This window comes from Martes martes (genome assembly GCF_963455335.1).
Source record: "Martes martes genome assembly, chromosome: 5".
Classification (NCBI taxonomy): Eukaryota; Metazoa; Chordata; class Mammalia; order Carnivora; family Mustelidae; genus Martes; species Martes martes.
This window is the reverse complement of record NC_137892.1, coordinates 72,263,413-72,840,128: the sequence shown is the minus strand read 5'-3', so window position 1 is coordinate 72,840,128 and position 576,716 is coordinate 72,263,413. Positions and strand designations below refer to the sequence as shown.

Genomic DNA, 576,716 nt, shown 5'->3' with positions numbered 1-576,716 from the left:
GGACTTGCAGGATTTTTTTTGAGACTTTATGTAATACTATAGATTTTCTCTTTGTGAGAAAGCTTATTTAACTTCACATCATTAATACACTAGGAAACAATCATATATGAACAAAATAAGACCTATGCATTATACCGGCATCACTCAGTCTGTTAATTTACTCATGTGTCTTTTCATCACAGAAACACATGTTGTAGCTAAATAAATGCTATTTAATTAAGTTTTATTCATTTTGTTACTCTGACATTTTCTGCTTTTATACCTGGAAAAGTGATTGTATTTACTGTTTGTCATGTTTTTGAAACTGAAACTCTTTTCCTAGACATTAAGAAGCAAGTCACATAGGGGTGCCTAGGTGGCTCAGTGGGTTAAAGCCTCTGCTTTTGGCTCAGGTCATGATCCCAGGGTTCTGGGATCGAGCCCCACATCAGGCTCTCCTCGGAGCAGAGAGCCTGCTTCCTCCTCTCTCTCCCTGCCTGCCTCTCTTGCCTACTTGTAACCTCTGTCGTCAAATAAATAAATAAAATCTTTTTAAAAAAAAAAGAAGAAGAAGAAGCAGCAAGTCATATAAAGGATTGGAAACAAAATATAAATGCCAACTTAGAAGTCAGTTGAATAAATGGGTAAAAGCCAGGGGGAGCAGATTTGAGTTCAATGTATAGAAAAAAGGTCTTCTGAACAACGATGCAATAAAACTGAATCTCCCATTACTGAAGATACTAAAGCATACACTTCACAGCTTCTGAGCAACAATGTTGTAGGCAGAGGAAAAAAAAAAGTAACTAACATGAGCACTTTTTCAGGGTATACAGTAACTATGTGAGGCATATTCATATTTGTATCTCACTTAATCATCACTAAAATCTCGGAAAATGTGAGAAACATTAGGTTCAGAAAGATTTAGCAATTTGCTTCAATCCTAACCAAACCTGGATTTGAATCAGCTCTATATGATATTAATGCCCCAAATATCTCTACACAACCTAATTACTTTCCTATTTCTCTTAAACGTACCACAATTAGATAAAGTTACTAGCCAATAAGAAAACATTTACTTGTATTCTAATGTAATATAAAATCTCACTCAATGTTCATAATGCTCTCTTATCCTATACCTATATTTTAAAGGAAGATATCTCCAAATTAAGACTATGATGTACTAATTCATAACATATACACTCATTATATGAGCTTAGACATCAACTTATATATTATTATTATTGGAAGTTTTGAATGTAACAATATCTTGTATTTGGATTTTTAAAAGATACTGTCAACATACTCCTCAAAAATACTCCATGGTCTTCCAAGAAACAAGACATTTCAAATATTCCTCCTTATTTAAAATTTTAATATTCATTCCCAGACTTCTAGTCTATCTGATTTTTCGAATGAATGACACTATTTGCAAACATTAACAATAAAAAATAGCAAATATAAGTAACAATAAAAATACATATAAGGTTTGTAGTTTTAAAGTAATTATCTAAAGTAAAACAATGTATCCGATATTCAGAAAACAAGTTTGTAAAAAACTGAACTAGGTCCTTGTTGATCAAAATAGAATAACTGATTATTTTACACTCAAAAAGCTTTTCAAAATAATAAAAGAAATTGGAATTAACTTTTCCAATGTTTTCATAACTATATGTTTTCATAATTATAGTTCTTAAAAGATACTTAAAAATGGGATGAAGAGCCCTTTGATTTCCTTGGGAAAATTGAAATTAGCAGTTTACCCAAGTGGGAAAGAGATATCATAAAATTACCAAACCATTTTATAATTATTTTATCATTAAGGAAGTAAAACAGTATACAAAGAGAAAACAGGTTCTTTAATGCTAGATTTTTTAAAAAATTAACATATAATGTCCTATTTGCTCCAGGGATATAGGTCTGTGAATAACCAGGCTTACACACTTCACAGCACTCACCATAGCACGTACCCTCCCCAATGTCCATAACCCAACCACCCTCTCCCTAAACCACCCCCCAACCCTCGGCAACCCTCAGCAAGATGGTTTTTGTTTGTTTAATTTTTTTTTAAACAAATGTAAGGATCATAGAAGAGATATACACACACTTTCTGCCCTTTGGAAACTCTAAACCTTATGCCATCTTGGGTCTTTGGTTCTGAATATGAAACATTTTCTTTGTCCTCATTACCCTATCAGTAACATCTTTTAACAGCTGTTTGCAATAAAGGATCCTGACAGCCAAGGGGGAGAGCAGAGTCTGAAGGGGTCAGAAAGGAGCATCACTGATTAGAAAGGTTACTTATCATGGTATCACACAAAGGAAAACTGAAAACCAACATATGGTGACCCCGTGGCCTGGCTCCAGGTGTTTAGTAGCCATCTGAAGAAAGAGAATAATGTACCCTTATTTTAGCTTTAAACAGGTTAATCCTGTTACATGGGTAATTTAAATACAAGAGATCCTAGAAAGATATATTTTTGTTATATATATGCATACAAATTTATATACATACATACATATGTGTAAAAAAGAATGAATCTAGGAATGCAAGTCAAATAATTATCAATTTGAAGAGGTTAAAAAATGATTAAATGGTTTTTGAAAAATATCTCTAAGAAGCAAACCCAAACTAAAAACAGGTGATATTTAAGAATGCAAGTAATTATGGACCTAACATTGGAGGTTGAAATTCAAGAAAAATGAAAACAAATCAACTTCTTGTTCAGTATATGCCTAATATATATAAATGTCTGGACTCCAAAAGAATATTACAGTGCTAAAATAATTCCATGAATATTATTTCCATATCAAACCACACTGTAGAATATTTACACCACCTTACAGTCTGCAAGGAAAGTGTTTCTACAATCTCCCTCAGTGCAACATTCCAGTATTTAATAACTTGAAATGCTCCCTACTACCTAATCTACAACCTTCCAGCTGTAAAAATTAAGACAACTGTGTTTTTTTATGCTCTTGGTAGGGAAGGAGAACAATTTGTTACCAGTAACCAAACTATAATAAATGTTCCAAAACTTGAAGACAGTTTTAAGGCCAATATTTAGCCTTCTTTTTTATAGGCTACTCAAACTCTATTTCTTTAAACTTCCCTTATATGTACTTCTAAATATTTCACTATCATCCTTTCCAAGTCCATCCAAGTTATTTGCGTCTTTTAAAAAAAAAATTAGGTAGGTAGCCAACAATTCCCCAAAAAGACTAATAAAGTCCTTTTATTAAAATGATTCTCAAGTAGAAAGCAATAATGACTTGAATCTTAACTAACTGGTGATGATAAAATAATAAACAAAAGGGAGTAAGCGTGAAAACATTAAAAACTTGATTCTGAGAGACAAAATATGTCAGGCTTTATTAAGTACTCTCCAGAAAGAGGATACCCTGATTAGACAACTCAACTATCTTATCTTCAGCTCATTACTCTGTCTACAAATAGCTATACTCCGGGCAGATATAGCATGATGGTATTCTTATTAGAGTTAAGATGTTAATAAAAATAATTTATACCATCCTATATCTTAACTTCATGCTCACCAAACAACCTTTTGATAACAAATTGGCCTACTGGGTAGATTTCCTTAGGTGACTAAATGTGTACATTTCAGTAGAGTTGACTGAATATCAATCATATTTGGTTACTATAAATTAATAAATTCAGTTTTATATATAAACCTATATATTTATTGTGATCTTCCATTTCTAATATTAGATACTAAAAATCTGTCATCACATAGTGTGGAAAAAATATGGCATACTAACCACTTATAGATGATCTGTAAGTAAAATACAGTATGTGACACAAACACATTTCCCCTGGAAAGATTCAAAATTAATGAGAAGGCTTAAAATTCCCAAAGTTATGTCACATTTTCTTTTTGTATGTTTTGTTTCCACCACAATACCCATGATTCTGCAAGCTTTATATCAAAATTATGGAATTTATATACATAAACACTTTCATTCATTTCATCTCAGAGTTATGGTGCAGTACCTTTCGGCATGAAAAGAATAAATTTACATTTACAAAGAAAAGAAAGGGCATTGCTACAAGGGCATATCAACTGTGGCAGGGCTGCTTTGGTACTCTGTGTAGAATGTGTTTGGAGGGGAAGAGAAAAGGAGAGGGAGAAGGACATAGACCACTTTGTATTAAGTCTTCAATTTTCCCATATGGTTTCCCAGGATTACAGAATTGTGTTGGTTTCCTAAGACATAATACGTCATAGAAATTCTGTGATTTTCTGCACTCCATTATCCTTCTTTGTCTCATTCATTAAAACACCTTGAATACTTACCCATTGCCTTTAAGATAAAAACCTAGAATTCTTAACACAGTCTATTAAGTGTACACAGATTTGGCTCTTAACCTCTTTTTCTGTCTCATTTATATGGTACTTGATTTGAGAGCTACAGCAACACTAGCCTTCTGTCACAATACACAAATACACAAAAATGCCACAAAGGTCTTCTCTCCACTACCTCTTCACCATATAATTCTTCTCACTCATTTATTCAACAAATATTTTTTTGAGCTCATACTGTAAGGCAAGCATCATGTCACTCACTATACAAACAGCCATGAACAAGGCAAGTGGGATTCCTACTCTCACAGAACTTATGTTCTATTATAATTATCAGTTCATTCTTCCAACAAATATTCATTGAGCACCTATCATGTGCCAGGCTCTGTTCTGTGTGTTATGGAAAGAACAGGGAATGAAATAGGCAAAATCTCTGCGCCAAGGAAAAAATCTATTCTAGTGAGAAAAGCAGACAAAAACAAGATGAATTAGCAAAATATATAGATGTTTAAAAGTAATAAATGTTAAGGAGAAAAATAAAGGAAGGGAAATGACAGGGAGTCATTTTGCATAGACATATGTGTATGTGCACACACGGAATTTTAGATAAAATTGTTAGGGAAAGCCTTACCTAGAGCATCACATTTAAGTAATTAATGAGTAATCAAATAAGCAGAAAGATTGTGGCTTGAAATGACTGCTCTGAAGGAAATAAAAGCATAATGTGAAAGAGAAAAATGGGGAGAAGTCTTTGTCTATAGATTGAGCAGATAGAGGCCTGTCTGAAAATGCATTTCAGCTGGGACTGAAGGATGTGAATGTGTTAAAATGTGGCCCTTGGATTACCTTCATACGCTCCTCAATTACAGATGACTTAGATTCCCCTACAGCACTACCAGCATATCAACTATAGAGGAATGGTATAATGGATGACATAGATATTCCTGGAAGGAAGGGAAAAGTTACTGAATGTCTGCCAGGTGCCAGGTAAAGAAAAAAAAACACCTTGCATGCCTATCATACCTTTTGCCATCTGAAGTTTATAAGAAGAAGTTGACTGTTTTTCACCTGAAATAGTGTCTGAGTAAAATCTATCAATCAATTCGAAGTCCTAGGTAATAGTTAGTAGTGAGCAAAATTTTATTTAAAATATTCTGTTTCATAGTGAAACTATGTATTAGATCATGTGTTACCATCTGGGATTCAAAATACATGACCCATTGATAAAACATTGCTCAGTTTTACATTAAAGGAAGTAATAACAATGTAGAACACACTATAATGCATTTATGTGCTAATTTGTAAGTCTATCTGAACAGTGACAAACTTCATGGATAATAAATTTCCCATAAATTACACAAAGCTATGGTATCTATTAATTTTTTTTATATTATCCTGGGCCTTAAGTCTACCTTTTCATGAGCAATCACCTCTCTCTCTCTCTCTCTCTCTCTCTCACAAACCATTTTATTAAGGTATAATTGACACACAAAAAGCTCTACACAGTTAATGCACACAACTTCATGAATTTGGAGATAAGTATACATCCATGAAATTGTCACCATACTATGCCCTAAACATATCTACCTCCATAAGCTTCCTCCCATCCTCTGAATTATTATTATAGTGTGTGTGTGTGTGTGTGTGTGTGTGTGTGATAAGAACACTTAACGTAAGTTTTACCCTCTTTGCAAATGTTTAAGTACACCATTGAGTATTGTTTACTATAGGTACTATGCTGTAGAGAAGATATCTAGGACTTACTCATCTTAGGTAATTGAACTTTGTATCCTTCAACAAGTACCTCCTCATTTTCAATTTTCCCCCAGGTTTTCCCATTTTACTCTCTGCTTCTATAAGTTTGACTATTTCAGATTCTGCATGTAAATGGTATCTTGTAGTATTTGTACTTCCTTGTTTTTGTACTTTCCTTATTTCACTCAGCAGTTTCTTTCATGTTGTCACAAATGTCAGAATCTCCATCTCTGAAGGCCTGGATAATATGCCATTGTAAGTTCTTAACATTTTCTTTACCCATTTATTTAGCTTGCTTCCATGTCTGAGCTATTGTGAATATTGGAATGCATTTGAGAGTATACATATCTCTTTGAGACACTGATTCCATATCTTAGCTCCTATGAATATATCTCTTCAAGATGCTGATTTTAATAATAATGGGTATACACCCAGAAGTGGGTCTATTGGATCATATGGTATTTCTATCTATCTATCTATCTATGTATTTATTTATTTATATTTTTTGAAATATTTGATTAACTGAGAGAGAGAGCAGGAGCAAAGGTGCAGAAGGAAAGGGAGAAGCAGTTTCCACTGAGCCTGAAGCCCGATTCGGGACTTGATCCCAGGAACCCAGATCATGACCTGAGCCAAAGGCAGCTGTTTAATGAACTGAGCCACCCAGGCACACCTCTTTTTTTTTTTATTTTTTTGAGAAATCTCTATACTGTTTTCCATAGTGGCTGCACCACTTTACATTTCCACCATCAGTGCACAAATGTTCCCTTTCCTCCACATTCTTGTCAACGTTTGTTTTCTTTTGTATTTGCTTTTATTTATTTATATTGTAACCATCCTAAGAGGTGTGAGGTAATAGCTCATCATGGTTACAATATGCATTTTCCTGATGATTGGTGATGTTGAGCACCTTGTAACATTCCTATTGGCCATTTATAAGTCTTCTTTTAAGAAATGTCTAATCAGTTCTTTGCCCATTTATTTTTTAATCAGGTTATTTGAGGGTTTTGTTTGTTTTTGTGGGTTTTTTTGTGGGTGTTTTTTGGTTTTTGTTTTTTGCTATTAAGTTGTATGAGTTCCCTATATATTTTGGACATAAATCTTTTATCAGATACACGATTTGCAACTATTTTCTTCTTTTCCATAAGTTGCCTTTTCATTTTGTTGACTGTCTCCTTTTCTGTACAGAAGATTTTTAGTTTGATGTAGTCCCAATTGTCTGTTTTTGCTTTTGTTGGCCATACTTTTGGTGTCACATCTAAGAAATCATTGCCAAAATCAAGAAGCTTTTTCCCTATGTTTTTTTCCCAGGAGTTTTATAGTTTGAGGTCTTATATTTAAATCTTTAATCCATTTTCAATTAATTTTTGTGTATGGTATAAGGACCTAGCTTCATTCTTCTGCCTGTGGCTGTCCAATTTTCCAATACTATTTATTGAAGAGATTATCCTTTCCCCCATTATGTATTGTTGGCACCCTGGGCCAAGATCCATTGAACATATATGCATGGCTTTATTTCTAGTCCCTCTTCCATTCCATTGGTCTATATGTTTGTTTTTATGCCAGTACCATACTATTTTGATTACTGCAGCTATGTAATCAGGTTTTGAAATCAGGAAGTATGATGCTACCAGCTTTGGTGTTCTTGCTCAAAATTACTTTGGCTATTCAAAGTCTTTAATGGTTCCATGTGAATTTTAGGGTTTTTTTTTTTTCTTCCATTTCTGTTAAAAAGTGTCACGGTAGCAATCACCATTTGACAGTTATCAGTAAATTATGTAGAGGTATTACTGACCTACAGTGAAACATTAAGTATATACGAAAACAATGTTTAGGATATGATTTATAGCAATAGGATAAAGAAATACAGAGTTATGTTTGGGACTGAGTCTTGATTTAATCTGTGCTTTTTAGAGAACAGGCAAAAGATCACCCATATCCCCTACAATACATAGGCTCATTAGTGAGTTCTTTCCTAAGTTTAAACTTATTATTATTTCTGTAAAATGTTTTTGTTAATCCACTTTTAATAATTCTTTTCTCCTAAAGAAAGAGGAGATAAATGGAAATGGAATAGGAGTGAGACAACAGATTCTACAGAACTTTATAGGGAGAAATTTTTCTCTAAATAGGCCCCCCCCCAATTTTTTTTTGGACATACTTAATACTGTTTTATTTGTAATGCAGTTTCATCCAGAACACATCAAAGGCACCCTTAGAACTTGATGATACAGCTAGCAGATTTTTTAGATGATCTAGTAGGATTTTATTTTGTATGCTGCTCATCGGTATTTGTACTTGCCTTGAAGAGGTCCTAACTATTTACATAGGGCAAAAAGATATAAAACTCAAATCCAACACTGAGGGTCTCATACACTTGAGAATTTAAAACCCTGAAAATAAATTTAGGGAAACTCTCTAGATCCCTCTCTTTCAAAAAAGACTGGGATAAGACAGATAGGTTTTTGTTTTGTTTTAAAAAGATATTTAGAAACAGACATCATTTGGTGAACACTGATAAAAAGTATCTCTTGGGAGCGCCTGGGTGGCTCAGTGGGTTAAAGCCTCTGCCTTCGGCCCAGGTCGTGATCCCAGGGTCCTGGGATCGAGTCCCGCATCAGACTCTCTGCTCAGCGGGGAGCCTGCCTCCTCCTCTCTCTCTGCCTGCCTCTCTACCTACTTGTGATCTGTCTGTCAAATAAATAAAAATAAAATCTTAAAAAAAAAAAAAGGTATCTCCTGAAATGAAATATATATTTATTTTATTAAGATATTTAACACATCTAATACAAAATGGAAGTGAATTAAACCTTTTTAAATTTTCATTTTTACCTTGGGGTAGGTAAATCACATTCTGTATTTTACCTATTAATATTTTATAGATGAATAAAATATTAATAGGTAATTACAATTTTTATCAAAATAGTCTGAAGTATCTCAGAAAAAGGCACTACATAAATACCACAAACCATATATCATTTATAAATTACTGTATTATACAACTATATTACTCTGTATACTGTTTTGTTCTTTGTATTTATAATCATTATCAACTTTTCACTACTTCTATTCGAATTTAAGAATACCTAGAAAACATAATAGATGATACACAAGGATAATTGTAGAAAATGCTGCTTGAAGTTGAATAAAAAATAAAAATTTTCACATAATTTCATTTAAATTCCCTAATATAACTGGGGAATGAACCTACTCAGAAAGAATTCAATGAACCTACTCAGAAAAAATTCCAGCAAGATTTTTTTGTAACTGCAGATTTAATCATTGGAAACCCCATCAATGACCACATGATAACCAAAGTGGAAGAGATGGAAAGCTGATCACTGCTTCAGTAATGTGTCATCTTGTAGTTGTTTAAAATCTTCCCTGGTATCACTAGAGACGTGCTAGTTGAAAGAGGGATCACTTCCTGATGCTCCAACACAGAATATCCCCTCACTAAAAGGCTATAATGCTCTTCTCAGCCTCCAGTGTTTGTGTTCAGTGTTCATCTCAGGATGCTACACTTTGACAGCTAGCTCTTACAGGACTTATTTGTTTTCCCTTCAGCTACTATCTCGAGTATGACCTATTTACCTCATCAGACTCCTACTTTCAAAGCCACTACTGTTTTCTAAAGTAGTATTTAGAATCATTTAAAACCTTAGCAATTCACCAGATAAAACAAGAAGTGTCCTTGCATGCTATCAATTGTGTAAACCCGATTTTTCCGGTACAAGCTTAAGAGGTGAAAGTGACTCTAAAGAATCTATTATGGAGAAAAAAAGAGAGAGAGAGAATCTGTTTTGACTCAAGAAACTTTTTTTTTTTTAAGATTTTATTTATTTATTTGACACAGAGAGAGAGATCACAAGTTGGCAGGCAGAGACAGAGATAGGGGGAAGCAGGCTCCCTGCTGAGCAGAGAGCCCAATGCGGGGCTCGATCCCTGAGATCATGACCTGAGCTGAAGGCAGAGGCTTAATCCACTGAGCCACCCAGGTGCCCCAAGAAACTTTGATAGTAATGTACAGCACTTTATAAAAAGGTAGCATAAGCTTTTCATACAGTACATGAATCTAAGAAAACCATTTTGCTGCAAATCAAAGTGAAAAGATTAATGATAAAATATGTGAAATTGTATAGGATTATAAGATGGTAATGTCTTTCCTCAAGTTTTCCAAATTTATTTTATATCTATTATAAAAGCTTTAATAAACATAGCACAAAAAGAAATAGAATCTAAACGACAGATGTAAGAGGGCACCTGGGTGCCTCAATCAGTTAAATATCTGACTACAGCTCAGGTCATGATTCCAGGGCCTGGGATTGAGCCCCAGGCATCAGGCTCCCTGCTCAGCGGGAAGCCTGCTTCTCCCTCTCCCACTCCCCCTGTTTGTGTTCCTTCTCTCACTGTGCCTCTCTCTGTCAAATAAATAAATAAAATCCTTAAAAAAAATAAAAATAAGAAAGCTAAATAGACAATTTTGCAATTACTATCTATCTAACTTCACTTCAGATCAACTAGTCTGAAATCAATGAGATACACAGGTAGAGAGATAGGATAATCAGGTGAAAATTTTTACTAATTATTGAAGAAAGAAAAGATACATCCTAAGATCTTACAAAACTGATAATATAAACTATCTAATATGAAAATATATAGATGCAGTTAAAACTCAATTTCCAATAAAAAAACTAAAATATAGATTAACTTTCACTTTCTAATAAAGAAATGAGATCATAGAAAAGAATAATAGGAAATCTATAATCATATTTGATATTGAATTTCAATCTACTAAGCTACAGGTATATGAAAAGACCATGATTGAAATTTGACCAACATTTTCTGTAGGAAAAAGGAACCCAAGGAAAAAAGAAACCAAAATCATACAGAAATAATAACAGCAGACTCTGTACAGAGGAACTGGAAAGACAAGTTTCATTCAAGACTTTAGATATTTAGATTGTTGCACACGATCTTTAAATCTGTTGCACAAAATGTGCTGCCAAAGTCTACCATGAATAATAATATGTTTGTCACCCAAGAGATACTTTAAAAAATCATTTTCCAGGGCACCTGGATGGTTCAGTGGGTTAAAGCCTCTGCCTTCGGCTCAGGTCATGATCCCAGGGTCCTGGGATTGAGCCCCACATCGGGCTCTCTGCTCAGCAGGGAGCCTGCTTCCTCCTCTCTCTCTGTCTGCCTCTCTGCCTACTTGTGATCTCTCTGTCAAACAAATAAATAAAATATTAAAAAAAATCATTTTCCTTTGTACTGTACCCAAGAGTAATAAATGATACTATACAATGTATATTGTTTAGTATTATCTACCTTAAGACTGAATTCCTTTTTTTGTTATTATTTTTAAATAGGGATTTTATTTTTTAAAAGATTTGTTTCATTTTCAGTTATTTATTTATTTGTCAGAGAGCACAAGCAGGCAGAGTGGCAGGCAGAGGCAGAGAGAGAAGCAGGCTTCCCTCTGAGCAAGGAGCTCAAAGCGGGACTTGATCTCAGGACCCAGGGATCATGACCCAAGTCAAAGGCAGTGGCCCAACCAACTGAGCCACCCAGGTGTCCCTTAAATAGGGATTTTAAACATTATTTGCATAAAAACAAAAACCAAACCTTTAAACTTTTGTTTTAAACCTGAATTTTTCTTACAGCTTGTCATTTAAAAATCCTATTTTCATTCAGCATGTTTACACTGTGTACCTACTATGAACATGTCTCTATACTAAACACTGACATCTTTTTCAATAAAACTTTTAATTATTTATATACATAATATTATTTATTTGATTTTAATTTATACCTTCTAGTACTGAGTCATTTCAAGTTGCTTCATCCACTGTCCACTTTTTTAGGCAGACACAAAGAGTAGTAATGAAACCTACATTTTTTTTCCACAGTAATTTTCCTTGTTTTTCTATTTGGGTTAATGTCATCTTGTCCCCACTCAGTTGTGTTAGAATGTGGGCAGTGAATGAAGCAACTTGAAATGACTCAGTACTAAAAAGTATAAATTAAAATAAAGGCTCCTAGCCAATGTGAAAATTCCCTTAAACCCAACCAATATTAGAGAACCAGAAAAGGCTGAGAAGGGGTAGTTTTCAAAACCATAACATTTCAAAAGACAAACTAAAGTTGGCATCATAAACTCAGGACTTAAAAAAGAAATAAGTTAGAAATTATTAAAATCCTACTTATATCTCTCAACAAGACATTTGAAACTTGTTTCAGGTTACTCAAATATTTAGAAATAGATATTAGAAAATTGGTATCAGGGAAAAAAAAAAAGCGGTGTGCCAAAGGCCATATTTAAATTAATGATGTTATCTGAAGTAAACTACACTCAATAAAAATCTAACTTAATATTTGTGTCATGAAAGAACACATATAAATGACCAAACATAAGAATTAAGACTTCTTACCCCATATTTACATTGGCGGGATGTTGCTCCATATTGGAAACGGCATTGCTCATCAGCATCATACACCTGACCTGGGGCCACAGCTGGATAAAGAAAGTCACGCTTGGGAGGCTCATTATCAAGGCAAGTACCACGGCCTGAACTGTTCAACATAAAGGATCAAAGGAAATTAGGTACACTATGGACTATTTCCATCACAATTATGAATCCATGCGTTGAACTCTTTGTTTTAATAACTTGATGCATGAAAAGCAATACATACTACCAACAAATAGTCATATAGCAAAACAGAATAATTTTACTGAAATGTGAGTAAGAGCTCCAGTTGTTTTTTCCAGAACCAAGACACAATAAAAGTATCTCAGACAACAATCTGAAACTGTCATGTTGGCCTTAAAACACTGATTTAAACTAATTTCTGAAGGAATCAAAATGGAATTTCATATTACTCTAAGCTTCTTGTTTGTTTTCCATGAAAATATAACCACATCTGGTAGTAGAATTAAAAACATAAAATGTGGAAAATTTAAAAAAAAAACAACCACCACTATGGTTGTAATTCTTTAAAGACCTAATCTATATACTCCTCTAACTTGGGCAGAACAATAGATGCTGTAATAAGACATGTCCAAAGGTTCTTGAAATATTTCAATAATAAATGGGCAGAATGACAGATGAGGCCAAGATCCAAAGTTCTCTCAAGTAAATTAGAAGTGTTTAGTCTCTCAAAAATTTCATATTTCATCTAGGGTCATCAGAGTTGGAAAAGAGAATGTTCTCCTCTCTGCAATTTCTGCTTTTCAAAGTATGCTTGCACTCAAACATAATATTTTAATTCAGTGGAACAAATAACATAAAGATCGCCAAAAGCCAGACAGAATACCTTAGTTTAAAGAGCTTTATACTTTGCTAAATATAATTGTTCACTTTTTTAGTCAGTGTGCACAAAATAGGACAGATGCTTTTTTACTTTCATTTCACATGTGAGTAACTTAGAATTTTTAAAGAATTCCTATGCCAACATTTAAAAATTTTTTCCAACATTCCTGTCAATTGTGCCAGCACTTGTGTTTTTTTTCCCGAATCTTTTCCATCCACTTTGCCAAAGGAAAATAATTTCACAAGTAGAAGTTCCTCAACTATTATTTAGGACAGTACAAATTTTCATTTATAGATAAGTAAGAAAGAGCCATGCATAATAATGAGTTTCATATTCACTTACTATTTTGTCATATTTCTTAAAATGTAAAAGTTAATTTACTATATAAAAATGTGTATTTGCATAGCAGCAAATTAATACATTTTAAAAATTGAACCATACTACTCATAAGGTGATAGATTCAAAAACTCGCAGCACACAACACTGTCTTCTCTATACACTTTCCTTTACGCCCCTCTTGATTGGTTTTTCATCAATAAAAATATTTAGATGGAATAATAAATATGATACTAGTATAGATGGGTTTATTATTGGCTATTATAATCAATTCACTTGTCACTGTTCAAGATATTTAACAGAAAACACCTTTTTTCACCCAGCTATCCAGTTTTCATGACCGAATGCTTTTTACTTCTATTTATTTTATTTTTAGAAATTGACATGCACCTCAGTAAGAGAAAGTCTTTCTAGATGAATTTTTAAAATAGCAAGCTCTTTTTATTTTATTATGTAAAATATCTTTACTCTACATAGATATACAAACTTTGGGCAAATGTGATTCCATCAGTAAATTCAAAATTTTATATTAAGATTAATGATAAAGAGGTCAATATGAAAAGTATACTGAAAGAAGACAGGCTATTTTGATAAAATGTAATATTCATGAAATAAACCAATTTAGCAGTTTAATCCCATAATTTTTCTTCTATTATATCAGTTTTATCTCCATCTACGGCAAAATTATAAAACTCTTTAGGAAGGATTGAAATAATTAAGAAAAAAAAGAGTTAAGTACTACTATCAATAAATGGGAAAAATTTAAGTATAGAAGTATTTAAGTACAGGGTCTCATAGGCAGAAATGTTTGCCAATAATATAACAAAGCAAGTATATGATATATTCACCTAAATAGCATTAGCTTAAAAATCTACTAAAAATTGGGGCGCCTGGGTGGCTCAGTGGGTTAAGCCTCTGCCTTCGGCTCAGGTCATGATCCCAGCGTCCTGGGATCGAGCCCCGCATCGGGCTCTCTGCTCAGCGGGGAGCCTGCTTCCCCCTCTCTCTCTGCCTGCCTCTCTGCCTACTTGTGATCTCTCTCTGTCAAATAAATAAATAAAATCTTTAAAAAAATCTACTAAAAATTATTATATGTAATTACTTGTAGATATAGAATATTAACCTAAAACGTACAGGAAGAACCATATGGATCCCCCCCCCCCAAAGAGTTTAAGAATAGCTACTCTGGGAAAAAATTATTTTCTGATAGCAAACTGAAATTTGGCTTAATCCTGAAGGAAGAAAGAATAATTACTTCATCTAAAGTTCTTGTTCCCAGGTATTAATGATGTTCTAATCATGGTTCATGTTCTGTAAAAAACACCAAATCTGACAACCATTGGGAGGGCCTTCAGACAATAAAGAAGGCATGCACTGTGGTGGACAAAGTCTTCTGATAAAGTTTATTCCAAAAGTGGACTTTCTTTCAGTTTTTTATAAGTATTTACAGCTTTGTATTAATATGGTCTAAGTAAATATCTAGACAAGCCTTATTCTCCTTTTCTGTATATTTTTGCAGAATTAAACACTGTATGAAATAAAAAAGCATAGATCTTTATTAAAATGAATGCATATTTAGGAATATGACATCAACAAAGGCCTTTTGAAATCGGTTTGGCTATAGTATTGTACAAACCACTAACACTTGCATGTCAAATGTTTTACCGATTATCAGCTCTGGGAAAACAAGGGCAGGGATATCTCCAAGATTTATTTAAATTGTTCCTACATTTTAGGTAGAAAATGAACAATATATTTTTCTTCTACTAACCATATTGGATATATATAGTAAAACCTGGATTAAACTATTTGGGGGTGGGGGAGTTTTCATATTTTAATTAACTGGAGGTTAAATGACAAAAATATTTTTTGCATAATATTATTAAAATTTGCTGCTTTTCTGATCCTTTCAAGTAAATTAAATATCTAGATCATAATTATTTTAATTAACTCTTAGAAAATAATAATTCTGGATATTTCTATGCCTCCGAGTCATCAACTGCCATTATGAAATTCCACAGATACAAGTATAGAAGGTAGAGGACATGGATCTGAGAGATGTATATTTAACCCTAGAAGTGGTTTTTTTTTTCTGTCCTCTTAGAAAATTCCCAAAAGCTCAACCCTAATCACACCCTTCACTCTCTCCAGAAGTAACTAATATTCTGACTTTTAATACAATTATTTCCATGCCTTTTTTTTTTTAGTAATTATTCATCTCTCAATTATTAATCTGCTTATTTTTGGAAAAAGGAGTCATAGTGTAGGTTTTCTTTTGTGACTATATTCTTTGGTTTAATATTATGAATGTAAGAAACATCCATGTTGATATATATAGCTGTAGCCTGTTCATTAATATTGTTCTTTAATATTCCATTTAAGAGCATGGCACATTTATTTATCCATTCTTCTATTAACAAACACTTGTATTATTCCTAATTTCTGAAAATTGCAAAGTATGCTAATATGAACATTTTTGTACAGGTCTTCTGGTACAGATGTTTTTTCCTATCTCAACAATACTAGATGAGTTATTTTCTTATATTTTGTAATTGCATCTACTTAATAAAATGGAGATATGAGTAATTGTTATTAAATCTAGGGTTCTAGCTAATTACGATAACCATACAATTCTTATGATGCTAAATCTAGTGTTATTTATGCTACTCTTTTCAAAATAATAATAGTAGTGGTGTTATATATAAAACTTCTTGAATTTTCTCATCAAATGTCACTTTTAAGCATAGATAATCTGTCCTTTGGTCATATGTAAATTTTTCCACTCAGAAAACAGAAACCTTACTCGTTAATAAATTAAGTGAAGAGCACTGTTAGTTTCCACCTATGAGATACTATTATAAGTTATTGTTATTAAGCAGCGATATATTTGTCCCGAGAAAACCATATACATAAAAAGTAGAACTCTACTTCCCTAGCAGCATACATTTCACTACTAAAAGCCCAATATTTATTAATACCTACAGCAATAAAGATGATAATAGACTCTACTTTTGTTTATGCATCTAAGACAAGACAGAAAAAATGTGTATTAGCTTGAGAACATGTTTTTTTCCTAGATTGAAATTCTGAGTAAATCAAAGTATATTTACATTTCCAGAAATCTTTGCAGCATGATAACAAAATCATATTTCATGTATTCTATCTCTAATTTAGAGAAGTCTTATTTACATAGTTTGAAAATGAGCCTTGAAATGGGATCATAAGCCAGAGTTGAATCTTCAGCTAAAACGTATAGATCCCTATGTAAAATATGCATCCTTGGCTTTGTTTCCAGGACATATGGGCACATTCTCCTAATTGCAATTTTAGATTTATTTTTTACTTTAACAATTATACTATAAAGTATAGACCTTCAACCTACAACACTATATAACCCTACACCTATACCTATCTTAACGGTCTTTTAACAACAACAAAAAGTTAACATTTAATGCCGACTCCTATTTTTTAACCACAAAATTGTGCTCATACACCTAAATTAAACAAAAATTAATTAGACTGTATTATCAATGGCAAGTCTTACATACTATGTTATTGTAAACTGCTTTATCAGTCTTCACAAAACAAACAATAACTACCTTCTAAAATGAGTAACTAAGTCAGACCTTTCTCTCTTGCCCTCTATATGACTGGGATGCTTGAACAGAACTGAATTTGAGGCTTCCAACAAACACTGTACCGCTAATGATTTACTTGGTTATGCCCCTCTTCTCCATATGTAATTATGACTTATCAAAGATTTTTATGGGTTAGGGTGAAGTCCCCAAAACATGCCTGATAAATGGAAGGAGGAGAAACCGGTTTTGCTGTTTCTTAGGCTCCATATAAAAAGAGGGTCCCATCTATGAAATTGATTCCCATTTTAAGATTATTGATACTGACCTTCAAAGGTAATTGCTATAGAGGAAATGTGAGTGTCTTAGTCATCCTGTTCATCTTATATCACTTTCCTTGTAGCTCTTCCTTTCTAGTTCACCTTCTACCATAATTCTGCCTTTCTTTTATTCAGCTTCCATCCTTTCTGTGAAAATGGCTAGTCTGTATTTAATTTGGAGCTGTAGGAAATTTTGCTATGGATCTCTGACAGTTCAAACAATTTAACAGACTTTAATTTAAATAGAGCAAGAATTGATTCACAGAGGCTCTGGAATTTTTGAAAACTATATGAAATTACTCTGTACTACCACTAAGTGGTGGAAAATGTATGAAAAACTGGCCTAAACTACTTCTGGCTGCCTTCCACTGCCTGGTAAATTAGCCCATAGTCATCAATGAGTGTGAGCCATAATACCAGGTTCATCTTTCTCTATTTTCTAAATAAATAAGTAAATAAGTCCCGCAGGCAGATAGGAAGGACACTACCTGCAAAGCCGTCGTCGAAAACATCAGAAGCTGGCATAACACGTCCATTTTAACGGAAATGGGTTCTTTATTATTTAATCAGGACGGCTTCTGGGCGATTCATGAACCACTTATTGAATCACCGAGTTTAAGAAATCTGAAAAAAAATATTGGGAGTTGGTAAACACCATCTCCTGATTGATCAATAGCACCTAGTGTTTCAGAAAGACACAAGAGACTTTACTCTATTGGCATTTAAAAGCCATGGAATTGTTTTCAGTTGAACATAGTGAATAGTGAATCTCTATAAATCATATAAAGCTCATTGTTAGAATCTACCATCATCTTGAGCCTTTACAGTAACTAAGTAAAGAAAGGTATGCATTTTGTTGGCTGGGCTGCAGTTCCTAAACAATTCATCTTTCAAGATTTCTTTTTCTTGAGAAGAGAAACTAAAATAAAATGTTATGAGTCTTTTTGAGCCAACTATAAAACATAAATGTAACCTCAATCCCTGATCAAAATATCATTGGATTTTTAAAAATATCACACATAGCTGTTAAAGCAATTAAGCCAACTGCATTAATAAAAAGGAACAAAGAAATTCAAGAAAGTTACTATTATGTCTTTGTGCTCCAGTGAACTGACCTGTTTAAAGGGCCCTGTGTTTTAAAAAACCTTATTGCTTGGTCAGATTATAATCAGAGTTGTTTAGTTTATTATTAAAAAGGGGGGAAAAGCCAACTTTCCCCAAATCTCTACCCATTGTCTTTCATAGCTATCTTTTGCTAATGGTTTTAACTGTGTGAGCATTCCCATGAGGATGCACAACAGAAATGTTTTTATAAAATACAGGACAAATAAGCCCTTTAGAACCCTGTCAACACTAATCATGCTTACATATAAAATGCAAAGAGGCAATAAGGTTTAAATAATGCTTTTGGGATTAATTCTTTTAATTTATTCAATGGAACACTTTATTGCAACCAGTAATAATTTTATATCTCCCACCAAATCTGTAGTGATTTCTTAACAATACTTTACTAGTAATTTAGGGATTCCCTTTCCAAGTATTTTAACAACCTTAATATAGTTTATCAAGGCAGGGTCTGGCAAGACCTCAAAACTGGTCCTTGTATTAGATATACAAAGATGGTCCTAGCAAATAGGCTGTGCAAAATAAACAGGATAGGGGAGAAAGAAAATTGGTACTTGGGAAAAAAAAACAAAAACGAACCCAAAAAAATGAGAAGAGAAGGCTTCAAAAATGCACAAGAATACTCAGCATGTTATACAGTTTGTCTTTCTGGTGATAGACACTAAGATTCCATTATAAAAACATGAGCCAAGTCAAAGGAGAAATTCCAGATCTGGCTTGATTTCTGGGGAAAAAAGATCTTCAACAATGTTTAAAATTTAGGTAATATGATCTCATTAAAAACATCTTGGAAAATGATAATGCTAGTGCTTTGTGTTAAAAACCACCAAAAGATGTCAAACAAATTTTCTGTGGTCTATTTTTATAGCCTTCAACCCAGCTTTGGCACTAGGCAAGTACAGTGTTATAATTACCTATTGCTAACATTAAAAAAATTTTTAGGTTATAGCATAATTATTCTGAGGAACTACTGTCTGATATGAATTTCTAATTCTATTTCATTATTACATTAATTAATTCAAAAAAGCCATTTTAAACATTTATCTTTTGATCTCTGATTGATGAAACCATTGTGCTAAGTAATTTAAAATCTCTTGTTTGAGTTTTAAAAAATACATAATTTTAAGTTTTCAGAAGTTTTAGCTAATAGATATGAACCAAAACTTAAATAAATAATATTACCTTATATAACTTATCTGAATTTTTAAAGTTTTAGGCCCTAGTCATATAAATGTGAACTACGAATACAGTTTTTAAAAAGAATTTCTGTAGTTCATGTGTGCTTTTTCTATGATTCACTTTTTCACAGAGTATTTACTCTCTCCTCCCCAAGAAAACAATGGCACAAAACAGTTGAAAGTAATGATAGAGCAACAAGGCTTAAAGCCTCTATATTATTTAAAATAATATTTACCATTTAATGTTTGTCTACTGTGTTTCATATACATTATAACATTGTACATAATCTCATATATATATGTGTGTGTGTGTATATATATATATACACACACACACACACACATATAAAACAACCTGAAGATGTATGTATTATTACCTAACTCATTTAACAAGTGAGGTCACTGAAGATTATGAAAGGTTAAGTAACATTCCCATGGTCACACAGTTAGAAAGTGAGACCTAAGTCTATGAGTTTCTAAAGTCCAAACCTAAAGTCCTATGCAGGTGAGATGTGAAAGAATATCTGCTTTCATAATAGTTATACCTCAGCTAATTTATTTATTTCACGTTTAAGTAACCAGACTTTTAGATTATACATTAAAAGATCAGCAAAGAAGTTCTCAAACTGCAGAAAAGATGAGTCACATAATAAATATTCAAAACAAATTTTCATTTTCTCATTTTCATTTACTGGGTGTTTGGTTTTTTGTTGTTGTTGTTTGTTACTGTTAGATACTCTAGCATTCCTAAAAAAAAAAAAACAACTCAATTTTTTCAACAACAAAATGAAATATATCATCACTAAATTAAAGTTTGGCCTATGCTCTATTAAACTGTGTAAATCTAAATTCTTTCTGACATTGTTTCCCATTTATTGAACATTTCTGACACTCACATCACCAACCCCACTTACTGCCTTGCTCCAATTTCTTTAATCGACCAAGTTCTGTTTGAGCATGAAGGAAAAAATTTGCCACAACGATATATTAAAGTATTTTGGGAACAGCCTGAAATATCACCCTATAAAAGTTACTCATTATGCAGTTTGAAGCACTACATATTAGGCTTCTACCAATGGCTTACTTCTGGAGCAATTCATCATCACTCTCAAGAGATTACTTACTCTAGAAAGCTGGTGATATAGTCTCGACTGCAGGCAGACCAGGAAAAAGGATTGGTATTTGCAGTAATGTGAGCTGCCATAAGTTTTGCTGCTTCATGACCTTTCGTCCCACAAGAATTTCCAATTCCATCATGGTTCATACCAAAACTGTTTTAACAAGGAAGAAACATAAAAAACATAAAAGAAAGAAATAGAAAAAAATTTTAAAAATGAACCCCCAATATATCCTTATTTCCTTATTTCATCATTTGTTAGCCTTATCAACATATACCTTCTATCAATATCCTCTAAGGAAATACAGGATTCAAGTTAAGGAGACTACTGAATAATTCTCTGATACAACTTATTTTTAAATCTCTTTAACCGATCATATACTTCCAAAAATGTTAACTTACATGATATGATCTTTCCTTGAACAGATAGGGAATATATATTGATTCTCACTTTATAGGTACGAAAAACTGAGATTTAGCAAATACAAATGACCTATTAAAGATCATACAGTTAGTAAGTGTTAGCAGAACCTGCCTTTTAACATCCTAGAGTTCACGCTACCTCACTATGCTGAATCTAAAAGAGAATTATAAAAAAATAGTTATAATCCACTGAGTTCTAAGTTAAAGGTCAAATGCAAAAATCATTTTTCTTATTAATATAGTGAAGGAGAATTCAAGACATATGCAATTTATGTTTGTATGTATTTGTGTTTTCAAAACACCTTTTGAAAAATCTTATTATATTTAAGGATTATGATTATAGAGTTTTTCTTAACCTCAGTTTCCCTTCATTAGTCAAAGTTGTCTTTGCCATTTTCCCCCCGTTTCTTATAGCCATGCCTAATGCTATTATCAATGTAATATAAAAACATATCTCAATGATAAATCATAAATTTTTCCTATTAAGGATATGAATAGAATAAATTTTAGTCTTTCTCCACAGATAGCTAAAAGCTCTCACTATTAGTGAAAAAATAAAGTTATGTATCCATTGTAACATCCTAAAAAATATACCATGATATGTGTCCAAGGAAATAAGTAATTTGTGTGACAAGAATATAAAATAGATGAGGACAGTTGCTAGAGAAAAAACTGGAAAGGTAGTTGAGAACAGAGAATTACAATAAATTAAAGTATTTAAATATTAATTTTGGCAGTGCAGAGACATTGAAGATTTCTGAGCAAGAGCAACTTAGGGTTTCAAAGTAGGAGAATATGGAATTGATCTGTATTTTAGACAGGTCGTCATAGTAATTCTATGGTGGAGACATTGGAATGGGAAGAGAATGCAGGCAGGGAAAGCAGATGGAAGATCATTACCAAGTGAGAAATGATATAGGTCTGAATAGAGCACTGGAGAGGTGGGATTAGATTTGAGACATGTTTAGGAAGCTGAATGAACTGATCTCCATAAATATAATATAAAAGAGCCATAATAAAGCATATCATATGTGGGGCAAGGAGAAGAAACTAGTAATTCACATGGAGGAACGAACATAAGCAAAGGAAGAGAAATACCAAAGAGTGTATATCCAGAGCCCTAAATTAAAACACCAAGTAACCTGCCAAAATAACCAAAAACTAAATACACCAGTATTTAGTCTTCTTGTTTGACATCAACACACTGCAATCAGTCTCTTTGGATGATATTCTAGAAGCAGAATGGTGGAGTTTACAGTTTATAGAAGTAGATAGAATTCTGTCAAAACAATCAACTGCAGCGTTACATAAAAAAGCTCCATAATGTAAATTTATAATTCAACAAACAATATTCTATACTTCTCTCAAAGGTTGATGTTATCTTGTGAATACTACTTTTCAAATAATGATAGCTTAAAAAAATTATTTCTTTTTCGCAGCAGCCTTATACATATTCCTGAATCTTTTGAAGATAGGTATAGGCAGACACAGATGGCTTTAAGAAAATTATTGTCGGGCACCTGGGTGGCTCAGTTGGTTAAGCGACTACCTTCAGCTCAGGTCATGATCCTGGAGTCCCGGGATCAAGTCCCACATCAGGCTCCCTGCTCTGCTGGGAGTCTGCTTCTCCTGCTGACTTCTCTCCTCTCGTGAAATGGGCTCTCTCTCTTTTTCTCTCTCTCTCTCTCTCAAATAAATAAGTAAAATCTTTTTAAAAATGTCCTTATTGGGACGCCTGGGTGTCTCAATTGGTTGAGCGGCTGCCTTTGGCTCAGGTCATGGTCCCAGCATCCTGGGATCGAGTCCCACATCGGGCTCCTTGCTCCGCAGGGAGCCTGCTTCTCCCTCTGCCACTCTGTCTGCCTGTGCACACTCTCTCTCTCTCTCTCTGACAAATAAATAAATAAAATCTTTTAAAAAAAAAAAGTCCCTATTAAAAGAAAATTATTTTCAAGATTTTCAATTTCCTTATGTATTCTTTTCTAAAAAAAAAAAAAAAGCCAAGTTTCTCCTTTGTATATCTTATTTCTCCTATAAAAGAAAAACTTATTCTTTACCCATCTATAATTTTACAATAGTTCATTGCCTTGGGGTCTAAAAATGTGGGTGTCAAGAGGGACAATCAGAACCATTTTTTATCATTGTTGAGAAAGAGTGATTTTAATGATTGAATAACATGTAGTTTCTTGTTTTCATCAAGTTTACAAGAGGATATAAGCAAATTAACAGTTGACAGGTTGTTAAAATTTTTTTTGATGCTAGATCACCATTGGTTATGTTCTGACAAATAATTCAAAAGATTCAAAGAACTGAGTGATATTTCTACAGTAAACTCTTTTCCTCTATTTATGTGAACAAATTTTCTCAGCATTCAAATCTATAAAAACAAATTCAAAGAGTCAAATTGATGCTGAAATTTTGCCTCATCCTAGCAAGAGAGACAAATACAGCAATTGAAAATATATAACTAAAGGCACATTTTCTATAAAATTTTACTTTTAAATTTTACTATTTATTTAAATATATAATATGCATATGTTTCTCTGATCAATAATGGGCTAACAATGGTTGTAATGTAATGAATGTACAATCCAGAGAAAATTTTTCCTTCTATTACCACAGGAAATTTTGTGAATTAATTGCAACTTATATACATTTTTGTGATAAAGAGGTAATTAAAATACTTTTAAGTATAAAATTATTTTTAAAATATATCAAGAAATACTGAAATGTACATCAGGATAGTATTCTGGTTGGGAAAGAACAAGCGGATATATTGAGTTAAAAGAGTTAAAAAATGATGTAAATTTTGACTATAAAACAAGAACCCAGGGGCGCCTGGGTGGCCTCTGCCTTCAGCTCAGGTCATGATCTCAGGGTCCTGGGATCAAGCCCCACATCGGGCTCTCTGCTCAGCAGGGAGCCTGCTTCCCCCCGCCCCCCACCGAGGAAAGTCTATCTCAGTGAAGAGTTGGTAAAAAGTGAAAATCATTAGTGATCAGAAAGAATAAACAAGAGTCCACTTTAAAACCACCATACTGGCAAATATTAGAATGTTACCAAGAACTAAAAATTGACTTAGTGGTATAAAGAAACTGGTATAGAGAAATTGGGACCTTAGTGCACAATGTTTGTAATATGGTTAGGTCAGCTGTTCTGGAGAGCAATTCAGCAGGTCTTTATCAAATTAAATAGGCAGATATTTTATGACCCAACAATTCAATTCTTGGATATGTATCCCAGGAATATTCCCAAAGGGAACACGTATAAGGATGTTCATGACAGAGTTATTTATGACAGCAAGTTATTAAAGATAATCTAGGTGTCTGTCACTGGGGAATGGATAAGTAAATGCTGGCATATATATATTATGGGATACTAAGCAGAAATCGGAAGCAGCAAAACAAGATAGATGTCTACATATAAATATGGGTGGATCTTAAAAACACTGAAAAAATTAAGAAAGAAAAAGGTCTATAGTATTATATCATATCAGTATATAAGCTAAAATTACATACATGCTCAGATAACAAAGAAAGGCCAAGGAATTGTTCCAGATTAAAGACAAAATAAAAATAACTAAATGCAATAGAAACTAGATTGTGGGGGAGAGTACAAAAAACACCGCTGGAACAACTGAAATTTGAATACAGACTACATATTTGATAGTAGTATATCAATGTTAAATTTTCTAGTTTAATAATTATAGTGTGCTATAGAAGACATTATTTTTTCACAAATACTGAAATATTTAGGGATAAGGCACATGTCTACAACTTGCTGACAAATAGCTGAGAAAATATATATATATATATACAGAAAGAGAGATGTAAAGCAAATGTTGCAAAATATGAACGATATTTGAATCTGAGTAAAGGGTACATGGGTAATCCTACCTCTACATCAATTTTTCTGTAAACTTGGAATTATTTCAAACTGAAAATTTGTATTCATTAAAAAATAAATACATACATATACAAACAATCTGTTATTTTACAAGGACACATATGGATTCAAATATACATATTAAATTAAAAAAAAGAAAAGAAAGTTGAGTGGGAAATGGGATTATAGAAACAAATACATTATTCACATATATTAAGTAAGAAGGGCCTTTAGTGGGACTGATAATGATGTTGCACTAAGAACTAAGGATACATTGATAAGTGCCAGATAGATAGGTAGAAAGGAATAGATTGATTAATGTAAAATAAACTCAACTCTCTGCTCTTGAGTTTCACAAATGATAATTTAAAAAAGAATGAGAGCAAGAATAAAAGAGTTTGGTGACATGGGGCACACCCCCATGAGTGAACAATGATAACAAGACAACACCTCCATGGTCGGTTTTATGTGTTCAATAAAACAGTTCAGATTACATAAAGGTAAATATTTTCTTGTGAGGAGGGTTTTATGAACAGAGATTGAGAGAGAGATAGAGGCAGAGACACAGAGAGAGACTGATAGATTGGGAAACAGTCTCCCTTGGGCCTCTTGTGATTCTCCGCATATTGCTGGGTATTTCAAGTCTGCAAACCTTATGCTTTAACCAGGCCATTTCACAGGATAACTTTTGAGAAATGAGGCAACATTCCCCCTGGACAAAAAGCAGGTTTACTTACTACTTGCTCTAAAATTGGTAGATTTCCCCAAGCTCAATGTTTCTCAGTTATGATGCAAACCCACTGTGTATGAAGCATTCATCTAGGCCATAGTGTGTTGCCCCTGTAGGATTAGGGGCCAAAAGAAACCAAATAAATATGCTGATGCTTATGCTGTTTACTGTGCTGTAAGTAATAAAATCCTTTGTCTCTGACCCAGGAATTTCATGTCTTGCTAGCATCCAGTTGACAGTCGTAGGCCAACTTACCAGCTTGTAAGTAGGGTAAAATTAAATCTCAAATCCAATGAGAGAGAAGATTGTAGTTGATGAGGATAACATACTCAATTATCAAAAGCTAAGTAATTCTGAAAGCAAATTACTTCAAATTAGTATTAGTTTTTTTAAAAACTGGGGTGCCTGGGTGGCTCAGTCAGTTGGATATCTGCCTTTGGCTCAGGTCAGGATCACAGGGTCCTGGGATTGAGCCTTGCATTGGGATCCCTGCTCAGTGAGAGCCTATTTCTCTCTATCCTGCTCCCTCTGCTTATGCTCTTTCTATCAAATAAATAAATAAAATCTTTAAAAAAAATTTTTTAAAGCTGAAGCCCAAATTCTCAATAATCTCTATTAAAACAAAGTAGGATTTTTCTTTTGTTTTCTTCATAGGAGGTAAATTGAATTTTAAAGATTTCATCTAAATCTCCCAGTAGATATAAGAAAAATACCAGAAATTTCCTTTCTCATGTCTTATTATTTCTGTTCCTATCCCAAAAGTTTAAAGGACACATCTTATTTTTCACTGTTAAGTAAAGTTTTCTCCCTTTTTCTCTAAGATACCACCTAAAAGCAGTAAGGAAAATAAGAAAAAGAAATAAAAATTCTGCTTTTAATGAAATGTAGAAAACCTCTAAAACCATAACCCACAACATTAAAATGAGTGTGGAAGGATGACTGAATTCAGAAAAATCAAAGATGAATGTAGCAATACACAGAGAGGATAACAATACCTGAAGATCTCAGCAAAAAGTAGCAAAGCATATTTCTCCAAAGTTATGTGCAACAATCTAGGGAATAAAATCAACAATACCTTCTTGTGAACAACTGGAGTAAGGGTGCAAACTGTTGGGATATACACCCTTGTTCTAGTTGTCAGAAGAAGAGGGGTCTGGCCTAATGTATGTTGGGGCCACACAAATCATATTTGCAGAAAGTAATCTGTCAGTAAGGAAAGGTAAAAAAGATTCTATCTTGTTAATAGTTTTATAAAGGAATACAGTGTTAAAGAACTTGAATCTCATACACTACTCTACATTACTAATAAATTCCTGATGAGAAAATAGCTCTGGCCCCTACCCATCATAAACCTTCTACAAATAGTTCATCCAGAAAACTCTAACCCATTCAAAGATGTGAATCAAAAGGAACAAGAAGTATATCTACAAACATATTAAATAAATAAATAAATGATCAGAACAGAAAAACACAGAAGGATACTTAGCAGAGAAAAATGTTGGTACAGGGAAGATAAAAACTAGACACATATTAATTCAAACAAACTTAATGATGTCATCATTTTATAAAAACAAGAATTTAATTAGGAGATACAAGCAATCAGGGAAGATAAGGCCACACAGGGGATGAAAAGATGAACAATCTGAAGAAATAAGTGGGGGGAGGAAATAAAACTATCACAGGAAAAAGGCCATGCTGAAGTAGCAAGAAATAAAATTAGGCAACTGTTAAAAGTATTTCTGAGGAGTGACAAAGCAAGCAAAATGAAAACTTACAAAGTTTAAAAGGGTTAAAATGAAGAAATCCAACATATATATCATTGTTCCCCCCCCCAAAAAAGAGCCAAAATATTAAAACAGAAATAAAAGTGATTATTAAAAATTCAAGAAAACTTTTGAGAAAAAAAATGTCTAAAATCTAATCAAAAGTGAACTATTTAATGTCTTAGGAAAAACTGACACAGAATGAGTTCACACAGAGTCACAGTTTAGTTACCTTATTGGACTTCAAAATTAAGATATATTTTGGGCAACTGGAGCAAAAGAACAAATTGCCTATAATGGTAAAACAATCAGATTACCCTCAGATTTCACCATGGTGACATTTAACACCACCTCACCACAGAGTAATGACTACCAAGAATCTTGGACTCAGCCAAACTGAGTATAAAAATCATTTTGAACAAAAACTCAAAGAATAGAGGTCTCATGAATCATTCTTAAAAAACTGCTACAAGATAAACCTCTGCTTCGTTTAAAAATAACATAAAAATTTAATGGCTTATTGACACTATTTGAGTATTGACACTCTTTGGGCAATGCATCCAACACAAATGGAATTTGTAATGAGTCTAATTAACTCTCTTGTCATACTTTCTAATGATATTTTTATTTGTTATTTTGTTCTGTGAGTTTAATTTCAGCCTCACATACATATGATATGATATATTATATCATACATACTTAGGAATCAAATGTATTAACATTTTAAAAAATAAATATAAAGAAACATCCACATTATCCTTACTAAATTTAAGAAGTAAAATGTTTTAGAATAAAAATTTGCTTCTTGGGTTCACCTTCATAATCATGTCCTTCTTTTTCCTCTAAGAGATATCCATTATCCTGACTACTGTGATAATCATTCCCTATAACACCTCTAAACAATGTATGTTAATTTTGCCTGGTTTTCAAATCTATAGAACTGAAATCACACTGTAGATATCCTTTTATAACTTGGTTCTTTCATCAACAATGTCTTTAGAGAATGTCATTTCTGCTGAGCTGTCTAACTGTACGTCATTCATTTTCATTTACAGGTTTCCATTGTAAAAGTACTATTTAATTATCCATTCTATGATGATAATTTAGGATGGTTCCCATTATGGACAATGCTGCTATGAGCATTCCTGAATACATCCCCTGGTCATGTGTGTAGTGTATCTTCAGAATAGTTTTTAAACTTTTGGTCTGAGGATCTTTTACATTCTTAAAGATATTAGAGACCCCAAAGATCTTTTGTTTCTGATGTTAAATGGAGTGATACTTATCATTGTCAAAATTAAAAATGAGAACATAAATAACTATTTTACTTAAAAATATCTTACTAAACAAGAATTTCAATGAAAACCATAGTGTTGTTTAATTACATTTTCGTTAATCTCTTTAGAGTCTGGGTTACTCAAAAATAGCTGGGTTCTAGGGAGGAATCAAGGTGGCAGAGGAGTAGCAGACTGAGATGACAGCAGGTCACAGGAGTTCAGCTAGATAGTAATCAAACCATTCCAAACACCTACAAACCCAACAGGAGACCAAAGAGAAGAGGAGCAGCAATTCTAGAAACAGAAAATCAACCACTTTCTGTAAGGTAGGATGTGCGGAGAAGTGAATCTGAAGCGAAGGGAAGATAGACCACGGGGGGAGGGGCCTGATCCCGGAGAGTGGTGGAGCAGCAGAACACAAAATCCGAACTTTTAGAAGTCTGCTCCACTGAGGCATATCACTCCAGAGGCTAAGCGGGAGTGGAGCCTTCGTGGGGACAGTGTGGTCTCCAGTCCTGCAATGTCACAGAAGGATTGGGGGTGTCTGAGTGTAGCAAAGCCCACAGGTATTGGAGCAGGGAAGCCAGCTACAGAGACAGAGCCGAGGAGTGAGCTCTCAGCTCAGGGTTACCTTAAACTGTGATCTGCAGCACATTCAGACCACTGCTCTTTGAGCAGGGACCCCACAAGTGGCAGACCCGGGGAGACCCACCTCCCTTCGCCAAAGAGCAGAGTGGCAGAAATCTGCTGGGTTTGGAGACTCCAAATGGGGCTGTGTACCAGAGACAGAAATGCTTGGTCACAGGCTGGATGAGCTCAGAGCACGGCTGGAGACCAGAGAGACAGGAGTGATTGACTGCTTTTCTTCAAGGGCACACTGAGGAGTGTGGCCCTGAGGTCTCGGCTCCACGGGCCAGAGATTGGGAGGCCGCCATTTTCATTCCTGTCCTCCAGAGCTCTACAAAAAGCATTCAGGGAACAAAATCTCCCAAGAGTGAATGTGAGCAGATTACTTAGTCCAGCCCCTGGCAAGGGGAGCGCAATTCTGCCTTGGGCAAAAACATTTGAGAATCACTACAACAGGCCCCTCCCCCAGAAGATCAGCAAGAACATCCAGCCAGACCAACCTCACTGATCAAGGAGAACAGCAGAATTCCAGAAGAGGGGAAAGCAAAGCATGTAATTCATGGCTGTCTCCCCGTGATTCTTTAGTCTTGCAAAGTTAATTAAATTTTTTTAATTTTATTTTTTCTTATTCTATTTTTTTAAACTTTTCCTTCTTCCTCTTTTAATGTTTTTTAACTAGTTTACCTTAACAATACCATTCTTTAAAAATATATATCTTTTTAAACCTTCATTATTATAGTCACATTTTATTCCTCACTGCACCTAACTTTATTTTTTGTATATATGGGATTTTTTCTTCTAAAAAATTTTGGAATACAATTTCTTCTAATAGATCAAAATATACCCTAAATCTAGCACAGGGCTTTGTTCTAGTCTCCAGCCTGAGCAAATTCTCTCTTCTTTTTCTTTCTTTTTCCAACCAACTTATCGAATACAATTCCTTTTTCATAATTTCTTTAAAATTTTCATCTTTACAGTTATACTCCATCCCTTCATCGTGTTTACCCTTATTTTTTGGTATATATATATATATTTTTTTTTTTCTTTCCTTAAAATTTTGGGAGGTAGTTTCTTCTAAGAGACCAAACTACACCCAAAATCAAGTGGGTGGCTCTGTTCTATTCACCAGTCTAATACATATATATACATTTTTTTAATATAAAAAATTTTTTTTAAATTTCTTTTTACCCCCTTTTTTCTCCCCCTGATTTGGGGTCTCTTCTGATTTGGTTAGTGTACATATCAGTGGGGTCCTTGCCAACCATTTAGTATTTTATTCTCTCATTCATACATTCTTATATGGATAAAATGACAAGGCGGAAAAACTCACCACAAAAAAAAAGAACAAGAGGCAGTACCGAAGGCTAGGGACCTATTCAATACGGACATTGGTAATATGTCAAATCTAGAGTTCAGAATGATGATTCTAAAGGTGCTAGCTGGGCTGAAAAATGGCATGGAAGATATTAGAGAAACCCTATCTGGAGAAATAAAAGCCCTTTCTGGAGAAATAAAAGAACTAAAATCTAACCAAAATGAAATAAAAAAAAAGCTATTAATGAGGAGCAATAAAAAATGGAGGCTCTTACTGCTACAATAAATGAGGCAGAAGAGAGAATTAGTGATATAGAAGACCAAATGACAGAGAATAAAGTAGCTGAGCCAAAGAGACAAACAGCTACTGGACCATGAGGGGAGAATTTGAGAGATAAGTGACACCATAAGATGAAAAAACATTACAATAATTGGGATTCCAGAAGAAGAAGAAAGAGAGAGGGGAGCAGAAGGTATATTGGAGAGAATTATTGGAGAGAATTTCCCTAATATGGCAAAGGGAGCAAGCATCAAAATCCAAAAGGTGCAGAGAACCCCCCTCAAAATCAACAAGAATAGGTCCACACCGTGTCACCTAATAGTAAAATTTACAAGGCTTAGTGGCAAAGAGAAAATCCTGAAAGCAGCCCGGGACAAGAAGTCTGTAACATACAATGGTAAAAATATTAGATTGGCAGCGGACTTATCCACAGAGACCTGGCAGGCCAGAAAGAACTGGGATGATATATTCAGAGCACTAAACAAGAAAAACATGCAGCCAAGAATTCTATATCCAGCCAGGCTATCATTGAAAATAGAAGGAGAGATAAAAAGCTTCCAGGACAAACAAAAACTGAAAGAATTTGCAAACACCAAACCAGCTCTACAGGAAATATTGAAAGGGGTCCTCTAAGCAAAGAGAGAGCCTAAAAGTAGTAGATCAGAAAGGAACAGAGACAATATGCAGTAACACTCACCTTACAGGCAATACAATGGCACTAAATTCATACCTCTCAATAGTTACCTTGAATGTTAATGGGCTAAATGCCCCAATCAAAAGACACAGGGTATCAGAATGGATAAAAAAACAAAACCCATCAATATGTTGCCTACAAGAAACTCATTTTAGACCCGAAGACACCTCCAGATTTAAAGTGAGGGGGTAGAAAACAATTTACCATGCTAATGGACACCAGAAGAAAGCTGGGGTGGCAATCCTTATATCAGATTGATTAGATTTTAAGCCAAAGACTATAATAAGAGATGAGGAAGGACACTATATCATACTCAAAGGGTCTATCCAACAAGAAGATCTAACAATTTTAAATATCGATGCCCCTAATGTGGGAGCAGCCAACTATATAAACCAATTAATAACAAAATCAAAGAAACACATCAACAATAATATAATAGTAGGGGACTTTAACACTCCCCTCACTGAAATGGACAGATCATCCAGGAAAAAGATCAACAAGCAAATAAAGGCCTTAAATGACACACTGGACCAGATGGACATCACAGATATATTCAGAACATTTCATCCCAAAGGAACAGAATACACATTCTTCTCTAGTGCACATGGAACATTCTCCAGAATAGATCACATCCTAGGTCATACATCAGGTCTCAACCGGTATCAAAAGATTGGGATCATCCCTGCATATATTCAGACCACAATGCTCTGAAGCTAGAACTCAATCACAAGAGGAAATTTCAAAAGAACCCAAATACATGGAGACTAAACAGCACCCTTCTAAAGAATGAATGAGTCAACCAGGAAATTAAAGAAGAAGTGAAAAAATTCATGGAAACAAATGATAATGAAAACACAACGATTCAAAATCTGTGGGACACAGCAAAGGCAGTCCTGAGAGGAAAATATATAGCAGTACAAGCCTTTCTCAAGAAACAAGAAAGGTCTCAAATACACAACCTAACCCTACACGTAAAGGAGCTGGAGAAAGAACAACAAAGAAAGCCTACACCCAGCAGAAGAGAAATCATAAAGATCAGAGCAGAAATCAATGAAATAAAAACCAAAAAAACAATAGGACAAATCAACGAAACTAGGAGCTGGTTCATTGAAAGAATTAATAAGATTGATAAACCCTTGGCCAGACTTATCAAAAAGAAAAGATAAAGGACCCAAATAAATAAAATCATGAATGAAAGAGGAGAGATCACAACTAACACCAAAGAAATACAAATAATTATAAAACATACTATGAGCAACTCTATGCCAACAAATATGACAATCTGGAAGAAATGGATGCATTCCTAGAGACATATATACTACCACAACTGAACCAGGAAGAAATAGAAAACCTGAACAGACCCATAACCAGTAAGGAGATTGAAACAGTCATCAAAAATCTCCAAACAAACTAAAGTCCAGGGCCAGACGGCTTCCCAGGGGAATTCTACCAAACATTTAAAGAAGAACTAATTCCTATTCTCCTGAAACTGTTCCAAAAAATAGAAATGGAAGGAAAACTTCCAAACTTATTTTATGAGGCCAGCATCACCTTGATCCCAAAACCAGACAAGGATCCCATCAAAAAAGAGAATTACAGACCAATATCCTTGATGAACACAGATGCGAAAATTCTCACCAAAATACTAGCCAATAGGATTCAACAATACATTAAAAGGATTATTCACCATGACCAAGTGGGATTTATTCCAGGGCTACAAGGCTGGTTCAACGTCCATAAATCAATCAATGTGATACAACACATTAATAAAAGAAAGAACAAGAACCATATGATACCCTCAATAGATGCTGAAAAAGCATTTGACAAAGTATAGCATTCCTTCCTGATCAAAACTCTTCAAAGTGAAGGGATAGAGGGCATATACCTCAATATTATCAAAGCCATCTATGAAAACCCCACCACAAATATCATTCTCAGTGGAGAAAAACTGAAAGCTTTTCCGCTAAGGTCAGGAACACGGCAGGGATGTCCATTATCACCACTGCTATTCAACATAGTACTAGAAGTCCTAGCCTCAGCAATCAGACAACAAAAAGAAATATAAGGCATCCAAATAGGTAAAGAAGAAGTCAAACTATCACTCTTTGCAGATGGTATGATACTATATGTCGAAAACCCAGGGCGCCTGGGTGGCTCAGTGGGTTAAGCTGCTGCCTTCGGCTCGGGTCATGATCTCAGGGTCCTGGGATCGAGCCCCACGTCGGGCTCTCTGCTCAGCGGGGAGCCTGCTTCCTCCTCTCTCTCTGCCTGCCTCTCTGTCTACTTGTGATCTCTCTCTGTCAAATAAATAAATAAAATCTTTAAAAAAAAAAAAAAAAAAAAAAAAAAAAAGAAAACCCAAAAGACTCCACTCCAAATCTGCTAGAACTTGTACAGGAATTTAGTAAAGTGTCAGGATATAAAATCAATGCATGGAAATCAGTTGCATTTCTCTACACCGACAACAAGACAGAAGAAAGAGAAATTAAGGAGTCAATCCCATTTACAATTGCATCCAAAACTATAAGATACCTAGGAATAAACCTAACCAAAGAGGCAAAGAATCTATACTCAGGAAACTATAAAGTACTCCTGAAAGAAATGGAGGAAGACACAAAGAAATGGAAAAATGTTCCATGCTCCTGGATTGGAAGAACAAATATTGTGAAAATGTCTATGCTACCTAAAGCAATCTACACATTTAATGCAATCCCTATCAATATACCATCAGTTTTTTTTTTTTTTTTCAAAGAAATGGAACAAATAATCCTAAAATTTATATGGAACCTCGAATAGCCAAAGGAATATTGAAAAAGAAAGCCAAAGTTGGTGGCATCACAATTCCAGACTTCAAGCTCTATTACAAAGCTGTCATCATCAAGATAGCATGGTACTGGCACAAAAACAGACACATAGATCAACGGAACAGAATAGAGAGCCCAGAAATAGACCCTCAACTCTATAGTCAACTAATTTTCGACAAAGTAGGAAGGAATGTCCAATGGAAAAAAGACAGCCTCTTCAATAAATGGTGTTGGGAAAATTGGACGGCCACATGCAGAAAAATGAAAGTGGACCATTTCCTTACACCACACACGAAAATAGACTCAAAATGGATGAAGGACCTCAATGTGAGAAAGGAATCCATCAAAATCCTTGAGGAGAACACAGGCAGCAACCTCTTCGACCTCAGCTGCAGCAACTTCTTCCTAGGAACATCGCCAAAGGCAACGGAAGCAAGGGCAAAAATGAACTATTGGGATTTCATCAAGATCAAAAGCTTTTGCACAGCAAAGTTAACAGTTAACAAAACCAAACGACAACTGACAGAATGGGAGAAGATATTTGCAAACGACATATCAGATAAAGGGCTAGTGTCCAAAATCTATAAAGAACTTAGCAAACTCAACACCCAAAGAACAAATAATCTAATCAAGAAATGGGAAGAAGACATGAACAGACATTTCTGCAAAGAAGACATCCAGATGGCCAACAGACACATGAAAAAGTGCTCCACATCACTCGGCATCAGGGAAATACAAATCAAAACCACAATGAGATATCACCTCACACCAGTCAGAATGGCTAAAATTAACAAGTCCAGAAATGACAGATGCTGGCGAGGATGCGGAGAGAGGGGAACCCTCCTACACTGTTGGTAGGAATGCAAGCTGGTGCAGCCACTCTGGAAAACAGCATGGAGGTTCCTCAAAAAGTTGAAAATAGAGCTACCCTATGACCCAGCAATTGCACTACTGGGTATTTACCCTAAAGATACAAACGTAGTGATCCAAAGGGGCACATGCACCCAAATGTTTATAGCAGCAATGTCTACAATAGCAAAACTATGGAAAGAACCTAGATGTCCATCAACAGATGAATGGATAAAGAAGATGTGGTATAGATACACAATGGAATACTATGCAGCCATCAAAAGAAATGAAATCTTGCCATTTGCCATGACGTGGATGGAACTAGAGGGTATCATGCTTAGTGAAATAAGTCAATTGGAGAAAGACAACTGTCAAAGGATCTCCCCGATATGAGGAAGTGGAGATGCAACATGGGGGGTTAGGAGGGTAGGAGAAGAATAAATGAAACAAGATGGGATCGGGAGGGAGACAAACCATAAGTGACTCTTAATCTCACAAAACAAACTGAGGGTTGCTGGGAGAGGGGGATCGGGAGAGGGGAGTGGGGTTATGGACATTGGGGAGGGTATGTGCTATGGTGAGTGCTGTGAAGTGTGTAAACCTGGCGATTCACAGACCTGTACCCCTGGGGCTAATAATACATTATATGTTTATAAAGAAATATTAATTAATTAATTATTAAAATGTGAAAAAAAAGATCAAAAGCTTTTGCACAGCAAAGGAAACAGTTAACAAAACCAAAAGACAACTGACAGAATGGGAGAAGATATTTGCAAACAACACACCAGATAAAGGCCTAGTATTCAAAATCTATAAAGAACTTATCAAACTCAACACCCAAAGAACAAATAATCCAATCAAGAAATGGGTAGAAGACATGAACAGACATTTCAGCAAGGAAGACATCCAAATGGCCAATGGACACATGAGAAAGTGCTCCATATCACTAGGCATCAGGGAAAGACAAATCAAAACCACAGTGAGATACCACCTCACACCAGTCAGAATGGCTAAAATTAACAAGTCAGGAAATGACAGATGCTGGCAAGGATGTGGAGAAAGGGGAACCCTCCTACACTACTGGTGGGAATGTGAGCTGGTGCAGCCACTCTGGAAAACAGCATGGAGGTTCCTGAAAAAGTTGTAAATAGAACTACCCTACGACCCAGCAATCGCACTACTGGGTATTTGCCCTAAAGATACAAATGTAGTGATCCAAAGGGGCACATGCACCCAAATGTTTATAGCAGCAATGTCCACAATAGCCAAACTATGGAAAGAAGGTAGATATTCATGAACAGAGGAATGGATAAGGATAATGGATAAGGAAGATGTGGTTTATATATACAACAGAATACTATGCAGCCATCAAAACCCCCTGAAATCTTGCCATTTGCAACGACATAGATGGAACTAGAGGGTATTATGCTGAGTGAAATAAGTCAATCAGAGAAATATGATCTCCCTTATATGAGGAATATGAGAGGCAAAGTGGGGTGTAGGGAAGGAAAAAATGAAACAAGATGGGATTGGGAGGGAGACAAACCATAAGAGACTCTTAATCTCACAAAACAAACTGAGGGTTTCCGGGGGACGGGGGGTATGGAGTGGGTGGTTGGGTTCTGGACATTAGGGAGGGTATGTGCTATGGTGAGTGCTGTGAAGTGTGTAAGCCTGATGATTCATAAACCTGTATCCCTGGGGCAAAGAATACATTATATGTTAATAAAAAAAAATAGCTGGGTTCTCATATCTGCTTCTTCATTTAGTCTGTTGTGGTATTTTGTTTTGTTTAAAGTAGATGATGAAAATCTGACCTCACACTAATATGTAGGTGGGAAAGGAAGAGTACTTTCGCAGCCCTTTCAGATAACTGTAGGGGTTTTTCTTTTGATACTATATTAAAACTTGACAAATAATTTTTAAAAGGTTAGTTGAAATATTGATTCTGAAACCATATCAAGGATCTTTTAAAATCTGGTTTTATTAGTATCACCCAATCTCATCAGAAAGTCCAAAAGAAAGAAAAAAAGAAAAGGATTTAAATATTAGGAAGATGTCAAGTTTTTATTTTTTTTAAGATTTTATTTATTTGACAGTGAGAGAGAGAACACAAGCAGGAGGAGTGGGAGAGGAAGACTAAGGCTTTCTGCTGAGCAGAGAGCCCAATGTGGGGCTCGATCCCAGGACCTGGATATCATGACTCCAGCAGAAGGCAGATGCTTAATGACAGAGCCACCCAGGGGCCCCTGGAGGCTGTCAAGTTTTAATGACAAATATAGCTTTTCCTAAGTTCTTATTTTTGCTCAAAAGTTCAAATTTTAGGGGTGCCTGGTTGGCTCAGTGGGTTAAGCCTCTGCCTTTGGCTCAGGTCATGATCTTGGGGTCTTGGGATTGAGCCCAGTATGGGGCTTTCTGCTCAGCAGGGAGCCTGCTTCCCCCTCTCTCTGTGCCTGCCTCTCTGCCTACTTGCGATCTCTGTCTGTCAAACAAACAAATAAAATATTTTTTAAAAAGTTCAAATTATATTATTAGTAATAAACAGTATAAGTTGTTTTCCTTGTATAATAAGCTCATTTGTTTATTTTTTTTAAAAGAGCTTTTCTTTTTTATTTTTAAAGATTTTATTTTTTTATTTGACAGACAGAGATCACAAGTAGGCAGAGAGGCAGGCAGAGAGAGAGGAAGGCAAGCAGGCTCCCCGCTGAGCGGAGAGCCCGATGTGGGGCTCGATCCCAAGACCCTGGGATCATGACCTGAGCTGAAGGCAGAGGCTTTAACCCACTGAGCCACTCAGGAGCCCCTCATTTGTTTATTTTTAAAGTGAACTTCTGCCAACTACCCATAGTTTCTCATTTCTTCTTTCAAATAAAAATTGTGTTCCGGAAAAAAAAAAAAGCAGCTAGTTCATCTCAAACAATGGCACAAATTATTTTCTTTGTGACAACCATTAGACTGATATGGAGCAAAATGTGGTTTACATACTTCCCATTTTGTGACAGAGAATACTTTAAAAAAGATACATATGTAAGAATCGTGCCTTAATAAAATCCATAATTTTTTCATCTACATCAAGTACATTCTGAAGTAAAACTGACATGGCAGTAACAAATACAATGACTAACAGTATGGTTGCCTTGACTTATGCTGGGGTGCCAGCCCTTATACCCATACTGATTTTTGCACAATCACCGTAAATATCAACACAGTTTCAAGGGGAGGGGAAAAAGCACATTAGGTCTTAGTGTTAAGAAAATAATTCTGATCCAAAAGTGCTTCAGAAATCCCAGGGATCGATGGACCATAATTTGAGAATCACTGCTTTAGAATATATGTGGGAAATAAATTGTTTGGTCATGACTTAGGTAAAATTTCAACTTTACTAGATAATGCTAAATACCTTTTCAAAGTGGTTACACCAAATTACATTCCTAGTTCACATAATAATAAGCTCACATAAGTTTATTTCATCTATTTTATGGACTAAACCTGTGTCTCTGAAATGCAAAATAGTATATAACAACACTAATTGAATTGACAACTAAAGAAAATGGGATACATTTTGAATTTCTCTATAGAATTGATGGTACTGAAAGAAAAGCACATTTGCTAAAGAAAAAGATAAGTGAAAGTTACTGAATAGCTTATGAAAGGGACTTAGAAGTACTACCAAAAAGGTCTACAAGTAAATGGTTATGAATCTATTATGTCTAAATCTAAAAATTGTGGGGTTTTTTCCTTTTATAAAGATATACCCTGAACCAGGGCCTATATAACCCCAGCCTAGCGGTTTTGTTTTTATTTTGGCTCATGAAGGAGCGTGAATTAGATGTTCTTGAGGCGTCTGGTTGGCTCAGTTGGTTAAGCGGCTACCTTTGGCTCAGGTCATGATCTTGTGGTCCTGGGTGAAGCCCCACAGTGGGCTTGCTGCTCAATGGGAGATCTGCTCCTCCCTCTCCTCCTGTCCTCCCACCCCCCACTCATGCTCTCTCCTCTCTCTCTCAAATAAATAATATAATCTTAAAAAAAAAAAAAAGAAGATATTCTTGAAGTAGCTGATCAAGAGTTGGAGAAGAAAAAAAAAGTAAATAAAAAGGCTGTGTTTCATTGGGGTAGGAACTTCTCTTTCATCATCACTATATCCACAATACAATCTATGTTAGGTGAATATATTGGGTATTTGAGAAGTATCATTTGGATATACCTCCCTTAATGGTGAATAATGTAATAAAAATATATAATATCAAACAATAAGCAATAAAAGAAGAAAAGGTAAGAGCTTAGGTCAAAACAGGTGACATCACAAGTCAGAGACAAGGCAGTTGCTATACAGAGACCAGAGACTGTGCAATGAAAGTTATTCATTAACTAAAGCATCTGTAACTCAGAGAATCTATCATATGTATCAATCTCTAGACACACATGTTTTCTTAACTATTTTTCTACAGTAAATTAAATAGTTTTCTATGCAAATGAGTTTCTCCTTTAAAGCTATATTTAACAAAACTATTTCCTTATGTATGGCAAATATTCATATATTTGCATGGTGATATACAAGAAGAGAGTTTGTGTCTTTTTATTTTTTAGGATATATAAGAAGTAGCTTATTTGTGATTACATTGTACATCATTTCACCATATATTATATTACTAAACATTGTGACAGTAATATGGTTTGAACCACAAGATAGCAGCTTACTCTTGATTTTGGTACACAATCCTTATTGGTTCTTTGGAAGATTTGTAATAATAGAGAAAAATAAGCATGGACTACAAGAATAAATGTGAACATTGCTATATACAGGTGTATAAAGAGTCTAGGTCTTAGGTTCTGCTAGGACCTCCATCATTACAATACATCATGTCTGGCTTTAAATAAAAAAATGGGAAGTCATGCTGATATACAGTTAAAAGAGACAAAACAAGGATCAAAACTAGGTTCAGAAAAGACACAAATTTTGTAATTAAGAAACAGGGAATTTAAAGTAATTATAATTAATATGTTAGGGGTTCTCATGAAAAAGTAGACAATATGGAAGAGCAGATAGGTCCTGCTGGCTGAAAGATGAAAATTTCTGTGTAAGAATGAAAAGGAAATACCATAAATAAAAAACACTGTCATAGAAATGTCAAATGCCTTTGATGGTCTCATCCTTAGACTGGTCAACAAGGAAAGAATTAATGAGCTTGATGATAGGTCAACATAAGCTTCTCAATCTAAAATGCAGAAAGAAAGAAGAATTAAAACACACACACACACACACACACACACACACACACACACACACCAACAACAGAACATCCAGAAAATTTGGGACAATATCTGAAGGTGTAACATACATGTAATTTGAATTTCAAAAGTAGAATAAAGAATAGAGTAAACTAAGAATTAGAATAACGTCCACGTATTTTCCAAAATTAATGACAAATACCAAACCAAAGACCCAGGAAGTTTAAATACCAAACAGGTCAGTACAAAAAAATCTACATGTATGCATATCATATTCAAACTACAATGATAAAAGACACAAGACAATCTTAAAAGAAGTTGGGGGGAGGGCAGGGAATCTACCTTACCTCTAGAGGAACAAGAGTAGAAATAGCAACAATTTCTTATCAGACACTATGTAAATTTTAAATCAAGTGAAGTTATTCTTCAAAAGTGAAAAAGAAGGGGCACCTGGGTGGCTTAGTTGTTTGAGCATCGGAATCCTGGTTTGGCTCAAGTGTCAAATTTGGTGTCAGGTTGGAACCCCCACATTGGGTTCCATGCTCAGGGGGTCATGCACTCTCTCTCTCTTTCAAATAAATAAATAAATAATCTTTTTTTAAAAGTGAAAAATAAATAATACTTTTTCAAACTAACCAAAGCTGAGGAAGTATATTATCATCAGACCTATACTACAAGAAATGAAAAGAAGCTCTTTAGGAAGAAAGAAAATTATATCAGTCAGAAACTTGGATCTACATTAAAAAAGGAAAAAAGAAGGACATCAGAAAAGGAATAAATAAAACAAACATAAACTCTGTCTTTCTTAATAATACAAAGGATAAGTTAACGCTAAAAATAGGAAAAATATTGGTAATTATATTAAATTGCTAAATGAAATGAAGAACAGCAATGTTATAAGAGACAGAAATAAGGAATTAAAAGTATGCTGCTGTTTTCATTCTAAGTAAACTCTATCCCTGATGTGGAGCTTGAACTCATGACCCCAAGGATCAAGACTCCCATGCTCTAATGGCTGAGCCATCTGGGCACCCCTAAAAGTCTGCTGTTATAGGTACCTGTACTACATATGAGGCAGGATTCTATTAATGGAAGGTAGACTTCAACTAGTTATAACATACAAAACAATTTATTAATATACTAAATACATATACATATGCATATATTATTAAATACATTTTCTATAAAATTCATATTAAACTCAAGGTCAAACACTAACATCTTTTAAAATAACTATAATTGATAAGCTATGAGAAGAGATAGGATAAAATCATATAAAATATTTAATTAAAACTAGTGAAGGTAGAAAAAAGAGGGAAAAGAAACAGGGCAAAAGAGGAAAACTGTTAAAAACATAGTAGATATTAATTCAATACATCAATAATCATTTTAAATATGAATAGTGGAAACATATCAGCTAAAAGAAATTGTCAGAGTGAATAAAAACACAAGACTGAACTATATGTTCAAAAAAGAAATTAACAACAACAAAAAAAAGAAATTAACCATAACTATAAAGATCCTGTTAAGTTAAAAGTAAGGGCTGCATGGAAAAAGATATGCTGTGATAACATGAATCAAAAGAAAGTTGGAGTAGTTCTATTAATTTCAGACTTTAGGCACACTTAAGAAAAGAAATTCTCAGCAATCAAGAATGGCATTTCTTAAAAATAAAGTGGCCAATTCTCCAAGACAAAAATCTTTAGTGTATACACATTTAACAACAATGTGCTCAAATATTTGAGCCAATAACTGATAGAAATGCATGGAAAAATGCAAAATTTACTATTATAATTGGAGAGTTCCCCAACCCTTTTTTAGTAATTGATATGTCAAGCAGGGGGAAAAAAACAGTGAGGATATATTTGACCTGAAAATATGACTTGTCAATCAACTCAATCCAAATGACATTTATAGAATACTCTATCCAACAACTGCATAGTATACATTTTCTCAGCCTTGCATGGAATAATCACCAAGAAAGACCATATTCTAGGCCATAAAACACACTTTAACTAACTTAAGCGAATAAAAATCATACAAATATATTCTTACACCTAAAGAGAATTTAACTAGAAATTATAACCAAAAAAAGCTGGAAAATCTTGAAATATTTGGAGATTAAACAACACATTTATAAATGACATGTGTCAAGGAAGTTTCAGGAGAAATTTAAAAACCTTTTGAGGTTAATGAAAATGAAAATACAACTTATCAACATTTGTGGGATGCAGCAAAAGCAGTGCTTAAAAGGAAATTTATAGCATTGAATGCACATATTAGAAGGAGAAAGATCTAAAATCAAACAACTAAGCTTTTACCCTAGAAAACAAAAGAAAGACTATTTAAGTCTAAAACATGTAGAAGAAAAGAAATAAAATGTAGATATGAAATTGAAAATAGGAAAACAAAGAAAAACTAAAGCTGATTTTTTAAAAAGATTTTATTTATTCATTTGACAGAGAGAGAGAGAGAGACAGTGAGAGGGGGAACACAAGCAGGGGGAGTGGGAGAGGGAGAAGCAGGCTTCCTAGGGAGCAGGGAGCCTGTTACGGGGCTCCATCCCAGGACCCCATCCATCACGAACTCCAACTCCCATTCATGATAAAAACTATGAAAACAAGCAAAAAATAAAAGGCAACTTCCTTAACTTGATAAATGATATCTACAAAATAACCCTCTAATTGCCACACTTAATGATGAGAAACTGGACACTTTCATTCCTAAGACTAAGTACTTTCAAGGAAACTTTGTCCTCTCACCATTTCTATTCAACACCATATTAGAAATCTTAGCTAGTGCAGTAAGACATAAGAAAATAAATACATGAATGAATGAATGAATGAACAAAAAGATATAGAGATTGGAGAGAAAGATATAAAATTGCCTTTGTTCACAGATAGGTTGTCTATGTCCAAAATTCCAAATAGGAAAAAAAATCTCCTGGAATGAATCTGAAAGTATAGCAAAGGCACAGAATGTGAGATTGAATGTACAAAAGTCAACTGTTTCTCAATATACTATCAAAGAACAATTATAAACTTCTTTATCTTAAGGATTTTATTTATTTTGAGAGAGAACAAGCAAGTGGGGTGGGGAGAGGCAATGGGAGAGGGGTAGAGAGACTCTCAAGTAGACTTCAGGCTGAGCCTGGAGCATGATATGGGGCTCAATCTCACAACTATGAGATCACAACCTAAGCTGAAAGCAATAGTTGGACACCTAACCAACTGAACCACCTAGGCATCCTTAGCAAAGAACAATTGTAATTGAAAGCTTAAAATACAATTATCATTTATAATAGTACCAAAAATAAATAAATAAATAAATAAATAAATAAATAAAGCCTAGCTATGTATCTAAGAAAATATGTATAGGATCCATATGCAGAAAACCACAAGATTTGATGAGAGAAAGCAAAGATCCAAATATATGGAGAGAGATTCTGTGTTCATGGAATGAAAGACTCAACATTGTTGATTCTGAATATTTTTTTTGTTGTTGATTCTGAATATGGATACTGAATACTGAAGATGTCAATTCTTCCCAACTTTATTTCTAGATTCATTAAATCTCATTCAAAATCCCAACAAGCTGTTTTTCATATATAGGCATACCTCAGATATATTCCCTGTTCCATTCCAAACCACCACATTAAAGAGAATGTGTATTATTATATTTAAAACTAAACACATAAATATGTATTACATACTTATAGAGTAAGTACAAGAATTATTATACTATGTTTTAATGCTTAACACAAATATCAAACAAAAACTGAAACAATCTACTCAAGTATTGAAAGTACTAAGTTAAGAAGTAATTATAGTGTTTCCCCAACTGCAGACATTACATAACCTACTAGTCTATTCCAGATATACCTAGATACACACTCAAACACTGTGTTCAAAATTTGATTTTAAAATTAAAGTAGGCACTTCTAAAGTTATTAGACTTAACATTTGATGTCACACAAAAAGGAATATTGCTATAAAAATTAAAGAATTCAATAACTAGTTTATCAATTTCCCAAGTGTTTAAAAATGATTATATATGTTTTATTACATTAATGTAATACATGTTTAAGATGTTTTCTGTATTAGGTCAGAATTCAATATTCACAGTAGCATCAAAAGTTACGTATGATGTTAAATACATAGAACAAACTGGTAGTTGCTAAAGTAGAGGAAGAAGGGGGTAGAGGGGCAAAATGAGTGAAAGGGGGTGGGAGATAAAGGTCTCCAGTAATGGAATAGATAAGTCATAAGGATCAAAGGTATAGCATAGGATGAGGTTCCTGAGTGGCTCAGTTGGTTAAGCATCTGCTTTCGGCTCAGGTCACAATCCCAGGGTCCTGAGATCGAGCCCCACATCAGGCTTCCTGCTCAGCAAGGAATCTGCTTCTCCTTCTCCCTCTCCTGCTTGCTGTTCCCCCTACTTGTGTTCACACTCTCTCTCAATCTCTCTCTGTCAAATAAATAAATAAAATCTCAAAAAAAAAAAAAAAGTACAGCATAGGAAATATAATCAATGGCATAGTGATAGCATTGTATGGTGACAGATAGTAGCTACCCTTGTGGTGAGCATAGCATAATGTACAGACTTGTCAAACCACTCTGTTGTGCCCCTGAAACTAAAGTAACATTGTATCAACTATATTTCAGTGAAAAAAGATGCCAATGAAATGTAAACACATATATATATACAAAAAAGTTAAGTACAATATTAGTTCAAAAGGCTAAGCATGCACATAAATTGTGAGGTTTCCATTCCTTTTGGATTTAGTATTTAAAGAGCTATTCTTTGGGCACCTGGGTGGCTCAGTGGGTTAAAGCCTCTGCCTTCAGCTCAGGTCATGATCCTGGGATCCTGGGATCGAGCCCCGCATCAGGCTCTCTGCTCAGCGGGGAGCCTGCTTCCCTTCCTCTCTTTCTGTCTGCCTCTCTGCCTACTTGTGATCTCTCTCTGTCAAATAAATAAATAAAATATTTTTTAAAAATAAATAAAGAGCTGTTCTTCCACAGGTAAAGACCAAGTATATAGTAGACACGGGAGGCACAAAAATGAGTAAGTAATCGTCCTTACCTTCAAGGGGACAGGTGTTAAGATAGGTAGAGGATTCCTAACTGTCTTAAATATATTTACATTTTCATCCTGAAAGCTTCTTAATATAACAATTTCATAAGTTTAACTATTATGAAAAAAGCTAAATATAATTTATTTGTCCTAAAATTGTATCTTTTTAGAGTACAAAAGTTCAAGTGTCATATCTAAATACATCTTGATTCAATTAGCTATATTATGTGCCCAATGCCTTAGTGATAGTTATTATATAATAACAAACAGGTTATAAAAAACACTACTTGAGACATAAGGTAATTTAAATAGCACTATGAAAGCTTAAACTTCAAATGATTACTAGGTATTATTTATGCAGCTCTGATCCTTCTGCTCTTTTCACTTTATGCCAGTTCTCTAGGACCTTACCTTTATGGATGAAACCCAAATTTATATATTTAGACCATACCTATCTCATTAGTTTTAGACTTGAACATCCAATTGTCTTCTGTACGTTTCCATCTGAACGTCCTACAGTCTTAACCTAATGTAAAAATAATTCATTACTCCTTCAATTAAACTGGTTCCATGTTTATTTCAGCAGGTGGTACTGATGTGTCTCAATCACTAAGGATGAAAAATGAGAGTAATCCTTAATTTTTCCTCCCTCATCACTCCTATTCAATCAAGCATTGAACCCTGCTAATTTTATCTCTTTAATATATATTTAATCTATCCAAATGACATCATCCTATTTCCAATCCTCATTATCTCTAACCTGTACATCAGGAATGTTTAGAAGCCATCCTAGAGCCAGAGGGTTTGCCTTCAACCCAAGGTTAACCATTTAATCTTTTTGTTTCATTTAATTCATCTGCATAGTGGGGAAAATACTTATTTTGTGCATTCACTGTGCTTAACATACTTCTTGACCACAACAATGACCCTCTAAAATAATATAGTAGTATTAATTTAGACAACTACAGCAGCATGTTCTCCTCTGTGAAAGTCAGATTTCACGTGGTATCTATAGTGACCTAATCTACAATGAAAATCTGCCCATACCATCTCTATTAAAAATTACTCAGCAACTTTCTACTGTCCTAAGAGATAATGCACAAGCTCTTTATTACATATATAAGGCCCTGTATCATCTGTTTCTTATTTAGCTCACCAGTTTCATCTCACAACTTCTTTTTTTAGGCATTTCCCATCCAGCATCATTAACTCCATGTAGTCATCATGATGCATCATGTTCCTTTATATTGCTCAAAAAAGTTGCCAATGGAGAATTTTAACCCAGTGAAAATATCCTTTAAAAGTGAAAGTAAAATAAAAAATTTTCAAATATATAGAAGCTCAGAGAATAAGTTGCCAGGAAAACTACATTATAAGAAATGCTAATGGAAGGTTTTCGGGCAGAAGGAACATAATAGATGAAAATAGGATTTCCATGAAAGGATGAAAAAAGAACCAGAACTGGTAAAAAATATGTATGCAAGCATAAAACATATTGTTTCTAATTTTTTTAATTTTTCTAAAAAAAACTGTCAAAAGCAAAAATAATAACAAGGACTTATAGGATTTATAATACATGAAGAACCAAAATATGTGACAATAACCAAAGAACGGAAGGAGAAAAATGAACTATATCTTATGTGACAAATGAAGTGCAACAATTTTATTTGAATATAAACTGATAAATTAAAGATCCATATTGTAAACCATAAAGCAACCACAACAGATAGATAGGTAAATAAACAGATAAAGAAGGTATAGTTAATAAGCCAATAATGAAGATAAAATGACATAATTAATTAAGAAAAAATAGAAACAAAACAGATAAGAAAAACTAGACAACAGTGCTAGATTTAATGACTAAAACCCACTAATTACACTAAATGTAAATGAACATAAAATACAATTAAAAAATAGAAATAGTTAAACTGGATTAAAAGCAAAACCCAACTACAAATTATTAAAAAAAAAATCCTCTTTAAATATAAAGAATGAGGTAAACTCATAGTTAAAGAATCCAAAAAAAAAAAAAAAAAAGACAGACCATGCAAACAATAAGATGAAAGCTAGAATCACTATATTAATGACACAAAATAGATTTCAGAAAAGCAATGTTAACAAGGATAAAAAGAGATGTTTTATAATGGTAAAGAATCAATTAATCAAGAAGATATATTCTAATTGTGAATGCATGTAATTATAAAATTTCAAAATGTATGAAGTAAAACTGAGTAATGAAAGGAGAAATGGAAAATCTATACACTGGTTAAGATTTCAAAGTTCTCTATTAAAAATGGATAGATCAACTATAAAGAAAAACTGTAAGAATACAGGAGACTTAAACAACACTATCAAACAAATGGATCTAATTGAGAATGCTAGAACATTCCACCCAACAATAACAAATAACAGTTTCTTTCAAGGATGCAAGATATATTCATCAAGATAGATAATATAGGGGCACCTGGGTGGCTCAATGGGTTAAACCTCTGCCTTTGGCTCAGGTCATGATCCCAGGGTCCTGGGATCAAGCCTTGCATCAGGCTCTCTGCTCTACGGGGAGCCTGCTACCCCCCTCTCTCTGCCTGCCTTTCTGCCTACTTGCGATCTCTGTCAAATAAATAAATAAAAATCTTTTAAAAAATCTTTAAAGATAGATAATATAATGGACCATAAAGCAAATTTCTATTAGAAGGATCAAAATAATGTAATATATTATTTGACCACAATCCAAGAAGAAATCACACAAAAAAAATACAGTCTAAACTAAATGAAAATGGAAATACACAATAATGAAATGTCATATGCTGCTAAAAAAGAGCCTAAAAAGAAATTCATTACTTTAGGTCTTATGAAAGATGGGAGATGTAAAATCAATGAACCAAGCTTCTACTTTAAAAGGATTTTTTTTAAAAGGAGGAAATTAATCCCAAAGTAAACATAAAAAAGGGAAAAAAAATAAAGAGCAGAACAATAAAATTTTTAAGTGAGCATGCAATAGAGAAAATCAATGAAATCAAAATGTTTTTTGAAAGAAAACAATAGAATTTAAAAAGCTAAAGCTATATTGATCAAGAAGAAAAGGAATGGCATTGGAAAGATGGCAAAGTAGGTAATTCCCAACTTTAGTCCCCTTTATAGAAAAAACAACTAGCAAATATCCATAGGTAAGACACTTTTGTGAGGATCTCAGAACTCAGGGATGAGGAAAATGCATCCCCTTAAACAACAAAAAAATAAAAAATAAAAAAAATATATGAAAAACTACATTCCAGTGGTAAGAGGAACAGTTTTACTTTGACTACATCGTCCTTCTTTCAGACCCACACAGCACTGCACCAAGAGGATCCCCCTGAGCCTATATTTCTCCAATGGAAAAAAGAGAACCCAACATGGCCATCAGTTCCCCCAGCATTCCAGATAATTTACCAGGAGGACCACTTCGTTGTGTCATAGGGATCACTAGGGGACCCAGCTAAGGACAGAGAGAGAAAGGACACAAGCTTACAGCAATTAGCACTTCACAGTCCTGCTAGATAGAGGTGACTCCTTAGTAGAGATCCCAACCAGTGGCTCAAGGCAAGTGCACATCTGAACCAGTGGCTTCTTTTGGTCAGGCAACTTGATCAATAGTTCTGTTAGGTTTGGCCATGGACACATTCTAGAGACTCCCACACACAAATAAGCAAGTCACTGGATCTCACTACTGCTGAGCACAGCCTCCAGCACCACTTGACCAGGAAGGCTGGGCAGTGATGCCAGCCAGCCATGGAACACATATGACAGCCAGCCTGGCAAGAAAGCACATCAGTAGCCCCACAACATGGTTGTCTATGAAAGAATAGAGAAATAAATGGCTTCCTCAACTCACTGATACCAATGCAAAGATATAAAGATCACAAGGAATCCAGTACATTTCTACAATCTAAGGACACTAATAAGCTCTAATAACTAATTCCAAAGAAATAGAGATCTCTGAACTGTATGACAAAAAGCTCAAAATATTTTCTTAAAGAAATTCAGTGAGCTGTAGGAAAACACAGATAGATAACTAAATGAAACTAAAATTAGAAAACTAATTCATGAACAAAATGAGAAGTTCAACAACAGAGACAATTTAAAAACAAACAAACAAAAAACACAGAAATCCTGGAGCTAAAGAACACAATGACTGAAGAATTCAATAGAGAACTTCAATAGCAGACTCAACAAAGCAGAAGAAAGAACCAGTGAATTCAAAGAAAAGTCCACTGAAATCTCATCAGAGAAGGAAAAAAAAAAAAAAAGAATGAAAAGGAGTGAAGAAAGCCTATCTGAATAACAGGATGCTATCAAAAGAAATTATCTATACATTATTAGAGTCCCAAAAGGAGATGACTGAGAGAAAAGGGCAGAAAGCTTATTTATAGACTTTATCGCTGAGAACTTCCCAAATCTGGGGAGAGTAAGAAGGGGTGCCTGGGTTGCTCAGTTGGTGGAGTGTCTGACTTGTGATTTTGGCTCAGGTCATGATTGTATGGGTTGTAGATTGAGCCCTGCATCAGGCTCTGCTCAGTGTGGAGTCTGCTCCTGATTCTCTGCCTCTCTCTCTCCCTCTGTCCCCTCCCTGGTTTGCACTCCCTCTCCCTCTCTCTAAAATAAATATATAAAATAAATTCATTTTAAAAAAGCACTAAGAAAAGAATTCCTCACATACAAGGGAACCCCCATAGATTATCAGCAGATTTCTGAGGAAAAACCTTGTGACTACGAGAGACTGGAATATACTTAAAATACTGAAAGAAAAAAAAAAAAAAACTGCCCACTAAGAACACTTAAACTGGCAAAGCTGTCCTTCAAAAATGGAGTAATAAAAACTTTGCAGGCCTAAAAAAAGATGAAATTGTTCGTCATCATTAGACTTGTTTTTCAAGAAATGCTTAAAGGAGTTCTTCAAACTGAAATGAGAGGATGCTGATAAATAACATGAGAACACAAGGAAAATATAAAATATACTGGTAAAGTATATAGACAAATTCAGAATATCATAATATTATAATATGATGGTATGTTAACTCTAGTATAAAGGTTAAAGAATAAAATATAAGTATAAAAAATAACAATAGCTACAATAATTTAATTGATATGCCATACAAAAATGTAAATTGTGACATAAAATGTAAAATATGGTGGGGAAATTATTAAAGGAGAGTTTTTGTCAGGAATGGAAGTTAAGTTGTTATCACCTTTCAACAGACTATTAAATCTATAATATGGTTTATATAAAGGTAATGGTAATCACAAAGATACACAAAAGATAAATAAAAGGGAATCAAAACAAACCACCACAAAAAAAGTATCCATTCACAAAGACAGTAAGAGAAAAAGAAAAGAACAAAGGGATTACAAAAGAGCCAGTAAACAAATAATAAGATGGCATTACTAAGTCCTTAGATAGCAATAATTACTTTAAATGTAAATGGATTAAATTCTCTAATCAAAAAACTTGGGAGTGACAAAATGGATAAAAAAAATAAGACTGACCTATTCACTGCCTATATGAGACTCACCTCAGCTTTAAGGAAAAAATAGGTGCAAAGTGAAGAGATGGAGAAAGATATTCCATGCAAATGTAAACCAAAAGAGAAGAGAGCTAGCTAAACTTTTACCAGACAAAACAGACTTTAACTCAAAAGCTGTAATAGGAGACAAAGTAGGTCATATATAATCAAAAAGGGGTCAATCTATAAGGAGGATATAAAAATTGTAAATACGTACATACCCAACATTGGATTCCCAAAATATGTAAAACAAACACTAACAGAATTAAAACAAGAAATAAACACAATATAATAACTGCTGGGGATTCGAGTCCACAATAGCTAAACTGTAGAAGGAGATGAGATGTCCTTTAACAGATGAATGGATAAAGAAGATGTGTAACATATATACATGGAATATTATTCAGCCATCAAAAAGGATGAATACCCACCATATGCACTGACACGGATGCAACTGGAGGGGATTATGCTAAGTGAAGTAAGTCAGGCAGAGAAAGATAATTATCATATGGTTTCACTCATCTGTGGAACATAAGCAATAGCACAGAGGACCATAGGGGAAGGGAGAGAAATCTGTAGGGGGAGAAATCAGAGATGGAGACGAACCCAGGAAACAAACTGAAGGTTTCAGAAAGGGTGGGGGGTAACAGGGCAATGGGTATTAAGGAGCGCATGTGTTGTGATGAGCACTGGGTGTTACACGTAACTAATGAATCATTGAACACTACATCAAAAACTAATGACGTACTATACAGTGGCTAACTGAAGATAATAAAATAATAAATTAATTTTGAAAAATTGTTGGGGATTCTAATACCCCATTTTCAACAATGCATCACTTAGAAATGAAGAAACATCTGAGTGGAACTACACTTTAGACACTATACAGATCTTTCTATCCAATATTAGCAGAATACACATTCTTCTCAAGCACCCACATAACATTTACCAGGATACATCACACAATAGGTCACTACAAAAGTCTTAACAAATTTAAAAATATTGAATTTACAATAGCCAAATTATGGAAGCTCTCCAAGTGCCCGTTGACAGGTGAATGGATAAATATATGATATATAAATAATATTCCATTGTGTGTGTGTGTACACATACACACAATCAACTATTATTTAGCCATAAAAAAGAACGAAATTTTGCCATTTGCAACAACATGGATGGAGCTAGAGTATAATGCTAAGGGAAGTAAATCAGTCAGAGAAAGACAAATACCATATGATTTCACGCATATGTGAAATAAACAAGCAAAGGGAAAAGAGAGAGAGAGAGAGAAACCAAAAAACAGACTCTTAACTATAGAGAACAAATGATGGTTACAAGGGAAGAGGTGGATGGGGGATGGATGAAGTACGTGAAGGGGATTAAAGTGTACACTTATCATGATGAGCATTGACTAATGTACAGAATTGCTGAATCACTATATTGTACACCTGAAATTAATATAACACTGTGTGTTAACTATACTGGAATTAAAATTAAAAACTTAATAAAAAGAATAATTCATATATAGTACCTATGCATATTATCCATTAACAAAAAAACCATAATGGATGGAATAGAAAAATTTGAATTTCAGTTATGATGGGATTGCTGGGTGTTGATACTTTTGACTTCTACACTTGGCACAATAATAAACATCTGCTAAAAGGAGTATAGATTATATTTGTAATAATAATTGTATGCCCTAAAAATTTTTTTAATACTGAAATTATTTCAAGACTCTGTTATTAGACAGTAGTATGATAGTAAGAATCAATAGGAAAAAAAATAGAAAAATTCACAAAAACATGGAAATTCACAAAAACAACACACTGCTGAACAATCAATGGGTCAAAGAAGGAATCAAAAGTGTAATAAAAAACTACTTAAAACAAAAAAACTACTTAGACAAATGTAAGTGGAAAAACAACATACCAAACTTACAGTACTAGCAAAAGCAATTCTAAGAGGGATGAGTATAGTGATAAATGCTGATATTATTTTAAAAAGGGGGGGGAGGGATCTCATCTCAAATAAACAACCTAATTTTGTGCCTCAAGGAACTAGAAAAAAAAGAAACAAAATAAGGCCAAATTTTGTAGGAAAAAATAACGAAGATCAGAAAAGAAATAAATGAGTGAGAGACTAGAAAATCAATAGAAAAGATCAGTGAAATCAAGAGGTGATTTTTCTGTAAAGACAAGCCAAACTGACAAAACTTAAACTAGAGTAACTAGAAAAAAAATTAAATAAATATAGTCAGAAATGAAAGAAAAGACATTACAATTGATACCACAAAAATACAAAAATGAAAAGGGACAATTACAAACAATGATACATCAACAAATTAAATAAGAAGAAAAGGAAAAATTCCCAAAACCATAACCCACTAAGACTGAATGAAGAACAGACCAATAACAAGTAAGGAGACAGATTAATAACCAAAAACCTCCCAAAAAAGAAAAACCCGGGGACCAATAAATTCATTGGTGAATTCACATTTAAAGAATTATTGCTAATCCTTCTTAAACTCTTCTAAAAAACTGAAAAGAAACAAATCCCCCAAAGTCTTCTACAAGGAACCAGCATTTCCCTATGGCCAAGCCAGAATACAGTCAACAGAAGAAAACTATAGGCCAATGTCCCTGATGAATATAGATATATAAATTTTCAACAAAATTTCCAACAAAATTTTCAACAAAATCAGGAAAATGAGTTTAACAATACAAAGATGATCTCACCCATGATCAAGTAAGATTCATCCTTGAGATGCAAGGATGACTCAATACATGTAAATCAGTGTGATACATCACATTAATAGAATGAAAAATAAAAATCATATGAGGATCTCAGAAGATAAAGAAAAAGGATTAACAAAATTCAATGTCCCTTCATTTTAAAAACTCTCAACAATGTGGGTATATAGAAGCAACAAACCTTGACATCATAAAAGCCATATATGACCAGCCCATAAGTATATTATAATCAATAGTGAACTTTAAAAGCTTTTCCTCTAAGATCAGGAAGAATATCTAACCAAGAGTATCCTCTATACACCCACCACTCCTATTCAACATAGTAAGTCCTAGGCAGACCAATCAGGCAACAAAAAGAAATGAAAGGCAAACTATCTCTGCTCTGAGATGACATGATCTTACATAGAGAAAATTCAAAAGACTCTACCAAAAAATGGTAATAAACAAATTCAGTAAAATGCAAACTACAAAGTCAACATACAAAAATCAGTTGTGTCTATACACTAGAACAATGAACAATCTGAAAAAGAAATAAAATGATACCATATACAGTAGTATCCAAAACTATGAGATCATTAGAAATAAACTTAATCAGGAGCACTGATTTATTTGAGAGAGGGCAAAAGAGCATAAGCAGGGAGAGTGTAAGAGGGAGAAGGAGAAGCAGGCTCCCCACTGAGCAGGGAGCCTGCTGTGGGGCTCCATCCCAGGACACTGGGATCATGACCTGAGCCAAAGGCAGACTCTTAACTGACTGAGCCACCCAGGCACCCCTAATTAAATTTTTTTAACCTAGTTAAATTTTTTAAAAAAGAACTACATTTAATCAAAGAGGTAAAAGACCTGTATACTGAAGACAATAAGCAACTGATAAAAAAAATTGAAGAAAACAGAAATATATTGAAAATATCTCTTGTTAATGGATAGGAAGAGTTATTGTTAAAATGTTCAAGCTCCCCAAAACCATCTATAGATGTGTGTGTAATGTATATTTATACACCACATTCAGTCATAAAAAGGACTATATGATATTTATATATCATATTCAGTCATAAAAAGGACGAAAACCCTGCTATTTGTTTCCATGAGGATGAACCTTGAGGGCATGAATTGAAATAAATAAGATCAAAGACCAAATACTGTGTGATTTCACTTACATGTAATTTTAAAAAGCTGAACTCCTAGAAACCGTGAGTAAACTAGTGGTTGTCAGGGACTAGGGTGTGAAGGAAATGGGGAGATATTCAAAGTGTGTAAACTTCCAGTTATACAGTGAATAAGTTCTGAAGGTCTAACGTAGAGTATTGTGACTATAGTTAACAATACTGTATTGTATTCTTGAACATTGCTAAGGGAGTAGATCTTGAATGTTCTCACCACACACACACACAAAAAGATAATTATATGATGTGATGCATGTGTTAACTAACTTTATCATGGCAATCATTTTGCAATAAATACATGTATGAAATCATCACTTTGTACACCTTAAAATTATACAATAATATATGTCAATTATATCTCAATAAAGCTGGGAAAAAAAGAAAAAAGGAGAAAACACAAATTACAAATATCAAGAATGAATGGTGGAATAACACTATATGACAGACATTAAAAAAGACAATAAGAGAATACCATAATAAATTTGACAATTTAGTTGAAATAGTCTAAATACTTTGAAAGACATAATTAACAAAAAAATTTCAGAAAATTTAGATAATAACCTATCGTATATTTAATTAATAAACTAAATTATTAATCAACAATCTTCCCATTAAAAAAAATCCAGGCTTGGGGAACCTGGGTGGCTCACTGGGTTAAAGCCTCTGCCTTCGGCTCAGGTCATGATCTCAGGGTCCTGGGATCAAGCCCCACATCCGGCTCTCTGCTCAGCAGTGAGCCTGCTTCCCCCCTCTCTCTCTGCCTACTTGTGTTCTCTGTCTGTCAAATAAATAAATAAAATCTTAAAAAAAAAAAATCCAGGCTCAGATGGATTCATTGGGGAATTCTATCAAACATTTAAGGAAAAAATACCATCAGCCTTATCTATACAAACTCTTCCAGAAAATAAAACAATTCCTAATTCAATTTATACGGCTATATTCTGATACCAAATCTCAAGAAATACATTAGAGGTGCTTGAATGGCTCAGTCAGTTGAGCATACGATTCTTGATTTTTGCTCAGATCATGATCTCAGGGTCGTAAGATTGAGCCCCACATGGGGGCTGGACTAGGCATGGAGCCTGATTTAGATTCTCTCCCTCCACCTCCCTCTACCCCCTTCCCCCACCTCACCCATGCTTTCTTGCTGTCTTTGAAAAACTAAAAGTTTTTAAAAAGCGAAAACTACAACCAATTGTTTTAACAAATCATACTAAAATGACTAGACACTTGTGACAAAGAACCTCAACCTTTACTTCATACTATACTTCATACTATACAAAAAAATAACCTCAGAATAGATCATAGGTTTTCATATAAAAGCTAAAAGTATAAAACTTTTAGACAAAAATATAGAAGAAAATTTTCACAATTTTGAAGTAGGCAAAGACATTTTAAGACACAAAAAACCCACAAATCATATAAGAAAAATTTTAAATTACATTTCATCAAAATTTTTTTAAAAATTTTTTCAAAAAACCATTAAAAATGAATGGCAAAACCATTAAAAAATGAATGGCAAACAACAGAGTTGGAGAAAATATTCACATTGTGTATATATGACAAGGACTTTTTTTACCAGGATATACTGAAATCTGCAACTCAATAAAAAGAGACATTTCAGTTTGGGGGGGAAAAAAAAAAAACTGTGGGAAAGGATTTGAATAAGCATTCAAAGGAGATAATGAATGACAAATAAACATATGAAAAGATGCTGATCATCACTAACATCATTATCAGAAAATAGATGATTAATTAAAATTACAATGAGATGCCACTAAAATGTATAATAATGGCTAAAATAAAAAAGACACAAACAAATGTTGGCAAGGATCTTGAAGTAATCAGAACTCTCATAGATTGCTAGTGGGAATGCAGAAAGGTATATAGCCACTTTGAGAAATAGTTCATGGTAAAGTGAACCAACATGTACCATACTACCAGCAGTACCATCCAAGAGAAATGAAAGTATATGTCCAAACAAATACTTGTACATGGATGTTGATAGCAGTCCTATTCATCATAATAGCCCCAAACTAGGGAAAAAAAAAATGTGGTATCTGCTATTGCTATTGATAAGTAATACTATTCAGAAAAGAAACCAAAAAAGCTACTGATATACATAACAACATGGGTGAATCTCAAAATCATTTGTGCTAAGGGAAAAAACTAGATACAAAGGGTACCCTTTATATAAGTTGACTTAATTGAAACTATACAAAAGACAAGTCTAATCTATAGTGATAGAAAGTATATCTGTGGCTGTCGGAGCCCAAGGAAAAGGTGAGGAGAGTGGAGATTGTAAAAGGGAACAAGGGGACTTTTTCAGGTAATGAAAATGTTGATATCTTAATTGTGGTCGTTAAATGGTTATATACATTTGCCATAACTCATTGAACTACACACAAAAGTATCTTTAGTGTATGTAAATTATACTTAAATGATATTTTAAAATGTAAAATGTAAAATGTAAAAGGGATGCAAACTCTTCCAGAACACACAGAATACGTCTTAGACTAACATTATTTTGATACCAAAACTAGACAAAGGCATTCAAGTCCCAAATACAGTCTCAAATACTGGTTCCAAATCCTAAAATTCCCTTAGTGTATTAGTTATTAGCCTTCTATTATGAAATATAGCCCTGATCGAGCATTTAGAGACACCTAGGTATTTGTAGCAAGAAAAAGGAAATTCAGATTAAAGAAAATGGTAATAAGAGCTTCCTAACACAAGTAACTAATTTACAATTTTATCCTGAAGCCTGTCACATACCTCCTTTAAAAGAAAAAAAAAAAAAAATCTCCTAACCAGTCTTTTGTATCCCTATTGGCAAGACCAAACATTGATACTGATTTCCAAAAGAAAGACCAATATATATGTGCAGCTTTCACTAAAACATTTAACATTTCCATAAATTTTGTCAAAATCAGTTACAGTTCACTAAATCAGGATTAAATATTAAATGAGCTAAGTCAACTAAAAGATTTATGATTGTAGGACCTATTCTTTTTTGCAAAGAAATATCAGTCATATACAATAGTAGAGAGAGTAGTATAATGAACTCCCATCCATACATTATCAAGATAATAAAATTCAAGATGTTACTATTCTTGCTTTCTCTCTCTCTCTCTTTTTTTTTTCCAAAGGTTTTATTTATTTAACAGAGAGAGACACAGCAAGAGAGGGAACACAAGCAGGGAAAGTGGGAGAGGGAGAAGCGTGCCTGGCGCAGAGCAGGGAGTCCGATGCAGGGCTCCATCCCAGGACCCTGGAATCATGACCTGAGCCAAAGGCAGACACTAAATGACTGAGCCACCCACACACCCCATCTTTTTTTTTTCCACTTTCTTTTAAAAGCAAATATCAAACATCCTGTCATTTCAGTCATGCATACTTCAATATGCATCCCTAAAAATTATGAATAATTTTAAGATCTCTTTTTAAGATTATTTATTTTGGGGGGTACCTAGGTGGCTCAGTTGTTAAGCTTCTGCCTTTAGCTCTGATCATGATCCCAGGGTCCTGGGATAGAGCCCTGCATTGGGCTCCCTGGTCAGGGGGAAGCCTGCTTCTCCCTCTCCCACTCCCCCTGCTTATGTTCCCTCTCTTTCTCTCTCTCTCTCTCTGTCAAATAAATAAATAAAATATTCTAAAAACATATTTTTTATTATTTTACAGTTTGGAAACATTAGTTTTCTCAGTATATAAGAAGTCAGGCTGAATTCTTCAACATCATACTTTTTTCCATTGATGAAACCTATAGCAACTACATAGTTAATTAAAAAATCTTTCAATGAGCATTCTTCTCTGTAAGGTTTCATTAATTACCTTTGGCTTATAGCTACATTAAAGCTAGACCTGTTATTTAAATATAGCATAAACCCTCAATCTTTTATTTTACAAAAAATATTAATTTCTTGTTTTCACAAAGGCAGAGAGAAATAAAACTGTTGCTAATTTGATCCCCATACAGGTCACCAAAAAAAAAAGAAAGAAAGAAAGAAAGAGAGAGAAGAAAAAAAAGAAATGGTCACTAAGGCCTAGCAAAAGAAAAAAGAAAAAAGTTATCCCATAGCTGTTCAAACTAGATAGTATACCCATCCCTACACAAGTATACAGTGGGTGCAAAACCATATTTTAAACACTGTAAAGAATACTAGAAAATCTTCCACTGGTCTAGTGATTTAGTGGGGGCACTTCTCAGTAACTCATATCAAATATTCTTCATTGTGGGGGTGCCTGGGTGGCTCAGTGGGTTAAAGCCTCTGCCTTCAGCTCAAGTCATGATCCCAGGGTCCTGGGATGGAGCCCTGCATCAGGCTCTCTGCTCAGCGGGGAGCCTGCTTCCCCTACCTCTCTCTGCCTACTTGTGATCTCTCTCTCTGTCAAATAAATAAATAAAATCTTTAAAAAAAAAATTCTTCATTGTGATAAATCTGCAGGTATCATCACATCACTTAACATCCATCCTACTAAACGATACAAGTTATAAAACTTCATAAACTTAAACTGAAAATTATACTTGACATATTTACCATGGCTGTTGCTTTGTCTCAGGAAGAATTAGGGAACACAGTACTTTAGGGATGCCATGAGTTGTGCCAGAGTTGACTTTTTAAGTTTCCTAAAGCTAAACGCTAAGATCTTAAAAACAAGTAAAGGTATCTTCATTCATAAAAGAGACTTTCCCTAACTGAGCAAATAATAATTTGATATATTGAAAAATATATGTTAAACATACCCTGCCCAGGTTGTCTGGGGAAAAGGGAATGGAAGATACGGACATATTAATCAACTGGACATAGAAGGATAGCTGATTTTTTGCTTGTCAAATAACATTTTTGAGTGGGAGCATTTCTTCTGGCTCTCAATATAAAGCATTTTGTATATTCCCCCTCCTCATTTAGCAGTCACATTATCAAACAAGAATTAGCTGTGAAATAAAGTTACTTCAAAGCATATAAATCCTAAAAGGTTAATTCATATTCTACTTCTCTTTCATAATCCCCTACATAAGGCACATGCCATTCATCTTAGGAAGAATTAAAAGGAATTCCTCAAGCGGCCAATAACAGTAACAAAAATCTAGGAAGGCTGAGAGCTGGTCAGTTAGAATCTTCATCACAATAAAAGATACAAAGAGAGATAAACCCTTACCTCAGCTATTTAAGTACATACAAGAAGGAGACATAGGTTGACAATGCATATGTTGACATTGACTAACTTGTGACTGCATGAGGTAACAGTGCTCTCATACACACATTATTCATCTGCTATATGTTACTTGCCCTAACCTTTCAATTTAATTGAATCTAGCAGAACCTATTAAATTCAGTCTGGTTGCATAAGATTATGACAGTCATTAATGAGCCAGACTTTTAAGTGCATTCAAGATAAACTGACTGGTTAGGAGGGCCTTCCCTTTTCTTTTCCTTGGCTGTTTACTGCAATGAAAACTAGAATACCAATATTTTTGGGCCTTCGTTAAAAGTGTAATACTGACTTTTCCTCATGTCTGAATCAAGTTAGGTTTAAACTTGCTAGTTACTCACCTTTATACATAAATCAACACTAATTTGGTAAAATTTAAATCACAATCTTCAAAATAATGCAACAGACTGACTCAATTTCACTCTTCAATTTGGAAAAAAAAAAAAAAACTGAACTACAGATTTATCTCAGGAATGACCTCTGAGGCAAGTGTATACTAAACATTCATTTTCATTTGTTCTTTTTTCCACATCCATTTCTCTACCAAAAAGCAGACTGTAAAACTTAAATCATACAAATGTCAGGAGTTCTTGCAAGTAGGCTGCTTGTTTTAGTTGAAAATGTTTGACTATTCTTTTATTAAAGTTTTCAAATTTCTCTTCTTCCACCTGAGCAGGCTTTTACATTTACTACTGCCTATTGTTTGAAAAAAAGAAAGTAAGGATTTTATTGCTATGTGTGTGCGGGGGCGGGAGGGGGGGGATAGCCAAAGGACAGTTTTTGGCACAGAATTATTTAAAACAAATATTAAGAACTCCAGTTCCTCCTAAAATGTGATGAGAATGATATCTCACAACTTTTTGTAACATCAGTTTGGACTGGTTTTTTTGTTTGTTTGTTTGTTTGTTTGTTTTATTTCAATAACATATTGCACCTGAAAATATAAGTTACATAGGACTGATTGCACAAACTTTATGTCTGGAAAAGGTATGTTCACAGCTGTATGAAGAGTGAAAAGTCAAAGTAGATTTTATGGTAGTGGTATCAATGATGATTTTAAAATATATAGGTACTCTCATTTGAGGAAAAGAAAGGTCATTTAAACAATTTAACTTCGAGGAACTGGGTGATAAGCAGACCATGCTAAAGGTAAATTATTTTAAATATATATAACAAAACTTAAGTGTGGTTCATTCACCACTCTAAAAATATGGGTCATTGAATCAGAAAGATTATTTAACAAGTCTCCAGTTCTTAAGATGATTTATCCCAATACCCCAAATGATAACATTCTCTACTGAAATCAGACAAAAAGGCAGTAAAGCATGTTTGGGCACAGGCGCTCTACACAGTAGTTATGAGTTGCTCAAAAGAGTGGAGTTCTAAAATTTATTTTGATTTTCTTAAACTCACTCACTTGTGACCAATCTCATGTGCAATGGTAAAAGCTGAACCCAGGCCAATGTCTTCATTAATGCTGCAGCTCCTTTCAGGCTCACACATTCCAGCCACAGAGGCCAAGCCTGAATAAACAGAAGGAGACACAAAGGGTCAAGCCAAGGTGTTTCAGTCTTAAAAAGCCCATACTTATAAATGCCTGGATTCTTTTTAATAACCTCCATGCACAGAAGGAGCAGTTGGCAAAAGGTTAACTTTCTAGTCATTTGCAAAATCACTGGGGGGAGTTTCACTTTGCCGGCTAGACATTAATATTTTTTGAACTGCAGTCAGTGCTGGAAAATGTCTAGACTAGGGGTTAGATTTATAAATTTTACTTCTGGTAACTTGGGACCACCTAGTAACTTGAGCCAGAAAAGGGAATTCAAGAAAGCATTTCTATTTTAACATTCTTCAGGCTGTAGAAAGCAAAATATATCCACATTATTTTTCTAAAGAGATCTGTTTAAGTTTAGTGGGTTCATAAAAATATACAAGCAACTTTTTAGTTACCAAAAAAAGGGAATCCCAAATGTTTTTTTAAATGACATTTTTTAATAAAAGCAAAAATGAATGATTCAAAAGAGAAAAATGAGAACTGTTAAAAATAGAAGGTTTTGCATTTTTTTTAATCTTCTGAAATAAGTCCTGATAGTGATGCAATAATTTATTTAGGTATTTTAATGGAAAGAAAGACATTTGCACAGTAAGTGGTTATCCCCTTTCCCATCCCCCTTCAACACATTAGATTTACTAATAAACCAAAACTACAGTGTTAATTCACTGATTCTAGTGAAATGTTATGTTCCCAAGGTATTCCTCCCTTGGGAATTTTAGCTTGTAAAAGCTTTCATATTTACTTGCAAATGAATATCACGCCCTGTGAATTAGTACATAACTTAAAAATAGTACTCAGAAAAAAGAATTTTTGTGTGAAAAATGTCATGTGTTATAAGGAAACAGATGCCAAATTATACATAACACATATAGGAGCAAAAGTTATTTAAAAGAAATTGAAGAAAAAGTAGGAAAAACATTTTATATGTTACTAGTCTACTATCATTATCCAGATAATAATTATCTAACCACAAAAAATGATTTGTTATCTAATTCAATGAATATTTACTGACTGCAGTAAGCAATGTTCCATGCTATGTATAATTTCCCAGTGACACTAACTTGGAACAGTAAAAGCTATTCAATTAATATTTTTACTGACAAGAAAGCTCCAGAAATTGTTTTTCTGTACCTTGTAATGTAAAATATGAACATAATAGCCACACTGGAACAGAGTTGAGGTCAGTGCTAGATTTGCTAATAGACTGTTTGCTTTTCCTACTGTTTTATGTGGAAGGAGCAGGAGCTGGGGAAAGGGTTGATTTCTGCCTCTGAGTTATTGTAAATACTAGTGTTATCCTTGCTGTGCCCTTCTATCTACTTAGAAGTCTTGGGACCTAAAGAAGAGGAAGTAAAAAGAGGGACTAGCTGGGGCAAAGTGATTTAAATTTTTGGTTAATTAAAAATATTTAATAAATGTTAGTTCTAAATTCCACTGAGAGAAAGAAAGTTGGGAGAGAAAGAATACCAAAAAAGTTTTTAGTAGATTATCTGGCTAAGCTATTGAGTTCAATATCATCCATGATATGGGAAGAACAAAGCCACAGTGTTTGAATACTGTTTCTGTTCTGAGCTTTATGAAATTTGGTTAAAAAAGAATTACTGAGAGTAATTATTGTTAAATTAACATTTCTTATATGTCCCAAAATATATTATTCCATGGGTTAAATTTTTGTTTGTTGTTATTGTGACTGTTTGGTATATACCATATGGTAATATTTTTAACAGAGAATTCTCAATGACTCCCCAAGGTGTATTTGCAAGCACAGATTTACATCTCTATCTGATATAAAATTAACTTAGTTGTTCTACTTAAAGAACAACTTCAGGAAGAACATATTTGGAAAATAACTATTAGTTAAAAATACAGAGCTAAATGTTAACTGAAATAAAATAATTAAGACGCTAATCTATTTTCACAACCCCTACAACTTTCTGTATTCCTATAAAATTGAGGCTGTCAAAGTTCTTACGTGTGATTGTGTTAATAGGGATTTGATTACTATTTGGGTCATTTAGATTTCCTCAGTTTGATGGCCACAGTTTGCACCCTTAAATCTACTTAGCCATGTTACAATTGGTCATCAAAGGTACTAAGCAAGATAATAAGCAAGTATTAGCATAAAAACCAACATGAAAGTTGCCAGAATGACCATCCAAAAAGAAAAAACCTGACCAATTCTGTACTGATGATATATTTTTCACATATGAAGGTCAACACATGTATCTACACACATTCAGTTTTCACCATGAGATAGTATAAAAGATAATCTATAATGGTTTATAATTTGAAAAATAATTTATACTGAGCTTGAAAATGCATTGACATGTATCAAAGTATTAATGTATTGATTTTGGAAATTAATAAGCTATAAAAATTGGAAAATATATTTGGGAAAGAAAGAGATGTAGGGTAGAAGCATATCTTGAGTCTACTTTGGTAAAAATAACAACATAAGTACAGGCAGTGTTATTACTAATGTCCTAATGAAGAATACATCTCAGTGCAAACAATCTACATTCAAAAAGCAAGATAGAACGGGTAGATATATACATATGTATTTCCTTAGAATATATATATATAGGAAAAATACAAACTCTAGCTTATACCTCCTTTGAAGCTTAGTGTCTATCGTATTTAAAGTTGATCAAACACTTAGCAAATGCTTACAGATATCGAAAAATAACAGAGAGGTTAAGTTAAACAGTATAATTTCCACAACAAATAATAATACCAGTACATTTTTAAAGTACTTCTTTATTAAACATCTTCGTATTTTTTTTCCTTTAAGTGATTTTTACAGTGTCCCTGTCACATAAGGGGAGATATTGCTACTACTTCATAGATAAGGAATTGAGGAACAAAGACCTAAATATAGTGGGAAAGATAATGCACCGAAAATGTCAAAGCCAGTTGTTAGCTTCCAGTTTCCACTTCAGGGTCCTTTCCAATGGATGGTATTTCTCTTGTTAACCTAAAAAACTAAATCTTTTTTATTTGAAATCTCTCAGCAGAGAAAGCTCTTTCTACATTATACTTTTTAACCAGCAAACTTCTCTACCCTAAATACTGATCATTGGCTAATTGGGATTTCTTCTTTAGACTTAAACCCTGAGGGAAATGGAATAGAAGAAGACTGGAAAGGCAGATAAAAATCAAGAGAAATTTTAATCTCTAAAGAGAGGACTTTTTGAATTTCCCCAGGAAATTGGGTAACACCTTTTCTCCCACCTCTACTTAAATTTGATCTTCCCAAAATTCTTATGAGGGGCAGAGGAATAGATTTCAGAATTGTTCCTTTACAGACAAGAAAACTGAGACTTGTCATAGAGAAACTAGAAAATTCATCTTCAGGTGCTTAACTTTTGAGTCTGTAGCAAGTCTCTATGACATTAAAAAAATTACCTTAGGGAAAAAAAACTCCCATTCTTAAAAATAATTCCAGTTGCTTAACAATTTAGTCTACTTGAAAGCTATCATTTTCCCCCATTTGAATTTGCAGTTAACTTTTAACCAGAATGAAGTTATGCTCTACAACAAAATGTGATGTTTTAAATTCTAGAATACTGCAGAAATGCTTTTTAAAAAACAAATATTTGGGAAGCACAAGAAAGATAATCCTGTCCTATCTCTCTACTGCTGGCTGTAATATTTTACAATTTTTTTTTATTGTTGCTCAGGTACTGTAAATTGACAATATCTTCATTTATAGGAATATACTTGCTCCAGAAAATTGTACCAACGTATATTAAGAACACAATGTCTCCCTTTTAAGTATACCCCCAATTTTCCCCCTTTCCTTTCCTAGCCTGATATTTGAAGACGTTGCATGCTTTCATTTGCTCTCAAATTCCTTGGGATTTTTGGAAAATACATTATAGACTGGTAATTTTTGATTCATCATTATTGCTTGAAGATTTTAGAATCATCTTCTAAGTTGTTTTTAGTCATCATTCTACTTGTTTCCTAGTAAGTGACATACCCACATGGGTCAGGCTTAACAATTTATAGGAGTAATTTCAGATGTGCCAGAAAGGAAAATGACCAAATTAATGATAAAAACTAAAGCCACTGGACGAAAAAGACAATCTGAACTGTCCTCCCTTTATAAAAAACTTACCCAATGTTCCACAGGGCTTATTTTTATAAGTGCAGATATCATATCTATAGAGGAGAAAAAAGAGAGATGAAATTTGTAATCTGATCAGATTTGTAAAGTATTTTCGTATATTCATCACATTTCTTTCTTAGAGCTCTGGGTTGTCAGACCACAATCAGTGCAATTATGAGCAGCCAGCTGGAGTGTGGGCATTTTCAGCACTCTGGGGGACACACTGGCTGCACTACACTCACAGCCTCTGGCTGCAAGCCAATGGGACACCTGCCAGTAAGAAAGAAAGGTTAAAGTGGATTTCTGTAATTGCAAGTTCCATAAAACCACCTACCATACTGTTTTGAAGCTAGAATAGCTTGTCTACAGATTGCTACTGCTTCTACAAAAAAGCAAGTGGGTAGTTTTTTATCCCCAATCTCTGAACTTGATGGAATATTTTTTTTATTATATCACAGACTGTGTTTTACACTTCTGAGCTATAAGCACTATCTGGTGTTCCTTCAACTTAACACAGGTTCTTGTTTAAAAAAATTAGCACAATACAGGAATGGGAATAAAATTGGTATCACATTGTATACCAGAAATTTAGCAGAGCTAAAATACAAATATTTTTATAGAATTTGCAAACAGCTAAACAATTAGCTCAATAGCAGCTTTCCTAATGTTGGCTGAACTTATGTTATATTGCATTATAACTCAATACAAAAGATGAAGTCCACAAGTAATGTTGCATATTTAGAGTATATTCCATTTAGAATGCTAAATCAATATTGATGTGAACACCTATTTTAAGCATTTTTATAATATTCTTGTAAACTAATCTTTAAAATAAAAAAAATTACTTTTCTAAAGTGAGAATAAAAAATAAATTTAAGGGGCGCCTGGGTGGCTCAGTGGGTTAAAGCCTCTGCCTTTGGCTCAGGTCATGATCCCAGGGTTCTGGGATCGAGCCCCGCATCGGGCTCTTTGCTCAGCAGGGAGCCTGCTTCCCCCCCTCTCTCTGCCTGCCTCTCTGCCTACTTGTGATCTCTGTCTGTCAAATAAATAAATAAAATCTTAAAAATAAATAAATAAATAAATAAATTTAAAAAGACTGACCATTTTTATTTGGCTATGTTTTATGCTAGAAGTGAAACACTTCTCAGGTAAAATATGAAATTTCACATGCTACAGGAAAATCCAAATTGTAAGTTCGTTGATTGTATATAAATAATGGTTAGTCCACACTACTTGGGGAAGGGATTAATAATTAATCCCATTCTTGTTCACCAGATCAAAATGTATTTTCAAAAAACAAATATCACATCCAGCATACCACTGCACTGTTGAACTCATTAAAATCCCTGAAGATATCTTTTGCCTATTTTTAGAGTTTCAAACTCTTCATCTTTTACACTTTAAATTTAGGGAAAGGGATTTCTCCTCTTGCATAGCTTTCTCTTCTGATCATTCACATACTCATTTCCCTCTTGGCGTGTAATTGGTAAACCATAGAATAGCAACACCTGGTACATTCTTGAATGTAAGAGATAGAAAAGGTACTTGGTATATTTACCAAACCACCAGAAAATATATTCTGGGTGTCACAAAACCAATTTATCTTGTACTCATACTGTATAATGCCAATGATGTTAAGAAGACACTATCCATCTCAGGAAAATGTAAACAGACTTTTCATGGGTAATGCAGATATAAATGTCTAAATGGAATCTATATCCAAATTCTCAAATTCCATATATGCTTTTTCCTAAAACTGATCTGCCTGAGAATGCAAGCACTTGCAAGCCACCAGCTTCCCTTTCCTCTTTTGCTTTTCACAACTGCCCTCTTTCTACTTTACAAAAAAGAAAGCTTATTTCTCACCCATCCCAAACATCATTATAGTGCACTGCCTCCTGGGTATAAAAGTCTCCAGAATGCAAGCAAAGAGATAATTCAAGAATGCATTGATCCTGGGGTCAATCCTTTTGAACAAAGCAAGAAAAATGAAAGAGGATGATGCTTATTTTATCCTGGCAAAACAGTCTTTCTGTCAGTCCTTCTGACTGCTTACAAATCAATCTATACAGCTATCTCACAATTAGAATTCAGAAGTGAGATGGTTTTCATGGAGTGTATTAATATGTTTATTTGACCTAAAAAATGAAGTCAGTTTTGTTATTGATTGTCAAGTCTGACGTGGCTAAGTAGTTTGGCAATAAGTGTTGATTTAGCCCACGGATTATATGGTGAACATTTTTCATGATTCAAGGAAATAGACAACTCCAAAGTTTTGAGAAAACGTATTTAAAACACACATACAATGTATATTTTTAACTATAATCTCTGTAGCTATTTAAATTTATTTTAAAAAGTGTTTTTGATAGCAACTTTAAAATGTGAAAGTTGTGTGTCAATTTTCCAAATTATTTTAGGAGGTAAACGAGGCAAAAATTTTGAAGATCACAGGCAAATACAACTTATATTTCCCCCTCATAGAAGTCCTTTCTCATCGCTTTCATTTTACATACACCTTTTATGTTATACTCATGATGAACATTATTTCATACTGTCATGACTTCTCAAAATATTTATATAAAAGCTGAAGTCATCAACAAATAATGCAAGCTAAAGCATCTTAGACTAAGATCATTGCATTTGCTTTTTCTTCAGCTTTTCCTAATCCTCTAACATATCTATAGAATTCTCTGTAAGATACTAAATAGGACAAAGACATGTTGGTTCCTTGTGGCTTTTGCATTCAATTCACACTGTATCCTTCCCTAGTCTGTATTCACCAAGAGTAATTATGATTTATGTATTTCCATTAATACCAAGTAGATTTTAAATATTTAGCCAGATGAAAAAGAAAAGTAAAGGCATTCTAGGTAAAGAATGGAATAATCAAAGGAAGAGAATCTGGAAAGAGCATGGCATATACAGGGAACTATAAGAAGTCCAGAGAGGCTGAAACATTGTATGTATAGGATAAAACATTGAAAAATGAGTGTAGAGAGTTCTTGTTGGGAGGATAGATTATTATGTTTCTTGAATACCAAACCAGATTTTTTTTTCTGTAGAAAAAAAAAATAGTTTGCATACTAGGACAGTCTTTTTTTTTTTTAAATATTTATATAAGGGCATATACAGATTGATTTTCTATATAGATGAAAATCTGGGAGGGTAACAGTGAGTATCTAAAGAAACAATGGGAGAGTAGGGAGATTATAGTGATTTTTACTCTGTTAGAGGTGCCTGGGTGGCTTGGTCAGTTAAGCATTCAACTCTGGATTTCTGCTCAGGTCATGATAGCAGTATCCTGTGATTGAGCCCACACCAGGCTCCACACATGGCAGGGAGTCTGCTTGAGATTCTCTCTCTCTCCTTCTCCCTCTGCTCCCCCACTTCTCTCTCTTTTAGGAATAAATAAATCTTTTTTTTAAATAATGATTTTTACTCTGTTATAGACAATTCTGTACAACTAACATTTAATCAGAAGGTGTTTCAGCTTTGCCTGTCTCTAATGAGCAACACAAGAGATAATTGAAAATAAATTTCATGAATATTATTTAAATGTTGAAAAAGACATTTTTCAATGAAGAAAAAAGATTAGTGGTGTTTCAAATCCGTAGATTGGTCAAAATATTTCAGAAACACTACCTCGTCTTCACAAACACATACAAGAATGCAACAAACTTTTTAAGTTATACACTTAAATAAAGCATCTTAAATTGGTGTTGTGTGTGCACTCATTGGTTTGAAGGATTATGGTGCCAGATGACAAATATAAAGGTAGTAGAATTCTTGTCCCTAAAATATGTTTGTTTGTTTGTTTGTTTTTTAAAGATTTTATTTGTTTATTTGACACACAAAGATCACAAGTAGGCAGAGAGGCAGGCACAGAGAGAGGAGAAAGCAGGCTCTCCACGGAGCAGAGAGCCCGACGCAGGGCTCGATCCCCGGACCCTGGGATCACGACCTGAGCCGAAGGCAGAGGCTTTAACCCACTGAGCCACCCAGGTGCCCCCCTAAAATATGTTTATATTTTATATATAAGCACATTTTTATATTTCATATTTTATATATGAGTGCATTTTTGTATTTTACATATGAATGCATTTTTCATGCAAAGTGCTATCAAAGCATCCTAAATAACACCTGAAATGTAATGAAGCTTATAAAACAGAAGTATCAACTATTTTGTAACTCCTTGTTTGTTTAATAAGTATTCGTATGCTTAGTGGTATTTGATCTAAAACTTCCCTTCGTTATAACTGATAACAACACTCTCTCACCAAACCCAAAGTTTGCCTGACCATATTAACTTAGGTCAAGTTTGATAGAAACCCTGACTGATGAAGGGAAGAGGTGATATAGTAATAAGAAAAATAACTTATATGTTGTTATATCTACCATGATACATACTTTTTAAAGATTTCTCTTCTTTAGGTTATTAATATAATTATGAGCAGAAGGAAGACTTCAGCCATGGATTAAAAACGGTACACAGTTTTAGCCACAAATTATATAATATAGAATCAAATTGTTTTTATATCAAAATCAGGAATGATAAATCTAAAAGACTTAAGTTTCTGGGGCACCTGGGTGGCTCAGTTGGTTAAGCGTGTACCTTCTGCTCAGGTCATGATCCCAGCATCCTGGGATCCAGCCCACATCAGGCTTCTTGCTCAGCGAGAAGCCTGCTTCTCCCTCTCTCATTCCCCCTGCTTGTGTTCCCTCTCTCGCTGTGTCTCTCTCTGTCAAATAAATAAATAAAATCTCTAAAAAAAATAAAATAAAATAAAAGACCTAAGTTTCTGAGGTGCACCTGGGTGGCTCAGTTGGTTAAGCATCTGACTTTTTATTTCATCTCAGGTCATGATCTCATGGGTGGTGAGATAGAACACTGTATCAGGCTCTTTGCTCAGCACAGAATCTGCTTCTCCCTCACCTTCCCCTTCTGCTCCTCCCCCACTACCCAGCTCACTTGCATGTGCTCTCTCAAAAAAATAAATGAATAAAATCTTAGAAAATAATAAAAAAATAAAATAAAAGACCTAAGTTTCCACTCAAGGTAAAACTCCTTAACTACATTGAATTTCCATTTCTATGTAGAATTGATTAATATAAATCTTTTCTATACCTTGATGTATGTGTTTGCTCTACATTGTGTTACCTGTTCATAACAAAATGTTTAGCATAAGTTCAAGTTAATCATTTGAGATGTTAAAAAGAAAGCTGAAAATTGCATTATTTTTGTTACTTTCATATTTTCATAAACTTATGATTCTTCTACATGTTACCTTTTAAAATTTCTTTTGTGTGTGTTATTTCTTATTCTACCCATTCACTCTTTTTCCTTCTTTTTCATGTATAAATTTCTGATTCTTTCCCTTCCTACAACCTACTCTGCTATCAGTCTCACATTTCTATAGATGAAAAGAATCTTGGAAAGTTATCTAATCCAAGCTATACTATACTTAAACTATGATTTTTTAAATTGGGCCAAGTATGAACCAGCTTATTTCATTCTCCTCAAATCTTATCTTTAAACATCATTTCCAACACTATGTAATGGTAATTCCTCACAAACTTTTCCCTCAACCCCTTTCTTTCTCCTGAATGTCTCATTTTTATCTTGTATCACATTAACTCTGTATCTTATCAACTCTTCTCTGACATGCTATGGTTTTGCCTTATTTTCCTCCAAACTTGAGTCACCTCAGGAAAAACTACAAAGACAAACAATGCAAGGAATCTGTTTTATCACAAAGATGTAACTGGAGTGCTTTTTAAGACAGCTTGCCATACAAAATGAAGAAATGAGGGGCTGAGGAAAAGAAAAGGAGTTCCTAATTGCCCACTCTCAGCTCTCAGCACCCTTTAAACAAATCAATCTTTACCAAATCTTGACCAACAAAGTTACAGCAGGAGCCCCTAAACTTACAGGCGAGTCTAAGAGTTACAGTGGAGTTCTAAAAAGGGACTAGAAAGCCAAAATATAGTTAGAAAATGTTCTCCAGATTCTGAATTCAGATAGAAAAATATCATTGGGCACTTGTTTCCTTCTCATGAAAGAATAATAAAGTTCTCAGGGAAGATGAAAAAGAACTAAAAAACTTGATTTTAGGGGGGGTCTACAAAAAGCCAGGTACCTGAAGGAAAGCAAGGTTCTGCTTTTACATGAGGAATTGAATGCATACATTGTCATTTCCATAACCTATGTTCATAAGGGAGGACTGATTGAGCGAGACCAACACCACAGAGGTTGGCTAAATATCTGTTACTGTAACACTGGTATACTTTTCTGCTGCGGATACTTTCAACTCTTCAATTTCCTAATAACTTTTGACCAGGCATGGCTATCAGAAGAAACTGACAAAAACATATGGCTAAGTTCCATTTTAAGGCCTGCAAAGTATAGCACTACCTTACAGTGATGAAATACCTGGATGAGTTCTTAAAACCTTTTTCCAAAAACTACATTCCATTCTTATGTAAGAGAAACACTCCTTGCAAAGAAGCATTCCTTTCAATGATTTAGTTTTGAAAATGGAATGAATTAAAATCTAAACTCTGAGACTCATTTGTTTAACACAGAGCCATGGACTTATTTCCAAATAAAATGTCCTATGTACTGTGATGTTTCATTTAGTTCTAAGTATAGCGGCCGAGGCCAAGTGATAACAACACAGCACTACACTGCTTTCTTTATATGCACTGACGGACTAGCATTATAAAACTGACTGCAGTTACAAAGACAACTGTAATAAAATAATGAGGAGAAAACATGATTTTAACTCAATATAGGCAAGAATGTATAACACTTTTTATGATAAATGAAAAAGATTTTAAGACTACTCGTCCTAGTTTGGGCTGCTATTACAGAATACCATGGACTAGATGGCTTAAATGACAGACACTTATTTCTCACAGTTCTTAAGTCTGGGAAGTCTAAGATCAAGGTGCCAGCAGTTTTGGTGTTTCGTGAGACCCCGTTTCCTAGCTTGTAGAGAGTAGACCCTATCCTTGGTGCTCATAAGGCCGCTCACTGGTGTTTGCTTATGAAGACAAAAAGAGCTCTGGTGTCTCTTCCTCTTCTAATAAGGGCACTAATTCCATCATGAGGGGCTTACCCTTATAACTTCATCTCAACCCAATTACCTCCGAAAGTCTCCACTCCAAACTGGGGATTAAGACATTAACACCGGAATTTAGCAGGAGGGAAAACATTCAGTTCATAACATTTTATCCCTACCACACCCTATAAATTCATGACTTCCTCACATAAAAAAATACATTCATTTCATCTCAACAGGCCCAAAGTCTTAACTCATTTCACATTAACTCTAAAGTCCAGAGTTTCATCTATCATCTAAATCAGATATGGGTGAGAGACTAGATACACTTCATTCCGAGGCAAAACTCCTTTTCAGCTATGAATCTGTGAAATCAGAAAAGCTACGTGTTGCCAAAACATAATGGTGGGATAGTTATAGGAATGATGTTCCCATTTCAAAAGGAAGAAATCAGAAGAAAGAAAGAGGTGATGGGTCCCACGTAAGACTCCAAGTAGAGTTCCAAAACTTACCATAGAAAGTAGCATTAGACTTAAGGCTTGAGAATAATTAAGCCTTGAGATCTGCTCTCTGGCCCCAGTGGGGTGGTGGCAGCATCCCTGGTTTCACATCTATGGCCCCACCCCTTCAGCTTAGCAGAGTGCTGCTCACAAGTCTCTCTGTAAGAGCACCACCCACTTTGCTCTCCATGAAGGCCTTCCTATGCAGCTCTGCAGGTAAATGCTCCTGAATTTTGAAACCAAGATGGAAGCAGTCTTGCCACCCAGGCTATGCTGTGGTACGAGCACCAGCCCAGATGATCTCTGAAATGTCTTTGGGGTCCTTCTGCCCTTTTCTTGAAGAATAAATAATAAATGTTCACAGCTTTCTTTTGTTCCATCATGTTTTCTCAGTTTCCTTTAGTCTCAGCTGGCAGTGTTTTTCCTGGTGTAATTGCATCTCTATTGCTATCTCTGTTGAGATGGATGATTACTCTGTTGAGATACATGATCACTCACAGCCACACTAACCTCCTTATCAAATGGTCAGTAAGCCATACCTTAGTGTTTTCTTCTCAACATGCTTACTCAATTTGTGCCTTAGGCATAGGCTGAAAAAAAATCTTTAGGTCCCAGGTCCTTTTTGCTTAGCAAGTCCTTCTTTAATTCACTTTTCTTTTTGCATTTTACTATAAACATTTAGGAAGAACAAACCTACTCTTTGAATACTCTGCTCAGACACCTCCTCAGCTAAATACCCAATGTCATCACCCACAAGTCCCACCTTTCACAAAACACTAGAACATGAACATAATTCAGCTAAGTTCTTTACTACTTGATAACAAGGATCACCTTTTTTCCATTATCTAATAACATATGCCTCATTTCTGACCCAGACATCACCAAAATGGCCTTCATCATTCACATTTCTACCAACAGTCTGCTCATAATTATTTGTGTATTCTCGAGGATGAAAGCTCCCTTTACAACTCTCTTCACTCCTTCCAGAATTCTCACCAGAACTGCCTTTAAAAGTCCCTTTATGGCAATCTTGGTTTCTTTTATCATGCACCACAACTACTCATTACCTAACTCTAAAGCTTCCACATTTTTAGGTATTTGTTACAGCAGCACCCCATTTCTCGGTACCAATTACTAAATTAGTTACCTTGGGCTGCTAAAACAAAACAGCATAGACTAGATGGCTTAGACAGCAAGTGTTTATTTCTCATAGTTCTGGAAGCTGGCAGATGTGGTGCCTGGTGAGAACTCTCTTCCTAACTTTCAGACAGCTACTTTCTTGCCATATCCTCACCTGGTGGAGAAAGAGAGGTCTCTGGTATTACCCTCTTCTTTTTTTTTTTCCTTAAGATTTTATTTATTTGACAGACAGAGATCACAAGTAGGCAGACAGGCAGGCAGAGAGACAGAGGAGGAAGCAGGCTCCCTGCTGAACAGAGAGCCCAGATCCCAGGACCCTGGGATCATGACCTGAGCCGAAGGCAGAGGCTTTAACCCACTGAGCCACCCAGGCGCCCAGGTCTTACCCTCTTTTTATAAGCACTCTAATCTCACCATGTGGGTTACACTCTCATGATCTCATTTAAATCTAATTCCCGGGACGCCTGGGTGGCTCAGTTGGTTAAGCGGCTGCCTTCGGCTCAGGTCATAATCCCAGCGTCCTGGGATCGAGTCCCACATCAGGCTCCTTGCTCGGCGGGGAGCCTGCTTCTCCCTCTGCCTCTGCCTGCCACTCTGTCTGCCTGTGCTCGCTCGCTCTCTCTCTCTAACAAATAAATAAATTTAAAAAAAATAAATAAAAAATAAATCTAATTCCCTAGTAAAGGCCCACCTCCTAAAAACATCACATTGAGGGTTAAGGTTTCAGCACATGAATTTTAGTGGAACACAAACATTCAGCCCATACTACCACTAAATTTTTATTTTTGTTTTTGTTTTTAAGTATGCTCTACACACAGCGTGGGGCTTGATCACACAATCCCAAGAGTTTGTGGGGCTTGAAGACACAATCCCAAGAGTTGCATGCTCTATGGATTGAGCCAGCCAGGTGCTCCCATAACACCACTTTAAATAAACAGATAATTTGGTTTATGTACCTCGTTTCACAGGTTATATCTTTGATAATATTTATCTCTTTATCTAAATGACATGAAATATCTCAAGAAAGTTACTTGCTGATATTTCTGAATGCCTAAAACCTAAGACCAGTAATATGTATACTATTTGATTAAGTGACACATTTATTGTTATTATTTTTATGTGAACATCTTACACAGTAGTTCTCAAAGATGTGCCAGGGTTATTTGTCTAATAAATATTAGGTAATTTTAGCTACTAACTTTTATGATAAGTCAGAGGATAACACCGTTTTTGCTCATGGAACAATTAAAGATTTACCATTAGTTTAAGAAAATGTCTCTGGCTATTTACATTAGAATATGAGTTTTCCATTCATTCTAGTAGAGTGTTTCAATGGGGAAGCACAGAGATAATTAACTGTGAATGCCTTTTGCTTTTGCAAAATTGTCCCCAAAACATTGCAAAATGTTGATCTAGCTGACAAGATTGAGATTTTCATATCTGAATTATTAAAACCTACCAGGACAGGATTCTCACTCCTTTGTAATCATGTATAGTCTCAATTCAGCGGATTATCCTAATTGTCCTCTGGGCCTTTTCTCATTACTATCTCAATACTATTCCATTTTTGGTTAACTAACTTTCTCTCTTTGATTGTCTTGTCACTAAATCATGATATATTTATTTATGATGAATAAATTGTTATTATATTTTTACACATTCACAAAAGTGGCATATTACATTTTTGGAATCCTGCCTTTTAATTACCAATATATTTTGAACACCATTCCAGATGCAGTAAAGGATGTAAAAGTTATTTGTATAAACTGGCCTTATATTGTACATAATATAAAATGGACTAATCAATCAATTAATTCCAGAGTAAACTAAATTTACCTCATTAATAAATACCACCCTGAAAGATAATTGTCTTTTCTAGGGAGTAAATAACAAGAATCCCAATATTTCTTTGTAGCTGCAAGAAGAAACACAGCATATATTTTTAATACTAAAATGTTTGCAACCATTACAGCACCTAGAACAAAATGGATAAAATTTTTGCATAAAAATAGTTGGCTTTCTAAAAAATAAAGTAACAGGGTGCTCTTTTTTAAAAACATATAATGTATTATTAGCCCCAGGGGTACAGGTCTGTGAATCGCCAGGTTTACACACTTCACAACACTCACCACAGCACATACCCTCCCCAATGTCCATAACCCCACCACTCTCTCCTGACTCCCTTCTCCCCAGCAACCCTCAGTTTGTTTTGTGAGATTAAGAGTCTCTTGTGGTTTGTCTCCCTCCCGATCCCATCTTGTTTCATTTATTCTTCTCCTACCCCCCTAACCCCCCACATTGCATCTCCACTTCCTCATATCAGGGAGATCATATGATCATTGTCTTTCTCCGATTGACTTATTTCGATCAGCATAATATCCTCTAGTTCCATCCACGTCATTGCAAATGGCAAGATCTCAGGGGGTTTTGATGGCTGCATAGTATTCTGTTGTATATATAAACCACATCTTCCTTATCCATTATCCTTATCCATTTCTCTGTTCATGAATATCTACCTTCTTTCCATAGTTTGGCTATTGTGGACATTGCTGCTATAAACATTTGGGTGCACGTGCCCCTTTGGATCACTACATTTGTATCTTTAGGGTAAATACCCAGTAGTGCGATTGCTGGGTCGTAGGGTAGTTCTATTTTCAACTTTTTCAGGAACCTCCATGCTGTTTTCCAGAGTGGCTGCACCAGCTCACATTCCCACCAGTAGTGTAGGAGGGTTCCCCTTTCTCCACATCCTTGCCAGCATCTGTCATTTCCTGACTTGTTAATTTTAGCCATTCTGGTGGCTGGTGACTGGTGTGAGGTGGTATCTCACTGTGGTTTTGATTTGTATTTCCCTGATGCCTAGTGATATGGAGCACTTTCTCATGTGTCCATTGGCCATTTGGATGTCTTCTTTGCTGAAATGTCTGTTCATGTCTTCTACCCATTTCTTGATTGGATTGTTTGTTCTTTGGGTGTTGAGTATGATAAGTTCTTTATAGATTTTGAATACTAGACCTTTATCTGATGTGTTGTTTGCAAATATCTTCTCCCATTCTGTCAGTTGTCTTTTGGTTTTGTTAACTGTTTCCTTTGCTGTGCAAAAGCTTTTGATCTTTTTTTTTCCACTTTTTAATAATTAATTAATTAATATTTCTTTATAAACATATAATGTATTATTAGCCCCAGGGGTACAGGTCTGTGAATCGCCAGGTTTACACACTTCACAGCACTCACCATAGCACATACCCTCCCCAATGTCCATAACCCCACACCCCTCTCCCGATCCCCCTCTCCCAGCAACCCTCAGTTTGTTTTGTGAGATTAAGAGTCACTTATGGTTTGTCTCCCTCCCGATTCCATCTTGTTTCATTTATTCTTCTCCTACCTTCCTAACCCCCCATGTTGCATCTCCACTTCCTCATATCGGGGAGATCCTTTGATAGTTGTCTTTCTCTGACTGACTTATTTCACTAAGCATGATACCCTCTAGTTCCATCCACGTCGTCTCAAATGGCAAGATTTCATTTCTTTTGGTGGCTGCATAGTATTCCATTGTGTATCTATACCACATCTTCTTTATCCATTCATCTGTTGATGGACATCTAGGTTCTTTCCATAGTTTTGCTATTGTAGACATTGCTGCTATAAACATTTGGGTGCACATGCCCCTTCGGATCACTATGTTTGTATCTTTAGGGTAAATACCCAGTAGTGCAATTGCTGGGTCATAGGGTAGCTCTATTTTCAAGTTTTTGAGGAACCTCCATGCTGTTTTCCAGAGTGGTTGCACCAGCTTGCATTAACAGGGTGCTCTTTGTTTAGAAAACTAAATACCTCCTTATAAAAAATACAAGTTCCTCTAGTTTTGAGAAAAAATTATATTTGATATCAACATAAAAAATACAAATTATTCTAGTATTAAAAAATTATATTTGACACCAACATATAATGGAAATGCTTTATAAACAATGAAAAATTATCAGTCCATTTTATAATATTTAAAAGGCAAGGCCAGTTTATACAAATAATGTTACACCCTTTACTACATCTAAATTTATTTTCTTTCTAAATTTTTTACTACAGCATCTTTTTAGTTTTACAGAACATGGTAGACCACAACAGCTCCTTGCCTCAAAATAAAGTACACAGCTTATTTTGTCTCCTTCCTCAAAAACCTCAAAACCAAAGAACTATTTAAAGCAAAAAAGGAAAAGCATAATACACATGCAAAACATTGCTCAATAGGAAGAAAAATGTTTCTATTGTGAGTATATGTGTCTTTTAATTCAGCCACAAGCAACCAATAGTCTAGTTCTGTTAGGCAGTACTTTGGTTGTCAATTTGCAGGGATAAATAATTTTTATTTATGGTTAGGCACAGTATTTAACAACACTGATTTTGAAAGCTTGACTACATTTTAAAAATGCATATGAAAGGGTTGCTCCTAGAAAAAACACCACCACAGTACTTTATCTTCTGTATATGTGTATATAAGTTAAAATCTAAAATAAATATATATTTAAAACTTCAATATGATCACTTCTCTTTTTTTATTTTTACCATCAAACCAATTAATAAACAAAAGCTGTCCTCTATCTTCTAACGCATGGTACAGTAACAAGAAAGTAGGGAAAGAGGCCATATTGACTATCCTTCTGATTTAATGAAACACCAAACTACAGTCTTATTAACAGAACTGAGTATAACTCAAATTACATTACTTCTGTCAAGTCAACTAGACACATTTACCATAAGGGTTGATCATAAAGTCAGAATTTCTTGATGAACTGTTGATTTTCCTTAGTTAGGAAAAAAAAATGAAAGAAATTCAGGTTTACCTAATGAGCTATTAGAACAATAGATACTTTAAATGCCCTGTGAGCAGTCTGATGTCATCAGTAAGGATCTACAGTGTAACAAAAAATTTCACATGTCCCATAGTCACTTATTCTAACGTTCTAAATGTAAAGTTCAGTTCATATTTAATCCAAATCCTTCATTCTGCAGGTTAAATTGATTTCTTTTTGTTTGACCTTCAGTGAAGATTGAGAACATCTGGTCTCCATCCTTCATGCATAAGTTAAATACCTCTAAATCTTCTCTTCTCTGGAATAATAATAATCCCTGCTACTTAAAAATTTTTCTTTTCGGTTTCTCTTTCAACCCTTTAATCATCTTTGTGGTCCTCCCCTGAACTTTCTCCAAGTTCTCCACGTCCTTCCTTAGTGGTAGAGCCCAAAACTAGAAACAATGCTCTCATGAGGGCCTAACCAGTGGCAAGTACTATGGAATAATAACCTCAAGTTTCCTGCATTCTTCATTCTTATTTATGTGACCTTGTATTCTGTTTGCTTTCATCACAACACTACATTGTTAACTCATGCTAATCTTGTTATTCCTTTACTACTAAGGGGGTTTCCGACTTTACTTAAACACTGTTATCCACCCTCTGGATTTTATGCTATTTTTCCCCTCCAACCATAATGCTTTATATTTGTCCCCAGTTACATTTCATTATCCTAGTTTCTATTCAATATTCTAATTTGCTAAGTTTAGTCTAACACTACTATCTACAATGATATAAGGCATTGATGCCTCTTATCCCATTTCTAATTTCAACTGCCACTAATTTACTAAGAATATTACAACATCTAATCATTACCTGTCTATAAGAGGGGTTTAAGTGTTCAAAAACCTTGAGTTCCAGAATTCATCATCCTCTGACAAAACTATGCTTGTGTAGACCTTGTTACATTTGTTCCCTCACCTTTAGGTCCCAGCCCAATACTAACTGTCTCAGGGACTAGAGGATAGAAGGTGTGTAAAACAAAAATGCTTCCGTGACTTCATTAAGTCTCAGAGACTTGAAAAATTTTTTAAGATTTTATTTATTTATTTGAGAGAAAGAGAGCATGAGCAAGGGGAGGGGCAAAGGGACATAGGCAGACTCCCTGTTGAGCCCAGAGTCTGATACGGGCTTGATTCCAGGACCCTGAGATCATGACCTGAGCCAAAATCAGATGCTTAACCGAGTATGCCACTCAGGCACCCCGAGACTTTAAAATTTAAAATTTCCCAATATACTGATGAGTTTCTTTTACAGAAGACAATGACAAGCTTGGAGGAACAAAACATATTATAACTATTTGGGTTACCTTGCCATGTGAGACCTTCTATTCTGTCATTACCTGAACAAGACTTATTTGAATATGTTTACTGATAAATATTTTTTAAAGGCACTTTTGTAATGACCTTATCGCATGTGGAGCTATGCCAGATAAAATAACAACAACAACAAAAAAATTAAACTGACCTGGGTTTCTACTGCATAGGAGCTAGGTATTATAAAAACTTACTAACATGGAAGCAAAGATAGCCAGATAAAATCCATCAAGTCATCTATTGCTATCACACAGACATGAATTACATAGAAAAAGTACACTTAAGAGATGGAAGACAAGGATCACTACTTAATTGACATGAAGAAGAAAAGTAATCATGGTGTTCTATGCTCCATCTGAACAAAGCTGTTCCAAACTTATAAAAATAGCTTGTGAGCACTAACACTGTCCCCTACAAAGTATACAACAAAAGACATTTATAAGTGCTAAAACAAGAAACAAAGGTTAATTTACTGTTTAAAGTTAAAATGGTAAACAAAAGAAGAATTAAAAATGACTAAATATATTAGGAAGATAGGTGTCCAGTCAGTGGTTTAAGTCAGTAAAATTGGGACACCTGGGTGGCTCATTGAGTTAAGCATCTGCCTTCAGCTCAGGTCATGATCACAGTGTCCTGGGATGGAGCCCCACATCAGACTTCTTGCTCAGCGGGAAGCCTGCTTCTCACTCTGCCTGCCGATCCCCCTGCTTGTGCTCTCTCTCTCTCACTCAATCTTTCTCTCTCTGACAAATAAATAGAATCTTAAAAAAAAACACAGTAAAATTATTATCTATAAGAGAAACAAATAAAAGAAAATGTCTAAAATTGACAAATCAAAAAGTTGTGGTAAAATCATATTATTTAGAAACAGAGCACTAACTCCCAGAAGTAACAGCTGGGAAGAGGTGGTCCAAGAGCCTGTGGCTTATTATTATAATAATACATTACTTCAGTGTTAGAAAAATTAACAAAAAAAATCGTGTTCTATATACTTATGATGAGCACTGAGTAATGTATAGAATTGTTGAATCACTATATAGTATGCCTGGAACTAATATAACACTATATGTTAACTATACCAGAATTTTAAAACTTAATTTAAAAAGTCCTTTTTCTTTTCTTTTTTTTTTTTTTTAAGATTTTTATTTATTTGACAGAGATCACAAGCAGGCAGAGAGGCAGGCAGAGAGAAAGGAAGGGAAGCAGGCTCCCCGCTGAGCAGAGAGCCCGATTCGGGGCTCGATCCCAGGACTCCGAGACCATGACCTGAGCTGAAGGCAGAGGCTTAACCCACTGAGCCACCCAGGTGCCCCAAAAAAGTCCTTTTTCTACTTAAGATTGATTAAAACACAATCCATGGCCAAAAAAAAATTCAGAATAGATTAGACAACAAAAATACAAATAAATTTTAATATGACAAAGTATTCAATAATCATAGGGAGCCATTAATGTAGGTTTTTTTTAGCCTAAAATATGTGCAAGAAACCTCCAGGCATATATATAATTGCCATTCTCTCATAATCCACTCCTGCATATATGAAACTTAAGATCTCTTATCTTGATTCTTCTTCTAGTTAAAAAGTAGAGTAACACTGTCATCCTTAACTGAAGAATGTCATATTTTAAATAAGCATAATGATGATATTGTACTCACAAAAAATCCAAACTACTCATCATTCCCTATATGGCTCTAAATGATCAGCTCTTGCCTCTCAGTACTACATTCCTTCTCACTCACTATGAACTAACGGCACACACCAACCTATATTCTTCTCCAAATATGCAAGGCTTATTTCTACCATACCATTCTTCCCTATATCTTTACATGACTAAATGAAACTTACCATACTAGTATATCCCTGCATTTCATAATCAGTTCCATAATAATAGCAAGTTTAACATTATGTTGTTACCCACAAGGTATGTGTTAGCTTAAAACATCGTTAGTAGTAAAGAAATGACTCAAAATATATGTCATTTGTGCAAACTGTTAATAATTCCCATAGAAATTTTCTCTATACACTTCACAACAACCTGCACAGTGTAGAAAGTGAAAAAGGTATTATTTTCATTCACTGATTAAGCAAACAGATTTACAGAAGTCAAATAATTTATCAAAGACTATATGGCTAGTAAGCAGTGACACAGGGTGAGAGTTTAACTCACCCATTTTGAAATATAGTCCAGTCCCCTTATCATTTGTTAAAAATGACACACTGAAAACTTTTACTTTTGAAAGGCAGAAAATTTGAAGATTCTTGTCTCCAGTACTGAATAACTATGAAGTAATGGGTAAACATGAACTCTCACTATTCTGTAATTCCTAAACAAAAATGACTATAATATTCCAGTGATTTCCAATGATTCACAATTGGAAAATGCTTAAATACCTTCAGATTAAAAACTGTCATGTTACAAATTCTTCATATTTGTATATTCATTCATTTATTCAACAGATAATTAATGAGAACCTCCCCCATGTTAGGCACTGTACTAAGTTCTGTGAATATAGCAATGAATAAGACTCAGAAGCTTTCTATTAATTTGGAAAATAGAAGGAAATTACTGTCCCTACAACAAATTTGGGTAGTGTGAATTTTAGTGAATATTGATATTATAGCACAAATGTTCTATAATAAAACAAATGTGCCATAATAAAACCCAAACTTCTCTATAGAAGACCATGTAAACCTTTCCTTCCAATAGATTATTAAATTCTAAAAGTAGTAAGTATCTAAATAATGCTAATTTGCTTCTCTTTATGAAAAACCTAATAGAAAAAATTAAGCCACTAAATATTTCATTTTATCCAACTAACACTTACAAATTATTTAAGATTTCTTATGTATGTTAGACATTCTACCAAAATTCTTTTTTTTTTTTTTTAAGATTTTATTTATTTATTTGACAGACAGAGATCACAAGTAGGCAGAGAGGCAGGCAGAGAGAGAGGAAGGGAAGCAGGGTCCCTGCAGAGCAGAGAGCCCGATACGGGGCTTGATCCCAGGATCTTGGGATCATGACCCGAGCTGAAGGCAGAGGCTTTAACCCACTGAGCCACCCAGGGGCCCCTCTACCAAAATTCTTTTGAGCATGTACAATATACCAGGAACCATTTAAGGATTCTAAACTTTGATGAAAACATTTTACCTCTATTTGTGAGACAATTAAGAAACAGTATGTCACTTATGACTAATATATACAAAATCATTGTTCTTTTTGGACTGGTCTTAAATGCAATATTCATGGCTTCTTCCATACATGTTCTAATTTTATTTCCCCTTATCTATTCTACCATTTTGTATACACATAAGACATATCCAAGACTTACCTTATCCAGGAAGTATTTTCTGATGACTCTCCTGTCAATCTCACTTTTTGAGCTTCACCTGCACATAAATTATTATCTATATATTGCTCCATATTTTTATATGTACATCTACTTGTATAACTTGTTTTCTTATCTATAAAATGGAAAAAATAATAATAACTATAGCTCCTAGTTGCTTTGTGGATAAACTTGCATATATATACTGTACATATTAGCATGATAACAGCTTAATAAATCTTACTGATATTTTCATTGTTGTTGCTTTTGTTAGCAGGAATAAATAAGTGTAAACTAATTGATTAGGTCAGTCTCATTCAGTGGTTAATGAAAACTGGTCTTTTGCAATTATGTTTGATAATACTAGTAACTTCATTTTCTTTTATCTCTTTATTATAACTTAATCACAAATTCCAAATTTTCTATCAGTAAACTGAATAATTTAAAAATGAAAGTAACTCTTTTACTAAATATTATAAATTAATAATATCCTACTTCTTGTAGATTCTCACTTAATTAAATTCACAAAATAGACACCAAATGTGATATGTGTAGTTTTATATTGTAGCTAAAACCAAACTGGGAACTACCTTGCAATTTATTCTGAATCCTCAATAAGGTTTCCTTGGAGGTTGCCAACCTAAAAACTCACTAACCCTAACATATTTAAAATAAATGAAGAGTCAGGAAAGATTTTGTAGCAAGTATGAAGGCCTATTTGGCTGGTAAATTTTTTCCATCTGCCAATTTACAGAATCTCAAACTTTCTTCCAAAAAAACACCATTCTTTTGGTTTCCTGAGCACAAACCATAAATCAAATTAGAAATCCCGAGTGTTCTTATTGTTTGTTGGCCAAATCAAGTATATCTCCTAATTTAGTCATCTTTTTCCTTGCCACTTACATTATTTCCAAGACTAAAAAAATTTTTGAGCAAAAGTCCTGATGGCCCCTCTTGTGGATTTCTCATAATAAAAAAGTGCGTAGTAATATGATGTGGGGATGTTCGTGCTCGCTTCGGCAGCACATATAATATGATGTGGGGATGTTCTGTCACAAAATCATCATAATGACATAAACATCAATATGAATATACTATGAAAATGAATGACTACATGATGAGTTAAAAAACATGATTATCATTGATATACTTAAACTGTACAAAGGCAAGGCAGTAATCCAAAGTAGAGGTATTTTTAGACACAAAGAACAAGACTGTCAAATTCAGAATGACCCTCCAAATAACAAAATAGTTAAAAAAATTTGTCTTCATCTACAGTTTCAACTTCCATTATCAACTTACTCAGTTCCTATGGTACATACGACATAATTCTACTCTCACCAAGGAATTGTTATGGCAGAAGGGAATTTGAACTATGACACAAACATTTGGCATTACTGAACCAAGAAAAAAAAAAAAACTGGCTAAAGTAAAGATTGCCTCTCCCACTCAAATCACATACTTCCCTAAATCCACTTTAGCCTGTCATGGCACTTGGCCACTTAGATTTAAAAATTGTGACCACTTAAGAGATAAGACATAAAGCTATCTTGGACAAAGAGAATTACATTTACTCTGCCCATGAGAAATAGTAAAACAAAGAAAGAGTAAACAAGGGAATTCAAATACTTTCTCTAAAGCATGGCAAAGATGCTGTTTTAATTTCATTAACATGATCAATTTCATTTTAATTTAATTTTGGAGTTTGTATCAGAGTTATAATAGGACTAGGAACATGTATAATAAAACTAATAATACACACAATTCAAGTATGAGATTATTTCAGAAAATATGTCTATAACCAAAATTGCTGTCATAAACTTGGATTATATATTTTAATTCTGTTTATTTTACAAAGTGCTTCCTTCATCTCCTAATTTCATGTGTCCATTCCTAGCTCCTAGCTCAAAAACAAATATGCACATATTCATAATAAAGTGAGGTTAAGAAACCATTCATGTCAGGAGGAGTTTTTTCCTTAATACTATGGCACTTACCTTTAATAGACATATTTTTAGCTTAAATTTAAAAGAGTAAAAACTCACATGATTTTGGGCTTGCTTCAGCAGCACATACATTTTAAAAAATTATTTCAAAGTTTTGTCAATTTATTTCATACATCCAACTCATTAAAATTATATTTTACAGGCTTCACCACCAGAAAAATACAAGGTATCAAAAGACACACACAAATGGAGAACAAGACACAGACATTGCTAACAATAATCCAGTGAAATAGTCTCTGTTGGTGCAAAGAGGAGCATGATGGTGGAGAAGTAGGAGACCTAAATATAATCAGGTCTCAGGAGTTCAGCTAGATAGTTATCAAACCATTCTGAACACCTACAAACTCAACAGGAGAGAGAAGAAAAGAGCAGCAATTCTGGAACAGAAAATTCACTACTTTCTGGAAGGTAGGACATGCAGAGAAGTGAAGCCTAGGCAACATATGAGAAGATAGAGGCAACATACCAGAAGATAGACCGCCTGGGGAGCAGCCAGCTCCTGGCAAGTGAGACAGCAGTGGAGCACAAAATCAGAACTTTCAGAAGTCTGCTCCACTGAAGGACATCACTTCAGAGGCTAAGTGGGAGGAGGAACCCTGATGGTGACAGTGTGGTCGAAGGACCCTTGGGGTCACAGAAAGACCGGGGATGCCTGAGTGTGGCAGAGCTCCCAGGTATCGGAGCAGGGAAGCCGGCTGCAGAGATGGAGCCAGGAGTGCGCTCTCAGCTGGGGGTTACCTTAAACTGTGAAGCCACTGCTCTTCCAGCATGGACTCCACAAAGAGAAGATCCAGAGAGATCCACTCCTTCCTCTGGGAGAAGCAGCACAGAGGCATGCTGTAGGAATCTGCTGGATTTGGAGACTCCAAATGGGGCCATGCACCAGAGATAGAAATGCTGGGTCACAGGCTGGGCGAGCTCAGAGTGCAGCAAGAGACCAGGGAGATGGGAGGGATTTACTGCTTTTTTCTGAAGGTACATCGAGGAGTGGAGCCCTAAGCTCTCAGCTCCTATAGGGCCAGAGGTTGGGAGGCCGCCAGGTTCATTCCCGTCCTCCAAAGCTATACAGAAAGCTTTCATAGAACAAAAGATACCGAGCAAAACCAGATTGCTTAGCCTGGCCCTTGGCAAGTGTGGTGCAATTCCAACTCAGGCAAAGACATTTGAGAATCACTGCAACAGGCCCCTCCCCCAGAAGATCAGCAAGAATGTCCAGCTAAGACCAAGCTCACCAATCAATGAGAACTACAGAACTCCAGAGCTTGGGAAGAATAACACATAGAATTCAGGGCTTTTTTCCCATAATCTTTTAGTCTTTCAAAGTTAAATTTTTTAAATTTTGTTTTTTTCTTATTCTATTTTTAAAATTTTTCCTCTGTCCTATTTTAACATTAACTATTTTATGTTATCAATACCTTTAAAAAATTTTTTTTCATTTTTATTGTTATAATCATATTTTATCCCTTCATTGTATTTAACCTATTTTTTGTATACATAAAGGTTGTTTTTCTTTAAAATTTTGGGATATAGTTTCTTTTAATAGATCAAAATAAATCCGAAATCTAGCACATGGCTTTGTTCTAGTCTCCAGTTTGATCACATTCTTTCCTCTTTTTTTAATTCATTTTTCAACCAACTTCTTATCCATTCCTTTTCTAGAATCTTTTTAAATTTTTATCTTTACAGTAATATTCCATCCCTTCATTGTGTTTATCCTTATTTTTGAATATATATGTTTTTCTTTCTTTAAAATTTTGGGAGGTAGTTTTTTCTAGCAAACAAAAATACACCTAAAATCAAGTGTGTGGCTCTGTTCTATTCGCCAGTCTAATATATATATATATATATATATATATATATATATATATATATATTCATATATATATATATATTCTTTTTTTCCCCCTTACTTCTCCCCCCAGTTTCAGGTCTCTACTGATTTGGTTAGTATATATTTTTCTGGGGTCACTGCTGCTCTTTTATATATTGTTCTCTCATTCACTTATTCTTATCTGGATAAAATGACAAGGCAGAACCACTCACCTCAAAAAAAAAAAAAAAAAAAGAACAAGAGGCAGTACCAACAGCTAGGGACCTCATCAATATGGACATTAGTAAGATGACAGAACTAGAGTTCAGAATGATTATCAAGGTGCTAGCTGGGCTCAAACAAAAGCATGGAAGATACTAGAGAATCCCTTTCTGGAGAAATAAAAGCCCTTCCTGGAGAAATAAAAGAACTAAAATCTAACCAAGTTGAAATTTAAAAAGCTATTAATGAGGTGTAATTAAAAAAATGGAGGCTCCTACTTCTAGGATAAGTGAGGCAGAAGAGAGAATTAATGATATAGAAGACCAAATGATGGAGAATAAAAATGCTGAGCAAAAGAGAGACAAACAACTACTGGACCATGAGGGGAGAATTCAAAAGATAAGTGATACCATAGACAAAACAATATTAGAATAATTAGGATCCCAGGAAAAGAAAGGGGGAGGGAAAGGTATATTGGCGCAAATTATAGCAGAGAATTTCACTAATTGGGCAAAGGGAACAAGCATCAAAATCCAGGAGACACAGAGAACCCCCCCTAAATCAATAAAAATAGGTCCACACCCTGTCATCTAATAGCAAAACTTGTAAGTTTCAGTGACAATGAGAAAATCCTGAAAGGAGCTAGGACAAGAGGTCTGTAACATATAACAGTAGAAATATTAGATTCGCAGCAGACCTATTCACAGAGACTTGGCAGGTCAGAAAGGACTGGCATGATATATTCAGAGCATTAAATGAGAAAAATATGCAGCCAAGAATACTATATCCAGCTAGGCTGTCATTGAAAATAGGAGAGATAATAAGCTTCCAGGACAAACAAAAATTAAAAGAATTTGTAAACACCAAACCAGCCCTACAGGAAATAGTGAAAGGGGTCCTCTAAGCAAAGAGAGAGCCTAAAAGTAACAGATCAGAAAGGAACAGAGACAATATACAGTAACAGTCCCCTTACAGGCAATACAATGACACTAAATTCATATCTTTCAAAAGTTACCCTGAATGTAAATAGGCTAAACGCCCCAATCGAAAGACACAGGGTATCAGAATGGATAAAAAAAAAACAAGACCATCGATATGCTGTCTATAAGAAATTCATTTTAGACCCAATGGAACTCAAAAGAAGGCTGGGGTGGCAATTCTCATATCAGATAAATTAGATTTAAAGCCAAAGACTATAATAAGAGATGAGGAAGAACACTATATCATACTCAACGGGTCTGTGCAACAAGAAGATCTAACAATTGTAAATATCTATGCCCCTAACATGGGAGCAGCCAATTATATAAACCAATTAATAACAAAATCAAAGAAACACATCGACAATAATAAAATAATAATAGGGGACTTTAACACCCCCCCCTCACTGAAATGGACAGATCATCTAAACAAAAAATCAACAAGAAAATAAAGGCTTTAAATGACACACTGGACATCACAGATATATTTAGAACATTCCATCCCCAAAATACAGAATACACTTTCTTCTCTAGTGCACATGGAACATTCTCCAGAATAGATCACATCCTGAGTCACAAATCAGGTCTCAAACAGTACCACAAGATTGGAATCATTCCCTGCATATTTTCAGACCACAATGCTCTGAAGCTAGAACTCAATCACAAGAGGAAATTTGGAAAGAACCCAAATACATGGAGACTAAACAGCATCCAACTAAAGAATGAATGGGTCAACCAGGAAATTAAAGAAGAATGTAAAAAAAATCATGGAAACAGATGAAAATGAAAATACAACTGTTCAAAATCTTTGGGACACAGAATAGGCGGACCTGAGAGGAAAGTATATAGCAGTACAAGCCTTTCTCAAGAAACAGGAAAGGTCTCAAGTACACAACCTAACTCTACACCTAAAGGACCTGGAGCAAGAACAGCAAAGAAAGCCTGAATCCAGCAGGATAAGAGAAATAATAAACATCAGAGCAGAAATCAATGAAATAGAAACCAAATAAACAGGAGAATAGATCAAGGAAACTAGGAGCTGATTCTTCGAAAGAATTAAGAAGACTGATAAACCCCTAGCCAGAATTATCAAAAAGAAAGGAGAAATGACCCAAATTAATAAAATCAAAGAAAGAGGAGAGATCATAACCAACACCAAAGAAATACAAACAATTATAAGAACATATTATGAGCAACTCTACGCCAACAAATATGACAATCTGGAAGAAATGGATGCATTCCTAGAGACATATAAACTACCAAAACTGAACCGGGAAGAAATAGAAAACCTAAACAGACCCATAACCAGTAAGGAAACTGAAGCAGTCATCAAAAACATCCCAACAAACAAGAGCCCAGGGCCGGATGGCTTCCCAGAGGAACTTAAAGAAGAATTAATACCTATTCTCCTGAAACTGTTCCAAAAAATAGAAATGGAAGGAAAACTTCCAAACTCGTTTTATGAGGCCAACATTACCTTGATCCTAAAACCAGACAAAGACCCCATCAGAAAGAATTATAGACCAATATCCTTGATGAACACAGATGCGAAAATTCTCACCAAAATACTAGCCAATAGGATCCAACAGAACATTAAAAGGATTATTCACCACGACCAAGTGGGATTTATTCCTGGGCTGCAAGGTTGGTTCAACATCTCCAAATCAATCAATGTGATACAGTACACATTAGTAAAAGAAAGAACAAGAACCAGATGATACTCTCAATAGATGCAGAAAAAGCCTTTGATAAAGTATAGCATCCTTTCTGGATCACAACTCTTCAATGTGTAGGCATAGAGAGTGCATACCTCAATATCATCAAAGCCATCTATGAAAAACCCACAGAAAATATCATTCTCAAATGGAGAAAAACTGAGAGATTTCCCCTAAGGTCAGGAACAGCAGGGATGTCCACTATCACCACTGCCATTCAACATAGTACTAGAGGTCCTAGTCTCAGCAATTAGACAACAAAAGGAAATAAAAGGCATCCGAATAGGCAAAGAAGAAGTCAAACTTTCACTCTTTGCAGATGATATGATACTTTATGTGGACAACCCAAAGACTCCACTCCAAAACTGCTAGAACTCATACGGGAATTCAGTAAAGTCTCAGGATATAAAATCAATGCACAGAAACACCAAGACAGAAGAAAGAGATATTAAGGAGTCGATCCCATTTACAATTGCACCCAAAACCATAACATACCTAGGAATAAACCTAACCAAAGAGGCAAAGAATCTGTACTCAGAAAACTATAAATTACTCATGAAAGAAACTAAGGAAGACACAAAGAAATGGGAAAAGGTTCGATGTGCATGGATTGGAAGAACAAATATTATGAAAATGTCTATGCTACCTAAAGCAATCTACACATTTAATGCAATCACTATCAAAATACCATTTTTTTTTCAAAGAAATGGAACAAATAATCTCAAAATTTATATGAAACCGGAAAAGACCCCAAATAGCCAGAGGAATGTTGAAAAAGATAAACAAAGCTGACAGCATCACAATTCCAGACTTCAAGCTCTATTACAAAGCTGTAATCATCAAGAGAGTATGGTACTGGCACAAAAACAGACGCACGGGTCAATGGAACAAAATAGAGAGCCCAGAAATGGAACCTCAACTCTATAGTCAACTAATCTTCGACAAAGCAGGAAAGAATGTCCAGTGGAAAGAAAAACAGTCTCTTCAACAAATGGTGTTTGAAAAATTGGACAGCCACATGCAGAAGAATGAAACTGGACCATTCGCTTACACCACACACAAAAGTAGACTCAAGATGGATGAAAGACCTCAGTGTGAGACAGGAGTCCATCAAAATCCTTGAGATCACAGGCAGCAATGTCTTTGACCTCAGTCGCAGCAACTTCTTCCTAGAAACAATGCTAAAGGCAAGGGAAGCAAGGACAAAAACGAACTATTGGGACTTCATCAATATCAAAAGCTTTTGCACAGCAAAGGAAACAGTCAACAAAACCAAAAGAAAACTGACAAAGATATTCGCAAACGACATTATCAGATAAAGGGCTAGTATCCAAAATATATAAAGAACTTATCAAACTCAAACCCAAAGAACAAATAATCAATCAAGAAATAGGCAGAAGACATGAACAGACATTTCGGCAAAGAAGACATCCAAATGACCAACAGACACATGAGAAAGCGCTCCATATCACTGGGCATCAGGGAAATACAAATTGAAACCACGGTGAGATACCACCTCACACCAGTGAGAATGGCTAAAATTAACAAGTCAGGAAAACGGCAGATGTTGGCAAGGATGTGGAGAAGGAGAGCCCTTCTACACTGGTTGGTGCAGCCACTTTGGAAAACAGTATGGAGGTTCCTCAAAAAGTTGAAAATAGAGCTACCCTATGACCCATCAGTCACACTACTGGGGTGTTTACCCTAACGATACAAATGTAGGATGGCACCTGGGTGGCTCAGTCGGTTAAGCGCCTGCCTTTGGGTCAGGTCATGATCCCAGGGTCCTGGGATCGAGTCTCCACATCGGGCTCCCTGCTCAGTGAGGAGCCTACTTCTAACCAGCCTGCTAACTAGTTATCCTCAAAAGAGCACTGATCTCAGCAAGTAGGAGAACTGCATTCTGTTCTTGGTTGTGACGTGTCATCAAACCTCTCTACAATTATGTCAAATGAGGACTGCTATTCTTTTCCCTTTGTTTATTTCAAAAGCATGTTTCATAAGAATGGGAGGCATGCAATATGAAAAAGACAAGTAAACAATAGGTCCCCACTTCCCAGACCCAGTGGGCAGGTGGCTAGCCCTAAAGACCCATGTTTTTCAGTTCTTTTCGTAGGGACAATATTTCATACCTTTCTTGTTTAGCATTTAGTATCTTTTATTTATATGCATTTTTATCACTTTCAAGGACCCCCTCTTCCAATTAATTCAAGCCAATGACACCATAATAACATTTATCACTTGCTCAACTTCTATCTTGCTGGGAAATTGCAATTTATTAGGGATTTTAAGTTCCAACCAAATATTGATGCAGCTGCTCCCTGAAGTTTTAGGATATGTTAAAATTGTGTGCTTTGGAGAATCAACATTGAAGGTGTTCAGCCTTTTTATAGCTGCTTTCCTTCCATGTCTCAATGCACTTTTATTTAGCTTTACACTTTTTTAAGTAAGCTCTATACCCACCATGGGGCTTGAACTCACAAACCGGAGATCAAGAGCCACATGATCTACTCGCTGAGTCAGCCAGATGTCCCAATTTAGCTTTATACTTTATTTTTAATTTATTTTTTTTAAAGATCTTATTGACTTATTTGAAACAAAGAGAATGAGAGGGAGGAGGGGCAGTGGGAGAAGGAGAAACAGACTCCCATGTTGAGCAGAGAGTCAGACGTGGGCTCATTCCCAGGATAGTGAGATCATGACCTGAGCTGAAGGCAAACACCCAACTGAGCCACCCAGGCACTCCTATTTTATTTATTTAAAGATTTTGTTTATTCATTTGAGAGAGAGAGAGAGCATGCACAAGCAGTGGGAGACAGAAAAGCAGACCCCCTGTTCAGCAGGGAGTCCAAAATTGGGCTTGTGGTGCTCCATCCCTGGATGTTGACTGAGGTTACGACCTGAGCCAAAGGCAGATGCTTAAAGGACTGAGCCACCCAGGCACCCTAGCTTTATATTTTAAATGAAGATATCACATACTCTTCAGGAGTACTAAGATTTCTAATGAGATAGCTTCTACTGCAGATTAGGACTCACTAAGTAGGTTTGGCATAGAGTTTGCTAAGGGGTGCAGTAGGGGTGAAGGTAAAAGAGGAGAATGTTAAATAAATAATAAAGGCATAATTAATAGAATTTACTGCATTCAAAATTTTCTATAAAACTACTCTGTGTCATAATTACTTGAACAAAAATTAGACAAGATGACTTTGTAAAAAATTAATGAAATTGCAGATTTTAAGGCAATATTATATTTGTAAGTCAGAAGCAGTTTCCTTATTTTATTCATACAGTGAGAGTTTACCATTACAAAGCACTGTGATGTAGTTCTTTAACCCAGAGACCTAAGAAAATAGTGAATGTTGTTAGAGTTCAGAGCAGGAAGAGAATATGACCTTGAAACAATTCCAAATTTACTTATTTCATATATTAAAGTTGCTAAAAATATACCCTTAATGATGTATCTTTTTTCTAAGACATTGTGTATTTTTTAATTATTTACTTTTGCTCATCTAATACCCCTTTAAAGTGAGCTTTTGTTGCGTGTCATTATCTCCTCTACCATGTAAGCCCTTCTAAGAACTTAGTGAATTCTGTTGATCCTCAGTGATGATTTGCAGATAAAGATTATAATGTATTCAACCAAATAGAGTGGCATCAACTCTTTTGGGACAATCTAGAAGTGATTCAGTTGGCCTATGAATATAAATTTCTTAATGAAAGAGGGGAACTTGGTCTTAAAAACAAAGACTACAGGCTAGAGGGAAAAAAATTTAGTAAGAACAAGATGGCTTAAAATAGTTTATACAAACATGAAATGAGTTTTGTTTGGATTCTAAATTTGCAGTGACTTTACAACCCATTCTACTCCAAAATTCCTCTTTATAAGATGTACAATTATGCTGAATGTCTCAGTATTCCAAAGACACTCAAATAGCTACTATCATCCACCTTAAAAAAATTGTTTTAAATATATACATAAATTTGGTACTCAAAGTTCAGTACCAATACCACTTCATAGAACCAGGCACCTCAGTTTCAACCTACAACTCCCAAATTGTTTCCGTTTCTACACCACTGCAACTAACAATCCTGCCAGACTGCACAAAACCATTCAGTGGTTTTGTCTGATGTGGAAAAAAGTCCATGAGGGACTAGGAGGTGCCACCAAATTCATGCCAGGATAAAGATCTAAGTTAGTTGGGCTAGAAATTGGTGCCTTAACCCAATGTATCACCTTATTTCCATTCTCTATCTTTTTGAGTAAAAATTATTTTTACCATGGTAATTTTGTATTTATCAATCATACCAAAAACTGCTTTGTATGAAGGAATGCTAGTGTACCTGAAGGAATCATTCTGGTAGGTTTTTGGAAGAGTTCATTTTTCTAACGTTAAAACTTAGGTTGCATAGTGATCAACAGGGGACTGTGGTTGGCTGAGGAGAACAGGAAGTTAGCCTGTGAGGACATCTGAGTTCTAGTTCTGCTGCCACCAGTAACTAATTATAATCTCTTTGGCAAGTCCTCACACTGCCATAATTTTCCCACACTGGCTCCCAATTTCACAGCATTGCCAGGAAAGCCAAACGAAATATTCCAAATGAACAGAAAAGTACTTGATGAACTTAATAAATTAATAACTTAATTTCATTGTTTTTTTTTAACCCAGAGAGAATTCTATCAGTAAATATTATCTGTCATCCAAAAAAAAAAAATTATCCAAGGCTAAGTACTACTCTGAGACTGTTTCCTTAAAAACCAAATTATAAATCTAGAAAAGTAAACACGGCTCAAAATCATATTCTATAAATACTTATTATATTAATTCAATGATGAAAAATAGAGCTTGAAGAGTACTCCCTCTGTTTCAGATGACAGTTGCCATAACAGCAGGAATTACTAGGCTCAATTCTTCCAATCACAATTTCTCCTCTCTTGGTAACCTTTTACTGACTTCAGAAGAGATTTTTGTCTTCAGTGCCGGGGGGTGAGGTGGGGGGAGACAAAGAGAACTCAGTCTACAATTTTCACTCCAGGAGAGAAGTCTCTTATGAATGTGATTTTAAAACCAAATAACGCTATCCTATTTCAGTAGAGAAGTTTTTTTAAAAGGGAAGTTTTAAATTACGCTGAATAAAAATAATTTTTTTCTGAAAATTTGGCATCAAAGAATGTAGAAGGAATACATAATAAACCCCAGTTTGTTCAAAACTCAAAAGGTAAAATTAAAACAACCAGCATCTTTCCATGGTATTTCATAAAGATGTACCCAAGTCAAGGCAGGAGCCTGCCAGAATTTCTGATTCATCATGTATTAAATTATATTCAAAGTAATTTTCATGTTAAGTACTAATTGTAGTCTAGCTCTGTAAATGCATACTAAATTATGGATAAAAATATTATAAATTCTCATGTAAATGAAATCCCTAATTCTCCATCTTTTTGGAGAAAAATAGAGATTAATATGTTACTAATAGAAACATACACGGCCTCAAAAGCTGGTATGCCTATTTTTCTATATTTAAGTCAATATAAAACACTAAAATGGTTTGATCTATGGGAAACAGGTTGTAGTATGAGCTCCAAATTCTTTTTTTTTTTTTCAATTCTTAAATTTTAATTCCAGTATAGTTAGTATAAAGTGTTATGTTAGTTTCAGGTATTTAATATAGTGATTCAATAGTTCTACATATTACTCAGTGCTCATCATAACAAACTCTTTCATGCTTGGAAAGTTACATATCCCTTATGCCTACGCTGCAAATGTTATTCTGGCAAATTTTAAAGTTAGCACTAGCAAAGTAAAAGAAAATTTTAGCACTAATATGAATTTTTTAAATCCTCATCTTTTCCCCCCAAAGTGATACATTCAGGTAAAAAAATGCAAAGTATATTCTTATTTCATTTCAGACTGATACTTCTTCTTCTTTTTGGCAGTGAGTGTTTCAACATCTTGAAAATGCATTTGAGCTTCTTTTATTATTGACTCCTTTCATCAAATCTAAAAGGGGGTTAAACATAATGCACAAAATGCAAATAATTTTTGGAAGCATTTCTTAGTGGACTTCTATGCTGTAACATATTCAATTAAGGATAAGAGACTTTTAAGTAATCTTTAGGGAAAGCGACCTGCCAAACAATACAATGTTCATGGTAAGAAAATTATCTTTGGGATTTGTAATTTCAAATCAAAATAAATCATCAACTTCAAAAAGAATGATTTCTGTGTCAAATAGAAATGTTAACATTGTGAAAAGCTTGTACCTATGAATCATTTAAAAATCATCCCAGGATATTTTAACTTGATCTAAGCCATAACTGGAAATTTTCAGAGCCAATTGTGAGCTACCTTTATGGTCTATTTTGAATTTAGAAAAACTGAAGTGCAAAAATCACATAAAGATATGATAAGGAGTCTGGTGTTCTGAGCTCCTGTCACCTTGCCAAACACAGTTCACCATCTAAGAAGCCAACCTTTCTGTGTTTGTTAAGGGGCATTGATATCCTCCATTTGACTGCAGGACATGGTTCTTTCTCTCTCTTCAAATATTGATGTCAAAGGCTTTTGGCTAAGTATAAGGACAATTTTTCCCTGGAGAAACTACAGCTGTGAAAGTTGACCTCAGTCTTTTAAGACCAAAAGATTCTGTCTGGGAAAATGACTTACTGATTATCACAGTTAGCCAGAATAAAAGGCCTCAGTCTTCAGAGATTCTTCACTGAATAACTGCTCTCTTTTAGTATTCTTAATATATCATAAAGCACCGCCATATTGCACAACTCCAGAGGATAACATTCATAGAGAGTACAATGAGGGTATGCTCTCTGGCATTTTGAAATTTAGCCTTGGTAATGCCATCATCAGTAAAGCTTTCTTGCTTCCTTGTTAATTTCCTACTTATGAAAACTGGACTTATTTAATGATATAGTCTGCTTATCATATATATGCTCCCTAGATCAGATCACCTTACCAGTTTATAGTTCTTGCCAGCCTGATAAAGATCTATACTCTTATATATAACCTATAACACCTATTCCTCCCTTTCAAAAAGGGATTTTCCTTGCTCAAGGCAGAGACAGAGAAAAATTCTGCTTAACTTCTACTGAAATAAAAAAACTGATCATCTACAGTAAATACTATGATGTCATAGAAAGATCACTCACAGGAGTGAGGAGATCTACCATTTGTTACTTGTATGCCTCAGATCACTCGTCTATAAGTTAGGGTAAATAATATAACTGTCTTAACCATTTCACAGAACTACTATAATAATTACCAGAAAATATGCCAAAGTGCTCTAAAAGTTGAAACCCAGTATGTAAACATTATTTTGCAAATAGGTAAACTTTTAATGGAAAATTCTTCTCCATATCAACTGAACACAGCAATATTAAATTATTTGGAACAGAATTTCTACGGGTTCCTTTATTTAAAGGACCATATTTAGGGTGTCTTTTTTCAGATGAATTTTTTTTTTTTAAATATAAAATTAGCTCTGGGATGCCTGGGTGGCTCAGTTGGCTAAGCCTGTGGCTTTGGCTCAGGTCATGTTACTGAAGTCCTGGGAAGGAGCCCCACATCAGGCTCCCTATTCAGTGAGGGGTCTGCTTTTCCCACTCCCACTGCCCCTTCTCCCTGGCTTGTGCTTGCTCTCTCACTCTCTCAAATAAATTTTAAAAAATCATTTTAAAAAATTAGCTTAATTATGAATTAGAGAAGCATGTGATGTAATTTCTGTCTACAAGGTAAAATAAAAGTTATTAGACTATAATACACAACAGTGTCTTTGCCTGCTAATTTTTTCACTTAGGTACAGACTCTTTAACAGTTCAGAGATTTCATACAATACCTGTATAGTTTCAGGGAATGAGCGTTCCTATATAATTAATTGTTAGCAGATACAATTCTGGTTCTGTTTTTGAATTTTATGGTCATCAGATAAAACCCAAGCATCACTTTTGATGGCACATCATAGTTGATGCATGGAGTGATCAACTAAACTTAAAAAAAATCCATTTGTTCCAGTTTTAAACCCAATCATTTTATCAGATGTCAGATAAACTTGCTTCTAAAACTAACCTGCAAAAAACACAGCTAACCTGGTAAATGCAATCTCCCCAGAGACAAAGGGATCCAAAACATTTAGTGTTACATAAAGGTAGAAGTGAGAATTATTATTCTAAGAACACTACATCAATTAACTTACCAATGGTAATGTTAAAAAGTTTGGCAGGCTATACAAGTACCATTTATATCTTTTCATTCTGATTATGTCTTAAAATAGTTAAAAGGAAGGAGGAAAAAGTGAAAGAGAGAAGAAAACACTTAATATAAAAATTCTACCAAATCTACCAATGATCCAGGCCAAGAGTATATGAACCAAGAAGTTAGTCACAACACCTTAGTCAGCTGAGTAAAATGTGTTGTCAACCACTATTGATTTTTTTTGGCCTTGTGGATTTATACTCCAAAAACTATAACTCTGTTATATAAGATATGAGATTACCTGCTATATAGGATATGTGAGACTCTTATATAACTAGTATGTCCACTATAGTCTACTTTCATCAAAATCCATGCTCCTAAATCTATTCTCCTAATGATCCCATATTCTCACAAATTGGGCATAGATTTAAAATGTAGATTATTCTAGGTGTTAAATCAGTAAAGTCTAAATTCATTACATCTTACTACTGTTCTTACAGTTAATACAAGTTCCAGAGTTGTCCTCTGATCCCCTACCATGTCCAGCCATATAGTTGCTCTATTCTATAAATATTGTTGTTTCTGATAACTTTGAGAGGAAAAAAATGAAAGAAAATAAATTGCAGAAGTTTATCCAAAGGGCATGGAAAACAACCAAGACAGACTCTCTCCTTTCTATGCTTCCATTCCAAGAGAAAGTAGTGGGAGTATGGGGAGACTCTTTTAACATAGGCCAATTAACAGGGCACCTGGCTGGCTCAGTCAGAGGAACATGCAACTCTTGATTTCGGGGTTGGGAGTTCAAGTCCCATGTTACGTGTAGACATAACTTAAAATAAATAAATAATTAATTAATTAAATAGAGGCCAACTAATATATGAGCCAGGACAAGGGGACAGAGAATAATGTGTGACATCAGACTCCTTCAAATATTACAAAGATAATCACAGAAGTGAGACATTAGTACTAACAAATGAATGTAGTAAAGTTATAGGATAAAAAATATACAGAAATTGGGTGTTTTTCTACACAATGAAGTAGCAGAAAGAGAAATTAAGAAAATAATCCCATTTACATCTGCACCCAAAAAAATAAAATAAAACACCTAGGAATAAATTTAACCAAGGAGGTGAAAGACCTGTACTCTGAAAACTATAAGACAACGATGAGAGAAACTGAAGAAACAGAAACAAATGGAAAGATACATCAATATATCGTGCTTATAGATTGAAATAAATAACATTGTTAAAATGTCCATACTACCCACAGCCATCTACAGATTCAATGCAATTCCTATCAAAACACCAATAGTGTTTTTCATGGAATCAGAATAAGTAACACTAATTTGTATGGAACCACAAAAGACCTTGAATAGCTAAAGCAATCTTGTAAAAGAAGAACAAAGCTAGAGGCATCACAGTCCCAGATTTTAAGATACACAACAAAGCTAACGTAATGAAAACAGTGTGAAACTGGCACCAAAATAGACACAAAGATCAATGAAAACAGGAGAGAGCACTCAGAAATAAACTCACATTAATAGGGTCAATTAACCTATGACAAAGGAGGCAAGAATATGAAGTAGGGAAAATCTCTTCAATAAATCGTGTTGGTAGAACTGGACAGCTATGTTTAAAAGAATGAAACTGGACAACTGTCTTACACCAAACACAAAAATAAACTCAAAAGAGATTCAAGAATTAAATGTGAGACCTGAGACCATAAAACTCCTGAAAGAAAACATAGACAGTAATCTCTTGGTCATCATCCTTAGCAACATATTTGCAGATACGTCTCCTAGGCAAGGCAAAAACAAAAATAAACTATTAGGACTACATCCAACTGAAAAGTTTTTGTGCAGAAAAGGAAAACATTGACAAATAAAAAAAGCAACCTGAATGGAAAAAAATAGTTGCAAATGAAATACCTGATAAGAGGTTAATATCCAAAATATATAAAGAACTTATACAATTCAATACCCAAACAACAAATAATCTAATTTAAACATGGGCAGAGGACCTGAATAGACATTTTTCCAAAGAGGACAGATTGCCAACAGACCTGTAAAAGATGCTTAATACCACTAATCACAAGGAAATGCAAATCAAAACCACAGTGAGATACCACCTCACACCAACCAGAATAGCTAGTGTCGAAAAGACAAAAAACAAGTGTTAGGATGTAGAGAAAAAGTAATCCTTACGAACCTCTGGTAGGAATGTAAATTGGTGCAATAATTGTGAAAAGCAGTACTGAGGTTCCTCAAGAAAATAAAAATACACATGCCAGTGGCACCTGGGTGGCTCAGTGGGCTAAGCCTCTGCATTTGGCTCAGGTCATGATGCCTGGGTCCTGGGATCGAGCCCCGCATCAGGCTCTCTGCTCAGCAGGAAGCCTGCTTCCCCACCCCCCTCCACCTCCTCCCTCTCTGCCTACTTGTGATCTCTGTCAAATAAATAAATAAAATCTTTTTAAAAATAGATATGCCATATGATCTAGTAATTCCACCACTGGGTATTTACTCAAAACAAAAACACTAGTTCAAAAAGGTATATGTACCCCTATATTTTTTGCAGCATTATTTACAATAGCCACGATATGGAAGCCATCAATATATGAATGGCTAAAGAAGATATGGTATATATATGCAATGGAATATTAGTCATAAAAAAAGAATTGGACCTTGTCATTTTCAACAACATGGATGGACCATAATAGGGTATTATATTAACTGAAATAAGTTAGACACAGAAAGATAAATACCATATGAGTCACTTACATGTGGGATCTAAAAAACAAATGAACAAAAATAAAAGCAAAGAGAGACGGGATCAGAAATAGACAGGACAAACTGGTGGTTGCCAGAAGAGAGGATTTGGGAGGATGGGTGAAATAAGTGAAGGAAATTAAGAGGTGCAAATGTCCAGTTATAAAATAAAAAAATCACAGGAATGAAAAGTACAGCATAGGGAATAAAAATAATAATACTGTAATAATGTTGTATGGTAATAGAGAGTAACAACACTTTATCTTGAATTGGAATAAGTCATCTTTAACAGCCCAGCTCCAGATCCTTAAATGAGAACACTTATCAGTAGATATTGCATTCACTGTAGGTAATATTTCTAAAAGCTATAAGGTAATATGAAAATTTATAAGTTAAATCTGATTTTTCTCACAGTCACAACAGCGAACTGAAGGTCTGAAAAATTTATTCCCCCACTGCTGTCAGTCCTCTCTGGGAATTACTCTGTTGTATAGATCAATTTGCCCAAGATCACACCCCTTGTGCGGACAGCTGTCATCAAATGACCAGTGAGTGAAGGAGTACAAAGATCTAGCCTCCTTACCATAAACTGGAACAGCTCAAATAGCCTCCTCATGGATTGGCTGAGGCCTGTGTTCAGACTGCATCAAAGCCCTATTTCTCCTTTGGCCCAATCCTGATTCATTTCCTCCCACCATACACATAAAATTCCACAAGTTCTCACTAGCAAACATCTTTCATATTAATCCTGCTTCCTGGAACACCAGCATACCAACCTGCAACTATTATAGATAAATCAAACAAGATTACATATATTAATCAAGCAAGACTCAATATATAACCAGTCACAAAAATTTCTATTTATGATCATACCATATCATATGCTACTGCACAAAATTCTCTTTCTCAATTGAGGATTTCTACTTCTGGGCACCTGGATGGCTCAGATGGTTGAGTTTCCACTCTTGTTTTCTGCTCAGGTCATGTTCTCAGAATCATGAGATCAAGCGCTGAGGAGGGCTCTCAGCTAAGGCAGAGTCTGCTGGAGATTCTTTCTCTCCCTCTGCTTGTCCCTGAGCTTACATGCTCTCTCTCTTTCTTACTCTCTCAATAAATAAATAAATAAATCCCCCCCCCCCATTTTTTTTAAACCAAAAGATAAACACCTACCTTCATTAAGGTCATGAAATTCAGAATGTTTAGAGGGCTATATTATTTATTTGTTTGTTTGTTTGTTTGTTTGTTTTAGATTTTATTTATTTATTTGACAGACAGATCACAAGTAGGCAGAGAGGCAGGCAGAGAGAGAGGAGGAAGCAGGCTCCCTGCTGAACAAAGAGCCCAATGTGGGGTTTGATCCCAGGACCCTGAGATCATGACCTGAACTGAAGGCAGAGGCTTAACCCACTGAGCTACCCAGGCAGCCCTAGAGGGCTATTTTTAAAGGAGATTTTTTTTTTTCAAGATTTATTCATTTATCTCAGTGGCAGAGAGAGTGTGTGTGCACACAAGTGGGAGGGGCGAAGGGAAAGGGAAAGAGAGTTTCAAGCAGAAACTGAGCATGGAGCCTGACCTGGGGCTCAATCTCATGACATTGAGATCATGACCTCAGTGGAAACCAAAAGTTGGATGCTCAACCAACTGAGCCACCATGTGCCCAGAAAGGAAAGATTTAATAAAGTCGTAAAGTCTTAACTTTTTAGAGTTGGTCCTAGTATGTCTGTTTTGCCTCCTTCTTCTAGCTTCACATTTTGTATAGAAAATACGATTATCAGATATCAATTTGTTTGTCTTATGTTTAAAAAGAGAAACTCCTTTTGCTTATTTACCCTAGCATTTCACCAATAACTGGATTTCTTCTATTTTTCTGTTTGATCTCTACTTTCTTTTTATTTTCTTACATAAACTATTTTTTCTTTTTTTTTTTAATTTATATTTTAGGTAGCTGCAATATTGGTTGCTTTGGGGTAGAATTCAGGGATTCATCACTTCCACACAACACTCAGTGCTCATCACAAGTGCCCTCCTTAAACCCATCACCCATCTAGCCCATCCCCTACCTACTTCCCCCCCATCAACCTTCAGTTTGTTCTCTATCATTTAGAATCTCCTATGGCTTGTTTCCCTCTCTCCTTTTCCTTTTCCCCTTCCCATATGTTCATCTGTTTCCTTTCTTAAATTCCACATATGAGTGAGATCATATGGTATTTGTCTTTCTCTGACTGACTTATTCCACTTAGCATAATACACTCTAGCTCTAACCATGTCATTGCAGATGGCAAGATTTCAGTTTTTGATGGCTGAGTAATATTCCATGGGTTATACATACCACATCTTCTTTATCCATTCATCAGTCAATGGACATTTGGGCTCTCTCCATAATTTGGCTTTTGTTGATAAAGCTGCTATAAACATCATGGTGCATATATCCCTTCAAATCTCTATTTTTGTATCCTTTGGGTAAATACCTATTAGTGTAATTGCAGGATCATAGGGTAGTTCTATTTTGAGGAACCTCCATACTATTCTACAGACTGGCTGCCCCAGTTTGTATTCCCACCAACAGTGCAAGAGGGTTCCTCTTTCTCCACATCTTTGCCAATACCTGTTACTTCTTGTATTGTTATTTTTAGCCATTTTGACAGGTGTGAGATGGTACCTCATTGTAATTTTGATTTTTATTTCCTTGACGATGACTGATGTTGAGCATCTTTTCATGTGTCTCCTAACAATCTGGATGTCTTTTTTGGAAGAGTGTCAATTCATGTCTCCTGCCCATTTCTTAATTGGGTTATTTGTTTTTTGGGAGTTGAGTTTGGTAAGTTCTTTGGAGATTCTGGATACTAACACTTTATCAGAAATGTCATTTACAAACATCTTCTCCTGGATTTCTTTTGGATCCTGATGTTAATCAAAACACAACTGGTTTTGGAATGCAAAGTCAAGGCAATTGGCCTAGAATTTATTAGTCTTGAATGATTTATCATTTGTTTTTTCAGTGTCACTCAAAACCCATTTCAATGCCTCTTACACTTGCTTTCCTCTACTATAGTGATTAGAAAACTAAAATACTCTGAGGCATGTAATACAATTCTAGACAATGAGACACAGCAAAATGTCCCTCATGCAAAACTTCCTTTTTTTGTAGGTAGCAGAAGAAAGCCCAACAAAAATGAGGCTTTTAATTCTTCTTCTTCCCTGGAAAGTAAATGTAATGCCTGGAAATGTAGCAGCCATACTGGGTATGAAGTAACAAGAAAGAGAATGAAAGAATCATGCTAAGCATAGCACAGCTGAAATATAGAAGACACTACACCTGCCCTTGGACTGGCTACCTCCAAACTTCTCGTTACATAAGAAAAATAATGAGGGGCACCTGGGTGGCTCAGTGGGTTAAGCCTCTGCCTTCGGCTCAGGTCATGATCTCAGCGTCCTGGGATGGAGCCCCGTATCAGGCTCTCTGCTCAGCAGGGAACCTGCTCCCCAACCCCCCGCCCCGCTCTGCCTGCCTCTCTGCCTACTGTGATCTCGATCTCTCTGTCAAATAAATAAATAAAATCTTTAAAAAGAAAAGAAAAGAAAGATAATGATCTAAATGAGCAAAGAACTTATTTATTTTTAGTTTTCCGTTATACTTATTATTTAGTAGCAGTAAACATGTCTGTGTGCTAAGAGAAACAAACTTCTTTTAACAAATCAGGTACAGAATTTATCATCAAGTTTTTACATAGGTACGCAGAATAATGTTTTCTTGGCATGTCTCTGGATGTCTCCCTGTGTTAGATTGTGTTAAGACAGGTCAGGAACTGAATCATTTTCATCAAGTCCTAGTATAATAATATATGAAAGGAAGAAAGAAGGGATTGGAGGGAGGAAAGAAAATTGAGCTAGGAATAAAATGAAATGAAACACATAGCTATAAACTGGGTCTTTGAAAGCTGTATTACTTTGGAGACAAGTTGACACGGCTTGGATAAGTCAAACTGCTACTAGGTTTTAAGTGCCCACTGCATGTACTATTTGGTGTTGTAGTCTGATGATGTCTCAAGGTAGCTAGTACAGGTCCAACTAGTAGGGAAGACGGGCATGGCTCTCACTTACACAATTGAGCAGGTTCAGGGTAAGCATTGTATTGATCACAGGTTCCCATGGACTAGATTGATATATTGCATCTAAAAATTAATAGTACTTTTAGCAATCTGCTGCAACACAATGGAGTGTTTAATCGATTCTACCATGCTATTTGTTGTTTCTTTGAGAGTTTCAGTTTTCTTGCTCTGTTCATATTTGCAGTTTTGAAGTTTGTCATCAAAAAGCATTAAATGTTCTATCAAGATTTGTAGGTAAGTATGAGCCCCTGTAAGTTTCTTAGCAAAGTTTTGGACACTAGGAACAAATCCTGAATCCGAACCCCCCCCCCCCAAAAGGCAGTGGAAAGGAGGCAGGGAGAGAGCGACACTGGTGCCCATACCTCAGCCCAGGCAGGAAAGGTGGCAGGGACCCTAAGGACACAGGAGTGAGGGTCTACCCCTTTTCCAAACCCTTGGGGTCTACTCACTTTGCAAGTGGCCAGCAAGAAAGCCATTTCCCAAGACTCCACCACCCCCCTCAGCTACACTGTGCCTCCAGGGGTGGGAGCTAGGTGCCCCTGCCAAGCACCCCTTTTTCCCTCCCATGTGCCAAATGTCCCACACTGCAGTGAACTTAATAGAACCAGGTTCACTGGTCTCCAGGGACCGTAACCTAATTAGATATAAGATAAAGGCTATCCTAGAAGGATGAATGGTTAACATAGCCTTTCAGATAACCATTTCTAAAACTCCAAGAGAGGCATTGCTAAGAAATGCAATTTGTGCAGGTGTTCTGTGTTGCAGACAAAATAAAAATCTATGTTACAAATACTAGGAAAAGTCGATGTTTTCATATGAAAATTCAAGTCTGATGTAGTCTTATCTAGTTGAAAAACCACCCACTTATGCAGTGATAAACCGTAGAAGTTCTTTTTTTTTTTTTAAAATAACAGAGTTCAGCAGGTTGTGTGACTTTTTATTTTATTTATTTACTTGAGAGAGTGCACACTTGGGAGAGAGCACAAGCAGGAGGAGGGGCAGAGGGAGAGGGAGAAGCTCAATCCCAGGACCCCTTGGTCATGACCTGAGCTGAAGGCAGACGCTTAACCAACTGAGCCACCCAAGTGCCCCAAACTAAACAAGTTCTTATAGGAAAAGAAAGAGTTCCCCCTTAGAAAGCAGTTTTGTATCTGTTCAAATAAAGTGAATTTAATTTATTTCCAGGATGTTGATTTATTTAATAGTCTAATTTCATAATGAGGCTAATAATACTTTGATTTTCTACCTTCTTTTGTTTCTCATAACTAAACAAATATCTGCTTAAGGAGTAAGAGGTGACCTTTTTTTCCCCCAAGTTTATTTATTTATGTAGTTTCTACACCCAATGTGGGGCTTGATCTCATGACCCTGAGATCAGCAGTTGCATGTTCCTCAGACTGAGCTAGTCAGGCACCCCAAGGTGACTTTTATGCATACAGAATACTACTGTCATCAGCTATGGTACAGTCATTTCATAATCTTTTTTCTTTAAAGATTTTATTTATTTATTTGACAGACAGAGATCACAAGTAGGCAGAGAGGCAGGCAGAGAGAGAGGTGGAAGCAGGCTCCCTGCTTGAGCAGAGAGCCTGATGCGGGGCTCGATCCCAGGACCCTGGGATCGTGACCTGAGCTGAAGGCAGAGGCTTTAACCCACTGAGCCACCCAGGCGCCCCTCATTTCATAATCTTAATTGACCTTAAACTATAAGATAAATTAAGCACTGGATTTAAAAATAAGTTACCTTGGGACACCTGGGTGGGCAGTCAGTTAAGCATCCCACTCTTGGTTTCAGCTCAGGTCATGATCTCATGATTATGAGATTGAGCCCAATTTTGGGCTCCATACTGAGCCTAGTTAAAAATAAAAATAAAAAAAAATTAGGGGCACCTGGTTGACTCAATCAGTTAAACATCTGCTTTCTGCTCAGCTCATGATCCTGGGGTCCTGAGATGGAGCCCCACGTCATTGGGCTCCCTGCTCAGTGGGAGACTGCTTCTGCTTCTCCCTCTCCCTCTGCCCCTCCCCCATTTGTGCTTACTCTCTCACTCTTTCTCTCCCAAATAAGTAAAATCTTTTTAAAATGTAAATTGAAAATAATTTAATTAATTTCAGAAATTTTTTAATGATATGCTACCTTTCATGGAACCTGGCTGGCTCAGTTGGTGGAACATGTGACTCTTGATCTAGGGTTTCTGAGTTCCAGCCCCACATGGGTATAGAGATTACTTAAAAGTAAAATCTTTGAAAAGAAAAAAACCTACCTTTCAAATATGAAAATCCATTCTAATTATGCCAAAAGACGTATAAATGGGATAAACTATTATTTTATCGCTCATATCTTATAGTCTTACATAGAAAATCTATTATTTTAAACTAATTAATAAGTTGAACCATAAGAAATTGTCTCTTTAACCCACACAAATGATAATTTCATATGGTTCAATCTATGAAGTACAGAAATTCAGAAAGAAACTTTTTTTCTAAGCAAAATCTTCCTTATGTTCTTAACCAGATAAGGCATTAATCACTTTTTTGCTTCATTACAAAGATAAAATAAAATAAACACTAGACTCCAAATAAGGCAAATGTGAACTGGGATTACAGCCAACTGAGATTTTTTAGAAAACAACTAATGCATCAAGAAATTTTAAGCACCCACTTAAAAAGCCTTACATCTTATTAACAGTGAATATTAAAATCTTTGGGCATTTTAATCAAATTAGTAAGGATATTAAATTAAATATTAATTTAGGTATATTATTAACAAACTACACAAATTTGAGTTCTCTGGCTCCTTTTCAGCCTACAATTGTCTACACTGACACATTTTCTTTTGCTATGATTAATTCTGCCACAAGATACCAATTCTAGAAATCATCTGAACCAGCAGAAATGTGGAGTCACTCAGATTTCACAAATGATAAAAGAACTAACTTTTTAGGGAAATGAGGACTGCTCTTTACCAACATGTTCAAGGGAGAGTTTTTCATGGGAACCAAATGGACAGTGTATACTCTTCTGGGAAAAGGAACTTGTTCAAAGGTCAGTGAGCCTCAAAGTCTATATTTCACTTAAAAAGAATGAAAAATTGTGGCTTGGGCAGTACAAGTGCCAAAAATTATATGTTCACACGTACTTAAGACAGTTTTACTTTCCAAATTATGAAAAATATTTGGTAGTCTAATTGATTCCCAAAACTTATAAGGCAATAAATAAATAAATAAATAAATAAATAAGAGGTATTTCCCCGTGAAAAACTTACATATACCAATATATCAGAAACCAAGCCAGGAAGAAAAGCAGATTAAGGAGAAAGGAAACAGTGTTCAAAATGAGATACAACCTTGATGTCATTTCAATAATTAAAATGCTGAGTTTGTCATTGGAAACAAAAGCATTCATACAAGTCCTTACTCATGACCTCTACAGAGAAAGTGACAGGGACAAACATTTACTACTCTTCCTTTTTAAAAATTTCCTTTTATTATAGCAGATCCTCAAGGCATTTGAGCATATGCTCTGAGACCTATGCTTGCTTTGCTTACTTTGTGATCCCAGTATTCTTCCTAATCCATATGGCTGAGTTGCCACTTCATTCTGACATCCGATATTCTTTAAAAGGTAGGCAATGGAATTTTAGATAACCAGATAAGCTGAAAAGATATATTACTATCTTTAACTATTCCCAAAAGTTTATGCAGAGCACACACTCGAAAGAGCTAACACTGCACAATCTAATGAACTTATTTGGCATGTATGAAAATACCATTTCGAAATGATGATGATAGAGAATAAATATCACTAATAACTACACAGATATGAAAAAAATTTAATGAACTATTCTCTCCACTTTTGACTGCATATACCGATTTACATTTCATATTTGTAAATTTTTCCAAAAAAGAAAGTTGAGGGAAGGGACTGGTTAAAAAGAAAAATCAGGGTGTCTGGGTGGCTCAGTCAATTAAGCATCTGCTTTCGGCTCAGATCATGATCCCAGGGCCTGGGATGGAGTCCCGCACGGGGCTCCCTGCTCAGCGGCAAGCCCGCTTCTCTCTCTGCCTCTGCCCCTCTTCCCTGCTCGCTCATGGTTTCTCTCTCTCTCTCTTTCTCAAAAATAAATTAATAAAATCTTAAAGAAAAAACAAAGAAAACTCAAAGAACGGTATCAGCATCTGTATTAGCTTCTGTGGCTGCCATAACAAAGTACCACAAACTCGGTGGCTTAATTTATTGCCTCCCATTTTGAAGGGTAGAACTTTGAAGTTAAGATGTAGGAAGGCCATGCTTCCTATGAAACCTGTAGAGGAGAATCCTTCCCTGCCTTTTCTTGCCTCTGTTATTTGCTAACAATCTTTGGGAGTTCTTGGGTTGTACATGCATCACTCCAGTATCAGACTTCATCATCACATGGACACTTTCTCTCTGTGTGTCCCTGACTCAGTGTCTTCTCTTCTTATAATGACACCAGTCATATTGGATTAAAGGCCTATGCTACTCCAGTATGACCTCTTCTTAGCTACATTTGCAATTCCACCATTTCCAAATATGGTCATCTCTGAGGTGCTGGGGATTAGGACTTCTTTGGGGAATTCAATCCAACCCACACAGCATCAGACAGACATTTCCAATTAGATGTAGAATTACTGTATCAAATATAAAATGCATTAATTTCTCCTACAAATTTTTCTGTGATATCATTATACTCCCAGCCCTCCAGGATAATTTTTGACTCATTCTTCTTTACCTTTTCCTTATATTCAGAATCAACATCACCTTTCTTTCAGGATGGCACTAATTCAATTTAGTCCCTCAGAGTCTGATTTGTTCCAACTGTTTCTGAATTGGTCTCCCTACTCCCAAGGTCTCCTCATTTAAGCAGCCCACTCTATATTTACAGTTTTCTTTCCTTCTCCCCAGTATGTGAATCCCCTTTAAAAACTCCAGTTTCATTCTCACCTCTTACCAGGCTTAGGACATTACACTCACCTGAAAGGATTTTCACTTACCTAAAAAGCAAACTTCAAAGCTAATCCCAAACTATCTCTTCCAAATAACCTTTCTTAAATTAAGAATACTCTGATTTCTTTTTCCTCTTAACTCTCATAGCCCTATACTACACACTGTAGTCCTTGGTTATATACCATTTGCTTCTATCATTCACTGCTATTCCATATAAGTTAAGCTGATCTCTCTAAATATATTATAAGCTCTTTGAAAACAAGGTTATTTTCCTGCTTTATTTATTCTCCAAAGCAAGAAAGAAGTACATTGTGATGAACTTGTACATATAATGATTAACAGTAAGACAACCACAGATTTTAAAAAGGGATCTCAAAAGAATAAAATAAAAAGCTTCTGCACAGCAAAGAAAACAATCAACAAAACTAAAAGGCAACATTCAGAATGGGAGAAGAATTTGCAAATGATGTCATTTATCAGATAAGTATCTGATAAAGGGTTAGTATCCAAAATCTATAAAGAATTTAGCAAACTCAACACCCAAAAAACAAATAATACAGTTAAGAAATGGACAGAAGACATGAATAGAAACTTTTCCAAAAAAGACATTCAGATGGCCAACAGACACATGAAAAGATGCTCAACATCACTCATCATCAGGGAACTACAAATCAAAAGTACAGTGAGACATCACCTCACACCTGTCAAAATGGCTAAAATTAACAACACAGGAAACAACATAGGTTGGCAAGGATGCAGAGAAAGGGGAATCCTCTTACAGTGTTGGTGGGAATGCAAACTGGTGCAGCCACTCTGGAAAATAGTGTGAAGGCTCCTCAAAAAGTCAAAAATAGAATTACCCTATGATCCAGCAATTGCACTAGTAGGTATTCACCCAAAGGATAAAAAAAATACAGATTCAAATGGGTATATGCACCCTGATGTTTATAGCAGCATTATCAACAACAGCCAAATTATGGAGAGAGCCCAAATGTCCATCAACTAATGAATGGATGAAGAAAATGTAGTATACACACACACACACACACACACACACACGCACAGAGGAATATATTGCTCATCCATAAAAAGAATGGAATCTTGCCATTTGCAATAACGTGCATAGAGCTAGAGAGTATTATGCTAAGTCAAATAACTCAGTCAGAGAAAGACAAATGCCATATGATTTCACTCATATGTGGAATTTAAGAAACAAAACAAATGAACATGTTGGGGGGAAAGAAAGAGGAAAAACATAAAACAGACTCTTAACTACAGAGAATAAACTGAGGGTTGCTGGGAGGAGGTGGTTGGGAGGATAGATTAAATGGGTGATGGGTATTCAGGAGGGCCCTTGTGATGAGCACTGGGTGTTGTATGGAAGTGATGAATCACTAAATTCTACACCTGAAACTAATATTACACTGCATGTTAACTAACCAGAATTTAAATTAAAAACTGAAACTACAAAAAAAAAATCAAAAGAACAAAATATAGTAAAGTGATCTTACTGTAAAATCAAGTCCCCAATATCTGTTTTTTCTTTTTTTTTTTTTTAAGATTTTTATTTATTTACTTGACAGACAGAGATCACAAGTAGGCAGAGAGACAGGCAGAGAGAGAGGAAGGGAAGCAGGCTTCCCGTCGAGCAGAGAGCCCGATGCGGGGCTCGATCCCAGGACCCTGGGATCATGACCTGAGCCGAAGGCAGAGGCTTTAACCCACTGAGCCACCCAGATGCCCTCCCAATATCTGTTTTTTAATGACATTTTCTCTGATTATAAGATATACATGTTCATTAAGTATATTTAGAAAATACAGGCAATAATTAAAAAATAAAGCCAATTCACCAAATAGTCACTATAGATATCTCCTTTAGTCCTCATTTCAACCTGTATAATGGTAAATAAAAATTATTTTCTTCACTTATAAAGGGTAAAGTAACTATATTCTCCTCCCCATTCAGTAGAGTATTTCCTTGAAAACACAGTAAATCTAAATCCTTATTCTAATCTTTGGGATACAGATAGATCTCTCTAGGGATTGCACCCTGTCTTTAGTCCCATTTTTACAACAGTGAAGTATATGCATGGTTGCAGGCCAAATAACTGCTAGATATGTAAACATGTACCAAAAGAATCAGCTCAGGGCTCTCAAGAGATATACAGAGACAATCTCGAGGTGATTAGAGAAATTACTGTTCTTTCCTCCTCTTTGCTACTTAAATTGTGTGAAACTTCGTCCTAACTATGTAGTCTCCAGCAGGTTAGATACATCCATATATTGTACTATGCTTACCTAATAACAAACCAGTTTTATTTCTTTTCTAAATTCTTGTGGAATAAAATGATGAATATCGAAAAGTTTCTCAAAACTAATTCTGATTCCTAATTAATTTTAAGAGCACAAGGACACAAGTTTGCTTGTTCTTGCAATTTACTATGTCATGATATTGTATCAAATCACTGAGCATTTTATAATGAATGGGACAAAAACAGTCAATTTTGTAACACCTAAGAAGAAGTGGTTGTAGGCACTTTAAAATTACCAAAAGGAATAATGTACTATGTGAAATATCTCAGCATATAAGCTGCTCAAATGTAAGGTACAGTATGGTCACTACAATTTACCATTACCTGTTTGGGCTGAACATGGAGAAAAGACAAAGAATTATAGGGCAGTGTCATATTCACTATAAAAAAACAATTTAATTTCAACAATGGTTTTTGCCTTCATAGTAATGGTGATGTAACTTTCATTGGTTTTGTACTTTTCTTGTGATTAAATTTATAATTTATTTTGGTTTTACGACTCCATTGGGTCTATAAGCCTAAGGAACTTAAACTTTGTTTTATATTTGTACCTATTTAAATAACAATGATAAAAATAATTTAATATTGGATGGGTCTGAGACAATATTTTTTCTTTATTTTTTTCTAAAGATCTTATTTATTTGTCTGAGAGAGAGAGCATGAGTGAGGGGTAGGGGGCAGAAGAAGATGGAGAAGCAGACTCCCCTCACTGAGCACGGAGCTCCACACAGGGCTTGATCCTAGGTTCCTGAGATCATGACCGAGCCAAAGGCAGACGCTTAACCAACTGAGCCACCCAGGTGCCCCTAATATTTTTTTCTTTAAAAGGAGTCTGCACATTTCCTTTTTTGGAACTGAGATATTGGGGGGCCTATGTGGCTCAGTCGGTAGGCGTCTGCCTTCGGCTTAGGTCATGATCCTAGGGTCTTGGGATCAAGCATCATGTCAGGCTCCCTGCTCAGCGGGAAGCCTGCTTCTCCCTCTCCCAATCCCCTTACTTGCATTCCCTCTCTCTATTTCTGTCAAATAAATAAAAAAATCTTTAAAAAAAAAAAAAACCTCAGAAATTGTATACACAGGGTTTAGCCTAAGAAAGTTCTTAGTAAAATTAAGTACCTATCACTGTCCCCATGCACATTTATTATTGTGTAGGTATCCGGCATCTGGTTAGGTTTGTTTGTTTTTTGAAGTCCATAGTAATAGTCTGGGGTGAGGAAGGGGCGGTCTGATGGGAATGATTGATTTCAGTTTTCATGCTTTATACAGAAGAAGCTAATCAATGGGTATAGACTGACAGATCTGGCAATCACTTCTGTGGTGTCATTCGAGTGAAAAAAGAGTCACCTTTAACGGCCATTTTTGGAATTCTATCACTAGAAATATATTCCTTTGGTAATAAAGAAATAAGATTTAAGGTGTTCAAGAGAAGTCTCAAGGCTTGGAATCCTAAAGGTACTTAGAAGCAGAAGTAATTAGAGCCTAATAGAATACTAGGAATTCTAGCCCTCTTAAGCAATTCTGAAAGTAGAAGTAGGAAGTCATTGAAAATAGTTTTATTCATTTACTTACAACCTGTCTCTTTCCATAAAGAATTTGATACATGCATAATAATATAAACAAAACCACAGAAAGATGACAGTTTCATCATAGAGAAGGTCTGCTCCAGGGAGAGAGAACACATGGTGTTGTGACTTGTTTAGTTAAGCATTTTTATTTGTATTTACTAATGTTTCTGTTTTCATAATTCTTTTTCTTTTTTAGAATTTTGAAATTTGAGAATAGGTGACACACAATGTTACATTAGTTTCAGGTATACAACATAGTGATTCACCATCTCTATACATTATGTTATGCTCACCACAAGTGTAGTTACCATCTGTCACCATAAAACACTATTACAATATCATTGACTATATTCCCTATGCTGTGCCTTTCATTCCCATAGTCAAACATTTTTAAACTGTTTCAACTGGTCAAAATTCCTCCTGACTAAGAGGAGCTATGACTGGGTCAAAGACAGGAGAAAATAAATAAGGAAGGCATTGATAGGACAGCTGCCAGAGACTTCAGTAAGCTGGTGAAAACTGGGATAGATTTAGAGGATTAATGAATCTACAGAGCTCAGGACAGAAGCAAAGGGAGCTCACAAAGCAAGACATAAACAAAGGAATGGAATAGTTAATGTACTACCAGAGGTCAGGCAACTGTTTTCTTGAGTAACAGTAAAAGTTCATAATCACACAAGTCATTGAAAATGTGTATACTGTTTCTTCTCTAATTCAAAATATTCTGAAACTAAGGATAATAGTTTGGCTCCTTTTTATTTAGGCACCTGAATATCCCTAAAAAATAGAAACAATAAGTTAGGACATTATCAATAAACTCATTGCTACTTTTGTTCTGTCTTTACTACAACAACTTTTCCTCATAGCTGTGGTTATACCAGTTGCCAAAATCACAGAGAAAAGGAATCATAGACATGAGAGATAATTACTTCATGTTTTTCACTTTGATGCCTTCATCGTAAGTCTCCTTCACGTCTCTATAAGGACTCAGTACTTTATGGATTCATCAATTACTAGTTTTTCAAAGTAGTCAATCTCCTCAATCTCCTACTAGTTTATTAAATACTGAAATTATGTCTTGGGAAGTTTTTGTTTTGCCATTTTTTAAAATTCTAATAGCAAGTGTTAGAATTAAAGGTGTCTTCAGTTCCCTTTAAATAAAAAAATTCTTATTTGAAATTTTCAAATTTGCACAAAGTTAAAAATACAAAAATAGCATAAAGAACTCTCTTATACCTTTTACCTAAATTCACCTACTATTAACATTTTACCCTGTTTGCTTTATTATTTGTACCTGTGCTCTCTACGCACAGATTTTTTTTCCTGACTCATTGGACACTAGGTTACATACATTGTGGCCCTTTACCCATAAAATTTCAGTGTGTAGTTCCCAAGAAATCCACTCAGAGATATTCTCTTGCATAACAACAGAGAGTATCAGCTGTATAATTTATACAATTTATATGTAAAAAATAGATATAATATTTTTATCTAATCTACTCTCTTCATATTCTAATGTTGTCATTTGAACTAATAATGTCCTTTACAAGATATATATTTTTCTCCCCTGGTACAGGAAAGAGTCTAGGGTCAGGTGTACTTAGGTGTCATGCCTGTTCAGTATTTTTAATGTGTTATCTCTACGACCTTTCTTCATCTTTTATGACATTGACATCTTTAAAAGACATAGTCCTCCCTCCTTTCCCTTAATAAAACACTGCTCATTTTGCACTTATCTGATTTGGTCAGGATGAAGTCAGGTATTCTTGACCAGAATATCACATCTGGAGACATACAGGTCTATCGGTCCTTTCATTCTGTAAAACTTTTATTACCTAGCGAAGCTGTTACCTGATTTCTCCACTGCATGATTACTGGGATTTTTTTTTCCTCTCTTACCACTTGATAAGTAGACAAACATTTGAAGTCAATCAAATATCCTTCTCCTCATCAAAATTGCCCCTAGATTTAGTATCAACACATGATCTTTGCCTGATTTAATCTTCATCATGATGATTTTCCAACTATAGGTCTCCCTCAGATTTACCAATCAGCCCTTAGCTATCCACTATAAGCAAGAGTCTCTTTCCTTACTACTTACAAACTTGTCGATTACTAGTTTTTCAATAATTTATAATTTATTACTGTACTTAATTATTTTGGTGCTCAGTTAGTCTCTGGTTGCCAGTGTGAACCCATTCAATCAGATTCCTGGGTTCTTGTTACATCAATTTTTTGAGCACTGGCCCTAACCTACTCTTGAAATCAGCCATTTCACTGAGAAAACTAGGTTCTCCTTTTCTTTGCAAAGATAGAGTATTTGTAATTCTTAGAATTTAAAGATGCCTCTTCGCAGGTTCTAACATACTAGAGAAGCCAACATTATGAAACTGCTTGGTGGGGCACCTGGGTGGATTAGTTGGTTAAGTGTCTGCCTTTGGTTGAGGTCATGATCCCAGGGTCTTGGGATCAAGCCCCATAGTGGACTCCCTGCTGCTCCCCCGGCTTGTGCCCTCTTTCTTCGTCAAATAAATAAATAAATAAAATCTTTGGGGAAAAAACCCTGCTTGGAGACTTAAAATTAAAAAAAAAAAAAAAAACCAACCTTCCAATTGCTTAAAAGTTTAAATATCTTAATTATCAGATAATTTTGAGATACCCAAGAGATGATTATCATGAAATTTTAAAATATTACATATTTCTTTATACCTTACCTAGAATCTCAAGATGCAAGTAATGTACTCGAAATATCCTCTGCGAATTTTTTTCAACATTTCAAGTTGGCAATGTTTTTATTTTTCCTGTTAAAAATGGAAAAATTTTTTTCTGATTTTCAAAATGTGCTGCTTTATCTACCATTTTATAGTCACTCATTAAAGCCAATCTTGAAAATTAATTCAAACATTAAAGCCAAAAAGTATTTAATAAATCATTCCTTCTCCAGAGGACAAATAGGTAGTGAGATAAAAAGAATGTCTTCTTTATTACTCTCTTGGCTTAAAATACTCCATTTATTAAACATATGGATAGCTGATACTTTGCAAGATTGCTTGAAGAAGTTTATAGGAAAAATGTAATTTCAAACTCTGTTTGAGTATCCCTCATGAATATAGATGTAAAAACTCTCTTAAGTAGGCAGAAGAACTAAATAGACATTTTTCCATAGAGGACACCCAAATGACGAGCAGGCATACAAAAATATGCTCTATGTTGCTAATCATCAGAGAAATGCAAAACAAACCCACAATGAGATATCACCTCACACCTGTTAGAATAACTATTATCAAAAAGACAAGAGATTACTAATGCTGGGAAGGATGTAGAGAAAAGGGAACTCTTGTGCACTGCTGGTGGGAATTCAAAATGAGACAGCCATTGTGGAAGGTTCCACAAAAAAGCAAAAATAGAACTACCATATGATCCAGTAATCCTAATTCTAGGTATGTATCTGAAGGAAATGAAATCACTATATCGAAGAGTTATCTGCACCTTATGTTTATTAAAGCATTACTTATAATAGCCAAGAAAGACATGGATACAACCTAAATATCCAATGACTAATGAATAGATAAAGAAAATATAAATACATACATACATATATATACCCACAGAGTGGAATACTATTTAAGAAGACAATCTTGCATTTTCAACAGCATGGATAAAATTTGAGGACATTATGCAAGTGAAATAAATCACACAGAGATATTACATGATTTTACTTACATGTGAAGCCTAAAAAAAAACCCCAAACTCATAGGAACAGAGAGTAGATTGGTGGTTGCAAGGGGAGAAGAGGTGGGGGGTGGAAAATTCAGGGAGGGAAATGAAAGCTGTCAAAGAATACAAATTTCCAGTTATAAGATGAATAAGTTCTGGGATCTAATGTAGAGCATGAGTGACTATAGTCAACAACATTGATTGTAAACTTGAGAGTTGCTAAGAAAATAGATCTTAAAAGTTTTCTCCACCAAAAAAAGAAAGAAAAGAAAGAAAAAAAGGGTAACTCAGTGAGGTGATGGATGTGTTAACCTTACTGTGATAATCATTTTAGAATATATACATATATTGAAATATCACACTATAGAACCTAAACTTACACAATGTTACATGTTAATTATATCTCAACTAATCTGGGGTAAAAAAGAAACAAAAGAGAAAAGGAACAATCTCCATTTAATATGGGTAAGTTACCTAATTAATTAACACCTAAATTATTAGGAGGAGTTTCAAAACCAAAACTGTGCCACTAACTAATATTCCTTAATAATGAATAACTCACTACCTACAGGATATAAGGGGATGTTGACATATCAGGATGCCCATCTCCATTCCAGAAGCCAACTCTGTTATCTCCCTGAACATATAGATTATTTTCTCAAAGAATATTAGCCATCAAAGGCTCTAATGACTAAACAAATATTTATCAAGCACCTATGGTTGTGATCAATCAGCAACAAATTCTATCCAAAAAGAGAGGACAATATGTTAGGAAGATGACATGCATATAACTATAATATAGAGAAAATGCAATAAACTTGATAAGAAAAGTGTACAAAAAAGTGTTGTAAGAAATAAGAATGAACATGCTCACCATGTGTCAGAGTAGAAATTGTTTTCCAAACAAGAGTTTCTGGAGTTTAAGGCAAGTCAGTGGCAATGCATTCTTTTAATATGTGCTTTCCAAACCAATACTTAGTAACACATCTTTTGGTAAGTATGACTCCAAGGAAAATAGTGTTTTTTTGTTCCTTTTGTGTATTGAATAATCTTTCCAAAATGAGGTTGATTCCATATTTAAGAGAGCATAAGAAGTGTAGTCCTATTAATTTTAGTTAGTTTTATTTCTTCCTTGTTCATAAGTAGCAGGGAAATTATGTAGTTACAAAAGAAAAAAGATAGTAAGTCATTTCATATTGTGGTACTAGAGAAGTAACGTTAAAGGGATGGAGAAATATGTGAAATATGTGAAATGACAGGATTAATCATCATTCATGTCACAGACTATTTTCTTTCCAAAGATGGTCCTGATAATATCTCCCATCCACCTGTGACTTTGACATACCTCTCATCAAGAGGTGGGATCCAAGTTTTTCCCTCTTGAATCTTAGGAGCCTTATGACCTGAGAGGTGAAGTCATAAAAGGCATTACACCTTTTGCTTCTTTCTTTCAAGACGTTGGGTTTTGGAACTTCCATGTGAGCAGGCTGGGTTCCCTATGGCCAGCATGCTCTAAGAAAGCCCAAACTAAACCACATGCAGAAACCACATAAAGAGAGAGAGATGCCCAGTCAGCCCACAGCTGCTTCAGCCCCTTTATCAGCTCTGGCCACAGTCTAGTTTCAGCCACATTCGAGACCAACTCAGGACTACTCATCTGAGCCCTTCCCAAATTCTTAACCCAGGGAATCTGTGAGCAATAATAAAAATGACTGTTGTTTTAAAACCACTAAGATTGAGGGTGATTTGTTATGCAGCAACAGATAACTGAAACATGTCAGCATTTCAGATAGTGAATATCAAATAATTTCATGGACCGGGTTGAAAGGGTAAGTCAAGTAAGGAACTAAAAGTAGTGAAAGTCGTACTGAGTGTTTACTGTAATCTCACTCAAGTTTCCACAGCGCTCTCCTTTTTTCTTCAAGTTTCATTCAATAACATCAATCTAACATGAACTCCAAAACAAAAAAATCATGGAGCACATGTGGTAAAGCTAACTTTGGTCTGTTGAATTAGTAGCAGTATTAACAGAGCTACAATTCCAATAATTGGGCCTATCTACAAAGTTCCAGACTCCTAGCTTCTGATTTACCTCTCTAATAAGATTATATCCAATAAGATTGTGTGTAAGTATATCACTTAATAATTTATGAAGTGCTTCATGTACATAATATCATTTGATCTTATAAATAATAATACGACATAGCAAAGCCTCACAGAAAGAAAATTGAAACTCAGAAAAATTGCACAAATTGCACAGAATTGAAAAGCTGGGGGGAAAAGACATTTAATCCAGGCAAGCAGAAGACTAGGCTTACTATCCTGACCTGGGAGCCAAGACCTAAGTATGTACATGAAATACACATGATACATTAGACTCTAATTGTCACTGACCATGTGGTGTGCACTATTAAGTGTGTCACGCTTCAAGGAACGAAGACTCAGGTGTATATTAAATACTATGCTCTTAAAGTGTTACACTCTTTTGCTTTTAAAATACCCTCCTCTAAAAAACTTTCATTTTTATTATTCTCCAGGTAATAACTAAAGGCTATTCCCAGGACTAGTCTCGGGAGCCCTGTAATTTTTTAAATGTTAAACAAAGTAGGTGCTATTTCAAAGTCCAAAGTTTTGATTTAATGAATGCCAAGCATCTCAAATCCACAGGAAATTTTTTTAACACAACATTGCTGGATATCCTCTGAAGAGGAAAGTTAACATATGCGCCAAATGGAATTCTGATTGAGCTCCCAATACTGCTTGCCTATCAGAATAGAAGAGATTTGTTATTGTTATTATTATTGTGCAGTGTACCCAAACACTGAATATTTATAGGAAAGCAAGCTTTTTAAATTCTTTGCCCTGTTTTTTGCCACTAACCACCCCTCCCCAATTATTGGAATAGTTCCATCTCCTTTTAACAACTTCCCATTAAATCTCATGAACCATATCCTGTACTTAATGGGCTGTTAATATTTTAAAGCTTCTGTAGTTCTACTGTAAATCCCTGTTCCCTTTTGAAACATTGAAAAGATACACCAAAAATTCTTCCAAACTGATGGTACAAAAAATCCCCACACAACTTACATTCTAATAAAAAATACCTTTAAGTATTACAATAGATACAATCTTAACAGTATCCCAGGCACAATAATTATAACTGTATAGCTAAAAACAACTAAGTATGGTTGGGAACATAGGGTATTTTACTGGCTTCAAGCCACATACTTGTCACATTAGCCCACCATACGCTATAATGCACTTCCTTAATCATTAGAATGGTGCTTCGGTGCTTAAAAAAAAAAAATACAATTGAGGTAATATGTCAAGAGAATTTACGCTGATTATTTATTTCCCTCTAGAAAATGAATAGAGACAAAAAATAGTAAGGTAAATTAGTTATCTCAGGAAAGCAAACTAGAACTTTAAAAACATTTTTCCCTTCCCCCCCTTTTTTGAAAAATGATTAAAAGGTCCAGATGATGTCATCTCTAGTTTCTATTACCCTGTTTTTACACATATAAACAGCCTATTTAATAATTCTTGCCAAGAACTGGAATGAGATAACAGTCTTTAAGTAAAACATCTAAGTTCAGATAAAGAAACATTATGACAAAGCTTATAGGGCTTAAAATGTCTTGGTTGATCATGAGATTTAAAAAAAGGAAGCTATACTATCTGATTAGAACAGACATTTCCTACCTACCTGTCCCTCCTCTCCTCACCTACCTCATCCATGCTACCAACATCACCCCTCCACCCCTTCTAATTCTCCACTCTTCTCTTAAATAATGAGAGATTTCACAGCAAAACATTGTGCAACCAGAAGAAAACTTCCAGATGTACCTGCACCAAATATGACGAACTATATTCTGATGCATATATTCTCCCTTCCCTCCTGTTATAATGAGTAAATTCTCCAGGATCCTTCCTATCCAAGGACTGCCTCGTATTGAGTTTTGGATCCCATCTCTTGAAGTCTTCTCAAAGGCATTATATTGCAATTTTTACCTTTTATTATTCTCACTATCATATAATGTATACATACGCACACACATGTAATATTTCTCCATTCTAGAAAGCAAAACAAGTTAAAAAACGAAGCCTCCATGGTCTCCATGACCCTTCCAGCTAATGCCTGATTTCTCTCATCTGACTATAGCAAAACTCACTGAGAAAAACTTTTGTATACCCACCATCTCCATTTCTTCTCTTTTCATTCTTTTTTTCATAAACTCATTTCGACAAGGTTTTCATCACATCCTTCCTTGAAACCACTCTTTTCAAGATTGCCAGTAGCCTCATTTTAATGTATCAGGAGCACCTGATGCAGGTGACAATGTTCTCCTCATTGAAACACTTTCTTCACTTGTCTTCCTGAACATCATACTCTCTTGTTCTCCTATCTTAATGGTTGCTTTTTCTCAGTCTCCTTTCTTGATTTTTCTGTTTCTTGACCTCTAAATGTTAAAGTAATCTACACTCAATCTTTGGACCACTTCTTTTCTCTACAAGCACTTACTTTCCGGACAGATTAATCCATATCAATGGCTTTCAACACAATCTATAAACTGATGTTTGTTTTTTTTTTTACTACAGTGCTATCCTCCCTACTGAAAGCCAGACTCATGTATCCAGTTGTCTACTTCACATTGCCTCTTGGTTGTCTAATAAGCAAGTTAAATTTTACAAGACTAAGAACTCTTGATCTTAACAAACCTATTCCTCTAGCATGCTTGCTCTTTTCCTGTAAAAAGCAACTCCATTCAACTGGTTAGTCAGCCTAAAATTTTGCGGAGTTTTCATTTACTAGTCTCTTTCTCTTATATCCCCTTTCAGTACATTGGTAAAAATCTGTTGACTCTGCCTTCTAAGTATATATTTATAATGTGACTCCATTGCCACCGCATTGCTCTAAGCTGCCATCATGTCTGACTGGAAATGCTGTATAACTTTTTTTTTTTTTTAATTTCTTTTCAGCGTAACAGAATTCATTGTTTATGCACCACACCCAGTGCTCCATGCAATATGTGCCCTCCATAATACCCACCACCTGGCTCCCCCAACCTCCTACCCCCCGCCCCTTCAAAACCCTCAGATTGTTTTTCAGAGTACATAGTCTCTCATGGTTCATCTCCCCTTCCAATTTCCCTCAACTCCCTTCTCCTCTCCCTCTCCCTATGTCCTCCATGTTATTTGTTATGCTCCACAAATAAGTGAAACCATATGATAATTGACTTTCTCTGCTTGACTTATTTCACTCAGCATAATCTCTTCCAGTCCCATCCATGTTGATACAAAAGTTGGTTATTCATCCTTTCTGATGGAGGCATAATACTCCATAGTGTATATGGACCACATCTTCCTTATCCATTCATCCGTTGAAGGGCATCTTGTAACTCTGCTTTCACTCTTTCTTTTCTACCACATGTTATATATGTAGAAACCAAGATAATCTTGTAATGCTTTTCTTTCTCAGAATACAATATTGTCTTTACTATGGTCTCTAAGGTCATCGATAGTCTGATCCTTGAAACTCTCTGATCTTATGTTCTCCTTCTCTCCCAACTATTTACTCAGCAACTTCTGAACTGGCCCCTTGGTTTTTCTTTGCATATGTTATCTTGCTTCTGCCTCAAGGCCTTTATTCATCCTGTTTCCTTTGACCAGAATGACCTTCTCCCAGTATCTACCTGGCTTACTCCATTCACTTCAGTTTAGTCCCTAAAATTAAAATGTCACCTTATGGGGTACCTGGGTGGCTCAGTTGGTTAAGCATCTGCCTTCAGCTCAGGCTGTGATCCTGGGGTCCTGGGATTGAGCTCTACTTCAGCTCCCTGCTCAGTGCAGAGTCTGCTTCTCCCTCTCCCTCTCCCTCTCCCCTTGCTCATGCTCTAACTCACTTTCTCTCTCTCAAATAAATAAATAAGATCTTTAAAAAAAAAATCACCTTATGAAAAACCTCCTGACCACCTTATGTAAAATAGCAATTAACACACATATATAAACACATACTATAACTCTCTAGACTCTAATATCTTCATGCACTTACCACTAGCTAACTTACTCCATATTCAATTATCTTACTTTTCATCTGCGTCCCCTACTAAAATGTAACCTCTTCAAAAGACAGCAGGAATTTTATTTGTTTACTGAGGAACTGTAGCACTTAGAATGCATAGTACATAAGTGCTCAATAAAAATAACTTAATAATTAATACACATTTGCCCAATTAAAATCACTTTTTAAAAACCTTCACCCAAGAGGTACCTGGGTGGCTCAGTGGTTAAGCACCCAAGTCTTGATTTCGGCTCAGGTCATGATATCACGGTCGTGAAATACAGCCCAATAAGGGGTGCCCTGCTCTATGGGGAGTCTGCGTGAGATTCTCTTTCTCCCTCTCCCTCTGCCCCTCCCCCCATTCTCTCTCTCACTCTTAGGCACTCTCTCTCAAATAAAAAAAATATTTTTTAAAAAAAGAATCTTCACCCAAGTTTTTTATTATATCCAGATGTGATATATCAAATCCTAAAAATTTTTAATAAACCTTTACATTATAGTATTGATATCACTTATCCATTAATGAATTAAGAAAATATGTTTCACTTATTTTGTCACCAGAAGCAATATAATTTACTTAAATGCTTTGAGCTCCATGATAATCATACTCAAGAAAAAGAAAACTTAGTATATGTGATTTCAGAAAGCTAGCTACAACTCCATCTGATGAATTTATTATACGTTTTCCTAAAAAGACACTTATGCTTGGAAGAAAAAAAGAAAGGCAATATTGGAAGCAAGGAAAGAGTGAAGAAGGGCACCAAAAAGAGAAGTTGGGAGTCCCAATGATGAATTGTCCATTTCACAGTGCTCAAGTCCCAGACATTGTAGGTAACCAGCTATGCAAATTGTCTGTGTAGCATGAAAAGTAACGTGTTTTCTTTTCTTTTTTTTTTTTTTAAGATTTTATTTCTTTATTTGTGAAAGAGAGAGAGAGGGCACGAGGGGTGGGAAAGGACAGCAGGAGAGGGAGAAGCAGACTCCCTGCTGAGCAGGGAGCCTGATACGTGGCTCAATTTCAGGACTCTGAGATCATGACCTGAGCCAAAGACAGATGCTTAACCAACTGAAACATCCAGGTGCCCCGATAATATGCATTTTTATATAAATTATTATTATATACAAATTCAATCACATTCCATTTAGTTTATACCGTGCTACTCATAATTCCTTAAAGTGAATAAATAATGACTACAAGTTATAGCAAATAATAGTTGTTAGCTTTTTCTCACGTTGTATACTGAATGTTTGCATCCTCTCCCCTGTCCTTTGGAAAAAACTCCCACGTGGAAGAACTAATCCCTAATGTGATGAGGTTGGGGAGATAATCAGATTTAGATAATGTCCTAAGGACAGTCTCCATGATGGGATTAGTGTCCTTAAAAGAAAAAGACTAATGTACACTTTTGCTCTGCCCTGTAGAGCAAAAGGCAACCCTCTGTAAACCAGGACAAGAGCTTTCTTCAAGGAACAGAATTGTCCAGCGCCTTAGTTCCTTGCCTCCTGTGATAAATTCCTGTTGTTTAGTCCTACCAGTCTGTGGTATTTTGTCACTGCAGCCTGAAAAGACTAAGACAATTTACAGAAAACAATGTTTAAAATCCAGATTTTTGGGGTGCCTGGGTGGCTCAGTCAGTTAAGCATTTGCCTGCAGCTCAGGTCAAGATCCCTGTGTCCTGGATTTGAGCTCTGCATCGGGCTCTCTGCTCAGTAGAGAGCCTCGTTCTCTCTTCTCCCTCTGCAGCTTCCCCTGCTTGTGCTCTCTCTCCGCCTCTTTCTCTCAGATAAATAAATAAAATCTTTTAAAAATAAATAAATAATAAATAAAATCCAAATTTTCATAAATAACCCTAATCTCATAGCATTCTATTCTCATTTATCAGCATTTTCTTCCTGTTCCAGCCGTCTCCCACCTCCCACACAGTCTATCTGGTTGCCAGTCCTTCCATGTCTTTTGGTTACCTCAAATTGAAGTATGAGTAACTAAATGAGCTTGGCAGGTTGCCATAAGGTAGGCAAAACTACAAGCTAAATGTGGTGCGTCCTTTTGCTGCTTTAATTTTATTAAAAAATAGGGGTATATTGGGGGAGGAGAACAAGAAAAACAAATTAAATGGTAGCTGAAATCATTTATATTAAAATAAATATGGCTATATTATAGAGCAATGGTTATAAAGAAATCTCAAGAGAAATTATTTGTGGAAGATTGTCACAAGCTAAACTTCCCCTACAAATTAACATGTGGATCACTTTACCATGGGAATTAGAGATGCCCTACTATGTATTCCAATCATAAATCTCATAACAAATCAATTGATTCTGCTAGGGTGCTAAATATTAATAATAGCTATCATTTTTTTTTAAGATTTTATTTATTTATTTGACAGAGAGTTAGAGAGCACAAGTAAGCAGAGCGGCAGGCAGAGGGAGAGAGAGAAGCAGACTGTCTGCTGAGCAGGAAGCCCAATGCAGGGCTGGATCCCAGCACCTTGGAATCATGACCTGAGCTGAAGGCAGCCACTTAACCAACTGAGCCACCCAGGCACTCAATAGCTATCATTTATTGAGTGTTAATTTGTATCAAGCACTGTTCTAAGATATTTATAAGAATTATGTAATTTGGGGGCAACTAGGTGATTCAGTCAGTTAAGCATATCCCTTCCGCTCAGGTCACGATCTTGGGGATCCTGGGATGGAGTCCTACGTCTGGCTCCCTGCACAGTGGGGAGTCTGCTTCTCCTTTTCCCTCTGCCTCTACACCCCCATTCATGCTCTCTCTCTCTCTCTCTCTCAAATAAATATATAAAATATTTTTTAAAATTACATAATCTTGACATTCTATGAAGTAGGTCATAATTATAATCCCCATTTTATAGGTGAGGAAAGTAAAGCACAAATAAGTAAAGTAATTTACCCAAGGACACATGATTGAAATAGTGATAAAAGTAAGAGCTCTAATGTAATAAATAATTTAAAATATGGCATATTCTGTAAGAATGTATATTTTTTAAAAGTGAAAACAGAAATATCAAATGCTAAAAACCTTTAAGAGCCAAGAAATTAAGCTGTAATAGTAGAATGACAAACACTAATGTAGAGACTTACTTATTTATAAAGTTAGTACCTGGAAGAATGAATTAAGATTACAAAATCAGTCATTGGAAGAGTGGATTAGGATTGTAAAATCACATATGTATAGGTACTTTTTGTGCAAGCACACCCACCCCCATCCCCTCACACACACACTACTGGACACATGATTTTATATCATGAAACAATGGCCTAAAAATATTTTTAAGACAATAATCTTATTACTCTTACCTTGAGAATAAATTATAAGCTATATACATGTTATATATTCATAGACATATATCACTAATAATATATCCTTACAGAAAGAAATTTGGATAAGAGGGTATTTTGTATACATCTGCTTTAGATAAGATTACAGGTGATTCATGTTGGAAATACAATACATGATAGTTCAGTTATTGGGGCATTATACGTCAAAAAAAAAACAAAAAACAGAAAAGATTCCCAATGAAAAATACATACTTGATACTGAGTAACAAAATAAATGAAACTAAATATGATTAAAAAACAACTGAAGTCACTGAAGACCATATTAATTCAAAATAGCACCGGTGTTTTTCTAAAAATACAACTGTTTGCAGCTGAAAATATTTTATATTAATTTACAAGTCCCAAATCATTTGTATCTCCATATTCTCTACTGCACTGCTTAATTTTATGAGCAACTAGTTTTAGCAAACCTTTACAAATTGCTTAGTAGTTTGCTAATAAATGACACTAACCTATATATCAAATATCAAAGTTCATGGAACTGTCTTTACTTTTCTGTAACAACAAAGAAAGAACTTGACTTTTTGTTCAATTTGTAGCCTCTCAAAATGACCTTTAAGACCTAGCAACAGGCCTCCATTATCTTCTTAAAGAATCACTGGCTGCTATTATAGGCAGGCCCAGTGTGACATCCTCTCACACAACAATGCTTTCTCTAAAGGAAATCTGTGGTAAGCCTATATTTTTCTAAGTCTCTTTCCACTTTCAAGAAAGTATATAAATGAAAACTAGCCATGATATCTGTGCAAGATTGCAAAACTTAACATAAACTGTCAGTCACGGTTTTCCCAGGCAGTTTTGTTCAGTAGGCACTATATTACTTGGGTTTTCCAGAAACATTTCCGATAACAAGCACTATAGGGATTTTTTTAAGTAAATTTTTTTCACTATTATCTATAAACAACCATTTGTAAAAAGAAGATTACTATTTAAAATAAAACTTAAAATGTAAACAATTTTATTAATCATTCCTAACTGGCCAGATAAATTTTATAATGCAGTTTTCTTCTCTATCCTCTAAGAATGTTTTCATCTAATGTCTTCCATTTCTAATCCCACAAAAAATTACATTTGTAACTTGATGACATAGAGTAACAGTCATTTTACAATAAAATATTTCCTTTCCTTAAACATTTCAATAATACAATTAATAAAGGACCAATAAAAATACACATTCTACAAGTTCAGTAGTCATTGAAGACAGCTGTCCTACTGGTATTTTAGGTTAATCATATTACTTCTCTAAATAATTATAATTTCATTTTGCCTCCACTATACCAAGACCCTATTATCATAATTCAATCAATAGGTAAATATTAAATGCTATACCATGGAAAACAAATTAAACTATGACCTTGCCCTTAGGGAGGGAAGGCTAATACATTTACATGTATAGCTATATTAGATGTAAAAGTGACAAAGGTGCTGTGAGAAGGATATAGATAAAGCCATATGAAAGATAAGAACATTTCTAGTTTCTTGGGGGGGTAGATAACAAAGAGAAATTCTAAAAGGATTTCTGGGTATTTGAGCTAGACAATAAAGGACAGATAGAATTTGGGGATGATTCAGAATAAGGAAAGACTAGCCCAAGTGCAGGAAGCCTTCTCTCCCCCCCCCTTTTTTTTAAAGACTTAATTATTTATTTGAGAGAAAGAGTGGGAGTTGGGGCAGAGGGTGAAGGAGAAAACCCCAAGCAAACTCCCTGATGAGCATGGAGCCTGAAGTGGGGCTCAATCCCACAACCCCAAGATCAGGACCTGAGCAGAAATCAAAAGTCAGATGCTTAATTAACTGAACCATGCAGGGGCCCAGGAACACTTTCAATTAAAGGCATAAACTATAAAAATGCATTTCATAGACAGGAAGGCCAAGAAGCATCCTTTGTGGGGCACCTGGTTGGCTCAGTTGGTAGATTGCATGACCCTTGACCCTGGGGTTGTGAGTTTAGGCCCCATGTTGGTGTAGAGATTACTTAAAATCTTTTTAAAAAAGAAAAAAAAAGTATCCTTTGCCCTTACTTTCCATCATATACGAAAATTAACCCAAAACAGATTAACGGCCTAAATGTAAGAACTAAAGCTATAAAAATTTTAGAAGGAAACATGGGAATCACATTTCTGTGATCTTATATTAAACAACGGTTTCTTAAATATGAAACTAAAAACACAAGCAACAAAAAAAAAATTGGAATTCATTAAATTTTCAAACTTTTGTGCTTCAAAAAACACTACCAAGAATGTGAAAGTCCAAAGAATGGGTAAAAAATATCTACAATTCATGTATTTGATAAAAGCCTTGTATACAGAATATATAAAGAACTACTACAAATCAACAGTAAAAAACTTAACCATCTGATTCTAGTTTACTTTCTAACATTAACCCCCATGAAACCTAATGCTTTATGTTGCCTTCAAAGGTAACTTCTTATTTTAAAAAAAGAACAATAAAACCATTGAAAACACTGATATACCATAAAATTCACCTTTTAGAAGTGTACAATTCAATTGTTTTAGTATATTTTCAAAGTGTTGCAACAATCACCACCATGTAATTACAGAATACTTTCATCATCTCAAAAAGAAACCTGTAAACATCAGCAGTCACACCCTATTTGTTCCCAGCCATAGGCAACCACTAACCTACATTTTGTTTCTATGGTTTTGCTTATTCTAGACATTTCACACAAATGTAACCGTATAGTATATAGACTTTTGTGTTTGGCTTTTTTCACTCAGCATAATGTTTTCACATTTGTCCATACTATAGCATAAATCAGTACTTCATTCTTTTTTGGACAGAATATTATTACAGTGAATGGATATATCACATTTTAGTTTCCATTCATCACAGTGGACTTTTGGGTTGTTTCTCCTTTCTAGCTATTATAAATAATACTGTTATTAATATTAGTGTACAAATATTTATGGGGACATAGGTTTTCTTTTTTTTAAGATTGTATTTATTTACAAGAGAGGGAGAATGAGCAGGGGGAGGGATAGAGGGAGAAGCAGACTCCCCACTGAGTAGGGAGCCTGGACTCAATCCCAGGACTCCAGAATCATGACCTGAGCCAAAGGCAGATGCTTAACCGACTGAGCCTCTGAGGTGCCCTGGGGTTTTTTTTTTTTTTTCTTTTTAATTATAATATCCCTCTGACTTTTTTCTCCCTATAATTATACTTCCTTACTATTACTATCTTTAGTAGCATTGTCTTTTTTTTTTGAAGATTTTATTTATTTATTTGACAGACAGAGAGAGATTACAACTAGGCAGAGCAATAGGTAGAGGGGAGGGGGAAACAGGATCCCTGCTGAGCAGAGAGTCCAATGCGGGGCTCAATGCCAGGACCCTGAGATCACGACCTGAGCCGAAGGCAGAGGCTTAACCAATGATCCACCCAGGCTCATTTAGTAGCATTCTTTTTGCTTCTTAAACAATATTCAAAGTTTAGACTCGAGTTCAATACAGAATTAGGTAAAAGATTAAATAGCCATTTCTCCAGAGAAGATAAACAAATGGCCAATAAACATATGAAAGACAGTCAACATTATTAGTCAATAGTGAGAAGAAAATCACACTACAGTGAGATACCACTCCATACCCACTCGAATGGATATAATCAAAATGACAGAAAACGACAGGTGTTGTTAAAAATGTAGAGAAATTGGAACTCTCATACGTTGGGGGATAAGTAAGTAAGTAAGAATCAAACAAACTGGGTGACCTACTGGACTAAAAATACAATTCTCTGTAGGTTCTCCAATCTTCATTAATAATATTAAAGTAAAATTTGCATAAAATCCAACTACAGTGTAGTACATGGTAATTCTTCTTTAATATTAAAATAATTACCCTATTCCATTTTTATACATGCAATTTGGAACTTAATACTTTAATTTTTTTTTTTTAAGATTTTACTTATTCATTTGACAGAGAGAGAGAGATCACAAGCAGGCAGAGAGAGAGAGGAGGAAGCAGGCTCCCTGCTGAGCAGAGAGCCCGACGCGGGGCTCGATCCCAGGACCCTGAGATCATGATCTGAGCCGAAGGCAGAGGCTTAACCCACTGAGCCACCCAGGCGTCCCTAATATTTTGATTTTTTAAAAATAAGCTCTATGCCCAGCATAGAGCCCAATGTGGGGCTTGAACTCATGATCCTGAGAGCAAGACCTGAGCTGAGATCAAGAGTTGGATGCCTAACCAACTGTGTCACCCAGCCACCCAACTTCAGTTTGGCATTTTAGATTTAAATCTTTGATAACCTCATTTGACTTTTCTTTTCTCTTAAACCAATATACAAAGAATGTTTGAACCAAAGTTAAAATAAGCAACTCAAAAGATATCTGTTATTGCTGCTGATGATGATTAAGAAATATCCAGTATTGGGGTGCCTGATTAGCTCAGTCAGTACAGCATCCCACCCTTCATCTTGAGGTTGTGAGTTTGAGCCCCACATTAGGTGTAGAGATCACTTAAAAAAAGAAAGAAATACCTAGTATTAAATCTGGGAAGTCTTTCTTTTGTATTTTAATATCACATATTGGACAATGGTCACCAGTTTATTTTATATAACATGAAAGTGTTTTAGAAATTCATGATCAATTTTTTTCATTACCAATTTTTTTTCCCAAAGTAATCACATCTTTTCTGGTCCCCCTACCATAATACCACCTCCCAGATCCCATTCATCTGAGTTAGCCATACCACTTCTCTTATAAATTCTTACACATTACACAAAATTCTTCAACAAATTCTTACACAGGGTCTCTACTTTGCCTCCCTCAATGCATTCCTCATTACCCCACAAACTTTAAACTTAAGTTGATACTTCCAGGAACTCTTGGTATAAAACTGCCCCAAAACCCCCTTTCCCCTCATTTCTATCTCAAATGTTCTTTGTCTTTCTTAGCCTCTAAATCTGACACCTTATTTTCTTAGCCTTTTTCCTCAATAATTTTTGAAGTTTCACTAAAACCTGAAGATTCAAAATTATTTATTACATTTAAATCTATTAATTCTTTATTAGAAAATCTTCTGTTTTTTAAATGTGATTTTGCTGGGTAACAGATACATGAAAAAATGCTCAGTATCACTAGGCATCAGGGAAACCACAATGAGATACCACTTCACACCCGTCAGAATGGCTAAGATTAACATCTCAGAAAACAACAGATGTTAAGGGGGATGTGGAGAAAGGGGAAGCCTCTTACACTGTTGGTGGAAATACAAACTGGTGCAGCCACTCTGGAAAACAGTATGGAGATTCTTCAAGAAGTTAAAAATATACTACCCACGACTCAGCAATTGCACTCCTAGGTATTTACCCAAAGGATACAAAAATTCTGATTCGAAGGGGCACGTTCACCCTGATATTTATAACGGCATTATCAGCAATAGTCAAATTATGAAAAGAGCCCAAATGTCCATCGACTAAGGAATGGAAAAAGATGTGATACATACGCGTGCGCGCGCGCACACACACACACACTGGAATCTTACTCAGCCATTAAAAAGAATGAAATCTTACCATTTGCAACAACAAGAATGGAGCTAGCATTCATTATGCTAAGTGAAGGAAGTGGTCAGAGAAAGACAAATACCATATGAGTTTACTCATGTGGAATTTAAAAAAACAGATGAACACAGGGAAAGGGCAAAAAGAGAGGGAAGCAAATCATTAAAGAGCCTTAACTATAAGAACAAACTAAGGATTGATGGAAGTAGGTGGATGGAGGAAGAGCTAAATGTGGGATGGGTAATAAGGCAGGTAGTTGTTATGATGAGCACTGGGCGTTGGGTGTAAGTGATGAATCACTAAATTCTACTCCTGAAACCAAGATTACCCTATATGTTAACTACCTAGAATTTAGATAAAAACTTGAAACAAAAAAATGAATATAAAAGATAAAAATAAAAATGTAAAATCTGCTAAAATTAAAATCTTACACAAATTTATGTTCTCATGTCAGAGTCACTTGTTAAAGAAATATTGAAGGAAACACTGTAGGAAACATTGAAGACTTTAGCAATATAATTAGACCATATTATCTTTAGTTGTAATTGTAATGAATATCCCAGCAGTAACTTTCCACTTTTTACTCCCTACACATCTCTCTAAATTATTGGGAGGTAATTCTGACATACTGGAAAAGAAAAATATTTAGTTCACTTGTCGTCATTGGATTTCAAAGATAATTTTGTAAAGGCAATCCTTTGGTCAGATGCAAATTGTTATCAATATTACACACTTGTAAGCACTAATAAAACTTGATATTACAATTGTGAATGCAATGATGACTGTCAAAATGAATGTCACAAGATATAAATTTTTATATTTCACTCCTCAATATTGGCATGGACAGCAGTGCCTAAATTTATTATATATATTTTTAGAAACTTCTATATAACTTGAGTATGTTCCTCAAAGGAGAGCTATGAATCACTTGCTATTCAGGTTATCTTTCCAAAAATGATCAGTGGCAGCTTATAATTATGTAAGCATGTATAAATGAAGAGAAATAGAAAATAAAAACTATGAAAAAGATGATATGATAATTACAGGTTGCTTTTATGGATTAGTCAATTCTACAAAACAATGAAATTATTTTACAATGATTTCTGAGAAATCAGAGCAAATTATGAGAAATACACAGTAGGCTGCAAGACTAGCTGCAGCACCAACACAGAAAATGTAATGAGTTTGTATTTATAAATCATACTTCGCTCAAATGAATGGAAAAATCTACCTTAAAAAGCTACTATAAAAATGAAATAAACAGCATCACTGTAAGATGCATAAAAATTACTACTTTTTAAAAAGCCTCTTGATTGTTCTTGTTTCTTCCCAAAGTAATGTCCTCCTGGCACACAAAAACAACAAACTATTACAGAAATATGTAAGTGATAGTTCCCTATGGATTAGTTTATAAGATTATAAATTTCTTTAAAAAATTTCTTGTGTGGGGGCGCCTGGGTGGCTCAGTTGGTTGAATGTCTGCCTTTGAATTGGGTGGAGATCCTGGGGTCCTGGAATTGAGCCCCACATCAGAATCCCTGCTCAGCAGGGAGTCTGCTTCTTCTTCTGCCTCTCCACCAACTCCCACTCCTGTTCTCGCTCACTCTGCTTTCTCTCTCTCTCAAATAAATAATCTTTAAAAAAAAAAAATTCTTGTGTGTGTGAGCATGCACATACACAAAATCAAAAGGTTCCAAGCATTTCTATTGGCAAATAACTGAATTTGAAAAAACATTCTGTATTAACAGAATACATAAATATGATCTCTATATACATATTCCAAACTCAAATCATCAACTAACTAGATCAAGGTAAACACAAATCAAACTGTTTTCTGCAAAGGGAAAGCATTTTAAACCCAACTTTCAGGGTCTCGTACTTAAAAAGAGGGAGAGAAGTTTAAAGATTTTTCATTTATTTATGAGAGAGAGAAAAGCGGGGAGAGAGAGTGCGAGCAGAAGGAAGGACAGAGAGAGAAGGAGAGGAAGAGAATCTCACACAGACTCCCAGATGAGCACAGAGCCCAAGGCGGGACTCCATCTTATGACCCTGAGATCTTGACCTAAGCAGAAACCAAAAGTCTGATGCTCAACCAAATGAGCCATCCAGTGTCCTAAGGGAGAGAATTTTATAAGCTATAACTCAGTGTAGTTTCTATTTTCAGCAGTTGAGACCGTGACATTTTTATTTCTAGGGCAAGACTTTAATATTGCTGGTTTAAAATCAAACAAATGTTAAAAGATAAGGCCCCCTTCCTAAAATTAAGGTAACACTGTTCAGCAGATAATCAACAGCAATCAAAAGCAATAGCCCATAGAAATAGTAAATATTTTCTTCTTTTGTTGTTGTTGTTGTTGTTGTTGTTGTTCCAGCAAAACTAATCTCAAATTCAAACTAAGATAAAAATCATTAAAGAATAAAAAACAAGACACTAATGTATTTGAAATTTTGTCTTTTTGGATTCCTGCCCAATTTTAAATACAAAATACAGAATGTGAAACTATGAATACTATTTTACCTACTATTTATTTTAAAGTTTAGTAGTTGCCACTTAAAAAAAATAAAATCTAAAAACCCATTATTCAGAATCCTTCCACATTTTACATCTACAAAGCAATACCAACAATGAACAAATCTACCTAACTCATCAAACATGTGTTGACCCTGCATCTTAATTTGTTCTTCCCTAAATATCAAGATAGCAACACAAGAGCAGCATTTGTAGGAAATAAGTAATTCACTAGGAATTACCTCATCACAGGGTTTAGCTGAAAAAATACAAAACTAAAGAGGCAAATTTGTTTTCCAGCCTGTGATTGCTTTTTCTTCTCTTTTCTTTCTAAAGCATAGCTTACTTTGATTTTCCCCCTTCATGCCCACCCTTTCCCCTAAGTGTAATCAAGCAAGGAAAATTCCACTTTGAAGTAGAGATCCTGAAAAAAGAATAAATCAAAGCTTTTCTGAAGCCCTCTTTTCCCCAAAAAATCTACTCCAGAACTCATGAAGCAGACAATTAAATGGGCAGTTTTAGAGAGAAAAACAAATTTTATATGTAAAGAATAAGTATATTCAATGTCATTCACTTATGAACAAAATTACTGTTTTATTTTTATTAAAAAATTTTTTTAGGTTTTTATTTATTCATTTATTTGACAGAGAGAGAGAGAGCACAAGTAGGCAGAGTGGCAGGCAGAGGGAGAGGAAGCAGCAGGCTCCCTGTTGAGCAGAGAGCCCACTGACAATGCCCGATGCCTGGCTCAATCCCAGGACTCTGGGATCAGGACCTGAGGTGAAGGCAGATGCTTAACCAACTTAGCCATCCATCCAGGTGTCCCCCAAATTACTGTTTTTAAATTAGGAATTTACAAACTAGTTTATCATAGTATCAATAGATGCTTGGAATATGGGTGCATAAAGCAAACAGTCTAAACAGTCTTTAATCTCACTATACCAAAAGCTCTTAGAATAATACGTAAATGATTTTATATTTAATAGTGCTAAATGAGCACAGCTGGAAGAGGGGGCATTTCCATTACAGCTGCATTTCAGATTAAAGCTCTCAGAACACCTTTCCACAAATGATCTATACCAATATATTTTGAAACGTGGTAATGGATCAAATAAACATGAATACTGCATCCATAAGGCACAAAATGGCCAATTTTTTAAATTTTAAAAATATACTATATTTACATTATTATGTCCAAATTATCATTTCAACATGTAAACCAATGTAAAAAATTAGTAATATTGTACATTCTTTTATTTGTAGTAATTCCTTAAAACCCAGACTGCTTTTTACACTTAAATTAAAACTCTATTTAGGTGAGCTAATTTTCAAATGCTCAGTGAGCAGATGTGGTCATTGGCTATCATATGGACAGCATATTCCCAGAAATGGAATCCCTTAGAAGAGCATGTGCTTAAATTTTTTTGATGGCGGGGCTCCTGGGTGGATCAGCGGGTTAAAGCCTCTGCCTTTGGCTCGGGTCATGATCCCAGGGTCCTGGGATCAAGCCCCGCATCGAGCTCTCTGCTAGCAGGGAGCCTGCTTCCTCCTCTCTCTGCTGTCTCTCTGCCTACTTGTGATCCCTGTCAAATTAAATAAATAAAAATCTTTAAAAAAAAAAAAAAAGATCTTTAAAAAAAAATTTTTTTTTGATGGCTGCCAATTGACTTTTTGGGGAAAAAAAAAGACACTTAAAAATTTTTTATTTTAACAATTACCATATACTAAAATTAACTTTTTGTGTACAGTTCCATGAATTTTAACACATACATAAATGTGTAACCACTACTACAATCAAATAGTCTTATCACTCCAAAAAAAAAACCTCCTTCCTACAATCCCTTTATACTCACACCACATCCCTATTCCTAAACACTGATCTGCATAGTATATTTTCATCTTTTCCAAAATGTCATATAAATGTAATTATAAAGTACATAACCTTTGAGACTCATCCAAGTGGCTCCATGAGTCAACAGCTCCTTCCTTTGGATTTCTAGGATATTAGGTTGTTTCCACTTTGGAGTGATTATGACCAAAACTTCTATAAACATTCATGTATAGGTTTTGATATGAATACAAGTTTCATTTTCCTGTGATAAATACCCAAGAGCATGATTGAGTCAATGGTAAGTGTACGTTTAACTTTGTAAGTAATTGCCAACCTGTTTTATAGAGTGGCATACCATTTTCAACTTCTACCAGCAATGCATGAGAATTCCATGGTCTCCAAGCACTCAGTGTTGTGAGTTGTTTGTTTGGTTTTTAATTTTAGCCATTCTAATTCATGTGTATAGGTATCTCATTGTGATCTTAATTCGTATTTCCCTAAAATTAGTGATGTTGAAGATCTTTTCTTGTGTTTATTTGAAATTGGTCTATTTGGGGGTGGGGAGGAGTTCATGTATGCCCAAAAATCTCAAGTCAATTCTAATTCTAATCTATTTGGGGGTGGGGAGGAGTTCATGTATGCCCAAAAATCTCAAGTCAATTCTAATTCTAATCTCAAGTCAATTTACTTTATGAAAATAAAGTAAAACTTATAGTGTCAATGAATTTATCAGTTGTTTGTTTTGATTTAATCTGACTTCTTAACTATACCATTTATCTTGTTCAATGGGCTCTACATCTATTTCTAGGGCCTAATTTGAATTATATCTGAGTCTCAGTCTCTTTTAAATTTGATTCCTCTAGATGGTTTTCTACTTTTTTTTTTTTCCAGTTATCTTTCTCCTGGTGATATTCACACCTATCCTCTCTGAATGCTAGACCTCCATTTTCTCTTACCTAATGAATCTTTCAACCTTAATGTCCTACATCACTCTAACATTCTAAAGCCATTAAGTCTCATTTTTCCCATACCTTTTCCCACACCTTTCCCATACCTGTAAATGCAAAAATTATGCTCATGCTGCAAATTGAAACTTGGTATTATTTTTGACTACTTTTCTTTGTTCTCATAAAGAATAGTCCAGATTGGTCTTTGTGATGTCTGTTTCCCATTATTGAATTCTTCAGTATATTTATGCCTGTAGATGCCTCCTAACTGGTCTCTTTATACCTAGCCCAATTTACCCATTATCATTTAAATCTTCCTAAAATATCATTATCTTATTCTAAAGTAAAAAATAAACAAACATGAAAAAGTAAAGGCAAATTTACAACTTGAGTTCAATTAGAGATTTTAGATTAATCTACTTATAGTTTTACATAGGGCAACTGAACAGACAAAGAAAATGAATCTTAAATGTTAAAAACAAAAAATGGAATAAAATATTTTAAAAGTAATGAAAAAGAGAATGTCAAAAAATGGCCATGCTGACTTGAGAAAAACAAAACAGAACTAAAAAAGAAAAAATACATAATTTTTAAACAGTGAATGTGTTACTCAGTAAATGTGTTAAACTCAGTGAATGAGTTAAATGGCAGGTTAATCAAAGCTAAAGCGAGAATCAGGAACTTGTAGATAAGAAAAAAATTTACCCAGACTGCAGCACAGAATAACAAGCAGATGACGATCAGGAAAAGAAGATTAGGTGAACAGCAGTCTAAATGAGAAGGTTGGAAATACATCTAAAGAGACCCAAGAAAGAACAGAAAGAGTTGAAAAGAACGTACATTTGCAAATCTAATCCTGAGAAACTTCCAGCTCTGATGAAAGATATGAATCCACAAGATACAAAAGGCACATTCTATACTAAGAAGTTTAAATATCTAGAAATACATTTCTAAAGATACAGAGAAGAACTCGAAAGCAGCTACAGAGATAGATCGATTACACATACAATGACAATCACACTGATCCCACACATTAGCAGCAAAAATGGAAATCAAAAGGGATTATAATGTTATTTTCAAAATATTAAGAGAAAGGAATTATCAACCTAATATTGTGAACCCAGCAAAGCTATCTTTGAAAAACTAGGGCAAAATAAAAGTATTTCCAGATCAATAATAAAGCTTACTACAAACACTTTCTCCAAAGACACTTCTAAAAATTGTACTTTAGGGAAAAGGAAAATGATCCCTAATATGCAAAGAAGTACAGTGAAGAAAGAAATTGGGACATATGTAAATAAATAAAAAGAACTGTTGTCTATATAAAAACTGCAGTGATGATCATGGTGGTATAATGATGATGCTTGCATGGTGGTGGTAATATCTGTTTGTGGAGTTAAAAAGAACTATAAATAAAATACAGAATAACAGTACCCTAAAAGTCCAGGAGTGGTTATACTTACATGTTTTAATGGGTTTTAATTTGTTTATGAAAGAATACTACTGATTACTTTTACTTTATTAAGTACATTTGATAAAATGCCAAGAATAATCATCAAAAGAATAAAAATGAAATCTATAACTTTCAAATAATAAAGGAGAGACAAAAACATACAAAGAAGAAAACAATTAAATTAATACAATGTGGTAATGGATGCACAACTCTCTGAATACACTAAAAAACACTATATCATGGGGGCCTGGGTGGCTCAGTGGGTTAAGCCTCTGCCTTTGGCTCAGGTCATGATCTCAGGGTCCTGGGATCGAGCCCACATCAGGCTCTCTGCTCAGGGTAGCCTGCTTCCCCCTCTCTCTCTCTGCCTGCCTCTCTGCCTACTTGCGATCTCTCTCTGTCTGTCAAATAAATAAAATCTTTAAAAAACAAACAAACAAACAAAACCATTATATCATATACTTTAAATGGGTGAATGGTATAGTCTGTGGATTTTCTCAAAAAAAAAAAAAAAAAAAAAAAAAAAACGTTACCAAAAAATCCCAATCCAAAGTAAATTAAGACAACTATGTTTTGGTTCCCTCTATAAATGCCCTAATCCCTCAAACTGGGACAGATTATAGTTACTGGCAAACATAATAGGCTTATAAAAAGCATAAAAATAACAGTGGAAGGAAAAAGTTAATAAACGTGGAGGTACATATTTGGTATGCAAATAAATGCAAAGTTTGGAATAAGAGTAGATAGACAACCATATTCAGCTAAATACAGGTAAAAGTTAAAATGCCAGTATGACTCAGAACATTTGGAAAAAATCATACTTCTAGAAAAAGGGGAAAGTTTAAAAAATAAAACATAACTAGTCAAAATTCTAATTATAATTAAGATAATGCAGAAATGTTTACAACAAACTTTTCTTGCCACTAGAAATTATTTATGAATGGAACATCTGGGTGGGGCTCAGTTGGTTAAGCGTCTGCCTTCCCCTTGGGTCATGATCCCAAGGTCTTGGGATAGAGTCCCCATCCCACTCCTTGCTCAGCAGGGAGCCTGCTTCTCCCTCTTCCTCCTGCTCTCCCTGCTTGTGCTCTCTCTCTCTCCCTCTCTCTCTGACAAATCAGTAAAATCTTAAAAAAAAAAAAAAAGAAGAAGAAGAAATTACTTATGAAAAAGGAGAAGTAATATAACAAGGTCTCTTCAAAACCATAATTTGAGGGGCACCTGGCTGCATCAGTTGGAAGAACATGGGAATCTTGATCTCAGGCTCATGAGTTCGAGTCCCACATTTGGTGTAGCAATTAAATAAATATAACTTCAAAAGAAAAAAAACATGATTTAAAATTAGTTTTGTTTCCTCTCTCCCCAATAGAAAGTTTCACTAAGTACATACTGAGAAAGTATTATTTTTTTTTAAAGATTTTATTTATTTATTTGACAGAGAGAGATCACAAGTAGGCAGAGAGGCAGGCAGAGAGAAGTGGAGGGAGAAGCAGGCTCCCTGCTGAGCAGAGAGCCCGATGCGGGACTTGATTCCAGGACCCTGAGATCATGACCTAAGCCGAAGGCAGCGGCTTAACCCACTGAGCCACCCAGGCGCCCGAGAAAGTATTATTTTTAATTACCTTTCACTTACTACACATTTAGACCCACAAATATAATTATTATTCTTCTACAACTCTAGAAAAGTAAAAGTGCTTACATGCCAAAGGAGGAAACCCAGAGCACATTTAAAGAGCTTCAAGGAGTACCTGCCTGCTAAGCACCAAAATGATTCCTTAATTTACATTCTGCACTCAAGTTGGGTAGATAATATGCTTACTTTTTTCTGAAAACAACTTATTTTACATATTTGAATTTTCCTGAGGACCCTGCTATGCAATAAAGTATCTTGCTATTTGTCAATCCTGCTGCCTTCCTAGGGAGTTTCCTGTGAGATGTTCAAAGGGCATGCTCAGTCTTTATTATCTGTATGTGTATAAAAAGTAGGAAATAAAAGCTTTCCTAGTTAGCCTAAGGATCACAGCCAAAATAGTAACAGAAAATTGACAATGTGAGGAATTGCCACTGGAAGAAATAGAGTCAATGGGAAAAAAGAAAAAGAAAATGAACATGAGAGTAAAAACAAATCTACTATATACACAATATTATTTATCATCATAATACTGAATTATTGGGGCACCTGGGTGGCTCAGTGGGTTAAGCCTCTGCCTTTGGCTCAGGTCATGGTCTCAGGGTCCTGGGATGGAGTCCTGCATCAGGCTCTCTGCTCAGCAGGGAGCCTGCTTCCCCCTTTCTCTCTCTGCCTGCCTCTCTGCCTACTTGTGATCTCTCTCTCCCTCTGTCAAATAAATAAATAAAATGTTTTTAAAAAATGTTTTAAAAAAAAATGAACCAACCTTAGGTAATAGGACAACATGAAAATTAAATCATTAAACTGGAGACATTTTTAAAAGTCAATAATATTTGGGCACCAGGGTGGCTCAACTGGTTAAGCATCTGCCTTCATCTCAAGTCATGATACCAGAATTCTAGGATCCATTCCTGCATTAGGCTCTCTGACCCTCCCCCTCTTGTGCTCTCTCTCTTTCTCACTCTCTCTCAAACAAACATGTAAAATCTAACAAAAAAAAAGTCAATAATATGGAAAGCTAGTAATACATTTGACATAGAAAAATGCCCAATAATTCTATTTGAATTATCAAGAGTTTATGAACAAAATAAAAAACTATTTCACACCATGTACTCCAATTGTGTCTGATTTTATAGGTAGTATTTTAAGAAAGTAGGTATTCTAACAACTGTCACTCAATATTTAAGGCGTTACCATGGTACCTTCCATAATGTCACAAAATTACACTAATTTGCCTTAAATTTAACAAAATTTTGTCATCACAAAATTCATTATCAAAATCAGTTGGTACTTCAACTATCACTACAATAGCTAACCAGCATTCGTTGAATTGCTTTGTTGAATGTTTAAGACTAATTTGCCTTAAATTTAACAAAATTTTGTCATCACAAAATTCATTATCAAAATCAGTTGGTACTTCAACTATCACTACAATAGCTAACCAGCATTCGTTGAATTGCTTTGTCTTCTGAATGAAGACAAAGTAAATTTAAATAACAAAATTATCTTTGCTCAAAGAAAACAGAAAATTAAAGAAGCAACCATCTTTGAAAGAAGTGAAACATAAGGCTGAAAACAGATTGGTTCAAAGTGGATACATAAAAGATTAGGTATTCCTGCGAACCTAAAAAAGGCCCTCCTCCACACTCCTGACCTCCAGTTTTGTTCTTTGAAGAAATGAAACCAAAAAGGCTCCGTTTTGAGCATATCTAACCCACTGGAAGGCAAATGTAAAGGCTAAACTTTAAACAATGACAGTATGTTTATTTGGAACCCGTTCATCTCCTTCCCTATCTTGCTTTCAGAACACTTGCAATAAGGCAGGAAACTACTGTGTTATTTTCTGGAAAAACTGAATGGTCTCATAGAAAAGACCTGTAGACACTGACAGTTTTGCTTCCCCAGGAAAAAAGTCAGCCAAAACCCAATCACCTTCAGGGAAATTCTCCACCAACAAGTCCAATCCAGGGACACCTGGGTGGCTCAGTTGGTTAAGCCGCTGCCTTCGGCTCAGGTCATGATCCCAGAGTCCTGGGATCAAGTCCCACTTGATCAGCAGGGAGCCTGCTTCTCTCTCTGCCTCTGCCTGCAGCTCTGCCTGCTTGTGATCTCTCTCTGTCTCTCTCTCTTTATTCTCTCTTTAGTCACTAATAAGTGAATAAATAAAATCTTTAAAAAAAAAAAAAAGCCCTATCCAATGCAAATAAGGATCCCAGTTAGTATATTTTTCAATATAACAGACAGCCAAGGGGGAGAGGGGTTAAAAAAAAGAGAAGGCAAAAATAAATAGGGGAAAAAAGTACATATGTATGCACTTGCTGCAAATACCTCATACAACCCAAGTTCTTTCTCACCTCACTTACTAGTGTTTACTTTTCATTTACATAAACTCATGCCATTGTCATTCTCCTCCCCCAATATGGCTGACTCTTCCTTCTCCGGAACTTTTGAAAGTTCTAAATATGTTTGTGGTTTTGTTTTGTTTTTGTTTTTTTTTCCCTCAAGAATTCTCTATCCCCAACTTGGGACTTGAACTCACAATCCCAAAATCAAGAGAAGCATGCTTACCAACTGGACCAGCCAAGTGCCTTGTAAGTTCTAAACCTTTAAAAGTTGCCTTATCAGAAAGATCTTTCTCCCACCTTATGTTGTTTGTCTCTCTGTCTCTATCCTAATACATATGACACATTAAAATTATGTATTTCTTTGTCTACTTTTTCATAATCAATTTCTCTTCTGAGTGAAAGTTAGAAGCTTAGACTTTTATCTGTCTTATTGACTGTTATGTTCCCCCAATAACTTATACAGAGTAAATCCTCTGTAAACGTTTGTTGAATGTCTCAGTGAATGAATAAATGCAACCTTATGGTATTTTTTGGAGAAGACAGCAATTTTTATGCCCCTCAAAATTATCTTAAATAGTTTTCCTATTTCTTTTTCCAGCCTTTCCACTACAGTCTTATAAAGCCCTGTATGAATGTCATAGTCTTTGTTTTCTCAGCATCATTCAGCATCAGTAAAATGGAGAAATTATTTTTTGAAGGAACATTTGAAAAGTTACTCTACCATTTTAATTGTATCTTTCAGGCCCCCAACTCATTTGGAAAGGTATACCCAGACCTCCAGATAAAATGATGGTAAGAAGGATCCCATAAATACTTTATACACCTTTGCAAGAACAATAATTCAACTTCTTCCTTTTTAATAGTGTTTTTAAGTACGCATGTTTTGATAATTTAGACAAGAGATAAGGCCAAAGGTGTGGGAGTTCGGCAAAGAAAAAATAACAACGTAAAATGAGGAAACAGGAAACGCTTGAAATTTGGGGGAGAGCTGAACCTAGGGTATATTAATTTCCCATTTCAAGTTATTAATTTCTTGATATTAGCTTCCTAATTAGAACCTTTTTTGCTTTTTGTATAATAGGAAAAAAATATTTTAATTGCCATGTAGGGAAAACCTGAAATAAGAAAAGCTAAAGAAAGAACAGGTTTAAAGGTAAGATTGGAAACTTAGTTTTGGATATGTTAAGTTTGAAGTGCATGGCTGTGTCAAATAGGCAACAAATACAGATTTAAGGGGAGGGATCAGGGCTAGAAATGTTTATTTGTTATAAATGGTGCTTAAGACTATATAGATGTACTTGACTAAATGACACTGAAAATCATGAAAATGAATGAGATCACTAAAAGTAAATGTAAATTGAGAAGAGATTGTAAGAAGTGGGCAAAATATTAAAATGTCACTGTGTCTTATTCTAGAACAAGTTTTCAGAAATATTTCTGTCAAAAAAAAAAAGAAAGAAAGAAATATTTCTGTCAACACTTCCTTAACATTGGCCCATTATTAAGGTGTGAGAATTTATGAAATGAGAATGATATCATTTGTGGGGATGCTAGTCTTTGATGAATTTGGGGGGGAGTAGGGTAGGAAGATATAGCTAATTTAGTAAATATTCTCCCAAAGTAATCCAGTGTGAAGAGTTAACCAAAAAAGAGGAATAACTTCTGATAAATGTCTCTAAATGAGTTTGCCCCTTCTTTATTCCTCAAATCTCTTTTCTCTCCTTTCCTTTATCCTTTTACCCTACTCATCAAGAACACCTCATCTCCTAACACTGGAGCTCTGATTTTTGTCTGGCATCCACTTCTTTGGGATAAATTTAAAAAGAAAGTGAAATGCTAATTCAAACAGTTCTAAAAAGCCTTTCTAAACTGGAGAGAAAAGGGGCATTGAATTTTTTCCACCCATTTTCCACTGCTTTGCATATGTTAGCACTTAATCTCTTTCTCTCTCTCTCTCTCTCTCTCTCTCTCACTCACACACACACACACACACACTCAACCTACCCTCTACACACCCTTGCCAGGGACATTTTTCAAATCTGATCAAGGCACTTTTCCACTTGAATTTCCAATGTCATCCTTTATGTAAAGAAAATAAAAGTTAATTTTCCTACTTTTTTTCTAGTTTTGTTGATTTTTTAAATACAAAAGAGGTAATGCTTTATGCATTATTCTGTAATTTTGTTTCCTGCTTTACTTAATTTCTTGAAGAATTTTTCATCCCCATATATTCTTGATTAGCATTGCATAATATGGACATACTTTATCTATGTACAAAGAGGATTCCATTGTTTTTACTAACTAAAAAACAAACAAAATAAATCTATATAAATACTCACGAATGGAGGAAATGGTTATTTCTATACCTTGGTGCTAAACTTATAAGCATGCACAAGAAATGGTCTGGCCCTTGCAACTTCTCTAATATTATTGCATATCATTCTCCCCTTTGATCACTACACTTCTCTTCTTTTCCTCAAACCCAACCAACTCATTTTTTTACTTATTCACCACTGAATACCTAGCAGTTAACAGCACAATGATATTTTTTCTTTACAGTGACATATTTTTATCAATTCAAAAACATAGGTTGAATAAATGAATGAGTGAATGAAATTCTACCTGTCTAACCTCACTTCATATAATTTCTCACCACACTTTCCATCCTAAAAATACTGAGCTTTTAGTTCCCCAAATGAGGCCATTTTCTCATTCACTTTTCCATATCACTGCACATGCAATGTCCCTTTCCTCACAGGCACCCATCATTTATCCAAATTCCTATAGAACTTTCAAGTCCCTAAATGAAGTTACGTTTAGACTCTCCTCCATGTAAAATTAGTGCCATTTCTATGATTCCATTATATTTTGCCTTCTCAAAACCTGATTTGTGTTTAACATTTGGTTAGTAATAGTTCCAAATTATTACTATGCCTTCCTATTACTGTACCCAGTACTCACACACATTATGTCATTAATATCATCCTACAAGTTCAGAGTGTTTTGATATTCAGCCCTAAGCTCACCAACAAACAGATATAATGTCAGGGGTGGGATTCAAGGTCTGTGTGACTTCAAAGCCCACTTTCTATTATGCAACAATACCTATTCAGTAAGTCCTTGAATAATATATTCCTCAGAGTGACTACTTGATTTTGCATTAAGTTAAATGTTCATCTTTAGTATGTATGTAAATCCAATCAAGAAATGCAATCAAGTGAAATAAAAGTACATTATATATTTCTTCAAAAGAGATAGATGAATAGCTAATAAGCACATGAAACAGTGCTCAACATAGCCTTCAAAAAAACCCAAGTCAAAATCACAATAAGCTGCCACCTCATACTCAGTAGAAATACTGTGACCAAAAAGACAGACAATAAAAAAATGCTGGCCAGGGTGTGGAGAAATTTGAACATTCATACAGTGCTGGTGGGAACATAAATAGTGCAAGCACTTTGGGAAATAGTCTGACAGTTCCTCAGAAGGTTAATACAGACTTACCATATGATCCAGCAATTCCTCCTAGGTATATACTCAAGAGAAATTAAAACACACAACCACATAAAACCTTGTACATGAATCTTCACAGCAACATTATTCATAATAGCCAAAAAGAAGAAACAACCCAAATGTCCATCAAGAATGAAATGATAAATAAAATGTGATATACCCATAAAATAAAATGTTCTTTGGCCATAAAAAGGAATGAAATATTGATACACACTACAACACTGATGAACCTTGAAAACGTTCTGAGTCAAAGAAGCCACTTATGTTATGATTCCATTATATGAAATATCCAAAATAAGCATATCTCTACAGCAAGTAGGTTAGAGGTTTCCTAGGACTAGGAGAAGTGGAGGGTGACTGCTAATAAGAACAGGTTTCATTGTGGGGTGACAGAAGTATTCTAAGATAGTGGTGACAGTTTATAACTATAAATATACTAAAAACAATTGAATTCTTCATGTTAGGCAGGTGAACTGTATGGTGTGTAAATTATATGTCAATAAAGATGTTACAGGGGAAAAAAAGAAACTGATAGACCTAGATCTACCTTTGATTTTATTTATCTGTGACATGGGAGAATAAAGTACATTACAGGGGCGCATTGGTGGCTCAGTTGGATAAACGTCTGCCTTTGGCTCAGGTCATGATCCAAGGATTTGAGGATCCATCCCCACACTGGGCTACCTGCTCAGTGGGGAGTCTGCTTCTCCCTCTTCCTCTGCCTCTATAATATGGTTTTACCAATATTTCTCTTGAGATAACTACTATCTTCAGACTACTGAAATTTGTATGGATCCTTCACATCTATGTTTTTGTGCTTTTGCTACATCAGGATATATACCCACAGGTTATGGTTGTGTAAAATATAGAAAATATTAAAATATATATAAGTACAATAAAAATATTTTTAAACATATTTTTTAAAGATTATTTATTTTCAAGAGAGGAAGTGTGGTGGGGAGGGGAAGAGGGAGAGGAAGAGAAAAACCGTAGGCATACTTCATGGTGAGCATGGAGCCTGACCCAGGGTTCCATCTCATGACCCTGCTATCATGATCTTAGCTGAAACCAAGAGTCAAATGCTCAACCGACTGTACCATCCAAGCACCCCAATATAAAATATGTATTTATTTTGTGTTTTATATTTTAAATTAATTTTGTATTTAATTTTGTGTTCCTAGGGTAAATAAATAGTAGTAGAACAGGTCTTAAAGAGTGAGCAATTTCCACTCTATTAAGTAGATAGTAGTTATCTCAAGGGAAGAAATGAGGGAATAGAAGTGGAGTGCAGAAAAGCCTCCAACTTTATGAGCAACCCTTATTTTTTCAAAGGATTCAAAGAAATATTGTAAAATGTTTACATTTGCTAAATCAACATGAGTATCCATTATATTATTGTCTGTATTTTCTTTCAGTTTGGGAGTATTTTAATTTAGCCAATAATATTTTATCAACATTAATGTCCACTTTTGAAAACTGTATTATTGATACATAAGATGCTAACTAACAGTAGGAGAAGCAAGGTGAAGGTCATAAAGGAACTCTTCATGGTTTTTTTTTAATTCTAAAATTAGTACAAAATGAAAAGATTATCATTTTTAAAATAAAAACAATAAGGTATCAAAAAATATTAAAAACATGTACTTGTAGGGGCACCTGGCTGTCTCAGTCGGTAGGGTGTCCCATTCTTGATTTTAGAGCTGTGAGTTTGAGCCCCATGTTGGGTATAGTATTACTTAAAAAAATTAAAAATCTTTAAAAAAATGTACATACTCGCAGACATGAAGTAGCGATGATAACCCTTAGTATTACTTTGAGAAATCAATAATATTTAATATATTTTGAAGATATTTTTTAAAAGCCCAATTAAGGGATGAAAGGTCAACAATTTATATCTTATCAAATTTGTGCCTCTTCAGCAAATTGTGACATTATTTCAATGTGCATCTTATTTTATTTTAGCTTGGAAATCTCCAAGTTGGAAGAAATCTTGAGAGAATAATATCAGTGCCCCAACTACAAGGCAAGCTTCCATTCAAATCATTTCAGAAAGATGGCTGTTCCCCTGGAGCTAATAATACATTATATGTTAATTAAAAAAAAAAAAAAGAAAGAAAGAAAGATGGTTGTTTCCCTTGTTTAAAATCCTTCAAAATGGAAATAGCATTACCTTTATTAATAATGTATTTCAAATCTGCCAGTCAAGAAAGTATTTACATATCTGTTTATTGTCTACTTCCATACATTAGAAAGTAAGCTCCCTGAAAGCAGGGAATTTGTCTAGCTCACCCCAGATCCCAGCATCTAAAATAATGCCTTGCACATATTGGAAATTCAGTAAGTTTTTAAGAAAGAAAGACAATACATGATTATTACATATAAGATCTTATTTTTCTTATTGCTTAATATATTTCATTATTCCTTTATCCCTTGTTTGTATGCTAAGTAAGTACACTTGGAGTTTTAATTGTCCAATTTTTAGTAACAGCTTATCTTAAATAATTCATTTAGTCTCTTTCTCCTACAGTTAAAATAAAACATGTGTTTTAATACTAAAATCAAAGGTACACCTGTTATTAAAGTAAGACTTCTTTGTAAATACAGTTATAGTTAGCAGAAAACATTTCACTTAATATAATACTTTGGTTAATTATCTGCAAGTCACCTGCTGGTTGACATTTGCCATGTAAAATAAAGCCTTTGAGTCTCACATTTTTACTTATGTACTAGTTTATGTGAACTCTTTCAATTCCCACTGAGATTACCTGATGTACAAAAAATTCTTATATTTAAATAATATTAATGTTAAGAATTAAATCCACCCCCCCAAATCACCTAGGGAATGTAAAGTTTAAAAACATACTTATTACTTCTTGATTCTAATTCAAACATTTCTGAAAATAAGCCAAACCAATTAAGAAAACATTACAGAAGTGAAAGAGGCAAGATATAAGAAATCACTAAACTTTTAATTAATAATATTTTAATTTTAATAGATTTGTATAGAATTAATATAACTGAAACAATTTTGAGTTTATTGTTTGTGTGTTTGTTGTTCTTGTTTCAACAGGCTAGACCTTATTAAAGTTCATATGGTCACTTCATCAGTAATTTATAAAATTTACAGAAACATTTGTGGGAATATAACAAGTTGGATGTGGGACTATATCAATCAATTACTGGCAGGATGGCAATATAGAAAGCAGAAAGTTAATGTCTTACTGGCTGAAGGAGAGCACAGAGTGCTGCAGAAGGATGGGAATTCCTGGTCTCAAGATTGCGAGTTTGAGCCCCAGGTTGGTGTACAGATTACTTAAAAATAAAAAATAATTAAAAAATAAAAATACAAAGGAAAAACATGGTGGATATCACCTTAACCAAGTGATCAAAATTCGTATCTATAATACTTGAAAAAAATCAATATCATGTGCATCTTGATATGCTATACTTTAAAAAAAATTACTCAGTGTTATTCCTGAAAAATTATGTATAAATTTAATTTAATTCTGAGTAAACATCAAAAAATGCAAATTAAGGTACATATCATGAAAAACACATATATGCTTTAAAAATGTCAAAGTCAAGATAAAAGAAATGGAGAATTAATTCAGATTAAAAGAGAATTTTGAAGAAGACAAGAGAAATAAATGCAATGTATGACACTAGATTAAATACTAGCCTGAAGGGGAAAATACTTATAAAGAATATTAGGACAACTGATAAAATTTGAATATGAAATGTAGATTGTTAAATAATACTACTGTATCAGTGTTAAATGCCTTGATTTTGACAACTGGACTATGGTTATGTGAGAGAAGTATTTGTTCTTAGAATATACAAACCGAACTATTTAGGGGTAAAGGAAAGGGATATCTCCAGATACTTGCAGAAGGTACACAGAAATTTTAAAATGTTTGCCTGGGACATGCACTTCCAGTCAATATGGAGTAAAGGGATCAAATTTACCTTCCTGCCTGAAACTATTTTAAAAGCAAACAAAATACATAAAATGTCATTTTGCAATACACTAGACATCAGAAAATGAAGGACAGTGATCCTTGAGAAACAGCAATCAAATTAAGCTCTAGCATTACCCTAGCTACCACCTTGAAAATTTCCAAGCCCTGGAACAGAGTAGTGAAAGGCAGGAGAGCCCAATGGACTCTTAGTGTTGAAGAGACAAAGCAGAAAATATGAGAGATTGTCCTAGCTAGAATTTATAAGATTAACTACAGGAGAAGAGAAAGTTACACAAAAAGCAAATTTTGGAAATTTCCAGAAGTAAATTCTTGACAATTCTAATCAGCACATGGGTGTGAGGGAAGAACCCAAGGCCAGGGAAAGAATTTCCCAAAAGTGTTAGAGATCACATAACCCATCACTCATATAACATGGGATAAAGGGCTATTCCCACCCAGGCCAACTAGAAAACCCCAAGATTCACAAGGCCTTGTATACCAATGTTCAGAAAGGACTTAGCTCAGTATTGGGGAATAACCACCCCTACACTGAGCATTGCTTCTATCCTGCATAACAAATTTTTTTAAGAGATTTTATTTATTTATTTGAGAGAGAGAGAGAGATCACGAGTAGGCAGAGAGGCAGGCAGAGACAGAGGGGGAAGCAGGCTCCCCACTGAGCAGAAAGCCCCCTGTGGGGCTTGATCCCAGGCCCTGAGATCATGACCAGAACTGAAGGCAGAGGCTTAATCCACTGAGCCACCCAGGTGCCCCAACATAACAAATCTTAACAGGAAGACACAAAAGAATCAAGATCCAAGGAACCTAACTGCATTCTGGAAATTAGAATTTCTTTAAAATTTATTTATTTGAGAGAGAGAGAGAGAACAGGTCGGGGAGGGGCAGATGGAGAGGAAGACACAGACTCCTTATTGAGCAGGGAACCTGATGTGGGCCTCTATCTCAGGACCCTGGGATCATGACCTGAGCTAAAGGCAGCTGCTTAACAGACCGAGCCGCCCAGATGTCCCCAGAAATTAGAATATTTATTACAAATAAATCCAGTACCCCAAAAGGTAAAATAACACAATGTCTGATATCCAATCAAAGATTGCCAGGCATGCAAAGAAGCAGGAAAATGCAACACATAATAAAAAGATTTATTAGTCAATTGAAACTGATTCAGAACTGACAGAGATACTAAAACTAGCAGACAAGATCTTTAAAACAGTTTTTATACTTTCTAAAGCTTTATATTTTCCCAACTTTTTATATCTCCAAAACAATGTGGAAGATTAAAAAAAGTTAAACTACTAAAGATGAAGAAATTTGTGCTGTGTGAGATGAAAATATAAATTAGATGGTACTAATGACCGATTAGACACTGAGGGGAAAAAATTAGCAAATGAGAGGACACAGCAATAGAAACTACCCAAAATGAAAAACACAGAGAAAAGAGAATTTAAAATAATAAACAGAACATCAGTGAGCTGTGGAACAACTTCAAGCAGTCAAATACAAGGGCAGGTGGAATCACCAAGAAAGAAAGGGAGTAAAACCAAAAATATATTTGAGGAAATAATGGCTAGAAATTTCAAAACTGATAAAATCAGATATAATTATCTCAGCAACTCTAAACATGAAAGAAACTATTTCAAAACACATCATAATCAAATTGTTTAAATCAGGGGCGCCTGGGTGGCTCAGTGGGTTAAAGCCTCTGCCTTTGGCTCAGGTCATGATCTCAGGGTCCTGGGATCGAGCCCCGCATCGGGCTAACTGCTCCGCAGGGAGCCTGCTTCCTCCTCTCTCTCTGCCTGCCTCTCTGCCTAGTTGTGATTTCTCTCTGTCAAATAAATAAAAAAATGAAAAAAAATTGTTTAAATCAGTAGGATATAAAAGACTTGAAAACTCTGAACCCCCAAATTAATCTGATTAATATTTTTAGGATATTCCACCCAACAATAGTGAATACACATTCTTTTCACCTGAAGTGCACTTGAAACATATACCAAGAAAGACCATATTCTGGGCCATAAAACAATTCTCAATAAGTTGAAAACCATTTGAGTAATACAAAGTATATTTTCTGACTGTAAAAGAATTAAATTGGAAATAAAAGAATGATCTCAGTGGGTGGACAAATATTCAGAACTAAAAGTAGTGCATGGGGAAAAGAAAAGAAATAAAGGGGAATTAAAAAGTATTTTGAGCTGAAACTACAACGTAAATTTGTGGGATGTGATAAAACTGAATTTAGAAGGAAATTTTATAACACCAAACACATATCAGAAAAAGCAGAAAGGTCATGAATCAATGACCACAGTTTCTGCTTTAAGAAACTACAAAAAGAAGGGCAAAAGACAGTAAAAATCGTGGCAGAAATAAAAGAAACAGAAAACAGAAAAAGAATAGAGAAAACCACCAAAGCCAAATTTGAGATGGTCATTAAAACTCTAGGCACAGTGACTAGGAAAAAAGGAACAAAAATTAATGATATCAAAAAAGGTAACCTCACTCTATGTTCTGCAGATGTTAAAAGGATAACAGGACATTGTGAACTACTATGTCAATACCTTCTACAACTTAGATGAAATACATTTCTTGAAAGAGTCAAACTATCAAAGCACACTCAATAAAATAACTTTATAGCCCTTTATCTCTTAAATGATTTGATTTAGTAATTAAGAACTATCCAACAAAGAAAACTGGTCTAGATGGCTTCACTTTGTTTACCACCCAAAACATTTGCAGAAGAAATAATACTAATTCTATATGAACTTTTCCAGAATACTGAAAAGGAAAAAATATTTTTTAATTCACTCTGGAGGTCAACATTACCCTAATATCAAAACCAGGCCAAGACATTATAGGAAAACTACAGAACAGGGGCACCCGGGTGGCTCAGTTGTTAAATGTCTGCCTTCAGCTCAGATCATGATCCCAGGGTCCTGGGATCAAGCTCCGCATCGGACTCCCTGTTTGGGAAGCCTGCTTCTCCCTCTCCTACTCTCCTTGCTTGCGTTTCCCTCTCCCGCTGTCTCTTTCTGTCAAATAAATAAAATCTTTAAAAAAAAAAAAAAGAAAGAAAACTACAGAACAAAAACCCTCATAAAGAATAGATGCAAAAAGGGGCGTATGGGTGGCTCTGTTAGTTAAGCATCTTTGGCTCAGGTTATGCTCTCAGGGTTTGGGATTGATCCCCACATCAGGCTCCCTACTCAGTGGAGAGTCTGCTTGTCCTTCTTCCTCTGCTCCTCCCCCAATTCATGCTCTGTCTCTCCCTCAAAAAATAAATAAAATTTAAAAAAAAGAAATAAATGCAAAAAATAAAATATTGGCAAATCATATCTAATAATATGTTAAAAGGATAATACATCATGGCCAATCCCAGGAATACAAGATTGTTAAGATATTCTAAACTAATCAACACACTCACTGTATTAATACACTAAAAAAAGATGAAGAAATAAAACTATCTTTAACCTCGAAAACATGATTATCTTTGTAGAAAATCCAATGTAATCTTTTAAAAAGCTACTAAAACTAATAAATGAACTTAGCAAAAGTGCAGGATACAAACCAACTGTATTTGTATATACTAGTGATGAACAATTATAAAATGAAATTTTAAAAATATCATTTACAACAAGAACAAACAAGTGTGAAAACATCGAAAAATCACAAAACATTGCTAAGAAAAATTAGAGAAGACCTAAATAAACAAAGAGATATATCTTTTTGTAGGTAGGAAGAATCTGCATTGTGAAGATGTCAATTCATTAGGTTTAGCACAAACTCAACAGGAGCAGATGACACAAAATCATGAACAGCAGCAGGCAAAGATCATTGAGGGCCATCAAAGAGGTCTGTCTACCACAGGCACCAACATTATTAAAGTATCTCCACATTATTTTTTTTTTAAAGATTTTATTTATGTATTTAACAGAGAGAGAGAGAGATCACAAGTAGGCAGGGAGGCAGGCAGAGAGAGGAGGAAGCAGGCTCTCCGCGGAGCAGAGAGCCCGATGTGGGGCTCGATCCCAGGACCCTGGGATCATGACCTGAGCCGAAGGCAGAGGCTTTAACCCACTGAGCCACCCAGGTGCCCCATCTCCACATTATTTTTTGTTCAACACCCTTATAATTCCTCTCAAAGGACTCTGGAACCAGATTACCTGGTATAAATCTTGGGTCTTTTAATTAATGTGTGATCTGGCCAATTATTTCACTTCCCTGTGCCCAAGTTTCCTCATCTATAAAATGGAGATAACAGAACTTCCCTCATGTAGTTATTGTGATATTTAAAAGATTAAACATCTACAAAGCACTTAAGAGTTTGGCATATAATAAACAATTGCATAAATACAACCATAAAACCAATATAGATACTAAACTTACTATTCCTTAAAAATAAGTGTATTTTAGAATAGACCCTTCTTTAAGTATTTAATGATGCCCATTACAAGTAAACCCCAGTTTTAGTCAAGGTGTGTAAAAAAAAGATAGTTCATTAAATTACATGTATTTAGTCAACCTTAGGCAGTGAGAGAAAAATATCTTCTTATTTGCATTTTTAATTAAAGTTTAAGAAGCAAACATAGGGAATGCCTGGGATGACCATAATCCTCATTTACCTGATCTTTGCTTGTGCCTATTGTCCAGGCATATGTGCCAATGGTACCCTCTCTCACTCTTAAAACTGTTCCAGATTGCACAGGAAATTAAGGTTGCACGAGTCTATCACAATCCTTGATTGGAATGGAAACTGAATCTAGATAAACACACTTGAGTAAGGAATCAACAAACCAGAGATGAAGTGAATCAACAAGGGATGAAGTGAATCTGGAAAAGGAAGAAGGGTATAGGTGGTTTGGATAACTAAGCATGAAAGAGTCAGAGTGGTAAGAGAAAAATAAATGTCTCAAAATGCCCAAATAACAAAATCAATTCATCCACAAACTGAATTCAAGATTCCTCTGCTGCCAATAAATTGGAATATTCTTAGAAGTCTAGTGAAAGTTCATAAAAAATTTACCTGGCATTTCCTTAAGGATTAAAAGAAAACCATAAATGAATACCAAACAAAAGTTAATGTATCACATTTAAATTCCTTTTCCTATCTGTTTTAATATATAATCATGAAGGTAATATATAATTCTGATAGATACATTCTATAAAAATTAAGAAAACTTGCTTACATTCACACACTATAGGCCAAGTTGTAGCAAGAAACTATTTTTTATAGCAATTTTCAATCTCCCAACTGAAAATATTAGTTGACTTTGGAAATTCTAATCCCTTTAAAATCCAGCAGCAACAAAGCAAATAGTCATGATCCCTTAAGAGGATAAATATGTTCATTTTAATTAAAGACTAAAATATGTGACTTGGTGTGCAATTTTTGCATCTGTATTATGAGATATATTTATATGTCCTATGCATTTCATTAATAAAAAACTGAAAAGGAAGTATGATTATTAAAGAATAGCCTATTAATAGAGGCATTGTTAAAAGATCTGGATCTTCACTTTTCAAGAATGTAGTCAAGTAAGAGTAATGAAGTCCTGATATATGCCATAATGTAGATGAACCTTGAAAACACTATGCAAAGTAAAAGCCAGTCACAAAAGACTACATATTTTATGATTCCATTCATACAACAAGTCCTGAATAGGCAAAGCTATAGAGACTAAAAGTAGATTAGTAGTTGCTCAGTCTGGGGCTGGTATGGGAAAGATAAGAGACTGGATGACAATTTCTTATAAGAATGATGGAAATTTCCTAAAATTAATTACGGTGATGGTTGCACAACCCTGTAAATATACTAAAAGCCATGGAGCTGTACATTTAAATGAGCAAAGTGTATGGTCTATGAATTTTATCTCAATAAATCTATAATCAAAAAATTTTAGGTTATAATTCCTGTCTGAAATATATATTGTTATATACTAGTATTTTAAAGATGGAAAACATGATTCTAATGCTTGATAGGAGAGAACTCCAGGAAATTAATATATTAGTCTGTTCATGTTAATTGCTCAACACTGGTACAAGAATATTCTATGTCTCTAAATTCCTACTGATTTTCAGACTATAAAAAGATTTCTTAAATTAACAAGTCAGGAAATGACAGATGCTGGCAAGGATGTGGAGAAAGGGGAACCCTCCTACACTGTTGGTGGGAATGCAAGCTGGTGCAACCACTCTGGAAAATAGCATGGAGGTTCCTCAAAAAGTTGAAAATAGAACTACCCTATGACCCAGCAATTGCACTACTGGGTATTTACCCTAAAGATACAAACGTAGTGATCCGAAGGGGCACGTGCACCCAAATGTTTATAGCAGCAATGTCTACAATAGCAAAACTATGGAAAGAACCTAGATGTCCATCAACAGATGAATGGATAAAGAAGATGTGGTATAGATATACAATGGAATACTATGCAGCCATCAAAAGAAATGAAATCTTGCCATTTGCGACGACGTGGATGGAACTAGAGGGTATCATGCTTAGCGAAATAAGTCACTCGGAGAAAAACAACTATCATATGATCTCCCTGATATGAGGAAGTGGAGATGCAACATGGGGGGTTGGGGGGTAGGAGAAGAATAAATGAAACAAGATGGGATCGGGAGGGAGACAAACCATAAGTGACTCTTAATCTCACAAAACAAACTGAGAGTTGCTGGGGGAAGGGGGGTCGGGAGAGGGGGGTGAGGTTATGGACATTGGGGAGGGTATGTGCTATGGTGAGTGCTGTGAAGTGTGTAAACCTGGAGATTCACAGACCTGTACCCCTGGGGATAAAAATACATTATATGTTTATAAAATAAATAAATAAATAAATTAAATAAAGATTTCTTGAGTGCTTTTGCCACAAAATAAATTTAGAAAATGTCTTGACTTGGGGGTGCCTGAGTGGCTCAGTCAGTTGGGCTTCTGCCTTCAGCTCAGGTCATGGTCCCAGGGTTTTGGGATGGAAGCCTGCATTAGGCTCCCGGCTCAGTGGGAAGCCTGCTTCTCCCTCTCTCCTCTGTTCCTGCTCTCTCACTATCTTTACCTCTCTCTCTCAAATAAATAAATAAAATATTAAAGATATTTTTAAAAAAGAAAGAAGGAAATTGTCTTGACTTTAAATTTGGTGAATATTTCCTGACTTCACATGGGATTATAAATAATTTTTAAATCTGTCAAATTGTAGATATGTATTCCTAAGCACCTATTAATTTAGAGTTTCTTAATACAAAGCTTAATTAAAATAATATGAAAGTTTTGTAACATGTATAACTTTTTTAAAGATTTTATTTATTTGACAGACAGAGAGAGAGGGAAAGAGCACAATCAGCTGGGATAGCAGACAGAGGGAGAAGGAGAAGCAAACTCTCTGTTGAGCACGGAGCCAGACATGGGGCTGGATCCCAGAACCCAGGATCGTGACCTGAGTGGAAGGCAGATGCTTAAGCAACTGAGCCACTCAGGTGCCCCAACATGCATAACTTTTTAAGTGTATATATACGGTTCCATTTTATCTTCTTAAATTTTGTTTGTAGAGTTTCAAGTACAAAATATTAATCATTGCTTTACCTAGTTATATAGTATCATATTCAATTATTTTTTTTAAATTACCAAATGTCCCCACATATCAGATATCAGTACTACCAACACTCATGGGTACTTGCAAGCTGGACCCCTCTTCAAGAGAAATCCCTTGTATCATGACATCCCCCATGAAAGAAAAAGAGATCTTGTGGTCCCCAACAGCCTTTACTACTGCTGCAGAAAAACGTAGCCTTGACAATTGAGAAACTTTGAAATCTTCACTAAGGCTAACCTCAGCTAACACAGGTGAATAGAGACTACATTGCTGGAACTTTCCCAGAGCTAGAAACACCATACTCAACCCAGCCAGTACTCTTTTGCTCACAGACGAAGATCCTTCTCTCCCAAAACCATTCCACAAAATCTGGAAAAGGTGACTATTCCATTAAATGTACAGATATTAACACAAAGCTATAGAAAGATGAAAAATCAAGGAAATGTGACACTACCAAATGAATACAATGATTTTCCCGTAACTGACTGCAAAGGAATGGAAATCTACAAATTGACAAGTAATTCAAAATAATTGTTCTTAAAAAGTTCGGCAAGCTACAAAAAGACAGATCCACAACTCAGTGATATCAGGAAAAGAATGTGTGAATAAAATAATAAATTCAAAAGGGAGATCAAAATTATATAAAAGAATAAAATAGAAATTCTGGAGCTAAAGAATAATGCAATAGAGAGCAACAACAGCAGACATATCGAACAGAAGAAAGAAACCATGAACTTGGAAACAAGTTATTTGATATTAACCACTAAAAGAAAAACAAACAAACAAACAAAAACAATGAAGAAACCCTACCTAAATTATGGAACATGAACAAGTGAAATATTAACATCATGGGAGTTCAAGAAGGAGAAGAGAGAGAGAAAGAGGCAAAAAGCTTATTAAAGGAAATAATGGCTACAAACTTTCAAGATCTGGGGAGATATATGAACATCCAGGTATCACATTGTACACTTAAAGTAGATACTGTCAATTATACTTTAAATTTTTTTAATTTTTTAAATATTTTCTTTATTGGGCGCCTGGGTGGCTCAGTGTGTTGAGCCGCTGCCTTCCGCTCTGGTCGTGCTCTCGGGGTCCTCCGATCGAGCCCTACGTAGGGCTCTCTGCTCGGTGGGGAGCCGGCTTCCCACTCTCTCTCTGCCTGCCTCTCTGCCTACTTGTGATCTCTCTCTGTCAAATAAATACATAAAATCTTTAAAAAAATATTTTATGTATTTATTTGACAGAGATCTCTTTGATGTTAATGCAGTATTTTTTATACCAGATAAAACAATTTTTTTAAATTAATTCACTTTTTATTTAGAGAGAGAGTGGGAGTAGAGCAGGGCAAAAGGAGAAGCAGAGAGAATCTTAAGCAGGCTCCTCATTCAGTGCCGAGCCCCAAGCAGGGCTCAATCTCACGACCCTGATATCATGACCTGAGCCACAATCAAGTCGGATGCCATACTGACTAAGCCATCCAGGCACTCCCAGAATTTTAAATTTTTTATATTGCTTATTTATTTATGTCTAGTCACAGTGACTGATAGCTTTGTAGAACAGTTTGCTTTAAATTTATATCAATATAAAAAATATTATTTGCTAAGAGAAGACAGTATTTTGAGTTTTATACTTTCATTTTTTCAAAAGTAACTATTATTACCTAAGTAACTACAGTTCTAAGTGCTTTTTTGCTTAAAACATTTAAATCCCTAAGATAAAATTTGGCCTAGTGGAGATAAACATATCCATTAATTTTTCTCTGGAATTCACAGTAAACATATTATACATTCTCTCTAGTGAGCTGACATTTCAAGCAAACACAAATCATGATCTTACCAATAAATGGTGAAGTCATAATCCTGAATATGGTAATGAGTAAGTTACATAAGGCCATGAAAAACGGTAATATAAGAGCAATGAAAAACATTAATATAAGAGCATCTATAAAAATTCTTTAATTTTACTAAAAGTAGTAGTATGATTTAAAGATATATTCAGTTTCACAAACTAAAAATATATAAGAATCAAGGTGGTTAACCACCCAACAAAAAACTCTATATATTACAGATGACATTCATCAGATTGAGAAGTCACTCCATGGCTTTAATAATTCATTAGACTTTTAAGTAAGTAGACATTTAAATAAGCTAAAAGTTACTTTGAGACAACAACAATTCAAAAAGGCACTCTGTGCCGCCCCAAGGCCCCAAGGAGGTACTTTTCTAACCTCCACCATATAACCAATCAAAAATGGCATGAGATTAGGGAGGGCACAGATTGCATGGAGCACTGGGTGTGGTGAAAAAACAATGAATACCGTTACGCTGAAAATAAATAAAAAATTTAATTTAAAAAAATGGTATGAGATACGAACTCTTCAAAGTACCGTCCTGTTAAATCCTGAGATCATTTCCAGTACTAGTCCAACCATTAGGAGACAAATTTAAAAAGAAAATTTTATATTCAAACCTCGGGCATCAAGAAAGCACTCAAAGTAGCTTATAGAAACAAGGAAGAGCTCTGCAGAGGATCAGAAAAATATCTGGACCAATTCAGAGGAACAAGACAGCTGAATATTGCAGCCAGTGCAAAGAAAAGATGGCTAACTGCCCAGATAAATTTCATGACTCAAATACTTCTAAACGTGCACTCTTGGTATAGCTACTGTCATTTGATGCAAAAGCTAAAAATTGAATGCACATACAATAACAAAAATATAAAGCACTAGGAGTCCACTGGGCATTGTCTTTTTGGGGAGAGTTGGACTTCATAAATATAAACACAGAAGCCAATGTAAATTATCTGTGATCATTTTGCTAACCATATATAACAAACATTTTCCTGTAGTAATTTCATTGACACTAATCATATCCATATATATATATTTTATACAAATGTTTCTATATTTGCACAATTCTTAGTGTATTTTTAACTCCTCAAATACATTTGGGAATCATTCCAGACCACAAGACTCTGAAGAATTGCAGAATTTATCACACTGACATGTCAACACATATGAATACAGAACCCATACAATGTTGTTTTTATTCACCAAGCATGTCATAAACAAAATTTTCTAGTTTACAATGCCAGGTAGATGAAGTCAATTATAGTAATTAGAATTGTTAAAAAAAAAAAAAAAAACTCAGAAGCTTTAACTCTACAACTTAGTTAACAGGGACATTTTTTAAAAAGTTAAAGTCACATTATCTTCTGGGATCTCAAGATTCTGATGCCATGTGACTTTTTACTCCCTCCGTATAGTTTAATGTAGAGTCAATGGGCACACCACAGAAGAAATACATGTTAAATACTATCTTGCCAATTAAAGAAATAAGATAACAAAGAATATTTCCTTTTACTAAATAGAATAATGCTTCATTTTGCTCAATTTTTTTATTTTTAAATACTGATAAGAGGTCAAAAGACAAGTTCATCTTAAATGATTTAAGCATGCTTCTAAACAGTCATAATTAAGGTATAAAAAAACTAAGACAGCTAGCATAGTATAGTCATAGAAGACAGGATTACCAGGGTTTGAGATCTGTGCTTTCACTTACTTGAGCAATTAAAGTATTTTAAACTAGTTTCCTCATTTTTTACATGGGAAAAATAATAATGGTATCTATTTCACAGAGTTCTTGTTGGAGAGTAAGGAATAAAAGGATCTGAACAAGTTATGTAAAACTGGAAAGAAATATATAAATTCATTGCATTATCATCAAATAATAATTTTTTCCCTGAGAAGCAAGCTATCAACATGTAATGTAATAAATGTGCTTCTTTATATTTAGACCTTAATTAAAATATTTTTAATTAAATAAACATTCATCCAAGTAAATTGTGTAACTATTGATGTCCTCCCTTTTAACAATTTGGAGATAAGAATAATTAATGTATTTTATAACCAAGAATGATGACTCAGCTTTGTTTTTAAAATATAATCTCATACTTTTTAATCTTTGTTTTATTATGTATTTTGTTCAATGAAGAAAACATACATGTGCTTCCAATTAAACCTTAGGAATAGGTATCAGTTGAAGGAAAGATGTTTATTATATTTCTAAGTCAACTCTAAATATGTTCTTTTTTCTTATTTGGATCATTTGATACAAATACTATAATAGTGTAATATATTCTTTCTCAATTGTGATTAACAAATTTACCAGTTTGCTTTCAATATATTCATTCCCTGAATGAGGCTTTAGACAGAACCAAATACAGTTAAAATATCAAACACAACAATCAAAGATAAAATATTTGCAACAAACCATACCTAGTAATAAGAACAGCATTATCGTGGTGGGCAATCCCATTTTCTGGAATCGTGTTTCCATCACTTTGGTGAGAGAGAATGGATTTCTGCCATTTACAGAAGCTATCGAGGGACTTGTCTGCATGGTGGTTTATCTCCAAGTTTGGCTGCAATACAACATGCATACCAGAAATGTTCCAAACAAATTACTAAGGTCAGTTGTTAAAACTTTTGAAGACTAAAGTGGGACTATAATTAGAAGCAGTGGTTTCTAGGAATAATCTCTTGCCAATTTTTATCTCTGTAATATCTGACCTAGAGTTAATTTAGTGTACTATTGAATATTCTTTCCAGTTCCAGCTTTAATGATCATGTGAATATATGTGATTCTCAGCAACCAAAACCACTATTAGTAGATCTGCCATGCAAATGCTCATCCTTATACTGAAATATAAAGCTAATATACATATATGGAGCCTTAACATGACATAGGAGTTATATTATTATAAACTACTTAAAATATTAAATGCTTAGTAGTGAAAATCATATTCAACTAGAACTTTCTAAGAGGATCAATAATAAAATATTTTATAATACATAATTCTATAGCCTGTTTGTTAAAGGTTTTAGATTTCTAAACTAACTCATTCTTACCTGATCTTCTGTAAGAACAATTAAGCGGGCCACTATAATATTCACAACGTTTCCTAGGCTGGAATCACGGTAAAGTTTGGCAACCTGACCTCCAGAAAATAAGAAAAGACACAAAGTCAGACAAAAATCATAGGCCGATTGTTTAGTACTTTTTTAAAGAATGGTAAAACAATTTTTCATAAATTAAACCAGTTTGTATATAAAAAGATATTATTTTATCCCATCTCACTTAGAATTCTACCCTCAAGATGCCTCCATAAAAGATTTTTATACAAATATACCTTAAGAAATATTTTCTCCTAAAACTGAACTATAACATAGTAATTAAGAGGGTGAGCTGATGTTTCAAGTTAAAGAAAACCTCTTAAATAGGATTTAATATGACCCATTCAAAAACACATCATCTAAAATGAACAAAAGTTCATCTTTAAATTTATTTCCTATGGAACTGAAGCATTAATATATTAATTCTTTCTCATTTTAGATGAGTAAATTCTTAAAATCATTAATTCACATTAAAAATCCATGACCTTAGTCAAAACCACAAATTATTAAGTTAAAATATTATATAGAGGCATCAAACTTACAATATTCATCACACTCAAAATGTAATGTTCAATGTCTTTGCGGCCATGGTAGCCCACCATCATTTTGTCTGCCACTACCAATGTCTCCACAAACCGCTCAATGCTTACTGATCTCTTCTGTCTGTGGCGGATATGCGTGCCATTAATTGGTAGTGAAGAAGGAAAAGTAGATGTGTCATTCAGCCACCAAGGTTTGCCACTTCTTATGAGGTCTACAATAAAATAATTAACTAGTTCAGATAGGTTCACCAATGAAGCTTACTTATTTTTAAATCTTTCATATAGACATGCTTCTCATAAAGTTTCTAAAGTATTAAGATATTTTAGTGAGGAGAGGGGATGAGGAAATATAGTAGTGAGAAAATTAAACTCTTTAAAGTTTTCAAAATAGTCATCTTAGTTGAAACAAATTGAACATTAATAACATTCAGCTGTTCATAAAAACAAAAAATAAGCCTAATGAATAAAAATATTTTAAAATAATCATTGCATATTATTCTAGTGACTGATTATGTCATAATATTTTTAAATATAGATGTACTTTATATAAAGTTTTCTTAAAAACAACTAGAGCATTAACTTTATAAATACCATAAGACAATTCTGATGAAGAACATCAATATTGCAAAAATCTGTTCCTTTTCTTTTTTTTTAAGTAAGCTCTATGCCTAATGTGGAGCTTGAACTCACCATCTCAATATCAAGAGTCACATGCTCTACCAACTGAGTCAGCTAGGTACCCCCAAAATCCTATTCCTGAAATGTCTCTGAGCATTTATGTTAAAGTAAGATTTTTTATTAAACTATCTTAATTAGAGAAATTCTACTGCTCTAGAAATCTCAATTCTAAAAGCCTGTGAATTAAGCTTTTTATTTAGTTTTACAATATATAACTATTTATACTAACAGAGACCCAAAGTAGTCCTCTTCCAAAACCTAGAGGTAAGTGGTGCTACAATGAGAGTTGAAGGATTACGATTCCAGCATGGCTTCCTTTAAATTACATTTCACTGTGGACTGCAGTTTAATCCTTTGTTTTCTAACAGTTGGTCCTTCAGTACAGAGAAAACCTTTTAGTTCTATGGTATTTGTAAACACTTGTCTCACTTACATTTACCTTTATTTAATAAACTTGAACAGGTATAGGTTCTCTGCATACCTTACTTTCATATCTGTATGATCTTTCTAACATCTACTTATTAAACAATTTAGTGAAGAAGAATCAGATTAATTTATATAATATAATTGACAGAAACTGGCAGCATTTTCTATTATTTTTCTAATTTCTTTAGCCTTTACCCTTTAAAAATTACTTTGGTAAGAGTTAAAAATTTTAAGAAATAAGAGATGGAAATGACTATGACAAATACCAGTAAAATAGTTTTGAAACTCATATAAATTAAATGAGTATATTTTATTCCTAAAGGCCAAGAGAGGGAGAGACATATTACTTTTTAATTCAATAGTATAACTTCTGGACAGCCAGTAAGTACTCCCCTCTTCCAGACAGACTCTTAAGGTGGCCCCCATGATCTCCCAATGTTTACACTTTGTGTGATCTCCTCCTCTTTAGTGTGGGTGGGACTGTATCTTGCTTCTAACCAAGAGAATACAGCAAAGATAAAGGGATATACATGATTACACACATATGAGTACATAATTATATTACATAATATTGTAGCATCTTTCTTACTAGAGTCTTTCCCTTGCTGGCTTTAAGGAAGTAGGCAACCAAGTTGGTGAACTGTACATGACAAGGAACTACAGATGGCCTCTGGCAGACAACCAGCCCCAAACTAAAGCTTTCAGTCTTTTAATAGCAAGTAACTGAATGCTGCCGACAATCATGGGAATAGGAAGGTAGATTCTTCCCCTGTCGAGACTCTAGAAGAGAACCCAGTCCTGGCTGAGGCTAAGTCAATTAACTCATTCATGTACAACTTCAGGTCCACAGAAACTGTGAGATAATAAAAGTATGTTGCTTAAGCCACTGAGTTTGTAGTAATATTGTTATGAAATGGTCAAAATCCTTTCTGCATTAACATAATTCCAGTTCTTTTTTTGCTCATCTTCCAATATCATAAAACCACCCATGTATTCAAATCATGCCTAGTTTTCTCTTCCTCCAGATGAACAGTCTAAATGTCTAAACGTAGGATTTCATTTCCATTATTTTGATCATTTTCACTCTTCTGATCCATTCAATTTCTCCTTATATTCATTTAAAGTATTTGTGAAAAGAATTAGACTTGATTGGGCAAAATAAACACAGCAATAATGTTCCTCATTAGACAGTACTCAATATAAAGTAGTTATTGATATCATCATTTTAAAAAATTTCAGACTTCGGCTTTTTAAATTGTTAGTTTGCTTGGTTTTCACTCCAACAGATAAATGTATATATAATGTCTTTGATGGATATTCATAAATGGAAAGAGTCTTTTATGCAAAGAATTTGTAGTCCGATGTATAAAAAATACACACACAATGAATAAATGTAATCAAGATATCTGGTTTCACTTTAAAAATTAAATTAATCCAGCATGATTAGATCATTACAAAACATTATCTACATGCTGTAATTGTCAACTGACTGCTTAATGTTAAGCTTAATGATCTGTAACTAATATCTTGTTTAATCTAAAAGAGAATACACAACTGACTTGTTTCAAAACAAAGATCAGTAGTTATTCAAATGATACTTACTACATATGCTCTATTTAATTTTGGAAAGAGTTTAAAATGTCAAAGAAAACATTCCTCCATAAATATATACAATAAAGAACTTTTCCCCAAAATCAAATATGTAGATCTCTTTGTCATCTGAAATAAGATCTTAAATTTTTGATCAATCTCAAAATATTTTTAATATATACAAGTTGTTCAAAATATTTTTAATATATACAAGTTGTTCAAAATTATTGCATGGACCTGCTTTATTTTTCGCTAATAGCACTTGTTACTTCTTGATAGTTGGCCATGTATTTATTTGTTTGCTTGATTGCTTTTTTAATTAACTCTCTTCTACTAGAATATAAGCCTCATGGGAGCAGAGACTTTTCTTGTTTTATTGCTGCATCTCAACACCTCGAATAGCCTGACGCATACATGCTAAATGAATATTTATTTAATAAATACATAAGTAAATTATGCAGGTATAGAGACATAATAATATCTACATCAATGGACAAGAGTATTCAGTTATCCCTGGGTAGTGGTAAAGAGCAATTTTCACTTCCTTTTTTTCTTTTTAGCACATATTTACTAAATTTTCTACAAAAAACAAGTATTTTTTATTATTTTTTGAGATTGATAATACAATTTAATCAGAATGGGAAAATTTATGTCTGAATATGAGATAAATACGCCCACTCTCAAAGGGTTTTTCTATATTATATTTTGATATAAAATTGAGTTCCCAATAACTGGTTAACTGGGAATTAACACCTATAAATGCACATGTCATTTGAATTATGCTGCCAAAATAGTATCATAATCAAGATCAGTAGTTCTTAACCAGATATTTCCCAAACTTAATAATCATAAAATATATATATTTTTTAGTGATATTCCTATAGAACTTAGGGAACTATGACAGATTCTCCACTCTTGGGAAGCCAGTGAAACATTTGAAAGTATGTAATACAGGGACACCTTTGTGGCTCAGTCAGGTAAGCGTCTGCCTTCGGCTCAGGTCATGATCCCAGGATGCTGGGATCCAGCCCATGTTGGGCTCCCTGCTCAGCGGAAAGTCTGCTTCTCCCTCTCCCTCTGCCTCTCCCCCTGCCTGTACTCTCTCTGTCTCTGTCTCAAATGAATAAATAAAATCTTGGAAAGGAGGAAGGGAGGGAAGGAAGAAAAGAAGAAAAAGTATACTATAGCCAGATGTAGGAGACAGCCCACTAACGACAAAAACAAAGCTGAAGACAGGAAGACTCCAGTTAGAAAGTCATTACAGGGGAGCAGGCAAGCGATAACCAGGGTCTGAACTAAATAGACTGGTGTTAAAGGTAACAGAAATGACTAGTGAATAGACTAAAAGTGAGGAAATAGTCACAGTAATTCACTTAAGATTTTTCAGCCATTCAAGAATATCTCATTCACCTGCTTTATTTTTTGCAAATAGCACAGTAATCCAGGGGGAGAGACCATAAAAGAAGAAAATCCTCCCCAACAAGGACAAAATTTTATGTTGGCAATAAGAGATTTGCTGAACTATCTGATTCATGCCTCAAACTTTGGAAAAGAAGGATCTACCTCAGCAAGACCAATGAATAAGATAGGCCCTCCAAAAGAAGATAATTTGAATATCTAAGGGTTAAGACTTATCTTTCAGAATACAATGAAATCTTTAAATATTTTTGCAAAAAGTCATCTTTATAATCATGATGTGAAGGATTCCACGTTATGGAAAAAAATGATAGGAAAATTATATTGCAGTAAACAACTAAATATTTGAATCCTAGTTTTTCATGAATTTATATATTGTTGTACTTACAGTTTAAATTCAGTAAATATAAGATAAACTAAACTATTTCCATAATTTTTAGTTTCATTTCTCAATGCAAAGACCCATCAAAAAGTTTTTCATTGTTTTCTATGAAATTTTATGTCATGCCTTAAGCATGACATAAAAGTGGTCTTTTTCTGTATCAATTACTTTTACTTTTACTGTATCAATTACTCTTCATCAACAAGGATGTCCCAGAGATTACTCAAGATGTGTAAGTAGAATGAGAACAGTCACTTGAAGAAAGAACTCCAGAGCACACTGAGACTTGAAGCAGAAGAAAAGGAGCCCAAGAAGCATATGGATATAAACAAAACAATGGGTTTGTTTAACTCATTCTATTCTTAATAAATCTACTTGTTGAACTCTTCCCACTTTTTTCTAAAATTACTTGTTGCTGAACTTTTCTTTGTATTAAGCTGAAACATGCTGAAATACTGAAATATACTGTCCCTGGCTCCACCAAAAGAACTATACAGAACAAACTGAATCTTCGATTTTTTTTAAGATTTTATTTTTATTTATTTATTATTATTATTATTAATTTTTTTAGAGAGAGAGACAGGGGAGGGGCAGGGGGAGAGGGAAATAGAGAATCCTAAGGAGCCTCCCCGCTGAGCACATGAGCCCAGCTCCGGACTTGATACCACAACCCTGAGACCACATCCTGAGCCAAATCAAGAGTCAGACACTTAACCAACTGAGCCACCCAGGAGCACCTTTAAAGATTTTATTTTTAAGTAAACGCTATATCAAATGTGGGGCTCAAACCCACAATCTCAAGATCAAGAGTCGCGTGCTCCACAAACTAAGCCAGCCAGGTGCCCTTAATTTTTTTCTTAACATAATAGCTCTTTAAATACTAGAAACAGTCATCTCAATAATAATGATAGCTACAATTTGACTGAGCAACTAATGTGTGCTGAGAAAATATTTAGAGAGTTTGGTTCATTTGTCTAAAACTACACCAAAGCCCATATTTTTTCTATTATGCCAGATATATCCTCTATTCTGTAAGTTTTCTAATCTTTAGACTAAACAGCCTCCTAACCCCTCACCTCTAGTGTTGCTTTTGTCTCAGTCAGTCTCCACAGGACTGCCAGGGTTATACTTCTAACACCCAAATCTGATCATGTCATTCCTGCTTAAAACCTTTCAATGGGTTTCCAGCACACTTAGGATAAACAAATTCCTTAATATGGTTTACAAGCCCTTTGTGTCTTGGCCTTCCTTGTCACTTCAGTTTCATCTCTCATGGCCACTCCTCACCCACTATGAAATCCACCCATCCCTCCAGTCCACATTCTAATAACCCGTTCTATTAACTGGCAATGACTGCAATGTGATATTCTCTCTTCTGGTTCAGGACTTTTGTAAATGCTGTTTCCGCTATATGGAACATTCTACCCACTGTTCCCTCTACTTCTTTCTGCACAGCTACCTTCTCTTTCTCCATCAGGCCTCAGCTTAAAAGTCACTTCTTCCATGAAGACTTCTTTGACCATTCATGTCTAGGTTTGCTGTCCCTGCTATATATTTCCATAGTACCCTAACACTTGAATACTACCTTAAGACTCTTCAAATCTTATTCAAGTGTCTAACATCTCACCATTAGCATAAAAACATCAGACTAACCAAACAGCACAGAGGACTAGGCAACACTTGTGCTGGAAAATTATAACTATTACCTGGATAAAATAGGGTGGGGGTTTTTTCCCCTTCAAAGAAAAAATAATTTTACACAGACTTATATTTTAAGAACTTCTCAAAGAGCTTCCAACTATTGATAAGTGACATCCTTTTTTTTCCCCAATAAAAAGGAAGGTAGGTTTTTTTTCTTCTTGTTTTTTTAATTCAGGTATAATTAACATAAACATACAGTTATAATAGTTTCAGGTGTAGAACATAATAATTCAAAAATTCTATACATTACTCAGTGTTCATCAAGACAAGTGTGCTCTTAATCCCCCTTATCTATTTTACCCATCCCCACATCCACCCTCCCTCTGGCAACCACCAGTTTGCTCCCTGGAATTAAGAGTCTGGTTTTTTGTTCATGTCTTTTTAATTTTTTTTTCCATTTTTTTCCTTATGTTGTTTCTTAAATTTCAAATATGAATGAAGTTATATGGTATTTGGATAGGTGACATCTTTTAAGAGGACTCTGGGCATTATCATTCTAATTACTCAAATTCCTATTGACTTTTATTATTAACCTTTCCATAGGTGTCAGAAGAAAGACAGTGGCAATAAAACACAATACACTTTGTAAAAGCCACACACTCACTCACCAGAAACCCCACAATGAGAGTGATCATACAGATGTCGTTGCTGGAGGGTAGACTTTTTGTAAATAACATGAGGATGACCATTTTCATAACTAAAATGTGTGGAATCCTCTGTGGTATTCTTTAATGGTTCAATAAAATATTCTTCATCTTCTGTAGCAATAACGCCATGCTAAAAGAAGAAGGAGAAAAGAATTTACCAAGAAGAATCATTTTAAAAGTCAATTATCATTGCCAAGAGTCAAAAATAAGTTGATACCTCTCCAAAAAGAGGTTAAAACACATGTTAATAGAAATTCAGTCAATTATCTATACCCAGCAAAACATTATATTTATTTATCTATATCTTAAAGAGGGTTTTTAAATTCTTCTACATGCCATACATGTCTTGTACTAAGCATGTCACATACAATATTTCCTCCAATCTTCCGCAAAACTCTGTGAGGTAGCAGAGATCGCCATGTGCTCGCTAAGACTTGTTTCCTTTCCAAATTGTGCACACAGCTTAACTACATCCTCTGTGTTTAGGGATAGCTCTATAATTAAGTTTTGGCCAATAGAAAATGAGAAGAATACTATATACCACTTTTAAGCTCATCTCTTGAAAACCTTCCCAAAGAAAATACTCTCTCTGAAAAACTACCTAGGGGAGGCAGAAGCTGAAAGAGAAGCAATCTGTGTCCCTGACTGACTTCATGGAAAGCTGCCCAGCATAGACACTGATACAAAGGAGAAATAAATTTCTGTTGTGATAAACAATAGACATTTTAAAGTTCATGTCATACCAATTAATATGTCCTTGATTGATATATATCTTATTTATCTCCATTTTGCAGATGAAGTAATAGACTCAGAGCTTAAGAACTTCCCCAACATTACATAGAGATAAATGAAGGAGCTGCAATTCACATAAAGCTCTGCTCTTATTCATATGATATATTCCTTATACCTATCCACATAGCGGAGTGTTAGCTCAACTATGGTTCCTTTTTAAACCTTTCTCTAGCCCAAATGGAGTAGCTTCAACCTTCTTTTGAGCTCCAACAGAGCTTATTATTGGTATCATTTATTTTTAATTAATGCCACACTTTTTTGCTACCTCTCAAGTCTGGAAGCTATATTTACATTTGGTATAACTTTTCAACTGTATGTTTTATCTCCCCAACTATACTAATTGCTTTTTTTTAGGCAAAAGGTTAATGTTTCATAAATCTTTTTATTGGTTATAACTATAGAAAGTGTTTCATATGTAGTATGAACACCAAATAAAAGTTGGTAGATTAAAAGAAATGAGATAGTTAAAGTTATCTGCATTAGAAATAAGAACTTCCAGGGGCACCTGGGTGGCTCAGTGGGTTAAAGCCTCTGCCTTCAGCTCAGGTCATGATCCCAAGGTCCTGGGATCGAGCCCCGCATCGGGCTCTCTGCTTGGCAGGGAGCCTGCTTCCCCCTCTCTCTCTGCCTGCCTCTCTGCCTACTTGTAATCTCTGTCTGACATGTGATCTCTATCTGTGAAATAAATAAATAAAATCTTTAAAAAAAAAAAAAAAAAAAGAAATAAGAACTTCCATACTGGTCTATTAGTGTTTTCTTAAATACAGCACATGTGAGAACTGCTCTTAATCCAACTAATTTATGCTGTGACACTGGGTGAAACACAAACTCTCTTAGTGTATTTCCTCAGCTGGAAAAATGAAAGGGTTGGTGTAAATTAGTGGTTTTAAAACAGCACTCTGGGGAGCCCTAAGGGTTCCAGGGAAGTGCCCTCAAGGGACTGCCCCAGACAACAAAGGGAGACCTATAGGGCTTAGATTCCTGCACTTGGCAATCAGCTATGCTTTTATTAATCTATATAGTACTTTTCTACATAACATTTCATTTGAGAAAAAGGTCTTGCTGCTTTAAAAAAAAAATCTGAAAATCTCTGGTCTGGATAATCTCTAAGGTCCCTTTGAATCTAAATCTCTATGATTCTGTTCAGGGAAATTAATGTTAAGTACCACATGCTTGGAAAGAAAGATAAAATATAATCAGAGAGCTGCTCTAACTTATAGGTGAAGTTGGCCAGTACCTATACTAAATGAACTAAAGAATGCAAAAAAACAAAAAAGCAGGCCTTAGTCACTTCACATTATTTCGCCATTGTCTGCTTTACTTTAAGGATATAAGTCCCTAAATTAAATGCAAATACTGACAGGAATAACATAATATGCCATTAACACAGTCTAATACCTGAACATGAATTATTCTACCAGGAAGAGTAACAATGTGATCACAAACTGAGCATGATCCTACAGAAAAGAGGGCATGTGTAAGAAGTTTTGGTAAGAGAGAACTATAAGAAGTGAGGTAATGAGTACTGCCCAGAAAGATAGAGCACTAAAGTCATATCTTGCTAACCTGTGGGCAGAAGGATGTTGAAAGGTCCCAGACAAGAAGTTCAGGTTGCTGGGGGAAATAGAGTCAGTATTGGTAAGTAAATAAAATCTCTAATTTCAAATATGGAAAGACTCTGGGGAAAAAAATCCAGAAATTTTAAGTGTTAGGTACTCTGTAAGATGTTTGTACACATTTTCTCACTTATTCTTATTAGCTCTCTGAAGTAAGTACTACTATCATCTCTACTTTGCAGGTGAGAAATACAGACTAAGCAAAGTTAAGTAACCAACTCTTCAATTGACTTTGGAGTTTAGATTATTAGGCAGTATATTATTATCCCTTTATCATCTGAGGGTTGTTTCTGACTTTATTTATTCTTTCACTGAGGATGTTCTGAGTGCCTACCACATGGTAAGTACTATTCTGGTGGGGATACAGTAGTAAACAAAACCAACTTCTGGCTCTATGATGGAGCTTATATTCTGGTGGGAGGACCTAGATAAGAGGGATTCATTCATTAGATAAATGATCAATCTGGCAATGTTAAGTGTTAAGAAAAAAAAAGCAGTTTAAGAGGACAGAAACTAATCAGAAGTGAGAGAATTATATACTGTCTATGAAGGTCAGGGACATCCTCTCTAATAAAGTGATATTTGTACAGAAACCTGAACAAAATGAAGGAGCAGGTCAGACAGGTATCTTGTGAAAGAGCAGATCAGACAGTGGGAATGGCAACAAAGGCAATGAGGTATGAGCACACATACAGTATTTGAGAAACAGCAAGGAGCTAGTGGAGCTAGAGGGAAGAAGGGGGAAAATTATTACGAAATTAGAAAAGTGCTGGAGGGTAGATGATGGAGGGCCAGAAATCTGCACATGCCTAGCAAGAGCCCTGCTCTCCCTCACTTCCTTCTGCACCTCCACTCACTTCTACACAGTCTGCCTCAGGCCATCAGGATGAAAACCATCATGCCCCCTTTCCCTGACATGCCAATCCCTACAAGAAGCCCAAGACCCATCCCCTAGATTCAATTCCCCCTATGGTTATGTGCATCAGGTTTTCTGATTCCATCCCCTAACTCTCCCCTTTCACCATTTAAAACACTTCCCTTATGCCTTCTCAAACTCACGCTCAGCCTCGTTTGTGAATGTTCACTTCATATTGCTCAAACACCTGGGTCTCTCTAAATGACACTCTTTTTTCCCTGCAATCCTTTGGAATGGTGAATCCTCCGTTTTCTTTCCTATATGTCTCCTATTGGACCAGGAGGTAGGGGAAGTGTCCATGTGATTCACTGCCATTTCTAAACAATTCTCACTCTCTCCTTCCTCTAAAACAAACAACAACAAAAACCCCTGCCAGCTTCCAATCTCATGCCATCACCAACTCCCTCTGCCACTGCAGTTACTAATAACCCATAGGCACTTTCCTCATTCATTCAAGATTTAATTTCTGGATCACTGTCATTCTCTGAAATACTATTCCTGAAATAATTGTTGATTTCACTATCTTAAGTCACCAGTTCTTAAAATTTATGTGTGTGTGTTCTGGATCCCTTTAGAAATCTAGTGGGGATGAAGCCTAGGGACTACTTCTAAGAATAATATTTTAAATATAGAAAAAATATATAGGATTATAAAGAAAACTGTTATAGTGAAATACCATTATCAAAGTATTTTTTAAAATGTAATATAAAAATGCATGTGGCTTTTTCTAACACTTTAAATAAAAAGATCTAAAAAAAATAAAATAAATAAATAAATAAAAAGATCTGCAGTGGATCTAATAACTATCATAATTTTACAATGGTGATTAACATAAATAATATTTTGAAGAACCTGCAAAACTGTAAAATGACATGAAAATATCTATAATTTCTATTGGAGTCAGCTATTACCTTATTGGTTTGTTACTATATTCATAATTGAAGGAACTGTTAAATTTCAGTTAAGAATTAGTAAAGATAGGGGCACCTGGGTGGCTCAGTGGGTTAAAGCCTCTGGCTTCAGCCCAGGTCACAATCCCAGGGTCCTGGGATCCAGCCCCACATCAGGCTCTCTGCTCAGCAGGGAGCCTGCTTCCACCTCTCTCTCTGCCTGCCTCTCTGCCTGCTTGTGATCTCTGTCTGCCATATAAGTAAATAAAATCTTAAAAAAAAAAAAAAAAAGAATTAGTAAAGATAAAGATGTCATTTATTTCCATTCCAGTTCACAAATCCCCTGAATTTCATTCACGCACCCCAGGTTAAGGACTACAGACATAGATGGTTCCTTCAACTCCTGCCCTCTCAAACCCTTGACCTGCTCTCCATCAAATATCTTGTCATTCATTTTATCTTAAGCCCATATCCATAGTCAAACCCTAGAGTTCAGTATTTTCAATGCTTGCAGCCCTGTCAAAATCTCAAATTCAAGTATCCCATTCTTCTAGGACTATCCCTCTAGTATACTAACTCTAAGAGATAGTTCTTTTACACCTACTAAGACCTCAGGATTCTACCATCTTTTCATTATACTCCACCTACTTCATGTCCTCACTCCCTCCTAATCCATCTTCAGTTCCACCTTCAATTCCCTTGCTCTTTTCCTCCTTCACAGAATTTATGTGATAAACCACAACTCTGATCAAACCAGTTTTGATCCTCTGGGCCTGCAATCTTGCAGCTTCATTTAGACTGAGAAAAACACATCGAGATGCTGACTAGTCTCACTTTAAATTCATAACCATAATCTCAACAATGTCCTTAATGCTTCACAACAGTTTTACTACATTTCTCTAATACATTCAGTATCCTGTTCTCCTTGATAAATATTCCATAATTTCTTGTCTCCTCTTAATCCCTAATGACTCATCTTGCCATCTTCCATTCCAATAAACATCGTATAACGTCCTGCAAACTCCTACAACCCAAATATCTGCCTACCTGCACCTCATGATCATATAATCATTTTTATTTCCTCTTTTATGGATGAACTTGAGAAATTTTCCTTTTTTCCACATAATCATTCCCATATTTATCAAATAAAACAAAACCTCATCTGATTTCACTCTGCCTTTAGCAACTGATCATTTACTTTTTCAAAAAAATCTTTAAAATAATTATCTATGTCCTCTTTTCTCCCATTGCTTTTCAAATCTACTCCAATCAGGTTTTTGCCTATATTCCCTATGCCAACATGACTTCAGCACTGCTTGTCAAGGTCACCAACAACCTCCTCATTGATAAATCCAATGGCCAGTTTTCAGTCCTCTTATTTTTACTTGGCAGCATTTTTCTCTTGAAATAAATACTTCCTTTTCTTAGCTTCTAGGATATTTGTCTGGTTTTCCTTTAACTTTCTTATCTCATTATCCTTTGCTGTCTCTTCATCATCTTTCTGACCTCCCTAACCTCTTGGAGTGCCCAAAGGCTCAGTTCCTTAAGCCTCTTTTTTTTTTTTTTTTAATCTCTTCTTTATTATATTCCCTCACCCCAAGAAATTTCATATAATCTCCTGGCTTTAAATGTCATCTATATATTGATGATTCCCAATTTTATTTTTTTTATTTATTTTTTTAGAAGATTTTATTTATTTATTTGAGAGAGAGACAGTGAGAGAGAGGAGAAGGTGAGAGGGAGAAGCAGACTCCCCGTGGAGTTAGGAGCCCAATGCGGGACTCGATCCCAGGACTCCGGGATCATGACCTGAGCCGAAGGCAGTCGCTTAACCACTGAGCCACCCAGGTGCCCGATAATTCCCAATTTTATAACTCCATGATTCATATCCCTCTCCTGAATTTCAGACTTGCATATCCAATATGTTATACAAGATATCAAGTTTAACAAGTCCAACTGAATTTAAGATATACACTGCCCCATAGTACAGTCCTCCTCTAGGTTTTCCATCTCAGTTAATACCTGAGTCTTTCTTATCTCAACTCATGGCTGCTTTCTTCTAGTTGTTCTGGCCTCAAGCTTGGAGTCATCATTGATTTGATCCTGTGTCTTCTAAATCTACCATCTGGCCGCAGTTCTCTTTCCAACCTCACCTTCCATTACACTCCCTTTTTTTCATGAGTTCCAGCCAGGGCAGTCTTCTTGCTGTCTCCCAAACACTCTTAGCTCACATCTTCATACTTAAAGATTTCCACCTGGAAATCCTTTCCTTCAGATGTCAGCTTACCTTCCTCTTTTTCCTTAGGTCTTCACTCAGTATTTTTTCCTTCTTAGAACTTATCATTATCCAACGTACTGTGATTTTTATTTATTTATCTGATTGTGTATATCCTCCATGAGAATGCAAGCTTTGTGATGACAAGAATTTCTTTTTTGTTTAGTATTGTACTCCTAGCACCTAGATCAGTCCCTATTATATGATCAGTACTTATAAATATTTGGTGAATGGAAGAGTGAATAAGGGAAAATGTAGAAAGGCAACTGTGGACATAACTAAGAAATAAGGACAAAATGCAAAGAAAAAAAGTAAAAAGGAAAATCTCTTGAAAATTAGAAGTATGACTGCTTGTAATTTTTAAATCAGTTGAAGGAAAAGAAAGCAAAATTGGAGAAATCTCATAGAACTTAGAACAAAATAGAAAAAGAAGGAAAAAGAGAAAGACAAGGGAAGTAAAGAACCAATTACAAAAAGGCAGGGGTAGGGAACAGGAAGAGAAATTAAGGAAATAATTTATTAAATTTCTCTAAGCTGAAGGTGTGTCTTTAAGTTGAAAGCAACCATTAAATATCAAATAAGGATAAGGAAGGAAGATCCACAGCTTAGGACATTATTATAGACTTCTTAAAATAGAAAGGATAAAGAGAAGATCATATCACTTTCATTGAGGAAAAATCTTAGGAAAGAAAAAGAAAAGAACAAGAAGCAGACTGCCTTTCAAAATTCTCCCAAAATTAATCAGTGATAATTTTTTTAAATATCCTTAAATCATTCCCTAAGACATAAAATTGTACTTATAAATTTGATGCCCCATATTTCCATTTCCCAATTCCACCATCCATGGTTCTGGAGGAAAATGATTTTTTTAAAAAGATTTTATTTATTTATTTGACAGAGACAGCGAGAGAGGGAATACAAGTAGGGGAGCGGGAGAGGGAGAAGCAGAAGCAGGCTTCCTGCTGAGCAGGGAGCCTGATGTGGGGTTTGATCCAGGACCCTGGGATCATGACCTGAGCCACCCAGGTGCCCCTGATTTTTGAAACCAGAATTCCACATCCAGCTAAATTATTAACCAAATATGAGGGCAACATAAAGTAACTTTCAAATAGGTAAGGGTTCAGAAATTTTACCTCTCAGACACATTTTCTGATATAATTACTTGAAGATATTCTCCAATAAAACCAGGATGTAAACTCAGAAAGAGGAAGATGTGAACTAACCAGGAAAAAAGAATCCCAATATGAGAGATGTACAATAGCTCAAGAAATTAACCAACAGACTGGAAGAAAAAAAGTGCCTCCAAAGAATGGAATATATTCCAAGCAATAGATACAAAGACTAAGGAAATGGATAATACTGATCATTTGGTTAAAAAAAATTTGATTTTTTTCACAATAAGACAAAACAACAGTAATTAGAAACTCCAGAAATACAAAACCTGGATAAGAAAGCCATGGTTCAAATATAAAGCAAACTAAAATGTGACATTATTTTGAACAATAGACAAACAGTAATATTAGGAAGTCTTCTTTGAATGGGGCAAGGATTGAAATACTGAAAAATGGGTGAGAAAATAGGATTAGAAAACACTAATTACCTCTACATTTATATTATTTACAACTAGAAACAGAATTGGTTAAAAGGGCCTTTGAAGGGTACCTGGCTGGCTCAATTGGTGAGCCAATTGAGCTTGATCTCAGGATTGTGAGTTAAAGCCCCACATCGGGTGTGGAGCCTACTTAAAAAGAGGGGGGCGCTTCTAAAAGTGGGATTTTTAGAAAAAGCGTTCACATTTTACATTTGATTAAAAATGAAACATAAAACAAAATAAGAATAGATGCAGGAGTTACTAAGTGTGGTGAGCAAAGGTGTGATGAGGAACAGAGTATTTACATAGTCTCAAAGTATCTGTTCACAAATTCATTATTAGTTGCCAAGGAGAAAACAGTAACTTCAGTGGGCAAACGTGGCAGACCACATCTTAAGTAGCCAAAGGTAGTCAACATGGGCCATGCAGTTTCAATAGGAAGCAAAGTAAAACAAAAAGGTGTTAAAAAATAGAGGGAAAGAGAGCAAGAGTCAGAACCTCTTAATAAAGGATAAAGAATAGGAGCATCTGGGTGGCTCAGTGTGTTAAGCCTCTGCCTTCAGCTCAGGTTATAATCTCAGGGTCCTGGGATCAAGCCCCACATCGGGCTCGCTGCTCAGCAAGGAGCCTGCTTCCCCCTCTCTCTCTGACTGCCTCTCTGCCTACTTGTGATCTCTGTCTCTCAAATAAATAAATAAAATCGTTTTAAAAAAATAAAGGATAAAGAATAGATGGGTAACACTCCTCTATCCCCTTAGATGTAAAAGAGTATCCAAACTTAGATGGCAGTGCTGATGACTGGGAACAGTGTTTTTCTATCATATTTAATAGCAAATGTCATTTTAATATATGAGAAGTTTCGATACAGATTTATTTTGGATTATTCTTTTCTTCTTTTTTAAGATTTTATTTATTTATTTGACAGACAGAGATCACAAGTAGGCAGAGAGGCAAGCAGGAGTTGGGGGGAAGCAGGCTCCCTGCCGAGCAGAGAGCCCGATGCGGGGCTTGATTCATGACCCGGTACCATGACCCGAGCCGAAGGCAGAGGCCCCAACCCACTGAGCCACCCAGGCGCCCCTATTTTGGATTATTCTTATTCAAAAAAAATCTGTTTTATATATAAAGCCCAACACCATTTACAGAGAAACTAGCAATCAATGTACTCAATTTGTTCTGCAAATAATATATGGTTCTAAAAATTATTCTTTGAAGAGTTAATGCAAACATTATCAAAGGGCTATCAAAAGCAAAGACAAAAGAAATAACAAAAAAATTTAGACTATTATCTTTCTTACTTAACCCAACTCTGTATATTCTTAATGGGAGGAAAGACATTTACATTATGAATTTATTTCCCCATCAGAAACTAAAAATTGTAACATCTACTTACCAACCCAATACAGTTGCTTAAAGCCACTTTAGTTGTACTACGTTGATCTTGCAAGTATCCTGTGTAATGACAGTTGTCTAAAAAATCATGTTTCCACTGGGGTCCATCTTTCCCCCAATATTCTACTGTAAAATGTTTGGACACGAATTCTGTGTTGAGAGTCAAGTTTAGGTGAAAGTGCTTGCCATAGGCTGAAAGTTTGAAAAATAACTTAGATACTGCCTGTTGTGGATCGATAGGGTCCATACTCCGTCTTCTCCTGGAGTGTTTATCATTTTTCACAGTAAAGCTGAGAAAAGCTCCATTTTGATCAACCCTTATTGGAATAGTTAGCTGGTAGTGTTCTAGATAAGTCAGGAATTCCTCTTTGTAATCACAAGGCAGAGAATCCAGAAAAAACACATGGAAGAAAAGAAAATTTAACAGAACGAAGAAGTAGCAGTATAAACAAAAAAAAAACTATATCAGCATCATTATATGTGAGATATGAATAAAAACTGTTATATTAAACAAAATGAATCTTAAAATCTAATGATGAATTAGGTTCCAATTGTTCCTCAAAATAGAATCATTTTAAAATTAGTCTGAAAGACTATTGTTTGTTTTTACATTTATTTCTTACTGGATTCTAAAAGCTAAATTCTTATAGGAAACAGGAATATTTTATAATGAAATAAAAAACAGTGAAAAGTACACATATTTAAAATAATAGAATTTAGCTCAGATAAAATGTTTGTTAAAGTTATCCAAAGGAGTTAATATTGAATTTCTACAGCCTTGTAGAAATATTTTTTAAATTATCAGTTGGAATGGAAAATACGGAAGCCACTTCGGAAAGCAGTCTGGCAGTTCCTCAGAAGGTTGAACATGGAACTACCATCGGACCCAGCAATTCCACTCCTAGGTATTTACCTGAGAGAAATGAAAACACATATCCACACAAAAAGTTGTACATGACTGTTCATAGCAGCATTATTCATAATAGCCAAAATGGAGAAATAATCTGAATGTTTATCAACTGATGAATGAATAAATAAAATGTGGTATATTCACACAATGTAATATTATTCGACACAGAACTGATACATGTATGACATAAATGAAACTTCATAATAACTGCCTTCATTATTAAAGCTCATTATCTAACATTCTAAAAACATTATGCAAAGTGAAAGGAGTCAATCACAAAAGACCACATATTATGTGATTCGTTTTGTGGGAAATATTCAGAAGAGGAAAATCTCAAGACATAAGTAGATTAAGGCTGTTTAGGGCTGGCGTGGAGAGTGGTTTGGAGAGAATTTGGGAGTGATTGTTAATGGGCACAGGGTTTCTTTTGGTGTGTTGAAATGTTCTAAAATTGATTGTGGTGATGGTTGCATAACTCTGCAAATATACTATAAAGCCATTGAATGGTGTGCTTTATATAAGTAAATCATATCATATATTTATTGTATCTCAATAAAGCTGCTTAAAAATATTAGATTGACAAAAAAATTAAAGGATTATTACACATATTTTCCTCATTTATGTATACTTAATATTTCCAATCTACCTTCTTAACCACATCTTCCTTTAGTGAGGTTTACCACTAAGGGAAACCAAATGTCTGTCCATTGCCTCACTGTCTATACATGGAGTTAAACTCCCATGAGAGTATGACCAAATAGAAATAAATTAAAAGACAGTATTTATTTCATCTCTTATAAGTAAGAGTTCACACTAAATGTTACAGCTTTATTAATAAACTTTGAGAGCCACACTGTATACATATAGACTTCTAGACATATATATCAACATAGAAAGGCTTGAAAGTTTGACTCATCCACACCAAAAAATTATTGGTTACCAAACATTCATGGGAGGGCAATCAAAAAGGCATTTTAATAAATCTATAAAGATTGGCCATATCCATGGAAAACAAAATGTCATTCACTCCATGGATCTCTGTTAAGATCTTTTCTATAATATAAAGTTCAATTCTATATGGCGTCTGGTTTCAATTCTGTGGTGGCTCAGTCTGTTAAGCTTCTGCCTTCAGCTCAGGTCATGATCCCAGAATCCTGGGATCAAGCCCCCCATGGGGCTTCCTACTCAGTGGGGAACCTGTTTCTCCCTGTCTTCCCAGCTCATGTTCTCTCTTGCTATCTCTCTCTCTCTCTTTCTCTCTCTCAAATAAATAAATGAAATCTTTAAAATAAATAAATAAATAAAGTTCAATTCTATGGATTCAAATTAGGAACCCATGGATTAGAGTTTGAAAAGTTGAACTTCTTACCTCTCTTACTCTTTTACTCAGATTCTAGTTCTTATATCAGAATTCTTAAGCTTGGAAAGTATTTTTATCACTAAGCCTCCATATTAGAGGGACCTTGTATCAGAATACGTCTAGTTTTTTGTTCTTTTATAGCATAAACCCATGGATTCCTTTTGAACATGACCTTGCCTATAACTCTTAGCAATAAATGAGCTTGTTAAAGTTTAGGATTCAAAATAAAAGGTCTGGGTCTATCATCTAAGAAAGATCAGTCACCTGTAAAATACACTAGATGTTAAATACTAGTATAACAAGTTAGACTACTTAGAACCCTCAAGATTTATGAAACTAGCACTATTGATACAGTGGGCCCCCACTCCTATCACTACATATCCCAGAGAAAACATTCACCCAAACTAAATATTCAAAATCTTTTCTCATGAAATTAATAGCAATATTTTTTTGTCACTTTCACAAGCAGGACTCCTACCTTGAGAACTGTATGAAAGCCTGTGGTCACTATGAAATTCCGATGAAGCCATGATGAGGCTCAAAATCCAGGTCAACGTCTTCCACAAAATTTCCATAATTTAGAAAACTGGATGATTTTTTTGGAGGGCTACCTATGTGCTAGAGAGTCAATACCATACCAAAATCGAAGCATAACAATTTTATTTCTGTAAAATTTCTTGCAAATTAATTATTAGATGTTCCACTGTTCAACAGGTACTTTTTCCCAACATCCCATACTTTCTTCTGTATCTGGATTCATTTTTTCAATCCAAAAGGAAACAAAAGAATGATGGTAAAATTTTCACAAGCAAAGCATTTGGCTGATTAGTTACTAAAGTATGGCCATTTTTTAACCTAGAAAAACAAACAAACAAAATTTATGTTAAGTGAAAAATATCCTGTAGGGACAGAACTATATTGATGAATGTTTACCAAAAGACAAAAAATACAGTATGATTTAATATAGTTAAATTACACTATTGTTGTTCTTTATAGTCTAAAAACATTCACAAGACTAAACAATCAGAAACCTAAATGGTAAGCAGGATAATGCCAGAGCTACTTAATAATCGAAGAAAGAATCTGAAGTGAAATCATAAAAATTATTTTTTTAAGCTTTGAAGAAAAAATGTGTGCGTACAGTGACTAACCTCCTTTCGATAAAATAAAAGGTAGAGTGACTTCACAAGCAAAGTTCATTTTATATAAGAGATAAATAGTATATATTCCCATTCCATAACATGCTTTTTTAGAACACTCATATTCAAGATTGATTTGTTGCTATACAAGACACTTATTATTTTTTCTTAGAGTATATCTGCAAATACAGAGTGACACTTAGCAGCAGTCTGTGAACACTCAGACACTAGCACAAAATAAACTTCTAAAAATTTAAGCCATATTTACCTTACCCCTTGATTTTATCTGTAAGTCTTAAATGACTTAAAAAGGAACACAGGTAAGACAACTTCACCTATCTAGAATGTAACTGAAAATAAAAGAAGTTCATTTTCTGAAAAAGAAAGAATTTTTAAAAATTCATTTCAAGTATCAAAACAGATTTCCTGTCCTATTTCATTCACTTTCTTTTCAACTCACAACCTAACTCACAGTCCATGAATTTTCATTTCGTACCAAATGCTAGCATATGTGATTACCTGATTTCCCAGCACATAGTACTTTAGAAGAAAAGAGCAAAGGAACTAAGAAACTACGTCACTAACAGCACAAAACCGAAGAAATAGAAAGACAAATTAGAAATTAGTGGAAGAACCCCAAAGTAATACAGTTTGGGGTACAGGCAAATGGCCCTTAAATAGTCTGACAGTTCCTATTTTGTTATAGCTCAATATTTGATATTCAAAACACTGCCTGAGTCAGGAATAAAAGATTAAATTGTTTTTAATAATATAACTTATTACTAATATAGAGAAGTACACAAAAAGTACTAGAAAGATTTTCATTCCACATTCCTAATGTATGGGATTAAATAATAAATGTTTACATATATGTTGGTCAAAAAAATGAGTAAATGAATGAATAAATACTGATTAAAAGAAAGTCACTTTAGACATATAAGACGATATTTGTAGTTGATTGAAAAATTAATTTATGTGGAATACTTCATTCCCTATGGTGCTAAAAATATTGGTTATTACAACAAATAAAACAACTACAATCATTTAAAACTTCTTCCATCCAAAAACTAATTTATTAATCAACAAATATGCTTTACCATGTTCTTAAAATGCTGCTATGAGGCTACAGAAAAGATTAACACAATCATTGCCATTTGAGAGTTCATAATCTAAGCAAGAAAGAAAAAAAATTCAAGGCAGACTGACATTTGCCATAATAAAATTATGAAAAGGCATTAAAGAGATCAGATGAGGGAAATGACTTCTGAATCAGAGAAGGATGGATCAAGAAAAGCTTATTTAAAAAGTGGCATTTGAGATAGGCCCTGGAAGATGAACACAATTTCACAGTTCAAATCAATGGGAGCAATCATTGCAAATTAAAGACATAGATTCTACAAAGTCTAGATGGGAAGAAAAAAATAGAAAGTCATTTCAGTAATAATAGTAAGTTTGGTTCCTATGGAGAAGACTAACAGGTAATATCTAGAAAGTTAGTTTAAGGTCAGACCAAAAATGAAGAGAATTTTAAATATATGTTACTTCTTTTAGTATGCACAACAATCTTATAAAGTGGATATTATTGTTGCTATGTCAGGCACCCTCTAGGATGGCCCCAATGAGCCTGCCGCCTGATATCCACACATTTGCATAATTCCCTTCCCTTGAGTAACTTGAAAAATGTTACCAATAAAGTGTTGAGAAAATGTCACGTCAATGATTATATTATAAAAAATTCTGATTTCTATCTTACTAGTAGACTCTCTCCCTTTTGGTTTTGATGAAGCCAGCTGTCATATAGAAGGGCTCACATGGCAAGCAACTGAGAGCAGCCTTCCAATAACCACTAACAAGGAACTAAGGCCCTCAATGTAATGGCCTTTGAGAACTGAACCCTGCCCACTAATATGTGAGTTTAGAAGCAGATCCCTCACCAGTCGAGCATTCTTTGGTGACCAGAGCCCTTGCCAACATCTTGATTGCAGCCTCATGAAAGACCCTGAAGCACAGAACATAGCCACACCAAGCCCAGTTTCCTGAATCAGAGAACTGTGAGATAATAAATGTGTGTTCTTTTAAGCCACTAAGTTTATGGTGACTATTTTTTTTGGCAAGAATTGATAACAATACAGCTCCCAATTTACAGATAAGACAGTTGAAGCTCATAGTGGTCACAAAGGTAGAAAATAGCGGAGCCAAGAGTCATACAGAAGGCTCTCTGACTCTTAAGTCTAAATTCCTTCTACCATATCATACTTCCAGTTTAAGGCACTCTAACTTGAATATTCAATAGTAGTCCCATGTAACCACTGTCAAAATATATGATCATAATAAATGGTTAAATTAATTAATGTGAATAGTTTTAAGCAACTTTACACACAATAATTGTTTCATCTCAAAATTATTTCTACAATGATTTAGTTAAGACATATGCTTACTCAGGCAAAAATCTATAAAGAGATTAAGTCACACCATTAGTCAATAACAGTAAAGGAAAGAATCCAGTTATCTTTATTCCTAACCTACTTACATACAGTGTCCATATTCCAAAACTTCCCATGAGATATTAAAGTGTAACTGTCACTTCATAAACAAGATTCACTCTCCAGATGGCTTGAATGTTTTGCATAATAATGTCTGACATTAAATGAGTCCCATATATGCCTTAATCTTCCTCTAAAGAAGAACATATAATTAACACATTTGAGTTCCTTTTCTGTTAGCGGTGATATATTTGTATTACTCCTTCATCCTTTTTTCCCATTTTCCTGGGCTCTGAAACTAATGACAAACTTAAAGTTGTCTGGGTTTAGGGAACACCTATTTTCTCCTCAAGAAATTTCCTACTCTTCAGTTTTGTAACCTTCCCTCTTACAATTATCACCACTGTCCAGTAAACGCCCAAATTAAGTAAACAAGTACCACTGAGAGAAAAAGTAATATGTAACTACTTGGCCAGAAGTAGACTAACATTTGATTTAAGAACTTGTAGTAAAAAGTGGTATTGGTACATAATAGAAAGAGCGGGACCTTTAAAAAGTTAAACAAAACCTGGTTTCCACCACTCGCTACAGTATCTGGCACATGGGCATGCAGTAAATTTGAGTTTCTTTCTCCTTTCTCAAACCCATCCTCACTCCCCACTTTTTTCTCAATCTTCTGGAGCCAGTGAAGAAACTTTAATAAGTAAATGAGTTGACCGAGGTCAACTAAAATCAACAACAACTAACATAACAATCTCTCTTAGTTACCTACACAATAAAAATGAATAGTTAACCTACTTTCTGACATCTGCTAGAGAGGTTAATCTGGATATTATATAGAAATATGTATAAACACTGACTTTTTCAAATATAGTTTCCATAATTCAAACTAACATTAAAATATTACAAAGCTATTCATAAATCACTATGTATTAACTCTTTATATTTTATAGGAGTAGCATTTTTACGTTGTGGAAAGGACAAAGGCTTGGAGTTCTGGCTTGACTCCAAGTTACTTAACCTCTCTGGATATGTTTCCTCATCAATAAAACCAAGATAATGGTATCTACCTCACAAAGACTTGTCGATTAAATCAGATTACACATGATGTAAAATGTCCACACACTTCACTTTAATGGCTAAGGAAATATTAGCCCCCCCCCATCTTATTCATAAGGAGTATGATACTTTTCAAAGGGCTTCCTTCAAAAATAGTTTCATGTTCTTGCATTTCATGCAAAATGTGGAATAGTTAAATATGATGATAGGAATCAATCGATAATATTGTATTGTCTTTTAGAGCAAATAATAAAGAATGTAGGTCATGATAACTGGGCTTACAAATATTTTAAATTTAAAAATTCCATTTTCTTTGATTTCACATATGCTTTTTTTCCAAATACAAATGTACCAGCCAATAAAGTTAAGGGTTTATTTACCTTCTTCCATGGATCAAAGGTACACTAGCTAAGTGGAAATAAGATCAGACAACTTGCTCTACAGTTACTGCCTCAGTAGTTTTGCTGGTTGAAGGGTTCTTACTTGTCTTTTTCCTTTATCATCTTTACTTCCTACTCAAGTGATCTTGGAGTAGCCAAGGTAATAATTTCCTCTCATGAACTATTATTATGGAGCTAAAGAACATGTATAACATCCTACTCAACTTCTTTCATCCATCTTAACTCTGGTTCTTTATTTTAAGGCTGATTTGGTCTTCAGAGGAAGCAATAATACTCTGTTCCCTTCAAGTATTTAATTTTTATATGTGAAAATTAACTTCTCATTTCATCTGCCATTTATTCTCTCAACAAACATTTAGTGTCACCTACTATATGCCAAGGACGCTACTAGGCTATAAGTACAAAGGTTTCCAGATCATTTATAAATTTTGTGAGATTAGTGTCCCAAGGTATAATTGAAAACACTCAAAACTCACCTATCAAGAAGAGCAAATGAGCCCAAGGCAAACATACAAAACATCATTCTACAAAAATCAAGCTCCAAATTATATATATTCCCAAACTGTTTTTTCCAGATGGCAAGTATAATACACTATCTGTATTATAACTTCTCTGTTGAAAAGCAGAAACACCTTTTTCTTCTGAGGCTATTGCAAAATGTTGATAATCAACTGTCTTTTGGTAGAACCAAGAGAACTATCCACCTCTTCTGGCCTTTCTTCTTCTCATAAGAACGTGTTATTAATTTTCTTAATATGTTAACTCTCTTTATTTTCTCATAAAACTCACACACAGGGTAGGATTTGGCATAGAGACCCATCCTAAACCACTAGTAGCTACTAGTGGTTGCTAAGGAAATGAAGAGGAAGTGGTAAGAGTAGACAAGAGTAGAAATTAATCTTACACATATTGGCCCAGACATGAAAAGTATTAAAATATTTCAGGTCTTGAGGTTACAGGTTTTTCCCCTTGAGCATCACAAAAATATTAGTACCCCAAGATAGATTTTTTTTTTGCTGCCATTTGTGGCAGATGAATGCATTTGATTTGTTTGAAATCAAGTTATTTGCTTCTATATGCTATTTTACAGAAATCCAAAACACCAATGATCACACTTAAGCACAAAATCAACATTAACCAGAACTGTAGTTACCACTTTGGTGAAACATAGGAAAACAATTATTTCCAAAATTAATTTTCCCAATTTCCTTCAAATACACCAGTTTTACCTTACATTTCTTTCCCTGTCATGAATTTAAAAAACTGTCATTCCTACATTTTAGTCTAATCAATATAAGCTATAAAAGGGAAGAAAGAAAAGTAAATTACCAGAAGAAATTTGAATATAAAAGAATATGTTGAAAATCACACTCCAGTGTCTTTTTAAAAGTTCCAAGCAATGGTTCAGTTTCCCCTTTCCTCCTCCATTCTGCACTCCGCCCCCCCATCCTACTTCGCCCAGACAGAGGGTAATAGTCTGAGCTGCCCTGGTTGAGTTGATCCTAAAGTTAACATTCAGCAGCCCATTTCCAGACAGCAGCGCTAAATCTATTTGGATAAAACGCGTGTGACCCAGACAGTTGGCATTTGGCCCAAACGCGTTGCACCGGCAGCTCAAATAAAAACAAGAGTAAGAAACTCACTCTCTTGTTCCCTCTCAGTGCGCTTTTTCACTCTCTTTGCCTCTAGTACAACAAGGAAAGAAATTACCAAAGACAGGAATTGTAGTACACATTATCAGAAGGCAGCTTTCCAAAAACCCCTCTGGCACTCCAACTGCCCCCCCAACAATCCCTGAACTTTGATCCCATATACCATGTACACAGACATACCCAGATATTCAAGGCTCCGGAGGGTTATGAGTCTAGCACGTCGTCCCAAGTGGCCAAAAGTAAATCAAAAACACACGCTTCCATCTCTTTGATTAGCCTATTAAAAGCTTAACATATCCTAGAGCATCGGGGCTATAGCTAGCACATTAATTCTGCCCTCTGAGCCCAGGCATAAAATATGCACTTGTCTGACTACTTAAGACACTGACATGAAACTATAAAATGCAGGTTTTTCTTTAAGAAAACTAGAAATCAGTTTAAAATACACATCATTATTACCTTCCCGATTACTATTTGGTGATAGTTAAAAGACCACAATAATCATAATCAAGTCATATTTCACAAAACATGCCTATTCGTATAATAGACGTGTATTTTTTGCATCATAAAATACTTGCAAGACCCAGATTTCTCCAACCCCCGACTAGTCTGGAGTTAAAAAGATTTCTATCTGTAAAATGAGTTCAGTCAAGCTCACTCATTGCCATTAAAAACACACACACACGCACATGCACACATACACACACAGAGAGAAAAAGTTTTCTACGCGTTATTCGGAAGACAAGCAAAGCACAAGTTTTAATTTTTTTTTAAAAAAAAGCAAAAACGGTTTCATTGAATATTGTTAAGTCTTCCTTACCGTTTTCATCTTCAAATTCTGATAAAAAGTAAGTTTCAAACAATAGAGATTGCACTGGACGACTCACGTACTCTCTCCCCTCTCTCTCTCTCTCTCTCTCTCTCTTTTTTTCTGCCCCCCTTTGCAAAGCCACAGCAGTCAGTTACTTATTCTGCAGCCAGAATAAAACCCTATAGTCTGGCTAAACCGGGCTTTAGAGAACGGACTTTGCGATTTGGCAATAAAAGAGATGCCATCAACACATCCAGGCTACCATCCAGAGATGCTGCCTTTGCAAATCCCCTTTCTCTCTCGACCCCCCCTCTGCAAAAAAAGGAAAGGAAAAAAAGAAAGAAGGAAGGGGAAAAAAAGGCTTATTGGGGGTGGAAGTGGTGCCCTCTCTTCCTGGACAGCTTAGTGCCTTTGCTATGCAAATAACATGTGAAGAGCATCAAAGGGTATCAAGAGAAAAGAAGACAAGAGGAGCAGGAAGGGCAGCAAAGTTTTGTTGAAGTAGCCCTAGATCTCACTACCGGCCCCCAGCCAACTTGAATTGCAGCAGGAGAAAATTTTGGCAGCTTTTCCTCGGAGGCAGAGCACACTGACGTCAGTCTGCAGATGTGCCGGGCTGCGTCGGGTGCGCATGTGTCCTGGGTCGTCACGTGGAGGGGGAGGGGAGGTAGAGGTACAATCAGGGTAACCAACTACCAGCCATTCAGAAGGGCTTAGACAATGTCAACTTTTCCACCCTGTGAATGAGAGAAATTCTGGCCCTTCTAAACTCAGTCCCCTACCCCACTCCGCCTCTTTTTCTTCCTCCTCCTCTTTTTAGAAATTCTAGCCTGGTTTGTGATTAGTTGTTTCTTGGAGAAAGGAACGGGGAGGGAGAGGATGAATGACTTCAGATGAATTAATGTCACTGTTAAGATCGCTGGTGTCCTTCTCCGTGTATTTTTTTAAGTCAACGCAACAAAAATAGTAAAAGTTACACATAAAGTGTCCTTAAGGAAACTTACAGCAAACTTAGATCAGCGGCGTATTTCAAGACTCAGTAGCTACATGTGCATAAAATGCCTGTGTTTTTTCAATATACCTCAACAAGTAAAATTGCCACCAACAGGGAGAGTAGACTAAAGTAAACTAAGACCAGCACATTTTCCATCTGATTACCGACTTCAGGTTATGTGGGGCTTTAAAAGAAGGGGGGAAAAAAGTGGGGGAGGAGGAAGAAAGAGAAGCTTGCATTATTTCCAGATGAGGGTGAGACTGGCTGGTGTTTTAAAGTGCAACCGGGGAAAGCTACAAGTGGAGTGTATTTTTTTAAGTCAGTACATTGAATGAAACCTCAATGACTGTCCAAATGAAAATAAATCCAAAGTCAGACCCCCAAAAAAGGGAGGAAAAAAAACAGGAACCCTGCTGCGATCTCAAGATAAACAAACAAAACCTTAAAACTGGTTCTTCAAGCTTCCCAATCCCACCCTCTGTCCCACCCCCACATCTCCATACACATCAGCTGCTAGTACACACTTTAAAGGATAAAACACCACTAAAATATAGCACTTTCACTTTCATTTGCTGGGAGAAAGCCATTGGCATTAAACTGTGGGGGAAATGCCCAAATATGTTTTCCATGTCCTAAGCAAGCAAACAAAAGTCTGGCACACAAATCGGAAACAGGAAAAAATGTGAAAATAGCTCAGGACAAATGTTGCCTTTCAGCGGTGTAATCTGCTGCATCATTTATCTGTCTCTATGGTGGAGTGTAGGGTAGGGAGAGGTTTAAGAGTTTCCGAAGCTGGGGGGGGGGGGGGGCGGGACACGGGTTGGGGGGGGCGGGGTATTGACGCCTTGAAATTCCAGTCGGTAGTTAACGCCAAGTCAATTTCCGATGGCCAGAACCAGAAAGGGGAATTGGACCGGAGGGAAGGGGGTGGGGAGGAGGACGTTTCTGAATACCCGCTCTTAAGTTTCAAGCTTCTGCTAACATTATTGCTCATTTGACATTTTTTTTCTTCCTACACCGGAGGTAGTAGGTGTAATTCTTCTGGTGAATACATGAATAGTTGGCTAAAATAAGGCATGAATCAGACTGAGAACGTCCAAGAATACAGTTATTTCCATTCTTTTTCTGAGGGTTGAAGGGGAAAGGTTTTGTCTATAGTCTATAGTACTCATCTTGACCTTAATCAGTAGTATTTGGCTCAATGCCATTTAAAAAATAGAAATACGTCCTGTTGTTGGCATTGACAGTTTTAAATAAGGAGGATTCATATAGAGATAGATAGATGATATATTTAGATAGATAGATAGATAGATAGATAGATGTATTTGCATTAAGATACATGGATGACCAATCCCCTAGCAATAATTGTAAACACAAAAAATAAGTAAGAAGAGTGGGCACAGAACTATTTTTGCATGAAACCACACTTTAAGTAGTTGTGAACTTTATCCTTAATCTTAAAAAACTGGTATTAGATAGATACCGCCAGCACAGGAAACTAAAGTTAAGATGTAAGTAGGATCATCTCCACACGTTATCTGAAAAGTTTTTACTCTCAACTAAAACAAACTGCCCCAGGAAGTATTAACATTGTAAAGGAAAGGAACCTATTCCAGGAGAAATGGACATTGGCTAATTACTTATTCAAACAGTGCCATCCTGCGTCTAAAAAGAGTAATGAAAATTTCCAAAAGATTCCTTTTCTCCTCCATATGACTGAGTTAAAAAAAAAAAAAAAACAGTATGAGAAAGGGAAAACATTATTAGCATGAGAAATAAAGTGTCAGTTTAGCTTTATATGTATGTGCATGTGTGTGTACAAGTAACTGCATTGCAGAAAATTCAAACATGTATGTAAGTAGAGAAATAGTATAATGAACCCCGAAATATATATGATCCAGGTTTAACAGGTGTCAACACATGAAGAATTTTTTCCCATTATTTGCTCCACTCCCCTGGATGATCTTGAAGCCAATCCCAAATAACATTTCATTGCATCTATTAAATACTTACCTATGTTTCCAAAATAGAAGGACAAAAAAATAATAACCATGACTATACCACTATTTCTCTTAAAACATTAGTATTTCCAGAGTGCCTGGGAGGCTCAGTTGGTTAAGTGTCTGCCTTCCGCTCAGGTCATGATCCTAGAGTTCTGGGATCCAGTCTCATGTTGGGCTCCCTGCTAAGCAGGAAACCTGCTTCTTCCTCTCCCATCCCCCCTGCTTGTGTTCCCTCTCTCACTGTGTCTCTCTCTGTCAAATAAATAAATAAAATCTTTTACAAAATCAATATTTCCTTGATTTCAGCAAATATCAGATGTCCTCAAATGTCAATAAAGGCCTAAAACACTCTTTTTTTTGGAATCAGGATCTACATATTGCATTAGGTTGATCAATCTCTTACGTCTCTCTCTTTTTATTGAAGTAGAATATTCACACAGAAAAGTACATACATATACAAATGAGGGAAAATGTTCAGTCTAACAATTTTTCGTAAAGTGAACTTGCCCATGTAACCATCTGACCATGTAACTCTTACAACCTATCATTTCCCCCTTGTTTCTTTTTTATCTTACAATATAAATGTCATAATAATATCTTGGGATCTTAGCATATATAGCACTTCTGTTAACATGGAAATGTTTTAGTGCAATACCCATGCATTAATTCCTAATTGAATTATTTGAAACAAATTTAAATTAATCCCTGAATGAATTTAAGGTGCAGTAGAATTCTTCTAAAGTTTTATAATGACCAGTCTTTACTCTTTGAAAAATCTTCTCTACAGTTTTTCATTTCTTTCTCTAAGAAATGAAGATCATAGACAGAGTAGAGTTGATAGCAAATTCCCTACTTACACCTAAAAAAAGCTTTGCTAGTAGTCTCCAGAAGTCTTTTTTTTTTTTTTTTTTTTTTTCAGAAGTCTTAATAAACCAAAGTACACAGAGCCCTTTCAGGAATGGAATAAATGGAAAATTGGGAGAGGAAGGAATTTGTATGTATGCACGCACACATGTTTGCCTATTTGTATGTATGTGTGTATTTCAGAAACTGAAAAAGAAGAAAAAAAAAGCAAAGGCAGAAGAGCTTGAGAGCCCAAGAATAAGGATTGAGGAAATTTTAGAGGTAAGAACAGACTTTTAACTTGCAGTTTTTAGTGTGTTACCATGTAAATTAGATTTAATTATTTTATTTTTATTTTTAACTTAGATTTTAGGCAGTTAACATACAGTGCAATATTGGGTTTCTGGAGTAGAATTCAGTGATTCATCACCTACATACAATACCCAGTGCTCATCACAAGTGCCCTCCTTAATACCCATCATCCATCTAGCCCATCCCCTACACACACCCCTCCATCAATCTTCAGTTTGTTCTCTATTGTTAAGAGTCTCTTATGGCTTGTTTCCCTCTCTCCTATTTTTCTTTTCCCCCTTCCCATATATTCATCTATTTTCTTTCTTAAATTCCACATGTGAGTGAGATCATATGGTATCTGTCTTTCTCTGACTGACTTATTCCGCTTAGCATAATACACTCTAGCTCCATCCATGTCATTGCAAATGGCAAGATTTCATTCTCTTTCATGGCTGAGTAACATTCCACTGTATATAAATACCACATCTTCTTTATCTATTCATTGGTAGATAGACATAGATTTAATTTTTTAGGTAAAAACCAAGACATTTTTTAAAGATTTTTTAAAATTTATTTATTCATGAGAGACAGAGAGTGAGGCAGAGGTAGGGAGAGAAGCAGGCTCCCCATGAAGCAGGGAGCCTGATGAAGGACTTGATCCCAGGACCCTGGGATGATGACCTAAGTTGAGGGCAAACACTTAACCAACTGAGCCACCCAGGTGCCCGATAAAACCAAGGCATTTCTTAAAATTAGACTGCTTGTATTTGTAGAAAAAGGAAATGAATTCTGATTTCATGTTGGTTTGGAATTACTAAATTGGACTAAATCTACAAATGTCAACATGAATAAATTATGTAACATTAAATTGAAACATTGCAATAGCTATGTTGATTCAAACTGGGATAGGATGTACATAATATGGTACAATTTATATAAACATATATATAAAATATGTATTTCAAACTTACAAAAGCATTCACAGGAAGAATATACAGTCTCTTGAAGATCATAGTTACCTGGGGAAGAGAGAAAAGAATAGGACTAAGGAGGAGCACAAAGTGGCATCAACTAAATTTTATTTATAATATAAATTTTTATTTAATTTTATTTGAAAAACAAATTTTATTTGAAATTTTATTTCAAAATTTTATTTTAGAAATTTTATTTGAAAAACAAAACAACTAAAATTATCATAAAATGATAAAATCTGCTAATTCAAGGTAATGAATATCTATTATTTTGATCTGTATTGTGGGAATAATTTACAATTTTACAAAAACAAAGGAAGATTACCATTTTCTTAAGATTTTATTTATTTATTTGAGAGAGAGAGAGCATAAGCAGTGGAGGGAGGGGGGAGAAAGGACTGAGAGAGAGAGGGAGCAGACTCCCTGCAGAGAGCCCAATGTGGGGCTTAATCCCAGGACCTGAGTACATGACCTGAGCCAAAGACAGATACTTAACTGACTGAGCCACCCAGGCACCCCAAGAAAGATTACTGTTACTTGTTATTACGGTTAATCCAGCAATTTCAGAAATTTCACAGTGCCAAAACAGTTTTAACTACTTACTATTTTCTTCTTTATTTACTTTTCTTATTTACTTTTTTATTAGGGTATGAGATTAATAGCAGAAAGAAAAAAACATATTGAAAAGGGTAAGTATAATTAATGGTTTATAACCATACTATACAAAGAATATCTAACATTCAAAATGGAGAAGATGATGCCAAATCATACCACTGAGATAAACACATAAACCCCAATATGCTAATAACAATTAGCATTGTGCAAAAGGCTAAGGAGTATAAAAATATAAGGTTCCTTTTCTCAATAAATTCACAAACTGGAAAACAAGATTAAAGTGTGATAAGGTAAAATGCAATAAATTACATCATTTAGTGATATATATTGTTAATGCTTTGTGCTCCAAATGGGAGAGAACACAGTGAAGTCTAAATAAGGATTTTTCCGACATCCATGTTGCCAGTCAGTTGTTCAATTTTGTGGTTCTTCCTTGAACTCACAGCAACATTCAGTTCATTAATGACTCCCAACTTCTGGAAATGTTGTATTTTCTTCCCGTGGGTTCTGTCACACTGTACTCTTCTAGTTTTCCTACTTCCCCAATGGTACTTCCTACTTCCCCAATGGTACTTCCTCCTTCCCTTCCAAGTTACTAAATATTAAAATGCCCAGGAGTCCCGATACCCATTCTATTCCTTATCGACTAATTTTTCCTTTGATTAATGTATGCATTCCAATGACTTTATTTATTTTTTTTTAAGATTTTATTTATTTGACACAGAGAGAGAGATCACAAGTAGGCAGAGAGACAAGCAGAGGGAGAGGGGGAAGCAGGCTCCTTGCCGAGCAGAGTGCCTGATGTGGTCCTGATCCCAGGACCCTGAGATTATGACCTGGGCCGAAGGCAGAGGCTTAATCTACTGAGCCACCCAGGTGGCCCTTTCCAATGACTTTAAAGACCATTTATATGCCAAAGCTTGTTAAAGATTTATTTATTTATTTTAGAGAGCGAGAGCTTGAGCAGAGGGATGGGCAGGGGGAGAGAAGAAGGCTCCCACACAGAACCAAACTCTGGAGTCAATCTCAGGACTCTGAGGTCATGACCTGAGCGGAAATCAAGAGTTAGACGCTTAACCAACTGAGACACCAAAGCACCCTGGGATAACAATGACTCCTATATCTAAATGAACTTCATGTGACATAAACAGAAATCAACAAGTTTGTCTTTTCCATGTAGAAAATGGAACTCCAATGCTCTAAGTCTCTAGTCATTATGGTTTTTTCAGCCCACTTTTCAGTTTCTTAATACGTATTCTACATATAATGTGCAAAGTTTTGGTGGGGAAAAATATGGAAAAGTGTGTTTATTTCATCTTAGAAATCAGAATTCCTCTCTGCTGCAGTCCAAATGTTTGTGTCCCTCTCAAAATTCATATGTTGAAATCCTAACGCCCAATATGATGGTAGTAGGAGGTAGAGCTTTTGGGAGATGGTTAAGTCAGAAGGGTAGAACCTTCATAAATGGAATTAATGTTCTTATAAAAGAGATTTATGAGATCCCTCACCCCTTCCACCACGTGAGGACATAGTGGAAAGGTACTGGCGAGGAACCACAAAGAAGACCCTCATCTGACCATGCTGGCATCCTGATACCAAATTTCCAGGCTCCAGAACTGTGACCAAAAAAAAAAAAAATTGTTGTTTACAAGTATCCAGTTTGTGGTATTTTGTTAGAACAGCCTGAACAGACCAAGACTCTCTCTTCTTTACTCTTAAAAGATTTTAAAAATATTTGTTCTCTATTGTGAAGTGTCTCTAAAGTCTTTTTACCAGTACAACTTTTAACTGGGATAAATGCCATCTACTTACTGACTTTGAGAGTACTCCTTATATATTTCAGATTTGGGTTCTTTGTTGGATATAAATACTGTAAATACTTTCTCCCATTCTATGCAATGCCTTCTAACTCTTTAAAAGAACTTACCCTTTTTCTACACAGAAATTACTAATTCTAATATAGCCCATTTTAACTTTTTTTCTCTTATGTTTAAGTCTCTTTGTAAAGTTTATTACATGCAATTGTCCTGAAGCAAAAACAACCCTTTGTCCTGCTGCCATTAGAAAATAAGAATATATAGGGCACCTGGGTGGCTCAGTTGGTTAAGCCGCTGCCTTCGGCTTGGGTCATGATCCCAGCGTCCTGGAATCGAGTCCCACATCGGGCTCCTTGCTCAGCGGGAGCCTGCTTCTCTGTCTGCCTCTGCCTGCCACTCTGTCTGCCTGTGCTCACTCTGACAAATAAATAAATAAAATCTTTAAAAAAAAAAAAAGAAAAGAAAAGAAAAGAAGAATATATATATCATGTTCCAGTCAAAATGAACACTTTATACCCTAAATAAGCCAGAAGTAAGAGGGAAATCCAACACTGTCTTCAAAAAAACCTTGAGTATTTCCCATAAATTAACTTTCTATCAAAAAATTATTCTGTACTCTAATGCCTAAAGGTATATCACAACTTATATAGTATATATAGTATACTATATAGCATATATAGTATACAGAAACGATGTAGAAAAATTGATATTTTTTCCCACTATGAACATGCTAATGCAAACTTGGAAAGGTTGGAGGGATTTTTTTTCTTTAAACATAGGCTGTAATTTTTATCTGAATAACCAGATGTTCCAAAGTAGACATCCTTGCAAAATCTTTTCCAGAAACATTTTCTTACTACATGTCTTCCTTTCATAACTAATATTAAAATTTGTGTGCTGCTTTTATCCTCCACCCTCCTCCTAAGTTAGCTTCTCTCCTTGTTGAAGAATGTCCACTAACAGTTCTTTTAGGGACAGTATGCAGCAGGAAAGGTTTTCAGTTTTCATGTCAGAAAATCTGTTTTGTCCTCTTTCTTGAATAATAGTTCAGCCAGTTATAGAATTCTAGACTGATGGCTTTTTCCCCCCTCAGCATCAATATTTGTTATTGCAGATTGTTGCAGATTAAAGGTAAGTGCTATTTCTATCTTGCTAACCTATCTTTTCTCCTTACTATCTTTGAAAACTCTTTGTCCTTGATGTTTTGCAGTTTCACTAAATTATTTCATGATGTGGTTTTACCTTTATTTATCTTGCACAGTATTCTGTGAACATGTTTTTCTGAGTTGTTCTGCATACTGAAAATTTTTCAGCTATTATCTATTCAAATATTACTTATTCATCATTCTCTATTTTTTTTTAAAGATTTTGTTCATTTATTTGACAGAGAGAGAGCTCAAGCAGAGGGAGCAGCAACCAGAAGGAGAAGCAGGCTCCCCACAGAGCAGGAAGCCTGATGCAGGACTCGGATCCTAGGACCCCAGGATCATGACCTTAGCCAAAGGCAGACGCTTAACCAACTGAGCCACCAAGGTGCTCCTGCAGCCCTTTTTAGATAGAAGAAATTTATTTCTTCAAACAACTTCAAAATATACATTTTAAAGTCTTCATCAGATAATCCATAAAATTAATTTCATTGAGAGTGAATGCTCCATTTGTTGGATGTTGCTACCAGGTAGGATACCTTCAGTTTCAAGTAACATAAAAAATCTGTCTCAATTTACTAAAACCAGAAGGAGAATTTATTATCTTATATATCATGTTCCGTAGTAAAGCATCCCTAGGGTCAACTAATTCACTGGCTCAATAACATTATCAGAATTTGTTCTCTCTCTTTTGCGACTCTGCCATACTAAATATGCCAGATTTGCCCATGGCAGCTCTCCTTATGGTTACAAAGTGGCTAAACAGTTCCAGATGTTCCATAAAGACCCAATAACATCCAGCAGAAGAAAAGAAGTCATCTCCTCCTGTATATTTTTTTATCAGAAAAAAAAATCTATCCCAAAAGTTCCTCAGAAGACATATATATTAAGTCAATATTGCGTCAAATGTATTCCTAAGTAAATCACTAAAAAGGGGATTCAGACAGCCATTTTCAGTTTAGCTAAATACATGGCTGTGTAGACAAGAATTGATTATCCAAACAAAATTTAGTTCCCTTAGAAAGTAGGAAGAACAGAGGCAAAAAAAAAAAAAAAATATGCTGCCCTGGCTATCTTTCCATTAAATTTTTTCACTATTTAATATTTGCTTTCCATGGTCATTTTACTAGGAAAACTGTTATGTTTATGGTTTGCCATTTTTATTCATTTTCTCCTCCTCTTTTTGACCCTTTTTTAGCTAGGAATTTTAAAATTGCTTTTAAATTGCTAGTCTCTTCCAGCCCCAAGTCCATAACCAGTTACTACAGTGTTTAAACATTTCCATGATAAAATTATTTATTACTATATAATAAAATAATCCAAAAGTTAATGACTTAAAACAATAAACATGTATTTTCTCACCATTTCAGTGTTTCACAAATTCAGAAATAATTTAGCTGAGTAATTCTGGCTCAGGGTCTCTCATGAGGTTGCCGTCAAGATTTTGGCCAGGGTTAGTTATCTGAAGGCTGAAAGTGGTTCACTTACACAGCTGAGACAGTGGTGCTTTATTGGCAGGAGACCTCAATTTCTGCTCCTGTGTCCCTCAATACAAACTGAGTGTTGTCATATCATGGTGTCAGGCTTCTTCCGGAGCTTAGCAATCCAAATGAGTACAAGACAGAAGATGCAGGAGTGCCTGGATGACGCAGTCGGTGCAATGTCTGATTCTTGGTTTCAGCTTAGGTCAGGATCTCAGAGTCATAAAATCAAGCCCCAAGTCAGGCTCTGTGCTCAGTGCAGAATCTGCTTGAGATGCTCTCTCCCTCTCACTCTGCCGCTCTTGCTCATGCTCTCTCTCTCTCTCAAATAAATAAATCTTAAAAAAAAAATAGAAGTGGCAATGTGTTTTATGAGCTAGTCTTCAAAACTACACACTGTCTGTTTGCCATATTCTACTGGTCACAGAAACCAACACTGACACATGTGAAGGTGTCACTAAGGACATGAATACCAGCAGAGAAGCATCATTGATCTTGGAGACTGGCTATTACACCCATCCGAGAATCAGTGGGTATTTCACATATCCCCACTTATTTCCTGGTCCTAAAGTTGTATCTTCGCATCTTTGTGTCTTACACCTTGCTAGGTTCACAGCTTGTTATAAGCCTCAGTAGTTTTTGTTTTAGATCTCCTTTCACAGAAGTTTTGGTTGTGGAGACTCACTCAAGCCATTAGCTTCATTCAGAGGCCTTATTCTAGTCCTCCTTCTCATATGGAGAAGTATAATATTCGTTTCCAGGAAAGAATCAAATTCTCATATTTAGGGCGCCTGGGTGTCTCAGTGGGTTAAGCCTCTGCCTTCAGCTCAGGTCATGATCTCAGGGTCCTAGGATCGAGCCCCGCATCAGGCTCTCTGCTCAGCGGGGAGCCTGCTTCCTGCTCTCTCTCTGCCTGCCTCTCTGCCTATTTGTGATCTCTGTGTGTCAAATAAATAAATAAAATCTTTAAAAAAAAAAAACAAATTCTCATATTTACTAAGTATCTTCTAAATCCAGAGGCAAATACAACTATGGCATCGTTTCCACTCATAGCTATTTTTCTTCTGATTTCTGAGCCATCAATGTTTATCTAGCTTTTAAGTCTCTCTCTATATTTTTTTCTTATTTTCTTTTAAATTTATCAATGCTAAGAGTTATAATAAAAAGTACACTAATGAGTGAGAACCCATTCTTGTCACTTTGAAGTCTTATTTTTTTAGCTTTTTATTTTAAACTAATTTTAAAGTTGCAAAAGTAGTACAGAGAGTTCCTATATATCTCTCACCTAGCTTCCCTAATGTTAACATCTTATATAACTAAAATTATTGAGCCCAGTAGACTACCATTGGTACAATACTACTAACTAAATTATATCAAATTTCACCAGTAGACTACCATTGGTACAATACTGTTAACTAAATTATAGATCCCACTCAAATTTCACCAGTCTACCATTGCTGTTTTCCTCATCCAAGAGCCTGTCTAGTACTTGTAAATCATAGATCTGATAAAGGATTTGTTTCCAGAATACACAAAAATTCTCAAAACTCCGTAAGATAACAGACAATCCAATTCCAAATGGGCCAAAAATGCCCAAATGCTTTATAGACTTTTATCCATCCCTTTGTGCTTAGCCTTTCTGAATTATTTTGCATATGTCTCCTATATATTGCAGTTGAAAATTTTGCTTTTTGGATTAAGGAGAGTCTCATTGTTATGATTAATATGTTTGGTCTCTTATCTGTATTAGGAGAGGCAGTCTTCCTTAGGACATGATCATTCCTGTTTGTTCTTGCTGACTGCAAAACTCCAGGGTTACTCATTTTTTGATACTGAGCATTTTCTGGAACTGGTCATACTGCAAGTAGGTATGTTAAGGTAACCACAATGTGGCTGAGTGATATTTCATCATATGAATGTACCACATTTTGTTTATACATTTGCTTGTTGAAGAACAGCTGTATTGTTTTCAATTTTTGGCAATTATGAAAAAGTCCTATGTGCAAGGTTTTGTGTGGACATAAATTTTCAACGCATTTGGGTAAATACAGCATAATTGGTTGGTTAGTAAATATCTATGAAGTATTGTTAAGAAATACCAAACTGCTTTCCACAGTGGCTGTATAATTTTGCATTCCCACCAGCAATGAATGAGAGTTCCTGTTGGTCCACATTTTCACCAGCATTTGATGTTATCAGTGTTTTGCTTTTGGCCATTCTAGTAAATTTGTAGTGGTTTCTCACTGTTGTTTACTTTACATTTTCCTAATGATATATGATGTGGAAATCATTTCATCTTATTTGCTGTCTCTGTATCATCTATGGTGAAGTGACTGTTCTGGCCTTTTGTCTTCTTTTTAGTTGGTGTATTTGTTGTCTATTGTTGAGTTTTAAGAGTTCTTTGTATATTTTGGTTACTTCTGTTATCTTTAAGAGATACGTATGTTGCAAATATTTTCTCTCAGTCTGTGGCTTATTTTTTCATTCTAACAGTGACTTCAACAAAGCAGAAATTTTAAATTTTAATGAAGACCAATTTATTTTTTCTCTCATGGATTGTAATTTTGGTATTGTGTCTAAAAAGTCATCATGAGGGGCCTCTGGGTAGTATAGTCAAGTAAGGATCTGATTCTTGGTTTTGGCTCAGGTCACGATCTCAGGGTGGTGAGATCGAGCGATGTGTTGACTCCGTCTCAGCACGGAGTCACTGAGGTTTCCCTCTCCTTCTTCATCTGCCCCTCCCCCCAACTCATGTGCACACTCTCTCTCTAAATAAATAAATCTTTTTTTTTTTTTAAGGCATCACAAAACCCAACGTCAGACTAGATTACCTCTTATGTTCTAGAATAGAACATAGTTATGTTCTAGAATAGTTATGTTCTAGAATAGAACATAACATTACTATGTATTTTTTTATAGCTGTGCATTTTACATTTAGCTCTATGATCAATTTTTGTTAAAGGTATGTCAGTGTCCATGTTTTTTCTTTTTTTGGCATGTGCATGTTCTACCATGATTTGTTGGAAAAGACTCAGCTTTACTAGATTATCTTTACTCCTTTGTCAAAGACCAGCTGACTATATCTGTATGGGTCTTATTCCTGAGCTCTCTATTCTGTTACATTAACTTGTCTTTTCTTTCATCAATATCATAGTGCCTTGGGTACTGTAACTTTATAGTAAATCTTAAAGTTGGTATCAGTCTTCCATTTTTGTTCTTCAGTATTTTAGTAGCTACGCTGGATCATTTGCCTTTCTGCAAAAACTTTAGAATCAATTTCTATTTCTAGCTTGCTGAGAGTTTTTATCATGAACGTGAGTTGGAAAATGGCTTTTTTGTAATCTATTATTGGTATGATCATGATTTTTCAGCTTTAGTCTGATGATGTCATGAATTACATTAATTGATTTTTTGAATGTTGAACTAGTTTTGTATACCTGGAACAAATGCTACTTGGCACTGGCTAAATTTTTGTTCTACAATGTTGAATTTGTTTTATTTGGGATTTTTTGCACCTATGTTCATGACAGATATCTGTCTGTAACTTTCCTTTCTTGTAATCTCTCTGTCTGGTTTTAGTATTCTGGTAATGCTTGCCTTATAGAATGAGGAACTGTTCTCTCTGCTTCTATTTTCTGGGATGGATTATACAGAATTGACATGATTTCCTTCTTATATGTTTGGTAGAATTAACCACTGAAACCATCTAGGTCTTATACTTTCTATTTGGGAAGCTTATTATTGATTCCATTTCCTTAACACATATAGCCTTATGCAGTCTAGCTATTTTTCCTTGTGTATGTTTTGGTAGATTATGTCTTTCATAGAACTGGTCCATTTCAACTAAACTTTAAAATTTGTGGGTATAGAGTTGTTCATGATATAGCTTTATTTATCCTTTTAATTCCTGGGTTCAGTACTGATGGCCCCTCTTTTCATTTCGGATATTAATCTGTCTCCTTTCTTTCTTGGTTAGCCTGGCAAGAGATTTATCAGTTTTATTAATATTTTCAAATTAGCCAGCTTTTGGTTTCAATAATTATCTGAATTGATTTCCTGTTTTCATTTTCCTTGATTTCTACTCTGATTTTTATCATTTTTATTATTTTGGATTTAACTAATTAGTTAGTTATCTGTAAACCCAACATGGGTCTTGAACTCACAATGCTGAAGCCAAGAATCACATACTTTACCCAAGTGAGTCAGTCAGGTGTACCTACTTTGGATTTAATTTGCTCTTCCTTTTCTAGTTTTCTAAGGTGAAATCTTAAGATTATTGATTTAGAACTTTTGTGTTTTCTAATATATTCAATGCTATAAATTTCTCTCTAACCTCCGCTTTTGTTGCATCTCACAAATTTTGAGGAGTTATATTTTCACTGAGTACAAAACATTTAAGCATTTCTTTTGAAATGTATCTCTTTTGAGATACCTTAATGTATGTGTTTAGATGTTGTTTAATCTCCAAATATTTTGGGATTTTTCCAGTTATCTTTCTGTTATTGATTTATAGTTCAGTTCCATTGTAGTCCGAAAGCATAATTTGTAGTCTACTTTTAGAAATTTATTAGTGGCGCAGAATGTGGTCTTAGTAAAATGTTCCATGTGTACATGAAAAGAATGTGTATTCTGCTATTGCTGGATTACTGTCCTATAAATGTCAATTAGATCAAGTTGTTTGATGGTGCTGTTCAATTAAACTATATCCTTACTGGTTTTCTGCCTGCTGGATCTGTAATTATTGATAGAGGAATGTTGAAGTCTCCAACAATAACTGTGAATTCATCCATTTCTTCTTGCAGTTCTATTAGTTTTTGCCTTATATATTCTGACAAGTTAGATGCATACACATTAAAGATTATTACATCTTTTTGGAGAACTGATAGCTTTATCAGTATGCAAAGTTCCTTGTAATCCCATATCATTTTCCTTGCTCTGAATTCTGTTTTGTTTCAAATTAATGTAGCTAATTCCAGGTTTCTTTTGATTAATGTTAGCATGGCGTATCTTTCTCTGTCCCTCTATTCTTGATCTGAATCCTTATATTTCAGATGGGTTTCTTGCAGAAAACAGAGTCTGAGTCTTCTTTTTTTAACCACTTTGACAGTCTTTCCTGAATTGGTGTATTTAGTCCATGCACATTCAAAATGATTATTAAATAATTATTATCTGGAGTAATATCTACCATATTTGTTACCATTTTCTATTCATTGCTTTTGTTCCCTTTGTTTTCCATTTTTTTTAAAAGATTTTATTTATTTATTTAACAGACAGAGATCACAAGTAGGCAGAGAGGCAGGCAGAGAGAGAGTGGGAAGCAGGCTCCCCGCTTGAGCAGAGAGCCTGATGCGGGGCTCGATCCCAGGACCCTGGGATCATGACCTGAGCTGAAGGCAGAGGCTTTAACCCCTTGAGCCACCCAGGCACCCCAGTTTTGTTCCCTTTGTTTTCCATTTTTGTCTTCTCTAGTTTTAATGGAGCATTTTACATGATTCTATTTTCTCTCCTGTCTTAGCACATCAATTATACTGAAAATATTCTTAGTGATTGCCCTAGAGTTTACAATATACACTTACCATTAACCAACTTCACTTTCAACTAAAGGATGTTCTATAGAATTGAAAAATATAATTCTTGGTAAAAGCAACAAGGAAGCAAACTAATGAAAGCACTAACTCAAAAAGATATATTCAACACCATGCTCACTTAAGCATTATTGACAATAGCCCAGATATGGAAGCAACCTAAGGATCCATCAATGGATGAATAGATAAAGAAAAGGTAGCATATAAATACAATGGAATATTATTCATCTATAAAAATGAATGGAATTCACCATTTGTGACAAGGATGGACCTTGAGAGCATTATGTTAAATGAAAAAGTCAGAGAAAAAGTCATAGGTCATATGATCTCACTCACCTATATGTGTAACCTAAAAACAACAAAACAAGAAAACAAGCTCATAGGTACAAAGCAACAGATTGGTCATTCCCAGAGGCAGGAATGGGGTGGAGAGTAGGCAAAATGAGTAAAGAGGGTCAAAAGGTACAGACTTACAGTTATAAAATAAAGAAGTCTACCCCAAAGATATAAATGTAGTGAAAAGAAGGGCCACATGCACCCCAATGTTCATGGCAGGAATGTCCACAATAGTCAAACTATGGAAAGAGCCAAGATGCCCTTCAACAGACGAATGGATAAAGGAGATATGGTCCATATAGACAATGGAATATTACTCAGCCATCAGAAAGGATGAATATCCAACAAGGATGGAACTGGAGAAGATTATGCTAAGTGAAATAAGTCAAGCAGAGAAAGCCCATTATCATATGGTTTTACTTATTTGTGGAACATAAGGAATAGCATGGAGGACATTTGGAGGAGGAAGAGAAAAATGAATTGGGGAGAATCAGAGGGGGAGACAAATCATGAGAGACTATGGACTCCGGGAAACAAACTGAGGGTTTTGGAGCAGTGGGAATGGGTTAGCCCAGTGACGGGTATTAAGGAGGGCATGTATTGCCTGGAGCACTGGGTGTTATACCCAAACAATGAATCATGGAATACTATATCAAGAACTAATGATGTACTATATGCTAACACAATTAAAATAAATAAATAAAATAAAGAAGTCATTTACAGCATGAGGACTATAGTTAATACTGTACTGCATATTTAAAACTTGCAAAGAGAATAGATCTTAAAAGTTCTCATCACAAGTAAAAAAAAAAATTTGTTAACTATGATGACAGATGTTGTGGTGGTCATTTTGCAATATATACAAACAAAATCATTATGTTGTGCACCTGAAACTAATAAAATGTATGTCAATTATACCTAGTTTAAAAAATCATAGTGAAATAGTTGTCAATATGTTAAGAAACATTTTGTGTTATGTAATATATATGCTTATTTTTTAACACATTAATAAGATCAAGTGTCTCGATTTCAAAGTGTTGATGTGCAAAAATGTTATTTAGAAACATTTGATCCAAATATATGTTATAGTGAAAAAAGAACTAATAGTTAGCTAAATAAATACAATAGAAAATTAAAGACAATAGGGTATCAGGAATGTTAATATAGTTGTACAACCATATAAAACTGAAGTCTCAATGAGTCATATTCCAATGGATTGAATTATCAACCAAATAGAGATATAATTTCTTCCAAATCAGTCCATACATACACATCAACCAATAACAAAGTTAAATATATTTTCTGGTAGACTAAAACAATTTTTTGTTTTTAAATTAAGCTAACATCACCATATGGTGTGGGAAAGTTAGAATATGGTATTACTTTCTGAAATTTTGCATGATCATATTTAAGAGTCAGTAAAATAAAAAGCAATTCTAAGTCTTAATAGATTTTAGTAATTATCTTAAAGCAATGAAACTGAAAATACATAAAGGTCTTCAGAACTTGAAACATTTTCTCTAACGTTCTCAAAACCACAGAAAGCTTACAAGAACTAAGCTGAGATGGAATATAAATCAAGACTAATTCTACTCTAACTTACTTTGTTTATAATTGAGCTCAAAAGTGGGCAAATAATCTTGCTATGTAAGAAGTCTGCAAGAAGAAATAGGATGTAATCATCATAGTTTTCTTAAATGCCTTCTATAAGATACTGGACTCAAAAGATTCTAACCATTATCTTTATGAGTAAAATGTGAAATGAAGACTCACCCAATAAAGCAAGATGTTTACTGCTTTATCTGTTTCTTTCTGTAATTTGCAACACAAAGAAGTTCATGGACAACAGTACTACCTACTTTGTAGAATTATTGTCAGGTTTATACCGACTAAACCATTTCTCCCTTCTTTAGTAACTTCAAGAACTTAAAAGATACTCATTCCTTTGACCTGAATTGGAGTATTCTAGCAAGGTACTTTATATGTCATCTTCCCATAAAAGAACTTAACATTCTCTGAAATGTAAAGTATTTGTATTTTCTCTAAAAGGGATAAGATATACTTGGAATAGTATTTGCTTACTTAAAAAAAATTAAAGTAAGGGGTGCCTGGGTGGCTCAGTGGGTAAAGCCTCTGCCATCGGCTCAGGTCATGATCCCAGGGTCCTGGGATCGAGCCCCGCATCGGGCTCTCTGCTCAGCAAGAGACCTGCTTTCCCCTCTCTCTTTCTGCCTGCCTCTCTGCCTACTTGTGATCTCTGTCTGTCAAATAAATAAATAAAATCTAAAAAAAAAGAAAATTAAAGTAAGGTAAGAAAGAAATATGGATGATAAATATTAGAAAGCTTTTTCAAATATGAGAGTACACACTAAGTCCTCTTAGAAAACTAATGATACTAAAAGGATTTGGAATTCTCTAGTTTAGCTTGTTTATAATCTTGAATGAGTCTTATAATATCCTCATTTTTTAACCTATGAAAAAATCTATTTAATTAATTTATTAAAATATCATGCCACATCACCAGAAAAGCTAGAGATTTTTAGATAAGAGAATTTTATTTACAGAAAGGTCACGGAGAATTAACAAAATTTTATGAACACAATTTTGTTAAAAATAACAGAATCAAGAATGATTTAATATATAGTATTGCTTGTTATATAATATATACTAAAATATAGTTTTCATGCTACATTAACCCATTAGTTTTTTCTGTTCCAATTTTTAACAAATCCAGAAATAAGGCAGCATATATGGAACAGAATGACTACATACTTTTAAATTATGTATTCCATCTACATCAGATACTCTCAATTTAAAAACTACCTGCAAATTACATGGACTTTCCATTATAATTCCTAAATTTAAAGATACAAGCACCAAATGGAACACAAAATACATAAAATAAATTGTCATAAATTTCAAAAGGAAAAAATTACATAAGCAATATTATAAATTAACAAAGAATTTCCCAAAGAATACTGCAGAAGATATGTCAAAATTTTTAGAATGATTAAATCTAGAATATTTTTTACTTGCATTCTTTTCCATCTGGTTGAAAATACCAAAGCACTGACTGAATTGAAAGAACCATTTATAAATGAATAGTAGATGGCACATACCATTTTATGGATAAAAGGAAGAGGGACTACGTACTTTGATTTGCAAATAATGTTCTTTATCCAAGTAAATCCTCAGTGTTTCTATTATCCTTAAATGACAAGATTCGTTAAGTACTGTGTGAAAAAAGAGAACATCTTTTACTGATGGAAGGCTTCTAATCTTATTCGGGTTGGATCCTCTGGATGTCTCAAGGCAATTCCATTACGAAGGAGCAGCTCAATATAAGGTGGCCAAAAAGAATCACTAATTTTGACATATGGATCATGTGGAACATCAAATAACCTATTTAAAAGAATCTAGGAAAAAATGTTGTTTAAGATATATCATACTTAGTAAAAAAATGATACAGATATAATAAAACATTAAAAATTTGTTTACCAAAGAATATTAATCTCTCTTCACTTTGAATAATTGCTTGTTATAATTTCTATGTATTAACTTAAATAATTTTCTTCCTTTAAAAAAAACTACAGATATTAATAAATGGAAACATCTTTAAAACTGTGAACAAGTTTCTGAAACTTCATGGAAAGAAACCTTAAACTCAAACATGTAGTTCAGGTAGAATAGAGATGCCAACTAAAGATTCCATCCATGTAAAAGCATAGGGTTTCACTGTGTAAATACTAAATAACATCATAAAAATTTCTTTAAAGTAATAATCTTGGGAATATGATTAAGGGCTAGTCCCCAATTTTGTGTTCTTTTAAAAAATGACAATATTCCTTCTAGTAAGGTATAAAAAACAGACCCAGTCTTATACTAAAGATAAATTAATATAAATATATTTAATGAAGTATAGTATATTTAAGAACTTACGCAGTATTTTCTGCTTTGACCCTGTGTATAACTGTTCAGAAATCACTAATTAAAAGAAATCTTGAAGACAAAACAACTACACAAAACACTTACCTCTAACATTTCATGCAGTGTTATCAGCTGTACAGTTGATTCTTGAATGTTTTTCTTTGACAGAAATGTGAATAAAAAAATATTAACAATTCAATTCTGCCAATGGCAGATTAGACTACAATTACCACAAAAATTTTTAAATGTAATATTTCTTAACTGCTATGGAACCAGGTATACCAAAACCAAATATTTTTTATTAGGTGATTTTAAAAGAACTCTGAAAGTAAACAATCTGCTTATATTAAACAGGTTCATAAAAACAAAGTTCAAACAACCTCTAAGAGACTGAAATCTTTTGCAATTACAAAAAGATACACAATTCAAACTATCTACAAATATATAATGGATAAATTATATTATACATAATATATATATTCATGTTATCCAAAGACTAATGTTTGAACTCTCCGATCAAAATATCTCAAACAAATGGCATTCCAAACAGTATTTATACAGCTTCAGGACAGGAAACTTACTTCGCAGGGAGCCTTGTTCAACTTTCAATAGTTCTTGACAGTTCCTAATGTTAAATCAACTCACTGCTTCCTTTTTCCTTGGAATGACTGAGAATAAATCCCATTCCAATCCGATCCAAGAACCCCTCAAATATTTGAAAACAGGCATTATGAGCCCTGAGTTTTCGCCATATTAATCATCATTAGTTCCTTCAATTATTTTTCATAAGCCATAGCCTTGTAGCCCCTCATTATCATGGGTGTTCTCTAAATGTGTTTAATTTATCTTGTTTTTTCTTTTTCAATCCAGTCTCCACATGATACAAGTGTGATTTAAATAGCAAAGATGAAAAGGAAGACTCACTTCCATACTTACAGGTGCTGGAATTTTATTCATCAAGTTTATTCATCATCAGCTTTTGGACATCTATTTTGCCCTGCTGACTATGATCTAAAATGCCTAAGCTTCTTTCATACATCTAGCTAAGATAGGTTTCCTTCATTCTTCAGTGTTTTAAACCCAAGAAAGATATTCTAAGTACCTCCACTAAATATTATCCCCATTTTATTTGGCCTAATTCCAGCCAACTGAAAAATATAGTCCTAATTCTGTCACCCAGTATATTTACTATCTATCTCCCTTAGTTTCTTATCATTTGCAAGTTTTCATCACCATGCCTTCTACCTATTTATATAAACTCCTATTAAAAATATTCCATAGGACATCTCGGGGCACCTGGGTGGCTTAGTGGGTTAGGCCTCTGCCTTCGGCTCGGGTCATGATCTCAGGGTCCTGGGATCAAGCCCTGCATCGGGCTCTCTGCTCAGCGGGGAGTCTGCGTACCCCTCTCTCTCTGCCTGCCTCTCTGCCTACTTGTGATCTCTCTCTGTCAGATAAATAAATAAATAAATAAAATAAAAAATAAAATAAAAATATTCCATAGGACATCTCTTCATACCCACAGGTCCTGTCCCTGTGCTTTAACATAAACATCTTATTGTACAAAACAAAACAAAACAAAAAAACCTACAAAAAAAACAAAAACAAAATAAAACCAAAAACCAAAAAAAAAAAAAAAAAAAATCAATAGGACAAGGATCTAAAGGGTGTCTGCTAGAAATCTCCTTCCAAGATAATACTAATTCTAATCAGCAGCTTGAGTTCAGACATTTAATTAATTACAAAGTCACCTACTATAATGACAGCTAGTATTTTCCCATACCAGTCAAAGATTACTGGGGAGTCCTTATAAAGTCTTATATAGGGGCACCTGGTGGCTCTGTCGGTTGAGCATTTGCCTTCCACTTAGGTCATGATTTTGGACTCCTGGGCTCCCACGCCACATTGGGCTCAGACCCTGCATTGGGCTCGGACCCCGCATCAGGCTCGTATCCTACATTGGGCTCCCTGCTCAGTGGGGAGTCTGCTTCTCCCTCTGCCCTTCATCTGCTTGTGCTATCTCTCTCTCTCTCTCACCCTCTCTCAAGTAAATAAATAAGTAAAATCTTAATTAAAAAAAATTAAACTCTTATGTAAGTACAAATATACTAAAGAAAGAATAAAAATAAATGTGATTCCTGAGTAAAGAGAGTAAAACTGGATCTCAAAATCTCCTGACCTCTAATACCTTACTAAGAGTGGTTAAAAAAAGCAGCTTTCAGTAGTGATGAAAACAAATAGAATTAAAGAACAGATACAGAAATAAGCAGCTACAAAGCACAGATTAAAATATAAATGTTTGAGACAAAGAAAAAGCAGAGGAAAAATATAATGAGAGCAAACCTAGAAAAAAAATGTTTCAACATAAAGATATGAAAAACAACCTGCACCCCTGGAGCAAATAATACTTTATATTTAAAAAAAAAGATATGAAAAATAATACGACATAATAAAATAAAATTTCCATGAAATGAAATTTGACCTAAATCTCTCCCTAAAAACAATGCCAACTTCAAAGCAAAACTGATACTGAATGATCAACATTGTGATGTATCTCTGTTAAATTACTGAAGTTCAAAGACAAAGAACTCTTCAGATATGTACTTGAGGTATCTAGAGGCTTACCTCAGATCTCCACAGCACATTCTATTTCAGAAGAATGGAGCAGTCCCTACCAGATCTTAATTTTTTTTTTTTAATGTGCTGAAAATATCCTTTGACTATAAAAGCAAACAAAGTATTTTCATCATTCAAGAACCTCAGAAATAAAATGCCCAGGAATTCTACTTGAACAATTTACTTATCAAAGAAATCCATCAAGTCAAACTAGTTAAAATTAAAAACTCAAATGTTAAAAGATGATAAGCATAGAATCCAATACAATATAAAATCAATACATCTAATCCAATATAATGCAGAATAAAAATGCTATAAACCTGCCAAAAATTAAAATAAATAACACAAATTGTAATGAAGGTATAGGAGGAAGAACGTTAATTTCCTCATCTTTCATAGCAGGGAGTCAATGAATGCTGTCTAAAATTGAAAGATGAAATTTAAAAACATATTATAATCTTTTATAATGTTTTTCATAATTTGTTTTCTCTATATTAGGGATCGCTCCAGAATTAAAATCATTTGAAGCAAAGAAATATTTATCTGAGTTAAATAAATCATCCTCACTCATTTTTCTCCTATCAAATTCAGTAAAATTACATGTAATACTTATTTTATACTGGCCTATACAAAACTACATTGATCTGGGGGCACCTGGGTGGCTTTGGCTCAGGTCATGGTCTTGGGGTCGTAGAATCGAGCCCAGTATTGGGTTCCCTGCTTGGCGGAGAGCCTGCTTTTCCCTCTACCTGTGTATGCTCTCTCTCTCAAATAAATAAATAAAATCTTTATTAAAAAAAAAAAAAACTACATTGATCTGCACATTCATTCATCAATCCATTTACACTTCCGTTTACAAAGACGTCTCAAATGATGTTCACCTAATGTTAATGATGTGGTGGATGGATTCAAGTTTTTTCTTTTTGTACACATCTTTGAATGATAAAGCCCAGTGCTATGGATGGAACTGTGCCTCTCAAAATTCACATGTCCATGTCCCATCCCCCATGGTGACTATATTTGGAGATGAAGCCCTTAAAGAATTAATTAAAGTTAAATGTGACCATAATGGTGGTATCCTAATCCAGCTGGACAGGTGTCTTTATAAGACAAAGAGACACCAGAGAGTTCTCTACTCTCGAACAGAGAAAAGGCCACGTGAGGACACAGCAAGAAATGGCTGTCCAGGAAAAAAGGCCTCAGTAGAAACCAACCCAGGTGACATTTTGACCTTGGACTTACAGCTTCCCGAACAGTGAGAAAATAAAATCTTTCATTGAAACCATTTAATCTGTAGTATTTTACTAAGGCAGATTGAGTCAATTAATACATCCAGTATTACTGCTTGACAGAAAAAGAGAAAAAAAAGAGAAAGTAATCTATCATTTTATAACAGGTATCAACAGTTCATATACTTCATTTAAAAAAAGTGAGTTTATGGGTGCCTGGGTGGCTCAGTGGCTTAAGCCTCTGCCTCCGGCTCAGGTCATGATCTCAGGGTCCTGAGATCGAGTTCCGCATCAGGCTCTCTGCTCAGCAGGGAGCCTGTTCCTCCTCTCTCTCTGCCTGCCTCTCTGCCTACTTGTGATCTCTCTCTGTCAAATAAATAAATAAAATCTTTAAGAAAAAAAAGTGAGTTTATTAAATATGACTTAACAAATCCATGATGGCTTCTGGTGATCAATGATTCCTTTTTAGAATCCCTCAAAACGTCTGGTTCTATTATTGGAGAAGTTTGAGAAATTTTTAAAAAATGTTGAAAACAGGCAAGACTGGAATCAGAAAATGTCACTGAGTTATTGTAGGATTATGATCATTAAGAGGTAGGGAATTCTGAACTTAATGAAATGGTTAACAGAAGGCTATCAATAATTTTAGAAATGAACAAGGGGTATAAATAACAATGGATAGAATGGGAGACATAGTCCATAAAATATGTAAAGCCTCCTAATAGTTACAATGAAGAAAGGGAAGAATAATAAATACAGATAAGAAAACAAAGAGAATTCTCTCTCCCTTTCCTAGTATACTCATAGTCATTGAATAAATATGAATTCAGAAGGTACTATAATACATATGCAAGATAATAGACCTACAAAGATGAAATCAACATATGAAAGAGCTCAGAGTGCATGGTGGGTGAACAGAGATAGACATAAACGATCACTACAAAATCCTGTGACAAATGGTAATAAAATGGCACATAAACTTCACTTAATATTTCACACAGAGGCATGCCTGAGTCGTGCAGTTGGTTAATTGTCCAACTCTTTTTTTTTTTTAAGACTGTATTTATTGGGGTGGTGGGGAAATGGACATTGGGGAGGGTATGGGCTATGATGAGTGCTGTGAAATGTGTAAACCTGACGATTCACAGACCTGTACCCCTGGGGATAAAAATACATTATATGTTTATTAAAATTAAAAAAAAAAAGACTGTATTTATTGGGGCGCCTGGGTGGCTCAGTGGATTAAGCCTCTGCCTTCAGCTCAGGTCATGATCACAGGGTCCTGGGATCGAGCCCTGCATTGGGCTCTCTGCTCGGCAGGGAGCCTGCTTCCCCCTCTCTCTCTGCCTGCCTCTCTGCCTACTTGATCTCTCTCTCTGTCAAATAAATAAATAAAATCTTAAAAAAAAAAAAAGGCTGTATTTATTTATTTGAGAGAGAGGGAGAGAGAGAGAAGGAAAGGGCATAAGTGGGGAGGAGGGTCAGAGGGAGAGGGAGAAGCAGATTCCCAGAGGAGCAGGGAGCATGATGTGGGGTCCAATCCCAGGACTCTGGGATCATGACCTGAGCCAAAGGCAGATGCTTAACCAACTGAGCCATTCAGGCACCCCAAGCATCCAGCTCTTGGTTTTCAGCTCAGGTGTGAACCCAGGGTCATGAGATCAAGCCCCATGTCAGGCTCCATGCTCTGCCAGAAGACTGCTTAAGTTTCTCTCTTCCTCTCCCCCTCCCCCTCCCACTGCCACACACACTCTCTCTCTAATAAATAAATAAGTCTAAAAAAAAATACTTCATGCAAAAGATGATGTTTAGAAGTGTTTTGTAAGCAGATGGAATAAAATGTATAAGGCATGAAAAGAGACAGGTCATTGCATACTTGCTGGGACTAGAGTGGTATAGTTGAACAGATTTGTGCAAGAGATGAATAAAGAATGGTTGGACAGGAGGCTAAAGAGATAGACAGTCAAATCCATTACTCTAAACTTTACAGACTTCATCCAGTAGGGAGCCATCAGTTTTACGTTGAAAAATGATTAAAATACATATTTTTAGAAAGATGATTCTGGTGCCAGTTTCAATGCCTACTCTACTTCCACAAGTTCTATTTATTTATACTATATACTGTTTTTAAAAAAGGAATTAAAGTAGTTGTTCCCAATCTTGTGTCACCAAATAAAATAATTTCTAACTTTTGTGGAAAAGCTTTATTCCATCATAACTACTAGTAAAATAGTCAAGAACTTACAATAACTAACAGCTATCTTCTGATTTTAAAAATCCACATAGGCTCACCATGGAAAATTTGGAAAAGAGTAAAAACAAAAACAAAAACAAATCTCACCTAAAATCCTAGCTCCCAGACATAGGCACTATTACATTTTTTGTTACAGATTAGACTCATAAAATTTAGTTAGCTATGTTTTATCCATTTAACAATAAGTTGTGAGCATTTTAGTAACTCTTCTGGTAGTGTTCAATATATTATTTTTAAAAGGTTTATTTTTTCCCCCTACCATATGGGTAAATATTTAAAAATGCATTTAATCCTGTTTTATTGAACTATCAATATTATCAACTAAAATTATAATATTTGCAATCAATATTATAATATGAAATATTTCTGCACATGTATCTATGTGTTTCTTTGAAACATATATAATAAACTTACAAAAATTTATCAGAAAATTTACTTTTGAACTTATATGAAACAGTATCATATATAAATATCTACATGAATGTGTTCTCTAAAACTTACCTTTTTCTTTTTCTTTTTAACATTTCTATCAGGCAGAGGAAAATGATCTTCCAGAAACTCACCCAAGGTAACCAAGAGTTTCTCCTTATATTCTTTTACATCATGCATTTTAGTTTTCAGCTCACCAAAGATTCTAATAGATATTTTAAAAATTGAGAGAAATATTTTACTGATAAAATACATAAAATACACAAACATATGTAACTGTTAACTCATGAAGTTGATCAAACACTTTGTTCAAACTTCATTTGTTCAAACGAAATAACTAGCTTTATGAAAGTACAAATCTCGGGACCACCACATGGCTCAGTGGGTTAAGCGTCTGCCTTCAGTTCAGGTCATGATCCCAGAATCCTGGGATCATGTTCTGCATCAGGCTCCACGCTCCATGCTCCTCCCTCTCTGCAGCTACTCCTGTTCCTCCCACTACTAATGGGCTCTCTCTGTCCCTTTCTCTCTGACAAATAAATAAGTAAAATCTTACAAAAAAAAAAAAGTAAGTAAAACTTTCTATGTAACATGCAGGGAAACTATCCATCAAGTCATTAATCAAACGTCATGTAACTAACAACAGGCTAAAGTTAAAGTAAAACTCACAATTTCTAGTAAAATTTCCCTTCTTTTCATGTACATATTTCATGTAACATAAAAAAATAACTTTTTCCTATTTCAAAAAATTAGAATACAAATACCTGGATTCAGAAAATGTCACAACCTGATGTTTCAATTCATTGTGTAGTACATTAAGAGATTCCAGTATCTGTTGTTGTTCATCGAACCACTGTTGCTCCCTTTAAACATGGAAAAACAATACCAACACAGCCAAATAAAACATTAATACCAATTCAATATATATCAGTGATTAAAGGTAATATAATATAGTTATACCTTTCCAAGTCTTCCTTTAACTTTTCATTCTTTGACTGAATAGTAGAGAGTACCAATTCAAGATCATGTCTCAATTTTTGGAACTAGAACAAAATAATTCAAATTGCTTAGTCTATAATCCTATAAATAGTTATATTTTTTAATGAGAGTGAAATTTACATTAATTATTTAGGATAGTCAGAAATCAAGAGCAAAAAAGCCTACCAGTAAGCCTGAAAGGAAAATATACAGCAGATACTAGGTTCTTTGTAACATTTCATTTGTTAAATTCAAAAACGTAAGAAGTAGTTTTGAGCAATACATTTTAATTTGATACTGAAAGATGATTAAAAAATAAGTTTTCAGTAATCAGTTAGATTAGGTCTCTTTTCTAAGGAAACTATACAAAAGCAGACACAAATGATTATCATTCATTTAACAAGTATATACTGATCATAGACTACCAGACATTGTTGAAGGAGTCAGGGATTCAAATATGAACAAAGAGGAGAACTGAGACAAACAAATATATAACTCCAGTAAGTGATCAGTATCATGAAGAAAAAAATAAGTCAATAGGAACACAGACAGACATGAGGAATAGGAATGGCTCTTTTAGGTAGTATGACATAGAGAGACCTCTCTGATCAGCTTAACAGTACAACAGCAGATAAAGAAGACATGAGACAAGACATGACCATTTCTAGCAAAAGAATGTTCCAAGCAGAGAAAATTGTAGGTACAAATGCACTGAGGCAAGAGCATGTATGACGTATTTGAGAAATATCAAAGAAGACTGTGTGGCTATAGAAAATTACAATAACATCTGGAGTTTTTTCTAGTATTTTTTTGTTTCTAGAACATATTAGCTAATGTTCCTTTCTTCTGATGTCAAGGGTTTCCATTAGCTTTTTACACATCTAAATCAGTGATAATTTAAAGATGTATGTCATAAACCTTATAGCAACCACAGAAAAGGGGGGGGGGACTAACCAGTAAACCAATAGTATAAATAAAATAGGTTGATTTTCAAAACTACACAAGTCAAGAAATTGGAAAGAGAGGAAAACAGGAACAGAGAAAAGGTAATACAAATAAGAAAGAAAAATCAAGTACTAAGATTTCAGAGCAACCACATTGATATTACATTAATATTAACTAACAATATAATTAAATTAAAAATAAATAATAGAAAGGTAACTGGAAAAATCTGCAAACATTTAAACATTAAAAACGTACTTCTAAAAAATCCATGAGTCAAACAAGTAATCTACGACAAAAAAAATGATTATGCACTACTTGAAAATAAAAACAAAATAACAATTTCTGGGGTGAAGCAAAAGCAGTACTCCGATAAGAATGTACAGCAATAAAAGCCTATATTAGAAAAACAAAAGCTCTTGGGGCAGCTGGGTACTTCAGTCCCTCAAGCACCTGCCTTCTGTTCAGGTCATGATCACAGGATCCTGGGATGGAGCTTTCCCACCCCTCATCAGCTCATCAGTCTGCTTCTCCCTCTACTCCTCCTCCTGCTCATGCTCTCTCTCTCTCAAATAAATAAATAAAATCTTAAAAAAAGAAAAAAACAAAAGCTCTGAAATTAAGGACAGCTTCCACCATAAGAAAAAGAACAAATAAAATAAAAAGTACACTGAATAAAAAGTAAAACAAACAAGAAGAAAATTGGGGGTGGGGGTCAATGAAACCCAATCAATGAAACCCAAAGCTGACTCTTTGAGGTGGTCATCATAATTACCCACACTAATTACAACAGGAAAAAAGAACAAAAATTAATAACATTAGGAATGAGAGAGGTGATATTACTATAAACATTGAAATGATATTACGGGAATATTAAGAACAAACTGAATAAATGTAACAAATTAGAGGAGATGGACAAACTCTTTAAAAGACACAAACTACCACTTATTCAGAGAAAAAGAGAAAAACCTAACTAGCCATAAAAAAACTGAATTTGTGGCTAGAAATTTTCCCACAAAGAAAACTCTAGGCCTAGATGGCTTCATCTGTGAATTCTAACAAACATTTAAGGAATAAATAATACTTATTCTATACAAACTCTTTTGAAAAGAGAATACTTCTCAACTCATTCTATTAGGCCTGATACCAAAGTCTGAGCAAGATGTCATAAGAAAAGAAAACCACAGATTACTATCTCTCATTAACATAGACACAGAAAACCTTAATAAAGTTTTAATAAATGAAATCCATCAATAAATAAAAAAGATTAAGCAAAGTCTGTTTACCCTAAGAATATATGGTTAAGCAGATAATATAATTTTTTAAAAAATCAGTGTACTAATAAGTCAATTAATTTGCATAGTCATTGTATAAAATTAATATACAGCAACTGCTGCATATCTATATATTCATAGTGAAGTGGTAGAAAGAGAAATTAAGAAAACAACCTATTTACAAGCACGCCAAAAACAATAAAATACCTAGGAATAAACTTAACCAAGGAGGTGAAAGATCTATACTCCAAAAACTATAAAGCAATGATGAAAAAATCTAAAATGACACAAGCAAATGGAGAGGTATTGCATGCTCATGGACAGGAAAAACCAAAATTTTTTATTTTTTTATTTTTAATTAACATATAATATATTATTTGTTTCAGGGGTACAGATCTGTGATTCATCAGTCTTACACAATTCACAATGCTCACCATAGCACATATTGTCCCCAATGTCCATCACCCAGCCACCCCATCCCTTCCATCCCCCTCCACTCCAGCAACCCTCAGTTTGCTTCCTGAGATTAAGAGTCTCTTCTAGCAGGGTGCCTGGGTGGCTCAGTGGGTTAAAGCCTCTGCCTTCGGCTTGGGTCATGATCCCAGAGTCCTGGGATCGAGCCCCGCATCGGGCTCTCTGTTCAGCGGGGAGCCTGCTTCCCTTCCTCTCTCTCTCTGCTTGCCTCTCTGCCTACTTGTGATCTCTGTCTGTCAAAAAAATAAATAAAATCTTAAAAAAAAAAAAAGAGTCTCTTCTAGGAAAAATCAATATTGTTTAAAAAAAAATGTCTATACTATCCAAAGCAATCTACAGATTTACACAATCCCTATGAAAATACCAATGGAAGTTTTCACAGAACTCGGGCAAATAATCCTAATTTCTATGGAACCCCAAAAAACCCCAAATAGCCAAAACGATCCTGAAAACGAACAAAAGCTGGAGGTTTCACAATCCCAGATTTCAAGATATACTATAAAGCTGTAGTAATCAAAACAGTATGGCACAGCACAAAAACAGATACATAGATCAATGGAACAGAATATAGAGTCCAGAAGTAAATCCATGCTGTTATGGTCAATTAATCTACAACAAAGGAGGCAAGAATATACAATGGGGAAAAGACCATTTCTTCAACAAATGGGAAGAAGGATGGGAAGACTGGACAGCTACATGCAAAAATATGAAATTGGGCCACGTTCTCATACCATACAGAAAATAAGCCCAAAATGGATTAAACACCTCAATGAAAGACCAAAACCGTAAAATTTCTAAAGCACAGGCAACCATAGAAATTTCTTTGAAATCAGCCATAGAAATATTTTTACAGCTATGTCTCCTCTGACAAGGAAAACAAAAGTGAAATTAAACTACTGAGACCACACCAAAATATAAAGGAAATCATCAATAAAACTTACTGAATGGGAGAAGATATTTGGAAATGCTCTGATAAGGGGTTCATATCCAACTATATAAAGAACTTATACAACTCAATACCAACAAAAATAAATAATCCAATTAAAACTGGGCAGAGGACCTGAATAGTCATTTTTCCAAAGAGAACACACAGGGTGCCTGGGTGGCTCAGTAGGTTAGGTGTGTGCCTTTGGCTCAGGTCAGGGTCCTGGGGTCCTGGGATCAAGCTCTGCATCGGGCTCCCTATGTAGGCTTGTCCCTCTCCCTCTGCGCCACCCCCAGCCTCCCATCGTGCTCACTTTCTCTCTCTCAAATAAAATATTAAAAACAAACAAACAAACAAAAAAAAAAACAGAGGACATACAGATGGCCAACAAACACATGAAGGTGCTCAACATAACTAATCATCAGGGAAATGCAAATTAAAACCACAGTGAGATATCATTATATAACTATCAGAATGGTTATAATCAAAAACACAAGAAAATACAAAAGTTAGCAAGGATGTAGAGAAAAAGGAATCTTTAAGCAATGTTGGTGAGAATGCAGATGGACACAGCCACTATAGAAAACAGTATGGAGGTTCCTCAAAAAATTAAAAATAGAATCACCATATGATCCAGTAAGTCTACTACTAGGTATTTACCCAAAGAAAACAAAAACATTAATTTGAAAAGAGATATATATAACCCTATGTTTACTGTAACATTATTTACAATCGCCAAGATATGAAAGTAACCTAAGTGCCCTTCAATAGACACATAAAAAAGATGTGGTATATATTTGCTATCATCTTGCCATTTGAAACAATTATGAATGGATCTAGAGGGAATAATGCTAAGCAAAAGACATCAGACAGAGAAAGACTACTACCATATGATTTCACCTATATGTGGAATTTAAGAAACTAAAGAACAAAGAAAAAAAACAGACAAAGAGTCTTAAATATAGAGAACACACTAGGTTGCCAGAGAGGAGGTGTATGGAGGGATAGGGAAAGCAGATAAAGGGGATTAAGAGTGTACTTATCTTGAAGAGGACTAAAACATGTATAGAATTATTGAATCATTATATTTTATACCTGAAACTAATATAATATTCCATGTTTTTAAAAATCAATGTAATTTTTTATATCAACAGACTAAAATAGAAAAAAAATCTTCTCAATGAATTTCGAAGAATAAATGACAAAATTCAATAATAATTTATGATTTGGAAAAAGACTCCATAAATTGTAATAGAAGGTAATTTCCTCAACTTAATTAAGGGAATCTACAAAAAACCTACTACTAACATCACACTTAATGATGAAAGAGTGAACGCTATCCACTAAGGTCAGGAACAAGGGAAAAAATGTCCATTCTCACCACTTTCATTAAGTATGTTACTAAATGTTCCATGGGCACCTGGGCGCTCAGTCAGATAAGCCACCGACTCTCAATTTCTGCTCAGGTCATGATCACAGTATCGTGAGATTGAGCTCTGTGTTGGGCTCTGCACTCAGTGGGGAGTCTCCTTGGGATTCTCTCCCTCTCCCTCTGCTAGTGCACCCTCTTGCTCTCAAATAAATAAATCTCTAAAAAAAATAATAAATGTTCTAGAACAGTACAATAAGCCAAGAAAAACATATGAAAGGCATGTAGGGCACCTAGCTGGCACAGTCAGTTAAACACCTGATTCTTGGTTTCAGATCAGATCACAATCTCAGGGCTATGAGATCCAACCCCGAGTCCAGCTCCGTGCCCAGCATGGAGTCTGCTGGAGAGTCTCTCTCCCTGTCCCTCTGCCCCTCTTGCTCATGAGAAGGAAAGAAAGGAAGGGAAGGGAAGGGAAGGGAAGGGAAGGGAAGGGAAGGGAAGGGAAGGAAGGAAGGAAGGAAGGAAGGAAAGAAGGAAGGATATGAAAGGCATCTAGCTGTAAAGGAATAAAATATAATTTCCTCTGATCTCAGATGACATAACTAGCTATGTAGAAAATCCTACAACATCTACAAAAAAGCCACTAGAATAAAGGGGTTTTTCAGACTAATAGAAAATCAATATATAAATATTGATTGTATTTGTATGTATCAGGATTAAATAATTGACAAGCGAAAAAAGAATACCACTTTAATGGCATCAAAAATATGAAATAACAAAGGGATGAACTTGACAAAAATGTGTAAGACCTGTACACCTCTATTATAATTTAAGTCTTTTAAAAAATCATGAATTGGGATGCTTGGCTTGCTCAACCAGTAGAGCATGAGAATCTTGATCTTGGAGTCATGAGTTCAAGTCCCACATAGGGGATAGTTTGCTTAAAAAAATAAAAATTAAAAAAAATAAGGAATTAATATTGGATTTTGTTACTTATTCTTCCTGAATTCATTGGGACAGTCAAATGTCTTTTTTCTTTTTTAGTCTTTGATATAATGAATTATAAAACACTGATGAGATAAATCTTAAAAATACTAAATAGATGGAGACCTAAGTAAATACAGAGATCATACAGGGCTCATGGATCCCTGGGCTAAAGATGTCAATTCTCCTCAAATTAAACTATAGAATCAGGGCAATCTCAGTCAAAATTCAGTAAGCTTTTTATGTGATTGAATGACCAGCTAACTCTATATGAAAATATAGAATAATTTCAATAAGGAACAAAAAAGATAGAGAATTCATACTATTTCAATTCAAGACTTTAAAACTTCAGTAAATAAAACAATATGGTATTGACCTAAAGACAGAAATGCAGTAAAAAGGCAAAGAAATAACCATGAATGAAGAAAAAATGGAGTCTAGAAATGGATCCATACATATGGTCAGCCAATTAATTTTCAATAAGCATGCAAAGGAAATTTTTAAAAATATTTTTCTTCAACTGTTTGTGCTGGAATACCCACAATTGTATTCATATGAAAGAAAATACAGCTTTGGGGCCCCTGGGTGGCTCAGTGGGTTAAAGCCTCTGCCTTCAGCTCAGGTCATGATCCCAGGGTCCTAGGATTAAGCCCCCCGTCAGGCTCCTCAGAAGCCTGCTTCCCCCTTTCTCCCTCTGCCTGCCTCTCTGCCTACTTGTGTTCTCTGTCTGTCAAATAAACAAATAAAATCTTTTTTAAAAATAAAGAAAGGAAGAAAATACACCTTTATCACTAACTCATTCTATATAAAAACATTAATTCAAACTGGATCATAAATGTGAAACTTTGAAATTTTTAAAGAAAAACCTGTGACCTTAAGTTGGGTAAATATTTCTTATATTTGAGCACAAACCTTAAAAAAAATGATAAAACAGAGTTAATCAAACTGGGAACTTTTTTTTTTTTAAAAGATACTGTTAAGAAAATAAAAAGATAAGTGTGCAGGAAAGAGTTAACTGAGCAAGCCAAGGGTGCACACCTGCACATTACCAAGAAGGACCTGCTTTCAGGACAGGTCCCTTGTGGACTCCTGAAGGATGAGCTTTGAGGCCTTAGAATATTATGTCTCATCTGAGTGTTTATACAGGGTGCTAGGATGGCTCAGTCTGTAGAGCATGCAACCTTTGATCTTGGTGTTGTGAGTTCAAGCCACAGTTGGCACCAGTTTGATCAGAGTTTATTCTAACTATGTGATTTATGGTGAATGCAATTTTGCTCTGAGGGCTGAAGTGTGAGTAGGAGAGGTCAGTCAAGGAAGCCCCTTATGCATAGTGATTGTCTACTGATAAAAACTCTAGGCAAGTCCCAGGTGAACTTCCCTACATGACAATACTTTGTACATGTTGTGTACTCAGTTTCAAGGAGAATTAAACAAATTTATCAACTCCACTGGGAAAAGATTACTATAAGCTTAGCCTATCTGTGTTTTCCCTTGCTCATTTTAATCTGTGTCTTCTCACTGTAACGAACTGTAACCATAAGTACAATAGCTTCTCTGACTCCTGTGTGCCCATCGACGAAATGAGAGTGGTCTTAGGGAAAACCCTGACAACAGCTGGCATCAAAAGTAGGATTTTGCTATACTGACCTTGGCTCACCAAAACATAATGAAAGCACTCTGTGGGAAAAAGAAGGATAATGGGGCAGAGAATGAGGAACCTGGCACCTGATGTTTACCCAGTCAACAAAGATAGAAGACAATAGCTGGACCATGATCAATATTTATAAGCAGAAGTAGTGTGGGAATTTAGAAATGGACAGAAAAAATTCTCAGACAGTTGGCTGACTGGATGCATAAGTTGGCTGACAGGATGCATAAGGAGATATAAAATACTGAGAAACAAACAAGCTAAATATTCAATCTCTTTATTATTTTTATCTGTAATAGTTAAAATGAAAGCAGAATGTTAAGGCCAATGCTGGTACTGCATCGTTTGAATTTCAGCCAGTTCAAACCAGAGTTGCTAGCTTAAGGGCTGCTACCAAAGGGAAAAATTACAGTGGATCATTATGTCATGTCATTTTTAATTCATGATACTGAAAATCTGGTGGTTCATTTCAATATGAAAAAGAATCTTTATTTTCCATTCTGGGAAAATGTTCATGTATTATTTAGGTTTCTTCCCTTCCATTTTCTTTCTTTTTTTTTTTTTAATTTGGAACTTCTACTGGTTTTATTTTGTACTTCTGAGTTGATACTACAGTTCTACTATCTTCTGTTATTCCAGTTGTTTTCTTTTTTTGCCATCCTTACTCTGTAGATTTCCATGACTATCATTACCAACATTTTTGTGTTTATTTCAGGTATTATGTTTTTATTTAGAAAGGCTCTTATTCTGATTTGTCCTTTTCAAAATAACAGCTTCATTGAGATATAATTCACATACAACACAGTACCCATTTAAGGTGTATAATTCAGTTATTCTTACTGTATTTGTAGAGTTGTACAAATATCACCACAATCTATTTTAGAACATTTTCATCATCCCAAAAGTAAACCTGTTAGCAGTATCCATTAGCAGTTACTATCTCCTCTCCAATCATCCAGCCTTAATCAATAAGCAACAACCTACTTTCTGTCTCTATGGATTTGCCTATTACAGACATTTCATATAAATGAAATATAATATGCAATCTTTTGTGACTGGTTTCTTTCATTTAGCACAATGTTGTCAAGATACACCTATATTATGACATATAAGTAATTCATTATTTTAGACAATAGTACATCACTGTATAGGCATATCACATTTATCTATTCATCAGTTGATGAATATTTGGGTTGTTTAACCTTTTTGGCCATTAAGAAAAATGTTGCTATGGACATTCATGTTTAAGTTTTTGTGTGGACACACACTTATTTTCATTTCTCTATGGTATACAGCTGAGAGTGAAACTACTGGTTCAAATAGCAACTCTTTCATCTTCTGAGGAACTACCAGACTGTTTTCCAAAGGGGCTGAACTATTTTATACTCCCACTAGCAGTTTATCTATATTCTAATTTCTCCATATCTTCACCAATACTTGTTGTCTTGTTGTCTAATTGTCTGTCTTTTGACTATAACAATGTCGAGGGGGTATGAAGTAGTACTTTTCTTAAGTTGATGTTCTGTTATTTTTTAATTTTTTTTCAAAGATTTATTTATTTGTTTATTTGAAGGAGTGAGCACACATGCACAAGCAGGGGGAGGGGCAAAGGAAGAGAGAGAGAATCTCAGGCAGACTCTCCAATGAGTGGGTGAGGAGCCTAGCATGGGGGTAGATCTCATGACTCTGAGATCATGACAAGAGCCAAAATCAAGAGTCTGAGCCACCCAGGTGCCCATTATTTTTTTTAAAGATTTATTTATTTGACAGAGAGAGAGAAAGAGCAAGAGAGGGAACATAAGCAGGGGGTAGTAGGAGAGGGAGAAGCAAGCTTCCTGCTGAGCAGGGAGCCAGAAGTGGAGCTTGATCCCAGGACCCTGGGATCATGACCTGAGACGAAGGTAGATCCTTAATGACTGAGCCACCCAGGGACCCCTCTTGTTATTTTTTAATCAAAAAAATTTTTGTCTCTCTGAAGATATTATTAAGTTCTTTGTTCCCTGAATTATCTCTACTTCCTTAAGGTTCATCTTTGTCAGTTGTTTTGGGTTTCTGCCTTCCCATTTGGAGGCATTCACAAATGCTGATGACCATTGGCTGGACATTTACGTTTAAAACTCAAAAATACTAAAAATTCTGTGTAGGAATGGGATTTTTCGATGTACACCAATCCTGCTTTTTCACTGACAACCCCATATACTAACACTTACAGATCTTTTTTCTTAAGCCATTTAGATTTTCCAGAGATTATTTTATCTCCAGTCTGAGGTTATTTTATAACAGATTGTAAGACCTCTGGAGAAGGAGCTGGTACTTCCACCACACAGTAATGATCTTTCTGACTTTTGACCTGCACACCAACCCTACTAAACACCCAACCTGGTATCTCTGAGTCCAGAGCCTCAGTAGTTTAATGTCTCCATATCCAATACCTCCACTTTCTAAGTGTGGGAATAAAAAGTTAGCTGCCTGGTTAGAAGAGAGAAAGGCTGACAGTCATGTTCTGCTGTTAAAGAAATCTTCTTGTTTTTAGCTTTGGACTTGAACCTTGAATACTGTGGTATTAGGTTCTTTCAAATCCCAAGACTTTTTTCAACTCTGTAGGCAGATATCTTTTCATCCCTATCTCATTCTCTTGACACAGATACTTATTTCTTTCCATGCATTACAACCTTGTTTACAATTCTTGTTTGATCTAATGGACTTACATGTTAAAAAATGTCTTTATCGATATGTAGGTTAAGTTTTGAGAAGAACAGATGTATATTATCATCATTTAACTATGTTTAATGTTTATGCTTTTAGTATGAGGAATTTAATCAACTGAAAATTAAGTAAAAGAATAAAGTTTACTATTAAATACTAATAACAGTTCTGATATACAAATTGGTGAAACAAAATTCAAGTCATTTAAAATATTCCATTCAATAAAACATAAAATCAAAATAAAAAATCAATATGGCTTTAAAGTAGATTCATCCTACTTATATCATGAATCCCAAACACTTATAAGTGAATTAGGGTTACTACAGATTGATTAAGTGACTTACCTCTTCTTTTCCTAATGTTACTAGAACTTCTTCATTCAGTGGAATTACTGCAGAAATAAAACAAACCAAAATTATACATTTATGCTTAGTTAACTCTCAAAAATAAAGAATTTGATTTTGTGGTTTTTGAGATACTTATATTTTCTTATTTAACATCTTTACATATATAACCAACTTACATATAATTTTAGACAAACATGACATTGAAGCATTTTTGGGTTTTGTGCCTTTTGTTTTGTTTTTCAATTTCTCAAAAATAAAGTTAATAATCTATAGTGTGTCCTTAAATATATCTCTAATTATATGATCCTATGCATGTGTATATATATGTACATGTATATTATCTGTACATATACATGCAAGGGTTATTTATTTTGCTATTGCTGGTTTTACAAGAATGGAGTATCATATACATTCTTCTTATTTTTCCTCAACAAAATCCCCATGGAAATCCTTTCTATTTATCTGGTGTAAGTCTAATTCATAATTTTAAATCACTTCAAATTATTCCACAGGATAAATGTACCATAGTGTATTGACTGAGAGCAGTACTGACTGAACATTAACTTTGTACCTAACTTTTAGCCACAAAAAAACAATGATGTCATAAGCATTTTTTAATTTATGTCTTTATGTACTAGTGCTTTTATTTCTTTGGGATAAATTCCCAGAAATGGGATTTCATAGAAGGAAATATGTATGTTTTATTTTAATATAGGATGCCAGATTCTTTTCTAAAGAATTTCTACTAGCAATAAGAAACAGCAGAAGATACAAACTCTCCTAAATTTGTGCCAATTTATGAGTATAAAGTTTCAGTTTAATTTTGTATAGCAAATTTAAATCCTTATACTTAGGAAAGTTCAACCTTTGTACTTTAAGTTTACCTTTAATAAAGTACTAATTAAAATTTCTCAAATAATATGCTACTGAAAATTTTCTAATCTACATGCTATTTCTAAAGGGTATTCTGACAGGAGAGAGCTTCCCACAAGTGCTTCATAGGCCCTGTGTATTGGCAGCCCCAGGATGTCTACCAAATCATTTCAACAAATGCAATGAGAAGGATTCTAAGAACATAAAGTTAATAATCTTCCTTTTGGTCAGTGTGGTCATGAGTAGCACTTCAGTATTGATTCATATAATCATTTCAGCCCACACAATACAGCAGCTTCTAAGACTATAAAGTTATTTTAAATCTTTCAGTGTGGCAGTCTGTGGGACTGGCAGCCCAAAGCAAAATGGGTATTTGGTCCATAGGCCAGCTTGTGTGTTTGGTTTTACCAGTACAAAATGTGTATATAAGGGATGATTATAATAAGAAAAATAAAAATTTAAAATTCCCTGATACATAGCATCAAAAAGAATAAAATACTTCAGAATAAATTTAACCTAGGAAGCAAAAGACTTGTATGCTGAAAACTACAAAATGTGGCTAAAAGAAATCAAAGATAGAAACAAAAAGAAACATCCCATGTTCAATGACTAGAAGACTTAATATTATTAGACACCAATATTACCTATATTGACCAATAGCTTCAATGCAATCCTTATCAAAATCCCAATAACATTTTTGTAGAAAAGAGAAAAATTCACCCTAAAATTCACATGGAATATCAAAGGACCCCAAAGAGCCAAAATAATCTTCAAATAGAAGAACAAAGTTGGTGGTCTCACATTTGCTAATTTCAAAATTTACTGTAAGTCTATAATAATCAAACAAGTGTGCTACTGACAATAGAGACAGACATATAGACCAATAGAAGAGAACAGAGAATCCAGAAATAAATCCTCACTGCATAGTCAAATGATTTTTGACAAGGATGCCAAGACAACTCAATGGGGAAAAGAACAATTTTCTTAGCAAATAGTAATGTGAAAACTACATTATACACATGCAAAAAAATGAAGTTGGACCTTTAACTTTCAAGTTTGAAAATTTCTATTTAATAAAAAACAGTCTTGAACAAGAAGTAAAAGTCTATTACAACAAACTAGTGGATTGGTGATGAAGACCTACAGTAAATGTGTGGCAATAGGGGTTAATATTTAATGACTGGCTATATGTAATACATGAAAAAGGAAGAATCCAGAAGGATTCTTAAATTTATGGTTGATTTAAACAGATTCCATTCAATAGATCAGAGAATGGAGATCAATTTATAAATCTGAGGCATGTGTAGAATATTTTGGAAAAGATGTCTGGAAAGTAGAGAGATATCTAAGAATGACATTGCAGAAAGTCTGGCTTATAAAAACAGATTTGGAAGCAGTCATGAAAATTGTGTCCTCCTATCCACCCAAATTCATATTTTGAAGTTCTAGTCCCTAGCACCTCAGAATGTGCATATATTTGGAGATGGGTCTTTAAAGATGTGACTAAGTTAAAATGAGGTCATTAGGATGGGCCCTACTCCATTATGACTGGCAGCTTCATACAAAAAGATTAGTATAAGAAGCTAGATGTCCACCAACAGATGTGGTATATATATACAATGGAATATTACACAGCCATCAAAAGAAATGAAATCTTGCCATTTGTCACGACGTGGATGGAACTAGAGGGTATGATGCTGAGCGAAATAAGTCAATCAGAGAAAGATAATTATCATATGATCTCTCTGATATGAGGAATTTGAGAGGCAGAGCAGGGGGTTTGGGGGGCAGGGAAAGAAAAAATGAAACAAGATGGGATCGGGAGGGAGACAAACCATAAGAGACTCTTAATCTTACAAAATAAACTGAGGGTTGCTGGGGGAAGGGGGTAGGGAGAGGGTGGTTGGGTTATGGGCATTGGGGAGGGTATGTGCTATGGTGAGTGCTGTGAAGTGTGTAAGCCTGATGATTCATTATATGTTAATAAAAATAATTAATAAAAATTAAAATTAAAAAAATTTTAAATTAAAAAAAGATTAGTACACAGACAGGTGACTATGTGAAGACCAAGGGAGAAGATGGCAAGCTATAAGGCAAGAAGAGAGGCTTCTGAAGAAACCAACTTTGCAAACACCTTGATCTTGGATTTCTAGCCTCCAGAATTAAGAAAAAAATTAATTTCTGTTGTTTAAGAAATCCAAGTCCATCGTACTTTGTTATGGCAGGCCTAGCAAACTGATATAGAAGTTATTAAAGCAGATATAACATATAAAAACAAAAGGAGGAAATATAATGCTGGAATAGCATATAGAGTAGGAAGCGAAAATTGCTGGGCACAGTCCTCTAGAGAACAGCAAATTTTAACAGCATAGTATGAGCAGCCTTTGAGATGCTAAATATAATCCTGAGGAGGAAACAGGATCTATAGTTTAATGCAAATTAAAGTAACAACTGTCTATATACCAGAAATGCTAAAATTTAAAAAACTACCATGTGGTAGTGAAGATGTGAAACAGTGGTGGGGATGAACATAGTAAGTAGTTAAAATCAAGAATGCAGATGAAATTGTCTAGAAAGAGAATGAACAGAAGAATCCCAACAACTGGGATTAGAGAACAATAAACCTACAAGGGGACTAAAATGGGAACTGGGGGGAGCTCAAGGAAAGGAGGCAAATGGGCAGGAGAAAGGAGAACGGAGATGTTAAAAGAAAGAGGTACAGTCCATGTAAAATACCAAATATACACATATAGGTGGCACAGACAAATAAGCTTTCATAATAGAAAAATATCTCCTAGCTGGGTATTTTAATTGCAGATTTTAAAGCAATTTTCTAGGGGCGCCTGGGTGGCTCAGTGGGTTAAAGCCTCTGCCTTCAGCTCAGGTTGTGATCCCCAGGGTCCTGGGACCGAGCCCCACATCAGGCTCTCGGCTCAGTGGGGAGGTGCTTCCTCCTCTCTCTCTCTCTGCGTCTCTGCCTACTTGTGATCTCTGTCTGTCAAATAAATAAATAAAATATTAAAATAATAATAATAATTAATAAATAAAGCCATTTTCTATTTCTTGAAAAAAGGCAAATATATAGCTGGCCCCTGTTGGACAAGTCAAGAGGCAACATATAATCTATGTAGTCTGGTCCCTATGTAAATAAGTATATAAAATAACTTTTCTACTAGGTAAGTTTCTTTTCTTTTTTTAAAGATTGTATTTATTTATTTGAGAGAGAGAGAGGGAAAGAGCACAAGATGGGGTAAGAGGCAGAGGGAGAGGGAAAAGCAGACTCTCCCACTGAGCAGGGAACCAATTCAGGGCTCAGTCCCAGGACCCTGAGGTCATAACCTCAGGTGACTGAGCCACCCAGGTGCCCTCTACTAAGTAAGTTTCATTTATTAAGACACAATTTAGTTTCTACTGAGCAGGTAAGATAGTGTCTGTTAAGGATCAAATAATAGTTATAATAAGTTCCTAAAATTCAAGATTATTATAATGCCACACAAACATATTCCTCTATAATAATAAAATAAGCACAAAATAACATATAAATGAAAGAAAAATTTAGGCAATTTCAACAAGGTGAAATGGATCTTATAATTCTTCTAATCATTAAATTAATTTGCCACTAATTTCTTTACAAAAATATAAATCTAAAAATAAGAACCTTACTTTCAGGGCTTTCTTTCTGCCATTGACTGAGTTCAGCAGTCAAACATTTCGCTTGCATAATTAATAATGATGGCTATAAAAAAAAAAGAAAGTATAAAACAAAGTCATTTTTTATAAAATATTCTTAGATATTCACAGATGAAAGTGTAGACATCTTAATACTTTATCTTAAGTTCCTAACATAAACAGCTAACATAACAGGCATCCAAAGTATAAAAAATTATTACTCCAAACAAAATTCTGCTTTAAACCATTACTAATTATCTCTCATAAATTGCCTGTTATTCCAGTGACAGTCTTAAAAAATAATCAGTTCTACTTTACCACTCAACCTAAAATAAAAGGACCTAAATATATTTCTTTTATTCCCTAAATAAATATTACTTTAAAAATATAAGGGGATATGGCTGGCTTACTCAGTGGAGCATATGACTCTTGATCTTAGAAATGTGCGTTTGAACCCCACATTCGGTATAAAGATTACTCAAAAATAAAATCTTCAAAAACATAAGATGTTATTTCTTGCCAACAGTTTTTAGACAAATTTGCTTTAGGGGAAACTTGGTGGCTCTGTCCGTAGAGCATGCAACTCTTGATCTTGGAGTCATGAGTTCGAAACCTAAGGTGGGGATAGTGTTTACTTTAAAAAAGACAAATTTACTTTAAAGATACTCTTTTTTTTTTGTTTAAGATTTTATTTATTTATTTGACAGAGAGACACACAGCTAGAGAGGGAACACAAGCAGGGTGAGTTGGAGAGGAAGAAAGAGGCTTCCCACTGAGCACGGAGCCCAATGTGGGGCTCGATCCCAGACTCTGGGATCATGACCTGAGCTGAAGGCAGACACTTAACAACTGATCCACCCAGGCGCCCCTAAAGATACTTTTTTTCTCTATGCACCTTAGGAAAAACCGCGACTTCTTTTAGCTAGGTTGCTAAAAATAAATTTAAATACATACATAGAGGGTCACCTGCCTGGCTCAGGCAGTAGAGCATGCACTATGGATCTCAGGTTGTGAGTTTGAGCTCCACATTAAGCAGAGATTACTTAATAAAAAAAAAATTCTTTAAATACATACATAGAAACAATTATAAAATGAGATTGTTTCCAAAGGCTACTTAAAAAACCAATTTTGTTAAATTGGTTTTATTAAAAACCAATCTCAAACAACGGTTTAAGATGATATGTTTCTGATAGTAAGTGGCTCCAAGCACTGTAATTTTAAGAATTATAAATCTATGTGATAAATCTGTTGCCTGGTTAGATTATTAAATTGAAGCCTATGTATGCTTAAAGTTAAATTTCAGAACATTTTTATCATCTCTATATAATTCTTATTGATAGATAAAAAATGCAATGGGTATTACTGTAATATTTACACTGAAAGAACAAATACTGTCTTTTTAGTCATTTTTCAAAAGATTTTATTTATGTATTTATTTGAGAGAGAGTGCATGCACAAGCTGGGTAAGGAGCAGAGGGAGAGAGACAAGCAGACTCCAGGCTAAGCACAGAGCCCCATGTGGGGCTCAATCCCACCACCCTGAAATCATGACCTGAGCCAAAATCAAGAGTCAAATGGATGCTTAATCAAGTGAGTCACCTAGGTGCCCCTTAACCAATTTTTATGATACAAAGAAGGTTCATTCAAAGATTTTGTTCTGTATCAAAACACTGACTATTGAATAGTCAAGAGGCAAAAAACCTAGGATATTTGAAAGCTTTATGTAATTACATAAAAATGCATTTTCAGTTTTTAAAATCTTTACCAAAGGAGACTTCAACATTATTTTCTTATAGATAATTAAATATGAATGTGAAAGGTTTGTTGTGAACCATAAAGCAATTTTATAAATGCTAATTATAACTATGAAACAACAAATTCTTAAAAAGTAGTATGTAAACTACGTAAAACTATCTTAGGGATAAGAAATTGGTATCACTTTTCCTTCACATATTAGGTTGAAATGCATCAAATAACAAATATTCAATTTTTAACCTTTAAAAAAACAAGTAATTTCATACACTTCAACCTTTTATACTATGTTGATGAAGTACAGTTCTTACTTTCCCAAAGCCCAACTAAGGCAAACACTCAAATTATTTCTGATCTTGCCATAAACAATACTTCCTAAAAAACAACAGCAATATTTCTAAAGTGATTTATATGAAATTTGAGAATCCCTTCCATTTTCTTATTCAAAATAACTTCTTTCTTTAAAAACGGAATTTTAATGCTGAAATTTTAATGTTAATAGGTACACAAAAAAGGTAACCAAGCAAGCCTGCAATTAGTTAAAGGCCTGCTTTCAGGGTTGGCCTTGGCTGGCATCTGGGAACTTGTATTTTGAGACAGTTCCCACCAAAACTTATTAAGAGTGGCTCATTGTGACTTAACGGTTTTTGCAAAGAATAAGCTGAACACCTGCTTTCCTTTTGGAAGTCTGGTATTTTGTAACTGCTACGCAGCACGTGCCTATGTGACTAGTCCCCACAAAACACCTTGGTCATTGAATCTTAATGAGGTTCCCTGGTAGAAAACATTTCACACCACTATAACTCCTTGGGGGAATTAAGAACATCTTGTATGACTCCGCTAAGAGAGGACTCCTGAAAGCTTTTGTCTTATATCCTCTGGACTTTACCTTATAGTCCTTTTCCCTTTGTTGATTTTAGTTTGCATCCTTTTAATGTAATGTATCTTATCCATGAATATAACTATACACTGAGCCTTGTGAGTTCTCCTGTGAGTTACTGTGAGTGTTGTGAATTACCCCTGGGGTTAATCTTGGGGACTCTCAACACAATAGGAAAAGATATTTTGTGGATCCCTTACACAATGTTCTTATTAACTACCTCAGGTTGGAGTCTATAAAACTATAAAAGCATTTCCACCAAAGCCAGTTGTTTGTTTGGCTCACTGCATGAAAATCATTCAGGGGAAAAAAAAAAAGGGTGGGGGGGGAGAAAGAAAATCATTCAGGAAATGTACAGGCCCAATCCCTAGTGATTCTTTTTTTTTCCGTGTGTGGGGGGGGGGGTTTAAAAATGTACTCCTTCAGTTACTATTTATAGCACCTAGTATTCCTTTTCTTTAAATTATGCAATTATTTTATTTTACTTTTTTACTTTGAGAAGATTTTTATTTTTATTTTAATTCAATTAACATACAATGTACTATTAGTTATAGAGGTATAAATCAATCATTCATTGGTCTTATATAATACCCAGTGCTCATCACATCACATGCCCTCCTTAATATCCATCGCCCAGTTACCCCATCACTTTACCCCTTCCCCTCCAGCAACCCTCAGTTTGTTTCCTATGATTAAGAGTCTCTTAGAGTTTGTCTCCTTCTTCAATTTCATATTGTTTTGATTTTTCCTCTTTTTCCCTATAATCCTGTTTTATTTCTTAAATTCCACAAGAGTGAGATCATATGATAATTGTCTTTCTCTGATTAACTTATTTTGTCTAGCAAAACACCTTCTAGTTCCATCCATGTCATTGCAAATTGCAAGATCTCTTTTTTTTTTTTTTTTTTTGATGGCTGAGTATTACATTGTATATATGTATCACATCTTCTTTATCCTATTCATCTGTCAATGGACATCTGGGCTCTTTCCATAGTTTGGCTATTGTGGACAATGCTGCTATAAACCTTGGGATGCAGGTGCCCCTTTGGATCACTATATTTGTATCTCTGGGGTAAATACACAGTAGTGCAATAGCTGGGTCATATGGTAGCTCTATTTTCAACTTCTTGAGGAATCTCCATACTGTTTTCCAGAGTGTCTGCTCCACCTTACTAATAATCCTGATTCAGCAGGTCTCAGTTTCTACAATACGAAAGCCATATTTCCCAAGAAAACCAGATAACAGTTTATTTACTATACAAGGCTGTTTCAAATACAATATTCAGTTTTACCTGGTATAAGAGAACTCTATATATATTGATAGATGCAAAATTTTTTTAAAAGATGGCTTAATTCTCTATTACTAATTTTTAAAGAGCTGATATAATAGGCACTTCCAAAAGTGACAAGTTAGTTTTTCCCCTTCTTTTTCTCTCTCATTCTCATTTTTATTCAGTATTGTTATGCTCACAGATTTTCATTTTTTCATATTGTTATAATCAATCAAGGTCATTATTCCTTTTCATGCTCCAATGATATCAAATTTATGTTTTTATGGAGCAGTAGTTCAATCTTTATTTTTCATAACTTACTTTTTTCCAAATTAAGACAGTTTTACACTAAATAGAACAAAAGGAAACTTAAATCACCAATAGTTTACATGTAAACTTGATTCCAGTTGTAATGAAAAGAAGTAGAACAAAAAAACGAAAGCCCTCAAGAAAGCTTCCATATTATATCTCCCTCCATAAACTGATGACTGCTGATCCTGATTCTGACTTCACTTGTCTTCTGCTCTGTAAAAGGCCATGAAGCACATGAACCCCCAACTGGAGCTTACTGGTGGCAGACACAAGCATACACCTTCCTCACCTGCTGCCCTTGTAACAAAAAGAACCTGTTTTAAATGTAAACTGTGTGATTCGGAATTCAGGAATACCTTCAATTGATTCTTATGTCTTCTGACATGCTACACCAGTTTAGAGATCTTTCTTTAGAGTCAATTGTATATTTGACTGTGTTCTTAAAGTTAACACTAAAACATTTTTAATTTTTCGGGGCGCCTGGGTGGCTCAATGGGTTAAGCCTCTGCTTTCGGCTCAGGTCATGATCCCAGAGTCCTGGGATCGAGCCCCGCATCAGACTCTCTGCTCATCAGGGATCCCGCTTCCTCCTCTCTCTCTGCCTGCTTCTCCATCTACTTGTGATTTCTGTCTGTCAAATGAATAAATAAAATCTTTAAAAAAAATTTTTTTTAATTTTTCATATGGACAAATATATCTGGTTTTCTTTTATAATATCTAGGTTTCTACTATTAGCCAAGAAGTTTGCCTTATCCTTAGATTGCACAAATAGTCCCCCAACATTTCTTGTTAGATTTTTATAGCAATTGATCCAGAATATATGTTTCTACAATGAAATACAGAGGTCCAATTTTATTTTCTCCCAAATGGATAACTAGTTGCACCACTATCATTTATTAACTAATTCATCCTTTTCCCACAAACTGGCTATCATCTTTGTCGTTTTTTTTTTTTTTAAAGATTTTATTTATTTATTTGACAGAGAGAGCGATCATAAGTAGTCAGAGCCAGGCAGAGAGAAGAGGGAAACAGGCTCCCCGCTGAGCAGAGAGCCCAATGTGGGGCTCGATCCCAGGACCCTGAGATCATGACCTGAGCCAAAGTCAGAAGATTAACCTGCTCAGCCACCCAGGTGCCCCATCTTTGTCGTTTTTAAAATTCTGAATCCATTGCACTGATCTGCTGGTATATTCCTAAACCAATCCCATAGATCCTTGATTATTAAAATGGATATCTTAATCCTTTATTTAAGCATATAATAAAATCAGTTAAGGTTTCACACATACAGTAAAAAAAAAAACTGGCTATTATACCCAAGACAAAGTAGAATATGTGTTCAAATTTTTACCAAGGTATCTTAATTGCAGTTTTTCTCTCAACAGTTAAACATATGTGTAACTATTAAAAGATAATAAAGAAAATATTTATAACACTTTATTTAAAAAGTATTTAGAATATTTCTCTTAAATCAGGAAGAGTAGAGAATTTTCCAAGTGATTAAGAATACAGGTATCAACAAACTTTTATTCATATAGATGAATAATATTCTTATCCAAAACAAAATGAATTAAACTTATCTATTTTTAGGAAGAAAAAAAGGATTCATACCTGAGCATTTGAATCAGTGAGTGTTTCAGTTCCAACAAGTGATAATTTTTTCTGACACTTGATTTAAAAAGTAAATAAAAACAAAACAAAAAGCAAAGCAAAACAAAAAAAGTAAATAAAACAAGTCATACACTATAAGCTTTTATACATAACAGAAAATTACTTTTCCCTCTTTTATACCAGTCAGTGTAATATTCCTTTTAAAATAATAAATACAAATCACTGATGTAAGAGAAGAGTTTATATTCCTCACTTTCTAAGCAAGAGGATCAGGAAGGCTCCCAAACAGGTCCCATGGTGAATACATCAAAAGTAGAAAGAGATACTAGAGTCTACATAGAACAAAAAAATGAGCACAAGAAATAAAGAAAAAGAAAATACAAACTAATAGCTAGAGTGAATTTGAAGTTAGATAATAGAAAAATAGGAAATAAGAGAATAAGAAGGAAGCACTGTAGAAAAATAACAAAAAGAGGTAAAAAGATAGTTAAGATCATTAGAAAATAAAGCCTTCAGGAGATACTGTTTCTATTCCATTTAAAAAAAAACAACCATTAATAGTGATTACATCTAATTGAAAATATGGGTAATTTAAATTTTACTTGTGTTAATTCTAGTAGCAGTTATCTCTTTATAAAAAAAAATTTTTTTAAAGATTTTATTTATTTTTATGACAGACAGAGATCAGAAGTAGGCAGAGAGGCAGGCAGAGAGAGAGGAAGAGAAGCAGGCTCCCTGCTGAGAAGAGAGCCCAATGCAGGGCTCGATCCCAGGACCCTGAGATCATGACCTGAGCTGAAGGCAAAGGCCTTAGCCCACTGAGCCACCCAGGTGCCCCCCAAAAAGTTTTTTTTTAAGATTTATTTATTTGAGAGCAAGCAGGGGCAGGGAGAGGGGCAAAGGAGAGGAGAGAAAGAATCCCAAGCAGACTACATGCTGATTTCAGCGCCCCACACGGAGCTTGATTTCCAGACCCTGAGATCACTACTTGAGCCAAAATAAAGACTTAACTGACTAACCACCGAGGCACCCTCCAAAATTTTTTATCTTTAAATTCCAATTTCTATACTGAAAAAATACCAAAACAAACAAAAAACAATTATATATATTATCTTGAAAATACACTAATCATAGAGAGTACCAATAATTTATATTAAAAAATAATTTAAAAAAAAGAAAAAAGGAAAAAAAGAAAACCAATAACCTGCCCTAATATAAAATTTTATTGCAAAGAACGGGATGTGAAGCCTGTGGCCTATACCATACACTATGCTAGTAGAAAAAACTTTTACCAATATACTGCAATTTACCAGAAGTGATTCTAGCTCATCAGAAAATGTACATAAATTTCAAAGACAACTTTTTCTAAATTAATTTATATTTTCACTCAAACTCCATAATTACATGTTCTCTCTACTTCTCTATTCTGTCTTAGGAAATGAACCTCACCAAGGTTGGCCCAAATGAGAAACCTGAAAATATCCATAATTTTCCCCCATTTCACAACAATTAAATTCCAAATCCTTTTGGTCCTACCTCCTTAGTAACTCTTGAAACCTACCGTTTGCAATGATAGGATTTAGCCCTACAGTACTTATCAGAGCTAGTACTAGAGCCTTCTAAATGCTCTTTCTACCTACAGTCTCCATCCTCTATATTTCATTTTCTTCAAAATCTCCAAGTACTTTTCCCAAACTGCATCTCATGTCACTTCATGTTTATAATCTTTTAATAGCTCCCCATACTATAAACTCAACAAAATCCTCCATGTTTTTGCTCCTAATTACTTTTCCAGCCTTACTCCACAGATCCTTCTTCTAATTTACTAAGTCGTAATATTCTACCTAGAATTCTCTAAATCTTTCCCAATGTTTATATATTTTGCTCCTTCTCCTTTGTGTAACTCTCTCAGAGGCACTTCCTATTTATTCTCTAGAAAGGAATTCAGTTTCTACTGCTTTTTATTTATTTATTTAATTTTTAGAGGTGGTGGGAGGGGTTGAAGGAGAGGGAGAGAGAGAATCTTAAGGCTCCCACCCAGCCCAGAGCCTGATGCAGAGCCCGATCTCAGAACCCTGAGATCATGACCCAAGGCGAAAGCAAGAGTCGGACACTTAACCAACTGAGCCACCTTAGGCACCCCTAGTTATTACTGCTTTTAGAAAGCTATACTTGACTCTTTCAATCTAGGTTTATTACTTGTCCTAAAGATGTCTTTGCATTTCTACCACAATATTTCTAATACAATGGCTACTGCCTCTATTAGAAGACAATCTCCTACGGCAGGGACTGTCAATAATTTTTTCTCTTTCTATAGCTCTATATTCTGCGGCATAAAGAATCTCAAATAAATGCTTAAAGGTCTAAAAGCTATATATAACATTTATCGTATAATATAATGGCTTTCAGGAATCAGCATAATTATTTTCCTTAAGTCTACTAATGAAATGGAATTAAATCTTATAGTAGTTAATATATATATATATATATCTATATATATATCACTTTTACCTCTTGGTACTTACTTCTTCCATATCTTTCCACATTTCTTCACATTCTTTAATAAGTTCTTCTTCAGCATTTGTAACACCTTCCATATCAGTAGTACTGTCTGGATCCAGATCTTGCTGATTCACTGACATGTGCCTTGTAATAATTAGCCTTGTAAGAAAAACTGAAGTAAAAAATATTTATTCATTTAACAATATTGCTGAACACTATCACCTCCCAGTTACTCACCTAGGAACTATACATGTGAACAGTGAACAAAATGGGCAAAAATCCTTCCCTATCATGGAACTTACATTTTTCTCTCTTTCTCTCTCTATATATATCAAATAATTTACAAATGGAAATAATAACTTTTTAAAGATTTATTTATTGAGAGAGACAGAGAGAGCGAGAGAGAGTGCATGCTAGTAGGTGAAGGGGCAAAATGAGAGAGACAGAATCTTCAAGCAGACCCCCACTGAGTGAGGAGCCTAAGTGGGGCTCCATCCCAGGACCCTAAGATCATGAGCTGAGCCGAAATCAAGAGTGGGATGCTTAACCAAGTGAGCCATCCAGGCACCCCAATATAAGTGGAAATAATTATAATTTTATGGAGGAAAGCAAGACAGGGAAGAAAATAGGAAGTGCTTGGGCAGAGGTAATACAATTTTATAAACAATGTGGTCACTTAAGGTCATTGAGAAGTTGACAAATGAGCAAAAAACATGAAGGAGATAAGGAAGTGAAACATGGGGATATTTAGAGGAAGAGGCTGCAGGCAGGGAACTGCCAGTGCAAAGACCCTGGGGCAGGAAATATGACTGGCATGTTCCTGGAGCAGTAACACAGCCAGTGTGATTGGAGCAAAGTAAAGCAGAGAACACAAGATGGAATCAGAGAGATTAGAGGGATGAGACCATGTGGGCTTTGTAGGCCATTTTAAGGACTTAAGCTGAGATAATAAACAATTAGAGGGTTTTAAATAGGAGAATGACTTAATTTGAATTAAATTTTAACAGTAAAACTCTGGTTAACAGCAGCCAGTAAGGTCAGAAGCAGAAAACTAGTTAGAAAGCTATTGCAATGATCCAAGAAATTTTTTATTATTAAAGAAGTTTAGAACTGGGGCGCCTGGGTGGCTCAGTGGGTTAAGTCTCTGCCTTCAGCTCACGTCGTGATCTCAGGGTCCTGGAATCGAGCCCCAAGTCGGGCTCTCTGCTCAGCAGGGAATGTGCTTCTCCCTCTCTCTCTGTGCCTGCCTCTCTGCCTACTTGTGATCTCTGTCTCTGTCAAATAAATAAATAAAATCTTTAAAAAAAAAAGTTTAGAACTAAGTAATTAGAAAGATGGAGTTGCCAGTTGATTTCTAAGATGAAGAAGAGAGTGGAGGAAACAGATTCAGCAAGATATGGGGGAGAGATGATTAAGAATTCAATTTCAGACTTGCTAAAAAAGTGCAGATGCTGATTAAGCAACTGAATGTATATGTATGGAGTTCAAGGAGAAGTTTCAAGCTAGAATTTGAGTCATCACCATACAAAATATTTAAAGCTGTGAGACTGGGTGAGATCACAAAAGCAAGAGTGTACAGGCAGAAATGAGAAGAGTTCCAGACCTGGAGAAAATGAGGAAGAATCACCAAAACAATCTAAAATGCACCAAAAGGGTAAGAGGAAAATTAATAAGAGTATGAAATCCTGAAATTCAAAATACAAAAGTACTAAAGGAAGGAGTGATGAATTACCTAATTATCAAATATGAGAAAGGTAAATTAGATAAAAACAGAATTGACAATTTACTTAGCAATATGGGTTTAGGACTGTATTTTCCAAAAACAGTCACAGCAATATTTCAGGTTATCACTCCCTATTCAGAATTAGAGCCTATTTATCCTCTCCATGAACCTATGACTTTCTGACCATCTTTATGAATAGAAGTCACTATGGAAGTGACTTCTAAGACTAAGTCATAAAAGGCAATAGCACTAATACCTCAGAGCAGTCTCAGAACACTCTCCCTTACAAAGCAGCTAACATTATGTGAGAAAGTCCAAACTGGCACAAATGAAGAGACCAATGGTGAAGCCCATATAGAAAGGAACTGAGGTTCGCAGCTAAAAGCTAGCATCAACCATTAGACATGCACATGAACATTCTTCGTGATTCAATCCTTAGATGATTGAGTCTTCTAGACAAGGGCCTAGACATTGTGGAAGAGAAAAAAGCTGTCCTGCTGCATCCTGTCTAAATTCTTGATGCAAAGAATTGTTGAGCATAGTAAACGGTCGCTTTACTTCTCTAAGTCTTAGGATAATTTGTCACAGTAATTTCAGTGGAGTAAATACACAAAACTGGAGGCCTTTATAAGAGTAGTTTTGGTAGAGAGGCACCTGGGTGGCTCACACAGTTGAGCATCTGACCCTTGATTTCAGCTTAGGTCATGATCTCAGGGTCGTGAGATAGAGCCCTGCATGGGCTCTATGCTCAGTGGGGAGTCTGTGTGAGAGTCTCTCTCTGTTTCTCCCCATTCTCGCTTGCGTGCACTTTCTCTCTCTCTCTCTAAAATAAATAAATCTTCAGGGTAAAAAAAAGACAAGAAAATAGAGCATCTTAAATGACACAGAAGGAAATATTGCAGAAGTTGCAGGAGAGAAAGAAGAATGAGATTTAATACACATGTAGAGGGGTTGATTTAAGATCGAAGTATATATAGTTCATCCGGGGTAGGCAGAATATTAGGGGCAGAGAGGCAGTACATGAGTAGATGTGTTGATAGGATCTTTTGGAAGTTCTATTTGGACTGCTTCTCTTTTCTCAGGAAAATTGTTAACTAAGGTAAGAGGCTATGAATGAGGATGGGGAAAAGCACTGAAGATTTAAGAAATATATTAAGAAATGTATAAAATACATATATAAGAGAATGGGAAAGAATAAAATAGTAGGATAAATGGGTAGCATTAAATGCCCACTTGAGATTATTAGTTATCAATTTAAAGGGAAACTAAAACGTGGTTATATGTTTTCTTCTATAGTGTAGCAGCACAGATGCAGACAAAGACAAAGTGAAAGAACGACAGTCCTTCAGGAATGAGTAACTACTCTAAAATGGAGAATATAATCGCTAGAGGAAAAGGGGTCAAGAAAAAGAGAGGCCATAGATGGATATTAAAATCACCATAAAGTAGGACAGTAGTTTTGCAGAAGGTTGCAGTGAACCAGAAGCTAAAAATCTTCAAGAAATGAAGGAGCATGATGTAATCCTGCTAGATGACCACTGCAAGGAGTGGTAGATGGTAGAGTCTGATGGCATGAAATTCCAAGGTGGGACAATTTTAAGGAAGTAGACAGAACAAAAAAGAATAATAAAGATGTCTAACCCACAACACCAAATGCAAATCAGAATAACCCACTCCCCCAAAACATTTCTACTCTTATGGAACTTAAGTTTTATATTGTTTAATCAGACTTATCAACAGAGAGGTTTTTTTGTTTGTTTTTGAAGATTTTATTTATTTATTTGACAGAGAGAGAGAGATCACAAGTAGGCAGAGAAGCAGGCAGAGAGAGAGGGGGAAGCAGCCTCCCTGCTGAGCCGAGAGCCCAATGTGGGGCTCAATCCCAGAACCCTGAGATCATGACCTGAGCCGAAGGCAGAGGCTTAACCCACTGAGCCACCCAGGTGCCCTGAACAGAGAGGTTTTAAAGAAACTTAGGGAGATACATCATGTTCACAGATTGAAGGACTCAATACTGTAAAGATGCTATTTCCCTCAAGTTGATCTAACAAACCTTAATCAAATTTTTTTCTTGTTTTTGTGGCACATGACAAGCTAATTCTTAAGTTTACAGAAAGGTAAGAAGCCAAAAACAGCCAAGACTATCATGAAGATGAGAAGACTTGCTTTATCAGATTTTAAACTTATTATAAAACTATACTAATTTTTATATTGTAGAATTAGCACATGGATAGGCAAACTGAGCAATGGAACACAAAAAGAAAGTCCTTCTAGATTCACACATTTATGGACCTATGATATATAACAGAGATGGCAATGTAAATTTTTAAAAAAATTCATCTATTTATTTGACAGAGAGAGAGAATGAGCGGGTGGTGGGGAGAGAGAGAAGTAGGCTCCTCGGAGAGCCCGATGAGGGACTTGATCTCAGGACTCTGGCATGACCTCAGCCGAAAGCAGATGCTTAACTGACTGAGCCATGCAGGTGCCTCTATAGCAAAGCAAATTAAAGGGATACAAGAACAATCCTAATCGGAGGATATTTCCTATACTATACTGCTTTTTCCCCCATGTATGATTTGGCCTTCTATAGAACTTACTCATTCTTTTTAACTAACTGCATAGTATTTGGGGGGAAAAATAACCCTAGATATATACTTCAATCTTAACACCATCCCTGCATTCCTCAAAAATTCCAAAAACAGAAATGATAAAATAGAACATGAAGAAAACATGGAGACATCTTTTTTGCTTGGATTGGAAAAGCATTCCTAACAAAACTAAGTAAAATCTCTATAAAATTTTTAAAAATTCTGCATGGACAAAGATATCATTAAAAAGTCAAAATTTGGGGTGCCTGGGTAGCTCAGTGGGTTAAGCTTCTGCCTTCGGCTCAGGCAGGTCATGATCTCAGGGTCCTGGGATCGAGCCTTGCATCAGGCTCTCTGCTCAGCAGGAAGCCTGCTTCCCCCCTACCCTCTGCCCACCTCCTCTCTGCCTACTTGTGATTTCTCTCTCTGTCAAATAAATAAAATCTTGAGAAAAAAAAAAAGAAAAAAGAAACAATATTGAAAAGAGTGTTGAAAAAGAACTGTGCACAGTTGGTAAACCAATCACTTTGGAGGATAATAAGCAATATCCATCAAAATTTTAAATACAGTTATTTTCTGACCCAAAAATTCTATTCCTAGGAATAATCCTACAGATAGATATATTTGCTTCAGTCTACATGGGTATGCTTACTACAGCATTATCCAAAAAACTTTGTGTGAACTCTACAATTGGACTATCTAGGTTTATTCCTAGCTTCAATACTTACAAGTTGTGTGACCTTGGGCAAGTCCCTTAAATAGTCTGAGCCTCCGTTTCCTTATCTGTAAAATGAAGATAATAATATTACTTACCCCATAAATTTATCACAGTTCAATAGGTTGATATGTATAAAGCTCTTAGAACCGTACCAGGCATATAAAGAAGTATATCATAATTAGCTATTAACATTACAATTACCTTTCTGAAGTCAATTAGTAAGACTAGTTAAGTAACTTATGCCATATCCAAAAATGTTTGCACAGAACATCTTCCTTGGTATACATAAAAGATATAGTTAAGTACACAAAGCCACAATCATTAACGATTTTAGAATATTTTCAAGCAAAAAAGTCCATCATATACACCTATTTGTTTTAAATATACCTTAACTTAAAAATTAAGTGCAAATTGTTCTTTCCCCACTTTGTCGAATACTAATCAGTAAAATACATTGTATGTGAAAAAAATGTAAAATTGTTTGTGTGCATGTGTGTGGATAGATGTTCAACAAACTAGCTGAAATAGAAACTCAACGTAGCATGAGAACACAGATTTTTTTTTAAGATTTTATTTATTTATTTGACAGAGTGAGAGATCACAAGTAGGCAGAGCGGCAGGCAGAGAGAGGGAAGCAGGCTCCCCACTGAGCAGAGAGCCCGATGTGGGGCCCAATTCCAGGGCCATGAAAGCATGACCTGAGCCGAAGGCAGAGGCTTAACCCACTGAGCCACCCAGGCACCCCTAGAATACAGATTTTTAAAAACGTAAGAGTTTAACTCTATCCCTTTACCACATTTTGTATCCTTATATGTACCTTCCTAAAAATAGAGCAAGTCAACCTCAGGGATCTCAGTTAGTATTCCAATTCCCACTCACGTACTGAAGAATATTGCCATATTTAGGAATACTATGATATACAAACTTAAAAGATCTAATACCAAATTAAAAAAACTCATACTATTATTGGAAAAAGGCTAATATACATAAAATAAACTAATAGAAAGTATCCATACGATTCTATGATCAATGGAATAGAACAGAAAGCCCAGAAATAAACCCCACACACATATGGTCAATTTACAACAAAGGAGCCAGTAATAAACAATGGGGAAAGAACAGTGTATTCAATAAATTGTGTTGGGAAAACTGGATAGCCACATGCAAAAGAATCAAACAGGGCCACTACCTAACACCTTACACAAATATTAACTCGGAATGGATTAAAGACTTTAATGTAAGACCTGAAACTACAAAAACTCCTGGAAAAAATATAGGCAGTAATCTCCTTGGGGATATTTGGCAGGTGCGTGTTTGTGGAAGTGGGTGCTGACACCAAAAGCAAAGGCAACAAAAGAAAAAATAAACAAGTGTGAATTCAGCAAACTAAAGTTTCTGCTCAGCAAGGAAACCATCAACAAAATGAAAATGGAAGGGGAGAAAATATTTGAAAATCATTTTTGAATATTTGAATTTTGAATATTTTGAAATATTTGAAAATCATTTCTAAAAAAGGGTTAATATTCAAAGTATGTTAGAATTAATAATATTAATAATATTATTAATTAATTAATAATATTCAAAGTATGTTAGAATTTTGAATATTTTGAAATATTTGAAAATCATTTCTAAAAAAGGGTTAATATTCAAAGTATGTTAGAACTCTTACAACTCAAAAGCAAAAAAAAAAAATCAATTAAAAAATAGGCAGAGGATCTGAATAGAAATTTCTCTAAAGAAGAAAGATGGCCAACAGATACATGTAAAGATGCTCAACATCACTAATCATCAGTAAATGCAAATCAAAACCACTATGAGATATCACCTCATACCTCTTAGAATAGCTATTTTCAAAAAGACAAGAAATAAAATGGCACCCTTATGCACTATCGGTGGGAAGGTAAATTCGCGCTGTCACTGTGGAAAATATCTTGGAGGTTCCTCAAAAAATTAAACACAGAACCACCATATGATCCAGCAACTCCTCTTCTGGGTATTTATCTGAAGCAAATGAAAACACTAATTCAAAGATACATGCACCCACCATGTTCACTACAGCATTAATTAGCAATAACCAAGACACGGGAACAACCTAGGTATTCATAGACAAATGGATAAAGGGAATGTGGCCATGTATAAACACACACACACACACACACACACCCTTACACAAAGAAATATTATTCAGCTATAAAAAATAAGGAACTCGGGGTGCCTGGATGGCTCAGTGGTTTAAAGCCTCTGCCTTCCGCTCAGGCCATGATCTCAGGGCTCTCTGCTCTGTGGGAAGCCTGCTTCCCCCTCTCTCTCGGCCTGCCTCTCTGCCCACTTGTGATCCCTGTCAAATAAATAAATAAAATCTTAAAAAATATATTCTAAAAAAAAAAAAACCTACAAAAAAAAAAAAAAAGAAGAAGGAACTCTTCCTGTTTGCAATAACAAGGATGGCCCTCAAGGGCATTATGCTCAATGAAATAAATCAGACTGAGTAAGGCAATTCCCAAATGATTCCACGTAAGTGCGATGTGGAATCTTCAGGGCGGTGGTGGGGGGAAGAGAACCAAATTCATAGATAAAGAGAACAGATTGGTAGTTACCAGAGGCAGTGTGGGGAGACAGAAACATGGGTAAAGGGGGCCAGAAAGTACAAACTTGCAGTTATAAAACAGTAAGTCATGGGGATGAAATGTACAGCTAGTGACTATAGTTAATAATACTGTATTTGAAAGTTTCTAAGACAGTAGATCTTCAAAGGTCTCGTCACAGAGAAAAAAAATTCTGTACGCATGGTGACAGATGTTAACTAGATACTGTGGCGATCATTTTGAAATATATACGAATAGCCAATCATTATGTCGTCTACCCAGAACACAGTTGGCCCTTGAACAACATACTGCTGAACTGCGCAGCTCCACTTACACAAACATTTTTTCCCCCAGTAAATACACACATAGTACCGAAAATGTATTTCTCTTCCTTACGATTTTAATAACATTTTTTCTCCACCTTACCTTATTGGAATAATACAGTATATAATTCTCTCCACGCCCGCCAATCCGCATCCCCCCCCCACCCCCGGCAAAAAGTCAGTTTGGAGGGCTTGACGGGAGGCCCGCAAATTAACCAGTTCCCTCAATTCCCTGCCCCTCGGGCACTCTCCCCTAATCCGGAGCGTTTCTAGAGAGGGAAAAGAGCCGGTCACAACGACTGCCTGACGTCCCGTAAACAATTCCCGTGAGGTAAGGGTCCCACCGTCGGGGCTGCAGTTTCACGTCCTGGGACCCGTCAGGCCCAGTGTCAAGTTTTTTCAGCTGTTAAGGCGTTCTGCCTATATCTTACCACCGCAGGGCCATGGACTTCAGGTCACCTCAGTCTGGTGTAGACAAGGCTTCCTAGCCTAGGAAGTTTGCGCGCGCTGCTTGCTAATTGGTCTGCTTCTGCCTACGCCAGCCAATCCGGAAACTCTCTTGGCCGCTGACGGACAAACTGCGCCGCTTTTAAGATTGGTAGCAGAGCTGCGTGTGTCGCGCCGATTCTGACAATTCGGGCAATATGGCGTCGGAAGGTGGTAGCGATTCGCACCTGAGAAGGAGAAGGCGCCGGGACCCGGAGGAACCGGAAAAAGCAGAACTCAGCGAAAGAGAGCTGACAGTGGTAGTGGCGGTGGCCCAAGAGAATGAAGAGGAAAATGAAGAGCGCTGGGTTGGGCCTTTACCTGTAGAGGCAACATTGGCCAAGAAGAGGAAAGGTAGCTACAGAGATAAGCCCAGGGCGAGTTGAAATCTGCATCCCCCGACTGGGAGATTTCAAACCAGACCCCCAAAACAGATGGTGTGTGATTGCGGGGTTTTATGCCCTCTGAACAGAGGATCTTCTGATTGCTGGTCATTCTATACTTGCACGTTTTCCCGAAATAGTGACTTGGGCTGAGTACAGCGTCCTTTTGGTAATACCTAACAGTGTTAATCATGGATGTGTTACAGTAATGTGTTCTAATAGATGCTAAAGCTAATTTATGCCACTACTTCCTATGCGCCTCTCATTTAATCCCTACAGCAGGTATATGAGGTTGGAATTTCTGTCTCCGTCTAGCAGATGTGAGAGTCCGGTTTTCTTGAAGGCTTTTAGTTCAGGAATGCTGTTTGTTGCCGCTCGCGGGGAGGGGGAGAGGGGGCGGTGCCTATTTAGAATCCTAAAGAGCAAGTAAAGATGATTATAATTCTGACTCTTCCAGTAATTACTTTTTTGACGTAGGAAAGTTACGTAAGTTTCCTGGATCACAAATTTTTCATCTAAAACCAGCGGGGTGTGGTTTTCAAACCACACGCAGGAGATACCAGGGCCTGAAGTATTTTCCTACTTTCGTGGAATAGTGAACAGGTTTTATCAAATAAAAAGCGTGGGGAAAGAGGTTAAATTTTCTTATTTTAAAAGTTCTATAAAATGTCTTTCTTAACGTGTAAGATAATTAAAATACGATTTTTCTGAAAGTTCAAATCTTACTTTATCATTCTCTCTCTCTGCTTCACACTCTTCAGTGATTCCTCATTATTTTCTAAACAAAGTCCAAACTCCCTAAATGGCCTACAGGGCTGTTCATGACATGATCTCTTCTTACCTCACCAAAACATTTCCACTGCTTCTCTATCCTAACTCTGTCTTCCTTACTCTGTACTCTAGACATACTAAGATATTAAGATACTTGAGAATGGAACATACCTTTTTTTCTTATTTGAATGCCTACCGGGATGTTATGGTGTATACCTGGAATAATTTCCCTCACCCTTTTTCACTTGGCTAACTTGCTCAACTGTAGCATTCGTCTTCAACCATCATCTCTGTAAAGCCTGTGACTTCTCCAGTTTGGGCCGGGTTTCTAAAGAGCACCGATCATAAATCTGAGGTAATATTTAACAGCTGAATTTACAGGTAGACTTCAAATTTATGTATCCAGATTTTGAAGCCACTTTTTTTAAAACACTGTTCCCTGACACCTTTAAAGTACATAATCTTTTTTACTGTTAGGTCTTTCTGTTAAATGTTTCCATAGCAATTTCTTCCTCATTGCACTTGCTACTTTTACAATTGTATATTTATTCATGTGATTGATTAATGTTCTCCACTGCTAAGACTGTACCCTTCTAAAAGCAAAGTCCATTCCTACTTTGCTTCAGTGCTTGCTACAGTGCTTTGCACATAGTAAGTGTTCACTTAGTATTTATTGAATGAATGAATATGACAAAGTTAATGCTCTTACTGTTGCATTAGAATATTTTTGTACGTCCTTTCTAATGGAAAAATTTAAAAAAATCAAAGTGTTGATATTTGTGTTAAGAGACAAAGATCGTACAAAACTTAATTCAGTAGAGACAGAGACAGAAATAATTAGGTGTGAAAATGTTCACCCTAGGGGCACCTGGGTAGCTCCTTCGGTTAAGTGTCTGCCATCAGCTCAGGTCATGATCCCAGGGTCCTAGGATCAAGCCACATATCGGGCGCTCTGCTCAGTGGGAGCCTGCTTCTCCCTTTCCCTGCTGCTCCCCCTGCTTGTACTCTCTCTTTATGAAATAAATAAATAAAATCTTTAAAGAAAAAAAAAACAAAAAAAAGAAAAATGTTTGCCCTTAAGTAGATGTTCATGGTATTTAAGCCAATAGTTTGAAGTTTGAAGAAAAAATTAAGATTTAAAAACATGTATGAGACATTAGAAAAATATTGAAGATTATCTAAAAAGACAGGAATTTGGGGCACCTGGCTGGCTCAATCAGTAGAACATGTGACTTTTGATCTCAGAATTGTAAGTTCAAGCACCATGTTGGGTGTAGAGATTACTTAAAAATCTTAAAAAAAAAAATAGGGGTACCTCTTTGGCTCAGTGGGTTAAGCCTCTACCTTGACACTTGGATGGCTTAGTTGGTTAAGCCGCTGCCTTTGGCTTAGGTCATAATCTCAGGGTCCTGGGATCGAGTCCTGCATCGGGCTCTCTGTTTGGCAGGAAGCCTGCTTCCTCCTCTCTCTCACTCTGCCTGCCTCTCTGCCTACTTGGGATCTCTCTCTGTCAAAAAAAATAAATAAAATCTTTAAAAAAATAAAAAGACAGGAATTTGATAATATATTTCTAGAAATAGAACATGTTCTTTTGACACTGGATTTTTGTACTCATTTTCAGAAAGGCATTACAAATTATTATATGGTACTACCTTTAATTAAACTGATGGTTTCTCAAAGACAAGAGTTATGTGTTCTTCATGTCCATGAGCCTTAACCTATTTTGTTTTCAGTAAATATCTGCTCAACAAGTAAACTAACTAGCAGCAAAAGGAAAGGTATCAGATAGGATTATATTACCTGCCTATTACATAAAGACCCAAAAAGTCAATAACATTAAAAAAGACAGAGGTCTGGGACACTTGGGTGGCGTAGTCGGTTAAGCTGCTGCCTTCGGCTCAGGTCATGATCCCAGGGTCCTGGGATCAAGTCCCGCATTGGGCTCCTTGCTCCGCCTCTGCCTGCCACTCTGCCTACTTGTGCGCACTCACGCTCTCTCTCTCACTCTGACAAATAAATAAATAAATAAAATCTTCTAAAAAAAAAAGACAGAGGTCTACTTCTTTCATGTGTAAAAGGAGTCCCAAAGTAAACAGTCTAAGATTGGTATAGAGGCTCCAGACAGACGCTGTTTGCAGCTTTCTGCCCTAACATCACTAAGATATGGCCCTCATCTTTATCCTGAGTGTTTATTAGAATAACAGTGCTGTTATCCCAGTTCCAAGTTGTAGGACTGAGGAAGGGAACAAGGGAACACTTTTTGAAAGAGACTTCCTCATTGTCGCACAACATTTCTCATTGACACATGGTCACACATAACTCTGGAGAAGTTGAGAAATGTCCCTTTAATAACAGCTGGATATCAACGTGCCTATGTAAAAATGGGCATTCTGTTAATAAAAGTGAAGGAAAAAGGAGTTCGTTGGGCACCAGTTTGAGTCTGCTATGCATTGGTTAATGAAAAGCTACAAAACATTTCATATTTAATGTAGCAATTTTTATAGTTCTATTTGGCCATCATTGGATTATTTTACTAGATATGTCAATTTTTGCTACTAAAATTGTTCATAGCTCCTGTAATGAAATCAGTATTCCCTCGGATTAACACTTTTAACAAATGTTTTGTCCCTGGAAAAAGTTGAGAACTCCAAATTATTTTCAGCTCTAAAAATCTATTTCAAATTTTTTCATGTTAACCTGCACTAATGCCAGTATCAGTGACTTCAGAGAGGATTAGTGCCTTAAAGATAAACAGACATCTTATCAGTGGCCACTGTTCTCTTGTTACTTATTTAAGTTAAAACTAATAATTGATTCTACATGGCTAAAAAGATGGTTGTGATAATGTGATGAAACTTTTAAAGGTTTTTATTTCTTAATGGAACCTTCATATTAAGTCATAATTACTCAGTTCTTAAGTTCTGGGGACAGTTAAGCCTTTATATACTACCTTAGAACCTGTCATGACTAACTGAATAATGATGCTATTCACAACTATAAAACAATAGAAGTTATAAGTGATGTAACAGACACTAAATTTTTTTTCATTACATGTGAATTAAGAGAAATTTAAGAAAATCTAGAAGAAAATGCAAAATAGAATTTAGAAAATCTTAAATACAAAATAGTATATAGTTCCAGTTAAAAATACATTTTTCTTTACTTTTTTTTCCTTCAGTTCTGGAGTTTGAAAGAGTCTATCTTGAAAACCTCCCCAGTGCATCTATGTATGAACGCAGTTACATGCATAGAGATGTTATCACCCATGTGGTATGCACCAAGTAAGTCTATCACATCATTTTAATTTCTTTCTAAAAAATGTCTTGTAGGGGCACCTGGATGGCTCGGTGGGTTAAGCTTCTGCCTTCGGCTCAGGTCATGACCTCAGGGTCCTGAGATTGAGCCCCACATCGGGCTTTCTGCTTGGCAGGGAGCCTGCTTTCCCCACCCCCTCTGCCTACTTGTGATCTGTCAAATAAATAAAATATTTTTTAATTTATTTTTTAAAAGATTTTATTTATTTATTTGACAGAGATCACAAGCAGGCAGAGAGAGAGGCAGAGAGAGAGGAAGGGAAGCAGGCTCCCCGCTGAGCAGAGAGCCCAACACGGGGCTCGATCCCAGGATCCTGGGATCTTGACCTGAGCCGAAGGCAGAGGCTTAATCCACTGAGCCACCCAGGCACCCCAAATAAAATATTTTTTTAAAATGTGTTTTATAAAAATGCTTCAATTTTGAGGAGGATTTGTAGAAGTAACTTTAGGATACTATGGATTTCTGTTTAATGTCACAGGTTTTATAATAGTTGAAGTTAAATAAAGGCCTACATTCTCTTTCCTATATCATACAAGAAGTGCATTCGAGGTAAGATGTGTAAAGTACCTGGCATAGTCTAGGTTTCAATAAATGGCTTCCATTTTTATATATCATACAAGGGAGACTATTCTGTATAAAATCTTTTTGATACTTAACCAAACACCTTGGATAGGATACAAACAAATGTATGTTGAACTTTGCTGTATAGAGAAGGAATATATTGAGATTTAATGATTTATCAGTTTCTGAAAACTAGTGTAATTTTCCTTCTGAAAACACTGTCTATAGGGTGATCTTAACATTAACGGGTTGTAGGGTCTAGTGATTGCTGGTGAAATTTCTTTTTTTTTAATATCAAGTGCTAGCTCAATTCTGATCCTAGTTCTTGGTATTAAAATTAGTACCACAGCAACAATTATAGAATCCAGAAAAGAACTACGAAGTTTGCAATAATGGCCTTCATAAAGGAAGATATTTTTTTATATGTCATAAAGTAGTCTTCATAAAGGAAGATATTTTTTTAAAAACCTACTTCGAAAGTCAGAAACTCTCATGAATGATTGCTTTGGGGGTACTAAGTCATTCATAGATCTGTTCTACAAATTAACTTTTATAATTTTATATATGCAGGACAGACTTTATTATTACTGCCAGTCATGATGGACATGTTAAGTTCTGGAAAAAAATAGAAGAGGGAATTGAATTTGTTAAACATTTTCGTAGTCATCTGGGTAAGAATTTCACTTTGTGTGTGTTTGTGTTTGTGTAGCTCTCTTAAATTGTATTGGTTAAAGTTTCTTTTAAAATTTTTTTTTCTTTGAATCATGTATATTTGTTTCATTGGTATTTACTAGAGTGTTTTAATTTGATTTATTTAAATAGGAGTTATTGAGAGTATTGCAGTTAGCTCTGAGGGAGCATTGTTCTGTTCTGTGGGTGATGATAAAGCAATGAAGGTGTTTGATGTAGTGAACTTTGACATGATCAATATGCTGAAGCTTGGGTGAGTCTTTTTTTAAAGTATATATTTTTTAACTTAGTGAAATAAGTTTTAAACTAAACGTCATCATTTTGTAGATATTTCTAAACAGATTATATTGCCATCCCATTAAAAAATGTGCCTTTGAATTTTTCTTAGGAAAATTTGGTATGAATCCTTGTTATGATCTCTTTGGAGGCTTCTGCTGTGGTTTTCTCATTAATCACAGTAGAAGCTTTTAATCAGCATCATAGCAAGGATTCATTATATCCATTTAACATTACTTAATGAATTAACAGGATCCATCAGGTCGAAAATACTGGTGCTTAGAATTAACTTCTTTGCTGTGTTTATTTCAGTCATCTGTATTGTGTCTTACAAGGCTTGTGTACATTTTGAACTTGAAGTGATTTGTTGGTGATTTTAAACTTTGAAGTATATTGATACCCAGACTATGTGGTTGGACTGTACAGGAATGAGATGAATACTTTAAGCATGTCTTTCTTCAGATACTATACTGAATTTAAATATATCTTAATGAACGTCAGCTTTAAAGTCATAGTATTGTCAAAAATTTTGGGGCTTGTCTTAGCTCACACTGCCATTAGAAAAGACCATAGGCTAAGTGGATTAAACAATAGAATTTTATTTTCTCAGAGTTCTGGAGGCTGGAAAGTGCAAGATCAAGGTTCCAGCAGGGTTTAATTTGTGGTGAGGACTCTTTTTGGGGACAGGATGTAGGGAGGAATGGTATCTTGATCTTTCCCTTCTCAGGCCACAGGCCTTTGGGATTAGGGCCCCACATTTATGACCTCATTCAACCTTAATTACCTCCTAATTATCTCCAGATACAATCACCTTGGGTAACTGCAACATATGAATGGTGGGGGAAGGAGAACAACAGTTCATTACATAATAGGATTTCTTTTGGAATTTCCTTCAAAACCAGTTTATGAGCCATTAAAGGAAATCAGTCTCATTACTTATGGTCAGAACTTATTTTTGACTAGAAATAGAAATATCTTTTGGTTATCTGTCCTATTCCCTTGCTTTGTTTACCCACACTAGCGGTTTTTAAAAATTAAATCTATTGATAAATGTTGAACCTTTGCCATCTTTGAGGATATTAAAAGAGTATTTGTTTTAAGTTTCACTAGAAATTTTAAAAAAGTTTTGAGAAGTTCCAAGAAAGTTTTGATCATCAGCACCAACATTGGAGTAACTGTGTAACTTCTCAAACTTGACTGCATAGGAGACAACACTCATTTGAGTGTGTAAGTTCAGTGAATTAATTAAATTTGTCCCAGTTCTTTTACCCTTTGTTCATCAGGTAGCATGTTCAAACTTTATAGTTTTTTTTTTTTTAAGATTTTATTTATTTGACAGACAGAGATCACAAGTAGGCAGAGAGGCAGGCAGAGAGAGAGGAGAAAGCAGGCTCTCCACGGAGCAGAGAGCCTCTCCACGGAGCAGAGAGCCCGATGCGGGGCTCGATCCCAGGACCCTGGGATCATGACCTGAGCCGAAGGCAGAGGCTTTAACACACTGAGCCACCCAGGCGCCCCAAACTTTATAGTTTTAAGATCAAGTTACTAATAATGAGAATGCAATATCAAAATGTTTTTCTTTTGATCACAGTCATAACTAAAATGTTTTTATTTTAAACATTTCAAGGATGGATTTATCAAGTATACTGTTACATGCTAACCTATTTAAAAGTAAGTTACACATAGACTGAGATGTGGACAGATATCCAAAAGGCAATGCCTTGAAATATTTTAAGGTTTGGGTCTGATTAGGTTTTCTTATCTACCCAAAAGAAGTAAATGATCTACTATATGCAGTTCTTTTTGTGGTCTGATAAATCCTCAGAAGTTATAACCATTATATTAATGAGGTCAGAAAGAGAAAAATTAGTAACTCTCTTAGTTCCTTCCTGTTTTCTATCTCTCTGCTACTTTGAGCAAGGAATCCAAAATTAACCAAATCATTGTCCAGGACACTTTTCTGGTGGTGAGGGTGGAAAAGGATGCTTATTTGTATTGATCTCTTTTTTCCCCTCAATTCTTAAATATTTTAGCTATTTTCCTGGACAGTGTGAGTGGATCTATTGCCCAGGGGATGCCATCTCTTCAGTTGCTGCTTCTGAGAAGAGCACAGGAAAAATTTTCATTTATGATGGTCGAGGAGATAACCAGCCACTTCATATCTTTGACAAACTCCATACATCACCTCTTACTCAGATACGGCTGAATGCAGTTTACAAAGCAGTAGTGTCTTCTGATAAATCTGGAATGATTGAATACTGGACTGGGCCTCCTCATGAGTATAAGTTCCCCAAAAATGTGAACTGGGAATATAAAACTGACACAGATTTATATGAATTTGCCAAGTGCAAGGCTTATCCAACCAGCATATGTTTTTCACCTGATGGGAAGAAAATAGCTACTATTGGTTCTGATAGAAAAGTTAGAATTTTCAGATTTTTAACTGGAAAACTCATGAGAGTCTTTGATGAATCACTAAGTGTAAGTACAATATAAATTTAAAGACTGTTTCCTTTTCTAAATGTCTTTACTTTGTGCTATTTCTTAAAAGATATTTTTTGTGGGAGTAGATATTTATGTGGATGGTTATTTTCTCTTAGCACACTGAAGATATTATTCAACTGTCTGCTCTCTTTCATTGTTCTTCAGAACTCTCTTCCCTAGGTTTATGATGTGGTATCTTTTGAGCCAGTTATCCTTACATTTATGTGGCTGTTTCTAGTTTAGTTTTGTTTGTAAGTTCATCCTCTTAAGCTCCTCAAAACTCATTCTAGACTTTTTTCTTACCCTTTTCTTAACTCTGTTCATTCCTGCCTGTTTGTATGACTGCTCCCAAATTGATTTTTCCAGCTTTCTGTTGTGAAAAGAGCTGGTGCTATCCTTTGTTTTGGTTTGGTTTGGTTTGGTTTTGGTTTTTTTGTTTTGCTTTGTTTTGCTTGTCTTCATGAATGGCATCAATATCCATTTGCTTGCACAAACCAAAGAAACCTGAATCATCCTTAACTCTTTTTCCTTACCCCTCTTTTAAATTCATCATGAGTCCTGTCAGTTTTACTTTCTAAATATGCTTTAAATTTATCAATTTCCTTTCAGCACAGCTGTCAGTACTATAGCTCATGATCTTTTGCCTAGACGATCTCATGGCCTACTGCCTGTGTCCTGGCTGTCCTGTTATCCACGCTGTACCCAGAGCAATTTTTTTTTTATTTTTAATTTTTATTTTTTAAAAGATTTTATTTATTTATTTGACAGACAGATCACAAGTAGGCAGAGAGGCAGGCAGGGGGGGAGGCGGGAAGCAGGCTCCCTGCTGAGCAGAGAGCCAGATGCAGGGCTCTATCCCAGGACTCTGGGATCATGACCCGAGCCGAAGGCAGAGGCTTTAATCCACTGAGCCACCCAGGTGCCCCTGGAGCAGTTGTTTTTTTTTGTTTGTTTGTTTGTTTTTCCCTTTAAATGCACATCTGATCATGACATTCTTTGAACCTTTTGGTGACTTCCTGTTCTTAGAATCAAGACCAAATTCATGGCCTGCCTTGTTGTCGCCTTTGCCTACTATTCTACCCTACTGTAAATCACCTTTCTCTCTGCCTCTTACTTTAGCCATTTAGTCTTTCTTTCAGTTTCTTGAACATGTCTCCCACCATAGGGCCTTTGCATATTGCTGTTCCTGCTGCCTGGGGTCACCCCTCCCCCATTCTTTCCATTACCTGTTGAATTTACGCTTCAAATCTTATTTAAAGGGTCACTTCTTATGGGAATTCACTGTTCATATAACCTAAGACAATTTTTTTTTTAAGATTTACTTATTTACTTTAGAGAGAGCACAAGAGAGGGTAAAGCATACCCGTGAGCTGGAGTGGGGATCAGAGGGAGAGAATCTTCAAGCAGACTCTGCCCTTGCTCAGTGTAGAGCCTGACTTGGGGCTTGATCTTAACACCCATGAGTTTACAACCTGAGCCAAAACCAAGAGTTGGTTGGTTAACCAACTGAGCCACTCACCTACCCGTAGGACAACTTTTTTTTTTAATGTGACTCAGTGTCACTGTTTAATTTTCCTGTAGAGCATTTGGCATGGTCTTCTTTTGATTAATATATATCAACCCCTCATAAGTTAAACTCTATGAATCTATGGTCCCTTATCTATTTTGGTTCCTGTTTGTATCTCCAGCACTGAGAACAATACCTGATACATAACTGCTAACAAGAATTTGTTAAAACAAAACAAAACAAAAAACAAAAAAAAAGAATTTGCTAAAGCATGTAGTTGTAGAATAAGAGTTTCTATCCATGCAAAGTTAACTTTTTATGTGGAAATTTGGATTTCATCATTGCTAATGGTATCTTGAATCCTCTAAGAATCTGTGGGTTGAACCTTTGTAGCAGTAATGTTTATTGTATGACCTTGTCAATTTTAGTGTCTTGGTAGTGACCAATTTATATTAGATTCCCTGCATTAAGGTCTTAAATTCTATTATTTTTATTAGTGACACTCTTATTTGGTGGCAAGTAGCAGTAAGTTGGGTGGATTATCTGCCTAAAGTAGTATGAATCCAGACAAATGTGAAGATGTATTTGCAGTCAAATCATCCTCATGACTCATTTTCTTGGTGGAAGAGAATAGCTCTCCCCTATACTTTTAAGAAAAGGAGAAAATGTCCTTTGTAATGTTTTCTTCTTTAATGTTAGATGGTAACTAAATATTAATTTAAATATAACTTAAAAACTCTTTACCAGCTTGCAGCTCTTCAAAGATTCCTTAGGAAAAGAAACATTTAAAAACACAGTCTTTAAAAAAATAAATAAAATTTAAAAAAAAAATAAAAACACAGTCTCTGGATGTATATCTCTTAACGTGAATACTTTCGAGCTGTTCAATCCATTCTGTTCATCCTTCTCTTCAACATTTGTTGAAGTCAGAGAGCTGAGATGATAAGAGAAAATCAGTAGTAAAGCTTATGATAGAAATTGAGATTCAGAATAAGAGAAGTTACCAAAACAAAACAAAAACAAATGCCAAGTAAATTAGTTAGAATGCTAGTGAGTAGTGAATGTGTGGAATCTCTGAGTTAAAGAGATATGCATATGCTGCCAAATATAGTTGTGTATCACAGACACCCTGGTATTAATACTAGAATATGTAAAAAGATACCAATGTACTTATCAGGTTGGATTAACATTTATGAAATACTTCACTGGCAGAAGTATTTATGAAATACGTCATTTTCACTGGCAGAGGGCCAATGAAAATGAATCTTCTTGGGGTGCCTGGGGGCTCAGTTACGTGTCTGCCTTTGGCTCAAGTCATGATCTTGGAGTCCTGGGATTGAGCCCTACATTGTTTGTAGGGCTCAGCGGCGAGTTTGTTTCTCCCTCTGTGATCTCTCTTGCTCTTGCTGTCTCTCAAATAAATAAATAAAATCCTTAAAAAAAAAAAAAAAAGAAAATGAATCTTCTCTGTAACAAAATAATCAAGAGTCCCTCACTACAAAAATGCAGGCTATTTCTAGCATACAAATAAACAATTATCAGTATCAGAGACTGGACACAAGAAACTCTAAAGACCAGGCTTTTTATCTGTCCTATAAGAACTTGCTTCTTGTTGTTCCCTCATACACATACCTCCTTTTGTCTTTTGGAGTTATTTACATTGTTCTTTCCGTATCTAGCAAAACAGGATTTCTAGTGAATGCAAGCATGAAAAAAAAAAGATTGAACATAAGCCTGGTTTCTTTCCATCTCCAATGGAGACCTACTTTTGAATTCTGCTGCTTGATGCTCTAAATATCTGGAAAAGTGAATGAAAGATCACATTTTGGGGGAAACTTATAGTATAATAATACATAGTAATTATGATGTGACCCTATCTGAAATTATTTTAAATATCTAAAGAAAACCAAACAAAACTAGAGAGCACTCATAAAAATATTCATCCACACAAAGTCACATTTACCTAATGATAATCTGTGTTGTGCTTTCTGTAAAAATAACTTGAAACTTTTTTTTAAAAAGATTTTATTTATTTATTTAAGAGACGGAGATCACAAGTAGGCAGAGAAGCAGGCAGAGAGAGAGGAGGAAGCAGGCTCCCCGCTGAGCAGAGAGCCCGATGCGGGGCTCAATCCCAGGACCCTGGGATCATGGGATCATGACCTGAGCCAAAGGCAGAGGCTTTAACCCACTGAGCCACCCAGGCACCCCACTTGAAACATTTTCTAAAATGTTATGAAATCGTTATAAATTCGTGCAATAATAAGAGTTCATTCATTCAACAAAAACTAAGTGCTTGTTATATCATGTCAGGCCCATGATCCCTGTATACGGACCTTACAGTCTAGTTGTGTTGTCCACGTGTGGCCACTAGCCACATGTGGCTTTTGAGCACTTGATAGGAAGCTAGTCCAAATTGAGATGGGCTGAAAGTATAAAATACAGGATTTCAAAGACCTAATATAAGAAACATAGAATGTAATATATCTCAAAAAAAATTTTTTAAGATTTTATTTTTAAGTAATCTCTACACCCATCATGGGCCTCGAACTTACAACCCTGAGATCAAGAGTCACATCCTCTACCACCTGAGCCAGCCAGGTGCCCCTGGCTCAATTTTTTAATATTGCTTAAAGCTTAAATGATTATATTTTGGATATATTGGGTTCAATAAAACATTTTTTCTGAAGATTTTATTTGTCTCAGAGAGAGAGAGAGAGAAAGCACAAGCAGGGGAGGCAGCAGGCAGAGGGAGAAGCAGGATCCGTACTCAGCAGGGAGCCTGATGCAGGACTCAATCCCAGGAACCCAGGATCATGACCTAAGCTGAAGGCAGACACTTAATCGACTGAGCCACCCATGCATCCCTGAATAAAACATTATTAAGACTAATTACACCTGTTTCTTTTTAAGTAGCTACTAGAAAATGTAAAATTATATATGTGGTTTCCATTATATTTCTATTGGAAAGTACTAGTCTGTGGCTTGTAAAAGGCCGTAGATAAGAGTTTCAATAGAAAAAACAGTAGTTACATTAACTTTTAAGAAGAACCAGTTAGCATAAATACTATTTTTTATGATTGAACTTATTTTTTGCTTATAGTATTTAGAATCCTCCTGAAGATGACGCATAAGTACATAAACTTTCAGTAGCTCTTAATGTGTTCTGTGCTTCTGTTTAAATTCTCATTCCCGGGGCGCCTGGGTGCCTCAGTGGGTTAAGGCCTCTGCCTTCAGCTCAGGTCATGCTCTCAGGGTCCTGGGATCGAGCCCTGCATTGGGCTCTCTGCTCAGCAGGGAGCCTGCTTCCTCCCTGCTTCTCTGCCTACTTGTGATCTCTCTCTCTGTCAATAAATAAACAAAATATTTTTTTAAAAAAACTCATTCCCTTTATTGTGTAGCTTTTTTGTTAATAAATGGTTTGCTTCTTAGATGTTTACTGAACTCCAGCAGATGAGGCAACAGTTACCCGACATGGAATTTGGCCGACGAATGGCTGTAGAACGTGAGTTGGAGAAGGTGGATGCAGTAAGATTAATTAACATAGTTTTTGACGAGACTGGACACTTCGTGCTGTATGGAACAATGCTAGGCATTAAAGTTATAAATGTAGAAACAAACCGGTAAGTTTTAACATGAAGTGTTTTAAAAGTGCATTCATTTATGGGGGACCATTTCCTCCTCTAGGGAAACAATGGGAGTTTTGTTTGTTCCAGGACAAGTGGAATGGTCCCAAATGTCTAAACTTAACCAAATGTTTTGACTGGATTTTTCTGTGGTCTTTTGGTTGTTTATAATCTTATGTAAAAAGTTTCCACTCATGTTTGTAAAAGAAGTGGAAAAAAGATATGCATAGTTTCAAGTTGTTGTGTGTGTGTGTGTGTGTGTGTGTGTGTGTTTAACAAGTTTCAGTCTCTCTTTTGCTTATTGATTTAAATTAGCCTGGTTCATGTTAAATGTTGCCAAATATTTTAACCACAGAATTCAGCATTACATCCTGCTAGACATAAAATCAGAAGTTAAAATGCATGAAACCACCATAAGCCTTTTGTGCAAACAGTCCATTTGGTTTTAGTACAAAATAGCCACAGTAAGATACTATCACTGAATATAAATGCAAAGAACTTATAGTGTATTTTAAAGAGAAAAAAATCTAGTGCTGTACATTTTCACATGTAAACAAATTTATATTGTAGTTCTTGCCAGTATAGAATCTTTGAAGGCTTACAGAACGATTAAAATAATAGCGGCAGGGATAGGTTAAAACTATATGACTGAATGTATTTTTTTTTAACCTGGAGATTCCAGCCACCTACCAATTCAAAATCATTCTTTTTGGGGGAGGGGGATAGAGAAACATTTCTTTAAACTTTTACTAGTTATTTTATACAAAGGTAAAGGATAAAGGATAGTTTATTTCCTACCTTTTAACTATAAAGTTTTTGTAATTGGACTTCATTCTGATAATTTTATTATATAAAATGTATTTTCTAGGTGTGTGCGCATCTTAGGCAAGCAAGAAAATATTAGAGTGATGCAGTTGGCTTTGTTCCAGGGAATAGCCAAAAAACATCGTGCTGCAACTACTATAGAAATGAAAGCTTCTGAAAACCCTGTTCTTCAGAATATTCAAGCTGACCCGACAATAGTTTGTACATCTTTCAAAAAGAACAGATTTTATATGGTATGCGGAAGTATGAGGAAAAAGACCTTAATTCTTCCAATTTGGTTGGAGTTTTATTTTCTTAGCTTGTGCTTTCAACTGAAGAGAATGTTGGCAATAATAGCAGACTTTCTAAACAACCAGAATACTATCTTAAAACATTAATATTGTAGAATTTTTAACTAGGACTTGATTTTGTACTGTTTTCCTTCCTGTTTTGAAAATTTTTCAACCTGGCTTCTACAACTGTTTGTGTTGTCTAAGAGGTTAGGAAATAAGCGGTTATGGTAATAATTGCATCCAAAATAGCTTTGCTATGGAGTTTTTAAATTCTGCAAAGGATAGTTTTTCATCTTTTATTCTGAAACATAATTTATCTCCCTTGAACTTGCACACTTCCTTCTCTAAGCACATTTCTTTTTATTGCCTTTTAACTCCCTTGTAATGGTGCTACCTTAAAAGTGAATATTCCTGAGGAATTACTTTTTTTCTATAGTACTACAGGTACTTTGCATGTTAACTAACATTGGGCTCAGAATCAAACTACCAAGCTATCTAAGAGTAGCAGTGTCCTAATGGTTAAGCCAAGCAGAAAAAATCTAAAATACAGAGACCTCTGCCCTACCCTTCTGTTTTCCCCACTGAAGTCAGAGACTTTCAAAAAAAAGTCCCAAATTTGGCTATTTCTCTGCCTAAAATCTCTTTTTTATTTTTTATTTACTTGTCAGAGAGAGAGAGGAGCGAGAGTGAGCACAAGTAGACAGAGCGGCAGGCAGAGGCAGAGGGAGAAGCAGGCTCCCTGCCGAGCAAGGAGCCCGATGTGGGACTCGATCCCAGGACGCTGGGATCATGACCTGAGCCGAAGGCAGCTGCTTAACCAACTGAGCCACCCAGGCGTCCCTCTGCCTAAAATCTTTTAATGGCTCCTCAAATATCTATATTATATGGCTCTTCTACCTGTCTTTCTTCATTTTTAGTTCATTTGCTACACTGACTGTACTGAATTTGATCCTGTTTGCAGTAATTGAGTGTCCTTGTTTACCTCAAGGTGTTTGCGCAGGCTCTTCCTGCTGCCAGTCACACACCTGTCCCCAGTCCCTACTCTCACTAGGTCTCAGTTTGGAAGCCTTCTCTCGACATCAGGTCTTATTAGGTATGGTTGCTTGTGCAGTATGTCACAGTTTTTGAAATAATTTCTTTCTTTCTTTCTTTCTTTTTTTTTTAAATCTCTGACCCTATCATCTCCTCCTTAATATAAAATTCTCGAACACAGGAACTTATGTTTTCTTCACTATTCACAAGGTTTGGTAAAGTGTCTGGCTCATTATAGTATACTCATTCTTTCATCTGATATATTGTAAGCAGCTGTGGTGCTATTCCAGTTACCAGCATTTGATAAATGTAGGAAATAGCAGCTATTGCAACCAAACTTTTAACCTAAAATGGGCACATTCTTTTAAGATGAAAATTTTATTTATAATAGTCAAGGTCTTTGCTAAAAAATTAATACATATTGAAGGAAAAGAATTTTTCTTGTTTTACCTGTAATTTAACTGTTTTGAAGGTAAAAGTTAATTGTAATAGGGAATCCTTGGTATATACTAAAAACATGTACTAATGTTCTGTTCACTTCATCAAAAACTTTAACAAGTTACATTTTCTTTTTCTTCCTCTAGAGTTTACTTTTATGTTAATTAAATCATATATGTTCCTTGTAATCACTGAAGAAAAACAAAGTCACTCATGTGCATCTTTATACAGCTAATATAAAATTCTTTCATTTTTAGACATACATATTCATGAGTAAAAGCAAAATGGTGTACATATGTATAAATTTATCCTTTTTTCAAATCCAGTATCATGAAATAAAATTTTACAGAATTTGAACTCTAGTAGTTTAATACATGAGCTAAATCAAGACGACTATTTAAAAAGTGATGTAGATAAATCATACAGCAGACATGCCCTTCCTTTGAAAACTGGAGAGTAACATTATAAGGCAACAACATTCTACCTTGGTTGTTTGTTAATTTGGACTTTATACAAATAGATCAGGAATGACATTAGGCAAGATGGGGCTTGGGACACTGGCTTTACTTCCTGGAACTCAGTTGGTTATCAGGTAGGGCTTTCTTGGGAGAAAAAGTCTCTACTTACTGAAAGTCAAGTTAAAAAATAAAAAACAAACAAACAAACAAAACTGGGCTTAGAGAAGTCCAAAGTTTTAACAACTGAAAAGTTTCTTTCAGTTTTCCCGTACCCTGAGGTACCCTGAAATTTCTACAACTTCACTCAAAATTTACATTCTTTCTCCCAAGCTTCAGGATTTAGATAGAACAGATGGGGCTTTGCAGGCAATAAAAAAAGAAAGTCAAGATGCATTTCTGATTCATCTTTGAATCCTCAGGCTACCTAGCACCAGGTTCTGCTTTTGTAATAACAATTACTAATATGTATATAGTACCTTATACATGTTAGGCACTTTTCTCTAAGCATGTTATATCCCTTCATTTAATCTTCACAGCAGGTACCACTTTGAGATAGTTATTATCATCCCCATTTATGAATGAGGAAATGGAAGAAATGAATTTACTTCCCCAAAATCATGTAACTAGTAAGTAGTGGAGCTGGAATTCAAATCCAGGAAATCTAAATAGTGGAAAGTAAGCAACAGATGACAGGTTTTGACATATTAGCTGGCAGAAGCAGAGAGCTACCTCAAATAAAACTGCATCTTGTTAAATGTGTACCCAAAAAGAAATTAAATCCCATTTGAAATCATACATCTTCATTAATGGATTTTTATATTAGACAAGTGTAAAAATAATTTAACTGTATTACATATCCTGTGATAGGAAGTGATTCCTGAAATAAGGATTTGTTCTGATGTGAATTCTTTTTCCCAAATACCATAAATAGAAATGAAATTTTCTTGTTGTTAAATTTTAACCAGATGAAGATTTTATTCATTCACTCTAATTTTCTTTTGAGTTTACCAAACGAGAACCAGAAGATACAAAAAGTGCAGATTCTGACAGAGATGTTTTTAATGAGAAACCTTCGAAAGAAGAAGTCATGGCAGCTACTCAAGCTGAAGGACCTAAGCGAGTTTCAGATAGTGCCATTATCCACACAAGTATGGGAGACATTCACATCAAACTTTTTCCTGTTGAGTATGTACTATTTCTGTTGTCTTAAACACCAATGTAACTGTTTATTTGAAGAAACTGTGCAACTTAAAATTACTTCAACTTGAGGAATTTTAAAGAAGTGAAGTGTTTGATAGAGCATCTACCTTTAGCTTTCTGATAATTGTTCCTCTAGAAAATGGGAAAATTTTATACACATACTTCACAGGTTTATTATAAGGAATATGAAACATAGCCACAAAAGCGCTAAATGTAAACTATAAGTGATATACAAATATATTAACTATACATCCCAACATGGTTTTTAAAGAAAATTACCTTTCCCAGGAACTGAACCCACTATACGAATTCAGTGAACATATGTATCTTAAGGTACTGTAGTTGTATTTTTTTAACCTGCTAAATGACTCTGAAATTTAAATACTGTCAAATTCAAATATAATAAGCAATCATGATCTAAATATACTAAACAATATGAATATACTGTGGCTTATATGCTCTTTCAACTCTTATCCTGAGGTTAGAAGAGGTTATGGAAAAAAAAACGATTCTGAAAGTTTCAGAATATACTAAAAACACCATTAAGAAGCACAACTGCAAAGAAAACTCTAGATGCCCTGAATAGATTTCATATTTTTAACATGTGTCTTACTAGGTGCCCTAAGACAGTGGAAAACTTCTGTGTTCACAGCAGAAATGGTTATTATAATGGACATACATTTCACCGTATAATTAAGGTAAGGTATACAAAAAATTTTTTCGAAGATTTATTTATTTGAGAGAGAGCACGAGCAGTGGTGAGAGGGGCAGAATCTTCAAGCAGACTCCCCACTGAAGGCAGAGCCCGACTCGGGGCTTTATCCCACAGGCCTGAGATCATGACCCAAGCTGAAACCGGGAGTCAGATGCTTAACTGACTGAGCCACCCAGGTGCCCCAAGTTGATAGAAAATTTAAGTGATTTCCGGAACAGTATGTTTTTGCATAACCACAGGTATAAACCTAAGGAATCGTTCTGTCTCACAATGATCAGTTTGTTAGAAAGGAATAGGAAAGGGGGCCTGGGTGGCTTAGTCAGTTAAGCATCTGCCTTTGGCTCAGGTCATGATCCCAGGGTCCTGGGATCAAGCCCCACATAGGGCTACCTGCTCCTCAAGGAATCTGCTTCTCCCTCTCCCTCTGCCTGTCACTCCCCCTGCTTGTGCTCGCTCGCTTGCTTGCTCTCTTTCTGTCAAATAAATAAATAAAATCCTTTTTAAAAAAATAGGAAAAATGGACTGTAGAAGCAAAAAAAAAAAAAAAAAAAAAGATGGTCATGAATGTCAGATTTGGAATCAAGTGCAGGAATAGTAACTTGGTACTTTTTAGAAACACTGCATCAGTATTTTGTCAGCAGCTAAAGCCAGGGTGAGATACTGAGTAAAAGGTCATGCTTAGATAAAACCCAAAGCTAAGGTTACTTGTACCTAGTGACTAGATAAGGTCTAGATCTAGCAGATAAGATTTTAATAGAAGAGACATGATGCCACTTAATCTTTGAGAACCACCATTAAAACCTGAAGAAGAGAAGAACTTGGCCCACGATTTTGTTGAGCGGCGTTCATAAAATAGATGGGGCAGTAATACAGTTCTTGGTAACAAGCAGGTCAGAAATGACAGGGGGGCGATAATCAGATTTGGGGGGTTCTGAAAGAATTAGTAAATGACTCACCAGGCAATCCAGAGTGTTTAGGGAAAAGGAAGAGAGAAAAGTGGGGCAATTCTATAAAACCTAGCACACTATACAGATCTAAAACTTCCTTACAATATTAATTGGTTTTAATTAGATTACTGGGAAAGACAGTACATGTCTATAAATGAGGAGATCTTTGCAGTTTTGTTTCCAGTCAATGAAATAAGGTAGTGTTTAAGCAATGGAAATATATCTTCTAAAGTAAAGTATAACTTACTGAGGTTTTAATAAAATCAGTTTATAGAGAGACAGTTAAGAAAAGTTAAGATTTTACTGACTATAAAACACTCTTAAACATAAGATTCCAAAGTGTGCATATAGAAAAGGAGAAGTGTAATGTGTTTTTTGTGTGCTTCCTGTTAAGGGCTTCATGATTCAGACAGGAGATCCAACAGGAACTGGTATGGGAGGAGAAAGCATATGGGGAGGAGAATTTGAAGATGAATTTCATTCAACATTACGACATGACAGACCATATACACTCAGCATGGCCAATGCTGGATCGAATACTAATGGATCCCAGTTTTTCATAACAGTAGTACCAACGGTAAGAACAGCATTGTCTATAAGCCACAGAGTCATAGATTATGATCGAAGAGTGAATTCAGTGGAAGAGAGCTGCAGGATTCTCTACCATTATTTATATCTGCCAGGATATAAAAATGAAAACAATTTAAATAAGAAAGTAGAAAATTACCTAACAAATTGGATTTTACTTTGTAAAACTTAGGACACTTGAGTTTAAGTGAACTTGCCAATACTAGTTGTACAACAGAAAACAAATTATTTCACTGCTGGGGCTGTTTCCTTATCTTCAGAATGGGAGAGATCAGAGTATATGAATTCTGAATTTTAAGAGCTTTATTCTGTATTTTTATATCTCTGAAATCAGAATGCAGCCCATAATCAACAGCACTGTAGATGTGCTAAAATACAGCATTATATAAGAATATAAGACTATTCTTTATATTCATTGAAAAATATTCATAATATAAGAATATTGCACTTTCTTGCTATGCAGTTACACAAAACTATACAAATTATTACACTTTATTTTTTGGAATGAAGCACCATGCAACAAAGGAACAATATTTGTAATTACTATCAGGCACAAAGTCTCATGTAATATTCATAGTACTTCTAGTATCACTATGCCCGGTTTTAAGAAATAGATGAGGAAATGAACAGTGAGACAAGATTAACTTGCCAGAGGTCAAGTAGGCAGCAAAAGTCAGCATTTGAGCTCCCACCTCTCTAATATGAAAGCACATGCTGCTCAAACAGTTCCAAACTGCCTCTTTCTTATACAGGTAGGAATCCTGCAGAGGAATTTTAAAGCCTTAGGCGTAATTCTTGAGCTATGCAGAGAGACTTACCTTTAGCAAACATCTTCTAGCTCCCTTTGGTCTGAAAGATGCAGATATCTAATTAAACATTATACTGTGCTTTTATATTTTTTCATATAATTATGGAAAACACTCTTAAAAGCTGCTAAATGAAATTAACTGCACATCCTTTTAATTAAATTTAAAAAATGAAGCATAAACTTAAATTCTCTTTAATTTGCTCACCCAGAGGGTATGATTTAAGAAATCTGGGTTTACCAAGATTTTCCATTTCTCCTCCAATGCAGCCTTGGCTTGATAATAAGCACACAGTGTTCGGACGAGTGACTAAAGGAATGGAAGTTGTACAAAGGATCTCCAATGTCAAAGTCAATCCCAAAACAGATAAGCCCTATGAAGATGTCAGCATCATAAATATTACTGTCAAGTAAAATAAGGTTTGTTTCATTGTATGTGTAAATAAAAACACACATATATCAAACAGGGTTATTTTACATTAGAAAGCTCTTAGGACTTGCTGAACATACAAATCATGTTTCAAGGATTCAATATTATGTTTTTATATTTTTCATTAAAGGTCCTTTTTAAAAACTCTGCCTTTGATTTTTCTTGCAGCATTTCTCATCCTAGGAGGTGATAAACTGAAGTGGACAAATTTAGGCAAACAGCATCCCTTACATGTAATCTGTCATGAGACTCAAAACCAGATTAAATAATGAGAATCGAATGCATAGTTTGCTTAGCTTTTTAAAACATGCCACATTATCTGCCCACATGTTTCTTTAGATCCACTAAAAAAGGAAAATAGGTTCTAATAGTAATATACCACTTCCCTTCTTTTCTTAGGTTTGTGTCTCATGTCATATAGTTTTGCCTTTCATTGTTAAAAATAGTAAGTAGTGTTAAGTGAAATTTCAGACGTAAATAGGAAGTTGTAGTTTATTAAAGATTTAGGAATAACTTATTCTGAGTTTCAGGTAAATCACATTTAAATGAGTATTACACCTAGTATTTAAATATAAGAATAAGAATAAATAATACTTCAGTCCTTAGTTTTACATACAGGTCCATTTTACTATTTTCACATTATTTTCCTCATGTAACTAAATTCAAATTTTCTGTCCTCAAGTTATAGTATCTTTTCTTACCTTACTAAATATACCATCAAGAAAGTATATATTGGGGCACATGGATGGCTTAGTGGGTTAAAGCCTCTGCCTTTGGTTCAGGTCATGATTCCAGGGTCCTGGGATCGAGCCCCACATCGGGCTTTCTGCTCAGCAGGGATCCTGCTTCCCCCTCTCTCTCTGACTGCCTCTCTGCCTACGTGTGATCTCTGTCAAGTAAATAAATAAAATTTTTTTTAAAAAGTATATATTAAGTGAAACTTTTAGTAGCTAATAATGGAGCAATTATTAGTAATTCGAGCTGTAAAACAGTATGAGTTCAAAATGTTGTATTGATTTCTTCTTCACTTTCCCTCCTGACTTCATAACTATTAAGAACCATTGCTTCTATTTCCAGACACTCTTGAAGTTAAAGGAGAACAAGAAGTTAAAGGAGGGACACGTTCAACAGACCTGTTTAGGGAATTCACATTCTTATGTTTAAACTTACACTTTCTGTTGATAAACAGGATTACTTCCTTTATCCATTTTGTACCACAAACCTGTGAGATGGAAGAATGTGCCAAGTTATGCTACTTTAAACTAATATCATGTCCTCCTTTTATAAAGTAGATCTTAGACATAAAATGACTTCTCACTGTAACATTTACCTTTCCTCCTATTTTATGTGTCTAGACATCTCCCTAGCAATTTATTCATTCCTGAAAACATAATCCTAAATTTTTGATAATACTGCCACCAACTGGTGGTGTTGCCCAATTTTGCCAAACATAGTTATTTTGCTTGAGTGAAAAATCCTATTTGATGAACAATTTTTCCATTTCATGTCATAAATTTAACATAATCAGTAGACCTAAAAACAGACATTGCCAGATGTGCTTTTTTTAAATCATGTTTTAAATTATTAGCAAGACACTTATTCATCCTCTTCATTATTTTTTTAGAGAAAATACAATGTCTTTTTCCCTATTACTACTTTGCAGATTCAAGGGTATTTCAATGCTACAGAAAATGTCTTTCTTTTAGCAATATTAGTTTATAGGCTACACCTAAGTTTTCTCAGACATTTTCTAAAGTAGTAACTTAAAATTTAAAAACCGAGTTTCAGGGGCGCCTGAGTGGCTCAGTCGTTAAGTGTCTGCCTTTAGCTCAGGTCACGATCCCAGCATCCTGGGAACGAGCCCCACATCGGGCTCTCTGGTCAGTGGGAAGCCTGCTTCTACCTCTCCCACTCCCCCTGCTTGTGTTCCCTCTCTCGCTGTGTCTCTGTCAAATAAATAAATAAAAACTTAAAAAAAAAAAAAACCCGAGTTTCACTTTGTTTGATGAAAAATTTTAGTTCTATCAAAACACTAGCTATAATACTCATTTATGTGTGGCTTACACTGCAACTACAGAATAAGTTATTTCTAAATCTTTAATAAACTGCAACTCAGATTTGACATACAAGTCAACCCCTACCCCACTTGGTTTTCTTTCTCTGAACCACAGCACAAATATGACTTTAACTGGTTACTAGTTATACTAGCAGATAGATGGTACATGAAAAAGAATTTTTGGAATAATGATAGGACTTCTTTAAAATTATTTTAACATTTTATTGCTGTCTATATGTAATGCAAATAATGGCTTCTGGTGATGATAAAGCATTCCAGAATTACAGACCAGGGCTACACACTTGTTAAAACCTGCTTTACATAAACCATACAATAATATATAGGCTTAATACAGAAATTCGGAGCTAGGAGGCAAATCCTAATAGACTGGATTTAAAACATCTCTCTCATTATTAAGTTTGACATTTCCCAGAGGGAACTAGCAAAATCTTAACTAATGATTAGTGAAAGAATACAACGACAAATAGTCATAACAGCCTGAGAAAAATACTTCTTAAAAAAGAAATCACACACAAACACTATTATGTACATATAATCAGGTCTAAGCACAATTTTTACATTGTGTTTAGTAATATGCTAAGAATGTGAATTACAAAGTTTAGCAAAATTGGTGAAATGAACTTAATATACAAGGAAAACAAGTTCACATGTTAGTGTTAGACTTTTTTTTTTCCAATTACCTAGTAGAGAAAACAGGTCAAGGGCTCACAGGCAAATGTTAACGTGTTTTTTATTCTTCACAGTTACTATAATCAATTATTAAATAATTTAATTCATAAGTGTTTCTTATATGCACAAATTACACTTGTAACAGCATGACTTTTACTTGAAAAATAAAGGATGAAATATTTATTTACATACTGCCCATAACACTGATGGACTTCTTTTTAATGCTTTGTATTCTAAAAGTTTTGCTGTTTATTTTAAAACAAACAAAAGTACATTTGAAGAGAATGAACCAAAACAGTGCCACCTAAGAGGGACATCTAGCATTTCAACTAATAAGACTCGGGATTACTCAGCTTCATCCTAAAGGGTGAGGAGCATTAAAAAAATAGTAATAACAAAACCCAATCTAGCCATGTTTAAATATAAGTTGTACGGCCATAATAAGTGAGTATCCTTAAAAAATGAAAAACTGAAAAGCACAAAATTTTTAAACTTTTACAACACTGCATAATAAATGTGATGTAAATTTTCTGAACATTTCTTTTCCTTCTGTAACTTTTCAAGGCCTTACCATGAAGAGCCTTAATAATGTCTTATTGTCAAGACAAGTGTACTTATTTTGGGAAAGCATTTAAAGTAACTGATTCTCCGCTGCTTTAAATGTCTTTTCTTAAGGTAAATGTAGTTTCCTACTTAGATCTCTTTTATGTATAGCCAACCCTGGTTCTATGTGTAACTTACTACATTTTTACCTATAGTCGTTCCCACTAAGGATGCAGTATTATTTTAAAAAGAAACTAACTACTTTAAATGTGCTTAAAATAGGAGAACCAATTTAGAGCTGTGACCTAGGAAATAACACTTCGAGGTTCAACCCTGGAAATGGGTCTTTCATAAGTGAAGATTAACTACAACATAACTGACTTTCACAGTTTTATTATTAATTGTTCTTCAGTTTAATACTAATCTGACACTCATATCTAGTTAGATAACATTTCATCTGACTCACTGGGTTTTATATAAAAGGGCTTAGAGAAAGTTTCAATAAAACATTATAAAATATTAATTTTCTGTAGTTTATAGTATTTAGCATTAAAGATATTCTGTTACACTGAACAAAGAAGCAAAGTTATCCTGTTACCCCAAGATGCAGTCTGGATTCTATTTCATTAAGTCACTGCTTTTTTGCTACCAAATACTGCCAAAATCCAGGTGAAAGGAAAGATAAAGAAGAAGCCATGCTTCACTTGCTTCACACAGAGGTTAGGTATTCAGTTGCCTATTCCTTTTTTATAATTGAAAGAATAAACCTTCATCTTACCCATTCTCCGACTACTTCTTTGCCAATATATGGGTCACACATAATGTGAAAAACTTAAATAACAAATGTATGTTTTTAAAAAATGTATCTTCAAGAAGTCCCTACTTAATGCAATTTTAATCTGCTCACATGTTTAAATTTTATTACAGAGTAATTTTTTAAAAGGCAATATTGTACTGAATTCCCCACCCAAGATTCCTTTTAAATATACATCCTAAATAAACTCTTTGAGATGTAGAATTTCTTATAATATTTATGTGCAAAATAACTCTTAACCACAAAACTTTAAATAACTTCTGCATTTAAAATCAAGCAACATCCAATACTCCAGCAGCCACAAGTTGCCTTGAGAGCCAATCTAACCCCTCATAAAGTCCCATACCACTTCGAGCATCACAGCCCTGAATATACCAGCTACGGCCACAGCACAATTTATGCAGACTGAGAAGTTCAGTGATTTCTTCTACTGACAGAGCTCCAGCAACATCCTGAAAGATATATACATATCAGAATCTTTTTTATAATCAGCCCATCAAAATCACCATTTAAAACGAATTCTGTTGGTACCATTCTAACAGAAAGCTAAAGTTAAAACCTAGATTCACCCCTCAGTAATTATTCTGTGATTAATAAGTATAAAGAAAAGTAGACTTGTGATTAAGATCATTTATCATATAGTATGTAAGAATGGCCTTACAGTGAAATCCATAAAGGTGATGAAACCTGAATGAAAGATACTGCCTGAGTCACACGGCATCAACTTAGAAGAAACAGGTTAACACATGAGTATCACAAAAATGGCTTATACATAGAGTTTATATAATGAACAGTAACTAAACTCCCACTCCAAATACTCCTGAACACCCCTACTTCCTAGATGCAACCACGAATTATGATTTCTTATATAGTTGTCCAGATAATTTCCACGCACATTCATACAAATAAACAAAACACACTTTAGCTTTTTTTTTTTTTTAACTTAACACATCTTAAAGATAGATATCTTTCCATTATTTGGACAAGAAGACCTACATTATTTTTAACATCTGAATTATATTCCAGGGTGTAGCTGCAACATAATTTTCTTAATCAGTCCTTTATTTAATATCTAGATTGAGGTTCTGTTTATGTGCTATTACAAATACATACATATATATATGTAACATATTTTTAACTACATTCATTTGCAACATTATCTGCAGGATAACCTCAGGATATTTATATCTGGAATACATTACTAGAGGTAGAATTGTATGGTGCAAGGGTATATGCATCTAAAATTTTGATAGGTATGGTACTGCCAAATTGCCCTCCAAGAAAATGTCTGTTCAAAACCACACCATACAGTATATGTAAGTCTGAAGATTATGAAACATTTTTAACAATTTAAGTGGAAATGATATTCCACTTTGCCTTATCTGCATGTCTTTTTCAGTAAGTAAAGCAAAGTGTATCTGCTCTTAGTAGTTTGCTTTTATTTTTTTTTGTTAAGAGGGAAATCCTTTATTCTTCATCCTACCCTTCCTTTTTTTTTTTTTTTTTTTTTTTTTTTTTTTTTAAAGATTTTATTTATTTATTTGGCAGACAAAGATCACAGTTAGGCAGAGAGGCAGGCAGAGAGAGAGAGAGGAGGAAGCAGGATTCCCGCTGAGCAGAGCCCGATGTGGGGCTCGATGCGGCGGGGCTCGATCCCAGGACCCTGGAATCATGACCTGAGCCGAAGGCAGAGGCTTTAACCCACTGAGCCACCCAGGTGCCCCCTCCTACCCTTCCTTTTTATGAGATCTTAGCCCTTCTACTGTACCAAAAAGCATTCTCATCCTCCTAGAAGCATAGACTCAAGATCTAGAAATATGTAGCTTCTCCCTGTCCTTGACCCACCCCATTCAGACACCAAATTCTAACAAATCTATCTTCATAAACTCTTTTCCATCTGCTTCCACCCTTCTATTCCTTTAATTCAGAGTCTTGTTAACTCTCCCAGTTGAATTACTACAGCAATTCACTGCATCTGCCTGTCTCTAGTCCCTTCCCCCTGATTAAATCTGTGTCCTACCCCCAGATTACAGTCTTAAAACACAGATATGAGTCTGAAAACCTTTTGCTGGTTTTCCTTTATCGTGAAATAAAATCTGAATTTTTCAGCCTAGACCTCATCTGTTATTCTAGATTTTCTTCATTCTCTACTTGCCCCTCACATATATATCTGTTGATGCTCCCCTAAAACATTCATGCTTCCATTTTCTCTGCCTACAGTGTTCTTTCTTTCACATATGGACTCAAAGTCCTACCCATAATTTCAACTCTTATCATAATTTCAACTCAAATCCCACTGTACACATCTTTTATAAGATGCCACCTTTAGAACCACTCTATTTTTCCATGACACGTTGTTAATATTACTAAAGTTACTTACCAGTTTTCTATGTATTAGAATCTCATATATAGTCACTTACATGTTTACAAACGTATATAGGAGTTTCTGGTAAGCATCAACCACCTTATATACTCCTAGGTGCCACGTAGAGCACTTTCTCTATATATTGTATTTAAAATACCCAGCAAAAACCTCTTAAATATCTATTGAATTATCAGTTTTGAAATTACCTTATGCTACCTTATGACACAGAATACACAAAATACTAAATAAGTATTCTGAAATACAAACGTGTTACCTGTTTGTTAGCAAAAATCAGGAGCAAAGCATCTCGGAGTTCTTTTTCCGTTAACAACTTTGCAAGTTCACTGTGTGCTTCACTAACTCTGTCTCTATGACTGCTATCAACAACAAATACAACAGCTACCAAAAAAAAAAAAGATCAAATTAGTCATTTGTTAACTTTCATAAATGGACCAAATATTTTAATGGTCTCATTAATTTATTATGGTTAGTCTACTATTTACTATGTTTTTCACAGAAAGTCTGCCTACTATAAGAGCACCTAGCAATACTTAACAGTATGACCTTAAGTAGTTCACCTAACTTTTCAGATCTCTTCATTTCCCCATGTGTAACAGGATTTACAACACTTGCTCCACCAAACACAAAGTGCTGTGTATATGAATTAATATTCTTCTTAATTAATTAGAATATACCTTTCATTATTTCCATAATGATGCTACTTGTTCCTTTTTTAAGTTTTTATTTTAATCACCCAATGTTCATCTTGACAAGTGCATTCCTTAATCCCCATCACCTTTTCCATCTGTCCCCCCATCTAACTCCCCTATGGTAACCAACCGTTTGTTCTCTATAGTTAAGAGTCCATTTCTAGATTTCTCTCTTTTCTCCCCCCTTTGCTTGCTTGTTTGTTTTTTTTAATACTCTTTTTTAAAAGATTTTATTTATTTATTTGACAGACAGAGATCACAGGTAGGCAGAGAGGCAGGCAGAGAGAGAGGAAGGGAAGCAGGCTTCCCGCTGAGCAGACAGCCCGATGCAGGGCTCGATCCCAGGACCCTGGGATCATGACCTGAGCCGAAGACAGAGGCTTTAACCCACTGAGCCACCCAGGCGCCCCTTAATACCTTTTTTTAAAGATCTTATTTATTTATTTGACAGAGATCACAAGTAGGCAGAGAGGCAGGCAGAGAGACAGAGGGGGAAGCAGGCTCCCCACTGAGCAGAGAGCCTGATGCGGGGCTAGATCCCAGGACCCTGAAATCACAACCTGAGCTGAAGGCAGAGGCTTTACCCACTGAGCCACCCAGGCGCCCCTGCTTGTTTGTTTCTTAAAATTCACATGAGTGAAGCCATATGGTCTTTGTCTTTCTCTGACTTATTTCACTTAACATTATATTCTCTAGTTCCATCCATGTTATTGCAAATGACGAGATTTCATTTTTTTATGGATGAGTAATTTTATATATATATTTTATATTTAGAACAAATAATATTATATTATATATTATTTATAATATATAATAAATATATTTAAATAATTTATTATATATAAATATATATAAATATATATTATATATATATATACGTATGTGTGTATGTATGTAGATGTATCACAACTTCTTTACCCATTCATCAATGGACACCTGAGCTATTTCCATAACTTGACTATTGTTGATAATAGTACTATAAACATTGGGGTGCATGTATCCCTTTGAATTAATGTTTTGTATTCTTTGGGTAAATACCTAGCAGTTCAATTGCTAGATCATAGAGTAGTCCTAATCTTAACTTTTTGAGGAAATCCATACTGTTTTCCAGAGTGGCTGCACCAGTTTGCATTCTAATCAACACTGGAAGAGGGTTCCTTTTTTTTTCCTAATCTTAACTTTTTGAGGAAATCCATACTGTTTTCCAGAGAGGCTGCACCAGTTTGCATTCTAATCAACACTGGAAAAGGGTTCCTTTTTTTTCCCCACATCCTCACCAAAACCTGTTATTTCTTATGTTATTGACATTATTGACTGGTGTAAGGTGATATCTCACTGCAGATTTGTTTGCATTTACCTGATGGTAAATGATGATGAGCATCTCTTCACGTGTCTGGTGGCCATCTGGATGTCTTCTTTGAAGAAATGTCAATACATGTCTTCTGCCCATTTTTTAATTGGATTATTTGGTTTTTGGATCTTGAGTTGTGTAAGTTCTTTACATATTTGGGATACTAACCCTTCATTGGATATGTCATTTACAAATACCTTTTCCCATTCCATAGGTTGCCTTTTAGTTTTGTTGTTTCCTTCGCTGTGTAGAAGGTTTTTATTTTCATGTAGTCCCAGTGTTTATTTTTCCTTTTGTTTTGCTTGCCCCAAGGGACCTATCTAGAAAAAAGTTGCTAGGCCAATGTCAGAGAAATTATTACCAGTGCTCTTTTCTAGGCTTTTTATGGCTGCAGGTCTAACATTTAGGTCTTTAATTCATTTTGAATTTATTTCCATGTATTGTGTAAGAAAGTGGTCCAGTTTCTTTTTTTTTTTTTTAACATGTCGCTTCCAGTTTTCCCAACACCATTTGTTTAAAAGACTGTCTTTTTCCAATTGGATATTCTTTCCTGCTTTATCAAAGATTAACTGACTGTACAATTGTGGGTTTATTTCTGGGTTTTCCATTCTGTTCTATTGATCTTTATGCCTATTTTTGTGCCAGTACCATACTGTTTTGATTACTACTAGCTTTGTAATTTAACTTGGAAGTCCAGAATTGTGATGCTTCCAACTTTGCTTTTTGTTTTCAAGATTGCTTTGGCTATTCGGAGTCTTTTTAGGATTGTTTGTTCTAGCTCTGTGAAAAATGCTGTTGGTATTTTGATAGGAATTGCATTAAGTGTGTAGATTGCTTTGGGTAGTATAGACATTTTAACAATATTTGTTCTTTCATTTTTTTAAGTATTTTTTAAGACTTTATTATTCATTTGAGAGTGACAGAGAGACAGAGACAGAGAGAGAGCGAGCGAGCAAGCAGGGGGAGAGGTAGAGGGAAGGCAGCAGCAGACATCCCACTGAGCTGAGAGCCTGATGTGAGCCTCAAGCTCACGACCTAGAGATCATGACCTAGAGATCATGATCATGATAAGCCAAAGGCAGATGGTGCTTAACTATCTGAGCCACCCAGGCACTCCATATTTTTCTCAATCCATAAGCATGAAATGTATTTCCATTTCTTTGTTTCATCTTAAATTTGTTTCATCGGTGTTTTATAGATTTCAGAGTACGGGTCTTTTATCTCTTTGGTTACGTTTATACCAAGGTATCATTATTATTTTAGGTGCAACTGTAAATGGGATTATTAACTTCTCTTTCAGCTGCTTCATTACTGGTGTATAAAAATCCAACAGAATTCTGTAAATTGATTTTGTATTCTATACCTTAACTGACTTCATTTATCTAACAGTTTTTGGTGGTCTTTCAGGCCAGATACACACACACACACACACAGTATCACGTCATCTTCAAACAGTGAAAGTTTTATTTCTCCTTGCCAATTTGGATGCCTTTTCTTTTTTTGTCTGATTGCTGTGGCTAGCCCTTCCAGGACTATGTTGAATAAAAGTGGTGAGAATGGACATCCTTCTTTTGCTCCTAACCTTAGGGGAAAGGTTCTTATTGATGATGTTAGCTGTGGGTTTTTCATAGATGGTCTTTATTACATTGAGGTATGTTCCCTCTAAACCCACTTTGTTGAGGGTTTTTATCATAAAGAGATGTTGTACTTTGTTAAATGCTTTTTTAAAAATCTATTGAAATGATCATATATTCTTATCCTTTAGCTTATTGACGTGATCTATCATGTTGATTGATTTGCAATTACTGACACACACCTGCAACCTAGGAATAAATACCACTTGGTCGTGGTGAATGATCTTTTTATATTGTTGGATTCAGTTTGTTGGTATTTTATTGAGGATTTTTGTATCTTTTTTTTTTTTTTTGAGGATTTTTGTATCTTTGTTGAGAGAAATCGGCTGGTAGTTCTTTTTTGTGTTATCTATCTGGTTTTGATATCAGGGTAATGCTGGTCTCATAGAATGAATTTGGAAGTTCTCCTTCCTTTTCTATTTTTAAGAATAGTTGAGAAGAATAGGTATTAACTCTTCTTTAAATGTTTGGTAGAATTCTCCTGCAAAGCCATCTGCTCCTGGACTTTGGTTTGTTGAGAGTTTTTTGTTTTTTGTTTTTTGTTTTTTTTTTAACTATTTTACTTATTGGGGGCACCTGGATGGCTCAGTGGGTTAAAGCCTCTGCCTTCGGCTCAGGTCATGATCTCAGGGTCCTAGGATCGAGCCCTGCATTGGGCTCTCTGCTCAGCAGGGAGCCTGCTTCCTCCTCTCTCTCTCTGCCTGCCTCTCTGACTACTTGTGATCTGTCTGTCAAATAAATAAATAAAATCTTAAAAAAAAAAAAAAAGATTTTACTTATTTATTTGAGAGAAAAAGAAAGAGGGAAGCACAAGCAGTGGGGAGGGGCAGAGGGAGAGAAGAAGTAGACTACCCACTGAGTGGGGAGCTAGATGCAGGGCTGGATCCCAGGACTCCTAGATCATGACCTGAGCCAAAGGGAGACACTTAACTTATTGAGCCACCCAGGTACCTTTATTTTCTGGGAGTTTTTTGGTTACTGATTCAATTGCTTTGCTGGTAATCAGACTGTTCAGGTTTTCTATTTTTTTCTTATTTCAGTTTTAGTAGTTTATGTTTCTAGGAATTTATCCATTTCTTCTAGATTGTCCAATTTGTTCGCATATACTTTTTCATAATATTCTAATTGTATTTCTGTGGGGGTTTTTTTTGTTATTGTTACTTCTTTTCTCTCCCATTTGTGATTTATTTGGTTCCTTTCTCTTTCTTTCTGGATAAGTCTGGCTAGCAGTTTATCAATTTTATTGACTTTTTTTTTATGAACAAGCTCGTGGTTTCATTGATCTGTTCTATAAGTTTTTTTAGTTTCTGTATCATTTATTTCTGCTCTAATCTTATTATTTCTTTCCTTCTACTGGTTTTGGGCTGCATTTGTTTGTTCTTTTCCTAGCTCCTTTAGGTATAAGGTTAAGTTGAGATTGTCTTACTTCTTGAGGTAAGCCTGTGTTGCTACAAAGTTCTCTCTTAGAACAGCTTTTGCTGCATCCCAAAGGTTTTGAACCACTGTGTTTTCATTTTCATTTGTTTCCACATACTTTCTGAGTTCTTCTTTGATTTTTCAGGTTGACCCATTCATTGTTTAGTAGCATGTTATTTAACCCCTATATATTTGCAGTCTTCCCATATTCTTTCCTGTGGATGACTTCTAGTTTCATAGCATTGTGGTCAGAAAAGATGCACTGAGGGATTCCTTGATGGCCCAGTTGTTCAGCTCAGGTCATGATCTCAGAGTCATGGGGTCAAGCCCCACATGGGGCTCCATAGGGAGTCTGCTTGAGATTCTCTCTTTCCCTCTCCCTCTCCATTTGCCCATCCCCCACTCACACTAAGTAAATAAATCTTTAAAAAAAGAAAAATAAAGAAAAGATGCATTGATCTTTTTGAATTTGTTGAGGCTTCTTTTGTGGCCTATGATGCTACTTATTCTTTGACTACTACTTTCTTTGCCAAAAAATAATCTAAATAAATCACCATCTTCATCTCTCCAAAGTATACTCTCTAGATGCCTTACACAGCACCTTCCACATATACTGTACTCAAAATATACAGCAGAAACTTCACAAGCATATACTGAATTGATTCCCTTTTGAAATCTTTCTAGCTACCTCATGGTAGCTAAAAATCCCAACTTTTCAACCATTCCTCATGTTCAAAATCCCATTTTTTCCCTATTAATCACTGTATCAAAAATTCCAATGTAAAAATAATTACCTAGTTTCTCTGCTAGGTGAAAGGTATGACAATATATGAAACGTGGCATGAACGTAAGTTTCACATTGGGTACAGGCAAAAGCATAAAATGGGGCCTAAATATAAATAAATACTTTAGGTGGAATGTGTGGTAAAACATAGTTTGGCCAAAAGCAAACCACTGCAGGTTCTTCTGGAGTAACTGAGAGATTATAATGAGATAAATATTTTACTGAATTGAAGAGAGCAGTGGAAACATACACCAAGAATTCTATCCTTCCTCACAATATTGCCAGTGATCACACTCATATGAATAGTTAATAATGTACTTGAACTGTTAAGAGCAGCAAGAGGGGGGCGCCTGGGTGGCTCAGTAGGTTAGAGCCTCTGCCCTCGACTCAGGTCATGATCTCAGGGTCCTGGGATCGAGCCCCGCGTTGGGCTCTCTGCTCAGCAGGGAGCCTGCTTCCCCCTCTCTCTCTGCCTGCCTCTCTGCCTACTTGTGATCTCTGTCTGTCAAATAAATAAATAAATAAATCTAAAAAAAAAAAAAAAAAAAAAGAGCAGCAAGCGGTATGTACTCTAAACTGCCTAGATACAAAAGGTAAGTATGGCTTTAAGCTATGATTTTTTTAATGAATAAACCGAAGTATATATCCCAGTCTTTCCACCTTAACATTTTAATAAAAATAAGTTTCACTAGTTAAAATCAATTCCACAGAAAACTGGCATCTTAAAATTCTGAAAAATTAAGATATCATTTTTCACTCTTACCTTGGGTATTGAGGTAATAATGTTTCCACAATGGTCTTAATTTGTGTTTTCCACCTACATCCCAAATAGTGAACTTTAAATTTTTATATTCTACAGTTTCCACATTAAAACCTGTTTTTAAAAAAAGTTACTTTAACACTGAACTTGTATTTATAATGAATAACACACCAAACACAGGTGACCCACTGTTTAGAATTGTGATAATACGATTATCTTCATACAGCAATATCTACTGCTGCCCCAACCAACTCTACTCCTAATAAGCCTATATGGGGAATATATACCTTTAACAGCTATTAGCCCTCTAAGCCTCCAGCAGGATCCTTAGATCCTGAAACTCAAATACCTAACAGCTCTGCACCACTACCACTCCCTCACCCTAATCCTCACCAATCCTTTAATCCTTCCAACTGTCCCACCAACACTGTTCTGTCTTAATATCCCACCATCCACATTTCAATCCCACAGCACTGAACTTTCCATTTTTTCTCAGACATATTAGTGTCTTAGAGCCAGTAAAGAGCCCACCACAATGCCATACTGGCATAAAATAAGATCCCCCAAGAACTCAGCTATAAGCTAGGGTTTGTCTATAAAGCATCCATTAAAGTAAAAAGCAGTACTTATACTTACCAATTGTTGGAATAGGCTGCATGAATTCATCCTGTTTTAACTTAAACAAAATAGTAGTTTTTCCAGCACCATCTAATCCTAACGTAACAACTCGAATTTCCATTTTCGGTCCAATGTGAACTCTATTGTCCTGTAATTTTTAAAAATTTAAATCTTATTTTGATATGGAATTTAAAAGTACTAGCATTTATACTTTTATTTATAATATCTTTGTTAATTATTTCATCTCCTACTCATTCCTCTGATTCCATGGACAAATAGCAACCCGTATTATTATAATTTTGTTGCACAAATCTAATTCCTTACAAAACTGAAATAACAAACATTAAAAAAATATTATAAGCCTGTGGTAACAGGTATACAATATACAAAGATGTAATCTGTGATATTAAAACATAAAGTATGGGGGGTGGAGCTATAAAAGAATAGACCGTTTATATGCAGAAGTTAAATTGTTACCACTTTCCAACAGAATGTTATAACAAGATGTTCTTTGTAATAGCAATGGTAAACACAGAAATCCACAGAATATACACAAAAAGAAATGAGTAAGGACTCAAACCATGACACTATAAAAAATCACTGAGGAGTGCCTGGGTGGCTCAGTGGGTTAAAGCCTCTGCCTTCGGCTCAGGTCATGATCCCAGGGTGCTGGGATTGAGCCCCACATCTGGCTCTCTGCTCGGTGGGGAGCCTGCTTCCCTTCCTCTCTCTCTGCCTGCCTCTCTGCCTACTTGTGATCTCTGTCAAATAAATAAATAAAATCGTCAAAAAAAAATCGCTGAGACACATAAGAAGGCAATAAGGCAAAAGGCAAAAGAAAAAAGCTTTAAGATATACAAAAAACAATGAACAGAATGGTAATAACAAGTCCTTAACTATTAATAATTACTTGAAATATAAATGGGTTTAATTCCCAAATGAAAAGACACAGTTTGACTAAATGGATAAAAAATACCCAAGATCTAACAACACGCTGTCTATAAGAGACTCACTTCATATTTAAGGACATAAGAAGGCTGAAAGTGAAGAAAAAGAAAAAGGTATTCCATGTAAACCATACTCAAGAGAGCAGGGGTGGCTATCCTAGGATGAGACAAAATGGACTTTAAATCAGAAACTGTTATAAGACAAAAGGTCATTATATATTGATAAAAGGGTAGATTTACAAATAACGTCTAACAATTACAAACATTTAGGTTTTAAAATATGGATAAAAGTTCCAAAATGAGACCCAAAACTATAAAACTCTAAGAAGAAAACAGTGTAAAATCTTCATGACAATGGATTTGGCAGTGATTTTTTTTTTTTTTTTTTTGGATATCACACCAAAAATACAGCTGACAAAAGCAAAAGTAGACAAAGGGACCAAATCATCCTTAAATTTTTGTGACTCAAAGGACACTATCAACAAAGTGAAGAAGCAACCCACAAAACGTGACCAAGTATTTGGAAATCATGTATCTAAGAATGGAGTCCCTACTGTATGTAGTATATGAGGAACTCCTACAGCTCAATGAAAAAAATCAAGTAACTCAATTAAAAAACAGGCAAAGGAGTTGTACAAAATTTGTCCAAAGAAGATATAAGCTGGCCAATAAGCATATGAAATGAGGCTCAACTTCATTAATCATCAGAGAAATGCAAATCAAAACCACAATGAGATATCACCTCACATCTAACAGGATGGCTACTATCTAAAAAAGAAGAAAAGAAAAAAAATTAATGTGTTGATGAAAATGTGGAAAAATTGCAACCCTTGTGCACTGTTGGTAGGATTACAAATGGTACAACCACTATGGAAAACAACATTTCCTCAAATGAATAAAAATATAACTGTCATATCCAGTAATCTCACTTCCGGATACATACCAAAAGAAATGAAAGCAAGGTCTCAGAGGAATATGTGTACACCCATGTTCACAGTTACACTATTTATAAAAGCCAAGATGTGGAAGCAACCCAAATGTCCATCAATGGATGAATGTATAAATAAAATGTATATACAAACAATGCAGTATTATTTAGCCTTAAAACAGATGAAAATTCTGTCACATGCCACAATATGGGTGAACTCTGAGGATATACTAATTGAGATCAGCCAGTCATAAAAAAACAAATACTGACTATATGGCTCTACTTATATATTGGTCATTACATGAGGTATTTAGAATACTAAAATTCACAAAAAACAGAAGTAGAATGGTAGTTCCCAGGAGGTGGTGAGAGGGGGAAAGGGGACTTACTGTTTATATGGCATGGAAGTTCAGTTTTTCAAAATGCAAAATTCCTGAAGGTATACTGAATGTAAATATACTTAACAATACTGAACTGTACAATTAAAAATGGTTAAGATCAGGGGTGCCTGGGTGGCTTAGGCAGTTAGGCATCCGACTCCTTGATTTTAGCTCAGGTCATGATCTCAGGGTCATGAGCTCAAGACCTGCACTGGGCTCCCTCCATGCTGAGCATGGAGCCTGCTTGAGATTTTCTCTCTCCCTCTGCCTCTCCCCTCTCCCTATGCTCACTTTCTCTTTAAAAAAAAAAAAAAAAGAAAAAAGAAAAGAAAAGAAAAAGGAAGGTTAAGATGGTAACTTTTACATTTTTTACACACACACACACACACAAATGTGGTATATCTGCATAATAAAGTACCCTGCAAAAAAAAAAAGAACAGAAAATGTAACTGAATACTGCTATGGAGTAATCTCTAGGACGTAAACTTATATGAAAAGAACAAAGAGGAGAAGTAATGTTTTCTACCTTTAAATATGATGAGTGTACATACAAATATATAAATAAATGTATTTCCTTGTATCGTTTTTTAAATGATGAAGAAAACTAAGGAAAAACTCTTGAGGCTTTTCTATGGAGAAAGGAGGAAAAGCATGGAGGGGTTAGGGATAGAAGCTGGACTTCTCTAAATAAACCCTGCTTTGTAGATTCAACTCTGGACCATGTAAATGTTTCACAGAGCTATAAAATAAGACTAAGTTCTAAAAAAACAGACCCTAAAAAAGGAAAATAAAATGAAACAAATGAACTTTTTAGATTAGAGGAAATTCACTGTAAAAGAGACCAAAATGTATCAACCAAATGGCAAGTACAGGCCTTGGTTGGTTGGATTCTGTTTCCAGAAACAAAACATTTTTTTAGCTGTCTGGAAAATTTGAATAACTAACTGGATAATGGTTAATATTAGAGATTCATTATTAAATTTTTTTAGGTTTATAACAATATTTTGGTTATGTTTTTTAAAATAGTCCTTACCTTTTACAAATACACACAACAATATTTCATAGATGAAATGATATGCTGGGATTTGTTCCAAAATAACCTGAGAGACTGCAGGTAGAAAGGGGAATGGGGAAAAGGATAGATGAAATAAAGTTTTTAATTGTTAAAGTAGGTGATGGGTACATGGAGATTCATTACACCACTTTCTATTTTCCACTGATAAAAGTTTTTTTCAAAAAACCCTATGAATTTCTTAGTTGTCTCTTCAAGCTGATTATCATGGAATGTAAAACAATTATGATTTATCAGAAGCCATACCTAAAAATGAAGTACTGTACATTACCTTTGTAAAAGTGACAGGGATACTGGCATCCAACTGAATGTGATCTGCAACCTCTGTAAACTGCTGCTGCTGTTTTTGCAGTGTTTCTAGTAACCTTGTAATTTCCTGCTTTGCCAAAACAACTCTACAATCATCCTAGAAAAGAGAATAGTTTTCTGGTAAACTTGTTACAGGAAGAAGGAAAAAAGAGTTATCACCAAAAATCAAGAAAAATTAACATTACCGTATTCAAAGTTAGCTTAAATATAAATTTGACTAGACTAATAATTGGGCATTAATAAATAATTAAAGAGCCTTTCAATAGAAGAATGGTTAAATTGTGGTATATTCAGAAAGGCTACACTATACCACAATGAGAACAAGCCACAATGATACCTAACGATATGAATTTTACAAACATAATGTCAAGTAAAAGAAGGTATGACAAGAAGACTTCACACTGCATGATTCTATTTTTATTAATTACCAAAAGAGACAAAAATAATATATGCATTGGAAGTCCGGGTAGTGATTTATCCTCAGAGAGGAAGGCAGGTGGTTATTAGAAGGGAATATGAAGAGTTTCTAGGGGTGCTGGTAACGTTCTGTTATTTAATAGGGGTGTTAGTTACACAGTAATGCCCAGTCTGAAAATTCAGCCAGCTGAACACTTATGCACACTATATGTATGTTGTACTTTTATAAAAAACCTAAGATACACGTGTATTGATTTTTTAAAAATTGACTAAAGGTCAAATTGAAAAGCTTCCTTTGCCCTCTAGATCTCCAAACTCTCTCTTCAAAGTCAAGCACATTCTAGTTTCTCAAATATCGATCCAGAGATATTCTACACACATACCAATGTGTTCTTCTTAAGACAGAAATCTCCTAACAATAGGTAAGCTCCATGAGAGCAGCGGTGTGTAGTTTTTGCTCACTGTTGCATATTTACATTAGTTGATTATGAACTAATAAACTTTGCTTATTATTTGCATGTCGTTCCAGCTGCTCAGAACAAAACCCTTAAAACTCTTGCCTCTACTCTCTCATGCCCCACATACGAATGAATCCTATTGGATATCCAGAATCTGGACACTTCTTACTCCTACTAGCCAAGCCACTATTCTCTCTCATGTGGAATTCTACAATAGCCTCCAAATTCCTTCTTTCTCCTAACATCTTCCCTCCATCTTAGCCCTCCTTCAATTTATTTTTTACATATCAAAGTCACCTTTTAAGTAAGACCAAGTCATTCTTGTCAAAATTTCACAACGGCTTCTCTATTTCAATCAGTAAAAGCTGAAGTCCTTCCAGTGACCCATAAAGCCTTCCTTACAGATAATTCCCCATTACTTCCAGGTTTCAGCTTCTATTACCCTATCCTTTACTTACTCTGTTCCACCCATAGTGGCTTCTTCTGCTGTTTTGCAAATATACCAGGCAAGTTGCCCTACGGTTTTTGCTCTAATCATTTCCTAAGCTGGAATATTCTTCCCCACATTATGGCTTGAACAAATTCCTTCACCTTCTTCCTTTATGAGGCTTTGCTCATAAAGGCTGCTTTAAGTATGTCGTAATCATGTTTAATCTACCTACCTGTTGCAAAGTCTTTTCACAATGGAGACAGGCTGTTGAAACCTGGGACAATAAAATAGTCATATCTTCTTGTTGCTGCCTGAGCCAAATCAGTTTTTCCCGAACATGAGCATCAACAACACTTAGAGCCATTTCTTCTTGACGACACAAAGTTTCATGTAGATCAGAAAAATAAGCTCGGACACATGACCGGGCATTCTCTGCAGTACCTGGTACCTAAGGAAATTAAAATTAGTTTGAAACAACTTTAACCATAACAAAGATTTTATATGTGAATTAATGAAAATTTAAATACCATCTATGTCCTTAAGAATTTCAAAATTGCTATCTCAACACTTGACCTTTCTTCTTAACCACAGACTTTGGACATCCAAATGTTTAAGCGCCAACTGAAGCAAAATGGAATACCTACTCTCCAGTCTCTCCCATGGCCAAACCTAGTTTCCTCCATCTCAGCAACTGGCAATGCCATCCTCCATGCTGTTCAAGCTAAAAAAAACTGGAGTCACCGTTAATACTTCTCTTTCAAATTCCATAACTAGCCCCTCAGAAAATTCTGCTAACTTCAAAATATATCCAAAATCTGATCAAGCCTCACCACTTCCACCTCTACCAACCTGATCCATCATCTCTCACTTGAGTATTACAACAGTCTCCTAATTGGTCTCACTAGATCTACTCCTGCCCTCTACAGCATATTTTCCACCAGTAACCAGACCAATCCTTTTAAAATGTTACATCAGAAACAATTATTCTTTTGCCCAAAATTCTCCAAATGTTTCCCATTCCACTGAGAGTAAATGCCAAAATCCTTTATGTGGGGTGTTCAAGAACAGGCGCCCTGAGAAAGCAAAATCTGAGCAAAGACCTGAAGAAGGTAAGAGAGGAAACCACATCAGTATCTTGAAGAGCATTTCTGACAGAAAGAAGAGCAAGTAACCAGTAAGACCCTTTCTGATCTCAACTCCTGCTACACTCTGTCATCCTACTCTAGCTGCATTTAGCCTCCCCACAGTTGTTTCACTTGTTTTTATTGAAGTATAGTTGATACACAATGTTATATTAGTTTCAGGTGTACAACATAGTGATCTGACAATTCTACACATTACTCAGTGCTCACTCACTATAAGTGACTAAGTATAGTCACCATCTGTCACCATACAACCTTATTACAATTATTACTGACTATATTCCCCCCCTATGCTGTACTTTTCATTTCTGTGACTTATTTATTTCATAACTGGAAGTCTGTTCCTCTTAATCCCTAAAAATACGGAACACTTCACAAATTTGCAAATCATCCTCACACAGGTGCCATGCTAATGATCTTTGCTGTATCATTCCAATTTTAGTGCATGTGGTACTGAAGTGAGCACTTCACACAGTTTCTTAAGCGTACCAGGCACCTCAGGGCCTTTGCACTTGCTCTTCCCTCTGCCTAGAATGCTCTTCCCTCAAATATTAGCATGGCTCCCTTACTCATCTGCTTTACCTCTTTGCTCAATGTTCCTTTTTCAGGGAGTCTATCCATGAACATCCCATATAAAAGTGCACTCTCCCTTTCTCTTGTTTTTCTCCAAAGCTCCTAACATTCTTTTGTTTTAAGTATTGACCTTTTCCCCATATTAGAATATGAACTGCAAAGGCAGAACTTTTTTTACTTATACAGCAGTATTTCCTTAGGTAGAACAATAATAAAAGAGTGTCTAGCTCTTATATGTGTTCAGTAAATATTCACTGAATAAAATATTTCTACTCTAGCACAACAGAGTCCTCTGTGATGGTGGATACATTCTGTATCTGTCTGGTCCAATATGGTAGCCACTAGCTATACGTACCTGAATATTCTTGAAATGCAGCCAATGAAACTGAAAAAACAAATTTTGTATTTTACTAGATTTTTAAATAATTTAAACTTAAATAGCCACATGTGGGTAATGGCTACTAAATTTGACAAAGCAGTACTAGCATTATTCCCCAATGACTTAGCTTTCAATTTGTTTCATTATCAAAGCAAAATATTGCATTTTTGTATATCCCTGTATATTCCCATCCGAAAATATTCCTTTTGCCTCCATAATTCAATTTTAAAAAGCAAGTCTATAACTACCTCCTAAGTTCCTTCCCTCTCTTTACAGCTAAACTTCTTAAAAGTTAAACACACTCACTTCCCAACATCCATTTACTCTTCAGTTCACAGGAGGGTATCTTCCTTATTATTTCACAGACATAATAAATTCAGTATCTTAATTAAACTTATTACTTTGTTCCACTATCCCTCCCAAAGTTCTTCCTCCTTCCCCATTAATGCATGGTATCACCATCCATTCACTTGGGCAAGAAAGAAATCCAGGCATCATTCCTGACCCTTCAAGTTACTTACAAAATCAGTATTATGAATCAATCACTAAGACCTACCTATTCTACTACTCTAAAATCTCAAGCCCATCCACCTCTCTCCATTCTCACTACTGTAGTATTATGGGCCATAAACATCTCTCAACCAGATAATTTCAGCAACCTCCTATTAATAGGTTCCCCTGCTTCCAATTCATTTTCTATATTGAAAAGCTACCTTTTTTAATGCAAATTTGATTATTTTATTCCTACACAAATTTTTCAATTGCTCATCACTGCCTTTGGGATAAAGTCTAAAATCTTTAACATAGCTAACAAGATCCAGCATGACTTGGCCCTTAACTCTCCAACATTTTTTCTTGCCATGTCCCATGCAATACTCAAAGATCCAAGTGTACTGAACTGAGTTATTTCAATAATGTGCCCAGTTCTTACTTCCACGCATTTAACGTATGCTTCCCTCTGTAGGACAATTCACTACCCCCCCTCACTCTTCTCCCTGACTAAATTTCTTCACATCTCAGTTTAGTACCTTATATTCTGGGAAACTTTCCCTGACTCAGCTAAATTAATGCCCCTCTTATGCAATGCCAAGGTGTTTTATACTTCCCCCACAAAATACAGTCACCACACTTGAAACTGGCTTTTTTCTACGATGAATTATAAATTCCATAAAGACAAAGCCTTTTCTAAAAACTTATTTTCAGTAACTAGTGTGGTATTAGTACAGTGTGATTGCTCAATAAATACAAGAAGATGTAAAGGTTAGAAGTAAAAAGGGTAAGAAGGTAAAGAAAGCAGAAAAAAATTCCATACATGTTCTGTGTGGGCCATTCCAATTCCATCTTCCACTATCTGTTCTCCTCCTTCAATGTGCTGAACGATTCCAACTAATTTTCTGGAATAATCTGAAATTTCCTCAGTGAAGGTCCGTATGCAGTGAGCCATATCTAAAATTGATGCTCGGATCTGATTAGCTTCTGGTTCCAATACTGAATGCTAAAGTGCAACAAAATTATAGAACAGAACTCACAGTACTGATTAATGATATAAAATGCTATTTAAATCACTCCAATTATTAAAAAAAAAGTATCAGTCACAAATGGCTTTTATAACAGATTTATGAAAAGCACAAAATAATAAATACTAATTTACCCTCACCGCAAAACTATTTATCCTCCAAAGAAATAATTTAGAATTTGGGAGTCCATTTATTGCTTAGCTTAATAACAGTTTAAGATGGGGTGCCTGGGTGGCTCAGTTGGTTAAATGTTCAACTCCTGATTTCAGCTCAAGTCGTGATCTCTTGTGAGATCTACCACCCCCATCAGCCTCCACGCTGGGCATGGAGCCTGCTTAAGAGTCTCTCTCCCAGGACACCTGGGTGGCTCAGTGGGTTAAGCCTCTGCCTTCAGCTCAGATCATGATCCCAGGGTCCTGGGATCGAGCCCCGCATCGAGCTCCTTGCTCAGCGGGGAGCCTGCTTCCCCCCCTCTCTCTCTGCCTGCCTCTCTGCCTACTTGTGATCTCTGTCTGTCAAATAAATAAATAAAATCTTAAAAAAAAAAAAAAAAGTCTCTCTCTCCCATGGGGCGCCTGGGTGGCATAGTCCATTAAACCTCTGACTCTTGGTTTTGGCTCAGGTTGTGATTGCAGCGTTGTGGGGTCAAGCCCTGCATCTGGCTCCACGCTCAGGACAGAGTCTGCTGAAGTTTCTCTCTCCCTCTTCCTCTGCCCCTCCCCGCAATATATTCTCTTTCTCTAAAATAAATAAATCTTTAAAGAAAAAGATATTCTCTCTCCCTACCCCCATCATCCTCCCTCTCTCCTCTCCCTCCTCCCCCCCAAAAAAAAGGAATCCGAGAGATTCACTTTATAATTTCACCATAAACAGCAGTTCATCAATAGACATATTGTCAACAGAATCCAGTGCATTATGAAAACATGCACACAAAGAAATTTTGTTTCCTACTAGAAAGCTATTTTTCAGTGAAGGAGGATAAGACCTCTCTGAAATTTTTGTTATGATATTCAGAAATTAAATCTCTCATATCTTTTCATGCTATCAAGCTCCACTCATTCATTACTGAATCTTCCCCAATTCCTACTTGGCATAAAGAACCAAATCAATGGGGGCGCCTGGGTGGCTTAGTGGGTTAAAGCCTCTGCCTTCAGCTCAGGTCATGATCCCAGGGTCCTGGGATCGAGCCCCGCGTCAGGCTCTCTGCTCAGCAGTGAGCATGCTTCCCTTCCTCTCTCTCTCTGCCTGCCTCTCTACCTAATTGTGATATCTGTCTGTCAAATAAATAAATAAAATCTTAAAAAAAAAAAAAGAACCAAATCAATGAAAACAAACAGCAGGTTGGTAAACTAGGTAGAGTCATCCAGTCTAATTATATTCATACCTTGTGACCTTGGTGTTTTCCATATTCTTTGCAGACACAGCACATAAGTGGGCTAGTTTGACAGCCTTCTTCCAAGCAAACAAACTCAATGGCATGTACCTGATGCTGAGAGCACATGGTTTTCTCATGAGGTTTATCAGCTAGAGGCACTCGTCTGTGTTTTGCTAATGTCTTTGTAGAATGAGTAACTTGAGAACACTCTGAGCACAAATGAGTTGCACATACAGTGCAATATACAGATGCAACGTGAGCTTCATCTTCATCACAACGAATGATGCTCTGATAAACAAAAAATTAATGTCTTCAATCTGAAGCTCAATCATTATAACATGACAAATTTCAAAATATAAAAGTCCGTAATCTTTTTTAACTGACCAAGCTTTGTTTATGAAAATATGCTGGTAATTAAGTAAAAAAGGTCACTTATGACTCATCTAAGAAAGTATTCATTTCTTTAAGTAAGTGAGAAGGTAATTCCAAAATTAATTATTAATATGTGCTATGAATTTGAGGCCAAAAATAAAACTGTTCTCATAGGTTCATAGTCAGTGTAAAGATATCTTCCATTAAATCCCCTCATTTTACATAAAAGAAACGGAACAATACAGGCTAGAAATCATTTTTTAAGACTAAAAAAATGATAATAAATACATCCCCACTGCTTATTATTTTTTTAAGATTTTATTTTTTAAGTAATGTCTACATACAATGTGGGGCTTGAACTTACAACCCTGAGGTCAAGAGTCCCATGCTCTGCTGAGACAGCCAGGTGCCCAGGCCCCCACCTCGACTCCGCTTTAAATACTACATATCATGGTGATGTATAGAAAAAAGAGAAACGCAAATGTTATTTTGAGAAGCAGGGGTATGCACAAGAATCAGCTGCAAAGTTTTTTTTTTTTTTTTAAGATTTTATTTATTTATTTGACAGACAGAGATCACAAGTAGGCAGAGAGGCAGGCAGAGAGAGAGGAGGATGTAGGCTCCCTGCCGGGCAGAAAGCCCAATGTGGGGCTCAATCTCAGGACCCTGGGATCATGACCCGAGCCGAAGGCAGAGGCTTTAACCCACTGAGCCACCCAGGTGCCCCTCAGCTGCAAAGTTTTTAAAAACATAGATGCCCAGACTCCAACCTAGGAAAGACTTATTCCAATAGATTGTAGAAGCCTGATCTGTGTATTTTTTTCTAAAACTCCACAGGTGAGGTTACTGCACAATCCTGGCTGAAAAAGCACTGATTTAAGCAAATAAAAAATATACAAATAAAATCTATGTTATATATAAGCTTTTAAGTATCATTTCTAATTTTCATGAGTTACTGAAAAGCATCCAAGTTGAAAAACTTTACACGTCAGATAACCAAGAATGTTTTGAAACTTATGCTGAATATTAAAAGGCCATAATTGGAAAGGAAGTAATTTGGCATAAACTGATCCAGAAATAAAAATTACAATGCTCGGGGGCGCCTGGGTGGCTCAGTGGGTTAAAGCCTCTGCCTGCAGCTCAGGTCATGATCCCAGGGTCCTGGGATTGAGCCCCGCATCGGGCTCTCTGCTCAGCAGGGAGCCTTCTTCCCCCTCTACCTCTGCCTGCCTCTCTGCCTGCTTGTGATCTCTCTCTGTGTCAAATAAATAAATAAAATCTTTAAAAAAAAAATTAGAATGCTCACTTTGGCAGCACATATACTAAAACCAGAAATAAAAATTAGAAAATACATCAATAATGTCATTAAATATCACATTAAACTAAAAAATGAACTCAAAGTTAAACATTTTTTATTTGCAATTATGAGAAGCATGTACAGGTAATATTAAAAATTCATATCTTCTGTTTTCCAGACCTGACAAATAATTACAAGGTCAACATTAGACAATATTCTAATGTCTTTTGAAAGATAAAAGATATAGCACATGAAAGAAGTACAAAAAGCCTAGAAAACAGTGCTCCCCGCAAGTATATGGTTAACTAATCTTCAACAAAGCGGGAAAAAATATCCAATGGAAAAAAACACAGTCTCTTCAACAAAAGGTGTTGGGAAAACAGGACAGCATCACGCAGAAGAATCAAACTGGACCACTTCCTTACACCACACACAAAAATAAATTCAAAATGGATTAAAGACCTAAATGTGAGAGGAAATTAGAAGGCAACCAAAGGAATAGGGGAAGATATCTGCAAGTAACATATCAGATAAAGGGCTAGTATCCAAAAACTATAAAGAACTTACCAAACTCAACACCCCCAGAATAAAAAAAAATCCAATTAAGAACTGGCAGAAGACATGAATAGACATTTCTCAAAAGAAGACATATAAACAGCAAATAGACACATGAAAAAATGTTCAACATGACTCATCATCACAGAACTACAAATCAAAACCACAATGAGATATCACCTCACACCAGTCAGAATGGCCAAAAGTAACAAATCAGGAAACAAAAGATGTTTGTGAGGATGCAGAGGAAGGGGAACCCTTTGCATTGTTGGCAGGAATCCAAACTGGGCAGCTGCTCTGGAAAACAGTATGGAGGTTCCTCAAAAAGTTAAAAATAGAAGTACCCTATGACCAGCAATTATACTAGTAATATTTAACCAAAGGATAGAAAAATAATAATTTGAAGGGGCACATGCACCCCAATGTTTATAGCAGCATTATCCTCAATAGCCAAAATACTGAAAAAGCCCAAATGTCCATCAAGAGATGAATGGATAAAGATATGGTATGTATATACAATGGAATATTACCCAACTATTAAAAAGAATGAAATTTACAATGACGTGGATGGAAGTAGAGGGTATTATGCTAAGCAAAATAAATCAGTCTGAGAAAGACAAATACCATATGATTTCACTCATAGGTGAATCGAAGAAACAAAAAAGATGAACATGGGGGAAGGAAAAAAATAAAATAAGATAAAAACAGAGGGGGAGGCAAACCATAAGAGATGCTTAATTATAGGGAAGAAACTAAGAGTTGCTGGAGGAAATGGGATAGGGGTAGGTTAATGGGTGATATAATGAGCACTAGATGTTATATGCAAGTGATGAATCACTAAATTTACCCCTGAAACTAATACTACACTACATGTTAACTAACTTGAATTTAAATAAAATCTTGAAGGAAAAAAATAAACAGGAAACAGTGCTCCAGTTTGAAATTCACTTCAGTGATACACTTTACATAAAGAAATCATGATTTAATAAAAGAGAAGTAGAACTCAATCTGACATTTTTTTCCTTGATACTAAGCCTGTGATTTTAAAGTTGATCACCAAAATCATTAACTGTTATTTACTACAACTATTCTTACATCTAGTACAGTAATACGAGCTATGTGGACAATTCTTCAAGCATTAAAAATGCATTTTAAGGGGCGCCTGGCTGGCTCAGTCCATTCAGCATGCAACTCTGGATCTCGGGATCATGAGTTCAAGCCCCATATTAGGCATGGAACCTACATAATTGAAAAAATAAAAAATTAAAATGTATTTTAACCTGTGTTAATGAGCTTCATTCTTGTATTTACTGGACGATCAGCCTATTGGATAAAGAGAGTATACTTACACATAATTTAAACCTTTTATGAAGATATTTAGTAGCAGTAATTCCCTCAGGAGCTATTGCTATTTTTAAGGCATTTGGCCTCTACACTAACTGGCCTCTTTCAAGGACTTCCTCTTTCTTTGTGCTGTACTATTTATTGATTCACTTTTGCACCCTCTGGTTTAATATGTAGCTTATACCTTCTTCTTACTCTTCTGTAAGCTTCTTACTCTTTAACAACTTTATCCTTGGGTAGAAGTGAATTACAATAAGGAAATAAGTATATATATAAAACATACTTTAGATATGGTATTTTCAGAGAATTCAAGTTTTAATTTTTACCACTGTTCCGCTGGGAATATTGTTGCCTAAAAAACTATAATGTAATGAAAAGTTGTGTTTCTGGAAACCTACCTGCTGGAGCAAGTGAGGTAAGATCGTGCTTTAGATGGCAAATATTTTAAATTAAAAGAAAAAATTCAAGCTCATAATAAATATTTCACCAAGTTCTATCAATACCTCTCCAGATATCCCAATGGCTTCTTCTGCAGCTCCATACTGACCAATATGTCCATTCTGCAGTCGTTCCAAAAGCTCCAATAAAGCAAAATTTTTTTTCAATCCCCAGACACCTGAATCTCCTAGAATATAAAAATAAAAACTAAATCTAACAAAATGGAATATTAATCATTTTACCTCATACCTCAATAGTAACTTGTCATGTATTTTAATCATTAATGTCTAAATTTTCAAAATTCAAATTTTCCCCATTATCTTTTTATGCTTAAACTATTGCCTGGTTAAAATTCTCTTTAAAAAACAGAAACTCCCACAATAGTCAAACTATGGAAAGAACCTAGATGTCCATTAACAGATGAATGGATAAAGAAGATGTGATATAGATACACAATGGAAAACTATGCAGCCATCAAAAGAAATGAAATCTTGCCATTTGCGACGACGTGGATGAAACTAGAGGGTATTACGCTTAGCAAAATAAGTCAATTGGAGAAAGACAACTATCATATGATTTCCCTGATATGAGGAAGTGGAGATGCAACGTGGGTCTTTGGGGGATAGGAAAAGAAAAAATGAAAGAAGATGGGATCAGGAGGGAGACAAACCATAAAAGACTCAATCTCACGAAACAGGCTGAGGGTTGCTGGGGGGAGGGGGAGGGAGAGGGTGGTAGGGTTATGGACATTGGGGAGGGTATGTGCTATGGTGAGTGCTGTGAAATGTGTAAACCTGGCGATTCACAGACCTGTACCCCTGGGGATAAAAATACATTATATGTTTATAAAAAAATTTAAAAATTAATTAAAAAAAACAGGAACTCCTCAGCACTATAGTAGAAAGATACTTAAAGGACTTCTAGTTTTCTATCACTTAACTTTATAAATCCTATTTTACCAATGACTTTTACTACATATACTAAAACAAGTGCTTTACAATATTTTTTAGATTAACCTACAGTAAGACATATATTTTCCATTACAACACAGGATAATGTACATTTACTTATACATAAATAAGTTTTTAAAAATATGTGTATAGGGGCGCCTGGGTGGCTCAGTGGGTTAAAGCCTCTGCCTTCTGCTCAGGTCATGATCTCAGGGTCCTGGGATCAAGCCCCGCATCGCATCGGGCTCTCTGCTCGGCGGGGAGCCTGCTTCACCCTCTCTCTGCCTGCCTCTCTGCCTACTTGTGATCTCTGTCTGTCAAATAAATAAATAAAATCTTAAAAAAAAAATATGTGTATATTTACAGCTGAAACAAAAGTTTCACACACAAGTATTCATTCTCACAGTTAGCAAAACACCCACATTTTTCATTCTCTTTCTTCTTGAAAACACCTACTGAGAGTCAATTAAACTGATTTCATAACTACAAATAAGCTATGATTCATGTTTGAAAACCACTGCATGAAACATACGCTTAATCTAAAATAACTCCTCCTCTCTGTAAAATGGAACTCAAACAGCTAAAGATAATATTTTCCCCCATCTCTCATCTAACCTAGAACCTGCAGCAATGACTATACAGACTCCTTTTCATACAAATAAACCAAACAATTTTAAATCTTAAATATATACAATATATTTTCCTACCTAGATCTGTTACTTGTCGATCAAAAGGGCAACGGATTGCTCTTCCATGAAGAGGGAGGCGGGTAAGACAGTCATGACAGACTGTGTGGCCACAAAGCAGAAGGCGAGGAACTTTGTCTCCTTGCAAAGAAAAGACATCTTCACAAACTCCACACTCCAGCACCTAATATTTGGAAAGGAAACATGTGCTTTTTAAATGATTTTAAAAGCACACATACTTTTGGCTAAAAAACCCTCAATCTAATATATTAAATCAATCTCATTAAATTATTCCTCCATGAAAAAAGTCTAGATTGTAAAATTTTAAATCACCTTTTATCATTTCATCTGACAGACCACATAAAAATTATATCATAGTGAAATCTCCTTGAAATGTCAACTGTTAGGGACCAAGATAATGTTGTAAATTAACATCACCTTTATCTTTTGAAAATTATGTCTTGATTCATTATATCTGAATCTGTGTAATATATCATTCTGCCAAAGTTGGGTTCTTAAACAATTTCTCTGCAATTACCTTGCCTCCAAAAGACCATGATTAATTTGAACAGAAATCATTTGAAATATGTACTAGGGTGATAATTACCCCTTGTAAATGATCAAGAACTTGTTCAGAACAGACTGCAAGTAATATTGAAGTATTTTCTAGTATCCATGTATACTACATAATGTAAACTCAAGAAAGCAGTCAGCTAAGACTTAAATTTCAATTCATTGTTCTCAATTAATAAATATGCCCCTGGATTAGAAAATATTTTGTCTATATCATTCCAATTACAGGCACATATCTTGCCCAAGGCCATGGAGTTAGTCAAAAGAAGTGACAAGAATCAGCATACTCTCACTCCAAAGCCCATGAGATTGTTTTATAATTAGTTAACAAACTATATTTTTATCAATGAAGCACTGTTGGTACCTTTATCTCCCAATACAGTCAAAGTGTTACACAATTTTAATTTATTTTTTAAAAACACCCACACTGAACTGTTCAATTATATCACTAACTACTATGTCGGCCATCTATGACCTGCTACAATCTGGCCTCTGTCCCACTGCTTCCCTGCCACCCACTTCAGACTCCATGCTCAAACTGTATCTAACAACTTGTAGTTCCCAAAACTTGAAAACTGGTTTTGGCCTTTTGTTTACGCTAATGCTGAGGAAATAGCTAAACAGACATTTTCCTAGTGGTTCCTTTTTTTTTTTTTTTAACATTAATAAACAAACAAATTTCTAAACAACTGTATCTCTCAGTCTACCCACAGCTCATTCCAACTGAAATGACCACACTACCCCCTGGGCCATCATGCACCACGGTAAATGTTTATCTTGACACCCTAAACACATTAATTCCATTATTGGCTTCCAGCCTGTCTTTCCCTCTTAGACCAAAAAGTCCTCAGGAACAGGGTATTCCTAAAAACGCAGTACTAGGGTGTTTATATAAATAAAGTCTGGCAAGATTAAAAATTAGTAACAGTTGGGGCGCCTGGGTGGCTCAGTGGGTTAAAGCCTCTGCCTTCGGCTCAGGTCATGATCCCAGGGTCCTGGGATCGAGCCCCGCATCAGGCTCTCTGCTCAGCGGGGAGCCTGCTTCCTCCTCTCTCTCTCTCTGCCTGCCTCTCTGCCTACTTGTGATCTCTGTCTGTCAAATAAATAAATAAATCTTTAAAAAAAAAAAAAATTAGTAACAGTTCAGCCCAACTACCATCCCCCAACAAATACACAATGCAAGATAAAAAACAGAAAATCCACAGTGGAAATCAGACTTAATCCATTAAAAATTTAATATTAACTCTGTAATTAATTTGGACTCAGTGTATTAAATACAAACATCTTTCATTGTACATTGATAATGCATAATTGGCTTGCATCCCAGTATGGTTCAAAAGAGGCTTAAATGTAACACATAGCTCACAAGAAAAGACATAAAAACAGCTCTTTAAATACATAAAAAGATGTTCAATCTCTCTCAAAACACTTTAAAATGCACTTAAACCAATACATTTTTTTCAGATTAGAGCAAACAGGTTGATAACCCTTTGTATAATCCTTTGTGTTGGTGAAGATGTGGGAAAAAAGATATACTTGCTGACTGCTGTGAAATGTTTAATAACTAAAATAGGCTTTATGAAAGGCAATTTGAAAATAAATACCTATCAAAACTTTATAGAGCTTAGTAATTCTATTTCCAGGAATTTATTTGACAAATATATCACACGTGTGACAAGATCTCTGTGTTATTCCTTACAGCACCATTTGCATTTGCAAATGACTGGAAACAAAATAAATAGATAGTAACACAACTGTGAAATAAATTATAGTATATTCATATACTGCAAAACCATGAAGTTTGTTGAGAAAAAGGAAGTTTCCTACGTACACACGTAGAATGACTTCATATGAATAAAGCAAAGTGAAAAATATATAGAATATTTAGTTAGCTTTTGCATAGAACTGGGGAAAGAGCATACATACATTTATATCTATATTTTTATACAGGCATACTATCTTTCTAGCAAGAGACACAGGAAACTGATTACACTGGAATAGTGGCTCCCTATGAGGAAGGAAAACAGATGGGAAAAGTTACACATAAATTGTATTATACACAAACACTTAAATGTATCCTACATTTTAAAAAAAGAGCAGGACAGAAGTTTCATTTAAATATTGTCACTTAAATATCAAATTCATTCAAATACAGAGAAGATATAACAGAATTAGATATAAATTAAATGCAACATTTTTTATGTTTCATTTTTCTAACACCGTAATAAACTTGTTTATGACCATAAACTCAAAACAAATAAAATTTCAGTCCATTCAGATCTTTTACCTCTGAACCCATAATTACAGAAGATAAAAGAACTTAAGTTGCTACTACAGTGCTTTTTCAAAAAGCACTAATAACATACCACAGATGCATAAACTAAACAAGGAACCAAAAATAAACTTACTAGACTATTTCATATCAACTCAGGAAACAATAAAATAAGAAATTCTTTCTTCAGTATTTATGAACACAAACTGTGGCTAACAGCACAATAAGAAAAAAGCTCTTAATCTTATCAACTTCACAAATATGTCAAAGAGAACTTCAAACTGATTACATGTAAAACAAATTTTAATTAATCAGACCATATTTTATTTAAGTTTTTTATTTATTTTTTTAGTAATCTCTAGCCCCATCATGGGACTCAAACTCACAACCCTGAAATCAAGAGTAGCACACTCCTCCAATGGAGCCAGACAGGCACCCTAATCATACCATATTTTAAATGGACTAAAAAGACTCAGTCCTCAAAAGAAACCATCGTGATTCTTTTTTTTTCCTGATTCTTTTTAAAAAAAGATTTTATTTGTCAGAGAGAGAGCACGCACAAGTAGGGGGAATGGCAGGCAGAGGGAAGAGGCTCCCTGCTGAGCAAGGAGCGAGCCCCATGTGGGGCTCGATTCTAGGACCCTGGGATCATGACCTGAGCCAAAGGCAGACACTTAACTGACTAAGCCACCCAGGCCTCCCTTCCTGACTCTTTTTTGAATGTAAATAATTTCATAATGTCAGATTTTTATCTTTGAGTTTTCTAATGAAAAACTCTGTCATTATCAACGTATTCATTATTTTACCTTTTAGCAATATATACTTCAACTCTTACCTTCCAATGAGTAACTTCTGCTTTCATCTATGAGAATGAGAATGAGTTACAAATCACAGCATAAGCATCTTACCAAGGAGGACTACCCTACCGCACAGCTCGGGCACATTTTACATGTGAAGATAAAAACAAAGTGAACCTGTAACACATCAAACTCTGTGCTGTAACAAATTTGAGTCATTTGAGGCCTTCGTATATTTTTTAAGATTTTAAGGCAACTAGGGTTAACAAAAGTAGATATAGCAACAATAAGCATTCTAATTACAACTTCTTGATTCAAGCTAATTCACAAAATAATCTTCAGGTATTCTCTCCTTAAAGCACAATTTAATACATAAAACCTCGACCATGTAACATGGCTAATAACAGCGTTACTCTGTATCTCAGATATGCTGTGTACCTTCAGAATAACTTCAATATACAAAGGCCAGATGAATCAAAAGCCATCAATAATTGGCAACATACCTGTGAATAGAAATGTAGCATTTGTTGTCATATAAACCAGTATTAGGTGAAAAAATCATAGATGCCTATTACCCAAGATCTCAAATTAACTTCAGATATTATCTGATAGAGTGGTTCTCAACCTTGGTTGCAGATTAAAATCACTTCTAGGAATGTTTAAAAAATATACTGATGTCAAGTTAATCAGAACTTGGGGAGAAGGAGTGTAGTTTTTTTTTTAAGTCTTAAGTTATTCTAAATATGTAGCCCATAATGAGAATTACCAATAATTCAGATTACAACAATCCTGAAAGTTATTCTACAAACCGATGAGATCAGTTCTCCCTTGCTGATCTTTCCATACGTATATAGTGGAAGGGAAATGTGAATCCCACATATTTCAATTGATTTGTTAATGCATTTTGAAGCACTTAAGCATGGTGGAATTTCAAACCTGAAGCACAGGGCAATTCGTATATCCTAACGTTAATGTTCAGCCATGCTGCTGCAGGAACACTTCTCAAAAAAAGTGTTGAGACTATACTAATAAGAGAAGAGGGGGCAGACCAACCATTACTGTATGTCTGGTTACAGAAGTAGTGCAGTAATGAAAATCAGATTTTAAAGGCATTCAACCCTGGATCCATGACACACTGTGTTAACGTAAACCTGTGTTTCTTCACCTGTCAAACAATAATTATCATATACCTTATAAGCAGATACTAACGAGCTAAAATACTTAACACAGTACCTGGCAATAACAATGGCTCAATTTAATAAAAATAAACTAACGCCTGTTGAGCTTAACAAAAAGGAGAGGACCTAAGCAAAGACCGGCAGAAGTCAGTCTCACAGGCCCATAAGCTCCTTTTCACAAATGTCCCCATCGGCCACGTAGAGGACTGGTATGAGCAGAAAACCAAGCAACTTCAATCCCGCAGAGATAAAAATCGCGGAGGGCATGGCAAGGCATGTAAAGCCGAGAGGCGCGCAAAGGCCCAAAGAAGACCGCCGGAGCGCGGCCGCCAGACCTAAGGGATGAACCGAAGGGAGGCCGATGGTGGAGAACAGAGAACGCAAGGTCCCTCACCTTCACCACGGCCGTCCCCCGGCTGCCCTGACGGCCACTGTCTAGTCCCGCTCCAGGCTTGTTTACAATGAGGGTAGCCATCCTACGAGGAGCGGCGCCGCAGAAGCAGCCGTCACGGCCTTCAAGTGAGGGGCGGGGTCCAGCCACCTACCCAGAGGCCTCAGCGTTCGCCGCCGGCGCACAGGCGCAGTAAGACGCGGAGCGCCGCCGGCTTGACCTCCGGACTCCTCCTCCTGCCAGTCTGTTTGTCAGCACATCCTTGTATATACGAACGCTTTGCTATTTGTATCGTTATTATCCAGGAGTCTGCAACTGATGGAAGGAATAAAAGTAAAGGGAAAAAGAAGGCTAAAGCTAGAAGTAAATTTTCGGGGTGAAACTCCTGCTTCAGTAACGAACTCTGCCCTATTGCAGAATAGACGTGGGAGTCAAGGGGGACTACATCTCCCTGCATGCAATGCTGTTTTGTTTAAACTACAAATCCCAGCATGCAAAATTCGTCTCTTTCACTCCGCAATGTACGTATTTGGGACGCTCTACGTATTGTCCCGAGGAAAGATTTCTTGAAGTCTCGATGCGTAATTGTGGCTTGAAAATAGGGAAGTATGTTATGTATAGGCCTCTAAAAGGCAAGAGATGGCTTTGGTAAAAAGAGGCCATTGAATCCGTGAAGGACGTGGTAAAAAGAGAATTTAAGGTATCACCGGGGAAGAGAGCCTGTTAAGAGTGATTTGATCTTCCCGAACGTTCGCTGTTCTGTTTTCTTCCGGGCTGCACTGAACCTCTTCAGTTGCCGTAGGCAGTGGGTCGAAAGTGCCGGTCAAAATGGAAGTGAATCCCCCCAAACAGGAGCACCTGCTGGCCCTGAAAGGTAAACTTTTAGGAACCTGACTCCCTTTAGTCTGTTTTCTCCTCTTCTCTCTTAATTCTCGAAGGCTTTGTCCCATAGATCTGGTCCCTGGGATGTAGGCCTCGTTTTTCTTAAACAGTTAGTGCTTCCCTCCTGTTCTGTCCTTTGGCGCCGAGTGGAAGGAAGCAATTTCTTCTCTTTGCTTTTTAGGTTTGACAGTCTCTCTCTAGAATGTAATAGATACCCGGTAAATCACTCATTGTGTGATATGCTGCAGTTAACAGACTGGCTTTAGCCGCGAGCTCCGGGGAGAGCCTGGTGAACCAAGATGGTTTACAATCGCCGTCTACAGTGATTTTCCTTGTCTATTGTGTCTTCATGTGGCACTGATAAAGTTAATAGGCTTCAGCTTCATCTGTAAAGTTAGTCTAGTATTGCAGTAAGCAGTGTCAAGGATTTAGAAATACATAGTACAACAACGTATAATTTAGATTTGTTAAAACTTAAGTTTACTTCAAAGTGTTGTGGATACGGGAAAATTAATGTCAACTTTCGTTTTGTGCGCACAGCAAACTTGGAATTGATGACTGAATTGTACGATTAGTTAGGGGAAACGAACAGGGCAGAGTTTTTCTGGAATTCTTACTATTTTCTGAAAACCTTTTATTTAAAATGCTTTAAGCTTTACTTCATCTGTTTTCTACTTAAACAAATGCGCTGCTTCTTTCTTGGATGCTCTACTGTGTGGTTACCAGTAACTTCTTGGACTGAGCTGAGAAAAGGCTCAATAAGACGTTTGAATTTAGTTAAATTGCATTTACCTTCCTTGTGGCATCCATTCTGAGGGACCCTTATCCCGTCCCCCGTTATGATGTTGGCATCAAACATTCCAGAAGCTTACCAGTCCCATATGTAACATAAAATCAAATACTGATAGCTGAGTTTAATAGGGTTGTCTCTGATCATAGAACTAAAAAACAACAACATTAAGTAATACAGCAATAGGACCTGGAAGCTTAGCCTGAGTAAATGAGCTAGACTAAAATGGATTCTTCTGGAGAAAAAGGAAAGGAAACTGTCATGTTTTTTCTTAATCTTAAATCAAGCATGTAGAGTGGATTTTACTATCTATCAGAAATTTTAGAAACTTTCTCAGGATCACAAAGCTAGTAAGTGACTGGAGGCAGTATTTCAACACAAGGCCTTCCTCCATCTTTCCAAGACTCATTGTTTCTCAATGAAGAAAACAGCATTTTCAGAGAACATTCTCTCATTAGTTACTTTGATGGGAATTTGAAACAGTTCTGTTAGCAGATAGGTACGATTTTATGCAAATTGGAAGTTATTAAACACAGTTGTATTCCAGTAATGTGGAAGCTAATTACCATTGGGTATTTTTAGTTTTCTATTACTCCTTATTTTCTGAAATAGAAGAAAATCTGGGAGAGTATTTTAGCAGTCTAAAAGGATAAGTGTTTTGAAATTCACTGATAGTCTGTTCCATTAAAGCTCCTCCATACCATTGTTTCCCCTTGTTCATCAATAATTTTTACAAGCTCTGGGGCACCTGCCTGGCTCAGTCGGGGGAGCATATGACTCCTGATCTCAGGGTGGTGAGTTCAAGCCTCACATTGGGTATAGGGATTACTTTAAAAAATAAAAAATAAAATAACTTATTAAACATTTTTTCACAGATTTTCATTTTACTGATTGTTGAATGCCAAGTTTATCAATTTATGTGGTAATTTAAGTTTACTTTCTTGTCTATATAAAAGGTTAAGGAGCTCTCAGAATTTCATCAGTCCTCAGGGTATGACACTGACTAAGTTCAAAAGAAATGAAAGAATTCTCAGTGCCATATCTTACAATGTGAAAGTATAAGGAAGAGGAAAGAAAAATTAAAAGCATTACTAATGCTTATAAGAATATGCTCTCTATCTTTAGATTCATATTAAAATTATGGATGTTGAGGATCACAGTCACTTATGAGTTTAAGTTGTCAAATCTGTCCACTGTTAGTCAGTGGACATTTACAGTAGGTGAAAAGAATCATTATGAGATTAATTATTTCTGACTCTTTAGAATCAGTGGTCAAATGAGTATTGTGACATCATGACAGGAGTCCCCATCCATGGTCATTCTAGCAATGGGAGAACCCCTTCAAAGAGTTCTCTCATGATTTGGGAGAGAAGAGATACAACCTCTCTCTCTTTTCTTTTTTTTTCCCCCCTACAGTAATTAGGATTTGAAAGAGCCTGCATTATGGCTCATGCAGCTTTGAACTTGGTTAGGAAGACAAACTATATGCTAGAACTTATTATCAATGGCTTCATTTGGTACAACTTGAAGAATTCTTTGTTCTAAGAGGAAAAAAAATAAGGAAGGTCTAGCTGTCTTGTTTTCCTCTTCAGAAGTGGAATTCAGGAGCCGTGGTACTAAGGTCTTGATACTGTGAAAGTCCCCCATTTAGACAAAGGAGACTTAGTCACAAACCCAGTTCCTAGCCTGGTTAAAATCAGAGTTAAACTATTTTCATGTTACTACTGTGAAAGAAAGAAATCATTAAGTATTCTGTCTATATATTTGGTAGAATTCATATAATTTTAAAGTATAAAGTGATTTTTCTCAAGGCATTAAAAATCACAATGATTTTCATTGTCCTTAACTTAGATGTCTCAAATTTTTAAGTATTATTACATTTTTGTTATCTTTAAATGAATCTAGTGTTCTGAGATTCACTAATTTACCTTTTGTTCCTGCTATAGTCTTAAAATTATTTACCAAATTTATTAATGACAATGTTCCAAATCCTTTCTGTCTGTTAAGTTAGACTTGTTGACTCCTGGCAGTTTTAGGCTGAAGGTAATCTCGTAGGGCATCTACTCAGATGAGGTAAAGCATTTCCGATTTTGTGGATTACATTCAAATTTACCAACAGTACTTGGTAAAATATATTGAGACTAGTTTTATTTTTTTCTTTTTCCCTATTTGTGTGTAGGCTATCCCTGCCATATCTTACTCTTTGCAATACTTCCACTTTAGGTCCTGTTTCCTTCTGATTTGGAAAGAGAGTCTTATAATTATAAATTACATTCTAGCGCTGAGGAGCGCATCTAAGAAATGTTTTCTTCATTAAGAGTAACTGGATTACTGCAGAATGTCTACAGAAGTAATATTACATTATCGACCATGTGAGAGTGATCCCACAAAACTGCCAAAAATTGCAGAGAAAGCAATTCAAGACTTTCCTACACGTCCACTATCGAGATTTATTCCTTGGTTTTCGCATGATGCGTCCAAACTTCCACTCAAACCTAAAAGATCACCACCTGTGATTTCTGAAGAGGCAGCTGAAGATGTGAAACAATACTTAACCATTTCAGAACACGATGTTAAATCACAGAATTATGATTGCACAGTAGATCTTTTGGAATTTCAACCTGATTTTAAAAAAAGGAAGCACTTAATCCGGTCACACTCACTGAATGAACAGATTTATTCTGGAAATTTAGATAAACAATCAGAAAAGGGAAGACAACACAAGAAGAGGTTTTGGAGTGTTTCACTTCCCAACAGTAATTGCACTGAAAATATTTTTCCTTTGTCTAAAAAATTGCGAGATAGTTTAAAGGCATTGAATTTGCATTCACTTTATAGAGCAAGATGGACTATAGAGCATGCTATTTGTAACAACCAGACTCTGGAAGACATTTGGGCAAAACTCAATCATATCATCCGGCACAATGAACTTCCATCTTGTAATGCTACATTTCAGAGACACTTAGGCCAAATATGGGTGTTCTGTGATATTATGTACTGTGAATATGTGGGAAGTCTTCTTAAAGGAAGGTTAGCTCTTACTGGGAAAATGAATTTATTTGTGCATAAATATGGTGTTATTTTTAGTATGTAAGGAATTTTACTGATTGTTAAAGAGAAGACTATTCTGAATGAACTGAGTAGGATCTGAAATAGTGCGATCAATGAATTTTTTACAGTGTTTTAAATTTTTTATTTATTTTTTTTATTTGACCCCTCACTAAGATAGTGTCTTCATTCTTAACAGTATAAAAAAATTGTGTGGTAATTTGTATACAGTGGTTTCTCAGAAATAAATGGCCATCACTTGAGTTCCTAGACATGTATTAATACAAGAGCGTTCTGGGTTATACTTTTAGTTGTTTTTCTTCTAAATAAATTGTGATAAATTGTTATTTTACTGAGTTTAGAGGTAAAATGTTCTGTTCCTTTGTTCTGTTACTTTTCCAGTGGTTGAATTAGATATTGCAATGAGTTACAGGGAAAGGTTGGATTTTGGTAAAGTCCCAAAATGTAATTTTATAGTGTTTTTTTCCTTTCCCTTCTAAAGTGTAATTACTAAAAAATAATAATAAAACCAGTTCTATTGCAAATGTTATTCAAATAGCATGAATATAGTTCAAATTGGAAAACTAGCCCAGATTGTACCAATGTTTCTAAGAATCTATAACTGACAATATTTGATGTGGAATTTTGAAACAAAAGTAAAAATGTATAATTTGCCCAAGACCATAATGTGTCTTTAAGGATATAACTTATTTTGAAGGGAAGTATCAAATGTGGATAAGAGCTCGTTATTCTTTATTTAATCTAGTACAAGGATTCAATGTTAATGGTGGTTAATGCTGATTGCTAGTTGATTGGTTCCTGGAGTTATTGTGAGTTTCCCAATAGCAAAATGTTTTAAATTGGGTTTACACATCACCTCATAAAAATACCCAAAATGATTATAAAGGTTTTATGTAAAAATGTACTTATTTAGCAAATTTAAATGCCTAACACGAGCTGGTTAGAAAGCTGTATGGAAGGAGAAACGTGGACCTACCCTTACAGAGTTTACATGGAGTTACTTCCATTAAGTGGTCAAACCACCTCCCTGGGAAACAGCAAGAACTGTAGTCTTTCTGAAAGGCAGAGACACATTTGCCTTGTGGCACAGTACCTGATAATGGTAAGGGCTCAATAAACATGTATATGCCCTTTGGAGGGATTCTTTGTAGCCTGCATGAGCTGAGGTTGCTTAAAAGCAAACTATTAAGTTTTAAATAAAGTGATAATTTTTTTTCCAGTTAGATTTCAGTCTGTCCAAACACTTTTAACTACTTTCAGAACCTTTTTATTGTCTCAAATGAGACTGCTCTCTAGAAAATAATCATCAGGTGCATGAATGCTTCCAAAAGTCTTTAAATAAAAAATCACCAGGTTTAGAGGGAGTTTCTGAGGTCACTTTTTCAGTAATTACTTCTTCTTTGTTTCCTTAATCATCTTTTCAACCTAAGCACCTGGTGGGTATCGAGAAGTTATTGAGTATTGCCACCAAGCTTTGCAAATAAGAGTTGTCATATTGTTAGGCAGTCATAGATGGTGGATTTAATTTTTTTTTGTTCAGGTCTTATTTACCAGAAGTTGCTAATTAAGAGTTAAGAGTAAGGTAATTGTAAGACAAAGTCACTTGAACAGAAAACAGGGTTTTTTTCTGACATAGTTTAAAATATAAGGTATAGTTCAGTCATGAGATTGTTATGAGCAGTTTTTTAATCCAGGTATCATACTTCTAAAAATTCTTTATTTAAATTCAATTTAGTTAACATACACTGTATTATTAGTTACCAGGGTAGAATTTACTGATTTATCAGTTGCGTGTAACAGGCAATGCTCATTATGTCAAGTGCCCTCCTTAATGCCCATCACCCATTTACCTCTTCCCCCATTCATCTTCCCTCCAGCAACCCTCAGTTTGTTTCCTAGAGTTTATCATCTCTTATGGTTTGCCTCCCTGTTTTCATCTTATTTTATTTTTCCTTCCCTTCCCCTATGTTCATCTGTTTTGTTTCTTAAATTCTACTTATGACTGAAATCATATAGTATTTGTCTTTCTCTGACTAGCTTATTTTGCTTAGCATAATACAGTCTAGTTCCATTCACGTCATTGTAAATGGCAAGGTTTCATTCTTTTTGATAGCTGAGTAATATATTCCATTTTATGTGTATACCATATCTTCTGTATCCAGTCATCTGTCCGTATCTGGGCTCTTTCCATAGTTTGGCTATTGTGGACATTGCTGCTGTAAACATTGGGGTGCAGGTGCCCCTTCAAATCATTATGTATGTATCCTTTGAATAAATTCCTAGTAGCACTATTGCTGGGTCATAGGGTAACTCTATTTTTAACTTTTTGAGGAACTGCCATACTGTTTTCCAGAGTGGCTGCACCAAGTTTGCATTCCCACCAACAGTTTAAGAGCATTACCCTTTCTCCTCATCCTCGCCAACGTCTGTTGTTTCCTGAGTTAATTTTAGCCAAGAATCACACTTATTAAAAAGAGTTTCTTTGTCTTCATATGTGACGGATTTAAAGTTTTCTCATTTGTCTCGATTGCTTTCTACCTCTTACAGAAGCAGTGAAAGGGTAATTCAGACCTGGAAAACTCAATATTGAGTTTTACTGCAAATAGTGCTATGATTTTGAAAGAAGGAGAGATCCATTTCTCCTTCCTACTTCTCCACTTCCATTTGAAGTGATCAGGGCCGGGGTGTCTGGGGTGTCTGGGTGGCTCGGTTGTTAAGCATCTGCCTTTGGCTTGGGTCATGGCCCCAGGGTCCAAGTATTGAGCCCCGCCTCGGGCTCCCTGCTTGGTGGGAGGCCTGCTTCTCCCTCTCCCACTCCCCCTGCTTGTGTTCCCTCTCTCGCTGTGTCTCTTTTCTGTCAAATAAATAAATAAAATATTTTTTTAAAGTAATCAAGGCCTAAGAATTTAGAATCCATTGCTACTTTGAATCCATTGCTACTTTTTTCGTGTACTTAGAACCTTAGGACTGATTCTAGCACTAGCTAATAGTAGCCTCAGCAGTATTTCTCATTTCTATTGTTAAGTCATAGATGTGGAAGTTAAGTTAGGTACACAAGAATGTGTACAGAAAGATGAATCTCTGAGAGCATCTGATGAAATACCGACAGCATTTACCCTCTAGGAAAGTACCATAATTTTATTTTTCCCTGACAACCTCTCTACCTTAAGATAAATGTTAAATTCAACCAAAAAAGATGTGGAGGGTATCATATGAATTTAGCTTCCTTTAACAATTTATCAAATAGCTTAAAGACCATTTTTTGAGAATTTCAAAGATGAGCTCTTGCATAATGATTCACTTTGATAAAATGTGCTCAAAATATCCAGAATTCACAGTTCACAAACTTGAAATCATTCAGGGACTAGATAGGCAAGACTGTGGAATGTAGTTAAGGACTTTGAACCTGAAGAAAATCCTGCCTTAATTTAGTGGTATTTTTTTTTTTTAAGTATTTTTATTTATTTGGCAGAGAGAGGTCACAAGTAGGTGGAGAGGCAGGCAGAGAGAGGGGGAAGCAGGCTCCCTGCCTAGCAGAGAGCCCGATGCGGGGCTTGATACCAGGACCCTGAGATCATGACCTGAGCCGAAGGCAGAGGCTTAACCCACTGAGCCACCCAGGCGCCCCATTTAGTGTTTTTTTTTTTAATGTTCTTTCCAAGCAAAGTGTATACAAAAGTTGAACTTGGCCCAGTTCTTTAGTTTGTAACCTCAGGCCTCTTACATAAATTATTGCAGACTTATAGAAGTTTTTTTTTTTTTTTTTTAAAGATAATAGGTGAAACCTGGATTTCATAAGTTTCATGAAATGTCTGTGTTTTGTGAGTTCCAATGAAAATGGCACCACACATGACACTATTTGCTGTGCCTAGTGAATATTTGATTTGGCACTTGGCTGAAAACTGCATATTCTTTTTTGTCTCTTTAATTTTTGACAAAGAACCTGTTTTTTAACATTCAAGCCTAAATATAAGATTATCATTTAATAACCAGTGCTTTATTAGAGCATCTGGGTGGCTCATTCAGTAAACCTCCAACTCTTGATTCCAGCTCAGGTCATTGTGAGATCAAGCCCTGCTTCAGACTCCATGCTCACTGGGAAGTCCCTTCTCACCCTCCCCTTCTGCCCAACCCCCCACCAAGTGTACTTACTCTCTTCCTTTCTATAAAGTAAATAAATCTTTAAAAAAAAAAAAAAAAAACCAGTGCTTTATTATAGTTCCTCTCCCAGGTTTCTTAAACCTTGCTATTGTTGGTATTTGGTCTTTTTCAGCTAACAAACATTATGTGTAGTATTTGAGGTCCATTCATTTGCTGTAAGACAGGAAACATTGAGTTTCAATATGAGATACTTTTATGTTACTAACTGGACTTGCCCAGTTTGTGTTTTATAGTAGTTTTCTTTGAGTCCACAGAATGATAGTATTTCTTACCGTTTCCCCCCCACACAGATTTTTTACCCTCTTTGAAAATATGAAGGAAACAGGTATTTTTAATACCAGTTTGGGAAGTTTTTATTTTTAATGGAGGGTTATTTCTTACCCACTCTCTATTATCTCATCTCCTAGGAAATCATAAAATGAGTAAAACTAAGCTTTATAAGACTTGTACACAATGGAAGTTTGAGCATATAATAAGCAAATAAGGTGACTACACATTTGGGTGAACTCAAAAATACCTTATGGGTTTTTTTTTAAGTTTTTATTTAATTTCCGTTTAGTTATCATACATTTAATATTAGTTTTGGGTGTACAAAAACAGTGCTTAAGCCCTTCCATATAACACCTGTTGCTCAATACAAGTGCATAATCTCTAAGTCAAACGAACCCATTACTCCTACCCCCCCATCCACCTCCACTCTGATAACCATTAGTTTGTTCTCTATAGTTAAGGGTTAGTTTCTTGCTTTCTCTCAATTTTTCCTTTTGCTGGTTTGTTTTGTTTCTTAAATTCCACATATGAGTGAAATCACATGGTATTTTCAAGGCCGCTTTTTAAAAAATAGTGTTTTAGGATTCCCTTGAGAGCGTATTTTTATTAAGATCACGTTTCTTCTGAAATGAAAAAAAAAATGGGGCATAGAGAATACCACTTGGTATAAAAAGTGAGCTTAGAGGGGAGCCTGGGTGGCTCATTCGATTAAGCGTCTGTCTTCAGCTCAGTTCATGTTCCTGGGATCCTGGGCTCAAGCCCCGAGTCAGGCTCCCTGCTCAGTGGAGAACCTGCTTCTACCTCTCAGCTCATCCTCTCTTTCTCTCTGTTTCTCTCTCTATCTCTGTGTCTCTTGCTATCTCTCTCTCTCTCTCTTTCTCTCTCAAAAAAAGGAAAAAAGTTAGCTTAGAGTCTTAGATATTTAGATTGTGAAAAAAGAAGTCTCTTCTTTATCATTTTTAGAGCCCTTTTTTATTCCCTTCAGATTGTACTGAATTTTAATCTGCTTTCCTAGTTAGAAATAAGAGTGAAGTAGAAAGAAAACCTTCTCAACCACTTCTGGTGCCCATCAGTGATCTATAGCTGGTTAATACTCTGCTTGACACAGAGTGCTATTTTGAATGCCCATATAATGTTTCCGATAAGGCATAACGTAATAGGTTTATGCCCCTGGGCTTACAATAAATAATACAGAGAATTAGTTTTGAACAAAGTGAATTTATCTGAGTTCAGATCTAATTCTGCCACCTGTCTGCTATGTAGTCTTATATGCAAATTACCTTCTCCAAGTATCACCCTTATGTGTAAAATGTAGATAATGACACCAAATTTGTAGTCATGAGACTTAAATGTGTTGATACTTGTGAAGTATTTAGCATGCTGTCTGGCACTAGTAAATGCTCAATAAATATCAGTTATGCAAAGTGACTTCAGAAATTTTAAGGTTAACATATGTTGCCTGTTTCGGTAGCCATCTATTTATATTATCTGTTTTTACTTTATTTATTTAAGTAAGATCTGTACCCAGCATAGGGCTTGAACTTATGACTCTGAGACCAAGAGCCAACTAGGCAACCCTCAACAGCCATCTATTTTAATATATAACATTGTTTTCTGGCCTCAGTTCATGAAATGTAACATCTTCAAAATAATACCAGGTACTTGAGGATTTAGGTGAGGTGCTAATTCTTTCATTCAGGAAAGATTTATAGAATATACTATGTGCCAGAAGCTGTCAAGCAACAAAGCCAGAAAACTGAATATAATAGGTAAGAGCCTCAACCTTATGAAGTTTGGGTCAAAATGCTGTAAATAAGTACATTTATCAGTTCATGATAAATACAAAGGGCTATGAGAGAGACAAGGTGAGCTGTTACTTCTTTTTTGGAAAAGATGACATTTAGCCTGAGACCCAATGAGAAAGGCACTGAATTTGTTGTGAATGATATAGCTAGTTAGTAGTTGGGTGGTACATGTTTACATATGCTAATGAATACCACTTAAACAGTGGATTGACCATTTAAGTCGATAGTCTTTAAAGTTTTTTGGGTTAGATTTGAATGAACCTTTTTAATAGAATATAAAGAAATGATTAATTTTCTGAAATATTTTATAAGTTTCTATGATTTTTTACTGTTATATTTTTGTCTTTATTTTAATGTGATCAAAGGTCAGTCTTTAGAAGTAATTGAAAAAGATTTTTTTAGTTAAAATGTCCTATCCTCACTCTACTAGATTTTATAAATTTTCACTTTTTAGTTTTCTGTGGCTTATTTTTTGCCTCTTAACTGTTTGATACATAGGCAATTTATTTGATATTTGAATTTAATTTGTAAGTTAAATTTCTTATTTTTCCCAGATAGCCAACCAGTTGTGCTTTATCATGTTGCTTTTTTTTCTGCATCCTAATAAACTTTATTTTACTATCTAATATATCTGTGTGGTGTTGCATTAATAAACCAATTAGTTGACTATAGACAAATCTTTTAATATATAGTAAATTCATGTCTGCCTCATTTTTTCCCATTAATTTCCTTAGCTTATTTTTACTTGATTTTCTAAACTTCAGACACATTCTGTCATGTCCCAAGAACAAATCTTAGTTTTGGTTGGAATTTAAAAAGCTATACATTGGGGGCGCCTGGGTGGCTCGGGTCATGATCCCAGGGTCCTGGGATGGAGCCCTGCATCGGGCTCTCTGCTCAGCGGGGAGCCTGCTTCCCCCTCTCTCTTTCTGCCTGCCTCGCTGCCTACTTGTGATCTCTGTCTGTCAAATAAATAAATAAAATCTTTTAAAAAATAAATAATAAATAGCTATACATTGAATGATACTTTTGTCATTTCTTTACAGAATGAATATTACTTAAAGGTCCACTTACTGAACTTCCAGTGGCCAGTGATTAGAACCGAGAGATAAAGCTCGTAAAGATTCTTTTTTTGTAAAATTACTGTCTCATATTCATGGTGGTGAATCAAAACATTTTTCCCTTTCAGGAAGATATCTTCTTGATACTGTTCAAAGAACGTCACTCAGGATTTTTCTTAGCCTTATTCTCATATACCTTAAGCTTTAAAATTCCTTTATTTCCAGTTTTTCTATAATGTGGTATTCTACATTTACATTTAATTTTTTTAATGCATTAAGCTTCAAATAAGTCATATATAAGATTTTCTGTTGTAAATTAATAATTTTAGTAAATCATTGGTGTATGATTTGGGGAAGTACTTAATATTATATTTAGGAAGCTTTAGGTTATATTTGATTTTAGTATAGAATGGATGAGTATCATACACTCAACCTAGGAATGCTAGTCCAAAGCAATATTAACATTTTCTTTCTTTTTTTTTTTTTTCTTAATTCACAGTGATGCGGTTAACTAAGCCTACTTTATTCACCAATATTCCAGTAACATGTGAAGAAAAAGACTTACCTGGTATGCTTTGTTCTGCTTGTACCTAGGGAAAAGTTGAAACCTGGGTTGCCTGTGTTACCTTGGAATAAGCATAGTCTTGCCAGCCTTATACTAACTCTTTGCTGCATTTTTTGTTGTCTCTTTTTGTATGATGTAAGTGGTGGCCATCTACATAGTAGGTCTTACTCATAATCTCTTAAGTCAAGATACTATGGATATCCCATGGCAATAAGAAACTTAATTTTAGTAAGGATACATTCATAGTCATAATATCAAAATTTTATTTATCCTCACATGGTCCATCAACTTGTGTATTAGCCATTCCCTATATTTAAAATTATTGGAGCTCTTTATATTTTGTATCTCATGGCCTTCATTTTCCTTTGTTTCTGAAGCATTCATTCTCTATGAAACTCAAATTTTTTGCCATAAATTTGTTGTAGTGAAGATAATAAATTAGATTTTTGTTAAGTATCTTTTTTTTAAAGTATTTCTCCCAGCTGTTTCTTTATGGCAGTAAAACTTATTTACAAGATAGATTTTAGAATTTATGTTTTTCTCTTTCTATAGGAGATCTTTTTAACCAACTCATGAGAGATGATCCTTCAACTGTAAATGGTGCAGAAATTTTAATGTTGGGTGAAATGTTGACTTTACCACAGAATTTCGGGTAAGAATATGTTGACATAAGCCATACTTAAAGCCATTACAAATTATGTTTGCATAAAATAACTAATGAATGGAAAAATACTCATACATTTAAGTGGTTTTAAAAAAAAAAGGTTAAAAAACCTAAAAAAAAAAAAAAAAAGTTTTACCAGAATTATACTTAGTGATTCTGGGGGAGTTTTTTAATAAAAAAAAAAAAAGATACAAAAAAAGAAAAGGGGCTCCTGGGTGGCTCTGTCAATTAAGTTGCTTTCCGCTCAGGTCATGATCTCAGGGTGGTGAGATCAAGCCCTGCATTGGGCTCACTCTGGGTGTGGAGCTTGCTTGGGATTCTCTCTCTCCTCCTTCCTCTGCCATCTCCTCCAAACCACCACCACCACCACCACCCCCCCGGCAAAAAAAAAAAAAGATACATTCCAAAGTATGAATAGTGGTTTCTAGGGACAATTAAATTTTAACTTTCTTCCTTAGATCTTACTGCATTTTTTAATAGCCATATATTCCTTTTCTTTTAACTGGCTTAATCTAAATGTCTTTCTTTCAGAAAGCTGCTTTCTTGTTCAGTTTCATAGTCCTCTCCTAACATAAGTTATCAGACTTGTCAGCTCATTAGGAACTGTCAATTTTTATTCCTTCTCTTACTCTTAGCCCTTCTTCTCTTCTTCTGGGTTATTAATGAGGTAGAAGCCCTTGGTTTTTCTCTGTTTTCAACTGAGATAATTTAAGACCATATGGAATTATTAGGTTTAAAAAAGGTTTACAGAATGTGGTTACTGACTGATGTCTTGAAAGCTTGGAAATATGTTCATATTTAAAAATTTATGTGAAATATATTTGTAGGTTTTTGTGTAATATATATTTATAAACAATATTTTGTGTAATTTATATTTATAAAACTTACCTTACAAAAAATATAAAGTAGTCATTATTTGTGTTAGGATAACTTAAAAAATAAAACAAATTGGTAAAAAAATACTCAGATCAATTGGGGGTCTCTACTAGATTCAGGGCATAAGTTATTTCAAAAATTGCCTTTTCTAGCCTCGTCAGTAAATAATCGTTAAGACTTTTTTTTTTTTTAAATATTTATTTATTTATTTATTTGTCAGAGAGAGAGCAAGAGAGCGAGAGCGAGCACAAGCGGACAGAGTGAGAAGCAGGCTCCCACGTTAAGACTTTTAATATGGATCTAATTTCAGTGGCTTATGTCTAGGGAAACAGGCTCTGTACAGTAGTTGAGGGCCAAGATGTATGTCATGTTTTATAGACTACATCAGTATTTTTAACTGTACTGGGTAATGAATGAGCAGCATAGGGTACACAAAGGAATACTGAAGCAGTATTTCACTTAATCATTATCCTTTAATAAATTCTGCTCCATTTTAAGTTCTCAGTGGTGCTTATATAGATTATGTGTGTTAAAATATGAGTAGATTTCTGCCTAAAAGTTTGTTTTATTTCACAGGAATATATTTTTGGGAGAGACCTTTTCCAGTTACATCAGCGTTCATAATGATAGCAATCAAGTTGTAAAAGATATATTAGTAAAAGTAAGTGGCATTCTTGCTTAGTATGTATATATATTTTTTTAACTTTTTAATTTGTATCCTTACATTTTTGAAACTTCATTAAGATGCAGTTTGATACTGGACTTTTTAATTGTCATTAACAACAGGCATTAATTGAACAAATTGTGTAAGATAATATGGTAACAAGCACAGAATCATTTTTCCTTATCCTCAAAGGTTGTGATCACTTGGGTGAGACAGTATACCAGTTAAAGCTTTAAGTTTTTATTAATTTGTGATTAACGTAATAGAATTTGGAAGAGGAGGAAAGATCACAGATGATTGCATCAGTCTCGAGGACATATTGGAGGAGAAGGTACACAACAGGATCTTCAAAGAATGGTAGGACTCAGAGGAAAAGCGAAACATGATAATCAGCAGAGACATAGGCATCCATAATGTGTTCTTGTAGCCGTGAACAGAATTCACTTGATAGAAGTAGGTAAGGTACAGAGATGTGCAGTTGCCATTGAGTGGAGCATCTCGAAAGCCAGGTGACAGCTAAAGCTTTTAGCCTTTTTTTTTTTTTTTTTTTAAGGCAGGGCAGTCAGTAGGAACTTTCGAGCAAAGGTATTGACACTGTGTTGGAAGACTGATATGAAAGCATGGTATGGGATACCGTGTAGGAAGTACACTAGTTAGAATATTCTTGCCGGCATTTAGAAATTAAGAGATAGAATATGCTAACTCAAACAATTTGAAACTAAATATGAAGAAAGTAAAAATTTACTATAGGTCAGGCAGAAGTCATCAAGGCTACCTTCATATGGTAACTTTATGTTACTGCAGCATTGCCAGAAGGGAAGTCCAACTAAAATGAGTTTTTAAATGATCAGCAAGTGTTAGAATTGAAAAGGACCTCATAGAGCCAGTATTCTAAATTTCATATAGGACCCAACTACCAGAAACTGGATGCAAAGTTTTTCATATGTGTTTGTATGCCTGTCATACTATGGATGGAGTTTCTGCCTTTTATTAAACCATGGGTTGTCATACTATAGCCTGCAGGCCAAATTTGGTCTCTTTGCCTGTTTTTGTAAGGCCTTGGAGCTAAGGATGGTTTCAACATTTTCAAATGATTCAAAGAAACAGTCTTACTTTGGATGTGAAAATTATATGAAATTCAAATGTCAGTGTCCATAAATAAAGTTTTATTGGCAGCAGCCACGGTCATTCATTTAGGTATTATCTAGGGCAGATATCAGGCTACTACTGGGACTACAACTGGGGAGTTGCAGAGATATTGGATGACCTGTAAAGTTTAAAGTATTTGCTGTCTGACCTTTAATTTTTTTATTTTTTTTAAGATTTTATTTATTTATTCGAAAGAAAGAGAGAACAAGCAGAGGGAGGGACTGAGGGGGAAGCAGACTCCCCATTGAACAAGGACCCTGATGTGGGGCTTGATCCCAGGACCCTGGGATCATGACTTGAGCCAAAGGCAGACACTTAAGCAACTGAGCCACCCAGGTGTCCCAACTATCTGACCTTTTAAAGAAAAAGTTTGCCAACCTCTGCATTGATTATGAAAAGATCTGACTTTGGGAGCTTTGAGAATATATACTTTTTTTCCTGGCATACAGTTGACATTCAGTAACTGATTAATTTATTTTCATAAAAGTGAATAAATCAGCAAGTGCATATGATTTAAGTCAGTATTTAAAAGAATAAATAATATAATACCATACTTACTATAAAATATGTATTTATATTTATGTTGGCTTTATTCAGTTTTAATTTGCATAAAGGCAGTGGTATTAATAATAATAGTAGCTAATGTCCATTGTGCAATGCCCACCAAGAATTATCTTAGTTTCTCAGGTAAAACATTCAGATTCATGATATACACATAAGCCATTTTTGACATCAGAATAACATAAGAGGATATAGGTGAGGAATCACAGCATGATATACTGGTCTATATTTTTCTTTTTTATGTTGTGTATTCAGTTTTAGATGTCAGTATTACGGTTTCTTTAAAAAAAAAAAAAAAAAAGAATGTTTATAGCACCAATGTCCACAATAGCCAAACTATGGAAAGAACCTAGATGTCCATCAACAGATGAATGGATAAAGATGATGTGAGATACACACACACACACACACACACACACACACACACACACACACGCACAATGGAATACTATGCAGCCATCAAAAGAAAGGAAATCTTGCCATTTGCAACGACGTAGGTGGAACTAGAGGGTATTATGCTGAACAAAATAAGTCAATCAGAGAAAGACAATTATCATATGATCTCCCTGATAGTGGAATTTGAGAGGCAAGGTGGGGGTTTAAGGCATAGGGAAGGAAAAAATGAAACAAGATGGGATGGGATCGGGAGACAAACCATAAGAGCCTCTTAATCTCACAAAACAAACTGAGGGTTGTTGAGGGGTGGGGGGTAGGGAGAGTGTGGTTGGGTTATGGACATTGGGGAGGGTATGTACTATGGTGAGTGCTATGAAATGTGTAAGCCTGATGATTTGCAGACATGTACCCCTGGGGCAAATTATACACCATATGTTAATAATTTTTTTTAAAAGGAGGAGGGGCACCTGGGTGGCTCAGTGGGTTAAAGCCTCTGCCTTTGGCTCAGGTCACGATCCCAGAGTGCTGGGATCAAGCCCCGCATCAGGCTCTGCTTAGCAGGGAGCCTGCTTCCTCCTCTCTCTCTCTGCCTGCCTCTGCCTATTTGTGATCTCTGTCTGTCAAATAAATAAATAAAATCTTAAAAAAAAAAAAGGGGGGGGGGAGGGAATGCCGGGGTGGTTCAGTTGGTTAAGCATCTGCCTTTGGCTCAGGTCATGATCTCAGGGTCCTGGAAACAAGCCCCTCATTGGGCTTTCCACTCAGCGGCAAGTCTGCTTCTGTCTCTCCCTTTTCCTCAGTGATCTCTCACTCTCAAATAAATTAAAGATTTAGATAATTTTCCTTCATTTCCAGTGCCTCAAAACAGTGTATTTAGAGCATTTAGACTATCTGGTTTTTGTAGGGTTTACAGAATTCTGTGAAATCATGTGAGCTTGTGTGTCTAATGGGGGAAGTTTCTTAATAACATTTGCATTTTTTTTCCTGTGGAGACTCATTTAAACTTTTTATGTCTAAAGGCATGTAGCAGTTTGCTAAACTGTTTTATTCTAGGAAATGATCCAATTTAGGTAGTATTTGCATACAGGTCTGCAAAGTAGTCTCTTAAAAATTTCTTCACAAGGGTTCCTGGGTGGCTCAGTCAGTTAAGCATCTGCTTTTGGCTCAGGTCATGATCCCAGGGTCCTGGTATCAAGCCCTGCATTGAGCTCTCTGCTTAGCCAGGAGTCAGCCTTACCGTCTCCCTCTGTGATATCTCTCACTTTCTCTTTCTCTCAAATAAATAAATAAAATCCTTTTTAAAAAAAATTATTCTCAATTGGTGTTATTTTCCCCAGTCATTTCTTACTTTGCATAATTCTGCTTCCTTTTTTTAATCGCTTCATTAAACTAGCTTTTGATTTGTATGTTTTAAATTTTTTCAAAAAATCTATTTTCCTTAGTAGTATTTAATGTTTTTTATTCTCTACCTCTTTGAGTTTTGCTTTTTACAAGTTCCTTTCTTATGCTTCTGATTTTTTACTTTGTTCTCTTTTAGCTTTTTCAGCTGAGGATTTAATTTTTAAATTTTTGTTCTGTTATTTCTGTTGATAAAAGTGAATTTTCTTCTGATTGATGCTTTAGATATATTCTACAGATTTTAATATGTAGCATTTTCATTATTTTTCATTATGATTACTTTTTAAAGAATTCTATGATTTTATTTGTGTTTACCTTTCTACCCAAGTTATTTAATAGGTTTTTGAGATAGAAAGGGTTTTTTGTCTTTTGTTTTTTTCTGGTTAATGATCTATAGTTTGTTTAATTGCATTGTGAAAATTTTGTTTTTATTTTAGTCCTACTTAAAGAACTTGCTAGTGTTTGTGACCTAATTTAATTTTTAATGAATATTCCATGTGTTCTTGAGAAGAAGGTCTATTTTCTTTTATCCACTGTAGCGCTAGGTATGTAGATCCATAAGATTTATCTTACTGATGGTGGTGTTAGGTGTCCTGTATCTTTACCTCCCTTTTTTTTGTTGTTGTTGTTGTCAATTTGATCTGTCTTGTACTGAAAGTGACATGCTAATCTCATATTATTATTGTGCTACTATTTGTATCTTATACTTTGTGCTTTATAAAAGCTTTGCTGTTTGGTTCATAGATATTTATGCTTAGTCATTCTTCCTTTTGAATTGTTGCTTATAGCACTAAAAGTTTCCTCCTTTGCCATGTTTAATGCTTTTTCACTTGAATCTTAGTTGGGTGTCTGTGTCACTACCTGGTTTTGTTACTGTTTCCATTTGCCTGGTGTGCCTTTGTCCATCTTTTTATTTTTAGCCTTCCTCAATCATTTTTTTTTAAATTTATGTTTCTTTTATAGGACACATAGTTGGGTCTTGATTTGTGAGCCATATTGAATTTTTTTATTAGCTCAATTAAGTCCCTTCACATGTATCTCTTAAGTTTATATGGTGGTTTCAAAGAGGTCACATTGTTTTGTTTTTAAATAGTAAGCCTATTCTGTTATATCTGGTATGCCTTTTTTCCCCATGCAATGTGTTTCAATACCTTATTTTTCAAATAATTTTTTGTTGATTTGTATTTTTGTTTGATGTTTTGCCTTTATATTTATGCCTTTTATGATATTTCCCCCCTTCACTATTTCTTACTTAGCTGCTTACTGTAGGGCTTTTAGTCTTTAATAATGTCCTTTAACTCTTACTTATTGCTTAGACCACTTTCCCTTTACCCCCTTCTCATATCTTCCCATTTTTATTTGCACATTGTTTGGATGGAGATTTCTCAAGTAGATTGCTCAGGACATGCTTGTGGGTGTAATATCCTCTGAGCCTTAAAATGTTCAAAAGTGTTTTTAATACTTGAAACACAGTTTGGCTGGATATAAAAATCCTTTGTTTACATTTTCCTTCTTTATGTCTTCTGAAAATGCTATTCCTTTGTTACTTAGCTATATATGCTGTTTTTGAGAGGACTGATGCCAGTCTTACTCTCTTGCCTTGTAAGAAATTTGATAATTTTTCCTGGAGGCCCTGGGGATTTTTTTTTTTTCTGTATGTTTTAGAATTGGTCATTTGATGTCATTTCTCTGATAACAAGTGCACCCTTTGACTATGTAGATTTAGATCTATTATTTCTAGAAAGTTTTCATGGATTGTATTTTAATAGTAGGTGTATTCCATTATTTCATTTGTCGTTTCACGTTTCTACTATGATTTGTGTCCTTTTCTTCTTTCCCGGATTCAATCAACTGTTTACATTCTTCTCTTAAAAAATTTTAGCCCCATGCTAAAACAACAACGAATTTAGCCTTAGTTTTAAAATTTCTCATTCTAGGTGTTCTTTTATCTTTCAAATGTTCTCTTGAGGGTACTTAATTCAGTTTGAGTATTTTACAGTTTTCTCTTAGATACAATAGTTCACTGTTAGTTTTGGGTGGCAGTTTTTATCAGCGAATTGTCTCAGTTCTCTCCTATTTTCTTTTTACATTATTTTTGTACAGATGAAAACTGTTGGAGGCTTTGCATTCTGTGAAATGTAGTTTGGGTGCTTTGATATTTGTAATTCAAAAACACCCTCTTAAAGCATTGTGCACAAAGTGTGGTTTCTTTACTGTGTCTTTTGGGGAGGCTGATAGAGGAAAATGGGGTTGTATGTTCCTCAAATTTTCTTTTTTTTATTCTTTTTTTAAGATTTTATTTATTTGGCAGAGAGAGACAGCATAAGCAAGGGGAGCAGTGGGCAGAGGTAGAGGGAGAAGTAGACTCACCACTGAGCAAGAAGCCTGACGGGCTTGATACCAGGACCCTGGGATCATGACCTGAGTTGAAGGCAGATGCTTAACCTACTGAGCCATTCAAGCACCCCAAATTTTCCCTTTTCGTGTGAATTGTAGTGTCGTAAATTTTTCCTCTTCACTCCACAGTTTCTAAAAGGTGTCTATCCTTTTAGCTCTTTTTCAAAACCCTGAAGTGTTTTCTTTCCTGTCAAACAACTGTTAAGTCCCTTCCCTGTAGACCGTGCTCTCATCTTCCAGTAATGCGCTTTCTTGGTATTTTCATGCTTAGAATAGACTTTGTCTTTCTGGAAGTGGTTTAGATCAGTATTAGACCTATCTCTTCTCTTTCTCTTCAGCTCAAATTCCCCTGAACTTGCCTTATTCTTTGCAAAGGTTCATGGCAAGAGCATGAGAAATAGCTTGCAAAAATTTGATATATGTCTACTTACAGGTAATATGAAGTTTGGATATATGATGCTTTCTAATTATATTAACACAAGCTTTAGTTTTAGTTGCTTTTGTTTTTGTTTTATGGATGACTTGGGAGATTCATGGTTACACTGCTGCTATTATTTCAGATACCCAGACTTCTGCCCTCAAAACTTTAATTTTTTATAACTCTGGGAATTTTGAAATCAAGGAAGAGGGATTGTGAATCTGTACTTTTTAAAAAATTCTTTTGTCAGCTTAGTGTTGTTTTTGAGAATAAAAATGCTTGTATAGTCTACCATGTTCAACTGGAAACCGTTAGTTTTTTCTTTTTAATTGAAAAAAAATCCAGCATTGTATCTGAAAATATTAACATGCTACATTAAAAAATAGTGTTATATAAACAAAGCAATATAATTATTGTACTAGAAATAAAACAGATAACCCTTTTTGTCTATACTAGTTGTTCACAAACTTTAGGAAGTATTAAAATTATCTGGAGAGCTTGTTAAAATGCTGACTGCTGAAGCTCATCCCCAGGGTTTCTGATTTGATTAGTCTAAAATGGTGCCCAAGAATTTCTATTTCTAACATGTTCCAGGCACAATTATAGTTCTAGGGAAAGAAAACAGTCGGGCTGCCTGGGTGGCTTGGTCAGTTAAGTGTCTGTCTTTGGCTCAGGTTGTGTTCCCAGGGTCCTGGGATCAAGCCCCGCACCAGGCTCCCTGGTCAGCTGGGAGCTTGCTTCTCCCTCTGCCTGCTGCTCCCCTTGTTTCTGTGCTCTCACTCTCTCTCTCTCAAATAGATAAATAAAATCTGTTAAAAAAAAAAAGAAAACAGTCAAGGCCTCTATCCTCTTGAAGCTTATTCTAGGTCTTTGAAAATATATTTTCTCTATCCCTGAATACAAATCCCTTAATTATAAAAAATTCTTTCCCTTTCTAAAAATATTACACTAATATTTTTTTAAATTGTTTTATTATGTTGTTAGTCACCATACAGTACATCCTTAGTTTTTGATGTAGTGTTCCATGATTCGTTGTTTGTGTATAACACCCAGTGTTCCATGTAATCTGTGCCCTCAATACCCATCACTGGACTCACCCACCCCACCCAAGCCCCCTCCCATCTAAAACCCTGTTTGTTTCCTGGAGTCCAGAGTCTCTCATGGTTCTTTTCCCGCTCTGATTCCCCCCCTTCATTTTTCCTTTCCTTCTCCTACTGTCCTCCATGCTATTCCTTATGTTCCACAAATAAGTAAGACCATATAATTGTCTTTCTTGGCTTTTGCTAAGTAAAAAATTCTTTTCTGATGGCTTTTGAAGACACCTTTGAACTCTCATATTTAAGATGTTTTGCTGACTCTGTTTAACTTATCTGAAAGGCTTTCCTTCTCTTTCTTCCTTACCCTTTTCCTAAATTCTCCTCATCCAAATTGCAGCATAGACCCTACCTTGAAATTTAAATTGTATTCCCCTGGGGTGCACCTGTTTAAGCTTCTGACTCTTGATTTTGGCTCAGGTCTGGATCTCAGGGTTGTGAGGTCAAGTAGCTCTTGAAAAAAAAAAAAATTATTCTCCTTTCCCAAGCCAGTCTTCCATTTCTCCACTACTATTTTCCCCAAACATATAATAGGTAATAAGAAAATAAATGTTTGGTACAGCATTATTTATAATAGTGAAAAAGAAAAAGGTGAGTGTTTAGCTGTATGTACATTAATACATTAAAATACATTAATACTTTAAAAATGACACAGAGGAAAACATACTGGACAGAAAGCCAGTGGGTTTGAGTGTTTCTTTTTTTATCCCTTCTTCTCTGATTTCTAAAATGTTTAAGAAATTTTTAATCTCAGTTCCATTACTTACTAGTTGTTTAACCTTGGGGAAGTTATTATTTCTCTCTGCCTTGGTTTAATTGTCTGTAAAATGGGAATAGTATGACTGCCTACTTCAGGATTATGGATTAAATGAATAATGAACTTAGAACAAGGCCTTGCACATAGATGGTGCCCAATAAATTTGAGTTCCTACTATTTTATAACTGAATATAATGACCAAAGAGATAGCACCAATAAATATCCTGCTTCACACTGCCTAGCATTAAGATTGTTAGATTAGAATTAACTGCAGAAAACCTGTTAGTTTTTAAAAAGAAACAGAGACTTAATAGAATCCAAGCTTTTATGCAAAAAAAAATGGTAATCCCCATTACCTAACATGGTCTTTACCGTCTCTGAATATTTCTTGACATTTGCCTCAAAATTTCATCATAACTTCATTCATTCATTCAGTATTCAACACATACTTGTTAATTGCCTACTGTGGAGTCAGGCCTCAGGTTGTAATAATGAGCAAGAGAAGACAGAAGAGATTTGTTCCTCCATAGACCTTACATTTCTAATAGGGTGGGCAGAAACAGGTATACAAAATCATATAAATAAGTAACTATAGATTGTGGTAAGTATTATGAGGGAAGTTAAATTTGAATGTGACAGAAAGTGAGATTAAGAGAGGACGCCATTTATGACAATTAGAGTGAGAAATGTTCGAAAAGAAATTAAGGGCAAATATAGTAGAAAGCAACTGGGTGTTATTTTAGAGAAAATATCTTTTGTTGGTGACTTTGGTGCTGATCTCTAGTTCTACAAATAACACCTAATATTGTTTGTTTGTTTGTTTTTTAAAGATTTTTTTATTTATTATTTTTTATTTATTTGACAGACAGAGAGCACCAGTAGGCAGAGAGGCAGTCAGAGAGAAAGAAGGGGAAGCAGGCTCCCCGCCGAAGCAGAGATCCGATGCGGGACTCGATCCTAGGACCCCGGGATCATGACCTGAGCCAAAGGCAGTGGCTCAGCACTGAGCCACGCAGGCGCCCCACCTAATATTGTTTTGAATAGTAATTTATCTTTTAGTCTTATATAGTAGCACATGTATGCACATCTATCTGTATTTGTTCCTGGATTATCCATCTGTATGTATGTTTTAAAACCATATATTCATACTGATGCCTCTCATTCCAGCTCAACACCAGAAGTTTCATTGCAGCATTCTCCCTTTCCTTATTTACACCTTTTTTTTCCTCCAGAGGGGAGAAACTTCTCTCTTATTATTTTTTTGTTTGGTCTTGGTAGGCACATAACAGTTGCAGAATTGCTAATCCAAGAAAACGTACTAGCTAGAGTGCAGTATCCACATGCCATTCTTTTTGTCTGTAGCTTTTGTTAGCCAGGCTTCCTTAGGTTAGTTCTTTTTTTCCAATGCCTCCCTCCCATTGTGGTTGTGTTCACTTGGTACTGTTCATATTCCATTACCTATTCCCCCTTCTTCCTGACTGATTTTATTTCTTTAATTTTGGTGTGCTTTTGTATAAACCATTAATGTGGTTTTAAGCTGCAGAACTGTGGTAGAAAGATTGACACTAAGAAGTGTTGCTCCACATCAACCCTTCTTCCTTGTTCCTGATCTCCTATTCTTTTCACTCATACCCAGCCACACCCTGTAGGTAACCGGTCTCATTTGGATTTTTTTTTTTAATCTCTTCTTTTCAAGGCTGATCTTCAGACAAGTTCTCAGCGTTTAAATCTTTCAGCTTCCAATGCTGCAGTGGCTGAACTTAAACCTGATTGTTGTATTGATGATGTCATACACCATGAAGTGAAGGAAATTGGAACACACATGTAAGGATTAATTTTACTAGTTCTCAAAGGCTTTTCCTTATGTATGCCTGTATTTGAAATTTTCGTTCTATGTCCATTTAGTATCAAGCCTACGAACCTACTTAAGAAGGAATTTAATGTTGCAGGATTACATGCTTATCACAGACTTTAAATAAAATGTTTGTTTTTTAGGGGAAAATATCTTAATTTATTTTCCTGTATTTCTGTTTTCGTTTTTGCATCTACAGACAATCTTATCCAAAAAATAAAAAGCCATGCAGATTTTTAAAACCCAGGTACCACTCTGACCAAAAGTATGTTAATTATTTTTTGAAATGCTAGAAACTGACATTAATAGTGTTTATTTTTAAATTACAACTTCTCAGTTCTATACAACTTTTCAGTTCTGTATTTAACTGTGTATATATATTCTACCCTGAGAATTCAGAAATATAGAACCAAAGTAAGATAAGCTATGAGAAAAAAAATATCTCAAATTCTGTATTCCTGGCCTATGAATGTGAATCCTCTATTTTTCTTTGAGAGGCAGATATGAAAATTTCAGCCATCTAAATAATTTTAAACTTCCATCTGCCTTACCGTTTACACATACAATAAATTTACAGAGTCCTATTAATTCTTACTAACTGTATGTCATTATCCCACCTTCTTCATCTCCACTTACATCACCATTTTTGCCTCTCTTCCTTGGCTTAAGGAAGTATATAATATTAGCTGTTAATCAGTTCATTGTGGTGACATCTCTTTTGTAGGCATTTATTAGTATATATTCTGTGGTTGGTATGAGCTTTGCAGTCAAAATTTAAAGAGTTCAAATTTCAGCTCTATCATTTATTAATTACATGTTCTTGCATAAGTCACTTGACTCTTGAGTGACCTACTACTATCCTTAGAAAATTCTTTGTATTGGCTTTAAAAAGTTCTCTAGAACCTAATCCATATGAGCTGCTTTAGTTCTTACCTTTTCTCATCCCTCCCTGTTTTATACTAAGTGATACTTGAAGTCTCTTTCCTTTGCACTCTTCCAAGACTTGAGATAAATTTTTCCCTTCCTAGGAAATGACTCTGTTTGTTTGTTTAGCTTACTTCCACTACTTCATATATCAGATTCACCATGACTTCTCGAAGAGGCTTTCCTGACCTCCAAGACTAAATTAAATACCCCTTTTAATATATTCTATAGCATCCATAACTTGTCATTTTTTTGGTCTTCTACTTAAAATTAATTACTTAGGCCTGTCATTTCCATTAGAGTATGAGTTCCATGAAGTCAGCTGTGTCCTCATGATCTAGCAGAGAATAGTGGTCAGTACTTGTTGAAATAGAGTTTTTTGAAATTCATTAAATTGTTATTTTATTTTTATTTAAATTTTATATTTATTACAATGATTAAATTTTATTAAGAATTTAAGTTTATCGAAGTTTATTAAATGTGTAAAAACCTCCTTTTAGAGAAGATGAGTCTCTTGTAGAATTAAATATTAAATAAGAAGTGGAACTCAAATCTAAATCTGGCTTCAAAAAACCCATACCCTGCTATACTGCTTTTTACTGTGAGCACTTGAGAACAGTTACTGTGTTTTGAACAATACTACATCTCTTGTACCTGGCTTATGTACACTTAACTTAAAAGGAGAAATTAAATTTCCTGTATTGTCACCACTGAGTGTAACTGCTATTAAAATATTAGTATATGATTTTCTAGTTTTTTATGTGTTTATGTAACATATTTGTATAAATAAATAATACTTTTTCAAAATTTTGATATTACCCATGGTTTTATCTTTTTCAGTAAACTGAACATTTTCCCACTTGAGTCAATATTCTGTGAAAACATTATTTTTGAGATAGTTTTATCTTACGTGCTTGAACCATATACTTTAATTTGTTTACACTAATGTTGGACATTAGATTGTTTCTAGTCTTCTGCTATTATAAATAATACAGTGCTGAGCATCTTGATATTTCCTGTGGTAGACTTCTTATAGTAGGTTTACCATAGGAGCATATAAGCATTTTTAAGACTCTTACTTAAGGCTTGTTTTCTAAATCTCTTATAACCACTAGCAGTGTAGAGAGAGTCACTTTCTCTAACCCCTCACTAATCCTGGTAACACCTGTAAAAGAATTTTTTTTAAATCTTAAGAAGGGGAAAAAATATGTCTCATTATTTTATTACTTTGACTTCTTGTGAGGCTAAATGTTTTCACCTTTTTGTTAGCCATTTATGGTACTGTCATCTATCTATGTATCCTTTCCTCCTATTTTGAGCAAGATACTAATGTTTTGCTTATGAGATTTCTCTTCATTTCATTAGAAGTATTTTATCCCATTTTGTCTGCTTTTTGTTTTAACATGATTTTGATTTGTTCAGTTTATACATTTATGACTCTTTTCCTTTCCATTGCCCATTTTTATTAAAAAGTCTTTCCCCATCCTAGAATTTTTTTGAATTTATATTTTTTCTTCTAAATTATATAAACTTAATTTGTACATTCAACTATTTGATTATTCAGATTTGTTTTGGAATATATTTCACTATTGTATATTTAATTTTGCTAATCAGAGCTTTCTTGTTCATTGAATTATATTTTTATCTGCTAAAACTCTTTTTTCCTTACTCTAGGCTCATTTGGCTACGCTTTTACACCATTGGTTTTAATATTTTCCAAATTTGTGAGTAAAATTGAGGTGTATTAGCTTTATTATTAAACAAAATCAAAGATAATTCAGAGATATCTTTCCATTTCAGCTTGGTGTGTGCAGTGAGCTATACAACTCAGGGTGGAGAAAAAATGTATTTTAGAAAATTCTTCAAATTTCAGGTATTAAATGTGACTGTGTAAATAGTTTACAGATTTTTTTTCCCCTGTGAAGTTATTCCTATCTATCTGCAGGGAAAACAGCCTCCAAATAAAGCAAATAGCTTCATATGTCTGCATTTGTCATAGTACTAGAAATCTAAAGTCAGAGTAAATTAAGTAAAAGCAGAGAAATTATCATTGTCAGTGTAATATTTCACCTGAAGATTTTTTTAAGTTTATTTTTTTTATTTTTTTAGTAATCTCTGTATCCAACGAGGGGCTCAAACTCACAACCCAAGATCAAGAGTTGCACACTCTTCTGACTGAGCCAGCCAGGCCCCCCTCAATTACAGATTTTTATCCATAAAAGATTGTCCTGTTTTTATGCCTTGACAAAACTCACAAGAATATACAAGAGGAATAAAAGGAATACAAAGTCCAGATAAATTAAGTATAAATCGTATCAAATTTCTAAAGAAATATTTAAATGAGAGATAATTGACTTTGGCTGAGTGGACCAAGCTTCCTTCCAGGATTCCATGAGTCACCAAACTTATATGTAGAGTTTTGTATTGATACAGAGTTTTCACTCTGTGATTAAAAGTAGTTAAAACCACTGGTTTTAGTGGTTTTAGGGATGAGATGACCACATATAACCCTTTAAATTAGATCTAGATATTATGCAATATGTATTTTTCATACCTATCTGTTTTTTTTTTTTTTAAAGATTTATTTACTGACAGAGAGAGAGAGAGAGAGAGAGATAGATCACAAGTAGGCAGAGAGACAGGCAGAGAGAGAAGGGAAGCAGGCTCCCTGCTGAGCAGAGAGCCCGATGTGGGACTTGATCCCAGAACCCTGAGATCATGACCTGAGCCGAAGGCAGAGGCTTAACCCACTGAGCCACCCAGGCGCCCCCATACCTATCTGTTTTTAAGTGGAAGAAAAAGTACTAACAGTAGGAATTAATTAAATTATTAAATGTACCCAGATTTATTTTGGGGCATCTCCCTGCCTCGTTATGTGGAGCATGTGACTCTTGATCTTGGGATCTTGAGTTCAAGCCCCATGGTGGATGTAGAGATTACTTGAAAAAAAAAAAAACTTTCAAAAAAAAAACTTTCTAAAAGAAAAAATTTTGCTGTATCACTCATTGAAGGTTTTGCATGACTTTTAAAAGAAAAAAAAAGATTTATGCACTTATTTTAATAAATAAGTGCATAATTTATGCACTTATTTTAATAAAAAAAGATTTATGCACTTATTTATGCACTTATAATAATAAACTTATTTTGTGAAATATATAGAGAAAAATACATAAAATACATATATTCAGTTTAACAAAAATACTGTGGAGTAAACACACATGTAACTCATGTGACTATTACCCAATTAAGAAATGATGGTTGTCTTTTAAAAATACATTTGGGATTGTTTTTTGGTTTTTTTGTTGTTGTTTTTGCAAAAATATTGCATACCTATTAAAAAAGCTTTTTACAATTAAAATTAGAAAATGCCTTTAACAGATATAAGACCTGTGATTTAAAATAAATAAACAAAAATAAGTGATAATCTCCTCTGATTGATATGCTTTATTCGACTAGGTTCTTAAACCATTGGATGTGAAAACCAAATTTTACAATGCAGAGGTAAGTGTTTAGCACTTAATAGGAATTCAGATTAAACAGTAAGATCTTACTTGACTAAAATTCTGATGTATTACATTTCATTTCATGTTGAAGTAAATTGCTGAGAAGAGTGAATTACTTGTGAAAATTGAGCCTCAAGTTTAATCAAAAGAGAATAATTTCATTGTAGATCTTTTAATATGCTGTTTTAAAATTACATAGAATCAGTGTATCTTGAATTTTATTTTTGTTAATTTCATGAGGCTTTCACCCCCTTTCATTAAATCATCACCCTAAATTTCCATTTAATGATTATTGTTACTATCTAAAAACCATAGCAATTTGTTAAATATTTACAGTGTGATTCTGAAGTAGTCAATCTAACCCTGCAAAAATGATTTAATATTCTTGGAAAATATTGACAAATAGAACTCAGTAAATTAAATTCTTTGTCCTGGGAAATCAGTGTGTCAGCTGCAGTTTGTTTATTAAGTTCAGTGAATGGTTAGAAGTACTTTTTGGAATAAACAAGATTGGCAAAAATAAAAATATGGTAACTTTTAGAGTAGAAGATAATCTATCTTCTATTTGAACAAAAGAGATAAAATAGACTTTGCCGTAGGAAGAAGGTTTTATTGTTTGGATTTCTTTCTTAAAATTCTACTTTAAAAAAAAACAATAAAAGTAAAGTAAAGATTCTACTTTATCATGGCTTCTAGAGTTCCAGAAAAAAATGATTTCCTAATGGGCCCCTTACTCCTGCAAAACTCATGTCTTTCCTACCACAGTGATAAATTCAAAAATATTAAAATTCAGTATTTTGAAATGAAAATTATGTCTTTATTACTCTAAATTTAATGATCAGAAATTTATAGTTCCATGTCAAATTTGTATGTATTTTTACCATCAGCATCTGAGTTTTTATTCAGTATAGTTTGTACTACAGCTGGGCATACCAAGAGTGGAATCTGACCTGCAGTAGAGTCCTATTAGGACAAAAGAAAAAAGTGCATAAAATAATAAAACTACCTAGTATAGTATATGTTGTGAATCTGAAGTACTATAGGAAGTCTAGGGCTGAGATTTAACAGTAGTCTTCAGAGAAGATGAGAAGGGTAACTAGAGTGGAGTCTGGAAATAATAGATGTTGGAAACATTAAAGTGTCAAAGCAATGAAGGCATTCCAAGCAGAATTACAAATGCACATGGAATATGGAGTACATAAGTAAAGAATATGCATATTTCATGGGAAGATACAGTCTCATCAAGGGGATTACTAGATCCCCCTACTAGTTTAGAGTTAACATTTCTTTTCAGGGCTTAGGGGAGTTGCCATATTACATGTGTATGCTTCTTTTTTTGTTTTCCTGGAATACTTTTGATTAATTATAGTATAGCTATTCTGCTTATTAAATTTTAAGTGGTCTTAATTTATCGTTTTGCTAGGAAAGAGTTCATCCATAGTATGAGGGAAGATAGGCAACTATTTAGCAAGAGTATATATGCTTGCAAATTAGAAACAAACAGTGCTGTAGGTGGTCTTTTTTCTTATAATTGGCTCCTAGGAATGCACATATTAAACTATTTTAGGTTTCCTTTGCTGCAAATGTAGTGATAGATTAAGATACTTGTCAAATAGTTGTATAACACGAATATTTAGAGTGATTTTTACAGTTTTTAAAATTACTTGTTATTCCTTGAATAATGTTATAAACGTGATATACTCCCCAAAAAGGAAGGGTGAAAAAAATCCCACAATTCCACCACACCAAAAAATAATGGGCTTTTCATTAATCCATGTTCTTTCATATTTTACTAACTTATGTTTAATACTGTTTTTATAATTATAGTAACAGAATGTTGCTTTCTTCAGTTAACATTATATATAAACAAAATTTGTCATCTTTGCCAACAAAAGTCAACTGAGAAAATTTGTAAAATTCTGAACCTTTGAAAATAGAGATTTCTTTAAAAACCGGCAGTGAGCAAATAGTATTTTTAGGGTCTCTAAGATATTCAGTATTACCTATTAGGAAAACAAATACTATTCAGTCTGTAGGACCAAGCAGATTCTATTGACCCCAACTAGAAAATTCAGGTAAATTATAGGAGTTCATAAACCACACGCATATCAGTAGGTGATGTTTATTACTTTGTGCCATAGTTCTTACACATTGACTTTTATTAGCCCCACATTTGTCTCAAACATGTTTTTTTACACTGCTTCTAATAATTTTAGCAATATGTGAATCACTGAAAGGAAAACAAGTTTGTTATGAGAAATTTTGTTGCCGTCTTCTAAAATAGGAAAGAAGATTGGTGACATTAGCAACTAGGTTCAAACATTGGGTCACCTGCTGGGAATAGGGATCCATGCCAGGTAGTAGAGAGAAATTAAATATAAATTGGGCATCTTCCCAATCCTCAGGGTACTTAGATCTAGTGGAGGAGACAAACATGACAAAATTGCAACGTAAGTACTACCCGTAGATTATGAAGTGTGCTTAGATTTTGGGAACATCGGAGATGAAAAAGTATTTTTAGCAATGGGTTGGCAACATTTGAGATGACTCTTGATAAATAAGTAGCCTTAGACGTATATATGAAAAAAAGACAAACTATAAAATATATTAACAAGAAAAGAATAAACTCTCAGTTGTCTGATGTGGTCTCTAGCTCAGCATTTCCTGAAGTATAATGCATGGAACTCTAGTCACTGAAGATGCTTCTTGAAAAAAATGCTTCCATTATTAGATAAATTCAGGAGAAGCTGTACAATACAGTGTATATCTACTCTGATTGTGGAAGAGAACGTATAGCCATCCTAAGTAATCCGTGAAGAATTATGGTATAGGTAAAGAATTTATAGAACTAGAAAGACATGGGTTATACCTTTCTCACCCAAATTTGTCCTTGAATATTTGCTCCTGTTTAAATATTCACCTGTAGTGTTCTTCATTCATTTAACCATAGCAGTTTCACCTTTTTAGAAAAATGTCATATTCCTTTGTTACTTTCTGTTTACTTCTTTGTTTTACTAATGCTGTCTTGTTTAGAAAATTAAAAAAAAATGCAGAAATGCATTTTATTTTAAAGTTAGTTATTCTTTTTCTTTAACATTTAATTCTGATTTTTCTAATTTTTCTTTTTTATTTTTCCATTAGAGTGACCTCAGTTCTGTGGTAATTTGATTTTTTATTATAAATTTATATGCTTTTCTTACTTACCACTTTTTGACTCTGCCTAATTAATCTTTCTTTATGAAACATAGTGGAAAAACAAAGTTAGTTGTGAAATACCACATATGTGATTTTAAAAGATGTATCTAATTTATACTTTTATATTATATTGATTATCTTACTCTGGGAAAAAATTAAATTGAAGATTAAATTATCATACTGAAACAGTATGCTCTCATTTTTAGTGTTTTTCCTTTGGGTGTTTCTTAAAAGAGACATGTTAACCTTGTTAAAAATAGCCTTGAGATTTTTCAACATCTTCTTAAATAAGATTCTTTTAATTCTTTGAGGTAAACTCTGTAGTTGAAATTTATCTTCAGGTGCACAGTGGTTTTAGTTTTATGTCTGGGTCAGGTAAAGTTGGCCCTTTGACATTAGTAAACAGAAGAACCTCAAATGTTCCCAAGTTGGCTAAAGTCTTATTTTCAAATTTCTATTTAATATAAACAGCACTTGCTTATAATATATGACTTACATGATAACAACATCGACTGCTGTAGCACAGAATTCTTAATTTTTCAAGTGTCAAATTACTTTGTACTAACTAACTTCAAACTAACTTAATTTTCCATTATGCTGCTTGTTTTTCTTTCATTTTATCTAAGCTCTTTCTAAATTTAAGCAGAAAAATGCATTTTAAAATTTGAAATGTGGGCCTGTGGTAATTTTTTTTAAAGCAATGGATTGATGGGATATATTTACCTTTTTTTTTTTTTTTTTGAGAAAAAGTAACAGGATAATGCCTTTAAGTGGCACATTCTTTTAGATTGATAAATCATTATATTTCAGTTTTCATTTGAGCGCATGTGCCAAGAATTAAAGAATCTGTTTTAGTTTAGATAATAAATTACATTATAACTTTATCATTATATTTTTGGAAATAATTTCCATTTTCCTGGATTTAATATTTAAAATGTTTATTCAGTGCCAAATTTTTTGGGTCATAGCTTGTTTTAACTTATTTTTATATATATAACTCTGAAATTTTTGAACAAAATAATTATTGCATATCCTTACTGTGTCACATTTTATATAGATTTATTTAGAAAATGAACCAAGTTCTGTGTTACCCTTCAGTTATACACAAAAAAAGCCAAATCACATGAAAAGAAGGATCTTTAATATAAATCTCAATTTTAACCAACTGAGCCACTCAGGCGCCCCATAAATCTCAATTTTAATTCCTAAATTTTAGGAAATAATTTTATACAAAAGTACATATTTAAATTACCCACTCCTTAAAATATTGCTGAATAGCATTAGTCTCTAAGGCTACAGAATACCTTGTGTTTGATTTAAAAGCTTTATGACTGTCAAGTATAATTCATTTTTTGTCCTAAATGTACTTTTAAATGAACCAAGAAATCACTAATGGCCACTAACAAATTGCTTTAATTGAAAAGTTAAATCCTATAAGATTATAAAATAGACTGATTATTCACTGTACTGGTGGTCCCTGTACTTTCTAAATTGAAATAATCTGACCATTGAAAACTATATTTTGATAGAATATTATCATGAAGACCTAATTATATTAACATATCACTGAAATGATAGGTACATAGGTATATTCATCTTACTAAATCACATTTTAACATTTTAATGACTTACTAGAAGAATTAGGATATCTGTGAATGAAATTCCAGTAAAATAACTATTTTTGGATGTTGATACAAAAAATGTAGTTATCCCCTATCCATTGTTTGACAAGTTACCAGTTAACTAACCCTTGACTTTCCCCCTGTTAATTACGTTAGGGTGAAGATTTCTTTTCTTGCATTAATTATGATAACTTTGATTTGCAGGCATGAACTAATCACAGTTGTGGTTAATATTTTTTCTTCGTATAGATCAGATATTTTTGTTGAGATAAATATTTTAAATACCATTACACTTTGGTGGATATTTTTTTCATATCCTCAGACTGATGAAGTATTTCTGGAAGCCCAGATTCAGAATATTACAACCTCACCCATGTTTATGGAGAAAGTTTCATTGGAACCATCTATAATGTACAATGTAGCAGAATTAAACTCAGTCAGCCAAGCTGGAGAATGGTAAATATGAATTACAGAGTTTTTGTTTTTAAGTATATGAACTTTTCTAACACTTGTTATTCTTAGATGGTTTGTAATTTGTATTTTAATTAATAGACCTTATTTTTCTTAGGGACTTTTTTATTTTTTTTTAATATTTTATTTGAGAGAAAGAGTGAAAGAGACATCACGAGCAGGGGGAGAGGTAGAGGGGAAAGCAGACTGCCCACTGAGCAGTGAAACCTCCCCCCTCCAAGTGCCACTGGATCCCAGGACACTGGGATCATGACCTGAGCCAAAGGCAGACGCTTAACTGACTGAGCCACCCAGGTGCCCTCTTAGGGAAGTTTTATGTTCACAGAAAAATTGATCAGAAATGGAGTTCCCTCTCTCTACTCATAGTTCCCCTATTATTTATACCTTCTTTTAGTATGGCATATTTGTTCCAGTTGATGAACCAATATTGATACTTTTATTCATTCCAGTCCATAGTTTAAATTTGGGGTTCACTCTTTATGTCCTACATTTTGTGGTTTTAACAAATGCAAAGACATATACTCACCATTACTATATTACACAAAATAGTCCCAGTGCTCTAATAGTCCCTGTGCTTCACCTATTCATTCCTCCCTCCACATAAAAATAAAAAGATCCTAGACATTTGCATTTTATGTTTTACTGTTGGAAGCACTCAGTCTTTTAATTTTTATAATAACTCAGTGAGGTAAATCTAAAACTGTTCATCATTTCCTGCAAATGATAAAACTGAGGCACGGGAAGGAATGATGGAGACATTAGTAAGGTTAAAGATGAAGGGTAAGTTTTAAGAATATTCTGTCAAGGGGCACCTGGGTGGCTCAGTTGGTTAAGTGTCTGCCTTTGGCTCAGGCCATGATTCCAGGGTCCTGAGATCGACCCTTGCATTGGGGTCCCTGGTCAGCGCGAAGCATGCTTCTCCCTCTCCCCTACCCCCTGCTTGTGTTCCCTCTCTCACTCGCTCTCTCTGTCAGATAAATAAATAATAAAATCTTAAAAAAAAAAAAAAAAGAATATTCTGTCAACATTAAAAGGAATGGGCATAGGAATAGATCTAGTTTTTTTGCAAAAATGAACACGTAGGGCACCTGGGTGGCTCAGTGGGTTAAAGCCTCTACCTTCGGCTCAGGTCATGATCCCAGGGTCCTGGGATTGAGCCCCGCATCGGGCTCTCTGCTCCGCGGGGAGCCTGCTTCCTCCTCTCTTTGCCTGCCTCTCTGCCTACTTGCGATCTCTATCAAATAAATAAATAAAATCTTAAAAAAAAAAAAATGAATACGTGTATCTTTCTATAGGTGATTTAAAAGAGGAGGAATAAATATAAAGTTGACTTTAATACAGATAAGAAGGTAATAGCTGGAAAAAGTACCTAATTTCATTCATCAAGGATGAAAGAAACAGGGGCACCTGGGTGGCTCAGTGGGTTAAAGCCTCTGCCTTTGGATCAGGTCATGATCTCAGGGTCCTGGGATCAAGCCCCGCATCGGGCTCTCTGCTCAGCAGGGAGCCTGCTTCCCCTCTCTCTCTGCCTGCCTCTGCCTACTTGTGATCTCTATCTGTCAAATAAATAAATAAAATCTTAAAAAAAAGAATGAAAGAAACATTTACTTTTTATCTTATTATGGTTAAATTCAGTAAAGTTTGTAGCCTTCCATATTTCCACTGAGGAAAACAGTAACTTTCCAGTCTTTCCCTGATCTTTTAGTTCATTTAAAAAATGATCACTTTGTTTACAATGGTACGTTTTTCTAAACTTTTTTTTTAATTATAGAGAAACGGCACAGAATACTGTAGGTTTTGATTTGTTGCATTTTTTTTCAGGTAACTGATACATATCTAGTATATTAGGTAATATATTGGATTCTATTATAAAGAACTTAAAGATGTTCCAGATCATCTGAAAAATTTAAAGAAAAATAAATCCTCTAAGTTCAGGTCCACTTTCATTTGTATTGAAGCCATTGAACTGTTCTATTTAAGATATTTGGATGGTAAATCATTCAGTTCCTGTCCAAAGGAACAATCACAGCCATGGTTTTTCTTTTAAAAGACTCTAGAGAATTTTCTCCATCTCTCTCTCCACTTCTCTCAGTGTAACTACGTTTGGATCCAGAGCATATTTGCAGCCAATGGATACACGCCAGTATTTGTACTGCCTAAAACCCAAGAAGGAGTTTGCAGAAAAAGCAGGCATCATTAAAGGAGTAACAGTAATTGGAAAATTGGATATAGTGTGGAAAACAAATCTAGGTGAAAGGGGAAGATTACAGACCAGCCAACTTCAGCGAATGGTGAGTCTAGAAAAAAATTGTTGGAGGGGGTTTTGGTGCTTGAGGGGGTAGTTAGAACAGCTTAAATTTCCCTAGGTGCATCACTAAAAATCAATGCTCTAAAAGGCATTAATATTACCAGTAAATAAGAGATAAAAGACTAATAATTTTACTGCTCTTTAGGCAGAAACTTGATATTGAGATGAATGAAAAATATTTCAAATCTTAATTTACCCATAATACATGGTTTGTTACTCTACCGAATAGAAATTAAGTTACTGCTCACCACTTTTTCCCTCCTGTGGTAGCTCATGTTCATTGTTCATCTGATCTCTACTACGTTGAAGGTTTTTTTGCAATGTCTTGAAATTCTTGGACTTACTGCATTCACCAACTCAATTCATACTTGTTTAAAGACTTTGAGAATCTGAGTTGTCTGAAATTCAGAAAGTGAGTCCTGTTAAAGTTATAAGCATTACTTGAATATTTTACCTAATTTCTACTCTTAAAATAGGGATGGTTATAGTCCTTTCTCTTGTGCTAGTGAGAGTATGCTACAGAATGTTCCCTTTATGCTGAGTATTACCTATTGGGATATAGTCTTTAAAAATCATTCTTATTATTTCAAGTAATAAGTGTGGGGGAGGCAGAAATTATCACCGAGCCAATTTTAAAAATACAGCTGTTAGCTATCATCTTGCTATGGATGTTCCAAGCTTTGATGTTTCTATGGTCTCTTCCTGCTTGAGTGTCTTGTGGACGGACATTGTTTGTTTTCCTGGGTCTTTTCAAAGCAATCTTACTCTATCTGCCTAGGCAACAACCTTTACTTTTTAGAGTTACATATGTATAAGCTATAGGATCTTTGGAAAGCCTCCATTTAAGTTCAGACCTATTGAAATTTCTTTACTATTTACCTATCAGATTCATTTGATCTCTACTGAACATGGAGTAATCACAGCAAACCCAGTCAGGGTCCAGAGTTTTGTTCTACAGGCAGTAGTAGCAAAAGAAGTTGGAATGGGGAACAAAAGAATGATTGGGAAGTATTTTCTCTAAACATCAGCTTGGAGATGGAACAACTGTTGAGTAAATGTGCTAGTGTGGTACCTTTATTAAAGCGGAAGGGTTTTGTGATAGATGTATGTTAACTCTGTTGCTTTTTCTCTTAGGCTCCAGGTTATGGAGATGTTAGGTTGTCTTTGGAGGCAATCCCAGATACCGTAAACCTAGAAGAACCTTTTCATATTACCTGTAAAATAACAAACTGCAGGTAATGGGAGTGTTTGTGGATGGGTGCCCTTCCTCTTCACCTACATCAAAGAATTAAAGTCTTTTGAGTACGCTGATGGAAACCACCTCTGATGGTGGTTTGAATACTATAAAGTTCTTCATCTGGTAGCTGTATACATTACATTTTTTGAGGTCTGACTTTATTTGGCATTTTCTGTATTTTATTTCATTCATGCATTGTCTCCTATGAGGTAGGTACTACTATTCACAATTTATGCAAGAGAAAACCAATGCAGAGGTAAAGTGACATACTCAAGCTGAGAGAGCTAGAGAAGATGGGGCCAGACTTTGAAACCAGGTCTGTTTGACTTTAGAGTCCATGCTCTTTTCATTGTTTACATTTCCTCACACTTCAGATTACTAAAGCACGGGGGCGCCTGGGTGGCTCAGTGGGTTAAAGCCTCTGCCTTCAGCTCAGGTCATGATCCCAGGGTCCTGGGATCGAGCCCCACATTGGGCTCTCTGCTCAGCAGGGAGGCTGCTTCCTCCCCTCTCTCTGCCTGCCTCTCTGCCTACTTGTGATCTCTGTCAAATAAATAAATAAAAATAAAATCTAAAAAAAAAATTACTAAAGCATGAACAAGTCACATTTTTATGGAATAATACAGTATAGATTTAATGTAATAAGATAGATTTTTCTGAGTTACACTTATGGTTAAACTGTATCTTTAGCATTAAGAAGGTAAAAATTGGTTATGAATTTAATAAAAGGGTTCAGTCATAGTTTGGAAAATGGGGCCTTGTAATAGAATATAATCTAGCTGTTGGGATGCAAAGAGCACAGGGCTTTGAAGCCAGAAAAGCCAAGGATCAAATTCCAGTCCTATCACTTGTGGTAAAGCTTATATTACCTGTTGGGGCATTTTGAAATTATTGCAGGGATGAATCCTATCCCACATAATTTGAATGTATACTCTTTTAAAATTCCATATGCATTCCATAGGAAATATTTATCCTTCAGAATTACAAAAATACCTTTCTCCCTCTGAAGCTAGTGACCCTCCCATTCAGTTAATCATTCCTTCCTCTGTCCTAGCAAATTTTTTATAGTTTTTTTAGTGACATTCATATATTGTTATAATTTTTAGTCTCTCCCTTACTGGATTATGCATTATTCAACAGAAGGGATCATGTCTTACCTAGCATTGGGAATGAATTGCCTGCCACATCATGGAAGTTCACTAAACAGCAGCATGCATAGGGTGAAGACCCTGTGTGTATAGGTGTGCTTTTGGATTTTTTGTTTACTTAAAGTATGAGGTGTAGCAAATCAATTAATGGCCAAAATAAGGAGCCAACTAGAAGGGAAAAAGAGCTAAAACAGTTGAAAGTAGCCAGAAATGGTGGTAGAGCAGAGGCCTATATTTTACTTTGAGCCTTTTGGTTACTTAAAAAAAAACAAACAAAAAACCAATGTGTATACTGTCATTGACAGTTTTTTTTTAAACATGTTTAAGCTAAACTGGTGATATCATTTATAAGCAGAAGCAGTCTTTTCATGTGACCAGTGAACAAACCTGAATATTTACTTAGAAATCTTGTCATTTTCTATGTTATCTGCCTTAAAGAAACATAGGTTAAATAGCAAAAAGACTCAGTTTATCTTTTTCTTTCCTGTAGAGTACCTAACAGAAATAGAAAATATAGCAACAAGAGTAGACACAGATGACTGGAAGTGTCCCAGAGAAATGGCAGAGCTGTTAACAGATCAGCACCAGGGGGCCGGGATTCAGTAATAGAACCAGGCTTATACCCAGACAGGCAGCTCAATCTCAGTGCCACTTTAAACCCTAGAAGATGCCCTCTCTCTATTTTCCTGATTCTGTCTTAAGTGGAATAAAAATTACATTGTAGCTTTTTATTTGTGATTCTGCTTTTTATTCTCCTGGATACCCCAAAAACAAATTCATTGGCACTAAGTGGAAGAAATACCAAGTACCGCTTTGTGAAAGGAACAAGATTTATTCCTGTCTTTCTGATTCCTCCAGCAGTGAAAGGACTATGGATCTGGTTTTGGAAATGTGCAATACCAATTCTATCCACTGGTGTGGCATTTCAGGAAGACAGCTTGGAAAGCTGCATCCCAGTTCTTCTCTCTGCCTTGCCCTTACTCTGCTGTCTTCAGTACAGGGACTACAGGTGCGCTCTCTTTTCAGTCATTTCAGTATCTGGGAATGTTAACCCATGGGCATTGACTCTTTCCAAATTTCTCTGGTAATTACCAATGTATGAAAATTCATGCCTGTATCTTTCTCTCAATAGAGTGTCTCCGGCTTAAGACTAACAGACACATTCTTAAAGAGAACATATGAATATGATGACATCGCACAGGTCTGTGTGGTATCTTCGGCCATTAAAGTGGAGAGCTGAAGATTTCCAGTGCTTTTCATTGAATTTCACAGAACTGTTTTTTTTGTCACCTTTGTGAAATGATCAAGTCTACAACAAAAATAAGTACCTATTATTTAAATTTCTTTCCTGACAAAGTTAAAATATTAAATATTTGTTTTGAAAAAAACATCTACTGATTTTATCTTGTGAGTTATATTCTGAATGGACATTTATACATTTTCTCCACTCAGCATATTCCATTTCTAGATAACCATTGGTCTTCGTTTTCCTGAAGCTCTCTATTTGAGGCTGTTTGTCCCTAACAACTATCTGGAATGGGGGGTTAGCAAACATTTTATGTAAAGGTCCAGATACTAAATATTTGTCTTCACAGGAGATGTGGCTGCTGTTGAAAAAACTCTGCTATTGTAGTGGGACAGCAGCCAGTAGGCAAAAAGAACAAGCAAGGTTTACAGAAACAGGCAACTGGCCAGATTGGGCCTAGGCCATAGTTTGCTGACCTTGATCTAAAAGATACAATTGTTTAGAACTTCAGATTATTATACTTCATTTAAAATTTTTCAATTAGCCCCAGCTTTTTTCCTAACTCTTCAGTCAGCAGAAAAAGCTTAAGACAACTAGAGTAGTCCTCATGTACCCTTATGTTGCTAACACAGTATGAATTCTCCTTAGTTTTCAGTTATTCTATTTGTATGTACCTATGTTTGTGGTTACATATAAACACACATCTAAACTTCAATTACTAATAGCAGATCAGAATGGGTTTAATTTCTTAGATTGTTGATTACTCTGTTAACTTTTAACCAAGAATCCTGATAATTTCCTAATTCTAAGCCAAAAAGTCCTGGGTTTTTTTCACATTGAAAAATAAGCCACTTATTTTCATAAGGCATATTTAAAGGATTTCCACCTTCTGCTATTCGATTTTGAACTCTAAATCATGTATTAATACTATAAAACTATCTCTGTATGTAATCACAGTGATTTGCTTATTCCAGGAACAAAACAGTAAGAAAGTTAAGATTATAAACAAGTTTGCAACATGAATATAAGAAGTTTCAGTATTTTGTAAGGAAACAGAAAGCTTATGCTGTTAAATAGAAACTTATTTTCATAAGTTGAAATTCAAGGATGTAAATATTATTGCTTAAATGTTAGAGTGCATTAAGTCAAATACAAAAATTGGTTTTTCTTAAATGCATGATTATTTATTGCCATGACAAATTATTTGGTCCAGAGTAAAGCTATATTCAGAATGAGATCTGCCCCTTAAATTGCACTAATAATGAACTATCTGTGCAAAATAAAGTGCAAGCAGTATAAAGCTGAAATCTTTCTTTCAGAATGAGTAAGATTGATTAAATGATAAGACTTTATATCCACTGCACTGTGTATTTTGAGTGTTTTATAAGCATCTTCTCATGACTGAAACTTCTGTTTCATTGTTCCAGATTTTAAAAGTAACATATAATGGTCAAAGTCTCTTTTTATGATAGACACTGTCCATTCTCTAACTAAAGGTTAGATAAGGTCATCTTGGGATCTGTCGAAACCATATTATAAAAATTAGCTAAACAGTTTGGTACATTAAATGAAAATGTCATTTGTATAAAAGGGACCTTTTAAGTTTTACATAGCATCATAACAGCTATAGCTATTACAATGAAGTGTGGTTAACAAAAGCCACTCATTCCTAAGTAGAATGTATGTAAAGATTTACTTTAATGTCCTCTTTTTCCGGATAAGCCAGGAAAGTATTTGGGGCATCCCTTATAATTTTAAGAGTAGCTAGCACAGTCCATCTGCACAAAACTTCCTTGAAATAATTAGTAGTGCAGTGATTCCAAAGTGATGAAGGTATTTGAAGAGCAAAAATGGCTTGAATAGAATGGAAATCCAGATCAGTGGACAGATACCTCAACTGAATTTGTTATAGGTGGTATATCAACCAAGAAACAAACTAGAAAGTTGAAATGGAAGGAATACACCAGTGCTTTGTAAAAAGAATGGCTTACCCCAATTATAGATATTAGCAAATCAAGACATTGTTTTAAAGTGTTTTATCTTATAATGCCTTTGTCTGATTTTGGTATCACAGTAAATAGCTAAATAAAATGAGTTGCAAAGTGTTACCTCTTCTTCTGTTTCTGAGAGAGTGTAGATTTGATAGTATTTCTCCTGTAAGTATTCAGTAGAATTTACCATTGAAATCATCTTGGCCTGTAACTTGCTTTTCTGGAGGATACCTGTTTCTTCCCTGAGCTTTGCTAATGTTTATCTTACAGTGAATTCATCTGTTTCATGTAAGTTGTTCAGTATATGGACCTAGAGTTGGTCACTCTATTTTCTGATTATCCCTTGAAAGTCTGAAAGGCTGAGTGATAACCCCTCTTTTACTTCTGGTACTGTTGATTTGTATTTTCTCTATTTTCCTAGTCAGTCATCTATAGGCTTACCAATTTTATTGATCTAAGAGCATTTTAACACACTCAAGATAGTTTTGCTAGAAACTTTCTCTTACCACTGGATAAGAGTAGCTAATTTTTGTTGTTGTTGGTTGCTGCTAAGCAAGCTGTATGCCCAACGTGGAGCCTGAACTCATGACCCCGAGATCAGGAGTCACATGCTCTACCTACTGAGCCAGCCAGGTGCCCCAGGAGTAGCTAATTTTTAATCATGGATCACCTTTCGACCTTTCACCTTTTTTTTTTCCCCAGAACAGTCCTAACTTTCATGTGAATAGTTAGTTCTTCATTCTGTTTAACACTTGAACACTAGGACCTGAATTTGTGAAAAATTAAGTTGGTTTAGATGGAATATAGGAGATTTAATTCAGAGGGTCTAAAATTTTAAGTACTGCTCTTCTCTGGGCAGAACTATGGATTTATATGGGTCATCTTTGTAACCTGAATGCAGGCATTCAGGTATTTGCTGGTCTGAGGCAACACCTCTAACCTACTTTTGTCTAAATTAGAGTCCTTGGACCTACATCACATCCACCTGGTATCCTATTTAAAATGGTGATTCCTAGGCCTTACTACAGGACCTATTAAATAAAAATTGAAAGTATGGCTCTGAAATTTCATTTTTAATGAATTCTTATAGTGAAATTACAGAACCATTATTCTAAACTCACAAGGGGAAAGAAAGGAAAAGTTGGTTTTTAAACTTCTAGATACCAGGTCTTCTGAGGAGAATAGTTATAGTAAGGCCCTCATCATCATGAGTATTACTGACTTAATTTTATATTACTTTTTCAGTTGTCTCTCACAACATTTGTGAAATTGTTATGTGTTCACCCAATTTTACCAATTCCATAATTAACAAAAGAAATTCCAGTTAGAATGGTCTTACCATAGCTGTAGTTAAAGCCATGCCATTAATACTTATGCCACATTTCTTAACTACTATGAATTCTGATTTCAGTGAAATATTTTAAGTCTATTAATGTTTACATTGTATCAAATTAAGATTAAGCATAAAAGCAACATGCCAAGCCAAATTACAGCAAAGGTTTACATGAACAAGCAATGTTAGTAATAGAAGTTTTTATAATCCATCAAATAATTAGTGAGTTTTTAAAAAATCAGTATTTATATGCACATAATTAAATGCCACTTAGAAAATCCTTGAGGGTCAAACCACTGGCTTATTTAAATGTAAATATATTTGAGAGTTTCCATGGTAAAGTCACCACTGGGGAAATTGTGCAAGTTAAATTGAACAGTTATACAAAGGACCTAAACAGTACCATTAAGGATTTCTAAATGTATTTTATTATGTACTTAGAGTAATTGGCCATGCTAATGTTATCAAGACCAAACTGCAGGCAAGATTAGTTTAAGAACTGTGCAGAAAACCTGAACATCCTACCTTCACTCACTGTACATTCACAGCATCTATTTTTCTTTTCAAAACAACCCTTGCACCAAATGCTGCTTTCCACTAGCTCTTAGTATTCCATGTTACCCTTCAGGACAAGCAGCATTAAAGATAGTACTGGCCCCTGTGATCTATATTTAGTCCTGACAGCACTATCAAAATGAAACCTAGACAACAAATTTCTTTTCTCCAGACATGCTATTCAGTGGCCAGGATATTTCTAAACCATCATGAGAAACCTTTCCTCTTAGTCATCTCCATCAAACTCAAAAGGGTTTGCTTGCGGGAATCTGGAGCTAGAGAGCTCACCAATAAACAGCCCTACTGTTCAATAAATATACTCTGCTATTAGGTCTAATATACAAATATGATGATGAAGATTTGAAAATGGAACCCTGTCCAGTACTATACGGGCACTCCACAGGGCTACTGATCATTTGTTTACAAAGGAGTCATGTTATGTTCAGTCTATTTATGACAAACCTATAATCTAGACAGATTGATTCTTTAGGTGTCTTTGTTTTGGCCACTATCTACAGCAAACACTTGAGAGCCATAATCATTTGTGCTCTGGGCCAGGGTCCCTGGTCAAGTCACGAATGTTCTTCAGTACTGCTGCTGAATGATCTGCTCCGGATGTGATTTCTAAGTTGCTCTATGAGTTCAGGATTCTGTTGCTGTATCTGCTGAGCAAACTGCTGTCCCCTGGAGTAAAGAAGCAAAGTGGTATGAATTAGGGAACTTGCAGTCATATCATACCCATGCAGACAGAACCGCAGAGGATGTGGGTATTACTCAAAGGGAACTTTTTCTATAAAAACCAATCTAAGACTCCTGATTTTAGTATCTTCCAGCTACCAATACCTCCATATAGCATTATTACAGTTCAGTGTTCTTGATAAGAAACAAAACAACCATGCTAAAAAGTGACTTCCTGAAATCAGGGTGAAATCCAGCCCCTCTAATGCTTAACCACAAATAACCAAAGGGCTGAGTAGTACATGCTTTCATTGCAGGTGCTCAAATATAATGCAAGGAATTTTTCTTCTCACCATATGATAGGTGTCACACCCATTTTGGTTACATATATGTTACTTAACATAATTGATTTTTACAAAGGCAAAGAACCTTAATACAAATTCCTGAGTATATAATCTTCAAGTGTTACATATCACTATAATCGTGCCACGTAAAGATCACTGTAAAAATGTAATCTTGTAAGCAGGGTTACATGGTTGTGATCACAAAAAGCAAACGGTTCTTGTGTCATCGTATAAAATTTCCAGGGGCAACGTGACACACAGATGCAAAAATCAATTCAAAAAGCAGAGTATCTTAAGCAATGTGGGTGGAAGTGAAGGTAGTGTGCTCAAGTAATGAGAAGTTCAAAGAGTTCCTCTGGTGATGACATGCATTGAAAAAGTTCAAATAAAATAGTCTCCTAAATTGTTGGGACATTAATATATGGAATACATCATTTTTTAAATATATGAGTATACCTAAATTAGTACATACTTTAAGCAGATATTTGACTTTCATCTACATCCTTGAGTAGCTATTCAAATCTGCTGGAAAACTTTTTCATGGGTACAGATCTTCTGAATTCCTGCCCTTCAGTCTGAAAATTCCAAGTTATGAACTTATTTAGATTGAGTAACAGTGAGGCCACTGATACTAATAGTCAAAAAAAAAATTTTTTTAAAGAAAGCCCTGGTCCCTTCACTTTAGAGACAAGCTATCAAACAATTTTTTTTTACTATTTCTATTTAAGTAACACTTACGCTTGGATGAGGCTAGACAGGTCAGTTAGTCCCCCAACTCCAGCAGCAGGTCCCCCAATAGCATTTGTCATCATTCCTGACATTCTAGAATAGGCAAGAGAACATCACTGGGATGAGCATATATTCATTAACAAGTAGGATACTGGCTAAGGAGAAATAAGTTAAATATACTCGCGCTATGTAGGAAGTCAGGCCAAATGTGAATGGCTCCAAGTTCTAATTGGCTGGCATTTATCTACCATTTACCACTTAACACTTTGGAACTGATGTGCTCAAATTGGGAACCTGGCAGCTGGGAGGGAAAATATACTTACAGCTGCTGAACTTGAGGATTCTGCATTAAACTTGCTGCCTGGAATTGAAAAATGGCATCTCCAATTAAAGGCAGTTAATATTTAAGGATCTTTAACCAAGATTAAAAAACAAAACAAAACGGGAATGAAAGCTAAACCATGTATGTTTTAACATTGTGAAGAGTTTTAGTGTACTTTTTTTTGAGAGAGAACACGCATGCATGAAGTGAAGGGGTGAGGGTAGAATCCCAAGCAGGCTCCATGCCTGACACAGGGCTCTGTCTCATGACCCTGAGATCATGACCAGAGCCAAAACCAACAGTTGGACGCTTAACCAACTGAGCCACCCAGGCGCCCCTAGTTTTAGTGTACTTTTAAACAAAATGAATGAATGTAAAAAAAGAAGTACTAGGAAAAAATGGCATTGAAAATACATTGTAAATGGGATGCCTGGGTGGCTCATCGGTTAAGTGTCTGCCTTCAGCTCAGGTCACTTGTAAAACTTTCTATTTTGAAAGCATATCAATTTTTGGTTTTTGGTTTTGTTTTGCCTATAAATGTTCATGTAACATTTAGTCTAAATCTTTTGTAGACAGTAATTTTGATTTACTGACCCTGTATGAGGTGTTGGAAAAAGCCATCACTTGCTTTCATTGCCATAAAGAGAACTGTCTGACTTACTTGCAAACCATTCATTAACTTTCCTCAAGTCTTGGTTGGGATTAGTGCCTCTACACCAACACACAAGTACTGCGGAAATTACACAGAAAAAGCAGGATTTATGTGCTATAAATAGAAAGCCTTTTGTTTCACAGCCCTTTCAATCTGATTCTGTAAAAGCAGTTCATCCTCTTCTAGATTCTAGGACCTAGAGGAAATACAGAGCAGATCCTAGGGCTTTTCTGATAGCTTTTAAGTAAACAGTCCTCTAGTTGCCTTTTTTTTTTTTTTTTTTTAATTTATTTGAGAAAGTGAGAGGATGAGTGGAGGGACAGAGGCAGAGGGAGAATCAGACTCTCCACTAAGCAGGGGAGTCTGATTCGATCCCAGGACCCCGGAATCATGACCTGAGCCGAAGGCCAATGCCCAACCAACTGAGCTACCCAGGTGCCCCCCTCTAGTCACTTTAAGTTAGAAAATGACCTCTGGTTCAGTACTGCACATCTTATTCACTGTAATAACCATATACATAACACTTCATTTACAGGCAAAGCGTTTCCCCTCCCCGGCCTGGGCCTACTTCACATGGGCCAGTCGCACCAGAAGACAGAGGCACAACTGCCTGCTCTTTTTCACCACAGTGCTTCTGTGCCTCTTCCGCCAGCAGGCTGCACAAGAGTCCTGGGAGTCAGGGGTATAGGAAAGTTGATGACTGGTACTATCTCAGTGGTTTTGCATTGGTGCTCTTTGGATGTACAGATTGTTTACAACTACTCGGGATCTCTCTTGGGGCTCTAAGGTCCTTCAGAAACGTCTCCCACCCACACCCCTCTGGGTATTTCTCCTCTATCCTCTGAGAAGAGTAACTTACTCTGGATAGACACTATGACTTTCCCTTTAGTCCCAGGTTCTTTGTAGTCCTCCTCTAGAGACTCTGTTACAGTCCTGTCACCTTCCAAGAGGTCTTTCCGGGCAGATCGCACTGGACTATCTTCTGAGCATGTGTGCTCATCTTGGTCCACAGAAAACACCCCTCCACTCCACTGCCATCAGTGCAGTTACTTGCTAAACCACACAGGCTTCTATAGCCACCAGGTCAGACACCAGCCTACTGAGGGCCATCTAGAAAGCTCTCTGAGTGGGCCAGAAAAGCCCTTTCTCTGTGGGCTTCAGAAGAGGGCAGGCCCCCTTCATTCCCTCACACGTGGAAAAAGGCTCTGTAACTCCAAAAGCTTTCTCCAAAAATCCTCTTACTGTCTATCAACCTCACTCTCTTCACAAGTCGCACAGTATGTTTTTAACTGCCGCCTTCTGTGACACTTTACTTTGGTACATAACATCTTGAAGGCTAAGACAAATCTGAAACTAAAAAAAAAAAAAATCGATTTTCACATCCTACTACAATAACATAACCTGGGGCCTGTAAATGGGTAACAGTGCTAAAAATGTCACAAAACCTATGAAGAGACCTATAATTGCTGGCATGTAGATAAGAAGACCAACTTAAATGTGATGGGCTCAATCCTGAGACATGAGAAGAGTTACTGAATTATGTGCAAGTCAGCCAAATAATTATCTCTCTGATAATTAAAAGCAAGTGGTGGCTTTCCCAACACCTCATTTAGAATGAGTGATTCAAAAATTACCTACTGTCTACAAAGATCTCAACTACCAATTGTAAATAGCTAATTGCTACAGACCTAATAATTGTTTAAAAGACTTCTTTATCTCACTGAGAGTGAGCCATCTGTGCATTTCAAATCAATGATCCCATGGATGCGTGACACATTTTTTTGTAAGAACCAAAGAGGAATTCAGGTGGTACTGCTGCCTTCCAAGGGCATGGCATGTGGTAGAACAAATGGTTCTCAACCAGAAATAATCACTCAAGGAGGTTTATATGCCTGGGTAACATCCCGAGCCACTAACCACAAACTGGACCAGAGCAGGTGTGTTTTTAAAAAGATCCATGAGTCATTTTGTTGTTTTGAAGGACAAAATACATACCTCTGAGGATTCTAATAAAAGTTCAAATAAACTCAGGATCGAAAGTAAGCAGACCATGAGAGGAGAGCTTAGGGTACCATGACAAACTACTCAGACTTCAATTATTAAAGATCTTCCTAGGGCCGCTTTCATGGAAAAGAGTTGTTTTTAACCTTTTGTAGATTTGCAGACCCCTTTGCCAACTGGATGAAAAATACAATTCTCCATAGAAAAATGCATACGTGCACATGCATACAAAATTTTTTATACATTTTCAGGGAATCTGTGGGCTTCCTAAAGTCTCTCCATGGCTTTTTCACAAAGAGATACAAAGGTTAAAAACCGGAGCCAGAACATTGTATCCCCACTCTACCACCATCACCACAAAAGCTCCGGTATTTATTTCTAAAAGTTTGGGAACCATAAAGCTCTATGGAAAACAGAGCCAAAGAGCAGAAAAGGAAATATACTCACCATACTAATGAAGGCTGGATTATTTATTAAGCTAGCCATGTCAAAGCTCAATCCAGTTCCTGTCTGTAAAACAATTATAGCTGAGAATTATTCCAACCACTATAATTTGACTATAACAAATTGAGAATGACAGAAAATATTTCCCTCATCTGCCATTAATAACTTACAGGACTAGATACCTCTCTTAACTTCTGTTCTGCTATTTTCAGATTTGACTTATAAGAATCATTCTCAGGGTCAAGATCTAATGCCTTTTGATAACTTGTAACAGCTTCTTCAAATTTATTTATGGCAGTGAGGGCCAATCTGAAAAGAAGAAAACATGAGAGTAGAAGATATATGATTTAAGAACATCAGGACATCACCAATAGTCAAACGTCTATCTTGGTATTCAATTTGCATCCAGACTACGCTTACTTGATTCACTGTACTAGGATTCAGGCAAATATCATGAAAATTCCTTCTAATTCCAAGATTCTGTAAGTCTGGACTCTCTCCTTTCTGCTTGCTGACAACTTTGGCCATCCTATAAGTCATGAATTTAATGCTAAGAAATGAAACTTACCTACCCTTCCGATTGTAAGCCTCATATGTGAAGTAATTGCCTTATGAATGATAAAGATCCGCAAAGATGTGAGTTGACTAACAACCTGTGGCCACTGTAACTCCACAATGCTAAAACCATCTTAAGGACTCTGAATGTCCCGCTTTCTTCCGTCTTCCTAACAAAGGCACTGAGCCACAATAAATATCAATTTGCCATTAAAAAAATAAAAAATAAAAATGGGCGATGGATTATCAGTGGGCTTGTAAAGAAGACATGTAAGCTGTGAAGTAGATAAAATTAGGATTTTTATCCCAGGCACAGATCAAAAGGTTCATTATTTTGTTATTCTCTACCTAGTTAGAATTTATCAGAAAATTACTTAAGAACTATACGATATTGGCATATACGGGTAGATAGTATTGAGGTTTGTTTATAGTATAGGCTTGTTTTTAACAAATTACTCCACTTCTTTCTTGGATGACTTACCGCCCAGATGTCTGATCAAGACAGAACACAGTGTCTAACCACAGAAAAATTCTCAGAACCTAATTCATTTTCTTCTCGTCAACAATGAAAGATCTTTGTTCAGAGTCCTCAATGGATCAACAATCAATAGGTATTTACTGAAACCCTACTTCATACCAGATACTATTTTATAGTTCACAATGAGAAAGATGAAAGTCCTTGAGTTTAAGAAAATTCCATCCTACCTGGAAAGATAAGTAATAAACACGCAAATAAAATCATAATATTAAGGAAAGGAGGAGTTGCTCCAAGACAGCCACAGTGAAAAGACCTGAGTGATGAGTAGAAAGCAGTTACATGAAAAATCAAAGGAAGAGCATTCTGAACAGAAGACATGGTAAACACAATGGCCCTGAGAGTGATGTGTTTGGTATACTTAAGGAACGAGACAAAAGCTGATAAGGAGAGAGCACAGAAAATAAAGTGTGGAGGGGCACCTGGGTGGCTCAGTGGGTTAAAGCCTCTGCCTTCAGCTCAGGTCATGATCCCAGGGTCCTGGGATCGAGCCCCGCATCGGGCTCTCTGCTCCGTGGGGAACCTGCTTCCTCCTCTCTCTCTGTCTGCCGCTCTGCCTACTTGTGATCTCTGTCTGTCAAATAAATAAATAAAATCTTTAAAAAAAAAAAAAAAAAAAAAAGAAAATAAAGTGTGGAAAGATGATGTCAGGGTATAATGAGATGCCAGATCATGTGAGACCATGGTTTGGAGTCTGGATTTTATTGTGGTTGCAGTGGAGTGACAGATCTGATTTATGCATTAGAACATTCACTCTGGGGGCACTGTGGTTAAACCTCTGACTCTTGATTTTGGCTCAGGTCATGATCTCAGGGTTGTGAGACCGGGCCCCATGTTAGGCTCTGTGCTGGGTGCAGAGCTTAAGATTCTCTCTCCCTCTGCCCCTTCTCCCTTCTCCTCTGCCTCTCTCTCCCTGTCTCTTAAAAAAAAAGAAGAAGAAAAGAAAAGAATAATCACTGACTTTTCTGAAGATGATCACCGTGGATATGGGCAGAATGGCAGCAGGGGGACCAGTTATGAAGCTACAGTAGTAACCTAGGTAAAAGACAGTAATTTGAACTAGGTTTAGAAACAAGATCACATTCACTGCTTGAATTCAAGATATATATGGAAACCAGAATTGACAGGACTTGCTGATAGATTAGTTGTGCCAGGCATAAGAATGAAGGATGACCCCTAGGCTTCTGACCTTTTGGTACTGGGAGGTGAATGATGGTACCTTTTACTGAGATGGGAAAGATTTAAGAAGGGAACAAAAGTTCTTTGGGGGGCATATTAAGCTTTTTTTTTTTCCTTTTTTTTAAATTAACATATAATGTATTATTTGCCCCAGGGGAAGCTTTAAATGCCTATCAAATATCAAACATGAAAAGCAGTTGAATATATGACTATGGAGTTCAGACATATAACTTAAGAGCTGCATCTTCATATACAGTTGAAACTCATTAACAACAGTAGTTATATTCTATAAAGAATATAACAATAAATTAGCAAATACTGAACAACTGCTCCTCGAGGGAATATAGGACTGTGTTCCTGTGAGCTTTTGATCACAACATTTTCATGAACAGATCAAAACATAATCTATAGTATGTGTTTCTTTTTAAAGAAACCTTATTTAATGTTATTAATTATATATATATAATATATATATATAAATTATATATTAATGATTCATTAGCCAACAGCCAACAGCACAACTCATTTCTGATCAAAAAAATTATGTTTTCTTCATAAGGCACACTGTAGCCTTCTTGTGATTAGAAACACTAGACAACACTTCAGCCTACATTTTGGGGGCCACTGTAAACAGGGAAATCAATCACAAAAGGCTTGCAAATGCAAAAAGAAAAAAAATACAGCCCTAGAAAGACTGAAAATGACACTCGTTTACAGCATGAAAGCTAAAACAAAAAGGCGGAGCACCATCTCACCAGACCTCTGCTGACAGGTGACTCAAATTTTTTACCCTTCTATGAATGACCACAAAAGCACAGTGATTACTGATTTGGGGATTATGAAAAAATTTCAGCATGTATGCAAATTCTTAAATACAGAATCCATGAATAATGAGTACTGACTGTAGATGGAATTTAAAAGCATGGGACAGGATGCAATCACAAGAGAGAACAGAAAAATGGCAGCATCAGAGGAGAGAGCCCTGAAATCACCCATTATTTAGAGGTGGTAGAGAAGGAAGAACCAGCAAGGGAGACTGGGAAAGAGCATCCAGTGAAGTAGAAGGAGAACCAGGAAGTGTGATGTCACAGAAGTGGAGAGAATAAAGTATTTCAAAAATAAGTTAATTGTGCCAGGGCATCTGGGTAACTCAGTTGGAAGAGCATGTGACATTGGGTAGTACAGAAATTACTTAAATAAATAAATAAGCTTTAAAAGAAAAAAATGTTAATCATGCCAAATACTAAAACATGGGGCAGGGTAAGGATACACATGTGAACACTGGCCCTGGCAAAATACAGTCAACTGGGGACTGTGAACAGGGCTGTTAGTAGAGTGACAGAGCTGAAGGCCCTATCAGAGTAAGTGAGAGCAAATGAGACCTGAGGGAGATGAGACAGCAAACACAGGTAGCCAAGGGAGCCATTCAGAGAAAGAAGAGCTGGGAAATGGCCTCGCTGGGAAAAGGGTAGTTCCAATCGGTGATTTCCTATGACCTTTCTGCATGGAGTCACTGTCACTTTTAGAGGTAGGAAATCTGGTGTTGCAGAAGATGAAGGAGAGGATTCCAAGCATAAAGTCCTGGAGAAGGTACAAAGGGACGAGATATAAGGCATGAGTGAAGGCAAGTCTGAGAAAAGACCCCTTCCATCTGAACAGGAACAAAAGGCAGTCTTTGAGGGTACAAAGGCAGGTGGATTGGTTCATTCAGAAGCAAGAAGAGGAGTAACTTTTCTTCTAAATGCATCTATTTTCTCAATTAAGTGCAAGGCAAGCATGAGCTGAGAGTAGCCATGGAGTGTGTGGTGGAAATCTGAAGAGAGAAGAGAAGGTGGGAAGAGCGTGGTAAGGTGAAAGTAGAAGGAAGTATAGTAGGATTGTCCATCAAAATACTGAGTGCTCGTTTGAGGTTTGTGGCCCTGAACATGAAGAAGTCTACCAAACATGGTTGTATGATTTTCCCCAACAATCAACCGTGCATCATACATACATTCATCATACATCCCAAGTCAAAGAAGTCGCAGTCATTTCCTCTCTCAATGGTATATTGATCTTCCTTGCAGTATTTAAGCAGGAAACTGAAAAACAAACCATTAAGACCAGCAAGTCTGATACTCCCTGGTACCACTTACCCCATTCTCCCATAGGCCTTGCTGTATTTTGAATCAATTGCTATTGCTTTCTCACAGTCCTTTATTGCATCCGTGTAGTGACCTAATTTACTCTGAGCAGCAGCCCTAAGAGAAAGAGAAGAGATTTTTATTAGAAGCAGACCACAAGACACTAGAGATTGTTAAGTACTATAAAACTACATTTTCTTTGTCCCAATTTGTATATCACTGCTAGTAAGTATCTAAATCAAACTAAGATAACTCTATAATCAAACAAAAAGATAATTCAAAAGTAAAATACAGAGAAAATATGCAGACTGCCTTTCACTGTTTTGCTAGAGAGAAGACAAATAAGCGAATCACACAAGCAGTCTACCTACTTACTGCTTTTCTGATTTGCCCAAACCAAAAAATGAAAGCTCCAGGACATGTGGGATTACTAGGAAAGCATGCAGAAATGATGGCTACCCAGTGTTATGCTCTTAAATGATCACTTTACCAGTAGGGTTAAGATCATTGTTGGGCAAGTCTAAGATGAAACTTTAACCTACCTGTGTACCTAAATCTGGCTGCAAATGAAGGATGGCAATGCATTCCATCCACTTATCACAGAATCTCAGAGCAATTAAGGACTACTGAATCTTTTCCAGTTACCTCTAATAGAACTCTCCTGGAATAACTTGATCCCAGGGGCTGATGGTATAATGAAGCTACTTCCTATTCCATCACACAATCCTGATAGTAGATTAAGCCCTCTGCTTCCCTGCTGTCATGCTCACTTCAACCCTCAGGGCCGTACTAAACAAGCAGAATGATTATCCTAGATGCAAGCTCTTCAAACTAAAACATTCCACCATGTCTCCTGCCCTCCATCCCACTCCCACTACTGCCCCATTCACTATTCTGCAGACTAAATATTTCTACTTATTCACTCAACTAATATATCTATTGAGGTCTAGCTAATGCACAGATGCTTTTCTAGGCATAATGGAGAGAGCAGTAATCAAAATAATATTCCTGGCCTCAATAGTGCTTAGGTTCCTGGGAGGGGTCGGGGGGGGCAGGGGGGTAATGGCAGGCTATGAGGAAAAGGTGGTGGTCAGGGGCGCCTGGGTGGCTCAGTGGGTTAAAGCCTCTGCCTTCGGCTCGGGTCATGATCCCAGGGTCCTGGGATCGAGCCCCACATCGGGCTCTCTGCTCTGCAGAGAGTCTGCTTTCTCCTCCCTGCCTGCTTGTGATCTCTGTCTGTTAAATAAATAAAATTAAAAAAAAAAAAAAGGTGGTGGTCAGTCCAGTTTCTCTCAATTTTTCTTCATATAGGATGACTGAGACTCTCTTTTCAAATTGAGATTATAAAATTAAAAAAAAAAAAAACAACATACACTCTCCTTTCTTTCAGTGAAAAAAAAATTTAAGTGTTAAGTCCAGAATTCAACAAACCTGATTTGGTAGTTATATGAAAAAGAGTAATGAGTTTATTTGACTGAACATTCAACACAAACTAACCAGCATGAGAAGGATGGACGTTAAAAATGACCATTAAGGGATGCCTGGGTGGCTCAGTGGGTTAAGCCTCTGCCTTCAGCTCGGGTCATGTATCAGGGTCCTGGGATCGAGCCCCACATCGGGCTCTCTGCTCAGCGGGGAGCCTGCTTCCCCCTCTCTCTCTGCCTGCCTCTCTGCCTGCCTCTCCGCCTACTTGTGATCTCTGTCAAATGAATAAATAAAATCTTTTTAAAAAAATGACCATTAGGGGCGCGTGGGTGGCTCAGTGGGTTAAAGCTTCTGCCTTCCGCTCAGGTCGTGATCCCAGGGTCCTGGAATCGAGCCCCGCATCGGGCTCTCTGCTCCGTGGAGAGCCTGCTTTCTCCTCTCTCTCTGCCTGCCTCTCTGCCTACTTGTGATCTCTCTGTCTGTCAAATAAATAAATAAAATCTTAAAAAAAAAAAAGACCATTAAAAGAAGGCATATAGAATGTATCACTTCCAGGGGCGCCTGGGTGGCTCAGTGGGTTAAGGCCGCTGCCTTCGGCTCGGGTCATGATCCCGGCGTCCTGGGATCGAGCCCCGCATCGGGCTCTCTGCTCAGCAGGGAGCCTGCTTCCTCCCTTCTCTCTCTGCCTGCCTCTCTGCCTACTTGTGATCTGTCTGTCAAATAAATAAATAAATAAATAAATAATGTATCACTTCCAAATAATTAGAAAGAAAAAATGAAGTAAAAATAACTCAATCAATACCATAGAAGGCAAAAAAAAAAGAGCAGGGAAGGCAGAGGGAGCCAAAGAATATCATTGCAGAAAAACAATTCAAACATAAAAGCACCTACAAAGTAACCTAGATAAAAATCAGTTTCTCAAATTGTATACATTTCACCAGAATATAATCACACACAGGTTAAAGAAAGGGATAGAAAAAGAAAATCAGGCTAATTGAAAACCAAGCAAAAATAGCTGATGTAGGAACACAAATATCAGATACGAAGCAAAAAGCGTAGTTGAGGACAGAGTCATTATTACTGACCATCCTGTTTGTTTAATTTTATGGAAAATATTTACATGGTTCAGAAATCAAACTTACATGAAAATTCTCACTCTCATAGAGGATGGGTGGGCATGGGATAGATGGGATAAAAATGGGAATAAGACTTCAAAAAGGATAAAAAAGCAAACCTTGAAACTGAGTCAAACAAAAATGACGCTAACTATAGATCAAAAAGAAATCAAGTAACTCAAGTAGTATTCTGAGTATATATCTTAAATCAGATGGACTCTAAGGAGAAAAGAAACTGTGAAGTTTACTTAGTAGGCTTGCTAGAGGTATAATATTAGTATCATACTATCAACTGAAGAATATTGAAGGGTAGACCTAATGAGTAAATATACTGGTGCTGTTTGAAAGCAGGATTTTCACTGTGAAAGAAAAGAAATCCACATAAAATCGGGAAAGGTCGGGGAGATTTCTGTGACAATGGGATGCAAATTGAATGTATCTGTATAAACCAAAGATTCTTCAAAAGTTACATTTCCTAGCTCTGTTCACTGAAGAAGCAATAACACTTCAGTAGCAATGATCATGTCTTGTAACCAAATCTTGGTTTCTAAATACTATTTTCCACTAACAGGAATAGGGGCTACTTGTAGAAAAAGCTGAGCTCAGGTCCAGGGCAAAGAATGTACAAGGCAAATGTGGAATACCTTGCTGTCTGAGGAAGCAAGAAAATGTTCAAAACAAAGTTATATAAAAGGACACCATAGCCAGTTTAAAGGGGCTCTCACTAGCCAAATATGGGATAAATTTAAGTGCCAAAAATAAAATTATGGCAATTATAACATATTTAATAGCAATTTTAAAAATTCATTAGTCCATAATGATACTCAAAAAAGTTGGGGTAGACGGAAGGAGGAGGAAAGTGGAAAAGAGAGGAGTAGAAAGAAAACTCTTCTTTACAGAAATATGTGAGAAAATACATGTAAAAGAAATGATAAAATCAGATAATCACCACTTTGTAATCATCAGTGTTTTAATGATTCAAAGAAAGATCATAAACAGATGGTAAAACATTGAGTAAAAGATTGCTGGGGAATGGGATATTTACATGATCTGACCCTACAGATAAGGTTTAATTATAATTATGAAAGGAATAATAGATATGATGGTCACCACCCTAAGATATTAAACTTAGAATCATCACTAATGGACAGTTTGAAATTATGTGCCTCCTGCTATAACATAATAAATGGCACATGAAATTATTTATGTGGGCTTCATACCACACTTTAACCTAAAATTATAATGAGGAAACAATCACACAAAGCCAGATTATGGCACATGCTATAAAATCACTGGTCTGAACTCTTCAAAAATGTCTATGTCATAAAAAAATAAAAACAAAGAACCAGTAATATATTTTAGATTAAGAGACAAAAGTAACATCTGAAAATGCAATACACAAACACTGATTGGCTTCTGGATCAAAGACAGAGTTATTGAAGGTATTCTAGGGACAAATGAAGAAATGTCAATATTAACACTAATTTTCCTACAGGTGAATGGCATGATAATTATGCAGAATATATTCTCATTCTTAGGAGATAAAACTGAAGGATTTAGGACCAGCAAGAAAACTTAATACACATACTCACACACCCCCACAGAGTCAGACAGAAAGAGAGAAAGAAAGAGTAAACATGGCAAATGTTAGCTATTTTGGACTCTATAATAAGCATATAAAGATGTTCATGTATTACTCTTTCAGTAAGTTGAAATGCATTTTAAATAGCTTTAAATTTATTTTCCTAAATATATATTATATAATAAACTTACTGTATTATTTATAATACATATCTATGTATATATTTACAAAACATGCTGACATACAACTGTTTCAGTATTAGAAGTCTTTCAAGTGGAGGCAATTCTCCCTTCTAAAATTCACTTTATCAATTCAACTCAAACTTTTGTTGAAAACTATAATATGCTAAACCCTGAAATCTAAGCCAAAGACACATAGATAAAGAGGCTATATCTCTGCCCTCCAATCTTTCACTTATAGAGAAAAACACATGTAAATAAATAATAGTATGATAAGTGCAACAGTGGAATCAAAAGAAGTATCAACAAAGCAACAAAGGGAGAGGCAACATGAGAAAAGTATAGTTAACCCTGCAGGAGCTAATAGAACTTTCTGTGATAAGTAAATTCTTTTTTTGTGCTATCCAATACAGTAGCCCCTTGTCCACATGTGGCTAAACAGTCTTGTAATATGCTAGTGCAACTGAGGGATGGAATTTTTTATTTTATTAAGTTTAACTTACGTTTGACCAGCCACATGTGGCTAGGACCTACCCTCTGGACAGCACCATTCCATAGGACATAGTGGAGAAGTGTGCAGAGCATGGACAGGAGATTGGGAAGGAAAAAAATTTAGAAAATCTTTCCAAAAGCAACACTAGCAGGGTCTTGAAGGATGGCTGGCAGCTGACCAGTTAAATAAGGTAGGAAGCATTCTAGGCAGCACACATAAAAGCATGGAGAGACATCTCAACATGTCAGCATGTCAGCAAATTTCACATTCCATGTGCATAGAGTAGAAAGAAGAATGGAGTAGGAAGAACAGTGAAAATAATGAAATTTTAAAAAGTAAAATGATGGGATGCCTGGGTTGCTCAGTCAATTAAGCATTTGTCTTTGGCTCAGGTCATGATCCCAGGATCCTGCGATCGCACCACACATCAGGATTCCTGCTCAGCAAGGAGCCTGCTTTTCCCCATCCTTCTACCCTTCCCCCACTCATGTCTTCTCTCTCTCTCTCTCAAATAAATAATCTATTTTTAAAAATGAATGGCTAACAAAAGCAGCCAAATATTTTTAAATGCATAGATTATAAAAGATCTTATGCATCATGCTGAGGAGTTTAAATATGATCATATAGGTATTTGGGTCTAGCAAGAAGAAAGCAAAAATTAGATGATTAATTTCACATTTTAGAAAGACCCTTTTGTCAGAAGACTGGAGTGGGGAGTGCAAGTGGACAGTGGAAACCAAACCAAGTTACTGTAGCACTACTTTAGCAAAACTTAAGAACCTGGACTAAAGGAGTAGTGATAGAAATGGAGGAGGGAACAAATGAGCTGTTGGGAGATATACAGGAAAGGTAAACTGAGCAGAAGACACCCTGACTCTCACTTCAGATACTGATAAAAAGAAAAGGAATAAGGCAGGGAGAATCAGACCCAGAAAGAGGGGGCAGAAGGGAAGAGGATGACTATGTTTCAATCTTGATAGTTTTAGCTTCTTTTTTTTTTTAAAGATTTTATTTATATATATATTTATTTATTTATTTGAGAGAGAGAGAGAGAGAGAGAGAGCATGCACAAGCAGGGGGAGCAGCAGGGAAAGGGAGAAGCAGGCTCCCCGCTGAGCAGGGAGCCCGATGCGGGGCTGGATCCCAGGACCCTGGGATCATGACCTGAGCCCACCTAAGACACTTAGCTGACTGAGCCACCCAGGCACCCAATAGCTTTAGCTTTAGATCACAAACTGCAAGCTAGGATCTTTCAAAATAGAACAGGCACCTGAACTTCTAAGGCCAAGAAAGGGAAGAGAATTTGGACTATATTAAAATCTTCTGTGAGATGAAGCCAAACACGTCAGTGTCTGAACTGAATGTCAATGTGGCCTTTTTCTCTGCACCTGCTGTCTGGTTATCAGGGCATAACTAATGAAATTCCAATAGAACAATACAGTCAGAGTCACCATGTTTTCTGATACCCTCGCCTTCTTTACCCTGTTAGAACAAGAGCATGAATATAACCTGTGTTTTATTTTTATAGAAGACAAGGCAGAAAGAAAAATCACGGATAACTTACATCTCCCATACCATAGGTCATGCATAAGTAAGTTACAGCAAAAACCTATTTCTATAACGGGAATTACACTGTTTCTGAAAGAAATAAATATTGAAAGCCTGGAACTGTGCTAGGTGCTTTATATATATTATCACTCCTCACAATTACCCTATGACCTGGTTAGTATTATCTCTATTTTACAGGTGAAGAAACTGAAGCTCGAAAGGTTAAGCGGCGGCCCAAGATCACGGAGCTAATACACAGCTGACCTGAGATTCAACTTCAAATTCCACGAACCAAGTTCAAATCCAAGTGAGCCTAACAACTACATGCTGCTTTTGGAGGTGGAGGAAAACAAAGGGAAAAACAGTGTGGTCTCTGTTTCAGTCTTTCTCAGAGCTCACATTGTTACTAGCATCCCTAATCATGCCTTTTAAACCATGTTCTCCAACTTAAATACCTTCCCCCATCCTCCATCTAAGTTCTACCTGTCCATCAAATCTAGATCCATCTCCAATTCCCCATCACCTGAGAGGCCTCTGGACAAATTCTCTCCATCATGCTCTGACTCTCTCCTATACAGCTTTAATTCCATTTATTGTCTCAGTCATTCAACCATCTATCCACTCCAGAAATAGGAGAAGGTTACGGGTAAAGTAACGTACTCAGCAATGAGGTTGTACAAAAGAAGTAAGAGTACTGTTTAGGGATAAAAGGCACAGAAAGTTAGCTAGCTTAAAATAAAATATCATTTCATATTATAAAGTACTTGGAAATGTTTTAGACCTGTACTCAATCATTTGTTGTTTTATGTATACAAGTGTTAAAGTGAGTGTCGTCACTTCAATATCACTGGAAATTTCTTACAGTTCTTCTATAGTCCTCCATGCATCCAACAAAAATTGGCTGAAGTCCTATGAGGAACTGTGCTAGGTACTATAAGAGATACAAAAATATACAAGCTTCAATCTCTGCCTTTCTCCTGAAGAAATAAAACAAGTGTGAAAATAAAATAAGGCACAACATATGATAAAGTGACATAAATGTTAAATGTTAAATATCATGATCATCATAACATTTATGATTTAACATAAATGTTAAATATCATGAGTGCTGGGAGTAGAGAAAAAAAGTAATAATGAATAATGGGTTTTCAAGAAGGGACTCAGGTTTTCCTGGTACCTAAGCTGAACCTAAAGCATCTTTAGGATCCTAAAAGCTAAAACAGAAGATAAACTAGACGAGAAATGCTCATGGTTAAGAAATATGCCAAGTGATTATTTTCTAACATATAAGAAAGTCACTTCTATAAAAAGAAAACTACAGTTCATGCTAGCAAATTTAATATATGAACCATATTTTGATTAGGAATAAAACTGAAAATGAATATTGAAAGAAATACTTAGATCTACTATTCCGGGCTTCTAATTCTTGGCAGCCAGCTGGCTAAGAAAAATGCAAGGGGTAGTTGGCAAAACTACTGAGATATCTACAACTTTACTAGGGTCTAAAATTTTTTTTAACCTTTTGTCAATATTTGTATTAAATATACAAATAAAGTTTTCTAATTATTTAATACTAAATTGCTTGCTCTATTACTGAACTCCTCAGGAAAAAAAGATACTATTTAAATAAAAAAGATGAGCATGATTATTGATTTCAACTTAACGACAGCTAAATGAAAACAAGCACAAGAATCTCTTTTAATTCTGTACTAGTAAACATAAGACTATTCATGAACCCTAATCTCATTTGAAGTAAATGATTTATTTAGGCTCCAATTTACCATATTCATAGTTAAAAGTGAATGGCTTACTATGGTCTATAAACAAGCAATTTTCTGATAACATCTATATTTGTTCATAACATTTAGTGATACTATTAAATTTTTTTTCAAATATTTCATGTTAAATTAAAAATTTTCATGTTAAATTAAAACATATATCTCTGTCATCTGATGACAGAGAATAAAACACACAGCTTGCAGAGTTCATTTTGCACAAACTATATGGATTTTTAATTTTTCTGGGCTAGATTATTAGGACACATTAATAAAGGGATTTTTTGGTAAAGGAAATGTAGATTTCTAGTATGGACAACTAACTTCCTTTTGGATACATAAGGATCTTCCACAAATAATAACTATAAATTCTGGACAAAATACAAAACAAACAAAAAACCAAAAGCCAGCTGACCATAAATAGGAAAACGTCTCGGTGAACTGTGTACATGCCAACAGTAGAGGATGCCTGAGCAATTAAAAACAAGAACCACTGAGGCAAGCAACAACACAGTGAATCTCAAAACCATCAACCTAAGCAAAAACAGTCACACACCTAAAAGTATATATGGTACAATTCCTTTTATGTGGAACTCTCAAAGAAACAAATCTAATCTCTAGTAGGTAAATAAAACAAAACAGAACAGTGGCTGCCTCTGGTGCTTTAGGCAACTGACTCTGAAGGGGCATGCATAATTTTCAGTAGCTTGATAGGGGGTTTTGTGTTACACAACTGTATGCATTTGTCAAAACTCAGGCAAAGTGCAGTTAAGATTTGTGTACGTTATGACTTGTATATTTTACCTCAAAGGAAAAAAATGCAAAATATAGAACTCTATTAATGACATGCATGATAAAGTATTTAGGGGGACAGTGTACTGATGGGTGCAATTTATCTTGAAATGCATCAAAAATAAGACAGACTAATGAACAGAGGGGGTACAAATAGGTGAATAAACATGTGACACAGCAAATGTAGTAAAATATTAAAGGCAAAATCTTGGTATGGCTGGATATAAAAGTATTTACTGTAAATTTCTTTCAAGTTCAAAGTCTTTCATAAAAATTTAAGAGGACCTTCCCCCTACCCAAAAAAAGAAGATAAATGACATAGATTCATTCAGAGCAACTCCTGTCTAACATCATTTCCTTTCTTATTTTAACAGGCCTACTACCAGACTAGTAAATCAGAAAAAGACAACTGACAACATATTTGGATCCCAATAAATTTGGGTCTTTCTTCATATTCTGATCAAAGCAAAAAAACTCAGATTGCATAAACAATAATGATAATATTAAATATAACAGAATTAATGATATAATAAATAATATTTAGTTAATATAGTATATAATTAATGATATATAATTATACAATTATATAGTATTATTATACAATAATAATATTGTTGTGTAAAACACTCTTTACTAGACAGCTTCCTAGTACTTCATATGTATTAACTATTTAATCTCTACAAAAGTACTATGGGGTAGATACTATTATCCATATTTTGCTAATGGGGAAACTAAGGCATGCATATGTTAGGTAATTTGCTCAAGGTCACATACTTAGTAAGTGTCAGAGCCAGAAATCAGAATTCAAAAGAGTCTGGGTCAGAACCCCTGCTCTTAACCACTTCCCTGTGACTTCTCTCTTAGTTGACTTTGTAACTGACATAATATAATATCTGGCATTCTTAAGTTTATGGATGACATGAAACTAAGAGCAAAAGCAAATGTGTTACTTCACAAATTATCCAAAAAGACTAAGGGTCATACACATAAGAGTCTATAACAAGATAAAAGTCCATAGGGATAAAATAAAAGATTCTGCATTTGAGTACAGAAAACCAACTATACCTCCAGTGACAGCAATGGTACACAGCAGGTGTTTGGCAAGAATTTGTCAAATGAAAATACGATTGAATGACAAAATAAAGAGAATGTGTGAAACAGAGACACTTTAATAAGCCAAAAGCAAAATATGAATTTAATAAATAATGCTACAAAATGCAAATATATAACTATGTTATCTAGAAGTAGGTTAAATGAGAGCCCTACGAGACTGTTGTGGTTAGGCAAATTCCAGAAATTCCATGTAAATTCCTGGAAACTACACATACAGGTAAACTGGAACAAATTTAGAGCAAAAGTGCAGAACATAAAACTATATTATCTGAGGTGTAACTGAAGAAGCTGCGAACATATAATGTGGAGAAAAGAACTCAAGTGAACAGGATAACAAACTTCAAAGTGTAAGGTATTATTATGAAAAAGAAGGATCATTCTGTAATTGCCCTCAAGAATAAAAATAAGAACTGTCAACTGAGATTAGCTACAGGGGTTTTGGGAAAACAAATTCAGTGTCAAAACAAGGAAGATTTTTTAAAGAAAAGGCGGGGGAGAGGGTAGCTGGGTCATGGACATTGGGGAGGGTATGTGCAGATGGTGAGAGCTGTGAATTGTCTAAGACTGATGATTCACAGACCTGTACCAAGGGGTACAAGTAATACATTATATATTAATACAAAATAATTTTTAAAAAAAGAAAAGAAAAGGCGAGGGAGAAGGGATGACCTCACAAGGGTATGAATAACCTAAACACGATATGGTAACTCAATGAAAGATAATCTCTCCCAAATCTAAGAACTTACTATATAATATAAGGCAATTTTTATATTCTGTCATGAAAAGTTCCAGATAACATTCACCAAACACACTTGAAATGAGAAAATTTAAATGTGAAGGGAAAGGGCCACCTGGGTGGCTCAGTCATTGGGCGTCTGCCTTCAGGTCTGGTGATGGTCCCAGGGTCCTGGGATAGAGCCCTACATCGGGCTCCCTGCTCAGCGGGAAGCCTGCTTCTCCCTCTCCCACTCCCTCTGCTTGTGTTCCCTCTCTCACTGTCTCTCCCTCTCCCTCTCTCTCTCTCTCTCTGTCAAATAAATAAATAAATAAATAAATAAATAAAATCTTTTAAATAAATAAATAAATGTGAAGGAAAAATAAGAAAAGTTATTTGTCAAGTCCACAAATGGGGAGAGCTTTAAGATTAAAAGCATCAGAAGAATATTCAAAAGAAAGGAAAAACAAACTTGCCTACACCAATACTTAAAAGTTTTACATATAAAAACATTAAAAGGCAAACAATAAGCTGTGCAATTAGGACAAATGGATTATATCTTTAATATACAGCTACGCCATAAAGGACAGCAGCCACAAGCTACATGTGGCTGTTGCAATTCAATTAATTTAAATTGCTCTTCAATCGATTAAACACTAAAAATTTACTTTCTCAATTGCACTAGCTACACTGTAAGTGGTCAAAAGCCATTCTGGCTAGTGGTTACTGTATTGAAGAAGGCAGAAACAGAACATTTCTATCACTGCAGAAGTACTACTGGAACTTTAACATATAAAACAGATTAATTTAGCTCAGGGAATTCACTACATAGTTAATAGAAGAGCTGAGATGCCAATAGGCATCATTGTGCAGCAACCCAGAGATGAGGAACAACAGGAAGCCATTACCATCCCTAAGACAGAGGACAAAGTGCAGAGTCCAAAACCCAACATCACCTGGCAAAAGCTGGACCCATAGCAGGTGTGTTGGGTGGGGTCTAGAGATAAGAAGGGGAAGCAGCCCGTGCTGGATAAACACCCTGTTGTAAAAAGAGGGAAAGGAATACCCCAACTTCTCTCCACCTCTGCCCTCCAATCTCCTGCCAGTATCTTCTGTGGCTGAACCCAGACAATACCCAGGTGACAAAGGAGCCTGGGAAATGCAACCTATAAAGGCCAGACCCTCTGTCAAAAAGGGCAGAAAAGGGAAAAAAGAACTATGAGTTCAAACAGGCTAAAGCCTGGCACAGGTACAAAGAGAATTTAAAGAAAAAAACCCACAAACGCCCAACATCTGAAAAATGTCCAACCTCACCAGTAAGTAAATATAAATTAGAACAATTACTATTAAAATAAAAGTAATATTAAAAAAATAAAATAAAATAAAATAAAAGTAATATTAAATAAACAATAATAAATGATAACTCAGGTACTTAGTGCTGAAAAGGATATGGCAAAAACAGATACACTCATACACTCCTAGGGAAGGAAATCAGTTCGCAAAATTTTTCAAAGAAATTTGAACAAATTTGCAAATAGCATCAACAATATTTTTTTAACCAGTTCCTGTTAAACCAAATGAAAGCAGGTCCAAGGATAAAATCCAAAGTCCAGAAAATCTAAATTTCAGAAAATAATTTGAGCAATAAAGTTGTTCACTACAGCTTCATCACATTGAAAAAAAAATGAACCACCTCAAAGTTGTCCGGTAGGTCAGCAGTCATGTAAAATTAAGGTACATTAAAAATAATAATAATAAAATAAAATAAATTAAGGTACACTTATCCATTTAAAAAAAAATAATGAGTGCTTTTTGCCAGCCACAATGATAGGTGCTGGAAATATGAAAAAAATGAAGAGGTAAAAATAGACTGATTTATATCCATTTATGAAGAGTTTCAACAAATTAAGGCCATGTTTATGACATGGCTACTGAATACCAATGAATCGGAAATTGATTATACTCACATTAAACCAAATATGCCAAGAGGTGAGTAACGGTGATTAGCTCTAAGCGGTAATTTTATGAGGTTTTATTTTTCCTTCTTTATACATTTCTGAACTTTCAAAATTTTCAAAATGAACTTTACAGTTCTCCTTCAGAGCTATTAATGTAAATGACAGTTTAAGAACTTCAAGCCTGCCACAATAGTGCTAGTTTACCTGTTGCAATAATAAACCGCATTATTTGGATCCAGGTCTATTGCCTGTGTGTAACAATCCACGGCGGCAGCATAATTTTCCTCTTTCATGTGGTTATTGCCTGAAATAATCAATATGTACAGTAACTACAATATACACAAAAAATAGAAAGTCTGAAAGATAAATCTGAATCACAGAAACTACAAGAATATGAAGGTCAACAAGATGATTTTTCTTTTTTTTATTTTTTAAGTAAACTCTACCCACGATGTGGGACTTGAAAACTCAGGCTCCCAAGATCAAGAGCCACATGTTTGGGGCACCTGGGTGACTCAGTGCGTTAAGCCTCTGCCTTCAGCCCAAGTCATGATCTCAGGTTCCTGGGATTGAGCCCCGCATCTCTGCTTACCGGGGAGCCTGCTTCCCATTCTCTCTCTGCCTGCCTCTCTGCCTACTTGTGATCTCTCTCTCTCCCCCAATCAAATAAATAAATAAAATCTTAAAAAAAAAAAAAAGAGCCGTATGTTCTACCAACTGAGCCAAGAGACGCCCCCTCAACATGTTTTTTCAATGGCATTAAGAGGTAAAAGTTATATTGTACTATACAGTTCACACTCCTCATTCATCAGTGTGTTTGAATGATTGTTAACAATGCAAAGTCGTAAAACAATTAATGTTTGCATACCTTATGAAATCTAGGCTTCAGTGAGTTAATGCAATAATTATGAATATCTAGGTGACATCTAATCTCTTCTTACCTTCCTTATCTTCATCTGTCTCTTCTCTTTAGAGCTGCCCACCCCATTCCAGATACAACACCCTTCTCAATCATCATCTCAATCTGGATCCCTCTTCCAGTCCTCCCTGTCAAAACACACACCTGCTAAACAGTCAAGCCCTCAGAACTCTGCTGTGTGGGTAAACTGGTAAAATTAATCATGTTAATATGTTATTGGCAGATAATATTTTTATGCACTACCCCTTCCAGAGATAGATTTTTAAAAGGGGATAGGTGGACATGAATTTCTACAAAGAATTTCAAGTACCAGGGCTACCCCATAGGGTACTAGTTTTCAAGAAGGGCCTCTGCAGATATATATGGAAATAATTTAGCTGGAGTAACAACTAGCCAGTAAAATAAGGGATTTCCTGTGGCTATCTTCTGTATTCCCTGAAATGGAATGTGTCCTGCTCACTGATTAATAACCACTGTTCAAAATCTAAATTTTAAAACACTGGTTAAGAGGAAAGATTTACATCACAAAGGTCTGTATTATTCCTTCCAAATTCCAATAAACCAGAAGTTCTCCTATTAGCTTGGTCTTTTAACAGATCATTAGCTACTTCATAGGAGGAGGACAGTACAACTTTACAAGGAACAGGAACAGGAAGATTAAAGGAAACACAGGTAGACAAAAGCATCTAAAATCATGCAAAAATGGGGCATCTGGAAGGTTTAGTCTGTTAAGTCTGACTCTTGATTTTGGCTCAGGTCACTATCTCAGGCTATGAGATGGAGATTGAAATCGAGCCCCTGCATCAGGCTCAATGTCTAAAATTCTCTCTCTGCCCCTCCCCACATCTCAAATAAATAAATAAATAAAATCATATGAAAAGTTACTGCACATTAAGAATCAGAAATGCATATAAGGAGTGACCACTAGAGACACCTGGGTGGCTCAATTGGCTAGACATCTGACTCGATCTCCACTCAGGTCATGATCTCAGGGTGTGGGATCGAGTTCCACATGGGGCTCTGCACTGAGCATGGAGACTGCTTAGAATTTTCTCTCTTGCTCTCCCTCTGCCCCAACTCATGCCTACACAGGCACACATGCACTCTCTTAAAAAAACAAACACAAACAAAAACAGTGATTCCACTAATAGCTACATGGTTTCTTTCTAGGGTAATAAAAATGTTCTATAATTGTGGTAATGGTTGCACAGCTCCACGAATATACTACAAAACCAATCAATCTGTACACTTTATTTATTTATTTATTTAAAAGATTTTATTTATTTGAGAGAGAGACAGTGAGAGAAAGCATGAGCAAGGAGAAGGTGAGAGGGAGAAGCAGACTCCCTCTGGAGTTGGGAGCCCAATGCGGGACACTATCCCAGGACTCTGGGATCATGACCTGAGCTGAAGGCAGTTGCTTAACCGACTGAGCCACCCAGGCGCCCAAATCTGTACACTTTAAAGAAGTAAACTGTATGGTATGCAAATTATAGCTCAATAAAGCTGGTGGGTTGTTTTTTTTTTAGACTTATTTATTTTAAATAGAGAAAGAGCAAGTGGGAGGAGGGACACACAGAGGGAGAGAGAATCTCAAGCAGACTCCCCCCGTGAGAGCAGAGCTAAGGCAGGGCTTGATCCCAAGACCCTGAGATCATGACCTGAGCCGAAACAAAAATTCGGATGCTCAACCAACTGTGCCACCAAGGCAACCCGCAATAAAGCTGTTTAAAAAAAATTAATTTAGATCCCCACCCCCTAAAAGTAACAACTATAAAAACTCTAAGGAAGCTAAGAGGATTATATAGTTTTTATGACAGAGCAAGATAATATTAACTACATGAGCCTAGGTACTTAAATAGTTTTTTTTATCCTGTGCAAAGGAATTTTCTGGGTTATGTGGATTTTCTTTTTGCTCTTGGGCCTTTTCATCTTGGGTTCTTAGGGAGTCCTCTGGCGCCACAGTGACCCCAAAAGTTAAAACCAGAAATAGACACGACCACTTAACTCATGCTCTAACTAAAATCCACTGTGCTTATTTCTTGCCACGCTATCTTGAGGCAACGATGAAGATGTTGGGCAATGACCAGAACATTCCCACTGCCAGGCCAGAAAAGCACCGATAGTAAGAGAATGCCTAAAAGACCACACACCATAGGTACCCTTCCCTGTCCATGATCACATGCTGAAAACATACTAATCCGCAGCCATGATCATGCACTCCCTGCCTGCTCTCTGGCACCTACTCCCCTAAATCTCTCCCTGTAAAACTCCAGGGGTTCACCTTGCGGGCAGATAGGTGGGTTGTTAAGGCTTGAGCTGCCACCTCCCTCGGCAGCCGGTACCAGAAATAAGTTCCACCTTTCTCTTTTCCAAACCTTCCTCTCTTGAGTTATTGGCTACTTCCGCAAGAGTGTATCTGAGTTTGTTCATGACAGTGTTGGCAAAACCAGCCAGGAGCTGTGCCTCTGACTGTCCAGTTCCTTTGGGGTTCCCAAGGACAAAGCAGCTGGCCCTAGCAGCACCAGGGCTCACCCATTCTTTCCTGAATTAACAGTTGTGACAGATCGTTCACTAGGAGGGTGGCACTGTTATTATCATTATTACTAATATTATTCAAATCTACTGTATGTCTTTTCCTGTAAACCACCACCACATCAAATGTCTACATACTATATGTCCATATACACTTATGTATAGTAACAATGAGCCTAAAGTTACAAAACATCTAACATACAAATATTCAGGACACAGATGAAGAAATTTGTAAAGATAAATATAAATGAACATTGTATAGCAATTTATGCTTTCGTGGTCCTCTCCTATAAAGTTGTCTCCTTTAATTATCAAGATGACCTATAAGATATGCCTAGACTTTTGTGATGTGTGAGGAAATGACAGAAATGAAACCATCTTGGTTTTGTCTGAGCTTATTGCAGCTTTTCAGAAACCAAACACAAAAATATTTGAAAGCAACCTTTCGGGAAGGTACTAGCTGACTAGAAGCCTTGATTAACACAGGTAAGTATAACACACAGCCCGGAATAACCTTATGCTTGACAATCTACAATGGCCTTGTGGGGCTCTGCACTGGGTGTGGAGTCTGCTTGAGATTCTCTCTCTCCCTCTGCCCTTCCCTCTCACCTCCTTCCCACTTCCCTCCCCCTCCCTCCCCCTCCCCCCGGGTACAATGTCTCAATAAAATAAAATAAAATAGCTTTAACTTTGTGTGTAATGTGTCTTAGATATGATATGTCTTAAGGAAAACAAAGAATAAAAGCTTTTGGTTAAAGGCGAAAGCAAGAGTAGTTCAGTTACCCATGCTGGAACAGTAAATGACTCCTAATCCTCCTCTTACCAACATTCACTATATCATAGCAAACTGTGTGGGGAACACAATCTCCTGCAGAGGGAGTAAACATGATGGACAAAAATTAAATTTCAATTTGCCATCTATTTAATATCATCCTCATTGATCTCAGACACTACAAAACTCTAAGCAAGAAAAAAAACAACAACAGGTTAAATTGTTTCAATTAGAAACTAAATATACGGAAAATGCATTTCTATCTGGATAGCTTAAATTCAAATTCTTGGGGGGGAGTACTCTTGACTCAAATGACAACAAGGATCTGGTTGTTGCTTAATTTTTTTATTGTTGCTTAATTTTTTATTAAAGATTGTATTTATTTATTTGAGAGAGAGAGAGAGCATGAGCAGGGGCAGGGGGCCCTGCAGGGGGGAAAGTAAAAGCAGACTCTCCACTGAGCAGGGAACCAGACATGGAGCTCACTCTCAGGACCCCAGGATCATGATCTGAGCGAAAGGCTTAACTGACTGAGCCACCCAGGTGCCCCTTGGTTGTTGCTTACTTTTGCATGTAATCTATGAAAGACATAATTCTAAAATTTTAAGTCACTGTAGTACTATCATTTCTTAGAGAAAATAGGAAATGGAAAATCGAAAGCCATGTATTTGGAAATACAGAACTTTATAATGTAATCCTATGACAATAATCACAGTAGTAAAAATGCAGGCAAAGACATTAAGATAATATTATTTAGGATTACAAAATTATCCATCTAGGTAAGTAAATCATGGTCTTACAGTACCATGGAACACTATGTGGCCATTGAACGCAATGATATATGTATGTATTTATAAATTTAATAGAGAAGATAAGGCCCAAGAAATAGGAAAAGCTCTCTCCCATATCTGCCATTTTAGACATCAACTGTTGGTTTTTTTGTTTTGTTTTTTTTATAAGTAAACATCCTTTTTCGATGTTAGGAAAAGTCCAGAAAAATGGTTCTGAACCAATTTTGTATAGCTTCGGAACATGGCATAATCCCTAAAACTCTCTGCCTATAGGACATGGAATTTCTTGGCTCTCATTCACTGCTAATATCAAAACTTCCCTCCAGCTTCTTAGTATAAATCTTGTATGCCTGACCTGACTCTCCTCTATAGCTTAACATAAATGACATGATAGAAAAATTGAACACAGATCCTCAACAGTGACTTGTTTATTAGTACCAAGACTGCTTCAAGAGCCACTATTAGAAGATGTAGTAATATAGTAATTAAATGTGCTAGCTAATATTTACATGCCATCTACACGCATTAACAAATTTCAAAGAAATCGAAAACAGTAAATATATACAAGAGTTAAAATACTGAAAATTATTTTCATCTCTTTAAACATAAAAAAGAATCTGGTATCCTGGAGTACACATAGCAAATTCAGTTATAAGTAATCTCCCCTTAAGTGACTTGTTTTCCAGGTCTTATTCACGACAGATCTGCTTCTCTTGGAACAAGACATAACTATATTGCTCACAAGCCATTCTATGTTTCTAGGATTTTTCCCTATCACATTTATTTCTGTTTCACAAATACCATGTGGTCTCATGACAATCCAGGCTTGGCAGTGTAAACCAGAATCTTATCAACTGACAGAGTCATTTTCTCCAGAGTTTCAGAAAGTTTTACTAAATAAGTAATTTCTTTATGAAATTCTCACCTTCATCTTTTAATTGGTCAGCTTTTCCCACATCTTCAGGCACTGAGTTTGAGAGAGGCAAAATGTCATTCTGAAATTAAATAAAAATCAATGTATTTCCATTTAGCTACATAAAAAAGAGTCATCCCACAGAACCGTAAGTAATAATGAATAACCTGTATTATAGTAACTCATCTGCAATTACATGTGATGAAATTTAACTTGTAAATAAAAAGACTAGAAAGAAATAGGTGAATAGTCCTCTCACATAATTTTATTAGAAAAATGACTATGCAGAATTTATCTAGAAGATAATGGGCTACTGTGAATCAAAGTTTTTTATTTGCTTTTCCTAGATCAAAAAATCCTACTTCATGCAGAACAAATATAAGTAACCAATATACTTAAAATACTATAACCATAAAATAAAGGTAAATTATAACATGGGTAATGGAGATAAATCGACTATTTACATTTATGCTACAAGTTTATTGTGAATTTACTGACAAATACATTTTTAGTGAATGGAAATGCTTTGTTGTTTTAAATGAACATGCTGCTGAAAATAAATTCATTATATTTAAAAATAAAAACAGGATATTTTGTTATCCAAATTAGGTATTAGGTATAGTTGTAAAGATTTGTTTTTCCTGAAATTTCTAATAAATTCTATTAAATTCTGGTAAAATAAATAGATAACCAATATACAAAGAATAGGAACAGAAATATATTCAAGAGATTTTTTAATATCAGTGAAAATCTTGAAACATGTTTAATATCTAAGGAGATACCCTACCAAGTCAAATTCACAGTTAACAAAAAGCAGCACTGATAATATGATCCTATTACTTAAATACGTGTACACACACATATACATGCACACAGGCTAAAAAACAAAGACAGGAAAGGTCTAACACAAAAGGAGGTAAAATTTTCAGTCTCTTCTCTATATCATTCCATATTGACCAAATTTTTTAAAACAGTGGACATATTAATTTCATCATAAAATAAAAAAATAATGTAAATTTCCTGTTTTCAGTAGCTACTACCATCTTCAAACCTCCTTTGCATTCATAAGATTCAAACCAAAGGTGCAAGCAGAAACATCTTGAGTGGCACCGGGAACATAATGCAATTTTCCATTTTCGAAAGATCTTTTCAAAATTGTGCTGCTTTTACATTTGACTCTGAAGTTTGTGAGTAAAGCTATAGTTTTCAAGAAAACATAACTTGTAGCTAATGTGCCTATGTACTACATTTAGAATATACCCACCAGGTTCTTTGTCTTGTCTAAAGTTTCAAGGAACTTGATAACTCCAACGTTCAAACATACTTCCCTAATTATACACAAATTTTCACAAGTATAAAATCATTCATCAAGTACATGAGTTGTTCTTATTTTTTGTAATCTTTCTCTACTAATCAGTTTTTCTAAACATAAAGTATCAGAATAAAATGGAATAAAAAATACAGAATCGAATCGGGAATCCTTGTAACTAGAGGTCACTACTTAAAACTGACTATGGTCATAGGATATAAGTGTAGTTCAAGGACACAGGACTGCCCCGCAGTACTTGCTGTCAGGTTTTCTTCTATGTCACATCTTCTAACAAGCCTGGGCAGTTAATGCATGGGGAAAAAGTGGCTTTTTTGAGTCACAAAAAATGGCATATTGATAAATGGACTCTAATCCATTCTGCCTTTAAAGTCCTTCTGAATTATTTTAATGAAATTGTCACAGTTTTATATCTTTGAAAACTAATTCTCATATTCATTGAATACATTTGAGCAGCCCATAATGTAGGGATGAGGGTTATCTACTTTATAGAAAAGGAATGAATCCATTTAGTATAGAAACTTAACTCCTAAAACTAAAATGATCAACGTAACAACAAAGGACACTTAGTGAGACAAATAATTTCTTTTTTTCTCAAGTTTTTAATTCCAGTTAGTTAACATACAGTATTATTTTAGTTTCAGGTGTACAATATAATGATTCAATAATTCCATACATTACCTGGTACTCACCGCAAGTGTCCTCTTTAATCCCCATCACCTGTTTCACCCATCCCCCCACCTTCCACCCCTTTGGTAACCCTCAGTTTGTTCTCTGTAGTGAAGTCTGTTTCTTGGTTTGTCTCTCTCTCTTTCTCTCTCTTTTTTTTTACCCTTTGCTCTTTGCATGTTTCTTAAATTCCACATATGAGTGAAATCATATGGTATCTGTCTTTCTCTGACTTGTTTCGCTTAGCATAATACCCTATAGTTCCATCCATGCTGTTGCAAATGGCAAAATTTCATTCTTTTTTATGGTGAAATAGAGACATAATTTCTTTAATTATAACAATTTTGATGCTGCTTTAGGCAAGTTTTAGACTCTCTTTGAGGTACCCTGCTAACAAACACATATGTGATAAAGTTGCTGCTGTTAAATAGGAATAACAAACGATCGATACCACAAATAACACTGTGCAGATACACAATGCAGCCAGTGCCAAGAAATTATATTTTAAAAATAGTAAGTAAAAAAAATTTTACAATTAATTAAATATAATCAAAGGGAAACAGTGTGAGAGAAAGAAAACAGAGCCCTATTTAAACAGAGTGCAAAAGTCAATTTGAGCCTCCTGGGAAGTAAAAAAAAAAAAAAAAAAAAAAAAAAAAAGTCTGATCTCTTTAGTATGAGGTGAATAATGACAGGAGCTAAGGAATGAGCAAATCCAAGTGTTGTCTCAAGCACAAGCCTCTTGGGCATCTAGGACTTAAATAAAGTCAGCTTCAACCATGGGCATATCCAGCCACTGCAATGGGGTTCCCTAAGGAGGCCAGAAGCCCAGACAATCACAGCAACCAAAGCAGAGCAAAGGGGAATTCTCTGATGGGGGGCACACAGACATGTCACTATCTCCTTACATCTTTGTCATGTAATTAGTATTGATCTGTCTGATAACCACATTGTTCTTTTTTCCAAGTATAGAAAGATGGAAGATAATACTGCCAATTTGCAATCTTCACTGCAATTCTCAGAACCTCTTCCAACAAGTTCTAGAAGCAGCCAATGTGTTAGTATCAGCAATGTCCCTGCCAGGCTGAAGTATACACTACATGCATCGGCTTCTCCCCTGAGTTCCTCGTTCCCTACCCAAGCTTGAATACAGAACTAGAACAACAAAAGGAGTTCACGAGGCACCAAAATGTAATGAAAAAACTCATGGGAGGTCACCCTGGGGCCCTAAAATCAGTAACCTTAAGATTTTTCAGACAGCTAAAGGGATGCGTGGGTGGCTCAGTTGGTAAAATGTCAGACTCTTGATTTCGGCTCAGGTCATGACCTCAGAGTTGTGAGATTGAGCCCCACATCAGGCTCTGCACTTGGCATGGAGCCTACTTAAGATTTTCTCTTTCCCAAAAAAAAAAAAAAAAAAAAGATTTTCTCTTTCCCTCTCCTTCTACCCCTCACTGCTCCCTGCTTATACTGTCTCTCTACAAATCAATCACTCAATAAATAAAACTGTCTTTAAAAAAATTTTTTTTCAGGCAATGTTATGGTCCATGTTCCCTGAAAAGGCCATAAACCAGAGACCATTATAAACTGGGAGCAGGGATATCAGAAAACTTATTATTTGGCATTACTTTTGCACAGTGACCCTGAAACTTCCCCTGTCTTAAATAGCCCTATCAATGGTCAAATTTTATGAATTCTGCTTCAAAATGATGATTCAATTCCTAATGAATCTATTTCTACATAGTTGCTTTGTAAACAGGAAAATTTTGTTTTTAACTTGTATTCCATGTCAGAAATCTAAAAATGCTCAGAGACTAAAAAGGACTTAAAAAGCAACTAAGACATATCATTAAATACAAAAGAAGGTGAAAGGATGTGAACAGCTACTAATATGGAAACCTAAAGCACATTACAAGTTATATTTTAGGTCCCAAATCATCTCCATGTGGACTACATACCTTACACCTAGAAAGAAGTTAGTTAACCTAAAGTCTAGCCCCTCAAATATTAACAACCCAACATCATTATTGTAGTCATACTTAAATCAGATACTAATGAGAAAACAGTGACAGCTTACCTTACAGAAGGAGTTGGTGAACATTTCTGTCAAAGGCTGTGAAACTGCTAGATGGGTATCTTCTGGGCTGATTTTAAAAACTGTCTCCAAGCACTGAATTGCAACTTGAGATAAATTTGAATAGTGAAAAAAAAATTAGCAACCTAAAAAAAGAAACGACCTTTTTTTCTGGTAGAAATCTGCACTCTGTGCAATCTGTGGTAATTCAGTATTTATGATCACAGAACATAAGGAAAAACTAAATGGTTCAGCTACATAGAGATTTCTGTTTATAGACCAGCTGCTAAGGGAAGACAACTTGATTTCTTCTTCCTTACTTAAGGAAAAATGTTACCTAGAATATAATTTCTCAATATAGCCATTACATCATATTCTTATTGAAGCATGTCATTAACAACAACAGACTCCTCTCTGCCAATATCTGATTAACCACCTTGAATAAAACGAACAAAAAAGTCTTCTTTTTCAATGTGAGAAACAGAATTCTCAACCTGACCAAAAAGAGTAACAGAAACAAACTCTGGCTGGTATATTTACTTATGTGAAGATAGGTGGACTTTAAAAAAATTCATTCATGCCTGCAAATTTACCCCAACCACCTACTATGTGCAAGGTGCTTTCCTAAGATGGTGTAAATACAGCAGTTAATCAGAAGAGAAAAATCGCTATCCATGTGATGAAGCTTACGTTTAAGAGAAGAAGGCTGACAAACACAAAAATACACGGCATGTTAAACAGTGAAAGGTGTGTCGTCTGCATTTGGTGTATGGCAAGATAACTGATATGGCCAGGGTACAGACGGAGTGGAGAGATATGGTGGGAGATTATGCTAGAAAGCAAGTCTGTTGTTGGATGACAAGGTACCTTACATAACGTTCTTAAAGAATGTGCACTTTACACTGTGGGCAAGTAGAGAGCCATTAAACAATTCAGTAATGGAGAATAATATAACTGGATTTGTGTTTAGAACTAAAAGTCTGGTAGGACTGCTGAGAATGGGTTAGACATTAGAAAGAATAAAACACAAGGCTTATCCTCACAGAGACAGTCTAATGTGGGAGACAGTTAAATGCATGTAATACAGCATAACAAGTTCACTAATAGAAATATGTACCAGCTACATAACAGAGTAAAGGAAATGACCCCTCTGATCAAGGAGGGTTCCTACCTAAGTGATCTAAACAGACAAGCGGTCCAAACGAGGGCAATTACAGGGAAGAAAGATATCCTGTTGTTTCTACAAGTACTCACAGAAGGAAATGGTGGCAGCTTTTCATCTTGGGGATGCTCTCCTTTGAAAAGGAATTCTCTCCTGGCTCCCGAAATGAGAATGTAGCCCAAATGTTCAGTGTACTTCCAGACAATGTGGAGGAGATCCACTTATATTTGTGGATGAGTTTTATTATTATCTGCACTCAATATACTTAAACTAAAAACAACACAAAAACAATTCATTCACTTCTCTCACCCCACTCCTCACCTCGAACAACCACTGATCTCTTCTTTGTGCTTGGTTTGTTTATGAGCTTCCATATATGAGAGAGATCATACAGTATTCATCATCCTTTTTCAGATTTATTATAGATTCACTTATATTTGTATATGAGTTTTTAAAAGATACACTATGTATTAACTGTGGTCCTGAGAAAAATACCTCTGTCATAAAAGAAATGAAAATACTACTTTCTCTATCCAGAGAACAACTGTCCTTAGAAAAGGGAGAATAAGCAACAAGTTACCAAGTACAAGAAGTCTGAGTGTCTATTACATAGAACATAATCCATTGTTTGCCCTTTCTCATTCTCTCAATTTCTTTTCTTGCCAAGCACTTGTTCTTGAACTTCAGTCCATACCAGCATTAAAAACACTCAGCCACAAGGAAACAGGCTCCCATTGCCATGATGACAGTCAATGTAAACAATAACAATAATAATAATGGTAAATGTATGTGTGTATTTATGTGTATATATTTATTCTTGATCAGTATCTTTCCTTCCTGATCAGACTTGTCATTGCCTTTACTGTGCCACGTCGCTGGTACCTGTTTCTATTATTGAACTTCTCATACTACATTTCGTATGTTTAAATGTCTGTCTCCCACATTAGAAGGTCTCTATAGATAAGGACTGTATCTGACTCATCTCTGACATTAACGTATCTGGCAAATAATAGGTGTTCAATAAATTTAATCTACTTCTATGTTTACATTGGAAGTAATAGTTTAATTACAGAGGAAATAACAACAATACAATCTGTAGAGAAAAGCACTTCTCTCCTCCAAAACATTAATGCACAGACACGGGAAAGAGGGATGGTACACAATCAAGCCCTTAACCAAAACCCAGAGTATGTAACTTTACTGCTACACACTGACAGGTGAAAAGTCCATGTGGTAACCTGAGGGATTTTTATGCTCTATCCTGTTGAGGCAATTCAGTCCAGCTCCTTTATCTCTGCTGTCACTAATCTTAAAACACAGATCTGGTACATACTAGACACAATTAAATATCATTAAAGGAGGTATCTGCTTTGTCTTAAACACAATTATTTGGTGTGTGTTTTTTCAAACCACTTTACTGAAGTATGGTTGACATGCAAAAAGCTGTTTATATATAACGTCTGTAACTCCATGAGTTTGTGGATAAGTATACACCCATGAAATCATTACCACCGTCAAGGCCAGAGACATATTCATTGCCTCCCAAAGTTTCCTCTCACCATTGTTATTATCATGCATACATATGTAGTAAGAACACTTAACCTAAGATCTACCTTCTTACCAAACTTTAAGTACAGAACACAGTGATAGGCACTGGGCAGACTAGTAAGTTCCCAGAATTTAAATACCTTGCATAACAGAAACTTTGTACCCTTTGACCATCACCTATTTTCTCCTTCCCCAGTGTTGGCAACTGTCACTCTACTCCCTGATTCTAAGATTTTGACTATGCTAGATTCCCTATATAAGTAAAGAGAATTGTTTGATAGGCAAACCCTATTGCCAAAGTGTTTAGCCTTGATGATGATTTGGTTGTAGAGATTGAGGCAAAGGCCCAACTGGAATGGATTCAAAAAAGAATAGGAGAGGAATCAGAAAAGGCAAGTATAGACAGCTCTTTCAAAGAGTTTTCCAGAAAAAGGAACACAAAAACAGTAGGCAGTAGTTGGGATGGGGGTGAGGGTCTGACAAAAATTCAGGATTACCTCATTACCATTTTCCATCCAGTCAAAAAAAAAAAATCAAATAACCTAAGTGCAATAATTTATCTTTTACTTCAAGATTCATTTATGAAGCAAGGATTATTACATTCAGTCCTCCTTTCAGGAGGTCATAGTCAGGAATAAGTCATACAAATATAAACAAATACCGTATATAATTATTGTTCTACTTTAACAACAAACAATTGTGCATTTGTTACTGATGAGGAGCAGGACAAATGAAGAGTTCTATTTAACACTACCATATCCCATTTCAAAAGCTGCCATACGTTAGCTACCTGCCTTCCCTGATTCTGATTCTCTCGACGAATCTATCAGATGAAGAGGAAGCAGACGGCTTCATCTAACAGACTGAGAAGTTAAGATACAGACCAACTGAGTGATAGGCCCAGGATCACCCGACTCAATTCATCAATTCAATTCAACAAATACTTATTGAGCACCTACTGTGTCAGGCACTTTTCTATATGCTTCAGATATATCATACAGTGAATAAAACAGAAAAGACCCCTGACCTCTTGGGGCTGACATTTTGGGGCAGGGGTGGAGAGGTAGGCCATAAGCAATAAAAAGTAGAGGAGGGTAAAGAGATCCAAGTGTGGAGAGCAGAGCAGGGAAGCAGGCTACAGACACAAGAGCACCCAGTATAGGCCTCATTCAGAAAAGAGATCCTACAAAGACTCAAAGACAATGAAGGTATTACCATTTTCTGAAGTAGTAACAATCTAAGCAGCAAAAAACAACTACAGCAGAAGCTCTTAGGAAAGAAGAGGTAGTGTACTCAGAGTTAGGAAGCTAATTTGGCTCAAGTCAAATGAGAAAGGCAAAGAGTCAGTGAACAACACATCACAGAAGGCCAAATTATATGAATTCTTTAAAACATGACTAAGTAACATGAGGAGTCACTGCAAGATTTTGAGTGGAGAAATGACAGAATCTGACATACTCTGTTTTACTTTTTAAAAAATTTTTAAAGAGGGCGCCTGGGTGGCTCAGTGGGTTGGAGCCGCTGCCTTCGGCTCAGGTCATGATCCCAACGTCCTGGGATTGAGCCCCGCATCGGGCTCTCTGCTCAGCGGGGAGCCTGCTTCCTCCCTTCTCTCTCTGCCTGCCTCTCTGCCTACTTGTGATCTGTCTGTCAAATAAATAAATAAAATCTTTAAAAAAAAATTTTTTTAAAGATTTTATTTGTAAGTAATCTCTTCACCCAACATGGGGCTTGAACTTACAACCCCAAAATCAAGAGTTGCATGCACTACTGACTGTGCCACCCAGGTGCCCCTGACACACTCTGTCTTAAAAGATCACTGGTGGCTGTGTTGGGAATATTCAACAAAGCTGCAAGAACAGAAGCAGACAGACCAGTCAGAGGCCACTACATTAAAACAGATGAAAAACCCTTAACTCTACCCAGGGTGACATCAGTGGAGGTGGGAGGAAATGGTAAGACTCTAGATATATTTTGAACGTACAGCCAACAGGATTTACTAAATGATTAAATGCAGAATATGAGAGAAAGAGAAGACTCCAGAATGCTGCCCAAGTTTTGGGCCTAAGCAACTGAAAAGAGAGAGTTGCCATCAACTAAGATAGGGAACAGATTTTGGGTGGGAGGATCAGGAGTTCAGTCTTGGAAATGTTCAGTTTGAAATGCCTATTAGACATAGAAGTGGAGATATCTAGTAGGCAGTTGGATATAAAAATCTGCAGTTCAGAAGGAAAGTCTTGGTTGAATGTCAAGAAATGGAACGATAGCATCAAAAAACTGAGTATAGATAGTGAAGAGAAGAAGTTCAAGCACTGGACCCTGGACACTTCAGGTCAGGGAAAAGAAGAGAAACTAGTAAAGGAGACAGACGGAGCAAACAATGAGATAAGGAGAAAACTAAGTGTGAGGAGGTAGCCTGAAAGCCAACCGAATCAAGTGTACGGCAGTGGCCGGGGGGTGTGGGCGAGATGAGGGAGATCATCAGCTTTATCAACGGCAGCTAGTAAGGAAGATGGAGACTGAGAACAGACCACTGAACTAAAGAATCCAGAAATCACTGATGACCTTGATGAGAACAGTATAGGCAGAAAGACTGAGGCTAAGGCCTAACTGGAATGGGTTTAAAAAAGAATAGGAGAGGGGGGTGCCTGGGTGGCTCAGTGGGTTAAGCCTCTGCCTTCAGCTCAGGTCATGATCTCAGGGTCCTGGGATGGAGCCCTACATCGGGCTCTCTGCTCAGCAGGGAGCCTGCTTCTCCTCTCTCTCTGCCTGTCTCTCTGCCTACTTGTGATTTCTCTCTCTGTCAAATAAATAAATAAAAGCTTTAAAAAAAAAAAAAGAATAGGAGAGGAATTTTAAAAAGCAAGTATATACAATTCTTTCAGTTTTCCAGGAAAAGACAATCAGGAAGACAATCTTTCCAGGAAGACAATCAGAGTAGGCAGTAGTTCGGAAGTAGTAGGGTAATATGGCAAGGGTAATTAGCTGTTGTTTTTGCTTTTTTAAGAAGGGAGAAATAATGAAAAGTATATTCTGATATAAATGATCTAAAACAGAGGGAAGTTTGCTGATATAAGACAAGAAGGGTACAATAACTCGAGCGATAACTCAGAGGAGGTGAGACAGGATAGAATCAGATCCCATGTGTCAACAGGTTTCATTTAGAAAAGACAGTGGATAGTTCATCTACGGTGTCTTCGTCTGTTTGGGTTGCTCTAACAGAACACCATAGACTAGGTGGCTTATAAACAACAGAAATTCATTTCTTATAGTTCTGGAGGCTAGCAAATTCAGTGTCTAGTGAAGACCTGCTTTCTGGTTCCCAGGCTGCATCTCTTCACTGTGTCCTCACATGGTAGAAGGAGCAAAGGAGCTTTCTGGGGTCTCTTAGAAGAGCACTAACCCTGATCATGAAGACCCCACCTCCTAATACCATCACAATGGGTTAGGTTTCAACATACGAATTTCAAGAAAACACAAATATTTAGTCCATGGCATACTATTACCATATATGGGCAGGCAGGCTGAGTGTGTGAGGGTATAGATGCTGGTGTGCGGATAGATGGGGCAGGGGGAGTCTGTGGCAGTTGTCTTCTTATTACTTGAATTTTCTTGGTGGAGTAGGAAGCAAGGTCAGCAACTAAAAGTGCGTACAGGGGAGGTCATTTGAGGGTTTGAGAAGACAGGAGAAAAAGTGATAAAGTAGTGGTCTAGGAGAACAAAACTATGCATGAACTTGGAAGAGACAGTATGATTGCCAGACAGCATTAAACGTCCACTTGAGGCTCATGGTCATGAATTCAAAGAGGAACCAATTGGCAAAGTTGTATGGTTTGCTCCATCTATACATAGTCACATGGATATGAACACAGAGCTGGTGGAGAGTTGAATTTAAAAAAGGTCAGGTTTTGCAAGAAAGGGAGAGATACACAAGGGCATGAACATAATGATGAACCATGGAAGAGGGTGTGAAGGGTAAGGGATCAATAGACTAGAGATACTCATAGGGTTAAAGAATTATTGGGGTAGGGATTCTAGAGGGAGTGAGCTGCAAAGACAGGCAGTGCTGGTCAGGATGTGAAATGTTTACAATAGAGATGATGGAGAGAATGCAGTTTCAAAAATGAGAAGGTCCAGGGAACAGTTCCTCACCCTTGGCACTACTGACAGTTTGGACTTTGTTCTTGGAGGCCATACAGTGCATTATAGGATGTTTAGCAGTATCCATGGCCTCTACCCACTTGATGCCAGTAATACCAGCCACTCAGTGGTGACAGTCAAGAATATCCCCAAACAAAACCACCTTGAGTTCAGAACCACTAATCTAGGGTATGGCCATGCTGCTCAGTGGTTGAGATCACTGGAGGACAAGCAGGTCAAGGAACAGAGTGCTGAGAGAACTGAAAGAAACACCTATGAGGTCATTGCAATTGCCAAAAATTCAGACAGATTAGTACTAGAGAGAGTGATAGGGAGCAGGAGCACAGCTACTGACATCTACTGACACAGATGTCAGTAGATGACAACAATTAGGAGTGGGTGACATTTTCTGATGAAAAAGCTCAAAGCTGATAAGACTGTAAAAACTTACCACTATGGTAAGGCTCGTACAAGAACTGAGGCTCCTCTTCTAGGGCTTTTTTAAATGTCTAGAAGGTGGGCAGACTTCACATGATTTCATACTCAATTAAATTAGACTCACAGAGTCAAAAATAGGGGTCGGTCAAAAACAATTGGCACCATTTCTGGCTGCCATATATAACAAACAGCTGAAGGCACATATTTTTGGCTGAAGGCCATCCTAAAAATAGGACATAACAACTTGATTTTTTAAAAAAAAACCTCAATTTTCTTTCTGGTCCTTAGAAATATGTATTACACTGCCTTTGATTAGAAAAAAAAATCTTCTATTAAATGATTGTATTTATCTGTTTGCTACTCGACAACCATAACCAATGTTTTCTTTAGATAACCAGTCACCTTTACCTTCACATAGTTTAACCACTAAGGAGGACAAAAAGATCTTAATATGAAATGAACCAACTGCAATGTTCTCCAACTGTGTGTCACCTGCTCCTCTCACTGCCACCTGGAAAGACAGTGTCTTACCAGATTGCAAGCAGATTTAGAGCAAATGCCCAATTTTCATTCCCACCTCTTAAAAGCAATGGAAGTGCTTATCAAAAGCACTTCACAATGGAAGTGCTTATTGAAATTAATAGAGGTATCCCCTTTATAGGAAAAATAATTTCAAGATGGCAAAATCAAATTGTATGATATCTATTAAATTCTCCCAAACGTACTGTCTCATTGCAATAATGGCCTAATAGTCTTTAGGCCACAAGGAAGCTACACTCATTGAACCTCCATAAGCCTCTCTGGAGAATTCTACCTTTTTTTAGGGTTATACTGAATTTAAAATTTATAATGCATAAATGTGAAGCAGAAAAGATGGTGTTCAGGGAAACACGTGATGCTATCATCCAAGTCCTGTTCAACTTCAGAGATTACCAAGTCTAATATTTAAAGCTCACACAAACAGTGAAATCCTCTCGTTTTCAAATCCCCAAATAGAAAGTTGTCAGAGCTTAATTGTGATGCAATTATTACACTTTTACATACTGCTTTTATGATGACTAAGGTATTTTCAGGTATTGATTCTAAACGAGATGCTTTCCTATTAGGAAGAGACAAGATCTTCAGAGTAAAAACCAGGATTTAAATCTCAACTTGGCCACATTTCACTGTCAGTGTTATGTCACCTAATCTATCTGGTTTCATTTCATTTTCTGTTAAGTGAGGATAATACTAACTTAACAGTTATCGTACAGAAAAAATTCCCTACAGTATGAACAGCATAGTTCTGACACATAACAGTTGTTCAATAAATGAACAATTGTCCTCATATTGTGCTGTTAATTAAAACAATTAAAACAAGCCTCAGAAAATGGAAACACAATCTCTTCTTGAAAGATCAATAAAATATTTTAATTTTGTTATAATAGATCATAAAGTCAGGCTTACAGTCATTTTAGTCTTTGTTTACAATCATAACACAAATGAACATGAACAGCAGGTGCCTACCTTCCAAACTTTCTTGTTCATCTGAAGTATAAGCATCCATTTGACTTTGTTCCCGTAAGAAACGAATAACAGCATAAACTAAGTGCTTGATAGATGACATTTTAAAAGCTTAAACACTTTTCCTTGATAAGAAAAAGGAAAACATTGATCTAAGTTATGTTAAAGAATTGGTCAGGAAGGTTATAAATAAAAAGGTTATAAATTAACACAGAAAGTAAAAAGCAAAAACAAAACCTGTATTACCTCATTCTTGTTTTTAAAGAGTCAGGACAACACAAAGTATTGTTATGGTAAGGTGTTACATATTTTCACTTATACCCAGTAGTATTAGATTATGTTAAAACCTGCAAAAGTAAAATCGTCCTCAAAACATGTAGAACACAAGCTCAGACACTCACTGAATATCTCACTGTATCTTAACAGCATGTATAGTACAGATAAAGATCAGGACAGGAGAATAGATACAGATATAGAAATCCCCAAAAGGCCTCAGTACTAAGTTCAGGGAGATTTCATACTGCTGACTCAGAAGCTCGTCTACAATGACCATCTTCCTCTATTTCATTAGATTTTTTAAAAATGTATGTATAATTTACCCTGCATCAACTTTTGTAGGCTTAGACTGTTATTTGAGGAGGAAATACATTAATGAAAGGGTGTTCAACCACTGAATGCCATTCTTAATAAAAATGGTATTTCTTTTTTAAACAAGACATGTCGGAAAATCATTGCCTAAGTCGATGGATACTACACACCGACCAACGCTCTCTGCGGTAGCTGTGCTCTCGTGGACAAGCTGGAAGCTCCCGGTCATGTTCATTCACATGGAATACTATCGCATCCAAACAGTGGCGCAGGGCCAGCCGGCCTTAATGGCTTATTTCCACTAAATCGCATCATCCATCTGTTCCCCAGGTTCCCTAATCCAAAGCCAGGGTGTGGTACCCGCCGCCAGGATGTTTATTATTTCTGGGCTTATTTTAAAGGCGAGCCCAGTCTTTAGGTCATGGGGTTGCAAGTGCTAAATAAGGGTCCAGGGCAGAAGGTGGGAAAAAAAAAAAAAAAAAAGAAAGAGGGAAAACGAAGATATTCAACCTCCTCCAGGCTTCTCCCCCTTCTTCTCCCCAGAGGACATCGACCTCCTTCTCCCTCCCTTCAGTACCCGGGCCTCGCTTTGGCCCAGACGGGGTTTGCTGCGGGTGCGCGGTGCAGGCCCCAGCTGGGGCGGTGGGAGACGCACCCATCCCAAACAGAAGCCCCTTACCAGGCGAGAGGACGCGACACAGTGGCAGCGGGCCTGGGGGCGTCCGTAAGCCGGTACGCCCGCCCCCTGGTCCTCCGGCTTCAACCTGGCTCCGGACGGCAGCACTGCCCACGGTCGCCCAAACTTCCCCGGCTCCTAGGCCGCCGCCGCCCCTCAGCCCACCCGGCTGCGCGCTGGGCTCCCGGCCACTGGGTCTCGCCAGAACCGCCCCCCCGGGCGGCGCAAGGCGCGCGGGGCGGGGCGCAAATCGGGGGGGCGGGGCCGAAGTGGGCGCCGGCGTGGGGCTGCCGCACGTGGGAGGGCGCGGACAGGGCCGGTCGCCGCTGCAGCTGTTGCCTCCCGCTAGGCCGCCTCTCGGCTCTCCCACCCGAAACCGGAGGACAACGCGCCCGCAGCCGCCTCTCGGCCGTCCCATGATCGCCCAGTGCCTTTCGGCTGTGCAAGGCCTCCACAGGTACCTCCCGTGCGCGGATTAACCTTGACTGTGGGCCGGGCGTGGTGCGGTCTGTGCCGTGTGCCTGTGCTCAGCCTTCCCCGAGCGCACCCCTCCGACGCCCCTGAGACTTTAATCCCCGTGGCCCGCATGCTCTACCCTGAGGGACACCTGGCGCGGGCACTTGGGGCCACCTTTCCCTCCTCCGCTCCCTCGGGAGGACATTCATTCCCTTTGTTTGGGAGTGTCTCAGCTGCAGTCCGCGAGACTGGTCGCAGGCCTGGCCCAAAATGAATGCAGAAAGATGGTTCGGATAAGAAAAGCATTTGACTTCTGTCCCGCATCCAGAACTGCAGACCTCTTATTAAAAGTGCCGGCAGCTGTACACTCAGGAATAGCGATTCTAATTTGCCCCTCGCGCATATCATTAGCATACAAATCGTTTAACAAACACGCACGTGAAACCGTTATGGTTTTGCTGCTTATCTCCGTCCATGCTCTCTAATTTCCTTTATATTTACCTCTTCCCCATAAAACATTAGGCCTCTTGCTGGGGCAAATTGACTTGGCCCAAAATGGAGGAAATTTTGCTAGGACGCGGTTTGGGGCAGCCTCAGCTGCTGTTTTGGATTGCTTCCTAGCTCCCAAGCCACACCCCTCTGCCACAGACCAGTAGCAAGATGGTGAGAGAATTAAATTCTTTGCACGGATGCGCTAGATGGAGTGGTTTTCGGAAACAATGCCTCTACCACCCCCATCCCCAAATCCAGCCTGGAACTGTAAATCCTAATGACGATCCAACAGAAAAGAAGGAAATATGTGTTTCTTGCTAGATACTTATAGAACTACTTTGGAAAATGTCCAACATTTGAGCTTCTTGACAGTTTTCTATTGTATGTGACCACTTATCTGTGTGGAGCTTTGTGTTGCTCCATCCCTGTAATTATGATGCATCCAAGAGACAGTATATAAAGAGTTAATGTGATGATTTTTACCATATTTCACACTGTCCTTTTAGTCTGCAGGCTGCAAGTGATACAGCTTCAAGTGCAGCTATTTGTTGGGACAAATGAAGATACATAATGCAGGTGTGAGAAGAGAATAAATTTTGTACAAGACAGCGCTTCTCAAACTTTTTAGTCTCAGGACCACTTTACCTTGCAAAAATTACTGAGGACCCAAGAGCTTCTGTTTATGTTGGTTATAACTCTCCATATTTACCATATTAGAAATGAAAATTGGGGGATTTTTAAAATATTAGTTTATGTAAAAAAATGTAATAAACTCATTACCTGCACAAATAACATTTGTAATGAAAAATAACTTTTCCAAAACTCCTCCTTTGGTTTCTTTTTTTTCCTTCAGTTTTTGTGTTTTTTTTTTATGGTTGTAAAATACACGTAACATAAAATTTGCCATTTTAACTATTTTTAAGTGCACAATTCAGTGACATTAAGAACATTCACGTAGTTGTACTACCATTACCATTACCCATCTCCAGTTCTTATTCATCATCCCAAACCGTAACTCCTCATTATGTCCTTTCCCATCCCTGGTGATCACTATTCTTTCTGTCTTTATGATTTTGACTGTATTAGGTACCTCATACAAGTGGAATCATGCAACATTTATTTTTTTGTGACTGGCTTATTTGAGTTAGCATGTTTTGAAGGTTCATCCCTGTTGTAACTTAGGTCAGAATTTTCTTCCTTTTTAAGGCTGAATAATATTCCATTGTTATCAATATACCACATTTTGTTTGTTTATTCACCTGTCCATGGTCATTTGGATTTCCATCTTTTGGCTTTTTTAAATAATACTGCTATGATCACAGATGTGCACAAATCTGTTTTTGAATCTCTCCTTTCAGTTCTTTGGCAGGTATACTTAGAATTAGTGGATCCGTATGGTAATTATGTATTAAATTTTTTGAGAAACCACTATGTTTCCCATAGCACTTGTACCATTTTACATTCCTGTCAGCGGTGAACAAGAGTCCCATCTTCTCTATATCTTCTTCAATATTTGATTTCTGTTTTGTTTTTTATAAAAACTATCCTAGGAGTGGCATTGTTTCACACTTGTGCAAAACAAATTGTAACTTAACAGAAAATAGCTGGATTCTTACATCTCCTTCTGCATTTGATAGGTTACATTTTTGTTTTGGTTGAAGAAGATAAAGAAAATCCCACTTCTCACTTATATGTAGTTGGAGAAATGGGAGTATTTAACAGTTTTTTAAAAGTGATCATGGATTTAAAAAAAAGTGTCTATTGATATGCTCTGATATTTATATCATACCAAAGTTTCACAAGTAGTTGTTTAAAGATGAATTGCATTGCAGAATATGAAATGATCAATGTACTTTTCTTATTCTGTTACATTAAAATCCATGTGTCTGTCTTGGGTTTTAAATGGATCTTTTAAATGGATTTTAAATGGATCTTTTACACATACATGATTTTCTAATATCAAATATTGGTTACTTGGAAAATAGCAGTACACTGTGTTATACAGATCTTCCTGATGTTGACACATTACATTATATAATATCACATCATATTCCTTTATATCATCATCTACCCCACCATAAATGGCTTGAAGTATTAGGAAGCTGGCCAGCTCACAGTGGAAGATATAGTTTTCAAAATTGTAATTTTCATTTGAAAGCTGAAATTTTATCATTGGTAACAAATACTATCAGTTCCTCGAAGTGACAGTCTGACTTTGTGACAGTCTGACTTTGTTATAATTTTGCGAGAACTTCTGCTGGATACTCTAGTCTGATCAATCATAGTTTTTGTCTGTCACTTGTCTTTTCAAGTAAAAATAATATTCTATGAGAAAAGCAACTATTTCAGCTCACAATGTAATCACTTGCACAGTGCTTTTGGTTTGAGCAACCAAATCTTCTGGACAGCCCTTGTGCTTAAGTATACAGCAAAAGTGCTGTGTGCATACTTTGCCACACATATCATTCAGTGATTGAGATTTAATAAAAAGTGAAATTGACATTTTTAGCATGAGTCAGTGGCAGTGAAGAATATGATGACTGCTTAGATCGGTGCCCCTGCCTTGACATGTTCAAAGGAGGCAACAATTTCATGTACCATTGCTTCTTACCATCAGTACAAATGTCGACCAAGTGAAAAAAGTAAATAATATCATACCATTATCATGAAGTACTTGTAACCTCACAGACAACTTAAAATGCTCTCAGGGACACCCCCCCCCATATTCCCACCTGCAAGGACTGCAGAACACACCTTGAGACCTTGAGAACCACTAATACCTGTTACTCAGATTCTTTGTATATGCGTGGAAGAAAATAAATATAAAGCCATGAAATTATTATCTTATTAGAAGCTGGTAGCCAACCAAATATATTAACTATTTTTTTCATTAACATATAATGAATTATTAGCTCCAGGGGTACAGGTCTGTGAATCGTCAGGCTTACACACTTCACAGCACTCACTATAGCACATATCCTCCCCATTTTTAAGTTTTATTTCAATTTTTCTTTATTAACATATAATGTATTATTTGCCCCAGGGGTACAGGTCTGTGAATCATCAGGCTTAAACACTTGACAGCACTTACCATAGCACATATCCTCCCCAATGTCCATAACCCAACCACCCTCTCCCTATCCCCCTACACCCGGCAACCCTCAGTTTGTTTAGTGAGATTAAGAGTCTCTTATGGTTTGTCTCCCGATCCCATCTTGTTTCATTTTTTCCTTCCCTACCCCCAAGCCCCCACTTTGCCTCTCAAATTCCTCATATCAGGGAGATCATATGGTAATTGTCTTTCTCTGAGGGACTTATTTCACTCAGCATAATACCCTCTAGTTCCATCCACGTCATTGCAAATGGCAAAATTTCATTTCTTTTGATGGCTGCATAATATTCCATTATACATATACATACACACACACACACACACACACACACCACATCTTTATCCATTCATCTGCTGATGGACAGTCAAGGTTCTTTACATAGTTTGGCTATTGTGGACATTGCTGCTATAAACATTTGGGTGCACGTGCCCCTTTGGATCACTACATTTGTATCTTTAGGGTAAATACCCAGTAGTGTGATTGCTGGGTCGTAGGGTAGCCCTATTTTCAACTTTCTGAGGAACCTCCATGCTATTTTCCAGGGTGACTGCACCAGCCTGCATTCCTACCAGCAGTGTACGAGGGTTCCCCTTTCTTTGCATCCTCTCCAACATCTGTCATTTCCTGACTTGTTAATTTTAGCCATTCTGACTGGTGTGAGGTGGTATCTCATTGTGGTTTTGATTTGTATTTCCCTGATGCCAAGTGATGTAGAGCACTTTTTCATGTGTCTGCTGGCCATCTGGATGTCTTCTTTGCAGAAATGTCTGTTCATGTCCTCTGCCCATTTCTTGATTAGATTATTTGTTGTTTGGTTTTGAGTATGATAAATTCTTTATAGATTTGGATATTAGCCCTTTATCTGATATAACATTTGCGAGTATCTTCTCCCATTTTGTCAGTTGTCTCTTGGTTTTGTTGACTGTTTCCTTTGCTATGCAAAAGCTTTTGCTCTTGATGAAGTCCCAATAGTTCATTTTTGTCCTTGCTTCCCTTGCCTTTAGCAATGTTTCTAGGAAGAAGTTGCTGCGGCTGAGGTCAAAGAGGTTGCTGCCTATGATCTCAAGGATTTCGATGGATTCCTTTCTCACGCTGAGGTCTTTCATCCATTTGGAGTCTATTTTTGTGTGTGGTGTAAGGAAATGGTCCAGTTCCATTTTTCTGCATGTGGCCGTCCAATTTTTCCAGCACCATTTGTTGAAGAGACTGTCTTTTTTCTGTTGGACATTCTTTCCTGCTTTGTCAAAGATTAGTTGACCATAGAGTTGAGGGTCTTTTTCTGGGCTCTCTGTTCTGTTCCACCGATCTATATGTCTGTTTTTGGCCAGTACCATACTGTCTTGATGACGACAGCTTTTTAATAGTGCTTGAAGTCTGGAATTGTGATGCCACCAACTTTACCTTTCTTTTTCAGCATTCCTCTGGCTATTCAAGGTCTTTTCTGGTTCCATATAAATTTTAGGATTATTTGTTCCATTTCTTTGAAAAAAAAAATCGATGGTATTTTGATAGGGATTGCATTAAATGTGTAGATTATTTCAGGTAGCATAGACATTTTCACAGTATTTGTTCTTCCAATCCATGAGCATGGAACATTTTTCCATTTCTTTGTGTCTTCCTCCATTTCTTTCATGAGTACTTTATAGTTTTCTGAGTACAGATTCTTTGCCTCTTTGGTTAGGTTTATTCCTAGGTATGTTATGGTTTTGGGTGTAGTTGTACATGGGATTGACTCCTTAATTTCTCTTTCTTCTGTCTTGTTGTTGGTTTATAGAAATGCAACTGATTTCTGTGCATTGACTTTATATCCTGACACTTTACTGAATTCCTGTACAAATTCTAGCAGATTTGGAGTGGAGTCTTTTGGGTTTTCCACATAAAGTATCATATCATCTGCAAAGAGTGATGGTTTCACTTCTTCTTTGCCAATTTGGATGTCTTTTTGTTGTCTGATTGCTGAGGCTAGGACTTTTAATACTATGTTGAATAGCAGTGGTGATAATGGACATCCCTGCCATATTCCTGACCTAAACAGAAAAGCTCTAAGTTTTTCTCCATTGAGAATGATATTCGCTATGAGTATCTCATGGATGGCTTAGATGATTTTGAGGTATGTGCCCTCTATCCCTACACTTTGAAGAGTTTTGATCAAGAAAGGATGCTGTATTTTGTCAAATGCTTTTTTAGCATCTATTGAAAGTATCATATGGTTCTTGTTCTTTCTCTTATTAATGTATTGTATCACATTGGTTGATATGTGGATGTTGAACTAGCCTTGCAGCCCTGGAATAAATCCCACTTGGTCGTGGTGAATAATCCTTTTAATGTACTGTTGGATCTTATTGGCTAGTATTTTTTGAGAATTTTTCGTATCTGTGTTCATCAAGGATATTGGCCTGTAATTCTCTTTTTTGATGGGATCTTTGTCTGGTTTGGGGATCAAGGTAATGCTGACCTCATAAAATGAGTTTGGAAGTTTTCCTTCCATTTCTATTTTTTGGAACAGTTTCAGGAGAATAGGAATTAGTTCTTCTTTAAATGTTTGGTAGAATTCCCCTGGGAAGCCGTCTGGCCCTGGGCTCTTGTTTGTTGGGAGATTTTTGATGACTGCTTCAATGTCCTTACTGGTTATGGGTCTGTTCAGGCTTTCTATTTCTTCCTGGTTCAGTTTTGGTAGTTTATATGTCTCTAGGAATGCATCCATTTCTTCTAGATTGTCAAATTTACTACATATACTTGATCATAATATGTTCTTATACTTGTTTTTATTCCTTTGGTGTTGGTTGTGATCTCCCCTCTTTCACTCATGATTTTATTTGGGTCCATTCTCTTTTATTTTTTATAAGTCTGGCCAGGGATTTATCAATCTTATTAACTCTTTCAATGAACCAGCTCCTAGTTTCGTAGATTTGTTCTACTGGTTTTTTGGGATACAATATTGATTTCTGCTCAGATCTTTATTATTTCTCTTCTCCTGGTTTCAGGCTTTCTTTGCTGTTCTTTCTCCAGCTCCTTTAGGTGTAGGGTTAGGTTGTGTATTTGAGACCTTTCTTGTTTCTTGAGAAAGGCTTGTATCGCTATTTGTTTTCCTCTCAGGACTGGCTTTGCTGTGTCCCACAGATATTGAACAGTTGTGTTTTCACTCTCATTTGTTTCCATGAATTTTTTCAATTCTTCTTTAATTTCCTGGTTGACCCATTCATTCTTTAATAGGATGCTCTTTAGCCTCCATGTATTTGAGTTCTTTCCAACTTTCCTCTTGTGATTGAGTTCTAGCTTCAGAGCATTGTGGTCTGAAAATATGCAGGGAATGAGCCCAGTCTTTTGGTATCAGTTGAGACCTGATTTGTGACCCAGGATGTGATCTATTCTGGAGAATGTTCCATGTGCATTAGGGAAGAATGTGTATTCTGTATTTTTGGAATGGAATGTTCTAAATACATCTGTGATGTCCATCTGGTCCAGTGTGTCATTTAAGGCCTTTATTTCCTTGTTGATCTTTTGCTTGGATGATCTATCCATATCAGTGAGGGGGGTTTTAAAATCTCCTACTATTATTGTATTATTGTTGATGTGTTTCTTTGATTTTGTTATTAATTGGTTTATATAGTTGGCTACTCCCATATTAGGGGCATAGATATTTACAATTCTTAGATCTTCTTGTTGGATAGATCCTTTGAATATGATACAGTGTCCTTCCTCATCTGTTATTATACTCTTTGGCTTTAAGTCTAATTGATCTGATATAAGGATTGCCACCCCAGCTTTCTTTTGAATTCCATTAGCATGGTAAATTGTCTTCCACCCCCTCACTTTAAATCTGGAGGTGTCTTCGGGTCTAAAATGAGTTTCTTGCAGACAGCGTATTGATGGGTTTTGCTTTTTTATCCATTCTGATTCTCTTTGTCTTTTGATTGGGGCATTTAGCCCATTTACATTCAGGGTAACTATTGAAAGATAAAATTTAGTGCTATTGTATTGCCTGTAAGGTGACTGTTACTGTATACTATCTCTGTTCCTTTCTGGTCTACTACTTTTAGGCTCTCTCTTTGCTTAGAGGACCCCTTTCAGTATTTCATGTAGGGATGGTTTGGTGTTTACAAATTCTTTTACTTTCGTTTTCCCTGGAAGCTTTTTCTCTCTCCTTCTATTTTCTTTTTTCTTTTTTTTTTTTTTAAGATTTTATTTACTTTATTTGACAGATAGAGATCACAAATAGGCAGAGAGGCAGGCAGAGAGAGAGAGAGGAGGAAGCAGGCTCCCCGCCGCCCAGAGAGCCCGATGTGGGGCTCGATCCCAGGACCCTGGGATCACGACCCGAGCCGAAGGCAGAGGCTTTAACCCACTGAGCCACCCAGGCGCCCCATCTCTCCTTCTATTTTCAATGATACTCTGGGTGGATATAGTATTCTTGGCTGCATGTTTTTCTCGTTTAGTGCTCTGAATATATCATGCCAGTTCTTTCTGGCCTGCCAGGTCTCTGTGGACAAGTCTGCTGCCAATCTAATATTTTTACCATTGTATGTTACAGACTTCTTGTCCCGAGTTGCTTTAAGGGTTTTGTCTTTGTCACTGAGACTTGTAAGTTTTACTATTAGATGATGGGGTGTGGATTTTTATTGCTTTTGAGGGGGGTTCTCTGTGCCTCCTTGATTTTGATGTTTTTCCCTTTGTCATATTATGGAAATTCTCTACAATAATTTGCTCCAGTATACCTTCTGCCTCCCTTTCTCTTTCTTCGTCTTCTGGAATCCCAGTTATTCTCATATTGTTTCATCTTATGTTATCACTTATCTCTTGAATTCTCCCCTCGTGGTCCAGTAGTCGTTTGTCTCTCTTTTGCTCAGCTTCTTTATTCTCCATCATTTGGTCTTCTGTATCACTAATTCTCTCTTCTGCCTCATTTATCCTAACAATAAGAGCCTCCATTTTTTATTGCACCTCATTAATAGCTTTTTTTATTTCAGCTTGGTTAGATTTCAGTTCTTTTATTTCTCCAGAAAGGGCTTTTATTTCTCCAGACAGGGTTTCTCTGATATCTTCCATGCCGTTTTTCAGCCCAGCTAACACCTTGAGAATCACCATTCTGAACTCTAGATCTGACATATTACTAATGTCCGTATTGATCAGGTCCCTAGACTTTGGTACTGCCTCTTGTTCTTTTTTTTTTTTTGTGGTCAGCTTTTCCCACCTTGTCATTTTATCCAGATAAGAATATACGAATGTGAGAATAAAATACTAAAAGGGTGGCAAAGATCCCAGAAAAATGTATGCTAACCAAATCAGAAGAAACCTGAAATCAGGGGGTGGGGGGAGGAAGGGGGTAAAAAGAGATTTAAAAAAAAAATTTTTTTTTAATTAAAAAGGAAAAAAAAGGGGCGCCTGGGTGGCTCAGTGGGTTAAGGCCTCTGCTTTCGGCTCAGGTCATGATCCCAGGGTCCTGGGATCGAGCCCCGTATCGGGCTCTCTGCTCTGCAGGGAGTCTGCTTCCTCCTCTCTCTGCCTGCCTCTCTGCCTACTTGTGATCTTTGTCTGTTGAAAAAATAAATAAAATCTAAAAAAAAAAAAAAAATTATAAAAAAATTAAAAAAGAAAAAGAAAAAGAAAAAAAAATATATATATATATTAGACTGGTGAATAGAACAGAGCCACCCACTTGATTTTGGGTGTATTTTGGTCTGTTAGAAGAAACTACCTCCCAAAATTTTAAGGAAAGAAAAACTTATATATATACACAAAAAATAAGGGTAAAGACGGTAAAGGGATGGAATATGACTGTAAAGATGAAAATTTAAAAAAATTCTAAAAAAGGAATTGATATGGTAAATTGGTTGGAAAAAGAAAGAAAAAGAAGAGAGAATTTTCTCAGTCTGGAGACTAGCACAAAGCCCTGTGCTAGATTTAGGGTATATTTTGATCTATTAGAAGAAATTGTATCCCAAAATTTTTTAGAAGAAAAAACCTGTATGTATCAAAAAATAAAGTTAGATACAATGAAGAATAAAATATTACTATAATAGTGAAGGTTAAAAATATTTTTTTAGAAAGGTATTGTTAAGATAAACTAGTTAAAGGGGTGCCTGGGTGGCTCAGTGGGTTAAGCCTCTGCCTTCCGCTCGGGTCATGATCCCAGGGTCCTGGGATCGAGCCCGGCATCGGGCTCTCTGCTCGGCAGGGGGCCTGCTCCCTCCCTCTCTTTTTGCTTGCCTCTCTGCCTACTTGTGATCTCTGTCTGTCAAATAAATAAATAAAATTTTAAAAAAAAAGATAAACTAGTTAAAAAAAATTAAAAGAGGAAAAGTTAAGAAAATTATAATAAAAAAATAAAATTAAAAGAATTTAATCAACCTTGCAAGACTAAAGAATCATGGGGAGAAAGGCATGAATTCCATGCTTTGCTTTCCCCTCCTCTGGAATTCTGCTGTTTTCCTTGATCAGTGAGCTTGGTCTTGGCTGGATGTTCTTTCTGATCATCTGGGGGAGGGGCAACAGGCTGTGATCCTCGAATGTCTTTGCCTGAGGCTGAATTGTGCCACCGCCCTTGCCAGGGGCAGAGCTGAGTAATCTGCTCAGATTTGCTCTTGGGAGCTTTTGTTCCCTGCATGCTTTCGGTAGAGCTGTGGAGGACGGGAATGGAGTCCCAAAAACAGCGACCTCCCAATCTCCTGCCCGGAGGAGCCGAGAGCTTAGGGCCCCAACTCCTCAGTGCGTCCTCGGAGAATAGCACTCAATCACTCCCATCTCCCTGGTCTCCAGCCATGCTCCAAGCTCACTCGGCCTGTGACCAACGTTTCTGTTTCTGGAACACAGCCCCGTTTGGAGTCTCCAAACCCAGCAGATTCCTGCCGTTCTGCTCTTCGGCAGAGGAAGGTGGGTCTCCCTGGATCTGCCACTTGTGGGGTCCCTGCTCAAAGAGCAGTGGCCTGACTGTGCCACAGAGCAGTTTAAGGTATCCCCGAGCTGAGAGCTCACTCCCTGGCTCCGTCTCTATAGCCGGCTTCCCCACTCCAATACCTGGGGGCCCTGCGACACTCAGACACCCCTGATCCTTCTGTGACCCTGCAGGACCTGAGACCAAACTGTCCCTATGAGGGTTCCACCCCCACTTAGCCTCTGGAACGATGTCCTTCAGTGGAGAAGACTTCTAAAAGTTTGGATTTTGTGCTCCACTGCTCCACTGCTTGCTGGGAGCCGTCCCCTCCCTCCCCGGTCTATCTTCCTGTTGCTTCAGATTCGCTTCTCCACATGTTCTACCTTTCAGAAAGTGGTCGATTTTGTTTCTAAAATTGCTGCTCTTCTTCTCTTCAGTCTCCTGTTGGGTTTGTAGGTGTTTGGAATGGTTTGATAACTATCTAGCTGAACTCCTGTGACCTGATGTCATCTCAGTCTGCTACTCCTCCACCATCTTGCCTCTATTTGTTCTATATCAACTATTTTATTACTTAACAGCATAATATTAATCAACATATATAACAGTAGTAGTCATTAACTTATGGCACTTACGAGTGCCTTAATCACAGAATCTTTGTTTCCAACTGTGTCCTCCCAAAAATATTCAGTACTAGACAACATGGAAGGCTTTGGGTGTTCTCTTGATATATTTTTTTCTGTTTCTTCCTACACTTGGGAGGTCATTTTAGCGTTTTAAGAGTAACTAGGTTTTTTTTACTGACTTAATGATTTCTTTTGTGTTTTTCTGTTGGCAGAGCTGCTATATCCCCTTTCCAAAGCCAGTTTGACAGTCAGGATGATTGATGGGATTCTAGGCCAATTTCTAGGGAATAAGGGGCAGAGAATCTGAAAACTGGCTGTAGTCGCTGTACAGATAATCTTGTGACCTTAAGTAAATCACTCAATATCTTGGATCTCTCTCAAATTCCTTATTTTGTAAAATGAAAAGAACTGGACTAAATGATACTTAAGTTTTCTTTCAACTTTTGTTGCCATAGCATTAAACCAGGTGAATTTCCCCTCCTTTCTCAGCCAGGTTGCACAGAATATGAGCTAAGCAAAACCTGATACATACTGTAGAGTGAGGGATGGATGGCAATGTCAAAAAAAAAAAAAAAAAAAAAAGAGAAAGATGACTCAGCAGTATTTAGTCCAAATTATTTATATATATCTATATATAGACAGATGGATATAGGTTTATCCTAGTTTCCTCATTCAGTTTAAAAAAAAAACCTGTGGGTTTTTTTTTTTTTTTTAAGATTTTATTTATTTACTTATTTGACAGAGATCACACGTAGGCAGAGGGTGGGGTGGGGGAAGCAGGCTTCCTGCCGAGCAGAGAGCCAGATGCGGGGCTCGATCCCAGGACCCTGAGACCACGACCTGAGCCGAAGGCAGAGGCTCAACCCACTAAACCACCCAGGTACCCCAAAAAACCTGGTTTTAAAAATTATGACAGCAATGCATGTTCATTGTAGGAAACTTAGAAAATACAAGCAAAAGAAACACAATCCACCCACTGAGGAGAACCAGTTGTTAACAGCTCCCAAAATCTTTTCTACATATAAACACTTTTTTTTTTTTTACAAATATGGGATTATACCATATTTTTATAAGTTTTATGTACTGTAAAATCCTTCCATAATATAAACAGTTACAATGTAGTCCATTTGAAAATGTATGATAATTAATCCCTACTTTTGGACATAACAACTATTTCCACTTCCTGCTATGAGTAATAGTGTTTACATAAACATTCTTGCTCTTAAGTCTTTTGTCAAATCCTTTAATTATTTCATTAGTTTAAGTTCTTACCAGTGGAATTTGTACATCAAAGGGCATGTTTATTTTCCAGGCCTTTGGCACTTACTACCCTAGTTTTCTCTGAAACCTTCCACTGAAATTACATTCTTACCAGTGGGATACATAAATGCTAGTTTCCTGCATCATTACCTTACCAGCTCTGGACATCTTAATATTTTTTAACTGTATCAATTTGTTCAGTGGAAAGTTTTCTTATTATAATTTGCATTTACTTCCATGTTTTTGAGAGTTTATTTGCTGAGCTTAATTATTTAATGAAAATTCAGGATTTATTACCTAAAGACCAAAAAACTTGTTTGTTTCTGATGTGAGAATTTATTCATATGGGAAGTCTTAGAAAGTCAGACAAGTTAAACTATAGTTATTCATAAATTTAACAATACTTATGTATCTTAACTGGAATTAAATGAAATTTCAGCGGTCCCCCCCCCAAAATCCAGTAGATTGAAATCCCAGAATTTTAGGACAATGTTGCTAGAAAAAAAATACCAATGAAGGAAAGGTTTTAAGTTTTAAATAACAAAGGCCAGACTGAGATTGTTTGTAAAAATGAGTTTTTAAAGTTGTAAAGGAAGATTTTTGTTATTGTTCTTTACCCCTGGTTTTGGACAGAAACATCATGGTACTTACTCACATTTAAATATTATCACTTCTTTGGTTAAGACAAAGCAGGTAGCTTCTGTGGGGAGAAGCACCGTACATATGTATATGCCAAGTTCTGCATTAGAAAGGCAGGTAGTAAGTATACGCTCTAGACTAGACTAGACTAGGCTGTAGTAATCTGGACCTGTGGCTGCCACTGGCTAGCACTGTGATCTCAGGCAGAGTTACTTAATTTCTCTGTGTCTGTATCTTCATCAGTAAATCGAAATTAATTGGCTGATTTTTTCACTCACCAAATATTTTTTGAGTGGCTGTTATATGCCAAACATTACTCTAGTTTTATGATAATGGCAATGAACAAAGCAGCCAAAAGTCTTCATGTTCATGGAGCTTATGTTCTAGTGGGAAAGACAACTAAGGAAAATGTAGAGTATGTCAAATGGGGACATGTGCCAGGGGCAAAAAGGAAAGCAGAAAAGAGGGTATTGGTGAAAATGAAATTAATAGAATTGACAGGAGAGGGCTCAATGGGAAGTTGATACTGTGCCTGGTGTGTTTGAGAAATTGAAGAGGCCATTGTGACTAGAATAGAGTATGTTTCAGACAGCTGAGTAGGATATGAGACAAGTGAGGGAAAAACTGTACTCATCTGTATTAGAAAAACAGTTCTTCCTTCTGGGAGTCCCTTTACTACTCACACAGAAGTCTTCACTTCTGACACCAAACAAGCACCAAATGTGTGTGGAGGTTTTCTGCACAGCAAGCCATTCTCTGAGTCACCAGCTGGGTGACATTTTACCTCAATTCTGAGACTACCTACCTGGAGATATGGTGAGATCCCACAGGTTAAGGGCTGGTCACAGAAGATTGACCCCCACACTCCACATGCCAGTTGCAAGTCCATGTTGTTTCCTGTGCTTCTGACCAATTGGCTATAAATCTGAGCTTCCCATGACCCCCTCCTTGGTTCAATTAATTTGCTAGAGAGGTTCCCAGAACTCAGGAAACGTGTTTACCAGTTTATTAAAGGATATTATAAGGATATAGGTGAACAGCCAGATGAAGAGACCCATGCAGGGAGGTCTGGGAGAGTCCTGAGCACTGTAGCTTCTGTCCCTGTGAAGTTGGGTGTATCACCCTCCTGGTACATGGATATGTTCACCGAACTGAAAGCTCTTCAAAGCCCATACTGTAGGGATTTTTATGGAGGTTTTATGAGGTAGGCATGTTCTATCATTAACTCCATTTTCAGCCCTTCTCTCTTCTCAAGAGAATGGCGGGGAGGGTCAGGGCTGAAAATTCCAGGCTTTTAATCATGGCTTGGTTTTTCTGGTAACCAGGTCTCATTCAAGGAGCCTACCCAGTGTCACTTCACCAGAGCAAAAGACACTCTTAGCACCCAGGAAACTGAAAGGCTTTCAGGAGCCCCGTGATGGGAACCAGGGTCAGAAACCTAATATTACAGCAAAAGATGATCCAGTGCTCTTATCACTTAGGAAATAACAAGGGTTTTAGGAGCTCAGTGCCAGGAACCAGGAACAAAGACCAATATATATTTGCTGTTACCTCCCATCATCTTTTTATGATGGGGAGTAAATATCGAGTACTTTGAACATTGCCTATGTCCATTACTGTTGCCATAATAATGCTATGTAACAATCTCTGCAGAGTATAATGACAGATGTTTATGTTTTCTGACAAATGTTATGGTTTTATTTTTTAAAGATTTTTATTTATTTATTTAAGAAAGAGAGAGCACACATTCAGGGGGAGCAGCAGGCAGGGAGAAGTCCCTGATGTGGGACTCCATCCCAGGACCCTGGGATCATGACCTGAGCCGAAGGCAGACCCTTACCCAACTGAACCACCCAGACATCCCAAATGTTATGTTTGTTGGACAGTTTTTCTGGTCGTGACTGGGCTCATTCTGCACCTACAATCAGCCGTGGGATGTGTAGGCAGTTCTGCTGATCTTGGCTTAGCTGCCTTGTATATTTGGAAATCTAGGATGGCAAAAACTGGGGCCACTTGGATCTCTTTTACATTCTCTTGCATTCTCCAGTAGACTAACTCGGACCTGTTCTCGTGGTCCTGGTTCCAGGTGAAGTATATATAGCCCTCCTGAAGCTTAGGCTTGAACTGAGCACCATCAACTCTGCCACATTCTACTGGCCAAAGCAACTCCCAAGGCCAGTCCAGGTTTAAGAAATGGGTAGACGGATGTTGCATCTTTATGGGAGGAGCAGCAAATTCAACTTGTAAGAAGTCGTAGATACATGTAGGGGTGAGACAGAGGTCATTTTAGTAGTCTACCACATAGACACATAAAAGCTCAATAAATATTAGCTATTATTTCCATGTTACTGAATTACCTAGTTGTATTTAGGAGGTTTTCAAATTTTCAAATTCAGATCATTAATTTTTTTTTTAAGATTGTATTTATTTAAGATAGGCAGAGCAAGGGAGAGCACAACAGATGGGAGAAGGGAAGGGAAAAGCAAACTCTGCAGAGCAGGAAGCCTGAGGTGTGACTGGATCGCAAGGACCCTGGGATCATGACCTGAGCTAAAGGCAGACACTTAACCAACCGAGTCACCCAGGCACCCCTCAGATTATTAATTTGTAATAGCCCTTCATAAATATTGCAGGTCTTTTTGCCTTTGAATTTTGGGATGGATCGTTACTGCATTTTTGTCCAATAAAAGTTTAAAGTTGTTATGTAATCAAGTATATCAGTCTTTTCCTTTATGACTTTTGGCTTTGATTGCATGCCTAGAAAGTGAGTTCCTACTCCAAGACTATAATTTTTTAAATCACCTGCCTTTTCTTCTTGTACTTTTTTTCTTAAGATTTTATTTATTTATTTGACAGAGAGAGAGAGGGATCACAAGTAGGCAGAGAGGCAGGAGGTGGGGTGGGGATGCAAGCTCACTGCTGAGCAGAGAGCCCGATTCGGGGCTCAATCCCAGGACCCTGAAATCATGACCTGAGCCAAAGGCAGAGGCTTAACCCACTGAGCCACCCATGTGCCCCTCTTCTTGTACTTTTATGTTTCATTTTGCATATTTGAAGCCTTTACCTATCATGAAGTGACGTTTCCAATTATTAAGTGAAACAAAAAGGAAATCTGTGTAAACTACAGGAAGTATGGAAAACACCAGCTTACAAAACAGGGGTTTCTGATTTACCACAGTGTACTTCCACTTACTGTGAGATTATCTATATCTCCTGCTTGGCATCCAAAAAGATACCCTCTCGTTTCCCAGCCACACATAGCTCGAATTTGATATCTAATTTTATTTGTGGTCAAGATCCAAGAGGAGGGGCACCTGGGTGGCTCAGTGGGCTAAGCCTCTGCCTTCGGCTCAGGTCATGATCCCAGGGTCCTGGGATCGAGCCCTGCATTGGGCTCTCTGCTCAGCAGGGAGCCTGCTTCTTCCTCTCTCTCTGCCTGCCTCTCTGCCTACTTGTGATCTTTCTTTGTAAAATAAATAAATAAAATCTTAAAAAATATATATATATAACAGATTTCTTTATGTTGATTTTGTATCCTTTGACTTTGCTGATTTCGTTTATCAGTTCCAGCAGTTTCTTGGTGGAGTCTTTTGGGTTTTCCTGCCCCACATGTTAACAATGGTTATAATGACTGAAATAATCACAGCTTTCTGGTATAGCCTGCTTTCTACAGTGCATAACATTCATACAATAGGGGCCACTTTGTTAGATCTTATCATTCTAACACTGCAGTTTATACATATGTATAGCTCCCAGATTTCAGTTCTCAGAGGAATTCTTCTATGCCAGGCTATAGCATAAAGACAAATTATTTATTTGAAAGAGAAACAGATGAATGATATTAGGTTCCAAATGCCAGTTACGCAGTTCCTTTTAGAAGCTTTATATTCAGTCCCCTTCTTCATCTTAGGAATATTTATTGTGTACCTTTTATGTTATTGTTTTATCTTAATGTGACTTTATCCTAAACCAGATTTATAAATCAGTTCTTTTGCCATTGTTCTCTGTCTCAATGAATGTTACCATTTACTGACTTCAAAAGTCTAGGTGCTGTCCCCAGCATTTTTCTCTGTCCCTATTTTTCCCATCAATTATCAGGTTTAAAGGCTTTCTCTTTTCTCTATTTGCAGTACAACCACCATAATCCAAATCCTCATCATGAATCACAGCCTCAGTTTTTACTTCCTACTAATATACTTTATTTATAAGAACAGAGACCTTTGTGCAATCCAAATGTGTCCTGTCACACTCCAGTTTAAAATTCTTTTGTTCAAGGGGTCCTGGGTGGTTCAGTCATTAAGTGTCAGACTCTTGGTTTCTGCTCAGGTGGTGACCTCAGGGTGGTGAGATCAAGCCCTGCATCAGCCTCTGTGTTCAGCGGGGAGTCTTGCTTAAGACTCTGTCTCTCTCTCTCCCTCTACCCCTCCCCTATATCTCTCTCTCTCAAATAAATCTTTGAAAAATAAAATAAAAATCTTCAGTTCACCATTAATCTTAGGATAAAATCAAAACGCTGTGATTGGTTTATAAGTCCCTGTACTGTCTGACCATTGTTTAGTTGTCCCAGCTTTTCCTCTCATTCAGTAAACTCAGTGTTTCAGCCAGAGAGTTCATGTCTTTATCTCTTCATCTTAAATTAACACATGGTGATCCCTTATTTGAAACATTCTTCTTGTTCCCTACGTTTCCCAACCTGGCTAATACTTGTCATTTGTCTTAAAAGTTATTATAAAATACTAGGGGCACCTGGGTGGCTCAGTGGGTTAAGCCTCTGCCTTCAGCTCAGGTCATGATCCCAGAGTCCTGGGATCGAGCCCTGCATCGGGCTCTCTGCTCGGCAGGGAGTCGGCTTTCCCCTCTCCCTCTCTGCCTGCCTCTCTGCCTACTTGTGATCTCTGTCAAATAAATAAATAAAATCTTTTTTAAAAAAAGTTATTATAAAATACTATACATGAAAGTTAGATATCTATAATTTTTAAAAAATGAAAAAAGAGTATCTGCATATCTAAAAGGATATTTCTAGTACCTTTGAAGTCTTTAATTTGCCCCTCTCTGACTGTATCTCTTCTCCTTATTCCGGAGATAACCACTGTTCTGTATTTATGTCTGTTGTCCTGTTGCTTTTGTTTATAATGTCATTAACAAAAGTATATGTTTTCCTTAACAACATACAGTTTGGTTTCACATGATGAAACTAGTTTTACATGGCTATGGTTCATTTTTGTTGCTGTAAGACCTTTCACTGGGTGACCATTCTAAAATTTATTTTCTGCTTTCTTGTGGATGAGTGTTTAGGTTGTTCCCAGTTATTTGCTATTATAAACAATATTGTTATGAATATTCTTATATTTTCTCCTGATACATATATGCAAGGGTATAGGCCTAAGAGGAAAATTGCTAGGTTTTATAAATTCTCTGCTTTATCAAATGATACTAATTTTTTTCCCAAGTGGTAATAGTAAGTTATTTCCTCTCTCTGTATAGTGTTCATGAGTAACCACTGATCCTCCATCCTCAGCAACTCTGGGCATTGTCATTCTTTTGCTAATCAAGTGGTTGTAAAATGGTGTCTCTTGGATCTTGTACACATTGCCATGTTTACTGATGAGTTTGAGTGTATTTTCATGTTTATTTGCCATTTGTATTTTATGCCTATGTCATCTTTTCTCTGTTTTCCTATTGGGTTATTTTTTTTTTTCATATTGGATTTGAGCAGTATTTATATACATACAGATATATTTTACTTGACTTCAGTCATTAAACAGATTTATAGGGTCACCTTGATAGCTCAGTTGGTGTTTAACTCTTAGTTTCAGCTCAGGTCATGATCTCAAGGTTGTAGAATTGAGCCCCGCATAGAACTCCACTCTGAAGGCAGAGTCTGCTCAAAATTCTCTCTCTCCTTCTTCCTCTGCCCCTCTCCATGCTTGTATTATCTCTCCCTCTAAATAAACAAATAAAATATTTTTAAAAATATTTATATTATATCTGAGCTATATATTGATCTAAACTGAGAATACAGCTGTGGATGAGAAAGAACCTATCCCTTGGAGCTAGAGAGTATAATGCTAAGTGAAATGAGTCAGTCAGAGAAAGACAAATACCATATGATTTCACTCATATGTGGAATTTAAGAAACAAAGGAACCATGGGGGAAAAAAAGAGGCAGTCTAAAAAATGGACCCTTAACTTGAAATAACAAACTGATGGTTACCAGAGGGGAGGTGGGTGGGGCAAACGGGTGAAATAGGTGAAGGGGATTAACAGTGGACTTATCCTGATGAGCACTGAGTAATATATTAAAATGTTATATCACTATATTATACATCTGAAACTAATACATAACTGTATGTTAATTATAGTGGAATTAAAATTTAAAACTTAATAAAAAAGCAAGAAGAAACTATCCCTGCTCACATGGGTTTCATGTCCTCACTCTGTTGAAGGAGTCAGAGAGTAATGAAACAAATCTCTAAAATAGTTAGATTGTGGGGCACCTGGATGGCTCAGTTGGTTAAATGTCCAACTCTTGGTTTGAGCTCAGGTCGTGATCTCATGTGGGATCGAGCCCCAGGGCGGGCTCCACGCTCAGTGGGGAGTCTGCTTGAAGATTCTCTCCCTCTCCCACTTGCCCTGCTCACATGGGCATGATCTCTCTCACTGTCTCTATAAAATAAAATCTTTAAAAAAAAATACTTAGATTCTAAGAGGTGCGGTTAATATCAGCTTACTTTGTACTTCCTCAGAGTGAACATACCTGACTCCTGCTAAATTTGGTCCCTTTGAATGCTGTAAGTACTTCAATAGCCTTTCTCACTGGTTGACCCCTTTTCTGAGATCAGGAGCCTATTTTGTTATTGTTTATTTCTGTATTTCCGGCACTTAGCCTGGTGTTATTCACATGGTAAGTGCTTAATATCTATTGAATGAATGGATGGATGGATGGATAGAGGGGAGAAAAGTTGTTATCAGTGATAATAACTGAAAATTCAGCATTCCATGGTAATACCTGAGAAGTATAAGCACCTGGATTTGGCATTTTGATACTGACAATGACAGGTAAAATGCAGTAGAAAGTAACTATTTCAAACCCTATATGAAATAAATAGCTCATTGCACATTTTTTTAATCCAAAAATACAGTTGCTAGGGGAAAGTACTATGTTTAGGTATTAATTTAGGCCTAGTTGAGTAATAAAAAAAATTAGTAGAGTAATACACAATAGGAAGCTCACTTAGCCAACAAATACAGAGGAATTTTTAGTATATACTAGGTGAGTATGAGGCAAAAGAGAAGCTATATAACATGATGAAAACATGATGTTGGTTATCGCTGGGCGCTTTCATACAGTAACTATGTGCCCTACAGACCCACTTGACGGATCTGAAGAGCAGATCATTACAGTCTAATGTAATGAATATTCTGGGAGCAAGACTCATTCTAAATATGTCAACTTGGATACTGAAGAAATTGAAGGAGGTGCCAACCTGTGTCAGAGCAACCAAGCCGAGAAAGAACAGAGGGCAGACTTCTCATGACTGAACCTGAGGTCTTCCGAGGGGTCAGAAGCCTCAGGACTTGTATGACTTGGGAGTTACTTCAGTCTGGTGAAACGTGGCACTGAGCAGAACGTAATCTTGGTCTGGACATGTGCAGCAGAGTACTTACTGGTCAGACCAAGAAGCTAATGACATGCAGTCTGACCTACCTAGTGGAAGAAGTACCAGGAGAACCCAAAGAAGATAGAACACATCTTGTACCTGCTGTTAGATTTAGACCCTTGCTACAAGTACTATACTTCAATAACTGCACAGAGGTACCTGAGAAGAAGTAAAAAAAAAACATGAAAAACTTTCCTGGCATGGCTAAAAGGACCGAAGATTACTTATTTGTAAAGGTGTATAACAGCTCAACAGAAGTGTTTCTAATGACATTGAAAAATTACAAAATCACAGGAATGATGGGTAGTAGAATGTGGCTGATTGAAACCTATATATAATTTCCAATCTGTATTCACTCATGCCGCATAGATTAACTGAGTACAGTTATTATATGTCATGGACTACTAAATGCCACGAAAACAGATGTGTAAAGCAAGACACCTAAGTTGGTGTTATTTGCTTGCTGAAATTTTTTTTGTGGTCTCTTCTCTACCAGAATTAATTTGTGATTGCTTCCCTAAATAATACACATCAAGATTAATAAAAGGAAAACAAAAAAAAATCAAAAGAAACATTAGGGTTAGCCTAGTTGATTTAACTGGGTCCAGTTAACTGTAAGTATTCCGACAGTAAGGGCAAAGGGAGATTATATTGTGAGATATCAGAAAGTTTTTCCTGGTAGTGTTTGCCTTGTATAAAAGAAATTAAATAAGTCCAGTGAATGATAATCTCAAGAATATTTATACAGTGAGTGCAGATGTAGACTTTTAAAGGCTATATATGATTCTGACCTTTTTTTTTTTTTTAAGAGAGGAAGAGCGAGACAGAGGTGGGAGGACCACAGGGAGAATCTTAAGCAGGCTCCATGCCAAGTGCCAAACTGGATACAGGGCTTGATCTCAGAACCCTGAGACCATGACCTGGGCCGAAATCAAGGGTCAGACACTTAACCCACTGAGCCACCCAGACAGCCCTTATTTTGACCTTTTTTTTTTTTTTTTAAAGATTTATTTATGTGACAGAGAGTCACAGCAAGGAAGGAACACAAGTAGGGGGAGTGTGGGAGAGGGAGAAGCAGGCTTCCTGAGCAGAGAGCCTGATGGGGGCTTGATCCCAGGACCCTGGAATCATGACCTGAGCTGAAGGCAGACACTTAACAACTGAGCCACCCAGGTGCCCCCTTTGGATCTTTCTTAAAAGGCTAAGGCAAAACAGTCTAGTAGTGGTGATAAGACACGTGCATATATGTGAAACTGTGAAACATGATAAGGTATATACAGAAATAATTAGAATAATTAGAATACAAGGTAGAAGGTGATAAGTACCAGGGAGAGTAATAGAGAAATTGATATGGGATTTGGAGGGGGAGAGATTAGTTCCAAGATAAAAGGGAGGGACAAGGTCATGACTGATCCTTGAAGGTGGTAGGATTTGGACATGTGAAGATCAGAGGAGGGTGTTCTCTTACCCTCAGACTATTTATCAGAATTTAGAAATAGCCACATGAAGTTAAATGTCCAAGACAAACATGCTAAAAACTAATGAAAGGACTGCAAGAAAGACAATGCGCTACACCTTAAATTTATATAATATTATGTATGAATTAGTCTCAACAAAACTGGAAAAAAACAATTCTCAGTATATGGAGATTACACCAGGAAGGAAGGGAAGGAGGGAGGGAGGGAGAAAGAGAGGAAAAGAAAAGAAAAAGGAAGGGAATGTGCAATCTCCATGGCTTTGAAAGTATATGTGGTTTCACATGCCTGCATAATCTCACGAAACCTCAGTTTCTTCAACCCTATGTTAGAGATAATAGTAACTACCTGATGTGATTTTTGTAAGGATTACAGGAATTAATGTACATGAAAACACCTTGCACAATACTTGATATGACCTGGCTACATAGTGACTTATAATTTCTTCCCTTCCATTCAAGGTAGAAAAAGGTAGACCTAAGGATTTGGATAATAGGAACCAACTATATGGGGCACGTGGGTGGCTCAGCGGGTTAAGCCTCTGTCCTCGGCTCAGGTCATGATCTCAGGGTCCTGGGATCTAGCTCCGTATCCGTCTCAGGGGGGAGCCTGCTTTTCTCTCTCTCTACCTGCCTCTCTGCCTGTCTCTGATCTCTGTAAAATAAATAAATAAAATCTTAAAAAAAAAAAAAAAAAGAACCGACTATATGTGGTTGTTGACAGTCACAAATGCTTTCTCCGTGACTGGCGGAGGATACAGATGACCCACTGATAAAGTTTTCAGGTGACTCTAAGTAAAGGTGAAAAATCAAAGTTCCAGAGCATTGCATCTCACTAGAACACCATTCTAATAAGGAGATTCTTAATGATATTAAACATGAAGTCTTGTATTTAAACAAATCACAGAGTAAGATAACATAAAAACAGCACATAGGAAAATACTAAGAACATTTTGTTGTTTCCAAATTCAATATGAATTCGATTCATATAGCTGCCAAAGAATAAGAGAGAAAAAAGTCACTTAACAGATGACACATTAAGTCTTGGGTGTCAGTTGCCAAATCCAGTGCTTACCTTCCAGTCCTGACTTGCCTTAGTCTTTATGTAACATTTACAATGTTGGCCACACATTCTTGACTCCCAGAGATGTGCATCCTAATTTTTTCTACTATGAGCGTTCCTCAGATTTTTTCAAGCTTCTTTTTCCTGGCCCCTCCCCCCCCCATCAAATGCTAGTTTTTTTTCAAGTTTCTCTCCTCAGTGTCTACTGTAAAGTTCTTAGTTGCTGTTTTCTTTCCTTGAGCCTACATAGATGCTGAAGTCTCTTCTATACACGCCATCCTAGCTGAAACCTTCCTCCAGTCCAGCTGGTTTGCAGTTTATTCCCTTCCCTACTTTTCCACACTAACCCCACTGTTCTTATCTTTGTGTTCTCTGGGATGTCCCAGTCCATTCTAAGATTAGAACATCCAAAGACATCTCTGCGTCTCTCACCAAGAGCCCTGTCCTAGTGATCAGGTTCATTTATCCAGTTGTCGAATTACCACACTTGCACACCCTGCCGTATCTTCCAGACACTCATAAAGCAGACTGTCTGAAATTTACATAGTGCTATTTCCCCAGCCCGGTCTTGCTGTCGCAGTTCCTATTTGCAATGGTAAATTCACTGTGTTTCATCGGTAATACTATCCACCCTCTCATCCAAAGTACAAACTGTAGCATCCTGTCCTTCACAAAGTCCTGCCAGTCTTACCTTTTGAATATTTCTTGAATTCATTGTTTTCACTCCTATTCCCACTTTTAATTCTCATTGTTCTTCTGGAATAGTGAAGACTCCCAACTGGTCTTCTTTACCTCCTAAAATTGGCCTCTTCCCTCTCCTCACCGCCCTCCCCCCGCCTCCGCCCCCAGCTATCTGTGGAAGAAGAAAAAAAAAAAAAAAAACCTGCCTGGCTGAATGATAGATCTAACCCTCTCACTGAGGGCATCCCATTGCCTACAAAATGGAGTTCAGTCTCTAGTCTGGCGTGACATTAAAAACAAAACAAAACAAAAACAGTCTTGTCTGTTCAACCTCTCCAGCTTCATTTCTCTTCATTTACGTTTCTAACTTCTGATTTGGCTATGATTCTTAGAATACACTATTCAGTGATTTAAAATGGGCCTCTGTTAGTCTTTCCACTCTTTCATGCTTGCTTTTAGGCTTCACATATCCTGTTCCATCCTTTCCTAGGTAATTCCTATTCATATCTCTTCTCCAGGAAGCTTTCTCTGACTCCCTAGTCTGGGTTGAGTATTGGTCCTCTATCCATCTGTAACATCTTGATTTAACACTGTAATTGCATTTACAATACTGTGTTGTCTGGTACAAATAAGTGATCAACAAGTATTTGCTAAATTCTTTTTTTTTTTTTTTTAAAGATTTTGTTTTTAAGTAGTCTCTACATCCAATGTGGGGCTTCAACTCATGGCCCAAAATCAAGTTACACCCCCCACCAACTGAGTCAGCCAGGTGCCCCAGTGTTTGCTAAATTCTAACGTGTTTCTCTGCCATAATAGCCAGTAAGTTCCTCGAAGCCTTATTCATCTTTTATCTTTACCAAGTAGCTCTGTGTTCACTTCCTTCTGTGCTCCACATGCCTATTACATATCTCTACTTGGATAGCTCACCGGTGTTACAAACTGCCTATTTCTAAAATCAAATGCATGTAAAGCTCCTTTTTTCTCTAGTCCTCCCACCCTCCCCCTATAAAAGAAAAAGAAACAGTCTAGTCTGGTCCTCCTCCTGAATCCTCTAGTTCTCGCTTATGTCTATGCAAAACAGAAATACAGTCATGGATGCCCCTTCTCCTTCCATCTTCACTTTACCAAATCTTGTTGGGGCTCCACTAGAAAGCAGACTCATTCTGGATGACTTCCAGTTCTGAAATTCTATTATTTATTGGTAATCAGTGGCATGGCTTATACAAAAAATATATAGCATTTTTAGGTTGAAAGATGTACCTTAGTAAGTGGTTGAGCTTTCAGATTCTGGAATAAGATTGCCTCGTTCACATCCTGCATTTGCCACTTACTTAGCTATGTGACTCTGGGGTTAGTAATTGAATGTTTGTCTACGTTTGTTTCTTCATCTGTAGAGTGAGGATTAAGTGAGGTAATGCAGAGAAAACACCATAGTGCATAGACATAATAAGCACTTCACAAGTAAGTAAAATGACCTAGTATTGTATTCAAGTAGGTGCTTTCCTTTGCTTTCAGTGTGATTTCAAAATCTAAAGGAGCTAAGGTTGGTAATTACTCATCTTTCATGTTTGTTAGGAAAATTTTTTTTAAACCTACCTTTTATCTTTTAGTGGTGAGGAAGCTCTTCTCTGCTTTAAAGAGTAGCCTTTTGGTATGTAGGCCGTCATAGAATTTGAAATCATTTTTATCATTGTGGTAAAATTTGCTTAAAGATGATCATGTCTCAGATGGAAATACAAGACATCATCATTATTTTCCTTTCTCACATAGTCTCTTGACTTCTTTATCTCTCACGGAAGTACAGACATTTGGCTTCTAGGGGGTGCTAAACCACACCAACAGCAGAACTGGGACATTGCCTGTGTCAACCCAGAGCCACATAGGCCATGCTTTCTGATTATGTCTGTGCCTGTCTCAACAAGGACAGGACAGACTTAAGAAAAGGACAGACTAAAGGCACTGCTGAGCTGTGGGCAACCTCAGGAGAATGGCAGACATGACTGAGTGCTTGGTAACAGATGACAGTATTGGACAGCATGGCCTCTGGAGGAAGATTGCCTGGGTTACTGGCCATTTCTAGCATTATGATCTTAAGTAAATTATCTAACCTCTCTGTTAAATAGCTTTAGTTTCATCATCTCTAAAAATGGAGGTGATCTGTGTTACGGTGTTTTTGGAAGGATTAAATGAGTTAGTATGTGAAAAGCACTTAGAATAGTGCCTGCTATAAAATATTTGCCATTGTTATTATTATTGACAGTGCTGGTTGTGGTGATTGACAGCGGCCAAGAAGCAGCTAGAGGCTTCCTCCTAACTAGATGAAGTAGCATGCCAGCCATCTGATAGCTATACTCAAAGTTGTTGGCCACCTGTTCTAGGTACACTAGAAAGCCATATCCCTTAAAGCTTCTCTAACAGTCCATTTACAAGGTAACCTTCACTATATCTGCAAGGAAATGAAATGCCGAAGCATAAGCCCATAGTCAGCTACCCAGGACTTCACTGGCCTTCATTCTGAATTAAAGGATTTGGACTGGCTGGTTTCTAAGGCCCCTTCCAACTGTGAATTTGTGAATCTTCATTCACTGGTTAAATACATTTATTCTTGTGCTCTTGTTTTCCTTTGAGGTTTGCTTGATTCAGTATCCCTTTTCTTTTTATTTATTTATTTTTAAGATTTTATTTTTAAGCAATCTCTACGCCCAACCTGGGGCTTGAACTTAAAATCCTGAGATCAGGAGTTGCAAGCTCTACCAACTGAGCCAGCGGGGTGCCCTTAGTGTCCCTTTTAACATGCTTGTCAGCATGAGTTCATATATTGAGTTCATGTTAATGTTGCATTCATTCAGACCATGTCTTGAATTTAGAGTAATAGCTAGAGCTAGACACATGAAAAGTCCTTCTTTTTTTATTATGATGTAAATTTGCAATCATAAATCAAAGCCAGAAATTAGTAGATGCAACTCCCTCACCAAGATTCAAAATTGTCAGCTCAAGGCCAATCTGTTTTCATTTACTTCCTCCTCCAATTATTTTGAAACATATTCCCAGCATGATATTGCTTTAATCATAAGTATTTCAGCATAAAGCTCTAGGAGATAAACTCTTTTTCAAAGATACATAATCTACAGTAATTGATAGATAATAATAGATACATAAGCTACGTATCGTCATCACATATAATAACAATAAACACCTATTTGTGGCTGAACCAGTCTTTAGAAAGAAAAGCAGACTAGTTGTTAGCTTAGCCTAGCATGAGGGTTTAGCCATGATCATTCATTCAACAAAATATCCATGTGAGATGACCCAAAAAAAAAAGAGCCTAAGTATTAACTAATGTACCAAGGAAGAGAAGTCTCTCTCCTGAGTCATTTAGTAAGGATTTCAGTTCTGAAAAGTATACCCCAAACACCAATTAAATGTGCCAGAAGCAATTTATTCATCCTCCTAGAGAAAAATAAAAGTGGAATGTCTTTTTTGAATTGTGGTTTTCCATGCGTGTGGGTAGGCCATTTACTAATGAATTATTATGGAAGTCTGAATTTCATTTGTGAGGCAGCACTTGATTTCAGATGCTCTGATTCTCAGGTGGCTTTACTTAAGCCAGTTGAAGATTTAAGAAGAACAGTCTTTCCATGTTCATTTATAGTTATTTCTTTAAAACCTGTAAATATTAAACCACTTGTCCTATATACAACATTAGGAGAAAAACAATTAGACTAAAGTCTGCTTCTTATTTTTCAGAACCTGAGATTTTTCTGTTTCCTTCCTTACAACTTTGTAATCAGGCTTCTCTGTAAGTTCTATTTGCCAAGAGTAGAAATAATACAGGTATATCTAGTGTCACATAGTTCTTCCTATGACCTTAAGCAATTTCTTTCTGACCTTTTTCATCTTTATTCCTATCTCTTAGAAAAGATGACTTTGAAGAGTCCCTTCTCATGTATTTACAGTGAAATTTGGGAAAAAAGAACTTATTTCCATTACATTCTAAAATCTAAAGAAAATTTCCTTTTTTTTTTTAAGTGGATAACTAACTTTTTTTAAAAAAGACTATTTATTTTAGAGAGAGACAGCACAAGGGGCAGCGGGGGGATTAGGGAGGGGCAGAGAAAGAGAAAGAGAATCTTAAGCAAGCTCCTAGCCCAGCGTGGAGCCCAACTCCAGGCTTGGTCTCATGACCGAGCACCCAAGCACCCCAGATTACTGATATTTTAAGAAAGATTTCACCAAACTGGTTCATCATTCATTCCTAGGGGAGACTTTGTGTAATATAATTCATTCTACTTTTTAAAAGCCTTACTGATAATAGGAAGTTGTACACAACTGAAGTTGTATGTGGCACTGGCTTCTGGCTCCAAAATAGCCTGTTTTCATTATATCAGACCAAGACTGGACCTTTATAGCTGCACCGGTCATTTTAGTCATCAGATTTTTGTTGATATTTAAAAATGAACTTCTGTCGTTTAAACTGTTCCAGGTTTATAGGGAAGTTGCCAAGGTAGTACAGAGAGTTCCCATAAATCCCTTCCTTACCCAGTTTCCCCTAATGTGAACATCTTACATTACTATGGGACCAGCACTGGTTCTTTAGTACAACTATGGAACCAATATATGTATATTACTATTAATTAAATTCTGTACTTTATTCAGATCTCACTTATTTTTCCCTAATGTCCTTTTCCTCTTTCAGAATCCGTTTCAGGGGATCGCATTATATTTAATCAGCATGTTCCCTTAGGCTCCTCTGGGCTGTGAGAATCATTCAGTCTTTGTTTTTCATGGCCTTGACAGTTCTGAGTAGTACCAATAGGTATTCTATGGAATATCACTCAATTTGTGTTTATCTCACAATTATACTAAGGTTATAGGTTTGGGAGAAGAAGATAGTAGAGGTGTTTTGCCCTTTTTATCATGTCATGTTTAGGGGTACACGATGTCTACGTGGCATCGCTGATGATGTTAATCTTGGTCAGTTGGCTGAGGTAGTGTTTGCCAAGTTTTTCTACTATAAAGTTACTTTTCCCCACTTCTCCACGCCCTTCCTCTTTGGCAGCAAGTCAGTTAAGTGCAGCCCATACTCAAGGCAGGAGAGAAGTTAATCTTCACCTACTTGAACGTTGGAGTACCTACATTAAATATTTGGAATCTACCTGTATAGGATCTTGGCTTTTTTCCTTCCTGGGTTCCTTCCCTCCTTCCTTCCTTCCTTCCTTTCTTTTTCACTCATGTATGTCAGTATGAAGTCATGGATTTTATACTTTGGGAGAACCAGTCATACTTTGACTCTCCCTCCTCTTAAAGGAGCCACAAGTGGTATGTACAACTCTCAGCTATCTTTTTTTAAAACTTTAAATTTTGAGGGATACCTGTCTGGTCCAGTAGATTAAGCATCTGCCTTCGGCTCAGGTCATGATTCCAGGGTCTTGGGATCAAGCCCCGCATCAGGCTCCCTGCTCAGTGGGGAGGCTGCTTCTCTTTCTCTTCCTTGCTTGTGCTCTCTCTTGCTATCTCTGTTACTATCTCTGGGCTTCTCTTGCAAATAAAGAAATACAATCTTAAAATAAACTTTACATTTTGAGATAGAGATTTCCACGCAATTATGAGAAATAACACAGAATGGTCCCATATTCACTTCGTACAGTTTTCCCCAGTTGCAGTAAGGAATTGATGCAGTCCACCAACCTTATTTACATTTCACCAGTTTTATATCCACTCATTTCTATGTATTTGTGTATTTTCACATGTATGAATTTCTATGACTATTAGTTATCAAACTTAAGTGCTACTTCTGTGAGTACAAAAAAGGGACTGTACAATGAAAGAAATAGATACAGCTTTTGGCTTTATCAGACATAGGCTACTCAAAATAAAGGCCACTGGAATGTCTCTATGTTTAGGGTGGTTCTGCTCTGTACTCAAAGTGTTTGTGGCTAAGGTCATGGTATACATTTTTGTGAATGGGTTCTTTATGGGAAATGTATTGTGTTACTTTTGCAAGAGCACTTTGAAAGTTCATTGTTTTTTTTAAAGGTTTCCTATAGCTGCTAAACATTTTCTGTATAATCTAAGAAATTACTTTCCCATACCAGCAGGTGGAAGCAAGAGCAGTCTTATTGTGGACTTCACTTTCTGAGTCTACTGGCATATTCTGTAGATAATCTGTCCATGACTCAAAGTATCTTTATGATATATACCTTAATTACTTTTCTTCTTTGCTTTATTACCTTATTTATTTCGTGTCTTGGGCTGAACTTAATAGTCATTCTAGGACAAATTTAGATTTTTCATCACTTTTCTAGCTCATTGACTCAGCAGTTAACAACGTGTATACTTTGCACTAAGACATTACTCCACATTTGCTAAGAAACACAAAGGTGACTAAGACATGGAGTGTGTTCTTAAAGAGCTTGGATTCTAGTAGACAGACAAAGATCACAAGTAGGCAGAGAGGCCGGCCAAGAGAGATGAGGAAGTAGGCTCCCTGCCGAGCATAGAGCCCGATGCAGGGCTCGATCCCAGGACCCTGAGATCATGACCTGAGCCGAAGGCAGAGGCTTTAACCCACTGAGCCACCCAGGTGCCCCTCAATTCTAGTAGAATTAGGAGAATGTCTTCATTCTTCCCCTGACCTAGGATAAATAGATCAGTCAGCCTTCCTAGTGTTTCATCAGCAAATCTATGGCTAGTATTCAATCTTCATACTGATTTCAGTGCATTCAACAAACATCTACTGAGTATCAGGCACTTTATAAAGTCTTAACTTATAAATTCGTGCTTTTTTCCTTACAGATTAAAAAAAGGCCAAAGCAGTGCTTGCTTCAGCAGCACGTATTCTAAAATTGGAATGATACAGAGAAGATTAGCATGGCCCCTGCACAAGGATGGCACACAAATTCATGAAGCATTCCATATTTTTAGACGAAACCAGAGAGGGAAACAAACCATAAGAGAGTCTTAATCTCAGGAAACAAACTGAGGGTTGCTGGAGGGGAGGGGAATGGGAAGGATGGGATGGCTGGGCGGTGGACATCGAGGAGGGTGTGTACTATGGTGAGTGCTGTGAGTTCTGATGAATCACAGATCTATACTCCTGAAACAAATAATACATTATATGTTAATTTTTAAAAAAAGACCAAAGCCGTCTTTAGCTGTATCATTTATATTTTAGCTTTTTTCTTTTTTAAAGATTTTATTTATTTATTTGACAGATAGAGACCACAAGTAGGCAGAGAGGCAGGCAGAGAGAGAGAAGGAAGCAGGCTCTCCGCTGAGCTGAGAGCCTGACATGGGGCTCGATCCCAGGACCCTGGGATCACGACCCGAGCCGAAGGCAGAGGCTTTAACCCACTGAGCCACCCAGGTGCCCCTATATTTTAGCTGTTTAATACAGATTGCATAGAGTAAGTATCCAGTTGACATATAGACCCTGAACTTAAGGAATTTAGAAATTAGAAGTAGCTAATTTTAGTAACATTTCCTGGAATACACTTGGAAGATCTTCCACAAATGCTAATGGAAATAAAATGGAAGTATGATAACTCTCGATCAATTCTGCTAGCTATTTAGCAACAGCTAATAAGAATAATAATAAAATATTGAAAGTAAAATTAAAATTTTTATTTTTTAAAAAGATCTTATTTATTTATTTGATACTGAGAGAGGGAACACAGCAGGGGGAGTGGGAGAGAGAGAAGCAGGCTTCTTGGGGAGCAAGGAGCCTGGGATTCATCCCAGGACCCTGGGATCATGACCTGAGCCGAAGGCAGATGCTTAATGACTGAGCCACCCAGGCATCCCTAAAATAAAAATTATATACAAAGGATATAAAAGAAAGAAGATTGTGTGTGTCTGTCTGTCTTTCTGTATGTGGAGAGTGAGAAATACATAACTACCCTGTGGCAGATGTGCTTGCTCTGTCCTCTAAATTCCCCATCACTCTATTCATAAAAAATTTGCTGCCTTGTATTCTCTTTGTCTCTTCCTCACAAGTCTGTAAGCTCCTGCAGGGCAATAACTGTGTCTTATCTATGTGGCTTCTTGGGAGGATTAAATAAGGAAAGTCATGTAAACTCTTGACACAATGCCAGCACAGTAGCAGGCTCTTAATAAAGAGTGGGGGTCATGATGATACTTAACAGTCATATGTGTGGCAAGTTTCTAGCTTAGGAACCTAGATGATTAGTAAATTGGGAGTGGGAATTCATGAGAAAGATCAGATTTCAAACATGTTGCATTTGAGATGTCTTCGGGTCTGAGCTCTAGCTAAGTATCTGGATGGAGTCATGTGATACACCAACTTTTTGCAGTGGGTAAAGGAAGAGAAGCCAGCAAATGAGACTGAGAAGAAATGGTCAGAGAAGTGGGAGAATGACTAAGAAAGAGTAAAAGTAAGCTTTGCCAGGGAACTTTTAGTGAAATAATGTAGACGAATTAGTGATAAGACAAGGAAGTAGAGGCAGTAAGTGGGAAATTTGCAGGATGCAAAAATTGCAGACCATAAGTTGGAAGACACATCTTTCTTTAAAACTAAGAGAAAAATCACAGGAATGGGTAAAGGTTCAAGAGATTATTATACTTAATTGTGTTCCCTGTAAACTCAGTAATCAACCTAGAAGGATCTTTCTGGACATCAGTTGTGATAAGGAACATCAAAGGTAATAATTTTGGCCAAGAATCTGAATCTCTGTTTAGTAAAGGTGACTTATTCCAAGGCTATACCTTAGTAAAGTATTCCAATACTATACCTTAGTAAAGGTAAAAGGTGACTTATTCCAAGGCATGTAATTCTATAATATTCTGTTCGTGGAACATTTCTATCCTAAGTCAAATTAAAAGGTCCTTAAATGGGGGTACCTGGGTGGCTCAGTCTTTAAGCATCCGCCTTCAGCTCTGGTCATGATCTGAGGGTTCTGGGTCCCTGCTCAGCGAGGAGCCTGCTTCTCTGTCTGCCCCTCCCCCCACTCATTCATTCTCTCTCTCTCTCTCTCTGTGTCTCCCTCCCTCCATCCCTCCTCTCCTCCCTCCCTCTTGCTATATCAAAATAAAGTCTTTAAAAAAATTAAATGTCCTTAAATGAAAAAGCTGTTGCCTAGACCACTAGTAACTTGAATACTAGATGCTTACCTTTGTTAAGAGAGCTCTAAGTACCCAAACTGGAGGGCTCAGTGACGGCTGAGTACTAATCCTGAATCTGTTCCTGTGCAAGAGTTGATTCAGAAGAAAAATTATTAGCAACATTCAGGATACTGGAATCCAATAAGTGCTATTTTTTCCAGTCTGCACCATCTTCTCTGATTGTAGATCAGAGCTTTATCTAATGCTATACAGAGGCTAAATACTCTGAAATGGAATGACTTATATATTGGACATGTAGCTAATAGAAGAAAAGTATTAAATAACCTTAAGTGGAATTTTTGGGGTAAGCCTGTCACTATTAAAATATACATGTACCTCAAACTGTGTTAGGGACAGGGTCTCCATGTATCACAAAAACCCAGTCTCTGCTCAACGTCTGTTGGACACACAACCAAGTCAATAAGTGATTACTCTTCAGTCTGATAAGTGCTTTGGTCACTGGACATGTAAAGTACTATCGGTTAACAGAGGAATAATTCCTAAAACAGCTGAGGGTAGTCAAAAAAGGCTTCCTGGAGAAGGTGAAGTTTGAGTTAAGATTGAAAATAGAATTCTGGGAGCATTGCAGTCCTCAGTAGCTGCTTAGGCATAAACATTAGTTTTGAGGTCAGTACGAGGACTGTTTGCCAGGTGTTTTAAAGAATTGGGGCAAGTTTTAGGAAATGCTATACCACCACTTTAGAGAAGGGATGAGAACATGGATAAAATATAAATTTGGGAGAATAGAAGTTAGGACGCTTTGCAGGAATGATCTTTGCTCTAGTCCTGACTCTAAGAAAACACATCTCCCTGTGTGGATATTTATTTGTGATGTTGAAGAAAGATAGTGTTGCTGCAGTGAGTTAGCCACATCAGTCCCATCTCCTTTCAAGTACACAGTGAGCACCTGCTGTGTGCTCAGCAGTGTGCCATGTGTTAGGGTTGGGGATTTTGACAAAAGACGTGGCTATGGTGCTTGGGAAAGCCCTAGTCTAATTCAGAGTAAGAGTCAAGCCAATTGAACAGGTGGGTGATAGTAATTTAAATGCCTAAAATGAATGGCATAAGAAAAAGGTGATAGAATCTCAGATTTGGATGAATAGGAATGGTCAAAGAAGCCCTGATGGCAGGAAATGGAGGCCTTTAAACTATGCTTCAAAAGAATATGAATTTAGTAAGTCACAGCATTTCTGAAAGTACATTCCATAAAATGTTTTGCAAAAGTTTTAAGACAGTAATTAACTAAGAATAATTGTAGCTTGCTCATATTTCCGGATGAAATTCTGCAACCTGGTGATCTCTTTCAAAATCTATGCCACTTGGTTTTTTTGGTTGGTATGTTTTTTTTTTTTTTCCCCAAACCTTATTTGTTTGTGGGACACAGGACCCAGGAGCAGTAACAAATGCCCCTTCCTGTCAATTCCATTATAGTAGTCTGTATTATTTCTTAGTCAGAAGTTTTAGAGTTCTGTGTCGAAAAGTGCTTTAAAGAGAGAAGAGAAAATGGTACAGGACTTATAGAGCCTGGAAGTTTATAGAAAGAAAAACAAACAAACTAATGTTTAATTATATAGTAGAAATCTCAGCTTTAATCTAGAGTCTCATTTTCAAATAATTGCATGTAATAACTCCTGTAGAGAAGACAGCATCATGCTGTGTTGCCTGCTTTCAACTTTGGTACTTCAAAGTTGCAAAAAGTTACCAGAAAAATCCTCACTAGATTCTCAAGGGTACAATCACATTTGATAGAGTGATTGCAGGTGCACTGGTTTCCCCGCACAGGTGCAACTCTCCAGGGCTGCAGAACCACTGAAGGGGAAGAAAAGACAAAGGTACCAGCATCTGAAGCATTGAATGAGCTTGAAATCATAACAAAGGGGAATAGGGATATTCAACAAAATGATGATGGAAGAGGAAAAGCGGAGACAATGCAGATAGAAAAATTCTCAATAGATCACAATGTTTTAGTTAGAAGTAGGAGGGAATCCTTTTGTCTCCTTTTCTTTGGTAACAAGAATTATGAATCCTAAATGAAATTAAAACAGAATCCCAGAAGGTGAGAAAAGTATAAGGTAAAAAAATATATTGTGTTCTTCTGACCCATAAAATTATGGTCTCTAACTTCTGTTGCTTTCTTTTTATCCCTTCTGTATTCGGAGAATATTATCACTTCAAGGAAGGGGTAGGTTTTCATTAATTCCAAAAGAAACTGTACAAGGGTGATTATGGGTCTATCTTTTCAGCCAGGGTAGAGGTACTCATATCTTTGCCAATTTCACTGAGTTAAAATCATGCATGCTGTGATCACACACTCAACCTTTAGACAAATACTAGAAAATAAAGGAAAACTAGTAGAGGTTCATCTTATCAGTAGATGTTTGAAGTCATTTTCCCTTAAAGGTGTTTAACAGTAATGAAAATTAGTAATAATTGGTTTGTACTTGAAAGAGTTGAGAAAAGAACAGGGGGTTAAGGTACAGAAGTGCAATGTTTCAGTCCTCACTTGCTGGTCATTACATCAGCAATCCCAGAGCTAGCCTCTTCACTTACACTAGAACTTCCTTGGAAAGCCAGTCATTTGTCGTCATGGCTGACTCCTCCTTGAGGCCTCAGTTCTGTGTTGCCATAGGGGATTATGGAAATAATTATTTTGGACACTTATAGCCAATTTCACACATTGAACTTTGCATCCCTACTATTCTTAGCCATCACCAAGCATTTAAGACCTCCCAGTCATCCATCATTTCTTGTTGTGACCTTCATACTTTTGTGTGTGTGTGTGTGTGTGTGTGTGTGTGTGCTTATTCTTTTATCAATTAGGATCCTCTATGAAGTAAATAACATAAAACTGTCTTCAAACTGGCGTAAACATAATTGGAAAGTAACTGTAGGTCAGGTTTCAGAATTAATTGATGGTAGGGGTTCTGGGATATCAGTAAATATTTGCTTTCCTTCCCTTAGTCTTCTGTTCACAGTGTTTGTTTCATCATAAGTCAGGTTCTACTCTTTGTCATAAGGTGGATGTCAGCTGTTATCAAGGACATAAGCTTGCTCAATTATATACATTGGGAATAGGAGTTCTGAGGGTAGAGACAGCCACCTTCACAGATCATGGACTGGGGTAGGGGGGCTTATTGATGCATGGGTACCACAAAAAAAAAAAAAAGTATATCTACTTAATTAGAGGGAAGCAGTAAATGGCTGGACAACCCACACCTATCTTGCTATCTGTTCTACTCTAAGACTTCTCTCTTGCAATTTCTGGAACTCTTGTCCCATGATAAACTCCTCCACTTTTTTAATACTCTCTGGATTGTCTTTTCTTCTATTAATCTTTACTGGAATCCATTCAACCCTGGGGAAAATATTTTCTCTGTCTCCCTCTTTCTTCTATACCCCATATACCACAAAGTAAGGAGGAAAGACCACATCTTCTTTGTTCCCCAGCTGCTGTCTTGCCCCCAGTTATGCTCCCAGACAACACTTCTTCACCATTAAATAAAAACCCCTTTGAGGCTCACAGTCTGCTTTTCTCATTCTATGCCCTGTTTGTGATATCCTCCACCAACTACCTGGTTGGTTTTCTCCAGTCTTTGAAGACTTTAGTTTTTGGCTCAGTCTTCCTTTCTACTCCCAACTCAGCTATCAAGCTGCTAACTCCAGTGTCCACATAGATGATTTAAAAAAAAGATTTTATTTATTTGTTTTACAGAGAGACCACAAGCAGGGGGAGCAGGAGAGAGAGAGGGAGAAGCAGGCTCTCCACTGAGCAGGGAGCTTGACGTGGGGCTCAGTCCCAGGACCCAGAGATGACCTGAGCCGAAAGCAGACGCTTAACCCACTGAGCCACCCAGGCACCCCTCACGTAAACAATTTGTCCATACTAGATTGCCGGTCATTTGCACCCTTTTACCTCATTTATATCAACCATTCATTTCTGGGAAAATGTTCTGGATCTTGTCAGATTGCTTCACCTTTGAATTCTTAAATTCAAACCCATACTTCTTTACTATAACCTAAGTATTCCTACTTTACCTGTTTTATTTTACTGAGACTTTAGTCTCCGTTCTCTAAAATACATTCAGCTCTAGAGAATTGCTTAGATGTACTCTCCAGTTCTTAACGTTCTTCCTCCCTCTCAGTCGTAGGATTCTGACTTCCACCACTAGCATCCCACTGACACTGCTCTTCCCAGAGCCAACAAGGACATTCCTACTGCTAAATTTAACAGACCCTTTCAACTTTCTTGAGATTTGTACATTTGGCCCTAATGCACGCCCTCCCTTTTTCTATGCCTACTTTTCACGACTTCCTAAATCCATTCTGGCTTGGTTTTCCTTCTACTTCAATGCTTAAATTAGAGTTAACGCTCAGTTGTTCTGTTCTTATTCTGCAGACTCCCTTGGGCCAGTTCAACCAGCCCTGTGACTCCAATTACCACATAATATTAATGAATTCCACTTACATGTGCTATAGCCACTTCAGACTTGGCATGTCCAAAATTGGATTTCTCTTTTTCCCCACAAAAAGCCACTTCCTTCTAAATCTCCTCTTTTAGTGATGGTACCACCACCATCCATCCATCCAGTTACAAGACAGAATCCTGGACAGCATCCTTGACTCTCTCATTCCCCACCTCTAAACCAAGGACCACGTCATATTGATTCAACTTCCTAAATATCTACTAAGTCACTCCAGTTGCCCCTGTTTCCGAGTTCAGGATACCATAACATTATGCCCTATTTACAGTAATAGCTTTCCTCTAGTATGATCTCTCTTTTCCAAATCTTTCAACTCACTATAATTTGGGTGATTTCTCAAGAATGTGTATCTTCCTTCATCTCTTAACTGATTAAAACCCTTCGTTGGCTCTCTCACTGCCCTCAGAATAAAGCTGAAATTTTTAGTGATTCCTAAGACTTTTCATTCTCTAGTCCCTACTGACCTTATCAGACCTCTCTCCTTACAGCTTTTGGCATTTGGATAATTTCTGGATATCATCCAGATCTTGGCTTGCTCCTTGTGCCCTCTGAAAAATCTTCCTAGAAAAGTTCCTTCTGTGGTATTTCACAGTTCCCTCTGCTTATCCCTGTCATAGTGCTCATCTCAGTATAATATAATAGTTATCACTTCGTCTCTTCACTGTTTTATAATAGTGGAGTCCTACTCAGTTTGCCTGCTTCTCTTTGATGCCTGCCACAATGACCGGACAGTATATGGTCATAAGTATCCGTTAAAGAACGACCTTAAATAAGTCACTTAGCCTGTCCGAGCCTCAACTACATCATCTATTAAAAGGGAATAATGTGCTGCCTACCACATAAGGTTGTTTTGGGGTCTCGTAATATAATAAGTTTAGCATAGTAGTTAAGAGTGCATGTTCTGGATCTCTACTATCTGGTTTTTGATCCTAGCTCCCACCATATAACCAGCTGTGTGACCTTGGACAAGTTACTTAACTTTTTGTGTTACAGTTTCCTCTTTGGTAAAATGAGAATAACCACAGGATCTGCCTTATAGTTTTGTTGTGAGGACTGAGTGAATAAATGGAAAGTCTTTAGTACAGTGCCTAAACACACAACAAATGTTAGCTATTAATTATAATTTTATTTACAAGCTCTAAAATTATATCACATGGTATGTGTTACATATATACACACACATGGCATTAATTATTAGTTTGAGAGTTTTAAGGAGGTGAAGGATTGGTATCATACACCTCATCTCTTTTTATCTTGTAGAATAACATCATAGCAACCAGAGTTATTTCCCAAGTCTTAAATTAAAATTGCCATAGTTGATGTACATGAAATCTTTGTAAAAAGAAAATTTTTACATTGGTGTTCATTATAAAAAGAGCATTTTGAAAATGTTTCCTTTCCAAATCCCAAAGTATTTTTTGAGTCTGTTACATTGTAGGTAGATGTTAGCATGGAAAAACATTTAAAACATTTAGTTCTTTTTAATTTTTATTTTTTTAAAGATTTTATTTTTGTAAGTAATCTCTACACCCAACATGGGGCCTGCACTTAGAACCCCAAGATCGAGAGTCACATGCTCTACCAACTTAGCCAGCCAGGCACCCAGCACAGGCAAAACATTTAAATAAAAACGATTACTGGTTTAATTTATAAAGGACAATATTATTGAATTGACACCTAACTTTATTTCTCAACATGAGTTAATTACATAACCAATTCAGTGTTTGGTAAGCACTAATTCCATTAAATCTGCATTCAGGGAGGGGAAAAAAAATGCAAAGGCATTTAGTTTTGTGCTTTTGTGTTCACCTGAAAGAGATTTGCTAAATTTTAATAAAAAGTTCTTTTTAGGGGTGCCTGGGTGGCTCAGTCGTTAAGCGTCTGCCTTTGGCTCAGGTCATGATCCCAAGGTCCTGGGATCAAGCTCTGCATCAGACTCCCTGCTCGGCGGGGAGCCTGCTTCTCCCTCTCCCACTCTCCCTGCTTGTGTTCCCTCTCTTGCTCTCTCTCTCTCTCTCTCTGTCTCTCTCTGTTGGGGTATTTATTTATTTATTTAGATTTTAATTAATTGAATATGGGGCACCTGGGTGGCTCAGTGGGTTAAAGCCTCTGCCTTCGGCTCAGGTCATGATCTCAGGGTCCTGGGATGGAGCCCGGCATCGGGCTCTCTGCTCAGCAGGAAGTCGGCTTCCTCCTCTCCTCTCTGCCTGCCTCTCTGCCTGCTTGTGATCTCTCTCTCTGTGTCAAATAAATAAAGAAAATCTTTAAAAAATAGATAAATAAAGTTCCTTTTATTTTGATTAGATAATAAACATTTGTATATTGACTTTGGACCAACAAATGCTTTATTTTTATTCTTTTTCTGATTCTTTTTAGAGTTGGCGGTTCCAGGATTTTACTCAGAATGACTTTAGGAAGAGAAGTGATGTCTCCCCTTCAAGCAGTGTCTTCCTATACTGTGGCTGGCAGGAATGTTTTAAGATGGGATCTTTCACCAGAGCAAATTAAAACAAGAACCGAGGAGCTCATTGTGCAGACCAAACAGGTGTACGATGCTATTGGCATGCTTGACGTTGAGGAAGTAACTTATGAGAACTGTTTGCAAGCATTGGCAGATGTAGAAGTGAAGTATATAGGTAAGTAGGATGCAGAAACCCCTCGATATTTCGTTTTGTAGGCATCATAAACCATTTTATGCATTCTGTTTGGGCAGTCAGTCCATTTTCCAATTTTACAAGACATTGATTTTTCCATAATCATTAATTAATTGCCTAGAATTCAGTTAAATAAGATTAAAATTTTTTATTATGTTGGCATTGGTACTCCAAAATTTACCTTTCACTACAGCTGCTTTCTGGAGAGTATTTTAACATAATGCATCGAAACTCTTAAAAAGTTCATATCCTCGCCCTGCAGTTCTGCATCTAGGCATTTAATCCAAGGAAATAATCAGATACAGGAAAAATTGTGTATACATTTATATTTAAACAGGCACTCTGTCATAGCAAAAGCTTGGAAACAAGCCCTGGGTGCCAACCAATAGAAAGGCCAAGTAATAATACATTCAGCCTCTGCAACACTGTGTAGCCACTAAAATCATGTTGAGGAACAGTATTTAATAACATTTTTTTAAAAATCACACAGAGAAGAAAATACAAATTTAAATAATCACTTATTTCTTGAGTATTGGGTTTTCAGTTGATTTTTAAAAATTTATTCTTTTCTGCTTTTCTCTATTTCCTACACTTAAAATATATTATCTTTGTAATATAAGTATTAGGCCCTTTGAGTTAAAAGGAAGATTCATGTCCGTTGTCTCTAAGGGTTAGGTGTACACTGGAGTATAATCATGGCTAAGCAGCCTTGGCCGTGTATCCAGGATTTGTAGGAACATAGGTTATGTGTAGAATTGGATATCATAAAGATTTATGATGTATGTATACATTTAAGATGTATGATGTATGTATGTATGTATGTATGTATTCTGGAATTCGGAAGGTTGTCCAAAATCCTGCACAGCCCTAGTGCTGTGGTCATCTCTTTTCCCCCATCAGCTCCTCAACACCAAGAGTTCCCTACCCTATGTCCCACCATAATAGGGACTCTCTTACCTCTTCTTTTTTTTTTTTTAAATATTATTTATTTATTTTTTATTTATTGGACAGACAGAGATCACAAGTAGGCAGAGAGGCAGGCAGAGAGGGAGGAGGAAGCAGGCTCCTGGCAGAGCAGAGAGCCCGATGTGGGGCTCGATCCCAGGAGCCTGGGATCATGACCTGAGTTGAAGGCAGAGGCTTTAACCCACTGAGCCACCCAGGCGCCCCTCTCTTACTTCTTCTGTTTCATTTTCTGCCTCTTACCACCACCTGCTTCACTCTGATTAATGGCCACTAAATCTGGCTAAAAGTCTTGAGTTAAAACTCCTGAATAGGGGCACCTGGGTGGCTCAGTGGGTTAAAGCCTCTCCCTTCGGCTCGGGTCATGATCCCAGAGTTCTGGGATCAAGCCCCACGTCGGGCTCTCTGCTCAGCGGGGAGCCTGCTTCCTCCTCTCTCTCTGCCTGCCTCTCTGCCTACTTGCCATCTCTATCTGTCAAATAAATAAATAAAATCTTTAAAAAAAAAAACAAACTCATGAATAAAAAAGACCTGGTTGGTCTCAGTAGTCAAAGTCAGAGGGATGGAATTGGTCCCCGTTCGGCAGTTTTCCCAAAGGCAGGTTCATGTGTCTCTCCCTTCCTGTATGTGGTTTCTCCTTCATTCAGAGCCTCAGTTCTTCCATCATGTATGGCCAGAATGGTATGCCAGCCTGGTGACTTATGCATTTAACAAATACAGAAATCAGTGGGGAAAAACAAAATCTTTTAAAAAATTATCTTAAATTCTGTTTCTTCCCTAATAATATAGCTTTTAAATATACTTTAAGTTTTCTGATATTCTTGCTGTCCCGTAAGTTTATCTTTGTGAGTTAATCATAAAAATTTTTGAGTTTAGAAGTAGCTTTTTTTTTTTAATTTTATTTTTTAAGACTTTATTTATTTATTTGACAGAGAGAGAAACAACAAGTAGGCAGAGAGGCAGGCAAAGAGAGAGGGAGAGGCAGGCTCCCCACTACCTCGATCTCAGGACTCGATCTCAGGGCTCGATCTCAGGACCCTGAGATCATGACCTGAGCCGAAGGCAGAGGCTTAACCCACTGAGCCACCCCTAGGAGTAGCTTTTTAAAGGCTAACTTTCTCTTATTAGTATATATACTGTTCTCAGAGTTCAATCTGCCTTCTGCAATAGCTGTCAAAACCTCATTCGTCTAGTGTCAGGTACTGTTTATAGTTTGGCAGTGAGAGCATAAGTCTGCTTCAGGTCTTTGTGGCAAAGTAAGGAAGGAAATGGTTTTTAGTATTATTGTTTGTTTAAGAATATGTTTCCAATTTTAGGCTCCTGCATTTTGTTCTGGTCATTTTAGTTCTGGAGCAATTTCGATTTTTTTCGTAATTTCTTCTTGAGCTAATTTTAAAAAGTAAACAAACTGTAACTATATAGTTAACTCTATCAAACAAGTGCTGTGTGTATGAAATTTTAGTTCTATTCCATTCTTTTTTAAACCAAGGGTTTAAAAAAGTACATATTTTACATGAAATCCTTAAAGAGTAATTATTTAAATCCAATCAAGAAATGGGCAGAGGCCATGAACAGACATTTCTGCAAAGAAGACATCCAGATGGCCCACAGACACATGAAAAAGTGCTCCACATCACTCGGCATCAGGGAAATACAAATCAGAACCACAATGAGATACCATCTCACACCAGTCAGAATGGCTAAAATTAACAAGTCAGGAAATGACAGATGCTGGCAAGGATGCGGAGAAAGGGGAACCCTCCTGCACTGTTGGTGGGAATGCAAGCTGGTACAGCCACTCTGGAAAACGGCATGGAGGTTCCTCAAAAAGTTGAAAATAGAACTACCCTATGACCTAGCAATTGCACTACTGGGTATTTACCCTAAAGATATAAATGCAGTGATCCAAAGGGGCACGTGCACCCGAATGTTTATAGCAGCAATGTCTACAATAACCAAACTATGGAAAGAACCTAGATGTCCATCAACAGATGAATGGATAAAGAAGATGTGGTATATATATACAATAGAATACAGCCATCAAAAGAAATGAAATCTTGCCATTTGCGACGATGTGGATGGAACTAGAGGGTGTTATGTTTAGTGAAATAAGTCAATCGGAGAAAGACAACTATCATATGATCTCCCTGATACGAGGAAGTCGAGAAGCAACATGGGGGGTTTGGTGGGTAGGAAAAGAAAAAATGAAAGAAGATGGGATCAGGAGGGAGACAAACCATAAGTGACTCATAATCTCATAAAACAAACTGAGGGTTGCTGGGGGGAAGGGGGTATGCAGAGGGTGGTTGGGTTATGGACATTGGGGAGGGTATGTGCTATGGTGAGTGCTGTGAAGGAGGGAGGGAGACAAACTATAAGTGACTCTTAATCTCACAAAACAAACTGAGGGTTGCTGGGGGGAGGGGGGTCGGGAGAGGGGGATGGGGTTATGGACATTGGGAAGAGTATATGCTATTCTGAGTGCTGTGAAGTATGTAAACCTGGCGATTCACAGACCTGTACCCTGGGGGCTAATAATACATTATATGTTAATTAAAAAAATAAAGAATAATTATTTAACTTGATTTTTTAAACCATACCTTTTTAATTTATTCAGATATTTGAGGAACTCTATACAGCTTTATTTGTAGCAATGTTTTAAGAGAACTGACATAAGTGTCAGTCATTTAAGGTAGCTCATTTAACTGGACAATTTCTTGGTATGTTCTGCTCTCCACCATATATCACATGTGGAAGTTTTACCTCTTTAGAATACCTTCAAAACACTAAAGATAATGAACATGTATTCACTGTCACAGGATAGCTAAACCATCCCTACAAACCATACTCATTTTTTTCCTGTACTATGGGTTATTTCACTGACATCAGATTTCTGCCCAATTAAAGTCAAAATACAAATATATGAAAAACCCAAGAAACAGTTGTAATATGTGAAAATTAGAGCAGACTACATTACCACCATCATGTAACAGGAATTAGCCCCAATATTGAGCTGCTTACTGGATGTGTCCCCTGAGATTTCTGGGACTCTTCTGTAACTGTGTGGAACATTTTATGCTTGTATGAATGTTTGCATTTGAGGGAGGATTTTGATTAGATTCTCTAAGGAATCTGTAGTAAAGGTTAAGAATTTGTATTCTAAACAAACCTAACCACTAAATTCATCTGCCTTTTTCTAAAACATCCTCTGTATCTTCTAGTCCCAGCGCTTGTAGTCTCTGCTTCTCGAATCTCCTCCTCAGGTCTTCCTCTTGCCCTGCCCATCTTAAGGTCCAGCCTTCCCCATAAGGCATTACATAGTGCTCCAGTTCTTTGTATTGCTGTGGTTGAGTTACTGTCCCATCCATTGACAAGTAAGCTGCTTTGTTCTGTATTGTTATCTTTTCATGTACTGTTCCGTACTCCCACATCCCAGACTATAAAATGTGTCACTATGAGAACTATGTCTTTATCCTGCTGCATTCCCAGTTAACAAATTATACCCTAAACATGCTTTGGTAAGTACTCAGTATACACCCTTATTGTTCCTAATAATGCCACTGCCATAGCCAATCCTGCATTAGATGCTGTTTCTTGATAGCCTTAGGAAACTTTATAGAAAGTATGAAATGAAAAACTTAAATTGGGATGATCATTCATCTAGGTAGGAGGTATTTTTCTTAGAACTGATCTGATGAGTGCTTATGGTATTTTCCTCTATTGACAGTGGAACGAACCATGCTAGACTTTCCCCAGCATGTCTCCTCTGACAAAGAAGTACGGGCAGCGAGTACAGAAGCAGACAAAAGACTTTCTCGTTTTGATATTGAGATGAGCATGAGAGAAGATATATTCCTGAGAATTGTGCATTTACAGGTAAATGACATTATAAATCCCTCTAAGGATTTATTTATTTATTTATTTATTTGAGAGAGAGAGCATGCGTGTGCACACAAATGGGGTGCTGGGGGCAGAAAGGGAGAGAGGATCTCAAGCAGACGCCCTGCTGAGTTCAGAGCCCTTCGTGGGGCTTGATCTCACTGATCCTGAGATCATGACCTGAGCTAAAATCAAGTGTCAAATGCTTAACCGACTGAGCAACCGAGGCACCCTAATGTTATCAATCCCTTTAAAAGGAAAATGATATCTACAATAAAAGAGCAAAAATCTTTGACCAACAATAAAAAGTATTTGAAAATTACTAGATTTTTTTTCTGATTTTTATGATAATGGGCATAGCGTAGTGTTATATATTGGGGGGTTTTTCGTGTTATATATTGTTATACCACAGTTTTATGTTAAGTTGTCAATTATAATTCACTTAACGCTGAAGACCAAGTATAAAAAAGTGTGGATCTATAAATCTAAGGATTTTTAACTATCATGAACATAATGGTTCAATGTGAAAACCTCTTAAAAGTTTCAAAATGTTGCAGGGTTTATGTTACATCAGGTCAGCTGCAAGCAAATGGACTTGTGAGTTTTTTATCTGCAAATATCATGTGGTTTTGTCCATGAGAGATGACATAACTTGATGTTTCATGCCAGTCATTGCTGTCTGTCATCCTTACATTTTTCAGGACTCACAGAAATGATGGATAATGAATGTTTTATTTAGGTGGGTCTGTCTTGAATGTTTTTGATCTTTTCATTACCAGTTTTGATTTGCTTCCTCGAGTTTCATTATGTCTTTGCTTTGAATTTTTATTTTCATGACACCCAGCAGTGTGTTTGGAAAACAACCATTGTTTTACAATCCTAGACATTTTTGTTTAATTTTGCATGTGTCTTTATGCAAAAATCTCAAAAATTTTGTTCTTTTTAGCAAATTATAACAACAGTTGAAATAAAAAAGCAGTTTTATTTTAGATGTTTCATTTGTAACTTACTAACGAATATGTAATCAAGACTTTATTTAGACATGTAAAATGTACATGCTGTCTGTCCCCTTATGTCAAACAGGCAGTTTTCTCCCTGTAATTTATATTCGTCTCCTTGGTTCATAACTGTTCATCTTTACCACTGTAAAAATAACATAAATTATAATAAGTTTATGACTGTTCCTTATTAGTTACATTGTTTTATTCTTTGAGCCCAGTTATTATTCTTTGTGATTCAAATTCCAACTCAAATTACAATCTCCTATTTTTTTAAAAAGATTTTATTTGTCAGAAAGAGTGAGTATGAGCACAAGCAGGGGGAGCAGCAGGCAGAGGGAGAAGCAGGCTTCCTGCTGGGCAGGGAGCCCGATGTGAGGCTCAATCCTAGGACCCTGAAGTTGTGACCTGAGCCGAAGACAGACAGTTAGCCAATGAGCCACCCAACCATCACTATAGTCTCCTATTTTTTATTTCATCCCCCCAAAATCGAATTTTCTTTCTAGCTCTATATTATATACTTATTTAGAACTTTTTCCCAGAATTTCTAATTTCCTTTGATCAACTCTGTTTTCATTCTGACCTCTAAGTTTTCGTTTGGGATTTTCTAGCCTCAAGGTATTGCCATCTTAATGTTATATGTCCTATCTAATGTTTTTCTCTGATTTTTATGAATATTATCACAATATGGGAGGTTTGTCACTTTAGATTTCTTTGTTACATTTTTAAAATTTGTATATATTGTGATCTGATCCCATTATATTGGGAACAAACTTCTGCCTGTGTAGTATCCTTGTGTATTATACCAACTAGACACTGAGGGTTCATCATATTTGTTCATTTGTTGGGACTAATTAACTTCAGGTTTTTATTGTGATAATTTACAATAGTTTCAGAACTGTTTCCATAATTTCTCCTTTTCTCCAAAAGAGCAATTATTACTATACATGTCAATTGTTGTGTTACCATTTTTAAAAGCTTTTACATTGTCTCTTATGGCTAGATCAGAATAATAAAAAGAACTTGAAATTTTTTTAATGCACTGGAGCTTGTTTAGTGAATTTAGTTACCTTCAAACACTTTCCTTCAAAAATAGTTGTGTTTATTTAAGCAGTATTTATTTTATTTTATTTTACTCTGGTATAGTTAACATACAGTGTTAAATCAGTTTCAGGTATTCAACAATTCTATATATTACTCAGTATTTAGGCAGTATTTTTTAAAATCTGAAACTATGAGCTTTCTGGTAGCATTGGACATTTTAACAAATGATAAATCTCATCCCATTCATAACTAAAAGACAAAGTTAGGGTCACCTGGGTGGCTCAGTTGCTTAAGCATCCAACTCTTGATTTTGGCTCAGATAAAATGAAATTTTATCATTTCAGGGTTGTGAGATTGAGCCTCAAGTCAGGCTTCACAGTGGGCATGGAACCTGCTTAAGATTCTCTCTCTCCCTCTGCCCTGCCCCACTACTTGTTGTGTGTCTCTGTCTCTCTCTCAAATAAAAAAATTTTTAAAAGACCAAGTTAGGTATATCTAAGTATTCCATTTCTTTTTCTCTGTTATGTTGTAAGTAAAATATGGCAATCATGATGTAATACCCAGCCTTCATTAAGCTGGGTAATAGAATCTTAAATTTATATGAAGTCAGCCGTTTCAGGCGTGATCTACTAAAATGAAGGTGCTCTGAATAATACTGAGATCTCAAGATAGCACCAATGTAGCAATAATTACAATAATAATACAATATATTATTATTAATTATTACTATTAATAATATAAAATGTTATTTCGGCTCTCATGTTATTCTTCACTTAGGATTGTTGAATAGAAATATGAAATTACCTTTCACAGTTTTTTATGCAAAATCTGTGCTCAATAAGGCTTCCAGTTGTCTGTTGATGTATATAACCTATTCAAAACTTACTGGTTGAAAATAGCAGCAATCATTTTATTTTCTGTCACGGTTTCTGTGGATCAGGAATTGAGAAAGGAATCATTTGGGTAGTTCTGGCATGGGGTCTTGCGTGGGTTGAAGGCAGTGGTGGCTGGAGCTGAAGCATGTAGAAGCCAACCAGATACCTCTTCCTGTCGTGTCTGGGCATCTCCATGATGTCTCATGTGCGCTAATTTGGGCTTTTTATGTATCAATAGTACCTATGATAAAGAATTATTATAGTTAGTAGAAAAAGGCAAACATCCCAAAAGGAAAATTGGCAAATGACATGAAAAGATATTTCAGAAGAAACACAAATGGCAATTTAACGTGAAAAGATATTCAGCCTCATTAGTAATTGAGGAAGTGCAAATGAAGGTCACACTAAGATACCATTTTTACTCACCAGACTGGCAAAAATTAAGAAGTCTAACAATGGCCAGTATTTGTGAATGTGAATCAGTGGAAATGTTTATGCACTGCTGGTAAAGGTGTAAATTAATTCAAAAATTAGACTAGTAACTAATTTGGAGAAAAATTTAGTATTTGAAGTTGGATCTCACATTCTTCACAACTCAGCATATCCTTGCTGTCCCCCAACTCACTGTTTACCTAGAAATACTTTTGCGTTTGTACACAGATGAAATTGGACAAATGTTCATGGCAACATTATAATAGCAAAAAGCTGAAAAAACCCAGATTTCCACCAGCAGGAAAATGCACCGATAAATTTTAGTGTATTTACATTGTAATATTTTATAGCAGTAAATAAATTACAGCAGCATGCAATAGCAGGGCTGAATCTTAGTAACAATGAAAGAAAAAAGTTGCAGAACACTACATACTGTAAGATATCATTTTTGGCAAGCTCAAAAAGAAACAGAAGTAAACAATGTATATATAAGTGGTAAAACTGGAAAAGATGTTTAGGGTAAAAGTCAGGAGAAGGGTTATCTCTTGCACAGGTAAATGTAGCAGTGCTGTTACTGTTCTATTTCACAAATTAAAGGGTGGATTTAATTTGTCATTATGACGTGTATGTATGTAATTTTATTCACTTATAGATTAAAAATATTACATGCAAATTTTGCAGGTTAAATTTAGCCCTAATTCTACCAAAAGGAAAAAAAAAGATTAAGAAATTAAAACAACTAAAATTGGAGAGGTAGATGAACCATCAGAGAATATGGACTCCGAAAAACAATCTGAGGGTTTTGAAGGGGCGGGGAGTGGGAAGTTGGGTGAGCCTGGTGGTGGGTATTATGGAGGGCACGTATTGCATGGAGCGCTGGGTGTGGTGCATAAACAATGAATTCCGGTACGGTAAAAAGAAATTTAAAAAATAAAAAATTTTTTTTAAAAAGAAGGACATTAAAACAAGCATTTCCTCATTCCTTTAGCTACAGATCTGTCCCAAAGCCAGCAGTCGGGGCCACAGGTCTTGGTGTTTCCCAGTCCCAACAAAGGTTTCTTAACTTTGTTGAGAAGCCAACAGAGGTTTCATAGACCCTCTTTCACACCGTGTTGGTGAGAAAAATATGTAGTGTCTCCATGTTAAAACAATCCAGGCATACAGTATTTTATTCCAGTGGACTGCTAAGTAATAAGCACAGAAGAGGGGTTCTTTAGGGAAGTCAGAGTCTCAGTGCTACCAGCTGGAAGGAGAAATACAGGTATCTATTGTAATATCATTTACATTTTTTTCAGAGCCCTTGGCTTTGGTGAGGCCAGTTCATCTTAGCCAATGAGTAACTTAAAGTTTTAATGTCAAAGTGTAAAAGAATAGGTCATGGGATTAAGTAAAGATGCTTTTAAGCATTGTATAGTTTCCTACTCTATCAGTCATGAGGCCTGTTCACCAGTGCCTTAAGACCGTGGGAGAAAAAAATAAAGAAGAAGAAGAAAAGGAAGGAAGGAAGGCAAGGGAAAAAACTTAAGTCCAAAATTCAGCATAGTAATTGTAATTTTCTTAACCTACACCATTCCTTCTTGATTTTGAAACATTGAAGTCTAGTTATTGGTCGTAATCAGTACTACTGAAACTTGTAGCTTTGTGAGGCTTTAAAAGCCTGGAGACCCAATACAACGCATCAACTACCTTGCCTTAGTTTCCCCATTAGCCAGACCCCACTCTTGTGCTTCCCAAGTGCTTAACTCTCTTTTCTCTCACTACCTGATACTGCCATCATCTGTTAATATGTTTGTTTTCCTTCATATTATTTAGAGCACCTCAAGGGCATTCGTCTTTATTTCTCCAGTGCCTGGCATAGGTGGGAGCCCAGTGAATGTATGCTGAATGGACCTGAACTGGTCCCAGTTAAAATGTGTCTTCACACAGTATGGTTCCCCACTCCCAGTATCCTCACTGGGCCTCTGGCTCATACCAAAGCAGGGGCTCTTGTAGTGGTGTGTTGAATGTGTTGAGTATGTCAGGAAGCAGGCCTTTGTGTGCCCCACCCCCGACCCCAGGAACACAGGCAGCTACCTAAAAATGCCCTCTTCACATTAGTCAGAAATCTAACGGAAAACATAACATTGGAAAGAACAGGAAAGAAAGGAATTACAAATATAACTCATTTAATTAAGTCAGTTATGCCCTTAGTTTTTACAAAAGGACCTTTAGTCTACGCTGTTGTTATCTTCTATTGTGTAGCATATCCACAGTTTATAAATCCATTTTTCTTAATGGTATTCAAAAAAATACACTGTCTTAACTTTCAGGGCAATTTTAACAACATCATAATTTCTACTTTGCATACACAATATAGAAAGTCCCACTGAAATTATTTTTTATTTACCTGTTTTTCATACTGGAAATGTGAGGGTCTGGCAAAGAAAAGAACACAGTTATGGGATAGAAGGTGGGGAGGATTGGAGAAAAATTAAGAAAATTTTTACTTATTTATAATGAAATTTTGAAGAATGATAACAAACTAAGGTGTTATAATATAGTGATATAATATATTGGGGAAAAGACCAAAGTAAGGGGGCTCCTGGGTGGCTCAATGGGTTAAAGCCTCTGCCTTTGGCTCAGGTCATGATCCCAGAGTCCTGGGATCGAGCCCCGAATCAGGCTCTCTACATCAGCAGGGAGCCTGCTTCCCTCTCTCTGTCTCTCTGCCTGCCTCTCTGCCTACTTGTGTTCTCTGTCAAATAAATAAAATCTTTAAAGTAAAAAAAAAAAGAACAAAGAAAGAATTTTGCAGAATTTCTTTCTGCCCATTTTTACTAATAAATAGCTGAGTGATCTTAGGAAGATCATTTAACTTCAGTTTTCTTGTCTGTGAAATGAATGTACAAGGACATGTATAAGTGTGTGTTTACTCATGCATTCACACTTTTATATAAAACCTCTCTGTTACCGGAAGAGGTTAGGAAGAAACTAAATTTTGTCACCACAGAGATTAAATAAAGTAAGAGCCTTTACTGTCAGATGATATGAATTTGAAAATTACCAAAGAGCACTTTAGGCGTTCCCCCACCCCTAAAGAGGAGAAGCTTCACCCAAAGAGGTCTGAGACCTGGTTCTGAACCAAGTGGATTAAATTCTTTTTTTTTCTTATTATGTTATGTTAGTCACCATATAGTACATCATTAGTTTTTGATGTAGTGTTCCATGATTCATTGCTTGTGTATAAAACTCAGTGCTCCATGCAATACTTGCCCTCCTGAATACCCATCACCGGGCTAACCCATCCCCCCAACCCCCTTCCCTCTGAAACCCTCAGTTTCCCAGAGTCCATAGTCAAGGGTATACGAGTAGCTGAGCTCCCCTGCTAGAACCTCCGAACAAACTCTCAAGTGGATTAAATTCTTATTCAGGAAGGAAAAGTCAACTACAGCAGAGTAGTCTAGAAGTATTGGCTGATTCCGTTAGAAAATCTTTAAGCAGTAATTCTGATCTCGCCTGGAGATTATAAGGGAGAATATTCATACGCTCAGCTCTGGGACAGGAATGTGCTTTAGAAGCACATTTTAGAAGTGCTTTACTCCTACAAGAGCCCTCCAGAGATTTCTGAGACCTCAGAGTCCGACTGGCAGACGGTGCCTGGTTACAGTTGAGTCAGAATTATGTTACGTGTCATTTCTGTGGTAAGTCAAATATTTCAGTATAGACAGTGATATCTTAACTAGACCTGATTTGGGTCAGATTTTTCTCAAAACATCCTTCTGCCTGTTTATGCTTGTCTTACCTTTTTGGGGAGTCCATCATTTTTACGTCCTCAGGACCATGAGTTTGAGTTTTCTGTACTGAGTATGCTTAATCTGGGCTTTCTGAAGTAGCAGCCCGAGTACTCCAAGATGCAGCAAGGCCGGGCGCTCCTTGTTTGAGAACCCTTCCTGACTGAGCGTAGCATAGAGTGAGATTTCTTTTCACCTCAGCTGCTGAGACTTGTCTTGAGCCTTAGCTCTAAGCTCACGGCCATTGTGACCAGGTGAACCCAAGAACCCAAGTACCTGGGACACTGCTGTCCAGCAGTGTGCCCAGCTTCCACCTTGGCTCACCACCCTGCTGGGAATGCCCTCTGCTCAGGATCTCCACCTGTTTGTTTGGGTCCTTCACAACTTACCCAACTCTTTCCAGGCACTTCTCATGGGAGATATTTTTCCTGTGTCCCTGCTACACGTAGCTCCCACCTAGATGCTCCCCAACCTTACAACATCCAGTATTATACCTTCTAGAAACTCCTATTGCTGTGCCCCACACCTCAGGACATACTTTCTGGTGCTGTCAGAACCACCCTTGAGGGAGGCCTGGGTGGCTCGGTCATTGAGTGTCTGCCTTCAGCTCAGGTCATGATCCTGGTATCCTGGGATCTAGTCCCACATCAGGTTCCTTGCTCTTGGCGGGGAGCCTGCTTCTCCCTCTCCAGCTCCCCTGTGCTTGTGTTCCTTCTCTCGCTTTCTCTCTCTCCCATAAATAAGTACAATCTTAAAAACAAAAACAAAACAAAAAAAAAACCTTGATCAACCCAGGTTAATCGCTTGTACATGAACACTGTGACTTGAACTGTTAGCCATCCCTAAGGGAGCCAGCCCACAGCCCTGTTATCTCCCTGGCCATTATGGGTTTCTTCCCATCGCAGGCACCTGCTGCTGGGATCCCAGTGTGTGCCAATGCCTCTTAGGGAGGGTTCCAACTCCAGTCATGCCAGCATGCTCAGAAGTTCTCCAAGGATGTAAAAGGAGGTTATTATGGAAAAAGGAGTCTAACTGTTCTCTGCCTCCACTGAGAATAAACGCAGAGGAAACAATGAGTAATGTGTGTACAAAAATGCTTCAGTACTGGAACATAAAATTTTGTATCAATAGGCAAAGTGAGATACAGATTGTTGTATTAAGTAGTACCCTCAGTTAAAATACAGTTATTTGGAGGAGGCTAGGTAGCTCAGTCGGTCAAGCGTCTGTCTTCAGCTCAGGTCATGATCTCAGGGTCCTGGGATTGAGCCCCCATGTAGAGCTCCCTGCTCAGTGGGGAGTCTGATTCTCCCTCTCTTTCTGCCTCTCCCCCGCCTACTCATGCATGGTTTTTTTCTCTCTCTCTCTTTGTACCCCCCAAATAAATAAATAAAATATTTTAAAAAATAAAATATAGCTATTTACCTGCTGCAACGTAATGTGAAAAATTACAGAATCATAGCAGCAAAAGCCTTACACCAACAATCTAAAATGAAGGCTCTAAAGCTAAACATTGTTCTTTCAAAGATGTATTTAGTTGGGAAAATATAAAGCTGAGGAGGTGGGCAGCCCAGGTCTTGATGGAGAGAGAGTGCACCCAGTAGTAGGTCTCTAAGGCTCTAGAGACAGATGTCCCTCATTGGCTCTCACCCAGACTGAATCCATTACACCTGCTGAGTCTGTCCAGAGTGCATTTCCTCCCAGGGACCATGAACTGGCCAGCCATCCAGATGTGCCATGTATATTCTGCCACCTGTTTTGAAGAAACATCTGGTGTTTTTATTACCTTGCTATTGCTGGGAGAATTTTCCATTCTCCTCTAGGGCCCTCCATTCTTTTGAGTGATGATGTTTGTATTGCTGCATACAGGTTCAAATGTTCTGTCCAGCTTTCCTCCTTTTTGTGCAGTGTTGACTCATTTTCCCCAGATATTTGTTCATATGCTGCTTGCTGTAGTCTCTTGATCTCTTTTGCCAAATGACACTAAGGCATTTTTGAAGTGTTGGAAGCCTTTCGCTGGGGTTTTATCCAGCTGTCCTTGTTTGGTATGTTGGCAAGAGAGTCCCACTCTCCATTTGTGTAGAATTTGCCCATTATTTCTATTCTTCCCTCTCAAGTGGAACCAGGTTAGCAAATGATGGAAAATTAAATCCAGATGATTTGTGATAAGGAATATGTTTTTTGAAAAAGACCATGGTCATAGAGAATGCTCAGAATGAGGTTATGCAAATGTTTCTATTATCACACTTTCAAGTGGTACAGGCACTCTTGATTCTGATGCAAGGCAAGGCAATTCTGGTTAGCTTTTTAGTTCTTTAATTCTTCTCTTTTAAATAGCAAAACTCACTAAAGCATAAAAGAATTAGGTCTTCAAAAGAACCTGCCTCGTAATCACCTGTGTGCTTCATAGCCCAACAGAGATGATGAATAAATTTGCTTTGGTCTCACAGTTTATAATTTACCAATGCATTATTGTAACCGAAATGGTTGTCACACTCTTTCATTTCAGGAAACATGTGATCTGAGTAAGATAAAACCTGAAGCCAGAAGATACTTGGAAAAGTCGATTAAAATGGGAAAAAGGAATGGGCTACATCTTCCAGAACAAGTACAAAATGTGAGTTTATGTTTCTTTTTCTTATTGGAAAAAAAAAGAATAAATAAAATACAACAAACAGATTGGGAAACAACATATTTGTAATATAGAAAATAATGCATAATACAAATCCATTTACAATGTATTTGGTAGTCAGTGGTTTTAAATTCTACAACTCCTCTTAATCTCATGGTGACTTACAGACAAATGATAATTTTTTTTAATCCTCTGCAAATTATATTTGTTTCATGTGTGCTGGGCTTATTTTCCCTGCTGTAGTATACATTTTCTTATGGCTGGTTCCAAGTTTTAGTAGATGATTAGCACTCTCACTCCCTTGGTCACTAGTAATAAAATTTTTATGATGGAGAGTTTTAATATAAGCAATTTGGAATAGAATATCCTATGATTAAAACAGTTGAGGGCACTTGGGTGGCTCAGTTGGTTAAGCAACTGCCTTTGGCTCAGGTCATGATCCCACCGTCCTGGGACTGGGTCCCGAGTCAGGCTCCCTGCTCAGTGGGGAGCCTGTTTCTCCCTCTCCCTCTGCCTGCCTCTCTGCCTGCTTGTGCTCAATGTATGTCAAATAAATAAATAAAATCTTTAAAAAAAAAACAAAACTGTTGACCCATGAACAACCTGGGGGTTGAGGTGGCAACCCCCCCGCACATTCAAAAATCCATATAACTTCTTACTCCCCAAAAATGTAACTACTAACAGCCTGCCATTGACCAGAAGCTTAACCCATAACATAGTTGATTAACATGTGTTTCATATGTTTCATGTTTTATATATACTGTCTTCTTAAAGTAAGCCAGAAAAAAGAAAATGTTGTTGAGAAAATTACAAGCAAGAAAAAACACATTTATAGTATTGAACTTTATTTATTGAAAAAAATCTACATATGTTGCCCCAGATGGTTCAAATCCCTATTGCTCAAGGGCTAACTACCTATGCCCTTTAACGGAAGACAGATTAGCTACCGAAAAGTGCTTCTCAAACTTTTTCTTTTATCTAATGCTGATCTCATCTTCCAGTTTCAGAAGTAAACCCAGCTCCAGAATTAAATCATTCTTCTTGGATAGGACATATAACCTTTGATCTGTTTCCTGGTCATTCTAACAATAGAACCAGAAACAAGTGTGAAAGACATCCGAACCAAGTGATGTCAGCACAGTAGATACAACTGAAGGTACCACTGAGATACAGGTACCTTTCTGTCATCTAAATGCCCTTCGAACACCTTGTATCCTTTTAAGCCTAGTTAGAGGAGAAATGTGTGACTGATCTCACTTACCTTACCTTTTGTCTTCCGGGTCAGGCATCATTTCCATTAGGGGCATTGTATTAATTGAAATGTATTTACAACTGACAAAACCATTGACATGGTTTAAACAATAAAAGAGATTTATTTGCTTGTATAACTAGAAGATCCACCATCCAGAAGGACATAGAGAAGGCTCCCTCGAACCTCCCCTCCTGTCTTAATGGCCCAAGTTGGATCATATGCCTAATCCTGAATCCCTCTTTAGTCAGGAGAATGCCATGCCTGGCTTACCTGAACCAGTCCATACTTTAGTAGGGATGAGATTACCTAACTGGTGTAGAGTTACCCTAGCACTTCAGGTGTAGGTCCCACCCAAATTACAGGACTAATGTAGAATGGGGGAGAGGTAGAAGGGAACTTGGGGTGATAACCAGAGTGTCCAAAAACAGTACTGCACAGTATGTGTTCCATCAGCAGACTCAACTTTAGTGCACATCAGAATTACCAGGTTATTCTTCTACGCAGTAGAACAGTAAGCAAGTGTGAAAGACATCCAGGCCAAGTGATGGTTTACAGCAAAACTCTAAGTACAGTATTCCACCTCTCAGACTTTGTGTTTCAGTTGGCTTGATGTGGGTCTCAAGATATCCGTTTCTAACAAATTCCTGGGTAATGTTGAGGCTTCTGGCCAGGGCTGTTATGATTGATGTGAATTTCATTATCTAGCATTTTTAGAAGAGGGGGCGGTTAACAAAAATGTTTCATGTTTTTTCATGTGGTTTCCTTTGATTTCTCACCTAACAGTTTTTATACAAATGTTAAGGCCCATATCAACTTAATTTACAAAGATATCTAAAACTAAGACATGACCTGTTTTACAAAGCAGCAATAGAATTGATTCTCTCTCAGTTTACTATGGCACCAAATACTGGTTTCTATATTAAAACTTTGAAAGGAAAAGACTAAAAGATGCTAATTATTAACAGGCTACTAGAATCATTCATTCAGCCAGCAGCTATTTATTGTGTGTGTATATATTATGTGCCTGAGTCTGCTTTGACTATACCTCCTAAATTTATTTAGTTCTTACAAGCTTACAATTATTTTTTTTAAGATTTTATTTATTTATTTGAGAGAGAGAGTGAGAAAGAGCATGAGAGGGGAGAAGGTCAGAGGGAGAAGCAGATGCCCCACTCAGCAGAGTGCCTGATGCGAGACTTGATCCTTAGACTCCGGGATCATGACCTGAGCCAAAGGCAGTCTATTAACCAGCTGAGCCACCCAGGTGCCCAGTTTACGACTAATTTCTAACACATCCCTGGGATTGCCTTTTTGTACATGTTGCATAAAGATCCTCATGGACACAGCATAGAAGACTGCAGGAAACTATTTTATGAAACACATCTTTAAAAAACATACTTTCTGAGGGTTGGGCATAGAAGCCAATCTTCATATAAAAGTGAAACTTATTTGACTCATGGCATTAAAATGAAGGTTTCATTTTATTGCTAATATCCTATCTTTGTATCTTCTGTTCAGGAAATCAAAGCCATGAAGAAAAGAATGAGTGAGCTATGTATTGACTTCAACAAAAACCTCAATGAGGACGATACCTTCCTTGTATTTTCCAAGGCTGAACTTGGTAAAATTTTGAGTTTTTTCTGGTTAAATAATATGTTTGGAAAAGAATGTTACCTCACAGTTTGCCAGATCAAAGTTGAAAGAAGTCTTTAAAAAATGACCCTATACCTTCTACAGAACCCATCACCCCTTCTACAAAAAAGACAGCTGAACCATGCCTAGGTTGTATGCTAATAAAAATGTGTAAACTATTTCTAGAGACATTCCAAAGGACATTTCATAATATTTCTTGGTAATTATGCCTTCAGTAGCTTGAAATTTTTTGCCTTATAATATCGCCTACATTGTAACTTACACTAGTCTCTTCTTAACCTGTTCTGGATCTTTCTTGGCTTAGTTTTGCCTGTTCTCCATCAAAACACCATCTGCACAAGTGCACTGAAGCCTATTCACATTTTGAATTACCAACCACCTGTCCTCTAATCACCACCCCCATTCCAGTAACATCAAATGATATTGTAAGGATTGTCATTATTTTACTTGAATTTTAATTACTCCACAGAATTCCTAGAGCTTCTTAAAGGCACTGTGCCAATGCTAAATAAACTAATAATGAGTGGAAAAATTGATGTATGAAAAAATGATTTTTTTGCAGGTGCTCTTCCTGATGATTTCATTGACAGTTTAGAAAAGACAGATGATGACAAGTATAAAATTACCTTAAAATATCCACACTATTTTCCTGTCATGAAGAAATGTTGTATCCCTGAAACTAGAAGGAAGATGGAAATGGCTTTTAATACGAGGTGCAAAGAGGTACTCTGAATGTTTGTCTTTTTTTTTTTTGTTTTCATGGAGATTTTTAAGAAAAGGGTTTGCGTTGTTTACTAGTGTTGAAGTCAGCTCAGAGACCAACATGCCTATTTGAGTATTATGCCTCCTGATTCCTGAAGGCTGCTAGCTTTTCCCTGGCTTACTGGGAGCCTTGGTGCGGCCACAGCCTAAGCAGTTCTAATTAAAATAGAATGGGTTAAATAAACTAAAAGTTGTATTCTTTTACGAAGTCAACAGTCCAGGGCTGGTGGAGTACCTCCCTGTCCTCAGCAAGTGACTTCCAAGGCCATCCCATCACCATTTCCCAGCCTGTTTGGAAGAGGGAAAGTAGAAGACAGAGACAGCACCTTTAAGAAGACCTGGAAGTAACATACATCAAGTCCATTCACCTCCTATTGACTCAGATTCCATCAGCTAGGCATATATCTTGCTGCAGGGGAATCTGGGAAATGGAGTCTGAGGGGATTCTATTACCAAAAGGTAAAAAGGAAGCATTGGAAACGCAGTCTCAGAGTCAGCTAGACATCTCCATCACAGTCTGCCTCTCTGGCTCTCTGGATAACTGTGAGTGCCTTTGTGAACCCATTCACTATATGCCAGATTATAACCAGTTACGGCCGTGAGCCCAAAGACCATGATGTCAGGAGCCCTCCCCACTTGTAGCTTCCTCATGATCTAGCAGCCTATGAAAGAGAGGGCATGTGGTCTGGTTTGTTCATCCCCAGGACACACAGCCACTGGTAGTCTAGGAACAGAGTAACCATGCTAAAAATGCCTATAAGGACAAGGAAAGAATGAGAAACATACAGCAGGCGCATACCAATTTTCAAAAACTGTTTGGCAGGAATTGTGAGGATTCCTTGCTCTGATGAAGTTCCTCGGATAGCTCATTAAAGTGATTTGGGTTTTCTTTTTCCTAGCAGAAATTTGTTTAGCAATTGTACTACATGATCCCTGGTTTTGCCTGCCAAGAATTCTTTCTTATCTGTTACCCTCCACAACCGTATCCTGGGCAGCTACTAGTAAAGATTCCTGCTGATGCTGGTTTGAAGCCTGAGGATTGCTTTAGAGATCAAATAACGACAAGCTTTTGTAGGTAAAGCTCATGATGCCTTTGGTAATATATTACCTTCAAAAACTAGTAGGTATCTTGTCTGTTTATGTCCAGATTCATGTTAAAATAATTCTACCCAAATAATTTTTTGGTCGGGTGTTTTTTTTGTTTGTTTAAGATTTTGTTTATTATTTGACGGAGAGAGACCACAAGTAGGCAGAGAGGCAGGCAGAGAGAGAGGAGGAAGCAGGCTCCCTGCCAAGCAGAGAGCCCGATGTAGGACTCAATCCCAGGACCCTGAGATCATGACCTGAGCCGAAGGCAGAGGTTTAACCCACTGAGCCACCCAGGTACCTGGTCAGTTGTTCCTAACCCTACTGGATCTTTTTACATTGGCTCATAAATCCTGTCCATCTTGCTTTTCTTCGATTTAACGCAATCTGCTTTGGGGCCTTCTGAAACAGTGGGCTTGAGGAGGAAGGCAGCATTCTTTAACTAACCTCTGCAATTCAGTAACTCTGAGTGACAGTCTTTTCTCCTGATATTCATAGGACAGAGCAATCGGCTCTGCCAGCCATCTCAAGTCTGAGATTGTAAGCCACAGCCAGAACCTCTGTTAGTAGAAGTCTTTTCCTTCCATCTTTGCAAACTGAATGGTCTCAGTTGAGTTCATCTCTCTCATGTAATCTTTCTAAAAGTCCAAATAGCAACAAACATGCACCAACATTAGTTCTTCCCCAGCAGTTGTCCCAGAGCAAAGTCTCAGTAGGTAATTGTTCTGCCTTCCAAGTTATGATGTGAAATCATTTTAACAAACGTTACCCATGGTATACTAAGGATTGCCAGCTTCCCAGCCAGCAATGTCTCTGTCCTCACTTTCTCTTCCTGTACATCTTTCCTTTTTCTTAGAGCAGTACCTTATTCCTAATATCAGCCTCTGTGTGTGTAAGGGTACAGGTTAAGCAGCTACACAAAAGCCAACCAAAAGCCCAGTGACTCAAATAAGATAAAAGCTGTTTCTCTTCAGAAAGGATTAGTGGTTGGCAGAGGCTGGGGCCACTGGGGAATTACTGTTTGATGGTTACCAAGTTTCCGTTTGGGGTGTTGGAAAAGTTTTGGAAACAGTGGTAGTGGTTGCACAACAGTTTGAACCGAATGCAATTAGTGCCACTGAGTTATGCACTTAAAAATGGCTAAAATGGGAGTTTCGGCGGGAGTGGAAAGGAGAGTGGACCCCAGAGATCCCTGAGCAGCCCCACCCCCATGGCCTAGTTACCATCACACCCAGGAAGAGGCGCAGCTGCCCTAGCTGGCCCAGTCCCCATCACTGTCACCAGGAGGAGCAGCAAGTGGGGGGAGGTGACCAGCCCCTGCCCACCCTCTGCTCTTCAGACACCAGGCGCAGTAGCCTGGGTGCCATCGCCTCCACGGTGGCCGTGGGCAATAGCAAAGTCATTACAACAAAGGTTCTGGGAACAGTGAAGTGGTTCTATCAACAGGAATGGAACCAAGGAAGGTATGTTTGTATACCAGACTGTCATAAAAAATAACCCCGGGAAGTACCTGTGCAGAAGAAGGCCAGCCCACCCGCAGGCCCCAGTTCACACCTGACCGCACCTGACCATTGGCAGCAACCACTCCTCCAGCCCTCCCTCACAGGGAGAAGCCCTGGAGGGCGCCGACAAGCAGGGTGCAGGAGAGCAAGGCAGGCCAGGGAGATGATTCTGCAGGGGTCCTCCTTGGCAGAGACCATCTACCATCTGAAGAGGACCGCTTTGAAGAAAGTAAGGAAAATTAAGATGAGAACCAATGTCAGAAGCACCTCAAGATCCCTGCCAGTTTCACTTCAGTGACCCATGCAGATGTCCAGAAAACTCCAAACCATGAGATTTCACAGAGACAAAAGCAGCCAATCTACAGCTGAGAGTTGGTTGGCTTGCAAGCCTGACAGGGCAGGGCTAAGAAAATGTGGGCTTATCGTCGATGACATCATTTGGTGTAGTCATCCAACAAGAAGAGGTAAAAAAGAAATTCCAGGAATAAAAAATGAGCAAAAGACTGTAGCCGAAGACCTTAACTGCTTGCATTGTACCCATTAAACAGGTAACCAGAATTTCTAATCTGCATGATCTATGAACCATGGGGTTTCTATTTTTACCAAAAAATGCCCCTTTTTGGTGATGATAAATGTGTTTGGTTTGGGTTTTGTTTTGTTTTGTTCTGTTTTAAGCCTGATTTTTCTCAATCCATCATGAAAGGTTTTTAAATTGTTTCATAACTGGTCAAGTTGAGATTTTTAAGGACCTCATTTTTAATTTGTAATAAAAGTTTACAACTTGTGGGGCGCCTGAGTGGCTCAGTGGGTTAAGGCCTCTGCCTTTGGCTTAGGTCATGATCTCAAGGTCCTGGGATCGAGCCCCACATCGGGCTTTCTGCTCAGCGGAGAGTCTGCTTCCTCCTCTCTCTCTCTCTCTGCCTGCCTCTCTGCTTACTTGTGATCTCTGTCTGTCAAATAAATAAATAATCTTTTTTTTAAAAAAGGTTTACAACTTGATTTTTTTTTCAAAAAGTTAGACGGCACACACCTGTTAATAAAAGTGTTAAACAATTTTTTAAATGGTTAAAGTGGCATTTTTGTTGTTGTTGTTATATATGTTTTACCACAGTTTTTGAAGAATGGTTTATTTCTCTTGCAACTAACAGTACAGAGATGAGTGATCCAGAGCTGGGGGAGTTAGCACCGCCATCCTCGGTATTATGGCTTCTGAAGTCACTGTTGTCATGTGCCGGTCACAGCTGGCAAGGCAATTATTTATACAGAGATGACTCAGGAATTTTACTCATCACCTCTTTGAGAGTCCCTTGTCCCATTGTAGATCATGTGGCCACACATAGTTTTAAGGAAGGCTAGGGAAGGTGGTCACAGTATCCTGTGTCCAGTAAAAACTCAGAAAATCCTTTTACTAAAAGAAAGAACTGTGGGGGGGAAGGAGAGAGATTTCAAGAAAACTGGCAGTCTATAGTGAGCTCTAGGAAATGGTGGAGCCTATATGAACCTGGGTAGCCTGATCTTGGCATGTGATCATCCTTAGAAACGTGTCTGTAAATATGATTTCATCCTTGAGGGGTAATTTTTCTTTGACCTCAACATTTATTAGTCTCTAGGAGATTACTTTTCCTTTCATTGTTAAAAAAATAAAGCAATATCATTATTTGTTTTCTTAATACATACATTAAAAAAAATTTTGTAATGACTTGAGACAAATCTCTGCAACATTCGTACATGTAGAGGGTTCCGTGGCATTAAGTTCACATTGCTGTGCAAACATCACCACCATGTGTCTTCAGGGTTTTTTGTCTTCTCCAGCTGAAACTGTACCCATTAAATGCTAACTCCCAACCCCACCCCACCCCCACCCCTGGCGTCCACTGTTTTCCTTTCTGGCTCTATGAATTTAACTCCTCTAGGAACCTCATGTAAGTTGGATTCATACAATATTTATGCTTTTCTGACTGACTGACTTTACTTAGCATAATACCTTCAAGTTATGGTTTAGCATGTATCAAAATTTCTTTCCCTTTTAAGACTGAATAATATTACATTGTATGTCTATACCACATTTTCTTATTTTTTTTAAGATTTTATCTATTTATTTGAGAGAGAGAAAGAGAGAGAGAGCATGTGAAGGGGGAGGGTCAGAGGGAGAAGCAGACTCCCTGCCTAACAGGGAACCTGATGTGGGACTCCATCTCACGACTCCAGGATCATGTCCTGAGCCAGAGGCATTCGATTAACCTGCTGAGCCACCCAGATGCCCCTATACCACATTTTCTTTATCCATTCATCCACTGATGGACATTTGGGCTACTTCCACCACTTGGCTATTATTCACATGATGGTGTAGTGAACACAGATGTACAGTTATCTCTTTGAGTTCCTGTGGAACACACATCCACAAGTGGAACAACTAGATCATATGGTAATTGTGTGTTTAATTTCTTAAGGACTTGCAATACTGTTTTCCATAGGAGCTACACTTGTTAGATTTGCATCAGCAGTATACAAAATCTCCAAATTCTTCACATCCTCATTAACACTCTTTTCTATTTTCTATTGTTCGTATAATAGCCGTACTAATGGGTGTGAAATTAAAGTGGCAAACTTGTGTTTATATGTATTTATAACTACCAAAAACAAATTTAAGTATCAATATTTGTTGTAGTCTTGTCAATGGAATTAAATGTGGAATCCCTGTAGTCCTTAAGATTACTTTTTCACTCCAAGTTTATAATACCTCCAATTTTATTAAGACTTCATAGCAATCTCCTGAGGCTTAAAAAGTCAATGATTTCAGAAGTAAAATTAGGTCATGATTTTTTTTTTTTAAAGTCTGTAACAGTGAAGTGGAATCATTTACTAGGAGGTTGAGACGGTTTAAAAATAATTGACAATTTTACCAACCTACAGATACATGTAATAACTTCCTTTTAATGCTTTGGATCCAATTAATGATTAGTCTGTGTTTTTGTTGTTGTTTGTTACTAGGAAAACACCGCAATTCTGCAGCAGCTACTTCCTCTGCGGGCCAAAGTAGCCAGACTCCTTGGCTATAGCACACATGCTGACTTTGTCCTTGAAATGAACACCGCAAAGAGTACAAGCCATGTAACAGCCTTTCTAGGTGGGGTCTTTTTTTAAATCAGTCGTATATTTCCATTTTTCTTCTTCTTTGACTGTTTCACTGTATTTACCTAAATGCATATGCTCGTGTTACGTATTTGTGCTTCACAGTTTGTCACAAATGTAAGATAAACATGTATTTGGCTCTTTACGGGACCTGGCAGTTTGAGAGGCAACCCCAGAGCGTGAGGTGACGGCAATGGCCTGAGAAGCCCTCTAAAGAGTTAGAAGGAAACTTAGGGAAGATACAAAGTGATCTAATTCTGGTGAGGCCTCTAAGAGAGTAGGTGAATATAGGCAGTCAAGAGGATAACTCAGATGAGAACATGCCAATTTTAAATTAAAGTAAATTAGGGAGAAAGTGAAATAGTCAAAATTAACCACAGTATAGAAATTGTGGTATCCATCCAAGAAGTGGAATTGCTGTATCCAAATAGACTTTCTTTATAGAGGGATTAGTGATAAAACCCATGGCTGTTAAAGGCATTGAGCAATTTTTAGTAATAGTGATCACAGGTTGCATCTGATTTATTTTCCCTGGCTTTTTGAGGAGCCTCATCTCATTGAAGAATAATCATGTACATGAGATGGTTTCACTATTGTTTTGTTTCCTGAATTACAACATTCTGGAGTCCAAGTTCTCTGAGATAAACTTGAGCTTTGTTGATGGTGGGAGGAAGTTGTGGCTTGGTTTGGCTGGTGCTGAAAAAAATGGGAGGGCAAGGAGCCATGAAAGTAATTACCGGGAAGAAAACAGCAGTGCTCTCATAATAGAGCCAGCTTTCTTTCCCTCCCTCCTTTCTTCCACCCTTCCTTCCCCCCCAGTTATCTGCACCAAGTACTGTAAAGGAGGAAAGACATTGGTATATGTATGAATGTGCTTGCTCCCCAAAGCAATAAATCACCGACTTTTCCCACTTCCCTCACAGATGATTTAAGCCAGAAATTAAAACCACTGGGTGAGGCAGAGCGAGAGTTTATTTTGAATTTGAAGAAAAAGGAATGTGAAGAGAGAGGTTTTGAATATGATGGGAAAATCAATGCCTGGGATCTATATTACTACATGACTCAGACAGAAGAACTCAAGTACTCCATAGATCAAGAGATCCTCAAGGAATATTTCCCAATTGAAGTGGTCACTGAAGGCTTGCTGAACATCTACCAGGAGTTGTTAGGTCTTTCATTTGAGCAAGTGGCAGATGCACATGTATGGAATAAAAGTGTGACACTTTACACCGTGAAGGATAAAGTCACAGGAGAAGTTTTGGGACAGTTCTACTTGGACCTCTATCCAAGGTACTGAGAATCATGTTGTTAGAAGGGACCCTAGGGATTGAATTTCTACCCAGATTAAGACTCTTGTCTTCCAGAGTTCTCATGTATGGTTCTTAGTGATGGGAGTAAAGATGTGGGCTCTGAAGTCAGAGTGACTGGCTCCGTCGCTTACTAGGCAACTTAATGTTCCTATGCCTCCGTTTCTTCATCTACATTATAGGTTCAATCAAACAGGAATATTAATTCTACCTGCTTTGTAGGATTGTAAGCATAAAACGGTTGGTTTATTATGTACAAAACATTAGCTGGAAGACTACCCTGCATATAGCAATTGCTTAATAAATGTTTGCAGCCGCCATCATCATCATCATCATCATCATCATCATCATCATCTATTTTGTGCACTGCACTTACTTAATTTAAAATTGGCCTCGGGGCACCTGGGTGGCTCAGTGGGTTAAAGCCTCTGCCTTTGGCTCGAGTCATGGTCCTAGGGTCCTGGGATCAAGCCCCACATCGGGCTCTCTTCTCCATGGAGAGCCTGCTTTCTCCTCTCTCTCTGCCTACTTGTGATCTCTGTCTGTCAAATAAATAAATAAAATCTTTAAAAAAATAAAATAAAATAAAATTGGCCTCCAAAATATTTATTATTCAGGTACTCTCTCTGCCAGTACTCTTCAGTCTCTGGCCGCTTCCCTGAATCTGGCTGAGAGGCAGCACAATACAGCAGGAATAGCAAAATCTTTGTAGTCATTCAAATTGAGTTGGGATGCTTAGGTGATTTAACTTGAGACTGTTTCCTCGTCTGTAGTGTGGGAGTGGTGATCCCTTTACAGGATTGTTTCGTGCATTAGGCTATATATGCATTATCACCCTGGCTAGGTAGTCAGTCACTGGTAAGTATCAAGAAAACATTGTTGTCTCTGAAACATGTGGTAACTATGGGCTCTATAGGGTTCCATCAGCCGCGAAAGGATTTGGATCACTTCCTCTCTAGGCTGCTTTCTACAACAAAGCCAGCCTGTTACAATTACCAATTCATTTTCCTAACTAGGCCACAGGAAATCACAGTGACCCCCTACTTTAGTGGCACAAACAAGTTTTTAACCCAAAGACTGGGTGACTTTGGGTGGCTGCTGGGAAGGAGGCTGGATAACCACGTCATCCAGACAGTGGACAGTGGTGCCTTATCCCAGTATTTTATGGACTTACTTTCACTTTCAAAATGATCTAAAAATAAGCCCTTGTCATGTAGATGGGTTTCTTTTTAGTAAGAGTGTTAGCATGCAGTTTTAAGCCAGAAATTCTTTCAGGGGAAATCCTTTAGCCCTGGAGTCTTTTAGAACTGTCCCCAGATTCTACTTCCAGGGTCACATATAGTGGTTCTTGCTGCCCCAACCTGCTGTCTCTCCGCCAACATAGGGTCGCTTTCTTTTGCACTCTGAGATCTGGCCTTTGTGAGTAGCGCTATGATGGGAATTAGAAGCCCATCTCTTGTGAAAGTAGTGACCTACTTAATATTCACTTCCTGTCACCTTCCTGTCACTTCCTAAAAGTGAGATGGAGTAACTTGTTTTTTTCTCAGTGACTCAAAAAAGGATATTTGGAGTAGGTTTAAGAAAAACCAGTTACTTTTCTTTTTAAATCACATTTCAGTGTTTATTCATTGAATACTGAAATTCTCAAATAAAACAAAACCAAAAATACTCTGATGATTCCAACATAAGATGCTTGATAGGGACATTTTAATTTTTTTATTTATTATTATTTTTTAAATTTTGTATAGAATTTACTCCTGGGGCATAAGTTTTTGTTTCTTCAGTTTCTTCTGGGGTATCTTTTTGTTCTGTGTGACCTCCTATTCTGGCTTAGGAACAGTCTGCTCTTTTTCAGTAAGGATTCTCTCAGTGCGGCAGGGAGAGCTCATGTATGGGTTAATCCAACCAGGAGCCCTGTAAGTTCTATGCCACATCTGGGGGGCACTGTTCACCAGAGAATCTACATTTAAACCCTTAAGGTACAGCATTATTCTCTCCATTTTTAAACATGTACAGTAAAAATTCAGCACTCTCTTTGGGCCACCAACCCTCTGTCCATCCCCACTCTTTGGCCCGGGCACACCTCCCAAGTCTACCGTTGTAGCGACAGAATGGCCCATACTGCTTCCACAAAGTGGTATCCTTCAGATACTTGGTGGCTTCTTGGAAATGCCTACCTTTGATGGCCTGGGCAGTTTCACATATGTTCTTAAAGTGTACATGAAAATTTGAAACTCTTGATTTGAATGATTTTGTAGGGTTTTCTGGGTCAAGTAACTAGCAGAACCATTTTCAGAAATCACCTCAGGTCACTTAGGGGAAGAGTGATAGGGACATTTTTAAAAATCATCATCATTTTATAGACATAATATGAAAAGGTAAAATGTCAGAATAAAGAAGACTTTAAAATTAAATAAATCAAGTTTTTTCTCAAAATGAAAGATTAAAAACCCCTCAATGCCACTGACTTTTAAATCGGTAGAAAGTCCTTGATTTTAAGCTTTCTTAGATTTTAAAAGTTCTCCAAATATCTCAGCCCTTGTCTATCTAACACGGTAGCACCCGTATTACTCTCAAATGAAGAATATGCTTTTGGGGGGGAAAAACACATTTTTTGGCCTTTCTTAATGTACTAAGAAGCACTAAATATAATAGGATTTACAAGTCCAGATTACTTTAGTTTTCCCTTGTTAAAAGTAAGGGAAATAATATAGATCTGTTTACACATTTATAATCAACTATATGAAATTATTGTAGAAAGCCCTGAGTAGCCCATTGAGGCACCAGTTATCACATTCAGTGTATCGTTTCTGGTGTACCCATCCCCGACTCTGTCTGCCTTCCCTTCCCGTGTCCCTGCTCAGTGCTGACTCAGCCTGTTCAGTAGATCTCATTTGTAGGTCTGGCACACACTGTGTTCCTGTCTTTCCTTCAGAAGTAGAGGATTTTTTCTGTTCTCTTGGCCTTGACAGTGGGTTTTCTCCCGTGCTCTTAGCACAATAGCGTTTCTTGCCCTCCCTCAGAGAAGTGAGGCAATGCTTCATTCCTCTGTCAAGACAGCTGCCCCCTCTCCGGGCCTGCATCAGGACTGATGCTCCAGCAGGGCATCAGTCTGCCACCCTCTTTGTGTGCGGCCTCAGTGAGGTTCAGGGAGAAGACCCTGCACACGGAGGCAGAACATCCTTATCAATAGTGCCCAGGGTCTCCCTGATTTCGCTGGTCCACCATGGCCTTTAACAATTTGTTAAAAGACTTCTCTTACTGGTTTCTGTAGTATTTGCCACGGGTTAAAAAACGCACTTGCTTCCTTGCTTCCTCTCCCCTTGGTAACATCAGCCTTAGACTATAAGTTACTTGATTGCCTTCCCATTAGTGATGAATTCAAGAAAAGTGGTGATTTGGAGATTGTGTAGCATATTGTTGTTGTATGGATAGGAGCAGTGTCCTTTCCAGCTTTGTACCTCATCATAGGAAGCTGGAAAAAGCTGGTTGTTTTGTTTTGTTTTGTTTTTTAACTTGAATAGCAACAGCAGGGAAAGCAGATCAATAAGGAGTCACCAAGAAAGACAATATAAACAAGGGTGTATATCAACCAAAACCTATCAAAGTAAAATGTTCTACCCCAAACCTGAATGTACTACTAATCCTCTGGGGGGGGGGGGGAGATGGAAACCTACTTCTAGAATAAAATCCAATTGCACATAGCTTTTTGAGAGACCATCACTGATACCCCATTGTTTAAAAATAGACAACTTTGTAGTGTAATTTATGTTTTTCCCAAGCTAACTAAAGCATTCTGTTTCAAAAAGGCCTGACTGGTTTATAAGAGGAGCACATTTAATTGTGAACACTTGATTCTTCCTTCCTTGAATAAAAGGCACAACCTTGATGTCTAGTATTTGGTTTTTATCAATTCTGATTTTAAGAAAAATTTGTTTAGTAAACCAAACTATATCTTTTATTTCAAGTTTGCTTTAACACAATGTAGTATTTAGTGACACCATCTTTGAAGAAGGAAAGTAAGATCCCATCAAAGTAAACATTGGGCTCTACACTGGGTGTGGTGTATATTCTTGATTCTTATATTACAGTTTTTCCACAGAAGAAACCTTGGAGATAAAACTCATGTGCAGTGATAGTAGGGTTTTGTCTGCACAGTTTTATTTTGTCCATTTTAATATAATGACCTACTTTCTCAAGGGTGGATTACGTGTTTCAAAGCATCCTCTAGTATCAAATAAGGCTTCGTGACTGAGAGGTCACAGTGTTGTTGGTCGCAGTGTTGTTGCTACAGAAGAATGTTCCTATCTCACCAGTGATGCTTCTGGTTCCCAGGGAAGGAAAGTACAACCACGCAGCCTGCTTTGGTCTCCAGCCTGGCTGCCTCCTCCCTGATGGGAGCCGCATGATGTCCGTGGCCGCCCTCGTGGTGAACTTCTCGCAGCCAACAGCAGGCCGGCCCTCTCTCCTGAGGCACGATGAGGTGCGGACTTACTTCCATGAATTCGGTCATGTCATGCATCAGATTTGTGCACAGGTGAGTGATTTTGTTTTATCTTAAACCTACCAGTTGTTTTCCCGGCTTTTTATTTTTTCTACTGCTTTTCGGTTCCTCCCCGTCACGTTTTTTCAGAAGCTGAACATGCTCAAGAATCTCATAGGCGGGGTGGCTGGGTGGCTCAATGGGGTAAGTGTCTGCCTTCAGCTCAGGGTCCTGGAATCTCATAGGCCTTCTGTAAAAACAAAATTTTTCTTACTCCTCTTACATAGCATATTTTTTGCTCAGAGGTTAATCCCCTGATGAAGGATCTTCATTGAATACCACCCTATGGAAAAAGAAGATTATCACCAAGCCTTAGATACTCTGCTTTTTCCATTTTATTCTTTCCTTCTCCATAGGAATTTAATCTTCACAGATAAACTGTGCTATAATCTCTCTTTTCTGCTTGTTAATGCTTTGTTTAGTTGAGTAGTTTTCAACTGTCTCAGACTCTACTCCTTTTTTATTTCCAAGATTTTATTTATTTATTTGTCAGAGAGAGAAATCACAAGTAGGCAGAGAGGCAGGCAGAGAGGGGGGAAGCAGGCTCCCCACTGAACAGAGAGCCCGATGCGGGGCTCCATCCCAGGACCCTGAGATCATGACCTGAGCTGAGCTCAGGAGGCTTAACCCATTGAGTCACCCAGGCACCCCCAGACTCCACTCCTTTTTTAATAATAAATATGTTGAAACACTTCCCATGAGTAGCCTCAAATTAAAATCATAGATAATATAGTATAACCATGTGGACAATTTGTCCGGAAGTTCGTATGTGTGTGCAGTGCATTGCAACTGATTTGTAATACAGTTCAGTAAACTAGGGCCACACTATTCGAGGATCATCCATATGAGCTTGTTAATATTTGACTGTTATCTGACATAAGAAAACATTGAGTTAGTAGTTCCATCTAACAGTTTAGAAAACTGATACTAACAGAAATGGAGGAACAGTTTTCCAGATTTGAAATCTCTGTATATCTCTAAAGGCAAACTTTTTAATAAGAAGCTTTTTGTTAGAATAGTTTTCGATTTACGGAAAAGTTGCAAAGATAGTACAAAAATTGCCCACATACCCCTTACCCTGTTTCCTCTACTGTTAACGTCTAGTATTACTGTAACAGATTTGTCACAACCAAGAAGCCAGTATTGCTGCAGTACTCCTAACTAGACTCAGCACTCCATTTGGATTTTACTCATTTTTCCCTAACTGCCTTTCTCCATACAGAGAATTTTTTTAGTTGATACAGTGTCCTCACTGAACATAAAATAAATACCATTTTTATGTTTTCCCAATAGATGCCTAGACATAGCTCTGTAGTAAGACATAATGAAGTCTTCATTAGGATTAACCCCGAATCCAGCAGTGAAAACTACAGACTGATAAATTTGGTTTATGTTGTCAGCCAAGCCCTAGACTGGTATTGCCAACTGTCTTGGTTCAAGTTGCTGTAGCAGAATATCATAGCCTGGGTGGCTTAGAAGCAGCAGAATTTTATTTCTCAGTCAGTTCTGGAGGTTATAAGTCCAGGATCAAGGTGCTGGCAGTTTTGGTATCTGGTAAGAACCTGCTTTCTGGTTCCGAGACAGTGCCTTCTCACTATGTGGTTACATAGTGGAAGGGTGGGAGAGCTCCTTAGGATCTTTTTCATAAGGACACTAATCCCATTCATGGAGGCTCTCCCATCATGACCGAACTACCTCCCAAAGGCCTCATCTCCTATCATCACATTGGGAAATAGGTTTCAACATATGAATTGGGAGAACAGAGACATTCCATATTGGTCGATAACACCAGTGGTGACATGATTTTCCAAAATGGTGAATGTTTCTTGGGAAAGTTATGAGCAAAAAAGCAATCTTGCTTTGATTTACATAGGTGATCCCCATAGTTAAGAGTCCTAGAAATTGGGGCACTGGATGGCTCAGTCGGTTAAGCATCTGCCTTCGGCTCATATTGTGATCCCAGGGTCCTGGGATCGAGCCCCACATCAGGCTCCCTGCTCTGTAGGGAGGCTGCTTCTCCCTCTCCCTCTGCCTGCCTCTCTGCCTACTTGTGATATATATCTCTCTTTCTCTCTAATAAATAAATAAAATTGTTTAAAAAAAAAAGAGTCTTGGAAACTAAAAGTGGGTACAAAATACTTTACAGAAATACGTGCAGTGGAGTTAGCTTAAACCCAGGCTCACTTAATTATAGACTTTTTACTTAGGTGAATGTCCAGTAGGACATACGAATGCCATGCAGCATATGGGACAATTTTTTTTTGTCCTGACATGTGCAGTTCACTCCTAGACATCTTGTGTCCCTGGCCTCCAGAATAGCCCCTAATCATTGTAATAACCAAAAATGCACCCACTCAGTTTCAAAATACTACAGTCACTATTGTTAAAAAACTGTTTAGTTCTTTCAAACCTTTTATCTTTACATTCTGGTGTTTCCATGTTTATTTAAACATATAGCCATTTTTGTCCTGTGTTTAATCCAAGGAAAGGAAAAGGAAATCTTCCAGAACAACCTAAATTTTCTTTCTTACACAGTTTTAGAGTACTTTCACAGCTATAGGGTTCCTGAAATATTTATTTTTAATCTGCGTCCATTCTATGGCCGTATCCTGTAATTAGGATAAGTCTAGTTTCCATCTTTCTAAAATATTTTTATGAGTAATTTAGAAAAGTCAAATACCTTTTTAAATTTCAGACTTTTCGGGATGCCTGGGTGGCTCAGTTCGTTAAGCGGCTGCCTAGGTCGTGATCCCAAGATCCTGGGATCGAGTCCCACATCCGACTCCTGGCTCAGCAGAGAGCCTTCTTCCCCCCACTCGGCCTGCTGCTCTCCCTGCTTGTGTTCTCCTTTTCTGTTAAATGAATAAATAAAATCTTTTAAAAATAAATAAATAAATAAATTTCAGACTTTTGGAATATTACTTAGATTATCCAAGATCCAGTTATATATTTGTACACACATAAACACATAAACTGTGTGTGTGGATATGAGGATTGTCTGAAAGTCTGATTTAGGCTGTGGATACCTCTTCTAGGAAAATGTACATACATCTCATGTACTCAGAGTTTTACATGGGGCTCCAAAGGGCTCACAGATTCCTTGAAGCCCAGACCATAATGAATTCCAAATTAAAGAACTCCCGGGTTAGAGCAGTTTCCTCCTTATTTGCATATGGATGATCAGCTAATGATTTCACAAGAAGGTAACTTGGTGTCTTGATCACACTTATTAAGATAATAGTGATTTCTTGGGTAGGGTTTTCAGTGCTCTTCCTCTGTGTTCTTGTTTTCAGAACAGTCCTCTTCAAACCTGAGTATCATATGCTTACCATGTGCTCATAATGTATTTCTCTACCACTCTGTTATTCTCATGATCTTTTATGTTATTTTTGATCCTTTGAGATGGCCACTTTTAGTGCTGGAAAATAATGTTCCTGGTGTTATGCCCTTTTAGAGCTCTTTGACTCATAACTGAAATAAATAAACTCTATGAAAAATAATATATACATTAATCAGTATATATACTGATATACTGGTGACAGTATATATGGAGATGATAGTGTTTGTATATGGTGTCTCTGTCTTGAAACAGGGGGCTATATTCAATTCTTACAGTTTGCCTAACTTCCTCCATGAGCACCAAATGTGTCATGTAGTTAAATAGTATGTGGTACAACCCCTTGATTGGTCATCTGCTCCGGAGATTATCTGTGAAAAATATTTTTTGTCTATTCTTTCAAATGTACTGTAATGTTTTAAGAACTTTTAAAGATATAAACATTGAATTACTATGTTGTACACCTGAAACTAATATAATATGGTATGTCCACTACAGCTCAATTAAATTTTTTTTTTTAAGATTTTATTTATTTATTTGACAGAGAGAGTGTGAGAGCACAAACAGGGGGAGCAGCAGAGGGAGAAGGGAAAAGCAGGTTCCTTGCTGAGCAGGGAGCCTGATGTGGGGCTCGATCTTAGGACCCTGAGATCATGACCTGAGCCGAAGGCAGATGCTTAACTATCTGAGCCACCCAGGCACCCCCTCAATTTGAAAATTCTAAAAAGAACTTTCAAGTTAATCATATAGGGAACCAATAATCAATACTTTTGTCTCAAAAGTAATAGGCACAGAATCACTTTCCTGCAGCTTTATAATAATTTCACAACCTTTTGTATTGACCTAAACTGGGTGGTAGTGAATAAGAAGCTTAATAGCTTCTGTGTTTAGTAATACTTCTACCTTCCCTGAGAAATACATAGTGAATTAAATATTTGCCGTATGGGGGTCCCTAGGTGGCTAGTCAGTTTAAGTGTCTGACTCTTGATTTTGGCCGACGTGATGATCTAAGGATTGTTTGATTAAGCCCTGCATCAGCCTTCGCACTAGGTGAGGAGCCTCCTTGAGATTCTCTCTCTCTCTCAAAAAAAAAGTTCTCCCTCTCCATCTGCCCCTCCCTTCCTGTCTCTCTTTCTCTAGTTTAAAAAAAAAATTGACATACACATCTACTAGATTGATTTTAATATATAGCAGCTCAGTGTCTGGGTTCCCCACTTTGGCATTGTGCAAGTGTGATGACCAGAAGAGCTCGTTGGAGCTTGTCATAGCAATATTTAAATGTGGCTGCCAGAACATCCAGTTTTCAAACTTGTAGGTGCACTAGTTCAATACGTCTACTATTTCAACATTCAGGAGATGAGTTTCACTTATTTTTTCTTGTGTTAATACTATGGGGCATATAATTTTGAAGATAGCAATCAAGAGGTAGCATCTCTAGTATCTGTTCCTATTTCTTGACTTTACTGTGGTTTGAGCTCTCAGTAATCACTGGCCTTTTGAACTTTGCTAGAAAAGAAAAGTAATGCTTTTTAAAAGCTTCCATAATGATGTCTGAGTTGGTGTGCACATTAGGTGTAGTGAGTTGTGGACTATTAGACATCATTATTTTAAAGTGCTCCTGGTGGCACAGTTGGTTAAGCATCCAACTCTTGGTTTCAGCTCAGATAGCGATCTCATGGTTGTGAGATCAAACCCTGCATCAGGCTCTGTTCACAATGGAGTCTGCTTGAGATTCCCTCCCACACTCCTGCATGTGTGTGCGCTTTCTCTCACTCTCAAAAAAAATAAAAATAAAAATAATAATAATAATAATAAGATAAAATAAAGAAGTCTTAAAGCAACACAGAATCACAATAAAGCCTTACTACTTACAAGTGAAAAGGGTGGAAAGGCAGAGAAACTTCAAATTATGTAATTCCAGATAATGTGTTAATTTGGTCAAAAGACTAATAGAGAGCTTCTTGTCTTGTAAATAAACCTAGTGGTACAGGGGTCCGGAAGGCGCACCCTAGGTTTAGGGTAAGAACAGTGCCTTAGGGACACCTGGCTCGGTCAGTTCAACGTCCAACTCTTGGTTTCATCTCTGGTCTTGATCTCTGGGTGGTGGGATCAGTACCCTATGTGTGGGGGTGCACAGTTGACAAGGAGTCGGCTTGGGATTCTCGCCCTCTGCCCCTCCCGCAGCTTGTAAATACTCTATGCCATAAGTAAATATTAATTTAAAAAAAAACTGTATTAAAAATCATCTGTGTACTTTTGGGCCAGACTATGGGACTTTTAGCAAGTTATTACACCTTCTTGAGCCATCTCATTTTTCTCATTCATAAATGAGGACAACAATTCTCATACCTACTTCCCTGGGTGCCTGCAAGTTTTAATAATGTATGAAAGGTACTTGGGAAAGTATTAAGTGCCATACATATTTGAAGTATTCTTCTAAAAATATTTATACATAACCCTTTGAGGATCAATATATAACACACAAGTCATAATTTAAGAGGAGGAAAAAGGTTGCCATGAGGCAAGGTATGTACTGTCACTTCCTGTTTAAAAATTCACAAATGCCTACCCTCAGCAGAGTTTTGGGTGAAGATCTGTAGAAGGTGATTAGAAACAATCAGGTTTAGGGGCGCTTGGGTGGCATAGTGGTTAAGCCTCCAACTCTTGGTTTCTGCTCAGGTCATGACCTCAGGGTCTTGACAATAATCCCTGCCTAGGCTCTGTGCTCATTGGAGAGTCTGCTTGGGATTCTCTCTCCTCCTACCTCCTGCCCCTCCCACTCATGTACACTCTCTCGTGCATGCACTCTCTCTCTTAAATAAATCTATTTTAAAAAAGAAAGAAACCATCAGATTTGTGTTTGTTTTTCTGTTTTAACATGTTTATTGCCTGTATGGAAATTTGATTCCTGAAGCTAGAGCAGAATGAGCAGTTTTGAATATTGTGAATGGTGGGAAATGAGTTGAAAAGAATGTGCATTTGTTTGATCTTCAGTATTAATACCAAAAAAATAGATTCTTGGAGGAAGCCAAGGACAAGCATTATCAGACCAGCCAAGACCATACATGGTTAGGCAAACTGGGCAGGCTAGAAAGATAATAGCAGCCAAGATTTCGTGAGCCAGACACTTCAATCAGTGCCTTCCATTCATTAGTTAATTTTATCCTCACAGTATTTCCTAAAGTAGATTTACTAACCTACTTCTCTTATTAAACTGTTGTTATTCCTCCCATTTCATGTAGAGAAGACTGAGACTCAGGAGGGTTGAATGGTTCACCCACGATCTGATGGTCATGCTCTTCACCACCCTATGGCCTGTAACCACTTTTGTGCTCTCAATCCCATGCACTAGAGAGCACACTGTGTCTTGTGGTTGGAATTTGATCTCCCAAGTATGTATTCCTGTCAGACAGACATTTTTCTCCTCAGCCTCTTGAATGACATTCCCTCTAAATCAACCACATGTAAGCATATGTGGAATGAATGAATTTATCTTGTTCCACATTTCCCTCTGTGTAAGGTGACCTTTCTGTTTTAGCCTTCTAGTACAGTAAACACTTATCAACAAGCTTGCTGCCTTTGCTCCCTATCCCCACCCGTGCATGGTTCGAGATTCCATCATCAGTGTTAGAAGTGATTTCTTTCAGGATCTCTTGTTTGTTATTTTATGCATTTGTGTGTTTATTTCCTTATATGAGCACACATGTACACAAAACTAACGCTTGATGTCAGCTCGGGTCATGATCTCAGAGCCTCAGGCCCCCTGCTGGCCGTGGAGCCTGCTTAAGATTCTCTCTCCCTTTTCTTCTGCCCCTCTCCGCTATCCTACCTTCACCACCACCTCTCCCGACCACTCTCACATGTGAGTTTTCTCTCTCTCTCTCTCTTTCTTTTAAAAAAAAAAAAAAAAGCAGTATTTAAGACCTCTGCAGATTGTCTTTTAAATTATGGTGGTGATACTGATCTGCCGAACTATGAGGCTGCTGTGAAGATTAATAAGCAAGTTAGCAAAGTGTTCTTCAGGGTCTCTTTACTACTATTATTACTTCCATTGATGGGTAGGTGTATACGAAGTTAAAAGTATGAACTTTAACCTCTATTTATGGCAGAGTCTGGGAGACAGTGGCACTTTTCTTTTTTTGATGCTTTGTTACGTAAACATCTGAGCATCCCTGGATTTAGGGGTAAATCAGACAAGTCAGACTATGAAATGACTGCTAGGAAATCAACAGGGGGTCACCTTACACAGCCAGAATCCATTCTCCTGGGGCCTTTTCTTTTTCTAAACACAGTACACTTACTGATTTCAGCAACTGCTTTTTCTTTGAGTTGGGATGTGGAATCATGTATATAAAACTTCCGTTGTAACCCCTAAAAGCATTCGGTCACTTCATTAGAACAATAATCCATTAAGACTTCAGTCTTTATATACACCAAAAGCTCACATGACTTTTGGGCTTCAGTTTATAGAATTTTGCTCTAGCTCCTGTTGTGTTATCTAAATTGAGAAGTTAATCTCTATAGCATTAAGTGATCTCTTGTAAAAATTTTAAGCATCCTATTGTCTGTCAAAAAAAGGTAATGATGAAAATTCTCATTGTTTTAGACAACTTTCTTCCTCTCAAGAAATTATAACCAAACAGAAATCTGAGTGTACATTGTTTTCTAGGCTTTTATTGTCAGAACATTTTTTGCAGCATTAATGCTCTAAAACTTCTTGAGGTATCACCTGCAGAATGATTTGTTAATCAGATTACTTTTGTTTATTTCACAATGCTCTGCTTTATCTGGGATGTATATTAACATCAGTGGTTACTATAGCCTGGAAGCTACTATATATTCAACACCTTCAAATTGTTCTTGTGGAAAACTATATAAAGGACTTTTGAGGGTACTTTGGAACCTACAGTTTAAAATGAGGGAGTGGTGTTTGCCGGCTGGTCAACAGTGAGTAATCATTCAGCAGTCATGCTGTTTTGAGTGTCAGACCCCCAGCAGGCTAGTGGATCCTAAGGCCTGTTCAGGGTTTCTTTGTAGACTTACACAGTGGCTGACTGTGGGTTCCTTTCTTTTCAGAATTTAGTTGTTTGCTGGAAATTGAGCTTTTGAATTTCATAGGTTCTTTGTCCTCCTCATTTGAAAAATATTTAAATGATACTGCTCAAAGGGCACACAGAGAAACAGCATGACTGACTTTCGGGAAATTAGTAAGCAGTAGGGTTATTTTTAGCTTCTACTCCTTGCAAACATTTCCTTTTGTTCTTTAGAAGACATTGTTGATCTGTTCATTCATCGCTATGCTCTTTCCCCGCACCACCCGATGGCTTTGGACAGAATAAGCCCTCTCTTCTCTACTCTGAATGACATAACTGCGTTAATTTTTATTTTATTCAATTTTAGCTCATGAGTTATTCATTTGTTCATGTTTTTCTAGATTCTGAAATACCACCACCACCTCCTCCAAACACACACACATACACATTTTGTTATTTGGGGTTGGTTTGCACCTCCATATGCCAATGCTGACCAAAAAATATTCACCCAAGCAAAGTATAGGAAATGTATATTTTTGTCAAAATAATTGTTAAGTGGTGACTGATGGTGTGATTTATTTGCCTTTGTTAGCTCTATGAGTACTTACCTAAAAACTGTAATCCTTAGAAAATCGTGCAGTTAGTATGCCAGAATCCGGAGTGCAGGAGAGGTGGTTACAAAGGCTGACCTTGACACCCAGCCTCAGGTCTGATCCTTGAGGCATCATCGTCCAATAGAGAGAGGAAGTAGGATTTCTAAGGAAGTACAACTGAAACCTCAGTTTTGCTCTTCTTATGAAGGCAAATTTGATATAAGACTTTTCTACTTTACATAATGCCCAGGAGGATTTAGTCACTTCGGAACATCCTAATTTAACCTTTTATGTTTTTCATTTTTCTTATGTTGGAGAGGCATTGTAGTGGTTGTGGTTCAAACTGTGGGTTCTGGAGTCAGACCACCTGGTTTCAAATCCTAGTTCTCCTGTGAATCTGTGTGTTTCAATTTCCTTATCTCAAAACAGAGATCACAGTATGTACTTCATACAATCGTTTTGGAGTCTGAATCAGATATCCATGTAATGGGCCTAGCATAGTGCCTTGAGTGGTGAAGTCTCAATAGGTGTAGGCTGTTATGATTATTGTATCATGTTGTTTTATCCAAGTGTAGGATATTTGTTATTTTAGAAGATTATATACCAGAAAGAGGCAAAATGTTCAGTTTTCTGGAACCCTTGCCTCTTTCCTGTAAGAATTTTTTACTGGGATGTCCTCAAACACAGGTGGCCTAATTCCAGCGCCTAGTGCATTTCATTCCCCTTGGCCCTTCAGGATTTGCAGCTCTTCATATCTAGAATCAGCGTAATCATAATAGGAAGTCAAGCAAAACATTTTTTTTGCATAAAGAGGGGAAGGCAGAATGTGAAATGGCCTAGACATCTGTGCTTCTGCCCTGGGCCAAAAACAGAATCTTTCTCTGCTGCTGATTCCCTGTCCCATCTGCTCCCTCCTCCTGGTGCTTAAGTCCTTCTTCCTTTCTCTTCCCTGCAGAGCCCCAGGGATGATGAAGTCAGGGAGGGCTGCGGCATCACACGTCTGAAGAGGGAAACAGGACAGAGGTTCAGGGAGAGACAACACAACGACATCCCCCATCCCACAGATGACCCAGTTGGTTTAATGCTAAATCTCCTTTGCCAGTGTCAATTTTATAGAAGTTCTGTGGATGGGGTGCAGGTTTGAAAACATCAGCTGTTCTAGTGAATTCCCCTCTTTCTAAAGATCAAGAGCTTTCCTGACTCAACAATTTGCTAAACTTCACTTAACAAAAAAAAAAAGAAAAAACAAAACCTTTTTTTTAACTCTTAGCCCACACCCTCAGAGTAAGTCCTTTATTTTTACAAGAGATGCTTTAACTTCTGAGCATCCTTTGTTTGTCCAGGAAATGATAGCTGCATTTCACTCACCCTCACTTGCCAGCTAATCCATGGCTCTGACTCGCATTGAAGTGGCTTCTTGTGTTAAGGTAGCCTCTTCTACCCTGAGAGGTCTGACTAGGCTTTCTACCGCAGTTTTCTTAGAATCACTTATCTAAAATTTTAGAACACAAAACATAATACACATGCAAAGGATACCTGTCTGCAGTGTTGTCATTTAACTCTTTGATTTTGATTGAAACTTGAGTAGTTAAATAGTAGTGATGAGTGCCCCAGAAAGGCATGTACTGAATAAACAAAGGGAAGCAAACAGAAAAGAGAAGTAGGGAGAAATTGTCTTAAATCTACTCATTTTTAAAGGAAAAAATTTTTTTTACTCTTTTTACTTCCAAAGCTTAAGGCTAGTTTCAACTCAGACTGATTTTTGCTTTCAGTTATGTTTCCTGATGATTGTTCGACGTTTGTCTATGATTCAAAAGAATGAAATACTAATTTAACATAGAGTACTTGGTGGTTATTTTTCAGGCTGCTTGGCCTCTGCCTTTTGCTTTCATTTAAATTTGAAGTTATCCTAACCCTTCATTCAAAGAGGCAGTTGACTCTGATTCTGACTTAAGATTTAGAGAGTCTTTTTTTTTTTTTTTTTAATATTTAAGTAATCTCTGTACCTACTGTAGGGCTCGAACTCACAACCCCCAAGATCAAGAGTCACATGCTCTCCCGACTGAGCCAGCCAGGTGCTCAAGTTTTAGAGAGTCTTAATTATGATTCATCACATACATAGTTTTCATTTAGTGCTTTAAAAAAGAGACGCCTGTGTTTACTTTCTAGACCGATTTTGCACGATTTAGTGGAACAAATGTGGAAACAGACTTTGTAGAGGTGCCATCACAAATGCTTGAGAACTGGGTATGGGACATGGATTCCCTCCGAAGACTGTCAAAACATTATAAAGATGGAAGCCCCATTATGGATGATCTGCTTGAAAAACTTGTTGCTTCCAGACTGGTCAACACAGGTATGACTTGCAATTTTAGAAAAGGAAAATACATTATTAGAATTGCTCAAGAGAGGGGGCGCCTGGGTGGCTCAGTGGGTTAAAGCCGCTGCCTTCGGCTCAGGTCATGATCCCAGCGTCCTGGGATCGAGCCCCGCATCGGGCTCTCTGCTCGGCGGCGAGCCTGCTTCCTCCCTTCTCTCTCTGCCTGCCTCTCTGCCTACTTGTGATCTGTCTGTCAAATAAATAAATAAAATCGTAAAAAAAAAAAAAGAATTGCTCAAGAGAGAATTTTTGGCCTCTTCTTCCTGTAGAACGCATCTCCCCTTTAGTAATAATGGTACACTCAGGGTGCTAACCTGGGGAGGGAAGACAGCTAACTATACTGGGATTGTGTCCAAAAAAACAAAATCCAACTCCTTTTATTTTTTTTTTAAAGATTTTATTTAATTTGACAGACAGAGATCACAAGTAGGCAGAGAGGCAGGCAGAGAGAGAGGAAGGGAAGCAGGCTCGCTGCTGAGCAGAGAGCCCGATGTGGGACTCGATCCCTGTACCCTGGGATCGTGACCTGAGCTGAAGGCAGAGGCTTTTAACCCACTGAGCCACCCAGGCGCCCCCCAACTCCTTTTAAATGAGATGCCTTGCTCCCATTTTGCAGTGTGTACTGCAGCCATCAGCTTTTGAAATCTTTGATCTTAGGATAGTAAAACACATAGTTCTCTCTTACCCAAACATGCTGGAACATTCTTATGTTACTAGGTCTTCTGACCTTGCGCCAGATTGTTTTGAGCAAAGTTGATCAGTCTCTGCACACGAACGCATCGCTGGACGCCGCAGGTGAATATGCCAAATACTGCACAGAGGTTCTAGGTGTCCCGGCTACTCCAGGTATGTAAACACCAAGACCCTGAGCTCATTTTTTCTGTCAGGCATAGGGTATCCTCCTACCAGCCCTGCCGGGGAAGGTAGAGTTGGTCAGGCAGCTTACCTCACATCCTTCCTTTGTTTCTGATTCTTCTAATCAGGCCCTGACTTTGAGATAAGCTTACTATGTCTATAGGACTTATCGGGTCCAAACGTGCTCGGAGGACAGGTGGCGCCCGCTTTGCAGCATTTTAGTGTAATCAGGCCTAAGCGATTGGTCTCCACCCCAAAGCAGAGCACGCCCTTCACATTTGGCCCCACCCACCTGAGTCCTCCCTCTGTGTGTACCAGGACTTCCAGAGATTTCACTAAGAAATTGGCAGAAGGGGCAGTTTCAGAGAGAGGCACAAACTTCTGCCTTGTCTCTGTTTTTGGTTCTCAGATCAGTTAAAGCAGTGTAACTAGCATCTTCTAACCTGGCATTCGTGTGGGTGGGTGGGTAGGTATACACATGTGTGTTCATGTTTATACTCTAAGCCAACATCTAGTTATTCATGTGTACGTAGTTTGGTAAGGCGACTTTTTTCCACCAACGAAGTCGTTGTTTAAATGTATCCATCACATTTATAGTGACACTGAAGGTCAGAAGAGTTAACTGAGTCAGTTCAAGCTCCTCACTTCCTTTTGTGATCTGTTTGTAGTAGACCATACAAGTTTGTGCCTGAGGCCACTTTGACAAAAATCCTTTTTAAAAGTAGCCCTAGAGGTAGATTGAGTTGTTAAAACCATTTTAGCTTTTTAATTTTATATATTTTTTTAGAGATTTTATTCATTTATTTGACAGAGAGAAGCACAGCGAGAGAGGGAACACAAGCAGAGGGAGTGGGAGAGGGAGAAGCAGGCTTCCCACCGAGCAGAGAGCCTGATGTGGGGGCTCGATCCTAGGACCCTGGGACCAGAACCTGAGCTGAAGGCAGATGCTTAATGACTGAGCCACCCAGGTGCCCCCTTTTTAGCTTTTTAAAGAAAGAGTTATTTTTCGGTAATTATGAACCTAAACTAAGTGCCATTCTGACACATTTTTAGATATGAAGAGGTGTGACAAAGAGTAGGCTTAACGATTAAAGTATCTGTAAGACGCGAGTGTCTGGGGGATAAGAAGGGACTGAGAGTTCTGAAACAGTGAGCTATCTGGTGGGTGTGGACAAAGCCTCTGAAACTATTGTTAGGCATTCCAGAGCTTAGGGCCGAAACCATCTCCGAGGTTGAGTCATCACAGCAGAGACATTTGTAAACATCTTGGCAAAGGGCAGGTAAACCCAGGGAGTACTACAGGTAAGATCCTGCTTGCCTCTTCTCCCCAGCGTCTGCACTCCCCATAGGGAAACTTTAGCCAGCTGATAACCTGATTATTAACACTGGCCATCACATTGATTGAAATGTATCTTTCTTTAAAGGCACAAATATGCCAGCCACTTTTGGACATTTGGCAGGGGGATATGATGGCCAATATTATGGATATCTTTGGAGTGAAGTATTTTCCATGGACATGTTTTACAGCTGTTTTAAAAAAGAAGGGATAATGAATCCAGAGGTATTGTATTTTCTTCTCTCCTTTTGTTAATTTCGCAATTGCTCCCTCCCCTTTAATTCCTAGTGTAAAATATTTATTACACCTAGATTTTAGAGTAAGAGATTTGGTAACAGCTTTTAACTTTCAAGTCTTGCATCTTTTCGTATCAAACATCATGAGGTTACAGTGCACAAGTGATTAATTCTATAAGTTTAAAAAAAAACCTAGTGCATTTTCTTGCTTATTAACATTCCAATATATTGCATAATTAAAATTCAAAGCTTTGTTTATGCATTTGAGCGTTTGTAGCAGCTAGTTTTGACATGTGCCATACAATGTTTTCGTTTTATAGGAGGTTGGGAAAGAAAGGTAACTCCTTCCTGTTAGAAATGGTCTCGTATGTTCTAATATTCTCTACACAGTTTCTTTATACATTTTCTGTGGGTGGTACCCTTTCTCTGTGGCTGGCATACCCTACCTACTACGTAGTTTGTAACCCAAATGCCTCTGAGTAATTTAAGCCGCTTCATTAACCTGAGCCGTTCCTTTCTGTGTACAGTGAATTGACTGCCAGGTGGCTACAAGCCAAACTTTCCTGAGTTACAGTCCCCCAGTCTCCACTCTTGTTGAAGACTCAACTGTCAGATTATTTCTAGGGCTGATGCATTTTCCAGTGTGCTTTTTATTCTGTTTGATTCAGAAATTAGAAGAACAAATTATCAAAATCAGGCTCCCTGTGCTTATTTTAGCCAACTGGTTGGTTCCCCCAAATTTCATGTTTCTGAATTGCATAGGGCCTCACACATATATAGTGAAACACATTGCTGTAATTTAGACCACCCTCCCCTTCCCAGCCCCCCCAAAAAACCCACCTCTGGAGCACCTACCTTCTATACACTAGCCTTTCCAACACACCATCTTCCATCCCACCCTACCCAGCCTCTTAAGTCACTGGACGCCCTCTTCCATTTCCTGGCCAACCTATTACACTCGTCAACCACTGACTGTTCTCGTAAATATCTTGACTTCGGCATGACCTTCAGTCAAGTGCCCAACCCTGGATTCCTCCACCATCTCACCTAGAGATGGTGTCCTTGGGATTCAGAGCTTTCCCAAGAAGATCGTGTGAGTCCAATAACATGCCCCACTACACAGTCATCCTATCCAACCTGTCTGAATACCCAGTGTTCCTCTGCTGTCCTGCCCACCTCCCTTATTAAGCTCCCCTGAGTCTCTCACTACGTCTTTGCTCTCCACGAAGAAAAGCAAGGCCATCAAGACTGAGTACTACTTTTTCTCCTCGTATACTTCAGTACTTCTTTCCTTCTGTCTCAGGGATGTCTGTCATACCAAACCTTACTGGCTTGCCATCTTGGAAAAAAAACTAGGGTTATTGATACTGATTCTGACAGCCCTATTGCTTCTACTCAGTTGTTCTTCCTTTTATAGCCTAATTTCTCGCTGTAAGAAACAGTCTTGGCAAACCTCTTTTATCTGGTTTTTGCCTCCACCAACTGAACTGGAAAGTTACTCTCTCTCCAGAGTTACCACTGATGAATGACCCAGTTGCCAACTTTCAAAGGCCCTTACCTATCATTTTCTTTCTTTTTTGTTTGTTTTTTTTCCTACTTCTTGTTATTCCTCTCCTTGTTCACAGTCTTTAGAGTAACCATCAAATCCCTTCCTTACTTCCCAGAACTCTGTGTGTCAGCCTAATTTCTGTGTTCCTATAGGTCTTTGCACCTTTACAAATTTGTTCATTCTCCTTCCACCTTAAATGTGTGCCTTCTTGTCTATGCCTCTTAAAATTTTTACCATCCTGAAAGGCCCTACTCAAATGGCCACTCAAATGGCCATTCACTTATGAAATCTTCCAATCATTCCAGCCACAAATGGCCTTTCCATTTTTTGGAGAGCAGAATGGACTTGGGCATAAGAAAAGGGCTTCAGGGGCGCCTGAGTGGCTCAGTGGGTTAAAGCCTCTGCCTTCAGTTTGGGTCGTGATCCCAGGGTCCTGGGATCGAGCCCCACATTGGGCTCTCTGCTCAGCGGGGAGCCTGCTTCCTCCTCTCTCTCTGCCTGCCTCTCTGCCTACTTGTGATCTCTGTCTGTCTAAATAAATAAATAAAATATTTTTTAAAAAGGGGGGGGGCTTCAAGTTTTTTCTTATGTCTGGAATTTTCCTTTTTTTAAGATTTTATTTATTTATTTGACAGACAAAGATCACAAGTAGGCAGAGAGGCAGGCAGAGAGAGAGGAGGAAGCAGGCTCCCTGCTGAGCAGAGAGCCCGACACAGGACTTGATCCCAGGACCCCGGGACCATGACCTGAGCCGAAGGCAGAGGCTTTAACCCACTGAGCCACCCAGGCGTCCCTGGAATTTTTAATATAACTCTTACACAGAGTGAAAAAATGCAAGTTATAAAATATTTTGTAACACAGAATATAAATTTTTATTTTAAAATATATGTTATGAAAAAGAGTACATCAAAATGTCCGTTCCTAGCTTCGTGTGATAACTTGATAACTTGATGTAATATTTAAATATTAAATATTTTTCTGTGCTTTTTGTGGAGCTTTTCCTTATTTTTACAAAGAACACATATTACTGCAGAAGTCGGAAAACGATAATTAAAGAGACACAAGGTCTAGTTATATAAAGGTAACGATTATGACCTGTTACTGGCTCTTACTAGTTGGTGAGGCTTCTTGGCATAAGTGCTACAATACCTTTTTCAGTTAAGCTTTCTCACTCACCTCCTCTGTGCTTCCACTCACGCGGCCACATCTCCAGGACCCTCCACCTCTTCCATCTGTCAAGGTAACAGCCAAAGTGCAGATCCCAGTGGACCCCAGGGAACGTGCAAGGCCAGCAGATTCAATCCCTGCCACTATGCTTCTATGTACTTCCTCTTATTCTCAGGCTCCACAGGTTGGCAGGCAGCCAGACTACTTGTAATTTAGCCCAGGGACCTGGGCTGAACTTGGAGAAAGCAAAATTCCCAACAACTTGGAATTGTTGCCTCATAATGTTAAAAACAGTTTTCAGTTTTAGTATGATTCTGGATTCAACATTGCTGTATATTACTCATTTTATGCCATGAAGTTCACTTTAATCCCTTCCTTTCTCTTTCCTATCAAATACTCTAAGATAGCATGTCATTTCTTGCCCCACTGCTATCATAATAGTATTAAATCTGGCTCCAGTGACCAAGGGGAATCCCTTTACACCCCACCCTCAAACTCTTCCCTGCCATGGCAGATACTAGAACAGCTTTTTAAATAGCCGTTTTGTTCCTTACTACAGTGTACTGTTTGTCTGGTTTTGTTTGCTTTAATTTTTTTTTTTTTTTGCAAATGTTTGCTTTAAAGTAATACCTGATTAACAAAATTCAAATACCCACTTATTAAAAGTTAGTGTTTGAGACAGTAATCCCATTCGAGAAAAAAAAAAAATCAGTCATTATTATAGGTTTGTTGTGATGAAGATAAAGAATTTTTTTAAGTTTATATATTTATTTATTTTTAGTAATCTCTATACCCGACATGGGACTTGAACTCACAACCCCAAGATCAAGAGCTGCATGCTCCTCCAACTGAGCAGCCAGGTGCCCCGAAAGAATTTTTATAGTATAAGGAAATAGTGAATTTGATCTGAAGTCATGGGTATCAGAGCAATCACAGTGTCTCATCCAGACTTTGTTGTCTCAAGGCCCTCACCCTCCCTAGTATGATTTATGTTTTTTTCCTCATCATTGAGTTCTGCTATATTTTCTAGAATTGCAAAGTTTTCAGTAGGAAGGGCCCAGTTATTATTGCCCAGCACAGTGAGTTAAAAAGACTGTTTCCCAAAGCCATTATAAAAATTCTGTAATAATAAGGATAAATAATAGACTCTAGAAACTTTCAGTAATAAACCACAACAAAAGCAAGCAAACAAATAAAAGGACACCTTGAAAGGAAGGAGAATTAGACTGTCCTTAGATTTCTTAATATGCATCACAATTCAGTATATATTGGTGCCACTGTAGCTACATAAGGTTGACACCTTATTTTTTTTTTTTTTAACTGAAATATGGTTGACACATAATGACCTGTTTGTTTCACCTAGTAAGTGTTTGAATTGTTTTGGGAAGATAGTGAGGTGGCCCTTCAAGGAATCAGAGCCTACTATTCTTAGTCTCCAGACTCCAGAGAGGCTGAAGACTAAAAGATCATGGACTGTTGACATTATTGGTCCTAGTCATTGGTATTAACAAAAGAACATCTCTGGGCCTTCTCTCTGTAACCTCTTCCCATCTGGCAAAGCTCAAGGTCTGCTCTGAGAAACATTCCAGATCTTAGCAAGCCTAAATGGAAAGTGCCCTACTCACTGGGTAAAAAAGAATAGGAGGGGCCAAATATAAAGCTTTATTTTATTTTATTTATTTATTTTTTTTAAGTAATCTATACACCCAAGGTGAGGCTTGAACTCACAGACCCTGGTGTCAAGAGTCAGATGCTCTACCATCTGAGCCAGCCAGGCACCCCAAACCTATAGTCTTCTGAATACCAAATGTAGCACTAGCATATTTTATGCTACAATGGTTTCATTCTGTTTTGAAGGTTTCTATCAAAGTGTTAGAATTGGCTGCTTACCTATAACAGCCAAAAGTTTGCTACCTCTCATTTTATTTGTGATTCTGTTTTCCTCATTATAAATAAATAGACCATCTTAACTATTAATTAGTTTGTTAAATAAAGTCTTTGTTTCTAGTAGAGTGTGACAAAGTGTCATTATCAGACGTATATTTTCCTTCTCCAACTGATCTCTTAAACAACATGGAAGGGAACTGCTTGGGAATAACACTTTTCCAGCAAGCTCTTTGAAGATATCTTTAAGGTCACCAAATGTAGTTTCAAAATACAGCAGCTAATCATAGGGTTGAAAAAAATGGGGGCATTTTAACTAGGGCCATTTCTTTTTATAAGGCAACTTCATTGTGGGAAAATTTCCTAAGAGGTAATAGACATTGTGGATTCAAAGGCAATTATATTATTAAGCTAGAAGTGTCTTTCACCTCTTTTGCATTTAGAGAAATTGCTAACCTCTGTTTTTCCATCAATGAAGAAGAAATAAAATCGGGTGTCACTGTATTTTAACCTGTAAAACCATTAGGAAGTAGCTACATCTTTATTTGCAGTAACAGATACAGAAACATGATGAATGTGGGGTTAACATGAAAGGAATTACCTGACAGAGAATGTGTAATTTTTTTTTTTTAAGATTTTATTTATTTATTTGACAGACAAAGATCACAAGTAGGCAGAGAGGCAGGCAGAGAGAGAGGAGGAACAGGCTCCCTGCTGAGCAGAGAGCCTGATGCGGGGCTCGATCCCAGGACCCTGGGATCATGACCTGAGCCGAAGGCAGATGCCTAACCCACTGAGCCACCCAGGCGCCCCGAGAATGTGTAATATAAAGCTAAGTATTCCAGTGCCCTTCAGTTAGAATTCTAGACCCAGTACCTGCTATAGTGTGTTGCTAAGGGCAAATATGAAATTTCCTCTCCAGCAGGTCCTTCCAAATGGATTAACTTCTGCTTCAGCACTCCTGCTATACCACCCCAAAGCTGATTTTTCTTATACTTCAGCCTTTTCTAACAGACTTAAATTCTGCCTAAGGATAAAGAAAGGAAATGGGATTGATTACTAGCTTACTTCTAGCATATTTACAAGGCCAGACCTCCTCTAAGTCTTGAATCCCAACCAATTGGAAGCAATTTTTCTCTGTCTTCCTGCAACCTTTCTCTGTATTTCTCTTTGAACCCTAAACATCTGCATTGTTAATCGTCTCTTCCTTTATCTCACCTTCTACATCATAAGACCTTGTAATAGGAGCGTTTTGTTCATTTTTGTTTGTCCTCTGCATCAATTATGGTAGTTCCCCGCACCTGCCTCCCCTTCCCCCAGTCCAGGTCCTACTACTGTCCAGCCTGCTTCCCCCCCCACCCAATCTCCATCCCCATAAACAAAGATCTGTCTGTCTGCCCTCACAAATTGAAATTTTACTTAAGGTCTCCAGAAGTCCTCTTCTAATGAAGCAAAAATTCCTGCCCACTGTTCTCATTGCCGTCTCCCTGACTACCAGCACCAATCTTTGACTATCTTCTCTTTTCTTTATTGTTGTCCAAGGTATTCTTTTTCCACCCATGATCTCCCCACCTTCATAGAAAACAAAGGGTGTGCTGTTGGGAAGGATTTCACAGATGGGCTGTGGAAGGAAAGGTTTCAAAGTCCACTTTTAAAGCTGCCCAGTGAGCCTGTTGGATGCCTGATCGTCATCAGCTGTGCTCAGGTGGATGCTCTTTGCCCTGCTGCTATTACTCGGAGTAGGAAGGAGACAACTCTGGCTCTGCTCCCCAGAGTCAGTCACAACAGGAAGGAGGGAGGGCCGGAAGGCAGTGGAAGTTTGCACATGCTTCCTCACGGAGGCCTGAGATAGCGGGAGACCCAAGCTGTTGGCCATTTACATATTCTTATTACTGATAGGTGATGGCATCCTTCTTTCCCACCATTATATTGTTCTTAAAGCATTACCTCAAGGGGTGCCTGGGTGGCTCTCAGTCAGTTGAGCATCCAGCTCTTGATTTCGGCTCGTGTCATGATCTTCGAATCATGGGATCGACCTCAGGTTGGGCTCTATGCTCAGTGGGGAGTCTGCTTCTCTCCTTCTCCTCTGCCCTTAACCCCCATCCAACTCATGCTCAGTCTCTCTCTAAAATGAATGAATCTTTTAAAATAAATAAATAAAATATTACCTCAAATAAATGGTACATATTTTTAGATAAAATGAGTGCCTTGTCTCTCCTACTTAATATTCCTACTGAATTAGGGAGTCTTTTTTTTATTAATAATGGAGGTCAAGTCTCTTGTGCTGTTTTTTTTTTTTGGTTTTTTTTTTTTTTTTTGGTTTTTTTAAATTTTTTTAGGAGACAGAACTAATTTTAAGGAGATGCCAAATCAGGAATGCATCTGCGTCCCTGCTCTGTATATCAGACACTGAACATAGGGACGAAAATGAGAGGAGAGCTGGATGACCACTGAGGATTACTGAGTGCCCCTGGATGCCATGTGTTACACTGGGGAGTGGGCAGTGTACTGAAATCATCTCTAATTCCCCATCAGCTAAGTGAGGGAGGCCTATTTCTACTTGACAGGTGAGGAAACCAAGGCCCATGGTCACAGAGCTGAGGGTGAAGCCAAGATTTGAATTTGGCCCTGACTCCCAAACTCCTGACCTTGCTTTAGAAAAACATCACTGTTAGAGAGGATTTGCACAGTTGGCAATAGATACACTCTAATCTTCCAGGATTAAAACCTCACAGGTGACTAATGTGACTTCCCTTCATAGAACAGTTAATAGGAGCTCTTACTATGTGCAGATCGTCCTGAGGGATTTTTTTACCACATGAAAAATCTTCATGGTTGTCTTAGAACTTCTCTCTCTGGTTCCTCTCAGTTCAAGTTTCTTTATTATGTAAACAAAATAGAACAACTTAGGGCAAAGACTCCTTCGACCTGTGGCATATGTCTCCCAGACGGTGTTCTCTCACCCAGAAAACTGGTTCCTTCCAAAAACACGAAAATTCACTTAACTTTTCTTTCTTTGTTGTTGTTGGGATTTTTTGTTTTGTTTTAAAGAAAAGCAAGATCCTGTTACCAAAATGACTCTTAAACTGTTCTCCAAACTTCATTGTGAAGGAAATGAAACTATTAAAAGGCCATTGGCCTGTAATTCAGGAAATTGAATCACCTTGTTTGGAGCCATAAGCCTCTCAGGACCGGAGCTGTGCTGAGCCAAGCACCGTGCTTCAGACAGGACAGTGCCCTGCTCCGAGGGGGCTGGACTGTCGGGCGGAGCCTTGAGCCGCCTCCTCCCAGTGCGGGCCGGCTCCTCAACAGCCTGCTTTTCTTTGCTCCCTAAAACCACAGTCCTCTGTACAAATGAGAATGTTTTGTGAGATATCAGCATTGCGGGTGATTTATTTTTTACCTTAATCTAGATTTTCACTGATGTTTCTATAATATTTGTGGGATGAAATATGTCTTTTAATAAGTAAAAGTGTCTCAGATCTTGAGCATTAAGAATTTCTGCAGGTAGGGGCACCTGGGTGGCTCAGTGGGTTAAAGCCTCTGCCTTCGGCTCAGGTCATGATCCCAGGGTCCTAGGATCGAGCCCCACATCGGGCTCTCTGCTCAGCGGGGAGCCTGCTTCTCCCTCTCTCTCTGCCTGCCTCTCTGCCTACTTGTGATCTCTGTCTGTCAAATAAATAAATAAAATCTTAAAAAAAAAAAAAAAGAATTTCTGCAGGTAAATACTAATTAGGGAGTTTGGATGATGGGTACATGGGGTTCATGACCCTGCTATCTCTGCTCTTAGTATATATTTACATTTTTTCCATTAAAAAGGATTAAGATATTTTTGTAATTCTGCAGATGAATTTAATTCACATTTTCTAAGTTCTTCCTCTGTTGCTAGCAGTCTTTCTTCCGCAGCCTGCCCAGTCCCCCTGCTAATTGAACACTGTAGGCAAATGTAACCACATTGGGCAATGAAAGAAAAGGAAGGGAGGGAGACTCTTTGGACTCAACAGCCCTGAGCAATTGCTACTTTGAATAATAATGTCTATGGTGGGAGTAGCCATCACTCACATTTTAGGTTCTCTATTGCTGTTGTCACAGTCAGGAATTGCTGCAGACCAAGTAAGAAACTACGTGTCAGGGGTGCCTGGGTGGCTCAGTGGGTTAGGTGTCTGCCTTCAGCTCGGGTCATGATCTCAGGGTCCTGGGATCAAGCCCCCCATTGGGCTCTCTGCTCCACAGGGAGCCTGCTTCTGCCTCTTTCTGCCTGCCTCTCTCTTACTTGTGATCTCTCTCTGTCTGTCAAATAAATAAATAAATAATCTTTAAAAAAAAAAAAGAAAGAAAGAAAGAAAGAAACTACACGTCATTTTTCCCCCCAAAGACCGTTAAATCGAGCTCTAATCCTTCATGACCAGGGTTTCCAGCAATGCAAATACCAGTGATCACAGGCCCTACCCTTTTTAAGAAAATGTATCCAAAGCTTGTAAATAAAGCAACAAGATTACTGCTTGCCTTTTCAATGCCAGACTAGATTATTTCCCAACAGTCCCTTCTAAGATTCATTGTGTGTTCCAGGCCCTCCACCTGTCCACTGTGGTAGCCCCCTGTGGTTATCAAGCACCTGAAATGTGGCTAGTGCCACTGAAGAATTGGGTGTAAAAGTAAAAAACACACTGGGTTTTGATGACTTACAACAAAAAAGTTAAATCTCAGTAATTTATATATTGATATATGTTGAAACAATGTAGATATACTGGTTAAAATATTTTATTAAAACTCATTTTACAGGGTTTTGTTGTTATTTGTTTTACTTTTTTTAAAAAAAGCGGGGAATCTGCTTGAGGATTCTCTCTCTCTCTCTCTCTCTCCCTCTCCCCTGCTCCCTGCTTGCTCACACACTCTCTCTCCCTCTAATCTTTTTTTTTTAACTTTTCTTTTTTTTTATTTTTTTTTAAAGATTTTATTTATTTGACAGAGAGAGAGATCACAAGTAGGCAGAGAGGCAGGCAGAGAGAGGGGGAAGCAGGCTCCCTGCTGAGCAGAGAGCCCAATGCGGGGCTCGGGGCTCGATCCCAGGACCCTGAGATCATAACCTGAGCCGAAGGCAGAGGCTTAACCCACTGAGCCACTCAGGAGCCCTCCCTCCAAAATAATCTTAAAAAAAAAATAACTTATTAGTCATACTGAGCAAATGATATAATGATATGAAATTATTTGAAGTAATTTCAAAGTGTTACTCTGTGATGTATTTATTTGACATGTATATTTAGAATTGGGCTTCACTGAATTACCTTGCTCTCCTTCCCCAAAAGGATGATGAAAAGGAAGTGAAAATATTGAATAATACTGATTCTGACTTACAGTCATCTTTGTTCACTCTCTTTGCTTATATATTTATGTAAATAAAGACAGAGTAACTGTGATGTGTTTTAAAATTCCAGACCTCCTCCCCAAAGAAAACTTTACAGAGGTCCTTGTTCCTAGCTCTGAGCCCACAGAAGTATCTTACCCTACACCATGGGACATGTGCTGTTGTCCTACTGCTATTCATAAAGATGAGGAGTTTTCTGTAAGACCCTCTTAAAAACATTTGGCGAGAGTGGTGCCCCTGTTTCCAGGTACACAGACCCCCTGTTTGAACACTCGCTTTGCTAACCCTTCTGAAATCGCATTGGAGATGGGCTAACATAGGAATCTGTTATACATTCCATTTGGCTATTTTTTGTTCAACTGTTTGCTCTCTGTTGAGACTCTAAGGAGACAAGACAGTAATAAAGAGGAATGTAGAAGACCAGAGTTTGTAAGCTTCAGATCTCATAGCTACCAAACCGAGGAAGTACGACAGAAATGTAGTCTAGGCAGAAGAGAACATCCAGACAGAGTAAAGCCCTTTTTTCTTCACCCTTACCGCTTTCGCTTTTGCATCTAGGGATTTGGAAAATTTAACAATGAATTATTAGGCATGATGTTTTATTTTATTAGGTTGGAATGAAATACAGAAACCTAATCCTGAAACCTGGGGGATCTCTGGACGGCATGGACATGCTCCAGAATTTCTTGAAACGTGAGCCAAACCAGAAAGCGTTCCTAATGAGTAGAGGCCTGCATTCTCCTTAAACTGGGGATGTTTGGTAGCAGTCCATGTCTGGATGAGAAGTTGACATCGCCATGTGTTACTGGCCTGGAAACTGAAGGGAGTTTTGCAAATGAAAATTTAGATTTCTATTGACTGCCTTTTGTTTTTTGCTTTGAAAAATTTTGCAGATGTAAATGAAACTATAAATACCATGACCTAAGGAAACACCCATTAGAAAATAACTGTACTATAAAGTTTCATAAAAATGGATTTGATTTCTTTTTATAAAAGTTTCATATGAATGTAATTTGACTTTTTACTATTGTAATCTAGATAATATAATGTAAGAGGGCTAAAAATTTTTTAATTGAATCATATACATTATATAATTTGATCCTTCTTATATCTTAAAGTTTTGTACTTGGGATTTCTGGACTGATAAATGAATCATCACATTCCTCTGGTAAATATTTTCTTGGAGCCCTGCATCACCTTTGACCTTCTAACTCACGGTAAAATGTGACCTCTTTGCCCACATACCTCACAGCCAGGGGAATATGCCTCAGTAATGCATTTATCTTTGTATTTCAAGCCTTATGCTCTCCACCTTTCTGCCATACGTAAATTATGTTCTGCCATTGGGGGCTATCTTTTCTAAAGTCCTATCAGAAAGTACCAAAAAAAGTATGAGTTTTAACTGAACTGTCCTAATGTATACTGTTTTACAATATTTGTATTTGTGTTAGAGGATTTTCTATCTTGTATTAGAGGTTCATTTCCACCTCAGCACATGAGATTGTCAGTCTTTCGGCATATTTGCCAATTTGGGCACTAAAGCAAGTCCAAGGATATGTTTCTCTTCTCGTGTTCCGGTAAGTGGTAGGGACTTTGCCTCCTTTACTGCCATCTCATCCATAGTGACAGTAAACATGTCACAAATGGCCATGTAGTGAAGAGAGCTCAAGCTGGTGTGGCACAGAAGGAGCTCAGAAACTGCAGAAGAGGAATGGGTTCTGGACAGAAGTGTTTTGAGGATGGCTGCTCCAAAGTGTTACGTGTTCTTAAACTCAGCCACAGGGAGGAGGCTCTTCCGAACCTGTCTTGTCTGGTGATTTTTATTTTAAATGAACCTTTGGATCTCTTTTTAACTTTCTTTTTTATGAGTCTAAATTCTACTTCTATAGCAGACCAGTAAACTCACAGTACTTACTTTTCCCTAGGAGTCTACTCAATAAGGAAACCGAAACAGGATAATAAAAAAATTTTTTAATTAAAAAATCCAACTTTTAATGTACTCTGATAGGTCTTCCAGTTCTTTTCCACTGTGTAGCTGAGGTATTTTGCTGGTGAGGTACAATTAGACAAATGACTTTGTGCGAAATAAAAACATATATACATATATTAATTATGCTGCATAATAAAATTATAGACAGTGGGAAAAGTTAAGAGCTGTAACAACACATAAGAAAATTCTAAGATTATTATCGCCAAGCACATGAGTTAAACATGCACATGAAATCCTACCGTCCGTCTGAGATAATCGCATGGCCCTTCTCTCCCCCAAAGTAGTTTCTTTAACCTGTGGTACTTTTCTCATATCTTTTGTTTTTCCCCCAGACTGTTCTGTTTTCCAGTTTCAGACAAAAACTCTCTTCAGCTTTTTCTATTGTCTTTCTGTGTATCTCCTTAACAATAACTTTATCATTTTAAATCTTCACCTATTTCACATGGAAAAACTAATACTTAGTGTGAAAAAGGTTGCACACAATAAAGTTGGATTATTATCCATGACAGTGAGCTCCCATTTCTTTCATACTTTAATGTTAAAACTGAAATGCATAAGAAAGCAAAAGTGCTATGGTCTTCTTTTTATTTAAAATCCACATCTGATATTTAAAACCTTCCAAAGCATTGCAGTAATTTCAAATACTTATTCTTTAGCATAATTCAAAACTAAGCATAATTCAAAAACTTTATTTTTTAAAGTCTTTGAATATGGCCATTTATCTATTTTTTCTTTCTTTCTTTCTTTTTTCTCCAGATCAGAGCATAGAGTGTTGGTAAGGCATTCTGAATGGTGGATAAACTATACAAAGTGTCATTGGCCAACTCACACTTCGGATTTGTAAACTGAGCAACGTATAATAAAGTCTCTCTTAATTGTTGATCCAGGAGATTTCGGTTTGTTTTGGGTTATTACAGAGAAGAGAAAGAAAAGGCATGATATTAAGCCACCTAACATAGACTTCTTTCCCTTTAGTAGGAACACTGCATGTTACCTAGATGAATAGGAAAAATTATCTTGGAGAGTTATCACCTGAGCTATTTACGTGAAAATCTTGCTTTTCTATAGCTGATGGGATGACAGGTAAATATCTGTGGGTCTGTGGAATTGGCAAACTGCATTGTGGAAAGAGCCAAAATAGAGAAAATTTTTGAAAATCTTGCTTTTCTCCAGCGGATAAGATGACAGGTAAATAAACACCTGTAACTCTTTAGAATTGACAAACTGCATTGTGGAAGGAGCCAAAATAGAGAAAAAAAGTTTTTTTAATTTTTTAATTGACATGATTTTGTGCTTGTACTTTCCTTAACTAGTAGGGATGACTTAACTTTCTACTTTTTCATTTTGCCTTTAGCCTTTGTGTATGAATTAATGTACAGAGCAATTCTGCCTCCTCAGTGGATCATCCGGTTTGTTTATAACCATGTTTCATTTTTTCCTTCACTGTCATGCACAAAAAGAATTTTTCATGCTCAGAGGGAATTGAATTAAAATACTAATCCCCCAAATTGAGTTTAGGCATGGTTAACTGAGCCCCTAAAAGTGTTAAAAGAGAAACCCTATTTCATCTGAATAGATGCAACAACCAAGGCTTCTTCCTTCTCTCAACACAACATTATTACAGTTATGTGTCTCCCATCTGAAATTGGATAGCCCCTCAAAACTGAATATGCCTTCTCTCATGAATGTTTGGTGAGAATAAAAGAAAAAAAAATCACACAAAAAACACATGCTTTCATTTTCTTTGAAAAACAGTCAGTGTCCAAAGTTTACTTTTTCATTTGTCATTAATGGAGAAATTTACATGGGAAACAGATCTACCTAAGTACCAGTTGTAGCAAAGGCAAAGGGTAAAGCTTATAAAATCTAAATACCAGATCAATGTAGCCTTTTCTGACACACCCACAATAAGACTTCAGATTTTGTTTGAAAAAAAAATCTTGAAAATTGGGGTAATGAAAAGAACCCCTTACATAACCTCTCCAGTGAGTGATTACTGAGTTTTTATTTGGCTGAATTTACCTCGTAGTTGCCTTTCCTAACAAAATATAGGTCCAGTGCATCTGGTCCACTGTGCACGTACAAGAAAAGAGAAATGGTTTGACTATGACACAGGCTCTCTTGTTTCTGTCCGCGTGACCTGGCACCCATTCTGGATGCTTATTTCATAGAGCTTGGAGGCTCACCTAAAATTGCACTGCAGTGATAAAATGTCCCTAGCGTTTGTTGTTGAAGAAACGGTTTGGCTTATGCCTTTTTAAAGGTACCACATTCGGGGCACCTGGGTGGCTCAGTGGTTTAAGCCTCTGCCTTCGGCTCCGGTCATGATCTCAGGGTCTTGGGATCGAGCCCCGCGTCGGGCTCTCTGCTCAGCAGGGAGCCTGCTTCCCCCTCTCTCTCTGGCCTGCTTGTGATCTCTCTCTGTCAAATAAATAAATAAAATCTTAAAAAAAAAAATGAAAACCCTCACTTTCAAGTGGAGAGGAAAGGGGACTACAAATGTGGTTCCTAAGCACATTAATATAATTCCAATTTCAAAAAAAAAAAAAAAAGGTACCACATTCACTGATTCCACCAAGATACCTGACATCACTTTTGAAATCTTTGTGGCTAAAATGGGTAATCCGCCAAGTGGATTCCTAACTATCGAGACAGCCTAAGGAGGCTTAAATAATGGTTCACATTAAACTGAAGGAAATCTCCAACTGTTTGAATGAAGACAGAAGAAATTCCAAAAAAGGTGTTAATCAAATTTACAGATAAGAGATCTGCAGTGGTTAAATATGATATTAAGATTTAAAATTATTTCAGTGCTGTGGCAAATTTAAGATGAAATTGGACAGATTCCATTGCCAAGGTGAATGGAAGGAAACTTGACTTGATAGTGGTACTCAGGGAAAAAAAGACACAACAGTTTTATTTGGCCAAATTCCAAATTTATTTGCCCACAATACAGCACACCTGGGAGGGGAACAGGAGGTAAGAATGAAAGCCTGAAAGTGTGCTGATGGAAGGTTGTGTCCAGATCAAAAGAATTCCTCTGGACTCAGATGTGCTAAGACAGTCAGCTAGAATATCATGTTCTGTTCTAGGTGTCACATTTTAAGCGGACTTTGGCCAAGTATTACAGTGTGTGAAAGAATAAGAACAGGAAGGTGATGTCTGTGAAAATATTTCTCAAGAGGAATACATTGAAGAAAGGGAAGATGATGCATTCAGCCTGGAGATGAAACAGAAATACAAATGATAGCTGTGTTCAAATATTTAAGGATATGGGAAAGAGAATAGGATAATTCTGCAGTGCTCCAGAAGCCAAAGCTTAGAGAAATGGTTGGAAAATATAAGGCGATTTTAGTTCAAGATAAGGAAGTGGTTTCTAATAATTAATGGTGACTGCAAATACATTATGCTACTGTGAATTAGAATTCAAACAAAGGGGCGCCTGGGTGGCTCAGATGGTTAGGCGTCTGCCTTCAGCTCAGGTCATGATCTCCAGGTCTTGGGATCGAGCCCCACATCGGGTTCCCAGCAGGCTCAGTGGGCAGCCCGCTTCTCCCTCTCTCTAACTCTCTCCCCTGCTTGTGTGCTCTCTCTGTCTGTCTCTCTTTCTCAAATGAAAAAAGAGTCTTTAGGGGCACCTGGGTGGCTCAGTGGGTTAAGGCCTCTGCCTTCGGCTCGGGTCATGATCCTGGGGTCCTAGGGTCGAGCCCCATATCGGGCTTTCTGCTCAGCGGAGAGCATGCTTCCTCCTCTCTCTGCCTGCCTCTCTGCCTACTTGTGATTTCTGTCTGTCAAATAAATAAATAAATAAATAAAAATCTTTAAGAAAAAAGAGTCTTTTAAAAAAAGTAATAAAATTAAAGAAAGGAGTCAAAGCCCGTGTTTTCCTGGAATTTTACAGAGGGCCTTCCTCCTTTGAGTAGACATTCATACCAGATCAGCTTTGAGGTCACCCCAGAGTTTAAGATGCAACAAACATACAATCATTAGAAAGACATCACTCAAGTGAAAGAAACGTTGACATGCTTGGTCTTAGAAATGGCACGTAGATGCAGCTGTTCATACCACGGAGATAGAGCTTAAGCATTTATAATTCAACTGTTGTCTTACTCCTTGTCCATAATCAGTCAGTGCTTAGCCAGAGGTTATTATCAGACTCCCTGTGGGGAATCTGGTAACAGGATGGGAGGCTAACAGTTGTTATGTGACCATAATAAAGCCAAAGCTTCTTGCAATTGCATTTTCTTCCCTTGCAGAATTTATAATTGCTCTCTGCTCATTCCACCCATCATTACCTTCATCACACATACACAGAAGCAAAAATCTAACCCAGGGACCCAGTTCATTTTGCATATGCTCTACCATATTAGGATTTGAGTCATTGTCTCTAGCCCCTGTCCTCCACAGTCCTTGACTTATAGTGAATAGTCCCTAAATATTTGTTAAATAAACATTCCTTCTTGGGCCACCCAGATGGCTCAGTCAGTTGACCGTCCAACTCTTGATTTTGGTTCAGGTCATGATCTCAGGGTCCCGGGATCAAGCCCCACATCAGGCTCCACGCTCAGCAGGGAGTCTGCTTGAGGACTCTCTCCCTCTCCTGCTCCTCCCCCTGCTCTCTCTCTTTCTCTTTAAAATAAGCGAATCTTCCTTAAAAAAAAAAAATACCTTCATTAAAATTGGTTTTTGCCTGGGTGGCTCAGTGGGTTAAAGCCTCTGCCTTCGGCTTAGGTCATGATCCCAGGGTCCTGGGATCAAGCCCCACATCGGGCTCTCTGCTCAGCGGGGAGCCTGCTTCCCTTCCTCTATCTCTGCCTGCCTGTCTGCCTACTTGTGATCTCTGTCTGTCTGTCAAATAAATAAAATCTTTAAAAAATTTTAAATTAAAAAAATTGTTTTTGCTATAAGGCTGCATGTTACTACAATAACTGCAGTCACTATAGGTGACTGTAAAACAATGTAAATAAAACTTTTTTACACCTTCCATATGAAGAGGCCCTTTTCCTTAGGGACTAAAAGAGTTTCTCTATGAAGTAGATGGAAGAAACATGCTTTTTGGGGTTTTTGTTTTGTTTTAATCACATTTTACTTATTTATTTTTAATATTTTCTTTATTTGAGAGAGTGAGTGAGCACAAGCAGGCAGAGGGGCAGAGGGAGAAGCAGACTCCCCACGGAGCAGGGGGTCTGACACGGGACTCAGTGCCAGGACCCCAGGACCATGACCTGAGCTGAAGGCAGATGCTTAACTGACTGAGCCACCCAGGTGCCCTCGAAACATGCTTTTTGTAAAAGAAAAATTGAGGAATAGGAAATATTTCTAAAGATTCCTCCACTTCTCTCTGTGATTAGGTACTCTAAACCTAGGAATTTCTTAATCTAGAATCTCTGGTTCCCTAGAAGATCTATGAAAAGAAGTGAGAAAACAAACATCCATAATTGCCCAGAATTTATATTGAAATTTTTTTGTACATGGGTATGTGTATTTTTCTGGGAAAATGATCCATAGCATTAATCAGAAAAATTTGAGGATCATCTTAAACCATTTGCTTTCAAACTTTTGTTTTTTAATTCAATTTGGAAACTGTAAAGTGCCATTATATATCAGGCATGGTGCTTGACTCCTGAGAAACAAAAAAATGACAAAAAACTCTGAGCTCAAGTTGCTTAAATGTAGTGGGGAAGACAAATAAGTTTATAATACATTGAAAAAAAATTAGAGAAAAGTTATGTATAAAAAGCCTTTCTAGGGGTGCCTGGGTGTCTCAGTGGGTTAAAGCCTCTGCCTTCAGCTTAGGTCATGATCCCAGGGTCCTGGGATCGAGCCCCGCATCGGGCTCTCTGCTCAGCAGGGAGCCTGCTCCCCACCCCCTTCTCTCTCTGTCTGCCTCTCTGCCTAGTTGTGATCTCTGTCAAATAAATAAATAAAATCTTAAAAAAAAAAAAAGCCTTTCTATTGTTTTTCTCAACACTGATTGACTCCATTGAACAGTTCAGCTTTTGTGTCATCAAATTTTATGATTATCATGCCACCTGCCACCATAGACTTCTTTCTTTTTTTTTTTTTTAAGATTGTATCTATTTATTAGAGAGAATGAGGAGTGGGGAGGGGCAGAGGGAATGGAAGAAGGAGAAGCAGACTCCCCACTGAGCAGAAAGCCCAATGCGGGGCTTGAACTCAAGACCCCGAGATCATGACCTGAGCTGAAGGCAGACACCCAACCGACTGAGCCACCCAAGCTCCCCAACACAGACTTATTTCTAACAAAATGCTTAATTTTCTCTTTTCAGCCTGTCAACAGTGGAACTAAATGGTGCTCTTCCATCTCTGTTACATCAAGGAGTTTCTTAGGCCCTGTGATTAAAGGATTTACAAGTAAGAGAGGAAAATACTTTTACCGTATCTGTGTTGTGATCAAATGGTTATAAACCAGGGTGCCTGGGTGGCTCAGTCGGTTAAGCATCTGACTGTTGATCTCAACTCAAGTCTTGATGCCAGTGCTGTGAGTTCAAGCCCCATGCTGGGCTCTCTGCTGGGCATGGAGCCTACTTAAAAAGAAAAAAAGAAAGAAAAAAGTGGCTATAAACCTCTAGCCCTTAGAGGACTGATATGGGACTCCTCGTGACCTGATAAGTATAATGTACCCAAGAAGCACTGGTACATCCTATAAATCCAGAAACCCACTGTTAACTAAGATGACCATTGAGTTGTTTAGAGATGTTGCAGAATGAGTCAAGATTCCTTCATTTCCACTGCTGCTGATAAGAGCTGAAGGAAAAGCACCCGACTCTTCAATCCCTGATTGCCCATTATTTATAACTTCTCTAACGAGGGGTAGCAATTAATTTAAGCAGATCAGTGCAAGACAAAAAAAACTTCAGCATTCCAAGTTTCATGACAACTTTTACAGCCCATTTCCTTGTGTAAATGTACTGTAATTTATTTAATCAATTTCCTGTTGTTGAGCTTTTAGGACATTTTCACTCTTCAGACATTACAAACAATGCTGCCAAGATTATCTTTTCAAATATATCGTTTGCCGCAGCTATCAGTTTATCTGTTAAATAAATTCTTAAAAGTGTAGTTCCTGGTTCAAAGTGTAGAAGCATTTTAAGTATTGATAAGTATTACCAAATTAGAGCCATGTCTCTTAATACTGTTTACTACGGTTGTTTAACATTGAGGCAGTAACTAAAGGTAAATGAGGAAAAGTGATGATTAGGAAACAAAGCAAAAAAAAAAAAAAAAAGTCTGGTGTGATATCGTTTATATTGCTATCTTTTCCCCATCGGGTGATGAGAACTAAAGTTCATTTCTTTGGGAAAGTGGTAGGAGTGATTCCAGGCAGGAATTTTCTTTCTCTATTAGTGATTGGATAGGTCCCACAAGGAATATAAGACTCTATCCCAGAACAAAGCAGTCATCAGTCCTTTGTATTCAGGGCTAAGTGGGGGAAAACCAAAAGATCCATTTTGTCATCCCTGTCCCAAATCAGATGCCTTTCTATGGTCTTAAACATTTGTGTGACTGACAAGTGGGACTTGTGTTGTTATTCACAATGCAATCACTGTTCTAAACACGCACATGGCCCACTCTGCCTCAGCTTCAGTTATAAAATCTTCAGCCAGAGGCTATTATCCTCTGTTTTGTTCAGTCAGCAGCCCAGTTAGCCAGTGAATTTCCAACTGGGATCAGGTGGCAAGAGAGAAATTTCTCACACTTCATCTATCAATCCCTTATATACCCCAGCATATTTCTTCCTTTGGGGGGGCCCCTTTTGAGGGCAATTTTTCTGAAGCCGTTTGGGAAGGTGACCCAACTTTGCATTTCCTTTTTTTAATTTGCCTTAGTTAAGGAAGGAAATAGGACTAGTTGAATGACTTATCCAAATGAAGATAGAACCTCCAAATTCACAGAGCTCAGTTCTTCTGTATAATGATTTTCATGTCACTAATTCCTCAGTAGATAAGCTACATTCTGTGGTCTAGCCAGCCCTATGAAGCATCATTTTCTTTCCTGCCTTCCCTTTCTTTCATCCGTCTGTCTCCCAAAAGACTAATTAGGTGAGTGGAAGATTTAAGCAAAGGTCTCCAAATCCCAGAAGGAGCATGACAGAGGTCTGAGGCAGAACATGTACCTAGCTAGTGAAACGTGGACAAAAATCAGGGTGCTGCTTTTTAGTTTGAGGGTGGGGTCTTGAGGGCTTTTCTTCCAACATTCCATTTTAATTACTATCAATATTCTAATGCCGGCATGCTACATAAGAGGTTTGGAAGGACTAGAATAGGGTAAGTTATATACTACCCCGTAAGTAAATGCTATCTTAAAATGTTTGCAGAATGCTTAAGAGCTCTCAGAGATTTGATTTCTTTCGTACCTCATCAACCCAACTTTGATTAAGATTATAACCTTGTTCTGGGAAGCCAGACCGCTACCTGGTTGACCTTTTCTCTACTGAAATTCAGGGTAGAGTAGAAAAAAAAAATTCATGGAGCCCTAGTTCAATGTTTTGAATCCGAATTTAACTTTCCCCTAGTTAAAGCCAACTGCTTTTGTAAGGGTGATGTGTTATGTGTGTGAACATCTACAGAAACCCGATTAGTTCCTCTGTCTATCTAATAAGCTTCTCAGGACCATGTCCAGATTTAGCCGGGCATGTTAGTACAGTAACACACAGTTACAACAACACAGTTGTCTGTGGCGCTAGTAGACAAAATGTCAGTACGCCTGCTGCATTCCTCTGGGATAATAGAAATGAAGTCATTACATCAGAAAATGGATCATGTAGTCAGGATGTACTTGCCTCCGCCTGAACACACTGGCTGTCCCAGGTTAAGGTCACTGAACCAGCAGCTGGATGGGTTCTCGTAGCCAGAAAAGGGTGAGGTGGTAGTGGCACTTAGCAGCACAGAGGTTTCTGATATTGGAGACAGGAATGACAGAGGTTGGTAAGGAGGCTGCAGTTTAGCTGAAGGGACCCATGGGGAAGTCAGTGTTAGAAAGAAGGGCCAAGAACCTGGCAGTAGGAGTGCTGGCTGTGAACCCCTGCAGGACCCAGAGGGGAGGGAGCACTGATATTTAAGAGAAGAAAGTGTCCGGCTTCAAGATATACTTGATGAACAAATTATTATTGTAATCAAGATAAGTAGGGGAAGTTTTCCTTTTCAAAAATAACATAAGAGAATAGCTCATTACTTCCGACCAGTGTTCAGGTCTTATTAACCTTTAATAATAAAAAGGTATGAAGTTAGAAGAAAACTCCTATAGGCTCCTGGCTGGCTCATTTGGTGGAACGTGTGACTCTAGATCTCGGGATTGTGAGTTCATTTGGTGTAGAGATTACTTAGAATCTTAGAAAGAAAAGAGAAGAGAAAAAAGAAAAGAAAGAAGGAAGGAAGGAGGAAAGAAAGAAAGAAAGAAAAGAAAGAAAGAAAAAAGTCCCCAAAACTTCCGTATTACCTCTTATGTATAGAAACTTGTGTAGTCTTGTTCTAATGGAACATTACCAGAGTTGACCTTTACTATGCATGCCAGAAGAGTCTAGCTGTCATCTTGAGACTAGAGGAAGCAGTAGAAGGAACTGTTTGACAAACTTGACAACCATTTCTAACATTTCTGAATAGCCTAATCGATAAACAAAAGGATAAATGGTGTGGGTCAACTCTCTAGGAACCTATAACTGACGTAAATAATTCTCCCCCATCAGACTTGTGTCTCAAGTCTTAGAAATTATCCTTTTTATCATGATTTTTATCTTGAATGCTTCTTTATGCCCACAAAGCTCACCTGCCCCTCCACCCTCTCATACGACATTCTCACACCACATTCTTTGGGTAAAGAAAATACAGTTTCAGGGTGGGTGTTTCTCTTGATGCTAAGACACTTAAAAGGTAAGTGTGGAAAGCAAGAGAAGTAAATGCTTATTCCTTTCCCATCTGGATTTTGCAAAGCAAACCAAAAGAAAACAGCACAGTCTCAATTAGCATGTCTTTAATTTCCTCTTGTCTCTCTCTCACTCTCCTCAGGATTAAATGTTCCCCTGTCCTTAACCAAAATGGAAATATGATCTCATGTTTGTTTATTGGGTTGCCTTTGCATTTCCTAGGACAATAGGGTGTAAATTTTGATTGACCTTACTTCTTCCCCCAAACACAGGGAAAGTCCTCAGGGAGCTTGCTATAAACATATCCAAGTGCAGCTGAATCTCTTAGGTAGACACTGTGTAAAAATAGAGTGGTGCTTTTGGGTGCTAAAGTGCCATCATTCAGTAGTGTTGTCTCTGCACTCCAGGTGCAAGTCCAAGGATTCTGCTAAATGGAGTTGCCAAATACTAATTAAACTAATTGGTTATCAATGCTATTCTTACACCTTCTGATTTTGGGATTTTTCCCTTGAGAGAAAGAGGGATATATTTATCCCACTCTCCATACAAGATACACAAATTCTGATCACACTGTACATTTTGTCAAGTGAGCAAGAAATTATCAAGAAAAATTACTTTATCTCAACAGTCTGGAGAGAAAGTGATGAGTATGCTTATTTCTTTTCTCCCATTTTCATTTCACTTTGTCCAATAAATAATCAAATATATTTTAAAGGAAAAAGCAGGCTAACTTAAGTAAGACCTATCAAGATGAAGAGACTCATAATAAGCATTACAATTTTCCATGATGAGGGAAAGAAAATGGCTTTCCAATCTAGAAAATGGAATAAATTGAAGGAACTGGAGAGCTTCAATGCATAGGAAACAGAAGGGAAGAAAGAAACCACTATACTTCTGAAACCAACAACGCAATTCCACATTACAGCCGTCAGACTGGCGGCAATATGACAAGACCAATTAAGGTTGAAGATGAACATGTCCAGTAATTCCACTCCAAGGTAGGTAGCAGACAAACTCCTATGAATGTGTACCATGAAATGTCTACTAGAACGCTCCCAACAGCTTTGTTTTTAATTGCAAGATAGTGAAAACCAAGAAAATGTCCATCAACAGACGGGTGGATAATACCCTGGGGTATATTTGAATAATAGACTATATCTCAATCAGAATGAGTGACCTAAAGGAATGTACATCAATATGTACATCAAAATGTACCAATATGGGTATCACTTAAAAGAATACTGAATGAAAAGTCCCATTGTAGAAGGATACGTTCAGGTTAGTGTTTATATAAAGTAGTGCTTCTGTGTGTGTGTGTGTGTGTGTGTATTTAAAATAATACTATGTATCTTAGATCTACACATAGTATTAAAAGTACAAAAGCATCCACATGAAAATGGACACCAAATTCAGAATATGATTTCTTCTGGCGAGGGGGAAAAAGAATGGATCTGAGAGAGAAGCTCAGGGTACCCCAGCTATAACTGCAGCAGTTTTTCTTTAAAAATCCAATGCAGGGGTGCTTGGGTGGCTCAGTTGGTTTAGCATCCAGTTCTTGGTTTCAGCTCAGGTCATGATCTCAGCAGCCCAGGATGGAGCCCTGAATCAGTCTCCATGCTCAGCGCAGAATCTGCTTGAGATTCTCTCTCCCTCTCCCTTTGCCCCACCCCCACTTGTGTTTTCTTTCCCTCAAATAAATCTTTTTTAAAAATCCGATGCAAGTATGGCCTAACACCAAGGTTTTCTAAAACTTTGTTTTTTATTCCTTGAAATATTTTTTAATTAAAAAATCAAAAAGTAGAATACTTTTGAGGGATTTTCCAAAGGTGGCTTTCAAAGCAAATTTTTACCAGTCCATCCAACCTCAGTCTTGGAAAATGCAGGCATAGATAATTCCCACATTTAGACATTTTAAGGATGCCCCGTGGGTGTCCCCACAAAAGCCAGAAATGAGCATTCTAACCCAATGAAAATTAAGCTGAGGTTGTTGTAGTAAAAACATGGGAGTGAGGACCTGAGTCCTGCTGTCATGGTCTCAGTGGTACTCTTGGCCGCAGGACTCAACCTAAGAGAGTTGGATTTGACTCCTAACTGCTCTTTCCAAGCTGGTAGTACTCAACCAGTGCTCAATACCATTTTCTTTTCCTTTCTCCTCTTTCCTAACAGAGCCCAGATTATCCAGTATCTTGATTCACCTAAGGGTAATCCCATGGCCCTTGCAATAACTGACTTAGGAATGGGCATATGAATTCCTCCAGGCCAATGATAAGTGAGGGAAATTTGCTAAGGACTTCTGAGGATGGCTTCCTAGTTTTCAAGACAAAGAGACAGAAAGAAATGGTCTTCTCTGGCGTTGTCATATGTAGTGTTGAGACTGAGAACTATATGAGGCTCAAGACGAAGCCAATACTTTCATGAAGGGCAGAACCAAGAGAACCGCAGAGAAATACAGTCAGTGCAGCTAGATTGTGTCAAGTCTGAAGACCGCCTCATCTCTTGGCATACAAGTAAGTGAGCCATGTCTCTGTGTTATTTAAACCAGTTAGAAATGGGTTTTATTACTTGTGGCCAAAGACATTCTAAGTGAAGCATACACCCGTGACTCAGCTTCCTCAGCCGTACATGATATTAATGTCTGGTCCGCCCTACCACCTCACTGAGTGGTTTTGAAGCTCAGGGTGGACCAACACATGTGAGTGTGTTTGTAAACTAGAAGTTGCCATTCAGGGGCAAACTGGTGCTATTTTTAATAATCTTGCTATAAAGTTGAGATAAAAATTTTAGTTCTCTATGTGAATTATGTATGTCTTAGAATGGAGTTATTCAATTCATTTATTTTAAATGATACTTCAGAAATCTTATGAGAATGTGTACATCATTCTTTTGAATCACATAGAGCAGTTATATATTTACAGTATCAGTTGAGAATATCCTCAGCAAAAAGTTTTTACACTAGTATAGGACTGAGGCATCTTAAAGAGCCGTTTATGTTAAAGGAGTTAAAAGCGCCAAAAAAAAAAAAAGTTAAAAAACATTTGTCTGTAAAATATCGTCTCCTTACTTAAAGATTGTGGGATGTGTGGCATAACGTGTCTGTATCTCAGCATCTGCTGCTCTGTCAGGGTTAAGGGATTCGGGTAGAGTACTTAGAGCAGTCTCCAACGGGTGACATAGTAATAGACAGAGTAATAACAACCAATACTTACTAACACTGACTACGTTGGAGACCTGTTCCACACACCTCACATTTATCAACTCATACACCTCACATTTATCAACTCATACACCAACTCACATTTATCAACTCATACACCAGATTGTAGAGTTATTGTAGTTTTAATTTTTAAAGTAGCTTTATGCTTTTAGGGGAAACGTTATATGCTTATTACTTTAAAAATTAAAACAACACAATAAAGTATACAAATGAAATGGTCCATCTTATTACCTGGATGCTGAATAAGCTGGATAAGCAACCAGACACATCTCGGTTTAATGTGGCATGTACACATACGTATACGCACATATATACACACAAGCATACATGTGTATGAGCGAATGGTATACATGTGTGTGTGTACACACACATATACCTATACATAAATTATACATACATGTACACATCTCTTTTTAGTAGGACAAAACAAATGGCATTTTAAGTATCTAGCTGATTTCACCTCCTAGGGGATAAAAAAGCAAGGCTTTTGTTTTTAAGATATATTTATTTATTTTAGAGAGGGAGGGCACACTTGCATGAGTGGGGGGAGGGGCAAAGGGAGAAAATCCCAGGCAGAGCCTGATATGGGGCTCTACGTGGGGCTCGATCTCACAACCCTGAGATCATGACTTGAACGGAAATCAAGAGTCGGGATTTGACTGACTGAACCACCCAGGTGCCCCAAGGAGTAAGACTTTTTCACATTGTTTGGGATATTGCTTGTAAGTGATTAAGGTTTAGTCAGGCAGCAGACACCTAAATACACCTTTATGTAAATAAGGTCATGCTTTCCTTTTTTACTGGTCTTAATTTGTTTTTAATTTAAAAGAGCTCTCCGGTCACAGTACATCACCACTCTTTTTTTTCATCGTAACTACTTATTCCTACCTAACACTTCCCTTGTTAGTTTGTTGGTTAACTCCCCTAACAACAGTCTTTTCTCCTTCTTTGCTTTTTTAAAAAACTTTGAATCTTGTTTTTAATTTAAAAAAATTCATTGTGTTTTAAAAAAAAAAAAAAACATGGAACATAAAATTTACCATACTGGCCATTTTCAAGTATAGGGTTCAGTAAAGTATATTCACATTGTTGTGTAATAGATTTCCAGATGTTTTCATCTTGGGAAACTGAAACTCTGTATGCTACTCCATTTTCTCCTCCCCCATCCCGGTACCATTCTACTTTATGTTTCTATGAATTTGCGGCAATCTTATCTTCCTTTAACTCAACATTTATTCCCCAGCACCCAGTATAGTCATGTTCTGCAAATATTTGTTGGGTATATGAATGGATTTGTATTTGCACTATACAGAAACAAACAAAAAGAGGTCACAGGCTCATTTGTGCTAAGAAATCAATAACCTCCAAATAGCTAAAATGTATTGAACATCTACTGTGTATCAGGCACATTACACTAATACTGCACTTGGCCTCTGCGGTCAATTCCCAACATAGCAGCCACAGTGATCCTTTTAAAGATGTCAAATCCTTTACTCAAAACCCTGCAATGGCTCCTAATGATACTATGATAAAATTTCAAAGAGGACTGTGGGCCTTATCCTAGCGTGACCTCTTTCTCCTACCTTTTTCTGCTTTCCTTCTCTGTCCCTTCCACTCCGAACACACTGGATTCTTTGCAGTTTCTCAAATACTCCAGCAACACTCACCAATGCACTGTTGCACGCACTGTTCTTTCTCCCTAGACCATTCTTCTTCTCATATCCACATTGTTCGTGCCCTCATTTCCATCAGTAACTTATTCAAACATCGCCTTCCTAGTGATCTGGTTCTCAACTACCCCAGCGAAAAGAGCAACATGTGCCCTACCCCCACCCTGGTTCTCCCTAATTACTTTCTCTATTTTCATCTGTGGAAGTTACCACCATATGACCTACCTATATTTTTCTTACATATTTTTGTTTGCCTTCTGTTTCCCTCTAATAATGGCAGCTACTTTTATCTGTTTTATTTACTACTATGTCCCAGTGCCCAGAACTATGCCTGACACATAGTAAATGCTCAATAAACGTTAGCTTAAAATGAATGAATTGATGAATCATGACAGAACACAGGTCAGTGGTTGCCTTAGGCTGGTGAGTGGGGCATCTGACTGTGCGGGAATACAGGGAACTTCTTCTATATCTTGATCATGTATATGATTACACATGTGTGTAAATTTTTACAACTCATGGACATATACACTTAAATTATATCCTCTGTAAATTATACCTCAAGAAATGGATTTCTTCCCATATATCAGTTTGCATAAAGTCAGCATTTACAGAATAGTAAAGCTATAATTCAAACCCAGGTGTGTCTATTCCAAAGTCCATCCTCTTTTTATGAGGCTGTACCGTGTACCCTAAAGTCTGCCCTACCTAGTTTCTATGACTGGTCCTGCTGAGGTCTTCACCAGAAGGCTCAGTATCAGTTGATTTCAGGTTCGTAAATCTTCAAGACAGGCAATACGTTTTTGGTTTTATCTCTCCCACATTTTTAGATCTTAGGAATGATAATCATATAGATGAGTGGAATGCATTTGTGTCCCTCTGGAAAGCATGGTGTAATGCAACTCAATGATACTGAACTGGTGTAATGGTCAGTTTTATTTGTCAGCTTGACTAGGCTATAAAGTACCTAGTTATTCAATCGAACAGTAATCTGGGTGTTGCTGTATAAGTATTTTGTAGACGTGATAAACACCTACAGTTATTTGACTTTAAGGAAAGGAGATTATCTTTCATAATCTGGGTGAGCCTGAACCAATCAGTGGGAAGGCCTAAGAACAGTACTGAGGTTTTTCCAAAGGAAGAAGAAATGCTGCCTATTGACGCAAGTCAGTAGTCCAGGCTGCTCTTCCTGATGTTTTGCCCTGCAGTATCTGGACTTGCCCAATTAGCCCTCACTATCACATAAGCCAGTTCCTTGCATAAACCTCTGTCTCTCTCTCTCTCTCTCCCTCTCTCCCCCACTGCGTGTGAGAGATAAATGAAACGCAGGCAGGAGTGCTGAAAATGTGGCGTCTTCTAATTACTAATGTCCTAATGATAATGCCTGGGGCTAATTAGTCCCCAAGTATTCATGTTCTTAACTGGACTTAACGCTGTCTGCAAGGAAGAGCCCTAAATGATTATGGTAATCATTTACCATAATGAAAGAGATGGTAATGTTACCATCTCTTCCCTCTCTCCGGCTGTGGCAAGGTCCACTCTGTATTGATCTCTATACTTTAATTACCCCAGACTTACACGCTTCCCTGTCCTTCTAACCCTTGCCCCTACATCACCCTTTAGACTGAGTCCTGAGTGGTGAGTACCTCCTGAATTTCCTATAATTGTGCTCAGCCTGCTTTTTGGAAAGCCCAGTGGTCATCACTTCTGGAGTCACTTGGCAGCCATGGTTTGTCTTGCTGTCCCACCGTGATGGGCAGATCCTAAACCTTCCACATCTCACCAACTTCATTCTGCAGCCACCAGCAGAACATCAGACATGCAAGTCTTGGTATAAACTGTAAAAGATGGTTAGAAAGATGATTCCAATTAATTATAAGTGGCTCAGTCACAAAGAGTAGGGCCTTTTCTAAAAGTAACTCGAACCCAATCTTCCAAAGCTGAGTTTGAAAACATGCTGTGCGTATGTGTGTATACATGCCTGGCTTTGTGACTTTGATTATTTTCAGAAATTAAATTATGTTTCAACTGGCTGTTTTGTTGTATTATCCACAGGTCTTTTTTTTTTTTAAGATTTTATATATTTATTTGACAGAGAGATAACACAAGTAGGCAGAGCAGCAGGCAGAGGGAGAGGGAGAAGTAGGCTCTCCACTGAGCAGGGAGTGGGGCTCGATCCCAGAACCATGGGATCATGACCTGACCCGAAGGCAGCCGCTCAACTGACTGAGCCACCCAGGTGCCCCATATTATCTGCAGTTCTTAACCATTCTATCTATGCAGCTAATTGTGCTATGTGCTAAATTCTATAAACTTTGAAATATCACTAAGAATGGGAGAATATTAAACAAATACCGACTTTTTAAAAATTATTCATTTTAGTCGTGAATTCTAACTTCCTTCACCACAAAAACCTTGCATCCAAGTTGTGAACAGCTACAAAGAATGACTAATTTGTGATTCTTTTTCCTCTTCTCACTTCTCCCTTCATAATACTTAAAGCAGTGATTGAAAACAAACAACAAAAAGTGAGAGATCTTAATTATCTCTCGACTCAGTGGGGAAGATTTCTATACCAAATAGCCACATTCTTGGCCAGATCACTTAATGTCCTTGAACTTCATCAGCAGCTAAAGCAACTAGACTGGCTGTTTTTCAAAGTCTTTTAGCTCTAAAATCTTGTGAGCCTGTGAGCTCCGGCCTCGAGAATCCAAGCAGTGTTTGAATCTGCCCAAGGAAGGAGGAGGTATAGGGCAGGAAGGCAGAAGTCATGTTTGCATAGGTTCTCCTGGGCTCCACCCACAGTGAGCTGTAGATTAAAAATATGGCCAGGGCAATGTGGCCCCCCTGCATTTAACAACAGAGAGAATACCCTTCTTTTCTCTTTCTAGATAAGACAGTGATTTTAAGTAAGAAAGGGGTGTTAGTGAAACAGAGGAGGGGGCCAGTGTTTGTTTTTGTTTTATTTTTCTGTTGGTGGTTGGAAGGGAAATTGTCACAGAATGGAAGATACCATCACAGGGGCTCATCAGGGGAAGCAGGGCACTGCTGACCTGCCGAGGGCTGACCTGACTGAGCACGGGCTGCTCTCAGACTCCTGCTCTCCCCACGCCAGCCCAGGTCAGTAGTGATCCAGCCCCGCTTCACACCATTGCCCTTCCACCCTCACCCAGTCCTAACCCAAGCACTGTCTGCCCACCTTCATGGCACCATGGCCACTGAGAGGAATAGTGGAGGGGGCTTGGGAATGGAGAGCCTCCCCACCAGGATAAGGTTCTTCCATCAGCAGAGTTGAAAGCTGCCCCCACTTCTAAAGAGACCGTCTCTGAAAAGGCCAGAAGCTTATTGTCAGATTGAAGAGAGGAGTACATGCTCCTTATGAGGCCAGGCGCTGAAGTTGTTGAAAATGCCTGAGAGAGTGGCCCAGGCTGGGATCACAGCAGTTGTGGCCCCAACTAGCTCAGTCCCTGACGAGGATTAAAAACTGGTAAGAACCAGATAATTCCTGAGAACCTGAAGAGCTGTAATCACTGACAGGCCAGCCTATTTCAGGTGGGCTGAAAGAACAGACATGTCCAGAGTAAACATCTGCCTGTTATTACCACAGTCTTTCAGGTATTTGGTAGAAGCTAAAGAAATAAGGGTCACATATAAATAAACCTAATTGGATTGAGGGAAATGAAGAGGATTAACTCAATCCCTATTAATTTGGATTAATGTCACTTATACCTTTCAATGTAGGCCAAGTCTAGCTAAGGGAAATGAATTAAGATGAATAAGAGTTTTCTGTTTTCCAAGTCTACAGGTATTTTTCTGACAAGTTGGATCTTTCTTAGTTATAACAGAAATAGCACTAGGTAGGAAATAAAATGTTTTTATTGTGGTGAAATAATCTATAACATAAACTTTGCCATTTTCACCATTTTTAAGTACACAGTTCAGTGGCATTAAGTACATACACATTGTTGTACAACCATCACCGTTGTACCCATTAAACACCAACTCCTTATTCCACCCTCCATATCCTATGGCAGCCAGCGTTTTACTTTCTATGAATTTAACGACTCTATATATAGCTCACCTAAGTGGAAATATATAGTATTTGCCCTTCTGTGTTTGGCTTGGAATATTGAGAATAATGTCCTCATGATTCATCCACACTGTAGCATGTATTTGAATTTCTTTCCTTTTTAAGGCTGAATAACATCTCATTATGTGTGTGTGTGTGTGTGTGTGTGTGTGACATTCTGATTATCCCATCATTTTGTCTACAAACATTTGGGTTGTTTCCACCTTTTGGCTATTGTGACTAACACGACTATGAACTTTAGTGTGCAAATATCTGTTCAAGTCCCAGCTTTTGGTTCTTTGGGGTATCTACATGGAAGTAGAATTGCCAAATTATATAGCAAGTCTATGTTTTATTTTTTTGAGAAACCACTGCCTGTATTGTTTTCCACAGCAGCAGTTCCCACCAGTGAAACAGAAGTGTTCCATTTTTCCACGTGCTTTGCCACTTGTTATTTTCTGGGTTTGTTTTTTGTTTTTGTTTGTTTTTTAATGATAGTCATTCTGATTAGTGTGAAGTAGTATCTCATTGTGGCTATGAATTGCATATCCCCTAATGATTTGTGATTTTGAGCATTTTTCATGTGCTTGTGTCCACTTACATATCATACTTGGAGGAATGTCTGCTCAAGTCCTTTGCCCATTTTTTAGTTGGGTGTTTTTGTTGTGGAATTGTAGGAGTTCTTTATATATTCTGGATATTATATTCTGGATATTATATTCTGGATATTAATATTCTGGATATTAATCCCTCAGCAGATATACTATTTTAAGTACTTTCTCTTGAAACAATTGTTTAAGTTGGCATGTTTTAACTTTTTTTCAAGCCAGAACACATGTATTTTAGGCCTAAAGAAGTGATACAGGCTCAGGACGCCTGGGTGGCTCAGTCAGCTGAGCATCTGCCTTCAGCTCAGGTCATGATTCCAGGGTTCTCCAGGGAGCCCGCTTCTCCCTCTGCCTGCCGCCTCCCCTGCTTGTTCTCTCTCTCTTTCACTCTCTGACAAATATATAAAATCTTAAAAAAAAAAGAAAGAAAGAAAGAAAGAAAGAAATGATACAGGTTCATGATATAGTTTCAAAAAATAAAGGGAATAAAAAAGTAAAAACTACTCAAAACTGCACAGCCCAGAGATAACATTATTTTGCTATTTATCCTTCCAGGCATTTTCCTCTATATGTAGAAAAATTTTCACAACCCAGACTATACATGCTATTCTATAACCTTTCCTTAGTAATAAACCCAAGTATATATGATTGGCCTAAAGTACCACAAAGTACTCCACTGAACTGATATATCACAATGTATTTAATCACTCTACCAGTGACAAAAGATTGAGGTGGTTTCTAACTTACCCTTATTGTAAACAATGCTTCACGAGTGCCCTTTATGTATATCTTTACATATTTGTTCAGTTCGTTCACTGGGATGAATTCCCAGAGGTTGAATTTTTGGGCCGAAAGATATGCATATTTAAAATTTTGATATCCTTTATACTGCCCAATTACCTTCCAGAAAGGCGGAACCAATTTATACTCTTACTGTGTATGAGAGTGCCCATTGTCCCACACCCTTGCCAAACTGGCATGCTTTCAACAATGGTAAAAATAGGTTCTTGTCTGCTTTCCTCCCATGAATCCTGCCAAAGTGCATGACGTGAAACTAAATGAGAGGAATATAAAGTTGACAGATGGGCGGTATTTTGGTCACTGTAATGTTTTATCTAAAGCACACCATTTTCCCCTCAAAGCAAATGTGATAGATAAGTCCTCTTCATTTTTTAGTACAAGTTCTAGGAAGTAATTTCCTAAATGGATTGATTCCTTAGAGAGAGAATGTCTCCGAGGATGTAGAAATTATTCAAACCAAATGTGCTTTCGGTTGATAGAGGATATACATTTTTTTGACATAACAGTATCTATCTTTTTTCAAAAGATGCAAAGTGTTTCACTCTGCACTATTTATTCAAAGTGTCATATCACAGCTGATTCTCAGTGTACTCATTTATTTTTCTAAAGTTCCTGCAGAGAAATATTTTTCACCAACCTTGTTTTATGTTTTGTAAGTTTTTAAATTGAGGTATAATTTACATTTAGTGCAAGTTTTTTCTCTTTAAAATCTGATTGCGCATAACTTTTAAGGATCCTTTTACCTCAGATTAATTTAAATGTACTCTGGAAAGCACAGAAGCAGAGGGGAGTTGGGTTTTTTTTCCCCTTAAGATCTCATTTATTTATTTGTGAGAGAAAAAGAGCACAAGCAGAGGGAATGGCAGGCAGAGGGAGAAGCAGGCTCCCTGTTGAGCAAGGAGCCCAATGCAGAACACGATCCCAGGACCCTGGAGTCATGCCCTGAGCTAAAGACAGACGCTTAACTGACTGAGCCACCCAGGTATCCAAGAAAGGAATTTTATTTATTTTTATTTTTTTTAAGATTTTATTTGTATTTATTTGACAGAGAGAGAGAGATCATAAGTAGGCAGAGAGGCAGGAAGAGAGACGGGGAAACAGGCTCCCCGCTGAGCAGAGAGCCCCATGCAAGCCTTGATCCCAGGACACTGGGATCATGACCCAAGCCGAAGGCAGAGGCTTAACCCCCTGAGCCACCCAGGTGCCCAAGAAAGGAGTTTTAAATCAGCTATTTCACTCTGTGGATATATAATCCCATAATCCCAAGCACTGAATTTAACATGATAAGCTTGTTTTCTCATCTGATAACCTAGAAAAATGAAATCTACTCTACCTTCTCCATAGAGATGTTGGAAAGACTGAGATGTCTCAATCCTATAGAGAATTGAATTGTACATTTAAAAAAAAAAATGTGTAGCCAGTCAAATATATTTAATTGACTTATATCTGACCTTGAAGTTCTTGTGCCTACAGCAATGTCTTTCTTTTTCAAATGAAAACATGTAAGTCAGATGTATACTTTACAATACAAAATTATCCTATTGTTTTGGAATTCATATCAATTAAAAGCATTTGAAACTGTTCAGCTTCACTGACAGAATTAATGAAACTTACATGACAAAAAGCCAGAAAATAATTAAGATAATTATAAAATGAGAACTGTACATTAATAACCCTTTTTATTTTCCCCCTTGTGGCCACTTAATAAATTAAACATATCAAATTATTATTAATGTAGCACTTCCAATGTTAGCAAAATTGTATTTTTAAAAAGGCACACCAATAAAATTGTTTTGAGAAAAGAGACCACTCCAAATCTTGTTATCCGAGTAACAAAGCTATGAAAAGTTTTGCTGTTTTTCATATTCTTTCCCAGCTATATTCTACTGTGTTTTTCTTTTAACAGACTGGTTAGGAGTAAATGATTATCCTCTGAAATCTCTTCACTTCCCAGTGGGGATAACTTGAGGGGGGACTATAGGCCTCTCTCCTCCTTGCTCACTCTCACCTTGGGAAAAAGCACCTTCTTTGGTGAGACTGAGAGAGGCGAAGTGTTAATGTGTCACTGGGCCCTTCTTTCAGAGGGGCCTATCCTTAAAGACTGACCTTGAATTAACCTTACTACAGTAAGTCCTGTCCTGCAAGGAGGTCTGAAGTTTGAGAAGTTTTTTTTTGTTTTTTTGTTTTTGTACAGCAAAGCATGTTTAAATGAATGCATTCCTCTTATTTCGTCCCGCTTTCGGACTGCTCAAGGAGACAAAGCAATGGTTTATCTTGATTTGTTATCAGGAATTTAAATGAGCACAAACAGAAATATTACACTATTTAGTGTGTCCTAATGAAAAATGCAGTATTTCGTTAATCATGTGAAAAGAATTGTATTCTTTTACATAAATTGGCACCAAAGAATGTATTATCTTTCTCTCTTAAAAGCTTTTTATGCTGAGTAATAATTATTTCCTAGAGCAAAATATCCACAGAAGTATGTGGTGTATCTAGATTTTATGGGTTCTGAGTTATGGCAGGTAGACAGAGCAAGAAATGTTTTGAAGCTGGAAGGAAATGTTTTGGACAATATGGGAGGCCTAACTCGGGGCAGGGGGTGGTGATGGAGACAGAGATCAAAATTAATTCCTCAAACTAGAGGTGGGCTTTGGGCAATGAGCTGAAAATAGTGACAAAACAGGCACAGACTTTGGGTGGGTATCCAGGCTGGGGTCCATCTGGCATATTTAGGAAAATTCTATAATGAAGACGTAACAGTAGAATGAGTTTTTATTTACCCCAAGGCCTTAGTCAATTTAAGGGCAGATGTTAAGTACCATAAGCCCCATCCCTCTACGTGGGGGTATTCCCCCCCTACGTCAAGTGTGCAAATGCTTCCCCACATTTCCTGTCCTTCTGGTCACTCCCACTTCAGCCCCTTTCCTATGCCTACAGAACGCAGCAGCCTGGGACAAGGAGAGTCCTGTATTTCAAAGTTAGGTTCACGGAGAGGGGACACAAGTAATAGCAAACCCACGAGGAAACCCATGCAAGGGGACTGCTCAGCTTGGGTCTAAATGACTTACATTTTTCCTCGCCTGAATTAGCCGGTAACTGCTATGTGGGCAGACTTAGCCAGAAATGGTCTAAATGATCAATTAGAAGGCAAAAGGAGTTCCTTTCTTTAAAGTTCAAGGGTCCCTGTTGAAGAGCCCTACTTCCTAAGCCCTGCTCACATGGGCCTGCGCCCAGCTCTCTGTGGTGCCTGAGTATATTGTACATTTGCCTAACGATAATGAATTGAGTACTTATTTTGCAGGAAAATATAGGGCACTTCCATTACATGCAATCAAGCAAAAAGGCTGCAGAATGCACCACTCCATTAATTTTAAACAGAATTCTTCCCAAATGTCACCCTGAAACCAGAGTATGGGGTTATTACCAATCTGAAGGAATTAAGAGTAATTTTCATTTGTACAAAGTAGTTGAGGGACATGACTCCTGCCACACACACACACAATTAATTGAGTTAAATTGGATTAGCCGATGCCAGTGTGAATCACTGAGCCCTGACCCAGCCTGCCTAGTGGTGAGATGGGGGAGGGAGGCGGGGGCGCTTCCATCGTTGAGCACGCAGTTGCACATCCCCTCCCCCAACTACAGGGCGTGCAGCGTACTGTGATGGGCCAGTTATTAACAAACACTTTCAAGGAAGAAAAACAAATGCCAGGCTCTGGCAAGTCACTGAACCTCTCTGAGCCTCAGTTTCCTTGTCTGTCAAAGGGGATGATAATATTTGCTTCAGTGGGAATCATGAGTATGTCGGAGCACTTAGCATGGTGCCCAGCACATAGTTTGTGACCATTAAATCATAACTATTGCCTTTATTTTCATCTTCTGAGGGGAGTCTCTTGTGCCTAAACTGGTTCCCAAATCACACTGAGGAAATCCAGACTGGGCCCAGGATGGGGACAATGGCCAGTCAGTCCCCAGCGTCTGGGAGGTGTGAGTCAGCCCACTGAGTTACCGACCCTTCCCTTCCTAACTTCAGCCCTGCTATCCCTGGGTGGGAGCTGGACTAATGGGAGAGCACAGAGCTGGACACAGGAACAAGCAGGCGAAGGTGGCTGGGGAGGGGGACCGGCGTGCCCCTCATTCCACATTCCGGTACTTGGTGAAGAGATTGTACAACACTCGAAGTGTGGACTTCAGGTCACAGTTGACAATGTCTTCTGGCCGGGGCTTTGGCTTTTCCAATCCTCCGTCTTGCATGAGCTCAAAGGCAAAGGAGACGTTCAAGACCTTCTGCTCAAAGCTGTCCAGGGTCAGGAAGAAGCTGTGCAGGGGCACAAAATAGTCCTCCAGGAGCCCCATGAGCAGCACCAGGTACACCCCATCTGCAAACTAGGTCTCCAGTTCTGTGACCTCCAGGTTCAGTTTATTCAGGTGCTTGTTCACAAAAGTGTTGAGTGTCTTTTTCACTACATTGAGTTTGTCTGGTGCGTGGTCAAACAAGGTGTCAAAGGCATCATGTTCATGCCTTCCGGAGAGTGCCTCTGTGTTACCAGTTATTTCCTCTTGGATTTGCTGAGACTGGAGGATTCCTTCTCGTTTCTGGACCATGACCACTTGGATGGAGACATGATCTGGGAGTCGGATTGGTGCCCGGAAATACTGGGACAGAGCAACCAGCAGATGCAAGATGGCCACCAGGCTTTTGGCATGAACAGAGTCCACGTTCCACTTGATGCTCCTGGGAGGAAGCTTCAGGGTTTCATTGATCTTCTCCAGGATAGTCTGCAGCTTTTGCTTCTGAGCTATCTCGGACTGGGTGACTTCGGCAACATTCAGCTTCTCGCTCTCAAGCTTCTCAAAGAGCTTCTGCAGGACTTGTCCATCATATAAATCTTCAGCCAGATCTTTCACGATGATTCTTTCTCCAACGAATATGTCATTAATCCAGTCAATTAATACCTGCATCAGTTCTTGCAGTTTGGGGCTGCTGCGGGAGTTTGGGTCCACCGTTGTTCGCACTTCATTCTCCTCCAGCATGGTGTCCTCCGGGTCCAGCTCGAAGGGGATCGGGCTGAGGGGCAGGTTGATGGCGTTCATGCCTTCCTCCTGAAGTTCCAATACCTCCTTGGCTTTCTTCCCCAAGGCCAGCATCCCTCCGAGTTTCCCCAAGAAGGAGTCATCTTTCTTCCGGGACGGGGGTGACTTGGGAGTGGGGGACTTGGGGACGGAGGGTGACTTCTGCGGGGACGTGGCCATGGCGGCGGAGCAGGCAGCCGCCGAGAAGTTTATTTTAATTCTGCAAAGTGTTAGGAAGATAATTTGACCACAGATCCATATCAGAGTCTCCTAGCAGCTTTATTAGTTAAGAAGCTGACTTTTGTAAAAATTATTTTTTATTATGGTAAAAGGCACAGAACAGGGTGCATGAGTAGCTCAGTCATTAGGCATCTGCCTTTGGCTCAGGTCATTCCTAGGATGGAGCCCCACACTGGGCTCCCTGCTCTGCGGGAGTCTGCTTCCCTTTCTCCCACTCCCCCTGCTTGTGTTCCCTCTTTCTCTGTGTCTCTATCAAATAAATGAATAAAATCTTTTTTAAAAAAAAGCACAGAACATAAAATTTACCATCTAAACCATGTCTAAGTATACAATTCAGTATTGTTAAAGATATTCACATTGTTGGGGAGCCTGGGTGGCTCAGTGGGTTGGGCCTCTGCCTTCGGCTCAGGTCATGATATCAGGGTCCTGGGATGGAGCCCTGCTTCGGGCTCTCTGCTCAGCATGGAGCCTGCTTCCCCCTCTCTGCCTGCCTCTCTGCTTACTTGTGATCTCTCTCTCTCTGTCAAATAAATAAATAAAATCTTTTAAAAAAAAAAAGGATATTCACGTTGTTATGCAAAGAATCTCCACAATTTTTTTTTTGTCTTTCAAACTGACACTGTGTTAATCAACAACTCCATTTCCCCTTTCTCCCAGCTCTTGGCAACCACTGTTCTACTTTCTGTTTCTCTGAATGTGATTACTCTAGGTAGCTCAGAGAAGTGGAATCAGACAGTATTTATCTTTTTTGTGATTGCCTCATTTCACTTAGCATATCTTCAGGGTTCATTCATGTGGTAGCATGTTTCAGTTTCCTTCCTTTTTCATGCTGAATAATATTCCATTGTTGCATTTGCCACATTTTCTTTCTCCATCCATCTCTTGATGAAGCTGACATTTTGAATTCTTACCTGCCTGGTTCTGGCTTCTCTTTCTACTTCTCTGTTGGTTCAAAGCTGAGGATAGGAAGGGTTGGCATCATTAGTTTTTATCCCCTTAAAGATTGGACAGCAGAGTGTTTGTGGTAAACATCTGTTCTGTCTGGACAATTTCAAGTGAAAAACAAACCTGGAGTGAGGTCAGGAGAGACTTTGTTCAGGATTACTGCAGCGAAGGGAAGGGGGCTGTTGCAATAGTGGAGTGCTCTAATCATAGACCTTAAGACTGGCAAGCTTCTTAGAAGTCAGGCAGGTCTAAGGTAGACCAAGTTCAGGGACCAAATTTAGGGGGAAGGAGAAGAACCTGACTAAAGTTTACTCAAGTTAAGTTAGTGGCCATTTGTCCAGCTTGGTCAGTGGGGTAAACAGTTTAGCTAATCATTTGTGAGACAGAATGGAAATTTATAGTACCTGTGTCTTGCCTTGTCATAGGTAGACAAGGTGGTCACAAGTCTTATCTAAATCATGTGCGCAAGGGTGGTTCTCTTCCGGAAGCCATTTCTTGGAACACAAAGAATGAGTGGATTTGTGTTTGAGGGGTTTGTGTTCCAGGAACACAGAGCTCAGATAAACTTCCATATGGTCACCAATTCCCTTTGCCACTCCATGTGGTAACAGAATGCACCTTGTGGAGAATCTACTTCACTTGGTTTGAGTGAGGTTGATCCCAATTCCCTCTTTATATGGATGAGTATGTGGCCCAGGCATTGACCATGTCCTGCCAATGGAAATATCTTCTCCTTTGGTCATTATTAATGATCCAGAATAGGGTACATGATCCAAGCAGGACTACCTGGTTCTCTGGGATTTGATCACATGGGTGCTGAGAGAACCCTGACATTACCAAAGCCCCTGGACTCAGCCTCACCCATTAGTTCTACCTCTAGACTTCCCAGTTATATGAACCAATAAAACATCCTTAACTATGTGGTATTCCCCCCCACCAAAATAACTATGTTTATACTCCCCAAGGCCTTGGCTGGTTTGGGATGTTTGAAGGGCCCTGGCTATCTCTGATTATGGAAGATTCCAAGGGCCTTGTTTTAATTCCAAGAGTGGGAATATTGATTACAGAATTTTGGACATATTTCAAGCTTAAGTAATTCCATCTCCCCTCCCTGAAAATTTTTATTGCAAAGATATTCAATGTTCTTTACTTCCCTCACTGGACTTCTAAGCATCCTGAGATCTCCTGGATCATTTTTCACTAATCAAAGGCAAATCCTGAATTTGGGGGAAAATAATTAGTAGCCCAACTTAAATTTAAAAAAGAAATCATGGTTTTTAAGGAGAAATGAGCTGCAGTGCCCTAGAGCTAAACTGATTTTCAGGTTCTCTTTGATAAGCTATGTGAGCAAGAGATTAACATAAGAAATGGAAGGAATTTTTTTTTCAAATATTCAGGAGAATGCACAAGAAGGCATCACAGAAGAAATGCAGTGTGGTGTTAATATAAATCATAAAGATTTTGTCTACATTTGACATTTTCCTTGTTTCAATAGACATTTTTTATTAAATGACTACATTGTTCTGATAAATAAGAACAGTCATGAAATAGGACATGAAGAAGAATTAAAATGTTTTAATTATGGGGGGAAATAAAAAGTAGCAGCTAATCTTTGTAAGTAAATGTGAAAAAAATAGCTAATTCAGTAAATATTTCTGGAGTGTCTATTATGTGGCAGGCACCAGGATATGGCAGTGAACAACACAAACAAAATCTCCACCTTCATGGAACTTCTGGTGGGAAGATGCCCCAGGAAAATAAAAATGACAGATCTCCAATAATAAACACCATCTGGGTTCTTAGGGAGGGAGAACCTCTGACCTGCTCTTGTTGGGCTGTTCTCAACCTATTAGAAGTTGTCCTATACTGAAATGCTACCATGGTCATCTTGTCAGTGATTTTTGGTTTCTCCTTAAAGTTCTGTGTTTCCCAAATTTTCTACAATGAAACTGTGTTACTTTTTAATTTAAAGAGAGAGAGAGAGCTTATTAAGAGGAAAAAAACCTGACAGACAAGAAGTTCAAAGTATTATATCTTGGGAGTGTGGAGGGCTGACCCAAACACCTCTTGTAGTTGGCACCTTACTGCCTCTCTGGAAATGGGGGTCAGGGGTACCAAGGAAAGAAAAAAAAGAGCCTTTTTAAAAAGCAGCACATGTTGCTTTTACTTTGGGTAACTCTCCCTGCCCTTCTCTTGTTTTTGAGCCCCTCTGCTATAGTCAAATACAGCTGATTTTAAAGTTTCACACGCCTTTTTAAACTCACTTGTAAACATTCCGGCTCCCAAGAGCCTTGTCTCTTCCTTGCCCCCTCCTCTTTCTTTGGACTACCTGACTCTCCTGTCCTTTTCCATACAAAGGTCACCATTGCCTGCCTCTGTGTGCCACGTAAACCTTAGTTAGTGCCCTTGTCACTTCCATTTTGAGCTGCCACTTTTCCACAAAGTGAGCTCTGTCTCCAGGTTACTCTGATATCCCCTGATAAAAGGTCAGTCTATGTTCCCTTATCTTCACCTATATTTCTTTTTTTTTTTTTAAAGATTTTATTTATTTATTTGACAGACAGAGATCACAAGTAGGCATAGAGGCAGGCAGAGAGAGAGGAAGGGAAGCAGGCTCCCTGCCGAGAGGCTTCAACCCACTGAGCCACCCAGGCGCCCCTTCACCTATATTTCTAAAAGTTGTCTAATAAATTTGTGAAAGAAACCCTTGCCGCTGGTTGGTCAAAGGGATACATCACATTCTTTTGGTCTTTCAGGTTATGATAGAAAATTTCTGGTTTTCTTTCTGTTTTGTAATTGATTTAATGGGGATTTTATTTTTACAACCAATAGTTGCTTCAAACTTTTCTCTTTCTTTACAGAAATTTTTGGTATTTTCCATATTGCTTTGTTTTTCCTTACCAACTCTTAGTATGGAAATTGCCTTGGCTTTTATCAATGTAAAGGGAGAAATCATTTTACATTAGGGTGAAATTTTTAAAATTTATTTTATCTACTTTTTTCCAAATTGGTAACATACATTTTTTAATTTTATTTTTTTATTTTTTTAAAAGATTTTACTTATTTATTTGACAGAGAGAGAGAGATCACAAGACGCAGAGAGGCAGGCAGAGAGAGAGAGGAGGAAGCAGGCTCCCCGCCTAGCAGAGAGCCCGATGTGGGGCTCAATCCCAGGACCCTGAGACCATGACCTGAGCCAAAGGCAGAGGCTTTAACCCACTGAGCCACCCAGGCAACCCTTTAATTTTATTTTTAATTATTTTTATTTTTTTTTAAATTAACATGTAATGTATTATTTGCCGCAGGGGTACAGGTCTGTGAATTGTCAGGCTTACACACTTCACAGCACTCACCATAGCACATACCCTCCCCAATGTCCATAACCCAACCACCCTCTCCCTACTCGCCTCCCCCCAGCAACCCTCAGTTTGTTTTGTGAGATTAAGAGTCTCTTATGGTTTGTTTCTTCCTGATCCCATCTTGTTTCATTTTCTCCTTCCCTAGCCCCCAAACCCTCCACTTTGCCTCTCAAATTCCTCATATCAGAGAGATCATATCATAATAGTCTTTCCCCGATTGACTTATTTCGCTCAACATAATACCCTCTAGTTCCATCCACGTCATTGCAAATGTCAAGATTTCATTTCTTTTGATGGCTGCATAGTATTCCATTGTATATATATACCACATCTTCTTTATCCATTCATCTGTTGATGGACATCTAGGTTCTTTCCATAGTTTGGCTATTGTGGATATTGCTGCTATAGACATTCAGGTGCATGTGCCCCTTCTGATCAGTACATTTGTATCTTTAGGGGAAATACCCAGTTGTGCAATTGCTAAGTCTTAGGGTAGCTCTATTTTCAACTTTTTGAGGAACCTCCATGCTGTTTTCCAGAGTGGCTGCACCAGCTTGCATTCCCACCAACAGTGTAGGAGGGTTCCCCTTTCTCCACATCCTTGCCAGCATCTGTCGTTTCCTGACTTGTTAATTTTAGCCATTCTGACTCGTATCTCATTGTGGTTTTGATTTGTATTTCCCTGATGCCAAGTGATGTGGAGCACTTTTTCATGTGTCTGTTGGCCATCTGGATGTCTTCTTTGCAGAAATGTCTGTTCGTGTCCTCTGCCCATTTCTTGATTGGATTATTTGTTCTTTGGGTGTTGAGTTTGATAAGTTCTTTATAGATTTTGGATATTAGCCCTTTATCTTATATGCCGTTTGCAAATATCTTCCCCCATTCTCTTAGTTGTCTTTTGGTTTTGTTAACTGTTTCCTTTGCCGTGCAAAAGCTTTTGACCTTGATGAAGTCCCAGTAGTTCATTTTTGCCTTGCCTTTGGCGATGTTCCTAGGAAGACGTTGCTGTGGCTGAGGTCGAAGAGGTTGCTGCCTGTGTTCTCCTCAAGGATTTTGATGAATTCTTTTCTCACATGGAGGTCTTTCACCCATTTTGACTCAATTTTTGTGTGTGGTGTAAGGAAATGGTCCAGTTTCATTTTTCAGCATGTGGCCGTCCAATTTTCCCAACACCATTTGTTGAAGACAGTATCTTTTTTCCCCATTGGATATTCTTTCCTGCTTTGTCGAAGATTAGTTGACCATAGAGTTGAGGGCCTTTTTCTGGGTTCTCTATTCTGTTCCATTGATCTATGTGTCTGTTTTTGTGCCAGTACTATACTGTCTTGATGATGACAGCTTTGTAATAGAGCTTGAAGTCCGGAATTGTGAAGCCACCAACTTTGGCTTTCTTTTTCAACATTCCTCTGGCTATTCGAAGTCTTTTCTGGTTCCATATAAATTTTAGGATTATTCATTCCATTTCTTTGGGGGGAAAAAGTGGATGGTATTTTGATAGGGATTGCATTAAACGTGTAGATTGCTTTAGGTAGCATAGACATTTTCACAATATTTGTTCTTCCAATCCATGAGTATGGAACATTTTTCCATTTCTTTGTGTCTTCCTCAACTTCTTTCATGAGTACTTTATAGTTTTCTGAGTACAGATTCTTTGCCTCTTCGGTTAGGTTTATTTCAGGGTATCTTATGGTTTTGGGTGCAATTGTAAATGGGATTGACTCCTTAATTTCTCTCTCTTCTGTCTTCTTGTTGGTGTATAGAAATGCAACTGATTTCTGTGCAATGATTTTATATCCTGACACTTTACTGAATTCCTGTATGAGTTATAGCAGATTTGGAGTGGAGTCTTTTGGGTTTTCCACATAAAGTATCATATCATCTGCAAACTGAGACTTTGACTTTTTCTTTGCCAATTTGGATGTCTTTAATTTATTTTTGTTGTCTGATTGCTGAGGCTAGGACTTCTAGTACTGTGTTGAATAGCAGTGGTGATGGTGGACATCCTTGCCATGTTCCTGACTTGGGGGGAAAGCTCTCAGTTTTTCCCATTGAGAATGATATTCGCTGTGGGCTTTTCATAGATGGGTTTTATGATATTGAGGTATGTACTCTCTATGCCTACACTCTGAAGAGTTGTGATCAAGAAAGGATGCTGTACATTTTCAAATGCTTTTTCTGCATCTATTGAGAATATCATATGGTTCTTGTTCTTCCTTTTACTAATATATTATATCACATTGATTGATTTGCAGATGTTGAACCAAACTTGCAGCCCAGGAATAAATCCCACTTGGTTGTGGTGAATAATCCTTTTAATGTACTGTTGGATCCTATTGGCTAGTATTTTGGTAAGAATTTTCGCATCCATGTCAATCAGGGATATTAGTCTGTAATTCTCTTTTTTGATGGGGTCTTTGTCTGGTTTTGGGATCAAGGTAATGCTGGCCTCATAAAACAAGTTTGGAAGTTTTCCTTCCATTTCTATTTTTTGGAACAGTTTCAGGAGAATAGGTACTAATTCTTCTTTAAGTTCCCCTGGGAAGCCATCTGGCCCTGAGCTCTTGTTTGTTGGGAGAATTTGATGACTGCTTCAGAATCTGTTCAGGTTTTCTGCTTCTTCCTTGTTCAGTTTTAGTGGTTTATATGTCTCTAGGAATGCATCCATTTCTTCCAAATTGTCAAATTTGCTGGTGTAGAGTTGCTCATAATATGTTCTTACAATTGTTTGTATTTCTTTGGTGTTCGTTGTGATCTCTCTCATAATTTTATTGATTTGGGTCCTTTCTCTTTTCTTTTTAATAAGTCTGGCCTGGGATTTATCAATCTTATTAATTCTTTCAAAGAACTAGCTCCTAGTTTTGTTGATCTATCCTACTGTTCTTTTGGTTTTTATTTCATTGATTTCTGCTCTGATCTTTATTATTTCTCTTCTCCTGCTGGCTTTAGGCTTCATTTGCTCTTCTGTCTCCCACTCCCTTAGGTGTAGAGTTAGGTTTTGAGACCTTTCTTGTTTCTTAAGAAAGGTTTGTGTTGCTATATACTTTCCTTTTAGGTCCACCTTTGCTGTGTCCCAAAGATTTTGAATTGTGTTTTCATTTTCATTTGTTCTTAATGAATTTTTTTTACATTCTTCTTTAATTTTCTGGTTGACCCATTCATTCTTTGGTAAGATGCTCTTTAGCCTCCATATATTTGAGTTCTTTCCAACTTTCCTCTTGTGATTGAGTGCTAGTTTCAAAACACTGTGATCCAAAAAATATGCAGGGAATGATCCCAATATTTTGGTACCGGTTGAGACCCAATTTGTGACCCAGGATTTGATCTATTCTGGAGAAAGTTCCATGTGCACTAGAGAAGAACGTTATTCTGTTGCTTTGGGATGGAATGTTCTGAATATATCTGTAATGTCCATCTGGTCCAATGTGTCATTTAAAGTCTGTTTCCTCATTGATCTTTTGCTTGGATGATCTGTCCATTTCAGTGAGGGTAGTGTTAAAGTCCCCTACTATTATTGTATTATTATAGATGTGTTTCTTTGATTTTGTTATCAGTTGGTTTATGTAATTGGCTGCTCCCATGTTAGGGGCATAGATATTTAAAATTGTTAGATCTTCTTGTTGGATAGACCCTTTACATATTATATAGTGTCCTTCCTCATCTCTTATTATAGTCTTTGGTTTAAAATCTAATTTGTCTGATATAAGGATTGCCACCCCAGCTTTCTTTTGATGTCCATTAGCTTGGTAAGTAGTTTTCCACCCCCTCACTTTAAATCTGGAGGTGTCTTTGGGTCTAAAGTGAGTCTCTTACAACAGCATATCGATGGATCTTGTTTGTTTGGTTGGTTTGGTTTTTAAGATTTTTAAAATTTATTTATTTAACAGAGAGAAAGAGATCACAAGTAGGCAGAGAGGCAGGCAGAGAGAGAGGAGGAAGCAGGCTCCCTGCTGAGCACAGAGCCTGAAGCAGGCCTCAATCCTAGGACCCTGGGATCATGACTTGAGCCGAAGGCAGAGGCTTAACCCACTGAGCCACCCAGGTGGCCTGGTCTTGTTTTTTTATCCATTCTGATACCCTGTGTCTTTTGATTGGGGCATTTAGCCCATTTACACTCAGGGTAACTATTGAAAGATATTAATTTAGTGCCATTGTATTGCCTGTAAGGTGACTGTTACTGTATATTGTCTCTGTTCCTTCCTGGTCTACTACTTTTAGGCTCTCTCTTTGCTTAGAGGACCCCTTTCAATATTTCCTGTAGGGGTGGTTCGGTGTTACAAATTCTTTTAGTTTTGTTTGTCCTGGAAACTTTCTCTCTCCTTCTATTTTCAATGATAGCCTGGGTGGATATAGTATTCTTGGCTGCATGTTTTTCTCAATTAGTGCTCTGAATATATCATGCCAGTTCTTTCTGACCTGCCAGGTCTCTGTGGACAAGTCTGCTGCCAATCTAATATTTTTACCATTGTATGTTACAGACTTTTGTCCCGGGCTGCTTTCAGGATTTTCTCTTTGTCACTAAGACTTGTAAGTTTTACTATTAGATGACGGGATGTGGACCTATTTTTATTGATTTTGAGGGGGGTGTTCTCTGTGCCTCCTGGATTTTGATGCTTGTTCCCTTTGCCATATTAGGGAAATTCTCTACAATAATTCACTCCACTATACCTTCTGTCCCCCTCTGTCTTTCTTCTTCTTCTGGAATCCCAATTTTCCAGCCCAGCTAGCATCTTGAGAATAATCATTCTGAACTCTAGATCTGACATATTACCAATGTCCATATTGATTAGGTCCCTAGCCTTCGGTACTGCCCCTTGTTCTTTTTTTGTGGTGAGTTTTTCAGCCTGTCATTTTATCCAGATAAGAATATATGAATGAGAGAATAAAATACTAAAAGGGTGGCAAAGACCCCAGAGAAATGTATACTAACCAAACCAGAAGAGACCCAAAATCAGAGGAAGAAGAAAGGGGGTAAAAAGAAATTTAAAAAAAAATTTTTTAAACATTAAAATATATATATATATATATATATATATATATATATATATGTATTAGACTGGTGAATAGAACAGAGCCACCCACTTGATTTTGGGTATATTTTGGTCTGTTAGAAGAAACTACCTCCCAAAACTTTAAAGAAAGAAAAACTTATATATATACAAAAATAAAGGCAAACACGATGAAGAGATGGAATATGACTGTAAAGATGAAAATTAAAAAAAAAAATTCTAAAAAAGGGAGTTGATAAGTTGGTTGGAAAAAGAAAGTGGAAAGAATTTGCTCAGGCTGGAGACTAGAACAAAGACCTGTGCTAGATTTAGGGTGTATTTTGATCTATTAGAAGAAATTGTATCCCAAAAATTTGTAGAAGAAAAAACCCTATATGTACACAAAAAATTAAGTTACATACAATGAAGGATAAAATATGGCTATAATAATGAAGGTTTAAAAAGATTTTTTTAAGAATGGTATTGTTAAGATAAACTAGTTAAACAAAGTCAAAAAAGGAAAGAGGAAAAGTTGAAAAAATTAAAATAAGAAAAAAATAAAATTTAAAAAATTTAATTAACTTTGCAAGAGTAAAGATCATGGGGAGAAAGCCATGAATTCCATGCTTTGCTTTCCCCTCCTATGGAATTCCAGTGTTCTTCATCAGTGAGCTTGGTCTTGGTTGGATGTTCTTGCTGATCTTCTGGGCTTGGGGGCTGTTGCCTGTGATTCTCAAATGTCTTTGCCCAAGGCGGAATTGTGCTGCCCTTGCCAGGGGCCGGGCTAAGTAATCTGCTCGGGTTCGCTTTTGGGAGATTTTGTTCTCTGAATGCTTTCCATAGAGCTCTGGAGGATGGGAATGAAAATAGCGGCCTCCCAATATCCGGCCCAGAGGAGCCGAGAGCTCGGGGCCCCACTCCTCATTGCGCCCTCATAGAAAAGTGCTCAATCACTCCCGTCTCCCTGGTCTCCCTGGTCTCCAGCCATGCTCCAAGCTCACCCGGCCTGTGACCGAGCATTTCTGTCTCTGGTACACGGCTCCATTTGGAGTCTCCAAACCCAATAAATTCCTGCCGCTCTGCTCTTCGGCAGAGGAAGGTGGGTCTCCCCAGATCTGCCACTTGTGGGGTCCCTGCTCAAAGAGCAGTGGTCTGACTGTGCTACAGAGCAGTTTAAGGTATCCCCCAGCTGAGAGCTCACTCCCTGGCTCCGTCTCTGTAGCTGGCTTCCCCGCTCTGATACCTGTGAGCTCTGCTACACTCAGACACCCCCGATCCTTCTATGACCCCATGGAACCGAAGACTACACTGTCCCCAGGAGGTTTCCACCCACGCTTAGCCTCTGGAGCGATGTCCTTCAGTGGAGCAGACTTCTAAAAGTTCTGATTTTGTGCTCCACTGCTCCACCACTTGCTGGGAGCCGGCCCCTCCCCCTGCAGTCTTTCTATCACTTCAGATTCACTTCTCTGCACGTCCTACCTTTGAGAAAGTGGTCGATTTTCTGGTTCTAGAATTGCTGCTCTTCTTCTCTTTGATCTCTTGTTGGGTTTGTAGGTGTTTGCAATGGATTGATAACTAGCTGAACTCCTGCTACCCGATGTCATCTCAGTTTGCTACCCCTCTGCCATCTTGAGTCCTCCCCAGTAGCATACATTTTTTATGCTTTTTAAAAGCTTTTGAAAATTCCATTAACATACATACAGTAAAATGCACTCATCTTTAATGTAATGCTCAATTGTCTTTTCCATATGGATTTATCTAGTGTATATGCATATTTTACATATGTATATATCTTTTTAACCATCACCCACCTCAAGATGTAGAACACTGCCAACAACCCCCAAATTTATCCCTTCCCAGTCAATATTCTCCATGCCCCACCCTCTTAGCCCTCCATACCCTACTCTTGTCAGAGGTAAGCACTATTCTGACCTTCTATCACCATTGATTACTTTTGCCTGTATTTGATCTTGCAGTAAGTAGAATCTTCCAGTATTTACCCTTCTGTGTTAAATCCTTTGGCTCAACGTTCTTTCCCTAACAGAAGGTATCATGGTTTATTCTTTTTTATTGCTATATGGTATTCCATTCAATAAATACAATTCAATGTATAGATCCATTTTCCTGTTGATGGACAGTTGGAATGTTTTCAAGTTTTACCTATTATGAGAAAAGGTGCTACAAATATTCTTGTCCATGTCTTTTGGAGAACATAAGCATTCACTTCTTTTGTGTTTATACCAACGAGTGAAACTGCTGGTTCATAAAGAAGAAGTATCTTTCCCTTTAGTCAAATTGTTGACATATTTACGTGGTACAAAATTCTGAAGGCACAAAGGAGAATAGAGTGAAAAGTCTTTCTCCTACCCTTACATGTCCAGTTCCACAGTTCTCCTTTCCAGAAGCAACCCACATTGCCAGTTTCTTGTCTGTTCCTGTGGAAACACACTGTGCATTTGGAAGCCTATGTATGAATCATCTAATGTTTTACACCAAAGCAACCACACAATACAAACTCTTTTGTCAACGGCTGTGAATTTATCACCCCCAGTTAGAAGGATCAAGGTTTTCCAGAGGGCAGTAGTAATTTGTACAGAGAGGTAACTCCGGTAACTGGATGTGCCTGAAGTGAGGCCATGAGTGTCCAGGAGCTTGAGAAAGATGATGCTGAAATGATAGACAGAGAGGACAGGTCCCGGCAGTCCTTGGATGCCATCCTAGGAAACTGTGGATGTTATCTCGAGGGAAGTAAGGAACCACTGAATGGTTCTGAGTTGTGGGTTGAGTTGTGGTGTGGGAGGGGCAGGATTAGATTTGTAATGTTAAAGATCCCTATGGAGGATCAAAGGGAAGAGGACCAGCCTGGCAGCTGAGAAACTGTTAGTCCACACAACAGTTAATGAAATGGCAATATGAGAATGGTGAAGAACACATGCTGATACTTGATGATGTATCAGATGTAGGCAGTGAGGCAGAGCTGAGACAGATGGGGGTGTGGAGTACACAACTGTTTTGGAAAAGATAAGGAATTCAGACATGTTGTGTTTGGGGCCAACTGTGACACCCAAATATAATTTTAAGTAATTTCCAAATTTCCTGAGGTCATGAGAGACCACATCGATATGGTTAGTTAAAACTGATGTGGGTCATTCCTAAAGCTTCTTCTTACCTTGTTCACTGATTTCCTGGGAGTTGACTGTCTTCCTGGGAACCATGACCCAGCCACACTTTCACACAGGCACTCGTAGGAACATGACAGCCTGGAACAGGCCCAGCAGCCTTGAGCTTGGGTCGCAGCCTTTTCTCCTGGCAGAATTAAGGATGAGATTAATGGCAACAATAGAAAAGAGAATTTTAAAAAGATTGAATAATTTGAAGCACAGATAACTGATCTTTGAAGAGATTTTTAGAAACGTATAAGCTTACTGATTTTTGAAATATAATATTGTCCCCTAAATGGGAAAATAATGGAATGAGGGGAAGTTAGTTCTGATCTAGTCCCTCAAGAGCAACTACAGTAAGCATTACGGAATACTGTGCTCCCTCGCATTTCTTCCCTAGGCCCTTTTCACATAGCTGTAAATCATAGTGCAGCCATTATAAGATAAAATAGATTGCGGGATCTTAGTGCCATAGGATGGTTTTATTGTGTTTTTTTTGTTTGTTTGTTTGTTTGTTTTTAAGCTTAGAGGAATATTGAATATAGAGTAGTAAATTATCATTGTTCTCTCTGTACCCCAGTCGAAGTTGTTACTCTCCTTAGGAAATAGGAGGAAATGTGGGCATACATTGCACGTATTCTAATATATAAACAGGAAGTAGCATTGATGCTGAGACAGTCTGGCTTATCAGCACTAGAGTGGAACCTACAATTATTTTTTAAATTAGTAATAACTTTTTTTTAACTTATAGAGATTATGTGGCATGATGGTATTAAAAGAGCATTGGTGCTTGGAATATAGTCCTAGTTTGGGCATTAACTTTGTGGTCTTAGATTTACTTTAACTTATATTAAATCATATCAGATTTGTGCCTGTCAGTGAATGCCTGTTAGTGAATGCTTAGTGTGTCCTCCTTTGTCCATGCCTGGATTATGCCCATTCCTGAACTTGGGTCTGGGATTGGCCCTCTAAAAACAGGAAGATCATGAATCAGAGAGGAGTACCAAAGAAAATTCCATGGGACGGGTTGTTACCAAAAGGGGAAGTGAATTCTGGGCAGGCAAAAACAGTAGATAGATATCCAAGTAATCTTAGTTTCTTTATCTGTAAAATGATGAGGTTAGTATAAAAAGTTATATACCTTACTCCATCAAGATCAGTTTTCACAAGATTGAAAATACAGTATGGTCTGAGTTAAAGCAGGAGAAAAGCTGTTCTTCGAGGGACTTCTAATTTGTCATCTCCATTCCTTGTGACTTTAGGGCAATTTCATGAGTTCAGTCAGACCAGGAGTTTTAAAGCAGGTTCCTGAGTGACTTTCCTGTTTTTGTGCGCTGTCTGTGTATACTTCCTGCAGAGAGATTGTTTTAATAATAGCAACATACGCCCTGAAACAACATACTTCTTTGACCCCATCACCGTTTTTATCTTTGGAAAGGCTATGATGTGTTGCTGGGTGTTAAGAATAGTTTACTCTTCAGCGTGCAGTTGCCAAACTGAGTTTATTTTTACTCAAATGGGATAGGGCCTGACTAATACAATGACTCCTCAGAATTCAAGTTTTTCATAGCTCGTCTTGTTATCCTACAACTCTGGGAGAAGGGTAGTATCAGGGAAGGCACAAACATATTGAAACAGAATTTTGTCCCAACAACTGTTTTCTCTCCAATCTGGACTTCAGTGATTATTTTGAATGCAACTGGCTCTAGAAAGATAATCCTGGCAGAACCTTTAAATTATGTAATTACACAGAGATAGTGTCTAATAAAAAGTTGCCTGCTCTATAATTCCAGCAAATGTGTCTATATATCATGTTCATTAGCAAACTGGAATAGTAATCACAGTATCTCCCTATCTCAGAAGGCAGTCGGGCTGCTTAAAATGAGATAATACATGTAAAACACTTGGACACAGCATCTAGCACAGACTAAATGGTGGTAGTGTTAGCTATTACAATTATATGTAAAAAGAATAGAATTCCTGCCATAGAGGGTTGTTCTGGGGATCAAAAGAGATAAAGCCATGAAAATAGTGCTCAGCACACAGGAAACATTTAGAAATAGTTTCTGCTATTGCAACCAATAGACCCTTATGGTCATTTTCAAGAAATAATAATATTTCCAAAATCAATAGCTAGCAATATTTACATTACTTGTGAATGAAAAAAAAATCTTCTGATAAGAATACTGCTTTTACTGCTGTTTATCAGTTTAACCCTCTTTTGAGTCAGCAAAATAGTATTATGATCAAGTATATATAATGTATTATAATGGAAAACCTATCCCAGGTCGCCATTTACCAGCTATTCCATGTGGGGAATTCAAATCAAATGGGGAAATCAAACTCTTGGTTTTTCTGAGCCTTCATTTCTTATCTTTAAAATGTCTATAATAGGGGCACCAGGGTGGCTTAGTCAGTTAAGCGTCCGACTCTTGGTCTCAGCTCAGGTCATGATCTCAGAATTGTGAGATCTGGCCCCATATCAGACTCTGTGCTGGGCATGGAGCCCTCTTAAGATTTTCTGTCTCTTCCTCTTTCTCTCTTCCCCCGCCCCGACCACCACTCATAGGTGTGCTCTCTCTCAAAATAAAAAAATAAAATCTAAAAATAAAAGGGCTCTAATGATATTTACCTCACCTACTTCATATGACTGTAATAAGAGATCATATGAGATTGGATTAATTAAAGAATTCTAAAAGGGGCAAAAGAATAACACTGTAAAAGAAACAAAGTTTCTTGATTTTTTATTGTGCTAAATGCCAAGCTTATGCTAAGTGCTTTATTCATATTATCTCATTTAATCTGCACAATAACTCCATGAAGTAGGTATTATTTTTGTGTTGTTTTTACAAGGAAGGATACTAATTTACACATTGAAGACACAAGTGAGGATACAAACTAACATTTATTCAGAGTCCTGAATACTCTCAACCTCTTTACAAATGCAAGGTGTTATTATCTTTGTATGGTGATATAATAAGCAGTTTTTAAGACATGGTGCCATAGAAAGCACATACACATGATTATTTCAAATAGTAATGAAATGACAGGTTTTACCCACACATTTCATATATTTTTAAGGGAATCGTGCTAAATAAAATAATGACTACCTCCTACAAACAGATGTATTAAAAAATGCTCATTTCCTTGGATGACATGGATAGGTTCTTTTTCCATATAGAAACCAACCAGTGCCTCTTTCTATCTGGAAGGCATCCACTTGAGGGACACAGAACTTCACAAGGAAAATAAATCCTTTCTCTAAAATAAAGAGATTACAACTTATAGCTGGGTCAAACAAAATGGGATCTTGAACAATTGCTGTCTTCTCAAAGAGCATTTGAACTTCATGAGAAAAAAGGAGCATGGTCAAGCATGCAACCATTACTGCTAATAATTTGATTTAGTTGTTATATTGAATATACTTTAAATTTCAACAAATTCCATGGTTCTAGCCCCAAATAATTATTTTACTTTAGACTATAATTCTTATAAAATTCTTATAAATAAACCTCCTAAAAGTGCTAATAGCTAAGCTTTCACATTGTTAGACCTTAGAGTCTTTGAAAGTCCATGCTGAGAAACTTATGATCTAGGTGTGAGCTGGGCTTTGCTGCTTACTTACACTGAATTTTAAATAACAAAATGGACTCAAGTCTAATAATTGCAGTGTGTTTTAGCTGTCAATCGATTGTTACTCACCAGAAAACCAAGACTGTTGATTCTTGATGAGGTAGAACCGGCAGCATACTAGAACCAGAGGGTGAGAGCTGACTGTTAAATATTCATGATTTTGAGTGCTGGTTATTAGACCTTGGTAACCTAAAATCAGTCACAACGGGAGCATTTACACCACAGAAATTGGCAAATGTTGGAAATCAGCCCACTCCTGCATGACTCCTTCCCCACAGAGCTGGTTTACTATCACACCCATGGGCAGGGACATCCTGTTTGCAGTGAGATGCTGTTGCCAAAGATCAGCAGCCTGCTTCTCATAATACCTAGAAAGTTACCAACCCAGGAAAATATGAAACTCAGAATTGCAATGTTTAGAGATCAGTTTCCATCTCTGAAGGGCAGAAGCTCTCTTTCAAGTGTCAGCTGCTGCTTGGCAACAACAGGTTGACATGGAGTACCAAAATATCCTGAGGTCTATGGCAAGTGAGTTACTCGTTGTCCTGGCCAGCAAAGCCAGGGGACAATCATCCCTCAAAAAATGATGGGATTATCCTTTCAATGCCATTAATCACAGTGAATATGTTTGAAGATTTTAGAGTAACAAGATGGGAAAAATTGGAACTCATGAGTTAAAATACTTGAAGAACAATTTTCCACTAGACTAGTCATTCATAATTCTACTAACATTGCCTTGTATAAACCCTTCTTTCTCCTGTATGTCAGTCAGGCCAGAGTTCCTAACTTAACATTTCCCCTTCCAAGGAATGTTCTAAGAACCATGTTTGTCATTTTGTTTGTTTTCTGCAGATTAACCAGACCTCTATTTAATTCATCTGAGTCCTAACAGAATGTCTCACTCAAGGCTGCTGAATACTTGTATTTCTTAGCCTTTGTGGCTTAAAAGTATAGAAATGAAATTAAGCCTTGGAATACAATGCAGGATCTTTGCCAGGAAAAGAAGTATAAATTTCTTCAGACTGTTACTATATAGTGCCTGGTTTGAATCTAAGGAGATCTCCCCAAAATGTGGAACACATATTATACTTTCAAGACAGCCTCAGAAAAAGGAAGCTACATCAGGCATCTGTATGAGGTGGGTGGGCATGGAGTTCAGAAACTTTTAAAATTAATATTTAAAGCAGGAATTCTCAATTGTGTCTCATGTTAGACTCACCTAAGGGGCTTTGAAAAAAAAAAAAGTCTCAATGCCCAGGTTCAGACCAAGTAAGTGAGAATTTTGGACATGGGACCCAGACATTGATAGTCTTTAAAGTTCCCCAGATGATTTCAGTGCACACCAAGATTTGAGAACCATTGGCTTCATGTAGTAAGATTAGTATGCTGGCAGGTGAGATTTATTAAGTCCAGCTGACTTCTTAATATATTAGAAATCTTCATTTCCAAGGTGTCTGATTATCTTGTTGTTGGCTTTAAGACTTAAAATAGACAACAAATCATGCATTTAAAACGATGATCTGGAATTAGCTCCCTGACACACCACAGTTATGATCATGTCACATCCTTGCTCAAAAAGCTTCAAAAAAGCTTCTTTGTTGATAAGATCAGGTGTTGGTGAAGGTGCAGAGAAAAAAGTACTCCAAAACACTTTCTTTGACCGTAGAAAATAATGTGATTTTTCCAGAGGACTATTTGAAAACATATACCAAATTTTAATATGTATATATCCAGCAATTCCACTTTTAGGAATGTAGCCTAAAGAAATAATTGTGCAAGGAAAATAATCGTACAAAGATATTTATTGGAATATTGGTTATGTTAATATATTTTTTCTAATTTTTTTTTTCATTTCAGTGCATCCAAGCTTTGAAATGCTTGGGGCTATCCAAGAGTCCTCATAGCATATATTATCGTACAGTGGTATTTCTGGTCCATTACTGAGTAAAAACAAAACAAAACAAAACAAAAAACAGATGCCCAAAAAACATGATGATATATTCCACTTCTGTTAAAAAGTAGATGTATATTTTTATGAATTTTAAAAAGCTGCGGGGGGGGGGTGTAGAACCCAAACTATTAACAGTGACTGTTTCTGGGAAGTAAAATTATGATATGGTGGGAGGGAGGAGAATTTTTGCCTTATTTTTTTCTATACATAGGTATTATTGAAATTTTTTTAAATGTGCGTATGGTACTATTATCATTTAAATTATTTAAACATGTGTCGAATCATTTTTGAATCACCACTTCCTATGGAATGAAGTCTAAACTCCTTAGTTTCGTACCTAAAGCACTCAACAGCTTGTCCCAAAACACCTTTCCCAGTCTGTTAGAAGTGTTGGTAGGATTTCACCTTCACTCTCCTACTTATCCCAACTGTTCTCACTAAATTTGCTTTCATGGTTTCAACCTCTGGGAATACCTTTCCCTCTTCTTCTCCATGAACTAAAAACCCAGCTAAGCTATAAAGCTCAGATCAAATCCTACCCAACAGAGCTCTCCATTCCTTGAATTCTTACATACTATAATTCTGATACTCAAGAGGTGATCATTATTGAAGAATGGAATAAATCTTCACAATCACGTTCAAATTTTCTGTTAAGTTTGGTATTCTCATTTGTAAAATGGTAGTAGGACATACTACCTACCATGTTGGGTTATTGTGAGGATTATAATTATAAAAATACTTATCATATTAACAGAACATCGTAATCCATAAAAAAGCTGGTATTATTATTATCTTTTATATCATCTGTTGGCATCTTGTCTTCCATCTAGACAGTCAGCTCCTGGGTAGCAAAAACCGTGTGCCATATATTCTAGTATCCTCCAAAGTCTATGCGATAGGGCCTCCTATATGATACACACTTAATGCTTGTTGTTACTGATGATCGTGAAAATTGTGAAATATATATACTATTAACTTTCAAAGAAGTAACAACTGTTTGGAAAATATTATGACTTCGTGGTCCTAAGAATACAATAGCAACAGGAAATTATAATAGTAAAACATTGCTGACATGAAATGCACAAGTGAAACAATGTGCTCTTTCTTCAGTGAAATCCCAGAAAATAGGATAAGTCATTCCCAGAATTCTATTTTCACAAACACAGTCAATACTTACAAGATGCTAGACAACAATAGTGAATTATTTACAGAAAACACCAGATGAATTTGGTTAGTTTAATATCTTATTGGCAGATAACACATCATGCTTCTGCAGAAGGCTGCATGTGTTCCAGATTTTTGACATAACAGGATTTTATATGCTGTCATAGAAGTAGAATGCTCTACTGTGAAGACATAACAAGAATCCCCAAGTCTTGTTATGTTTACTTCCTTGGGTTCTAGCTTAAAATCACTACGAGATTACTGCTTTCAAATCGGAGTCAAGTTACTGGCAGCTTGACTGGGACAGTTTCTGCGGTCACTTAATCCCACGGGGACAGACCTGATCCATGTGGCACAGCAGGGTACCTCTGAGACAACTGGAATCTACACTACATTACCCGAGGACAACACCAGTCAGAGTGTTAGTCTATTCAGAGGCCTCAGGTCTTTCGCTAAGCACTAACCTCTTCTTTGACTTGCGTCTCTGCTCATGACTTTACACTTTAACAGACTTACTCCCTCAGCATGTGTGTCTCACTCCGTGTCCAGTAGGCAAACAAGTCAATCATAGTGTGAGTCATTCAAAAAAGATATATAAATACCTTAAATGTTTTATTTAAACTTAATACTCATATGTGTAACTAGTTCAGCGACCTTTTCACGAAGGTCTTCACATTTGGCCGCTCATTAGCCATAGTCAGTGTTTGTCTTTTTCAGGAGTAAGGCACTCAAACCAACCAAGCAAAAAAACCAGCTAGCATACATGAGATGAGCTCATGTAAGCAAAAAGTGTGAAGATATTAGAAAAAAGGATGGAATAATGGAACTTCATGGTAATAGGCAAGGGGGAAAAGCAGCTTGCATTATAATGTGTTTCTTATGGTCTCATCCCAGTAAAAGCATATAAAATTCCCTGAATATTGGTACACACACTGAAAGAACAAGGGCAAATGCATGGAAGGTTGTTAACACTGGTAAACTCAAGAAGATGAAGACACAGAGTGTGAAATACGGCAGCGGAGGAGGGAAATGATTACCTTGATTTTACGTATCTTTGTATTATAATGAATTCTTACAGAAACTTATTGTCAGTTTGATAATATGAAATAGATGTAATTACTGGAAAAGTGAGATGAATCTACAGATAAATTATTAGAATTAATGTAAGAATTTCAGAAGATAACTGGATCAGAATAAAAATTTACTGTGTTTCTGGGGGCGCCTGGGTGGCTCAGTGGGTTAAAGCCTCTGCCTTCGGCTCAGGTCATGATCTCAGGGTCTTGGGATAGAGCCCTGCATCAGGCTTTCTGCTCAGCAGGGAGCCTGCTTCCCTCTCTCTCTCTCTGCCTGCCTCTCTGCCTACTTGTGATCTCTGTCAAATAAATAAATAAAATCGTAAAAAAAAATTTACTGTGTTTCTAAACACTAGCAACAATCTGCTGGAAAACACCACTTACAATAGCTACAAAAAGTACAAGGTAGGGAACCTGGGTGGCGCAGTGGGTTAAAGCCTCTGCTTTCGGCTCAGGTCATGATCCCAGGGTCCTGGGATCGAGTCCCACATCGGGCTCTCTGCTCAGCAGGGAGCCTGCTTCCCTCTCTCTCTCTCTGCCTGCCTCTCTGCCTACTTGTGATCTGTCTGTCAAATAAATAAATAAAAAATAAAAAAAAAAGTACAAGGTATTTGGGAATAAATCTAACAGGAACATATGTAAGACCTGTATGGAGATAATTATGAACTTTATTGATAGACATTAAAGGAGATTTCAATATCTGGAATGATAAACCACTTTTTTAGACAGGAAGACTTGGTATTTTAAGAAAATTCTCACAAAATGGGTTTATAGCTACAGTGGAGGAATGGTGATTATGCGAGTGTGGTACATAGCAGAGGAAAGACAAATAGACTGATGGAACAGAATGGAAAGCCCAGACACAATTGACGCATTATGGGAACTTGGTTTATGGCCACATCACAAAACCGCTAAAGAAAATTGTCTTGCCCAGAGTGATGCAGTCTCCCTGTGGTACTCTATAGCTAACATGTGGCCACGTAGGATTACAGAGGCCTAGCCCCCCAGCCCCAGGGAGGGACAACTCTGAAGTACCTCAGATTCAAAACTCCCTGTGAGTGAATGGAGGCTTTCCTTGAGATTGCCTTATAGCCCAGCTTCAACCCCTTCCCTTTCTCATCCACCACTTGGTGCTGATCCCAAGAGTTCTCCCTAATAACTTTTCTGCACATAATTTCTGCCTCAGAGTCTACTTCCCTAGTGGAATATAAACTGTTATGAACACTTTATAAAACTGTTGGGAATTCCTTGGTAAAGTTGAAGATGCCTAAAACTTACAACTTCCATTCCAGGTCCAGGTGTATATACTCGAGCAACCCTCACCCAAAAATTTACAGTGGGGTTCTTCTTGATGGAAAGAGATGAAGATGTGATCAGGAAGGTGCCACGTGGCCTTCAAAGGTACTGGAAAAGACTAAATTACCTCAAAGAGTAACAGAATAAGAAGGTTGTTTCTGTTAAATGAAGAGATAGAGGACCAACTTGTCTGAGGGATCATGACTGTTCTCAAGTGCTGAGGGAAGTGAAGATGAACTCATTGACGGTTAAGAGAATTCAGAACAGTTGCACTTCTGTAGAAGGGGAATCTAGAAGGGGGTTCTGGGGGCTCCTGCATGGCTCAGTTGTTAAGCATCTGCTTTTGGCTCAGGTCATGATCCCAGGACCATGTGATTGAGCCCCAAGTTAGGCTCCCTGCTTGGCAGGAAGCCTGCTTCTCAACCTCCCCCACTCCCCCTGCTTGTGTTCCCTCTCTCTCTGTGTCTCTCTCTGTCAAATAAATAAAATCTTAAAAAAAAAAAATAGAAGTGGGTTCTGAAGCCAGGTTAGTGTTTGAGTAGGTGGGAGGGAAGCAGAGGGGGTGGTCCAGGTAAAGGGAACAGCACCAGCACTCTTTCTAAACTAGCCAAAGCAGAAAGAGTCCCACATATAGTTAGAAATTTTGCTGTAAAGAATGAGGCCAGGGGGTATGGGGGGAGCATGGGTGTGTGTGCCTGGGTGGTTCAGTCATTTGGGCATCTGACTCTTGATTTCAGCTTGGGTCATGATCTCAGGGCCAAGAGATCGAGCCCCACATCAGGCTCCGCTCTCAGGGAGGAGTCTTGTTCCTCTTCCTTTGCCCCTCCCCCTACTCGCGCGCGCTCTCTCTCTCTCTCTGTTTCTCAAGTTAATAAATAACTCTTTTAAAAAGAGAGAAGGAATGACGCCAGGTAGTGGAATATCTTGAAAGCCAATCAAAATGACATATATTTGATGCAGTGGAAAGAAAAGCCATGAACAGTTGTGAGCACAGGAGGAACATCTTGGAAGAGGTATTTCAGGAAGGGGAATCCCGCACAGTTCCCATTCCTGGGAGTAAGATTTTCACCTTTATAAACACGTACTCTTGTCCTGACTGGGGAAAAAAAAAGTGCTTCTAATTAATGGCATTGGTGAATAAGATCAGCAGCTAACTTGGAACAATCTCTAAACTTAATTAATTACCAGACTGCTATTTGATTGCCCGGTTTGGTGCTCATCTCTGATGAGTGTATTCTCAGATGCAGCTGTTGTTTCTGATGGCTTGTCTTCTTTGCATGCTAAAATGGCTAATGTTGTCCTTAAATGACTGCACGGAGAGCTGTTCTGTCTTTTGGATTACAATAGCATCTATGTCTGATCTTAGACAAGCCATGCTTATATTCCTGGATCTACTGATTGCAGTGGGAGAGTCCATCCTGCCATTCTGTTATGCACACTATGCCAGTGACACGTTCTATTTTTCTCAAAGCTGAAAGCCATGAAGGTAAGAGACAAGGTCTCCATCCTGAAAAGGTTCAAGGTTGCTTTTGTTTCCAATGCCTATTACTGCTTTGGAAGACACTCAATTAAAATCAGTGTTATTGGGCCTAAGGTTTCAGGTTAATCCCTTGGTGAGAGTTAGTTTCCTTTAGTTTCTCTGGCTTCGGATGGTATTTCTAATGATTACCCTGTCTCCTTTCACAAAAATGGGGCCACACAACAATCCTTCCCTGTAGTTTAATTCCACTGCAGATTCTGGAGCTCATCCTCTTCTCAGACCAGGGAAATCACAGAACCTGGGCTATTAATTCCATGGTATCCAGCAAAATCATTGCTGTATCTGGTCCCCTTCTGTTATTGCAACCTCCAGGCAGGAAAGGACACTGGTCTTGTTTATGTGATCAGGTCTCTGTAGTCCCTCTTAATACTTAGTCCTATCTCTATAGACATCCCTTTCCTTTAGGGTTCCAGACTTTCCCACCTCACTCACAAATTTCAGGAAATGCACTCTACCCATACCAAATGCCCTTGTCTGGGACTGTGTTACTGCCAGTGAGTCCCTGGCACCCTCCAACCACTAAAGAAGAGGCCAAGTGGCCCCTTCCTACACTGTTTCCCGAGGAAGAAGAGCTCAGATGTAAACTGGCCAGGTACTTGGGCTATATAACTTGTGTGGTGTGAACATGTGTTGGAAGTTGGGGGAAGAGTAGAAGGAAAGAAAGGGAAATTGGGTTAAAATAAGTGATTTGATTTTTGGAAAATAAGTGATTTTAAAAAACGTAAATTAAAATTTTTTCTACTCCATTTTGAGGTGTAACATACATAAAGCATAGACATTTTAAATGTTACGTTAATGAATTTTTACATATTGAATACACTCAGGAAACCCCTACCCAGATCAAGATACAGAACATTCTGGGGTGCCTGGGTGGCTCAGTGGGTTAAAGCCTCTGCCTTCAGCTCAGATCATGGTCCTGGGGTCCTGGGATCTAGCCCCACCTCAGGCTTTCTGCTTGGCAGGGAGCCTGCTTCCCCCCTCTCTCTGCCTGCTTCTCTGCCTACTTGTGATCTCTGTCTGTCAAATAAATGGATAAAATCTTTGAAAAAAAAAAAAAAGATACAGAACATTCCTCACAGCCCAATAAGAGGTCTTGAATCCCTTTCCAGGCAGTATCTAACACCCCCACCAGCCTGTACCCAGAGATAGCTACTATTATGACATCTGTCACCATATGTTAGTTTTGCTGTTCTTGAACTTGATATAAATGGAATCATACGGTATGTTCTTTTGGTATCTGGCTTCTTTTGCTCATTGTTGTCCGTGCTATTCATCCATGTTGTTAATCTTTGTTCTTCTGATTGGTTCATTTTCTTTAGGTTTATCTCCCCTGGCTCATTTCACCAGTGGAGGGGTGAAACCAAGATTTAGTACTGAGCCTAAGGGAAAGAGCATGGTTTCAGGGTGGACCATCGGTCAGAAGAAGTCTCTGTGGCTCCCACACCATCTACCCAGCTGTAAGACATAAGGTTCCATGTAGGCTTTATGACCAAAACTTAATAGGGACATTCCTGGAGCTTCTCAGTGGACACCTGGATAATGGCCAAACTTTCCATCTTGCCTCAATCAGTGCTATGTTCCATTTATCTCTTGGCATCTTCCTTAGTGTATTCCTCTGACCATGACACTTGCCTAGACAGGGTTCTCCCCTGGTCATGTGACCTTTTATGAGTGCTCAAGGACAGGTCCTGCTGATTCCTAACTGTTCATTGCTCTCACTCCTGACCAAAGTGTAAAAGAGTAAAGCTGGGTTAGGACAAATCCATGATTATTCTTCACAGAGCAGGTCTTACTGATGGGGGTGCTGTAGCATTCTTACTGTCGACAAAGGGCAACTCATTAATTTAGTGTAAAATTTATTATCACGCTGATGTCAGCTCTTGTGCTAGTCTTCCAGAAGATGCATTAACTTTCTGACACTTTGTTCTTTTTCCATGTGCAAGTAATTAATTCATATCCTGGTACAAAACTTTGTATCCCTCTTATTCTATCCCTTTAAACACTTAGTTTAAATGTTAGGTTCTCATTTTATAAGAGAGGACTATGAATCCATTTTTGCCTATTCCCTGAATCCACATCCCCATCAAAGTAAAGAGAAAGAACATGAATCTTCTCGTGTCCCCCACTGATCCCTGGGCTCATCTTTGGTACAATCTTCCTAGAAATTTTACTGTACGAACAGTTCATTGTCACCTAACCACTTAATTTCTTTTCCCAGTAAATATCCTGCCCTTTCTATTGCTGACTTCTTCTAGAGAGGTTTGTGATTCCTTAACTATTTACCTATGGAAGAAAAAGGGTGGGAGTGGAGGTGGAGACGGTTTGGTTGTAGGTGTGTGTGTGTATCTCCAATGAAACTCTACCTATTGTTGGCTTTTATTACTTCATTTCAAAAAATCCTTCATATTTCACTCTTGTCCTGCTACTGATGCTGCCACAGGTGTTTCAGGAAGAACATGGCTTATCTATATCCAAGTTTTATTTACTCATCTGTCTTCCTCAGTAGGTTAGGCTTCCAAGGATAACACCGTGCCCGTTGCATAGCAGCTTCTTGGTGAATGGCAGGTGCACGTGGGCACAGAGATACCTACGTCAAGGACATTAACAAGAGGAGTTGACAGGACTCAGTCACACTTTACCCCTGCTTGGAAAACCAGTTGTCTCTCTGGTGCTGCTGGTAGCCATTATGGTAGACTCATAATCGACACAAAGGGAAAATAAATTCCAATGTGATCAATATACCTTTCCTCAACACTGAGTCAAATGCAGAAAATAGCACGATGAAGATCTTTTTTGTTTGTTTCACAAAGGGCTTAGAACTTCAAGAAGGAGTGAAACTGAAAGCCTTGTTGAAAGTTAACACTTCTTCCTCCCTTCATCCCCATTCAGCCACATGGTTTGAGCATAGATGATGCTTTAGACACTGGGACTACAGGTGTTGGTGAGGAAAAGATCCCTTGTTTCCAGATTGAGGGTAGCAGTCCAGAAAAGCAGACTGACATGGGGGCATGAGCGACAACTGAACACGATGTGGTGAGTACTGTAACGGAAGGAGAAAACTTAGTGGTGTGGTAGCAGAGAGGTGTGGGGCCAGCTCTGCCCCGGGGAAGTCTGTCCATCCCACAGAGACATGGCTAACCAGAGAAATTGGCTGATTGATAAGAAAATGCATGAAAGCAGGATTCTCTGTAACCGGGAATCACAGTTGTGTACTCTGGAAAGTGGACTTTCAAATCTCCCAGGGCTTATTTGCCAGGGGAAAGAGAAAGAAGGATTGAGCAGAGGGAGAAGTCAAGCGTCAATGCACGCCTCAGGCAATTCCTTAGGGATCTCTGGAGCTTAGATCAGATCACCCCTCAGACATGTCCCGCATTGGGCCAAATAAGCCAGGCCTTTATATCTTCACCTCAACCATGCACTGCATATGGGCTACCCCAGAAAGTGTGACCTTGGGTAAGGTGGGGCTCTGCAGCTCAGGCAGAAGAACCCACAGCAGAGGGTGCTCTGTCAGGTTCCCTCCCAGGTGTCCCCTTTGGCTTCATGTATGTCCAGCGGGTCTCTCCTCCTCAGGAGAGGAAGGTTAGCAAAACAAACTACACCTCCTCTTTCTGAGCCGAGTCTTGGGCTTGCAAATAAGACTCCCCTCCCCATTCTGGATTCCCCTCATTCTCAGCTAGCATCTCTCCTGGCTTTTGGTGGCTTAGCACGTGGCATGACCATTCCTAAGGGGAATGAACCCCTCGTTCCATGTCCTTCTCAGGCTGGGGCTATTTCTCTCATCTCTCTCATCTGTTTCTACCACTGTTTGGCAAGAACGTAACAGGAGGTACCCAAGTTGATCATGTGAGTTCCACAACATGTTCCTCCTTGCCCGCATTGTGTAAGAGGGGCCCTGTCTCCTCTTGATGATCAGGGTCAGTTATTCCTGCCTGAATAGTGACTCTTCTTCACGTTTGCTGGTCTCTTAACACAAGAAGCTTGAAATGCTCAGGGACAGCCTGCTTATAGTTGAATGAAGTTCTTACTGTTTTCCTCGGGGGAAAGTGGTTCCCTTTGGGGATCAGAACTGCTAACCCTGAAGAATGTAACCATTCATTCAACCAGGAGAATGTAATCTCCTAATGTAAGGAGATGGCCCTCACAATTCCCTAGGTGGATTATTGCAATGATGGTAAGTAGGACCATTCCTGCTTTGACTTTGTGTCTCCCGCTCTTACGAATGTGCTCTACTGGGGACACTGCACCCAGAGGATGGTGCCCATCCTTCCAAACTCTTGGCTCTGAGCTGGCACTGAAGCATGTCTTCAGTGAGCCATTCCAAATCTCTATCTGCCACTAGCTTCTGGTTGGCATGGTATCGATAAAGCCAAGGGAATCCCGTGGTCATGGGTCCACTCTCACATTTCCTTTGCTATGAAGTGGGTTCTTGGTCTGATGGCTGTTATATGGGATCCCATGTTGGTGGATCAGATGTTCCATAAGCTCTTGGACAGTGGTGCTAGCAGAGGCTCTATAGGCAGAAAAAGCTAACATGTAACAAGGATATTTGTCTATTACTGTCAGAAAAAAAAAAAAATGAGTGGAAGAGGGCCAGTGTATTCAACTTCTTACCAAGGTGCTATTTGACATCCCTTCTTTGGGAAGCAGTGTTGCAGTGTTGTCTCAGCACTGCTTTCTATTACTGAGATGTTGCCCATTGGACAGTGACACTCTTAAATCAGATTCAGTAAGCTGTAGCCTGTACAACTGGGCTGATACACAGTCTTTGTGTTTCCCCGTGGTTCTGTCAATGTGCCTATCATGCCAGCCCTTGGGTGGCCAATGACATAGACTGACTGACATCAACCAGCCAAGTCATTTTGTCTATTTGGTTGTGTAGTGCCTCTTTCACAGTGGTTTCTCCCTAGTAGGTGTTAATGTGTGAAACAAAGATCTTCACATTCCATGCCAACTCTCATATGTCCATCCACAAATATATATGCTACTGAATGAGAAATGCTCTCAAGACACCAAAAATCAATCATTTCCATTTAACCTCTGGGAACTCATTTTTCAGACTTTCCCAGTCTAAACTTTGAATAACTTTCCCCACAAGGAGTACCAGTAAATTGACAGCAGAATTGAGTGTCAAGATGCTTTTCAACTGTTTTTTGAAAAAGACACCCCTGAAGCTTGCTCTCCATAAAAGGTCAGTAATTTATTACTTCCACCCGTCTTTAAATATTTTAAGACCTCTATCCCTAATGTTGTTTGTCTTTGAGGAATGCTAGGCTATATTTTAAGATTTGATCTTTAGAATGTGTAACTTGGCAGAGCAGTCTAAAGTTTTACACTTAAAGGGATTAATATCCATTACAGGAAGGTGAATGAAAAACAAAGCATTCTTATTCTAAGGGATGATTTTCAATATGAATTTTTAAACCATTCAGAAAGTATTGTCGATTAACCCTTTTATTTTGGGAAATATCTGTTCTGTTATGTAAATATCTCTAACATTAAGAGATATTAAAATGTTAGTATCCATTTCATTGCTGAAAGCTAGTCTCCCAGCTTCATTTTGTATATGAGCAAAGGATGAAATTACTTCTGACACCTACAATAAAAAATATATTGTTGTTGAATAAAGGGTTGTTATTAGAAAGAAGTTATCCAACCAGTTGGGCCTGTGGCAGTTGCATAAACAGGGCCATGATCCCTGTTAATGGTACTATCCCACAAACCCTGTGGGCTCATAGGTAAACCAACAGTACAGTCCAACTTGGCTTATAGGTTTATAAGGGTATTTCATCTTGTTCTGATGTGCAACATGAAAGGTTTAGCATTGCAAGAAGTCTTGGTTGTCAACATCTCCCCATTTTAGCTATGCCCACCAATTAATTACGCAATTATTAAGGCAAAAGACTGATAAAGCTCAATGTTACATACCTTAAAGTTATCAAGAACTTCCTATAGTTGGTTCATTTCCTTCAGGGTTGCAGATAGAATAGAAGTACTTCTTGGTTCCTTTGTATTTCTTTTTTCCAGGATGCTTGGCTTTGAACCATGAGTCACAATTCTACCCCTCCTGTTTGTACCTGCCCTTTCCCCCTTTTTTTCCCTTCTTTGGTTGCTACATCCCATTCATACCCATGAGAGAGTGAAGGAAAGCCAGAGGAAACAAACGAACAAACAAAAAGACTCAGTTGAGTCAGGGAAATACCTTATACTAGAGAGAAGTACCTATGTGCTTTTCCATTGCTTTCTCAAAAAAAAAAAAAAAATGCAGAGCTAGTACTCCACCTGTTTTATATTCTTCCACTGTCTGCTGCTATTGGAAGTAAACATTCAGTGCATGAATTTGAGTATCAAGAAAAATCATGAATGGGGCTCTGGGTGGTTCAGAGAAGCCTCTGCTTTTGGCTCAGATCATGATCTCAGGGTCCTGGGATCAAGCCCGGCACAGGGCTCTCTGCTCAGCAGGGAACCTTCTTCTCCTTCTCTCTCTGCTGCCTCTCTGCCTACTTGTGATTTCTCTTTCTGTTGAATAAATGAATAAAATCTTAAAAAAAAAAAAAAGAAAAATCATGAATGAGTTATCTGAAACCCACCTCACTGGACACCAATGGGTATAATTGCGATACCAGCCCCTTGTTAAGTCAAAGGAAAGAATTAAGCATCAATTCTCTGTTTAAGCTAATAGGCTTAGTTGAGGAGGAAACATTCTTGTTTACAGAAGAATTTCAGCTAATGTCGAAGGCATGATAGGTTTATAAAATAATTATTAGAAATCCCTGAAATGAGGGGCACCTGAGTGGCTCAGTGGGTTAAAGCCTCTGCCTTCAGCTCAGGTCATGATCCCAGGGTCCTGGGATCGAGCCCCACATCGGGCTCTCTGCTCAGCGGGAAGCCTGCTTCCCTTCCTCTCTCTCTGCCTGCCTCTCTGCCTACTTGTGATCTCTGTCTGTCAAATAAATAAAAATCTTAAAAAAAAAATCCCTGAAATGACATATTTCGGGCAAAGATCGTCAATGGTTGATACCATTATTGGAAGGGCTGATGGGGAACTTTACAAGGGACGGATTAGGCTGTCACCACATGAACCCTCTGATAATCTTAGCATCACCAAGAGTGGAAAGACCAGATATGAGGGCCTCTTCATTCAATGGACTAGGAAGCTCACAGTGTCTCCTGGGAAGTGTTCTTGTAGCAACGATTTTTTTAAAAAAATGAACTTGAATATAATCAAGTGTCTGGAGATTACTTCCATTGGTAGCAAATGTGGGAGATAGAGAAACAAGTTAAATGATGCCAAAAAGAAGCAAACAGCTAATTTCAGAATGTGGGACATTCTTAAGGGCAGCTTACCTGGTTTCTGCCACTAGTCAAGAGCAGTGGGTAGAGAAAAATCTCCTCCCAAGGAGGCTGCCCAATAACCAGATGCCTTGTGTTTGCATCCTGATTTGAACAAACCAACTATGAAAAGACTTTCTTTTTAATTTAAATTTGATTACCCAATCTATAATACATCATTAGTTTCAGATGTAGTGTTCAAGAATTCATCAGTTGTGTATAACATCCAGTGCTCATCACAAGACTTTTTTTTTTTTTTTTAGATTTTATTTATTTATTTGACAGAGATCACAAGTAGGCAAAGAGGCAGGCAGAGAGGTGGGGGAGGGGGGAAGCAGGCTCCCTGCTGAGCAGAGAGCCTGATGCAGGGCGTGATCCTAGGACCCTGAGACCAACAAGACTTTAAAAATAAAAGGTATGTTTATTTTAGGGAGAGAGAGAGAGAGCAGAAAAGGGAGGAGCAGAGGGAGATGGAGAAGCAGACACCCCACTGAGCAGGGAGATAGACTAGGGGCTGGGTCTCACAACTCTGAGACCATGACCTGAGCCAAAACCTAAGGAACTGAAGCTCAACTGACTACACTACCTCAGCGCCCCTATGAAAAGAATTTTTTTTTTAAAATATTTTATTTATTTATTTGACAGATCACAAGTAGACAGAGAGGCAGGCAGAGAGAGCAGTGAGGAAGCAGGCTCCCTGCTGAGCAGAGAGCCCGATGCGGGGCTCGATCCCAGGACGCTGGGATCATGACCTGAGCCGAAGGCAGCGGCTTTAACCCACTGAGCCACCCAGGCACCCGAAAAGATTTTTTTTTTTAATAATCTGAGAAATTTATTAAGGAATGGATTTTAGATCATATAAAGGCATTATTAAATTTTTGGTGCAATAATATCAGTAAGACTATGATTTAAGAGTTCCTAATTTGGGGGGCACCTGGGTGGCTCAGTGGGTTAAGCCTCTGCCTTCAGCTCAGGTCATGATCCCAGGACCCTGGGATCGAGCCCCGCATCGGGCTCTCTGCTCAGCAGGGAGCCTGCTTCCTCCTCTCTCTCTGCCTGCCTCTCTGCCTACTTGTGATCTCTGTCTGTCAAGTAAATAAATAAAATCTTTAAAAAAAAAAAAAAGAGTTCCTAATTTGGGGCACCTGGGTGGCTCAGTGTGACAGACTCTTGATATCGGCTCAGGTCATGATCTCCAGGTTGTGGGATCAGCCCACATTTGCCTGACTTGGGCTCTGAGCTCAGAGGCCTGGAGTCTGTTTGGGGTTCTCTCCTTCTCCATCTGCTCCTCACCAGCTTGCTAAAATAAATAAGTAAGTAAGTAAGTAAGTAAGTAAATAAATAAATAAATAAAATCATTTAAAAATTTTTAAAAAGTTCCTATTTTTAGAGATTCGTAGGTCAAGTATGCAGAGATGAGATGACTTGATGTATGAGATGTACTTTTTAAAATTTCAGCAAGGGCAAAAACAGGGACAAATAAATGTTGCAAAATCTGTATAATTATGTGATTTTGACTATATGTAATTATAATCAGGGTGATGGGTATATGGAGGTTTATTGTGCTATATTTGCTATGCTTATGTGTGTTTGGATTTTTTTAAAACAAATTCCAAATGGGAGGAAGAGAAGAAGGTAAAAAAGCAAGAACATATACTAATATGAGAGGACATGTAAATACTTTAAAACCTAAGAACCAAAGCTTAAACAACTTTAACTCTTTAGAGGATCTCACAGGTTTCAAATATCCTATTATGGGGGAAAAAACATTTCCTGAGAAAATGATACAATGAAGTATGTGTGTGTGTGTGTGTGTGTCTGTGTCTGTGTGTTTACATTTCTCTCTCTCTCTCTCTCTCTTTTTTTATAAGATTTTATTTATTCATTTGACAGAGAGAGAACACAAGCAGGCAGAGTGGGAGAGGGAGATGCAGCCTTCCTGCTGAGCAGGGAAGCCCCGCACAGAGCTTGATCCCAGGACCCTGGGGATCCTCAGATCATGACCTGAGCCAAAGGCAGGCGCTTAATGACTGAGCCACCCAGGAGTCCCTGTGTTTACATTTCTAATTCCTTAAATATACAAATTCCTTAAATAGACAAATCAGGTCTCAGAGAAATGATAAAATTCCTATAGCCAGGATATGTTTTTAAGCAGACAACCCACATGCAATATATGAGATAAATATTTTAATCTTACTGCATTTTTTAAAAGATTTTATTTATTTATTTATTTGACAGAGAGAGAGATCATAAGTAGACAGAGAGGCATGCAGAGAGAGAGGGGGAAGCAGACTCCCTGGTGGACTGTGAGATCATGACCTGAGCCAAAGGCAGAGGCTTAACCCACTGAGCCACCCAGGCGCCCCTAATCTTACTGCATTTTTTTAAAAAAGATTCTATTTATTTATTTGACAGAGAGAGAGAGATCACAAGTAGTCAGAGAGGCAGGCAGAGAGAGAGGGGGAGGCAGGCTCCCTGCCGAGCAGAGAGCCCGATGTGGGGCTCAATCCCAGGACCCTGAGATCATGACCCGAGCCAAAGGCGGAGGCTTTAACCCACTGAGCCACCCAAGCGCCCCATTTTACTGCATTTTTAACCCCCAATGCCTTTATTTAAAAATAAAGGGTGGCTTTATTTTTAAATAAAGCCTGGGTGGCTTTATTTAAAAGCCACCTGGGTGGCTCCATTGGTTAAGCGTGGGACTTTGGGTTTTGGCTTAGGTCATGATCTCAGTGTTGTGAGGTGGAGCCCTGCCTTGGGTTCTGGGCTCTGTGAGGCGTCTTCTTGAGATTCTCTCCCTTTCCCTCTCCCTCCCCCGTTGCCCCTCTCCCCACTCGCTCTGTCTCTCTGACTCTCTCTCTCTCTCTGAAATAAATAAATAAAAACTTTAAAAATAAAGTTAATAATTATTGCCAATGTAAACAGAGAAGATAGAGATACAGCTTAGAACATATGTATTATTAGTTCACTGTAATTGTATACATGAGGACTCAACTGTACCAAACTAAACAAGAACTGGTTTGGTACCTTGCCCTGCATTGCAAAATGCCAGATCCCTGGGAATTAGGAGACCTGAGATTCATCCCGCCCCTGCCATGACGTATTATATGACACTGGGCATGTTCATTCACTTCTCTTGGCCTTGTTCCCCCTTCTACTAAATGTACATAATACTTTCCATCTACTTACCTTGGGGAAATGGTGCAGACTAATGAGAAAACATCAGTAAAGTGCTTTGAGCTCCTTAGGAAAAAAAAATATTGTTTCAATACTACAGTGTATTACATTTTTATTTTGACAGCGAACTACATAAAGCTTCTGAATTATAGACAACAAACCAGGCTTTATAGTCATCAACAAACACCATGTAGATCACATTTCCTAACAAGGAATGCTATCCAAATAACTTTTTAATTGAACTCAGATTCAATTCTCATTTAAACCTCATAGTTTCACTAGAAAGGCTGTGTAAATTGCAATTAAGCAGAGATTTGCAAGATTTCAGCTGTTCACTCAAAGATCTAGAATGAAAGGTTTTAAAACCCTGAATTCCAGTTGGACGTGACTATTACAGATTCTGATTTTAATTGAGATAACCACATGGGAGCAGAATAGGTTAAAATTAGTAATCACTTTAATTTCACTTCTTAAACAAAATTACTTTCTAAACTCCCATTGGGTACAAATAATAAAAAAAAATTTAAATGTCCAGGGAATGTTGAATCTTCACCTAGAAACACTATGGGCAAGGATATTTCTGAATTCCTCATCAATTAAGGACATGGAATATATAGTAAATGCATTTTAGTGTATCAACAAATCATTCTGGGTACTGAAATGCTGAAAAGCACAAACACATGGTTTTCGTTTAAGAAAGAGAGGTTAAAAAAATACTTTTTTCTTTCAGTTTTAACTCCTTCCTCCTCAGTTTGTAAATTCAAGAATACCTACGTAAAGCCAGTCACTGGCTTAGAACCCTCCAGTGGCTTCCCAGTACCCTGTTCATTAAACCAAACTCTCCAGCACAAGCTGAAGGCCTCGGCCTTGCATCATCAGCTCCCGCCTGCTTGCTTGTGTTTATCTGCAGCCAGGCCTCCCCTGCCACTTTGCTTTCTCTTCTGTTCCTTGAACTTGCAAATTTATCCTTTGCAGTTGCTCTTCCTTCCAACAGGATTATTCTTCTTTCATTTCTTTACATGCCTGCCTCCTTTTCACTATTCACATCTCAGCTCAAATGTCACTTCTTTAACGAGGCCTTCGTTGACCCCCTATTGTATGCAGCCTCCTTCCTCCCCCCACCCTCTATCACATCAGCCTGTTTTGACATCATAACACTGATCACTTTCTGATTTCATCTTCTTGATTTATTTGTTTGCTTGTTGTCTGACTCTTCACTTCTCTCCGGCAGGGACATTACTTCTTGTTCACCTCAGTCTCTGGCATAGTCCCATAAAAATATTCTAACTATTCAACCCACTCATTCAAAACCTCTGTCCCTGCATTGTTCTGTAGCACTGATCTTCTTCTCTCGTCTATCTGTTTTTCTGGAATCTAAGGATGAAACCATCTAATCCCTAGAAGAATACTCCAACAAGGAAAAGAATAGCAAATTTACTCTGCCTAGTTTATAACCCATTTTGAAGATTAAATTGTTTCTATGGGAATCAGGGATCAGGGACTTTTTACAAGTCATGCCTCAGACTCTTAAGGAAACAACTAGCTCTCTAGTCAGTTTAATCTAGGCCAGGCTCTTCCAAAAATCAGTGTCTTGATTTTCTCCAATCTGGCTTAGGTCTACAGGCTTACTTGCTAATCCAAGCAGTCAGAATAACTCATGTTTATTTATAAATGTTCCAGCAGCCAGGGAACCTGTTATTTCTATATCTTTATTCATTAGTTCAACAACTGTTAACTGATAGTACACTGGTTCTAGAACTTCACTAGGTTCTTTTTCAAGACCTTTGCAAGATCACTTAAGAAGTGATATAAAAGTAGACAAGGCATTGTATTTGTTAGTAGGGAGCTACTGATCTAGTCAAAGGACACAGGCAAGTAAACAAAAAATGAAAACACAAGGCTAAGTGGGGAGCGTTTCAGGAATATCATACAGTACCTTACTCAATCTAGGGCGGGAGTGATTCTGGGAAGGCTTTCCAGGGAACATAGCACTTACCCTGAGATCTGAGACTGAGTGTAGCTGATAACCAGTATCAGGTGATACAGAGAAGCCAGAGGGTTCCAGGTGGTGAGTGCAGTATATATGAAGACCAGGAAATAACAGAGCACACAAAAAGAAGCTCATTGTGGCCATGACAAGGTTTGGGGGAAAGGGGAGTGGGAAGGGCTGATACTGTAGAAATGAGTAAGGACCAGATCATGAAAATCTTAGAAAGCCAGATTGAGAAATCTGGACTTAATTCTGAAGGCAGTGGACATCTAACACATCATTAATAGCACAAGAGTGACATGATCAGATTTGTGTTTTAGAGTGATCCCTCTAGCTAGATTAGATCTTCAAGGACGGAGACCAAAGGCAAGGAAGTGATTTAGAAAAAATTTTCAGTAATTAAGGTGAGAAATGTTGGTGGTCTAAACTGTTAGTGACAATGAGGATGAAGAGAAGTGATTTGAGATATGTTTAGCAAGTGGAATCATCAAAACTTGGCATTTGGATGTGGGGGATGATGGACAGGGATGAGTCAAGATACAGTTTGCTGGCTTGGGAAACTAGGTCAGTAGTGGGGCCATTCACCTGGGTAAGACATTAAAGATGAAAGAGAGAGAAATTAAAGTATGGAAAGAAGGTAAGCTTTGAATACATAGCATTGAGGTGATTCTGGTACGTTCAAATTGAGAAATGTAGCTGGCAGTTGGTCATCAGGGGCTCAGGAGAGAGATTTTTCTGGGCAAGAGATGTAGAACTGGGAGCCATTGGCATAAAGGTGGGAAGTGAAGCCACAGAAGTGGATAAGATCTATTGTTCTTCATGTGGTATATGGAAAAAGCAATCAGTTGATTTTTTTAGAAAGCAGTTTATTTTTTCAATGAGAACAGCTAGAAAACAATAGAAATATGCCTCCCCAAAAGACTGAAGCGTGTATCATTACTACTCTCAGAATTTAGAGGCTTGTAAGTTCAAGGCCAAGTGCTCAAGATGGCTCAAAAGTTCGAAAGATCAAATAGTGAACAGGTAAGAAAACTGTCTTTTGAGCAGGGGGGAGGGATTCTATATTACTGATTGAGAGAGCTCATACTTCTCATATTTCTTCCACCTAATGAGCTTTTAAACAAGTGCTCTGAGATGTACAAATGATGATTATACTGGCTATTTCTCCCAGAGTATTAGCTCTGTCTTTCTGCTTCCAAGAATTCAGTGCCCCTATGAACCAGTATGGCGGCTCGCAGGCAAACAGTCAAGAATGAGGTTAACTTTGCTTTACTGGAAGGGCTATTTTCCAAGATACTTGTTTAAACTTTTATGATGGAAAAGAACGCATAAAATCTGGAAACTTCTTGTTTGGCAAAGAAATGCTACGGAAAAAAGAAATGGAAGTAAAAATTGAGTTATTTGTTGTTTTCTCAGGCATGTTGAGTTATTTGTTGTTTTCTCAGGCATCACAAGCGTGAGAAGGAAATAAGAGCATTTACAGAATACCTACTTTCTCTACCATTACCTAATTTAAACAAATAGTTACAAAATCTAGTACCATCTGCAGGCTCTTGGAAACTGATTTCTGGCATATCCCATTTGTATCAGATGTGCACTTATGTCGGAAGCTCTAATTCATGTTCTGAATGTGCCGAAACCCATGCATGCAGATTGAGACAAAAATTGGTAGCCACACGAGGAATAATGATCTGAAGACTATGTACAAGCTTTCTATGGAATTACATCCAGAAAGAAGAATGACATTCCTGGGAAAAGACTAGAAGCAGATCAATTAATACTAGGTTTCTATGAAGACAGTATGTCCTCCAAAGTCAAGGCAAGAGTGCGTTGATTCATTTCATAAAAGAACTCAGAGACCTCAAGCATCCGGAAGAGAAGAGGTTGTGTTAAATACGTCAGACCTATCATTAAAGTTTATTAATTTTTGTTAATTATACAAAAAATACAGTCTTCCCCCTTGTAGAAACATTGGAGGAAAAAATGAAAGAAAACAAAAACTAATCATAATCCCACATCCCACCAACCTTCATATTTTGTTGTGCTTTCTTCCTTTCTTTTCTCCATGTATATGTATGTTTTTTTGTTTTTTGTTTTTTGTTTTGTAAACTTAACCAATTTTTTAAAAGATTTTATTTATTTATTTGACAGAGAGAGAGATCACAAGTAGGCAGAGAGGCAGGCAGAGAGAGAGAGGGAAGCAGGCTCCCTGCTGAGCAGAGAGCCCGACGCGGGGCTCAATCCCAGGACCCTGAGATCATGACCCAAGCTGAAGGCAGAGGCTTAACCCAATGAGCCACCCAGGCGCCCCCATGTATGTGTATGTTTATGTGAGAATGTGTGTATTTAAGACATACCCTTTCATATTGCAGAATATCTGATACGCTAGTGAGGCTTAAGATTGTTTGCTATAACTATTTTCATATTTGCTTTTTCCCTGAAAAGGGAGAAAAATGTTTCAAATCTTAAAATTGAAGAATTATAATGTATGATTTTGTGAGAATTGAATTTCATACCATTTTATTCAGAGGTAACAGTATTTGCTCATATTAGGATAAAATACTATAAACTGAAAAGAGGTTATTTCAGAGTATTTTGTGCAGAGGTAGGAGCTATAAAAGAAAGAGTGGTGGCAAGTAAGGTGACTTTCAGGAAAATTTAATAAAGTCCTAATCGGATAGATTAGATGTCCAGGTATTCTTATACTATAAAATTTTCTAACCGCAGAGCCAACCTTATTAATGTGTGTCCTGGATATAAACATACCCTCGACTCAAAGGAAATATTCTAATGCCTTCCTTCCAGGAATTCAATAAAGACAATATCCACGAACAAAACTGTATTAACACAATTTAATAAATAAAACTGATAAGATTCCTCTTTTCTGTGGTTCCTGCCGGACAAGGCTCTACTACCAAACAGGACAATCTTGTTTTTTAACACATAAGAAAGAATAGTTCTTTTCAGGTGCCAGGTCATGATCTCGGAGTCCTGAGATCGAGTCCCATGTTGGGCTTCCTGTTCAGAGGGGAGTCTGCTTCTCCCTCCTCCTCTGCCCCTCCCCCTGCTTATGCTCTCTCTCAAATAAAAAAAAAAAAAGAAGAAGAAGAAGAATACCTCCTTCCTCCTGAATATTCCTTTAATTGGCTTGAGTGTTTCTCTGTTCCAAGACTTGTTCTAAGGTCTGGGGTGTAACTGAATATGATCCCTGTCTTCCTGGAGCTGAGAATCTTGTGTGGGAAGCAGGGAAAGTGAAGTAAGTACAGAGCAGAGAAGTAACAGACAATGAAAGGAAGTACCAGGTGCTCTGAAAGGGAGGGTATCTTCACCTAGATTCAGGGGGCTGAGAGGATTTCCATGGGATGTGATATCTACATGAACTCAAGAATAGGAATTAGCCAGGCAAAGATGATGTAGCATACTCTTCTGCTGTCCCAAGAGTCAGAGAAGGCATGGAAAGTCAGAGAAGGGTTTTCAGAGATGGAAAGCTCAGATGAGAGGGTGGCAAGAGATGGTGATGAAGAGACTGGGACCACATCCTGAAAGGCCTTGTAATGACAAGAAGGAATCGGATTTCTTCCCTAGGACAATGGTGAGCCATCCAAGGGCTTCAGGAGTGACATGATCAGATGATTGGCTGCAAAGTGGAGAAAAAGGACAGAGAGACAGGATTAAAAGCAGAGTGTTGAGGAGACTAGAGGCAAACGGGAGAGAGCATCTGATATCCCAAGTTAAGGTAGGAGCAACGGGAATGGAGAAAACTGGACACTTTTGAGAGGTGGTCATTTAAATTACTTCTAGCCATTTCTGCCTCAGTAATTTTCCCATCAAGGTTCCACAATGACCAATAGCGAGGAAAAATTAAGTCTGGTTCAAGGGCTTGCCCTCAAATAACAAGGTAGATCCAAATAGCTATTTTAGTTTGCCATGTTCCTTGTCAAAAGGAGCTTATTAAAACGAGATCTAAATTATGTGGAAAGAGGGGTGCCTGGGTGGCTCAGTGGGTTAAGCCTCTGCCTTCGGCTCAGGTCATGATCTCAGGGTCCTGGGATCGAGCCCCGCATTGGGCTCTCTGCTCAGCGGGGAGCCTGCCCCCCACCCGCCCCCACCTGCCTGCCTCTTTGCCTACTTGTGATCTCTCTCTCTCTGACAAAAAAAAAATTAAATATTTAATTAATTAATTAATTAATTGTGTGGAAAGAGACGGAGATGAAAACCCACAGTCAGATCAATGGGAAAATGTATATGGAGTTTTTTAAACTTTTTTTTTTGAAGATTTTATTTATTTACTTAGCGAGCAAGAGGAAGAGAGAGAAAGCGCAAGAACCAGGGGAGAGGCAGAGAAGCAAACTCCCCACTGAGGAGGGAGCCTGATGTGGGACTCAGTCCCAGGACTCCAGGACCATGTCCTGAGCCAAAGGCAGACGCCTAACCACCTGAGCCACCCAGGCGCCCTAAACTTTTGATACTGACTGAAACATGTATCAGAAATTTTCCTTTTTTATTAATTAATAATTCAGCTGGGTGCCTAGGTGGCTCAGTTGGTTAAGCGACTGCCTTCGGCTCAAGTCATGATCCTAGAGTCCCAAGATCTAGTCCCACATCAGGCTCCCCGCTTGGCAGAGAGTTTGCTTCTCCAGCTAATGCCTCTCCTCTGATGTGCTCTCTCTCTCTCATTCTCTTTCTCTCTCTCTCAAGTAAATGAATAAAATCTTTTAAAAAATTAATAATTTAGCTAAGGTTGACTAGATAATACATACATATGATATAAATTTTCAAATAGTACCAAACAGGTGTAAAATGAATATTCCCCTTCCACCTTCATCCCCTGCCCTGTAGGTTTCCTTCTGAGAGGCAATTAGTACCAATTTCTTGTATCTTCTTCCAAAGATATGCTATGAATATAGAAATATATTATAAAACATAGTATCTTGATACTTTATATATTATTTTATATGTTACTTAAAAATCTCAAGTCTACAAATACTGTCTTAGACCTGTTGACAAATGATCCAATAATGTGCTATTTTAATAACATACTGATATATTTTTGTAAATAATATAATAATTATTTTCCAGATAAGCTGATCTCATTTTCCATATAAGTAAACATTTAAGAACTTCTTAAGAGTCTATGACCTTAAGTGTTTCATAAACGTCATAAGAGGTAGATTAAGACTGACTCACCATGTGTTTTGCCACTCTCTGTTTCTCTATCCTTTCACTCTTCGCTCAATATACTTCTTGTTCCATTTTAGTCGAATAGAAAACCCCTTACTATACCCATTATTTTCTTCTTTCCACTGCAGCTGCATTTTGTCGAGCAGTCTTTCACTGTGTCCCTGAAAGTCATCTCTATTTTATTCTTCAAAATATTTAAAAACCAACCTCTTCCTAGAAATTGACCCTAAAACACTCCAACCTTTGGAAATAATTTAAAATTATTCAGAACGTTGTGGAATCCTAGCTTCTGTTGTATTTTTGCCCTATTTCCTCCTCAAATCTGAAGCCAACCTTCCCTATGAATTTTTCAATTTCGAAAGACAGTGTATTCCTTGAGATCTTGCCTTTTGCAACAGCACGGATGGACCCAGAGAGTGTAATGCTAAGTGAAATAAGTCAGTCAGAGAAAGATGAATACCATATGACTTCACTTGTATGTGGAATTTCAGAAACAAAACAAATGAGCAAACAAAGAAAAAAAAAGACAAACAAAAAAACCAGATTCTTAAACACTAAGAACAAACTGGTTGTTGCCAGGGAGGGAAGGCAAGGAGGGGTGAAACAGATGAAGGGGATCAGGGGTACATTTATCTTGGTAAGCACTGAGAAATATATAGAATTTTGAATCATCATATTGTACACCTGACACTAGTATTACATCGTGTGTTATTTTTGCTTCAATTTTTTAAAAAAGGGAAAGTAGAAAGAATACAGTACATTCTCTTCAGTGTGCCAACATGACTAACATAGATGGCTCTTTATGGCTAAGTTCTTCCTCCCATCAGATCCAAACTGTCCATTAAAGCTTCCATCCATTTGTATTTCCTACTAATAAAATGAGATTAACTATTCCCTTATCTGCATAACAGCTGTTCCAATGCAGAACACAATCAGGCCTACTATACACCATTTCCTTTTCTTGTCCATAATAAACTCCTCCAGTTTCTTCAGTTTTTCCTTTTTAACCTATTCTTTTTCAGTCTTTTGGCTAAGATCAAATGTGTGCATGTGGTATGGTTTCTAGATATTTCATCATCTTGATTGGCCTTAGCTTATCATTATGTCTTAACAAAACTCACCTAACCAAATATAATGTCCCATCTTAGAGTGAACTGAGGTGTGCTTAATCTCCTTTGCAAATCAGGAGGGCTCGGAGTGGGCCAGAAGTTTTAGGCTGGTTGGGGAGTGGACCTTGCTGGCTTGAGTCTGTGAGGTACAAGCAAAGTGACTTCCCATTTAGGTGTGGACCAGAAGTAAGGAACAATTCAAAATGTCAAGGAAGGGGAACAGAGGGCAAGAATTTGACCTGAAGCAAAAAATTAGTAATCCAGAATGGTTAAATTGAAGTGACCTAATGTGGTCTTGTCAGTTGTCTGTATGGGGTAAAGCCTATGTATTTCTAGAGACAATAAAACACAAGAGGGGTGCTGCATGGTTCGGTCGGTTAAGTTGGTGGCTCTCGGTCTCAGCTTTAGTCTTGATTTCAGGGTCGTAAGTTCAAGTCTGCCTTAAAAAAACAAAAACACACACACACAAGAATACAGGGACAGGAGCTGAATCTTTTTATAGCATTCTATCTGAGACATTGATCAAGGAAAGAGAAGTGAAAGATGCTGAGCTATTTTGAACAGAGCTCTATTGCTTTGAATGGAATATTCTGTCTTGATTAACGCAGCCTCAGGCGGCTTCTGCTTTTCTAACTAGCGTATCACTCTGTGGGCTCAGCTGTGATTGTGGTCAACTAAAGCCATCAGGTCTATTATATGAAGTGTGGTTGTTCACGGTACACAGTTCTTCCCTTGTGCAATTTATTTTTTCCTCGTTAATTCCGGAATCTATCTTTATCCCTCATAGAATTACTTTTCTGAGCATTGAACCTGCTTTAGAGGTTAAGTGCTTTGACGTTAGACTGCCTGGGTTCAGAACTCAGTTCATCCATTTTCTGACTGTCCAATGTTGGGCAGACTGTTTTGCCTTGTTAATATTTTCTTAAGTAACATTTTTTTCTTACTAACCATATTGGCTTTGTCTCTCAGTCATGTGACATCTCTTGCCATCCATCCATTTAGTTACCCATCTATTCAACAAATACATGCCTTTCCTGTGCCAGGCACTGTGTTAGATATACAATAAATGCTTTTTCTGGGGAGTCTTCATTAAATTCATGAATAAAATTATTGCACACACTAGTTTCAAGGATCAACCCCTGGATACATCTCTTGATTCTAATTTTTTCTCTAAGTGGATCAGTAGACAGATATCTATTAATGAACATACAAAGAGTAAAGTTGTTGAACCTGATAGAAGTACAAGTGAGTAGACTTTTCCCATTCCACAGGCACATCTGTTCAGCTTTTTAAAAAATGCTTCACAGTGGGCAGACGACAGAGTTCAGGACCCAGTCAGTTTCATTAATGGAAGAACAAGAAGAAATACAGTCAACATATGTATTCTCCTAAAGAAGGTACCCTTTGCAGCCTGTATTTTTTTTTTCAGAGAATCACTATTTTTAATAATTCCAACTTGAAAACAACCCACCAGTAGAGAAATTAATTGTGGAATATTAAGTCATTGGATTAATACCTGGCAGTAAAAAAAGAACCAGTTACAGTTACACACACACACACACACACACACTCAAACTTGGATGAATCTCGCAAAGTAATGTCAAGTGAAAGAAGCCAGATACAAAATAACATACATTATATTCCACTTAAATAAGACACAAAAACAGGCAAAAGTTATCGATGCTGTTAGAAATCAGTCTGGTGACTCTTCTTAGGGGAGTTTGTGAGTAGAAGGGGGCACATGGAGGGTTAGCCTGTGTTTTGTACTTACTCACGTATCATCCTGCTATCAACACTTAAGACTTTCTGATAGAAATAGATTTTTGACCATAAAATATATGTAAACATAAAAAAAGCTAAAATGTACTTTGCCTAAATGCATCAGAAGCACTATCAAATGTATGTTTCAATTAGAAGTGATTACTTCTTCTTTGCAAAAATCTTTATTCATCAGGCCTATAGCTTCTCAGGCTCAATATGCTTTTTGGAATTTTGTTGCCCGACCCAAGCGTCTGGCAGACTTTCTGCGAGACCAGCTGTCAATGAATGAAAAACAAGCAAGCTCTCCACTGCACAATGTGTATCAAGTCATTCAGTTCTATAAAAGGAATGCTTGATTTGATCATCAGTGGCTGGGGTCTGGCAGCCGGAAGGTGATTACAGCTATGTCCTGTATTTGTATCAACCTCAATCACTCACTGTCTGCCAATTGAGAGCCTTGGTTCTAATAAGACGCTCTCAACCCTATATTTAATTTCCATAAATTACTTGTTTATTTTCTACACTGCAGATTATCTGCAATACATTTTCTTTGTCCTGGGTCAACTTCTTCTTCTACTCTTTGCCACTTTCCCGACCACCCAACTGGTATGTGCCTGTATAAGAGACAAACTGACCTTGATATTGGTGTGAATCAGTGTTTTTCAGTTGGGACTGGTTTTGCCTCCCAGCAGACACTTTTAGTTGTCACAACTGGCATCTGGTGATAGAAGCCAGGAGTGCTGGTGACATCCTACAATACCCAGGGTACTCACAACAAAGAATAATCAGGTCCAGAATGTCAGTAGTTTTAAAGTTGAGACATTTCAGCCCACGTAAGGATACAGTAAGGAAGCATTTTACAATGAACAAATATATTTCAAATTGAAATATGATTGATTTGGGGGTTATCCTCTGTTTTGGATGCCCTTTTCCATAGCTCATCTTCATGGACAAGGATAATGGATGTTGATAGACTCAGTATTCCTCATGCATGCCTTTCCCTGGTAGACACGTCCCCTTTTCTTAAGTGGGAATGTCTAATGCTGGTCTTGTGTATGGTGACTGAGGGCATATTTGTGGGCAGTAGAAATTTATGTGAAAAACTGTTCAGAGTCTTAATTAAGAGTGTGGAAAATATTCTCCGTGTCAGATCTTTTAGACTCCGAGAGTGTAAGACCTATAGATTTTTTGGTTTCTGCATGTTCACCCAGTTTTTCTATGTTCTTTCTATATCTCAAAGACCTATTTCATTATCCTCCTTTGACCCTGATTAACTGAGTTACTTGCATGCTCAGACTTCAGTTCTGCACGACTGGACAAATTCTTGGCGTGAAACTTACTTTCTCATTCTCATACTAAAAGTACTGTTAATATTGATAAATTTTAATTGCTTTTCACATTTCTTTCAAGAGTGGCCTTGTAATACTCTTAAATTTACATTTGCCTCAACAGCTCTGGAAACAGCATTCTTTCTTTTAAATGAATAAAGTACATTTTATTTGGGAAAATTAAGTCAGTACAATGCAAAGTTATAAGCAGGCTCCCTGTAGAGACAGTTTTCATTTTGTGACTGCTTCTGTGCACCCACCCCTAGGTAGCTTACTACACTTCTAACTTGAGTCTTCAGTGTCTAAAGGGTCAGCCGAAAGAGCCCAAGGAATGTGATCTTATTAATAGTCCATTTAGGAGTGTGGCCACATGTCTGGTTCGGAATTGAAATTCATAACAGCATTCAGGGAGTGGATTGATTCCAGGATCCTTGCAGGAGCTCTAAGCCATGCCAGAACACCATAATGGGTCCAAATCCTACCACCATTTAACCAGAACTCACTCCTGAGAATTTTGGAGTATGAAGAAAAAGTAAAGAGTAGGTCTTAAGAGCAGCATCCTGCCATAGGCCGATGCTAACAAAGTACACTTCAAGCTTCTAAATTAGAAGAATGTGAGAGGTGACCACGTTTCTTAAACTCATATCTAACCCGAGCTCCGATCTTCTCCCCAGACTCTGGAAACTCTGAAGTTGCTGGGTTTAGAAAGAGAATTATGTAATTTCCCCCCCAGCATTTCCAGAAAGCTGCTGACCTCATCTTGGAAAAATGTGTTCAAAATTCATCCTAAGTTGCACCTTCTTGTTGATTCTTTTTGTAGCTGAAATAGAGCAAATGTACCACCATCATTATTTGACATAACTGTGAAATTAATAAGAATAAATAACCATAGGAATGATTTCTATAAAAACTTAATTAACCAATTTTTAAACATAGCAGAAACACAAGTTTAAAAGTAAACATGGCAGACATCTTAAGTAAACTCTCATCTGAAAAGTTATGAAACAATATATTTTAACCACAGGGATGTGGTGTAACTGGTCCCTATATGGCAATCCAGAGCTGATAGAGTCAAACTACTAAAACATGGTGGTTACAAGCAGTGATTCGGTGTCAAACAGACCTTTGGTGAAATTCTGGTTTTGCCACTTATTAGCTGAGTGGTCTTTGACAAGTGACTTAAACTTTCTTAGCCTTGGTTTCTTTGGATTTAAAATGGAGATAATAATGGTACTTATCTCATGGACTTTTGGGAATATTAAATGATATCTTATGTGTAACATAAGATTATTCAGTCCCTCATTAAATATTAGTTTATATTTTATTCTTTCTATAGCACAAGCAAGTAATAATGTTTTGTACATCTGTCTAAAGGATGTAACTTTAGGGGGTGTCTGGCTGACTCAGTTGGTAGAACATGAGACTCTTGATCTCAGGGTCATGAGTTTGAGCCCCACAGTGGGTATAGAGTTTGCTAAAAAAATAAATAATAAGTAAACTTTCAAAAAATATACCTGAAGTATGGCAAGATCATGGTACTTAGTGAGTTTCATTTAATACTAGGGATAATGTGTAGTAACATTTTTAAATTCCCTTAATTTTATTTTTTATTGTAGTAAAATATACATAACATAAAAATTACATTTTAATCATTTATAAGTGTACAATTCACTAGAATTAAGTACGTTCACAGTGTAATGTAACCATCACCACTATCTATTTCCAGAACTTTTTCATGATCCTAAACAAAAATTCTGTATCTGTAACCATAATTTATCATTCATCCAGTTATTTTTAAATGATTATTTTATTTTTTCTATGTAAAGAAAAGCACATTTCCCTTTAATATTATGTAAGTATATCATCATTGTAGAAAATAAGAAAACATAGATAAAAATTATAATTAAATAATATAAAATTTCTCTTTTTTTAAGATTCTACTTATTTATTTGAGAGAGAGAGAGCACGTGCACAACCTGAGGGAGGTGCGGAGGGGTTGTAAGTTTGAGGTCCATGTTGGGTGTAGAGACTACTTAAAAAAATAAAATCTTAAAGAAAAAATAGAATCTTTTAACTAGGTAAGCACATTTCGGTAGAGGTGGTAAATAACCATGAAAAAGAGAGGCAGAGAAGTATTTCTTTTTTAAAAAGGCTTTGATTGCAGGACCCCTGGTATCTCAGTCAGTAGAGCATGCAGACTCTTGGTCTCCTGGTGGTGAGTTCGGACCAACCTTGGGCACAGAGCCTACTTAAAAAAAAAAAAAAAAAGGCTTTGATGGGAAGCCATGGAGGGCAAAAGCCAACATGAGTTGTGTGTATGAAGACCACGGCATCTGAGCACTAATTCTTCTTTAATCTACAGCTGTCATGATCCTAAGAATTAATGTAGCAATTCAGCCTAAAGACTAATTGTCATCCTTCACAGTCTCTCAAAATAACATAAATGAATGAAAATCTTTTTAAAACATAGCTCTAAACCAAAACTAATAAAAAATTACCATCTCAGAAAAGAAATGAATAGAGTGGTGGGGGGAAAAAATGAACCTGCTTCTCTGAATGTATCTTGTTAGATCATCTGGCCATGTAAAGTACATCAATGTTGCACATATTCAGAAAATAAAATAAAAACATTTTTAAAACAATCTATAAAAATTACAGACTGAAACAAATGAACCTAGCTTGAACTGAACTGAATGAATTGAAACAAATGAACTTAATATCAAGTCAGTAACATAAAAGATACAACTAAAAAGATAACAAAGAAAATAATTATTTCAAAGGTATACCTTAACAGAACATATTCTAAGAACAGGTACAAAGAAATTGTAAGCTATATTCTACATCTAATTGTTAAAGGCAATATTGATATTATTATTCTGAAACTATTTTAAACACACTATAGATTAATGCAAATAAGTAATTACATTGATCTTAGGAATGAAAGTTTTCAGTGTAAGGAAAACATGTAAAAAATCAAAGAATTTGGGGCGTCTGGGTGGCTCAGTGGGTTAGAGCCTCTGCCTTCGGCTCAGGTCTGACTCTTCTTAAACTGGATTTAAAATACTCATTGAGCTAGCGCAATTAGTCAAGAAAAAGAAATAAAAGGCTTCCTGATTGGAAAGGGAGAACTATTTCTACCGGCTGATGAATGATCTTGTATATAAAAAATTCTTAAGAATCTGTCAAAAATACTATTAGAACTAATAAAAAAAAGTTCAGCAAGGTTGTAGGATGCAGTATCAATATTCAAAAATTATATATTATGGGGGCTCCTGGGTGGCTCAGTGGGTTAAAGCCTCTGCATTCAGCTCAGGTCATGATCCCAGGGTCCTGGAATCAAGCCCTGCAACGGGCTCTCTGCTCAGTGGGGAGCCTGCTTCCTCCTCTCTCTCTGCCTGCCTCTCTGCCTACTTGTGATCTCTGTCAAATAAATAAATAAAATCTTTTTTTAAAAATCAAAGAATTTAAGGGGCACCTGGGTGGCTCAGTGGGTTAAAGCCTCTGCCTTCGGCTCAGGTCATGATCCCAGGGTCCTGGGATCGAGTCCCGCATCGGACTCTCTGCTCAGCGGGGAGCCTGCTTCCTCCTCTCTCTGCCTGCCTCTCTGCCTGCTTGTGATCTCTGTCTGTCAAATAAATAAGTAAAATCTTTTTTAAAAAAAAATCAAAGAATTTAAGGAAAATCCTGCAGGATTACATTGTTACAATGTTAATTTTGAATTGGAAATAACACTGTTATCAGCATTTTTTTTTTTCTAATGTACATGTTTCCTACTACAAGCTATTGAAAAGGTCTGGGAGCAGTGACATCCCAGTAGCAATGATGCAATACTTGACTCGGGTGACAATCATCATTGAGTGAAACCATTAGCTGAAAGGCAGATGAGAACTTTACCATGAAGGATAATAAGGCTGTCAGCACGACTAATCAATCTTAGCACCTTAGAAGTGAAACAACAGATACAGTGTGCCTCCTGATGTGATGCATTATGAAGCACATGGCATTTATCAAGTATCCTTTTTGGGGGGGAGGGAAGTTGACCCTGAATCTGATCACTTTTTTTTTTTTTTTAAGATTTTACTTATTTATTTGACAGACAGAGATCACAAGTAGTAGGCAGAGAGGCAGACAGAGAGAGAGGAGGACGCAGGCTCCCCGTGGAGCAGAGAGCCTAATATGAGGCTCCATCCCAGGACCCTGGGATCATGACCTGAGCCGAAGGCAGAGGCTTTAACCCACTGAGCCACCCAGGCGCCCCCTGATCACTTTTTTTGATCCAACTTTCATTTACAGTAATGATAGGGAATAAAGGAGCAAGTTAAACGACACCATAAGAAAGCAAACATCTTCAGACATTATCTGGTTTCTGCAAATAGTTAATGGTGGGGGAAAAAGGATTGGAGAAGTTTTTTGTTTTTTTTTTAGAAAACAAAAAAGGAGGCTAACAGGCACAATAACCAATCCTATATGTAGAGATTCTTTGAATTCTTATTCTGAGAACTGTAAAAACACAATGTTGAGGCAATCAAAAAATTTGATTATAGTCTGGATATTAGATGATGCCAGAGGATTTTTGTTAATTTTGTTAAGTGTGGTGGTGACATTTTCATTATGTAAGGAGATGTCTATTTTTTTAGATATTCATACCGAAATATCATATGATACTTGACATAACACAATGTCTAGGATGCAGTTTGAAGTATTTCAGTAAGAACAAAAAGGGGACAGATGATGCAAGTGTGGCAAAAGTTTTCAGGTGCTGAATTTGGGTAATATACACAAGAATTCATCGTATGGTCTCTCTACTCTGGAAAATTATTTGAAATTTTCCAATACAAAAAAAATTTTTTTTCAATACAAAAAAATTTTAGTTAAAGGAATTTGTATCTGTTCTGGTTACTATTGCTGTGTAACACAATACCCCAACGTTTATTGGCTTAAATGCAATAAACATTATATCTTGTATTTTCTCTGAGTCAGAAATTTGGGGAGGCTTTGGCTATGCAGTTATTGTCCTCATAATTTCTCATGTGATTGTCGCTGGAGCTGTGACACTTGTGGGGAGGGGCAGGCTGGAAGGGGAAGGGAGGCTGGAAGAACTTGAGACTGATCTGTCAGCTCTCTCAATTTCTATTTATAGTCACAAGGCCTCTCTGTGTGGTCTTGCCATGGGGCTAATTTCACCTTTTTCATACATCATGGCCTCAGGGAAGACAAAATGTTGAGTTGGTAGCTGATGTGTTCAAAAGCTAGTATTCTAGAGAACAAAGTAGAAGCATATTGCCTTTTTTGCCCTCACCTAGGGAATCATGTGGTGTCATTTTCTCTGTTCTCTATTGGTTGAAGCCAAATCAAAAGCAGCGTTCACGGATTGCACTTTTGATGCGAGGGCTATCAAAGAATTATAGATGTATTTTATTTTATTGAATGAGTTATTTATGTATTTTAGAGAAGGGGGAGGGGCAGACTAAGAGGGAGAGATTCCCAGGCAGACTCCATGCTGAGCACAAATCCCAACATGGGGCTCAATCCCATGATTCTGAGATCCCAACCCCAGCAGAAACCAAGAACTGGTCACTTAACCAGGCGCCCCAAAGAACTTGTGGATATATTTTTAAAACTGCTACACCATCCCATTTATCTGATGAACAGTCCCCAACTCAAAAGACCACCAAAGAATTGACGGTCTGTTTGTAATGGTAACTCCTACGTGGGGACTTGTCTGATTCCTAGGACAATGGAACAACTGATTGTTCCTGAAATTCTGAAATTGCCATATAAATCACAGATTTCTCTAAAACTTCTTTTTTTTTTTTTTTTTTTTTTTTTTTTTTAAAGATGTTATTTATTCATTTGACAGACAGAGATCACAAGTAGGCAGAGAGGCAGGCAGAGAGAGAGGAGGAAGCAGGCTCCCCGCTGAGCAGAGAGCCCGATGCGGGGCTCGATCCCAGGACTCTGGGATCATGACCCGAGCTGAATGCAGAGGCCCCAACCCACTGAGCCATCCAGGCACCCCTAAAATGTAAAACTTCTTAACTTGATATCTCTCTCTCTTTTTTTAAAAGATTTTATTTATTTATTTATTTGACAGAGATAGAGATCACAAGTACGCAGAGAGACAGGCGGGGTGGGGGCGGGAAGCAGGCTCCCTGCTGAGCAGAGAGCCCCAATGCTGGGCTCAATCCCAAGACCCTGAGATCATGTCCTGAGCCAAAGGCAGAGGCTTAACCCACTGAACCACCCAGGCGCCCCAAGAACTTAACTTCTAAGAATATGATCCGTAACAAATAACTTGATATCTTTTGACTTATTTTGTGAGATATCACTTGTGAAATGCCTAGCCTCGTACCGGATCCATAAGAGATATTCAACAAATGCCATTGATATCTGACATCTGCTTGATTTCCTAAAGAAGTTTTTACTGAAAAAAAAAAAAAAAAAGAAGAAGAAGTTTTTACTGTTTGAGTGCACCATTAATAAATAGCAGATGGTGTAACTTTGTGATTTTCTGAAAGGCCTGCCACAGTTACAGTTTGAAGGAGGAGTGAACCTCTGTAGAAATATATTCAAGGGGCTCAGTCAGTGGAGCTTGCAACTCTTGATCTCAAGGTTGTAGGTTCAAGCTCCACACTGGGTGTAGAGATTACTTAAAAATAAAATAAAAAATAAATAAATTAAATTAAATTTAAAAAACCAACAAAACAAGAAATTTTGAAGTTGGCAATGGTTGGACATAACAGAGAGTGAGTTGTTGCATAGGCCAAAGTGCCTATTTTGTTTTTACCTTCTATCAGCTATCTTTGTCCCCAGATTGCCTTTATAAAATCTTTCCTGAGCCACAGAAAAGTAAGAGCATCTCACTTACATGAAGTATGAGTGTGTCATGCCAAAGCTTTTTATAGAATACTAATGATGTTTAGAATCCAGTCTGTTTTAAAATATTTCTGGAGACTAAGGAAAACATACACCAGATTTTAAAATCTATAAGAAACTGCAGATTTTCTTTTTAAATCTTAAAAGGCAAAGGTAACCTTACATTATGATACTAGACACTAAAGTTAATTTGTGTAATATAAATTAATGTCTCATTTTACAAGCTGATAGAAGGGTTAATCAGATAATTACTATAGTTATTAAAAGAAAAATACCTAATATTTTATTTCCCTTAAAAGGAATTTAATATTTTACTATTCGGATATTTTCTTTTCCCTGACAATTATAAGTCATATAAACAATGGGCTAAATATAAATTGTGCGTATTCATTTGTTGAAGTACTTTATTAATTTTTATTGATGTTACTGTATTACTTAAGAACAATAAAATTTCATTGTAGTATTCAAACTCTTCACTAATATAGATTGCCTACCTTTCTAACAATTATATAAATTTCAGGACCTTCACTTTTCCTGTTTAGCAGCCTTTACTTACCCAGGGATATTTGTGGAATTGATACTTCGTTCCGCATACCTTAGTCTAATAGCTTAAGAACTCCATGTTCCAAATCAGTCAATTATGATGTATCATAGGACATAAAATTTCTTTGGTTCAAAGGCTGTTGACTGAATTCATTTGTGATGTTTATATCCCAGGACAAAACAAAACAAAAACAAAAACAAAAAACCCTCAGACAAATGAGCCTAGATTGAATGAAAAATCTCTTTACATTCTCTGCACTGGCTTATTTACCTTTAAATCATGTTCTATAAGAAAAATGCTCTTTTTGGAGACGATATATTATTGAAATCAAGAGTAGGGATAAAAGAGAGAGGTACTACGTATATCTTCTTTATTATATTCTTTGCGGAATATGTTCTGACAAAATAGAAGGCATTACAGTAATCATTTGAGGAAGAAATTCTGCTCTGCACAAAACTCTCATTGATGTTAGTGGGAGATCTGTGAATGGAACAAATGTTGAACTTGACCCTGTAATGTTTAAATTGCAATCCTCCGTGCTCTTGGCAGAGCCTGGCTTCCCACTGAAAGGTGTTGTAGTCTGTGCAGGGATTACACAGCGGGTTAATAGTCTAGTTTTTCGCTTCTTTTGGAGCAACAGATGAAACACATAATACCTTCCTTTACGGCTATTACAGACTTTTAAACACAAAAGACTTTAGATGAGGTGATGTGAGAAAGTAAAAAAGTGGAGTCTATGGATGGAAATTTATGTTGGTAATGATTTTTAAACTACCTTCTCTGCCTGTGGCCCAGAAGCATCAGGGAGTCATACATACATTAAAAGAACAGAAGAATATCAGGATATTAGACACCACTTAGTACATCCATATTGAAGCCATGCTCACTCTGTTTTTGCCATACTCCATTAGGCCTGCACAAAGAATAATTATCAGCAAGATTCCAATGCAGTGGTTTTTGGTAAAATGAGATGGGATGATTACAAATGAGATTAAGAGAAAACATAGAATCAATACTTCAAAGTAAACAACTGCAGTACCAAATTGGAATGGCTTCTTTTTATTCAATCCCACCAATAAAGATGTAGCTCTAGCTGTCAATCATGGCTGACAATCATGTCTGCTAGGTAAAAATGAGCATTATGTTATGCAGAAAAGGCCTTAAAACCACCGAGTCTCTACAGATACATTCAGGCACTTGAATAACATCATTACCAGGGTCCTGTTTTTAATTGTTTATATTTGGTGGAATATTTTTTTCTTGTTTTGTATACTTTGGAAGCCCTTTATTTTCTACAATGTAAACACATGGGTTTTATAATCAGGAGAGAAACAAGAAGAAAAGAAAGGGACGGGCTTTTGTTTTAAATGAGCGGGGGGAAGAAGACATAGAAACAGGAAGTATTTCAAGATGAAATTAAAACTGCTTTTGTTTTTATTCTACGGAACGTTGTGAATCCCCAATGATTAAAAGTGAGAATATCAGCTTATAAATGGGCGTGGAGAAGCTACTGGTACAGGCATGAAGCATAGTTACAGGACACCACAGAATTTAATGGTTGGCATTGACGCTCTGGCTTCAGGTTGCTGGGATCATAGCCTAGCTCTACAAATTCCTACCTAGGCGGTCTTGTGCAGGCAGGTTATCGATTAACCGGCAGTATAACTTACTATGCTGATAAGAAGAAGAGGGAAGTCAGGGCTTGGGAGAAGTCCATGCAGTCCAGGTAGTTCTGCTTGAATCGGCTGTTGAAGTCAGATATTTGCTTTCACAAGTAGTTAAGGACACTTGGGAGCCATGAGCCTCAATATCCTAGGGCAGATTCAGAGGAGCCCTCTGTTCCATTAACCTAGGAGGTCCTGGCATAGCAGGATCCTGTTTCTTCGAGATAATCAGACTTACTCAGAAACTGAATGCCTCTAGCAGTTTTCTTTTCTTTCTTTTTATGCATTCACAAGTTTGTTGTTTTATGATTTTTTTTTTATGTTCTAGATTTGGGGAGTTTCTTTGTTTTGTCTTGTTTTTACTTTATCCAGTGTCATTCATCTTTTGTTTTTAAGTTTTCCCCCTTATATATATAATATGTTGAAATCAATCTCATTTTCTGGCTTTTAGGAAGGTTTACATATAATTTTTTTTTTTAATTTTAATTATTATTTGTCAGAGAGAGAGAGCACAAGTAGGGGGAGCTGCAGAGGGAAAGGGAGAAGCAGGTTCCATGCTGAGCAGGTGCAGAGCTTGATCCCAGGATCCTGGGATCATGACCTGAGCCAGAGGCAGACGCCTAACTGCCTGAGGCACCCAGGTGTCCCTAAAATGTAATTTTTTTTCCTACTTGTTCTTTTTAGTGATTTCTGACTCTCATTTTTCTCTCTCCTTTATCCATTATGTTTTCTGCAAATTTATTTCAATCTTTTAGAAAAATATTTTGCTTCACTTTCTGATTTTAGGTTTGGTTTCTTTTTAAAAATTGCTTAAGGCTACTTTTTTCTCTTTTTATCCTACCTGATCTCATTTTTTCCCCTATTACTTGTCTTTGGAACACTTGCCAGGAAGCAAGTCCAAGGAAGTGTGAAGAGTGGAGAGAGTTCACATTACAAATAAAGGCAGAATTTCTTCTGCCTCTTCCCCACTCCTATGGTTACTTCTGCACTTGACTCCTTGGATCCTTTCACAGGATTCCCCAGCCCTAACAGAACCTCAGGCTGTAACCCTACTGGAATCTGGGAGTTAATTTCAGGGCCTTAAACTCATTACATAAACACAATTTTGATTTGCTGGAACAATTTGCTACCATCTCACACTGTTCAGCACTTATTTTAGAATCCTAGTATCTTAAAATCCATGGTCTCTAAAGTACATAACCTTAACTTGAGCACAATGTGGCAAATGCATATCTAGAAGCCTGGTGGTTTGGCCTAGGGGAATATGCCCAAAGAGAGGCCCATTAGTGTTTGCCCAGCCCTGATCCTTTCCAGATGGTGTTATTGAGCTTCCCTATAGACAGACATTCGTGGAGCAGCAGCACCAGAAAGACTGGTTTCTGCGACCATGTTTAAGGTGGTGTGTATGTGTGTGTGTGTGTGTGTGTGTGTGTGTTTTAAGCTTGATTTATTTATTTGAGAGAGAAAGCATGCACATGCAAGCAGGGGGAGAGGCAGAGGGAGAGAGAGAGAAGCAGAGGCAGGGCTCAATCTCACGACCCCAGGATCACGACCCCAGGATCATGACCTGAGCTGAAGTCAAGAGTGGCCACCTGGGACGCCTGGGTGGCTCAGTTGGTTAAGCCGCTGCCTTTGGCTCGGGTCGTGATCCCAGGGTTCTGGGATCGAGTCCGGCATTGGGCTCCTTGCTTGGCAGGGAGCCTGCTTCTCTCCCTGCCTCTGCCTGCCTCTCTGCCTGCTTGTGTGTTCTCTCTCTCTCTCTGGCAAATAAATAAAATCTTAAAAAAAAAAAAAAAAAGAGTGGCCACGTAACCAACTGAGCCACCCAGGCGCCCTTTAAGTTAATTTAATTCCAATTTAGTTGTCATCAGAATTGCGCGCTTCCCTTTCTATCAAAGTCATAGGATCCCCTTTTGATATAGCTCACTGGGGTTCCTTTCGCTCATTGAGAGAGTTGAAAAAGAGCTATCTCCCCAACTCTAATGAAAACAACAAAAGCTGAGTAGACTTTCAGTTACCTTGTTTTGTTTTATAACAAAGTTTATTTATTTATTTTGGTAACTTCTACACCCACTGTGGGGCTTGAACTCACAAGCCCGAGATCAGGAGTCACAATCTCTTGCAACTGAGCCAGCCAGGTGCTCCAAGCTATCTTGGTTTTTAAATGAGGTTGTTCTCTACTTGCTTTTTAAAGCCATTACATATTTCAAATGTTTATTGGCTGTTCGTATTATGTGTGTGTGTGTGTGTAAGAGCTATTGATTTATGTCTTTGTAAATACTTCTATGGGATTATTATTTTGTTCTGCATTTAAAAGAACCTTTTACATAGTATAAATATTAGCTATTGTTTCTCATATATGTTGTATTTTTTCTCCAACTGTCATTTGTCTTTTAACTTTGTTTATAATGGCTTTGGCCAACAGAAGTTTTACGAATTTGGTTAGTTCTGCCAAACTTTTCTTCGGCGGTTTCTGGTTGTTCCATGTTTGGATTACTGTGTGGTGGCAGTGTGGTAGAGAAGAACACATACTGAAATGGGGGAGAACTGTGTTCTAATTATGGTTCTACCTCTAACCAGTACTATGACTTTGGGCAAGTCTTCAAATCTAAGCTCTCTCACCTATAAAATGCAGCTGAACTAGAAACCAGATGACCCACCTCTTAAGGTCCCTTCATGCTTGTTCAAACACTACTAAAAATGTTTGGATTCTAGAGTTTCAAAAGCTTATTATCTTTAAGTAGGTCAAAGATTCTCCCTAAATTTAACACTTCTAATTTGCCTAGCAACATTTCATGGTGTAAAATCTAACCAGTGTCTGAATAATAAAGCTTCTGAATTTTGGACAGCTGAATTAATTACTTGAATTTTTATATAAAATTTGATGAGTTTATACCTACCTCCTCTTTTAGGTTATAGACTTTATATAAAATAGATCATGCGGGTGCCTGGGTAGCTCAGTTGGTTAAGTGTCTGCCTTCGGCTTGGGTCATGATGCCAGGATCCTGGGATGGAGCCCACAGCGGGCTCCCTGCTCTGTGGGGAGTCTGCGTCTCCCTGTGCCTCTCTCTGTCTCTCATGAATAAATAAAAAATCTTTTTAAAAAAAGGAAAAAAAGAAAATAGACTGTGCATTTAATAGGTAAAGTATGCATAGTATAGAGCCACTATGTCAATGGACATAGAATATGGCTTATGATATTTTATTGATGATAATAATGAAATGTATTACTATTAATGTAATAGAAAAAAAGACAGTGTTTATTTATGTAATATTTATAGTGTGTTTTCATTTACCTCATCTCATTTGCTGTCCACAATAACCCTATGAGATAGATAAGAAGGAGCTTATCTTTCCATTTTATAGATCATGAATTATTGCACAGAGATTAAATCATTTGTCCAAGGTCATCAGCTAGTAAATGCTAATGTCAGTGCCAGAACTTTTCTGAAAGATGACAGGATTGATGACAAAGAACTTATAAGCTAAGGTTTCATTATGACAGAAGACAAACCGGAAATATCAGTTATCTATGAGGTAAGTGACTGGAAATCAGGTAAATGAAATAAAATATCAAGAATGAAAAAGAAAAATTGTGTTGAAATTATCAAATAAAATATTTGAAAACTATTTCTTCGTTACATATTTATTCCTATGTAAAGAATTACAGATCCTTTGGAAGGAAAGTGACTTTTCTATAAATAGTTTGGCATGGTATATAGCAGTTACTATGAAAAATATACAATAAAATGTTTTGTATGAGAAAACATAAACCCTAATGGCAGTTTCCAGAGGTAGAAGGAAGACAAACTTTGTATCTATTTTAGAGGAAAACTAGAAACTAAGAAAACTAAACTTCTACATGACTGATCTGATGGTTGACATAAATTTAAAGGCAGAAAAATAAAGGGATTGAGCTAAGGAAAACAGAAAATAGAGGAAACATTTTAAAATATGCTATTATTAAAAAATACGCTATTTTAAGCTCAACATTTCTGAAGGAAAATTTGTACTCAATTCTCAGAAAATACATTCCCCCCCGCCCAGTGGAAGGAAGTATGAGTGTTAAAGTATATCCAGAATTATTTTAGAAAATCCAGTTGAGAAGTTTCATTTTCTTATTACTGATTAAACTCGATTTAAGTGAGATTTCTCCAGTTATTCTGATGATATTGTTATCATCAACAGCAGAGATGATTTACTTTGAAATAGGAATGGTATGTTGCTTAGCTAAACAAGTTTTTATGATATATAGTTGCCATCTAGAGCAGGGCATTTAGCCTCACACTACATCTCAAATCATGCTTCACATTCATGTATTGGCTATTTTCATATTTGATGCTAAACAGTCTTTTTTAAAAAAAATACTATAGAAAAATATATAGTGTGCATGTGAGTAGGAAAACAGTTTCGTTACCCAAAGAAAAATGGTTGTTTTTTTTTTTTAAGATTTTATTTATTTGACAGAGATCACAAGTAGGCAGAGAGGCAGGCAGAGAGAGAGAGGAAGGGAAGCAGGCTCCCCGCAGAGCAGAGAGCCCGATGCGGGGCTTGATTCCAGGACCCTGAGATCATGACCTGAGCAGAAGGCAGAGGCTTTAACCCACTGAGCCACCCAGGCGCCCCAGAAAAATGGTATTCTTAAGTGAAAGCCTGCACTGAAAGGCAATACGCAGCTGTATTTAAGCTTTTTTTCTTGATTAATACTGTTATGATTTAGAAGAAGTGTGCATGTTGTAGTATGATTGACATAGATTATGATTCATACCAGGGAAGCTATGAGAGGGGAAGTGATCAGAAGGAAATAGTAAAGTTGGAAATGATTAGGGAGACTATTTGTTTTAGTTGGTCCAGGACAGTCATGGTTTTACATTTGTTGTCTCTGGATAATTGTTATTAATGTGTGCTTTTCCTCTCAGAAGTATTCTAGTTTTAATAATACACTATCTGGCCATCTTAGAAGTGATGGAAGCATGGTACATATTATCAGTGCATTTTAAAGTGAACTACTTATAATAGTTAACACTTTTATGTGCCAAACACTGTGCTAAGCAGTTTATGAGCATTGTCCTATGTCATCCTCCCAATAATCTATGAGGCAGTTAGTATTATAGTCCCCATTGTAGAGATGAGGAAGCTCAAGTTTATGTTTATGGATGTTCAGGAACTTGCCCAAGGTCACTCAGTAGCTAAGTTTCTAGTTCAGGTTGTCTTGTTTCAGAGGTCACATATAAAATCACCGTGCATTATTTATTTTCTCTCCACTTTAAAAAAACTCATAAGACATCTGAAAGAAATTTAATTCCAATAGGCTATAAAATGTACAGGATGGAAAACAAAAGATTATCAAGCATATACCAGGGCAAAAAACTTGAAAACTTTTCATAAGATTTTCACAAGAGGCAGACTTACTTCTGTTTCAAAAAATATTATTGAAAATATGTCAGAAAGGCATGCTACGGGAGGGATGATTCCATTCCCAAAGTATTATAAAATCCTTAATTTTGGTTCCTGCATGTATTGCCTCTTTTGAACCCAAGTGTCCTTTTCCCACACTCTTGGTACCCTAACCTCCTGCCCTCTCCCTATCAAGGGGCTAAGATGGAAGTGAAAATAGGGAAGTCAATCCTTACTAAAACCACATGTTATAATGCCTTTTGATCTAGTTGCTCTAATGCTTCTAGACTTTTAAAAACTCTAGCTCTATTCTAGACTGATTTTCTCCTAGTGATACTGTGACAAAGACTTGGGTTTTAGATAACCAATTCTTCTCTAGGTTTTGAGAAAGAAAGAAAAGAAGAATATTCATCTGGAATGTCCCTTTGCCCTCTACTTGCTTTCTTTCGCAGTGCCTCTGCATAGCTGCCTGGCTGATATAGGGAAGTGACAGGGGGACCCTTTTTAAAACAGTAGATAGGCTCTTTGGCTGAGACTTTTTTTTCCTTGATGAATGCTGTGTGCATTCCCTGGAATGCTTAAGACCTTAAGACTTTCCTTCAGATATGTGGCTTATCTGTAGCAGACAGTAATTCCTCTCCTGAGCCCAGCCACTGGGAAGGGGAATCCCAAAGAAAGAATTCCCTGCCTTTCACAGAGAATTATTTAGAGAATCACAACGGGGAAGATGAAGCTAGAGTATCAACAAATTTATTAGCTTTCTCTCTAAGGTGGTCCTGGAGTTCAGTTAATCATTACGGAATCACAGTTAGGCAGGCTTGTTGAAGGTGGGGCTTTAGTTCTCTTTTTAATCATAATTGAAATGTTAAGTCCATCTTAGTTGAACTGTGAGAGGATTTTCAAAGGAAATTAATCTGTAAAGCACAGAACAAGAATGCCTTATAATAAAAGAACAAATGGAAGATTTGGCTACATCTGTATGTGCTGCTCATATGATTTAGAACTAAATAGTCAGTGATGAATAACAAAGATGAATCATTATTTCTGATTACTGAATACCCTGGTCATCTATATCTGTCATTTCATCCTTCTGTATGAGCACAGACACAGAATTCCTGCTGAAGATACTTGAAAAGGCATCATTAAAGAAACATTTGTCAAAATGCATAATATTGGTAAGTGTATCCTGGCTTCCAGCCTCTTAGGTTCAGTGCTTTGGAGCTTATTCTTGCAGTACACGTAGTACTTACTTAACAGTCAAATGGGAGGCACTTTATTATCTATACTTCTCTTCACATATTTCCCCAAAGAATGGAACCACATTTCCCTCTCCTACCTTTTCAGCATCAGCATATGCTGTCTCTATATTCCCTCCCATCAAAAGCTGCTTTGGGGAAGCAATCTGATGAATTAGGTATAAATGACTAATAAGGCTTAAATATTACCTTTCCCAGGATTATGGATTTGTGCTAGAGAAATAAAAGACTCAAAGTGATTAACTCCCGCAGCAAAATTTTAGGTGAATTGGAGGAGGGGCTTTGGTTATAAAAACTTTTCCAGCCTAAATGGGAATTGGCCAAATTGGACCCCAGTAGGAGTTTAAGTAGGGGTGGGAAAAAAGTTAGGGTCTGGGCAGGTCCTAACCTAGGGACTGGTCTGGTCCCATTAAGTTTGGGAAGGGGTGGTGGCAGTTAGGCTTATGTACATCTATGATGCCACATTTAAAGGGGTCTTGAACCAACCTGGGACTAAATACAACACTGAAATTCCAGATTCCATCTGGTCTCATACTGGTATGGGAGATACTTCATCCTGGGATGCTTTAGTAGAGTGACCCTTTTAGTTCAGGGCTATGCTACTGAGTTTGGTCAGACTCAAGCCAGGTGGTTTTTTTTTGTTTTTGTTTTTGTTTTAAGATTTCATTTATTTATTTGACCCAGATACAGGGAGAGGCACAGCGAGAGGGGGAACACAGCAGAGGGAATGGGAGAGGGAGAAGCAGGCTTCCCGTCAAGCAGGGATCCCAATGTCCGGCTATCCCAGAACCCTGGGATCATGACCTGAGCCCAAGGCAGATGCTTAACGACGGAGCCACCCAGGCGCCCCTCAAGCCGGTTTTTGAAAGGGGAGCAGGAAATCTTTCTTGTGAGATTAAAAATACCATAAACAATATACCAACTTTAGATTTTATACAATGGCTAAGATTCATATTCACATAAGATGGCTTAACTAGCTTGGTGTTACTATTACACCTGGTTGTCATTTCATTTCCTAGCTGTAGTTAAATGTTCTCTTACCTCCACTCCAGCACCGATTAAACCTGAACACTTTGGTACTATT

General features: G+C 36.7%; 9 protein-coding genes and 1 pseudogene across 13 annotated transcripts in view; 4 read left to right on the top strand and 6 right to left on the bottom strand.

Moving 5' to 3' along the window:
* Nucleotides 1–184,525, bottom strand: part of ADAMTS6 (ADAM metallopeptidase with thrombospondin type 1 motif 6) — a 292,490-nt gene extending 107,965 nt beyond the window's left edge. Inside the window, exons 1-10 of the mRNA XM_080804246.1 lie at nt 184,149–184,525; nt 181,402–181,766; nt 171,890–172,058; nt 165,089–165,300; nt 164,502–164,585; nt 163,869–164,014; nt 66,315–66,358; nt 62,057–62,162; nt 21,026–21,172; nt 12,488–12,629 (exon numbers count right to left, since the gene is read on the bottom strand). Of these exons, the coding sequence (XP_080660372.1) occupies nt 12,488–12,629; nt 21,026–21,172; nt 62,057–62,162; nt 66,315–66,358; nt 163,869–164,014; nt 164,502–164,585; nt 165,089–165,300; nt 171,890–172,058; nt 181,402–181,766; nt 184,149–184,245 (1,512 nt within the window). The 5' untranslated portion in view covers nt 184,246–184,525. The remainder of the gene's footprint in view (nt 1–12,487; nt 12,630–21,025; nt 21,173–62,056; nt 62,163–66,314; nt 66,359–163,868; nt 164,015–164,501; nt 164,586–165,088; nt 165,301–171,889; nt 172,059–181,401; nt 181,767–184,148) is intronic.
* A 25,315-nt stretch (nt 184,526–209,840) lies between these two features.
* Nucleotides 209,841–250,829, bottom strand: CENPK (centromere protein K). The gene is made up of 11 exons (XM_080804245.1): nt 250,643–250,829; nt 247,314–247,368; nt 242,295–242,443; nt 239,770–239,826; nt 233,941–234,013; nt 229,402–229,448; nt 218,715–218,797; nt 218,519–218,617; nt 217,827–217,959; nt 211,332–211,385; nt 209,841–210,715 (listed from the first exon to the last, which is right to left on the bottom strand). Exons 3-11 carry the CDS (start codon nt 242,409–242,411, stop codon nt 210,557–210,559), a joined length of 822 nt encoding a protein of 273 aa, XP_080660371.1. The 5' UTR covers nt 242,412–242,443; nt 247,314–247,368; nt 250,643–250,829; the 3' UTR covers nt 209,841–210,556.
* A 6-nt stretch (nt 250,830–250,835) lies between these two features.
* PPWD1 (peptidylprolyl isomerase domain and WD repeat containing 1) lies at nt 250,836–272,168 on the top strand. The gene is made up of 11 exons (XM_080804244.1): nt 250,836–251,051; nt 255,030–255,132; nt 256,298–256,398; nt 256,550–256,670; nt 258,727–259,174; nt 264,117–264,307; nt 265,179–265,368; nt 268,339–268,520; nt 269,152–269,233; nt 270,592–270,774; nt 271,861–272,168. Exons 1-11 carry the CDS (start codon nt 250,856–250,858, stop codon nt 272,002–272,004), a joined length of 1,941 nt encoding a protein of 646 aa, XP_080660370.1. The 5' UTR covers nt 250,836–250,855; the 3' UTR covers nt 272,005–272,168.
* Nucleotides 272,169–274,280: 2,112 nt separating this feature from the next.
* TRIM23 (tripartite motif containing 23) lies at nt 274,281–306,668 on the bottom strand. The gene is made up of 11 exons (XM_080804243.1): nt 306,545–306,668; nt 301,352–301,514; nt 299,760–299,881; nt 295,698–295,976; nt 294,109–294,291; nt 290,935–291,150; nt 289,360–289,494; nt 285,780–285,909; nt 285,147–285,257; nt 278,763–278,887; nt 274,281–276,575 (listed from the first exon to the last, which is right to left on the bottom strand). The coding sequence occupies exons 1-11, from the start codon at nt 306,623–306,625 to the stop codon at nt 276,396–276,398; spliced, it is 1,725 nt and encodes a 574-aa protein (XP_080660369.1). The 5' UTR covers nt 306,626–306,668; the 3' UTR covers nt 274,281–276,395.
* Nucleotides 306,669–307,052: 384 nt separating this feature from the next.
* TRAPPC13 (trafficking protein particle complex subunit 13) lies at nt 307,053–349,130 on the top strand. 4 transcript variants are annotated; one of them, XM_080804238.1, is made up of 13 exons: nt 307,053–307,415; nt 319,079–319,147; nt 319,697–319,796; nt 321,261–321,345; nt 331,215–331,342; nt 334,095–334,167; nt 335,751–335,795; nt 338,939–338,956; nt 340,937–341,070; nt 343,178–343,376; nt 344,528–344,628; nt 346,640–346,787; nt 346,911–348,383. In XM_080804238.1, the coding sequence occupies exons 1-13, from the start codon at nt 307,370–307,372 to the stop codon at nt 347,016–347,018; spliced, it is 1,254 nt and encodes a 417-aa protein (XP_080660364.1). In that variant the 5' UTR covers nt 307,053–307,369; the 3' UTR covers nt 347,019–348,383. The 4 variants fall into 4 exon arrangements, with proteins under 4 accessions (XP_080660364.1, XP_080660365.1, XP_080660363.1 ...); XM_080804237.1 differs by having other exon boundaries at nt 307,072–307,415; nt 346,637–346,787; nt 346,911–349,130; XM_080804239.1 differs by lacking the exon at nt 338,939–338,956 and having other exon boundaries at nt 346,637–346,787.
* SHLD3 (shieldin complex subunit 3) lies at nt 310,552–311,421 on the top strand (the record flags this gene model as incomplete). Its single annotated transcript, XM_080804242.1, has 1 exon — nt 310,552–311,421. The coding sequence occupies one exon, from the start codon at nt 310,552–310,554 to the stop codon at nt 311,305–311,307; it is 756 nt and encodes a 251-aa protein (XP_080660368.1). The 3' UTR covers nt 311,308–311,421.
* Nucleotides 349,131–349,431: 301 nt separating the features above from the next.
* Nucleotides 349,432–393,405, bottom strand: SGTB (small glutamine rich tetratricopeptide repeat co-chaperone beta). Its single transcript, XM_080804241.1, has 11 exons — nt 393,216–393,405; nt 391,952–392,073; nt 383,161–383,264; nt 379,100–379,169; nt 373,362–373,461; nt 360,475–360,579; nt 356,244–356,382; nt 356,077–356,139; nt 352,978–353,015; nt 352,664–352,747; nt 349,432–351,587 (listed from the first exon to the last, which is right to left on the bottom strand). The coding sequence occupies exons 2-11, from the start codon at nt 392,049–392,051 to the stop codon at nt 351,476–351,478; spliced, it is 915 nt and encodes a 304-aa protein (XP_080660367.1). The 5' UTR covers nt 392,052–392,073; nt 393,216–393,405; the 3' UTR covers nt 349,432–351,475.
* A 65-nt stretch (nt 393,406–393,470) lies between these two features.
* On the top strand, nt 393,471–489,361 carry NLN (neurolysin). Its single transcript, XM_080804236.1, has 13 exons — nt 393,471–393,669; nt 433,523–433,782; nt 438,491–438,639; nt 448,268–448,375; nt 451,161–451,263; nt 451,858–452,018; nt 457,637–457,772; nt 458,701–459,067; nt 463,420–463,621; nt 474,760–474,946; nt 475,688–475,816; nt 477,250–477,386; nt 487,974–489,361. The coding sequence occupies exons 1-13, from the start codon at nt 393,629–393,631 to the stop codon at nt 488,106–488,108; spliced, it is 2,115 nt and encodes a 704-aa protein (XP_080660362.1). The 5' UTR covers nt 393,471–393,628; the 3' UTR covers nt 488,109–489,361.
* LOC308342605 (large ribosomal subunit protein uL22-like) lies at nt 460,836–463,257 on the bottom strand (annotated as a pseudogene). The gene is made up of 2 exons: nt 463,174–463,257; nt 460,836–461,361 (listed from the first exon to the last, which is right to left on the bottom strand). The product of its transcript is annotated as a large ribosomal subunit protein uL22-like (transcript).
* A 24,373-nt stretch (nt 489,362–513,734) lies between the features above and the next one.
* Nucleotides 513,735–514,868, bottom strand: LOC308343678 (alpha-parvin-like; the record flags this gene model as incomplete). Its single annotated transcript, XM_080804816.1, is given in 2 exon segments — nt 513,735–513,986; nt 513,990–514,868. Coding segments are annotated over 2 exon segments (1,116 nt in total). The 5' UTR covers nt 514,854–514,868.
* Between the last annotated feature and the right edge of the window lie 61,848 nt (nt 514,869–576,716).

Bases quoted from the DNA above. Each gene is read 5' to 3' on its own strand.
- TRIM23 (XM_080804243.1), bottom strand. From the start codon at position 306,625: ATGGCTACCCTCATTGTAAACAAGCCTGGAGCGGGACTAGACAGTGGC. The intron at 285,910-289,359 runs GTAATGTACAGT...TAAAAATTACAG, and splicing joins TCCCTGTCACTTTTACAAAG to GACAATAGAGTTCACATTGG. The intron at 285,258-285,779 runs GTAAGTATAAGT...TTTTAAAAACAG, and splicing joins GCAGCCTATTCCAACAATTG to GTTTTAATGTGGAAACTGTA.
- TRAPPC13 (XM_080804237.1), top strand. From the start codon at position 307,370: ATGGAAGTGAATCCCCCCAAACAGGAGCACCTGCTGGCCCTGAAAG. The intron at 319,148-319,696 runs GTATGCTTTGTT...CTCTTTCTATAG, and splicing joins TGAAGAAAAAGACTTACCTG to GAGATCTTTTTAACCAACTC. The intron at 343,377-344,527 runs GTGAGTCTAGAA...TTTTTCTCTTAG, and splicing joins CCAGCCAACTTCAGCGAATG to GCTCCAGGTTATGGAGATGT.
- PPWD1 (XM_080804244.1), top strand. From the start codon at position 250,856: ATGGCGTCGGAAGGTGGTAGCGATTCGCACCTGAGAAGGAGAAGGCGC. The intron at 269,234-270,591 runs GTAAGGTATACA...CTTCCTGTTAAG, and splicing joins CATTTCACCGTATAATTAAG to GGCTTCATGATTCAGACAGG. The intron at 270,775-271,860 runs GTAAGAACAGCA...CCTCCAATGCAG, and splicing joins TCATAACAGTAGTACCAACG to CCTTGGCTTGATAATAAGCA.
- SGTB (XM_080804241.1), bottom strand. From the start codon at position 392,051: ATGTCATCTATCAAGCACTTAGTTTATGCTGTTATTCGTTTCTTACGG. The intron at 373,462-379,099 runs GTGAGAATTTCA...TGATTATTTCAG, and splicing joins TGACCAATTAAAAGATGAAG to GCAATAACCACATGAAAGAG. The intron at 352,748-352,977 runs GTAAGTATATTT...TGCCTATTCTAG, and splicing joins AATCCTCAAGTTCAGCAGCT to AATGTCAGGAATGATGACAA.
- NLN (XM_080804236.1), top strand. From the start codon at position 393,629: ATGATCGCCCAGTGCCTTTCGGCTGTGCAAGGCCTCCACAG. The intron at 438,640-448,267 runs GTAAATGACATT...CTTTCATTTCAG, and splicing joins TGAGAATTGTGCATTTACAG to GAAACATGTGATCTGAGTAA. The intron at 452,019-457,636 runs GTACTCTGAATG...GTTTGTTACTAG, and splicing joins TTAATACGAGGTGCAAAGAG to GAAAACACCGCAATTCTGCA.
- CENPK (XM_080804245.1), bottom strand. From the start codon at position 242,411: ATGTCAGTGAATCAGCAAGATCTGGATCCAGACAGTACTACTGATATG. The intron at 239,827-242,294 runs GTAAGTACCAAG...TTTTAAATCAAG, and splicing joins TGTGGAAAGATATGGAAGAA to TGTCAGAAAAAATTATCACT. The intron at 211,386-217,826 runs GTAAGTTTTAGA...TTTCTGTCAAAG, and splicing joins TTAAAAAGAAAAAGAAAAAG to AAAAACATTCAAGAATCAAC.